Raw genomic sequence first — 573,038 nt, forward strand, 5'->3', positions numbered from 1 at the left:
CTACCCAGGGCTGGCCCAGTGGTTCAGCAGTTCAATTTGCATGTTCTGCTTTGGTGGCCCCGGGTTTGCAGGTTTGGATCCCAGGTGTGGACATGGCACTGCTCAGCAAGTCTTGCTGTGGCAGGCATCCCACATATAAGTTGAGGAAGATGGGCACGGATGTTAGCTCAGGGCCAGTCTTCCTCAGCAAAAAGACAAGGATTGGCAGTAGATATTACCTCAGGGCTAATCTTCCTCCAAAAAAAAAAAAAAGAAGCTACCCCTTCTTGAGTCCTCCCTTTTCCAACTACGCAAACTACTGTGAGATCAGTTTTCTTTGTATTAACATTTCACAACCAATTGAAAGCAAACCAGATATAGGAATCCAGCTGTTTTCTATAAAATCAGACATTAAAGAAATTTTCCAAAGTGTAAGAAAAAAAAAAAGCTACTTTTCTCACTACCATGTTGGTCTGTTTTAGAAAATGTAATTATTTTCATAATACATATTTATGTTATCATGTAGTGTGCACTTTATTATTTTTTAAATAAATTAAATATTTAAAAATTTTTCTGTTAATTTCTAATATAATAAAATGTAGCTAACAAAAATGTACGACTGAAATTTCACAAGGTTGTTAACTATCATAATCTTAATAAAAAAATATAGCTCATACAATCTATATAAACAAAAACTTTTGGAGGTCCTCGATAATTGTAAGGATGTAAAGAGATCCTGAGATGAAAATTTTGAGAACCACTATTCTAGATCATCTCTTTACAACTTTTTTCCTGTCAAACTTTAGGGGAAACATAATATAATTATCATTGGGGGGCTATTTGGGATTTGTTAATCCCTTTCTTTTTCTGGGAAAGATTCGCCCTGAGCTAACATCTGTTGCCAGTCTTCCTCTTTCCCCCCACTCCAAAGCCCCAGTGCATGGCTGTATATCCTAGTTGTGAGTCCTTCTAGTTCTTCTATGTGAGCCACCACCACAGCAGGGCAACTGACAGACAGGTGGTGTGGTTCTGTGACCAGGAAACAAACCTGGGCCACCAAAGGTAGGACAGCACCTGAACTTGAACCACTGGACCATCAGGGATGGCTGCAATCCCATTTTTTTTCTTAGTTGTAACAGTAACCAAGCTGGTGTTTGCCCACTTTGCTGGCAAAGAAACAAGGAGCAGGTCCCAATTCCCTCAGGAACTCTGCCTGGAGGCCTGCAACTGTGGGCTTGAACCAAACCCAATTTAGGAGGGGCCTCTGCACAGAGACCTAACATACTTGCATTTTCTGATGTAATTTTCATGGCACAACACTATAAATCTGCTTCATAAATATCTTCATTCAATACAAAGTTATTTAGCACCTACCAGGTGGAAATTACGGTGCTTTTGAGGATCCATGTCAAGGAAGATATGGCCCTAAAAGCACAGTCTATTCAGAGAAAAAAATAATCATTGCAGACTTGTATGTGGTGCCAGGCACTACTCTAAATGCTCTCCTCCTGATATTTTCTGATTTAATCCTCCCAACTACCCTGTTTTAGTATCATTCCCATCTATCAGAGGAGAAAATCGAGGTTTAGGGAGGGTTAGTAATATTTTGCTTAACATCAGAGTGAGCTGTGGAACTCGGAGAAGAATCAGATGTATGATATAAAAGTCTGAATTTGTAATTGTCCCGGGAAATGATGAGATTAGAAATGCTATAACAGAGTTCAGAGTGAGAGGAAGAGACTAGTTATAAGAGAGGGAAACCTGGCATTGAGCTGGACCTTGCAGGAAAAGTAGATTATCCACTGGAGATTTTCTGGGGGAGGGAAGTGCATTCCAGGCAGAGATCACTGCTTGAGCGAAGGCTCATGGTTATTAGAATGTCTGGCACATTTGGCATGCTCTGAGTCGAGACTGGAGAGTATGCAGAGCAAGATTAGGGAAAGCTTTAAAAGGGAGGTTGAAGATTTTAGACTTCATTCAAGGAGGGTGGCATCCTTAAAGGATTTTGCAGAGAGAAGTGGCATGCTCCAAGATGAGCCTTAGAGAGATAAGAACATGAACAATTAGACATCTGCATTTGCTTAGCAACGGAGAGCTCGAGGGCTATAACTCTTTCTCCAAAGGAATTCCTAATGATTTCATTTGCAACAGGCCAGAGCTCTGCCCATTTGGCACTAGGGTGTTGTGTGTGGCTTTATTTTGACGAACCTTGGACATGACTCCCTAACATGAAGCAGAGTCCGGGTCGTGACTTCCCCTGCAGCAGGAAGCCCCCTGCCAACTGCCAAACCACGTTCTCAAAGACGAGCCTTCTTTCTGCCCTGACCTTCTTGTCCCTTGCCTTCTCCCTTCAAGCGGCGGGTGTTAACCTATTGAAATCTCCTTTGAGTGCTTGCAGGAAGTTGGTTTTTAATCAGGGAGGTCTCAAGCAAGCCTTAGCAGGGCCAGAAACCAAGGAGCAGAAATCTTGTGGCATCCACCTGCAACCGCTCAGACTGTCACCTACACCTCCCCAGAGAGCCGAGAACTCCATTTAGAAATCTCCTAGGAAGTTGCTGGGTGAGACAATACTGTCTTTTAACATCTCAGCCTGTACATATGACTTACTGAGAATGTTGGGGTGGCTTACAATAATAAAAGTCATGTGAAGTTGTAACATTTAAAAATAAAAATGAAATGCAAATGAAATTCTTTGAAAATCAAAAAATAAATGTGCAGGCATGCCTGCTAATCGTTGTGGGGCTGGAGAAGAGTGAGTGTGAAGTACTGTGTAAATTGTGAGCTACTTAAAAAAACCACAATCTCGGGAAGTCCTTTCATGCAGGGTCCACACACACAACCCCAACTAGATTCAGTTGAACTACCCTTTATTTGGGGGAGAAGGGGGTGTGGGGAAGTCAGTAACTATGCAACTGTTAGATTAAATTTAAGCATTGTTTTTATTTTTTCTTAGATTATGTTTACCTAAGGAAACTAATAAAGAAGTAAAATAATTTCTTTTTCAGGTGAAAGAAACTGAAGCAAAGAGACAAGGAGAAATTTCTCAGCTCTTGTATAGAAGACAAGCCTCTTTCCCCTTATGACAGATAACTCTGACATGTGAAAAAAGACAAAGAAGAGCAATGGGAAATTCTGAAGTAATTACAAACCACATGGCATGAGCAAATATATCCATTTAGGATGAACTTATTTTTGGAAACATTTTCTTGAACTCTGAAACAATTTGGATCTCTTGAAAGCAGTTCTGTTAATTGAAAAGTCTATTTTTCTTTTACAAAGCAACAGATCTTTTTGCATCCATTTAAAACATGCGTGCCCACTTCATGTCCTTCTCATTAAATAGTTTTTGATTATGTTGTCAATTGGAAATCACTGGCTTCCATTTCTCATGGTGTAATGTCAATGATTGGAAGCACAAGTGATTTTCAAGCTGAAATTTTTCAAGCTTTATTTTTATCTTTTGACTCTCTTGGCATTTACAGAAACTCGAAGTAAAGATGACATAGACGAACTGGAAAGATCGCTTGATTTTTTAGACTCACTGTGGCATTGAGTAAACATGCCTTCGTTCTGATTTTCATTTTCAGCATGAAGCTGGTTTGCAGATAGCTAATTGGGAAATCTTGGCAGATGTCATGAATGTGGCAACCTGAGAAATCAAAGCTGACACAAGAAGGGCCTGATGATGTAAGGAACACTTCTATGGTCTAGATAGTGTATCCAATAGAAGTTTACAGTTGGCCAGCGGTGTGGGAGGCAGAAGACTATGTTAAGAGCAGTGAATATCGGTCAAGGAGGAAAGAATGGGCATATCTGGGATCTATCTCAAGGAAACTTGGAAGTGATGGTTTTTCCTTGTAATTGTACACTTCACGTATATCAACGTTTTCTGGTCCTTGGGACTGTTGGTTTGTTATAACTTGCTCACTAAACATAATTTTGTGTGTACTATCCATCTACTCAGAATCATCCAGTCTCATTGCTTTGGGTTAAACTTCAACTGCCTTGGTCTGATATTTAAAGCAACGGAGTCCGCATCAGCTCTTCCAGCATTACGGATGCTAGAATGCTAAGTATTGAAGGATGAGTAAAATTATATTAGGCAAAGATGGTTAAGAAAGAAGGGAATCCAGGTGCAGACAGAGATAGGCAAAAATAGGGAAGCTTGGAAAGGTAAGGTCTGTTTGGAGAATGTTAAGATATACCATGTGACAGGACTGTAAGATACATGGAGGGACATGGGAAAGATGAACTCTCAGGAGAGGTGGAATCAGGTTATATAGGGTCTCATGAGCCATGCTAATAAGGTTGAGTTTTATTTTTGTCATCATTGGAATAACCAGAAAAGGTTTTTGCAAGGAAAGCTATTATAATCAATGCTGGGCTTCAGAAAGGTGACTGGCAACAGGTGGATGTCCTTATTGAAATTGTCAGAAAGGGCCAGATAACTGCCAAAGTTCTTCGCAAATGCTGTAATTCCACAAAAACATCTTACATTTGTTAGAAATTACAGAGATCACCAACTGGCCCAAGACATCATGGTGGAAATATTTAGACAATTGGCAAACTCCTGTTTCTCTATATGTTATTTCCAAAGGAGATAATCTTCAGTCTTCTCTTTCATCCAAATTATTCCCTGTCTTGGAAAAAAAATGCTAAAAATGTTTGGGAAAATGTACTCCACCCATGTTTTTTTGGAAGAGATAGTTTCTTAGTTTCTACGTGAGCCAAATTTTAATCCACAAGAATTTTCTTAGAAAAGTGGTATTGCCAAAATGTTCTTCCAATATAATTCTGGTGGGAATCTATGGTAGGTGAATGTAAGTTATAGCTACAAAGTGTAAGAGAGGAAGGAGAACATTAACCACACTACATACTAAATACCCAAAATATATTATGAAGTATCTAAGACTTTGTTAGTCTATGCTGAAAATTCATAGCTAGTAAAAAAAAAAATGAGGACTTCAGAGCTCACATAAACTATACCATTAGGGGCTTATTTATTGATGAAGATTCTTTAAGAACATTCCATAAATATTTTTGAGTACTGTCTGGGGCACTGAGGATATCCTGGTGAACAACACAGACACAGTCCCTGCCCTCAGGGAGCTTACATCTAAAATAAAGATACAAAAAAATAAATAAGGAATTATAATGTAATATGACATAATAATAGTTATAGTGTGAAGATGCTTTGATGGAGGAAGTACAAAGTGGGTTGAGACCATACAGGGTAAATTTGGAGGACAGGGAACACATTCCTTGAAGAAATTACTACTCAGCTGACATCTAAAGCATAAGGATGACCTAGCCCAGCAAAACAAGTGGCCAGGGAGGAGGAGAGTGTAGGAGTATGAGCAGAATTTTAGGCAAAGACCTAGAGTCAAGAGACAGAGTGTGCATTTAGGAAACTAAGTAGTTCATTGCAGCTGGAATGTATATATATGGTGTGTGCAGACAGCAGGGCAAGTGGAGGGAGTAGGAGGCAGATGGAAAGGTAGAGTAGCTACAGATGAAGCTGGAGGTAGGTAGGTGGGATCCAAATCCTACCAAGTCTTGTAATACGCATAACAGTATCTGGGTTTTATCCTGAGGGCATTAGAGAACCATTGACTGCTTTTAAGCAGAGAAATGAGCATGATCATATTTGAATCTCAGAAAGGTTACTCTGACCATAGACCGGAGAATAGATTGGTGGATGTGGGTAAGTAGGAGGCAGGAAGCCCAGTGCAGGAGCGTGTGATAATCTTCAGGAGAGGTGGTGGAAGCCTAAACAAGGAGAGTGGAAATGGAGTCAGAAAGAAGGGAATGGATTTGAGAGGTATTTACAAGAGAGTGTAGACAAGACTTTGTTGCCCAGGGTAAGGGAGAAGGCGGAGGGAAGGATCATTCCAGATTTCTGGCTGGGCTGGTGGTTAATGGTTACTTACTGAGAGAGGGCACTGAGATGGAGAGGTGGAGCAAATGAAGGAGTGAAGACAAAGAGTTCAGTTTTGTTCCTGTTGTGTTTAGTGTGTCTGATGGACATTCTAACAGAAAATCTAATAGGTAGTTGGATGTATGGACCTGGAGCTCTGCTTGAGATTTGAGAATAATTAGCATATTGATGCTCATGGGAGACTATGTATGCTTAAGTATTCTTGGTAGCAGAACTCCTGAGCATCCATTAGTACTACTTAAAATAGGAAGAGCTGCCCAATTTCTCACTCCCTTTTACCACAGCCCAGTAATGCACAAAAGTCTGTTCCATCCCCGATCTAGGATCCTAAGAGCACTCACATCTTTCATCGTATATAGAATCCCCTGTCTCCTCTCAAAGAAATCACAGATTTTGAATCAAGCACTTTAATACCCTTCGAATTTACCTTGAGTCCATTATTCTTTCTCTTTAGTTCTGGTCTGAAGAAAGCTGTACAATTTTTGTGACATTATCAACCCACATAAAAGCATAAGAGGAGAATTTAAGAGTAAAATCAGGACATTTGGTTTCAGGCAAAATAACTGAGTTATGTTCTAAGGGGAATTATTTGGGTCATCTGATATTTAATTTAAACTGCATGCTCCCTACTCTCCTTTTAGTTAATTCATCTTTTAGCCTGCCCTGACACTGTCGGAACTTATTTAAGATGCCTTGTTCTCAAAGATCAAATTGCTTTTCTAGAGTACATTTGGTTTCTAAAACTTGGCATCTCTGAGCTTCTGGTGCCAATACAAAGAGCACACACATATTCCAACAATCCGTGGATTGTTGCTAGTGAGAGGCATCGGTTCCTGGCCTTTGAGAGGAAGGGCACAGCACATTTCTGCATGGAGGGAAGTGATGGAGCTATTATTACTTTCAAGACATCCCTGGTTTGTCCATTCAGAAAGGCACAAGTCAGGCTCTGTGGCCTATTCAAAGGAGGAGGCAGTGAAAATGGGTCCCCTGGTGACACTTTGACTGCCAGCCCTTCCCTTGCATCCACCCAGCAGCAGCCGGTTCCCAGCACCAGGATTTGTTAACCTTGACCTCTCCTATCACCATAGAAACGCAACACTGCCAAGGGAACTTCCTCTGTGATTATCATTCAGACTATAAAAGAATAGAGTAGAAAATAGAATAGGAAAAACACCCGGAAAATTTCATTGCCCATTTCATCTTGCCATTCAGTCTTTTTCTTTAGAACAAAGACACTCCCAGCAATTTCTTTGAAAGTTTGGGGGGTGAGTTGGGAGGGTTGGGATAGGAGGTGGGATGGGGAGGAGGAGTCAGGCCAAGAACTGCTGCAGCAGCTTAACACGCACGTTAGAAGACTTCTACTCTGTGGAGTGCTCATGTCCGAGGAGGTGAGGCGTACCTGTGGTATGTTAAAATACTTGGAATAATGATCATGTACTTAATACCGTTTGACATCATTTGGATTTTCACCTGTAGGTTGCTAAGCAAACAACTACCAATATTATTATTTCTCCACCACTCCCTTGAATTAGAACCAGAATTTGATGGCAATAAAAGAGGCTTGATTTCAGTTTATAATGGGATTGCTCCCACAGAGCTGGAAGGAACCATAGAGATCCAATCTGATCAACTCCTTGGACATACAGCTGTGTTTGCACATGCACCTTTAAAGGAGGGTCCAGAGCTTTCCTCACAAATTCTAACATCCGGAGAATGTTAAGGAGAATTTACTTAGTCCCATACTCTGATTTAACAGATCAGCAAAATGAAGCCCAGAGAGATTATGTTCTCCTTTCACTTCCTCTCTTCCTTTTACTCCTTTTTCTTATTCTCCTCTTCTTATTCCTTTCTCTCCCTTTTTCTCTTCCTAAAGTGACAAAATGGTATACTTTGAATTTTGCATTTGTTTGAGTTAATGTTAAACAAGAGTGAGAGTTCCACGTGAGCAGCACAATGAAGACAAAGAATGGGAAGGCAGATGAAAGTTGCCTGAACTCACCATGGAGATTATCAAGCAAGCAAATTATTTCAGAAACACCCTGGGGTTTTGGTCAACAATTGATATAGGGGCCCTGGAAACCCAGCAATCATGACCTGGCATGTTCTTAATATGAGTTTCCTTGTCCACCAGTTGCCTTGACCGTTGAGTCTTCCCTCCTCTCTGTAGGAGTGGAGAGATCAGCAGCTACTGAGGCCCAAGGTCCCAGATTTACTGGGAAAAGAATGAGACAAGAGACTTGTGAAAGTCCTAGAAGCTCCTGCCTGAGTTTGACGCTGTTCCTACAAGAGAAGAAAAGACGAACTTTACTTATCTTGATGAGGTGAACACAACATGCTTTTATTTGTGGTCTTATCATGTGCTGCTATTTGTTCTAGACCTAGAATTCCCCAGGCACAGTGTGTTTGGTATGGGGTCTGGCACACAGTAATGGCTTCCTCCTGCCTCACCCCGCTCCTGGCTCTGTACCAACAACACAAAGTGGCTCAGAATGTAGACAACGCTGGAGGAGATATTTGCGCTCTTTGCTCTGCACTGAAGAATAAAAAACAATATTTAAGCCTCATCTACTCTTTGCTTTTTGTTGAGCTTCTTAGATGATTATGAATGAGTGAATCTGGAAAGAAATTTGATGTTACTCCATCCACAGTTAAAAAACACTTTATGACTTCAGCGAATACTGCAAGGGAGCATTTTCCAACTTTTTCTGACTTGTCAACTCCTTTTATAGTAAACTCTTACAAACCTCCTTTGGAACTTTAATAATTATTTTACCTTTTTTTCAGTATATATATTTAAAAAGTTGTTTTAAATTAAAAATAGGCATATTTTAGATCTATGGTATACATTCATAAGCCAGCTACTGAGAATATGGGTATTCATTATATTATTATTATTTTTTTTGTTTTCCTGAAATATTATGCCAGTATTTCATTTTTAATAGTCTAGTAATTACTTAAATTAAGAGAAAATTTCAACAATATTTTCATTTATCAAGTGATAACACACTCTGATTTATTTTAACTTAATTCTATATGAAAAAGAATGATTTATGAACAAATAATTTGTGTGTGTGTATTTATATCCATGAGGGATATTGGTGCAGTTTTCTTTCCCTGTGACGCATTGTCTGACTTTGCAAATAAATTTTAACGTAACTTTATATCATATTTGGCTTTGGGACAAAAAATATATTAAAATGGATTGGAGACTAGCTATATGTTCTAAAATCAGCAATTGCTTCCATATCTTTCATAATCAACATTTGCTGTCATAACTTGATGTTTGAAACTTCTCTTTTGAATCTAAAAAAATCAACTGGTATCCTTTTTAGATATACATAATTTTCAGGTTTTGTTTCTAAATTATAAGATGAAGGAGAAGGTTTTGGGCTTTCATTTGCAAGCACTTCTCCACAAATAACACACTGCAGCTGCGGATGGGTTTTACTCAATAGGTTTTACTCATATAATCAAGGCTATATTTTACACTTTAAACAGTGTTAAACTACAGTGGATATCTGACATGCGATATGAGAACTCTGAATGCTATCTGTGGATCTAGTGGGGGTATCTTGGGAAAATTTGCAAAATTATTATCATCTTTATGTTTCCCTTCAACTTTCCATATTTCAACAGCAGAATTCCTTACAAATTAAACATGTATGAATAAAAATAAAAACACCATAAGATGGTACATGTGTCACAACATTGCAGCAGCTACAGGGAGTTGGGCGTGTAATAAATGTCTGAGTGATTGCATCATGAAGACTGTCATCTGATGTCCACCTAGTCCTGTGTGTTCAGAGACCTGGTCATAGGGACCAGCAACGACATGAGTACACTCCCTCCCTTGCAAGCACCGTCACCAACCCTTGATGTTATCAAGCCCCAACTGGGAATGTTGCTTTGTAATGATAAATAAAATGACCAATAAAACAATGAACTGATTAATTCCATTGCCTATCTCTATTAGATTGGAACACTTAGGGCCAATAGTATTCTTCCAGTAAAGGAAAAATAGAGTTCCACAGAACCCTGACCAGTATGGCTTGTAGATGGTTAAGTTGGTGAACAAATCAATGATTTTGGTCATAAAATCAGAGCATTTCAGGAGTTAAGAAAAGCTAGTAATGTATTCCATCACCAAGGCAGTTGTTATTGTAACAGGTTATTCACAGTAGTTGTTTCAAATCTCAGACCCCCCCAGCCTTACTCTCAGCAGATGCTTCACCTCCAACCTACAGAGAAGATCAAAGCCAGAAAACTCTAGCTCTCTCATCTCCAGTCCCTTGAATCTCTATCCCCTGACTCCACCTGCATTCCAGTCCTCCTCCCAGCCAGAGCTAACCCCTCAAACAATAGCCTTGATCTCCTCTCTTGTCCCACTCCTGATTCCCACTCTCTTCCTTCCTTGAGTCTCTCCATCTTTTCTGGCTTTTGCCATAAACTTATAACAAGCCAGTTCTCTTTTATTCCAAAATATTCCACTTTGTTTCATTCTCAAAGTATTAGCTTGTCTCTTTCTTTCCCCTCATTGTCAAACTTGTTGAATCACCATTTATGCATCTCCCACATCATCTCTGTCCATCCCTCCCTGACCATTGCAATTTAGTTTCTGCCTCCAGCACTAACCTGGAGTCACCAACAACTTCCTGAAGGTGTCACCCAATGGCTTCTTCCACATCAACACCATTTGACATCATTAACCCAGCCTCCCTTGCCATCCTCTCTTCCTTTGGCTTCCATGATGCTACTGAAAAGTCATTCCCTCTCCTTTTGCTCCTGCTTTTCCCCTCCTTCTTTCACTGGCTCCTTAGCTTCACACCCTCTTAATGTAGGACTTCAACTGCATTTTCTCATTGGCCCTCTTCTTTTTTCTCCTTCAATTCTCTCTCCCTCATTTCATGTACATCTCTACTATTGCCTAGTACAAGTTCTAGGCAGATAACTCCAAAATTGAGTTCTCCTCCTCATGACCCACCTTCATCACAGGCTCAGCAGATCCATGCCTGCCTCTTCTGCCTTTCTCTTCCTCCCGGGTCTGAAACCTCCGTGTCAGTTTTGACCTTTGGTTGATCACTTGCTACATCTCACTCCATCTCTAAAGCTTGCTGATTTAACCTTTGCAATATTCTTCCCATTTATCCCTCTGCTATTCAATCGCTCTGTTGCCCACCGCTGTCATGAGAGATCAAGACTCATCACCTCTTAACTGACTGAGAAATTCATTCCTCAACTTGTTCCTCCATAATCCTGCCCAACCTAACTTTCTGACGTTATCTACATATTAATCTCATAAAAATGTCTACTCTAAATCTTTTAAAAATCTGACTTTAATCTTGCTAAAACCCTCCCTTGCTTTTTATCTTTACTCTTTTGCCAATGCTGTGTCCTCTTCCTGAAGTCAGTCCCCTTTCCTCCTCCTTTAAGTCTTACTCATCCCATATTAAATGCTATTTCCTCCTTGAGGTTTTTCCTGGTTTCCTCCATTGAAACACCAGTGCTTCCTCCATTAAGTCTCCCCTTCCTTTGTTCTTAACTCACTCCTGGCACATGTACTCTGCCTCATAATGCAATCAAAGGGATCTCTTGCACAGACATTTCAGGATAATTCTGCTTTGAGGTGTTCTGTCTTTGGGACCCTGTGGTCTACGTATAATACGTCAGCATCCAGTGGACATCTTCCAGGCTACTTTTTTTTTGTAATTGACATCCGTTGAGGATACTCCACAGCTACTTCTTTCCTACTGGTAATAGCACCTCTCTCTTACTTTAGGAACCATCTCTGCCCTACTTCATGCATTTTTCTATGGGCTTGTCAAAGTGTCTCTCCTAGCCGAGAAGTAGGGATATTAGAATGTCCATCCAGGTGTAATTTGAATGTTACGCAAAGTAACATGAGGAAAGCAAAATGCTATATATTATTTAGCCCATTCGTGTCTCCTGAAGAGAGTGAACTTAGTTCCTGCTGCAAAGATCCCTTGGTGCTACATAAGTTCCTGTTCTTTTCAAAGTTCGTTCTTTGATTCTGAGCTGGCCAGCCTCTGCCAATAAATTCCTTTCTTTGCTTAAATTAGCCAGAGTTTTGTCTGTTGCTTGCGACCCAAGAAGTCTGACTAATAAACTATTGCACTTAGTGTCAAAAATTCTCATATTATAGCATGTGTCTAAATTTGGGGCCACTCTAAGTTCTTCTCTGTATACTAGACTTATGTCCCTCCTATTCTAGAGCCTTGGCATTGGAAGAGATTTTATTCATCTATTATCTCCAGTGGCATCTAGGTCAAGCTTGACGTGAGTACACATTCCATAAGTGTTAGGAATTTAATGGCAGTGAATGACTTTCCACTGAGCATTAGGTCAGACAATAGATGTGAGGGAGGCAAGAGATGCAACTCAGAGTCAGTAATAATCTGGAACTGGGAAAGAGGCCTAGTGCTTCAGCCATGAGGAATGGGAATTAGCAAGTACACTCAGGTACCTTTCAGGCATCTGACACTAGACTCATACCCACAGGAACAGGACAGAAGCCAGGGAATCTGACCAAGCTGCAATGCTGAAAGAGATAGCTCTGTCTGTGCAAAAAGTACTGTTCTTAAAGAACATGATTATAACTATTCATTGATCAGGCAGTAGTGAAGCTGAAGTAATAGTCGGCTGTCTCACCTGGCAGGTGGAGCACACCAACCAGAATTCAGGGTCCAGCTCAGAAGTCTAGCAGTTGAGTAGTAAAAGTGTGATTCAGGGACCAAGGCCTTGAGAAGGAGATTGGTATGAGCAAGTCAAGGGTTTAAATTAAACAGGAGTGGAAAAGCCAAATTTACTGGTAGCAAGAATAACAATGTTGAGCTAGCAGGTGCTGTTCAACCAGAGAGGTCCATCAATTTCTGCTGGAAGTCTGAATTGATGCTGGAAGTGTGGTTGGGGCTGGACCTGTGGGTAGCCTCGGCTGTTGGCAAAAGAAGAGGGAGAGAAAGATTGGGAACAAGTCTGAGTCAAATGAGAGCTTCTCTGTGCTAGTTCTTGTTTTGCTGCCTGAGACCAATTGTCTTAACTGACGTGTAGGTAACTTTTTGAAATTATTTCATATTTTAAGACCTGTTTGGTGAGGGCGTTATAGACTTAATACCACCTGCTATTTGCAGCAAAGGTTTCTGCTGAGAATAGAAGATCTCTAAGACCCGGGTAAATAGTACATGCACAGCAATTTATATTCTAAGCAATCAGGCTTTAAAAATTACTTTTTGTTTTATATATTTTAAGGCTACGCTGTTAGGTGCATGTAAGTTTATCATTACTATATCTTCCTGACAAGTTGTCCCGTTTATCACTAGGTCATGAACTTTCTTCATCCTCTATAGGTATTTTTGCCTTAGAATATATTTTTTCTGATGTTAATGTAGCTATGGCACTTCTTTTGATTCATAGCTTTTTGGTGTAACTTATTCTGTTGTACTTTAGCCTGCCTGTATCCTTATATTTTAAGCACATTTCTTATAAACATCATGTAGGGATTTTTAAAAATTCCAAACTGACCTTCTTTGTTTGTTCAAAATGGTTTGTTTTATTTGACTGTCATTACTCATACATATGAAGTCATCACTACCATCTTATTTTGTGTTTATATTTATCCTGCTTTGCATATTTTCCCCCTTCTAATTTCATTTGGATTGATGGACTTTTTTTTAAATTAAATTTTTCTTCTACTGATTTGGAAGTTACACATTTTATTTCCTTAAAAATTACCCTTAACTAGGGGCTGGCCCCGTGGCCCAGTGGTTAAGTTCATGTGCTCTGCTTTGGTGGCCCAGGGTTTCACAGGTTTAGATCCTGGGTGCGGACATGGCACTGCTCATCAGGCCACGCTGAGTACGCATCCCACATAGCATAACTAGAGGCACTCGCAGCTGGAATATACAACTATGTACTGGGGGGCTCCTGGGAGAAGAAGGAAAAAAAAGATTGGCAACAAATGTTAGCTGAGGTGCCAATCTTTAAAAAAGAAATTACCCTTGACTAACAGTGTTTACCCTCCTACCAGAAAAATACAAAGACTTCTGAAATTCTAATTCCAGTAACTTCCCTCTCTTACATTGTTGTCTAAAATTTTAATTACATCATTTTTATACCCTCAAATTAGCTACCGTCATTTTTATTGTTTTATACAGTCAATACTGTAGAGATTTTTTCACAGTTTTACTCGTTCCATTGCTTACTACTCTTCCTGGAATTTCACCTCTATCCTTCAGGTTGGGATTTCTTCCCAAGCTTCAGCCTTTAGAAATTTCTCTCAGTGATGAACTCTCTCTTTTTGTTTGCATGAAAATGTCTTGCTTTTATTTTTGAGTAATAGTTTAGCAAAGTGTGAGGTCAGAAGTGGAAAACTACTTGCTGTCAACACATTGAAGATATATCTCTTTACATCTCTTATAACTGGTTTACACGTATTGAATTTGATCCACATGTTCACTAATTGACTACAATTCAAAATAAGGATTTTTAAAAATCAATTTCCTACTGCCTCCATTGTGTTATAATTCAAATTTGTTTAATATAAAATTTCATTAAAAATTATAATTTATAACCCTCATGCTTCAAAAAAAGGCTTTGAATTGGCTATTCAAATTTGGGAGATTCTTCATGGACATGTTTCAATAGTTTAGTCATGAAGATACAGATTTATATGCCTTTATGTGGAATATAACTCTTTCTTTCTACATAAAATATAAGCTCTTCCTTGAAACTCCCAATCGGAGAACAAATATAATAAGGACAGTGGAAGAACACAGTTCTAGTATGTTGAATGTCAGCTCAAACTACTTAATATGAGGCAGCTGCCTTAATGTAAATTGCGCACTGATAAACGAGTAATATTTTGTGTAAATTTTCAACCAGTGCTTCGAACAAACAGAAAATTAATTATTTAAGAAAAGGCACATTTAAAACAAATAACAACTCTGTACATTCCTTTATGTACTTTCCATTTTTCATATATCGTTTTCTTTTTTCATTATGTCAGAGGGGAGGAATTTACTCTGACTTTTCCTCTTTGCAAATGTTCTTTTTGCTAGCTGACTGTAAGCACCAAGTGACAAATAAAACAGAGTCAAATATGTATTTGATTTATTAATCCAGGTGACTTCTTCTTAAAGGAAAATAGACATGTCGCCAGTGGCTTATGGAATGAAGCCCATTTTAGAGGGTACTTTAAGGTTCACTTTCTTCCTTTTGCTTTCCCTCCATTCATCCCGTCTTCCTTCCTCCCTCCCTCCCTTCCTTCTTCCCCTCCTTTCTTCCTTCTTCTTCTCCTTCCTTCCTTCTTGGTTGTTTTTGAGAGAGTAGATGTGATTCACCTTTTGTTTGAAAATAGAAAACAAAAAAGCTCTGTGCATGTTGGGCTGGTTGGTTTTCCATTCCACTCCGTTTAATTTAATAAAACCATTTCATACCTGCTGAAATACTAAGTATAATAGCTGATGAAAAGGAAGAACATGGTAATAGGAGGTTTAGGTAAAAGTTTGGGGAAATGGAAGAGCTATCACAAAGTATGTCGATTGTGTGGCAAGTGAGCTGTAGGGTAATTGGGAGGAGGCTCCCACTCCCTCATTCCCCATATTTACTCCAACATTGGGACTGCATCACGCAAACTCATAAGTCCGTCACACGCAAACTCATAAGTCCATTTTTGATCCATTTTTTCCTCTTTATGTTCATAGTCAGTATTTTGGTCAAGATCATCTTCGTTATTCACTTGAACCCACACTTGGCTTCTAACCTACTCTGCACATAGCCACCAGGGTGACCTAAAACACACCTGACCAAGTCACACTCCTGTTTAAAATCCATGATTTTCTTATTCATTTTTCTAACCCTCGAGTGTCTATGACATAATGGTTGTTAAATAAATGTTGTGTGTGTGTTGTTAATGAGACAGAAAAGAAAAAAGAAAATGAAAAATAAAGGAAAGATCACTATAATAATATTTGATAAATATTTGAACTCCCACTATGTGTTCAACTTGTGCTTGGTGTTCATAATGGTGAACAAAATATATAGAGTTCCTGTCTGCAGGGATCTTTCAGTCTCATTCATTCAATCTACACATTAAATAGCTAAAATAAGCCAGGCACCAACCATGTGTCAAGCACTGTACTAAGTGTTTTACTGAAATGATCTCATTTGGTCTTCACAACCACCCCAATGAGCTGGACACTCTTGTTGTGCCCGTTTTACTCAAGAGACGTGGGATATGGCAAGGTTAAGGAATAAGAGATGGAGTTAGGATTAGAACCTAGACAAACTGACTTCAGAGCTCTTTCCTAACTCAAATCTACAATGTACAGTCATTACCCAGTTAGTTAGGGGACCAGACCAACAATTCCTGAGGCAATTGGGGAACTATGTAAAGCAGAGGCACCACCAAGTTTCTAACTGCATAGAACTGACTTCCAGAGTCAGGCAGGCTACATCTGCACTGGATTTTTGGAAGCCTCCAGAATTCCAGGGACATAGTAAGACCAGATTCTTTCCTGTGACCCTCAACTCTTTGCCTAAAGCATGTCGGCCAAATTTGTTCTTATTTCAGGATGTTCAGCTCAGGAATTTATCCAACTACCTATTTTCCATATTTGTTTATTCCTTCAGTTTCTGATTTTAATAGCCTTACTGTATTTGTTCTCAGTTTGTACTCTTCAAAAAATAATTTTATATTCTTTAATATTTTTAGTAGTTTTTAGTGTTTTAATAGTCATTATCCTTAGTACTTTTTACTTATTTATTATTCCTTTAAATTTTTTACTACCTTTTAATTGAACATTTAAAGTTACTTTTACTTTCCACTTCTCTGTTTTTCTGAGTTTGCTTCATTTTTACTCTTTTCAATCATGTCCCCAACTTCATTTAATTTTATTCTTTTAACAAAGTCAGTTAATTGAATGTGGTTAAATTTTATGCCTTTGTAAGACTTTTAATATCAACTCTTACATAAACAAGGAAAAAGGGTCCTATGGAAACTGAATCCCAGAACATGATTTGGGAGATGGTTTACAGTGAGCCAGTTCAGAAGGCAGAGACCAGAGTGGGCTGAGCTGGGCATGGCTTTGTGGGTGAAGCAGGGCTGGGTTGAGTCCTGAGGGGGTGCATCTGGAAGCTGGGCTTTGCTCTCAGTTCTTTCACTAACTGACCTTGTGACCTTTGGCAGATCCCTTCCCTGCTCTTCTCAGCAGTAGCAGGAAGGGGCTAAAATAAATCATTTCCAAATGGCTTCTTCCAGAGCCAGTATTGTGCATGCCCTATGATTTGGATGATAGAGAATTATCAAGACAAAGCAGAACATTTTGCCAAAGCCCAGTTAAAATGGCATATCAAATTATCAAAACGCTGCTTTTTATTACTTCGTAATATTCTCAAAAGCAATCCCTGATGTATCGCCTACCCTATGCCTAAGTCTTGCCCTGTTCTTCAGCCTGTGAGCCCCACCAAAATGTTCCTGACATCAAACTGGCAATGTCAAAAGAGTATAAGTCCCTTGGAGAATGCCAAGGATTGTTAGTTCTATAAAACTAGGTTTGAATTCCAGTCTCAATTGCTTACTTATCGCTTAGCTGTGTGGCCTTGGGAATGAGACTTTTCAGCCTTAATTTACTTATTTGTAAAAATAAATTATAGCTCTGATGTTGGGTTTGGAAGATGTTAGGTTTAGAAGTGGAATGAACAGAGAGCCAATGCGTGCTTCATCACATGTAGAAAGGAAGTAAAGCTTAAGGTAGTCTAATGCTCCCAAAAGATCTTCCTAAAAGAATATCAATTGTGCTTCCCTAAAAACTTTCAAAATCCTGATTTGTAGGTTGGGAGAGTCTTGGGTTTCAGAAATGGTGATGGCCCCATGGACTGGGAAGAGTTCAAGTGCTCCAGTGGGAAAGAATAGCAGAGATCAGACATTCAGACAGTCTGAACGTGTACTGAACAACTTGTCGGATGTACAAAGAGTAGGAAATGTTTATGAGAAACAAGCCTCCATGTCTCACTCACTCCTATTCCCAGGTCAGAGCTTGTGTTTGTGAGTCAGAGCAGCATATCAGCATTGAGAATTGTTATTACTCATCAGGGGTAGGTACCGCTATGATGCAGCAACATTAATCTTGAGCTCTGTGGCATCTTGACCTTGTCTGGCTCATAGGAATCTCAGTAAGACTCATCTGTGGCTTTAAATAGTGACCAAATTGGCTAAAAGGCCTAAAGATGAATCGTATGTTGCTCCAGCAGGAAGTTTTCAAGCACTTGGTGAACTTCTTGAGAAATAAAATAATTTTGTAAAATTGAGATGTCTGGTTGCTGAATTCCTGAGGCAAAGCAAACAAAGAGAGTGCTGGGATATGTATGTGGGTTAAATCCAGCTGGATGATGATGATGATGATTTCTTGAGAATCTCAAAGAAAAAGAATGCATTCAAGTTCTAGAAAATTATATCCATATTCTTGCTCCCAATTTTGATATGGTTCTCTACTCCCAAGAAAAAGCTTTACCTGGACAGTTATCTCACTTTGAATTTTCATTCTTTTGAAAAAATAAGTGGGCACCCATAACAGAAGCAATTTTAAGAGTTCAAGATACCAAACCAAATAAGACAGTCATTGCTGGGTTGAGTCGACAATCTTACGGGAATAAAAAGCTGTAGGCAGACCATGGTACAATCCAACATCATGGGTGCCATTACAGGGTATTGGGCAAAGTGCTGTGGATCACAGAGGATGGATCAGCCAACTCTGCCTATAATGATTATGAAAAATCTTCATAGAAGAAGTAATATTTCAACTGGTTTCTTAAAATGAAGATAATTTAGGAAGCAAAGAGGGGAAAGGTTTAGTTATGTGCAAAGCTTGTGCAAAAAAGGCTTGGAGTCAGAAACTGAAACGACATAGTCATGGGCCTAAAATAGACTAGAGTCTGACAAGAAGGCCATGATGGCAGGAACTTAAGTTACAGGATAGAGTGATAGTAGGGAGTGAGTCTAGAAAGGCGCTTCGATGATAGCCCTGATGTCAAGCTATGGGGCTTGGATTTTATCTGTAAATTCCAGGAAGGCCAAGAAGAGGTTTTGTTATTTGTTTGTTTGTTTACTTTCTTTTATTAACCTGGGATGGGAACTAGTAGCTTTGTTTTTAGGAATATAAATTCGATGGAAGAAAAATGTTTAAGCAGTTGCACTAGGGAGACCCTGGTGGCAAGAAGAGCATCTCATAAGCTATTGCATCACTTAAAGGTAATGGTCTGGTCCTGGAAGAAGTGATAAACGATAGAGTTCGAGAGAAGAGGCTAGATTTGAGTTTTCTTGCTGAAGTGGAATAAGATACACTGAATGACAGATCAGATGTAAGGAGGTCAAGATAAGATAGAGGGAGGACTTGATGATGGCACCAAGCTTTTAGTTTCAAAGGCACAGTAAATGGCAGCACCATGAATTTATATGAAAAATAATCTTATTCCTTGTTATACAAGTGTTTTCTTTACATGTTTTTGCTTATACAAGCAGAAGAGAGAGTGTCTACCTAAGTTTTTTTTTTTTTTTTTTTTTATGTGGGCAAAGATATTTTGCTTCAAGAAGGTAAGATGGGGTCTGGTTCCAGCCTGCTCAAAGGTGTAGGACATCACACATGACAGAAACTGTTGCCAAAATTCATGATCACCTCTTCTTTCTGGGAAGATGGCTGGACTACATGTTCTAGCTTCCTTTACAGTAAGATGTGGCCCTGTGGTTGAGTTCTAGCCACTAGAACAGGAGCAGAAGTGATGTGCACTGATTTCAAGCTTGACCCATAAACTTCCTGAGGCATTCTTCCATGCTGTTTCCTCCCCTGGCTGGTTGGAATGGAGACAATTTCTGGGACGTTAATCAAAGCTACAAGGTGAAGGTGACAGAGCCTTCAGTAGACCGGATCCCTGAGGGACTATTCAGCGGAGGCTTTTTGCCTGCTTGATATTGCTACATTAGTGAAAAATAAACATCAGTTGGGGTCTATTTGTTACAGAGGTCACTCTACCCTAACTATCACATCAAGTTCTCCCATTGATTTGTTAATTTAGAGAATATTTATTAAATATTAATTATGCATCTGGCACTCCATTAGATGCTGGGGCTGTGGTACTGAGCAAAGTCTGTAACAGTCTTGCCCTCACAGAGCTTATAGCCTAAGGGATAAGCACCAATTTTATATATTTCTGCTCAATGTGCCTTGATGTACTATATCAAAGTACATTGTTTATATTTAAAAATCTCCCTTCAAACAATGTTGGTTTTTAAAAACATAATGAGTATTGCTACCAGTTTGAGATAATTTTCCTAATAACCAAGAACTAGCAAGGTGTAGAGAGCTGAGGTGCGAGCTCTTTCTGTTTCTAGCAGCTCAAAAATTTTATATTTTATTATTGTCATGACAGAGTGTTTAGTTGTCAACATAATACAATTTGTGTTTTAATATCGTCAGCTTAATGCTTGAGTTTACTTCTCCATTAATAAAAAAGTGTTATTTTGATGTTAATAATAGTGAGAATTAATAGACACATATATGAACCTTTGCTTATGAGAAAAGGTATTTAAGTTAAGTATGTTTATATATTTTCAGATGAGTATATAAAAGTAGAATAGGTTTGCAGAGGCAGCTGTGGGGTGGGGAAGTAGCATCTGAGGGTTCTATTTTGGATGAGTTACATGTAAGTTGCCCATTCAGGAGGATCTATGCCTAGTAGCCAGCTGAGTTCTTGAGTTTGGGGTCTATTTGTAGGTTGAGGAAAAATAACTAGTAGTGAGGAACAGATTAAAGACACAAAGCAAGGGGATTTCGGAACTTGAATGATGCTAGACGGGCTGGGAGAATTAAGCAACAGTCCATCAGGGGAGGAATTAACCAGGGGGAAAGAGAGGTGACCTTTTCTTTGAGACAGGAAGGGAGGGAGAAGAATTGCATTAACACTAGTAAGTCTGAAAATGGTGTCAGTAAAGCCAAGAGCTTTCCCAATGGGAGCAGAAAACTATAGTACCTCAGAGTTGGGACTCTGGAGTCAGACAGACCCAATCAATAGCTGTGTGATGTTTGGTAGGTCTCATTTTTGACACCTGCAAAATGGGACTAATAATAATATTTATCATATCCTGTTGTGAGTATTAAGTTACAGAATGCAAAGTTCTTGATAAGGTAAGTGTTCAGTATTAACTATTAATAGTACTATATGAGCAAATGGCCAGTAGAAGCTGGCAACCAGACCACTGGAATTCCACCAGTCCACGCTGTTTGAATTTCACCATAAACCCTAGCTGGCTTGTTGGGTGATAAGAAGATGAGAAGATGAGGGAAGTGCAGGTCCCAGTGAGAATGTGATTGAAGAAATCAATCACTCCGTGTCAAGTAAACCCATGAGGAGGCTGATGAATTGGGAGAATAGGGTGAGATCTCAATGAGGATAAAAACTTGGTTAAGTGGAGGGAGTAAGGGAGGGAAGTAGAAAGCTTAGAGGTTGTGAATAGAATGACTGCCAAATGTACCAAGACAGAGGCATGTCCAAGAAGCTTCAGAAAGCCTGATGTGACTACTCCCCAGAACCCAACGATCTGGAGATGGGGTGGGGCTTTCTGGGTCAGACTTAAAGGACTTCACCATACGTGGAGGGTTCCACCATGGGAGCATGGGATGTGGGGATGCAGCTGAGAGGGACGGGGAGGTCTGAAGGGAAAAGAAGTAAGGCTGAAGCTCATGAGTTGGTCAACAGCTACACAGTCCTCAATGTAATTCCTTCCTTGTGATCCCTGCAAACCTATAGTAAATCCGCCAAAATTATAGCATGCCTCGCAGGTTTGATTTTTTGTAAAGGCCAAAGTAGGGGAAAACTTAAATGTCCAAAGTCAGAGGTTCTCTATTTGGGTGCACTTTAGAACATCCCAGCAAGCTTTTAAGAATATGTCTATGCATGGACCCATCACAGACCAATGAATTCAGAATCTCTGGGGATAAAGCCTGTGCCTCAGCATTTCTGAAAAGTTCCTCAGGGATTCTATTTTGTAGCCACGGTTATGAACAATCATGGTAAGAACTACAGGCACAGAGACTGAGGGAACTATGAAGATATGTGGTGGAAACTCTCAGGGAAGGTGGGGAGGGAGGAAAACTCAGCCACAAAGCGATGTCGGAGCTCCCATCAAATTTACATACATTTCTGAAGGCAGGAAAACCCTTGACAGTCACCTGCTACGCAAATTTAAATTTTTAGAGTGGTAAATTTAAATTTTTAGAAGAGGACTATGCTGATGTCCAAGAGGGCAGCAGAGGTAGAGTGGAGGTAAAGGGCATTGTCACACAGGGCCCAGGAAATGTGATGTTATTAGAGGAGATATCAGAGGCCACCTGGAGCTTTCTTACCAGGGAGAAAAGCACCATGCGTTGCTTGGCTCCTCTCCACTCTCTCTTCAACATTAGGCGAGTTCAGAGCTATATGGGTGTTTTATTGCTGTATAACAAATTACCACAAATTTCACAGCTTAAAATGACATGCATTTATGATTTAACAGTTCCTGTGGGTCAGGGGTTCAGGTACAGCTTAAGTGGGTCCTCTGTTCAGTGTCTCACAAGGCTACAGTCAAAGTGTCAGCTGAGGCTGCAATCTGATCTGAGACTCAGCTTCTCTTCTGAGCTCACTGAGTGTTGGCAGAATTCAGTTCCTAATTAGGTCAGGCTCACCCAGGGTAATCTCTTTTGATTAATTTAGGGACTTTAACCACATTTCTAAAGTCCCTTCACCTTTACCAGATAGCATAACCTAACTGTGGGAGTAGGCAGTGATGTCCCATCATAGTCACAGGTCCTGCCCACACTCAGGTAGAGGTGCTTACAGAGTATGTATACCAGGAGGTGAGAACCTTAGCGATCATCTTACAATTCTGCCTACCACAATAGCTACAGATATATGCATTTACAGAACAAGTAATTTTTGAGCACCTTCTATCTGCCAAGCATTATTATGGTACATTTGAAAGCATTAAAGCTTTTTAAAAAACAGAGCAGAATAGCAGGACTTGGACTGCTAGGAATTGGCATGGAAAGTTGCTGTTTTAAGTGAGGTGGTAAGTATTGGTTTCCTGGAGAAGGTGACCTCTAAGCAAAGACTCCTCATAGTAACCACAGCTGTCCCTTTATCTTTGCCCGGAAGTCTTCAGACATTCCTCTTAATTTATTTTCCCTTAATCCTTAATCTTTATTTTTGTAAAAATAATGAAGTAAATAAAATTCTACATTGGATTTTGTTGCATGCAAATTAAGATTCTGCAAATCAAAATGAGCCAGAAGGCAAACTCTCTTCAGTGAAAGGAAACCAGGGAAACCTCTAATGTTTCAAAGGGGCTCAAAATGCAGAAATCTGTTGTTCAAAAAAGAATCCAACACTCTCACATCTAATGAATGAGCACGACGCTGAGCCTGTCCAAATCACACGGTTCATTGATACCCTGATTTATGTATCTATTCCGTATAACACACCGAGAACTTGGTATGTTTTAGGCTTTGCACTAAGCAGGGTGATTTCAAAGATAAATAAGGTATAGTCCTTGATTTCAAGGAATTTACAGGTGATTGGGACAGATAGATTCAAGTATAGATAATTTCAATTATGGCATCCTACCAGAAGTATCAATGGCCAGTTATTATGGAAAATGAAAACACCCTCCCTAGTGTATCTTAGCGGAGCCATTAAATCAAAACCTTTAACAATTTCTAGAAAAGCTTTCTGAAATGTGGCCTCAGATGATCTTGACAAATGCATTGTATTCTACAGACCCAGGGTGGAGGTGATGAAATAATCATTTGTTTGGCCACAAACAGCTCCCATGGGCTGAGCTGGGGGAAAGGCAATGGTAAGCCAATGTTGTGACTTGATCAGAGGATGCAGGAGGGAAGAGCAGCCAAAGCATTAAGTATTGATAGGGCAGGGTTTATCTAACTGTGCAAAACACAGCAGTACAACAAATCCCATTCTCAAAAAGCTAGGAAATCAGCAGCATCATAAACTGTCTTGAGTGCCATCTGTGGAGGGTATTACATGAGAACTGTACCATTGAAGCTCCTCTCTGCTCTGGATCTTAATGTACCAATCCCTGAAGATTGACATGGCTGATGATGCTGCTTCTATGCAGGGACTATGCTGCTCAAGTGCCCTCTGTATTGGTTAGCTATTGCTGGGGAACAAACCATCACAAAATTTAGTGGCTTGAAACAATAGCCATTTGTTTAGCTCACAGTTCTGCAGATTGGGCTCCCTTAGATAGTCTCCTTATCTGGGCCAGGCTTGGCTAGTCTCAATGGGTTTACTCATGGGCTAGTAATCAACTGGGTCAACTGGGGCTGGTTGGTTCATGAAAGCTTTGCCTAGGACAGCTAGGATGACAGGGGCCTCTCTCTACATGGCCTCCCATCCCAGGCTTACTTGAAGATGGTCAAAGGATTCCAAGAGCAACAAGCAAACAAGCCTCATTGCATGAGTGCATCTGTCACAATTATTAATGCCCTATTGGCCAAAAATAAGTCACATGTGAAGGGCAGGGAAGTAGATTCTATTTTTTTGTGGGATGAATGGAACTAAACAACCACATCCTGGTTATGATTTGTTGATTATACCTCCCTAGAGCTTATTTTTGGCTTCTTTTAATTTTTCTGCTTTGCATATTTGATAAATCTGTGATATATACCAACACGTAGAGAAGGCATTACAGCACAGATTTAGGATTTATGGAATCAGACACACAGAAGTTTGAATATCAGCTCTACCCTTTGCCACCTGTGTGACCCTGGGCAAGTTCCTCACCACTCTGAGTCTGTTTTCTCATCTGTAAAATGGAGATTAAAAAACTTGTAACTACTTCATAGGAATATTATGAGGATTAAATGATACTGCATATAAAGCTCTTAACATAGTGTCTGACATATAATAAGCATTCAATAATTGTTAGAAATAATCATCATCACCACCCCACAGCTATCCTCTATTCTTCCTCCTCCTCCTCCTCCTCCTCCTTCTTCCTCATCTTCCTTTCTTTCCTCTGCAGTCTTCCCCGGGCACTAAACTGAGGATAAGTAGCTCTTGGTTTGATTCCCACTATTAATCTATGTAGCTTTACAGAAATCAATCTCTTTAGAACTTAAATTTTATCATTTTACCTATCTACCTAACTTAATATTGCTATACACACATATACGTGAAAAAAACCAACTCACAGATTAAGTGAGAAAGGTGACTGGTGATTATAAATGAGCGCTCTTTCTATAAAACATTGAACCATATTAGTTGTCTCTTGCTATAATAATGGCTGTGTAACAACCAAACCACAAAACCTCAGCAGTATACACTAACAAAAGTGTTATTTCTCACACGTCTGTGCACCAGCAGGCCAATTCTGCATTTGTGTGCTGGTCTAGACCGATGTCAACTGGACTTTTATGAACCTGTGGTCAGCTGATGGATTAGCTGGAGGATGACTGGTCAAGACTGGCCTCATTTGGGACAACCGGCTTTACTCTTCATATGGTCCCTCATCCTCCAACAGCTTTACCCAGCTTGTTCTTATACCACAGCAGGAGACCAAGAGAGAGAGAAGTGTATAGGGTCACTTGAAACCTAAACTCAGAAATGGTACAATTTTACTTGTGCTGCATTGTATCGGCCAAAATGAGCCACTTGGCTGGACCATATTCAAAGAGTAGGAAAATAGACTCATGGAGCTATTCATGGGAGCTGCTGCAGAGTCGTTATCACGTGGGGTATGGATATGGGAAGTGGGTAGAGAATAGGGGCCATTTGGGTAGCCAATCTACCACAGCACTCAAAATACAGAAACCACCTCACTCATATTTCTTCTACACATAACCTTAGCTGAATGCTGAAAGCAAATAGGAACTTGTTCTTTTTGCTACATTAAACACATTGACGACTTTGGTGCCATTTGGTCAATTTCCCATATAATAGTTCATTGACCTGGATTAATGCACAAGTGACATTTCACCTCATTGCTTCTTAAAAGCTAAACTCAATCCAGTGACACATTTATTTTGTCTTTCCAAAGGTATGAGACATAGAAAGATTAAAAATCCTGGCCAAAGAGTGATTCATTTGGCATTCTTTTTGAGCAGCCTACTGGAAGAAAAACTTACAAAGATTACGCTGGACACAGGAATAAAGCTACCTAGTGCTAGCCCCACAAAGCTGCCAGTCTGAAGGTGGAAGGGGAACTGGAGTCTGTCCAGCTAAGAAATGGTTTTCCTCACAAGTTCATGTGTGACCTTTAACCTACCCAGGGAGCTTCAAAAGTCCCTCCTTTTAGCCTTTCCTTTGCCTGAATTTCCCCTACCCACTTCACCAGCCCTTGTGGGACTCAGTAACGTAGGTTAAATAATAATCTAACATAAAGGTAAACCTCCATAAAGGTCACAGGTCATTCTTAGACATCAGAACGACCAGTTTATCCTTATCTTATGTACAAGAAGGGAGAGTCTTATCTGTGTGAATTGATAGAAGCATAGAACTGGCTAAAACCAACATTGTGGATTAAGTGAATATAAAAGATTTCCTCCTATGCCTTAGAGTCTACTGTCCATGGAAGCTAGGGGAAAGAGGCATTTCCTTAAGAAAAACTGTGCATTTGCCAAAAGTATTTAGATTTGAGAGGAGAGAGTAAATATCTCTAGAAGAAAGGTTTCCTTGACTAGGCAACATACTCCATGTTTTACTAGGCAACATACTCCATGTAGTACTCACCTACTAATCCAGTCTGCTGAAAAAACATCCACCAAACAATGGATGCCATTGGGTATTACAAGGCCTGTAGGCATTTCCATTGGGAACGATATACTCCTACTAGACACCTCTCTGCCTCCATGGCCTGTTGGATCTCATTAGCAGAGTACTGAAGAGCTTTGAGCTGGATAAGGCATTCACTGTGGAGCTTCTGTGGGGACTTTTTCATTTTTCATTAATTTTTAAAAATTTCGAGAAAAACATAATCATGTTAATGATAGTTTAGAAAGTAGAGATTCACACACGAAAAATCCAATTTCCCCAAGACAATGATGATGAATTTATTTGCTTCCTGTATTTTTACATATACACACACCTTCAATTCTTCCATTCTCTAAGGCTGTGGACACTCCATCTTGGAAGGTGCCAACCTAGCTATGAGATTGCTGTCTGACCTGATGGACCTCAGGGGACACAATCGCCTGAGAGGCCTGAGTCAAAGCCTTTCCAAGCAGAGAGGCTCCAGAGTGAGAAGTCTCTTGCTTGGGACCAGGCTTAGAATGGGTTGAGTTTTGGGAAAAGCTTGGAGGACACAAAGCCTGCTGCTGTCCAAGTTCCCAGACTTTTAGTCAGTAAGTTGCCTATACATGTGACTGTTGCAGATTTCTCACTTCTTTAGTCTTTCTTGTGCCTTGAACTCTTCCATCATCATTTTTACCTAGGCTAGAGGTGACAAAGACAAACAGAGCACCCTCCACACCTCTCATGACAGATCAAGTGAATGACATATGAATCAATGCATAAACCAAGGGATCAATGAATGAATGAAGAGACGAAACAAAAAGAGTCAAATTAGCTGCTTTCTACCAGTTCATTAAAAATTTTGTATGAGGGGCCAACCCCGTGGCAGAGTGGTTAAGTTCACGTGATCTGCTGCGGCGGCCCAGGGTGTTGCTGGTTTGGATCCTGGGCGCCGAGATGGCACCGCTCGTCAGGCCACGTTGAGGTGGCATCCCACATGCCACAACTAGAAGGACCTGCAACTAAGATATACAACTATGTACCAGAGGGGATTTGGGGAGATAAAGCAGGAAAAAAAAAAAAAAGATTGGCAACAGTTGTTAGCTCAGGTGCCAATCTTTAAAAAAAAAAATTTTGTTTGATATGATTCTTCAGGGGGAAAAAAAGGGGAGCTATAATGATTATTATAAAATAAAAATAATTACATACAAAAAGTGTTATAATAATATTATCAGGAAACTTTAACTTCCAATGCTCTGGATTATCCTGAGACAAATGAGAATGTGATGCATGTAATTTCTGGTAATTTCAGGGCGCTACTAACTTATACCCCCTTTCCCTGTGAAGTGAACATATTTTATTCACCAGGAAGTATCATCCAGATGTTATTTTGTTTGACAGTAATTGGTTCAACAAGTGTTTACTGAACACCCTTGTGCCAGGCACTGTGCATGATCTGGGATTACAGACAGAGTCCTTGGCCTCATGGAATTGAGAATCTCATAGAAGATGCACTGAGCAAGCATTAAAATTACCATGATTGTTATAAAAAACTATAAGCTGCCATGGGAACATGAAACAGGGGGATCAATTCTTCTCAGGGAAGCAGAGAAAGTTTCCTGAGGAACACTTGTTTCACCTGAGACCTAAGGAGTAAGTATTTGTCGGGTGAAAGTGGAGGAGGAAATGGGGACCCATGTCCCTTGCAGAAGAAGGACCATGTGCAAACACCTAGCATCAGGGCATATTTAAACAACTACAAGAGACTTAACTGGAGCAAAGAGAAGGCTGGGAGAGCATGTAGAGATGGGTGGGCTCCCAAAAGCCATATTAAAGCTTCTATTTATAGTTACTATTGTTATTATTCTTATCATTAAATCCATCTTTCATCATTTACAAGTAAATTATTTTCCAAAGGAGATTTTTTTTTTATTTATGCTGTTTCTAACACCTTTAGGTATGTCTGTCTACCTTCAGATACACCTATTTCTCTGTCCCGGGGCCAGTCTGTGTCACCTCTCAGTGTGGTACCACGTATGTAGTTCTTGACAGCACTGCCTCCTCCCCCTTTGTGAGTATCTTGAGAACTGGATCCTGGGAAACCTCACCCTACACTCAATTTGTCATCTCTTTTGGCAGCTTTCAATCCACAGGACTACCCTTTTTCCCCAGGCTATTCGAATTCGCTGTGAAAGCAAAATTTCATGAGACACTATACGAATGTTTCACTCATATACACACACCGAGAATTTATAGCATTCTATTAAAAAGCAAAGAAAACCTGAACTCACCTAAACAGACCCCTCTGGTTGGCTTGCACTATTCATTCCCATTAAATGCAAAACGTGTGTTACTCCAGATGGCAGCCGCTCTCTCCTGCTTGGGCAAGGTAGCTGTGAAGGAAACAAATCAGATTACTGCCTTCCATGACAGTTTTCATTTTCCAAGGCATTTAGTTGGCTGCTTGTTATTATTTCTGATGTTGCTAGTTTCAAGCAATAGTCTCCAGTATTTACTAAAGAGCCTCACGTAGTAGAAACAACCTGGGTTTAGAAGCCTTGGCTTCAAGCTCTGAGGCCACTCTCTGGTTGATTGTTTGTGATCTTTCTGCATCACAGTGTCCGCATCTACTAGATGGTCATAATGGTTCCTTACAGCCTAAAATAACAGCTATACTGTAATCTATTGACTGGCTCATGGAGATTTATCACCTTCTGTCCTGAAGATTCTGTGCTGGGTGTTGAGTATTTTGATTTGCTTTGTTGACAAATAATGCTGACCAGTTTAACATCTGCTCTTTAAGTCACTTAACAATTGTTCATCTCTGTTAGGATTGGTTAAAAGTTCTATGTCTAAAGAATGTGCACTTCAGTGTTATGGAATAAAAGAGAATAGAAATTTTGCTTTTCTCTCTGACTTAAATCAAATTTGGTCTGTTTTTTATCAAGGTGTGAAAGATGGACGCCAGTCACTTCATTTACCTCAGACGGTGCAGTCCAGTTTGTACCAGCAGATCAAGTCCGCTTGGAAGACTCAGAATTTTTTAGAAAATAATATACCAACTGGAAGAAAGCAGAGAAGGAAGGGGAGAAATTTCTTTTTGTCTTTCTAGTATCCAAGTGAATATTCAACCAAACTAGAAATATTTTTACCACAGAACTCATGGGGTTTTTGCTCCAAAATGTTACTTTATTGTCATGACAATGCCACAATCCAAGGTCCCTCCTCCAGCCATTAACCAACTTTGCTTAAAGAAACATATTTGATCAGCCTCTTTTTAAAGCTGAATTTCCCGTAAAGCAGCTATTGAATTCTCTGAAACTGACATTTAACCATTGGCCGAATAATGCAGTAATGCACTAAAAAGTATTTACTGAAAATAAAAGGTTGCCATTGTTGGCTACATATTTGGACATTTTATGGATGGTAGAAACACGAATGCAGGTGTGCATTTTCTAATGTGTATAGGGTGGGTGGGATGAGAGGAGGGGTTAATTATTGAAATATTATCAATTGCTGTCAACTATTTTGAGTTTCTAGCAAAACAAATGAGATGCTTTCTGTGATCTTTGCGACGTCTTGTAAGTTGGCCCTAATCAACATGAGAAACCTGATGTAGTACAGGGTATTCCTTAATTCCTTCATTTATTCGGCAGACATTTCTGGGAACCCTCTAGTGTGTCAGGAACAAGGACTGTTGCTCAGTGCTGGGGAGGTACATACGACTAAGAGCTCAGTGAGCTCCACAGTGAGGCTGGAAGATAAAGAAGGTTCTTCTAACAGAATGTGATAAATGATATGATAATATGTTTATATGCACTCAGCCTGGGGGTCAGAGAGACATAAAAGTTTTTCTCTCAGAGTGCCCAGAAGTAGGGATAATAATAACTATCATAGCTAACTAGAAGCTTCTGTTTAAGGTCACAACCCAGAAATTGCAGGAATGTCTTTTTCTCATATCTAATTGGCCTGAACTTACTATGACACCACACATAACTGCAAAGGAGGCTGGGGAATGTAGTCTCTAGCTGAGTAGCCATTAGTCCCTAAAACATGGCATTTCTATTACTAAGAAGAACAAAGAGAGGACGACTATTGGAGAACAGTAAGCAGTTTCTGCACTTGTCATTTTTTCTCCCAGTTTGTCTTGAGATATAATTGACATAAAACGTTGTATTAGTTTAAAGTGTACAACACAAGGATTTGAGACATTCAAATATATTCCGTATATATTGCATATTCAGTGTACATTGCGAAATGATTACCACAATAAATTCAATTAACATCCATCACCTCATGTAGTTACAGTTTTTCTTCTTGTGATGAAAACTTTTAAGATCTACTCTGTTAGCAACTTTCAAATATACAATACAGTATTGTTAACTATAGTCACCGTGCTGTGCATTAATCCCCAGGACTTATTTATTGTATAATTGGACGTTTGTACTTTTTGACCACCTTCCTCCACTTTGCCCACCCTCCACCCCTGTCTCTGGCAGTCACCAATATGTTCTCTGTTTCTATTAGCTCTGTGTTTTTATATTACATATATAAGTAAGACCATACAGTATTTGTCTTTCTCTGTCTGATTTATTTCACTTAGCATAATGCCCTCAAGGTCCATCCATGTTGTCACAAATGGCAGAATGTCCTTCATTTTTATGGCTGAGTAATATTCCATTGTGTATATAAACCTCATCTTCTTTATCCATTCATCCATCAATGGACACTTAGGTTATTTCCATATCTTGACTATTGTAAATAATGCTGCCGTGAACATGGCAGTACAGATATCTCTTCAAGATAGTGATCTTGTTTCCTTTGGATGCCCAGAAGTGGAAGTGCTGATCATATAGTTCTATTTTTAATTTTTTGAGGAACCTCCATATTGTTTCCCATAATGGTTGCACCAATTTATCTTCCCACCAACAGTGCACAAAGGTTCCCTTTTCTCCACATCCTCACCAACTCTTGTTATTTCTTATCTTTTTGAGAATAACCATTCTAACAAGTATGAGGTGATATCTCATTGTGCTTTTGATCTGCATTTCCCTGATGATTAATGACGTTAGGCACCTTTTCATGTACCTGTTGGCCATTTGTATATTTTCGTTGGACAGATATCTATTCAGTTCTCTGCCCTCTTTAGTTGCATTATTTGCTTTTTGTTTTTTGCTATTGAGTTGTATGAGTTCTTTAAATATTTTGGATATTAACCCCTTATCAGATACATGATTTACAAATATTTTTTTCCATTTCCTTTGCTATGAAGAAGCTTTTTAGTTTAATGTAGTCCTATTTGCTTATTTTTACTTTTATTGCCTTTGCTTTGGGTGTCAAATCTAAAAAACCATTGCCAAGACAATGTCAAGGAGCCTACACTCTATGTTTTCTTCTAGGAGTTTTATGGTTTCAGGTCTTATGTTCAAGTCTTCAATCCATTTTGAGTTGATTTTTGCATATGTTGTAAGATAAGGGTACCACAGAATTGTTAAAAGCCTTTTGATTGTTTAGAAGCTGGCCTCTTTGAGATGGAAAGCTAGTCCTAAAGAAAAGTGAGGGCTATGTCATCATGACTGAAGCTGAAAAAAACCTCTTTTTGGTCTTGAAAAGGTGCTGCATGATTGTTCTTATTAAGAGTTTACTGTAGGATAAATTTTTTATTATTTCATTCTTTAACTATGAATAAATATAATTAATCTTACTATTAGAAAAAGGGGGAAAACAGAAAGAACCAAAAAAATCTTTTTATTTGAGACTGTCATTATTTTTAGGATAGAAGAGGTGAGATATCTTGATGTCTCCAACTTGCATTCAAATGGTTTGATCAAAAGATGTAAAAATATATCTGCGTGTGTGCACATATACATATACATATGTATGTGTATAAATATGTGTATATATAGAGAGCGAGAGGGGGGAGAGTGCAAATTGGCAAAATGTTAACTACTACTCATTGAATCTAGGTGGTGCTTATTGTACTCTTCTTTCAACTTTTCATATGTTTGAAAATTTCCGAGGTAAAATGTCCCAGAATAATTTCAAAGCAGTGTGCTAAATGTCTTGGAGGAGCTAAGCAGCAAGCAGGGCTTAGAGGAGGGGCAAACTCAATCTAGTCTGGTGGTTTAAGCTTCCCAGCAGAGGTAATGCTTGAGCAGAAACACTTTATATGTGTTAACTCATTTAATCCTCACAGAAACCTCTGCGAGGGAGTCACAAATACTACTCCATTTTATAGATGAGGAAACTGAGGCAGCCAGAATTTAAGCTGCTCAGGGTCACACAGGGGCAGCCATGTTGTGCATTTCCTGGGGAGGCCATTCACAAAGTTGGGCCATGCAGTAGTAGGGGCCACCCATCCAGGAAGAAGTGGGTCTGGGAGTCAAACTCAGAAGGTCTGGCTGCAGAACACATGTACTTAAGCTCTGCAGGGAGGTCCACGTGGCTAGGATGCAGGGAATGAAGCAGGAATGGAGAAGAAAGAAATGAGAAGTCACTAGTAGCTGATCACAAAGGACCTCTGTGCCAAGCTAAGTTGTTTGGCTTTATGCTGAAGACTATGGAAAATGATTGAAAGATTTTAAGCAGAGATGGGACAGATTTGAGTCTTAAAAAGATCACTCCTGCGCACAGGAAGGATTATAGGGAGAGAAAGAGTTGAAGCCAGTAGACCAATCGGGAGATTGCTGCAGAAATTCAGGCAGGAAATAATGAAGGCCTAAACCAAGGAAGTGGAAGTGAAGAAGAAAGAAGGAAGGATATTAATGATGAGGAATTCAAAGGACTTAGGGATCCATTGGCAAAGGAGGATGAAAAAACAGCATCACTGATGCTTTCCACATTTTTGTTGGGGTTAACTGAATGTGGTCACTGAGAAAGATGCTATGGAGGTAGAAAAATTTGGAGGGAGAGATGCTGAATTCATTTTTGAACATTATTATTGCACATACGATTCTTCCACTAGTCTAGAAGTAGGGAGGTTGTCTTACTCTACTCAACACGCACTGTGCCTAGCATCGTTCCTGGCATAGAGTAGATGCTCAACAAATGGCTGTTGGATGTGTTGAGTCTTTGAAAGAATGACTTAGAGACTCACTTAAAACCTCAGGATTAGAAGCTAATTCAGAGGTCATCTGATAACTTCTCTGGGGATGTTTGCTTTTCCTCTTCAACATTCTCTGTCACCCCTCTCCCCCAGCACTCTCAGGTGGTTACTGACTTTTTGGGGCATTTAACAGGGATGGGGCTTGTTTGCAATACTTCTGTCCTGGGCCTGCTAACTAAAAAGAGATAAGCCCTACAATTAGAAGCTATCGTCATCTTGTTTATATCGTCAATCCTCAAAATCTGGATCTTAAAAATGAGAAGTGACACAGTAATGGGATTAATGGATCCACTAATTTAATGGACTCCTTCAGTCACAGGCTTTGAACAGAACTAAATATATGTTAAAAACGATTCAGCAGAAGCCTGTGAAAGCTATCCATCTAGCAAGGAAAACATTTCCTCTGAATCCTCAGCTAAATCGGGATTAGAAGGAGAACACTGAGCTTTAGCATACACCCCTTAGAGGTTTCTTTCTAGACAAAAAACAAGTCAGACTCTGGAATGAGCTCTGTGATCGGCCAAACTTTGGGATAAGTACTACAGATAGAAAGAAGAATGATGGCTGAGGCTCCACCCCCTGACCTTGAATATCCTTAAAGGAGATAAATGGAGCAGAAGGTACCAGGTGGCTAAGTTCCTTACATCCTTTGGAGATCTTCCCTCTGCACAGAAACAAGGGCAAGAAGCTTAAAGGCAAGATATGTTCCTTTAAAAAAAAAATCTTTGCTATTTTGCATATACACTGATGTATCTATTGTTTAATTAAAGCAATTTGACATTCTAAGGTTTTTTCTTTATTGGCACACACACTTTGGTTTCTGATAGGCTGGAAAGTATGGTATTATCAGAAGATCTGGCACAACTCTGGGTGGGTTGTGTTCATACTTTTAATTGAATTCTCTTTTTATTTTTAACTTCTGGAACAGATGGAATCTGAGTACCAAAATAATCCTACTCTCCAATAAGTATTTGAAAATGAGTGGTTGTGATCCTATCAGTCATTTGATCAGCATTTACAGATCACCTACTCTATGCCACGTGTCCAGGCTGGGAATGAGAGCTATTTTTGTCCTAATATAACTGTTGTGGGATTAGCACTTTAAAGGTTTCAGTGGATATCAGTGATGGTCACTGCTAAATTATAAAGAGGAACATTAAAAATAGGTACAGGTATAGGACGTGATGATGAGGCGGAGAGGGAGGCAAAAGTACTTCAGAAGAAGTGTAGTAAGAGAACCTATTGGCTGTTGCTGAATAAGATTACTGAGGCTACTTAATGAGCTTAGTAAAGAAGAGCACCACCATCCATTAGTAATACTGTGGGGGAGGTGGCAGGAGGGAGCTGCTGAAACAATGCCTTGTGTTGGCCACTCTCGCTGCAAAGCAAAGGGAATAGAGACAGTGAGAGAAAGTTGCAGGCAGAAGACAGGGCTCTGTAGTATAGGTGGAAAGAGGAACTAAGATGGTGGACTCAAAATTATTTCATCTGAGCAACAGCTTCTATACCACAAAGATATAACAAAGAGATAGCAAGTAACCAGGATTTTTACAGCAGGAACCAGTTATTCAGCAAATATTTATTGGCACCTATCTGGTTGGCAAGGAAAGAAGCTGCAAAACCAGAGGAATCTTTATAGGGCTGAAACAGAATAGAACCTCCCTCCTCTGGAGGGAAAGATGGAGGCTTAAGCTTGCTATAGGAGTACCTCAGGGACCGGGAGATGCTCTAGGAACTGGAGGGCTGTATCAGCCTAGGGCTGTTTATGTCTTCAAAGCTCAGCCTTGCAAATGGAGTAACAAGTGGTGCAGCCCTCTAACTCCTACGTCATGCTCTGCAGTAGGAGCACACAAATCTTTTATTCTGACATTCACCATCCTCCTCCTCATCACACCTTGCCTGACGGCCCATGGCATCAGATAGTCCTGGCCACAGTCGGGTCTGGGAGTTCTGAACATCCAACTCAGCTGTCCTCCATGGGAGCGTGTGGCTGCTTGAGAGTGACTTAAGCCCATTTTCAAACAAACGTTCTTTCAGCACTTTCTGTGCCAGGCCCTGCTTGTTCTAAACACTTTACAACATTAACTCAGTTCAATGGTCTTCTTAAGAACTCTGAGGCAGGTAATTTTATTATCCCGATTTTGTAAATTGAGAAAACTGAGGCAGAGTGAGGCAAAATAGCTTGCCTAAGATCACACAGCTGGCCCACCAACTTCTACAGTGGGTGCTCTGTCTCAGAGACTCCAGCAGCCCCCTGAAGGCAGCACAGCCCCCTACTCCAGGCTTCCAGAGGAGGCAGCAGACTTCCCGGCAGGTGTTTCCCATCAGCAGTCTGTGCTGAGTTAGTACTGTCTCCAAAATCCACGTCCTCCTGCCGGAGAAGTCTCCTCCCATCTTTCTCTTTGATTATGACGAATTTTCCCTTTCCTTCCTCCTCGTTTACTTCCCCTTAGAATGAAATTTTTGTTGGTGGTTATCACGTGGGGTGGGGGATCCTTTGGAGCAGAAAATTGTGACAAAGGTGACTTCCCCAGGAATAGCAAGTGGTTTGCTCTGTATTTTGGGAGAGAAAAGAAGGGTGCTGATGTGTCTTAGATAACATTTTAGATCTGGCTCTCCAGGGATGCTGACAGATGAGCAAAAGAAGCTTGATGCGACACTGTTTCATATTCCCCTGAAAAAAATCAGTTAAGCTCACTTGGAAAGGAGAATCTGTCCCTTCCCTTACCCTGGGGCAATCCATAGGACAAATAGATGTCAACAATATATGTTTCATGGCCTGAGTTATCCATCTGGTATAGCCCATGGAAATTGGGGCTGGGGAGTGTGGAGTCGGGGAATGTGCGCTTCAACAGGACCTCTTTGAGGTCTCTCCACTACTTCAAAGGGAAGAGATACACTCTCATTCTACCTGCAATATTCTGGTCTTCTGTGGATATCTCCAGAGAGAAACGTACACAATGACACCAGCCACACACACTCACACACGCTGACATACTTGGTAATTTTGAGAGCATAGTCTAGGAAAGAGAAACACAACATTGCCTGGAACACACTCCTCCCCACTCCCAGCCCAACTTGGAGACAGCATTCTGAGGAGCAGTAACAGAGGTCCACTTCCTGTTGTAAACCATCCACTCCCCAAGAGCCTACTGGCTCATTACAAATTCCCACCTAACAATGGAAACCCCAACCCCAATCAACCACCTTTAGCTCCAGAAACCCCAAGAAGAAATAGAAATTTTTTAACTAAAGGGGTTTTTTTTTGTTTTTTATCCTGGGTTAGATCCGATTCTTAGGCACAGCACTCTTCTCATTGACTTTATATACAAGGCCGGTTTTTGGTATGAGATTTAACATACCTTATCCAAACAAAGCAAACCCTGAAAGGGCAGAGAAAGGGGAGAAGAATTTATTCTTCTAAACAAACTTGTTTGTCTCTTATTCTTACTAACCTGTGAGATTATGGAAGGCAGGGGCTAAGCTTGTCTCACCCACTGCTGAATTCTCAGTTCCTGTTGCATGGTAGGCGTTTGGTCAATGCCTCTTGAAGAGACATTGGCATGATTTTCATATGAATAACCAGGGGAGCCCACCAGGATCCCAGTACAACAGCTGGATACATTCTCTTCTTTTCCAAATTCCCTTTTAAAGAAGCAGCTCAGAACTACCTGGGCAACCACCTTGAGAGTGGGGCCTCCCAATCTGTGTAGGAGGGATTTCCACTGGGGCCTGAAGAGAACCACCGAGCAAGGAAGGCCTTGCTGCAACAAATCACCAATCCAGGGCCAAGACATACTCAGAGATTGCAACTGCCAAATTAATTCCCTATGACAAAATAATATCCATAGTTGAGAGGCCTGGCCCAAGCCACCAGCAGGAGACAGAGCAGTTCTTTGATTCAGGGAACAGAATTCAAAAGTGTGCTGTGGAGCCTGCGCTGAGTCCAAAGGTCTGCAAGGTAAACTGAAGGTGCTCCAAATTAATCTTATTTTGTCAAACATGTTTGAAACATATCTCATCCATCTTCCTCTTGAAACTTGCCCCTCGTCCTCAGGAACTCTCCATTTCTGTGAAACCTCATGCATTCAATTCCCTGCAAGGGAAGCCACGCAACATTCTCGACTCCTCACCAAGTTCCATTGATTTCGCCTATTAAATGTTTCTAGAATCTGCTCTTTCTTCTATACCTGCTAAATGTTTCTGGATTCCTTCCCCTACTCCGTACTTACTTCTTTATCTATGTCCCAGTTAAAGACGATTTTCTTGCATCCGGGTTACAGCGCCACCCTCCTAATAGGTCTTCCGTCCTGCAAGCCTGCCCCCTCCTAGTTAGCTTTCCTTCTCTAGACGGAATGATCTTTCTGAAACACACATCTTCTTCAGTCCCTTAAATAGCACCCCATCACACAGAGAATCAAATTCAATTAGCGTGACCTACCAGGACTGTGCAGCGTTAACCTCCCCAGCTCCCTCTCACATCCTCATGCTTTATGTCTGACAATGCTGAATGATTTGTAGTTACCACATGTTCTTGGCTGTTCATGCTCCCACGACTTTGCTCTTGCTCTCTCTCTGCCAACCTTCTCACCTCCTCCTTCTAAATGTTCTTGTAGATTTAAGTCTTTTTTAATTTACTGTAGTATTAAGTGGACAGAGTTTTAAAAAATCAAGTGACAAACTTCTATGTCTGGTAAAATGTTACACTTAGCAGCCCAAAACATCAGATGATGCAAAACAACTAGAAGCAATAAGTGGAAACTAATAATTATTTTGCCACAAAGGGAAAATTTTTTTTGACTGCATACAGTTTAGAAACATCTAAACAGCAAAGAATATCCTAAACAAAATAACAAAGGGTGAAAAAGAGATTACAAAACAAGAACCAAATGGTTGCAAAATGTCAGCTCCCTAAAGTGATCTATGAAGTTAGCGCTAATCGCATAAAACCTTACAAAATTCGGCTTGGGAGATTGTTATTGTTGTTTAGGGTTTTTTGTGTGTATATGTATTATTTTAAAAACCAATCAAAATTATTGAGGTAAATGCTCCATTACTTTGACAGATTTCTAATAACAGCTCCTAACATGTGGAAATGGTCTTTACTGTTTTAAAAGTCTCCATGAGGTCGTCAAACTTCAATGATGGGTTAAGTAATAGTAAGTTTAAGTAAAAATAAGCAATGTGTTTTTTCAATCAAAACACATTACTCTTACTATCTAATTCTTTAGAGTCCAATGAGATGGAAATAATATATTGATGAGAATTGTATCAACATTCTTATGCATGTATTCTGGATATATTCTATATTCTAAAACGCTATCTTAGGAATTAAAATTCTATCAAACTTCAATAAGAGCAAATGTAGTATCAAGTAAGTAATAGCAATCAAACTAAAAACAGATCAATCAAAGTCCCTTATAAAGAGCCTCTGCCCAGGGCTGCTTGTTGAACAGCAGGGCAAAAAGGCCACTTGGAAAAAACTGGCCTAGAGACAGCAGAGGTCCAGAGAGACAGGCCAGGAGGAAATGGCCGGCCATATGCTTCATCCCAATGACCACACAGGCCACTCCATTCTAATCAGACCCCCTACAAAGACAGTCTCTAGACATAGGGCTCCCCAGGAGCAGTGAAATGACCGGCAGTCTCAGAAACGTGCATGAGATGTAGGTGCTTATGCTTCCCCCCATCTGCTTCAGCTGTAAACTTTCACGGCGACCTTCCTGTCAGCACTCATATCTTTCCAACTGAAATGTTTTCCCGGCTCTACTTATGCCTCAGAGCCTGTTCTTACCCTCCCCTACCCCGCCCCACAAGGACAGCTGAGCTCCGGGCCCACGACCCAGAACCTTTTCAGCTGCAAGTTAAGCTCCCACTTTCCCAATAGGCTTGTGGTGAGAATTGTGCAAACTTGACAAGGTTGAACAGTTCAGTTTGTTGAATGGCCCTGGACCACAGAGTGTTCTTCAGACTTTTCCAAACCCCAGAGATTTATCTAAATTATCTAACTTGTGAGAACAAGATTGCACATGAGAGAAAAGTGCTTTCTCTTTTAGAATGAGCTTTAGAATCAAGGATTCTCTTTCTAAGGGCAAGTTTGTACTTTGACTTTTGGCTACAGACTCAACCAAAGAATGAAGAGAAATATAAAAATGTTGAAAGATCAGTAAACGTTTCCAGTTGGGCTTAATTCAATGGTTAGATGAGTCTGATAGAGATTACATATCTAGTAGATGTAGAAATGAGTTTCTTTTCTTAACGTGGGCAGGAACGTTCACTGAACTAGTACTGCTTTTTCAAGGCCTATTATACATTGTGGGCAGCTGGTTTGGAGTTTGGGGTCTGGCGTTTTGGGGGGGAGGGTGCTGTTTGGAACATCTGTGTGGGATCTTATGTTTGGAAACTGTCTCCCTCCCTGTCACCTCTTTCCTCTACCACAACACAGGAAACATGAGCTCCAAAGTTTAGACCAATGACAGGAACTCTCTATAGAAATCTGCCGTTGCTCAGCCCTCTCATGGTGCCACATGGGGTGCAAATTTGGCAGAAGTTCCCCAGCGTGTTGATCTCAGAATCTAATGGGGCCAATTATGATTTGTCAGCCTCTGTTCTTTCTCCTTCCCCAGGATCTTCAGGCATTTAAAATACCCGTGAGCCAAATAAAGAAGTGTGTAATTGAAACCATCTTATTGAAAAGCTAATGGGTGCTGCAGCCTCTCTCTACCCCAGAGCTTTCTAACAGCCTTCCTGTCATCCTCCTGCCATCGATTCATTCACTTTTTCATTCATTCTGTGAAGATTTATGGAGAACATATTAGGTACAAGGCTCAGCGGTAGGTTCCTTGGGGGACACCTCTCTCTGGGCCTTCGTATTACCCCTAGAATCTTCTTTACCTCTGCTTTTTTCCCTCTGGTTAATCTCAAAGCTTCTGCTGAGAGCTGTGCCTTTACACAAAGATTGAGCACCCCTGGAGGATGATAGAACTGTGTGAAATGTTCCAAGCTGTGCTCAGTAGAAATGTTCCATTAAATCTCTCAGTCTTTATCACAAGAACATTACAAGCTGTTCTCATCATATACAGTCCAGCCAGAGTGAATGGCGGCAGCAGAGTGGGGCCTGTCTGACACCCCTCACCTGTTTCCTCCATTTAGAGCTAGACGTTGGGGATAGAACGGTGTCACTCTGTCCTCACAGAGTCCTGTTCCTCTATTTGATCCCAGGGAGGACAACAGCTTTGACAAGTGCTACAGAATGCAAAAATGTGGAAGCTGGTTTTCTTAGTGTTATTTGGATTAAATCTTGTAATGTTGTCTCTGAAAACATCATTGAAATGCCCGTAGCCTCTGTTTTTCATTTAAACCAAAGTGAAAATATTAACTTGCCTTAGGAATTCTCTCAGCTTCATGCCTGATACAATATCTGGCACTTTGTGGGTACCCAAAAAATATACTTATTGACTGAAAAAGTTGATCAGGACGTGAAACATGGTACACAAGAAGAGGAACATATGTTGAAGGTGAGAGTAGGAGTTGATTTTAGTTTTGGACGTAGTGAGTTAGCAACGTGTGAGGGACAGCCAGCACAGGTGACCAGTTGATAGTTGGAGATGTGAATCCACAGGTCAAGAGAGAGATCAGGGCATCTCCTCTTCCAAGAAGGCCACGTATGATATGTTTGTGCATATCTCTCACAGTTATTACCTGTGGAGACTTTTGTTTATCTCCATCTTGAGAGTATGGACTCCTGGAGGTCGGGGGCTATACTTTGTGGATAAATTTTATCCCCAGGACCTAGAATGTCCATTCCATGGTACAAGGCAGATACTCAACAATATTTGTTGACAGAATTAACAAATGAATTATTTCTTTAGAAAAGTAAATTACTCTTCATATTCTGAGCACAGTTATTACCTCTCCCTCTGCCCCCACAGCCAAATTGTGACAAGCTCTGTCCATTGTGCTTTTTTCTCCAGGGCATCATGAAGCTCACCTGGGCCATGACAACAGTCCATGATGGATCCATCTGCTTCCAGTCTTGCCCCTGCCCCCAAATTCGTCCTTGACTCCTCTCCACAAGTGACCTTGCTACATGGCGATCTGCCTCAGGAAGATTTTCTGCTTGGAAGCTTGGAACAGCTTCTCATTTCTTTCAAGACAAAACTCAAACCCTTTCCTGAGGTGTGTAAGGCCCTTTAGAATCTTGCTTCTACTAACTGGCCCCCTGCTTCTCTCCATTTTCCAGACTCCAGAGTTAGAGAAGCTTAGGTTTCCAGCTCAACTACTTAGTCACAGAAGTTCAAGGTTAAGTTTGTTCATCTGGGCCTCAAATTTCATCAACCACAAAATGCGTAAGCCACTACCAGCTATTTCTGAGATTATGATGATGCTCAAATGAAAAAAAAAACATGTAAGGTGCTTAACAGGGTAACTGACCCATAGTGCAGGTTAAATAAATGTTAGCTGTTACTTTTATTATTATGGACACCCTTTTTCAAATATTTCTTTCTCACTCTCTCTCCTTTGTGTCATACCATATTCTGTCATATACTGTTTCTCCAGTTTTCTCTTCTTGGTCTAATTAATTTCTCAAGATCTGAGACTCAGCTAGGATTTCATCTAATCAAGGAGGCCTTTCTTGGGGCTACCATCCTGAGTAAAAGTTTTATGGGATCTCCAAGAACTGTTTGTCTACTCCACTTATCCCTGTGTTTTATAAATATTTTTAAATGAATAAAAATGAATTATTAGTCTCATCTACCTATTCCACTATACTATGAGCTCCTCAAAGATGAAAGGACATTTCACATGGTGTCTAGTGCATCACAAGTATTCAATTAATGCTTTATGTAGGATGGAAGCAGGGAAGAAAGGAAGAAAAGAAGGAAGGAAGGAAGGAAAGAAAGAAAAATGGAAAGAAAAAAGGAAGGGAAAGAGGAGCCTTTACGAAAGGAGACTTTAATGTAGGAGAAAAGGAGGTCGTGGCTGGATGACCCTCTTTTAACAAATTAAATAATGGTCAATTTAAGAGTTATTGAGGTAATTAGCAAACAGGTGAGTTTAGAGTCTGGCGCTCAAGAGAAAGACCAGGGACAAAGATAGAGACTTGGGAGATGTAGCATATGGGTGGTGATTGAAGGCATGGGAGTGGATGCAACTGCCTTGGGAGGATGTTCAGAAAGAGGAGAAGTCAAGGAAGGATTGATTCCTGGAAGACACCAGAATTTAAGGGGCTGGCAAATGAATGCCCGGCAAAGGAGAGTATGCTTCCTTCCTTGAATCCAAGTATGTGACATGAATAACTAAGATTTCAGGATGCAAAACATTCCCTCTCTCCTTCAAGGGGCAATCAACTAGGTTAAGTAAATGTTATTGAGTCATATGCGAAACAGCTGTGTCCTTCTCCAGCCCCGTTTCTCACCACTATTCCACAGGAAACTTTGGCTTTGGCCCAGTCTCCCCGCCCTCCTCAATTACATACTCTGTTTTCCACCTCCTCCTCCACCCCACCCTTCAATCTTGGAGCCTTTGCTTTCCCATCTGAACTGTTGTCACTCCTCTTTATTTATCCAAAGTTCATTCAACCTCCAATGCTTCTCCTAAGATCTACCCCTTCCATGAAGCCTTCCTCAGTCATTCCAATTCACAATGACATCCCTGTCCTCTTATGTCTATGGATTTGTGGTACCCACACTTTGTCTTGTCTGTTGCCTTGGTTGTTCTCAAACTGACCTGCCAGCTAGACTGGTGCTCCTCCAGAAAATAAGCTATGTCCTAAGACACAGTTTCATGTCTTAACTGCCCAAAGTCATAACCTAGATAGTGTGTGCACACTCTTGTCTCCCTTACCCTGAGAGCTTCTTTCCTACTCCCTTTCTAGAGACTTCTGAGCTGAGAGTAGAGCTCTGGCTTTGGCCTGGGTGGTCTTGCATCATCCGAATGAGCAGGATAGCTACTGAACCCTAAAAGGTCTCCTATGGCCTCAAAGAGTTAAAACACTTCCTGGAGGGTCCAATTTCCAGAGAGCTAGCTCTTCCAAAGCCAAAGTTAGCAAGCATAATTCACTCCTAAGTCAGAAAATTCAGTTAAAAGTCGGTCAAGTGCAGGACAAAGAAAAGATGCTGGCAAACAGAATACTTTTTCTTTTCATTGGGTTGAGTTTGTGACCTCAGGACACAAACAGGACTCTTAACCCTGACAGTTTTGGAATCTGGCGTACAGACTCTGGGTATTGGGGACCAATGTGCCCATGGGCTCAGGAAGAGCAGGCTCAGGGAGCTCCAAGTCGGGCCACCTGGAGAAGACAGGTGGATGGTAAGCGAGGCCTCTTGGCTGCAGCTGTCCCCTGGGCGCCATTCGTGCATTCACACTGTGTGCTGACTGAGAACAGGCAGGTCCCTAACATCAAGATCCAGACCCAGGCTCCACACTTGGCCTGAACTCTAATAAGTTTATAGAATTCTGGGTGTTCCTAGAGCTTGATAGAAACCCGATGTTTTCAATTCTTATGATAATTCCTTTCAGAATGACCTATTTAAGATAAAGTCAGTCAGTGCTGGTATTGCTTTGCATAGAGTCTGCATGGCCAAATAGAGCACGTGTCCAAAGAAGAAGGGACAATAACACTAGCCACCATTTAGTGGGTAACATCAATGTGCCTGGCACTTATGAACACCATCGTTACCAGGAAAGGTGGGTGTCATTATCTGCATTATGCAGAGCAGCGAACAGTAGTTACAGAACTTGGAGCAACCCAAATTTGTTTTCATATCCCAACTCCATCATTTCTTCTATTTAAATCTTTCCTGAGCCTACTGTGTACCTATCATTGCTCTAGGAATGCCATATCAGTGAACAAGACAGATAAGATGCCTGTCATCACCCAGTTTGCATTTTATAGTGGAGTGGGAAGATCAGAGAGGGCTCGATAAAGCAGATGATAAACAAGATTATTTTAAACGGAGCAATTATAAATAAAAACAAACCGATATGATTGGGAGAGTGGCCAGACACAACTTTAGATGATGTGCCCTAGGTCACAAATCACTTCTGTGCCAGAAAAAGCTACTTAACTTCTCTGGGCCTCAATGTTCTCATCCATATAGTGGGTATACTAATAGTGTTCACCTGATGGTCACTGTGAGGATTAAGTAAGCTGTGAAGTTTCTGGAACACAGTAGGTACTTGGTAAGTGCTAGCTCATTGGTATTATTAGATTAAGGACCTTACCCCAAATGATTCCCACTCACAGGTCATCTCCTCTCAAACACATTTATCCTTGGTTATGTATGATCTTGTTCATTTCCAAGTTACTATTGCAGAGATTTGGATGTTTGCAGAGCTTTCTCTTGTTTTTATAAACTCATCTTTATTCTCTCCCCTTCCACCTCCTGGGTCCCTGGGCTGGTAGTGACAGAGCAAAGACCCTGAAAAATGCTGCTGGCTCCAAGTAGAGTGAAAGGGAGAGAGAGAGAGAGAGAGAAAGGTGCGAGGAGTCACTAATGTGGTAAGTTACACGCGGTGAGTTTTTAAAGTCCCCTTGTCCTAGACTCTTTTCTTCGTCCACCCCAACCTACCACAAGGCCTGAAATTACCACCATTGTGTCTATTCTGTGTGAATTCTCAGGCTCCAGGGAAAAGAGGCTTATTAAATACAAGTATTTCACCTTGAGAAAAGTGAGGACATCTACTATTCAGTCAACAGAGAAGAATCTTTTGATTACTCTCAGAATGCAGAGTCTGAAGGACTAGGCCCAAGGCAGGGCAGCTTTGAGGAGTGCTTGGGAGAGCAGGCAAGGAGAAGCAAGTCAGCTTGGACCAGAGGGTACAGAAGAAGGAGTTCAGAGGTTCTACAGGGAAAATCTGCCTGTCCTCAGGAGTCCCCAGCGCCCACTGAGAGGCCCCTACAGGAAAAAGCCAAGGGATAGAGCGGAGGCTGCTGCTGCTGCTGGCCAGAGCCTCCCGCCCCAGCATCAAGGGCTGGAAGCAAAGGCTGCCATATTTTTCTCCAGGCTTGGCAAAAGCACACAGGCTTTGGGACCAGGCAGCTCTGAGTTCAAATCCAGCTCTATCGCTTACTACTATTTTGACCTTTGGAGGTTACTAAGCTTTTCTGAACCTCTGTTTGTCATCTGTAAGTGGTATTACCATTATCTACCTCCCAAAACTGGTGTATGGATTATTCATTCATGAAACGAACATTTCCTGAGTTCACCAGTACTGTGCACATTCAGTGCTCAATTAGTGTTTCCTCCTTCCTTTAGAGATGAAGGCCATAAGACTAGCATAGCCTAGGTTTAAATGACTTGATCTCCCATGAGTTCAGAATATGGTTACAGTATCTATTGCTCAGGAGGAATTTTAAGAGCATGAGAGCAAGTTGAGATAATGCCATTGGGCATGATATTCATTCATGCAACATACATGCTTCAACTATTCTTTGTGTGCTGTGCCTGGGGATGCCAAGATGACAAGAGCTCAGTCCCTGCCCTCCAAGTCTCTTGGGCTAATGAACAAAACAGACTTAAGAATGAATGATGACAACAATTTAACTAGGATTGTGTTAGAGGTATGAGATACTATGGATGCACAGAGGAAAGACATGAGTAATCCTGTCTGGAGAGGTCAGGGAAAGCTTTTTAGAGAAAGGAACATTTGAGCTGAAGAACAAATAGCTTTCCAGGCTAAGTTGAGTGCTGTAATAGAAGATGCTCTGGGCAGAAGTACCAGCCTATGCTACGACCAAGATGGGTGAAGAGCAAGAGTTCAGCACGGCTGGAGCCCAAGACAAGGTAGAAGAGTGATAATGAAAGGACACTGAACTGAAATGTAGGTGTTGTCCAAGGAACAGAGGCCTCAGAGAAGCCATGGCAAAGTTGCTGTATGACCTGGAGGACTCCCTACACTGTCAAGGGAACCAGTGGACTATGAAGGAGAAATGATGGATGATTTATAGGGCACTTGACAGTTTACAAAGTACTCTTGTATAGATCGTTTCACTTAAGAGATGGGGAAAATTATTGTGCTTCACATGGCATCATCCATGGAACCAGACATCATTCAATTAGGAACCACTTCATAAACTGTGATGCTGTAGAAAGGGAGGGTTGAGGAGAGTTATATGACCACTTTACGCATCTGTCCCCACCTCTCTCCTAAGGTTGTTATGTAGGTGAAATGCATTAATGTTGTTTTTAGCTAGGACAGTTTATATGGCAAGTATCAGAAAATGCAACTCACTAAGGTAAGCAGTATAGGGAATTTGTGGCTCACATAACTAAAAAGAACTATTTTCAGTTCAAGGCTGTGGAGTTTATATTTTGTAATGTATAGGAGTAGCAGCAGGCATAGCATTCTCAGTATTGTTATTGTTCTTCCTTCCCATCCTTTTTAAAGCTGACCAGAAAATTTGATTACTTGTGAGCATGATGGAGTAAAAAGAAATGAGATTTGGAGCCAGAAGCTTCCCGTTGACACTGAACTTCCTTGGATATGAGTCCTCTTGTCGCACATACATCGCTGGGCTTCTGTGAGGATCCAATGAGATCCTCTATGTGGAAATGCTCTGTAAACACAAGAAGGGTCTAAAGGACTGCACAGCAGCTCATAACAAAAGTGGCCTTGTTTCCAAACATACTCCAGACTGACCTCTGATCTTAACCTTCTATGGGGACCAAAAGAATAAATACAATTGGGATTCAGAAATGGTAAGAGTTGTGGAGCATGATAGGATGTGCCTGGAAGGTGAACTTGAAAGGGAAAGAGAGATCAAGATATGTTTTAGGATTGCTAATACAATATACTTGATAATTGTGAGGATAAAGAATTTCCAATTATTGGGTGACTGGAGTGGTAGTGGAGAAGGGGGTTAAGGAACACAGAGTCTAGATCGAGAAAGCTTGGATTTCCTCCTTAAATGGGATAATGAAATAAGATGCTTAGCACAATACTGAAAGTGATCAATTAACAGAAGCTATTACTGTGATTACTATTAGCTTCCCGTGTGCCGGGCACCCTGCTGGGTGATACCTCCCCCGCTTCTCAGCCCCCAGATGCTGAGCGCCTAGGGGACTGGCTCCTTTTCTTCTCCATCCTTCAGTTGCTGATCTCAACAAGTGAGGATGTCAATTACCTGAGCAACAATGAGTGGTCACAAGTGATTCAGTAGGATCCAGGGTGGGATTATTTCCTGGACACAGTGGATTCCCCTCACAAATTGCTCACAGAGGAAAATGTTTTCATGGAGATGGGACACTTTTCTTTGGAATCTGGGATGTTAGAGGCACGTGGGTCCCTAGATGAAAGAGTCTGAAGGAGGAAGTCTGGTTACCTCTTGCACTACCAGAGGTGCTACCCTGGGTTTTGACATTTGTCCCTTTTGTTCACCCGGTGATGTCAGGGAAGCTGTGGACGTGTTCAGTAGATGCACTTTGGAAGGCAGCGCTGACTCGGCGCTAACTATGTGCTGGAGCCCCACTGATGGCTGCGCGACACTACAGGTCACCTCGAGATGATACAGTGAGTGTTGATGGCTGACTTGACGATTTGCTGCAGCTGCCAAGTGCCCTTCCAAAAATGGGTCAATCTCATAAAGAGCAGCACAAGGGAGTTCCTTTGTGATGATGAACAGTTCTGTATGTGTGTGGTGGTGGTCACACGAATCTCTACGTGTGAAAAACTTGGATAGAGCTGGCATAAACACACACATACACACTCACACAAAAGCACACATGAAAACTAGTGAAATCTGAATAAGACACATAGATCGTACCCAAATTGCTGGTTTCGATTTTGTACTAAAGTTATATAAAATGGTGCCACTAGGGGATGTTGGGTGAGGGGTACATGGAACCTCTGTGTACTGTTTTGGCAACTCTCTGTGAGTCTATAATTATTTTAAAATTAAAAATTGCTTTTTAAAAATGGGTCAGGCTTATAATGAGGTAATTTCCCTATATGTTTCATTGTTTACATTTGGGTAGGTGATAGGAGAATTAAATTAGTTGATACATAGAGGATCATCCACAACAATGCCTGGCAGAATAAAAACAAGGCATGTTAACTATTTTTACTACTTTCAAATTCACTTCCCCATCTCTCTTAGGTGTTTCTTTTTAACAACCAGCACGGTCCTTCTATTGAAGTCTTTGGAGGCAGACCCGCTCTCATGACTTATCCAGCCTTGTGCCTGACAGCTGGGCTTCTCATCTTTAATTGCATGAAAATTACATAAGGATCTTATTTAAAAATGTAGATTCTGATGAATTGGTCAGTGAGTCAAAAGATAAGAGTTTCTGACCCCAGGAGCTTTAGTCGGCAAGAGATGACATGAGCCTTTGCCATAAATGCTTCCATCGCCCAGCTAGAAAGGAAGCATTTGGGGCTCCCCATGGAAAGATGGTGAATCCCCAGGTGGGTGGTGTAATCCCTGCCTTGCCAAGCAGAAAAGGCACTGGGAAGGTGGCCTCCAATGCTTCGCACATATTATTATCTTGTTAATTCTGATTTGTGCACTCCATTATTGTGTACTTTGACTCTGATGCTATGCTAGACTCAGAAAACAAAAAGGAATAAGATATGACTTGCTGTCAAGAGGCTTCAGTGGAAGGTATCTAATTACACTAGAGTGTTCTGTGTGCTAGGAGATGAATGTAGAGTGTGTTCTGAGATCCTAGAACAGAGAATTTCCATCACACTAGGGAGTAGGGAAGACTTCCCAGAGAGGGTGCCCCTCCTACTAAATCTTAAAGAACTAGTGGGAATTAGCAAGGCGGGTGAGAGCAGGGAGAGGGACGCATCTTGCCAAGCAAGGAAAGTGAGCAATGGCACAGAGCTTGAGAGATGAGGATTTCTTCTCAGAACTATTCCAAGTTTGGTGTGGCCAGAGGATGCCTGCTTGTTGCAGTGGCAGGAGATGGCTAATAAGAGTTAGTGGCCAAATTGGTTTGGGAAATTCTGGGTTAAATAAAACTGGACCAACTTTTTTCTTGCAGGCCATCTCAGAGTCTTTGGTATGTTCTCCCACATCAAAAGTCTCCCAGAAGGGTTATCATATCCAGCATTTCCCACCCTCATGGTACAGAAACCCTTTGTTTCAGGACATCTTGTGGGGCATGAATTCTCTTGAACATATTTGGGACACACTGGCTACTCAGAAAGTTTTGACTAAAGTTGGTGTTTACCAGACAACACAAAGATATTTTTCAGAGAATCCAGGCTGATGGGGAGCCCTTACGTCTTCCAGAGTTTCATGGCTAACTACTGAATCATGCCATGTTAGACTAAATTGTCCACCCCAAGTCACTGTCTGTAAGCAGGACTCCAGGAGCTCAGCAGTTTGGCACCATGTTAGCAAGAGAAAATCTGCCTGGTCCACTGGGTGGGGTTAGTGCTCAGTTTCTTCTTTGGCCACCAACTCACTTTCCCAGATTTTTGCAAAATTAGAGGCAGACCTGGTATCTTGCACTGTGAAGGAAAATATTGCAATGGATAATCTTTGCAGTGCTTACTCAAAAAGAGAACAATGAACAATAAAAAATTAATCAAGTCTTGAAATATAACCAGGGCTGGGGAATTTATGAAATTGTATTTTGTTTTCATAGGTTTCGAGCAGGACGGATGATTTTATTTTATATATATATATTTAACGCTAGAGTGGGCTGAAAACACTCTGGAGTCAATTTAAGTCCTGAAAATAAGTATCATAACAAATCATGAGCTCAATCCTTCACTCCTCATCCCCTCTACTCCCACACTGCCCACCCCTGCAGTACTCATAAATTCTCTCAACTAAGAAAAATCTTTCTCATATGCCTTAGAGAAGAATTTACTGCCCTGGTTCTCCACTATCCCTTCCTCAATTATCAGCTCACTAAATATTAATGGTCAGTTTTTTAAGGTACAAATGCTCTGAGTTCAGCCTCAGGGCCACTGTACCGATGAAATGTGTGACATTCAAGCCCCACCTCACTCTTGCTTCGCTGGGACTGTCTATGAGCCATCTTTGCCTATACAGGCTCCAGGCTTTATACTTCAGGGTTTTCACGCTTTCAAACAAATAATAAATACTGCTGGACTCTAGCTAAAGAGAAGATATTGTCTACCCAGAATACAGAAAAAGACTTGGAAGTCACCAAAGAAAATAGAGCGCCCCCTATATTTTGAGGAAATCTTAGGTGGTAAATTTAGAGGATTGGTAGGTTAGAATTACAAAAGCATGGAAACCAACAAGATGGGTGAAGTAAAGAAGAGCCGCCCTTATAATGGACCTGGCTGAGATTAGAGTGTACTGTTAGATTTCCTTAGCTTTACAACTAAAACAGTTTCTACTCTCTACTCATAAATTCAGCACCCAGTTGATATATTATGTACCTGACCATCTTTGAAGAAGTTAGAGTATGGGAAAGTAGTGAGGCACCAGGATGCAATCCTAAAGTTCAGATCTAAAAACATTTCCCATGATGGGGGCAGTAACAGTGACAAGAGGCTTAACACCATCATCCTCCCTTTGATGCCTTCTGGAGGTGTCTCCACAATTTGGTCCCACGCCCTTCATCCCCTTCACTGGGTACCACTAAATACACACAATCCAAATTATCTTCAGGGCTACTGGACAGAACCATGCAAGGTCGTCTTTTTGTGCTTTGAATGCCCAAGCCTTTCCTTCCAAGATTTCAGAATAAGTTTTACGGCTGTAGCAAGAGACTAAAGACACACATATATATACTGCCTCCAAGCCTGTTCTTTTTATAGGCTCATTGTAAGTCTGCAGAGACGTAAAACCTAAAATGTTGATGGAAACAGATATGTTTTATTCTATGTACTAAAAGGAAAATTAATGAGACAATTATTGTTTCTATAGCCAACTTGGGATGGAGAAAGTGACAACCTCCATCTATATCATTGCAACCATGAGGCAAGAAATGAGACTCGGGAACAAAGATGTTTAATTTTAAATTCCTTTGAGAGAAAAATTGCAGTTCTATTTATGAAGCAGCTCTCGTGAGGGCTGTGGAAAAGGATTCCAGAAATAAATACGATTGCTCCTTGAATGACTGTGAGTGTAGGTGCTCACCTGAGATCTAGCTCCTTCTCAGGGTCTGTCCCTAAGTCCTCGATCAGTCAGAGGTGGCACCACGGAAACGATTGGGCCAGGAGACCTGCAGCAAAGTTATCACGTTTGTTGGTTTCGAGCCAGGGTGGAAAGAAGTTGGGCAAACGTCCAGATGGGAGCTTTGTAGGATTAAAGTTCCTTTGGTTGCCTGGGATGGCAGTGAACCATAGCCTGGCAGTCACAAGGTTCTGCAGTAGTGTGAGGATGTGAAGTTTCCTCACACTATGGAAAATTAGCCTTTGACTTCCAACATTGGGACTGAGTGCATGGACTGGTGATAGGAGAGAAGAACAAACTGAAGGGTCTGCAAACCACAGCAGACTGAGCTTCCAGGATAGGGCTTGTGTTCCTACCTCTCTGAGCCCACTGTGGAGTTCAAGTGGCGCTACAAAGAATGACTGGAACTGGGAGGAAATGGGAGCAGGGGGGCAACAACGCTGTGGCGGCAGATGTGAAGAAGTGAGTGGGCAGGGGTGGGAGGCTGGGCTTGGGTGATCCCATAGTGGGAGTGGGCCACTGGGGGAATGCTGAGGAGGAGGATGGTGTGCCAGAGACAAATTTAACATGTTTAAACATTTTGCACGAGAACGTCATAGGGTAAGAAGGGGCATCGTTTAGGTGGAGTCATCCATTCATTTATTAACCATGCGCTGTGTCATGGACACTGCAGACACAGATCACAGACTCTCTGGAGTGTGCTTGCCTTCCTTCCCAGCAAGGACTGTCCCCAGAGACACCCCGGGTGTGGGAAACCCTCCCCTAACACTTTCAAACAACAGACGGGGCTGTGGGTCTTTGTCTGAGGGCTGGAATACGTCCCTTCCTGAGTCCCTCCCACCCACCAAGCCACAGGCTCTCCCCCTGCAGTGAGAGAACATCTGTGCCCTGTGACAAAGGCCAGAACTGAACTGATTAATTTACTAATCCTTTAAAATCAGCTCCAGCTCCCAGAGTGAGAAACCCCCCCCTCCCCCTTTTTCTTAATGGCAGCATAAAGAGAAGGAAAAAAATGCCCTGAGCACACTAAATTTGTCCTCATCTTCCTGGGGGCTCTTGTACCAAACTTCTCTAAATGCTTTGATGCCCTTTTGAATTCCACCTGCCATCAGCCTAGGGATCGCCAAACTGGCTTGTCCTTCCTCTGAACACCCGCTGGGACATGACGCAGGCAGTTTAAAAATCCTCCACGGGCCCAAGTCAAAGCCTGCATCTGGTTAGAGCGTTGATAATGACATTGTGAACCACAGTGACATTCACCATGCTAATGGCTGCGGTGTCAGGCTCTGCAGGATGTGCTGAGTTATTGGGGCATTTCCCCCAAGAATAGCCCAATTTAATAAAAATAAATAAATAAATCTATAAAATGCAAAATAATTCAATGCAAAATTGCTGCCACCACTGGGAACTGGAGAGAGTGCAGCTCCAGAGACAATTTTATAGAATCTCTTGGCATTGTGGAGCTTATTAAAGTCATAGATCATAGAGCTGGAAGCCTGGAGGGAATTTCAGCCATACTTCCTTTACTCTCCTTACCCCCTTAAGTAAGAGAGTCCCTTTAATCTCTGTGTAAAAGACTAGATGATAGGAGAGAAGATTGCACAGATGCCGTGACACTGAACTGACCCCCACCAGCCTTGGGCTCTTCCTCACCATCCCTCTGCGGATACCCCAAGCCTTCAGTGTGAGTTTATGTGTTGGTTTCTCTGTCCTCAGTGAGGGTTCCTGTGCTGTAGAAAAACCCTCAGGTAACAGAAAAGCTGCATTAAGTCTTACATCTCCTTCACTTTTCCATCATCTCTTTCCCCATCTAGAGTGAAAACAGTTCCATTCTTTAAACGGTTTTTCCACACCTCCCCTTCTGCTGGTATTCCATTACCTCTGTACTGGGCTTAGAATCAGACAAACGAGATTGAAAGCTAACTTAGCCTTTTGCTGGTTATTTCACCTTAAGCAAATTCCCACTGATCCCTTATCAATGTGCCCCAGAGTCTGGGAAAAACAGTCTCACTTTTTTAATGAAGAGAGAGCCATCCTGGGAATCATGAAGTTCTAGTCTCAAATCTAGATAAACAGGTTGTACAGGCTTCAGAAAATCCCTAAATTCCTCTGACCCTCACCTTCCTCCCTTTTAAGTGGAAATAAATAATACGCATTTCACAGGGTGCTAGGAAGGGTTATAACAGATGATGAAAATGCTTCGCTTCTGTAAAACACTAAAGCCATGCAAGGTATTAGCTTCATTATTATTCTTCCCCATGGTTGAGGTCCCTAATATGGATCCCCGGTAAATCGTCCTTGCACTAGGCAATGACCAGCATAGCACCTCCTTCTCTAAGGATTGCTCTCCTTCGCAGAGTGGGCCTGGAGAATGATATTTCTCTTGCATAATCCTTGCTTCCTAGTCAAAAGTTACTGCACAGGCATAGTCACCTGACCTAAACAAGTCGATCATGTTCTCTCTCCAGGGAGTTTAGAGTTAGGAATCAGAGACTCTTGCTAATTTCTGGTGCTCACTTGAACTTAGGACATATAAATTTGGGAGATGTAGAGTGGTTATATTTGGTTCATGCATAAAGAAGCAGAAAGAGAGAGAAGTGTGCAGCAGCCACGGGCATTCACCTCCTTTCCCATCCAAGATGCAAGCTGTAGAACTATGGATGCTGCAGCAGGAGATGAGCCAATGGGTCCTGCCTGTGCTACAATGGGTGAACGTGAGCCAGTGCTCCCAGATGAGAAAGAAGACTCAGCGCTGGCATCCAGACGAGCCTGAGTCTCCCAGCCGGGCCGTGGTGTTCTTCTGCTGAATATAAATAATCTCACAGAATGTCAACAGCATCCAAGGCCACTCTGTGGCTAGCATGGACCAAGACAAAAACAAGAACACTCCATAATCATGTCCGACACAGACAAAACGTGAACATTGTCCAGCTATAAAAATGGTCAAACATCCCCAGTCCTGGCTAGTATGAGTGACTGTGTGTCTTTACCAATCCCAGTCTTAGCCTCCGTCTAATCTTCTCCTCCTTCTAGATAAAATAAGCCAATGTATTTCAAGCAGCCTTTAAAATAGTGACAAGTTCTTCCCACAGATGACTCTGGGCACTTTCTAGAATGTCACTGAGAAATATTCAAAGGGTGCAAAGGGAGCCATTTCTGCACACTCTGTGCTCTCCTGCCTTTCTCTTTCTCCATAATAGCCTCACAGCTTAATTGTCTCTAATAAAAAGTCTATTCATATGCCTCAATGCTTCCAAGTAAAACAATAATGGGAGTACTCATGTCCTGCTCCTTGTCAGAAGAGAACAGAGTATAATTTCTCATATTTGAGGAGACCCAATTATCAGGAAAAAGAACAAGATTCTTCTCACTGTTACAATATATTCCCTTTTGTATCTTGAGGAGAAATATAATTCGTGGGTAAAAGTCAATATTGAGCTCTTTTTCTGCGTATCCAAACACCAATACCCCTGCCTTGGCCAAAGAAAGAAAAATCAACATTAAAACAAAGGAAAAACTCAACGGCTGATGTCTTTTACTTTTTCAAATTCAGAAGAATTTTCTAGATTCAGAAACCCTAATTGAAATCTCTTTCCTGTTCAAGTTGCCGTTCATCAATTTTGATGACAATAAACGCTTCCTATTTCAGAAGAAAGCAAACTTTCTCTGATCCCTGGAGCTCAGCAGTGGAATCCCCATTTTTAGCTTATGGGACATTGATACCTTTCCTGACAAAAGGGTTACAGTTTAAGAAGCAGAAGGTGTCCCTTGCTGGTCATCCCTTCTCACTGAGCTCCTAGGGGGGCAGCTGGGCTCTGAGCTCCCAAATCCAAATTAAAAGCTGCGCTTCTTTGTGCTTTGACTTTTGGGCTTCTGAATAAGTTTTCATTTTTTAAAAGTGCTTTCTTGTCAGAAGCAGTGAACATACCTAGTACCTGGATCTTGGATTCTAAATATCATTTCCTGCTATAAGGAATCAAAGCTCATTTTAAAAAAAGACTGATGCAAGGGCTAGAAGTGAAAGCACAAGGTGACGCATGAGCCTATGAAATCTTGTACCAGAAACAGGGAAGTGCTCCAAGACTAACGGGTTCACGCCAAAAAAGATGAAGAAACCAGCTTGAAGGGGCCCACGTTGGTCAAATCAAATTAAAAAAAACAAAATCCACGTGTCCATAGTGGTATTCGACACAAAGAAAAGGAGAGAAAGAGGGTTATAGGATGGGGCAGAAAGCCCTCCTTTACAGAAGGATGCTGGCTAATAGAAGTGGAATGAATGATAGAATTAGAAAATTGCTATTTTACAATTCTCAGCATGAGCATTGTTTCAGGCAAAGACCATTGACATTAAAATAGAAGATTGTTGGAGAGTGGAATATTTGGCCAGTTCCCAAGTATCAATCCACATTTTAATGACTAATTACAGAAAGGAAAATAGACATTTATGACAGAATGATGTGGTAACTACTACCTTAACTGAGGGATTGAGCGTGGCGTCATTTACAGGAGGGCAGCCTGAGAAGACGAGCCTACTGATGGATGCAACACGAAATATAAAGCGGCACCAGGAAGTGTGCTTGTCAAAAATGTTTGCTCCGAATTTAATCAAGCCTCCAGAAGGTGTTTGATTATAGGAAATACACGAGAAATAAGAAAAAGTTAAAGGACACATGGGGAGCAATCAGAAAAATCCAGAGTGTGGGACATTCTATAAGAAAACTGCCTGACTCTTCAAAAACTCAAGGTCATTAAAAAGAATTCTAGATTAAAATAGAGTAAAAACTCATAACAACCAAACATGGTTTATGAAATTTGATTGAATTCTGGTTCAAAAATAAAAAGCTAACAAACATTTTTTGGACAATTGGGAGAATATATATATATTCACATATGACTGAATATATGAGAATTATTGTTAGTTTCCTTAGGTATGATAACGGATGACATTGTGATTTTGAGGAAAATGTCCTTATTCTTGGGAAACACATGCCCAAGTTTTGAAGGGTTAAGCGTCACACTCTTTGCAACTTACTTGTAAAATGGTTCATTAAGAGAGAAGGAGGGGAAGGAGGGAGATTGCGAGAGAAGGAAGCAAGAGCTCTGGCAAAATGTTAAAAATTGTTAGTCTAAGGGGAGGGCCTATGTGGTTTTATCACTTTGTTCTTTCAACTCCTCTATTGCTGCCAGTAGAGTTCTCCAGGAAGCCGACTCTGAGATGGAGATTAGCGCTCAGGAGGTTGATTAGGGAATGTTCTCAGGATTCGTACTGTGAGGGGAAGGAGAGGACACAGGACTGGGCGGAGGAAGAAGTTGGACAGTGTTGCAAATGCAAGGACTCAGCCAGGCTGATCCTGTGGGAGGTTTGGAGCTGGGATGGCCCATCCCAGTTGGTCCCTGTTAGGGTGAGGGAGCAAGGTCGTTATTCCCTCTGCCCCTACTCTGGGTATCAAATACTCATTGAGTGTGGGCTGCCCTGGGAAGGGGGCATGACCTTGACCAAGGCAGTGGTGACGACACCCAGCAGCTTGGAGAATAAACCCTTCAGTTCTGACTGGGGGATCTGGGTAACACAGCACAACACTCAGAAATTTGAAAATTTGCATATTAAAAACTTGGGGGTAGAGATTTAAAAATGTGTTGCTTTGCCCTGAAAACATTTGATAACTGCTGGCCTATAGTCATTTTATACTTATAAAACACTTTAAGTACAACAATTGATATCCCCATTTTAGAGATGAGGCCTGGCTAAGTCAAATAACTAGCCCAAGGTAAGTGGTAAGGGCTGGAATTCAGACCCAAGCTGTCTGACATCAGAAGTGTTGCTTTAAACCACTGTCTTATACCAGCCCTATACACACCTTTCCTCAGAGTTCCTCCTATTCCTGCCTGGTCCAACTGTCTTATTGCCCCAGTTGCATGAGAAGGAGTGGTTCTCTTCCAGTGGCCAGCTCCACTTACAATAATTTCAACTTCCTCCACAGGAATCATTTTCTTCTGCATTCCAAGACTGCTCCCATCTCATTGAATGATGAAGGAACCCAACTGTGCTAGTGTAGCCTCCATGTGTCCCTCACTTCAGAAAGGCCCTTTGCTTAGACCAAGGAGGGAAAGAGTGAGTGGCCAACAGGTTTTAAACTCTGTGTGTCACTGGCACATAATAGGAACATGAGACCTGCTTATCAGATAGTTGAATAAATGAAGCTTTAGTTGGATGAAGTAGGGAACCTTGTATTTTAAAGGAGCCCCACAGTGAAACTTTCTGCTGATCTTTCCTGGACATTTCACAGTTCCATGACAGCTCACTCTTGTGTGTATGCACGTGCGTGTGTGTGTGGTGTGAAATGAGAAGTAGAAAGCTCTCTCCCTCTGTTACAAAAAATTAAGTGGGTCCAAAATCAAGGTCTCTTGAGCCTCAAAGTGTTAAGAATTCAGGAGGGTAGCTTGTTCTGTCCAAACACATGTCATTTTTTCTCCCCAGTGTGCCCACATGTCTCCAGAACAACCAGACTGGGACACATTTCCAGGCAGCCACATAGAACCACCACTCACTTCCCTCTGACCCTCGGGGTTATCACATAGTCTGGTTGGTCACTCCTGATTCCTTTCCTTCTGGTGACTCCTCTCTCCAGGATCCAATTATTACTTTTAAACTTAAGATCCAGGAGAATCCACCCACACATATGTGGTTTCCCAAACAATCTATGTCTGAACCCCAATTGTAGATATACTTGAGGTTCTTATTTTCATTTCTCCCCCAAAGGACTCTATTTCTCGTATGTATTAGTACATGCACTGGAGGCAGGGAAAAGGGCATCATGGTCACATATGTTGTGTGTGTGTGGATGTAAATGTATATATGCACACATATATATAAACATTTACACTGACATCTATGTGTATATGTAATTCCAGACATGTAGAAGGATATGGTTAGCTCTCATACCATCTTTATGAAGTCTTCCAATTCTCCTAAGCAGACTGAACAGCTCTGCCTCATAGACTCCCTCAGAGCCTAGTTATATTTCCATTATAACTCAAAATTTTAGTGAGATTTATCTGGCTATATGTTTGTCTTCCCCACTAGCCTGAGCACTTCTATGGGCAAGGTGCTTTATGGCTTCTTATTCTTGTATTCTCAGTGCCTGGTACATACTAGGTATACAAAACTGTTGTCTGCATTAATAAAAGAATCAACATCAGTCAATCAACTGTATTGTTAAGGGATGACTCATTCCAGCAGGACATGTGAGTGTGGTAGAGGGCTCCCGTCTATTTTTACCTCCTACCTACACAAACCCAGGCAGAATCAGTCCTTTCAAAGGCTTTTTGTTCTTTTTAGCATGGACATTCTTGAAATTAAAAGAAAAAGTCCTTCATCTGTTCTCCACAAAGAACAGTGGTCCTAAGAACGTTCTAATTGTTTAATGTTAATCAGTAATTTTACTCATGGCTTCATTTTTAAAAATTGCTTTCCTTTATTATCCCTCAAATATGTGTGTGTGTGTGTGTGTGTATCTTTTAATATACTCATTCTGGCTTGTAAGCTCTTCAGAGAGAGGAGTGATCAATGTTTATAATATATTTATATAATTTCAACATCGCTGTATTTAATCATCATTAAATTATAAGTAGCTATAGCTGTCAGCTTAGAAAACTGCTTAGGGAACAGCCATTAGCTAATGAACAAACAGCTTAGAGATCAACTATATGACATTATTTATGGCTGCGTCTCCAAACACCGGCATTGTAATTATTTGGTGGAGTTGGGCTTTGCAGTAATAACAGCTCAATGGTAAATTCTAAAATTGTTTTTTCTGATAGCTTTTAATGTCAGCAATATGTATAAAGATTTTTGCTGCGCTTGCAGCCCTTCCCCTCTCCTCTCACCCCTCCAGGACTCTGTCACTTTCCCCTAGTGTCTTACTCTGACTGGGGCGCCGTGTTCTCTTGTGGGCTTCTCTCTGTTCCTTGCTCCATGGCACCAGGAGGAGGTCAGAGCAGCTTCAACCTTAGAGAAGATGGGGATCAAAGGAAGTTGATTCCTTAATTGTGTTCGGAGTAAGAGTTATGGGCATAGGGAGGAGTGAGAGATGGATGGAATTAATACTGTTGAGTGCTTATCAAATGCCAGGTATGATGTCAGACATTACCTACGTCATTTCATTTAACCCCCCTAATAACCTTATACATTGTCTTCAGTTTACAGAAGAGAAAATGAGGTTCCAGTTTTCAGGGTCACATGATTAGGATGTGGCAGAACCCAAGCCAGCCATCTCTGATTCCTAAGTCCATATTTTTTCCCTGATGCCAGACTGGGAACCGGGATTCCACTGATGGCTCAATTCCCACCAGAGGTACAGCCTCAAATAAGGTCACTCAGTGGAACATTTTCAGGGGTTTTTTCCAAATACTTTATTTATTGAAAACAGATAATCACTAATATTTACATAACATCCTGTATTAATAAATCACACAATCTATCTCTCTCTTTTTTTCTTTAAATAGTTTTTTTTTCAGAGAAAGATTTGCCCTGGGCTAACATCTGTTTGCAATCTTCCCTTTTTTTCTTTTCCTCCTCCTCAAAGCCCCAGTGCATAGTTGTACATCCTAGTTGTAAGTCGTTCTAGTTCTTCTGTGTGGACTGCTGCCACAGCATGGCGACTGACAGATGGGTGGTGTGGTTCCATGACTGGGAAGCAAACCTGGGCCGACGAAGCAGGGAGAGCTGAACTTTAACCACTAGGCCATCAGGGCTGGCTCTATATCTCTTTCTACACTGGAAGAAAGTAGACTATCACATTCCCAGTAAGATAGCTCTGTTAGCTCTCCTTTAGCCTAAATTTGGTGGAGAATAATATCTTTCCTTAACCCCATCCCTAGCCAAAGTCTTAGCTGGGAATCACTTGGTTGCAAGTTAAAGAAAAAAAAATCACCTTCACTCAAACTTGTCCAGACAAAAAGAACTTATTAGAAGGAGACAGAGGTGTCTTGGAGAACCTAAGATAGGAAAGTACGGTCAGTCCTCATAAAGGACTGGTACCAGGAATTGAAGAGTCAATAGGAAGTAAAGAAAGACTCTCTCTTGTTCTCTCTTTCTTCCCTCACTCTCTCTACACATCTGCTTCATTCTTTGCCCTCTCCATACGTTTGACCTTCTCTGTTTGGGTAAGTACTTGGCTCATATAAGTGCCCCCATTTCATCTGTACATCACTTCTCAGTTCAAGCACCTCACAGAGTCCTCACCGTGTCTCTAGGTCCCTATTCTAAAATCTCAGAAGACAGAATTGGATTATCCCAGCTTGAATCACACCTTCATCACTATTCCATCAGTGGTGACCATAAAGACAGGTGACTTGCCTCATTGATCTCTGCTCTCTGAGAAAGCGTAACGGGCAGGTTCTGAACAGGGTGTGGGAACAGGGAAGGCATTATTAAACGAGGAAATAATTGGACGTCTGGTATAGCATGAAATATAGCACAGCCTATGAGTATCATCAGTGATAACTGAAGAGCCCAGACACCAGAGGGAACCAAGAAGAGGATCCCCTGCTAACAGCTGCTAACAATGAAATAACCGTGGAGAGAAATTATTGGGGCTATGGTGCTTTAATCCAAAGTTACATTTCTTGCCTCTTTGACTCTTTGATTTCCTCTCTTCCTCTCAAAATTTGACCTATTGTGTAATAAAAAAATCCTGGAAACAGCCTGAATGTCTATCATTATGGAAACAGTGGATCAAATTCTTGAGCAGTCATTCTATAAAACCCCGTGTTTCTATTAAAGGAATGAATTGTGTTAATATGCATTAAGCTGAGAAAATATTCAAGATTTTATTAAACTAAAAAACATTGCAGAATAATGCATATAATATCTTATTTTGTAAAAATATATATATACATGTAACAACAACAAAGCAAAGTTTTAGACAGCCATCTATGCGTACACATGTCTAGGTGAGTAAGGATGTACCACACTGTTAACAGTGATTACTTCAGGGTTGAGGGAAGTGGGATTAGGGAGTGGAAAGTGTGGACGATTAATGTCTTCTTTATATACCTCTGAATGACTTAACTAATCAGCAAACCCATATGTTATATTTGTAATTTGTTAAGTTTATAAATAAAATAAAGTAGAAAGGTTTTAAAAATTCTATATTTAAAAGCCCGTCTCAACTACCATTCTGGCCTTTTCTGATCCCCACACACACATGGTCTCTGTGTGAATTCCCATAGAATGTGAACTTCTCTTATGATTCTGATATTCTGCCTGGAAGGATACATGTTGACTTTCTTTTTCTTGTACTTACACTCTAACTCCATCAGGGAGTCATTTTTTGACTCCCCAACAACAACATCTAAAATGGTGTCTTACACAGAAGAGGTACCTCTTAAATCTTTACCAAATAGGAGTAACTCAATACTCAGCAATTCTTCCAACATGTCCTACATGTTGTCTTCAAAAAGATAGATTCTCTCTAAGAATTTGCCTTGGTCTGTAAATGCAGCAATCCCTAATTCTAATATAATGCCATGTTATTTTCTAGCCATTTCAAGGTAATTTATATCTTGGTTCATAATTTGAGGGGAAATCAAATGAGTAATTTTTTTTTTTAATATTGTGAGCTGACAACTCAGTGAACTCCAAGCCGTCATATGTTTTTAAAATTAATTTGGGGCACCCCAGCTGACCTTGGCAGGCACAGTCCAGCAAGTCCAGGGCTTGAAAAACAAGAGCAGTGATTAACCCTGTCAGAGATGCAATGGCTGATGTCAAGCTCTTCCAAATTACACCTGTGCTTGACCTGCTATTCTCCTTCTGAATGCACCTCATTACTGAGAAGCCATCATTCAAGGGACATATACTTAAAACATTTAATAAATCTGTGATCAAAATCCAGGACCATAATTAAAGCTTTGATGAAAGAAAGAGAGAATGGGAGCAGAACCAAGGTAGAACAGAGAACACAGAGAAGAGCAGTTGGGGAAGGTGTTTGTGTGGAGTCTGTGGTCATAAATTCTGAGGCTTTCAGTTTCCTTTGGACCGTGATTTCACTTGGATCTGACGACAGTAAATTTATAAGGAGCTAACGACCAATCTCAATGGACATTTAAGAAGTTTCCAGGAGTTGGAATTCAATTCCAATGCTGGCAATTGAAACTGACCTTGAATTTACCCACTGCCATACAGCGAGAATAATTTGTCTCAGCAATATAGACTTAATAAATAAAACATCATACCTCTAAAAATTACTAGAGTAGAAAACACTTGCGGGAGGGATGGGATAATGTATACCAAATGGGAGAATAGCTGGATCACATAGCAGGGGTGGCAAGATATGATGAGAAAACAATGGAACGAGGTCAAGAGAACTGTTTCTGTCTCTGCCACTAAAATCCCTGTGACCTTGAACATATCATTTCACCTCTTAAAAGTCTCAGATACCTCATTTAAAAAATCACAGGAATATAATTTGTTTCTGAAGCTACAATGTGCAAAAGAATCGCCTGGGAATCTTGTTAAGATACAGATTCCGATTTAGGAGGTCTGGGGTAAGACTGGAGATTTTGCATCTCACAAGCTCCTGAGTGACCCACAGACCACACCTTGAGGAGCAAGGAATTCGGCGATTTCCAGATTCCCTTCCAGCTCTAAAATTCTGATTCCTAAATCGGAATCTCTACCTTCTCATGTAAATCCCTCTGAGTCTCCCCTTCCCTGGCCCAGGCTGGCCTCTGTCTTCAGAGGTTCAGTCAGTCCTTCCCAATTTAATGTTGCCACAATTCACATGATTACTTGGGATTCTCCTGCCCAACCAAATGGAGGAGAATGGAAATTGAACAACCTGTTTTTTCCCATCTTCTAAGCTCAGAGGTAAGCACATAGCCCTTGGTTGCTTTGAAATTTCTTAAAATTTCAAAAAGAAATTTCACTGTTCATCACTTGGAAAACAAATAAGGAGAGGTTACAAAAGCTTCAGCAAACTTGTTAAGATTCTAGACATTTTCTTTCACGGCTTTTTCATATATGTACCTCTCTCTCTCTCTCTTTTTCTATATATATATAACACAGACACTGTTTTATCAAAATGGGAATTGCAGTGAATATATAGGTTTGTACTTACTACAAAATTATATTTTCTCAATTCATGACAAATTATCTGAAATGGTAATTTTAACTGCTTCATAATACTCCATCTTAAGATTGTTCATTATTTATTGAGCAATTGTTGGACATTTTTTGTTGCAATTTTAAACAATACTAGGATAAACATCCTTATTGCTTTTATAACTACCATTTGTTAAATACTTACTGTGCCAGACACCATGCTAAATGCTTTACATGCCTCATCTCGTTTAATCCTCACAACCATCTCTCAATAGGATTTCCATTCAATTGAGAAGGAAACTGAGACATGGGAAAGTCAGAGGACCTACTCAGAATCTCACAATTAGTCCACGGCAGAGGTGGAATCCCACTAAGGCCTATCCGACTCCAAAGCCAACCTCTCAACCGCTGTGTGACATTTCCTTGTACACAAATCCCCAGGTCCCTCTCTGATTATTTCATTAGGATAGCTTCTTTGTTTCTGTGAATTTTTTAAAATTTAATTATAAAAGTGATGCCAAGTTCATTGAAACAACTAAAGCAGTGCATGGATGTAAAAGAAAAATCTATATTCTCTTTTCTTTCCTGTCTATGATTTCTTGAGGTGTATTTTCTTTCTATGTGTTTTCTATGCTAAAATGGCACACAGAAAGGCGGGAATCATGTGTTTTTCACCGTTACGTCTCCAGTGCCTAGCGCAGAGCTAGCGAGGCCTTAAAAAATATTTGTTGAAAGAATAAATGAATAATTGAATAAGTTTATATTTTTAATAAAAATGGAGTCTTACCATATATGTTTCTCTGAAGTTATTTTCCCTTAATAAATCTCAAACAGCTTTCCAGGACAAAAATATAGATCTAATTCTTTTTAAAATAACTGTGTAAATTACATAATGTGGATACGTCATAATTTATTGAGTCATTTCACATAGATGAACATGTATGTTTGTAGATTTGAGGAGTTACTGTTGATGCTGTGGTAAATAAATATCCACATGAACATTTATATGCTGATGCTTTTATTTCTTTAGGGTAGTTTCTATGATTAAAGATTACTGGTTCAAAAGGGATATATATTTTAATATTTAATATCTAATTCCAGGGAATTTTACTAAAATTCCGGGCCAATTCACCTTCAGACAAGCAGTATATAAAAGTGCCCACATTCCCACACACTTACCACCTGATCAAACCTCTACATTTTTACCAGTCTGGTGGGTAAAAAAAATCTAGGCTTTTTGACGTGCGTTTTCTTCATTATTAGTGAGGTTGAACGCCTTTTTAAATTTCTTTCTTTTTTCTGAGAATTGTGGGAAACTCGCTCTAAGGAAAGTTGCTGGATTAAAGAATGTGAACATTTTAAAAGTGCTTGACACTCAGCCAAATCGTCTCCCAGAAGGGATGGAATGACTTACCCTCCCACAAGCAGAGCATGAAACCTTGTGTTTCACTAAACTAGGTATTGTAATTCTAGAAAGAAAGTAAAGGCATTTGCCAATTTGAGAGCCTCCATTGATTTACTGGGGCATTTCTCATCATTCTTTCAGAAAGCCAGGTGTCTTTTTTTTTGTCCTTCAGAAAGCTCCTGGTAAGAAGCTCCATCCCCGCAGAGAAAGTCAGGGTGGAGGGAAGGGGCTCCAGCACAGGGGACTTGGAAGGGCAGCCAGGAGCTGTAGTAGGAGGTTAAAGGCATTTCCAAGACCACGACAGAGCAGGAGAATGACCTCTACTCTGTGTCCAGAAGAACCGAGAAAGCCTGTCCAGTGGGTGAGGGCAAGTTTACACTGGGATTTGCTGTGGGGCATGGCCAGGGTGCCTTAGGGGTGTAGAGTGGGAGGGATGCACGTTGCTCTGTGGAATGAGCTCAATTTCTCCCCTCAAATTCTAGGAAGAGTTGGGCACAATCCAACTGAACAGAATTTAATTCAAATGAACAAATACTCTTCAACATTTGCTGTAAGCAAAGCCTTGACCTAGGAAACAGATTCCTGCTCTCTGAACCACATCATCAAGTGGAGTACGTATAGAGGCTGTTCATAAAAATCCTAAAACACAGTAAGATGTGAGCTGTTTGAGAGGCACGTGGAGCTCTGGTGAGTTGAAACAGAGAGAGATTACATCCAGACAGCAGGATCAGAGAAAGCTTTCTGGTCAGCGGTCAGGAGGCTAGAGGGGTGCCTCACTCCTAAAGAAGGTGTTATGTTTGCCCGCCCCCCTTTCAGGCAGCAATTTGGAAGCCCTCTCAATCCACATGTGGCCATCACAGATCCATGCATCCCTCACATTCACGGATCCATGCACCCCTCACATTCACGGATCCATGCACCCCTCACATTCACGGATCCATGCACCCCTCACATTCACGGATCCATGCACCCCTCACATTCACGGATCCATGCACCCCTCACATTCACGGATCCATGCACCCCTCACATTCACGGATCCATGCATCCCTCACCTGGGTCCTAGCTCTACAGGCTGATCAGAGTCAAGTAGGGATCTAGCCCATCCCTCTTCTCCATACTGAAGTTCAAATTAAGAGCACCTGGTGTCCCCAGCTAGGTCAAGCTGGGATTCAGTGTGGCGATTTAAGAAAAACAGCTGGTTGGTGACCTCTCTGGGTCTAGATAAGCCAAGCCTTTGTTTTTTTTGCTGAAGAAAGGGGAAAGGGATTTTATGCAGGAGAGGATAAGTGAAAGAGAAAAGGAGGAAGGAATGGGTGGTTTGGTTGTGACATGGTTCCTGTTCCCTATGGATCTCTGGGGTCCAGAGGGATTGATCTTGAGGCCCCCGGGAGTGAGGCATTCCAAACTGAAGCTGAAGGATCTGCTGTTCTGAGAGGCCATGGCTCTCTGGACTAAGGCAGGATGGTCTCAGATGAGATGAGTGCTTCAGGGCTGAGAAGTCCAGCTCTCCTCGCTGGCCCCTCTGCTGCTGAGTCCTTAACCTGAGGGCAGCTTTGCTGCTCTGACACCCCAGGGCAGTGAGTGCCAAAGGAGGCTATTTCTGAGAGAGTTGTCCTCATGAAAAGCATTAGTGACAGCAGTTGGACTATACCCCCACCCCCAAACCACAAGAACTGGGAATGCCAGGAAGACTGGAAGAGGGAGGGTGTGGAGGTCCCGCATGCTGCAGCCGGAGCTAAAACCCATCAGGATTTGGGCATTAGTGTCAGTGCAAACTCATTTGTACCTCTGCTTTCCTGAGGCCTGGAAACAACTGAGTTACACAAGGAATGGTATGTGAAACCCTCCCTAGAGTGGAATAAAGTCAACAAGTGCCATTGCCTTTGGAGAAAATAGACTCGAAACTTATTCCTGAATTAGGACACCCAGTCACTTCAGATGAAGCCTTTCAGCCCAAATCAAAGAGCATCTTGGAATCCCGCATCCTGTCTTGATGTGCTGCTCACCAGGTTCTGTGAAAATCCCAAAATTCGACTCTGGCTTCTTTGGTGAGAACTTCAAGGGAGGTCAGAGATGTTTTCCTTGAATTAAATTCCCAAACATAGTGTTTACTATCAGTTATATATTGGACTCTGAACACGGTAGATGTTTAATACTTATTAATTTGGTTTAATTTAATGTGTTAATCTAGTGCACATATTTTATTTTTTTAAATTGTATTAAGCCCTGAAGTTTGCATTCACTATACCCATGAGGACCAGTGACATCCTCTCTCCCTAAACACTTTTCTTTCTACCTCTCCAGCTATTGAACCATTAAGGGAACCTCTTGCCCGTTTACCTGCAGTGAGGCAGCACAACCCTCCCACAAAGGCTTATGGGAAATGCAGCAGGAAGGAGAGGTAAACGTAGGACACTTCCTTTGGGTGTCAGGCTTCATTTTCATAAGTGCCCCTCCTCCCTTCTTCCTTTCCCTCTTCCTCTACACTCCCTTCTAACTAGAAGAAATGGAAACCCTTTACTTTCCTAGGGTTTCTCCTCGTAATTTCTCATTTGGTAAACGCCATATTTTTACTTCGCGCCTGCAAAGACAAACTAAATCCAAGACAAAATTAACACAAGTTGTTTATTCATGAACTTGCAGCAAGGGAATCCATCTGCCATCACTTTCATTTCAGCAGGGGTTCAAAGGTGTTAGAAAAGAGATCAAGTTTTATAGAGCAAAAAGAAATACTGATGCAAGATTCTGATTGCCAGGCTTTCTGCTAAGGTGGGATGTGGAACTGGGGAAGATTTTCTTTTTTTTTTCTTTTATTTTTTGCTGAGGAAGTTTAGCCCCAAGATCTGCACCAGTCTTCCTCTATGATTTTGTACATGGGACACCTCCACAGCACGGTGGTAAGTGGAGTGGGTCCGTGCCCAGGATCCAAACCTGTGAACCCAGCTGCCACAGCCAAGTATAGAACTTTAACCACTTGGCCACAAGGCCGGGCCCTGGGAGAGATTTTCTAACTGGTCTTCCAAGTACATTCAGCAGACTTGGTCAGCTGCGAAGGGACAAGCAAGCAGTTTGGGGACATTTCAAAAGACGAAGCGTTGTTCAGTGTCATGGTGAAGGATTTTCTGTGGCCAGCCATTTCCTGGAACAAGTTGGGGCTAATGGGTGCTCTTTTATGGTCCTTATGAGAAGCTGACCACCATGGCAGGAGGTTTCTCACATGAAAAGCTAGTAACAGTAGAATAACTTTTTAAAAATGTTTTGCTGGAAGATAATTAACATCTCGATTATAAACTAGAGCTAGCAAAAATTGGAAAATGTATTCATTAAAAAGAGTTTATACTTCCTGTTAAATGTCCCACCCCACTTGGCTATGTAAAGTCTAGCCTTTATCAGAAAGTCCCTCCCACCTTTTGGGTGGCATGGAGAAGGCAAACACGGCCCCTCCAGTCCTCCCTGCTTGTCTAGTGCAGTTCAGGCTCTGGAATGCTGTGCCTCACTCCCTCTGGGCGTCTATCTGCTCTCCTCCTGCACCTGGAAATTCGCTTCTCTCTGGCCTCAGTTACTCTCACTTTTACCCCCTCATCCTTTGCTTAGGCTCGTTTCCTCACAGGGATAGTGCAGAATCAGCTGCAAGTCTTTGAAAAGCTTGACTAAAAGTCAGGGATGGCAGTAGGAAAAGATAAAACAGACTATTGTAGTGATGTTCAGAGCTGGTAGGCCTGGGAGACCCTATGGAGGCTCTTCCTTGATCCCAGGTGACCATGATCTGGAAGGATCATCTCCCTTCTCTCCAGGAGAAATCACCTCCTACAGCAAGCCTCTGAAGAAATGCCCAAGACCAACCATCATAAGCCTCCCCACCTCCTCAGAGGAAGAAGTGCCCCCTTGTAATCCCTGCCACCTCTACTGTCTTGATTTCCTGCCCAGGATTGACCTTGACCTTAACCAAAAAAAAGATGTGAGTTGTGATGCTCATTCCTCTCAGGGAAAACTCCACCTCTACTCTAAGGGGTATGGTCTTACCCTCTGGCTTCCATCCACACAATTAAATTATTTCAGAACCCAGCAGTTCAGCCTCAGTACATCCCAGGCTCATCAGTCTGAAGAAAGACCAAGGGTTTGTCCCCAGCCAGGGTACCACACTATAGGAGCTATAATGTGCAAGGTTCTCTGTACACATTATTTTGAATCCTGCTGGTAGCACTCCAAGGTAGGTGGTGTTAACCCCATTTTGCAGATGAGTAAACCGAGGCCCAAAGAGCTGAAGCAACAAGCCAAGCTCACTCTGTTGGAAAGCAGTGGAGCCAGAATTGAACCCAATTCTTTCTGTTTCTAAAGACTCTGTTCTTTTCACACAGCTAAGGGCAATGCCACAGGTGATTTAAAATAGCTGTTGTCTCTCCCCTCTGGTTATCTGCCAGATGCTTTGCTGTCTGAATCCTTTTGCAGTGGATTCTACAGTAACGCTTCTCCCCTTTTAGCAATATCTATCTGCTTCTCCCTGGTATGAATTTTCAGAGTCAGAAGCCTTCTTCTCTCCTCTCCCTCGTCCTCCCCCTTTAATCCTCTTTCCCTCTACTCTCCCTTGTTCTCCTTCATCTCCTAAATTTAGAACTATGGTTGTGTCTTCCAGTCCCTGTACAAACCTTACTTATGAGAAGTGACTGGCGATATGATTAAGGGGTGAGTCCCTTGTCTTTTACTGAGAGCACTTTCGCTTTCCAAAGAGACCATTGTGGCCGTCACGGATCCCAGATCTCTGGTACAGCTTCATTTCTTTTAAAAAGGTCAGAGTTCAAGGGCTGCATCCATATAAACACTGAAACTGTGAGCGCAAGTTACAGGTCCTTGGAGAAGAAAAGTTGCCTAATTGGGTGGCCGGCTTCCAAAATTCTCCTTGGTAATCCCTCTTCATGACTGTTTCTCTTTTACAAAATAGTTTCCAGAAGAGTTTGGAATTTGCCTTCCGAGGTGTCAGAGCACCTATCACAAAACACACTCCACCAGCAAAATTATCTGAAGCAAATTATTCCTGGAAGCAGCGAGAGCAGGGCTTTTATCCAAACGTGGGGAATGTGCTTACTAATGGTGGTCCTTTAAAGCACTGCAGGAGAATAATAGCTTTACACATGTAGCAGAGGTGTTTTTTTTTTCCTTTTTAAATCAACTCAAAGACTGCTTGTACAAGCAAAATAAAGCAAAGAACTGAAAAAGAAAATTGTCTGGGTAACTCAGGTTAAAAAACCTACTATAGAAACAGAAAAGGAGTGCCACAGACTCTGCTGGACTGGCTCTCAATACACATCACATTCTAGGATGAGAGCTCAGGTTTCCTCTATCCTATTAAATTGGGCAAATCACTTAACTCTTCAGTGTCCTGCATAACTCTTCCCTTCGCTCTGCCTATACAGACATCATTTATAACCGGGTGGTGCAAAGAAAGGCTGGTAAATTTCCTGAAAGGAAAGCCTGCTCCTCCTCCCAGGGTTTGCAAGCCCTGCTCCAGTGATTCTTCCTTTGACATCCTGGTTAGAGACGGAAGAGAGAGGGTTTCCATCTTGATTTCCAGAGTGTTTGTCACTGATTTGGACCCATTGTTGACCTGATTTCTTTTGCTTCAAGCTGTGGCCCTGAAAGCTTTAGAAATGAGGAAGCAAGGAAGGACATACTTGGAGAAAGGAAGGGAGTTAGGTGCTTTGTAGGGATTATTATCCTTGATTCTCTGCATATTAGCTCTAGCCCAATGGGTGACTTTTGGTTTTATACTAAAGTATTTGTATATTCCTTAGCGATAAAGAAACTTATCCATTTGCCCAGCTGCCCTCCAGTCTTCCTTCGAGATTTTTACATTTGCAGAAACAAGTCTTAGTTGCGACAATATATGCCTAGGAGGAAAAACAATGCCTGGATTGTAAGACATTCCCTCCATAAAGCCAAGTAGAACCAATTCTAATTGAAGTCAGTAGAAATGAAATTCCACCTCTAATAACTGATCCCTAACTAATTGGAGACATCAACAAAGTTGCCAGCTATAAGGTTAACTCACAAAAAATCAATAGCATTTTTCTAGAGCAGCAAAATTCAACTACAAAGTACAATCAGAAGTTAGATAGCATTCACTACAGTAACAAAAGTTATAAAATATATAGTACTTAACAAAGAATGTCTAAAACCTCTACATTCTGTTAAAGGATATAAAAAAATTCTGATTGAGAGATATTTCATCTCTTGGTTGAGACAACTTAATTTTATAAAAATGGTCAATTCTTGCCAAAGTTAATCTATAAATTTAATACAATACCAATCAAAATTCCAGCTAGATTTTTTTTTGAGGAATGTGATAAAGTTATTTTTAAATGCATATGGAATTATGTCAGAAAATGGTGGATTAGGAGGTCCCAGCCTTCATCCCCCCAACAAAAACAAGTTAACAACTACCTACCAATGAAAACTGCCCTGGGGGAGCTCTGGAGTACATTTAAGAAGCTAGAGCAACACCTGGCAGATTCTGCCATTAAGGACCTCTGTAGTGTTTTCTGATGCTGACTCCAGCTGATGGAGCTGCTCAGAGTCCAGGCCACTGCATCCTCTGGTGTAGGAGCATGCCACCCCCCTCCCACCACACTCACAAGGCAAGAATGCCCACTCTTACCACTTCTGTTCAAGCTTTAAAAACAAGGAGATCTTGCCATTTGTGACAGCACGTGTCAACCTGGAGGGCGTTATGCTAAGCGAAATAAGCCAGACAAAGAAAGACAAATACTGTGTGATCTCACTTATATGTGGAATCTAAAATAATCAAACTCATAGAAACAGAGTAGAATGGTGATTACCAGGGGCTGGATGAAAAGGGAGTGGGGAGATGTTGGTTAAGAGGTGCCAATTTTCAGTTATGCAAGATGAATAAGTTTTACTGTACAGCAATATGAATATAGTTAACCATACTGTACTGTGTACTTGAAATCTTCTAAGAGGCTAGATCTTGTGTTCTTATCACACACACGCACAAATGAAAATGGTAACATGTGAGGTGATGAATACGTTAATTAGCTTGATTGTGGCAATTATTTCACAATGTATATGTATATCAAAACATCAAGCTGTATACCTTAAATATATATAATTTTTATTTGTCAATTATACCTCAATAAAGATGGGTAAAAAAATGCATGTGGAAGAATATATTCTTCCATAAATAGCTAAGTCAACTTGGATAAAAAGGAGATCAAAGAGAAGAAAGAGAGCTTGTCCTGTTAGCTGTGATCATATTACAAGTCCTGGCAACAAAAATAGTATGATCCTGGTGCAAAAACAAATAGACTAATGAAATAAATTAAAGTGCTCAGAGGGGACTCATGTATTTATGGGAACCTAATAAAATGATAAAGGTGGTACCACAAAACAATGGAACTGACAAAAACCAATTAGTAGATGGCAATGGGAAAGAACTATTTAGGGGGCAGAGGTGAGGGGAGACGGTCCGCAGATAAAAAGCGAAGGGAAAAGGAAAAGCTATGAATGTTATCACATTTGTGGTTTTTGGGCCATCTACGTAAAATGATTTTTATTATTTTACATTTTTAAAATGTATTTTAAAATAATTACTTTATTTTTAAAAAGCATGTGTCGTTATTTTTAAGAAGTCATTATTTTTAAAAAGTATGTGAGAATTCTTTGAGGAGGATGAAATGTTGAGCCGTCCTTATGATGTCTGTGATGGGAAGGAACCACCGCGGTGGGACCGGCGGCTCTTAGGAGTGTGGATATAGGACAAAAGCACAAATATGACCAGCACACGCTGCTGTCCCGGGCTTCTGGCTAGGATACAAGTTAAAGAAGCCAGTGTGATGGTTCCACCTCCCAACTGGGGACTGCCCAGAACAGGAAGAGTGAATTCAAAGGGCAAGAGGAGGGCTGAAATGTGGGGAGAAACCAAGACCCCGGGTTTATTGGCATATGCTAATGGCATATGCGAGTGGGTGGAGCAGGACCAAAGGCACTGCGTCCCGTGGGTCCTCCCAGTTCCAATTTTGTCTTAGGCATTGTTTTTAAATAGGGCTTCTGGGATCAGCCATTTTAGCCAAATTGGTTGGTCAGTGTGTTCAAATAAATGAGAGTGAGTGATCTTTTGTCCTTGAGTTGACCAAACCCCCAGATGTTTGGGCCCAACCTCTGATGCCTTAAATTACATTGCACAGACCCAGTCCATTCTGGCAGAAAGAAAGGGCCAGTGTGCCAGCTGAAGGCCTTCTCCCTCGGCAGCCCCTGACGCTCCGTCCCCTCGGCAGGTGGAGGGTTCCGTCTCCTTCTTGCCACAGATACAGTACTACTGCTTCAAATTCCGAGCACTGCCGGCTTTGCTGCACTAAAGTGTTGTTAGATTAAAAATTCCTTGAAATAAGTTGGTCATCAGTTACAACTATTGCAACCATTTCCAGGATGAGATGCCTTTTTTTTTTTTTAAAGGAATGTGTTTTTGGAACAGGATTTTCACTCATTAGGAGGGTAGTTTTCTCCTTTTTTAAAAAAAAAACTTTGAATTGTCTAATTTCCTCCACTTTCTTTATCAGTTTGCCAACAGAGGCCAAGGCTAGGCCTTTCCAAAGTGACTGCTCGTAAAGTATGATGTTTCATGTGACCCCAAAAGTCTCCTTTGCCCCTTCTGGAGGCAGTGTGATGTAATAAAAAGCACATGGCCTTTGGAATCAGACAGGCTCTGGGTCCTGCCTGCCTCTGGCTCTCTCCAACTGATCTAGGGTAAACCATTTGACCTCTCGGTTCCTCAGCTTATTCTTCTAGAAAATGGGGACATAATGTCTACCCCATGGTGTTATTGCAAGGATTAAATGACATAATGAAGATGAAAGTGCTTGGTGCCTGGCAGATATTAAGTACTCAAAGATAACTCTTGGTTGGCTTGTTTGTTTGTACTGTACTAGGTGGCACTGGGTAAGATGTCAAAGTTAAATCAAGTTCCACTAAGAGCCTATAATTAGGGGAAATTGGGCCAACTGGCCAGTCTGGAAAATTCTCTTTTAGATAAAAGAGCAAATATTTGAAATACAAGCAGTTTTGTTCATTTGTTTGTTTGTTGTTGTAGGTTTGTTTGGTTGATTTCTGTTAAACTGAAGGTGGAACTTGAGTGAGCACATTGAGATACCGGGGCCATGCCTTGCCCCAAATTTATGTGCTGGGTGGCAAATGGTGGTACAGTTCTAATTCTGTGAGCCAGTCCATCAGACAGTGGCAGGAGAAGGCACAGGCTTCCCCCAATTAGTAGTTTCCACAAAGCTGCCATTGGAAGCACCCAGCACCTTCCTCCGCAGCCCACGTTTAGGAAGCAGTGATTTCACTGGCCAAAAGAAGGTGCCTAAAAATCATGTTTCCTCCCCTGAGCCCAAAATACATTCTTTCCAGAAAATCAAGAGAGCTAAACTGTTCCTCTTCTACTTTTTTAAATACAGAAGTTGCCGACTATCTCTGCTGGGTCTGCATATGCACTCGGAGATTATTTTGACCATCTAAAAGCACTTTCAAGTGCCTCTCTCTGCTGTGGGCTAGTCACATCGTCCATGGCCAATTAGCAAGCCTCAGAACAATCCTTCATTAGCTGTAGGAAAAACTGGCCAGGATTGCCATGGCTTCGTTGGGCGGCAGAGATCTGACATGTGCGGAGAGAGACTTTGGACCTTCTCACCAGTCTTCTGGTTGGTTCTCTCAGGCCCCTTGAGTGAATTTTGGCCAGCCAGACATAGCCCGTGCTGGGTGCTTTTATAAGCTGAGATCTTTCTTGATTCCATGCCCTAGATGGTAGGCCTCGCCCTCTACATTAAACATCTTTGCCTTGTTTCCAGAACTCATTTTGCTCTCTCTCATCTCTTGGATCTTTACACGTGTTCTACCCTCTTCCTGAAATACTTTTCCCAAAATCTTTCCTTCACTTCTCTTCTTCACCTAGGAAAATCCCATTTGTCCTTTAAGTCTTGGCTTGGACATCCCATCATCTAGGAAGAGTTTCCTCTCCACTCCCCACCAGCAGGGTTAGGCGATCTTCCTCTGGGTTCCAGAATACCCTGTACTTCCTCTGTCCGGGCACTCTGCAGCACACAGTAACTGCATGCTCAGGTGTCTATGTAGCCCACAAGCCCATGAGCCTGGGCAGTCAGGGCCATATCTTTGTTGCTCCCATGAAATTCTCAGCACTCACTCAGTGCTCAATTCATACAAGTGCTCACTGACATGGGCCAAGTTTTGTTCACTCTGAGAACAGATATTTCCAACTTATTTTGAGTCTCTTCCAACCCAAAAGCTTGGCCCTTGAAAATGGACTGACATCTTAAAATAAGGAAAAGACCAAAGAAAAAAGAAAACAAAAGATAACGCGGGAAGATTTCTAGTCTACTCCATTTCTTAGTAGCTTTAGGCATATAATTTCACATCCCCAAACCCCAGGGTCTTTGTTTGTTAAATGGGAATAATGATGCCTTACAATTTTGAAGATAATGAAGCTCTTGAGTTTCTTTAAGATAGAAGATTTGATTCCATAAACATGTCTTATTATCAGTAGGAAGGAGAAGGAATAGTTGGGGACAAGTCTGAGGAGGGGAAACAACCCCAACCTGGTTCTTTTATGTCGTAGTGTTTCTGATGCTTTGTAAACGTGTGAAGGATAACAATTAACTTACAAATTTTGCAATCTGTTTTTCTCTAAGCAGGTAACGGTCTGAAATTAAGTTCATATCTTTTGGACTGGGACATCACTCCTTATTGGCAAGGAGTTTGGGACAAGAGGAGAACTTTGGGCTGGGACTAAAAAGGCAAAAACTATCTCAGACCCAAAGCAGATTCTGACACGTGATATTTGGATGATTCTCAGGAAAACAGGTTAGAGATCCGTGGATTGCATTCCTGATGAATTATGTAGGTTTTGAAATTAAGGGGAAAAATTCTCTAGGCAAAATGTGTTTTGCATTTGGTTGAACTGAAACTATGTAAAGAGTCCTAAAAATTGGTTATTCTGAAAGCAGCTGCCTCTCCTCCTGTCCCTATTTAAACTTCTGGTTTTTCAAATTTTGTGAAAAAAGTATGAAGTTTTGAATGACAAAATCCTAGATTCAAATGATCTCCAAAAAATAAGCTATTGGTCAAGTTATTTAAGTATTGTAAACCTGAGTGAGCTCATTTGCAAAAAGACAATGATGGGCCAAAGACCTTAACAGGTAACTCACCAAAAAAGATACACAGATGGCAAATAAACATGAAAAGATGTTCAATATCATATGTCCTCAGGGAAATGCAATTTAAAACAAGAACGAAATATACCACACACCTATTAGAATGGCTAAAATCTAAAACACTGACAGCATCAAATGCTGACAAAGATATGGGACAACAAGAACTCTCATTTACCACACACGGGAATGCAAAATGGTAAAGCCATGTTGGAAGACAGTTTGGCAAATTCTTACAAAACTAAACACACTCTTACCATACGATCCAGCAATTCCTCGCCCTGATATTTACCCAAAGGATTTGAAAAAGTATGTCCACACAAAAACCTGCCCACTGATGTTTCTAGCATCTTTATTCAAAATTGCCAAAAGTTGGAAGCAACCAAGATGTTCTTCAGTAGGTGAATGTGTAAACTGTGGTATAGACAATGGAATATTGCTCAGAACTAAAAAGAAATGAGCTATTGAGCCGTGAAAAGACATGAAGGAAACTTAAGTAAATATTACTACTGAAATATATAGTCTGAAAAGACTACATGTTGTATAATTCCAACTATACAACATGTTGGAAAAGGTAAAACTAAAAGATCAGTGATTGCCAGGAGTTGTGGGGCAATGGAGGAAGGGGAGGAATGGATGGAGCACAAACGATTTTTAATACAGTGAAAATACTCTGTATGATACCATAATGATGATACATTTGTCTAAACCTATGGAATGTACACCACCAAGAGTGAACTGTAATGTAAACTAAGGACTTTTGGTGATTAAGATGTGTCAATGTTGATAAGTAAATGGCAAGCAATAGGATATATTGGAGTATATGAGGAAGCCATTTGGTATAAAACTAATTTGGCCTGACCCTGTTTTTCCAAAAGGGACAGATGTGGCCATTGAGCATGCATAGTATATCTGCTTTAAGCTAAGCTTTTACTATGTCTCAAAGACAAGAACAATGCACTTTAAGATAAAGATGTAACTTCCCCCACATCAGCATTTCCTTCCTTAAGGATAAGCATCTCTCCCTAGGCTATGAATTGATTGCTGGCCTGCTACATTCACCTTGTGACTGCCCAGCTCAAGATCACAGAACTACTGCCTGCTGTGTTCATCAATTGCTGTGTGAAATGCTGTGCCAGCAAAGCAATCTTACAACTATTGTAAAAGAGACATTCCAATCATATGTGATACATGATCTTTGATGGTATATAACCACTCTGTACCCACCCACTTCTTTGGAGTGTGCCATTCCTTTGTGAAAGGACTCTCCTGGGTTATATGGTCCCCAGATCTGGCTCATAATAAACTAACCCCAATTTTGATTTATAGATTGGTTATGGATTATTTGTGTTGACAATGTAGGTTCATCAATTGTTACAAATGTACCACTGTAATGGAAGATACTGATATTGGGGGAGGTTAAGTATGGGTGGGGGCAGGGAGTATATGGGAAATCTCTGTATTTTCCCCTCAATTTTGCTATGAACTTTAAATTGTGCTAAAAAAAATCATCTAAAAAAATGACAAGCTTGGGGCTGACTCAGTGGTGCAGCAGTTAAGTGTGCACGTTCCGCTTTGGCAGCCCGGGGTTCACCGGTTCCAATTCCGGGTGTGGACATGGCACTGCTTGACAAGCCATGCTGTGGTAGGCGTCCCACATGTAAAAAGTAGAGGAAGATGGGCACGGATGTTAGCTCAGGGCCAGTCTTCCTCAGCAAAAAAAAAAAAGAGGAGGATTGGCAGCAGATGTTAGCTCAGGGCTAATCTTTCTCAAAAAAAAAAAAAAAAATGACAAGCTCTACCTGTCAGAGTTATTATGAAAATTAAGTTAGTTTATATTAACACAGTACTTAGTCAGGGCCTGTAGTATATAGCAGCTGCTTGATGTTATAGCATTTTTGTTAAGAAGCATTTCTTTTGTAGCACAAAAAACAAACAACAATTGCTTGTTTCAAACGTGTACTAAATTTGAAATCAGACAATGTTCTAGAACCACAGGTGGCTTCTCAGTAAGCTTCTTATCTCTGCTTGCCTTCTACCACAAAATTCTCAATATTTTTATTGGAGTTTGCTTTGGGAAATATCAGTGACAAGTGAATAGGGACTTATTTGTTGATAAGAAAGCAAACAATAGAACCCAAATGGCTAAAAACAAAATGTCTTGGAAAAACACAGCGGTGGTGGTGGTGGCAAGAACAACTCACGAAATCAAAGGAAAAGCTGGAGAACCAGATCTCAAGGAAGACAAAAGGCAAGTCAGCTCTGACATTGTGGGGAGCAGGAACTACCTGCCATTGGGAATAAGTATGTGGCTTACAGTCCAATAAGCTTTAAAACACACTGCTGTAGATTAGTGTTTGCACATTTAGTATCACGTAGTAGTATTCTGGTTGACTCATTTCAAAGAAGTGATTATCCTCCCACTGGCTGGGAAGGGCTTTAAGTAATGGTCTTCACTTTTTGGCTTCAAAGTATGATTGTCCTAAAATTTGGGGTGGAAACTGATAGAAGAAATGCCTGTTGATAAAATTTTAATATTCTGCACTTGGGGCTCACTTGCCTACTCTTGAGTGATTAAGAATAATGAACTCTGCTGTTTGACAATGATCATTTTTTCTAGTTACTGGTCTGGAAGATGGATTTGTTTTATTTAAATGTTATTGGTTATAGATCTGTCATGGGATTTCCTACAGACAAAAGACTACATGAGACTGGATGAGTTTTTTAAAATTAATTTTGAGTAGGTGAAAGACATAATCAAATCAGCTCTTGGATGATGTTAGGAGGAAAATATCAATAAATACAAAAACTTTTAGTGGGTTGAGTATGTATAATGTCACTTGAAGGGCAGTCTTTGATTTCTGTCCAATATTATCCTTGTTAAACCTGTCTCTGAGACATGTGGGGTGCCTGAGTGTTCTGATGCTCAGATACTGGAATGGTTTCCAACGAGATGTGATAAATTCTGTCAAAGTCACATGGGCGTCAGACTTCTTAGTAAGCTATGCTGAATCACCTCCTCTGTAAACTGGGCTGATGCCTTAGTTTGGGGGGAAAAGCTTGTTATATCAAACTGAATTCATAAAAAATTGAAGAGGCTCTGTGTCTGGGCCATATCTGATTGAAGGCCTTTCATAATATAGGACAGTCAGCATATTGGAAGCCAGGTCCCTCTGTACCATCAGAGCCCTTCCCACCCACTGGGAGTGTTAGTACCAAAGGAAATATTCCCTGAGCAGAGCCATCTTTGTGCACAGCTTCAGATTTTCTCAACCTATCTTCTTCCTCTAGCTATGATGTGGCAACCACTTCTGTTCAGGCTTCAACCTGCTTTGTGCAGGCTCCAGCTGACAGCACCCTCCTTGAGCCCCCCATCCTTGCTACCTACCCCAGAGCTTCTCTAGAAGTGTGGAGACATGGGGGACAGGAGCTAATAGACAATTCCCACCCCCTTCCATTTCCTGGATGATTGTAGTTTCCTTGGAATGTCCCATGGGATTGAACATAATGTGGCCAATTCAATACCTGTCCTTCTATTGGCTTCCCTGTGTCCCTCTTTTACTTCCTTGTCCCTCTCTCGGGCTCCCTGGCATCACTTTCTAAGTCAACTACCTGCACACAAGCTTCTGTCATGCTCTGCTTTGGGGACAACCCAGGCTGAAACAATCGCCCAGAACTGTCATTTAAAATATGCCTCCCATCTTACTCAGGCCCCTAAGTAGGGTCAGATTTCCTCTCATAAGACTTAAAGTTCAGGGAAAGATTAGAATCATTCTATTTTCTTACAGATATTCATACATTTGCATTTACACACAGAATTAATATCACTTTTCTATAAAAGGCGCTTTATGTTTTCAGAGCTCGACACTTGAGGTTGAGTTCTTATGGTTTTGTAACCATCAGCACAACCTTCCACTAGAATCTATAGCCCACCTGGCACACATCCTGGACAGATGAGTTGGCTCATCAACCTTATGAATAAGTCGAAGAGCTGAGAGTAAGTCAACAATAACTAGATTCTTATTTCTAAAACAACAGGACCTCATGATTTAGAAGATTAAGCAAAGGGGAAGCAGTGGTTTGTGTGCTAGGATGAGGGAGAGGATCTCGTAAAAGAGATTATGGCCCCATTTATTACCAGATTTCACTGTGGGTGCGTTTTAGCTGAAGACTTGCTGTCCTTTACATTCCAAGCTACTAATTGTTTATGATTTACCTACCGTGTGGCACTATGCTAGGTCCTATAGGGGTAGGAAAATAATAAATGTTTTCAGTCTTCAGAGAATTTACAATTGAGTTGAGAAAAAGTAATTAGAAAATAAGTTTTGACAATAAACAGAATCAAGGCTTAAACTGCTTGGTAGAGAGAGTGAGTTCTCCCTGAATTAATGATAGAGAAAGGAGTGAGTACAGAATTTTGCCCAGAAGGAATTTGCAGGAAACAGACACATTAAGTTAGGAAATCGCCGATTAGGGCTGGTAGAAAGGTAAAGGAGGTTATTCCAGGCAGGAAGAAGAGCAGGAACAACGACAAGGAGAATCATTCATTCAGCCATTTGCGCTCATTTTGTGCTCAGCATCCTACCTGGTGCTGGGAATATAATGATGAATAAGACACACTCAGTCTCCACGCCCTGGAGCTGGAAGCCCTTGGGGATCCATGAATGAGCTTGGTCTTCATTGAGTCAAACTCCCTGGGGATTGTGTCACCCTTGAAAGACAAAATAAAAGAGATGTTGATAATTTTATGAGAAAAATTTTTTTATAGATTTTTACTTCTGAGGTATAAAATGTTTGTGTCAATTGAAGATAAAAGCCACCCTTTGTCATTATCTTACATTTCAAACTCTTTAACATATGTTCTTTTCTCTGGAGAACTAGGAAATTTAGTTAGCACACAGCTTTCTCTTGGATCAATAAATTCTTATATACATTTTTTCTTTCCAGAAAAATAAATCAGGGCAACATTATACACTGATAGTCAAGACTTCTCATTTATTACTTTCTTGCTCAAAGCCTCAACAGATGCACATTTCTAGCTACCAATAAAAGCCCTTTTCCATAAAAGCCAGGCTTTAGGCTCTAGATGAATAACAGTTTAGGAGATTCTCCAGCAAATTTATGCTCAAATTCTCTGACTACTACAATTTTTCAGCCTGTCCTTTCGAACTGGAGATAAAATGAAATAATTGTATATAAAATGATGAAGACCACTTAGAGATATCATAGGGCTTACGCCTTCTTCTTATCATACATTGAACCAGATTTTGAGCAAGTACCTGAGACACAATGATGTGTCATTGGAAGCGGCATCCAAAATGCTACCTCATCTCAGTTGAGAATTTAGTGGGAAATCCCCTCTGCCTGCACTACTATCGCTTTATATTTCAGACATAGGAGAGAAGCACAGAACTGACCTGGTATTAGTTGTTTTATTGTGATGAATATTTTTTCTTTTAGAAGAACAGAGAAAAGTAATTTGTGTGAATTGTGGCTTCCTGACTCTTGATTACATAACAGAGAGACGTCTGTGTGGAAAAGGAAATTGATTTAAAAGCAGTCAGTGGCCGCATCTAACACAAATTTGATGAGTAAAATGAAAAGAGGCTCTGATGATGACAAAGTAGATTTAAAAAAATTGACAGCGTGAAGGCCTCGAAGAAACCTCATTTTGATCTGCTCAGTACAGCGACTGGCACCTCAGCCACTGTCCTTTCATCAATTAGCCTCATTCCCAGGCTCGCAAGCTGGAGACAGGTCCTGCAAAGGAGTGAGAACGGTCTCCGAGTTCAGTTTAATCTTGACAGAGGGTCTACTATATAGCAGGCACTCTCCTATACCAGAAGACATAGATGCATCAATTTATTCATTTATAAATATTTATTGAGCATAGCTATGTGCCTGGCCCTGGGGATGCAGTCACGAATAAGACAAAGTCCCTTTGGAGCTGAGATTCTATTGAGCGAGCCCAACTAGCAAAGTTACAGACGTGTTCAGGATACAATTTCAGGCGTGGTCCTTACCCTCGAGAATACGATAAACTAATGTGGGAAGTCAATACATATGAGAAGGGGGAAAACCGGCTGGAAATAGAGGGAGCCAGATGGCTAGGAGTCTGTGGTCAGGTGCTGTTTCAAACTGACCTTGGCTTACAATTGTTTCTCCTTTGGTTTTTGGACAATCTACGTGCCTCCAGTGACATTCTATATATCCTCTCATTGTAGAGGTGTTTACAGTCTCCTTTTGTGATCTGAGTATAATTATACAGTCCAAGTTAAGATTCTTACAACTTCTCTACTTTGCTGGACCAGTCAGTAGAAATACAGAGAACCAAGCAAAGTCTTGGTATGAAGTCCAGGGAACCCTAATCCCTCTAGAGACTTTTCCAAGGCTAAAAGGTTGATGCTACTTATTCCAAGATGCCAGAAATCCATGGAGGCAAAGGTCAGATCACCTGATGAGACCTTTGAGCCCAAACATCTCAGGATGAGGCCACACTTGCAGACTTGCTCTTTCCACCTCTCCAGATAAAGCGATCCTTGCCCCTAGTCAATCAACTCTGCCTACACCCCCTCCTCTTCTTTTCTGGGAGGGAGTGGAGAAAGACACATTGTGAAACAGGCAAGAGAGTTAACTTTTTTAAGCTTTTGTCTAAGCTGAGCCCTTTGAGCTGAGCCCGAGACCTCCTATTGCCACTTCCTACAAGTCCATGTGCATCATGAGTTCCACGAGGCTTCCTGATGGTCTGAGGTCAGCTGGTCTCCATCCTCTCTGACTTCCCTGGTCGCTCAGTGGGGCAGGAGATCCTGGCACACCATTCCCCAACTCCACCCCTTACTGCACCTGAAAAAAAAATTGAGAGGGGAGAAGAAGATACATTTAAAAGAAATTCTGTAAAAAACATCTAACACAATCCTAAAAGCATCTTTTCTCAATAAGTCAGTAAGGTTTAGTTTCTATGCCTCTTATTCTTTCTCTTGTACTCCTTCCTTGTGATTTTCTGAATAAATAATTTACTAATTATGGCACCAGCCATGTTTTTATCATTTTTAAGCCAAATTTCCTGAGAGAATTGCACACTCGTTCTTCACTATGTGTCGCCTAATACAGGGACGACTGTAAGGATGGTAACTAAGGAGCTTAACCTCAGTGAGCAGACGGCTGGTGCCTCAGCGTTAGCACTCTCTCACAGCCTCCTCCCCACCAGGTGAGGCAGCCAGATGGAATGCGATGGCATGGATCCAGAGGTTTCTTCTTGTTATTGTGAAAATTATTCATTACGAGGAAAATAGTAAAATATTTTGCAAGGTGCTGTTCTGAAAAAGAAAGAAGATGTTTTTAAGTGAGCAATTATGGACTGGTAACAAAATTAAACAGAGTTTTAATCTAGATTACAAGGTGCTCTGACAGAGATGCACCTGGAGCAGGTCTTGTCTCCTCTGAGGGTGTGTGGACAAAGCCAAAGTTTGTCTGTAGGATACTGAGGGTGAGCATACAAGAAGAGATAAGGAGCCTATTTAAGGAAGGAAGTATGAAGCTGGTCTGGTGTAGTCATTAATAGCATTCTGATACACTGTAAACTTTTTATACTTCTTTTATTTATTCATTTAGACTTTATTTACTTATTTGGCCTATAATTTTTGACACCTAATCTGTGCTAGGGACTATATTGGCAAATAAAGTGATGGACGAAACACACTCTGTCCCCCTTAGCTTTCAACATACCAACTAAGTTGAATGAAGGTCTCTTCTGCCTAGTTGCATCACAAGAAAAGACGTGGCCAGGCCATTTGCTAAGAGCAGTGCTTAGGATGGCAGGCAATGCAGAGCCCTGTGTCCCTCCAAAGCTGCAACCCCCCGTGCCTTATGCGTTCTGCATTCTCCTCTGCTTGGACTCACCTTACGCTCGGCAGGTCCAGGCAGGGGCAGTATGGACAAGGAGACCACCAGGCTGCTGCTTTGGTCTCTGACTTAAGTAATCAATCCTGAACTGTAAAGGGTGGAAAAGTCCCTGGGATATACGAATTCACTGAGAAATTCATTACAGATACTAACTAGCAGTAATGCTGAGGAATCATGCACTGCTGATGACTATCATCGTGACCCATAAAATAAAAATTAACAAAGCTTTACGATTTATAACTTCCCTTCTTAAATGTTACCTGTGATACTAAAAACTCTCAAATGCCTGGGAAGTTGATGTTGCAATTCGTTTGATAAATGAGGAGAATGGAGCTTGTTCCAATTAGGCCCCTTGTTAATGGAAGAGCCAGGCCAAGATTTCTATCATACCCTTGGGTTCTGGCCACCGTAGCATGCTACCCTTTGAGCATAAGTAAATTACTTTGAAATGCAACTGTTTACCTTACCTATGTATCTCCATAGTGCCTGAACAGTGAGGACCTTTTACTGGTAGCCTGAGTATCTCTTGAGAATTTTGTGAATGTAGGCGTGAGAACAATTCTGCCAAGGTGGAAATTAGATTTCAACGATGGTGTTCAAGATTATCATTTCATTCACTACTGCAAAGCGAGAAGGCATAAAACGAAGTGATGGGGAAATTATTTTCAAACCTTGCCATTTGCTTAGGCTATAGGAATATTTGCCTATTGTAAATTTAACCTTTTATTTTTGAAGTGAAACTTCTTTTTGAAGACAAAACGCTGAGATTTTTGACTGAGAGTAAATTGATTTTCCCATAGTTTCAGCTATTTGGTTACATGAGTTAGGAGCCTGTGAGGTCCCAAGGTGAGCAAAATGCAATTTGCAGAAGCACCAACCAAGGCATTTCCCATAATTCGCAGAGTGATGCTGTCATCCCACCTTATTTATGTAGCACCCGTGTGTGTACAGCCCTCTGTGTGTCCTTTATAATACCTTCATTCTCTCATATAAGCCTTACAAAAATCCCATCAGAAAGTTTAGGTGACTTGACTGTAGCCATATAGCTAGTAAGTAGGAGAGCTAAGATTGACACCAGAGGCCGTGTGCCTACAAACTTTGTCCTTCAGAGGGGCCTTGGAACACTGCAATGTCTAAGAGGGACAGGGTCAAGGCTACTCATCTCTGCCTCTTGCAGAGCATCCCCTGTCTTGATCTCTTTTATATATGGTGGGGTTCCTCAAGTTTAGAGCTCACAAAATTTATAGCACAACTCAGATGCACAAGGAAAATGTAATTTCTTTGTCTGGTCTGCAGCTAATTGGGTTGCCCTTAACAGGCCTCATCTGATGGCAAACAGAGAAGAGAAAGTTAAATGAGTGTACAGAGGAGTTTAAGATTACTTCAGTCTAAGCACTTCAGAGTGCTTTTTAAGAAGGCGCAGTGTTTTAAAGAACTGCCTCAGTTCCTCTTTCCATCCTCGAAAGGTGTCTGGGTGTGTCAGGGGAAGGGTGTATGACTTTCCAGTCCATGTCTGCTGCCAGGCTCCTTGGTTGCCTGGGTACCAAGCACCCAGATGTTCTCCAACGCTGAAGCAACTTGAGGGCTAGTCATTTAGCTCCAGCAAACTCCTGGCAAAGCTACCCGGCTGAAATGGCCCCCTTCTCCTGTTACAGCTCTTCCGAGGTCTGGTTGTGATTCTCACTTGTTTCTCATCTGAGCAGCCAGCTCTGCAGTCTTTATTAACTAAGAGACACCTCCTCCCCAGAAAGAGGCTCCCTCTGGCTAAACTGGCTGCTTATACCGAGTTAGACAATGAGCATTTCCCTGCTGGTCTTAACAAATCTATTCTCAGCAAAGTTGTGAGCAGCAGATTTAGTTACACATAAAGTAGGAATGATTGCTTTTCCTCACGCAAGGGACTGGTGATGTGACGGTATCCATAATTGATGCGAATCAAAAATTGCAGAATGTCAGCACTGGGAAGCGTCTCAAAGGCCGTCCACACTCTTGCTCCCCATCTTACAGGATGAAGACCTGAGGCCCAGAGAGGAAGTGGTGGGCCATGATCACAGCCCATTTATGGTGTTTAAGTCCCCCAAACCACCCTGCCAATAAATTCTAAACCCACATCAGTCAGAATGGCTGAGTGCTGACCCCAACGCCTGGGCATGACAGTTACATGCACACTACACTTTTACAAAGTTAGCCTGTTGGAGAATGGCTGCAATTTTGGGGGCACATACCAGTGTTCTATGAACCCAAAGAGATCAACCACATTTCTTTTTAAGTGACTTGTCCTTAAGTTTTCTATGTTTTTGGAAGGCATCTGAGAGACCAAGATTGAGAAGGAAGTGGAGGTGCACAAACCAGCTTAGGAAGATTTTTTCAGTTCTTTGCTCGCTGTAGCTTCAAAATAATGTCACCTCTGGGAGCATGATAGAGGATTTCCAGCAGAAAATGTATTCAGTAATGAGGAGTATAAAAAAGCACTTCCATGAATACTAATGTGTTGTCTAAATGCTGTATCTTCGATTTTTCACCCAGTGAATTATCAAAAATAAATGTAAAAGTAACTCTTTTGGGAATGAGATACCAAGCCGAAGGGGAGTGGGGGAGGGCGGGGGTAAGGGAGACTTTTAAAAAGGCACAAAATGGCTACAAAAAATAGGAAAATGTTCCAGATTAGAAGTGCCTTTTCCAACGCAGAGCAGACCACTGATCCTGGGTCCCCATAGAAAACATCGCGAGACGAAAGTTTATGAGCTGTGGCAGGAAGGTCACCCTGGGGAGCAAAGGAGGGGAACAGGGAGAGAGGTAGAGCCAGGTGGGTAGGATGGGGGACTTCTGGGAAGCTTGTGTGATTCTGTTTTATTCTCCAGATGTACATACTTGCCTGGCTTTCAAAATCACATGATGATTCAATGACTTGTGTTGCCAAGCTCTCAGAGTCAGAGATCTCTAAGTCCATGCCTCTCACTGGTCAGAATCCACCCCACCAGGCATCAGCATACCTCATTTTCCTGGGTTGGGTCACCTGCCTTTCCAGGCAGCCCGTGGGGAAGCTCTAGCAGCAGCAACCTATTCCAGCGTTATAGAGGTGTGAGCGTCCCTCACTGGGGCCTGTTATGGGTTGAATTGTGTTCCCCTCAAATGTCGAAGTCCTAACCCTCAGTACCTCAGAACCCGACCTTATTTGGAAATAAGATTGTTGTGGATATAATTAGTTAAGGTGAGGCCATACTGGACTAGGGTAAGTTCTTAATCCGATATAACTGGTGTTGTTATAAAAAGGGGGAATTTGGACACAGACACACATAAAGAGAAGACACAGTGAGAACCTCCTCTACAAGCTGAGGAACAAACGCCTGAGGCTTCTGGAAGCTCGGGAAGAGGCATGGAACAGGTTCTTCCTCACAGCCCTCAGAAGGAACCAACCCTGCTGACACTGATCTCTGATTTCAAGCCTCCAGAATTGTGAGACAATAAATTTCTATTGTGTAAGCCACCCAGTTTGTGGTATTTTGTTACTTTGCTAGGAAATTAATACAGGGAAATTCTTTCCTACTCCCACCACGTAGCATCCCTCCCGTAGCCTGCCTCCAACTTTGCCTAAATCTTCTCCTTTTAAAACTAAACTATTCTCAAAGAAGCTTTATTTGTACTGTACCAAGTCTTGCCCCTCTCCCAGGGGGATCTGCACTGAAATTTTATATGCGATTGTGGAATGTAAAGTCTTGAGCCTGTTTTGGGAAGCAATAAAGCATGGAGGGCAAAAGCACAGATTTGGCAGTCAAGAAGAACTGTGTTTCATTCCTCACTCACTGCACAACTTTGAGAAAGTTAAAGAACCATGAACTTCTCATCTGTTAAGTGGGGCATTGATGTTCCTCACTTTGCAGGGTTAAGCGAGATTGCAAAAGTAAAGCACTGAGCACAATTCCTGACACAGAAGCACCTCAATTAATGAGAGCTATTAATAACCGTAGCTATTGGGGGAGCTTCAGGCATCGAGGAGCAGGGGTGGGGGAGTGTTCACACAGTCTTTTCAGCTCTCTGAAATCAGACTAGACAGTTGCCTACTCAGTTACATAACTCGAGTCACATGTATAGTCACCAGCAAGCCAAAAAAACACATGACTCCTATATGCTTTGGGGAGTGTAAGAAAACAGAAGATTTTAACATTGAAATGAAAGGATTTGATCAGCCACAGAATGTAAGTGAAATTCAAGAATCGGGTAATGTCCCCTGTATCTTCCAGAGGGAGGGAGAAGTCAGCAAATATAGGTACTTAGAGTTGGTAACATCCGACCCTTAGGTCAGAAGACACAGCCTCCCTCCTATATACCCCGTTGACCCTGTGCCATGTCTTAGTCTCTCTGAGCTTCAAGTTCCTTGCCTGTAAGGTGTCATGGAGAATGGTATGGTTACTCATAAATATTTTCTACTCCTCTCTGGGTGATGTATATAATTCCCCACCCCAATAACATCAAACTTATCCCTATGACTTGCTTTGACCAACAAAAGGTGAGTGGACATGACAGCTGTGCTTTCAAGCCTTTTCTCACCTCTCTTACCATGAAAGCTTGTGTTGCGATGGAGTCTCTGTTGGCCTGGCCCTGAGTGTCTAGGATAAGTAGTTGACCTTGGTGGTCTACAATGGGTATGGACCATAGCAATAAACTAACTTGGCTGCTTTAAGACATTGAGAAGTGGCGTTATTTGTTTCTACAGCACAACCCAGCTCATTGGGACTGATGCAGGTGGGAAGTCAGACACCTGCATCACAGGGCTTTGATGAAGAGCTTTGCAAGTACAAAGCGCCCTGCAATCATAGGACAATACTTGAGAAAAAAAGGAATTTTAATTTCCATGACTTATTCCCTACTCCCACCAAAAAATTAAATGTGATTAATAACGGAATGTTAGTGGAGGGGAAAAAATCTCACTAATCACCAAACTTCTTTCTCTCAAAGTAGACAGAGGAAAGAAGTAGATATGAAGTAGAATTATTCACAACTGATTTAAAAGGAAGCACCTCAGAAGCTTGCTCAGATCAGGCTGTCCTCCCACACGCTGTCTCAAGTCTCTACCTTTCGATTTTGTCTTTGCTGCATGTTTCAAATGTCTAAAAGGGACACTCGAAAATCATACTCTGAAACCTATCAAATACACACATGAAGTCATAATGTTCTACACAAAAAAAGAAAGGAAAAGAAAAGAAAAAATAAAAAAGATGGAAATCAGTTATTCAGAAAGTACTCATTTGTTCCCTGCAAAGCTCATAATATGCATTATTTATTGTATAAAGAGAACAACAGGGGCTTTTCGATCCGTGTCGTCAATTCACTAATGATACTAGAGTAAAGTTCCATTTTGTTGTCCTCAGTGTAGAAAGTGTTAGCATGGGCTTCATTAAAGGGGGAAAAAAGATAACCCCGAAACACAGGTGACCTTGTATTTCACTTTCATATTTATGTTTGAATAGGTAAATGCCCCAAATTCTGGTAATTCACTTCAACCAGACTAATGGAATCACACAGAAGACTTCACCCGGAAGTATCTAGTTTCCACATTCTGTACCCTGCTTAGTTCTAGCCTGCTCCACTCCAGAGGAATACTATTAACTCACAGACTTTTTTTCTGAAAGTCGCTGAGAGAACAGAATTGCCTTTTCTCTTTTGAAAAATGTCTTCCATTTGACTTGCACCTTGCTGAGAACAGGATATCATTTGTTTTAAAACAGAGGCAACCTCAAATGTCCTTTCCTCGCAATTCTTGCTAAGTTATAGATTGAAATGAAAAGGAAATAAAGGGTAATAATGCTAACCAAGAAGCCCACTGTTACAGGGACACTGAGCAGGAGACGCCTGGGGGGAAAAAGTGGAGGAATTAGAGCTCAGAGATGGTCTGTTTCGGGACATCAGTCAGTCCTGGCCAGAGCATTTGGAAAAGTGCTGCTCGCAGAGTGAAAAGGCAAGGACTTTCCAGGAGGTGTGGGACTTTATTGATTTGAGTTCCTGGGCGGCTGTCATTCGTCTTAAATTACCTTGTTTGAGGGGTGGACCTCTTGACCCAGACGTGAAAGATGTCTCCTTATTTAAGTCAGAAAGCAAAACGGAGAGTTGGCTACACCCTGAAAGTGAGAGAAGAACACTTGGACACAGGTAAACAACTCGCAGGGGGGCTCCTTTTCCTCTTGGAGGCCCTCAGTAAAAAGCAAGGGTGATGCTTCTCTCAAGCAGCCTTCAGAAAGTGCACCTGAAGAACTTGAACAAGAAGGTCAAAAAAAATATGCCATCTCAAGAGAATGAGAAGACAAGCCACAGACTGAGAGAAAATATTTGCAAAAGATATACCTGATAAAGGACTGTTATCCAAAATATACAAAGAAATCTTTAAAAAACAATAAAAGTAGGAACAACCCAATTAAAAAATGGGCAAAAGATCTGAGCAGACACCTCACCAAAGAAGGTATACAGATGGTAAATAAGCATATGAAAAGACACTCCACATCAAATGCTATTAGGGAATTATAAGTTAAAACAATGAGATACCACTACACACCTATTAGAATGGCCAAATCCAAAACACTGATAGTACCAAATGCTGGGGAGAACGTGGAACAACAGAACTCTAATTAATTGCTACTGGAAATGCAAAATGGTACAGCCACTTGGGAAGATAGTTTGATGGTTTCTTACAAAACTAAACATACTCTTACCATATGACCCAGCAATCATGCTGCGTAATACTTATTTACCCAAAGGAGTTGAAAACTTATGTCAACATGAAAACCTGTACACCAACGTTTACAGCAGCTTTACTCATAATTGCCCAAACTTGGAAGCAACCAACATGTCCTGCAGGAGGTGAATGGATAAACTGTGGTACCTCCGGACAATGGAATATAACTCAGGCCTAGAAAGAAATGAGCTATCAAGGCATGAAAAGATATGCAGGAACCTTAAAAGCGTATGACTAAGTGAAAGAAGCCAATCTGAAAAGGCTGCATACTTTATGATTCCAACTACATAAAATTCTGGAGCAGGCAAGACTATGGAGACCGTAAATAGCTTAGTGTTTGCCAGGGTTAGGAGAAGGAGAAATAAATAGGCAGAACACAGAGAATTTCTAGAGCAGTAAAACCATTCTATAGGATACTGTGATGATGGATACACGTCATTATACATTTGAAAACCTATAGAATATACAACATCAGGAGTGAACTGTATGTAAATTATGGACTGAGTGATTATGACCTGTCCATGTAGGTTCATCAATTGTAATAAATGTACCACTCTAGTGGGAAATGTTGACAATGGGGGAGTTCTATGCATGTGTGCAGGCAGGGGGCATACTGCGACTCTCTGTATTTTCTGCTCAGTTTTACTATGAATATAAAACCACTCTCAAAAATAAAGTCTATTAAAAAGAGTGCCATCATGGATTATGAGCTGCCTTAAGCAATCTTTTCATCCCAGGAATGGGTTCCCCAACTTTCAAATATTCTTTCCCATTATCTCCATAAACCTTTGAAACATACTAGAAGCTCCACTCCCAAGAATTCTTCTTTCACTTTTTAAAGAAATATTTAAGTGCTCATTATGGACTAATCATTGTGTAATGCTCCAATAATATAGTGTTTGATTGATATGGTTTTTTCACTACGTAAGATTTAAAATTCTCTTAAAATAGATGGCAATCTTGTCAGTGCTTTTCTTTTCTTAAGAATATATAAAATAATGATGCATTTTATAGTCAGTATCTTAGATTTCACAAAATACGGTAAAATAATAAACAACAAAAACATTTGCAGCTTCTGCCCAGTACGGAAGAAAGATTTAAATAAGTAGTCATGCGAGGCTGGCCCCGTGGCCGAGTGGTTAAGTTCATGCGCTCCGCTGCAGGCGGCCCAGTGTTTCGTTGGTTCCAATTCTGGGCGCGGACATGGCACTGCTCATCAAACCACGCTGAGGGAGTGTCCCACATGCCACAACTAGAAGGACCCACAATGAAGAATATACAACTATGTACCGGGGGGCTTTGGGGAGAAAAAGGAAAAAAATAAAATCTTTAAAAAAATAAGTAATCATGCAAATAAAGTTAAAATTATAACTGTAATTAGTGCTTTGAAAGGACGGTACATATTGCTGTGAGAGACGTCTGGGGATGTAGGAAAGCCTTCCCAGGGGAAGTGGCAATGGTCTGCAAACCAAGAACTGCAGGAAGAGGAAGAGTTAGCTAGCTAAAGGAGAAGAGGATGAGTAGTCCAGGCAGAGAGAACTACAGGTACAAAGGCCCTAGAGCTGAAGAGACTTGGGGGCTTGGGAAGATCAGTGTGGAAGGAGGACAAAGGGCAGGGAGAGGGTGATGTGAGGTGAGCTTGGGGAGGTACCAAGTGAGGCAGCCAAGTGAAAATGTCAAAAAAACAGTGGATTCTATGGGTCAAGAACTCAAAGAGGATCTCTGGGATGGAGATAAAAACTGTTGAGTCATCTGAATCAAGGTTGTCATTAAAGCCATGTGTGGGGAGAACATAACCAAAAGATGTGATTCTCAACTTGGGCTGCACTTTAGAATCCCCTGGAGGCTTTTAAAAATCCCAGCGCCCAGGCTGTTTATAAAACTAATTAAATAGAAATCTCTGGAGCTAGCCCTGATGGCCTAGTGATTAAAGCTCTGCGCTTTCAGCACTTTGGTGGCCTGGGTTCACTTCCTGGTTGCAGAACACCACCACCTGTCTGTCAGTTGCCATGCTGTGGCAGTAGCTCACATAGAAGAACTAGAAGGACTTAGAACTGGGATATACAACCATGCACTGGGACTTTGGGGAGAAAAAAAAAGATGAAGATTGGCAACAGATGTTAGCTCAGGGCAAATCTGCCCCTGCAAAAAAAAAAAAAAAGAAAAGAAAAGACCACTCTCGAGGGTACCTCTGAATCAATATTTTTTAAGGCTCCCCATGTGATTCTCCAGGTGCAGCCATGTTTGAGTACCACTGGCCTAGAAAGAAAACACAGAGCAGAAAATGAGGAGATGTTAGAATGAAGAGTAGAGAATTCTGATACTTAATGGCCTCGTGGAAGGGAGGAAGTTGCAGAGGAGACAAAGAAGAAATGGCCAGGAGATCCATGGAAAATCAGGAGAATGTTGAGTCACAAAAGTGAAGAGGAAAAGGAAGGAACTGTCAGCAGTGCCGACTGATTGCAAGAGTTAAATAGGCAAGGACTGAAAACATCCTTGGAGGATGATCACAGAGGGTCAATGGCGATCTTTACCAGAGCTGTTCATTGGTGTGATGGAGTCAGACGCCAGATTATGCTGAGGATGGAGATGGAAATGAAAATACCAAGTAGTGAGGATTCTTTGTTTTGGCTGCAAAGTGGAAGTAGATTGAGGAGATCATGGGGTGGAGAAAATTTTATTTTGCTTTTGTAAATGAGAACTATCTGAGCATGTTTGAAAATTAAAAGAGAATAACAGCCTTAATATGCAAGTTATAATAACATACAATTCCTCAGAAGCTGGGGGAATTGAAAACCCAAATGCAGATGAAGGGACTGGGTTTTAATAGGAAGAGAGGATGGCTCCTCTACTGTAGCAGGAGGACATGAAGGCGGTGTAGAATATTTTCATGTGCAGTTGTAGGAAGAGAAAGGAGTTTTTGTGCAAGTTTCATCTTGCATATGAAAGCAGCTCAAAATTCCTCATTAACCTATGGTCCTAGTTTGGCTTCAGAAGTTATGCTTCTCATAAGGGCAGTCTTATCCGTGGGCTGCTATCCATGTGTGCTAATTATGTTATAGGCTGGCATTTTCTATCAAACCTCCTATTCATATAACCACTATTAACTCATTAATTCACATAAGCAAGAGTTAGTTCTTAGGTGACTAGTTAGGGATTGTATCTCTGACATTGAAACACATACTTATCCAACAAAGGTTTGCCTGGTGCCCACCCTGTGCCAATCATTGCAATGGCTACTGAGAACAGAGAACAGAAAAGCGAACAAGATGGAGAATTTAAAATTCCCTCTAATCCTACCCTCATCCCAAGATAGTCGCCTAGATAGGAAACTAATGACTAGTAAGTAATTTACAATGATTAAGGAGTCAAATCACTGCATCCTTACTCTAAACACTTTTTTCCTTTGTTATCGTTCTTTCAAAGGCACTATTGCAGTACAAGCTTGGCTTTGTACATGTTAGTTCTTTAAGGTACAGCAGTTTTTGAGCACAAGATACTCCTAAGGGAAGTGTTACTCAAACACCTAAAGCCTTTGTCATCAATGCCTGTTGAATAGGAGGATAGTAATCTTTAAGCTCCTTTAAAAAGTTAGATAAAAATTACTTACTCATGGAATTAGAAAATCTCCTGGTTGGGACGATCCTTAAAGGCCATCTTTTCCAGTCTCCCATCTGAAGGTTGAGTCTCGTCTGGCCTGAAGAGAAGATGGGTGGAGGCTGATGGTAGGGGACTGGGGGTTAGGGACTGTGGGCGGGGGTACCGGGGCAGGGGAGGGACCTCAAGGAGGAAGCGTAGGCAGGGAGAGCCCACTCTTAGTGCACAAGCCCCCCACATACACACACGCACAGGGCTTTCTTCCATTCTTTATTCTCCTTCAGCCCAGTTGAGACTGGAATCAATAGCAAATAAGTAAAAAACAGAAAAATAAATGCATTTTCCTCTATTGTACTTACAGTGCTTTGCACATAATAAGCACTTAAGATTAATAAGTGAATGAAAGAGCAACCCGAATGACATTTCTCAGCCAACTGATGAGATCGGTGAACTACTAGAGTGTAAAGATAATATAAACGAATTTCTTCATGCCCTCTTCAAAAGTGACCAGTACTATTTATAAAATGAGGTTGATCCTCTGTGCCATGGATTGTGCTAGAAGAATCAAAGATGAATATGATAATGCCTGCCCTTGGAAGCTCATGGTCTACAAAAGTTGCAGACAGCAAATATTTACAACATGGTAATAAGAGCTACTCTAGATGTATGGTGTGATTATGCTCCCCTGATGAGTGGGCTGGGAGTGGCTGGCTGCTGTGGGTAACCACAGGCCAAGCTGGCCTCAGGAGCACAGATGAAGTGTTAAAACCAGGAGGAAGTGCAAAGATTAGTTGAGTGGAAGGCCCCAGGCTGGTAAGCCAGAGAAGTGAGTCTATACCAACAAGGATAAGAAGGAGGGTCTGGGGTAGCTGCCAGAAACTGGAGCATAGGCCAAAAACTCAAATGCGCAGGGAAATGGGACCTTAGAGCTACAGTCCAATAGGGAAGCAGGAAAATAGTCTGGGTGAACACTGGAACCAGGGGCTTTTGCCAGTCTTGGCTTCCTGACTCTTTCCAATATTTGGCACAGGCAGAATTGGCTTTGTTTAAAACAGTGGAGGAGACAGATGAGAAAAGAGAATTCAGAAGTAGAAGCAAGTAAGGGATTCAGAGAAAACTTCCTGGTGGTCTTAGATGAAGCAGATGTCTTAGAACTGTAGAAGCACTAGGGCTGTGCTCTTTAGGAAGATGACTTTAGTCACGGCTACCACTGCAAAATCCTGAGATACTGCAGAGTGAGTGCTCTGTGTGGAGAGATGTTTCAATGGCCTTTCACTATCTAGGATTCAGTTATGCACTAGGCTGCACGTATTCACCACACACTCACACACTATTGGCTATTAATTCTCCTGGTTGTTGATACACATAATGAAGTTACACTAATCCACAACCTTGAGACTGATGGAAGGAAAATCCATTTGACAGATCAGATAACTTTTAGTGGGATAAAAGAAAGATATGCTCTGGTTCCCCCTTCTTTTTAATTTGTCCATTAAGAACTTGATTTTTTCTTTTTTTTTTTTTTGGATGAGTTGGATGCATATATGACTGCAACAAGAAACAAAGTTAAGAAGAGTGGTTAAGTTTATGCACTCCGCTTCAGTGGCCCAGAGCTTCACTGGTTCAGATCCTGGGTGCAGACATGGCACCACTCATCAGACCATGCTGAGGTGGTGTCCCACATGCCCCAACTAGAAGGACCCACAACTAAAATATACAACTATGTACTGGGGGGCCTTGGGGAGAAAAAGCAGAAAAAAAAAAAAGAAGACGACTGGCAACAGTTGTTAGCTCAGGTGCCAATCTCTAAAGAAAAAAAAGAATCCTCTTAGATGGCAGTGACACGGCTTTACCATCATGAACTACCAGTGATTTTAATAGACATTTGACCCTAATCTTTAATTATCTCCATTAAGAGAGGATCAACCATGTTAAAACCAAAGTTATCATTTTAGGAAATGCCTAACAGAGCATATAACCCCAGAGCTAATGGCTGCATTGATGTATCTAGACAGAACATTTAACATCTACTTTGTCTTGAAGAGTATCCCAGGAAACTAAATTTACCAAATCTAGCCTTATGTGGGTGGCTTTGTCTAGGCTTAAATAATCGCAGCCAAGCTTTGGTTCAAGAGCTCTTCTTGAACTCACTGTCAAGAAACTTTTCAAAAGCTAAGGTAAGAAAGATAATTCCTATGGAGAATTAATTTTGTGACCCCCTTCCTCCAGGTTCTGTGAAATTTGATCTTAGCTTAAACCAAACTAGCCACTAGAGTATACTTTGGTGTGGTGTCAGCAGAACTAGTGTAAGAAGTAGCCCCGAGGAAGAACGTGCTATGTTTAATATCAAGGTGATATTTGTATTTGATACTCATTACAGTACACAGTGTCTTCTGTAGGGAAATCCACCAAAGATTTCTCTCCTTAGGAAGAGGGGTGTGTGTGTGTGTTTGTGTGTGCACGTGCCACTCAAAAATTTTTATTTGGGAAGTACAATTTGCTGAAAAGTGCATAAAATAATACAATTTGGCAAATGAACAGCCCTGTGAAGGTCAGTACCCCGCCTTCCTCTCTTCTCCATCCTCTCCCTGCGCCCTGGAAGGTAACTGTTATCTTAACTCTTATTGTAATCACTTTCTTGCTTTCCCCTATAGTTTTAAACCTATGTATTCATTTCTCAGCAATATAGTTTAAAAACTGTCTTTCTCTCTCTGTGTATATACATATATATATATGTGAAATCACAATACATATTATTCTGTTCAGTATTATGTAAGATTCATCATATTCCTGAATATAACTGTAGTTTATTCATTTTCGTTGCTGTATATTATTCCCATGTATCAAAGTACCACAATTTATTTATCCATTCCATATTTGGTAGATATGTGAGTAATTTTTTTAGGAGTTATTGAGAACAATGATGCTCTTGATATTCTTGAAATGCATATAAAACGGTTTCTCTGGAATATACACTTTAGAATATAATTTCTGGGTTAAAAATAAATATTTCTGTATATACATTATGTATGTATGCTTATATAAATTTTTCAGGATATAAATATACATATATATTTCTAAAGGACTAGTATTCAGAACAGCCTTCTACTGTGCTTCTCTTGGTTAATGAATTGGTTTTACCCCATTGGTGCTGTTACTCTTGGTGCCAATTTCTGTATAAGTCCAATTCCTTTGTCTGCAAATGAAGGAGAACTCTCACTTGCCCAGCTTTAAAAATCAAGAAATCTCGAGGTAGTATGGCTTCAAGTTTGGTTATTTCAAGAGTTTGATTATATCCCCAAGGACCTAAGTTCTTTTCAGCTTTTCACTCTGCCATCCTTAGCACATCAGCTTTGTCCTTGGGCCAGTTCTCTTGAGAGTCACAAGATGGCTGCTGCAGTTCCAGAGAGTACATGCAGACATTACAAAGTCCAACAGAGAACAAGGAAAACCTTTCCAAGGAGTACCTCCACCCATATTTTATTGGCTAGGACTGGGTTACATGCGGTACACAAACCAATTACTGACAGGAGGAATGGAACACCATGAACAGCTTTCACTACTCAGGAGTTATCCTTGAACTAGAGATAGGACCACCTTCCCTGAGCTATGGCTCTACAGAGGAAGGTAGACATCAGAGCAACATCAGGGCTCTGCCAGCAAAGAAGAAACAGGAAATGCAGACTGAGTAGGCAACCAATAATGATGATTATGAGAAAGGACAGAGAATGGTCAACACCTGATTTTTTATTCTTACCACTCAGTCTTCACCCTGATGACAGATGGGACTGTGATTCAGGAAAGTGATCAATAGCAAGGTAGAGAGATCAATCAGAGAGGGCAAGGGAGTCCTCACCTCCCACAATAAACAACACGCAAATCCCCAGAGTGAGCCGAGAAGGAGAATTTTCGCGTGAGGACGGACAGTTAGTCTTAAAGCTTCCCTGGGGAATGCTCTCAACCTAGCCTAGATCCTAGTGGTCCAGACCCAAGAGAATAAGGCTGACCACCCTTCAGGGGAGACCCCTACTCCCACTTACAAGAATACCTAATCTTATAGCTCATCCAAAGAAACACAGTAGCCCCATATTAAATCACAAAAGACTAGCATACATAGCAGAGAGCCCCTCCTAACTAGGAGAAGAAAGATGGGCAATGGCTGGAAGAAGTGAGAATCTATTTCTCTTTGCAAACATCCTTCACATATCTCCTTGATCTTTGGAGATTTTTTTACCCTCAGGGTGCCTTTGATGTTTATTAACTTGCTCTCACCTGGAGACAAAGAAGGTTTATGGGGTTTTTTGGTGAGGAAGATTGTCCCTGAGCTTACAGCTGTGCCAATCTTCCTCTATTTTGTATATGGGACACTGCCACAGCATGGCTTGATGAGTGGTGTGTAGGTCCCCACCCGGGATCTGAACCTGTGAACCCTGGGCCACCGAAGCAGAGCGTGTGAACTTAACCACTATGCCACTGGGCCAACCCTAACAAAGGAGAAGTTTTGAAGTGGAGGTAGAAGTGTAACAAATAATATGACTGGTCCCTGAGGACAGACTGCAGGGGTTCTCATGTATTCATAGGACATATGGACAGCTCACATCCTCATGTGGAAGCTATTTGAATCTCCTGTTCTATGTGGCTATCAGGGTGGCAAGGACGATTTGGCCATGCAGCCTGCCCTGGACCTACATGTCTGCCACCTTCACTGTGTATAGCAATGCAGGGCTGAGCCTGCTCTGTTCTGGGCCCAGCCCAGAGGCTCATACTGGACAATACTGGGAACAATGGGTCAGTCTCCGGAGTTCTCCACTGCTCCCACTGAGCCCTGGCAGTGTCCAGCAGAGGGAGCAGTGTTTGCCATTTTGCCTCACATCCTTGTGAACCCACCAGTTGCCCTCTGTACCTCCACTCCAGCCCCAACTTCGCAGCCTCACCCAGAGACTCTCAAAACCCTAACCTCTTTCGCATGCTCTCAGCTGAGCTGTTTTGCCTTCATTCCCTTATTTTGATCTTTGATCCTCACAACAGTTCTGAGAGGTGCCCGGGAGAGTGTACAATTATCCCTGTTATCCAGGTGGGAAGGCAAAGCTCGGGGAGGTTCATTTTGTTCCCCTAAGGTCACGGTCAATGAGTGGTGAACACACCAAATCACCTTCTCCTTCCCGGACTCCAGGACTCTATAAAATTGATGACACTGGGCCAGAGGGACGATCTCGAGAATTGTTGCCACAGTTATATAACATGAGCTTTTAGGACTAGAAAGGGTTTTAGAGCCTATCTGTCCTGTTTGTAATAATGAAGAGACAGAGGTAGGTATTGAGGAAAAGTTTAGCAGATTGGTATTCACAGGACCAGTCCTAGAACCCGGGGCTCCGGATGCCCAGGCCAGCACTGTTTGTTCTCTCTCCCCACGTTGCCTCCACATTAGGGCCCTTTCTTTCTGAACTCATTCTCTTTTACCAGGGACAGTAATTAAGTTTATGAGAAGCAACTCCTGATTTTGAAGCCTTTCAATTTAAAGGCATGAGAGGAAATAATTAAATTGAATTGAAGTCACAGCATCTAAAATGCTAATATACACCAGGGCTTTATTCCCCCTTTTATCTAGTGTGTTTATGAACAGAATTCATCATGCACACTTTCACCTTGGCAACCCACAGAGCTGGAGTTGGACTGAAACATGTTGTGCAGTGAGAATTCACCGAAATATTCGAACAGAGGCTAACGGACTAAAAATATGCCGTCTAAAGGCACAGCGTATTTGCTCCTTAAAGATCACAGATTCGATCGTTCTGTAAGTTCTTGGTGCACTCAGCCTGGCTACCCAGACAGGAGAAACTACATCTGAAGCAGAGTTTATGAAAATGAGCTCATCTTACACTTGGGGCTTTAAAAATGTTTGTGAGAGGTCGGTACTTACTGGCCAAATTGAGCTTTTTGACCTTGTTTGCTGTTTGAAAGTGTCTGACCCTCTCCCTTCTGTTGCTACAAGCATCTGCTGTTGCCTTGGAGACTGAGCACGTTGCTTTTGGATCTCTCACCAAGCAGGAAGGATATTGGACTGAGAAGCCTATTTTGCTGGCTAGTTTTAATCCGGAGGAAACCCGCTCTTCAGATGCCTTCTCTGGCATCGCTTCTTTGACTGACAATCACAGGATATCCAAAAAGCTTCACAATCTACTTACAGAGTGTAAATGTCCACAGAAGGGTGGAGGCAGAGGGGATGGAAATATAGCTTTTTCTACATTATGTCATTGAATTCTTCCAGCAGTCCTGGGGAGAATTTAATGTTGTCTCCATTTTACAAATGGGGAGACTATGACTTAGAGAAATTAAGTGGTTTGGGAAAGGTCAAAAAGCTAAATAAAGGGGGCAGAACTAGGTTCAAATTCCAAGGCTCTTTCCACCATGCGACATTAGTTAATATCCTCATTTACTGTTTGAAAGTATGATGGTTCGTCCTTTTCTAGATGGTGACTGGCACATTCTGGGAATCAACTGAGGGTGGGAGAGAAGTCAAGAGTCCCAGTGAGCACATGACTGGACTCTGTTCCAGAGCCTAAGACCTCAGCCAAACCTGGTGGCCACTGTGCCCATGGGCGGGTGCACTGGATGACTGAGCAAGGGCCTGGCTCTCATACTCAGCCCTGCAAATCTGCTCCCTGGATCGGAAAACCAATTCCAACCACTCACCTTCAGTGCTAATGACCAGATTATTTCTCTTGCTGCTCTGCAAAAACTTTCTGTGCATTTCCCTCTCTGTGTCCAATTGTTCCTCACCTCCTGCTGAGAATTCCCTGCCTCCAGCTTTCTGCATATGTCATTTTTCCCTTTTTCAAGGCTCAGCTCCAGTGGCCCCTTCCTGGGAAGAATTTCCTGTATAGTCTGAGCCCTCAGGGATGGCTCTCTTCTCAGAACAGTGCTAGATGCCTTCCTCGTACCACCTTAATCCTCACACCCTCTTGGACAGCATCTAAGCAAAATTGAGAAATAATTCAGATCATGACATGCCTTTACTGACCACCTGACAATTGTAACTCCTGGTCTCCTCTCCAACCCCATCCCCTACCCAGCTCCAAGCACACTGGCCTCTCCCAGTCCTTGAATACACCAAGCTCACTCCCGAGTTAGAGACTTTGTACTTCTGCTCCCTCAGCCCAGATCCTTCCACCACTCCCCCTCCACCCCCAACCCCCAAATCTTCCCATGCCAAAATCTTTCTTGTCATTCACATCTCAGCTCAGATCACTCTTACAGGCAGACCTTCCCTGACCACACTAAGCAGTTCCCTTACCCAGATGCCCACTGCCACTCCCTAAGTCAGTTGCCTGTGCTCCTTCATGGTACCACCACCACTTGATGTGACCTTGTCTACAGATCTGGTTGTTTGCTTATCACCTGCAGGCCCCCAGTGGATGTGACTTCTAGGATCACAAGGACCTTGTCTACTTGTTCCCCAGTGCCCAGAACAGTACATGGCTCCATGGTTATTTGCTCAATGGATGTGAAAGAGGGAAGGAGGAAGAGAGGGATAGAAGAAGGGGAAGTGGGAGCCTGTGGTAATGGTGTTGTTATATGGAGCTCTGTAATCTTTGAAGCCCTTTTATATGTTTTATCGTGTTTAATTCTCATAACAGCACTAAGAAATAGGTACAATAATCCCCATTCACAGACAGAAATTGCTAACACTTATTGAGTACTCTTCAAGCACTTTGTTCTTAAATAGAATTGCATGATAAGGGAAGAAAAAAAAGAGAGGTAGAGAATCACATAGTAAGTTGCAGAGGCAAGATTTGATTCAAATAGTCTGGCTCCAGAGCCCATGCTGTTAACTAGCTCGTAGAGGCCAGATTCAGAGATGAGTCCCTTACATCACAAGGGCCTCAGATTTTGAGTCTCTAAGTATTGGACTCCAGACCGGTCCTGCTTTTGTTTTTTTTCTACACCACACCAGGTACTTAGTAGGAGGAAGTGGGGATCAGAGGAGGGAAGGGAGTTTGTGAAGAAGGGAGGGGCCATGATGAAGCTTCCCCTACTTCCTCCTGCACTGGATGTCTTCCCTTTGTCCCTCCGAAGCCACTCTACAGCCTTCTCCACCCCGTTCTGTGCCCCGATTTCTGACCTGCAAGAATCACACCAAAGAGCACCTTTGTCCCCTTGCTACCTGCTGAGTTCAGCCATCAGAGAACTGGTAAGAGAGTGCAAACTGGCAGGGGATGTGAATGGGAAGTTATTTAATCCCCCAACTCTCTCCTGGGGAGGACAAAGGTCACATCTCCTGTAGGGCAGCCCTCTCCTCGAGGCTCCTGGCCCTTCAGCTCAGGGGTGGGGGTGGTAACAGCACCCCTCTGTGACTAGCCCCAGGCCACTGCACTACCCACTGTCTGAGGTGATTTCCCTATGCCCTGCTCCACCTTTGAAAATTGTCCCTGTATTCAAGGTTCCTCAAATGACCCCTATGTGTCTTATCTATTTGCATCCCATTAGAACTTTGACTTCACATTTCATTTACCATTTTCTCAGGTGAGGCCAGTAAGAGATTTAGCTGGCAAATCTTTTGTCCTTTGGGCCCAGAGTGATTAAATAGCCTCTACTTGCTCCTCAAGAGATAGGCATACTCCACACAGACAGACTTTCCTAGTATTTCTTTGTTTGCAAGAGGAAATATAGCCCTTGGTGTTTCCTTTCTGATCCGGGGGGTTTTGTCCATTAGGAGGCTGGCCTTCATAAACTCCCATTTTTGAGGATCAAGTAATTGGCCCTTTGCCTTCTATGAACTTCATTTTCAACAGATGTTTTTGTTACTCCTGCAACTGTTGTGGTGAATTTATATGTACATGCAAATATGTGTAGTAGATAGCTGATTTTTATAGAAACTACAATTTACTAGTATATGTTATAGTCAAGTTGTCAAAATAATTTTCATCTGGTGTCTTAGTTTTATTTTGGGCACAAACTATTATTTTAATTAAAATTTAGCAAACCAGAAAAAGAAACACCCCTAATGCGAACACTATGCCCACTTCTGTGTGTCACTCTCCAGTTCTCGTCCATGCAGGCAATCTTATTTTTACATGGTATATATGTAATTTTGTATTTTGTACTTTCCCTAATGTTATATCATACTCATCAGTCTCCATAATTATCCTTTGTAATGATGACATGATATTCCATGGGATAGACACACCATAATTTGCACAAGCATTTCTATTTCCTGTGTGACATGATAGACAGCATCTTTGTTTGGAGTCAGAAGATGAATCTCAAATCCCAGCTCTCTTAGTCACTAGCTGTAAGACTTCCCTGGAGTCACTCAACCTTTTTGCACCTCAGCTTCTCATCTACCAAATGGGAATTATAATAACAAATGCCCTTCCTATGTCACAGAGAGGTTGTGAAGACCGACTGAGGTAATAGAGATGAAAGTGTTTCTGAATTCTCTAATTGTATATCCCTTGGTCACTATATTACATCATGCTGTTTAACTTTCTTCATGGGGCTTGTCTCTGTCTGAAATTATATCATTTTAATCATTGTTTCCTGCTTGTCTCCCTCAACTAGACTGTAAGCGCAGCAACAGCTGAACTTGCCTGTCTTATTCATCCCTGAATCTCTATACCCTTGAATCTCCACAGCCTGGTACATAGTAGCTTCGAGAAATATTTGCCCATGAATTGAGAGATGTAAGTGTGTTTTGATTAGGAAATGAGAAAAGTGCCTGTGGTACCAAGAGTCCATTTCTTTAGGAGTCTGAAAATTAGTGATGTAATTTCTACCACTCTGGGAAAATACAGAGAATAAGCACTTAGCAGACCCATGAAAAGGTCTATGGGCATTTCCAAAAACTTTCATTCTTACTAAACAAACCAGTGCTGCTTTAAGTACTGGCTGTGCTTCTGAATGAGGCAACACAACCTAGGAATGGGAGAAACAGTTGAAAGAAGGTTTTGAGCCCTGGATCTTAGTCTGTCGCTCCAGGATGTAGAGACCTCTGGGTGAGCTGCTGCTCAAATCCATTTAAGAAAAGGGTTCAAAATGGTCTAAACTTAGATTGTGGTGATTGTTGCACAATTCTTTGACTATGCCAAAAACCATTGAACAGTACACTTTATGTGGGTGAATTTTATGGTATGTGAATTATATTTCAATAAAGATATTTAAAAAAACAAAGAACAAAGGAACCCAATCAACCTGGATATTGAACTGCCTTTCAGGGTGGCACATCTGTTATTAACAAGGGGAAGCAATTCACTCTAAAACTATACATTGAAATCAGAAGAATATAGCTAGTTTATTATCAAAGGGGTAAATATATTAAAGAAACTAAGCAGGAAGCACTCTTTGTGGTTATGGGCCAAACCCTTCATTTGTACAAATGAGTGAAGCAACTTGCTCAAGGCTACGAAGCAAATCTGGTCTAAAACCCTGGTCCCTTGGCTGCCAGTGTGTTGCCCTTCCTCTTATACCAGTGGTGACGGACAGTGGTGAAACTTGTAAAAATTTCATTTCTGAATTCAAAAAAAAGAGGATAAATAAATTCCAGGAGCTATAGATCATTAAATATAATATTAATTGCATCTTATTTTAGGATGGGTTTTAAAATATATGGTATGTGAGCATTTAGAAAAGATTGTTCCATGAAGTCAGCATGGATTATTGAGAATGAATCTCACAAAACTATCCCATTTGCTTCATGAAAAATAGATTGGGGGTGACATAAATGTAATGTTCCTTGATTTAACTGAGGCATTTGATAAATTCTTTCATATTTTTTTGCAAAGAAGATGGAGAAATGCAACCTGAATAATAGCGAAATTTGAAATATGCCTTGCTTATTGAACGACTAAATCTTTAGAATGTTTGGATGTGTCTAGTAGTGGGTGCAAGGGTTCTGTCTTTGGTTCTAACCTCTTCACTGTTAATAGGATGGCAGAAACAAGGCATGCTAGCTGTCCATCTGAAAATTATATGCTAATGTTAATTGAAATATTAATGTAATCTTAGGCTGCATTAATAGCAATAGGATCACTGTATTTTTTGCTTTCAGACCGTGTCTGGGTCTTTAAGACAGACATTGACACAAAGGAACATCTTTACAAGAAAGCGGCCAGTGTGGTGGGGCTGGGGGTGGCTCTGAAAAACCTACCATGGCTCATATGAAGAACAGTTGAAAGAATTAGTGCTGTTCACACAGCAGAAGAAGAGACTTGAGGGAATTAGGGCAACTGTCTTCACGTACTCAAAAGTTGCTATGTGAAGATGGACTATAGTCTATTCACGGGGCTCCAGAGAAAGAACTAGCTGGGGAGTGGAGTGACGGTGAAGGAGGACTGGGAGGAGTGGGAGGAATCAAAGCAACATTGTTTGGCATAACTGAAATCACTATACATCCTGGCCTAAAGCCTAAGGACTCTAGAATTTATCCCCAGATCAAGAGAGGCTAATTACTTGAATGACATGGTTTTGGACCCCTGCAGACTCACTTTCACAGATATTAATTTTTCTATTATATTCTCAGGTTATACAAGAGAATATCCATTAAAAAAAAAACCCTGCTATTCATTAATTGAAAAAGTATGATTGAGAATATGTCCCACACATAACTTCTTGTTCTGTACATGAAGAACACCTGGAAGAGTTTCCTTTTGACCTAAGTTCCAGGATAAACTTTGCTTCCCCTGAAGAACTTGTTATCTTTCCCTTTGAACCCAATCGTTTTCCCATATCTCCTATCTCACTGAAAGGTAGCTACATCCATCACTCACCTATCGTACACTCTAGACTGTCCCCAATTTTCCATCACAGAGTCCTGCCAATTCTACTGCTATAGCACACACAAATTCTCCAAAGGCTACCACCTTGGTTCCAGCAGAGTGAATGATATCTAAGATAGGCAGGAGGTCGTCTCCTTCAAGTCTTCACTGAAATATTCTCACAATTACCTCAAAAATCCCTCTCAATGGACACTCCACTGGCCACCCTACTTAATACTCACCCTGTCCTCCACCGCAACCCTCCTGATACACTTTAACCTGCTCTACTTTTTCTCTTCTTTTTTCCCATATAACTTACCATCTTCCAACACACTACATAATTCATTTATTATTTTTTTTTATTTACTTCTCTTTCCTCTTGTCTGAAGGTAAGTTTCACGAGCTAAGGAATCTTTTTCTAATTTTTTTCATTGCTGTATCCCAAGCACCTAGAACAGCACCTGACACAAAGTGTCACACTCAAAAACCATTTGTGGAATGAATTAAAGGACAGTGCAAATAGCACATTAGGAAAAATGATGAGCAATGTGACCTGGCTAAAGATGTGGAACATGGTAAAAAGTGTGTACATGAGAAAACTCTCCTCCAGAAACAAAAAAAATTGAAATATTATTTAAATATACAAACTCCAGAAAAAAAAATTACAAAGAATTAACCATGCTTTAAAAAAAAAGAAAGAAAGAAAGAAAAGAAAAGGAATTCCACATGCCAAAAATAAAGAAAGAGCTCAGAGCTGGAGAATTAAGAAGCTCTGACATTGCTATAGCCCTGGGGATATCAGACAAGAATATTGGCCCTAGACCTGAGGTCTAGGGCTTTAATGCCTGTGAAGAAACAGGAAACATGGTCTGGGTCCACCCAAGTTGGGAGGACACTTGAACAGAAGGCCATGCCTAAAACCACAGCTCCAAAGGGCTGCCCTGACTATGAAAAGGAAACTAATAAAACTCCATTTCTCAGCCTAGGGAAGCAAACAGGAAACCTTCCCATCTAAGACAGTCTACAGGCAGAAAAGAATCATCCTCAAGAATAGGAAACCCCAATCTGTGCTTCATGAATAGATGCAGTCCAAACTTATAATTATCCCCATTGTGCAAGAACCGGAAGCAAAGAGGTTAATGTAAAATCTAGTCCTAGGCTCATAGATCCCCCAAAACACTGGAAGAAGCTAACATACAACCATTCTGAGGGTAACATCTACAACCTAGAATATATGGGACTCTCATAGAGAAAGTCACTCCTGCTGAAGATGAACTCACAATACAAAATTACAAATTAGAGGCTAAAACAAACTATTAAAATGAAAGATCATAATAGCATGATGAAACAGATGAGTCTGGAAAAGATCCAAATAGAACTTTTCAACATGAAAGAGCACAGTCATTTAAATTAGAATTTAAGAGAGACAGAAGGAAGTGACAAGAGACGGGGAGTCTGAGACCAGGTAATAACAGAGTTTATACAACACCTAGGAAGGCTGGACTTTATTCAGTAGTTACCGAGAGGCCTGGAGAGGGATTTAAGCAAGGTAGTGATATTGCTACATCTGCTACATTTATGGTTTAGAAAGAGAACACTGGCAACCTTGTAGTAGAAGATGGGCTGGAAAATTAAAATCAGGAAGGCCAAGTAAAAACTCATATTGGTTATGTCTCATTCAGTTACAAAGAATCATGATTCAAACTGACCTTAGCAAACAAACAAACAAAAGATTCTTTATTGGCTCATTTAAATGAAAAATTGGGGGTACTTTATGCTTCATGAAGTGAAGCTTGATCAACATGTTCAGTGATGTGATCAGAGAGATGTCTCTACCTCTCGGCTCTGCTTTCTTCTTGAATTCATTCCCAGGCAGGTTCTCTCCAGGTGATGATCCATAGAGGCTTAAGTCTAGCAGAAAGCAAGTGCTCCTCGCAGATCACTCGAGCCAACATTGCAAGATCAGCTCTAGCTGGCCCAGCCCAGATCCACGAAGAGAGGCCAGGATGCTTAAACCGTAATTGCTGAAGGTAGCTTGGCCAGTCCAGGAGTGTGTTGTTGGTAGGAGTGAAGCTCAGACTAATAGTAGCCTCAATTTATTTCTCTATTTTATAAGAAGTGAAATTTTCAGGTCCTAATTTTCAGTAAACCACAACTAGGAGCAAAGGCCCACAGAATTGAAAGCTCCTCCCTTCCCCCCCCCCCCCAACAGTATCTTCCTGTATGCCAGATCTGTGATTGCCTTAGGACATCACTATCCCGTTGTTGCTTCTAACCAGGCCTTCTACAGAACACTCCCACAGTGGTGGTACCTCCGTGGTACGGCATGTTTTTATCCCTCTAAATATTCTCTATGAAACTTCTAGCTTGGGATCTGCATATATGTCAGGTAAATAATCTTGCTATGTGGTCATCTCCCTTGTCCTGTCTGTGAACAGTGGCTCTTTTGAACAAGGCATTCTTCACTCTTGTGTCCCAGGCATGTGGACCATCACATGCCTTGTTGACATGTCTATGACTTTGTATCACTCTTTGTTTTCTTCTTCGCAGTTACACTTCAGGTTCACATTGTTTGTGACCTATATTGGGTTTATGTAGAGACATCTAATGTCACAAGTATTGCTCCAGAACTTCTTTCTTGCTGTTGTTCTTCTGTGTGGATTTTTAAAATACTTTCTTTGTTCTTCTACTTAATTTGCAACACAATGTCCACTTTTACACTTGATCTGGACATTCTGAAATTCTTCTCTCCCTTGTCTTCAGTGATATCGTACAACCCTGGCTCATCCCCAGCCTCTCCAGTCTTTCCTACATTCCTCCATCGGGTGCTATTCCAAGCTTTACTTGACTCTCTTCTCTCAGAAATCTCCTCTCAAAAGATGCCCAAATCCAATAGCATCCACCATCACCTCTACGCAGATGAACCCCAAATCTGTATTTCTGTTCTTTTTCTAAACCTCAGACCTGCAGTCCTACCATAATGTCTGGTCCATACTTCAAACTCTGCATGTCCCAAACCTAAGGCATCATGGGTTTCCATTTCTTAAACCAGCTCTTCTCCTCCTTACATGTGTCTGCCATGTCTGCCTTTGTGTTTATTTATGGAAATATCATTCCCCAGGCCATCTGAGATCAAAATCTAGGTGTCACTTCTGACTCCTCCCCCATTTAGGTTCTACATTCACATTGTCACCAAGTCCTGACCAGCCCTAGGATGTGACCTGCCTTTGCTGCCCTTTACTGCAGCTGTAGACTGGCTTTTGCACAGCCCAGATGGGGAGAGGGAGAGACAGTTCAGACAGAGTGAGCTTTGACCTGAACAGTGACTGTGAAGGAAAGACCAAATGGTCTTTGTGAACCTAAGCAGAGACGGGGGTAACAATAACCTAACTAGACTGGATAAATGCCCTTGACTGGACTCAAGATACATAAATATCATAAAATAAATTCTTTGTTCTAGGCAGAACTGAGGGCTCAGAGTCAAGGAAAGTAATTGGAGTCATATAAGAAAACTCCATTTTTGCACATTCCTGGCTTGTGGCTGACGTGTATTCCGTTCATGATCTGTGGAATTTGCAAGCAGACCATGTAACCTGTAACAAGTGGCTAGGACAGACTGCCAACTCTGAGTGGCTTGAGGGTTTCCAGGGAAAGGGGTAAGTCATAACAAGGACCTCAGAAAAGTATGCCTCAGTGACAGATGTGAGAGGAGAAGGGCTCTCCACATCTGCCACCATCCTGAGCAAGGTGATAAATACTCACAGAGCTGGGAAGTCATATGTAACAGCTGTCAGATTGTTGTTGCTTTGTGTTTATTAAACTTGCTCATGCAAGTCTGTGATGTGAATTCCAATCCTATTCCAAATCTTCCCAGAAGTGCTAGGAGAGCGAGTGGGGGATATGCTAACCGAATCTTCCTAGTGTTCTTACATGATATGATGTATTCATGGCATTTTTCCTCTAAGGGATTGTTAGTTCCACAACAGTGCTGTTTCCTTGTCTATGAGGCCTTGGGTCTCAATAAATACAAGTTCACAGAGTAGAAGCAACTTACTTTGTTCACCTCACATGTCCTTGTTTTCCTGATTTGCCCACCAGGCTGCTTGAAAGACTCTCTCCATTTATTAGTCCACTTGAGCATGGGAAATATGATAAGAGCTAAAACATAGTTGACACTTTATTCAGGCCGGGCACTTTGTTGCTCTGTGCTCAGCAGTGACAGGACCAGCTGAAGAAACATATGCTAACTCAGAAATCCCGGCCTCGGAATGCCAGGCCCTGCCCTCTAGGATAAAACCTCTCTGAGAATAGAAAAGAAAAGCAACTCAAGTTTTGCTGACTTGTGCACGTTCTAAAACATCCAAGAGATGGAAGAAGAAGGATAGAAGTAACACTTGCCAATTTAAAAATAACCGCTACTGGAGAAAACAGATTCATCCTTTCTGAATGTCCTAGAAAATGTTTCAGACACTGAATACATATTGACCAAATCACTGAATTGTGAAAAACTTTTTATCTTCTGCTTACTCAACCCTTGATAACCAAAAACAAAGAATCTAAAGAAGCTTTTAATCTGCGTTATGAACGTAGCACCCAGTACCGTCTGTGATCATTGGAAGGCACTTATTACATATTTGTTGGAAGCAAGGAGGGAAGGAAGAAAGGGAGTGGGGGAGGGAGGGATAAAGAAGGAAGGGACAAAGGAAGGAAGGCAGGAAGGAAGGCAGGCAAAAGGAAGGACATACAATCATGTGCTGCATAACAACGTTTAGGTCAACAACAGACCACATATACGACGATGTTCCCATAAGTTTAGTACCACATAGCCTAGGTGTGTAGTAGGCTATACCCTCTAGGTTTGTGCAAGTGTACTCTTTGATGTTCACACAATGACAACATCACCTAACAACACATTTCTCAGAATGTTAAGTGATGCGTGACTCTGTTATAACAATGATATACAGGTTCAGAAGATTTTAGTATAGAATAGATCTTCCTTAAATTGTGTGTCATTCTTTGTTAACTGTACAGAAGAGCTCTATTAACATGGGTCGGAACTAATTCCAACCTAATCTGATGTGGCTTCAGTGACTCAATATTTCTACCACTATGAGTAGCCTGATGAAAAAGTACGGGCTTTAAAGTCAGACAGACCTGGGTTCAAATCCTGCTTTAGCCAACCACTGGCCATGTGAACTCCGTCCTCTTCATCTGGATCACAGAGGCAGAAAAGGATAAGGTGATGTGCGTGAGCTCTGATGCCAGACTCCTTGGGTTAGGTTGGAATACCAGCTCTGCCACTTGCTAGTTATGTGATTGGTACAGGTTAATTCTCCTGTCTGTGCCTTATTTCCTCAGATGTAAACTTGGGATGGATAATTCTCTCTCCTTCATGAGGTTTTGAAATAAATGAAATAATGCACGTAAAGCACATAAAATAGAACCTGACACTCAGTTATTCAATAAACATTAGTACTGTTATTATTTCCTCAAGAAGGTCAGCTTTCGGAGAGCAGGGATCTCTTGGGTTTTGTTCACAACTGTGTCCTCAGTAGAAGCCTGATACGTAATTGGTGCTCTTTAACCATTTGATGAGGAAACGAATAACACACCCTCACAGAGTTGTTGTGGGGGATTATCTTTTATAAACATGCAAAATGCCTAACACTGAATAGCCACTCAATAAATATTGGTTACATTCTCTTTCCCCTGCCCTCTTTCACAGAGCAATCCATGTGTCTCTTACTTTACAAATGTTCTCTTTTCTTTGGAGGAAAAATACACATTGCTCCTTAAGTACACAACGGAGTGGCATTTTTTTTAAAGATTGGCATCTGAGCTAACATCTGTTGCCAACCTTTTTTTTCCTCCTTCTTCTTCCCAAAACCCCCCAGTGCATAGTTGTATATTCTAGTTGTAGGTCCTTTTGCTTGTGCTATGTGGGACGACACCTCAGTGTGGTCTGATGAGCGGTGCCATGTCCACACCCAGGATCCAAAACAGTGAAACCCTGGGCCACCAAAGCAGAGGGTGCGAACTTAACCACTCGGCCACAGGGCCTGCCCCGCTGAGTGTCATTTTTAGTCTTATGCACTGGCCAGGGTTCTCTCTAGACTGAGGGAAACTCGTTCTTTGGTTTTTCGCTGGCTACAGGAATTATTGATTCCAGGACTGATGAGTGAAGCACTTCTCTGCTGGGTTTTCCACGAGAGCTGCCCTAGGAACAGCATTGCCCACACAGGGATCTGGACAGCACGGGGGGAGGGGGCACTCTGCTGATTTTGTCACCAAGTTGTCAGTCACACATGAATGTTAGACAGGCTTTTCAGGTTGCTGCTTCATCAGAAATCCAAATACAATGTTCTTTGGCTTTGTGGAGGTCATAAACATTACATTCTCCCCCATGAAGACCAATAAACAAAAAAAGTCCTCTCGTTCAGTAATTCTCTTCCATAAATTCAAATGAAACAAAACAAAAACTGCTTCTCGTCTGTCTTAGTTTGGGCTGCTACAACAAAATGTCATAGACTGGGTGGCATTTATTTCTCACAGTTCTGGAGACTAGGAAGTGCAAGATCAAGGTGTTGGCAGATTCAGTGTCTGGTGAGAGTCCACATCCTCGTTTGCAGACAGTTCCTTCTTTCTGTGTCCTCTCATGGTATAGAGAGAGAGAGACATAGTATAGAGAGAGACAGAGACCTCTAGTCTCTTCCTCTTCTTATAGGGGCACTAATCCCACAATGGGGACTCTACCCTCATGACTTCATCTAAACCTAATTACCTTGCAAAGGCCCCACCTCCAAATACTGTCACATTGGGAGTTAGGGTTTCAACTCATGAATTTGGGGAGGACACAAACATTCAGTTCACAACACTGTCACTTTCCCTTTCTGAATCCTTGTAGAAGTCATCTTACACCCCAGGAGTATTAGAATATCAAACTCTGAGAATAGGAACTGTCAGAGGATGCAGGATATGTGGAGGGTTTCAGAGTAAGATCAGGATGACTTTGGACTAGGGGCTCAGGAGTGTCTGAATCTTGTTGTTAGCCAGCTGTCTCTCCTGTGAGATTCCTAAAGAAATAGACCCAGCGCTAGCACCCTCATATAGGGCTGGTGGATGCCAACCTAGGGACCAACCTTGTAGAAGCAAGAATTAGAAAGGACTAGAAGAAGTCAAAGCAATAGAGAAATGACTGGAGCTCCTCTCAGGAGGAGCTGTCCCAGAACTCTCTCCATTCAGCTTCACAGAGCAAAGAAGCAGAAGGACTCTTCCCACTGCATCTAACCTTGAACACCCACCAACAATGGCCAGTAAGTGTTCCTGCCTTTGAGTGCCACTTCTTCTTGGTGATGGAGTAGAATGAACTGCCATGATCTAACCCTGAGAAAGACCAAGAAGAGGCCATGGTTTAGGAATCTCCTGGGCATGCCGGAGCTCAATATGTTGAAGGACAAAGGACTTGGAGTCAGAGAGACCTGGATCCACTCCTGGCTGCTCCGCTTACTGATTGTACGCCTCTATAAGAATCACTTAACTTCTCTAACCCTAGGTTCTTCATCTAATAATAGATAATTCCTACCACATAAAGTTGATAGGAAACTTAAGTAAAATACATTTGTAAAGCCTTTGGCAGAGTGTCTGGCACAGAATGCTAAATAAATGGCAGCTATTGTTATCATTATATAAAATCCAGGAGTCACTTCTGCAGTGTCTCAGACAAATTATTATCTAATTTCTGTTTGAATACCTCTGGGGACAATGTGCTCATTACCTCACAAGGGAACCTATTCTATTACTGGGTAGCTGTAGAAAATTGCTTTTCTTTATTTGAGATGGACACCTCAAGCTCCTGCCTCTTCCCCTGGAGCAACATAAAATAAGCACGCTGCCTCTTCCACCTGACAGTTCCTTACATGTTTAAAGGAAGCTGTCATGTTCCCCTCAGTCTTCTCTTCTCCAGCATCAACATCCCTAGTATTCTTAGTCATTTTATATGAATTAGTTTCTGGGCCCTTCACCATCCTGATTGCTGTCCACCATCCCAAAGAGATGGTTCAAAACTCTCTAATCATTAGCCTTCATTTCATTACCACATAAAAGTGTCTCTCTAAGAGATCTCACACTGGATATTTCATCACAAACACTGAATAATCCTGGGAAGAAAGTCATGTTATTCAGGGTAAGGTGATTTACTAATAAAACTGCCTACCCTTGTTAATTCATCCACCCAACAAACATTTATTGAGCACCTACTGTAGTGTCAGGAACCGTGTTGGATGTTTGAGACACAGAGATGAAGAAGACAGACACTGGCTTGGCTTCAGGGATCTCACAGTTCAGTGTGGGAGACCAATGACAAATACACAGACAGTTCCACCAAGAATGAACGTGCTGAGAAGAAGAGAAACACTGTGAGCTCCAGAGGCAGGATCCTTCCTCACTCATTCTCCATTCTCCACATTCTGTACTACCCTATCCTCATGCTGCAATGGACTGAATGGTTATAGCCCTAAAAATTCACACATTGAAACCTAATCCTCAACATGACGGTATTAGGAGGTGGGGCCTTTGGGAGGTGATTAGGTCATGAGAGTGGGGCACTCATGAGTGGGATTAGTGGCCTTATAAAGAAACCTCACAGAGCTCCCATGCCCTTCCCACCATTGAAGACATAGTGAGAAGATGGCCAGTCTCTGAACTACGAAGTGGGCCCTCACTAGACACTGAATCTGCCAGCACCTTGATCTCGGACTTCCCAGCATCCAGAACTGAGAAATAAATGTTGCTTAAGCCACCTAGTCTATGGTATTGTGTTGGAGAAGCACAAATGGACTAAGACACATATTATGCATTTCCCTCAGAGCTGCCAGAGTCTTTTTTTAGTAAATGTAAATCATATCATGTCATTTCCCTGCTTAAAAATCCCCAGCAGCTTAGATTTCCAAGGCATATTGTTAAGTGAAAAAAACAAGGTGCAGAATGATATGTACAGTAACACATCATGTATGTAATAGCAAACAAAGCAATACATTTCTTAAGGAAATGACAATAGATGGGAAGATAGATAGATGGATAGATAAAGATAGATAAGATAGATAATTTTTAGAAAAATCTGCAGTGACTTTCCAGTGCACTTAGAACAAACTAAAGCATCTTACCCTGGCTTATGAAGCCCCAAATGTCTCTCTCCACCTCTTCAATCTTTCTTGTACTGCTCTCTCCATCACTATACTCCAGCTACAGGGACTTGTGTTTTCCTCAAACACGCCAAAATCATTCCTGACATAGATACTTTATGCTAGCTGTTCTTCTGTGTGGAGTTCTCCTCTTGATCTGCATAATACTTACTCTTCTTGTCATTCAGGTCTCAGCACATGAGTCACCTCCTTCAGGAAGCCTTCCCTACCACTCAAACTAAAGTAGCCGCAGTGTTACTCTTCTGCAACCTGATTTTAAACTCTCTGTTTAGCACTTTTCTACATTACACCCAAATATCCATTGTGTATGTGCTTACTTTGTCTCCCCCATCAGAATGTAGACTCCGTGAATCAGAACCCTTGTCTGTCTTGTTTACCAGTGATCTGGACATTGCCTGGCACTTAACTGACATTCGATAAATAACCGTCAAATGATTTAATGAATTGTTGATTGTCCGATACCTAGCAGAGAACCTGGCACCTAATAGGAGTTCATTAGATCCTTGTTGAGAGAATGAGTGAAGTGGGACAGAAGAGAGAGCAGTAAAAGTTCACCGAGCCCATGGAAGGCAGAAACAGAGAAGAACAAACTTCCCACGTGACACAGTTTTTTTGTGAGTTGGCCCTGCCTGCCACTCAACTATCATTCATTTCATTCTCACACGTGTGGAAGTGAATTTATTATGGACCTTAAAGTCTGCTAACCTGCTCGAGTGTCATGTCCATACAGTTGGGAGCCTGACAATTAAAGAAATAATCTCAGAGCTTCATCAGTTGTAGATGAGGGCTCCCCCATGGCCTGGAGACACCACAGGGCTTTGCAGACATCTGGCAGCCTAGCTACTGTCTGGTGTGGGCTGCCACACTCTCTAAATACCTCATGCCACCTACCTACGGATTCTCCTTCCAGCTATCCCAGTGACCACCACTGGGACATCCGCCACCACATTCTTAGTCACTAGCACCTTCTCCACCCTGAGAATATCCTAAAGCTCAAAACGCTGGGGAAAGAGGAACATTGATTTTTTTTTTCTTTCTAAAAGTAATAGTTAAAAATTACTATTACAACATTCACCTTTGAATGATAAGTTGTTATGAAATTACCTTTTATGACTAATATAGGGAATCTTTGAACAAATATGAAAGACAAAAATTTAATTATTTAAAAATGGAAATTTCTATCCTCTATGATTTAACAATGGAGGTCTGATTTTTGGAATACTGAAAAATATGAGTGTGTTTTTAAAATAATTTTCTACGTCGTTGCTCTAAAAATTCATTGAACATTAGGAATACACACTTTTGCAAAGAGCACATCTTCCTAAAATCTTACCTCTATATTACAGAGGTACAGTACACATAATAAAAAAAGATCTTTAGATTGCACATATGTTTCAATAGCATCTACTTCTCTTTACTAATATGAACCTGTTAACCTACTGACCATTACTCACTATTTCAGGACATGTTTCCATCTGGCTTAGTCGGCAGCAACTTCAAATGACCATATTGAATGGAATGGAGAGCTCTCTTCTGTTACATCAACCTACAAATGTGCTTATGACCACCCCCCACCAATCTTTACAGCTCGTGTTGGTTCACTCTCCTCCCTGCCCCACACTCCAACCACTCCACTCCTCATTCACTATCTCAGATCCACCCTGCTCCCTCTCCTTTCCAAAACTTTGGCATTGAAGCCCCCTTCTGACCAGAACACTCGTCCCTTCCTTCTTTGCCATGCTAACCCCTATATGTCCTTTGGGTATCTGCTTAGATGAAACTCCTTCAGGAAGGCGTGTATTCACCCTTCTGCTGTCATCCCACAGCACTATTCTTCTGCTATGTTAACCATATTCACATAGTGATTTAAAGTTGGTCCTCATCTCTAGACTAGAAGCACCATGAGGGCAGGGACAGTGCATGTTTATACACCACTGTATTCCTGGCACATAGTAGACACTCCATAAATATTTGTCCAATGAATGAACAAGTGAATGAATGAATGAATGGCCTGGAGCATTTTGATATACATTAGAACTTCCTGAGGCCCATTTACAGAAGGAACCAGTACTTCCATTTTTTTTCCTGTCTTAGGTCAAACCTAACTTCTACTAATGGAAATAACTATTTCCTATGGCAAATTGAAGCAATATAATTTGCCACCTTTGGTAATAGCCCAGTATAATTCAAAGTCTGAACCTGTTGATGTAGAGCAGACTGAAAGCTGGGCCAGTAGTTTTCACAGGTTATGAGACCTATAAGATTGCTCCCACATTTGAGAAGTTTAATGGGAGAGGAAAAAATGGGGTAGAAACAATAATTGATGAGTAATCAGGTGGCAAAGTCAGGGAAAGATATTTGTTGACAAGGAAGTCCTGATCATGCTTATAAGCTCACCTTTCTCACACCTGTTTGACCACAAACCCCTTTATGGCGGTCAGAAGAGTAAGGTGGTTAAGGACATGAGTTCAGATCTGGATTAAACCCTGGCCCTTCCAGTTCTAGTCATATGACGAGTTCTTCCAGTCAAAGCTCAGCTCCATTTCTTCATCAGTGAAGGAGACTAATAGCCTTCCTGGTGCGCCTGTCAGGATAACTGGGGCTAGGAAGCCAAAAAGTGCATTTCCATGGCTCCCTTTTAGCAAGGGTGCCTGATGAGATTTAGTTTCTGCCAGTCAGAGGCACTCCCATAAGACTTGAATTCGGAAGTGAGTTTAGTGAGGACAGGCACAGGTAGTACGTAAGGCATCCATTTTGGTGGCATGGATTTGGCACCTGGCCCTGGTCCCTGGGTCACAGTTAAGGCAGTGTATTCCTGGATCCAACAGTTGCAGCAGCAGCTTCCTGATCCTAGGGCGACAGTTAAAGAGAAGGATCTGGAAGACAGCAATCTCAGAGCAACTTCCTACTTGTGGCGGAGTTAGCAGTTCCCATTTGATGGTTGGTTCCATGGTGTTTATCTGGAAGTCATTCCTGAAGGACTAGCTTAAAGCCTGCTTCTCTACCACTCCCAAAGATTTTGTAAGCATCTAATTCCTCTAATAAATCTCTTCTTACTTAAAATAGTGAAGGTGGTTTATGTTACCTACAACTAAACCTTAACTGATAACTCCACCGCACAGCTTTTTGTGAAAATCAAATTAGATGATGGGAATAAAGTTCATGGTATGCAGCCCAGCAAATAATAAGCATTTAGTAAATGGTGGAACTTTTGGTATTTTTCCTTTGAACATCTCTTGGATATTTTTTCTCCAGAACACTTGAGATTTTAGCCTGGGTGAGAAGCAGACCTGTCTTTTTCTCTGACCCACCATGGACGAAGAGGATTATGCAGAGATGGAACCCTTTTGAGGGAAGAGGAAGGTAGTTAAGATACTTGTTTTGAGTGGTTTGGGTCTGCCTTCAGATACTGAGCATGAGAATTTTCAGACCATCATAGTGCTACACGTGAGATAATTATTGCAATGAGAACAGCAGCGCCATCAACAGGGACAAAACTTATGACCAGTTTTTAAGGCTCCAGGTAGAGAAGACCTTCCATGATGTTTCCCAATGTCATCCAAGAACATAGCCCTGCTGAGCAACAGACGTTGAGTGAACATTTTAAGTGCAGCAGATCTGGCAGGCAAGGACAGGAGCAAATGGGAGCCTGAGTGGCCTCAGCCTGGATGGTTGTCTGTCAGGGCCCGCCCTGTTGCTCTGACTCTGGAAACCTGATTTCTCAACCCTTAAAAAGTCATTGCTGGCTCTGCCTGTGGACACTGGCCCATATCTTGGCTCACAGATGGTATCCCTCTGCCTTTGTCCAATTCTAACTTTTCTTGCTTAGCCTGACTTGGCCTGACTTTGAATGCATGGCCTATACCTCCTAGGCAGTGCCCAATGATAATCCATAACAGCAAGGCTCAGAAGACCCCAGGCCCTGTGCCCACTGGCCCAGACACAGTGGTGAGTGAGATAGGAGGAAGGCAGCCAGAGACAAACTGTGACCTCCTTGCTATTTTGCCTGAAGCATTGATGGCAGCTGCGTTCAATAGTGCCTGGTATGGGAAGTTAATTCCTGATTCAGGTTGAAGTTTTTCCCCATGTGGCACAGGGTTGAATTCTATGAGGTCCTGTCTTATTTTCTATGATTCCAAACTTAACTATGTCAGGTCAGTTTTTTTAAAATGACCTCAAATTTCCAGCTAGGACAAAAATCATTATGGCAACAAACTGTTTAAATATCCCTAAATCTTCTCATAAAAGAAAATAAAACAGAGAGATAAACTGGTACAGCAAGATTTAAAAATAAAAAGGACAGCATCTTCAACAAAATGAGATGACAAGGAGTTCCCCTGAACCCCAGAGTATAAAATAGTTACTGTCAAACTACCATCAACAGCAGTACTTATTCAGGACACGCGTGGGCTTACCACTTGTGGAGGATGTGGAAAGGACAGCAAGGAGAATTCCAATGGTCTTAAGAGACTTGAAACACAGAAATTGCATCAAATGCTCATTCCCAAAGAGAAAGGACCTCACTGAGTGGAATCGTCTGCAAGTGAACCTGGAAACAACCAGTTGGGAAAACTGGAGGAAAGCTTCACAGACTCTGGTGAGCAGATCAGTGCAAATAAGACATACTAAGTGCCCATGAGAAAATCCAAAGGTCCCAGGCAGCCTACTCTCTTAAGAGCCTCAGATTTATCCAATAAGATCTTCCCTCTGGAAAGATAGAGACTCATTCTAAGGAAAAAAAATTGCTATATGTACAGAAAAAAAATGAGCAGTGTAGACACAATGGTGAAAATGGAAAGAAGATTCAACTCCTGAAGGAGAAGAGAGTCCGGAGGAAGTAAGACTATTGACCTGATAGGCTGTACTTTTAATACTTTAAAGTAACAACAGAGGAGGGAGCCTTAGAACCATCTCTCCAGGAAAACTACCCTGACCTGTCTGCACAGGAATTTCCTTCTAAAAGAGTAGGAAAAAAAATGGCATCACAAATAAACAAGATAATGAAAATAATTGCAATCAAACCCCACATAAGGACACTGTATGAAGAAAAAAGGAGGAAAACTAACTGTTAATGAAGACATACCAGAAAGATATGACCACAAAGCTGATGAAAACTATAGCTTAGTATTACAAAAGAACTAAGATAAAAATAAGAATAGTATGGGAGCTATGAAAACTTAGCATAACTTGGAAGTACAAAATCTCAGAAATGAGATGGTTGAAAGCCAGCAGAATGTGTAAAACTTCTGTCAGCATTCAGGAAAAAATTGAGGGAAAAAAACACTTCAGAATGAAGACTAAACTAAAAGAAACATGAGACTAGACAATAGAGAGTGGACAATAGGAGAAATAGAGGACAGAAAGGAGAAAGGAAGAAATCAAACAAAGAAAAATAAGAATGTAAAAAAGAAAACAACTGATATAGAATATGGACAAAGAAAATTCAACATATGTATGAATAGAATCTCCGAAGAAAAAATCCAAAGCAACGGCACAAAACAATTCCTATAAACTACAAAACAAGATAGCTTTCCTGAAATGAAAGAAGACTTAAGCCTACACATCGAAAAAGTATACCATGTTTTTGAGAAAATTGACCCAGATGTCGACATCAAGACATATTCTAATGAAACTACAAGACTTTAAATATAAAGCAAACATTCTTTTGGAACCTAATAAAAACAGATTAAGTCACTTATAAGTAGGTTTGCCATATAATTTATCACTTAAACTGGGATACCATTAATAATTATGCTGGGTGAACAGACATAAACTCAGACTGTCTCTGGCTAACTGGGACGTAAGTTCACCCAAATTTATGGAAAATAAAAAATAGACACCTTACTTTTAAAGGAAATAAAGCCTAGGAAACAGTAACAATCCAGTAGAGAGAGCATCTCTGGGACCCATATTGTGGTCTCTAAATTTCATTTCCTACCAAAAGGAATGAGAGTTATCAGGAAAAATAGATGATTTCAGATGTAGGGCAGGAAATGCATTAAGATGAGTCTAAGATTTCTTGCTCTGCCAGGAGGGAAGAGAGCTATCAAAAGGACACAGAAGACCACACTGTAGTCACTATGATGATACTGATGGATGAAATGCAGCTTTTGACAATGCAAGGTGTCTCTGTGTGAATGCTTGTAGTGCAGTCCAGAGTTTTCTCTCCTAGAAATGGTGATTCTTTGAAACAGAGGCATATGGATTTCAAACAAAAAATTTTCTGTACTTCTCTTCCAAAAGATATAGAGAAATCTATATCTGGTGCCTCTGTATCTTTCAACTCTTTTGTGTTATTACAGGATGCATAAGTCATTCTGCTGTTATATAAAAGTGGTGGGACAGCATTGGAATAGGAAATTTACAACAGACAGTAAAAGTGAATCCTTGAAGATGTGACAAGCCAATCCAAGTTTCTGTTTTCAAATAGGAGTAAAATTCTTTGATGCATTTTTTTATTTTTTATTTTTTAACCTCTGATCTTACTTCTTCTATCCCCACACAGATACACATATAGAACCAATGGATGGTAGGAAACCAAATAACTGCAGTTGCAAAAGTCACACATTTTTTCTTAGTTTGTGGCTACTACCATTGATTTGATAATTGTATATTTCACAGGTCACTAGTAAACTTTTGCTATGTTGATATAAACCAAAATGTCAATCAATGTTTCTATATTTGCAATATTATAGTTTGTAATAAATTAATGGTCCTCAAAAACCTTGTGAATGTTTTGTTAATTGGTCAATCATTACAAAATAAATCACAAAAAGACATCTGTAGTGGGTTGAATGGTAGCCCCCAAAAACATATGTCTATATCCTAACCTCTGGAATTTGTGAATGTGATATTATTTGGAAAAAGGATCTTTGAAGATGTAATTAGATTAGGGATCACATCATGATCTGACTGGGCCCTAAATCCAATGACAAATTTTCATATGACAAAAAACAGACAGAAAAGAGACACGTGGAGAAGAGGAGAAGACTATGTAAAGACAGAGGCAGAGATTAGAGTGATACATCCACAAGCCCTAGGAATCCCAACAGCCACCAGAAACTGGAAAAGGCAAGAAATGGAATCTCCTCTAGAGCCTCTGGAGATAGTGCAGCAGTGTCCACAAGTTGGCTTCTGGCCCTAGATACTGTGAAAGAATACATTTCTGTTATTTGAAGCCATGAAAAAAAAAAGACACAGGAGCTAACATTAAAAATGCAAATTTGCCTAAAAAAGGAATAATGTAAGGAACACAAAGAATGATGTTTGCAATGGATTGATTGCACTATATGTGTGTATGTGTGATTTTTTAATTTTAAATTGATGCATTTGTCTGTATATTTTATATGCATATAAAATATGAATATTTATTTTAAAATTTCAGAATATCTTTTAAAAGATCATTGATCAGTACTGGAGATCTCTTAGGCACTAAGTAAAAATTGGTAAAGGAAAAGAACCAAATGTTTATCTTGCATTTCCAATGTGAACTATATTTCTGGGTAACCAAATAGCTAAAAAGGGAAAGAAAGTCTTTACAGAACAATTCAAACTAACACATACAGATGAAATTATGGAACTAAAATGTCACCATTTTACAAAACTTGTGAAATAATGGATATAGGAAACAACCATTAATAGATGTTGTAAAACAGCAGGTATATGATTAATGGGAAATTTAATAATAGAGACATTGGGCTGACAGCACCTGAACCCACTGATCATCATGGCATCACTGGAAGTAAGATGATCAGGAACATTATACTCTTCATGAGTGGCTATAACTGGAGGTATATAGTACACACTTTGAATTATTATTTCCTAGAAGTTTGAATCTGAACTTAATCAAAGTTCAAGATCTAACAGTTTACAGGAAATATAAGGGAAAGAGAAGCACATTAAAGGACACCACAAGAAAGCAATTAGGCAAATCTTTTGTTTACAGAAAAAAAGAACTTGTTTACCAAAAAGTCAGTAGCATTTATCAAAAAAGGAGAGGGGAGAGTTTATACAATGAAGAATCACAGCTACTCAATGTCACGTGTGGATCTTGTTAGGATCCTTATTTGAACAAGCCATCTTTGAACAGGACCGTTTCCAGATACTTTCCATTTGCTCTTCCAGAACCACTCTATACCCTACTTGACATGCTCTGTGTCCCCAGGAGCTGTTCTTTGTGAAGTATCGGCAAACTATGGCCTGTGGGCCAAATCTAGCCAGTGACCTGTTAATGTACAGACTGTCAGCTAAAAATTATGTTCACATTTTTAAAGGGTTATACATTTCACTTATTTCTTCTCTGTTCTTTGTTATTTACTTTCTTCTACTAACTTTGGGCTTAGTTTGTTCTTTTTCTAGTTCACTGAGATATAAAGAGAGGTTGTTTATTTGGGATCTTTCTTTTTTCTTGAAATAGGCATTCATCACCACAAACTTCCCTCTTAGGGATGCTTTTGCTGCATTCCATAAGTTTTGGCATGTTGTGTTCCATTTTCATTTGTCTCAAAAGATTTTTTTGATTTCAAAAGATCAATGGAACTAATAGCTGGTTTTTTGAAAAGATAAACAAAACAGACAATTCTTTAGCCAGATGTACCAAGAGATAAATCCAGCCCTGGTGGTCTAGAAGTTAACATTCAGTGCTCTCACTGCCATGGCCCAGGCCTGTTTCCCAGTTAGGAAACCACACCACCCATCTGTTGGTCATCATACTGTGGCAGCTGAACACTGCTATGATGCTGAAAGCTATGCCACTGGTATTTCAAATGCCAGCAGGGTCGCCCATGGTGGACAGGTTTCAGTGGAGCTCCCAGACTAAGACAGACTAAAAAGAACGACCTGACCACTCACTTCTGAAAAAATTTGCCACAAAAACTCTGAGAATAGCAGTGGAAAATTATCTGATATAGCACTGGAAGGTGAGAGGATGGCATAAAAAGACCAGGCAGGGTTCTGCTCTGCTGTACACAGGAATGCTAGAAGTCAGAAGTGACTTGACAGTACTAACAACAAACCAAGAAACAAAGAGAGAAGGCTCAAATAAATAAAATTATAAATGAAGGGGGAGTCATTACAGCTAGTACCACACAAATACGAAGGATCAAAATAAACTACTATGAACAATTTTACAACAACAAATTGGACAACCTAGAAGAAACAGATAAATCCCTAGAAACATACAACCTACTAAGACTGAATCATGAAGAAGAGGAAAATCCAAGCAGACCAAATACTACTAAGGAGATTGAATCAGGAATGAAAAAACTCCCAACAAAGAAAAGTCCAGGACCAGACATCTACACTGGTGAATTCTATCAAACACTTAAAGAAGAATTAGTACCAATCCTTCTCAAACTCTTCCAAGAAAGAGAAGAGAAGGACACACTTTTAAACTCATTTTACAAGGACAACACTACCTTGATATCAAAACCAGAACAAGGACATACAAGAAAAGAAAAGTACAGACCAATATTCCTGATGAACATAGATGCAAAAATCCTCCACAAAATATTAGCAAATTGAATTCAACAGTACATTAAAAGGATAAGACAGTAGAATCAATTGGGATTTATTCCAGAGATGCATGGATGGCTTAACATCTGTAAATCAATAAATGTGATATGCTGCAATAACAAAATGAAGTGTAAAAATCGTATCAATAGATGCAGACAAGGCATTTAACAAATACAACATCTTTCATGACAAAAACTCTCAACAAAATAAGGTATAGAGGAAACATACCTCAAGGTTCTGCACAGCAAACCATCAACAAAATGAAAAGGCAACCTATGGAATGGGAGAAAATATTTGCAAACCACATATCTGATAAAGGGTTAATATGCAAAATACTCAAGGAACTCCTACAAATCAATAGCAAAACATAAATAACCCAAGTAAAAAATAGACAAAGGGCCTGATTAGACATTTTTCCAAAGAAGATATACAAATGGCCAACAGGCACATGAAAAGATGCTCAACATCACTAATCATCAGGGAAATGCAAATCAAAACCATAATAAGATGTCACTTCTCACCTGTTAGGATGTTTATTATCAAAAGAAAAGAGATAACAAATGCTGGAGAAGATATGAAGAAAAGGTAACACTTACAGACTGTGTAAGAATGAAAATTAGTATAGTCACTATAGAAAACAGTAGGAAAGTTCCTCAAGAAGTTAAAAATAGAACTGTCATATGATCCAGGAATCCTACCTCTGGGTATATATGCACGGGAAATGAAACCATTGTCTCAAAGAGATATCTGTACTCCCATATTCACTGCAGCATTATTCACAATAGCCAATGTATGGAAACAACCTAGGTGTCCATTGACTGATGAATGGATAATGAAGATGTGGTATACATACATACAATGGAATATTATTCAGCCTTTAAAAAGAACAAAACCCTGTCCTTTGCAACAACGTAGATGAACCAGAAGGGCATTATGCTAAGTGAAATAAGCCAGACGGAGAAAGACAAATATTGCATGCTAACACTTAAATGTGGAATCTAAAAACCAAAAAGTTAAACATAGAAACAGTAGAAAAGTGGTTGCCAGGGGCTGGGAATTGGGGGAAACAAGGAGAGGTTGATAAAAGGGTGAATTTTTCAGTTATAAGATGAATAAGGTCTGAGGATCTAATGTATAACATGATGACTATAGTTGATAACACCATATTGTCTAATTGAAATTTGCTAAGAGAGTAGAACTTAAATTTTCTCACGAGAGAAAAAGTGAATATGTGAGGTGATAGAGGGTTAACTCAAGGAGGGAAATCCTTTCTCAATGCATATGGATATCAAATCATCACGTTGTACACTTTAAATATCTTACAATTTTATTTGTCAATTGTACCTTAATAAAGCTGGGGGGGGAGTGGTTATACAGAAAAAACAAAGAAGAATATGGGACAGAGACTGTATGTGGCCCACGTAGCCAAAATATTGACTGTCTGGCCCTTTACAGGAAAAACTTTGCCAACCCCTGTATTAATTACCTGGGATCCCTTGCCCCCTGACAAGGATTGGGTCTGCCAATGGGAGGCACCTAGAGGAGCTCTAAAGACGAAAGGAGAGCGATTAAAGTATTCTATCAGGATGTTCGCTCTGTGTTCTACAGTGCTGCTTCCTCTTGCTGCTTCAGGCCTCCAGGCATAACAGCTTTTCATTATTGCTAGCCTTCCCACACTGCACCATCCTTACATTTTCTTTAACTCTGGCCACACCTTTGTAAACGGCCCCTTTATTAAAATCTCTTCAATTACCTCTTTTGGATACACCATTTGTTTCCTACCAGGGCCCTGACTCATACAGACTATGTGTTAGGTAATAACATTGTTTGTTAAGATAATGGCATGGTGGCTAGGTTGGAAAATGTCTCCAGATAGAGAGCCACGCTAAAATATTTGTGGATGACATGACATGATGGCTGGAATCTGCCCTTAAATATCCCTGAAAAAGAAGTAAAGAGATAAATTAAACCAGAGGGATATCTATATAGTAGATCATATACCATGGGGGGTATATGGGGATCCATTATACTATTTTCTCTAGTTCTGTGTATATGTTTTAAAAACCATAACATAAAGAAAGAACAATTGTACTTTAACCCTACATTAGTTGTTTAGTTAACTAAAGAACAGGACAATCATATTGAATGAATTTTGTTTGAAGGGCCCACAAAGATTAGGATGGGCCCCGTGGTCAAAGAACATGGACTTTGGTGATGAAGACCTGGGTTCAAATCTCACTTCAGACACTGGTTAAGTAAATGGAAAAACTTTCTAATTACTTCTCAATCTCTGTTTCTCATCTGTAAAATGTGGATAATATCTACATCATTGGACTATTACTAAATAACTAAATAAAACAATGCATGTAATCTGGTACCTAGTAGATGCTTAATAAATTATAATTGATACTGCTATTAGTGTTGATTATAATAATTCGTATTCAGAGACTAGAATGGAATTGAGTTTGGGATCATAAGGAGACAAAAAGGGAAGGTGCTATCTACGAAGGCTATTTTAATACATAGCTGTGTCCTCTGATATAGATTGGCTTTATTGTGAGATTTCTTTGTCACTAGAGACCTAAAATTTTTTACAGGCTAATTGAACTGTATCATTTGAGATAAGAAGTGCAGTCAAAGCTATTTAAATAGCATGTAGTAATTAGGAAACTAGTTTAATGGAGAAAATCTCAAAGGGAGCCACTTTTTTTCCCTATTTGACAGAATAAATGTTTTAACACCTTAATAGGAGCATCACATTGGTTCATTTTAATTGGGATGATTTTCATTCTAATTGCTTGGGAAGTTAAAATCACATCATAATAAGACCATGAAGACGCGCAGATGTTTTGTAATTTGACTTTAGGCCTGTCCCTTTGAACGGTTCAAAAGGAAGATATAACGATGTGATGTGGTGCACGTTTGTTAATATTTGGCTTGAGGTTCTTGGTAAATTATTAACTGATCAACATGATGTCGTGTGAAAGGGCTATAAAACAAAATTATGTCTCCACTGAGATAAGTGAGTGGCAAAGATGTGCTCATTAGCAGCGTCTACACATGAACGAAAAATGACAAATTGAAACCATTCTGCTAGTAACTAACCTCCAGTCCAAAAATCGTTCTAACCTGATATATTCACTTGATTGAGGAATAATTGCTTGAGGCTTTAAAATTTCTAAGTAATTGCTCCTATTTTCTCCCTCACATTAGTTGAGCTGTGTCTGCAGGCACAGATGGTCTGCCCTTTGTTTTACCTCCAGAGATTTGGCTGTTTGAGCTTGCCGCGAAACTAGGGCAAAGTGAGCTTCCTCGGGGGCCCCTTGGGTCTGTGTCAAGAGAAACCCTCTTAGGTGGCTCCAGTGGGCCTGTCCCCAGTACCCTAATGCTCTTTGCCTTTCTACACACTTCTCCAATCTCATCAATCCTGTTTTCAGTGTCACACTAAGGTTGTTAAGGACTAATAAATGTAAATTTTTACCTTTTCCGGGGAGGTCAGAATTTCAGCAGGTATCCACATCCTGAGTACAGAGTGGGAAGCTCCACTAGGTATGTTTGGGGCTCAGCGCACGTCGGGGTGGTGAGAGAAGGTGCATAATCAGAGGGCAGTGCAGGCCTGGGACATAGGCAGTCCCCAGCCAGCCCACATCCACCCCACCATGCATGCCACAACGGAGGCAGGCCTCTCCACTCCATCACTGAAGTGTACCTTGAGGGCCACCCAAAACAAACAAGCAAAACCGGTATCCAGCCCAAAGACGGAAATTCTATGGACTATTTTCTTATAAAACATCTAGAGAACATTTATCCATATGGTACCAAAATGTTTCCATTCATCGTGCTACCTGATTTTCTGATGGACTCAGAGCCATTTCTCTCTTAGCCTCTGAGATTTTTATAAGAGAGGGGGGAAAATTAATGAGATAATAATTACAGCCGCAAATGTCACTTGAGACAAGAAGCCGTGCTGTTCACATGTTTTAGGCTCCTTAGAGCAGAGATGTCCGAGAAGCTGTTCCTTCAAGACCTTCCTCTTGGCAACTCGGCAGACTGTCTTGGGAACTAATCTTGTTAATAGCCTATTGGAGGCAAAAACGCTGTTTCCTTCTCTCAGCTTATATGCTCATATTCAGAGGAGATCTTCTGGAGACAATGTTTTAACCCAAAGTGGTGTTCTTCAGAACACTGTTCCCAGATATGTCAATAGGTATGCCTAGAAAAAGGATCCATAGTTCACGAAGTTTAGTGAATTCTTAAATCTGTAACTCCTTCTTAGTGATTCAAAATGCATATCAGCAGTTAAGGCTCTGAGAAGTCCTGCAGTCAAGAGAATTATATGACTTTATATAACCCAGCTTTTTCTAAATGTTGTTTTCTTTGCACACTTATTATGAACTCTATGAAACAGTGTTCAAGAGACCACAAGCTTATAAAATTCTGGTTAACTCAGTGGCCCCATTCAATGGACTGTAAATCTTGTTGATAAAGCATGGAGTTTGTGGGATGGGAGAATAGGGAGTAAGAAGGAAGACCCAGAGATCTATGTGTCCATATGTTTACAAAGTATTACCTCTTAACAAATAAGATAGCTCAAAGATATATGGGTGACTATTTTTCAAATATATTAAGATGTTATTGTAATTTTTTAATATGAATCCATGTAAAAGCACCACTGAGATTTTTGTCATTTCTTTGTTTTGCATCTTTTTTCAGTCATCAGAAACTAAAAATATAACTAATACATGGGAGATCTGTGAAATGTTTTGATGTTAAAAAGGGTTCTTTGTACTAAAGGGAAAAAAAGCTGGGGAACCATGGCCTTAACCCAAAGGAGTGACTCTACTGGTTGGAAATTCAGGCAAGGTGCCAGCAGATGGGGAGATTTTGAGGGCACGAGTGCTGCTTTCTCCCAAATCATAACACACGGTGTCACCTGGTCCACCCATGAGCAGCCTGGGTGTGGAGAATCCAGCGCTGTGGATGGAGCCCTTCACATCTCCTTGAGGCCAGGGCTCGGTGGGGTGCTTGGCACAGCACGCGCAGTGAAACCGATGTTTCTGGATCCCAGCTGTATAAATGAGCTGCAATGGCCAGATGTGACCATCTTGACCCTGTTTGTGTGCAGCATGTCCATGCAGTCTCAGTGACCTCCAGGGACGTTGCTGGCTCTGGGATTCTATGACAGCAGACTTCTGCAAGTTGCACATCAAAAAGTAAGACAAACCCCAAGTAAAAGAAAAATTGTATTCACCAATGCTGCTTTCCCCAAAGAGAGGGCAAATGCAGATCTATCCAATGAAAGCACCCTCAGCAATGCCCTTCATCACAAGGATGATCACTCGGACCAGCCCAAACAGTATGGCGAGCATGGTACAACCTCATCATTACCCTGGAATCATTACAGCCCTGATGATGAGACGATCATGGTGATTATCACAGCATGTAGTTTTGCTAATAGTATATTATGTGGTTTGGATCACTTTTTTTCCTAGTCCAGCTGATAGACAACATTTAATTTTGCTCTTGGTATACGAAAACCATCATTGCTCTGCAGCATTTGGCCTTTTACAAACACTCTAGATAAACTGAACTTTAAGAAATGTCCACGTTTAAGTCATATCCCCTTACCCTGAAGCTGAAAATGCAAGCTGACCAGGAACACAATCAGAGGCAGCCAGATTCTGCTTCTGCTCTTCAGAGCTGGTGTCCACACCCTGCGGAGGTGGCTGAGTCAGTGCTATTGGCAAGGGCAGAGCGCTAACACCATCTGGGGAATGGAGGCCTGTCACAGGCAATCAAGAACTCTTGGACTCTCGTTTTTCTTAATGACTCAGTAGTTGTTGACCTGGAAGAAATCCAGTCCAGAGGAAAAACTTATTTAGTTCCTTATTTTATCCTTTGTTGCAAGATTTTGACATTTTCATCTGCGACTCTGGATCTGAATTCTTTGATATCTTATTATGCCAGGTCATTTCTCCCCTGGATGTTTTTAAATTGCTTTTGTCAGGTGTGGTTTACAGTTTCCGTTGATTTTTCTATGCTGCATGCTCCAAACCATGGTTCTACAGTTCTCACTTTTGAATCTTGTTAAGGGGTCTCTTGAAAAAGAAACATGATAGCTTTAGATGGATAACAATGAAAAGACCAAGGAGACTAAAACAGAAATTTACACCCTTCAGTGAATTTTAGCTTCAAAATTCTTTGAAGAGGAACATGGATATTCTTTCTTAGTTTTGCCTAGTTTCCGTTTTACTCATTTGCCAATAATAAGATAACTAACATTTATAGCTAAAGGTCCCTGTCATGGAGCCAACTAACAATAATAGAATTGTCTATGTAATATAAAGCACCAGATTAGTACAATATGAACCAGAGGAGTCGCAGATCAAAAAGGAATAAATTAATCAATGATTCAAAATTCCTGGCTATATCTACATAATGCCAGGCATTTGGAAGAAAATGGAACATCCTAGTTAGAACTTAAGGAGTTTTCAAACGTTTAGTTGGTTGTAAGCAAGGTTTTTTCAGTTTTAAGTGCGGGGTATTTAGTGGACCATAGTATTCCATAAAGAAGTATTTTTTCACAATCTTGGGAATTACTCATGCTTTACTCATTGGGCCATTGACCCAGGGGTGACATCATTTAGATTTAGACCATGTGTCCATGACATCAAATGCTTCCTGAAGGAATTGACCAATTCATTTGGCTTTGTCACTATGTGGGGTCTCATGAAATTGCTCAAGCAGAGAGTTCTGTTGGACTGACTAGAGGTTTTCAGATGAAAAAAGGCTGTTTGACTCTCTGGGAATATGAATAAACCAGTTGAGCTTTGATTACTCCATACCCTATTTTGTTATTTGTTTCAAAATACAGAAAGGAATTACTCCTTTTAGGAAGTCAGATTAAAGTATTAAGAAGAGGGAGAAGCCCTGAGTGAATGAATAGGGAATGGCTGAGGGAAGTAGAATAGCTTTATGTATGTCCTCTCTAAAAGGCACCTCTAGAGGCACTTGGAAACCAAGTGAAGAGGAAAGGGAAGCTGGCTCTGGGGGTATTCAACACTGGCTGGGAAGCAGCCTAGCAGAGTGCAGTGTCTCCCACACTTGTGTTCCACAGACCCTGCTCTTCTGAGTGTTAATAGACGTGCTAGGAAAAAGTGCACTGTGTTCAAGTAAGCTTGGAAACTGCTGGGTTGCACAGAACTAAGCATGTTTCTTTACTGCAGGACTTCTCAGAGCCTTAAGTATCCTTGTGCCTTGTGAATTTCCAAGAGAAGAATATAGTATCAAGTTTCCAAAGATAACTTAACCACAGAACCGTCTTTTAGAGACATGCCTATTAATATTTTTTCATGAGATGATTTTAGAAAGTTTTGACGTAGCGAAGAGCCTTGGCTTTAGGGGCAAACACATCAGTGTGTAAATCCCGGCTCTGTCTCCTACTAGCTGTGTGACCTTAGGAAGACCACTTCCTAGTAGGAGGTTCAGGTGATAAATTATAAAAGTCACCTTCAGATATTTATATTAACAAATTTTTAGTTTAGAAGTTTTAGTTCTTGTTTTAAGGGCATTGCCAATAAAGCTGATATTTAGCTGAAAGGAGGTACTCTTATACTTAACAATGCTCTGCAAAACACTTCATATTTGAGGACCCCAAAACAGTTAGCAAAGTAGCCCCAAAGGAGTACCCTACTTTTTATTAAAAAATATTTGGGGAAAATCTGCCCGATTCTACCCACAAAAATGTTGCAATCAACTCCCTGAGTGTTTGGAAGGGACAAAGCTAGTTGAGGATTTATGTCTGGTCTTTAAAGTCTGAAATAAGCTGAATTGTGTAAACATTTTGGCACAGTATGCAGGGAGTTGAATACATGACTCTTGGCATTATTAACAGGTGGTGTGGGAATAAGTTGCCATGGAGAGTTCATGCTGCAGTGTCAGCAGAAGAGAATGTATTTTATAGGCTTATGGGGCGGGGAGGGGGTGGCAAAGGTTCCATAGGGTCTGATGCATGAAGATGACTGAAAAATACTTTCCAGCTGTCACAACTGTACACGGGGCAGGATGATTTCTAGTAGTGTTATGAATGTAAACGCTATTCAATTAACTGTTTCAAAAGCAAAGAGATTGTTTCTAAAAGAGTGCAATTTCTAGGCACCTGAAATGCTTGAAAGCCCCTATTATTTTCCAAGTTGCTCAGTCTCCTGAGAGAGATCACCTCCCTTCAAACGAAGGCTTCCTAGTGCTCTGAGGATATAAAAATAGACACGCAAGAAATATATTCTCTTTAATAAGCAGAGCAGATGTCAACTTCTACAAAGCTGAGCTCGAGTCAGGATTCAGTGTATCCACAAAGCACCTCCATCTCTTCCAGGCGCCCTTTCTGCCATATAGTCAGTTTCCGAATAATAATGCGAGAAGGACAAGAGAAAGAGCTTAAACCACAGGAGGACAAACTTAGGTTGCAATTCAGAAAGAACTTCTGTTGACCACAGCATGGAAGACAAAGAGAATGACAGAATCTCCTTTTCTGAAGAATAGAAGGCAAAAGGACCCAATCTAGGATGGTTAATGGGTCCCTGCAAGATCTCCTTTTATTTTTTGAGAATGAGCAAGAGGAAACTATTAGTTGCCAGAAAGGAAGAATCAAATATTCTCTCTTGTGGTCTAGGTAGGAATAGAATCCAGCACTGAGTCTGACAATAGGAAAGGCAAGTATTGGGAAGGAAAATACATTGGGTCCTCAGCATGAGTAGGGCTAGCCAGCACGGGATACAGGTCCCCAGTTGTTTTGTGAGGCTTCTTAAACTCCAAATCATCTAAGGTTTCCTCCAACTAACTCTGTAGGGATTTTTGCCAAGCAGGTGATGAGTTTTCATAGTCATATTATTTCATTATCTCTGCGTAAAGGATGAAAGGCAATCTTTTTATTAAGCTAACCCTGTGACTACAGCTCTCTCACTGAGGAAGCCACATGGCCCCATTCCAAATATCCGTCCACCAGCACTGGGAAATTCCCAAAGGCCCAGAGTTATTGGCCATCCTCAGTTTTATAACACTCCACACTCCCTGGGCAGTAGGCTTCGGATGATTTCATCTAGGATTAAGAATGTTGGCTTTGGAATCCAAGAAACCTGAGTTTAGGTTCTAGTCTCAATTCTGCCACTTAACTAGCCATGTCATGCTGGGCAAGGTACTTAACTTCTCTTCACCTTTGTTTCCTCTCATCTGTAGCATGGTGATAACCACAGGCTCTCCTTCCAGAGTCTATTTCAGGATTGGATGAGATAATCCCTTTAACCACTGTGACCGGCACTTAACAAGCACTTGATACACGGTAGCCACAGTTCATATTGGAAGTGGGAGGTTTCTCGCTCTCTGCAAAGAAAGCGTTGCTTTGCATACTTGCCATGGTTTTGTGAAGACATCCAGGCCCCATCCCAAGTTATCCAACATTTCCTTTCTTGTTACTACAGAAATTAGAAGGAGAGAGGAGATGTGAAGAAGTGACAACACTTCTGTCCCAGCTTCCCAGAACTTTACTCCTGTATGTCTCATCTCACCTACATCCAAATGAATGGTGATCCAAGGCATGGGACAAGCACTGCGATCTTGTGAGCATTTACAACAGCTGAGCTGGGTGAGGACTCACGCTTTCATCCGGTAATTTAAATAATTAGACTTGAGTTTCTAACAGTATGTTTGGGATAGCATGGGACCTGCCAACATGCATCTGTGTTTTTCAAACGAGAAATATTCAGTTGGCAGAAAAACCACCCGAGCCCTTGTACCCAGGAAATATGATTATAGCATTCAAAATTGTCATTTAATTTATTTTCATATTCAATCTGTCCTTCTACATCCAGAAATTCTACACCCAAGCAATGAGCAAATGAGGTCAATTTATATTTATTGCAGTTGCACTGGATGGATAATATATCTTCTGTGGCTCCTCTGGACATTGAGATGGCCCATGAAAAGCCTGAACACAGGGCTTTAACCACAAACACGATCGAGGCCTCCCACAGGTCCCCGCTTATTGCCACATGGTGAGCTCTCTTCTGGTACCCAGATCTCTGCCTGCCATGTGTTAGACAAATGCTGGTAACCGGGTTTCTGAAGTAACAAGGGTGACTAAAGTTGGTTCTGTGTGATGCCAAAGCCACCCGTCCAATTGAACAAGGAAGTTAAATTGCTTTTCTTACAAGATGTTAAGCAATTAAATGAGTTTGCTTCTCGTTTAGTTGACAGATTTAGAGGTTAGTAGACAGAACTCAAATTCCAAGTCTCTTAACCCTTATTGTACCAAGTGAAAAATGTGAGGTTTAGTACTCTTATGGTCCCTTCCTTCATGCTTCCCAATGCCACTTAAAATTAGAATTAATATGAAAACCACTCAATTATGGTGCTGTGGTAATATGGAAAAAATAGGTTGTTGACTCAATTTTTCCCTTTTAAAACTGCCTGCCAATTATCTCATCTGATATTCCACCAACCTGTTAAAGCATTTACAGAACTGTGCTCAGCTCTACTCCTAGCCTAGCCCACCAATCCCCTCCCCACATAAAACCATGACCTTCATCCTTCTGTGCGTCCTCCCTTTGCTTCATTTCAGTTCAATCTTAATTGATCACTTATTTTGTGTAGGTATTGTGCCAAGGACTGGGGTCCATGAGAACAGCCTAGCAGGTTAGGTTTAGGAAGAACTACTCTTCTGTAACCATGTGACTGATATGAAATTGAGGAAGTAGGAAACCAGAATGTACTGAGTGCCTCCTAATACAAGCACTTCATATGCATTACCTTACTAAGTCTTCACAATAACCCTATAAAGGATAAGCATAATTATTATACTTCTGGAAAAGAGAAAACATGCTAAGAGAAGTTAAATCGTGTCTCCAAAGTCACACATTATGTGGTAGAATTGGAATTTGAGCCCAGATCTCTCAGATTCTGAAGTCCAAGCATTTTCTACCACAAGATGAGAGAATCGCCATTCTCCTAGTCTCCCAGGCTGAAATCTTAGAGTCATCTTAAACTTCTCATCTCTCTTACTACATCAAGATGGTTTCAGCTACCAGCCACAGAAAATCCTGACTCTAATTAGCTTTAACAAGAAGGTAATGTCTCATCTCATATGACAAGAAGTTCAAAGATCAGGTGGCTCCATCTTCTCTTCTCTGAATTCCCTTCGCTTTGCCGTCTTCTATGCTTTGCCTGGTAACAAGACAGCTACTCAGAGATTCAGACACCACATCCAGACACAACAACATCCAGAGAAAGAAAGGGGCCATGTCTAACAGTGTTTTCTTCTTAAAAGTAAATGAAACATTTTCCAAATTCTCAGGACAGCTTACCCCACACCACTGGCAGCTCACCATGTGGCTACAAGTGGATACACGTCCACCTCTAAACCAATCCCTGGCAAAGGGAGTGAGATGAGTGTGATTAGATTATAGGCTAACAGGATTCACTCACTGGTGCTTGGGATGGAGTCAGCTTCCTTCCCCTCAAAGCCTAGGATTATGTGGAGGAGAGGAGAGGACATTTCTGAACGAAATTGGAAATTCATTGGTAAGAAATAAAGAGGCAAATAAATTCTGGGTCTGCTATGTTCATCCCACACTTCCAAGTTCTGTTTTGTTTCTTGACGTTTCCCATATTTATTCTCTTATCCACATTGCCCCAGTTTAAGCCCTTTGTATCTTTTTCCCAGGTTACTAAACTAGCATACTACCTGGGCTCTCCATCTCCAGTTTCCCCTTGGGTCTATGCCAAATTAAGCTTCCTAAGGTGCACTATGGTCAATTGTTCCTTTTCTTCAGAACCTGCAATGACCCTTAAGTAGGCATTGAAAGCCTTGTAAGATTCAGACTCAATTTAGCTCTCCAGCTTTAATTCATATGAATTCTCACTCACCAATCAAAAGGGACATTGAACAGATAAGAGGATAATTATTTCAAAAGGGTAAGCTGAGAGCCAAGGAAGCTTAGAGGACGGTTACCTCTAATGCTAATTATAAGCCATATGTTAAGACAGAGGCCTAGCATGGAGAGATGAGGATGATCCCCATGCTAGTATTGTTTTGTATAATGACCATGCCTATTTGATCTGCCTTTAAAGTGGACCATCTTTAGGGACAACTTTCACCCTGAAGTTACAACAAGATGACCCTGACATCCTTTCAAATGTCCATTAGCCCAGAGCTACCCAAATCCATGCTACCACCCATAGGGAACACCTATTCTTTTACCAATGCAAGTTCACCAAATAGCCAATGACTCTTCTGAGGAGTAGGATTTGAAGAGATACATTTAACTAAAAGAGTCACTAGTCTTGGCCTTTGTTCTTGGATTGTGCCAAAGAAGCATTGGTATAAAAACTATCTGCTACAAAGGTAAATCAGGATACCTTGATTAGTTGAAATTATCTTCGAATCCACTCATTTACTATCATAGGACCTGTGTTTTCCTTCTCTCCCTCTCCCTCTCTCTCTCTTTCTCTCTCTCTCTCTCCCTACACACACACACACACACACACACACACACAAACAAGCTGTGATGGCTGTGACTTGGAATTATGGAAGAATAAAGAGAATATAGACACCAATCTAGCAAAAAGAATCTTCAGGAATTTTACTGATCTCATGATTCTCACCAACTTGCAGAGAACACACAATACAATATCTGTAGCCCAGATATTTGAGAATTATGCTCTTAATTACCTTCCACAGCCCCTCCAGGTTTGGCCCCACCACTGCCCTATGTCACAATCTCTACAATAATCACTTCTCATGGAAAGCAGCTGAGGGATATCAGGGGAGATAAGACAACTGAGTCTCCATATGTGACCCTCACCACAGATTAGAAGAGTTCATCCTAGGGAGGTTCAGGGTTGTCTTCAGAGGTCTCTTTTAAGGGTGGAGCTAATAAATCATCTCCTACTAGGTCAGGACACTACAACTACTTGGAATGAGGGGACAACATTCAGAATCATTGGTTCCCTCCCTGATGTCCAGACTCAGTAGATAAAGCCTACATAGCAAATATGGGAGAGGTAGAGAACTCCAGTTCCACTCCTATAAATGTTCTAAGGAAAAAGGGCATACAGGTTGCACTGGAACCAACTATTTCTTTCTTTTCAAAAGAACTCCACATCTTCAAACAAAGTTGTCATTAATGACTGGACCAACCTTCAAACTGACTGAAACCTGGGACATCTACTATCCCCAATACTCTCCCCCACCCACACCCCCATCACACCCAAACATCTAGCGTAGAATGTCTATAAAGAGTAAGAGAAGAAAAACACATTGCGAGTAAAATTGGATGAAGAATGAAAAAACTGTCCCTCAGTAACAGGGATTTAATTTTAAACATAAACCTGAAAGGTTCAGACTGTTTGCTAACTGCTATATCTAATTTTTCAGAGTCTACCAGATAAAATGGTACTGCTCATGAGATGTCTGGCTCTTGAACTAACGAGTCCTGCCTGCTTCTAGCTGCTCCATTTTTAATTTCTGGTCCAAACTGAGTCCAAAGTTAAGGCTTAAAAGAATGACCAGCAATTACCTGTAAACTAGGAAATTCTGTCCAAATCTTCATGAGGTTTGGAGTCGGAATTGAGCCATCCATGGAATGGGACCCTCCATTGTTTGTCCTGTGTGGACTTATGTGTGACAGGAGCAGTATAATGCAGAGGTTAAGTCCAAGGTTTTGGGAGCCAAACAGTCCTGGGATTAAGCCCTGGCTTTGGCCAGAGCCTCATTCTTTCATGTTCTCCTTTGAACGAAATAGGTTTTCCATGTGCAGTTTCTCTTACACAGTATGTTGCTAAGTTTTAAAATATACTAACTATAACATTAAATAATACCAAAAGCAAGCCTAAGGAGAATGGAGAGGGTAAAGAAATAAGAGGAAGAATATCAAGAATTTTTTAAAATGCATCTGAAACGAGGATTTTTTAATGAGTTAACAAAACTCCCCCTCGAAAACACAAGCCCAGATGGTTTGACTAGTTAGTTATCCTGTAATGGTATGACCTCAATACCAAACATTGACAAAGATGTGTATAATAAAGGAAAATTACAGACCTGTCTGTCTCATGAATACAAGTAAAAAATATTAAACAAAATATTAACAAACAGAAAAACATATAAAAGACAACATATCAAGACTAAGGTAGGTTTCTCCCAGGAAAGCAAGGTTGACTTAACACTACAAAACGAGTTGATGTAACTTCACTGACAAATGAAAAAGAAGAACAATTGTAATCATCCCAACAGATGCAGAAAAACCATTTACTGAAACTAATACCCATTCAAGATTTTCTAACTCTTAAAAAAGTAAGCATAGGGGCCGGCCTGGTGGCACAGTGGTTAAGCTCACACGTTCCACTTTGGTGGCCTGGGGTTCATGGTTTCGGATCCCAGGTGTGGACAGGGCACCGCTTGGCACACCATGCTGTGGCAGGCGTCCCACATATAAAGTAGATGAAGATAGGCATGGATGTTAGCTCAGGGCCAGTCTTCCTCAGTAAAAAGAGGAGCATTGGTGCCAGATGTTAGCTCAGGGCAAGACTTCCTCAAAAAAAAAAAAACAACAACAAAAACAAAACTAAGCATCGAAGGAAATCTATTAAAGAAATTTCTACCAAAAACAAACAAAACTTCAAGAAGCATTTTACCTAATGATTGAAAGTTAAAAGCTTTGCCTTTGAGATTTGGAACAAGACGGATGCCTGCTACCATCACTTTTATTCAACATAGTATTAAAGATTCTAGCCAGAGCAGTTAGGCAAGAAAAGAAATAATAGGTATGGAAACAGAAAGAAAGAAACAAACGTGTTATTACTCACACAGATTATTTGCTCCAGTATGTGGAAAATTCACAATGAACTACACATAAGTTATTAGAATTAATAAGAGAGTTCAGCAAAATTGCTGAATAAAAATCAGCATACTAAAATTAATTGCATTTCTATATACCAGAAGCAAATAGAAAATTAAATTTTGTAGTCATTTACAATGTCATCAAACATATGAAGTACCTAGGAATAAATTTAATAAGATAGTTACAGAGAAAATTACAAAAATTGATTGAAAGATGCTCTGGTATTCACAATTATGTTTGGTTTTCCTCCATTCTGGATACATTCTTACTCCCAGTATGACTGATGTGACTTGCTTTGGGTGAAGAAAGGTAAGTGGAAGCTTTAAGAACCAGTGTGCCAATCAGCTATCTTTCTTTGCCACTGCCCCTGAAATCAGCAAGGGGGCAGATGATGATGCTCTATCATCCCAGGTTGCTGAGTGAGGATGACACAGAGTAGATCCCCAGCTGACCTACAATGGATATGTAGCATAGGCAAGAAATAAACCCTGTGTGGGGCCATTGAGCTTTTGAGGTTGTCAGTAACACAGCATAACCTGGCCGATCCTGTCCATTACAGACATCAAAGAATACTCAAATAAATTAAGAGATAGACCAAATTCAAGGCTTACAAATCTCAATCATCAAAACTCTCCTAAATTCTTTCACTTCAATTCTTCTAAAATAGTTTAAATAGAACTTGATGACATGGTTCTAATAATTCAAAAGGTCAAGAAAGTCAAGTCACTCAAAGATGAACGAAGGTGAGGAAATTGTCATTCTAGGTATCAAAATGCATTATAAAGTTATAATAAAGTAATTAAGATAGTGTTGAATTGGTGCAGGGATAGACAAAGATTGATGAAACACAATCAAGAGCCCAGAATCAGACCCACACATAAATGTATACTCAACCTATGACAGAGATCAAAGCAATGAGCACAGGATGGACTTTTCAACTTTTCCAAGAAAGGTACTGGGACAATTGGTTACCACAGGGGAAAAACGAAACTTGACTGTTACTTCCTGTCATCCACAAAAGTCAGTTTCAAGAGGATTAAAGATATACCCACAAGAAACAAAACTATAGAAACTTCATAAAATAAGGCAGGGAAATATTTTCATGACCTCAAGTTGGAAGGATTTCTTAAACAACATATAAAAGTACAAACAGGATAAGAATAGAAAATTTAACAACATTAAAACTAATAACATCTATCCTTGAAAAGACACTATAAAGAGAGTGAAAGGTAAGCCACAAAATGAGAGAAGATATTTGCAACACATAAAGCCAACAATGTACTAATATTCAAGATATACAAAAAGAAACCCTTCAAATCGATAAGAAAGAGGCAAAAACCCAGTACAAAAGTGGGCAAAAGACTTGAATGGGCAGTCAAAAGAAGAGAAACTCAGCCAATAAATTATTGAAAAGATGCTTACTTTTGTTAGTAACCAGGTGAGTGTACATTAGAACAGAAATAAGATATCATTACACTTGCATCGGATAGGGGAAAAAATAAGTCTGACAACATGAAGCGTGGGTAAGAGCAATGGGGACTCTCATACACTATTGGTAGGAGAGTAAATTGGTACAAACTCTTTGAATTTCTGTTTGGTATCACCTGGTAAAATCCAATATGTGCTTATGTTATGATCCACTGATTCTACTCCTAGTTATAAGGGAGGAACACTTGCCTATGCACATTCAAAAATATGTTCATGGCTATTTAAAGCACCATTGTTCACTGAACTGGGAACAACCCAAATTTTAATCATCCACAGATTGGATAAATAAACTGCGGTATAGTCATACATCTGAATACCATACAGCACTGAAAATAAATAAATTACTCAGGAATAAACTCAGGAATATAATGTTGAATAAAAACTCCTAGAGAAATTCACACAATGGAGAATAATTCCATTGCTATAAACTAATAAACAGGCAAAAGTGTTTAGAGATACAAATATTTGTGGTAAAGTCAATAAAGAAAAAAATAATAATATGGTAAACATAGAAGTCAGGAAGGTGGTACCTCTGGGGAAGAGACAAGGGGACGTAACTGAAAAGGGGCACGTGGCACGGTGAGAGGTGAGCTTCCAATGCACTGGGGATGTTATATTTTTTTAACCAGGGTTTAACCAGGGTGGCAGGCACTCGGATGTCCAGTTTAAACTATACCTATTCTTTTAATATACTCTTCTATATTTCTTAAATTTTTAAAAAATCATTTAAAAATGATTATAGATTCACAGGAAGTTGCAAAAATAATACAGATAGGTTCCCTGTATTTCACAATTTTGAAAAATGACCTCCTCCCTCCCCCCCAAAATAGAAACCCAACCTGAAAAAAAAAAAGGCTAGCAAGGAAATAAGATTTGTGGATGTGAATTTTGCTGAGCAAAAAGCTTCAGAACAAGCTGATAAACTACAGAGTGATTTTTACTTGTCTTTTTTTTTCTTCTTGGAAATGAAAGTGTCAGGGAGCTATGGCCAATATTATTTGGGTGAAAAGGAATGAAACAGGACCGAAGGGAGTATATTGGAGTGTCACGTTTAAGTAGTTGATAAGTGGTGTAGTTCCAAGGTGACCTAAGACCAAGTTAAGTGTTCATGCTAGAAAGGCAAGAGAACTCTCATTTTGAAGCTATTCAGGAATAACTTCTTTTGAAACCAGAAGATGATATTAAGTTAGACGGAAACACTCAGAATACATCCAAAATATCCTTGTACGGCCTTAGAAACATCAAGCATGTTTGCATTTTAGATGTGAAAGATTGGGTTGGCCTTGAGCTGAAGCCCCTGATTCCCTCTATCGGTTCTCCAGAATTTGAAGATGTTGCTAAAATTAGGCTGCTCTTAACCAGAAACGTTTACTTGCATCAAGAGCAGCAAGCACTTGAGCACTTATAGTCCAGCCTGGGAGGAAGCATCACTGGTGTCCTTTAACACAAGAGCCAGCCAAGTGACTCTAGAGACAAATGACCTGGAATGAAACCCTGGCTTGGCCACTTACTTTCTGCGCGAGTTTAGTTAATTTCTCTGAGTCTCTGTTTCGTCCTAGGTAAAATGCGAATAAGACCTACCTCAAAATTCACTGTGACTATTTGACTGTTAGAGTGCTTAGTACTTAGTGTTCAAAAAGTGTTAACTATCATTATAAGTCTTATTGAGAGCTTGCTTTTGTCAATAGAGAAACAAAAATAAGCCTACCTATTAAGAAATATTTTCTTACCAGCATGTCATGGTCAATGGAATCCCTGTCCTTACTGTCTCACCTTTGGGTCTTCCAAAGGCTTGAGCATTCTGTCTATGGGGGAGAGGAATGGTAACAGTCTAAATTATTCTATATTTGCTAGATATTTTGATAATCCATTAGCATATGTTGCCCTCTAGCAGCAACTAGGGCTCTGAGGGGATGAGACATTTCAATGGAGACAAGAGAGAGTCAAGAACAATTCAGAGCTCAGGACATTATAGTGAGAGGTTACTGATACATTGTCACAAACCATGGGGACCAAGACAAAAGGTGGCAGAGCTAGGGGTGGAGCAGAAGTCACCTGTCTGACAGTCCTCTCCCCTTCAGCCAGGCTGACATGTCGCCATGCCTCCTCTTCTCCACCTGGCCTATTCTCCTCTGGATTCCACTGAAAGAGGAGGCCATAGATGCATTCTTCCCTAAGCACCTTCCCTCTCTGGGCCCAGATACTACCAGGTGCCCCGTCCCCAGTGTTGCCATTGAATCCTCTGTGTGTGTGTCCATTTGCTTTTATTGTGTCCCATTATAATCACTATAGGTGACTGTACGTGTCTGCTTTGCTTCACCAACTTGCAAAGACTCTCAATAGGATGGGAACTAGTGCCCTGTCCTGCACAGGCCTGTCCTGCACGTCGGTCTCTCTGAAGATGAGGCTATTTCAAATACATGTGTCCCTCCCTTCTCAGGGCTGTTTACCCCCTTCCCAGGAATATCTCTGCCACAGTCAGCCTCTGTTCCTGATGGGAGGTGTCATGATCCTAGTGTGTTGGGGCAGAGAAAATATTGAAACCCATGGTTTAAACCAGTGTTCCACAAAGTGTGGTTCCCTCACTACCTAAATTTGAATCACCTGATTTCCTGCCTCCCCTTCCCCAACAAAATCATCTTATAACTTCTAGCATATAGTACCCAGCATAACGCCTGGAACACATATAAGGCATGTGATAAACGTTTGCTGAATAATCAAATACATTTATGTCTCTGCTTCTTAGTTCCCTAATCTGGAAAGTTATCTCTCAGGTCCTTTTCAACATTCTATGGTTGGAAGAGTTCAGTATTTAAGCAATTTCCATCCTCGTACCCTATGCCAATTTCTTACAGCCCTTGCTAAGTCCCTGAACCCAGATATCCCAACAATAATTAACATTTATTGACACTTACGACATGCCAGACTTTATGCTAAACATTTTTTGTATGATCACAAGAGTACTATGAGTTAAGTATCATTGTCCCCACAGTATAGATGGAAAAATTGAGGCACAAATTGGTTAATTAACTTGTCCTAGGTCACACCATGAATATAAAAGCAGGATTCCAACTCAAGGAATCTGATTCCAGAGTTCATATGTTTAACCATTCTGCTATGTTGCTTCCCAATATTTACTGAGTACCCAGCATGCTGTGGGGCTCTGTCCCAGGCACTCTGTAGACAGAGATGTGCAGACCATATGTGATTCTTGCCCTCTTGGAGCAGACAGTCTAAATGGGGAAACAGATGTTAAACAGGTAAACATACTGCATATTTAAAATTATCCAGTAAGAGAAGTACGGTGAAGAAAAGAGAGAGAGAACATAACAAAGGAGGCCATTTAAGGTTGACTGTCAGTGAAACCTAAATGAGAAGGTGACCTTTGAGGAGCCTCCCATGTGAAAAGTAGGAGCAAGAATCTTTCAGGCTGAGAAAACAGCATGTGCACATGTCCTGGGATATTCGAGGCTAGAGTTAGGAAGGGACTAAGGTGTAGTAGTCTGGGGTTTATTCTGCTTAATTTTATTTCAAATGAAGTCTTTTATGGTGTAGAGAAAGTCGAAGCAGGAACTGGGGATTCCAGTAAGCTTTTCCCAACAGGTGGAAGCAAAGCTGAAGATGGACTTGCTGACAGTTTGTCAGCAGGATGTGGGAGAGAAAGATCAAAGGGGATAACAGGGCCCAGTGTTAGGAGGGTTTTCTCTTGAGTGTTGGTGGTGGAAGCGCTCTGGCCAAACCTGACGGGGTCAGAGAAGAGCAGGCTTTGAAATGGCTTTCTGCATCTAATTGGAGAAGTACCACAGTCCTGACACAGGACTTTGCCCCCAAAAGGGTAGAGAGAAGGGAGCAGAGAGATAGCCCAAGGAATTCAAGGGGCTGCCCAGAGCCTTCTTTTATCCTCTTTTTACCAGAGGCTGATCTAGTCTCTACACCCCTATCTTCTACCTCCCCCCCATCGCCATCCCAGTCCTGAGAGTCTCAATTCCAAGTGCTCTGCTTAATCATGACCCTAATGGATTCAGGAAGGCCTAAGTCCAGGTCATGTACATGCAGGACCCTTGGAGGCTGCACTGTTGTAGTATCGACTTTGCTGTAATTGGAAGTAGAATATGGTAACTTGTGCTCCACAACCAATGTCCCTTCTCTCACTCTCTGCCCAAAATGCGCTTTATTAAATAAGATGGGGGTAATCAGGATAAAGCAAGCTGGGGTAGAAGGGAGGAGAGAAGTCTTTGCCCTCTGAGCTGCTGATCAGAAATAATAAATACAGGCCCCAGAATGAGCTCTGAGGTTAAGCCTGCATCCTCTTTACTGATAGTGATCAGAAAGAGCACAGGAAGCAGATTAAGCTATTAAGATTAGTGAGATGAATTTGTCATCAAAAAAGAGATGAGTGTTAGTGAGGATGTGGAGAAAAGGGAACCCTTGCACACTGCTGGTGGGAATATAATTAGTACAGCCACTATGGAAAACAGTATTGAAGCTCCTCAAAAATTTAAAAATCAGGGGCTGGCCTGGTGGCGCAGTGGTTAAGTTCGCATGTTCCACTTCTCAGTGGCCCGGGGTTTGCCAGTTCGGATCCCCAGTGCAGACATGGCACTGCTTGGCAAAAGCCATGCTGTGGTAGGCATCCCATGCATAAAGTAGAGGAAGATAGGCATGGATGTTAGCTCAGGGCCAGTCTTCCTCAGCAAAAAGAGGAGGATTGGAAGTAGTTAGCTAACGGCTAATCTTTCTCAAAAAAAACAATTTAAAAATCGGACTACCATATGATCCAGCAATCTCACTTCTGGTTATATATCTGAAGGAAACAAAATCACTATCCTAAAAAGATGCCTGCACTCCCACGTTCACTGCAGCAGTATTTACAATAACCAACACGAGGAAACAACCTATTGTCCATTGGTGGGTGAATGGATAAAGAAGATGAGGCATATAAACCCGAGGGAATTTTATTCAGCCATAAAAATGAAGGAAATCCTACCATTTGTGACAACATTGATGGACCTTGAAGGCATTATGCCAAGTGAAATAAGTCATACAGAGAAAGACAAATGCCATATGATCTCATTTATATGTGGAATCTGAAAAAAGCCAAACTCATAGAAACAGAGATTAGATTGTGGTTGCCAGAGGCGGGGGTGGGGGTATTGGGTGAAGGGGGCCAAAATGTCCAAACTTCCAGTTATCATAAGGTAGGTAAATTTTGGGATGTGATGTACAACATGGTTACATGCATAGTTAATACTGTACTGTATATTGGAAAGTTGCTGAGAGAGTAATCTTAAAAGTTCTCATCACAAGAAAAAAATTTGTAATTACGTGAGGTGATTAGACTTATTTCGGTAATCATTTCATGACATAGATGTACATTAAACCTTTATGTTGTACACCTTAAACTTATACAAGGCTATATGTCAATTATATCTCAATAAAACTGGGGAAAAAAGAGAAGCGCTCAACACTTGAGGGTCAGTGTAAAACTTGAAAGTGTAGTACAGGTTGTCCTCTTGCTAACTGAGCAACTTCCCGCTGCCTACCTCCTGACTCTGGCATCGCTGGCCTTTCCCCTGGGCTGAGTGGTCCTTCCTGCTTTTACCGATGACCTTGGCAGACCTGCTGTAAGCAGGAAGGGTTCAGGCTTGGGCAAGGACCTGAAACTGGGTCACTATAGTGCTAGAGGGTAGAGATTGCAGTGGGTGGATAAGAGTTCAAAAGCTCTTTTATTCTGTGAGCATGCTATTTGGGGATCTCTCCTTTGAATTCTTACTTTCTTGAAATGCCTCATGGTTGGTTTGGTGATGGATGATCTGGGTCTAAAGTAGCCTGAGGCAGATGCTTGGGCCCCCTTCTAGCCAAAGTCAAAAGTACCTGGTAACTGAGAGTCCCAGATAGTAATACCAAGAATTCCCTGTCCCAAGTGTTCTGTATATCTAACTCCCTGGGGTATAGTCGGGGGAGTGGGAGTAACCGGGAGGTGGGATTTGAGCAAAATTCAGACTGCAGACCCTGGCAGTACTCATCATTACTAATGTTGACCCCCTTGGCCCAGGCTCTGCCCACCAGACTTCTTCCAGTCCACTTTCTTCTTTTTTTTTTTTTGCTGAGAAGATTTGCTCTGACCTAAAATCTGTACCAATCTTCCTCTGTTTTGTTTGTGCGTTGCCGCCATAGCATGGCCACCAACAAGTGGTGTAGGTTGGTGCCTAGGAACTGAACCTGGGCTGCTGAAGTGGAGCACGCTGAACTTAACCACTAGGCCATGGCGCCAGCCCTGTTCTATTTTCTAATTCTGGTCCAGCATTTTCCCCTCTCCCCTCTGCTCTGGCCTGCCCAGTCCCAGGAAGACAGAAAAAGCCTACTATTTGACTCTGCTAGTCCGAAGGAAATCCTATGGGAACAAATAGCTACCTTCCATGATTTCACATCAAATGAGTAGGTGTCCTATTATTAACAAAAATATCTAGCATTTAAGAAGTGTTCCTGTGTGTCAAATGCTATTTTGGTAAAATAAGGGTCTTGTCCACAAGGATCTTGTATTTAGGAAAAGATACAGATAATTTAAATTAAACGCATTTTCTTTTAAAAGCAGGATAATTACAGATGATGATATGTGATGTGAAAGAAATTTTAAAAAATATATTATATGATACATAAAGGCCAATATATGGGTCTTTTCATATAGAGTGACCACAGATGGCGGGTTATTTGAGACCTGAAGAATGAGATGGAGCTATCAAGGGAAGAACCAGGCAGACGGCACCCCAGATGCAAAGCCCTCAAGCCAGAGCAAGCTTTGCATGTCCCAGGAGGAGAAAGGAAGCCTGTATGGCTGGAGGGGGGCCAAGAAGAGATGTGAAGCCAGGAAAGGCAGGGGTCAGTTCATGCGAGGCTTTGTAGAATTTTGTTCTGGAACCAATGAAAGTCTTTGAAGGACTTTAAGTGCGATGTGATCTGATTTACGTTTTATGAAAGTTCACTTTGGATGCTGAGTAGAGAACAAATTATAAGAAGTAAAATTTAGGGGACTACTCAGAAACCAGGCAAAGGAATATGGTGGTTTACAGTAGAAAGAGTGATAGCAGTGCCAGTGAAATAAAGTGTAATAATCTGTGCAGTTTTATAGAAAAGGAAACTGACGTTCAGAGAGGCTACGGAAATTGCCTAGATTGCACAGCCAGCTAGTTACATGCAGAGCCAGGATTCAAAATTTATCTGTCTGATGCCAAAGTATGTTTTCCTTCCTTTGCATTTCTTTGAGTCTGTTTTATCATCTGTAAAATAATGGTTTGGATTAGATTATCTATGAGATGTCTTCCAGTTCTAAAATATCAAAACTTTTCAGCTAATTCACCAAAACTTGAGCAAATTCCGTCCACTCAGATATGTTTGATGCTCCTTGGATGTAGTCTTATCATATGTGCCTCTCAGTTTGTCTTTTGTCTTACATAGTGAGGAAACGTCCACAAGTGTGCAGTAGGCCCATGTGGTCTTCAGTTTTCAGGAACTTTCAAGATAAAGATAAGAAAGAGATCATGGCCAGCCACAGCATCAGCTGTGGATCTTGAGTTGTCTGCAGAAAGTAGTCCAGTCAGTGAGAAATAGTGGTGGAAGGCAGAGAGGAAGGGGAATAAGGTTATCAGCTAATCATGGGGATAAATAACGCGACATAGATTATAAAAAATGATCAAAGCCATCACCTGTAACATGAGAGTCCTTTAAAAATCAGGTTGTGGCTTTTTGGTTTTTATTTTTAACATGCTTATTATTTAAATTTTTGTATAAAGTGTGTATTACTTTTGTGATACAAATTATATTTTTAAACAAAATAAAGAACAGCCAATTTATAGTAACAGCTATCTTAAAGTCAGTAAGTAGTGTAGCTATGTGCTCTCGATATTCTGATATTTCAAATAATTTGGTGGTAGAGCAGAGAGGGGAAGTAAGATGTTAAGAAGTCACTTAATGCAGTGGCTACAGCTCAGATTCTGGGAACAGACTGCCTTCCTTGGAATCCTGGCTCTACCACCTACTGGCTTTGAGACCTTGGGCAAATTACATAATCTTCTAGGGTCTCCGAATCTTTACCCATAAATTAGAGTTAATAATCATCCTATGCCACAGAGTAGCTACAAAAACCAAGTGACTTAATTTAAGCAGTTGTAAAGGTATCCTGTCTTCAGACCGTGTATTCAGGTTTGCAGTTTCAGAAAACATGTCAGTCTAGCACTGGGACTCGTTTTTAGTTTTTCTTTTGAGAATTTTGTTACATTTGAGTAATTCTGGGGGAAACGGGTAAAAAGTGCTGCACAAATAGGAAAAAAAATCATTTCAAATCAATCAATGTTTAAAGGCAGAAAATATTTTCTAAGTAAGCATTTAATCATGTAAGAAATATCTATCTTGAATTAAAATAGAATGTTTAACTATATCTGGTGACAGATGTTGACTAGACTTGTGGTGATCATTTTGCATTTTATGCAAATATCAAGTCATTGCTGTACAACTGAAACTAATATAATATTATATGTCAATTATACCTCAATTAAAAATAAATAAATAAAATTTTTAATTTGCTCTAGAATCAGACTATTGTTAAACTCAATCTTATATATGCCTTTCTTTTTTTTTAAAGATTGGCACCTAAGCTAACAACTGTTGCCTATCTTCTTCTTTTTTTTTTGTTTTTTCTCCCCAAATCCCCCCAGTACATAGTTGTATATTTTAGTTGTGGGTCCTTCTAGTTGTGGCATGTGGGATGCCACCTCAACATGGCCTGATGAGCGGCACCATGTCTGCTCCCGGGATCCGAACTAGTGAAACCCTGGGCCGCCGAAGCAGAGCGCGCGAGCTTAACCACTTGGCTGTAGGGCCAGCCCCCTTGTATATGCCTTTTAAAAGCGTTTAAGTCTTCGACTCTGTATTTAGCATTCTTCAGGTCTGGTATGTTATACAAGCAGGACCTCTAATTAAAACATGCATGATAAGTGATTATAACTGTAGGATAAGAAGCAGCACACCTTACGGCATTTTCTCCTGATGAAGTTCTTGCACACAGGCCCAAGCTCTCTGAAGTTCACTTTCCTCTGTGTGGTGGACAAAAGCACTACAGGAAAGGACCACCAGCAGAATGCCTTTATTCTCCTAAGTCAAGGGCAGAGTTTGGCCCGCCTTTTGGTTGCCTGAAATCCTTTCCTTTGATCAAAGGTTTAATATGGATGAGTAATTATCAAGCTTTATCAAGGCAGCTTCTTGGAGTGTTCTTGCTCTGACCCTTCCAGAGCCCTCTGGATCCCTCTGCTATGAGGTTAGGCCTTGGTATGTAGTTCACGTGTTCTAGGAGAAGGAGTGCAGTCTTCACTTCTAATCTAAGCTCTTTGTAAATAAAAAGAAAACTTGGGAGTTGAGGAGAACCATGGCTCTAGAGATAAGGTATTACATAATCTTTAGGAATGAATGACTAAATGAGACAGAGAATAATCAGCTCTTTCAATGATCAGATGGAGGTTCTTTCCAGTCAGCCCATGGCTTTTAGTTAAGTGACATTCCATGAATTTCACTATGCAAGATTATATATTCATCTAGAGAATTTCATATTCTTTCTGAGCCTAGTTTCCTAGTTGAATGAAGTATTCTCAGTTGACATCACTGCAGCTATCCCTAACAGAGTTCAGTGATGGTAAAAATGTTGTATATAGTATTACCAGTGCCACAAAGTCAAATGTCGGGTAGTATTATTCACCCTGACCCATTCTGATGTGCCAAGGCTAAAATGATTAGCCTAAGGGAGAGTCCTTCTAAGAGAAGAAAAGAATCTCCAGATACTCAGAATGAAAAGCGTAAGTCGGGACTCTCACTATCTGTTTCTATGACTCTTTCAGTAGCTTCCTCATGGTCTTACCACTTTTGCTCCCTAAGCTCTACTTCTTGTGTTTTTACTATAAGTCTTTGTAGACCCTTGCCAATGGAAGGAAGGCAAGGGAAAGACACTCGAGAAAAATCACAGCTTGCTCACTCTTCTTCCAGAAAGAGCCAGAGGGGAAACAAAAACAACCAGCTCTCTTAGGATTTTCACTTGTCCACCCAGGCTTCAGATCTTAAGGAATTGGAGCTTTGGCTCCCATGTTCGGTCAGTCTTGAAAGCAAAGTACAGCATAATGCTTAAGAGTGAGTTCTCGAGGTGACACATATGGATTTGACTCCACCGCTTGGTAGCTGTGTGACCTTGGGCCAATTACTTACCCTGTTCAGCTTCATTTCCCTCATCTACAAAAGGAGGACATAATAGCACTTACTTTATAGAGCTGTTGTGACAAATAAGATAATGCATTTAAATGAATCAGCCTTAGGAATGTTAGCTATGTTTATTATCCTATGCCCTAACAATACAACCAAACCACATCATTCTTCCTCTTGTTTGCTCCGCTCCAGCCATAACAGCCTTCTTTTCTGCCCCAACAAGGTGGCCATTCCTGTCTCAAATTGTTTGCTCTGATACCTCCATTGAAAGGAAAAGCATCAGAATGCAGTGTGCATGATGCCACCTGAGTTGTCACAGAGGCCCTAGGTAATCTGGAAATGGTCAAGTTGTGAATTTGTTTGGCGTGACTGGTAACTCTTTCAGGAATAGGAAAACTATAGAGCTGGTCCCTATTCTGTCACTAACTTCTGCCTGGAATGTTCCCTTCCCTACATGGGCTGGATCCTTTCAGCATTCCATCTCAACTGAAATGTCACCTCCACAGAGAAGCTTTCTCTGATCACCCAAGGTAAGGTGCTTCTCCAGCCTAATCACTCTCTATACTATTTCCCCACACTGTATGCCTCAGAGCGGTTGTCACTGTCTGGATTGTTTATCTACATATGTATTATTGTATGTCTCTCCCTATGATAACATAAACTCGTGAGGACAGAGCCCTTGTCTGTCTTGTACAAGCTATATCCTCAGTGCCTGGCACAGAGTTCACACTCAATAAATATTTGTTGAATAAATAAATGAATCAGTAATTCTTGTATATTCCATGGAATTCAAAGCATCCTTTGGGGCCACGGCCTTGGCAGGTTTGAGGTATCCTCTACATGTGCAATGACAGCCAAACTCCCCTGATTCCAACCCTCCCATTCAAAGATCTTAGAGGGCCATTTCTTGTCCTGGTTGCAGTGCGTGTGCAATAAGTCACCAAGCCAAATGTGCCCTGGTCCCATTTCAGAAGGTCTGGTATTTACGATGTGGAAATGGACTTTGCAATTATGCATTGGGGATGTCCTTGGACTCCAGATGGTCTCTCGGGGAACTGTGGAAAGGTGCTGAGTGGTTCTGAGTGAGGAGAAAAATGTCCCTTGGCTAGCAGTGCTATGCATTTGAAACTCCCAACCTTCAGCTTCAAGAAAGAGGAGGAAAGAGAAGGACCAAGAAGAATGTCCAAGAGTGAATTGTCCATGGGCTTCTTGAACAGGCCCTTGGAAAATGCATGAATGAGAATTAACTGAGACAACCTAAGAAAGGCTGAGGGAACGATCCCAAATCTGATGTCAAAGTTAGCAAGGGGCTTCAGTGTGAGGTTTCCTTTTGCATTGTTGCCATAGAGTGAGCAAGAGTTTCCTCATGAATGCTGAGCTTCCCAGCATTTTGAGGATTGTTGATATTAAATACATTTTGTTAACTGTTTTTCTTTCATAGTGCTTACCTCATTATAGAAAAATACTAGCTGCTTAATTTAGGAGGGAAAAATCATGCCTACTTTTTTGCACCTGGAATAATGCAGAGATTAAGTGTTCTGTCCAAAAAGAATAGAACATTTGGAAATGGATAAATTGAGATTAGGTTCTGGTGGAGGGTTACAAGATTAGAAAAAGTGGAACCTCGGGGTGAATCCCTGTTCTGTCACAAAGCTACATCATTTATCCAATACACTCTCCCTGAGCACCTATTAGAAACCAGATCTTGTTCTAGATGTTGAGAATACCAGGGTATATGTAAAAGAAACAATTCCAGCCATCCTGAAGCTACCAGCCTTGTTGGGGAGCTAGAGAAACAAATCACAGAGTCATGTGACTAGTGTCATTAAGGGGTATGGAAACACAGCAAGGAGAGCCGCTAACCAAACCTATCAGGGACGATTTCACAGAAGAGGTGTTGGAGAAACGATAATCTGTCATCTAGTGAAGGGAGCAAACTTGTGAACCTGTTTTTCTTGCCAAATGAATCAGGCAACCTGAGAACACTAAATTATTTGAGGGGATGTGTGCCAACATCACTCCTGCCTCAGTCTTTGCACATGTCCCCCTTTCCCCGAGGTTCTAAATGCCCCACCCACCCACTAATCTCTACTCCCTTTGGCTCTCAACTGAGATGTCACTTTCTGGGAGGAAGCCCTCTCTGACTCCAGCATGACAAAATGCTCTGCTCTCCCTATGTATTTCCATAACACTCATTTGTCTCCTTATCAGACTAACACTTACACGCTCACTATGTGCCAGCCTGTGTTCTGAATGCTTTACATTTATTAACTCATTCACCGTCTTCAACTTATGAGGTATTATTACTACACCCACTTCACAGATGGGGAAACTGAGATGCAAAGAAGTTAAGTAATTCACCTTGAGAAGTGACAGAACCAGGATGCAAACTCAGGAATGTAGCTATGGGATCTGCTTTTTTATTATCCACGCTATAACATCTTGTTCTGTCTGCTTCCTGCTCCAGACCACAAGCTCCTCAAAGGCAAAGACCATGTCTTACTCACAGTTACACCCCAATGCCTAGCGCAGGGCCTGGTGCCTAGTAGACATTCGATGATGCTTATTGACTATGTTTTAAAGAATTTGGGTCTACACTAGTCACAAAGGAGCCACTCCCTTTGCCAATATTTTAATGGATGCCAAGAGGGCTCTCCTTCCAAGTGGTGGATCCACCATTAAACAGATTTCTTGAGACTAAGGTCCTAACTCAAATAAAGGGCATTAGGACCCCTGGAATACAAAATCTGGAGAAACATCTGGGAGCTTTTTGCTGGAGAGAGCTCTTTGTGAATTGCTCCCAAGTATAACTAAACTCCAGAACTTTTTTTCATTAAATTTCTTTTGCTAAGGTAGTTCTGTAACTCAAAGTATTACCCACCCACCCACCCCGACCCTGGAATGGGGTTTTGTTTTTGCCTTTTGTTTGTGCTTGTGGTTCAATCAGGGTATAGAAGTAAATCTGATCCAACACCTGTTTGCGCTATTAGCTGTCGTCTGTGTAACAGCTTCCAACAGGAGCAGTACTGTGCGTCTTTGTGCTCCAGCTGCAGCCTTCTCTCTGCTATGGGTCCTGCATCGTTTTGCTTAGTGCCCTCTCTTTGCTGCTTGATCTTTAACTCCTAGCCTCACTGGCAGTTCAGATTATACACCTTCACCTGGATCTAGGCATGTTCAGTGTTTCCAGGGGAAGCTTGTGGGAATTAGGCTGGGTAGACAAGATGTCTCTTGATTTTTTATTTTTCTGATATGTCAGAGGTGATCACATTTCAAAGATACTCAGAAAATCATGATCAAAACTTATGGCAGGGGTCGGCCCTCTGGCCAAGCGGTTAAGTTCACTCTCTCCGCTTCGGCGGCCCAGGGTTTCACCAGTTTGGATCCTGGGCATGGACCTAGCACCAATCATCAGGCCGTGCTGAGATGGCATCCCACACAGCACAACCAAAAGGACCTACAACTAGAATATACAACTATGTACTAGGGGGTTTTGGGGAGAAGAAGAAAAAAAAGGAAGATTGGCAACAGTTGTTAGCTCAGGTGCCAATCTTTAAAAAAAAAAAAAGGTACTTACAGCAAAGGCAACAATAGCAGTAGTAAAGGAACGTTTTAGTGTTGACAAAGCATTTTTGCCAGGGGTTGAAGACAGATTTTGCTCTTTCTTTAAATCAGCTAAGACTCATTGACCATTACTTAGACATGTAAGAATTCAAAAGGCATCAATGTAAAAAGTGAAAGGAGAGGAACTTTTAAAAGGTACTGTTGAGACAATAACAATAGGCACCTACCATCTGGCATGGAAAGTAAATGGCGTGACTTAGGTACTTCTAATTAATTATATGTCCTTAACTGAATTTTAACATACAGATTGTTAATTCTCAAAGAATCGAAATGAATTCAATTATCTTAGTGCCCAAACCAGGCATCATTTATTATTTAATCTTTAAAAGTCAATCAATTAATGTTATCTAATCAACCTTTTTTTTGAAGAAGAAGAAGATTAGCCCTGAGCTAACTACTGCCAGTCCTTCTCTTTTTGCTGAGGAAGACTGGCCCTGAGCTAACATCCATGCCCACCTTCCTCTATTTTATACATGGGACGCCTACCACAGCATGGCTTTTGCCAAGCAGTGCCATGTCCGCACCTGGGATCCGAACCGGCAAACCCCCGGCTGCCAGGAAGCAGAACGTGCGAACTTAACCACTGCTCCACCGGGCCAGCCCCTAATCAATCTTTGATACAGTAGGTGCTTTAATGAGGAACATTATTTCTCACTGGGTGAGGCTCAGACAGACAAAATAGAACACTGCCTAAATCTATTTGCCCAGATTTTGCTCATTTAACTTGAACTGACTTACCAGTACTCCATGGCCAGCACCAAATAAAAATGAGTCCTGGATGCCCCATTCCCAACTTGCTTCAAGCTCCTGGCCTCCCCAGGCTCTCACTCGACCCCTGAACCCTTGCTCTGCTCTCAGCTTTCAGATCGGATGCCTGAACTGGCTGTTCTGGCTGTCAATCTTCCATTCTTCTCCTAGGCAGAGTTTCACATTAGGTTTCACTTGGATCCACGTCTGGGTGACCACTACACCTAAAACCAGTCTTGGTTTCTGGGATTTCATTTGGTCCAGTCCCCTACAAGAGGGAATCAGATTTACCGACCCCACTCTCAATACGCCTTAGAAGTTGTAATTTTTGTTCAGCGTGCTTAATAGAAGGAACAAGATAAAAATGATGTTGTGATTATGAATTCAGAAGACTAGGAATTTTGAAGAGAAGGAAAGGAGGAAATCGAGTAAAGCGTTCTCTTCATGCATCGGTCAACACCAAGAAGTCTTCATAGAAGAGGCTTGGATGGATGCAGAAGATTTGTTATAGAGCATTGCTATTCAATCAAAGGAGTATTTGAGGCTCTCTAAAGATAAATTATTGTAGGGGGAAATGGAATAAATTCGCTTAGGCATTATCCTTGGCTTGCGAGAGGGAGACTGAGGAGGTGTAAATGATGGACAGTTTCCTAGCTTTCCGTTGGAAGTAAGAAATAGTGCTCAGACACTGCAGTGATTCCAAACCGCAAAACACCTTCATAAAGACATTCACATGGAATGTGTTTGGGATTTTTTTTTCCACACTAATGATAAATTGCCAAGTCCACCTGGCTCCAACCCTTACTAGGCACTATTTTAACACTTCCTGTCTTTGAACAGAGCTTCCCTGAGTTTTCTGCAACATTCTCCTACAGATGCCTTAGGGCTGCTTCGTTTTGGCCCTTCACCTCAGGCCTTCCTCAGTGGTTTCAGCTCTTTTCAGTGAGCCATTGAGGTCCCAAGCCTATGTATTTTACAACTAAATATGTTCAAATAGGTGGCTTGTAAAGCCGCCTTTACCGAATGACAGGATTGTCGTTTTTCCAAACACCTCCGGCCATGGTGTTTGGTATATTCTCCATTCCCTATGTCCCTTGCACTACTATGATATTCTTCTGCTCTGAGGGAATTGGGTTGACTTCTCTTTCCTGTTTGCCCAAGGGATTGAGGGACGTAGTAACCCTCTTGAGGTTCTGGAGCCCTTGAGGAGGTCACACTGTCAGTTTTCGTGGTCTAAGTTGTTCCAATACGTCTAGCCTCATGGAGGACAATGACCTATAGTGAATTTTCCTCTGGAATTTTTGCAAACTTTGTTTACCCTGTGTATTAGTTTCCTACAGCTGCAAGCAAATACCATAACTTGGTGACTCAAAAAAACAGAAATTTATTGTCTCACATTTGTGGAGGCCAGAAGTCTAAAATCAATGGTCACCAAGGCCACACTCCCTCTGGCAGCTCTGGGGAAAAATCTTTGCTGCCTCTTCCTGCTTTTGGTGCTGTTAGCATTCTTTGGCTTCCAATCTTTGCCTACATTCCTCTTCTTCATGTATTTGTTCTTCTCTGCTGTCTCTTATAAGGAGTCTTGTCATTGGATTTAGGGCCCACCCAGGTAATCCAGGATGATCTCATCTCAAGATCCTTAATATAATTACATCTGCATATATCCTTTCTCCAAGTAAGGTAACATTCACAGTATCTGGGGATTAGGACATGGACTTACCTCTTTGGGGCCACCATTCAACCCAGTACACCCTTTATTCTGGTGAAAATTCACTGCAGACAACTGACACTCACCCTCACACGTTCACAGCAGTCCTCAAATGCCAATTTTAAACATAATGCATGTCTGGTACCAGCTTTCCAAAGTTTGCTCTGCACACTCACGGAGAAAGGTGCATGTGATCTCTTCAGATGAAAGCAGCTAGAGATGCTGGGGCCTCCAAAACTGGGACAGCTTGGCTGAGAAATGTCACAGGAAGCAACAGAGTTTCCCTGATGAATCCAGGTCTTTTCAAGGTTTGAGTGAAGGCTTATTCTTCTCCATAGCCATGTTAGCTTCACCCCAGGCCCTAAGTCAACATTCAGAAGACTTTTCCCTTCTATCACTTCCTCTACCACTTATTTTAAATTCAAAATGGATCTTCACGACATTTCTTTCTTGGTAATCATTAGAAAAAATAGATTAAAAATCAATGGCTGTAGAATATTTCAACAAAATACCTTTTGGCCAGAAACCCCCCTACTAGGGCCTCTGCTGACTGTGTGTGATACATATTGGTCTTCTGAATCCTTCATCAGTGGATCCTCTGCTTCCTATACTTCTGGATAACTGACTCTGAGAAATACGTGGAAGACAATCTTTTCAATCCATTCATCCAACAAATCTATATGAAACAGTTCATTTGTTAAGGACTTACTACATTGTGGAGGATTAAAAGATTAATCATAATAGCACTGAATCCTGTACAAAGACATACAAAGTGCTTTCCCACATATGATCTCATTTGATTCTCAAAATAAACTTGCAAGATTACTTGCACAGTTGCCATTTCACAAATTATGAAACTAGAGCAAAGATAGGGGAAGACAGTGTCCAATATTCCACAGATAGTAAGGGGCAGAGCTGGACCTCAACTCAAAAACACCTCACTGCCTAACCCTTCCTTATGCCATGCAAACAATGCCTTCAAGATTAATATCTGGTAAGGGAGTTTATCAGCTCAAGTCACTGTAGGAAACACAACTCACTCTAGATGGAGCATATGAAAAGGCTTTAATGAAAAGACTATTTGCAGAGGTGTGAGTATGTCACAAAAATAAACAAGGGCTGTTGAGGCATCCAGACACTAGCAACAATGGTAAGCCATTACTAATTCTACACTAAAGGAGCAATGGGAGGAAAGAATGTAGCTGGAGCCTGATGAGAGCTGAAGAGGGGAAGAAGGGCCACTTGGCAGCAGCTGTAATCTTGGAGGGAGGCAGCTACTGGCAGAGATGCAGGACTAACACAGGGAGGAAGAGAGAAGAGCTCTCCTCCTCAACCTTGATCTTCGTGCAGGTGCCTCCCATTGGCTGAAATCAAACGGAAGCTGGCAGACAAGGGAGCCAGCTGACAAGGTATTTAAGGATCAGCATCCCAGAGCATGGAACAAGACAGAGAAAGGTAGAGAATTCATCTGGGTGAAGGCTGAGGTGGTGCAAACAGAGAACCAGCCCAGAGAGACAAAATATGTACATAAATAACAGATTCCAGATGAGGAAGAGAACTTCCAGCTTGCAGATGGGTAGGTGGGTTAGCGTGGGCCTGGGAATCAGGGAAGGCTTCATTGAGAAATGCTCTAGCTGCATCTTGAAGAAAAGGTAGGATCTAGAAATACAGAGATAAGAAAGAGGGTGTTACCAGGCAGAATGAACAATACCATAAAGCCACACGGACACACAGTATTTGTGGAGTTGGGAGTGCATATGTGGGGAAAAGCTAATTGTTCTTTTGGAAATATGAAGGTAGGAAGGGGGAAATCAGGCTAGAAAGTAGATTGAGCCCTGGTAGTGAGGAGCCTGAAATATTCTGTGAAGCAATCTGACTTTTATTCTGGGGGCAGTGAAGAACCAGCAGCAGTTCCATCAGAGGGAGTCTTCAGAGGAGAGTCCTCTTCTAGAGCAGAGAGCAGAGAATGTAGACCATATAGGGGGAGGAGAGTGTTGTTTCACGGGAGAAGAGGCTGCTGAAAGATTTTCCTTTTGCTCGAACCTAAACAAGCCAGGTCACCCCAGGACGGCCTTCACTAGACCCATTCTCCCATCGGCTTTCTTCCCTAGATGTTAAAAACCAAGTTCAGGCTCAGTGAAAAATTCAGACAGCTGGCCAGTTAGTTTAGCTAGTCTACTGGTGCCAGAATTTAAGGGACGTCATTAAAAAAGCAGTAAATTCAATGAGAAATCTAGTCACGGGTAATAGATCTTTAATGGTAAATTTTGGTAGCCACTTAGCTCTCTTAGGTCAGAGTGAACCAGTCCTCTATTCAGAGATTGTTTATTTGTTTCTCTTGTTTTGTTTTGTCCTAATAGAAGTTTGGAACTTTTATACAGCTATGTGGTCCAGATTCCAGGAAGCTAGGCTCATCAGATAATTCTACTAAAGTCCAAATCTCCCTCAATCTGGTTCCAGTTGCTGTAACTCCTAGCAGAATTCCCAAAGGAGGGAAATTGGATAGAGGGTAGAGAGGCTGCAATGTGCCAAGTCCTAGGATGTTGTCAGAGATTCGTGAGTGAGGAATTATTGCAAAACCACAGATTCCATACAAATGTCTATGCTCACAGAGTAGTTTGCTGACTTTAGAAAACTGATTGGGCTTGAAATACAGGGTCACTTACCAACATGTTCCTTATAAAGATAATCACAGAGAATTCCTTGATGTACCCATTCATACAGATGAAGTGGAAAACAGAGAGAAATAGCTTATAGCCCATTTTTGTTTTAGTTATCTATTTTTGAGATAACCATGGCTTGGTGGAGATTATTTAGAAAACTCAGGTTTTTTGCCTCCCCTTAGCAGTAACTCCTGATACCTGGACTTTTAGAAGGAAGCATTACATCATATAGATATGATATTTATATAATGCCAACACATATCTGAGACCACACAGGAAATTGACTGATTTGTTTTTCCCTTGTCTCATTTAGGGCACCATGTTGACAAGAGGATTTGATCTGCAGTCGATCCTGACTTGAGCACTCACTAGCTGTGTATTCCAAGACCAGTCACTTAATCTTTCTGGGCCTCAGATTCCTCATGTGTAAGATGAGCGGGATGATGCTTACACCACATTAGGAAAATCAAGTGATAAAGTCTGTTGTTGTGCTTTTTTAAAAATTGTGGCATCTTGTATAAGTGGTAGTTTGTTGTTATTGCAATCATTTCTTAGGCATATGTCTCTTCTATCTGACCAGAAATGGTGATAATGGGGTTTAGAAGTCTACTATCTATCTTGTTGTGTCTTAGCTTTGGTCTTTAGACATGTTGAAAATGATGCTATGTAACTCAATTCTTCAAAAATTGTCTGATTTCCTGGTTAAGCGCTGTAGAATACACGGAGATGAATAAACACAGTCCCTGTACTCCTGGGGCTTACAGCAGAGTGAGGAGATGGATAGATGATAGATAGACGGTAGATAGATAGATAGATAGATAGACAGATAGACAGATAGATAGATAGATGTAGAATAGATATAGAGTGGGAATGCCTTCCCTTAGGTTGATTTTTCTGATGAGTAGCCTTTGCAAATAAAGCTTTGATTTCAATTGCTTCTGATAACAATGGACATGGCTGGGAGATTGGAAAGTGAGAAGTTCACCAAGACAAATGGGTTTATCAACAGCCATGCTTTTCTAAGTACTTGCTATGTGATTTTCCTCATTGAGATTTGGCATAAGAGTTCTTAAAACTTTCCTGAAAGCAGATGGAAGGTGACTGTCTAGCTATCGATACAGGGATCTTTCCCACTTCGTGTCCTGGTTAGTGAGGGCAGCATTATAGAATCTTGGATATAAAAACAAAAATCACTTAGAAGACAAGAAAACAGAGTTTAATGTTCTTCCTTTTAAGTTTCTTCTGGGATATTTTTAAAAAGTAACAACAACAATAATAAAAAGGCTAATTCTCACTTTTTAGGTAGTAGCATCATTTGGCAGCACATACCTGAAGCCCCCCTTGAAGACATAGACCTGGCTTATGCGCCCTGAAAAATGGCCCATTTCTTTAACAGACCGTATATACATTCAAAGAAACAAACTCCAATAGAATTAAGACTGGTTGAGACACCAAGGATAAAAGAATCTGCATTTGTTAAAGCATCATAAGGTATTTTACTGGCCAAAGAAAAAGTCAGACAAGATAAGATTTGGATTTCTGCCCTTCAGCAAGACCCAGTACTCTGATTAACTCCACCTGGAGAAGAGAAGGCTTATGAGGATGCTGAGTTATCCGCAGGGAGACATTGTGTACAAAACAGGGTTTTAGGCTCTGTAGATGAAGTTTCAGTGAACTGTCTCCCATTTGTGCTAACAAGCATGCCAAGGCGAGAAAAAAAAAATCAAACCATTTACCCTTGACTTGGGGATCTTTGGGATGTTTTCTCTGAATGGAATAACATCTACTCTGGGAAGTTGGGATACTCCAAAATAAAATCAAACATTTAAGGAAGTAAATGGGGGAAAAGACCATGAAGAAAACATTATGATAAATTTAACCATTTGTTTCTTACTTGAACTTTTAAAAATTGCAGTGGTGATTTCTAGAGAGGGAATAAACTTGGGAGTAGAGTGAGTAAGGAAACAAACAAAACATGGTGAATGAATGGACAAACAAAAACACAGCCACTTGTAAATACTTAGGTGTGTCCTCTCCCTTCCCCGCCCCAAGGACAAATCAGGATTACCCTCTTGGTAACGGGAATTGAAATACAGTGATGCGCTGCATGATGACATTTTGGTCAATGACAGACTGCATATATGACAGTGCTCCCATAAGATTAGAACCATAGAGCCTAGGTGTGTAGTAGGCTATACCACCTAGGTTTGTGTAAGTACACTACGATGTTCTCACAAGGACAAAATTGCCTAACGATGCATTTCTCAGAATGTACCCCCTTTGTTAAGCAATGCATGACTGTAATTACACAAAATGTTATCACTGAGAGGAAACTCAGAGATCACCTAGAAAAGGTTTGTACGTTTTTTTAGCTATGGAAACTTTTCTCCAAATGAAATATTGCATGGAAGCCCCACATGCATATGATATAGATCAAAATGGAGCTTCCCTAGCTGAAGCAGAGACCAGGAGCCCCAACTCAAACTATCCTCCTCTCTGCCGACAGCAGGACACTATCACATACAATTTGAAAACCACACATCTCCTCATTTTATTCACGTGACATCATGACAGTTGGAGACCAGAGAGGTGAAGTGATGCGCCTCAGATCACACAGTAAGCATGTAGCAAAATTAAGACTGCTGCCCAGTCCTCCTAATTCCTCATTTTGATTTCTTTCTACTGTATCATTCTATGTCAGCCTAATCATTATTATAAAGTTTATTTAAATTTTCTTGTGGAAATATTTCGTATGTCCCAAATACTTCTTTGTTTTTGGTGAGGAAGACTGGCCCTGAGCTAACATCCGTGCCCATCTTCCTCTACTTTATATGTGGGACACTTACCACAGCATGGCTTGCCAAGCGGTGCCATGTCCACACCCAGGATCCGAACCGGCGAACCCCGGGCCACCGAAGTGGAACGTAAGCACTTAACTGCTGCACCACAGGGCCATCCCCCCAAATAAATTTTTAGCAAGCATTTGAACATCTGAGTCATGATTTTTAAGTGTATCCTTCCTTTGAAGGCTCACTCAACCTCTCCCCGGCTCTTCTTCCTCAGTTGACATTTTAACAAACTTGCTGATGTCCATTGTGATAGCATAGGAATGGGAACTTATCTTTTGAGGTGGAGCCTATTTTATTCTTTTTCCCACAGTAGAAGGCACCAAAAAACCCAGTATAATCTCTAAACCTCAGTCTTACCCCCATCAAACCAGAAAGAATGAAAGCGGTAGCATCAACTGCTTCTACTTTCTTTCCTTTCCATGGTCCATGACCCTCTTCAAGTTGAGGTGCTAATTAGTACTAAAATAACCTGAAAACAGGTGGGAAGTTAGAGATGTTAGTATTAACGAGTCTAAATAATTGGCAAACTAGACCGTCAGACCCAGATGGCCAAGAATTTAAAATCCATTTGAAGAACACTTCATTGGTCATCTGCTCTATACTTTTATATTCTCCAAACAGATATAGGAAATTCCCAAAAATGAGCTTTCCCATCAAATAACCCAAGAAAGATTGGGGGCAGGGGAGATAATCATGTTACCATGTGATGGCCCCCACCATTTTAACCATCTGAGTGACAGGAGTGAAGCCCCCACCCAGTGCTATGAAAGAGGGCCCCACTGTGAGTGAAACCTTGGGGCACACGCACAGTTCCAGACACCACGGCTTTGCCAGGATTCCCATCTTTTGTTGCATCCTGAACATTGGGACTGGGAAAAGCATGACAAGAGGTCTATATCAGTCAGGGTTCTCCAGAGAAACAAAACCAATAGGAGATCTTTACCAATTTATTTATTTACTTAATTTTTTTAAGGAACTGGCTCCCATGATGTGGAGGCCAGAAGTCCCAAGATTTGCAGTCCAGAGGCCTGAGAACCGGGAAAGCTGATGGTCTAAGTTCCAGTTTGCATCGTTCAAGTTCAAAAGTAGGAGAAGACCAATGTCCCAGCTTGGAGACCATCAGGCAGGGAAGGTGAATTCTCTCTTGCTGGACCTTTGCTCTCTTTGGGCCTTTAATGGATTGGATGGGGCCCACCCACACTGCGGAGGGCCATCTGCTTTACTAAGGCTGTTGATCCAAATGTTAATCTCATCCAGAAACACTTTCACAGACATACCTCAGAATAACATTTAACCAAATATCTAGGCACCCTGGGGCCCCGTCCAGTTGACACATAAAATTAACCATCACAGGCCGGAGGAAGGAAAAGCTCCTCAGCAGGGCTGCCCCTGAAAGCTTTTCACTACAGACACAGACTGGGGTCTATCTCACCAGGTGTCCACCTTACACAGCCCATTCTGGAACCCTACATGTGTTCCAGGCCACTCTAATGACTTCTAGACTTGACTTGAACATTCCTCTTGACCGAAGCCATTGTCCATATGGGAAGAAATATGGTTTTTGAACACTAACACCTGTGAAAGATGAAAAAAGTGTTCTGGAGCATTTTTATGGTTTGTTTTTTTAGTTAGTAACAAATTCAAAGAGATGGAGATAGGCAAATTTGGAAACATTTGTGTTTCATGATGATTTGACAGGAGAAATGGCATGTTATTGACAGCTTCTTTACTTGGCTTCAATGGTATAATAAAAGGATACCAGTGTCAGGCATTCATTAGCAAATAAGGTCCCAGGACATGGAGAAGGCTTGACGGCTGACTTTTCTTTACAACAAGTTGATTATTTCATATTAATGGAGATTCTAATTCTCATAAGAAGCTGCTTCAGAATATGAGAGCTTGGAGAAGTCTGTCCTCCTGCAATATTTGACAAGCGAATAGAAGGCAGGAGTATTTAATGATCATTTTTTAAAGGGATTTTTGCTGTCCTGGTTAGTCTAAATTGGCCTCTTAGGCACATAATTAGGCAAAAATTCATAATTCACTCATTCTCCCAACTTGCTTCCAGCGATCATAATTTTCCTTCAACCTAGAATTTCTCCAGCCCAAAAGAAAATCAGTGACCCTGAACAGCAGCTGAATTAAAATACTATCCCTTTAATACTGTATTACAACGTATATTTAGACAAGGATTCTCTCTACTTAGTAAACATTAGGTTTTTGGCATAACTCCTCCCTAAGCCACTTCTCAAAAATCTGTGGCAGGCAAGTTTACCTCCAAAACAGCTTAAATTGACAATATAAAACAGAAACTGTAAAGTCAATAAAAACCCTTTCTAATGTGGAAAAACAGCTGGGTCTTTGGTTCTAAACCTGGTTGCAAGTGAAAAATCAGAATATTAAGTTGTCTGAAAGGATGACCCTGCCTCCCTTCTCCCTTTTCCTGACCCCTCCAGTATACTCACAAAGGAAGTGGCATGCTTGTGCTGGATTGGGTGATTGTGGGGACAAATCTGAGTTATAAAGTGTTATGGGTTTTTGGAAGAAGGAAGGTGCTGTCAGAATAGAAGATGTTGTTCTTAACTTTTTCCATGGCACTTGTATATTAGTTCACAGTTTGTGACCTGTTTTATAGTTGGCTGACTGTTCTCTCCTTCCCCCATCCCCGCCCTCTTATTAAACAAAAGACTTGCATGTTCTGGGAAGTGTTGGCAACTCACCCATGTCACTGTCATCCAGGCAGCGCTGTGATGTGAAAAGAGCCCAAGGCTGGAATTAAGAGAAGGGCTGGCCTCCATGGGATGTGTGCACTGGGCTCTCTACAAGTCCCAGCCAGCTGGTGGTGTGGGTCGAGGTCAGCAAAGGAAGCTGCTGGAAGAGAAGTATGCTGCAGCTTCATCCACGAATGTTAAAACCTCTTCTCTTCCCTTCTCCCTTGCCACGACTCCCTGGATCTTCACTTTCTGCCAGCTGTTTCTCTCTTCTTCCATCTGCAACTAACTTGTCTCTATTTCATCACCTCAGATTCATTCACTCAAGAAATATTTATGAAGCACCTACTATGCAAGGTGCCCACTCTTCACCACACCTCAGCCTGCTCTTCATCCTCACTTCTCCCTGAGACTGTTCTGGACAAGGGCACCTGTTGGTTGCTAAACCCATGGTAACATTTCTGATGCTCTCTCTGCAGCATCTCAGAGTGTTGACCTCTTTGTATTTCATAAAACTTTCTCCTCCTTTGCCTTCTTTAATAACCCTCTCTCCTGGTTGCTCTTTCCCCTGATGCCTCCTTCTTGGTCCCTTTCTTGTTCTTTGTCCTTTTCTGCCTCTTCAATGTTGATATGTCTCAGAGTTACATTCTTAACCCTCTTCTCTTTTACTTCTACACACTCTGGATTACTTCACGTCTTCTTAAGGCTTCAACTGTCATCTACAATGCAGAAAACTCCGAGTGCTAAACTTCCAGCCCAGATCTCTCTTCTGAACTTCAGACACGTTTAGTCAAGTGTGTGCACAATACAAGCACCTGTTCCAGCTAATATAGCTACATAACGAGTCAGCCCAAAACTCAGTGGCATAAAACAACCATTGGTTGGGTCAGGAACTCAGATAGGGCACAGCAAAGACAGTTGTTTCTGCTGCATGATGTATGGGGCCTCAGCTGGGAAGACTTAAAGGGTGGAGTGATTTGACAGCTGGAGATTGGAATCATCAAGAAGCATCTCCACTCACATGTCTAGCGGTAATAATGTCATGTGTCTGTTGGCTGGGACCTCATCTGGGACTGTCAGCCAGAATACCTACAAATGGCTTCTCCATGAGGCCCAGACTTCCACACAGCATGGCAACCTCAGGGTCATTGGACTTCTTACATGGCAGCTTAGGCCTCCAAAGGTGGATGTCCCAGCTAACAATGCAGAAGCCACATGGCCTTTTATGACCTAGCCACAGAAAGCCCTCAGTGTCACTTCCATCATTTTATATTGTCTATAAGTAAGTCACAAGCCCATCCGTATTCAAGCAGAGAGGATTAGACTCCATCTGGTAGGGGGTGAGTGACAAGGCTATAGAAGAGCATGTAGGACAGGAGATAATGTCACAGTCATCTTTGGAAAGTACAGTCTGTCACATCATTCATCTCTACCCCCATCCTCACATGGTGCTCCACTTATCCGGATGTATCATAGTGCCACATACATTCTCTTTCCTCCATGCTTTTGCACATACTATTGGCTCTGACTAGAGCACCTGTTCCTGCTTTCTGGCTCCCCTCCACCACCTGAATTTTTTATCTAACTTCTCTCTGTCCTTCAAGCCTCATCTCAAGACAGCAAACACTTCATTCGGATCCAAGTTTCCCTTAGAAGCAATACAGTGTTCAGCTTCTCATCTTGCTTTCCTCCCAGTTGGTCCCCTTCATTCACCCAACAACTGGATGTGGGGGAGGGACATCTCATGCCTGAACTTTGAGTCACTTAACCTGAGTTCAAAGTCTGGTCCTGCCACTTGCCGATTGTGTGAATCTGAGCAACTTGCTTAACCTCATAAAACTTTGGTTTCCACATCTATAAAATGAGGAAAGTATTATATTAATTTATAGGGCTGAAGATTAAATGGGATGGTACAAAGATATTGGCCAATAGGAACTTTAGTAAAAGCTAGCTATTAACATGATCCTGAGAACAACTGCATAGGTCAAAGGTTTATTTTAAGAACTGGTGCTATAATGCAAACATTTTCCCTGTAGTTCTAAGGAGCTAGATTGCTCAGAAAAAAAAGTGAATAAAAAATAACCTTCTTGAACTACATTTAATATACTGGCATCCATTGTCTATATTTCTATACTTTCTTGTTTTAAATGGTCATAATTAATGCACATTCAGTATTTAGACAGCACTTCTTAGTTCCAAGCATTTGCATAGGATGCTCTATATTTAGTATAGCTAATTATTTCTCACCAAACATATGTTTTTACTCCTACTGATGTGAGACAGAATCCTTCTGCTTTTAAAAAGACACTTGCCCCAGTTGTCTCTTCTACGAAAGGCTCCTATCTTTATGTTTTCACCGTTGATCCAAGGAGAGCAGCTAGTTCAGCATAACTACTACCAACATATGACTTTTCTTTCACTCCTTGGCTCCACGAACCACTGTGCTTGGCACTCACCATGCACGGTTTTGGTCTGCTCTGAGGATTGAATGTAGGTTTCCCCAACATTGCCCTTGGGTAAGAAACACGCTTAGTATTTGCAGTGAAAGAAGCACATTCTTGTGGTGATTTTGAGGTGGTATTTTTGGTTTTGTGGTGTTTTTTTGTTTGTTTCTGGTTTTGTTTTGCTTCTTTTCATTGAATTTTTCTAACTTGCCAGGCAGTTACTATAAGCACAATGTGTGTGGATGGGTTGTTTGTTTTATGTTGTTGTTTATGTTGTTTTGTGTTGTTTAAATGCCACATGTAAAATGTGCCAAAATTCCAGCTCCATGCCTGTTTGAGCAGAGTACAGAGAATAAATATGAGCAATTGAGAAGACATTATAGGGACACAGATATTGGCTAAGTACATGGTTGAGCCATTCAAAGAACAGAATGAGTCACTCGCCTTAGGAGGCATTGAACTCTCTATATGGGCTTATTCCATCACTAGATAATCAGTAAATTGTAAAGAAGATTCAAAAATCAGTGAATAGTTGGATCAAGATCCCTTATTCTTCCAAGGTTTCATAATAAAATGCCCAGGAAGAAATAGACCACCACAACTGGACAGCACTTCCAAGGTGCATTTGTCTGGCCTCTAGAGGAGAACAGACCCAGAAGAACCATCTTCAACTCTGTGGATGGAGAGTTTAGGGCCCTCCCTTCAGTGTGAAGGTGAGAAGTATAACTGTGATTAGGCCACAAAAAAAGAAGGCAACCCAGAAAAATGACATATTCTACAGCTGCTTGAATCTTCACCAATACATAGAGAGAGCCTGTACATTAGAATTCTCTGAATCTATTCTTTCCAATTCAGAATTATGTTTGTCTCCATCACCAAAAGTGTGCATTTGTCCTCAGTCACATCCTTTCAGTTTTCAGACTGGAGATGTCCTGTTAACGTGTTAACAAAGAAGGCAAAGCAGACCAACAAGGAGGAGTACACAGGAAGTTAGAAAAACTGGCAGAGAAAGTACAGAGACACCACAATCTCATGTCTCTAAAATCCTCATTCTTGCAGAGAACAGTGTTGGGTGATGAGACCCTGTGTGCCTCTCAGTGCAGAGTCCTATGTGGTAGGAGAAGTCATCTTCATAACTTAAAGTCACACCAATCTCTGTGCCTAGGTATTAGCATAAGAATTTAAACTGTGTTTAAAGTGGGAATGTGGTCACAGCATTTCAAAGCCAAAGAGGAGCTAGCAAAATATCTAGTTCAATCATTTTATTTTACAGGTTTCAGTTTAAATGTCACTTCTTCAAGTAAACCTTTTCTGGATTTCTGGACTAGAGTAGGTCTCTAGTTATAAGCTCCATGGCACGCTGTACTTTTACTTCATAGTACTTAATACAATTATAGTTAAACAGTGGGTTGTGTAATTATTTGTGCAATATCTCTATCCCCAATAATCTTTATGTTCTAAAAGGGAAGGGATTGTGTCCACGTATCCCCTTACCCTCAGCAGAATGCTTGACACTTACTAGGTGCTGAATAATATTTGTTTAATTAGTTGAATGAAAGCTAAGCTCAGACAAATTAAGAGAGAAAAATGACATGAATGTCACAGCCCCAACACACGCCTTATTCCCAGCTTCCAGCTCAGTGTTGTAGTTTGGGTGCAGAGAGATAAAATGAAGGAGAATTGAGGAAGGTTACCTGTTACCTCAGGGTTCCCAAGAGTCTAAGAAATAACAAAGTATGCACTTTCATCTCATCTCAGGATATTTACCATATTCCCTACCTCATTCATTCAGTACATATTTCTTGAGTGCCTTCTAGAGTTAGACACTGAGTTAAATGCTGGAGATACAAATAGTGAGAAAAATGTGGACAAAGATGGTTTGCTTCACTTTGCTTGCCTATGTCCAGCCTATAGTAGCAGTTTGCAATTTCCAAAATCTATCTACAAGCTAAAGGTAAGTTTTTGTGTTACATTCTATGTCTAGAAAGCTCATAGAAAAATGTTCAGGAAGCTTCCAAAAAATGGATCCTCTGACATGATCCCAATAGCCAGTGTAATCACCATTAGCAGGATTTAGGCTGAATACCCTCTGTTTGAGGTTGGGTTACTCGGGAAGCAGACTCTGAGACAAGAACATGTGGGCCAGTAGTTTGTTTGTGAGGTGAAGACAGGAAGAACTGGTAGGGGAGTAGGAAGTGGGACAGAGGGAAGAAGGCCAGTACATGGTGCATTATCTCATGGTGCATTCTCTTCTCTGTTCAGACTCCCTCCTCTGGCCATCCCTGCAATCCTAAAGATCTGGGATGGCACCGGGTATGAGAATAAAAGGTAAGCCTCTGTCTGGTTCAGAGACTTTCTGCAGTCAGTGGATGACAAAGATCGTGCAAGGGTAAGCTTGAGAATAAAATGGGTATCATACCCACTCTTTGTATAGCAGCACAAAGAGAAGAATGCTTTAAAATGTAGACCAAATCACATCACTCTAAGAATAAATCCTTACCTTGGGCCAGAAGGCCCTGTATGATTTGGCTCCAGCCAACCTCCTGACTTCACGTCCTGTGATTTGTCCTTGCTCACACTGCCCCAGCCTCACTGGCCTTCTTTCTCTTGCTTGAGCATGCTAAACTTGTTCCTGCAACAGACTCCTGCACTTGTGGTTCCTTTGTCTAGAACATGGTTCCAAGGTCTTTGCAGGGCTGGGTCCATCCCCTCATTTACATTATGGCTCAAGTGTCACCTTTTCAGATGAGATGTCCCTAACCTAGTCACTATCTATCCAAGAACCCTGTTGTATGTTCTCTCTAAGACTTTTCACTTTCAAAATTTTTCTTATTGTTTATTTGATTATAATTTATTCCTCACCTTTCCCCGTGACCCACACACATACACCCAAACTAGACTGTAACCTCCATGAAAGCAGAGACCTTGCCATCTTGTTCCATAAATCTTCAGTGCCTAGATTAGCATCTGTTCATCCATGAATATTTGTTGAACGTAATGGTGGCCTAAGTCACTCTCCCTGCTGGAGCACACAGGAGAGGGAAAAACAACCCAAGAGTCTATTAGTCCTACAGAAATTCCTCCATCTGATTTTTACCAGTTTCAATGTTTTCCTTTGAAATCAGTTTGCTATATGTACCTATTCCCTTTGACACAGGATAGATTTTTATTCAGTACCAAGGATGCTGGCTTTTACCACTTATATTCAACATAGTACTGGAAATTCTAGCCAGGGCAATTAGGCAAAAAAATAATAACAACAAAAGGCATGCAAATTGGAAAGGAAGAAATAAAATGATCTCTGTCTGCAGACAACAGGATCTTGTATGTAGAAAACCAAAAAGATTCCACAAAAAAATCTGTTATAACTAATAAATAAATGGAGCAAAGTAGCAGGACACAAAATCAACATACAAAAATTAGTTGTGTTTCTATACACTAATAATGAACAATCCAAAAAGAAAACAATTCCATTTATAATAGCAATGTCATATGGCTAAAAGAAGAATACCTAAGAATAAATGTAACCAAAAAGACAAAAGACTTACACACTGAAAACTATAAAACATTGCTAAAAGACATTAAAGAAGACACAAATACGTGGAGAGACATTCCATGTTCATGGATTGGAAGACTTAATATTGTTAAGATGTCAATACTACCCAAAGCAATCCGTAGGTTTAATGCAATCTCTATCTAAATCCCAACAAGCTTTTTTGCAAAAATTTAAAAATCCATCTCAAAATTGATGATGTATCTCAAGGGATTCTGAAGAACCAAAATCTTGAACAGAAGAACAAAGTCAGAGGTCCCACACTGTCTGATTTCAAAACTTATTACAAAGCTACCGTAATCAAAACGTTGTGGTACTGGCATGAGACAGACATGTAGACCAATGGAATACAATTGGAATACAAACCAATAGAATAGAGAGCCCAGAAAAAAACCCTCACCTATATGGTCAAATGATTTTCCACAAGGGTGCCAAGACCATTCAATGGAGAAAAGACAGTCTCCTCAACAAATGGTTTTGGGAAAACTGGATATCCAAATACAATAGAAGGAAGTTAGACCCTTACCTTACATCGTATACAAAAGTTAACTCAAAATTGGTCAAAGACCTAAACCTAAGAGCTAAAACTGTAAAACTCCTAGAAGAAAACAGAGGAGAAAGCTTCATGATATTATATTTGGCAATGATTTCTTGGATATGATGCCAAAAACATAGGTAACAAAAGGAAAAATAGATAAAGTGGATTACATCAAAATTCAAAACTTCTGTACATCAAAGGACATAATCAACAGAGTGAAAATACAACCTACAGAATGGGAGAAAATATTTGCAAATCATATATCTGATAAGAGGTTCATATTCAAAATATAAAAAGAACTCCTACAACTCGACATCAAAAAAATAAGTAACCAGATTTTAAAATGAGCACAGGATTTGAGTTGATGTTTCCCCAAATATGATATACAAATAGCCAATAAGCATGTGAAAAGATGATCAACATCACTAATCATTAGGGAAATGCAATGAAAACCACACTGAGATACCAGCTCATACTCATTAGGATAGGTATTTCCAAAAAAAAACAGAAAATAAGCATTGCTTAGGATGCAGAGAAATTGGAACCTTTGTGTGCTGTTGGTGAGAACATAAAATGGTGGAGCTACCATAGAAAACAGTATGGCAGTTCCTAAAAAAATTAAAAATAGAATTACTATGTGATCCAGCAATTCCGCTTCTAGGTATGTACCCAAAAGAACTGAGAGCAAGATCTTGAAGAGAGATTTGTACACCCACATTCATAGCAGCATTTTTCCCAGTAGCCAAGAGGTAGAAGCAACCTAAGTGTCCATCAACAGATAAACGGATAAACAAAATATGCCATAAAAATACAATGGAATATTATTCAGCCTTAAAAAGGAAGGAAATTCTGACACATGCTATAACATGGATGAAACTTGAGGACATTATGGTAAGCGAAATAATCCAGTCACAAAAAGACAAATACCATTTGATTCCATTTATACAAGGTACCTAAAGTAGTCAAATTCATGGACATGGAAAGTGGAATGGTGGCTGCCAGGGGCTGGGGCGAGGGGTAAATGAGGCATTGTTGATCAATGGATATAGAATTTCAGTTTTGCCAGGTGTAAAGTTCCGCAGATTGGAACAATGTGAATATGCTTAACACTATCAAACTCTACATTTAAAAATGATTAAGATAGTAAAGTTTATGTTATGTATATCTTACTACAATTAAAAATTTTTTCAATTAAATAAAATTTACTAGCCTCTTAATTCATGAGGGAGAAAAGAAAGAGTCTACATAGCAAACAATTTAGAAATTCTATTAGGTCAAGCTTATAAAAGATAGGAAGCCATTCTTTAAAATGTCATGGGAGAGACTTCGAATATTTTCCACTTACACTCCAAGCTCTCCAGCACTTCAGCACCTACAAAAGACTTCTGGACATTTCTGCAAGCAAACCTCTGCATTTGCAATGATTTTGGGAAAGAGGAATACACAAAGGCTTGTAAGACAGAGATCTATATGCTTTTCCATTGGAGTTCGTGTTAAACTGAAGAGTAGCATGTGACAAGTGAAAAAGCTGAAAAAAGCCGACTCATTTCCAACATATATTTAGTGGAATGTATGTTGGAGCCACAGCACTGCTCTGAGAGTCAGGGGACTTGAATTTTAGTCCTAACTCTGCCACAAAAGAGCTGCCTGAGCTTGGACAAGCACTTCATTGTGTCCTTTATAAAGTGAGCGCGTGGACGAAATCACTAAGGACCCTGCCATTCCTCCTGGATACACAGGAAAACAGCTGAAGCATCCATTTAAAGCAGAGATTAATCATTTTGCTTGTGTATTCCTGAACTTCTAACAGAGTAGCAAAGACAATTCAGTATACTGAAGTCCTCATGAGAGAAATCTGACAAAGTTCCACGCATCCTTGAACACCATTGCTGCTCTTACAAATTCATTTTCAGCTGTGTGGTGGTACAGTAGAATCTGGTGTCACAAAACCCAATTATCTACACACCCCACTGCATACGCCTACTGGAGGTAATAGTGTCTGCACTCTGGAACACAGAGGCTTCTTCCAACTACAGAGGGAATCACTAGTGGGGTCAAGTTCTTAGGGAAACTAATTTTCACTTGGGCAAGTTTATCCCGAGAAACTGAGAAAAATAAAATAAACTTGAACACATGTGGTATATTCTGCTCCCAATGTCTGCTCATGTGAATGCTGTGACAAGACTGTCTTCAGGCCCCACTCTCAGCACACAGGTGTGGCGTGGCATCCTCTAATACAGTCCAAACAGAGCTCAGCATCTTTCTTCCATCACTCCTCCACTCTTACCATCACATCTTCCCTACCACACACACACACACACACACACAAAACACGTCATGGAAAGGATGGAGGAAGAAAATGTGTAGTTTTCTTTCTATTTTTTACAAAAGTGAATGTTCATATTGTGTCTTAGAGTTTTAATGATGTTTTCACGTGCTTATCTCATTTAATACTCAGAAAAATGATAAGATGTAAGCAGTACTTTTACCCCTTTTTATAGACAGAGAAACTCACACTTGGAGGGTTGTGCAGCTTGTCACAGAAGACAGAGCCCACTGAGGCATCTCGGCCAGAGGTCACTAATGGGAGTTGAAATCTATCGAGTCCTTGTCTTCAGTCTCTGAGAACATTGCTGCTGGATCCAATCAGCAGTGTTTACTGAATGCTTATTAGACTTTAGAGTAAATGGTTACAACTTGGTTTTGCTATCAAAAAGAGCTGAGTCTGAACACCAGCTCCACCTCTTGCTAATCTTATAACTTGGGTCAAGTTACTCTTTTATTCATTCATTCAGCAATGTTTACAAAGTGCCCTCTGCACTAGATACTGTTCTAGGCTCTGGGAACACAGTAGCAAACAAAACAGGCACGCACATCATTCTTGTGACTTTTACAGCTTGGAGGGGGAGACAGCAAATAACATGTATTACCAAAATAATTCCAGATAGTGACAACTGCTGTGAAGAAAATGATACAGGGAAAAGTGACAGAGAATGATTCTGGGGTGGAAAACACTAACTTAAATAGGATGGTCAGGGAAGGCCTCTTTTAAGAAATGAGATTTGATCTGCAACCTAATTGACAAAAGTGATCTAGACATTTGAGGACCTGGGACAGAGAGAACACAAAGTCCAGAGGCCCTAAGGCAAGATTAATTTGGGGTCTGAAACAAAAAGAAGGCCCCTGAGATTGGAGCATAGTGAAGGAGGGAAAGAAATAAGAGAAATAAGCTGGGCCATATTATAGAGGACATGTAGGCCAAAGTAAGGAGGTTGAATTATTCTAATCACAATGGGAGGCCACTAAATATTTAAGCAGGAGAGTAACATTACCTGATTTATATTAACTGATCATAATCTAACCTCTCTAAGCCAATTTCCTCATCTGAAGAGTTCTTATAATAATAGTAGCTACTTGACAGTTTTCTTGAGAAGATTGAATTTGGCAGGCAACAACTCAATATATATTAGCTATTATTATTATTATTATTAAGAGATGGGTGACATTTGAATATGATGTCATAGTAAGAAGTATAATAATCATAATATATCATATAATAGTCACTGAAGTTGTAAATTGCATAAAGACACACAGATTTCCTGCAAACTTCAGTCTGCATAATCCACTTGCAAAACCTGGAGGTGTTTGTTGTTTTGTGACTCAGCCTTAGCCCCTGGAAGAGGTGGAAGAGAACTTAAAATGTTTCAGTAGAGGGTATTATCCTGTTCTCTTCCTTCCAACTTTTTCCTCTTTCCAACTGGGTCTCCCAAAGGCCTCTCTGACAGCCCTCCAATCCCCATCCATGGTTGTGGCAGAAACTGTCCTCTGTTCACCAAACCATTTCCTGGGCTCACAACTGGATTGCCTTTTCCAGCTGCCCTTGGCCACTTTGCAGTAGCCCAGAGATGAAATGTGACTAGAGGTGATTTGCACCACTTCTTGGCAAGCCTATCCCATAAAATCCTCGTATATAAGATCCTTCATGCTCTGTCCCCTTACCCTGGCCAATGTCCATGTCTAAGGCAATGTTGGAAACTACGTATTAAAGATAGTAGACCTTCCAGTAATCTGAGTCCCTAAATGATTTGCAGAGCAGAGTCCTCAGGCCGATCTGGAACTATCTCGGGCTTGCTACCTGTTACAGTAGATGAAATAACAAGTCCAAGGTAATGCAATGATGCATTCCATTTCTGCAATCCTGTTATATGTTAAAAATGTCCTCACAAATGTTCGTGACCTAATTTCTGAAAATACACTGTCCTTAATAGAAAGCCTTCAATAGATACTCGTAAGATCCTAAACGGTCTCCTCTGGTTTGATGGCATATTTTTTCAGTTTCCAGCTGCATCTGTCCATCAGTTTCTCTTCTAGATAGCAGCATACAAATTGTCGTGCTGGATTACTATCTAGTTCAGTGATGAGTATCTGGAAAACGAACACAAGCCCTCTATTTGGGGACCTTCATCCATAAACTTGACCCCTCCTTGAAATTATTTTTAGGTTCAGCCTATTCTGTGCTCTCAGAGCGCTCATCACGTTGTATTTTTGATGTCTCTGTCTCCTTCCCACAGCTCCTGAGGGCACACTTGATGTCTCGTTCAGCTTCCGTGTCCTCACTACCTAGCATCGTGACTGGCCCCTAGGAGATGCTAGGAGGGGAGGGGTGGTTTTCTAAACTTACTGCTTTAACACAGAGGATAGACTTCTGTAGCAGTAGTTGTAATTAACCAACATCCAACAATTACAAGCAATATCTTAAACTCACTTTAGGAGTGTTCCCAGGGCAGCAGCTCTCAGTCGCCAACACTCTCACCTAAGCCTCCGAACACCACTGTGATGTCTACATCCACAGCAGTTTCTGTGTATGAATTGTGAGCTCTAACTGGAGGCAGGGACAGTGGTGGCTGACCACCATACAGCACATATCAGAAGCCTGATAAACATCCTTGCAATTCTTGGCCTTCCCTCAGTGTTAACAGGAATGTGGGTAGTGACCATCATCCTGTGGTACAGGGCTAGGTTCTCAACATGTTGGAGGGTCAACTAAAAGCAAGAATTGGCCATGTTCATGTTTTTTTTAAGATCTTTTGGCTCTTCAGCAGTCTTCTTTGATTTTAGCAAGGAGGGAAGAGATTGCCGTGATTCTGTTTGCTATAATTTCTTCTTCTTATTACAAATACGAAAATTTCAGAGGAAAGTAGCAGGGACCTTGAGAAGCAGTGGTTTAGTGGAAAAAGGCAAAGGCTTGGGAGTTTGATAGACCCAGATCTGAATTCAGATGCAACACATACTAGCTTTTGAACCTGATCTTGCTTAAATTCTCTGGACCTCAGTTTTCTCATCTGTAAAGTGGGAGTGAAAACAGTACTCACCTCAAGGGATGGCTGATAAGAAAGTGAGATAATGTATATGATTAGTGCAGTGCCTGTCATGTTGTAAGTAATCAATACATAGTAATTATGATGAAGATTATTACCATCATCTTGCTTTATTTGATTATCTTTCCTCCAAATTTTTTTAATTAAGTGAACTGAGGCCCGAAGAGATAAGTGACTTATGCAGCTAATTAGTAGAGCAATTAGAGTAGAGCAATGGTAGCGAATCAGCCTGTTCTAAGCCACATTCTGGGGCTCTACCCATTACAACATAGAGTTTATTCCCACGCTCCAGGTTCTGAAGATCAATGCAGTGCTCCCCTGATTTGGAATATGGTTCCATTTGCCTTCAAGACTTTCCCACAAATCGTTAGGAGAGACAGTTTTCCTCCCTTCAAGATGCTCATAATCAAAGCACAATCTATAAAACCTTTGAATATAGATGGAAATAGAGGACACTCAGATCACATATTAAACTAGGCAAACAGATGTTTCTAAGAAAATGTCCATAGGAAGAAGCTGGAAGTAATTTGGAACCTTTCTACTAGGTCTTGGAAGATGGAGAAAGTAGACACTCAAGACATGCAAATAAAATTGAGGAAAGCTGGGAGCAGGGATGTCTTCCATCCTCAGGGAGGACGCTAATATCCATTAATGGTGAGAAAACTGCTAATGGTGAGAAAAGTAATAGACATCTAAATCTGACTGCAGAAGAGATGCTTATTTTTGTTTTTTGAACTACACGAATAACTAAACATTTTGATATTAATGATTGTCCAGCTCCTTCTCAACTTATCTCATGATACAATAATGAAGACATTTAGGGCTTTAACATGGAATGAGTTAGTGAGATAATACTTCTGAAAGAAAGATGCAACATTTAAATCTTTCAAGTGTTTATTTAGTGCCTGCTACACATTGAACTCTCTGTCAGGTACCATAATTGTTGTAAAAGAATTTTAAGACCTGGTCCTTGCTCTGAAGGCCCACATGGTCTTGTCCTGCTGATAAAACAAAGAAACATGATACCATTAGAGAATAATATATTACCATTTTGTAGTATTAAGCGCAAGATAAATAAATAAATAAATAAATCCCAGAATAGGACATGAGACTAATCCATGAACAACTTGTTCTAGCTTCACAACACTGTGTATTTCCAGAACATTAAAATTTGGTTCAGTCCATTTCTAAATGTTTTGTTAAGTTTCAAGGATGTTTCGGGTGAACACTATTGTCTGTTATTTCAAAATGTTGCAAATCCATCATCCCAAAAATATGTAGTAGAACTTACTAGAATTTAGCTTGTACTGTTTTCAAACCGTTTGTTCTATTAGAGTCAGATATAGGAATAAATATACATCTTCAGAGTCATGAGTTTGTTTGCTATAAGGCAACCATGAACACTTTAGTAAATTGAATTTTTTTCAAAATCATTTCTTTTCTTTTTCTGATTACTAAAACAATCCATGCTATGCAGAAAAGAGAGAAAATACAGATAAGCAAAAATAACATAAAATACTTAGCATTATCTTTTATTCACATGCATATACATTTTAAAACAGGAATAGGATAACAGAGCACACCGTTTTGTAACCTGCTATTGTCACTGAATATATCATGAATATTTTTCCTTATTGACAAATATATCTTTGTGACATTTTAAATGACTGCATAATATTCCATAGTGCATGGACCATAACGTATCAAATCCAGTGATTCTTCACACATTTTGGACTCAGGACCCTTTAGACTCTTAAAAATTACTGAGGACTCCAAAGATCTTTTGATTATGTGAGTCATATCTATCAATATTTACCATATCAGAAATTAAAACTGCCACTATGGAAAGCAGTATAGCGTATCCTCAGAAAATTAAGAATAGATCTACCATACGATCCAGATATTCCACTGCTGGGTATTTATCCAAAGAACTTGAAATCACAAATGCATAAAGATACATGCACCCCTACGTTTATTGCAGCATTATTCACAATAGCCAAGACTTGGAAGCAACCTAGGTAGCCATCAAGGGACGAATGGATAAAGAAGATGTGGTATATATACATAATGGGATACTACTCAGCCATAAGAAATGATGAAATCCGGCCATTTGTGATGCTGTGGATGGAGCTTGAGGGTATTATGCTAAGTGAAATAAGTCAGAGGGAGAAAGTCAAATACCATATGATCTCACTCATAAGTAGAAGATAAAAACAACGACAAACAAACACATAACAACAGAGATTGAATTGGTGGTTACCATAGGGGAAGGCGGGAGAGGGGAGAGCAAAAGGGGGGATTAGGCTCACATGTGTGGTGATGGACTATAATCAGTTTTTGGGTGGTGAACATGACACAATGTACACAGAATTAGAAATATATTACGATGTACATCTGAAAGCTATATAATGTTATAATCCAATGTTACTGCAATAAAATAAAAAGAAATTAAAACTGAGAAATTTTAAAATATTTTATTAATTCATAGAAGTGTCAATAATAAACTAATTACATGTTAACATAAATGACACTTTTTACGAAAAATAACTATTTCCAAAACAAAAAAAAAAATGTAGTGAGAAGAGTGACATTGTTTACATTTTTACAAATGTCTCTAAAGTCTGGCTTATAAGAAGACATCTGATTGCCCATATCTTCTTCTCCATTCGATCTCTTGTGCTATAACATGTCATGTAGCCTCTAGAAAACTCATGATAGAATGAGAGTAAAAGGGACAAATGATGTCATAGTATTATTAAGAAGAGAATTTAGTCTTTCAGATCCCAAGAGATTGTCTTTGGGATTCTCCTTAAAGAGTCTCTGGGACCCCCAGGAATCCCTGCATCTTGTTTTGAGAAATGCTAATCTAACAAATGCCCAACTTGTGAACATCTGCCCTGTTTGCATCTGTATTGTATCTTGATAATAGCAATACTTTCAAAATGTTTGAGTACATTATTTAATGAGCCAACTGAAAGGCTAATGTGGTGTCATTCATTAGCGTGCAGCAAAAATTTTCAATAATAGAAAAATAGCAACCATTCATTAACTACTTTGCATACAGTAAACCCTTTGCTAAGGACTCAAGGCATTTTCTTACTAAATTCCTACAACAATATGAGTCAAAGTACCCCATTTTTAACAGGAAAAAGATCCATAAAGTTTAACAATTGCCATAGGTCTTCCTAACAGGAAAGCCGATTCTATCAGTCAACATTATATACTGCCTCCCATGAGGCGCAGAGAATAGGATGGGGGAGAGTGCAGGTGAGAAGGGGACAGTGGTAGCCTATAAAATCATGATGTGTTATTATATTAATGTATCAGTATCATGATGCTTTCTTAGAGCTTAACTAAGTAATTGTGATAATTTGATTTTTCAAATAATTTTCATTTTACCTACTAGAAAGTTGAATCACTATCAATGTAGCAATGAGATAAAAATCAAAACATTTACATAGAATCATCTATAGCACGCAAACAGTTTTTGTGGCAATGTTTCTGCTACATCTTGTTTGTTTTCACTGTAACCTCTCATTATTTCCATATATTTGCCTTTTCACACCAATGAATAATTTCACTGATGCACTGGTGATCATAGTAATAACATGCAATAATAATAATAATAATAATAATAATGTAATAAGCTTCCCTTATTCAGAGGCTCCTAAACACCAACCCTGTGCTGAATGCTTTGTATATATTATCTGTACACTTAATCCTTACAACAACTCAACAGGGTAGGTATTAATTACCACCATTTTACAGATGAAGAAACTGAGGCTTAAAGAGGAAAGAGGCTTAAAGTGGAGGAAACTAGGACTGAACCAAAGCCTGTGCCTTTAACTGCTTTCTACCACCTCTGCGGAGACCATATTTTTCCATCTTTTTATGTTCTATAGCACAAAGTAAATGCCAAAGGACGGAATAATAAGGATGTGAGACTGCTACAACCAGCATCCCGAGGTACTGTTGTCCTCCAGGCCGAGGTCTGTGGGCCACTCCACATGGAGGACAGCAACTCTGTATGCAGGTCCTGTTTGACTCAGTCCTGTGTCCAAGATCTGGCCAGTGTCTGTCTTCTGATCCACAGTGGTGACAAGCCACGGAGCGCAGCATGCACTGTGATTACTTCTTGCTTTTAAAACAGCATCAGTCATCTCAGAAAGGTTGGATTATACAATATGTTGGAAATTCATAACATTTATTTCTGCAGTTGACATTGACCATTGGCTCAGATATCTATATCAGGTTCTGGCATTGTGCCATGTTTTTAGAAGGAAAACAATTTCCTGTGAAAGCATTCGAAGTGGGTATGATCATAACAACCTCATGATAATTATAGAACATAAGGATGGAGCTTCTAAAATAGGTTGAAATGTATAAAATACGCGGAAACTTCTAAAATAGCCTGAAAGGGGGTGAGCCCGGTGGTGTAGTGGTTAAGTTCGGGCACTCTGCTTTGGTGGCCTGGGGTTCTCAGGTTCAGATTCCAGGCACGGACATGCACACAGCTCATCAAGCCATCCTGTGGTGACATCCCACATACAAAATAGAGGAAGACTGGCACAGACGTTAGCTCAGTGACAATCTTCCTCACACACAAACACGCAAAATACACAAAATAAGATAAAATAGCCTGAAAGGCTTTGGAAGAAAAGTTCTGTCTAAATTTTTAAAAATTATATATAAAGCCAAGAGGCTATAATATGTATATACATAACTATTTATTCATATTGACACATGTAGTGTGTAGAGAATATATTTATTATAATAGGATAAAATATATGTGTTTGGACTATATATCACCTTGGGTCCCTTGCTCTTGGGAGATCTGGATCAACATGACCTGAGCCCAAATCCACAGTCTGGGGGGAGTCTAGTGCCTCCCTGACATTTTCTATGATTTCTGGGACATTGATCATCAGGCCTTTCTCTGCCTCTCCATTCGTATCACTTCAATTGCATATCACGTGCATCCAGGCACAAAGCCCAGCCCCTGCACTAGATATCCCACCCCCGCCCCTGCCTCCACACACACAAATCCACCTGCACCCAAGCATTTTGTAAGTTTAATAACTTTACTAATGATTTGGGGATTATGAGGTTGAGTCAATTTTGGCATCTTATGCCTCCAAGATCACCTCTTCCCTCCCTTCTTCTTCCTTCTTCTTCTCCGCTGGATTAATAAGGAGATTCTTCCCTTTCACGTGTAGAGAAGTTCCACTTATACCCAGCTGTTTCAGTTCTCTCTCTCAAATAAATCCTATGTCCTTCCTGAGAAGAACTGGAAAATAAAATTGTCTCCATCTTCTTACGTATGTATGTGTGATCCATCCACAATGCATGAAGAATCTGTGGTTCTTTGCAGCTCTGTTGCATATTCATTGGTTAGGTCTCTAGTTTCCAAGGGGCAGAAACCCAGCTCAAACTGGCTTAAGCACACAAGGGAATCTATGGGCTCATGAAATTAAAAAGTCTAAGAGTATGCTAACCTCAGGCAAAGCTGGATACTGGGGTTCAACTAGTCATCAGGGCCTCCTTACATCAGTCAGCTCTGCTCTCCTTCTAAGGTAGGCCCTCAATAGGTGGTGGCCCTTAAGACTCCAGTCTTGGGGAAGACTATAGCTTACTGCTACGTCATTATAAGGTTGATCACAAAATGTTTGTGTATGCTTGGTGCCTAGTACATCGCCTGGAACAGAATGAAGACCCAACAAATATTTGCTAAATTAAATTATTTGTTTAACTGATATTTATTAAGTGCCTATGTGTGTCAGCCCTGAGCATACAGGAGCAAACCAAAGTCTCTATTCTTATCTGGCTTAGACTCTGCTGAAGGACATAGGTAAACAAATTAGGCAATTTCACAGAGTGAAAAAGGCTGTGAATCAATTAAACAAGGCAATATGAGAGACGGTGACTAAGGTGTGGCAGAGCGTTAGAGAAGGATCTCTTTGAAGAGGAAATTTTTGAGCTTAGATCTTGATGATAAGAAGGAGCCGTTGTGTGAAAATAGAGAAGAATGTTTCAAGCAAAGGGAAAAGCAGAGCAAAAGCCTTATGGCAGGAATGAGTTTAGCAGGTTTAACAAATGAGAATATCAGTGACATTGGAACATAGGGAGCAAGGTGAGTGCTATCACATGAGGTCAGGGACATTGGAACATAGGGAGCAAGGTGAGTGCTATCACATGAGGTCAGGGAGGTAGGTGGTTGGCAAAGTAGTGGGGCTTATAGGCCATAAGAGGTTATTTGGATTTTATTCTGGTGCAATGAGAAGCTACCAGAAGATTCTAAGTGAGAATGATGTGATCTGACTTACTTTTTTTAATTATGGTAAAATAGACATAACGTAAAATTTGCCATCTGAACAATTTTTAAGTCTACAATTCAATAGTGTTAAGTATGTTCACATTGTTGTGCAACCAATCTTCAGAACTTTTTCATCTTGCAAAATCGAAACTCTATACCCATTAAACAATAACTCTTCATTTTCGCCTCCCCCAGTCCCTGCTAACCACCGTTCTAGTTTCTGTCTCTATGAATTTGGCTGCTCTATATAGGAATCACATAGCATTTGTCTTTTTGTGACTGACTCATTTCACTTATAATGTCAAGTTTCATCTATGTTGTAGCATGTGTCAGAACTTCTTTTTAAGGCTGAATAATATCCCTCCTTTTTGAGGCTGAATAAGGAATGAAGGGATAAACATTTCCATGCATGTGTTGATGAACACTTGAGTTGCTTCCACCTTTTAGCTATGGTGAATAATGCTGCTATCAACATGGGGGCACAAATACCTCTTCAAGACCCTGCTTTCAATTCTTTGGGGTTTATACTCAGAAGGGGAATCGCTGGATCATAGGTAATTCTATTTTTAATTTTTTGAAGCCTCTCATACTGTTTTCCACAGTGACTGCACCATTTTACATTCTCACCAACAGTTCACAAGGCTTCCAATTTCTCAACATTCTCACCAACACTTCTTATTTTCTGTTTTTTCACACCCATCTTAATGGATGTAAGGTGGCATCTAATTGTGGTTTTCATTTGCATTTTCCTAATGATTAGCGATATTGAGCATCTTTTTATGTGCTTGTTGGCCATTTGTATATCATCTTTGGAGAAATGTCTATTCAAATCCTTTGCTGTTTTTAATCGGGTTGCTTGTTTTTTTGTGGTTGAGTTGCAGAAGTTCTTCATATATTCTGGATATGAACCCCTTATCAGACATGTAATTTACAAATATTTTTCTCCCATTCTATATAATTGCCTTTTCACTCTGTCGATTATGTCCTTTGATGCATAGAAGTTTTTCATTTCAATGTAGTCCAATTATCTGTTTCTTTTGTTACTTATGCTTTTGGTGTCATATGCAAGAAATTATTGCCAAATCCAATGTCATGAGGATTTTATCCTATATTTTCTTCTAGAAGTTTTATAGTTTTAGCTCTTACATTTAGGTCAACTTATCATTTTAAAAGTAAACTTTTAAAAGCACACTTTTAAAAGATTCCTGGAGGGAGATGGATTGAGGAGAGGTAAGAATGGAGGAGGGGATCAGTTAGGAGGCTCTTACTGCAGCAAGAGACAATAGTGACTTGGGCCAGGACGGCAGTGTGGAGACGGCTCAGTCCAACTGAACAAGCATTTATTGAGCATCCTCTCCACGCTAATACCAATTATTGAGTGTTTATTGTGTGCTGGCTGTAGCGGAGGCTGCTGGTTGCTTACACAACATCTGTACTCCTCCTCTTTACAGTGAAAACTCCAACTTGCTTATCATGCCAAAATGCCCAGCTGAAGTATCTGCCCTCTCAGCTTCCCTTACAGTCAGGAGAGGCCATGAGAAAAGTTCTGACCTGTGACACATAAACAGAAATCTGATAGAGTTTTCTGGGCGACTTTTTGCTTTCCTGATAAAGGCATTACCCTTTCGGTCTTCCTTCCTTCTTTCTTCTTCCTGAACTGGACATGTGGCTGGAGGTAGAGTGGCCATCTTGTGATCATGACTCAACAGGCATGAAAAAGAAAACCATATGCTAAGAAAGGCAGAACAGAAAGTTCGCAGGAGCCCTGGATACTGGCACCATCCTAGAGCCTCTGCACCAGCCCTGCGCTGCTTCCCTCAGGACTTCCTGATCCCCCAGGAAAACAAAGCTCGGCTTGGTTAAACCCTGAGAGTTGGAGTTCTGTGATGTGCAGCCAAACACAATTCTAACTCATACTCAGGCAGAGTGCTAAGCATTTGGACACATTATTTCTTTGAATCCTCAAATCAACTCTATTAAGTAGGTAGCATTAGTTCCCATTTTATAGATGATAACACTGAGACTTTTACAGAAAACTGTGTCCCATATATGAGACACTGGGCTGAACAATAAGAAAACATAGAAAAATCTAAATTCTGTGAGCAATGGCATAGAAAATCCAGACATCTCATGAATTGTATATAAGAAGAAAAAATAAATAATTCAAAAGGATAATAGACAATATGGATCACCTCATTTGTCTGGCAAACACTTTAAGGCCCAGCTGAAATGCCAGCTCCTCAGTGAAATCTGACACCCCCAGGTCTGAGGGTCAACTTTGCAGTCCTGGTTCTTCCAATGGCCCCCTGTAGTAACATCGATTGCGTTTTATTATGATTGATATGCTTATGTATCTCTCTCAACCACCAAGGAGTCTGCGAGCTCCTTAAAGGTAGTAACCAGGTCCTTTTCATTTGGATCTTTCTAGAGGAAACACAATGCTTGGCGTAATGGGTGCAGCTCATGGTTTTGAATTGAATTGAATTAGCAAAATCTCCATTAGTAACATTAAAAAAAAAACCCTGATATTTTCTGGTTTTCAGACTGAGATTCACAGCAAATGGTGGGGTGCTGTTAAGCAGCTCTAAGAACTGAAAACAAATTACAAATACAGGAAATTAATTATTAGGAGGAATCATGAGAGAAATAAATTTCAGTAAACTAGAAATTGCAATAATGCAAATTAGGGCTTTCCTGGATTTACATGGAAAGACAATGTTTGCAGAATTTACAGCAGAGTGAGCAACCTCTGCCTTGCTTTGGTTTGATTGTTAAATACCTGAGAACTTTTTTCAGCAGCTCCCCTATAAGATGAGAGTCATGCATGCTTTTTTGCCTTTTGCGGGGCAAGGTCTACAAAAATAAATATTTGCAAACTTCAACTTATGACTGGTCTCAAAAGGTAGAAGGTAGATCAGAGATCACGTTCATCTTGTAGGAACATATATATGTGCTGTTCACTGGAGAGATAAAAAGGCACAAATAACAACATTCCAATTGGTCAGTCGTACTCCTGGACACAGGCAAGTAGGGTCCTGTCCTCGGGGCCACACATTAGAGGCTGCATTCTGGCCTCCTCCATCCGCTCCTCCCCACTGGGCAAAAAGTCCACAGAGCAAGAGGACATGTCCACCCAGAGCCTGTGTCTCCACTTCTAGGCCACACCTCAGCTTCCTGGAACTCTATAATTCCCTACACAAATGGCCTCAATCTTACTTCTGGGACCAATTGTAGCCACTTTCTTGGGTCATTCCTCCTGAGAGTTGACTGAGCTAGGCCCAAAGGACAGCCAAGAAGTGGCTACTAGTGGGGTGTGAGAGGTGAACATAGATTAAACTCTCAGGCAGGATGTCCCCACATATGCTCCCAAGGTCCCTTACTGAGCAGCCTGAGACAGAGAGGAGGATGGGCCTCAGACCGCTGCTCTCTCTCCAAACTGCCATATTCCAGTGTGGAACTCTGGGCCGGCCAGCAATTGTAAACTCAAACCTGGCTTCACAGTGCTTATGGGATTTTTCTTTTCTTTTTTTTTTTTTTTTTTGCACAGTAGGAAGACAGAACACCTTTTATTTAATAGTTTGTTATCCTGATTTATAACCTGAACATTAAGACGTGTAGTAGCTAGACCCCCATTCACACTCTTGCCTCAGGTACAACTCATGTTAGGAGTCAGTAAAGATGGAAGTCAGTAAACAAGACTGAAAGACAAGAAGATAATACCTAAGAGACTAACAGATTTAAAGCTTTTCCCCTCCAAATTCACAACAAATGTGACCTCAGAGCCTGCCTAAGAGCTCATAACACAAAATAGATGCTCATTAAACATTGGTAGAATGAATAAATGAGGAACAAACATGTTCATTGCATGTTCAGTTTGACAACTAACACTGCCTATATGATGAAATTTGTCTACACAGCAACTCACTGGGACCAGCATGACCTCCCACCCCACACCAGCCCCTCTGCATCCCAGCCATGCTGTTATTGGAATCACCATTCGCCTGATCTCCCCAGCTTGACACTTCAGTAGGATCTTTGACCTCTCCCCCCTTCTACCTCACCTTCAGCCAATCAGCAGCCTACACTACAAACTCCCCCTCCCTGCCCATCCCCCAAATTCCTGTTGCAATCTCCACATACTTCTCTCCATTATAAGGAAGCCAGTGAATTTTTATTCCCTATTATATGTAACAACAATGCCTGATTTTCACTTTCCCATAGCACCTAGCACAAGGCTTCACACTCACGTGGCATTGAGGAAAGCTTGTTGACTATGCACTGAATGAATTTTGGGTGCAGCAGAACAATTTTTAAGCAGTTTTATGTTTCTCAATTCCTACATGAATACTTTGCGTTAAGAGTGCAGCTTCCAGAGTCAGGCTGTCTTGGTTCGAACCCCTGCTCTGCCACTTCCTGCTTGTGTTGTCTTGTACAAATCAATCTGTCTTCTCTGGAAAATGGAAATCATGATAACACCTACCCCAGAGAGTTTTCGTGAGAATTGAGTTCACATGTGTTATGTAAAATAATGAATTGAGTTCATATGTGTAACATAAAAAGTGCTCAGAAGAGCTCCTGGCACATAATAATTATTTGATAGCTGTTAGCTCATATTTTTATTTACAACAACCTTACTTGATAAGTACTATTGTTCGCATTTTACAGATAAGACAACTAGTACTTGGAGGACTCGAGCAGTGTGTCTGGTGTCGCAGAGCTAATGTGGCACAACTGAAATCTGACCCAGGATCACCCCACTCCAGCCCTAGGGCTACTGACCCTCCCTACACTGTTGTGGCCCACAAGCCAGTCTCTGATGTCCTGTGACTCAGCATGACAGTAACAATGGTGCAGACACCAGACAGGTGCAAGCGCATCGGCCCAAACTGCCCCATAGCTTTACTCTCTGGGAATAGGGAAGTATGGCTGGGGTAATTCCTCAAATCACACAGCCCTTTTGAGTCAGGCCTGGGAATCAATGTGGACTGAATATTTGCTTCCCACGAGCCTTCAGATCTGCCCCATGACTTCCTCTTGCACCAGGAACACACTGTGCCTGGCATGTCTGGATTTGGTTGCACAACAGCACTGCTCAGGCTATATAAAGAGCCACATGGCAGCCACAGGAAAAGAAATTTGAGGTTTTGCAACGCATACCAAGACAGCTTAATATTTAATACTTTTAGAAGCATAAGGCTGGCTAAAACTCTAATAAGCACTAATAGCCGGGAGCTTGCCTACTTGGTAGAATACTACTGAACTTGACAACTGGCCACATCATTGCTTTTAAAAACCACCCCTGTTCTCCCATACCATTCTCATGCCCACCCACGACAAATTAGGCCGTTAGTCAAAGGCCTAACAAAGTAGAAGAAACAATTTTTATCCTAATATGAGGTTTTAAGTTCTAATCTTAAGGATCTCATATACTAAGTTTCTTTGTGTTAAGATATTGTTTTAAAGAACATGTACACTGCATACCCCATACCAGGGACACACACTAGGATGCAAGAGGAATAATTCCTAGTGTCAGTAAAAAGCAAAAATGAGTAAGCCAGAGAAGAAAGGACTCTAGAATGCCTTTGAGTAATTCATTGCCTTGATTAGGTGTTCTTTCTTAGATTATTTTTAAACCTTAATTTCATCAAGCACTTTAAGGTTATAATTTTACTGTAACCTTTGACTGAGAATTTATTTTTCAAAGTTTTTCATTAATCATTTAATTCTCTCATGTTTAGAGACTTTGGTAAATCAAATTTAGCAATTTCTTTTGGGTCAGATCTTTAGGAATAGGCTGTCGTTTAAGTAACAGTAACCAACAGCTAATTTAAGTTAATTCAAATTTAAAAGGTAGTGCTAACCAAGAAATTCGCTTCCATTTTTCTAAAGTTAAAGTAAATAACTAGAAAAACTTTTTTTCCCTTGAGTTCTATACTCAGGTGAATTATGCAAAGGACAACAAAACGCTGATATGAGAGATTTGTTTTGCAAACAGGATCTTTCAAACTCTACGTCATAGTCCATTCATAAATCTCGAAATCAACTTAGTGGGTCACAAATAGCATTCTTTTTAAAAAAGGAAATAGAATAGAATAGCGTAAAAACAATCAGAACGCATTGCAGTTGGTAAGTTTGGCGAAACTTTTCTTTCAACTATTTATATGGATATGTGTGTGTGTGTACGTGTGTGTGTGTTTATTGGTAATGACTTGCAATATAAAATGTATTCTTTTACTGTGAGTTGCTGTAAAAGTGTTTGCAAGCCCCTAGAGCATGTCCTGGAGTTAACATGTCTTTTGCCTGTTCCTCTACACCATGGATATCTATAATTTGGTACAGTCAACAAATGTTTCTCAAATGCCTATAGGAGAATTGACATTCTTGCTCATGACCCAGCACTCCAAATCGTCTAAGAAAGATCCATTTACGTTCACTGTTCTATAGTTCATTTTAACATGGATTAAAATGAAAAGTGTATTTGAGTTAATTTCCAGGTAAGCAAAAATTTTAACTAAAAAACACCATTGTTTGAACATACTGGTTGTTATTTATAATAACTCCTTGGAAACTTGAAACTGAAAACTACTTCCTTAGTTTTTTTTTTTTTTTTTTCCCATCCTGTGCACACACTGATAAGTTACTGCAGGGCAAGGACTGTTTGGGGAGGATATGAGTTAGTACAGAATTTTTCACTCAAGGAAAAAATAATGTTTGTTTTGAGAAGAAATGTCACAAAAATTATACAGATTCAGAACTTTTAAGCGATCTATGCTTTCTGAAGCTTGACAATGTCTCTTTTGAAATAATTTCCCAGTCTATTTAGATACCATGAACTTTTATAATTATTTAGAAATTTATTTTTAAGTAAAATTCCATCTCAGTTACATATATTCACGATCAGGAGCTTTAAAAAAATTTCTTTAGTCTATAGCTTAGAGCAATACCAAAACTCACTGATATTACAAGATTCTGTCTTTGTGGGGCAAGACTTTGCTAAAAGAATTAGCAGTGTAAGTTAGACAGTTGTTAAAACTTTTAAATCATTTTAATTTTGAAAATTATACATACTTTTGGGATGGCTTACGTACTTTAGTGGAGTATCTCACACACAGTAAGCTCTCAATAAATGTTGATTCAATGGCGTGTTTGGAGAGTTAGTAAATGAAGTAATCTAGTGGTAGCAATAAAAAAGAGCTAAAACAGGGGCCGGCCCAGTGGCACAGCAGTTAAGTGTGCACGTTCCGCTTCGGCGGCCTGGGGTTCACCTGTTTGGATCCTGGGTGCAGACATGGCACCACTTGGCAAGCCATGCTGTGGTAGCCATCCCACACATAAAGTGGAGGAAGATGGGCATGGATGTTAGCTCAGGGCCAGTCTTCCTCAGCAAAAAGAGGAAGATCGGCAGCAGATGTTAGCTCAGGGCTAATCTTCCTCAAAAAAAAAAAAAAATAGCTAAGACATATTGAACACTTGCTATGTGCCAGGAACTGAGTTAAGCACTTTACATATGTTATTTCATTTAATCTTCACAAAAGCGTGGAAGCAGATACTAGCATTATACCCGTTATATAGATGAAAACTTTCTCAAGGTCTCATAGCTGTTAAGTGGCAGAACGTGATCTGGAATTTGAGATGGGAAATGAAATTCAATCCTGGCCTCAAATTCTAACAATCTTAAGTGAGATCCTTTGAGATGCTTTGCTCTTTTGAAGGAGTCACCCCCAAGACCAAACTCCTTGCCTACCCCTTTATGGAGTCTTTGAGCAATGAAAATGTATTTAAGAGAGGGAGAGAGACATTTGTGTCTTATCTACAGAAACAATCTTGTTCATAGCAGAAGTGAGAGGATGAGCAGGTGTGTAACTGTCAGGGGGGCCTCTCAAGCTAAGACACTGATCCACTCAAAGTAATTTCCCTCTTTCTCGCTCCCATGGCCATGACACTTAAGTGTCTTGGATCTGTAAGTCATGTTTCTCTTCAATTGGAAACCTGCAGACTCTCATCCCTGCCCAAGGAGGAAGAGCCAGCCTGTACTCTGCTAAGCAATGGCTGCCAGTTGAATCAAGCGTGGGTGTGGCGGACCAGAAACTCACTAGGTGGATTAATTCAAACAGCCGCATCCAACGAAGGTAGTAATGGTGACCTAAGCCAGCCAAGCTAAATTCCAGATTTGACCTGGAAACAATGGAGAAGGGAATGGAGAAGAATGTGGAGAGAAGCTGAGACAATCAGAGAGAAGGCCACAAGAGAGAGACAAGGAGGGAAAAAGGACTCTAGAGCTGGATTTTTGTTCCAGCTCCAATCCATGCATGGTTATCCATATTTAATTTAAAAATAATTATAAAAGAAAAAAACAATTTCCTTAAGGAACTCACTAAGTTTCTTCTCCTAACCAATCCATTTAAATTTTCACAGTGGATATGAAACATGGAATTAAAATCATAGACACTACTTCATGAGCATCTATTAACAATGATCTCATATTAACTGTGTCCCCCAGATCTTGTCAAAGGTTGAGAGAAGCCTGTGCTTTTTCCAGAGGGTTCCTGGTATATGTAAAAATGTCAAAACACCTTTGGGCAAGTTGTAGAAATGTTAAAGCTTTCCAAGTGGAACTTTTCTTCCTCAGTCTTGTCAGTGGATCTCTGTGACCATATCAAATTATCATATTCAGAGACCATATCAAAACTCAAGACTTGAGGCTCTGAGTGAACATGAAACCAAATAATCCTTTTGTCTCCCACTCTGCTCGACCTTGGTATTGTTTTAGGAAGGAGAGGACAGTGCCAAAACTAAAGGGAAAGGGACACAGGATGGATGTGCAGGGCAGAGGGACACACTGCTCCAGGTCTGGGTGCAGGAGTGGCTGAGCATGAGTTCTGGGAACCCGTGAGAAAGACGACGTTAGGAAGGAAGAAGGAATGCCTAAAAAAGCTGAGGGCGACAGGAAGAGGGCAAAATTAAACTTCTCGCTTCACATTTTTGCCTAGGGTCTAGTTCTCATAACACAAATACACATTTTTGCTTTGGGTTGCAGTCTCATGATGGGAAACCTCCTAACTCAGATCTCATAACATCAACATCATTCTTTACAGTTCGCAAAGGGCTTTCACTCACATTATTATACTTAATTCTTACAACCATCAGAGGGGGATAATATGATTAACTCCATTTTACAGATGAGGAAAGAGAGGCCAACACTATCGACTTTGGACAACATAGGGACAAGCCAACTCCAAATCCAGGAGTCTTTTCCATTCTGCTGCTCTGGACACAGGTGAATGAGAAGCTTCCCCCAGATGTCATCATCTCTGCCTTTGCCTGTCCATGTGAGACCAAGATAGGAGAAAGAAAGGAAACCTCACTTCTCTAGAATATTGAACCTTAATTCAATATAAATGAATATTTCAGCTGCAGTTATTTTATATCCAGGATTTACCCTCAGAGGACTCCATCCCTTCTGAGTGCTCAACTATATATATATATTGGTTCTTATTTTGACACAAAAGATGAATATTTCATTTAGGCAGGCTAATTGAAAAGGGTAACACACTATCTTGGTTGCCCTACTTAAAAAGAGATTCTTTATGCTTTCTTGCGGTTAAAAATAGCTTGATTTTGCAGCAAAAGCTTGATACGCACATTTAATACGTGAAGCGTATCACATTAGGCCCCCAGAACTGGGCTCTCTCACTCTCTCCAGTCTGCTATTTTCCTTCAGCCTCCCAACCTAACCTCAGAAATTCTTGACACAAAGCAAATAATTTTATCTTGCGCTCATTTTTTTTGGAATCTCCATAAAAGTATGTGGAATTTTTACCATAAGGAATGATAACTAGTATATATTTATAAATTCACAGTTTATAAAACATTTGTATAAACATAACTTGCTAATCTCCATGACACCTAGAAACTGTTATTATTGCCCTTGTGGAAATGCTAATACTCAGAATCAAAAAGGTTGAGTAACTTGCCCAAAGTTTCACCAATACTTACTGGCAGATCTGGGATCAGAACCCAGAATAGTGCACTCAGTGTCTTTCCAAAATTTCATGCTGATTACTGCATCAGCAGGAAATCCAAACAGGATAATTTACTTAACAAACAAGCAAGCAACTAAACCCTACTCATTCATTCACTCAACATATATTTTCTGAGTCTTTACTATATGATCTTTTCTATGTACTGGGACTGTGGCATTGAAAAACTAGAATCTTATATTCCAGTTGGAGATCCAGGTAATTATCAGTATATATATATATATATATACACACGCATGTGTGTGTGTGTGTATGTGTTTGTGTGCATAATGCTAGATACTAATAAAATATTAAGGAGAAAGATTAAGCATGGATGAAAGGGAGACAAATTCTTATTCCTGTCCACCAGGAGAATATAAGACTGCTCGTGGTTCCTTCAATTTTATAGTTTTAATAGTAAAACCACTGCAAACAACCTAAACGTTCATTTTCATGAAAACAGATAAATAACGTGTGGCATATTTACAGAATGGAATGTTATGCAATAGCAAAAATGAGTGATCTGTAAGTTATAATATTAATGTTATAATACTATATAATAGTAGTATTATAATATTGTAATTTATGTAGTAATATAATTATATGTAAATAGAACACAAATTATATAAATCTGTAAATTACATACTATTACATAAATTATGGTTTATATATTAATATGTAAATTATGTGTAATTAATATATAATATTGTGATTCATATTGTAAGCTAATAATATTAGTATTAATACATTAAGATTATAATTTTAATAATAAAATATAATATTAAGTGGGGAAATACAGGAAGTCTCAAAAGACAACCTATAGTATGAAGTCATTTTTATAAAGTCAAAAAACAAGCAAAAACTAAACAATATACTGTTCAGGGATACATACTTATGTAGTGAAAATATTTTTGAAAGTTAAGAATACAAACTCTAATGAGAAAACAGAGGATTGAATCAGAGAAAACATACAGGGCTATTTCAATGATGTTGAGAATGTTCTAGGAGCTAGGATGGGTCGTGGGTTTGTAGACATTCATTTAATTATCATCCTTCAAAATTTATATATTTGTTACATATATATTATTGTGCATTCATCAAAATTTATGTAATAATGAAAACTGGTACAGGAAGAACAATGAGAATTATGTCATCCTTGATAGTTTTAGGTTATTTATATCACAAAGTAGCATTTTATGATCGGGTAGTAGAGGTCCAAAGATATTTGTACAGTATATTGAAGTTTGCAATAAATTGTCTTTTTTTAATCTTGTATGGTAGCTATACATGTGAGTAAACCAAGGGGGAGCTTAAGTGACTTGTTTAATTTCACATAACTAGTCAATGGCAAAGATGTCTTAATTGTATAAAATTAATCCTCCTATAAACCACTAGAAAGCATAAGCCTTTCTTGTTGGACAAAAGACCAAATGAACCCTAGAATGTTAAAGCTGGAAGCAACTTAGACATCAGACTTTTTAATCTCTTCATTTCACAGATGGAGATCTAAGACCCACAAACATCAGGGATTTGCCCAGCATCACACAGCTAGTTTAAATGGCAGAAAGGAGAGTTGACTTGCACCTTCTGATTCCAAGTTAAGCTCCTTTTCACTCTGCCAGATCACCTTTTAAGTAGATCAATGTTATTGCTGTGTAGACAGTTGGTTATAAGAGAACTCAAAACTTAAACTGTGAGGCATGTACAAGTATCCAGTGTTCTGACAAATGTTAGACAACTGTGACATACAATAGAAAAGATGTAATAGGGAGCCTTATTTATAACAAAATTAACTGATGTACTAAATATGGGAGGATTTTAATTTATGGATATCAGTTTGATATTTGAAAGAGATACCTACAATTTAAGATAAAGAAGGACCAAACAACTACTTTCTGGAAAGAGAAAGGGGGCCTTATTATCCGAAGAGGCGCCAACCTTAAATATGTATCATCTGAAGAAACATTTGTAGCACTAGTTCTTCAACTGGCATAGGATTCATTAAGATGTCTAAAAATTAGGTGTTGTGTTAGTCCTTTAAGAATACTAAGAACCTTGATAGTTTCTCCTCAAACTGCTTACGATCCATAGTTATTAAAGATTTCAAATGCACTTAAATAAACCCTGCAGTGAATAAAGAATGAATTACTATAGGAAATAGAGTAAAGAAATGGAAAGAGTACTGGACTTGGAGCCAAAAGACCTGGGTTTGAATGCCAGCCAGCTCTGCCATTTACCTGCTGTATGTAGCTAAATAAGTTACTTGACCACTCTGATCCCTGGTTTACTAATTTGTAGGGTGATGATGAGAATAACTACCTTAGAGAATTAAGAAAGACAGTGTATGGGAAAGGTCTTGGTAAACTGTAATATACAACACAAATATTCTTGGAGCTTTTGTACAAAATCTTGTGATTCAATCATTTGATCATTCAGTCAACTATTCAATAAAAGTATATTGAGCACCTATTCAATGAACGGATCAAACTTCTCCATGCTGTGGACCATCCAAAGATACACAAGCCTAGTATGGGCCCTTCAGGAACTGAAGAGGATATTTTTTTGTTAATGTACATAAATAACTACGATACGAATCTGCAGGTCATAACTCTCGTAAGATTAATACTGGAAAAAAATGATACAGAACTACAGGGCTGAGAGAGACCAGTTTTGACTAGAGGATAAGGAAAGCCTCCCTAAAGAAGATTGGCACTGGGCCAGTTTTTAAAGAGTGGTTAGAATTTCTAAAGGAAGAAGGTGGCCTTCCAGGTGGAAGGAAAAGCATGAGTGAAGGAAGTAGGCATAGAAACAGGAGAGCATACCTTCCAACATCATCTGGGTCTTTAACAATTGCCTGCTATGTAGGCACCTGGTTTTGCACAACGTCACTTCGTTCACCAGTGTTTTTCCTTGTAAGTCCACTAACCCCAAACAGACCATGAGTTCTTTGAGTGCCAGGATCACGTCTCACAGAGCCCAAGACAGTGCTGGGTCCACAATGTGGGTTCAGTAAATGAGTTGCTGTCATATTTTTAAGGAAGGTTCGTGTATGCTTTCCAGATGAAGTGGGGGATGGGGAAGAGAAAAATATTTGCACAGAAACTTGCTTTAAATTAACAAGACTATTGGTATTGTATGTTTTCCCAGAAATGTTGCCATTTTACCATAAACCCTATGTTTTGTGTTTTGCAGTGGAGTTATTAGTTAATTTGGAAAGAACACACACACACACCCACCCCAGGAAGGGGAGAGCAAGACTTGATCTCAAAAGCTGATGTGTGACTTGTGTTCTGGATGCCCGTAATGAAAAAACAAAAAGAGCTGAGAAAGTTTTGCTCAGGATTTTAAAGATTCTTTCTTTCTCATAAGGAACATTTTAACCTGAATTAATAGATACTCAGAGTAACAAGCCCAATGCAAATTTCATAGATGTTGAAGCCTATGACAACATCTTTCTCTTGGTTTTTGTTCTTCTTTTCATAATTACACTCCATTATTATTAGAGAGATCTTTGATCTGTTCCCTGTCCTTCAAGCAAGCTAGTTGAGAGTGAATCCTAATGTTAAATTCAGAACACATGGCTTGAATTAGAAACTGTAGGAAGATTCATCCCCAATATAAAGTCATTTGTAGGAAAAATATTCCAAGATACTGCATGTGTAAATTACTAACAAATGCATTCCCAGTGAATTTTTTTCTCACTCTTTGGTTCTGTGAAACAGCAGGAAAAAATTTATTGCCAATAGAAATATTTTTATAACTTTATTTTTATTCACTTTGAGACATCTTAAAGTAAAAGTTTCTGAGAAGACATCCAGCAAAAAAGAGCCCTGGATATTATATATGCTAGCAATTATTTTATGGTCTGATTTTGCACAAAAGAAGATTAAACCTATATAGTAGAGAGTTGGTATTGATATTTTTGCAAATAAAGAAATGCCAAGCAATCATCCAGTATTACTCTAGGGAGATTTGCTGGCCAGAGGGTTTAAAAAACATTTTTATTTGTATAAAAGTACAAAGTAAGATCAATTTTGTTTCCTTTTCATTAAATAACAGTAGGCAATTTGTCTGCATTGCATTTGAGAAATACTTGTCTTCTTGCTTTTGGCAACATATGAAATTGTCTTGAAGAAAATAGCAACAGATAGGAAAGAAGGCATCTTTTCATATTTGCATCATATTTTAGATTCTAGAAGTAAATGCTCTTGAAAAGGCCTCCAAATTGATCTTTGAGTTTTTAAAAAGCATCTTCAGTGCCAGAGGAGAGTGAAGGACTGAAAAAGCATCCAGTAATTTGAACTGTAAATAGTTTATTTGGCTAACTCAGGAGAAAACACTTCATTTCCTCACTCCTCCATCCATTTATCCAACAAATGTTCCCTGAGTCTCTCCAGTGCCAGGCATGTGTTCAGCCCTGGAGATACAGTGGGGAACACGACAGGCACAGCCCTGCCCTCTGGATGTTAAACAATCCTCTTAGGACTCCTGCTCTTCCCAATGATAAGAAAATCATGTTCTATTCAAGGATGGAGAGGATGCAAGCAAGAAAGTTAGCTAAAAATAATGGTAATAATACATAATAGCAATAACAATTCTGTAAGGAGTGCTTGTGCTTTTCATTATAAAACTACTTCCATCATTACTAGTCAAAAGATGTGCCTGAAAACTTATTGCTTCTAAGTCAGAGAAGCAATAAGGCCAGGAGGCTTCAAGGTCAAAAAGCTGATTATTAAATGATGGTACTATGTACATTTGCCATTAGTATGAGTTCAAGTATTCAAGGATAGCCTTATAGAATATTTTCTCATATACAGAATCCTTCATATTGGAGCAGCTACCCGCAGGGCAAGGCATGAGAAACTGAACAAAGCATCTAACCTGCTTTTCCCCATTGGTCATATACATGCAATTTACGGAAGACTGTCGCATAGAGCCAGGTCGAGGGAATCTACGGAACATGTGTTTCTTTTATCACTAAACTTTATTTTATGATAAACTAGTTTATCTCTACCCAGTTCAACCTTGATCTTCCCTGCTTCGCTTTGAAGAGAAAATGCTGGCCTTAACTTTCCCTTATGAAGTCAAAAGATCCCAGTTTGTACCTACTCCCTGGAGACTGGAATCAAAGAGATGCTGCTCCCATTCTGCGAGGCTGGCTCTGACTGCACGAACAAATAAACTTAATAGTGACCACTGACCCTGGAAAGGTCCTCATCTTGTGTTCCTCCACCCTGGTAACTAGCCTGTGTCTTTTGGCTTCCGCTGGCAAAAATATAAAAATAAAATTTCCATATGCCTTGAAGACCTTATTTAGAAAATGGGATTAATGCTGATTCCTACCGCACCATGCACGGCTCTCCCAAACATAATGAGAACTGATGAACTAGAGAACTCTTAAGTGCTTAGAATAAATGATTGGCTAACATGAGGTTTATACCTCTCTAATAACTTTTCTTTCAGGGGTATTTGATGGATAATGGCTGAAATATATTAAACATATATGACTATATTTTAAATGGTACTATCAACATTGAGTTTTCCTATTATGGCATTAGCACTAATAAGGTTGCGAAAGGAATTGGCATAAAATGTTACACAGATTTAGAAGCGAGAGATAAAAACATTTGGTCAACACATTTCTCGTATTGATATAGGCAGTGTATTACCTGTGTACATCTGTCCTAAAGTCTGATGTTGTTGTACAGCGGTCTGATTCAAAAAAGAACACGATGACTTATTTCAGCTGAAGCTGGACAAATCTTTACATAAAAGAAAGATTTAAATGCCTCCAGCTGTTGACTCCTTTGTTTTAAATGATAATAGTAGTAGTAATAATTAAGTAGTAGTAAGTTGTAGTAATTAGTAAGTAACTAAGTAAGTAGTAGCAATTAATGTAGTATAATATAAAATAATTATAGCAATAGCAGCTAACATTTGGGAACAGAAAATGTGGAACTCACTTTTTATGCATGAGATCCTCAAATTATCACAGCAGCCCTATTGAGGAAAGTACTATTATTATCTTCATTTTACATCTATGGAAACTGAGGCACAGATAAGTTAATTTGCCCAAAGTTATGTGGCTAGTAAGTACAGTAATGGATTCAGGACCCAATCCCAGGCAGTCTACTTTTACTATGCAATAGAACTAACACCCAGAAGAACAAAAACTCTGGTACTACTTTGGCATTTGTTATAATTGAAAAAGGCAGGGTAAAAGCTAAATAAAAGAAAGCTTACAGTCCCTGGAAGTGGGGAGGGAACTAAATGCAGCATCTCTCAAACATTTCTTCATAGGAGATTCTTTGTAGGAGAGACTCAAAACAGTTCCATGATTAAATAGGCTTATGAAATACTGGATTAAGCCAAATGAAACAGTGTTTCTTGCTGGAGTGTGTCCCAGGGTCTGAATTTGCAGATATGTACCACGAGTCTCTGAAATGGAGAGAGGGAAAGGAGCAGTTATTTAACCAAGAACACTTTTCTTTTCATGGGGCCTGTCTGAAGAGATGAACTGAAGTTTTCCAACACAGGTTTGAGAAAAACTGATAGAATGAACAAACTAGGGAAGCAGAGGCTGAGTGAGAGGGAGGGCAGTAGATGCCAAGTAGAGAGCTTATCTGGAGGGTCAGTGAGCAGTTCGCTCACAGTCAGTTTGTGCATGGACTAAGTCACCTCATAATAGGTATTACTAAAATAGATAATATAGAATAACATAACATAATATAATATAATATACTTTCATCACTGAAAGTTCTGCAGGAATCTAGGAGGTCAGGGAATCACTATTGGGCAGTTTCTAGTCTAAGGGGGAGGGAGTGAGGCTGTTTGTCCAACTTGTGCATAATGATGGCTAGAGTCCACTGACGAACAGCCTGAGAAGCAGCAGCCAGGCACATCCCATGCTGGAGAGGACAAAGCAAACACAGCAGAGGACTGCAGAGGTCTGGGCCACTATCCAGTCAGGAGGATCCATGAGACCAACATCACAGCAGGAGGCGACCACGGGGGATACAAAATGGCAGCTTTTCTGGCCAGTTCTTATGAATATGAGCGGTATCAACTGGAATGGCAAAGGGCTTTACATGTGAATACATACACAATTGTCCTAAGGGCTTTCTGAACTAGTTGAGAGGAATTTGAATGTAGCTGGAGTCATCTAAATTCTTCAGGTGGAAGGTCAGCCAGAAAAATAGTAACAATTGCAGCTACCATTCACTGAGCCCTTAGCCAGGTGCTAGGTACTATGTTAATGATTTTATGTTATTTAATCCTCCAACAAACCTATGATGTAGATACTATTATTATTCTAATTTTATAGTTAAAGAAACCAAGGCACAGTTCAGTTAACTTGTACAAGGCAAAGAACTAGGCAACCAGAAACAAATAGCCGTCAAAGTAAGTTTTAAAATGTAGGTCCTGTAAGCCCTGCACCTCTTGCTTAAGCCCTCCATGGTACTTCAACCCTCTCAAGCCAAACTCTGTATCCTGGCTCAGGGTCAAATAGTCTGGCTCCAGCCTATCTCTTTGTTCTGGATATCATTTGCTGAGACACAAACTACCCCAAAATTTAGTGGCTTAAAACAACCACCACTGAATTATATTTCATGATTTTGTACGTCAGGACTTTGGGCAAGGCTCAGCTAGATGGTTCTTCTGTTTCATGAGGCATTTACTGGAGTCATTCAACAGTATTCAGCTGGCAGCTAAGTTGATCCAAGATGGTTTCATTCACTTGTTTGGCATCTTGGCAGAGATAACCAAATCTCTGGTTGGGCTAAATCTGGAGGGTTGGGCTCAGCTGGGCCCCGTTCTCTTCAAGTATTCTCAGGGCCTCTCCGTGTGGTCTCTCCAACAAGTGGTCAGCCTTCTGACTTGTCAGTTTAGGGCCACAGGGGACCAAAATAGAAGTGCCAATCATCTTAAAGTCTAGACTTAGAACTTGTACAGCATCACTCCTGCCACACTCTGGGGGTCAAAATACTCACAGACCAGCACAGATTTAAGGGGAGGGGAAATAGACCTACTTCTCTCTATGGGAAGTATCTCAAAGAATAGGTAGCCATCTTTGATCTGCCACATTCTCCCACTTCATCCTGTCCTACTCTTCTCTCACTCATGGTGCTCCAGCCACACGGGCTTTCTTTCTGTAAGGCATTCGTCTTTCAGGACTTTGTGCATGCCTATGCCAGGGGTCCTCTATCCTTTTGGCTCTTCCTTGTCATTCAGGTCTCAGCTTAAACGTCACTTCTTCATAGAAGCTTCCTTGTCACCATCTTGCAGAGGCCTTTCCTCATCACCCAATCTAGCTCACTAATTTATTTTCATGACATTATTGCCATCATTGTAAGATAAACTCTCTGTTTTTTTTTTTTTCCTATTTCCTCCAATTAGAATGGAAGGCCAGGGGAACAGGGCCTTTGTCTATCTTGCTGGCTCCCTCATTCTTAGCATTTAGAACCATGCATGGCAAAAAATAAATCCTTAGTACACATTTGTCAAGTGAAAGTACAAAGTAGTGAAGGATTCAAAACTAGATCTGACTGACTTCAGAGCTAAAACCAAGCTGTCCTTGCAATCCTTTGTATTCCAGGCAGATATGGGCAGCCTAGGCCCTAGGGAGAAGATGCTACATAAAGAAGACAGCCTGTGGACACAATTAAGAAGAGATTCACCAGCAAGGAAGCTGCTGCCAGGCCAAACTACACTAAAAATTCAAAGAGAATATTCCATTCCCAAACAGCAAAGCTTAAACATTTCTTTGACTTCATTTCAACCATTTTTGTTTTGACTCTTGGAGATGAAAGATCTCCAAGGTGTGGTGTTGCCTCAAGGCCATTTGCAGCCCAGGTCTCGTTTCTGTCTAGACTCCTCCAACACTCAACTTCTCCGGGGCCACGCTATTGAGTTCTGCCCTGTCCAATCTGGAATGGGGCCAGAGCCATGTTTGTGCTGAGGTTTAGGAAAACATGGTTTATAAACACATGTTTCCTCTGAGTCACAGCACAGACTTGTCCCTTTAGTACAAACATGCCGTTTGGTTTTATAACTGGGGAAGAAGGGGGTAGGAGCCAAGGCTAACCGGATTAGGAAAGGGAAAATGAGAAAATTTAAATAGATTTTTCTATGTTAGTGAGAGTCACAAAGGAACCCCTAACTGGGTTTCAGAGGCATGCACAAAGTTTCATCTGTATTTATCTATTTGCCTTAGCAAGAAAAAAAGCTCACAGAGTAATTTTTTCCCCTCAAGCTTCCATAAAAATGCTGGAAGGTGGCAAAAGTTTTTACGAAAACAGTTTAAGAACAATTAATGCACATATAACCATCTTTTAAAGTTTATATTAATTATCCATTACTAAATAAAAAGGAATTTTGCTTCCAACTTCCAGGTATTGTTGACTGTATTACCCTTTAAATAACCACCTATTAGCTTTTATCATTACTGTACATTTTCTGTGAATTATGCATTCCAGATCAAGAGAATTAATTATTTTCTGTCTTTTAAATAAATCATTCTATCTCATAACTTAGCGCCCAGCTTCTCATCTGTAGAATTTGGCTTATAATAACAATACTTGCCCATAAATAACTCATAAAATTATTATGAAACAGGTATAATTAAATAATGGATATAAAAATATGATTCCTAATTCATTCATTAACCACTTGACTTTGTGTAAACTATCATCATGATCGTCAAGCTCAGACATTTAAGGAGCATCAGTTAGGTGTGGAGTCCAATACCTGGCACGGGGAATATAAGAGGGACCAGTCACAATCCCTGACCTCAAGGGGATTACAACTCAGTACACAACTAGATATGACCCCTCTGAGCCATGAGTTATTCATCAGCATTTTAGAGTGCTGTATGTGAAAATGCTGAATTCTGTTTCTGGCATAGAGTCCAAGTACCACAAATATATTTTATAGCAGATTCTTTCAGTTTCCTGCTTGATGTACTCCCTGCAACCTCCAATTGACAATACGAATCCTGTTCCCAACGCAACATGTGTGTTTGGAGCAGGGGGGTGTTTCCCGCACTACCAAGTAATCCTTAGACATCACCTCGGTGTCCTACAAGTCAACTCAATTCTGACACTATCTACCTGGAGATAGCATCAGTCCCACAGGCTAAGGGCTCAGTCCTACTAAACTGCCTTCCCCTACCCCCACACTTCAGATGCAAGTCCAGGTTGTCACCTATGATTCTGACTGACTGCTATAGAGCAGATGTTTCAACAATCCTCTTCTTGGGTTTGATTAATTTGATAGAGCCTCTCACAGAACTCAGAGAAGTATTTTACTGACTAGATCACCAGTTTATTATAAAAGGGTATATAACTCAAGAACAGCCAGATGGAAGAGATGAGTAGGGCAAGGTATGTGGAAAGGGGTGCACCACTCTCTCCAAATCTCCATGTGTTCACCAACCCAGAAGCACTCTGAACCCAATCCTTTTTGGGGTTTTATGGAGGCTTCATCACACAATTATGATTGATTAAATCATTGGCCATTGGATATTGATTCAACCTCCAGCCCCTCCCCCTCTCCAGATATGGGGAGGTGGGACTGAAAGTTCCAACCATCCAATCACATGGTTGGTTGGCTCCTCTAGTGACCCATCTCATCCTTAGGTTACCTAGATGCTTTCCAAAAGTCACCTTATTAACATAATAAAAGACACCTTTATCACTCTCATCACTTGGGAAAGTCCAATGGTTTTAGGAGCTCTGTACCAGGAATGAGGACAAAGACCAAATAGATATTTCTTGTTATAAATCACAATATCACAGCCAATTACATGCCTGTGGGTTTTTCCAGAAGGCTGCACTATAACACACACATACACACACACACACACAACACGGCAGCCTGGAAGTACCAAGAATTAACACCCCCACCCCCAGCAATGAGCAGTGGGAATCAGTGCACAAATACCCCCAGCTCCTTCAATTCTCAAGTGGGATAATTCCAAGGCCTGTGTTTTATACTTTTTCTAGAGGTTTCCCATGGGAATAAGCTTCAATCACCTACTGTGGTAGCTGGCTTAATAACACATCCCTTCTTGACTGCCTTCCCTTTCCTGTATCACTTCCTCTTTCCCCTGCTGGTATTTCACGTTATCACCACCCAAATATAGCATTTGCAATTGAATCCCTGTCTTAGGAATAGTATACTCCCAGAGAACTCACAATGAGATAGTTTTCCTTCTTAGAAAGTTATGGTTATAATGCCCAGATGAGCCAGCTATTTTTGCACAAAATAGAAACTCCATTTCATTACCACATCTAACTATCTTATTAATCTTGGTTATTATTAGTACTTTATAAATATCTAAAAATATAGTAAGCAAATTTATATATTTTTAAAGTTCTTTAATATGTACCACATCATTTAATCTTCACAAACAGCCCTAAGAGATAGGCAGAGAAAACTGAGACTGGAAGAGGTTAAATAACTTGCCAAAGTTATAGGGTCAGTAAGTAAGAGAACTGGACCTCAAACCAAAGTCTTTTAACAACAGATCTTGTGCTTTTCCCACTACTCCCAGACAGCTGGGTGAGACAATATATGTAGATTACAGCAGACTTCTCTCCATTCCTGGAAAAGCATGTTCTTCTTTTAGGATCAGGAGTACCACCTTTGTAGACAAATGTGAACGTTTCAAGCTGTCCTTTTTATATGAGAGAATGGTCATCACTTAACACCTCTGGATAGGGCTTGGATGGCATAGTGTTCTGAGGAAAGACACCAAGTGAACACAGAGTACAGTAGTTTGATTTTTATTGTTCCATAACGCTCAAGAAGCCTATGGAGATCTAAAGCATCTTGATAGGTCAACTCTAAGGGCTTTAAGTTAGAGGCATTGAAGGGTTTGAAAATGTGGATGAGCTTGGCAGCAGTAGGATACCAGGAATCACAGTACAGTTCCTGACTCCTCTAGCATTCTCCTTTCCCTTCTAAGGGAAGTCTTAGTTTCTCTTGCATGAAGTGAAGCTGGTAATATCAACCTCTGTTATCAATATTTCTTATTATATAAAAAGTTTGAGAGGGAAATGCTTGTGCTTTATTCTTAGTACTATTGAGTACCTACTCTGCTGCTGTCATAATTCTGGTGAGCTCAGCTGTAAGGCATGCAAGGAACTCAGTCACACAAGTCAGCGAGAAAAGTGGGAAACTGAAATCAGAACTGAGGCAACAGATCCCTAAGCCCAAGAGTTTGCCATCTAAATGCCAGTGTCCAAAACTACGGGATATTCTATAATCAAACCAGTGGATGGACCCAGAGGCAGGGGAGTCCAGGTGGAGGTAATATTACACTCAAAGATTACCCCAAAGATATTCATGTGCTAATCCCCAGAACCTATGAATATGTTATCTTACATGGCAAAAGAGACTTTACAGATGTGATGTCAAGGATCTTGAGATGGGGAGATTATCCTGGATTATCAGAGTGTGTCCAGTGTAATCATAAGCGTCCTTGTAAGAATGGGGCAGAAAGGTCCAAGTCTGAGAAAGAAATATGATGACAGAAGCAGAAGTTGGAGTAATGTGGAGCCAGGAGCCAAGGAATGCAGGAGTCTTCCAGAAGCTGCGAAAGAAAAGTAAGATTTAAGAGGACCAAAGAAAGACTTTCTAAAAGCCAGGAAGACAGAGAGGAGCAAGTGTAGGAAAAAGGAATCATCAGAGAAACAGGGAAATCAGCGCAATAAATATCACAAAAGCTAAGGAGGAGTTTCAAAAGAGAAGAGGAGGTCGGCACTATAGATGATTTTAAGTTAACAACGTGAATGCAGAGTTGGAAGAGAAGCTCACCATTACAGAATATTTCCACTATTCAGGGGCAATAGTCAAAATAACCTCAAGAGCACAGATAATAGTAAAATAACTAGAAGTTATGAGTTTTGACAATTTATTACCTTCGCATTTAATATAATGCATTTAACTGTAAGTTTATATAATTTAATTTTTAATAATGGTTGCGTTTAACAGCAAGCTCAGATAATTCCTGAAAATATAGTGATGGGCAATTTCAAGCCAGAAAGAGCCTGCTGCAGCACATCAATGATCCAGCTTAAAAACTCACGAATTCATTCAATAATTCATCCATTCATTCATTCACATTGATTTCATCTCTGCACTTTGCTAGGCCCTGAGCTAGTTATTGAGAAGACAAATACAAACAAGAGATAGTCTTTACACTTGAGAATCTCAGGTTAATGGGGGAGACGGACTTGCAAACAGACACTATTAATAAGTATAATGAGTGCTGTAACAGAAATATGTTCAGGTCTGACAAGAGCAATGAAGAGAGAATAATCAGCCCTGTTGCATTTTTAAAAACCCATACTCTTTAGCATGAATTATAAAGACCTCTATGAGCTGGTCCCTCCTCACCTCAGCTCCCGTAATGCTCTCCTTTGCATCCAGTAGTAAAACATGATGATTAGGGGCACCAGCTATGCAGCCAGGTGGACCTGGGTTCAAATACACGTTCTGCCGCTTATCACTATTCAGCGACTAAGTCATCTCCATCTGTAAAATGGGGCTAATAATACCTACCTCACAGGTTGTTGTAAAGACTGATGGAGACGATGTCTATAAAACATTTAGAAATTACTTAATACTTTGCTTGCAATAAATTGTAGCAGGTGTTCTTATTTTATTGGTCCCCCACTATGTTCCGGTGATAATGAAGTGTTTGCAGCTTTCTGAGTACAACATGCTTCTCCAGGATCTGTGCCTTCGGCTGGTGAATTCCTGCTCATTCTTCAAAATTTAATGCAAACATCTGGTCTCCTCTGTCAAGACTTAGTCATTCTCTCCTGTGTCGCCAATATATTGCGTAAATACCTCACTGTGGCACCAATCACAAGATAACTTTGGACTGAGGATCCCTTGAGGGTGGGGACCATGTTATTCCTCTTGGTCTCGCCAGTGCCTGACACAAAGTTGACATGAGATAAATGTTCAATTAGTGAGCACATTTAATAGGAAAAGATAAAAATGTAAATGAAGAAGGAAAGATTTAAGATTCTAGAGACTTCAAGTTTTTTACATGTTCTTGCCATTTGATTGACAATTCTAACTATAAGAGTTAATTAGGAAATATCCAAATTAGAGAAAATGTGTAAATATAAAAGGTTTGTTTTTGCAGTGTTATTTACAATATCACAAACCATAATACAGAAAAGAGGTTAAGTATCTAATAACAGACACATGATTAACATTGAAAATATTTGTGATAAAACTGCTGAATGAAATATTATACAATCATTAAACATGATGGGTATAAAGACTATACAATGATAAGGGAACATGCCAATGACGTAAACATAAGTGAAAAAAAGAAGACAAAATTAAGAGTATTACCTAAATACACACAAACACACACACACATGAAGAACATAGATAAAGGACTGAAGGAAAACATGTCAAACTATCAAATAGAGCTTGGGTGAGAGTACAGGGATTGTGCTAGTGATTTATTTCCTTGATTGGGGAAGGGACCATTTCAAAATTCATCTACATTTCTATAAATAATATATTACTTTTACAAAGTTTTAAAATTATAGTGTACTTCTTGACATGTTTTCCTGAATTCTCTAGGAAAGTTCAGCAGAGCGTGAGGGCAAGACCAGAGGAGCCTGATAGCTGGGCTTCCTCAGAAGTGAAGAGATTCGGGGATCCTAGTTAAAGCATCATAGGCTTGGCCCACAATGAGGTCTAGTCCGGGTAGGGAAGGACATGAAAACCAGAATAGGGTCGTAGTTTCAGAAAATGTAGTCACAGAGGACAATTTCAAAGCTTTATATCTTGCAAATAAAGTCATTCTGAAAGCGAAACTGAAATAAATGGATAGCTTGTTACGTCTAATTTTTAGACATTATTGTAATAAGCTAATTAATCTGGTTTCCTAGCCCACAGGAGGTTAGAGGCACTTAGTTGAAGGAAGAATAATAAACCAGGTTTTACTATTATTAAGCTAAGACCAATCATGTATTTGGGAATCCCCTACTATGCAGCGATGCAAGAAAGAAATTCTGTTGAATTCTGACTACTTGGGGGAGAAATACAATAATAGTAAGCCAGGATGGTCCAAACTGCTGGATATAGGTTCTCCAGCAATGAGAAGCAGGAGCTGACTCTACAGAGGTGGCAGGCACAAAGACCCAGAAACCACTGCGAACAACGGGGACCTTAGGAAGGGGCAAATGTTGTACATCCATGAATGGACATGAAAGACATCATTGTATTACAGACGATATGAATGATAGTATAGCAACTCGTATTTGAAATAATGATTCCCATACTACAAACATGGACCCAATACCTTCTTTTAAAAATTGTCAAAATCAATGAGAAAATGTATGTGAAAGGACTTTGTAATATGTAAAATGCTACATGACTGGTTAATTATTTTTAATACCCTCAGCGTATGAAGATAGTCATACATATAATGCATTTTTAAATGCTTCTATCCAAGTCAATTAATTTTTTAAATTGGCACTTAAAAGTATAATTTTCATTTGTCTGGAAATTTTATTTATGTAGAATGCCTCATTTTCTAATACTGCTGAATAAAAAAGACATTATTGTCCCACTGGGATGATGTCTCATAACTTAGAACAAATGAGTTATTCAGATTCTTTCCAGAGCAAATTTTGAGATAGAGAAAGACAGAGAGAGAGAACATAATAGCTCGGGGCATCTGGGGGAGGGGATGCCACAGACGTGGAAAGAAAGAGCAGAAAGAGGCAGTAGGGTTGTCTAAAATAAACTTTCCTTATTTCCCACTTCTGCTAAGTGTTGGCCAGTGACTGGCTGCCAGGCTGCATGCCAAATTCCAAAAGAACAAGTAAATAAACAGTTAATGCGAGTTATTCTGCAAATTTGCACATGCCCACCCACACAAGCACTAAATTAAACTTTCCCCAACTGAAATCAGGCTGCAGGCAAATAAAAACTGTTACCTATTCTTTCCTCATTGGGTATCTTTACTGTGACTCTGGCTCTGGGGAACATTTTGGGTGTCAAGCAAGCAAATAGGTCGTTTGAGCCCTTCTTCTTAAGTCAGATCCTTTTCTGAATATGGCAACTTGACTTGCTGTCCTTGAGGAGAAGCTACAGACAGTGGTATGGTCAGATTTATGCTTGCAGAAAAACAAGCCCACATTCGCTGAAATGTCTTAACTTCGACCAGCTCAAACTGGATTTTACTGCTATTTGATTTCCAGAGGGCCATGTGCCTGGCTGCCCAGGGGAATAGACAGTGCTCAGAATGAATATTGAAATACCAAGTCATTATTTGCTCTGGGGGAGTGCCAGAGCTGCCTGCTGCCTGGTTTTAGGGGAGCAGAATAAAGGGTTCCTATTTTAAAGACCCAGAGTAAAAGAATTCTCTGTAATCCTTTCCAGAAAGAACAAAATGAAGCCACGGCAAACAGTGATGAATCAAAATAATACATATGATGAGAAAGAGCATTTCTTTTATTGTCATCAAAAAGTTAGTGATGGAGCCTAGGACCAATCATTCTAAGTGGATCCCTCACCTGCCCTGCCCAACACTTGTCTGCAGATGAAATTAGTGAGAAATGAATGTCAAGGGCAGTTTTGAAAGGGGACAGTGAGTACATTAGAGGCCCTACCAACAACCTCCATGCTCTCGTCCGGGTGGCTTGAGGAGAAGGGAAGAAGGGGCTAGCTGATTGTAGATGTGCAAATCTCATGCCTGCTTTAAAGCTCACAGCATCTGAGCTGGTGCCCTGTGAATGCCTAATTTATCACAGGCAGTGGCAGCTGGGCATACAATCGGGAGAATGGGCTAAGGCTTCCCCAGGCACTTTTTTGAGGGCTGGCAGTTCTAAAGGTCATCCTGCTAACATGGGAAGTAATTTCACGGGCTGGTGGTGATTCTGCCTTAGGTAACGATAGACAAAGCTGAGACCAATCATGTATTTGGGAATCCCCTACTATGCAGCGATGAAAGAGAGAAATTCTGTTGAATTCTGATTACTTGGGGGAGAAATACAAAAACAAATTTTCCTCTTGGAGGTAATGTGCTCACCCTTCAAGGTAAACGGCCCTTACCTGAAGTGGGTTTCAAGCTCCTATTAGGAATAAATATCCTGTTTTCCTTTCAAGAGGTAGCATTTCACTTAATTATAAAAGTACACCATAAAACATTTCTCAAAAATAAGGGATCTCTTACCCAACCCCCTGCCCTTGAAGACTACAATGAATGGGGATGTGAGCTCTTGTTTGGATGGACCAGATTGGAATGCTGGGTCAGGGTACAGTATTCACCATGGATAAAAGAGGGACCCCTGATTTGAGTGAAAGCCAACTCTGGAGTTTCCTGTAACCATGGTAACCAAATCAGAACCACATATTAATGATAAGCAAAAACAACTGGCAATTTGCCTAGGCATCACTTAGAAGCATTAGCTTCTTAAGGTGAGTGCTGTAAATAGAGAGCCTACAGAATGATGGTTTTGGAAGAGGCACACAGTTAAGCAGCACTCATTTGTTCTGCCTGAGAAAACCACTTCACGGAGCTGCTGTAGTGCTGGGGGTTTCACCAGGGGCTGCACATATGTGAGAGCAGGGAGAGCAGCCCATTCCTGGATTAATTTCTGGGATTCTGTGCCTCTTTCTCATTGAGTGTCTTCTAATTATTGATTTATATTTCCCTACTATGGCTTTTATTATAACGCAGTTGCATAAGTCCACTGAGATGTTGCAATTCCCACTATAAGTAACATCAGGGTAGGCCTAGACCCATCTAGGCACAAGGCATTGTTTTCCCATGGAATATATGGGGTTTCAGCAGCCCTACAATGGGAGTTTACAGATCCCCCAAAGATTAGGATCATCGGCAAGACATGTTGAACAGAAGACAAGCTTTAGCTACAGAAGCCCTGAGTTCAAGTCTAAGTTCACTCACTTACTTCCTGCATAGATTTGGGCAACCTGTCTCAGGCTCACCTTCTCCATCTCTCAAATAGGGATAATCAGTTTCCACCTTGATGACTTCACAGGATTAAATGAGGTTTTGTATGTCAGGGCACTTGTCTTGGTCCATTAGAAATAATCACTTTCTTCTGTGTCCTCATAGCCCATTTTGATTATGTCTCTTAGAAGACATCCTACAATCCAGCTCATATTAATAGTTTTATGTAAGTCTGTTTCATTAAATTGTGAGCTCTTTGAAGACAGGAATAATACCTTATATTAATTTCTTTGTATCCCAAATCTTGAACCTAGTTCATTTGTATGGATTAGCACATTTATGTAATTTATATTATAAGGAGCTCAATAAATATATGTTTAACTGAATTTAATTCAGTTAAGTTAAATTGAATTGAATTTGCTGCCCTATTTGCCCCTCAATGACCACTTTCTACTGGGAGTATCTGGATTGGGCAGTAGGCAGTGCTGGGCAGCTTGGGCAAGGGTTGAGTTTGGGGTGGGGTAGAAGCAGCAAAGCATAGGATTGGAGGAGCTGTGTCTGCCATGACTTTCTGTACAGGCCGAGGGTGTATAGTCAAACCCAAACATTTGAGGCATACTTCTGGTGCCACTACTGTTCTTATCCAGCTGAGACGGCCCTTTCAATAGTTCCATTTTACCTAATTTTTTTCTCTACTTATAGACCCAGGAGGTTGTCTCTAAGAAACACCATACTCCATTGGATAAGAGGAGAAAGATCGAAAATGACTTTGGGGACGATAAGTGAATTTGTATCTTCCTCTTAACACTTATTTTCATATTATGAATTTTTAATGAAGATATCTGCCCTTTATCTTTCACAGGTGAATTAATGAGATAATATATCAGAAAGAGTATTTGTAAACTTCAAAAGACTATACCAAGTTAAGTTGTTTTTTTAAGAATAAAAATGTAGCATGGCTTCAGTTGCCTCTGTTCCATCACTTTTAACTTAAGGAATTTGTAAACTTGGATTCAGGTCCTGGAGCCAGCTCCTGTGTCCAGCTGTCAGGAATTTCATAGCTGAGTCAGGGCGTTCTGTGGGGCCATCCTCCCATTCCCAGGATCTCCTCTTCATCGCCTGGGCCACCCATTAGTTGGACCTTTGCCTGTCTCATACCAATTATGCTCTCAAGCATAGGACAAATCTAAACCAAGTTCCTTCAGATGTTTCTGGGGGTTAGATATTCTTGACTTTGCAATCATGTGGTACTTCATTATCTTCTAGGAGCATTGCTTTTGTGGCCAGCATTGCTTCAGGAAGTGCAGGGCGCCCTGGCTAAAAGTGAGTCCTGGAGTGTTTCCAGTTCTTCTAAAAGGGCAGTTGATGCTTTAGTAGTAGCTGGCATCCCAAACTTTGCAATATAAGACAAGAAATTCAATCTTTCAGAAACAGGGATCACAATACTAGCAAACATTTCCATAGTTTTCTATGTGCCAGGCACCATTCTAAATAATTTCTAAGTCATACATATTTAGTTAATTCATACCACAACCCTACAAGGTAAGTATTTTTATTAACCCCATTTTATGGAGGATGAGTTTGGGGCACAGAGAAATAAATGCCTTGCCTAGGGTCATATAGCTATGAAGCAGTAGCGTCAGCATCTGAACCCAAACAGTTGAGTTCCAGACACTCAATTACTAGGCTATTCATAGAAGGGAGGCAGAGAAAAGCAAAAGACCTAAATTTCAAAATCTCATTATAGCAAGTAATTTTAACCATTTTCTCCTCATTAAGACTTTTTAAGGTTTTGTCACCTAAATTTTTTCTCCTACCGTCTTCTTGGTGACGATCAGTAATCAAATAGCCAAAAGGGAAAAAAATCTTTCCTCTCTCCCTTTCTTCCTTCCTTCCTTCTCAAATTTATTTACTGAATACTCATATTTACTAGAAAGTGACCTCAGAGTGGAAAATGAGCATAAATAAATAATGTCCACAAATAGTCCACAATCTATAGGGAGCAACAGACATATAAGTAGTAGTCAAAGTAGTAGAGTAGAAATATAAAGAAAATTTTTCTTTGCAGGAGCACTGAGGAAAAATGGTTAATTCTGCCTAGAGTTCCAGGAAGACAGAAAGAGAAAGAGAAGAAACAAGGATTTGGGAAAAGTCCAGAAGCAGATATTGATTAACTCCCAATAATTGAAAGTCCTTTCAACTCAATAGGTGTTTGTACAGAGCCTACTATGAATCTAGCATGATATTAGGGGCCAAAAGAATGTGAAAGATAACATGACAAGGTCCCTATCTCAAGAACTATACAATCTTATTGAGGGGATAAAAATTATACCCATAAAATTATTAGAAGTCTATGATGAAGTACCAAATGCATTGTGTAGGCAAGAAATGCAATCGAAGATGAAAGAAGGGAGCCATAAATATGGAGTTAGGCAGTCACGAAGAATTTCACGGAGATAAGATCTCCCTATATATGTTTTGGGTATGAACTTTACTGTGGTTCCATCTTATTTACCTAACCTTATTTTCCCTTAGCTAGAAATTTCTCCTTTTTTTCTTTTTCATTTTGTTGCACTTATTTTTACAAGCCAATTTAACTCCTTTTTTTGATAAAAGCATAGGAGAGGAAGAAAGGGAGAGAGGGAAAGAAGGAAGAGAATGGAAGAAAAGCTATCTCCATTAACCCTTGAACCTTATTTTGCTCTGAGTCATGAGGTCCAATAGCATATTATTATGTAAACACTACAGTAAAGCAAAGTGGGTAAGAACCTAAGCTTACAAGCTAGACTTCAAGAGTTCAACTTTCAGCTCTGCCACTTACAGGTGTGTGATCTTGGGAGTGTTCGTGTCTTGAAAAAGCCTTGAAGGGAGAAGTTTGAAACTATTTTCTACATCGACATTTTGAAAGTTTTTGCGTATTCTGCTTTTCTATGCCCCCTACTTCATAAATCACATATTGAGGGCTCAGTTTCTTCATCTATAAAGTAGAAATAAGTATAGTGCTTTCCTCTAGGTGTGTCAAGAGGTTTGAATGAGTTAATTACATTTAAAACGCTTGGAGCAGCCTCTACACTTAATTATTATTCATTAGTCATTCGACAATTATTTCCTGAACATTCACTATGTTCCAAGAACTGAGCTAAATCCTGGGAATATGTAAATAAACAATTTAAAACCCCTACATTCAAGGATTTCATAATCAATGGGAGAAACTAAACAAATAATTTTAATATAGCTTGGTATTTACTAAGTTAGCAGTATGCACAAGCATATCTTCTCATTACACCTTTACTTGTGCAGCATAAGAATGCATTAAGTTTTTACTAGTTCTATCAAACTATTGGCTAAAATTGAGCTGGTGGTCAACTAAAGTTTCCATATTTTGTCATATGTCATATGTGTCATATGTCATATGTCAAGTCTTCTTCCCGTACTATGTGATCAAATTTTTTTATGTTTTTTTCTGTATTACTTTCCATCTGCTTTAAGCCTTTCATTCCAACTTGTTAGGATTGCTTTAAATCTAGGTGTCATCCCTCGCCCTAGCTCTCCCTCCCGGGCTCATGTCATCTGTAGATTTGATGAGAGTACCTTCCACATCTTCACTAGGTTTGTTGAAGAGGACAGAGTCATGGACAGAGCCCCATGGCACCATGAAATACATCCCTTCATGTTAGTACCTAGTTATTAATCACCTTTTGATATGCAACCAGCTATAAATTTTACCTCATGGTGCTGTCATTCATTGAGTCCACATTTCTCAGTTTTGCTTGCCAGAATATTTTACTGAGGTGCCATGTTAGGTAATAAGAAACTATAGTGTTCTACTAAAATCAAGATATAGTCCCTGTATAAGACCCCCTGGCCCCTAGTCCAATAACCCTATCAAAGAAGGAAAATAAATCCTGTTTTATGGTTCATCCTGACTTGACAATCACCACCTTCTTTTCTAGTACTGAACTGCCTAATGATCACCTCACCTCTTCAGTTCCCCATCCCACCTCCTCCTCACCTCCTAAATTGTGAGCAGCTCCAGGTCAGGAACATATAATTCTTTCTCCCTAGTGCCTAGCATAATTCCTGACATATAACAGATGATCAATAAACAGTTGTTGAATAAATGAATGAAACCATCTGTCCTATTTGGTTTTGGTTCAAGTTTTATCCAGGATATTCCTTTGCTAAATTGCAATAAGTATTCCAGGCCAAGTATGTGATCACTCTTTGGAATTTATTAAGTTATGGATTATTAATAATAATAATTTTAGGCATTAACTTAAGGATGATGGTGTAATGTTAATGGATAACCAAGAGAAAATAGAGCTCAATTTCTGCTTTACTTCTGCCTTTTCAAGGAAAATTATCTCCATGTTGAAAAAGATAGAATAAAATGGGTGAAGTAGATACAGAGATTGTAAGAAATCACCAGCCTGCTCCAGCGAGTTCAAGTTCCTCCATGGAATTAAACCTGGAGAACTCAGAAATCTTGCAAGTAAAATCATTGTATCCATACCAGTGAGCTCTAAAGAGAAGTAGAGATCTTAGAAGACATAATAGGTAAAGGTAAGTAACATTCTAGTTTTTTAAAGAGTAAAGAAAGTGGATTGGCATTTTATTTACTTTTAATTTACTCTTTGTCCAAATTTCATATCAAGGTTATTTAATATTATAAAACGAGTTGGGAAATTTTCTTTTTTTTTTCTATTGACTTGAAGCCTTTGTAATAATAAGTCTTCAGATGAAATGATCTGTTCATTAGAGTTTTGCAGAACTCACTTATAAACTCATCTGGTAAGATGTTTTCATTTGAGGAAGGTCATTGATTACTCATGGATTTTTTAAATTACAGAACTATTTAGGTTTTCTATTACTTGTTAAGAAATATGTTTATTTTATATATATTTAAATTTTATGGGCAAAATGTAAACATATTATTCTCTAACTAACTCTGCTATATTGTATTATCACTGCTTTTCATTCTTAAGATTTTGTTTTACTTTTTTTCAAGATCAGTTTCACCAGAGGTGTGTCTATTAATTTTTGGCTATATTGATTTAATTTATTGTATATTTATTGCCTGTGTTTCTGGTATCTGCTTTTATCTCATTACTTCTACTTTCTTTAGATTAATTTTCTTGTTCCTTTTCTAACAAGTTTTACCCTTAGCTCATTAAATTTCACTCTTTGTTCTTTTTTAATGAAAGCATTTAAAGCTACAAAATTCTCTATACACACTGTTTTAGCTATATTGCACACATTTTGAATTCTATTATTTTCATTATTATTTAGTTCAAAGTATTGTCTAAGTCTTTTGTCGGGGGGATTAGTTTGTACTTTAATTATGCTGTAGACACATGATACAATCTATATGATACTTTGATAGTTGAGTGTTTTTTTGCCCAGAATTTGGTCAATATTTATAAATGCTCCATGTGCGCTTGAGAAAAATATGGTTGATCCACATTATTTGTGGATTCCGTATTTGTGAATTCACCTCCTTGCTAACATTTATTTGTAACACCAAAAGCAATACTGGCAGTGCTTTCGCAGTCTCTTGTGGACATGCACAGAGCAGTGAAAGCTTTGAACTGCCCCATGTGCATGTTCCCAGTTGAGGTCCAACAAGGTGACACCCTGTCTTCTTGTTTCAGCTCTCATACTCTAAACAAGTGTCCTTTTCACAGTCTATTTAGTGTCATTTTTTTTTTTTTTGCATTTTTGTACTTTTTGGTGGTGATTTTTCTGTCTAAAATGGCCTCCAAGCATAGTGCTAAGTGCTGTCTGGTGTCCCTAAGCACAAGAAGGCTGTGATGTGCCTTGTGGAGAAAATACGTGTGTTAGATAAGCTTCGTTAAGGTCTGAGTTATAGTGCTGTTGGTATTGAGCTCAATGTTCATGAATCAACAATTTATATTAAACAAGGTGTCTTTAAACAGAAATACACATAATACAAGCTTATGTGTTATTGATCAGTAGATGAAAATGTCATGATCAGAAGCTCACAGGAACTTAACCTTGTATTTCTCCTAGGACCAACGATTCAGCCTTAAGTGTTGTTGGGACTTTATAGAATATAATTACCACAAATAACAAGAATTGACCATATATACTCTCTGATTTTTGGGAAAAGATTTCTAAATATGCCTGTTACATTTTTTAAAAAGGAAGGTGTGGTCACAGTGTCAAAACCATGGTGAATCTGGACAAAAGCAGGTTATTTTACAAGGTCTCTTGTAGCTTTAGGGATAAGATTAAGGAATCCCACAAGTAACCAGTTGAATAATCATATCCAAAGGAGATTGATTAATGGACCAGCATCTTACTTAGAGGGGGATTTCTAGTGGCTGGCTCTAGAGCTCAGCCCTTAACCCTGCCCCTTCAACATATTTAGCATGATGTGAGTAAGAATAGCTAGAGGATAAGCTCTCAAAGCAACTTCTCTAGTCCTACTGGTTTCCTATATTTTTCATCTTCTTGGGCTATCTAATTAAACTCTTCCACCATTCACTTTCTCCTTGATAGCCTTCTCCATTAAGACTGGCTACAGAGTGAAATACAGTTTCACTTGTTCTTTTTCTCTTTCTAAGAATCAGCATATAAATCCTCTTGTTTTAAGAGCTTTGGGTATTATTTAATACTCAAATGTCATAATACTTTGGGTATTATTTAATACTCAAATGTCATAATACTTTGAGTATTACAAGGAAATATTCACAAGAGAAATCTGAGAAAGTTACCTGCTTTTACAAAGAGCTAATAGTTATGGACCCTAGTCTGTGTTTAATTTATTTTGACTTAATAAGCATGCTTCTGAACATCTAGTATAGGCCAGACACCATGCAAAGTGCCTCCTGGGAGAAGATGGTCACCCTGCCTTCAAGCAAGCTGATGCTTCTCCCTTCATTAGGGCTTGTGATGCCTGCAGGAGGCCAGAAATCCTTGTGACTTTCCGCTGAAAGCCAGCTTATGAGTGTTGGCTTTTCTGAGGACCTCATGCTTATGTGATTCTCATTGCAAAGGACCTCAGCACAGTGAAGGTGCAGTCCCTGGGGCACTTCTTCAGCCCTATTTACCAATGTATAGATGCCCAAAATACACACACACCACCACCACCACTAGCAGCAACAACAAAAATTTGCAGGTGACTTGAATCTGCAAGAGAAGTTAAATATATAAAAATATTGTGTCCAGTGTCCAAATCCAAATATAACAAAGTAATGTAGCCAGATGTCCACAGGGCAAGGGTGAAAATGAACATTGTATTTGGTTATTATTTGATTATGTCACTTTTATACTAGTTGTTGTTTGTTTGCTTATTTTGAGGACTAATTCATTACTTGAAAACTATACCAGGGACTAGGGGAAGAAGGAATGGGGAGCTATTGTTAAGAAGGTATAGAGTCTCAGGTTTGCACGTCGAAACGAGTTCTGGAGATGGATAGTGGAGATGGTTGCACAATGATATGAATGCACTTAATGCCACTGAACTATACACTTAAAAATGGATTAGATGGCAAGTTTTATATTTTGTGTATTTTACTGCAATAAAAAAAATTGGAAGGGAAGAAAACTATATCAAATGTTGAAGACAAGGCAAATATGTAATATTGAAATTTTATTTCTACTGTATAGGATGCTAAAATATTGGACCATCTACTTCAATACTGTTTACCTAGAACTCTACTAACAAAACGCATTTGACAGTGATTAATGCAGAATCCTACTTTTCAGACTGAGGACCAACTACCCATACAAGAAGGGGAAATTAAGCTTAGCAGCCTTAGCGGTTTCATAAACTTCATAAGACCTTAACACACTATGCCTAAACCATATAGTGCAGCCACTAAAAGTATGAGCTTTGGACAAGTCAAACTGGCTTGCTTTCCTCTCCAGACTCTTACCCTTTCCTAGCTGAGTGGCTTTGGGGGCAGTTGCTTAAGCTTTCTGAGCTTTGGTAAATTACAGGCATTAACATCTACTTCTTGGGATCATTATAAGGATCAGTTGAGATAATATATTTGAAGTGCCTGGCCCTTAGTAAGCTCCACAAACAGTGTTGATTATTATTTGCACGTGCTGTTCTTTATGTCTAGAAAGTTTCTGTGCTCCTGCCCACACTCACCCTGGCTTAAGAGCTACATCCGGAAAGCTATACTGAGCCAGACACCCCCTACCCCAATCCCCAGTGAACAGTGAACATATTGAATTCTATCATTGCTCTTACCACATGCATTTTAATTACCTATATATGTATCTCTCACAGTAGACCATGAACTCTGAAGGCAGAAACTGTCTTGTATCTTTATATTCCAAGCATTTAGTAGTGCTTGTCAGGTAATCATAAAGAACAATGTGATATGGCCACTAAAAGACCTAATATAGTCTTCAAGAGTGTTTCTAAAAATAGTGTGTTCTCCGTCTTTAAAAGCTTTTACACGTAACCTCTTTGACCACTGGGATGGGGTCTTGCTGCATGTTGGATTAGATCCACGGCTGCCAAGTGTGTGAGGGTGTGGAAGGCAAGTTAAGGGATAAGTTTTCTAAGCATTCTTTCCTGGGAAACTATTCTGAGACTATATTATTATGTCTTTTTGTGTTAAATTGTCATCTTTTAAGAAGTGAAAAGAGGATGATAGTAGATGAATATTTAGGGGTGGGCATTGCTTGTTTAGTTTGGTTTACTATTCCTAATTGGCAAAATTTAAACAGTGGCAACTTTTTCTGTTCCCCACCTTCCAGCATTCCAACATTTAAAAAAACTTACTGATCAGTGAAACCAAAACCCAGAAAATGATGAAAGTCAAGGATATTTCAACCCTAGTATTCTGATTGTGTGATACAGAAATCATGTCCCCTAGACATAGGCCATTTTAGAAAACTGATAAATGATTCCCTAAACTCATACCACCAACCTCCAGTAAGTTTAGGTTAGGCCTTAGATATGCTGAGATTTCTGGCTAGTGATAGATTTTTGGAAACTTACTCATGACATTAAATCCAAGCCCCCTTGTCACCAAGAGATTGCATTTCAGAAGGATGAACTAGGGATGGAAGCATGTGGGGTCCTGAGATAAGAGGGCACATTGGTAAAGTAGATGTCCCAGCTGACTACAATCAGCCACAGCTGTTAGGTTAATTTTGTTTTCCAAAAATAAAACCTAGGTAGGAACAACCAAAGTCTAATCAGCCATTCCCTGGAAGAACTGCTGCTGCAAACAGATTGAATTCTTTTTCCAAAACATCACTAAGTCGTCATGTGCTTTTCCAGTATTTCCTTTCCCATTGCTCCTAACAAGCAAGATGCATTATATAAAAAAAAAAAAAAAAAAAAAAAAAAATTGGCTCAATAATCAGATGTTCCTCTTATCTTCTTGTTAACTTAGAAATGCCAAAAACCAGTGTTCATGACATTTCAGCTCATTACAAGGCAAGTGATGGTCCACACATTGAAATTGGCTGGTGTTAAATAGCCAGATATGAAATGGAAACTTATGCCAAAGGTTAAGTAATCAATATGTGGGTAGGCTGTACAAAAGGGGGGTGATGGAATGTGGTTTAGAGAAAACTTGTGAAACTAGAGGAGTGTTAAGCATTTGAACATTTCTAGTATTTTTAAATAATCTGCATGAGAAAGCTCTTGCCTACGGAATCTGACTTTGTGGGATTAGAAGAGGGCTATTTACTATCAGTTGTGGTGCAGGCCTGCCCCCTGTGCTTTCCCTGAAACAGTCAAACAATTCTTAACATGCGGAAGACTAGAAAAGATTCCAGGATGGCGTTTTGCCTATAAAACCTATTTACATTTATCTTGACAAGAGCTAATAAGAGTTATTTAGCAAGTGTCAGAAGACCTGACAGTTAAATAGACTGCTTATCCTGAAAACTATTCTACTATCTTTCCCTAGAAAATACGACTTTCTACTCCTCCAGGCATCTATTTCAAACCTTCTGCTCTCTTCTCAAATCTCTAATTCCTCCTCCTCCTCCTTCTCTTTCCTACAGCTAAAGATGGCACCTCATACTTCCTAGAAAAATATAAATCCATTAGAAAAAGAACCACCTCGTTGCCATGATAATGATCCTTCTGCCAACTTCTTTAACCTCCACCCTTTTCACTTCTACACAAATTTCTCCCTCTCTAATGGATCATTCTCACTGACATACAAGCATTCCTTAATTAACATCTCCTATCTTAAAAAAAAACTGGACTCCCTTGACTCCACATTTCTCTAGCTACCACGGTTTCTCAGCTCCCATTCTCAGCAAAACTCCTTGAAAGAGTTATCTATGCTCCTACCTCTACTTAGCTGCCTCTCATTCACTTCACAACCTCCTCGAATTGCGCTTTGGTTCCCACTACTCATCAATGACCTAACCTTGCCCATGCCCCAATTCTCCGTCTTCATCTTTTGTGACCTCTCAGAGGCACTTGATATGGTTACTGAATCTCTTTTTCTGAGCTTTCATACCACAACCACTTGATTTTTCTCCTATCCCACTTCTCATTCTATTTGGTAGGATCCTCTTCCTCTACCAAGTTTTAAATGTTGGAGATATATGGGGCTCTGCCCTCCACTCTCGAATCTTCTCTATCAATGCTCTCAAGGTGATCCCATCCAGTCCCATACGTTTTAAGATAAAGACTCTGAAATTTTAGCTCTAGTCCAGGGATTCACAAACTTTGGTGCCATGAACCCCTTTGGCAGTCTAATAAAGCCTGAGGATCCCTTCACAGGATAACATTTTTAAATATATAAAATAAAATACACAGTATTACAAAGGAAATAAATACATTTGATAACTGTGTATTCAAACACGGTTATCAAATACAAGAAAAAAGACCTATGATATTATAATAAAAGATACTTCTTTTTTAACTCATTGAGTAATATGAGTAATAACAGAGGGTCTAATAACCACCATCAATATCAATGCAGTAGTGAGTGTAAAAAATATTCAAGATATCTGCATTAACTGTAATGAGATATGAAAACATCTTATTTTTACTGGTGAACATACCACAAGTATGGCTAGTATTACTGTGGTTTGTTGCCTATAGTCTCAATTAAGGAAAATACTAAATATCAATAAAAATCAAATCCAGTAATGCATAAGATAATAAATCATAATAAAGTGGGATTTACCCCAGGAAAACAAGACTAGTTCACTATTGGTAGAACCAGTAAGTGTAATTCACCACATTAAAAATAAAGGAGGAAATTATGTAATCATCTCAAAAGATGAAAAAAAAAGCATTTGACAAAATTCAATATCCATTCATGATTTAAAAATAAAACTCTCACTTAACTAGGAATAGGAAGAAATTTTCTCAATCTAGTAAGGGTCCTCTATCAAACAACCTACAGATAACATCATACTAGATGATGAAATATCAAACCCTTTCCTCCTAAGACCAGGGTGGGACAAAGGATGTTTGCTCTCACCACTTTTATTCAACATTATTTAGAAGATTCTAGCCAGTGAAATAGACAAGACAATAAAATAAATAAGAGGCATGAATGTAGTAAATATTGCATGAACGAAGGAATATATTATAGCTGTCTAAATTCGCAGATGATTGAGTATATAGACAATCCAAAGAAATCTACAAAATATCTACCAGAACTGATAGGTAAGTTTGGGAAAGTCACAGTATATAAGGTCGAAACATAAAAATCAATTGCAATTCTATATATTAGCAACAATCAATTTAAAAGAAATTAAAAATTATACCATTTAAAATAGCACAAAAAAATGAAATGCTTAGAGATAAATTTAACAAAATATGTACAAGACCCGTAGAATAAAAACTATAAAAATGTTCTGAGAAAAATTAAATAGTACCTAAATAAAGGTAAAGATACACCATGTTCATGGATTGAAAGACTTGAGATTATTAAAAGATCAACTATAGCCTCTTTAATTGATCTATAGGTTCAATGCCATCTGAATTAAAATCCAAGCAGGCTTTTCTTTTTTAAGAAAATAAGAAGCTAATTCTAAAATTTCATTAAAATACAAAGGACTTAGAACAGCCAAAACAATCTTGAAAATGAACAAAATTGGAAGGACTTCAAAACTTACTATAAAGACATAGTAATCAAGATAGTGTCCTATTGACATAAAGACAGACAAATAGATCAATGTAGCAAATTAAAGAATCCATAAATAGGCCCACATAGGTATATAAAATCAATTGATTTTTAACAAATACATCAACGTAATTTAAATGGGAATGACACAATTGGATAAATATATATTTTTAAAAGATCAGAACCTCAACTCCTCTACCTACACTATACCCAAAACTAACTTGAGATAGATCATACACCTAAACCTAAAAGCTAAAACTACAAAGCTTCTAGAAGAAAACAAAGGAGATTATTTTTACAACTTTGATGTTGACAGAGTTCTCAGAATACAAAAGCACTATGACATAACAGTTTTTTAAAATGACTTCATGAAAATTTAAAAATTTGCTGTGAAAACATCGTTAGATAATTTGAAAATAAGCCATAGACTTCACTTGAAATATGTATATAAAGAACTTATATCCAGAATATGTAAAAAAAAAAAAGTGGTACAAATCAATAATAAAAAGAGAAACAACCCAACTCTAAAATATACAAAAAATTTGAATAGATGCCACTTCACAAAAGAAGATATATAAATGGTGTGATGGTTAATTTTCTGTGTCAACTTGACTGGGCCTCAGGGTGCCCCAATATTTGGTCAAACTTTATTCTGGATATTTCTGCAAAAGTGTTTTTGCATGAGATTAACATTTAAATTTGCAGACTGAGTAGAGCAGATTGCCCTTCCCTAATGTGGGTGGACCTAATTCAATCAGTTGAAGGTCTGACCTTCCTTTCAGTAAATGATAATTCCTCTTATCCAATTCCTTCAAACTGGGACATCAGCTATTTCCTGCTTTTGGACTCAAACTAAAACATTGGCTCTTCCTGGGTCTTGAGCCTGCTGACCTTTGAACTGGAACTACATCAATAGCTCTCCTGGGTCCCCAGCCAGCTCAATTTACCCCACAGATCTTGAGACTTGTCAGTCTCCATAACCACATGAGCCAATTCTTTATAATAAATCTCTTTGTATATATACAAAGATTCTGTATGTGTATATATATATGTACATGTATATATAATATATACAAATAGCTATATTTAGATATATAGAGATATATCTCCTATTTGTTCTTTCTCTAGAGAACCCTAATACAAATGGCCAATAAGCATATGAGAAGATATTCAAGATCAATAATCATCAGGAAAATTCAAATTAAACCCAATATGATACCATTACACATCCTCTAGAATAACTAATTTTTTTTAATTGACAATAACAAATGTTGGTGAGAATGTAGAATAATGAGAATCTTCATACATTTGTTGGTAGGAACGTAAAATGGTACAACTAATTTGGATAATAGTTTGGCAGTTTCTTGTGAAGTTAGACAAACACTTAGCACACAACCCAGCAGTTCCATTCCTTTGTATTTAACCAAAGAAGTGAAAGCCTATGTCCACGAGTGGTAGGTGGGGTTACGGATACCCCAATCATGCAGCAGGGGTACAATTATTAAAACTTTCACCAATAGTGAATTGGGATGGAAAACTAATGGAAGGGACTATACCTGTGGGTGCAAATTCAGATATTTGAAAGTGCCAGAGAAGTAGTAATTATAAGGACAATATGGAATTGGGTGGTTGAAGCCTGGGGTGACTAATCACCAATTAAAAGCTACTTGTGAAAGCCAGAAGGTCTCATGTAGTATTATAAACAGTCTCCCCTCCTGCAGCTTCCCAGGAATAAAGCTTCCAGGAGGGAAGAAACAAACCAGAGCAGCAGAGCTTCAGAGGAAGTTGAATATTCAACCTTAAACTTTAGCAAGTCTGATACACCAAGGTCAGAGCTATGATTGGGAAAGATTGAGAGATAGTGCCAACATACACTGACCTGGAAGCTCAGAGGAAGCAATGACCCACAATAAGTGGAGTAATGCCAGAACTGTTATGGAAGACGAAAGAAGTGGGGATCAAAAGGCTCAGAGAAATAGGCAGACTTGAGTAGATATACTCATAAGGCCAGAAAACCTACCAAACGGCTATGTTCCATAGGAAGATCTGAAGGATACTCATTTGCCAAAGCAATAACAAATAAGCATGAGATGAGCAGCAGCATCACTGCAGAACTTATTGGTGGCAGCCCTCTGTAGGCCTGACCTGACTATAGAAGATGCTATTGCAGAACAAAGCTCCCTGATAACAATAGTGATCCTGAAATAGTAGAGCCAGGTGGTTGAACTTAACTATTGCAAGCAAAGTGGATGCAATTATGATAATAAGCAGCAAGGTGAGGGGAGCTGCCAGGGAAGCCTAACCAAAAGACAGCTAAGGCAATGGTTAACACAATTATTCTCAAACTCGAGCCTGTAGCAGAATCACCTAGAGGGTTTTTAAATTACAACTTGCTGGACCTCACCCTCCAAATTTCTGATTCAGTAGGTCTGAGTTGGGACCTGATAAAATGCATTACAAATAAGTTCTCTGGTGATACTGATGCTGCTGGTCTGAAATCACAAGTTGAAATCTGTAGGTTAATAGAACATGTCACGCCTAGGGGCAAGATAGACGGACAGCCAACAAGGGTGTTGTTAAATTTTTTAAATCAAAAGAAATCATGAATGGATAATCAGGAGGCTAAAAGCCTGATTATCTATCCTTCATTTCTTTTTTAGAATGAAGCTTATGGGACCAGATAATAAACAGAATCCTGCCCAGGTGTGACTCAGAGTGCATCCATTCCATCCATGGACCCATCTGGTCATTTTCTCCACATTGGTTCCCTGGCCTATGAAGCAAGAACTATCAAACTGGGGAAGGCCAAATGGAAACTTCTGAAATTTCCCCGGGGAAGAAAATAAAATTGCTTCCCAGGAATGGAAGAGAATACTGACAACCCAGAAGACCTAAAAGATATAGAAATGGTGGTCCACATGTATCCCCATTCAATTCACTAGTCTGGGTACTACAAAAACTAGACAGATCCTGCAGAATGAAAATGGGCTAGTGCAAAATTAACAAAGTAGTAGACACAATTGCAGGTGCTGTGCCAGATGTGGCTAAAATTGAATAACATGTGGTCTTAGGTATTAGGTATAAGGCCACTAATCCGAGGTATACATTTTTTTAACCCTATCTCAAAAGAGGGCTAGAAGCAATTCACATTCATGTGAGACAAATATCAGTATAAAGTTACAGTCTTGCCCCCAGGCATGTTAACCATCCTGCTCTCTCTGTCTTAATATAATCCAAAGGGACGTAGACCGTCTTGACATTCTGCAGAATATCACAGTGGTCAGATGATTGATGAAATCATGTTAATTGGACAGGACAAGCAAGAACACTGGCAAGTACATTGGAGGCCTTGGTAAGGTGCATGCACTCTAAAGGTGGAAGACAAATCTTATAAAGATTCAAAGACCTGACAGATCAGTGAAATGTTTAGAGGACTAATGCTAGGAGCTTAAGATATCCTGTCAAAGTAAAGGACAAATTATTGCATCTTGTCACTCCAACTGTGAAAAAAGAAACACAAAACTTCTTTCTTTGAATTCTGGAGGCAGCATATTCCCCACGTGGCAATACTACTCTGGCCATTTACTGAGTGACCCATAAGGCTGCCAGCTTTAGTGGAGCCCAGACCAATGACATGCTCTGCAGCAGGTCCAGGCTGTGGTGTAAACAGCCTTACCACTTGGGCCTTATGACTCATATAACCCAGCAGACCCTATGGTACTCTGGTGGAAGAGGACACTGTGTAGAGTTTATGGAAAGCACCAATAGGAGAATCACAAGTAGATCCTAGGGTTCTGGAGCAAAGCCATGCCATCCATAACACAAAAGTATACACCATTCGACAAACAGCTCCCAATATGCTATAGGGCCCTAGTAGGGTTGGAGAATTTGACTATGAAATATCAAGTGACAATGAGGCCAGAAAAGTCCATCATTCTGTCAGATGGACAGAGCCCACCTACTGGGAGAGCCCAACTCATAAGATTGAGCATCAATCCATCTTAAGGCGGAAGTGGTACATATGGAATTGAGTACAAGCAGGACCAGAGAACATAAACAAGCTGGGGAAGGACAATCTTTGGGCAGTGTACTGGTCATCCACTTTGTAGGGAAAGAGAAGTTGGCCAAAGAAAGAACATAAACTCACAGGCACTGACAATTGACTGATTGATCAATTGACTGATTGATCATGGCCCTGGAGAAGAAAAATTAGGAGATTATGTACACGTCTGGGGAAGAGGCATGTGGACAGATATATGAGAGAGAGCACAAAGTGTGAAGATCTTTGTGTCACGTGTTAACGCCCACCAGAGAGGATCCACCTACATAAGAGGCACTGAACACCCAAGTAGATAGAATGACCTGGCCGTTTGATGTCAGCCTACCTTTGCCACTGAACAAGCAAGTGCTGGCACAATTGGTTTATATAAAGAAAGACCATAGAGGTCACTCATGGGCTCAGTTGCATGGGCTCGCAATCACCAATGTTGATTCAATTACTGCTGCTGCCAAATGTCCCACCTGCCAGCAATAGAAACCAATGCTGAGTCCCTGATACAGCACTATCTCTTGAAGAGATCAACTTGCTACTTAGCAGGTTTATTACAGTGGATTCCCTCAACAATGGAAGGTGCAGCAATTCATCTCGACTGGAATTGCCACATATTCTATGTAGGGTTTACCTTTCCTGCCCATAAGGCCTTAGCCAGTACTACTATCTGAGAGCTTACAGAGATGACACCCTGATAGGATGAAGTGCCATTCTCCAGGCCAGCAAACACTCTATTTAGGGCCCAAGATGACCAACTGGAGCTTTTCTTGGTACTCTTCTGCCCAATTTTGATGGGAAATGGACAAGTGCTGCAGTCATACCCTGAGGAGAGCATGGCAGCCAGGGGCATAGACCTCTTAGGTATTAGGGACTGATTCAGCCCACCAGTAAGTCAGTTAGACCTACAGAAGGGCTAGGGGTGAGAGTAAAGGGAATCTAGAATGAGTAATAGAGCGATTCAAGGTGTGACTTTCATATCTGCTCTAGTAGTAAGGGCTGTATTATATCCTACTAAACTTCCTCTTGCAAGTTTCCAGGAAAAGAGACCAACCAGAATCATAGAGATTTTTCCAGAACTTCCTACATGAATCAAGAGGATTTGAGCATTCCAAGAGGTGAATTCTAGTGGATTCTGTGGTGGACTGCTCAGAGTCCTCTTCAGGACCAAGTCACACATGCTCCCAATAGCCTAGAATATTTGCTACTGACAGCTCACAGCATGTCTCTCTCCAGGCCTTGCCCTCTGCTGAGAAGAGTTACCTGGCTCAAAGTCATGCCTGCTTCCCTCAGGGGCAGCTCACATCTAAGGACCGGTCTATGTGGGATTACAAAGGCCTAGACCGCTTGCCTCAATTGTGGGTATCTCTAAAGGCCCAGCACTTCAGCGCTCCTAGTGGAATTGGTTGAGGCCTCTGTTACAACTATATTGCAATTTTACACTCCATCTGACCAAACCTACTTCCTTTACTCCCTCACAGATGTTACTATGCACTTTCCAACAAACTTCCTGCTCACAAATCTCAGCATCTCAGAGTCTGTTTCCTTGGGATGGGAATGTGCAACAGTGATGCTATTTTTTTTTTTTTTTTGAGGAAGATTAGCCCTGAGCTAACATCTGCCACCAATCATCCTCTTTTTTGCTGAGGAAGAGCGGCCCTGAGCTAACATCCATGCCCATCTTCCTCTACTTTATATGTGGGATGTCTGCCACAGCATGACTTGACAAGTGCTGCGTATGTCCACACCTGGGATCGGGGCCTGCCAACCCCAGGCCACCAAAGCAGAAGGTGCGAACTTAACCGCTGTGCCACCAGACCGGCACCAACCATTATGCTATTTTAAGTTGTTTGTAGGATGGCTGGAACATGAAGAGAAGGGAGGTATGAAGACCAGCTAGAAATTGTAAGAATCCATGCAACAGATGTTAAAGGCCTGAACTAGAAAGAGGTGTGTGTGTTGAGAGTGAAAGAAGACACATATTTGAGAGGCATTTCAAAAGGGGAAGAAGCAATATTCCATGATGATTCAATATGACGATGGAGGGAGAGATAGGAGTCAAGTTTTGACCTTTGGTGATTGACAGAAAGGTAGCACTACTGAGAGAAAAGAAGAGGAACCAGTGCAATGAGGAGAGGAAGAGTTCCACTCAGCCTGTTGTTGCATTGAGTGTACACTCGAAGGAAATGTAATTACTTTAATATATTTAATAGAAAACATTTAAATTTCGTGAGTAGAGTCAGTTCCTCAGTAATCCTTGTGAATAGATTTTTCTTACACAAGGTCTGTAAGTCATTAAGGGTGAGCTTCATTAGACTACAATTGGAAAGATAATATAATGTTAAAAGTTTTTCTTCTCTTCCTTGCTCCCACCTCCAGATTTCAGGTCTATTAGCAAGAATGTTCTGAGAGATGATCAATCCTTATAATACGTTTTTTTCTTTCAAAAAGTAAAATGGACTGAAACATACGTGCACAATCTACCAGGCAGAGAGACTTATAAAACAAATAAGAAAACCTTTAACACACCAGACCATAGCTTTAATGTAGAGATACATTAAAAATATTTCTCTGAAGTCAAAGTAGAATGATTTTATTTTGCAGAATAGGGAATAGACTTTTCAATAGTATAGAGCTGTCAGAGGCATACAAACCATATCAGTCTATAGGAAAAAGACTCTATAAGACAGGCTATCCTGTTATGAATTACTATCCACAACCATCCATCCATTGCAGTTTGGGGAAACACTGTTTTTGAAATTTAATTATGCTGAAAACCTTCTCTCATATGCTTTTTTACGTCATTAAGCTATTCATCTGCAATAGATTTCCCTCCTCAGGAAATGCAGTCACGGTAGCTACAAAAGTTATTTCAATCAATTTGCACAATGTGCTGCAGAGGAGGATATAAAGTGCATGGGTGTGTTTCTTCTCCGCCATAAGCTATTTCTAACCAATGCAGTTAAAGACCTTCTCTTTGACTGCCTCTCAATCATAGGTCAGTCCTTCACATACTTCTCAGAGGTTTGGTAAACCAATGCTTGTTTGCACACGGTTTTTCTTTTTCCTTTCTTTCTTTCTTTCTTTCCTCCTTCCTTCCTTCTCTACTTTCTCTCTATTTCTCTCTCTCTCTCTCTCCCTCTCTCTCTCTCTCCCCCAACCCCCGTTTCTCTCCTTTCCTAAACATAGATCTGGATGCTTGAAGGTCAGCAAATTGACTATGACAGTTCATGGAATGTGACTGTATTGGGGTGGGGGGGGGCACTTGTTTCCAATTCTGTGTCTGTGTAAACAAGACACAAGATAAACGTGTAAAGCATCAGCCAATAAAATACTCAATTCAGAATCCCCCCAATTTCTCTCCTTGTATTTCCTAGTATTTGGGAAAAGAGTTGATATTTCGTGAAGCTAGGTCCTGCTGCTGCTCTTGTCAAGATAACCTAAAAATGCAGTATCAGCTGTAATTTTATCCTGTCCCCTCTTGATATGCCCCTACAGAGCACCAGTGTTCCTATAGCAACACTGTCTGTGAGACACTGGAGCTGTCTATACTTGGTGTTTTCTTTCTAGAAAGCATTATTTTCTCACCTTGTCATTGGATTCATTGTAGATGGTGCCTAATGCTTCTTCCTAACCAAAAGACTTAAAAGAAGATGTATCACTCCTCGTTAATGCAGCCATCATATGTTCCTCAGAAAACGACTGTGTATTTCTCTCCCTTTCCTGCCACACACAGTATGCAAACAAAAGACTCTCTGATCGCCTGACCTGATGGGGAGCCCTTAAGCAATGCCACATGCTTTAGCACATTTCTGCAAAATTTAATTTGCTAAAATCCCCATTAAACATTCATGTATATTTTATTTCCTTTCATTCCTTGTTGATTACCAAAGCATTTCTGTGTGTCAACATAAGCATTTTCTTTTCTCATCACCTTCCTCTTCCTGCTCCGTTCCTTGAGTTATGGTGTCATTCAGTAATTTCACATCGAAGTATTTTATCACTGGAACTATGCAGACAGCTGTCAGTGCCTTAATGACTGGCTCACGTAGGAAAGAAAAGTCTTCTCAAGTTTAATTTACAGGGCAGTGGATTCCTATTGTTTCACTGTTATTTGCATACTCCCTGGTTTTGTAAGGTCTTTTAGTGTGTTTCGGGAAAGAGGAATAGAAAGATAATTTCTACCTCACCCCCAACCCCTCTTCTAAGGAATATAACCAGGCCTATCACAAGGCTGAGAGTCAAGAAACTTCAGAATCAACTTGAAGCTTCTACCCTACAGCTAAGGTTCAGGGAAATTCATGTCTAGCTTAAACTGAAGATAACAATAAATACCACTTGTGTAGGGCTTTACATTATTCAACATGCTTTTACCTACATTTCATATATGCCAAGCCAACAAACCCTTGAGGTAGGTATTAACCATACCTGAATTGAAGTTCAGAGCTGTTAAGTAATTTACCTGTGTTTACACATCTGGGAAGTGGAGCTAGGAAGCAAACATAGATCTCTGACTCCAAATAGGGTTTCTCTACTTAATTCCACGCTTTGTGCTAATGGTTCTTAAAGGAAAGTACCAGCAGCAAATTCATACATTTAGGTGAGTTTTCTTGTTTTTTTTTTTTTCCAATGGAGATGTAATTGACATATGGCATTACATTCGTTTCAGGTGTACATCATAATTATTCGACATATGTATATATTGCAAAATGATCACCACAATAAGTCAAGTTAACATGCAGCACCACATATAGTTACAATTTTTTTCTTATGATGAGAACTTTCAAGATCTACTCTCTTAGCAACTTTCAAATATACAATACAGTATTGTTAACTATAGTGACCATGCTGTACGTTACATTCCCATGACTTATTTATTTTATAACTGGAAGTTGGTACCTTTTGACCACCTTCACATATCTTATATGTTTTTTTAATTTCTATTTTTAAGGATAAATAAGTTTCCAGTTTAAATAAAATACTAGGTAGTCAAGCTCTTGGATATCAGTATTGTACATGAAAATGCCAGGAATGTACAGTGACTGCACAAGTAATGTAAATATGCTTGTGGAAATTAAAAAACACTTTAAAGCCTAGCCACTGTTCTTCCCTAGAATAAACACTGCAGGTCTTCTTGGTTGTTATAGAATAAAACAATTTTTAGGATTCATACCTTAAATAAACTATAAAATCTCCCTCCAAATGGCCATTTCATAAAATAGTTTTGTTAGCCCAACCTAGGTATGAAAGGAATGAAGGGAACAGATTCAAGGTTAATTGCTATTTAGTGTTCCTTACCCAGAGACACATCCATCTGCAAAGCTATATCCTAGACCAGCTGCCTCCCTGAATCAACCAGTCAGCATTTACTATTCTGGGAAATCAGATCAATTTTAACATTAACCTAAATATGGTATGATTAGCAAGAAAAAAAACTCTGCTAGTATTATCAAACAAAATTAACACATTCTTAAACCAATTATAAATTACTATTTGGCTCATTTGTGTTTTAGGATTACCTACAATTTGGATCCATTACTGGATAATCTAAAATTTACTATTTTGCTTGAATAATTTTTTTTTAAATTTTAAAATTTCAGAGAAGCATCTATGATTTTGTTTTTAAATCTATGACTCTATGATTCTTACAGGGCATATCATTCCCTCCAAGAAACTAAAGGCTCAGTTCGAAGCATGATGGGAGTTTCTTTCCATGGCCCATTACCTCAGAATGTGAGTTCATAACACAATAGGATAAAATCAGAGCATACATTACTAACTGATTCGTTGGTCTCTTACACAAAAATAAAATGTATATTCGTTGATTTACTCATCCCTGAAGCAATTTGACTGTCTATTTGAGTTATATACTTCTGTATACATATCAAACACTCTTATTTTTACATAACCCATCCCAAAGCAATTGCTCCTCCAAGGTTTTCTATTTGCTAATTCACAAAAACAAGCCCCTGGCTATTGCTCTATAGAATCATGTTGTAAAACATCTCCAAATCTTCTAGCCATCTTACAGTAACCGGAAACCTTTCATTCTAAAGCTACGTATATATGTATATATATGAGGAGATATATATATCCTCAAAACAAAACAAAAAAAAAAACACACAAAGGACAAGTAAAAAAGTATCTGAAGTATCTGAGGGGCCGGCCTGGTGGCATTGTGGTTAAGTTCAAGCTTTCCACTTAATCAGCCCAGGGTTCGTGGGTTTGGATCCCAGGCGCTGACCTATACACCACTTGTCAAACCATGCTGTGGCGGCGTCCCACACACAAATAGAGGAAGATTGGCACAGATGTTAGCTCAGGGACAGTTTTTCTCAGCAAAAATAAATAAGTAAATAAGTATCTGAACAGGAAGAGAAACCAGAGCTTATTAGGTTTGCTTTGTTTCATTTTGTTTTCTTCAGGAAAAATTGTTTCTAGGCTAAGGAACTAAGTAGAACAATAGTGTTTAGTTACTCTGGGAATCTCACTGCTCTCTGCCCTTCTCTAATTTCTTTGGTTTTTGAAGTACATCTAGATCCTAAGCCCTGTAACCACAAAAGTCAGTTCTGGTCTTGAACGCAAATTGCCTAGGGCATGTTTGCTAGATCATGAAATTGGGTTGTTAAGTGAAAGTCTTAGGAATCAAGATTTCTCTGTATAGCATGTCTTCCAAGAAAAGGTGAAGAGGGGCAGAGAATGGATAGAAATCAAATCAAGTTAATTATTGGACCTACACACACATGTACGGCATTAAAAGTTAGTATACTGGAAAGCCCATGATTGGTGGAATCATATAAGCCTGAATTGAATCTCAGCCTTGTCATGTGTTTGGAGAAATTATTTCACCTTTTAATACTTTAGTTTTCTTATGTGAGGGGAAAAAAATCATCCATAAAATTATTATGAGGATCAAATGAGAGAATGAATAGAAAGGGCTTTGAAGTCCTACTATCTGGGTTAGATTACTGGCTCACACAATCCTGGCAAGTGATTTAACATTGCAGGACCTCAGAGTCTTCATTTTTAAAAACAGGAATAACAATAGGGCCTCTCGCCTAGATTTACTGTAGAGACTAAATGAGATAATGTATAAAGGACTTAGTCCAGGATCGAGCACATAGTAGGCATTCATGAAATGGTCACTCTCTTTTTCCCTTCCCTTTAGTTCCCAAATGTGATTTTCTTTCTTGCAATTATTCTTATTAAACATTCTAAAAACTTAACTTCTACCAAACTCTCCACTTTTAAAATTTAGGAATCTAAGACAAAATTCATCTTAAATTTCATTCTGAAAAGTAGAACTTAGTAATGAGCCTATTTGCAAATGCTTCTGTCTATTAAACATAAACATTTAAAAAAAAAATCTTTTGCTAATGCTTTTTAGAAACAAAAAAGATATTAATTACAAGAACAAAATGAAAACAAAATATTCCTGTACCCAGAATTATTTACTGTTAACTTCTTGGCAAATTAGCTTCTAATTTTTCTTTCTTCATTTTAAAGGAAAATTTGCTCTATTGTTTTTCTAAAGCTAATCCATGCTATATATATATTTTATATAATATTATAATATATATAATATATATATTATAAAGGATCGAGCAATCCATAAAAGTGAAAGTGTTAAAATCACTTTAAGCTCCACTACCCATAAATTACTATTGTTAATATTAGAGGAAGCTAATTCAAGATATTTCCTATACAACCATAGATAGATGGATGAATGCATGTGTGTGTTTATGGACGGAGAGAAAAATAATTAAATTTTATTTCCCTTGAATTTTATAAAAGAAAATAAATAAATAAATTGAAGAAATTCTTGTATTCAAATAAAATATTTCTTCACAGGAGATATTATTTCCTAAAAGAGCCCTTTAAGGTTTTATGTAGGGAGTGAGAGACACAAAAAGAGACTATAAAATATTAATAAGATAGGTCATTTTAAAAAACCCTACAATTATCAATTTTAATAAATACTTATTGATGCCATTCTTTAGAAGATAAGAATAGTCTTCTTACCTATTCTCTCCCTCTGATCTCTCAAAAAATTTTTAGTTACTTTTTATCTTTACATTGACAATATTTAAGCACATTCATATCTTGTCCAGTTACCATATCTCATAATTAATTCATATGGGTTTTATACTTAAACTGATCCAATGCTTACCCACAAGTCTTTTACTATTATTTCTATATTCCTGAATACCTTATTTTGAATCATTTCTTAAAAGGGTAGATTTATTTGTCAAAATATTCTTTCAATAATGCAATATTCCCCAAATTGTATTGTGTTTGAGAATGTCTGTTTGCTGCCTTTATAGCAGAATGACATTTTGGCCGGATATAATTCTTGAGTCACTTTTCCTCTCAGAACTTTGCAGACCTTAGTCTGTTTTCTTCTGGCTGTGGAGAATTCTGAAGCCAGCTTCAACCCGTTCCACCTTGTAGGCAATTTGCTTTTTGTTTTCAAGACTTCATCTTTTTAGAGCAGTTTTAGGTTTACAATAAAAATGAGAGGAAAGGATAGGGATTTTCCATACACCCTCTGCCCCACAGATGCACAGCTTCCCCCATTAGCCACATCACTCACCAGAATGGTACATTTTTTACCAAGGATGATCCTATGTTGACACTTTATAATAATGCAAAGTCCACAGTTTACCTAACGGTTCACTCTTGGTGTTATACATTTAATGGGTTTGAACAAATGTGTAATGACATGTATCCATTATTATGGTATCATACAGAGTATTTTCACTGCTTTAAAAATCCTCTGTGCTCTGCCTATTCATCTCCTCTCCCCCTCACCACTGGCAACTACCGATCTTTTTATGGTCTCCACAGTTTTCTTTTCCAGAATGTTATATAGTTGGAATCATACAGTATGATGATTTCTCAAATTGATTTCTTTCACTTAGTAATATGCATTTAAGTTCCTCCATGTCTTTTATGGTTTGATAGCTCGTTCATTTTTAGCGCTGAATAATATTCCATTGTCTGGATATACCACAGTTTATTTGTCCATTCACCTACTGAAGTACATCTTGGTTGCTTCCAAATTTTGGCAAATATGAATAAAGCTGTAAACAACAGTCTGCTGGCTTTTGTGTGTTTGTAAGTTTTCAACTCCTCTGGGTAAATAGCAAGGAGCACAATTACTGATTCATATGGTAAGAGTAGGTCTAGTTTTGTAAGAAAATGCCAAACTGTCTTCCAAAGTAGCTGTACTATTTTGCATTCCCACCAGCAATGAATGAGAGTTCTTATTGTTCCACATCCTCACCAGCATTTGGTGTTGTCACTGTTCTGGACTTTGGCCATTCTAAGGGGTGTGTAGTGGTATTTCATCATTGTTGTTTTAATTTGCATTTCCCTGATGACATATGATGTGGAGCATCTTTTCTTATGTTTTAATTGCCATCTGTGTATCTTCTTTGGTGAGGCGTCTGTTACTGTCTTTGGACCATTTTTTAATCAAGTTGTTTGTTTTCTTATTGTTGAGTTTTAAGAGTTCTTTATATATTTTGGATAACAGTCCTTTTTCAGATGTGTTTTTTGCAAATATTTTCTCCCAATCTGTGGCTTGTCTTCTAATTCTCTTGATTTTATCTTTTGAAGAGCAGGTGTTTTGAATTTATCAATTATTTCCTTTACAGATCATGTCTTTGGTGTTGTATCTAAAAAGGCACATCACCATAACCAAGGTCATCTAGGTTTTCTCCTGTGTTATCTTCTAGGACTTTTATAGTTCTGCATTTTACATTTTGGTCTATGATCCATTTTGAGTTAATTTTTGTGAGGGGTGTAAGATCTATGTCTAGATTAATGTTTTTGCACATGGATGTTCAGTTGGTCCAGCACCATTTGTTGAAGAGGCTATTTTTGCTCTATTGTATTGCCTTTGCCCCCTTGTCAGAGACCAGTTGACTATCCTTTGGGAGTGTATTTCTGAGCTCTCTATTCTGTTTCATTTATCTATTTGTCTACTCTTTCACCAATAAGAAACTGTCTTGATTACTGTATCTTTATGGTGAGCCTTGAAGTTGGGTAGCATCAGTCCTCCAACTTTATTCTTCTCCTTCAATATTTTGTTGGCTGTTATGGGTCTTTTACCTCTCCATATAAAGTTTAGAATCAGTTTATCAATATCCATGAAATAACTTGCTGCAATCTTGATTGGTATTGCATTGAATCCATAGATCAAGTTGGAGACAACTGACAATATTGTCTTCCTATCCATGAACATGGAATATCCCTCCATTTATTTAATTCTTCTTTAATATCATTCATCAAAGTTTTACAGTTTTACTCATATGGATCCTGAATATATTTTTTTAGGTTTATACCTAAGTATGTTTTTTTGGGGAATGCTAATGTAAATGTTACTATGTTTTTAATTTCAAATTCCACTTGATCATAGTTGGTATAAAGGAAAGTAATTGACATTTCTATATAAACCTTGTATCCTGCAACCTTGCCATAATTGCTTATTAGGTCCAGGAGTTATTTTATTGATTCTTTTGATGTTCTACTTAGATGATCATGTTATCTGCAAAAAAGGACAGTTTTGTGTCTTCCTTCCCAATCTATATACCTTTTATTTCCTTTTCTTGCCTTGTTGCATTAGCAAGAACTTCCAGTATGATGTTGAAAAGGAGTGATAAGAGGGGACATCCTTCCCTTGTACCTGATCTTAGTCAAAAAGCTTTGAGTTTCTCACCATTAAGTAGGCCTTTAGCTGTAGATTTTTTATAGATAGTCTTTTTCAAGTCAAGAAAGTTCCCTTCTATTCCTAGTTTGCTAGGATGTGTCTTATGGTCCATAATGTGGTCTATCTTGGTGAATGTTCCATGTGAGCTTAAGAAAAATGTGTCTTCTGCTGTTGTTGGATGAAGCAGTCCATAGATGTCAGTTATATCAAGTTGATTGATGGTGTTGGTGAAGTCAACTATGTCCTTACGATTTTTCTGCCTGCTGGATCTGTCCTTTTCTGAAAGAGGAGTTTTGAAGTCTCTAACTACAATAGTGGATCCAACTATTTCTCCTTGCCTTTCAGTTTTTGCCACATTTAGTTTGACACTGTTGTTAGACACATGCACCTTAAGAATTGTTATGTCTTCTTGGAGAAATGACTCTTTTATCATTATGTAATGCCCTTCTTTATGTCTGACGACTTTCCTTACTTTGAAGTCTCCTCTGTCTGAAATTAATATAGATACTCACTTATTTTGATTAGTGTTAACATGATATATTTTTCTCCATCCCTTTCCTTTTAATCTATATGTATCTTCATATTTAAAGTGGGTTGCTTGCAAACAGCATATAGCTAGGTTGTGTTTTGTAAGGCACTCTGACAATCTCTGTTTTTCAATTGGTGCATTTAGACCACTGACAGTCAAAGTGATTATTGATATAATTGGATTAGTATCTACTATAATCATTACTGTTTTCTGTTTGTTGCCTTTGTTCTTAGTTCCTATTTTTGTCCTCCACTCCTTTTTTGCCTTTTGTAGTTTTAATTAAGCATTTTTTTATCATTGCTTTTTCTCTCATTTCTTAACGTATCAGTTATACTTTTTCTTTAAACTGTTTTTAGTGGTTGCCTAGAATTTGAAATATACATTTACAACTAACCCAAATCCACATTCAAATAACACTATACCACTTCACAGGTGAATAGCTTATAATAACAAAATAATCCTAATTCCTTTCTCCTGTCCCTCGTATCACTTCTATCATTCATTTCACTTATGTAGAAGCATATACAAGCATATATAAATATATATGTCATATACATAAGCATACATAACCAAATAAATTATTGCTATTATCACCTTTCACAAAGTGTTATTGCTTAGATTATTTAAGAATAGAAAAAACAGCTTTTATTTTATCTTCACTTATTTCTTCTTTGATGCTTTTCCTTTTTTTATATAGATCTGAGCTTCTGATCTACATTATTTTCCTTCTCTCTAAAGATCTTTTGTTTCTTGCAAGGCATGTCTACTGGCAACAAATTCCTTCAACTTTTGTTTGTCTAATAAAGTTTTTATTTCTCTTTCACTTTTGAATGATAATTTTGCAGGGTAAAGAATTCTAGTTTGGTGGGTTTTTTTCTCTTTGCTTTTCAGTTTTCAAGGATTCTATTGATATATCCTTTAGCTCAGAGATTCATTCCTCAGCCATGTCCAATTTACTAATGAGCCCATCAAAGACGTTCTTCATTTCTGTTACAGTGTTTTTTATCTCTAGCATTTCTTTTTGATTCTCTCTTAGGATTTCCATCTCTCCGCTTACACTGCCTATTTGTTCTTGCATGCTGTCTACTTCACCCATTAGAGTAGAGCCCTTAGTATTTTCATCATAGCTGTTTTAAATTCCCAGTCTGGCAATTTCAACATCCTTGACATATCTGGATCTGATGCTTGCTCTGTCTCTTCAAATTGTGTTTTATGCCTTATAACTTTATCTTGACAGCTGGGCATGGTGTACTGGGTAAAAGGAACTGCTGTAAATAGGCCTTTAGTAATGTGATGGGGGTTTGGGGGAAGCATTCTATAGTCCTATGATTAGGTCTCAGTGTTTTAGTGAGCCTATGGTTCCAAACTATGAACTTCACGAGTGTTTCTTGGTTTTTTTCTTACCCACTAGGTGGGACAGGATGGCTAGAGTGGGCTAGAATTGGGTATTTCCTTTCCCGGGGTCAGTTAGGCTCTGATAATATCCGGGCAAGTTAGACTCTGGTTAACTAGTTTCCCCTGACAGCAAGCCTTCTTAAGACAAACAGAATGCTCCAGTATATTTCAAAATGTTTCCTTTTCCCCTCTCAATGCTGTAGGCCCTCAGGGATTTCTCCCCGATATTTAGTATGGGAACCTGGCTGAGCTCCTAGAAGTAAATCTCACAATATGGGATTCCCCTATGTCTAGGGCCCCTTGGAGTTTTTAACTTTCAGAGTTGTCTGCACTGAGCATCCAGCAATTCATCAATTACAGTTCAGATTTTCCTACTCTGGCGCTAGTTCCTGGCTAGTTGCTGATCTTGAGTCTCTACTCCGGTAAACTGTGGCTCCTTGTATTTGCTTGTCTGTCTCTCCAATCTTGGGGGCAGCAGTTTGCCCTGTATCCTCCCCTCTTATGGATCCATGAAGAGTGATTGATTTTCAGTCTGTTCAGCTTTTTACTTGTTGTTAAGACCTAGTGGTGACTTCTAAGCTCTTTACAAGTGGAAGAAGAAATTCGATAATTTGCTATATATGCCTGAATAAGTGAAGAAATCTTTCTTCAACCTTTCTTTCATTCAGTAAATATTTACTGGGCACCTACAACTTGCCAGACAGGGTTCTAGGCACTGGCAATATAGCTGTGAACAAAACAAACTCCTGCCTTCATGGAACTTGCATTATAGTGGAATCAAAGTTTAACAGTTTAATAAGACTATATTTTGGTATTAAGTATTTGGTTTTAAATTTACAAGAACACAGGATGCTCTTTTGATCTTAAAATTAAGTTGTGTCTAATTTATTTATTTGTTCTATTATGACTTTGGTTTGGGTCCTCATTTTATTTTCTCAAGCATGCAACTTCTTGTTTCGTTTCGTCTATCATTTCACCTTTGAGCTCTTGTTCATTGACTACTGATTCTTATTAAGTTGTTCTATAGAATGCAGCATTTATGAATTATTTTCTGTTCCCTCAGTTTATATTTTCATTTAGGTTGGACTCTATCCTTTTCATGGAATACATGATTTCCTGTTGTGCTATAGTATTTTTGCATTGTTGCCATGTCATTTTGTTTCACCTTGCTCATCCTCTGCTATCTCTTCTGAGATTTTATTGTATATTCTATACTAGGATTTTCTGCTTCCGGTTGTGGTGGACAGTGGTACACCATTCCAGTGGGGGAAGCCCTTCAAGCTTTTAGATCATTTCTTGAATTGTAGCTCTGGAATCCTCCTTTCCATGAGAGAAGCAGTTTCATTGTTCATGTTCATTATCTCCTCTCTCTCCAGCAGTAGTTCCTGCTAATCATTGATCATAAGAAAAGTAGAAAAAATAAGGATACTTACTTATTTTGTTTCTAGATTTAGCAATATTGTGGAGAATTATATTTGGCCAATTCAGAAGTTTGCCCTCCAGGATTTGGAGTGAGGTAAGGAAAATAGCCCTACTACTCTTCTTTGCTACTCTCCATAATCTTTTTCACTCCTCAATAACCAGGTTTTGAAGTGTTTTACTTAGCTCAATGTTTTTTAAACTTGGATACAGCTATGGAGCTTTAAAAAATCCTGACATACAGTCTACACTCCAGACCAGTGAAATTAGAATCTCTGCAGAAGAAACCCAAATATTACTTTAAAAAGCTCCCAAGATGGTTTCAATGCTTGAGACCCAAGCTTGAGAACCACAGGCTTAAGTTATGCTCCTTTCCTTCTTTGGTGGCAGTAGGTGATTTTTTAAAAACTCCTTTGGCTCATTTTGTGATATGCTTCAGGAGAGAAATTCTATGGTAAAATTTTAATCTGCCATCTTCCTAATCACTTCTTAACAGGAAATTGAAAAGTTCTCAATAACTATGTGCTAACTGCTTATGTGTCTTTTTCACATATATGACATAGTCCTCTGAAATCCACTTCTGCCTTTCCCTCACACAATACTTAACTATTTATCATGGGGTAAAAAACACTTCCCATTTCATTCGTGCGTCACAGAACAATCTTCATTTTGAATAAAAATAATAGTACAAATGCTACAGTTATATCCAATATTAGGGAAATCACAAATTCACTTATTCAACAGACATTTGTGGGATCAGAAGTTATGATTCTTCTCTTCAACACCTCAAGTGTGTGTGTGTGTGTGTGTTTGTGTGTCTGCACACAAAAGTGTATGTTGGGAAAAAGAGAAATGACAGGACCTTGGGAGATGCATATATTAAACATGTGGTTAGGAAAAGAGGATCCAGTGAAGGTGACTCAGAGAATTCAGAGAAATAAGAGAGCAACTGGAATGTAAGCTTCAGGAAAGTAGAAAACATGTCTAAATTGTTCATTTTGTACCTCCACTGCCTAAAATGGCACTAGCACAACTGGGTAACTGATATATATTTGTGAAATGGATGAACGAAAAAAGTACAGTGTCATGGCTGCCAAGAGAAGAGTGGCAGGTCATATGCTACAGAGTCATCCCTGAATTGTTTATAGAAGCTTTGCATTTGATCATTGGGAAATCATGGAAGGGATGTCATATTTGCTAGAAAGGGAGGCAATGATAAAGGGGAGGCGGTTTCTATGGATTCCTTTCTCTAAAAGTTAGCAATGAAGAAAAAAAAAGTAACAGGGACAGCAGTAAGTAATAACTCAAGAAGGAAGCATGATGAAAGAAAGTTTTTAAAAAAAATTGAAAAGACTTGAGTGTCAAGAGAAAGAAACCAATGGAGAGAAAGTGATTAAAGGGGCGTGTGCCCCATTCTCCCATCACCACTCCATTAAAATTCATTGCATACTCAGCAATGTTCTTATAGAATTGTATTAACATGTTAATAATATAGAGGCAGAAAAAGATTAAGCAGAGAGTAAGCTAGGCTTGTTTTTTCAAAAAAAAAAAAACTGCAGAATTTATCAAAGATTTAATATACACATTTTATAACGTACAGTATCACATCAGCAGTATTTCCCATGAAACCCTTGAGTATGGAACCCATTTTTTTCAAGAACATCTTAAGGGACTAGTGTTGCATATAACATGCTTTGAAAATATGCTTTAAAGTAAAAATTTTTTCAGAATGTCTATATCTAACTTCTTTTTATTTGACATAAACAGTAGTAAAAAAAAAAGCCTTTTTTGTTGTTTAATTATCAGTACCATTTTCTGTTATTTTCTATTGTAAATATGCAACATTTGATTTTCATTTATAATTTAAACAGCATTTAAGGGAAAGGATTTAAGTCTCATACTTTTGAGAGTTAGAACTGGACTGGAATACTGTTCTACCACTAATTAGCCGAGAAATCTGAGTCTTACACAAGTTGCTGAACCTACTCATGGACTGAGCTCCCTGACTCTGCTGTATCAAGACAGACAATAATCGACTGTGCAGCAGAGAGAGCAGTGAAATAGGAGTATAGTTAAAAGGGCTAATTTCCACAAATCTTTGGACAAGATTATAACATAAACACGTAGACAGAGCTAGAAAACACGCAGTCAATTGAAATGCATAGGAAAACAAAGAGAAAAAAGAAAAGTAGAGAAGTGATTTGTGGGGGTGGAAGTGTCACAGATTGTGCTAACCCTTGAAGAACAGGCAAGAGCATGAGGCATGGAGTAGACAAGAAATGATGATTAGTTAATTAATTTGGTCTGGCTCACAGAGCAACCTAAACTTTGATGGAAAACAGACATTTCTCCTCCTTTTTGCTGTTTCCTATTAAAATATCAAGTGGCTTTGTAAAATACATTTTAAAAATGATTAAGCTAAGCCTCTGACCAGCAAGCAAGTTTACCATGGACTAAGAGGAAGAATTTAGGGTCCTACCTAGTTTTACCTCACATGAAATGGATGCAACACAATTTCTGATGCTCCTCAGTCATAAGGAAGAAAAATAAGACAATATTATCAAATGTAGTGGTTAAGAGCACAGGTTTTGGTGTTCTAGGTTTGGACTAGTAGCCATATGATCTTTGAGAAGTAGCTTAATATCTCTGAGCACCAGGCTCTTCATTTGTATAGTGGACATAAAAGCACACACCATGAAGGTTGTTCTGGAGATTATGATAGTGTGTAAAGCACTTAGCACAGTGTTTGATGACCAAATCCATATCTCCACATCTCTCAAAGTTAACTCTCAATGAATGGTAGCTATTATTAATAATATTATAATACTGTTGACGTCATAAGCGTATGGCCTTTGGACTCAATCAGATCTGGGTTCAAACCCTAACCCTCCCATCTTTTGGTTGTGTGACCATAGAAAGTTGCATAACTTTGATGAACTTCATCTTCATAGTTAAAATGAGTATAACACCTACATCTTTGGTGATGGTGAAGGTTAAATGAGATAATGTAAGGTATAGCTAACATACGGCAGGCACTCAACAGATGCCACTTCCCTTTTTACCACTTCCCTAGAGAATAATGTCCAAATTTTTACCATAGAATCCAAGGTCCTTCATAGTCTAAGCCCTAGCTCTTTTTCCAGCCTGAGCTCCTAACATCATCCCTCTACACTCCCCTTCCTCCTTTCTTCCTCCTCTCCTCTCCCTAACTCCTCTGTCTCTCTCCTCATAAACTTTCACTCTTAGAACTGCGATTATGTTCTTTAAGGAAACAGTCCATTTTGAGATTCTAACCAAAGGATGAGAAAGAAAGCCCCACATCTGACCCTCATAATTAAGTAAAGCCAAAAGCTCTCATATCATGGCTTATAGCCACCTCAGAGAAGGCTTGATCTCTTGCAACGTAAGACACTGTCAACCTTTGCTCTTCTTGAAAAACTACATTACTTTGGCTTTAAAAACACACGCACGCACACAAGGCGTTTCTCATTCTTCTCTGGCCTCTTCCCTATCTCTCTTGCCAGCTTTTCATCTTCCATTACCTTACCTGTTAGTAGTTCCTCTGCACTAAGGACAGTGGTGACTATGACGACCATAGGGTTGTCTTAAGCATTAAATGTAATAACACAATTACAACTCAATTTTAGCTGATTGTTGCCTTGAAGAAATTGAGCCCAGGGTGGCCAATATTTTCTGATTTTCTTCAAGAGGACCTAGGTTTCTATGTGAAATATCCTGATTTTTAAAGTTGCCAACAAGTCTTAAAAAAAGGTGTGTCTGTTGAAAAGTGTGTATGCCTGAATTCACTCTGTGGGCCATTAGTTTGCATCCTCTGTGCTAGGTTATTTGGATAGCTCTGCTAATGATTCTTGTGTGCCTCTTGGGGCTTACAAGGACCATACCTGTGGACTTACCTTGACTGTATGCCAAGTGCTTGGCACAGCGTCCAGCACATATCAGGCCCACAATAAATACACATTGAATGAATGAGTTGTACAGACATCTCCTTTTATACTTAAATTTATTCATTGTTATTCAGTCTAATGGTTGGCAAAACATTTTGGTTTCATTCTTAGATTAGTTCCCATTAAAAGTCTGCTATTAGTGTTTCCCAGCTGTAAAACATCACTATTCTTAGTACTTTGCTTTACAGTTTGTTTCAAAATATTCTGGATGCATCCTGCTCATGTCAGACATGGTCACCACATTCCTTCAACTGTCTTGTCATCACTTTAGTTTTCTGGCATCACCCTTTCTACAACATAACATTCCCAGTACAGGAAAAATGGTTTCAGTGTCTGAAGAATGATACGACTAGTCCAGGATTGTGTCTTTCCCATCAGAGCATCTTCCTTAAACTGTATAGCATAATAAAGATGGTTGTTCCTAATACTACATTCATTCAACAGTAAGTCACTGGAAAAAAATCAGTGCGAGTATACTTGTGTGCCTGGCACAAAGCAGAAAAGACAAATAAAATACAACCTTTAATTTCAAGTAGCTTACAGGCAAGTAAAACAGATGATAATAGTGTAATATGTGCTATACAGAAAAGGAAACATACAGGAGAGGCCATATAACAAGTGGTTAAGAACCACTGGTTCTGGAGCAGACTTCCCAGGTTCCAAGCTTGGCTTGACTACTTACCAGTTGTTTGAGCAAGTTATTTAACATCTTTGTGGCTTGGTTTTCCCATTTGTAAAAGGAGGTATAAAGGAATCTACCTCATAGGATTATAAAGATTTAAGTGAATTAATATATGTAAAATGCTTAGGATAGTGTCTTGTATAAAGTCACCACGCAGTAAATGTTATCTGTTACCACTACAGAAGGTGCAGTTAATCCTATATGTGTGGTTAGTGTGTGAAGGTAGCTAGGGAAGGAGAAATAAAGTCAGGAAGATTTTCCTGAGATAATTAGTGATGGAAGTCCTGAAGATTTATTTCCTCAACAAATACTTATTGGGTATTTATTATGCACCGTGCACTAGATAATAAGTGTAAAGCAATAGGAGTTGGAAAATATAGAAGGAAAACTTCCTAGGCAGTGGGGGCAGCAGGTTCAAAGCCATGAAGATGTGAGAGGTCAAGGCGAGTTCTTAGAAGTGCAAATAGTTCAATGTGACAGAGAACAGGGTGTGAGTTGAAGATGGGCAGGAGATGAGAAGAGAAAGAAGTGGGGGCGAGGGTGTCAGATCGTAGGCAACCCTGTATATCATACTATGGCATTTGAAATTTATTCCACAGACACAAGGAACCAAAGAAGGTCCTAAGCAGGAGAGTGATATGATCAGACTTGTCTTCTTCAACCATTACTCTGTGATAATATTAATGTGAGCACACTCAATTTCCTTTAAGAAGTGCGACTTCCCTCAAAATTCCTTAAAGGAGAGGGGTAGGATGTTTTTCTAGGCAAATCGAAACTAATGGATCTTGAAATAAAAGCACTTACAAATTAAGAAGTGAAAATGAGTTTTCCATATGTGCAGTATAAATAATACCTTGATTTGGAGCATGAAGTATTCATCTCAAAAAGAAACACCGGATAATACATGGGGTTCTCTAAGTGAAATAACCAACTCTACCTGGGCCCTTCTGGATCTATCTCACATCCTTTTTGTGTCTCATTCATTCATTTAACCAACAAACATTTACGGTACCAGACTCTGCTCTAGGCACTTCGGATACAACAGTGAACAACAAACAACAAAAGAAAGATTCCTGCCCTCTGGAAGACAGAGTGATAGATAATAAACGTTAAACATGATAAGCAAATTACAGGAAATACTAAAAGGAGCTAAGTATTATTGAACTTTTAAAAAATGAAGCAGAGTAAGGAAAATTGGGATCATCCATTCATGATAGGAATCATAATGGCGTAATTTCAACATGAAAGGAACTGCAAAGCCCTCTGCAGTGTAAAATTCACAATAAACTCTATAGTGGGTGCAGAGTCTTGTTACCGCACACAGGTCCAAGCAGCAGAAAGCACCCTAAAAAACTGTGCACATATATACATATATATGTATGTATACTATATGTAATATATGAATATATATTAGCATGATTTATACAATAGTAATAATATACATATTAGCATAATTTAAAAGCCTTTGTAAGCCTACTTTAAACAAAGTGATGTGGACATAAAGTGAGCTGGAACATTCTCTCCCTATTACTTCTACAATAAACAATTCGGGGTTTGGTGGTGGCGGTAGTGTGTGGGTGTGAGGGTGTGTGTATGTGTGTGTGTGTGTGTTTTGGACACCATCTCCTGCTTGGAACAGAGCTGGCCAGAGCCCTATTCTTCTACAACCTGTCCTGATAACAGCCCAACCCGGCAGGAACCTGGATCTTTTTTTTCTTACCACAAAAACAAACAAACCCCCTTCAACAATCTAGTATCATACAGTGGCGTCCTTCATCACTAATCCGCCCTTTATGTAGTTCGGACTCCAAGGGAAGAATGCCACCTACCGAATCATCTGCACCAGTCAGCCAGTCCTGCAAAGTGCAGCAACACTCAACTCAACCCGGGTCGGCTCCAAATCCCCTCCCTCTGATTATTCTCTGGCCTTAGAAAAATTTGCCACTATTTGGGCTGACAGGAAGTTATGCTCTCAGCGCAGATATCTGATAAACACTTCCACATATTGTGCCTTCTCAATAGCTAAGCCAAAATTCAGAGTCCTCTCTCCGCCTGCATTTTCCTTAACTGCGCTTTCACGTTTGGAATGCCCCTGTGTTTGCAGCTCGCAGACAGCGGAAACCGCTCGTGCAAATGGTGCAGGGGCCACTGCCCCGCGGCTGCAGAAGCCACTCCGGGTAACGTTCAGGATTGCACAAGAGGTCTGGCAATGCCAGAGTCTTCCAAACGTGTACGGCCGCGGCACTCCGCGACACTCAACTCCATCCCGAGGCGTCTTGGGTGGGGGTGGCGCTGGAGTGGGGGGACCCCTCTGCAGTCCACTGAAAGCGAGGCAGGAATCCCTGCAACTCATCTGTGCAGGCGGAGGTGGCCACAGCTGCGCCGATGCCCGCGCTGCAGCGGCGCCTTCACCCGCCGGCGCAGCGCGGGCAGGGGTGGGCTGGGGACGGTGGGCTGGGCGGCGGGAAAGCGCGTGGCCGTGCATTAGAGGCCCCCGTTCGTGACACAGACCGGTGAGCTCTTTCGGGCTGGACCCACTCGGCGCGGCGGACTGACAAGGTCAGTCGATCGCCTGTGCCCTAATATATATATGGACAGACGCCGGGCCGCGGGCCGGGGCCGGGGCCGCCGCCGGGAGGGCCGCGGCCCAGGGAGGACGCCGGGGGCGGGCCGGCGCGGAGGGGGCGGGCCCGGGGCGGAGCGGGCCGCGGCGCGGACGGGCGGCCGCTTTGCACTCGCCTCCAGCCCTCGGTGCCGCGCGCGGCGGCGGTCCATGGCCCCGACGGGAGGCGCGCCGCCCGCCCCCGGAGCCCCGCTCCCTGCCTGAGCGCGGCGGCCGCCTCGGCCCCGCGCGTCCTCGCCCCTCCGGCCGCCGTCCCGCGGACATGACCGCGTAGCCTCCTCCTGGGCTGGGATTTGCTCGCAAGTCTTCTTCATGGAAGCGATGTCCCCCCAGCAGGAGACTCTAGGGGGGCAGCCGGGGCGCTCCTCTTCCCTGACAGGAGTGTCTCGACTCGCGGGAGGCCCCGGCACCAAGAAGGTGAGGACGCTGAGCGGGGCCCCGCCGCCGCCGCCCCCTGCCAGTGCGTGCCCTCCGCGGCCGCCACCGCGGCGCGCGAGCCGGTCGCCTCGGGCATTTAACGCTCCAGCCTCCCGGCCCGCGGCGTGCGTCCCGGGACAATCCCGCCTTCCCCGCCCTCCCGCTCGGCGACGCCGCGGTCTTCCCAGTCACCCAGCACCCCCGGGCTCTTCGCCTCCCTAGTCTTAATCGCTCTTGGAGCGGACCCCACAGCCTCCCCCGTAGTCGCCATCGGCAGCCGGCTCCTCCCTCAGTCGGGGCGCGCGGGCCCGGATTGGGGCATCGCCTTCCCCGGCCCCTCCGGGGGCTCGGCCCCTCGGTCCTCCCGAGGGCTCCCGGGTGCTCACCGCTCCTTGACGGGGTCAGCTCCGAGGTCGTCAGGGCCGGCGGCGTCCCCTCGGGCGCGGCACCCGCGCGGAGGAAGGTAGGCGGCCGGCTGCGGGGCTCGGCCCCCTCACCTGGACGCGGCGGCGCGGCCGCTCCGTGGTATGGGGTGGGGGGTCGGGGGGTTCCTGCGCCCCGCGCGGCGCTCCCGGAACGGCTCCGGGTCTCCGAGCTGGTGATGAGGCTTGTAGGTGTGCTTGGGATGCTAACGGTCGACACTACGGGCACGTATGGAGGTTTGGTTCGGCCTAGAACCGGGCTGGGTGGGGCCGGTGGGCTGCAGTGGAGGGTCGCGAGGGCGAGGGGCCTTCGCCCTGAGCTGGTCCCCCGGCCCTCGGCGTTGCTGGAGAGGGGTTGGGGGGTCGGGGTGGGCGTGGGAGCGGCGGGTGTGTTGCCTGTCAAAGCCTGGAGGAGGGATGCGGGCACCAACTTGTAGCGCTCCGTTCCGATAAACACAGCCGGCGAGCGGCGTCCTGATTCCAATCGGTTCGGGTTTCTTCGGTCCCTTAGCAAGTGCACGTGGCCGCGAGCTGCCGGCCTCTGCTGTTCGGCTCTCTGAGGAATTGATTTGGGTGTTTCCAGCCATGTCTGCTCTCGCTCTTTCCCTGCTCCCGAGACCTTCTGCTATTTGGCCATTCTTGCTCTGTGTCCTGGTGGTGCCCTTCCAGCTTCTCTGGAGACAAATTGGGATTAGAGGGATCGCCTAACTCTTCTGTAAGGAATATTTTGAGGCGTTGCGTTTGTATCATTAGAGCCTGAAGAGGTTACGCAGGCTCCCCGTGGTCCCGATCTTACTGCCTTTCATGACACTTCCCACATGGGTTGGCTACAGGTCAGTTGAAGAGAGGTGAGATCGGTGCGCCGAGTATAGAAGTGTATGTGAGCTCCCAAGGACCTTGACCGACCATGCCACGGAGCCATTTAGGAGCGTCCGTGAACTTGATGATGTAGTAGTACCAGTCAGCCTTTGATGTATTGAGGCTGCGGTTTGTCCTTGTCGCTTTTGCCCTTCAGAGATGTAGGGATTGTATGTGGGGGCGTGTGTGTGGCGGTGAATTTACCAGGTTAGCGCTACGTTTGGAAAGCTAAATGAATGTTCAGTAATTGACATAGATGTTAAAGCATTTTTTGTTCTTGTAAACGTAGGGAATTGGGAATAATCAAAGATTTATATTCCTGAACAGTTCTCTTCCTTTTTTACTAAGGATAATTAAGCATACTGGCAAAGGGAGAAAGCATTAGAGTAGCTTGGTCATTTATCAAGTAGTACTTGTCCAATAAATGGAAGGTTGCTTTGCATCTTAAGCCATTGTCCTGAAGATGATGTCCTTCATTATAAACCATAATGAGTTGTCACCTTACCACCAGTCTTTTCCTTTTCCTTTTCTTAAAGGAAATAAATTTTGTCAATCTGATATTTCTACAGCTTTTTACTCCCTTTGGGGCTGGAGTGAGGTTGAAAGCTATTTTATTTTGCTTTTAATGTTTTTTTCCCAGCAAAGTGCATCTCTTCTTATTTTAAATATTGGTAGGCATGTCTGTTTGATTTCAGACCTCCATGTTAGCAATAGAAAGTAATAATAATTTTTTAAAATTTCCAAAGTTTGGCTCATAGAATTATTGCCATTTATACTCTTATGGACCACAGTCTTCATGTATCCCAAATACTCAGATTGATCTTTTTAATGTTTCATCTTGCCTTTTTGGTGCTTGGTAGTCTTAGTGAGTCATGAGACTTATTTCTTAAAAAAGTCTACTATGTGGTTGTAATGTTAATTACTAAGGCTTGGATCAATTTGTTTAAATTGCCAGTTACAATCAACATTTAAAAAAATGAAATAGAAAATATCAGCACATTAGTAAGGGTAAGGACTGTTTTGTATGACTTCTTTTTCCCTGTTTCATCTATGTATGCATGTTTTGGGTGGTGATATAAAATGTGTTTCTTACTGAATGGTCAGAATTTTTAAAGACAAGTTTATTGGCCAGATCACTGTTAGGAATCAGTTCACTAGGCTTTTACTTCTAGTTCTCTTACTGTCTCAATGATACTGAGAAAATCACTTGCTTCAGTTTCCTCATCTGTAAAATGGAAATCAGAGATAATGCTGGAGAAGGTGCTTTGAAAACCCTGTGGATGACAAGGTCCTCTTTTACTCTATGAAAATAAGGTGATCTTAAAGAATGGGACTTAAAGAACAAGCAAAACAATAGCATCTTTGAAGCTAGTCATCCTGAGAGCCTGTTAATCCAATGGTACTGCCATTGCCTAGAATATAGTTCATATTCCTAGAAACTACTCTCAAGGAGGCAGTTTTTACAGTGGGGTGAAATTTGGAGTGTGATGACCTGGGTTCAAGTCTCCATTGTGTTGGTACTAGCTTTCTGACCTAGGTAAATTACTTAATCTCTTCACTTTCCTATTTGTAAAATGAAAATACCAATAGTACCTACCTCCTCAAGATTGTTGGGAAAATTAAATGTGAAATTGAGTGAATATTGACATATAATAAGCACTCGATAAATGTTAGCTCTTATTGTTTGTAATTTCCCCCATATCTGTAATTCATGCTACTATATCTAAGTTGTTCCACCGAAAAATCTAGGACTCATTTTCAGCTCCTCTCATTTCTTCACTCTACAACAACCATCAGGAAGGCCAGTCGACTATCACCTCAAAACATATCTTGAATTTCTCCACTTCATCTGCACTGCGACCACTGTGGTCCAAGCCAAAGCACAACCATCTCTCACTTGTACCTTTGCAGAAACTCCCTAACTTGTCTGATACCTTTCTTGCTCTTCCCTGACCCAGTCACCATTTAGCAGCACCAGAGTGATCTTTAAAAATGTAAATTGATCGTGTTGTGCACCTGCTTAAAATCCTGTCGTGGCTTTCCATCATACTTAGAAAAAAATCTAGACTCCTTTTCTTAACCCTCTCTGCTTCTCCCACCTCATCTACCTTTTCCAGCTTGTGTATTCTCCAGCCACATGGGCCTTCTTTTTCATATGTCAAGTCATCAAATTTAATCCTATTCTGAGGCCTTGGTGTTGCTATTCCCTCTGCTTCTGCCAAAGGTCTTTGCAGTGTTGACTCTTTCATATTGTTCAAATCTTGGGTCCTCCCAGAGGCCTGTCCCAACTACCTAAGTGTAAGTTGCACTTCAATCACGCTCCTGTACCTAGTTTTATTTCCATCTTGGCATTCATGCTTGCCTGATATTTTCTTATTTCCTTCCTTGTTATGTTACCTGAATCCCTCACCAGATTTTGAAACCCATGAGAATAGGGACCTTATCTGTATTGCTCAAGGTTGCCTCCCCAGTGCCTAGGACAGTGCTGTACTCAGTAAATATTAATTGCATTATGGACAGCAGCGAACAGGACAGATGTGGCCCCTGTGTTCAAAGTTGACGATTTAGGGCAGGGTCAGCAAACCTTTTCTGAAAGGGCCAGATAGTAAATCATTTAGGTTTGTAGACCATAAGGTCTCTGTTGCAGCTACCCGCTCTGCCACTGTAGCACTAAAGCAGCCATAGACGGTATGTAAATTAACGGGCATAGCTGTGTTCCCGTAAAGCCTTATTTAGGTGGGTCCTTGGTGTATAGTTTGCTGACCCCTGGTCTAGAGCATCACTGTTGACTAGAACTTTCTGCTCTTGATCTACAATGTCTAATTCAATAGCCACTAGGAATGTGTGGCTATTGAGCACTTGAAATGTGGCTGGTACAACTCAGGAACTAAAAATTTTTAACAGCTGCATTGAGGTATAATTGACATACAATAAACTGTACATATTTAAAGTATATAAATTGATGTTTTGACGTTTGTATACACCTCTGAAACCATCACCACAATCAAGACAATGACCATATTTATAATCCTCCAAAATGTCCTCATGTCCCTTTCTAGTCCCTTTGTTCCCTCACTATTCCTAGGCAGCCACTGGTCTGCTTTCTATCACTATAGATTAATTTACATTTTCAAGAATTTTATATAAATGGACTCATACTATTATTCTTTTTTGTCCAGCTTCTTTAATTCAATATAATTATTTTGAGATTTATCCATGTTTTTGCACGTATCAGTAGTTAATTTCATTGCTGAGTAGTATTCCCGCTTGTGGGTAAACCACAGTTTGTTTATCCGTTCACCTATTAATGGGTATTTGGGTTGTTTCCTGGTTTTGGCAATTACAAATAAAGCTGCTGTGAACATTCGTGTACAAGTCTTTGCATGGACTTATGCTTTCACTTCTTTTGGGTAAATACTTAGGTGTTGAATGGCTGGGTCATATTTTAGGTGTATATTTAACTTTTTAAAAAACTGTCAAATTGTTTTTTCAAAGTGGTTTTACATTCCCACCAGTAGCGTATAAGAGTCCAGTTTCCCCACACCGTCACCAACACTATCTGTTTTTTTGATTATAGCCATCCTAGAGGGTATAAAGTGGTATCTCGTTGTAGTTTTGATTTGCATTTCCCTAATGACTAATGATGTTGAGCACCTTTTCATGTGCTTGCTTGTCATCCATATGTTATCTTTAGTGATGTGCCTATTCAAATATTTTGCCCAGTTTTAGTTGGGTTGTTAGTTTTCTTATTACTGAGTTTTTATATATTCTGGTTTCAAGTCCTTTATCACATATGTGATTTAGAAATGTTTTCTCCCATTCTGTGGCTTTACATTTTATTTTTTTAAGAGTGTCTTTCAAAGAACAGTGTTCTTAATTTTGATGAAATCTGATTTGTCATTTTTTTCTTTAATTTTACTTAATTATAATTTATTTAAATTTAAATTGCCACATGTGTCTAATGGGTACTGTATGGGCCAGCACAGGCTGAGAGGAAGAGACAAAAACAATAATCATAACCAAAAAATGGTGATTACTGTTATGGAAAAAACAAACATGACACTGATTTAGACAAACATAGATGTGGAGCTAGACCACTCTGGTGTTAGGGTGTCACGAAGGGCCTCTTTTAAGTGATGCTTATTTCTTTTATGGGTGAAAAAGAAGATTCTATAAAAATATTCCAACAAGTGGGAGCAATTATTAAAGGTCCTGAGGTAGGAGAGAGCATGATGTGTTTGAGGAGCTAGTTTGTAGATGCTGTATAAGAAGCCAGTCTCTTTGTTTTGTAGCCACGTTTATTATTTTAACCTCGAGCAGAATTACCTAGCTGGTTCATTCACGTTTATTTGCTAATCAGATGATTTAAGTATTTCCAAAAATCAAAAATTTTCCATCACTGAGGCTCTTTGGAAGAATAGACAATAGATTTGTACAGTAATTTCTAAAATTGTGGTTCTAAAGTATAATAGCAGCATATAGATAATGTTTCTGGATAATGCACTCTGAACAGAATTCTGGATAATTCATCCTTGAGGATATACATGCTTGGACAGAAATGAAATGAAATGGAAGCACATGTGAGAATAATTTCAGTAAGGGATGATTTGTGTCATACTCAAGCACCTTGACCCTTTGGTGTCACGTACTAATTGAAAACTCTTTAAATAAGATGAGTATTGGGATAGGGAAGAGAGACCTACAGGCACAGAAAGTCAGTCAAAGCAAAAGAATTTTAAAATAGCTCCAACATGTTAAAATGTGGCAGCTGCTGTTGTACACTTCATTCTATCTTTTCTTTCTGCTTCTCTGGGTCCAAATCTGTTTAGAGCAGCTCATGGTAAAACACCCCCGAGAGCTGATTTTGGCCATGTGTGTGTCTTTTTCTGGGGTTTGAATGAAACATCTTGGTGAGTAAGCTTTCTTTGTACTCTTGAATACTGAGAAAAATATTATGTCCATGGTTAAACCAGTATCCTCCTGAGTCCTCTTCTGGTGTTATTCACAAAGTGAATTGCATAAAATCAGGTACGTGAGATTGTTTTGGCTGAGAGGAGTCTGGAATGATCAAAAACTGAATTAGATTGATCAGAGGTGGCCTCTGTTTATGACTGGTGTGACCTCTGAACTTCTGACTGTACTTTGTTTCTTTGACTGTGAAATGGGGTAATAATCCATATCCTGTATCTCTCACAAGGTTATTTTTTATGGATGAAAAGAAGAAAATATAGGAAACACTTTTGAAAAAAGTGCAGAAGCCATTAGTATCTTTTACCAGGTTAAAGTCAGTATAAAGCAATAAAGAGAGCTTTATTTCTTTGAATTTAATACAAGAACATTTACATGGAGATGAGTGAATGCTATCTGTCTTATCTAGCTCGGGCTGCCATAACAAAATACCATAAACTGGGTGGCTTAAACAGCAGACATTTATTTCTTAGAGTTCTGGAGGCTGTGACTTCCCATAATCTGGGTGCTAGCCAATTTAGTTCCTAGTGAGAACCGTCTTCTTGGCTTGTGGTTGGCCATCTTCTTGCTGTGTCCTCACATGGGACAGAGAGAATGAGAGCAGAAGGGAGAGAGGGAGAGAGAAAGAGGGAGAGGGGGAGGAGCGGGGGAGAGGAAGGAAGATGGAACTAGATATCTCTGGTCTCCTTTCTTTTGGAAAATTTTAAACAGCTTTATTGAGATATAGTTCACATATCATATAATTCACCTATTTTAAGTTGGCAAGTCAATGGTTTTTAGTATGTTCATAAACATATGTAATCATCACCACAGTCAATTTTAGAACATTTTCATCACCCCCTAAAAAAATCCTGTAGCCTTTAGTTATCCCCCATCCCTCATTTCCTTTTCCCTAGCCCTAGGCAGTTGTTAATCTCCCTTCTGTCTCTGTAGATTTCTGTGTTCTGGATATTTCATATCAATGAAATAATACAATATGTGGGTTTTTTTCACAGCCTCCTTTCATTTATCATAATGTTTTCAAGGCTCATCAATGTTATAACATGGATCAGCATTTCATTCCTTTTTATAACCAAATAATATTCCATTGTATGGATATATCACATTTTGTTTATCCATTTATCAGTTGATGGACATTTGTGTTGTTTCTACCTTGCAGGGGTTTTTTAAAGTGTTATTGAGATATAACATTATGTTAGTTTTAGGTGTACAACATAGGTATTCAATATTTATAAACATTATCAAATGATCATCACAATAAGCTTAATTACCATCTGCTCTGATATCAAGTTGTTACAATATTATTGACTATATTTCCTATGCTGTATATTATATCCCCATGACTTATTTATTTTATAACTGGAAGTTTGTATCTCTTCCTCCCCTTCACCTATTTCACCCAACCCCTACCCACTCCCCTTGGACAGCCACCAGTTTGTTCTCTGTATCTACGAGTTTGGTCTCTTCTTACAAGGTACTAATCTCATCATAGTGGCTCCACTCTCATGACTTCATCTAAACCTAATCATCTCCCAAAGACCCCACCTCCTAATACCATCACACTGGGGGTTATGGGCTTCAACATATGAATCTAGGGGGGACACAGACATTCAGTCCATAACACTGTCCTTCAAAAGAGTCACCCTTGAAGGTCATAAATATCAAATATTGTAAAGTAGAAACTTGAGCAAAAATATAAGAGTTTACTATTTGTGATGAATGACATAATAAAGGAAATTTTAGAAACCTCTTTAAGTGAATGCCTGACTCTGTGTAGTATGCATCAGTTGTATGAGGTGGGCATTGTTAACTTGCTCTTACAGAAGAACAAACTGAGCCTGCCAAGGCAGCATGGAGTGAGAGCTGGAGTTTGAACCCAGATTTTCCACCTGTTTCTCTTTCCAACTAGACAATAGATGCATTTGTTATTATTTCTGACATAAGATGTAGGAAAGAGTAGATTTGAATTATGTATTATCTGCTGAGAAAAGCACATTTGAGATGTTTTTCTCCTGAGAGAGAATTTCATTGCTTGGGGAGCAGAGTCTGTACCTTCTCCGTCTACCATTGAATGTTATGTTCACTGCTGCCATTAGGTAAAAGTGAGGTAAATGTGTTAGTCAGGGTTCTCCAGAGAAGCAGACCAATAGAAGTCTCATAGTGTGCCATCTGCAAGCTAGAGATCCAGGAAAGCCAGTGCTGTCATTCACCACTATCTTTTGCTGAGGACAGGAGAAGATGAGATGAGACGTCCCGGCTCAACAGTGAGACAGAAAGGGGCAAATTACTCCTTCCTCCACTTTTTGTTTGCTAAAGGCCCTCAAGAGATTGAGCGATGCCCACTCACTTTTGGGAGGGCGTCTGCTTTACTGAGTCCAACATTCAAATGCTAATCTCCTCCTGAAATACCCTCACAGACACACCTAGAAATAATGTTTAGTCTGGGCACCCTGTGGCCAGTCAGGTTGACCCATAAAATTAACCATCACAGTAAATATTGACTAATAGCGACAATCAATGACACAATCATTGGTCTAATTACTTTGGAAATTTGTGATTTTTGTGCCTTGGTGTCTGTCATTTTCAGATGTTTTATATAAAGTACTTGTATTTCAGGAGCTCTTCAGCCAGGCCTGCTTTCCATGCTGCTTTGCTTGCTGTTGGAAAGCCTGGCATATCCTCCAAACTCATAGACTATATTTCAGTCATGTGTGGGTGCACTGAATCCTATGCCTCAAATGATCCCACTGTAGAAAATCATGTGTGTGGGAACCCCAGTTGAAACTCTCTCAATTCAATAAACATTTTATATCATGAATCTTGAGTGTAGGAAAAAACTGTTGCTTCCATAGTTATTTTTACTTAAAATGTGAACACAATAGTGCATTTTAACATAGTAAAGAAAAATTACTTTTCTGTGACTCTAACATTGATATGTTAGAACATAATAAATTATGTTTTTTATAAAATGAAAGGACAGTCTTTCATTTTTACACATTTGTGTCAAATGTAATTATTGATTTTGAAGATTGAGTCCTCCAAGTTAAAATACAGAGTTGTAACTTACAGACTGAAAATTCACAAGTCACAGACACCTGAATAGTGCAGTTGTTGCTTTTGGTTATGAAGTGAAGATTTCGTGAAGAATTTATTACTCTCTGTGATTTTTAACATTCTCCCCAGTCACGATTTGGTGAAAGATCTGCAGGACGAAAAGTGGAATGTGTTCAATAGACTGGGAGAAGTAACTGATGGTACCCAGCAGAAAGTGACACCTTCAACTTCAATAATTCGGGTGTCTGAATACTTTCACAGTTTTTATCCTGCCATCCAGGACTTGGTAGCTGTTCTTTTCAAAGTAAAGATATCTTGTGCCTTATAGGACCACGTACAACTTAAAATATGTGATTATAAAGCTTGCCTTCTTAGAAGGTATCAGTCGCTGAAAATATACTAGATTTCGATTTAAAGTGCCACTAAAACATAATATAAACTATAAAATGTCACAAAAATAAATAGGTATATATTATCAAGATTATATGTGTGTGTGTATACACACCTTTATGTACATACACTCGTATACACAGTCCTTTGAGGAGATATATGTGCATTTTATTATTGTGATTTGACAGAGTTTTGTGACTCATTCCCTTCATGTCTCCAGAGCACTTGGCGAAAACCTCAGTTATGGACTGAATGTTTGTGTCCCCCTCAAGCTCATATGTTGGAGCCCTAACCCTCAGTATGATAGTATTTGGAGGTGGGGGCCTTTTCGAGATAACTAGGTTAGGTGAAGTTGTGAGAGCTCTGAATGCCCGTGGTGGGATAATGCCCTAGTAAAGGACCAGAGAGCTTGCACTCTCTCTCTGTCCTCTGTATGAGAATATAGCAAGAAGGCAGCCATCTACAAACCAGGAAGAGGGCCCTCACCAGGAACCCAGTGCTGGCACCCTGACCTTGCACTTTGCAGCCTCCAGAACTGTGAGAAATAAATGCCTGTAGTTTAAGCCCCTAGTCTGTGTTATTTTGTCACCGCAGCCTGAGCTGACTGACTGCATCTGAAATAAACTTTGATTGAGGGGAACGTCCGCTCTCCTGTTCTTTCTGTTGGGATCTCAGGTGTTTTGGATCGCAGGGCCTCTGCAGGTCCTTTGTGTGCAGAGAGCCTGCAGGGGGAATGCTCAGTTTGGTATTGGCAACTGCAGCAGTTTTCTGAAGCAACCTTGGATGGGAGTGATGTTTAGCTTTTGTTTACTTGCGGAAGACTCAGGCACGATGTGGGAGGCTGGAAAGGGAGCAAAGGAAACTGCCTTCTGTCAGCCACCAATAACGGGGCTTGTAGGCAACACAGCCCAGTTTATTTTATAATTTTGTTTCAGTCTGATTTTCTTTATCTAGGACACATTTAGATTAGAAACATCCAACCACCAGCAGAAATAGTCCTAGCTGAGCAGCCTTGACCTAATTTTGACAGACAGCTGTCACATGGCACAACTGAAAGGTTAAACCTATTTCTGGATGTCTGGTCACTTACACGTGGACTCTGAAAATGGAATGTATGTGTGCCCGCATCAGCTCATATTTCAAAGATCTGGAAAACCCAGCTGCTCTGTGGCCTTTTGCTTTCCCCATTTACCTGGCTCCTAATGTACGCTTAGGAGAGTGTCGCTATTTCCTCTTCTACCCCTGCATTCACCCTCTTGAACCTCAGCTTCTATAGTAGCCAGTACTGGGTTACACCACATGTGAATCTGGATAGACCTGGGCCTGTTTTTTGTTCTCATTTGATACACTCTGTTTTACCATTATAGCTTTTGGACTTGATCACCATACTCCTCCTCTCTGCAGGAGGAAAGTGAGAGGTTGCTGTAAGGCAGAGCTTCCCAACCCTTACAGATATGTCTGATACAGTCAGCCCCTTAGCCTTCAGGCAGGGGGATGGGTACTGGGGGTCAGAGAGCCCCTTTATGTGTCATAGTGTGCCACGGATGTACAAATAATATCACTTTGTCTGGGCCGTGATGTGAAAAGCATGGTGAAGCCCAGCCCTGTAAGGGATTATTAGGGAGGGAGCATTGCTGATTGACCATGCTTACTCCAGAGTGCTGCTGAAAGGGAATCCTGACCGGAGGTGGATACTGGTGGCTTTGCCAAAGAAGAGAGTCCAGCCAACTTGAAGGCCCATAGTGATAATCCAGAAGCCTGCATGGGTGGGGTGAAGGCAGAGGAACAAAGAGTAATGTACAAGGGGAATCCTGTTTTCATGTTTATTTATGTATGGTACTTACACACTCTAAAGCCTTACTCTATATGTCACACTGTCATGGTGCTTTCCATGTCAGAGGACTTTCACATAGATAATCTTATTCGATTCTTTGTGGTAGGTTGGACAGTTATATCATTTTACGGAGAGGGCTCTGAGAAGTTAAATGGAAGAACCAGGGTCCAAAATTTAGGTCCAGTGTCTCCCAGCCTAGTGCCCATTCTTCTACATTACACAGATTGTCATGTTTATTGTTTTATGTCAAAGTGATTGTCTCACAGAAAGAGGAAAGATAGCCAGAAGTAAAAATATTTCTTTCTTAACCTCAGAAAAGAACGTATACCCCTTTACAGTGGTTTGTGCTGTGATGACATTTGTTTTATTAAATGCTCAGACTGATTCTGGAAGGGATGATTATGAGTAAACAGAAGATCATACTCATCGTAGGCCAAACTGACAGTAGCGGGAAGCTTTAGCTCACCCAGTGGTCAAACCTGTTGAGATAATAGGGCCTACAAGCAAGGTACAAGGTTAAAAATAATTTCCCTGCAGAGCCAGAGTCTTTGAGGTATGTCTCCACAAACAAATGCTGCAGGCGTTTAGGGAAGGCAAGAAGGAAATCATTGATTGTTCACTAAATTGTGCAGACTAACCACAGAAGGATTAATAGTCAAATTTGAATAAGCTGATTTGTAAATCTGATTTTTTTTTTGTAGCCCTGAAACTTTAGAGTTCTTTAAAAGCTTTCCTCAAAGCCCTTATTTTAGTCCTATGCTGATTTTAAATGTTTGAAAGTAACTTTAGCACATTTGACTTAAATTCAACTGAAATACTTGAATTTTTTTTCTTCATAAAGTAGCTGGAACAAAACAAAGTATGAAAAATTGCAGTTCTCCTGACGTAAATCTTTCATCCTGTTCCTTTCTGTTGATAGGCTTTCTTTTCCTTTAATCTCTGTGAGAACTAAGAATGACCAGATTGAGTGATTTAGAGGTTCCAAAAATAGTACTGTATCTCTTGGTTGACGTGAAGTTAAAGTTACAGTGAGAGACCTCAGATAGGTTTTTGTGTAAACAGTGTTTTCTGACTTGTTGAAAATAAAAGAACAAACCTTTTTTTCTTCAGTTACCTGTTTACAACTTCATTTTCCATCATAGGCACACTTGTCTTACCACCTTAAACTCTCAGATATGGGCAGTGTTAGTGCATTGACTTAACACACAGCTATTGAGAATTTACTGTGTGAAAACACTGAGCAAGGCACTGCAGGGGTCGGAGAGGAGTGGTCGGCAGCCACAATAGGAATTCAGCTCGCTGAGGAATGGAGAGCCACTCAAACATTTCGGCAAAGACGTGGTGGACACAAAGCAAATAAATAATTTCCACTTTCATGTATCACACTTCAGATGATTGCTATATGAAGAAAATTATAGTTTCTGCCTGTGAACCAGTTTTCTGGGAGGAGCTCAGTGGTTTAGTAGTTTGGTGGTTAACTTTTCTTTTTCTTTTTAACAGCTTTATTGAGGTATAATTCACATGTCATACAATTCATCCACTTAAAGTGTACAATTTCAGTGGTTTTTAGTATATTTACAGAATTGTACATCCATCACCACAGTCAATTTTAGAACATTTTCATTATCCCAAAAAGAAACACTGCACCCCTTAGCTATCACATCCCAATTCCCTTATCGCCTCAAATGCCAGGAAAACGCTAACGTACTTTAAGTTTCTATAGATTTGTTTATTCTGGATATTTCATATAAATGGAATCATATAGTATGTGGTCGTTTGGGACCGACTTCTTTTGATTAGTATTATGTTTTGAAGATTCATCCATGTTGTTGCACGTATCAGTACTTCTTTTATTGCCAAGTAATATTCCATTTTAGGCATATACCACATTGTGTTTATTCATTCGTCAGTTGATGGACATTGGGATTGTTTCCACTTTAACTATTATGAATAATGCTGCTGTGAGCATTCATGTACATGTTTTTATGTGGACATATGTCTTCATTTCTCTTGTGTATGTACCTAAAAGGAATTGCAGGATCATATGGTAACTATGTTTAGCCGTTTGCAGAACTTCCAAACTGTTCTCCAAAGTGACAGCACCATTTTACATTCCCACCAGCGGTGTATAAGAGTCCAATTTATCCACATCCTCACCAACACTTATTACCTGTCTTTTTTATTATGGCCATCCTGATGAGTATAAAGTGGGATTTCGTGGTTTTGATTTGCATTTCACTGGTGGCTATTGATGTTGAGCATCTTTTCATCAGCTTATCAGCCGTTTGTATATCTTCTTTGGAGAATTGTCTATTCAGATCCTTTGCCCATTTTTAAATAGGCTTGTTTGTCTTTATTGAATTGTAATAATTCTTCATATGGTCTAGATGCAAATCCCTTATCAAATATGTGATTTGCAAAAATTTTCTCCCATTCTGTGGATTTTCTTTTCACTTTCTTAATAGTGTCTTTGGAAGCACAGAAATTTTTGATCTTGACACTGTCCAATTTATGTTTTTTTCTTATGTTGCATATACTTTGGTATCATATATAAGAAACCATTGCCTAATCCAAAGTCATAAATATTTCTGCCTTTGTTTTTTCCTAAAGTTTTTAAAGTTTCAGCTCTTAGTTTTAGATCTTTGATCCATTTTTGACTTAATTTTTGTATATGGTGTGAGATAGGAGTCCAAATTCATTCTTTTGCCTGTGGATGTTCAGTTGTCTCAGCACCATTTGTTGGCAAGTAATTAACTTTTATCGCAGACAGATGTTTACCATGTAGCTCAAAGTGGTAAATGTCAACACTACGTCAAAAGACGCAGTTTGCAGTGTACGAGGATGACTCTTACCTTCCAGGTCCATAGCAAATGCTTACATTGCCTTAATGACAGCGTTCCAGCAGAGCCCCTTTAAGGTTTGTTTGTTTTTCTGTATGTGTGTTTTATTCACATAGAAGCTTCATTTGTTGAGTATGTAGTTTGTGCCAGGCATTGTCCCAGGCTTTGGGAAGGCAGAGATAGGCCTGCTACAGAGTAGAATTTCAGTAAATAATTGTTGGGGGGTGGGAGAAAGTTTGGAAAGAAGACAAGGTCCCTCCTCTCTAGAAAAGGGGCAGAAAGATAAATAATATTATATGAAATGCTGTAACAGAGGCATAATATGTGAAGCAAGCTAGGAACAGAGAATTGAATATAGAGTTAATCCAACTGATTAAAAAAGGGTTGAAGTGGAAAGCACCTTGCAGATTAGCTGGCAGTGTTGCTACCGTTTTGTGTTATTATTGAAATATAAAAGGAAAATGAATTATAGGCATTTGGTTCTCATCTTCAATTATGACTTCTGTTCATTTACTCTTTGGCAGAATAGGTTTTTTGCCTCTAATACTGAATATAGCTGCAGAGGAGACAGCTTAGAAAATCAAAGATCTAATTTCTGTCTAGTGTTGGTATTATACTTCACTAATAAATGGTTGTTAGTAAAAAGACAGTAGTTTTTAAAATTTAATCACTGTTTATTCCCTTTTACAGCTTCATCCAAGCTCCACCTCTTCTTTCCCATTTGGGGGTGGAGGAGTAAATAAATGCCACTTCATGTTCGGTTTTTAGCTCATATAAAATTCTGGTTTAGTTTTCCGGCCTGCTTAAGACTAGGTAAATGGTACAATTTCAAGAAAATCATTCCTGAAAGATTAATGGAACTGATTTTTTGGCCTAATATGTACCTTATCAATTTAGAAAAAAGATTACCTTTTTAAAAATATTCAGTTTCAGAATGGCATCCAATATTTATGAGGTCATCTAGATATTAAGCACTTGCATATTCTGAAAAATCACACTATGGATTGTGATTTTTTTAAACCTACCTTCTGTTTCCTGTGAGGCACAGAATCGTAGTTTTCCCTGTCACTGAACAACTGTGAAATTTGTTGGTGCTGGTATAAACATCGCCTCAACCTGTCATGACAAGTCTGTGCTGTTATACATTTGTAAAGGCGCAATACTCTCATTCTGTTTCCGTGTGTTGTATTTCACACAGTTGTTATAAACAAAAGCAAAAACCAAGTCTTTATTGCCCGAGAAAAAGACTATTTGGTAATAACTGTAATAAGTGAATTTGTTTTGAAGTCGCCATTGGCCCTTTGTTTTGCTACGCTTTTGAGCTAAAGAAAGAGATCTGTGTATTTTGAATGAATTAATACCTAAATCTATTTATTAAGCCCCGTTATATTGGCTACTTTAATACTTTTTATTACCTAGAAGAGAAATGAGTCCTGTGAATCCTAAATGCATGGTGTCTTTAATGTTTATTTTCTTGCATATCCAGGGTGAATCTTTGGTGGACACTTAACATGAGAATATCAGAAAGAGAAAGGACCTAAGAAACTATGTAGTCCACATTTCCTCATTTTGTAGATAAGGAAATGGAGGCCCAAAGCAGTGACTGAATTGCCTTGGGTTGCACATCTTATTGGTGGTAGAGTCTCAGTACAAACAATGGGACCTCGAATGAAAATACTGTTCTGCCTGTACTTTGATTGCGTTCTCTTGAATATGAGTCCACTAGATGAGGTGGATACACTCTGCATTTAACTCACCATACATCTGGCAATTTTATAACTAAGAAAACAGTCTAATTACTATTTATACAAATGGTCCTCTACATTAGGTCCCCATGAAGAACTCCTACTTTAAAAGTACCTTTACGGAAAAAGTTTGTCACCCTTCTTTGATTATCTATTCTGATGTTCAAAACCATCACTCTCAGAAAGATTTCCTTATATCAGAAAGTTTCAAATTTGGGGTCCATATTTCCCTAAGGAATCCATGTTATGCGGGTTTCTGATGTCCACAACCTGAGATCGACCTGAATTCTCAGTCTCCAGTTTAGCTGCATTTCTTTTTGCCTTATCTTGCTTGGAAGACATTTGCTGTCCTCTGTATTATAACTCTGCATTAACTTGGGATTATTACTGTTTCCAAATGAAGAATTTCCAATCATTTTAGCTTTTATCATAGGCCCTTTCCTCTCTCCATATTTTAAATCATTTTCATGACTGTGTTTTGAACCCTTTCCAAATTCTTTTTAAACCTGAAAGCCAAGGAGCTCAGAATTAGAAATCATATATTAATGAAGATCTAGTTTAGGAGCTTGGATCTGCTGACGATAAAGTGGGTTATCAGAATCACTGGGGTTGGGAGGGATTACAGACTCTTCTGCGAATCTGAAGAAAACTGTGGGCTTTCTCCGGAAGGAAGGCACCAAATACATATCATGTAAAAAACTTTTAGACAATTTAACCTGCTCTGAAACTGATTCATGGTAGATGATTCTTGATTGAGAAGTGTGACATTCTGTATTTCTTACCCATTTGTTTCCTGTCCTGTATTACTGTTTTGTATAATTGTTTCAGTTGCTGTTGGAGCTATGCTAAGGAGATTTGGGCGTGTAGTTTCTACATGTGAGCCAAAAGATTAATAGGGGGAGCAGCAACACTGAGGTCATGGCACTGGTGACAACAATAATTTGGGAGAGATCCCTGGGGGCACAGTGAAGTTGGGGAATGAGAATTATGCCAAAGAAGTCCACGATCCCCTTCTCACTGGATGATTCTTCTCTGTTCCTGTGCTAGGATCCAAGTTTGATTTTACTAGCTAAGAAGCAGTTCCTTTATGAATCATGTAATGAGCTACTGACACTGAGCCAGATAGTTTTATGTGGTTCCTATTAGAGCAGCATCCAGTTCCCAAGCACGGCTGGCCTAGGCCCGCAGGCAGTGGGTGAGAACTATGGCCAGGATAGGGTGAGAGGGTAGATGGGGAAGAATGGCTCTGGTCATACAGCCGGAACTTGACTCAAGGCTGTTTGTGACTATATTGCCAATTTTACTCATCGGTAGCCAGTGGCAGGCCCTCTGACTCTGTCTACAGGTGTTAAATATATAAGATTGAATTTAGAGAGTAATCATCTGGATAATTCAAATTGAATAAAATCTCATTTACCACAAATTTTAAGTCCTCTGAAGCAGAGTACCTGAATTATCCAGTTAATCCTATATTTATATAACACTTAAAAAAGAAAAAAGTTCTCTTTTGTTTTTTTTTAAGTTACAGCAAAAAAATCTATTTGGAAGAAGGCATTCTGAAATGTGTAAATATTTAAATTTAAAGGTCTCTTAAATGTGTAAGAGGGGCCGCCTCATGGCCAAGTGATTAAGTTCATGTGCTCCACTTCAGCGGCCCAGGATTTCACCAGTTCGGATGCTGGGTGCAGACATGGCACCGCTCATCGGGCCATGCTGAGGCGGCATCCCACATGCCACAACTAGAAGGACCCACAACTAGAATATGCAACTATATATGAGGGGATTTGGGGAGAAAAAGCAGGAAAAAAAAAAAAAAGACTGGCAACAGTTGTTAGCTCAGGTACCAATCTTAAAAAAAAAAAGTGTAAGAATTTAGTTTCCATCTTTTGCCTTAATTGTTTTTTCCTCCCTTTACTAGATCTCTTCAAATTCTGTCTTTCCGTAAAGCCCAGTTTGGGGCCTACCCTGCCTATGAAGTAGAGATAGTAGCACCTACTCTGATGACATTTTGGAGTATAAATGAGATAATCCAGTCCTGCTGTTAGCATAGGGCCTGGCACATAATATGCAATACATCTGTCCACTACAATTGATGCTAATGGTTATGATGATGCTTTTCCCGATACTTTGGTCAATGGTTAACCTCCTTCTTCTCTGACCGTAAAAAATACTTACTGCCTATACCCCTTTTTGACAGTTTCTCTCCTAGTTTAGATGTTATTATTTTATCTCCGTAACAAGATTGCAAACTCCTTGATAGGCAGGGATGAGCAATGCAAAACTTGCTGAATTGAATCGAAAATTAGCATTTACTTGCTTTACAAGCCACGTGGTCTTCATTTTGATGTTTTTTCTCAACAGAAGATGAAAACACTAGCAGAAAGGAGGAGGAGTGCTCCGTCTCTTATCCTGGATAAAGCCCTGCAAAAACGGCCTAGTACCAAGTAAGTGAAAAGCTTTGTATTACGCATTTGGTGTGTGCTACGTTTTTTTAATGTGTGGGGTGGTTTGTTTTTTTTATCAGCACCCGAATTCTCTGTTTAGTAATAGAAAATAGGACTTCTGTTCTGAGGTTGTTGAGTAAGGCCTGTTCTTCTTATGTGAATCATAAAGCCGTTGAGAGCTGGTACCTGTAATCAGTTGCTTTAAAACTGATTCAAAACTGAATCGCACACCACATAGTACACACACGTGCAGATTCCACATATCATTAAAGCTTATTTATAATAATTAGAAGTCAGAATACTAAAAGATGAGCTATTTTAAGCACCATGCATGTTTGGGTATGCACAAACCTCTGCTTATTTTTTTTCATAAGGTGATGCCTGTGCAAGAGTATAAGGCAAGTTTTTACCAATTTTAGATATGAAGAAAGACAGTCAGATTAGGATTATTAAAAAATGGAATGTTGATTTCCTTTAGGCATTATTGGTCAAATTAATTAGTGAATTAATTAGTGAAATCTGAAGTGGAAAGACAAGCTAAATATCTATTGAAATGACCATTTCACCTATTAAGGCTAAATACTATTTCAATGAACATTTTAAGAAAGTCTTTCAAAATGTGTAGAAATTGAATGGATATTCATCATTAATTTATTCACTAATTTTTAAATGGCATTTTAACTCAGAGGAGCTTTTATGGTCAAAGGAATCCTGTGATGATTTTCCTCTATCTGTGAATCCTTTTTTGTAAAGTGAAGTCCTGATCACTTTTACTTAAAGTGCGTGTATATCTGATATTTCTATGAATCACATGCTCATTTAACATAAAATCTCTATGAAGGCAAGACATTTTTTTCAGTGCCAAAAAGAAATTATATAGCCAAATCCCAATTAGTGAAACTTTCAGAATACTTAGGTCACTCACTCTCTTCTTAGGACTTAACAAGTTCTCAGATTCAGGCGGCTCCCCCAACAGCCCCCGAAAAGACACATGCTTTAGTCATTGAGTTGATCAGGAAATGTAAATTACTTTTAATAGATGCCTAATCAAAATTTAATTAGAAAGATATTCTTCTGCCAAATAAATAATATCGTAATACATTTCAGTGCCATATGTAAATGACTTTGGGGTTTTTTTTTTATTATTACTTTTTTGGTGAGGAAGATTGACCCTGAGCTAACATCTATTGCCAATCTTCCTCTTTTTGCTTGAGGAAGATTGTTGCTGGGCTAAAATCTGTGCCATCTTCCCCTATTTTGTATGTGGGATGCTGCCACAGCATGGCTTGATAAGTGGTGTGTAGGTCTGTGCTGGGGATCCAAATCTGCAAACCCTGGGCCACTAAAAGGGAGTGCACGAACTTAACCACTATGCTACCAGGCCAACCCAACTTTTGGATTTTTTGTTTGGATAAAAGAGAATAGTTATATCTTCACGATTTGACCTTTATTACCTAGAAACTCAGGAGAAAGTATTTTTAGGTGAGGAGATAGAAAGAGGAGGCCAAATTATCAGTACAACTGTCTTTAATTCTAATATATATGTAAAAATAGCTTTATTCCTACTTTTTTAAAAAGAGATAAACAGTGTTAGGTAAAATGTCTTATTGGAAGCTTCTGGGATGGATGTGTACTAGGCTTTTCAATTAAAAGTAGCCCTTATATCAGAGAAACTTTAACCTGAGATCAGGGGTCAGTAGTGTCCCCCCTACCCCCTAATCCAGGATGAGAATCTATAACAGTATACATGTAGCTACTGAAAGTTTGTACGGGCAAGTGGTTCTCAGCAGGGTGGTACTAATCTCTAGGGGGCATTTTAGAATTTTGTGGAGAATTTGAGTTTGTCTCAGTGATTTGGTGGTCAGTGGCTAGAGATGCTAGACATCAAGTAATGCACATGACATCCTATGTAACAAAGAATTGTGTGGTTCCTGCATGGCTTTTGAATGTTCAGTGTATGGCATTATTTGTGAAAGGAAAAAAAAACCCACTTTATATAACTATCTATGCCTGTAACTTAACTCTATTTTATATATAAATATGAAGTATTTTTATCTAGTTTTAATAAACACTAAATTTTCAAGCAATGTAGCTACCTTCCATATCAAGAGATAATTGTACTTTGTATTGTTTGGAACCATTTCACAAAATAGTTTGGCTTTACTTCATTTTCCTGTCCTTGTTGCATGGAATGGTTTCTTACCATCCTACTTCTCTTAAATTTAAATATATTAATTGTAAGTAGGTGTAGGCATCTGACTACTTCATTTCCTTTTAGTATAGTTGTGCCTGAGCATATACCTATTGAAATATATAATTTATTATTAATTACTTTCATTTCATGTTCCTTTATATTTCTGTTAGGATATTTTATTGATAGTTTTGAAAATCTGTTAAATATCTGAATTTTATTTCAGGATAGAAAAGGAGGAATTGAGGTAAATATATATGCATAGACTTTTTTTTTTTTTGCTGAGGAAGATTACCCCTGAGATAACATCTGTCATCAGTCTTCCTGTTCTTTTTGCTTGAGGAAGATTACCCCTGAGCTAACATCTGTGCCAGTCTTCCTCCACTTTATATGTGGGTCACTGCCACAGCATGGCTGGCAAGTGATGTAGGTTCATGCCTGGGATCCAAACCCACTAACCTGGACTGCCAAAGTGGAGCACGATGAAGTTAACCACCATGCCACAGGGCTGGCCCCTGCATACACTTTTATATAACAAACGGGCATGGGGTCTGATAGGACTGAGAACGACTGATACAGATGAAGCATCAGGTTAGAGAAAATGCTCACACTTAACCTGACTTACTGGGATTGTTTTGAGTTAGAGAACTAATATGATAATGTACAACCATGTCCCTCTCCATTTCTGCCTCCCCATCACCTCTGCAATAATTGGTGCCTACGTTAGAGCCAGTTCCCCAAATTTCTCCCTCAGAAATAGTGAAATATGATAGGTTTTCTGTCAAAATAACCACAGGATAAACAAGTTTATTTAAGTTGTATATGTTTCAAAGTTCAGTTTATTTCCTATGAGTTTCTCTAGGTCAGTAATCTGAGTGTATATTGCTGAGGAACAGGACCTTCATCTTAGTTATGGAAATAATGCTTTGACTCTGTAGTGTTGGCTGGTTAATGTGTACAAAAACAAAAGCTGTTGGGTGTTGAATGTGTACAGAATATTTGTAAGTAATGTCATCTCAGGATTGGAAAGAACCTAAAGGTCATCTAGTCTGGTGGTTTCCAAACCTTTCGAAGTCACTATCCTCCGGTGGGACCCAGGCATCTGCATATTTTTGAAAAACGCTTCATTGTTGATTCTGATAGGCTCTTGGTGGAGAACCACTATGGCAACAAAAGATTTCTTTTTTAAAATAACACTTTTGAAAAATGAATACCGAATTTTAAGAAAGTACAGAATTATAATATGTATTTCTTATAAAACAAATAATGTGGATGTTATAAAACAAAAAGCAAAGTCCCCATTTCATCCCCAGGGGTAACCACTATTAATCATTTGTATGCCCTTCTAAACCCTTGTCTATGCAAATGTGATTACAATTATTTGCTTTCCCTAATGTTTAAATTCTTACTTTAACATAGATAGATTAGTTCTTTCCATTTTGAAGTCTTGCAGGTTCTTTTTGAAATTAGAGATCAAATCCTCTTGTAACAACCATTCAAGAGAGTCTTAGAATTTTGTCCATCTTTATATATTGTATGTTCCTGAAAAGTTATATAAATCAGATTTTTATTAATTATTTATGAACTTGGTATTTAAAGAAATCCTGTAGTGAATTGTTTTATAAAGTGAATCACTTCTTTTTCCAAAGTTGTTAAAAATAACTCAAATTTTCATAATTAGAATTTTGCTTTTCTATCACTCATACCCAGGAAGCATGAAAAATTTAGAAAGTTCAAGCTGATTGCACACCTATTTCACGTCGAACTTTATACGACAAAATTCTGGTACCTGAAAAGAATCTTTACTATCTCTTTATGTGTAATGTGAGAACTAACCTGTAAAAGATTCTTGTACACTGTGGGTGCAGACAGCAAAGAAATAGTGTGTTTTATTTACTAGCATTTCATATTTCTTGAATTACAGCAATATTTGATTTTAGATTTGCAGTAGAACCTTACTATTTCTACTGTTGTCCCCTAGATAAGATGTTACTTCGTAATTACTGACTTTCAGATGATAAAGCTTTTGTTCAAAGTTTAGCAGACATCCATAGGGGATTTCAAAGAATCCTTTCATTAACAGCTGTTGCTGAATTTTCACTGAATTTAATGAGCAAGAGCTAAGTTTAAAAGAGGAGGGAAGAGTGAACTGGGTTTGTGTGTTGTCAAACATAGTTTTATCTCCAGTCTTCTTGTGTCAATCCATACATACATAAGTACATAAGTAGAGGCAGTTTAGAGAGTGAAACATTTTTTTGCGTGTGTAGACACCATTCAGATCAGCTGGAGGTGATTTCTCTAAGTAATTATTATATTACGGCTGCACTCCACTGTTCTTACTCTCATACACAATAGTGTTCAGTTCTGTGTTTAAGGACGACTTCACCTCATGTAATTGTCATCCTCCTGGTAAGCCTCCGGGCACCTATTTTAGAGGGCTTAGTTTCCTTAAAAGTAAAATGAGAGTGTTGAACTTATTATCTATTAAAACCCTTCTACCAGTTCTCTGGCTATATAGTTATGATTTGTTGAAATTCAACAAATCAAAAGACTTCCCTACTCATATTCTGAATTCTAATCATTCTTAATTACTTGCAGTTTCCTAAACACACTATGCTCTCTAGCACTGGCTCAATTGTCACTTCCTTCAGGAACTTCTCCAACCTTTCATAGATGACATTCATGTTCCTATAGCACCTTGTGTATCTTTCAACCAAACACCCAGCCCACGGCATTGGCATCACCATTTATGTCAAACATGACACTGTTTAATGTCTCTGCCATTTATTAATAAAATAATGCCTTGTACATACCTGGTATTCAATTATTACTTGTTGGATGACTTAGTGAATGAGCAAGTTACTCCATTTCCAAACCAAAATAGGAATTTAATAAGTTGGCACGGTAAGTTTCTGACTTTCCTGTCCTCCTGTTAGTTGCCAGTAAATAAGAGACTTTCCTTGTTCATTAGTACCATTTGTGAAATTCTGGCCAGGGAAAAAGGGAGATTCCTTTTAAAAAATGATTCTGAGTTATTGTTAGGAAGTTATTTCATGCAGCAAAATACCACAGGAACTCATGTATGTTGTCTGGAAATACCACATATATTGGCATTCTTGTGGTATTTCTTTGTTGTTTACTGAGGGATAAATTCAAGTCATGCAAACTTTCTCTCCTTCTGGGAATTTCTGTTCGTTTGTTTTGATATGGTATTCAGCCCACCTTGTAGAACTTACACAAAAATATACACAGATTGTTTTAAGTTACAATCTGTTAGCATTTTTAAGTTGGCATTCACCTGTCTATCTCCATCCTCCCCTCCAAATTAATGTATTGTGTGTATGCTGTTTGCAGGACTTTGTGCTAGATACTTTACATATATTACCTTTTACATCTCTGCTTACTGCTTTTGGGAGGAGAAAAAGATGATGCTAGGGAAGCATTGTGGTATGGCAGAAAGTGCTTGGGCTGTGGCCGCATTCAAATGCTGGCTCTCCATCCTGATTTCCTGTTTGACTGTGGATAACTTACCTAATCTCCGAGTCTCAGTTTTTTCCTCTGTAAAATATGAATCTAATGCTTGCGTCATAGAATATAAAACGTGAAAATGCTTAGAAGATTGACTTAGTTATTATTGATCGCCTCTTTCTTTCCCTTAGATATATTTCATTTTCAAGCTTTAAACTTCCTGACTCATCCAGCAGAGTCAACTTTGTTAATGAAAAGCACCTACTTTGTCATTACAGCATAGTAGCAAATCATTGAGCTTGGCTCATTATATAGTGGAATTGAGTCAAAGGTTTGCCCTGGGTCACACAGTTGACTATAGCATCAGAGACAGGACTGGAAACCCAGGTCTCTGGTCTTGATGGAATATTGTTTGCATTATACAAACAAAAGGAGTATGATATAGTGCCTAAGAGCATGGATTCTGGAGCCAAATTACTAGGTTTAAATCCTGATACTGCCCCTTACTAGCTGTGTGATCTTGGGTCACACAGACCCAGGAATAATAACAAAACCTACCTCATAAGGTTGTAAGGAAAACTAAATGGGTCTTATACATATAAAGTTCTTAATGAAGTCTCTAGCATGTAATCAGTGCTATATGTATGAAGGCTATTTATTATTATTACTAGTAGTAGTAGCAGTAGTAATAACAGAAGTAGAAGTACACGTTATCCTGCTGGAGAGACTCTTTGAGGAAATAGGAAATAAAAAAGATGAAAGATACAGTCTGGAATCCAGCTAAACTCTAATATTAAATTCATTTTAGAGAAGCAGTTATATTTCTAGATCTGGCCTGAAGCAAGATTAGCTCAGAACATTGTGAATTTATTCTTGGTAGACCGTGACAACTCTTGCAGTCCCCCTAGACAGAAGTTCCAAGTATTCCTAGAACCATTCTGCAAAATAAAGGCTTGAGACACGGAGGATTGACCTGGTTTTTTCAGCCGCTTGAGATGAAGAGGCTCTAGGAGATTCATGTGTGCCAAATCTATGAATCAAGGTTAGGCACATAGAGATTTGGCTGGTTTGGGGTAAGGATGTGAGGGGGAGAGAGCCAAATCAGAAGACTTTGGAGAAGCAGGAAAGCAGCTGTTTGCTAATTGGCTTCTGCTTCCTTTTGGTCAGTTCACTCCTGTTGTGCATGAGCACACGCACACACACACACACATATATACATATACGCAGTCACTCATGCTAACATTGTCCTACTCAGACTGCCTCCCATTGTGTTCTACAAATTCCTCATCATTCCATTTCCTTTTTTCTGTATGTTAGCATCACAATTTTAATATTAGTCTAAAATGGATGGTAATTTACAGTATTTTCAAATGCAAGGAGTACATTTATATTCTAGAGTAGTTTGCTGAGGGTTGTGGTCAAATGTGCTTTCATTACAGAATGAAAAACCACCTCTACCTATGATAGTTTGGTGTGGACTTTCTAGATATGGTCATTGGAATGAACTGAATGACCTCATAAAGGCCACTCTCATGGTGTGACTCTAAGATAGTTGTGGTAACAGTTTGATATAATTTAAAGGAAAAGTCCATTTGAAAGAGAAGTTACTAGACTTTCATTTGGAATTCTATAAACCTTCTGTACTTAGATACATACAGTTTCTTGGTACAAGACTTTTAAATAAAATTTTGAATTTTAGAAAATCTTTTTAAGACCTTTTCAAAATCACAATAAACTATACTGACATCTTATCTTAGAAAAAAAATCTGTGCCAAACACTCTTCATTGTGCCACCTTGCATTACCTGCCAGTTGGTTCTCCATAAGGCCTATTCCTACAGTTTTAGACAATGTGTTCTGAGGTTTTAATTGAGAGGCCCATGGATGATTCAAGGTACGTGATGAGAAAAACACAATGTAATACATGAAGATTGCCAGCAGTCTGCAAGATCCCTTCTTTTCTTGCGAGGAACATTTTCCAAAGTTGTAAAATTCAGATGTAAAGGAAAGAGACAGCAATTGCTTTATAAGGTGGCAGAGTTGGCAAATTTTTACCAAAATGGAATTCATTGCTTTGTCAAGCAAAAGGCTTCCCAGGCCCACATACCACTTTATTCTTTTCAAGCTAGTTTTCATAATCTCTAAAAATGATCAAATACATCTGTTCCTGGTGTAGTATGCTGTTTTCCCTTGTGAGATTCTGGGAGGAAATCTTTAAAGGATTATATTAAGGCTCTCCACATTCTAGTGAGCTTTGACAGGGTCAAATTAATTTATTTTTGCACTTGCAGAACAGTACATCCGTTTAATTTCTTCATTCCAACCATAGCTTAATTTGCTAATTGATAATTGATTCAATTTTATCTTTCATTTTGGCACCAGGAAAGCACTACCTCGCTAGCAAATGTGTGTTCCCTCTTCCTCACCCGCCTCCTCTGGGTTAGCAGGCTATCCTAAGACATCTTTACTATCTTGGGTTAGATACTCCCTTCTCCTGTACAGCTGGAAAGCTGGGATTTCTCAAAGGAGCTTTGGAATTTCAAGATAACTTTCCTTCAGGACCCTGAGAAAAGGACATATGAAGGAAGAAGGATCGCTACTGTTACTGAGAAGCTTCACACTATTGTGTTAAGAAAGTGCAGACTCTGGAGCCATTCTTCCTGGGTTTGAATCTGGCCCTTCTTCTTACCAGGTGTGAGAACTTTGGCAAGTCCCTTAAGCTCTTCAGGCCTCGCTTTCCCCATCTGTAAAATGGGGATAACTTGACAGGAGATTAAAAGAGTTAGTATTATAATGTATCTGGCACATTGTATTATATAAGTTTTCATTAAAATTATTAAAGATAATTCTCGTACTGCCCTGTCACATGATGTCTAATTTTCTTAGTGTTCCAAGTTTAGGTCTTGTTTTCTCACCTTAACTATCTGCTTTTTGAGTGAAGGGACCGTGTTTTCTACTTTTCAAATCTGCACGTTCAGTGTTGCATATAGAACAGATACTCTGTAATATTAGCTGAGCTGAATGAGTGATTCCTGTCTTGCCCTGGCTAAGTAGGTCACCTCTCAGTTGGAGTAGAAAGAAGGGGAAGAGTCCACTGCTGCCTGAGAAAGTAAGACAGCCAGTGTTGAAAAACCACTCAAAGAAATGTCAGTTCTGGAGTGACCGGCTGTTTAATGTATGTTGATTTAATGCTTACGTGTTTAACATGTCATCTGTATTGTGAGTCACTGCCATTGATTCTCTGATGCTTAGTTCCTGGTATAATGAGAAGACACAGAAAGTGGATTCTCGTCCCTGCTCTATCTCTGTATGATTCTGATAAAGTAACTAACCTTTCTGCAACTAGGACTCGTTCCCCAAGTGTCAATGCTAGGGAGGAGGTGGAGGGTGAAGGTCACTAAGTCCTTTACTTCCTCCGCCAGCCCCAACTGTTACAATTTTGTGTTTCTTTCTGCTAACTGTAACTCAGTCACAAGGAGAATGGAAAATGGTTTGAAGAGACCTTGCAAACCCTTTTATCACAACTCTTAAAATGTCTCCGAGAGTGTGTCTGTCACGCTACTGAGGAATAAGTACCTCCTTTATCCCCTTGCAGTGCAAAGGTCAAGCGTGTGGCATCTTTGGTCTGTTTATTGTCATAATGTCACTTTGGTAGGCAGCCTCAGAAATGGCCCCAGTGGTTCCTGCCTCCTTCTATTCACGCCTTTGTCTAATCCTGTCCCACATTGTATCAGAATTTATCTGTGTAATCAATAGGATATGGCAAAAATATGGTGTGTCACTTCCAAGATTAGGTTATAAAAGACCAAGCTTCTGTCTCAGTTGCTCTCACACTCTCTTTGTCTCTCTGATCACCTGCTCTGGAGGAAGCCATGTCCTGAGCAGCTCCATGGAGAGGCCTATAAGGGGAAGAATGAAGCCTTCAGCCAGAAGCCACATGAGTGAGCTTGGACCTGGATCTTCCAACCCTAGTCAAGTCTTCAGAGATTGTAGTCTCAGCTTGACTACAACCTCCTAAGAGACCTAAGTCAGACCCACCCAGCTAAGCCACTCCCTGGTTCCTGACCCTTAGAAACTGGGTGAGGTAATAAATGTTTATTGTTTTAAGCTGCTGTGTTTTGGGGTAATTAGTTACGCAGCAGTAGATAACCAATACAGCCATCTTTAAGTTATGAAACTAGCTTTCTAGAATGTTTCTCCTATGCACCTTTTATGTGTTATTGTAGCTAGAAGTGAAAAGACGGAAATAGATGCTGTTCCCATTTATAAATGAAAATGCTCATTCCTCAGATCATGTAATTTGTTGGAAAATGGGCCAGGTGACATTCATTCGTTCTTTCTTTAATCTTTATTGAGTTACAGTTCATACCATTAAATTTACTTGTTTAGTGTACAATTCAGTAGTTTTTAGTATATTCACAGAGTTGTGCAGCCATCACCACAATCTTAAAACATTTTCATCCCTCCATAGCCATTAGCTGTCATTCCTCATTGTCTCCCATGTCCTTTCTTGCCCTATCTCCAGCTCAGGCAACTACTGATCTCTTTTCTGTCTCTATAGCTTTTCCTCTTCTGGACGTTTCATATAAATGCAGTCATGCACTATGTGGTCTTTGATGACTGGCTTGTTTCAGTTAGCACGTTTTCAAGATTCATCAATGTTGTGGCTTGTATCAGTACTTCATTACTCTAATTGTCAAATAATATTTCATCATATGGATAAATATACCACATTTTGTTTATTTGCTCATCAGTTGATGGTCATTTGGGTTATTTCCACCTTTTAGCTATAATGAGGAATGTTGCTGTGAACAGTCATGTACAAGTTTTTGGGTGGATGTATGTTTCATTTCTGTAGAATACATACTTAGGAGTGGAATTGTTGGGTCATATGGGAACCATGTTTAGCTTTTTGAGGAACTGCCAAACTGTTTTCCAAGATATCTGCACCATACTGCGTTCCCACCAGCAGTATCTGAACATTCTCATTTCTTGACATCCTTACCAACCCTTGTTACTTTCCATCTTTTTTACTATAGCCATATTAGTGAGTGTGAAGAGATGTCTTCTCATGGTTTTCATTTTCATTTCCCTTATAATGTTGAGCATCTTTTCATATGTTTGTTTGCCATTTGTGTATCTTTCTTGGGAATTTTCTATTTAAAACTTAGAGCATTTTTATTTGGATTATTTGTCTTTCTATTTGGGTATTCTATTCCTTCTTGAGTCAATCTGGTAATTTGTTTCTTTTAAGGAATATGTCCATTTTATCCCAAGTCCATTAAGTTGGTGGTCGATTTAATCACCACAAAGTTATGCATAATATTCTTTTATATTTTAATCTCTGTAAGAACTGTAATGATATTCCTTTTTTCATTCTTGATATTAGTAATTTGCAAATTCTTTTTTGTCAAGGTCAGTCTAGCTAGAGGTGCATCAATTTTTTTTATCTTTTCAAAGGACTAGCTTTTGATTTTGTTGCTTTTCTTTGTTGTTTGTTCACTTCCTATTTCATTGATTTTTTTTTTCTTCTTTTTTTTCTTTGCTGAGGAAGATTTCACCCTAAGCTAACATCTAAGGCAAATCTTCTTGGTTTTTTTTGTTTTTTTGTTTTTTTGTTTTTTTGCTGAGGAAGATTTGTCCTGAGCTAACATCTGTTGCCAATCTCTCTCTTTCTGTATGTGAGCCACCATCACAGTTTGGCCACTGACAAGTAGTATAGGTGGCCAGGAACCAAACCCAGGCCACCAAAGCAGAGCATGCTAAACCCAACCACTAGGCAACTGGGGCTGGCCCTGATTGTTTTTAGAAGATTTATTGGAGTACAATTATGTGCAATAAAGTACCCATAGTCGAAGTGTGCAGTTTAAGTTTTATACATTATGCACCCATGAAACTATCACTACAATCAAGATAATGAACATTTCCATGACCTCCAAAAGTTCCTTCATGTGCCTTTGTAATCTATTTTTTCTTGCTCCCCTAACAGCCTTTCCTCAGGCAATCAGTGATCTACCTGATGTCACTATAGGTTAGTTTGCATTTCTGAGAAGTTTATATAAATACCATGTTACTTTTTATTGCTGAGTAGTATTGCACTGTGTGAGTATACCACAATTTGTTTATCCTTTTTACCTGCTGATAGGAATTTTTCCAGTTTTGTGATTAAAAGTAAAGCTGCTTTGTACATTTATGTACAAGTATTTGTGTGTACTTTTATTTCCTTTATATTTCTCTGTAATTACCAAGAAGTAGATTGGCTGGGTTGTATGGTAGATGTATTAAGAAACTGCCAAATTGTTTTCCAAAGTGGTTGTACCGTTTTATATTCCCACTAGCAGTGTATGAAAGTTCCAGTTGTTCCATATCTTCACCAACATTTAGTATGGTCAGTGTTTTTAATTTTAGTCATTCCTGTATTTGTCATATCTTTTTGTGGGTTTAATTTCTATTTCTCTCATTGCTGATGAAGTTGCACATCTTTTCATGGGCTTATTTGGCATCCATATATCATCTTTGGTAAAGTGTCAGTTCAGATCAAGAGATCTGAATTCATTTTTTATTTGGTTGTTTGTCTCATTGTTGAGTTTTAACTATTCTTTATAAATTCCAGATTGTGCCGCCCAGTATGGCAGCCGCTAACCACTGGCAATTTAAATTTAAATTAATTAAAATTAAATGCTATAAATTCAGCTCTCTAGTCACACTAGCTGCATTTCCAGTGCTCACTTAGTCATATATGAATAGTGAATATCTATTGGACAGTGCAGATATAAAATATTTCCATAATCAGAGAATTCTGTTTGCAGTGCAGTTCCAGATATAAGTCCTTTGTTGAGCATATGTTTTGTGAATATTTTCTCCTAATAGATAGCTTCCCTTTTCATTCTAATAACAGTTGTTTCAGAGAGCCAAGTTTTAAATTTTGATGAAATCTATCATTTTTTTCTTTTACATTTTTGTGCATTCTGTGTTCTGTTAAAAGATTTGTTTTCTAGACCCAAGGTTGAAATTTCCTTCTAGGTATTATTTTAAAATTTTTATAGTTTCAGATTTTACATTTAGGACTAAGATTCATTTTGAATTAATTTTTGTATATCATATGAGATCAGGTTGATGTTCATTTTTATTGAATATAGCCATCCAGTTGTTCCAGCACAGTTTTTGAAAAGATTATCCTTTCCCCATTTGTCTTTGCACCTTTATCAAAATGATCATTTGGCTTGTAAATGTGTGTCTATTTCTGGACTCTCTTTTGTTCTTCATGCTAGTATCAACACTGTCTGGATAACTGTGGCTTTAAAATATGTTTTTAAATCAGGTTGTGTGAATCCTTCAACTTTGTTCTTATTTCTCAAAATTGTTTTGATATTAGGTCCTATAAGTTTCCATATAAATTTTTTAATCAACTTAACAGTTTCTATAAGAATGCTGCTGGGATTTTATTGATGGTTGAATTTCGTTGATAGCAATGTGGGTAAAATCAACATTTTAGCAATATTGAGTCTTCCCATCCATGGACACGGTATCTCTTAACATTTATTTCAGTCTGCTTTTATTTCTATCAGAAATACTTTATAGTTTTCAGTGTCTTGCACATATTTTGTCAAATTTATCCCTAGGTATTTTATATTGTTTGATGCTATCATGATTGGTACAGTTTTTAAATTTCAACTTCTAGTAGTTCATTTCTAGTATATAGAAAAAATATATGTTTATTTATATGATTGTAACCAGCAACTTTATTAACTTCACTACTTCTACTTCTAGTAGCATTTTTTGGTAGATTCATTAGGATTTTCTACATAAACCATCATATCCTCTCACTCAGTGCCCCTTATATTAATGAGGTTTCTCCACTTTGGCTATTGGGAACTTGAACGATTTCCACCCCATGAGTTCAGGATATTGTCCTACCTGCTTTTTTCTGGTGGTTATTTCGCCAACCTCGAAATGTGTGTTTCGAAATGTGTGTCATTTCCTGACACACACACGTTGACCAGTTCTCAGATGAAAGCTTGGGTGGAACCCTTTGCGCATCTCTGAGCTCTGTCTCTGGACAGCTCTTTCCCCATTGGTACTCTGCTTGTGAATTCTCCCCGCTCTGGCCTCCTCGAATTCTCTCACCTCTCTCTCTTCAATCTGAGCCCTGTTTGGCTCCCTCTTCCCTGCACTGTGGAGTGGAATTTCTCTCTAGGCATCAATTTGAGACACTCTTAGGGCTTACCTCATGTTTCCCTTCTCTTAGGGATCACTGTTCTGTGCTCCTGTTGTCCAGTGTCTGAAATGGTTGTTTCATATTTTTTTTCTTTTTCTTGTTTTCTTTTAGTAGTTTAAGTTATTTGAGCATGGTTGGGATTAGAAATCTGTATTTTAATGACTTTTGCTCTTATCTTTATTTCTTCCTCCCTTTCACTTATTTTGGATCTTATTTGTTCTTTTCCTAACTTCTTAAAATGGAACTTGGATTACTGATTTTAAACCATTCTTCATTTATAAAATGAGATATTTTTTCTATGCTTTAGTTGCATACTACAAATTTGGATATGTTGTGTTTTCATTCTCAATTCAAAATGTTTTCTAATTGCCATGTGATTTCTTCTTATATACGTGGTTATTGTTTTGTGTTGTTTAATTTCCAAGTATTTCAGGACTTTCCTGATGTCTTTCTGTTGTTGATTCCTCATTTAGTTCTGTTGTAATTGGAAAACATCCTCTGTATGATTTCTGCAAATTACCTACTAGGATTTTGATTGGTATTGCACTGAATCTGTTGATCAGTTAGAGTAGAATTGATATCTTAACAATAGTGAGTCTTCCAACACATGAACAAGATATATTTCTCCGTTTATTTAGATCTTCTTTAATATCTATCACCAGTGTTTTATAGTTTTCAGTGTACCGATATTTTACTTATTTTGTCAATTTACCCCTAAGTATTTCATATTTTAATGCTATTTGTAAACTACTATATTTTTTATTTCTTTTTTCAAGTGTTTGTTGCCTGTGTGTAGAAATACAATTGATTTTTGTACATTGTACTTTATCTATCCTGCAACCTTGCCAAATTCACTTAGTAGTTTTAGTAGTTTTTTTGTTGGTTCTGTTGAATTTTGTACATGGCCTATCATGTTGTCTGTGAGCAAGGATAGTTTTACTTCTTCCTTCCAATCTGGATGCCGTTTATTTCCTTTTCTTGCCTGTTTTCTCTGGCCGAAACCTGCAGTGCAGTGTTGAAGAGAACTGGTGATGGTGGACATCTTTGTCTTATTCCTGATATTAGGAGGAAAGAGGGAGTGACTTCTATTCCAAGATTGCTGACTTTTCATCATGAATGAGTGTTGAATTTTGTCAAATGCTTTTTTGCCATCTATTGATACGATCATATGATTTTTTTTGTTTTTAATTTGTTAATATGTGAATTATATTGATTGATTTTAGAATGTTGAAGCAACTCTGCATTCTTAGGATAAACCCCACTTGGTCATGATATATTATGCTTTTCATATGTTGTTGAATTCAAGTTGCTGAAGAGTATTTTATTTATTTTATTTTATTTGAGTATTTTATTTATTATTAGAATTTTTGCATCTGTGTTCCTGAGGGATACTGGTCTGTAGTTTTCTTTTCTTGTGATGTCTTTGTCTTGCTCTGGTATCAGGGTAATGCTAGCCTCTATGAATGAGTTTGGGAATTTCTCCCCTTTAGTTTTCTGGAAAAGTTTGTGTAAGATTAGTTTTATTTCTTTCTTAAGTGTGTGGTAGCTGTCTGAGCTTGGAGTTTTGTTTTGTTTGTTTGTTTGCTTACTTTGTGGGAAGGCTTTAACTACATGTTCAATTTCTTTAATAGGACTGTTCAGGTTATTTATTTCTTTTTGAGTAAACTGTGGTAGATTATGTAGTTCAAGGATGTTTTCCATTTCATCTACTTTGTCAAATTTATATCCCTATAATTCTTCGTAATATTCCTTTATTACCCTGTTAACATCTGTAGAATCTGTAGTGATATTTCCTCTCGAATTTCTCATATTAGTAATTCTAGTATTAGTGTATTATATAATAGTAATACTAGTGACTTTTCTCTTTTATTCTTGATCAATCTAGCAAAAGCTTAACAACTTTTATCAATATTCTCAAAGAACCATCTTTGGTTTCATTAGTTTTCCCTGTTGCTTTTCTGTTTTCTATTTCAGTGATTTCCACTTTGATCTTGATTATTACTTTTCTTTTACTTGGCTGGGTTTAATTTACTATTGTTTTTCTTAAGTTTCTTAAGGTGGAAATTGAGGTACTTGTTTTAAGATCTTTCTTCTTTCCTAATACAGGAATTGAATAGCATAAATTTCTCCCGAAGTGCCACTTCAGTGGCGTCCGTGAATTCTGATATGTTGTGTTTTCCTTTTCAGTTAAAAACACTTTCAATTTTTCTTTCAATTTCTTCTTTGATATATGCGTTGTTTAAAAGTGTGATTTTTAGGGGCCAGCCCAGTGGCACAGCGGTTAAAGGCACATATTCCACTTCCCTGACTCTGGGTTCACTGGTTCGGATCCTGGGTACGGACATGGCACCATTTGGCAAGCCATGCTGTGGTAGGCGTCCCATGTATAAAATAGTGGGAGATGGACACAGATGTGAGCTCAGGGCCAGTCTTCCTCAGCAAAAAGAGCAGGATTGGCAGCAGATGGTTAGCTCAGGGCTAATCTTCCTCAAAAAAAAAAAAAAGTGTGATTTTTAGTATGATGAGATGTTCTTGGTTCATCTTGTATATTTCTTGCCCTCAGACTTGGAATCAAGTCTTTCTCCAAGAGTATAATCTGGGCTCTAGGGTCATTTGTTGCTACTAGGTTGGTCATCACTTCTAGGTCTTTTCAGTGGATAAAATAAGAAGAATATATCTTCTTTCAAGACAAAATGTCGTAAGTGAATATAAATTGATTTCTAACTCAGATTCAGGACTACAGGTGTTTTACTTAACCTAGTCTATGTTAGTATTCGTGTTTCCTTTTTTTCATGCTGAGAATACCACTCCCAATAAGTCTGGGAATGTAGGAATTAGAATATTCTATAATTATTCGCATTATCTTACAGTATATCCACAACAGTTTCAGAATAACATTATCAACATTACCACCACCAATATGATACTGAAAATAGTTTTATTTTTTTAAGCAATGATCTTTAACATTCTGATATATCCCAGTAGTGATGTGCAGTCATATTAGTTTTTTAAAGTCACTTGGAATAGTTTTTATTTATGTGACTCCTTTGACTAATTTGTTTTAATTTTATTTTTCTAGTTTTATACAATTTTATTGTATAAATAAAAATAAATTTTTATGTAATTTTTATAGTTTATAAATTTATAGCTTTATACACAAACTATAAAATTTTATAATTATATTTCTGTCTCCTTAACTTTGTTTTTTTCCCCTTTGCTATTGGTAACTTTAAAAATCAACTTTTTATATAAGCAAATACGAATATATATATTTATCCTCTTTCTTTTTTATCATTTTCAGTGATTTTTATTTATTTTTTATGCTTTTCTGCATTTTCCAAATTTTCTACAAATAAACCTATTTTGTAGACATGTACAAAACATTGTACTTTTGTAATTAAAAATTTCCTTCCTTTTAAACAATAACTTACTATCTACTTTTCACCCCACTTTTTTTATGTCATAATATACCTGTATGATTACTTCATACTAGTGTATAGAGACTTTTCATCCCTTTCTATAGCTTCCTAATAACCCATTGTTTATATATCCCATGGTTTATGCAACCACTCCGTTACTGGTGAATGATTGATTACTGTTTTCACTCTTTTGCCATAAATGATCCTGCAGTGAAAAACTGGAACTTATCAGAATTGGGATTGCTATATATAATTTTGCTCGATATTGCCACATTTTCCCTTTGTAAAGATTGTACCATTTCCATCCTCACCACTGCTGTAGAAGAGTTCTGTCTCCGCCACAGCCTCACTAGCAGAGTATGTTCACATGATGTATCAGGGCAGTTTTGATTTAAATTTCTGTTGGTGTGAAGTCAAACATACTTTAAATTATATGTTATACTAAACAAATGTAAACTAAATAAAAAGTATTTACTCTTCTTTGAAAACATAATCAGAAATGCATGACATAAAAACAAAAACTCATCAGTGCAGTGTAGAAATATATGCAATGTTCTTTACACAAAAATAAATGCTAAATTATTGTTTCAACTATGTCAGTTTTTTTGTAAGTATAATTTGGATGCTAGTGATGAGAGTGTCACCGAATTTTTCTTAAACTGAGAACTTAACACCCAGACAATATTTTCATATCACTATTACAGTAAGAAGTAAAATTTTACTAAACTTGCAAATGAGCTCCTTGGTTTTAAAGGACATTTTTCAGTTGACTCCTGGATGTGAGTTCCTTGTTCTTCTGCTATTTTTTTCCCCACTGTGTTTTTTTTCCCCCCGTTTTCTGGATAAACACTTAAGTTCTTCATTTATTATATAAAAATGAGCTTATGGTTATGTTTGTGCACCTGGATACTGAAATGGACTAATTCCTCTTGGATTTAGTAATTGTCTGCTTTTTATGAAAAATAAAATAAGATGAAAACAGGAAAGAAGATGAAGGAATCAGTACCAACTTTTTATTTTTTTAACCTCCAGCAAACATTAGACAGATGGGTAACTTTTAAGTGGAAGTACTGGTTCAAGAGTGGTTTTCTGATATATTTGTTTTGGAATTGTGCAAACTTCTGAACTGAATATCAACAATCTGTAGTATAGAAATCTGGACTTAGTTCTCACTGGGCCTGGAATTTTTTTTTATCTAGTGACAACCAGAAAGAACTCCTATTTGGGGAGGGGACATTCAATTGTTTTCTAACATTTTAGTTAGGCAAAATTTTAAATATAAAAGTTTATAGAATAGTACAAAGAACAGTCATATATCTAATACCTCTATTTTATCTGTAATTATCAACATTTGCCCTATTTGTTTCATCTGTATTCATCTAGGTACCGTTATAGCTATATTTTTTTCTGAACCATATGAAATTAAATTGCAGACATAGTGCTTTCACCAAAATGCTTCAGCATAGAACTTCTAAAAATAAAGCATTCTTCTATACAACAAAACCATTATCACACTTAAGAAAATTAAAATTTCCTTAATGTCATCTAATACATATTTATATTCAAATTGTCCTACATTTTTTTAATAGCTATCATTTTCTAAACCAGGACTTAAATCAAGGCTCACAATTGCGTTTGATTTTTATGTCTCTTTAATCTCCTGTCATATAGAACAGTCCCTGGAACTTCTTTTTTAAATCCTTATTCATTAACTTTTAAAGAGACTAGTCCTCAATTCTGGATTTGTCTACACAAGAGCTGACATATTAGTTGTGTATTTCTGTGTAACAAATTATCCCAAACTGAGAAGCTTACAACAGCAGACGTTTATTATTTCACACACTTTCTGAGAATGAGAAATATAGAGCAATTTACTTGGGTGGATCTGGCTCAGAATTTCTCATGAGCTTGCAGTCGAGATGTCAACTGGCAATGCAGTCATCTGATGGCTTGACTGATGCTGAAGGATCCACTACCAGTAATACTCACTCTCATGGCTGTTGGCTGGAGGCCTCAATTTTGTAGCAAGTGTGTCTCTCCATAGGGTCGCTAACAACATGGCAGTCAACTTTCCCCACAGTAAGCAATCCAAGAGAAAGACACACATACACACACAGACTGACCAAGATGAAAGTATTTTTTATGACCTAATCTTGGAAGTGACATAGTGTCAGTTCTGCCATATTCTCTTGGTCCTAAGGACCAACACTAATATAGTGTGGAAGGAAATATAAGAGTATGAATACCAATAAGCATATATCATGGCACACCAACTTAGAGGCTGGCCACTACAGCCCACATTTTGGATTTGTCTAGTTTCTTTGTGTTGTCATTTAATTTGTTCCTTTATTTCTCCCATATTTCCTATAAACTGGAAGTTCTGTCTAACTGCTTGATTATATTCAAGTAATCATTATGTGCAAGAATGTTTCATAGATGATACACTGTAGTTCATATTACATGACTTCAGGAGGGACATAATGTCAAGTGTCATGCTTGGCTAGGGTGATCTGATATCCTTTGTAAAGGTGTTTTTTCCCTTTCACATAAGAAGTAATCTGTTAGTTGATCCTTTGACACTTACCAGATATCTTGTTTGTTGGGCAAGAATTTGAATTTCATGTGATCTTTAATATCAGTAGCTAACTTTTTTGTGCATTTGTAATTGCTAAGTGCTTTTAAATACCTTTCTTCTTTAACTTCCACAGTGCTGTGAGATAGGTACTGTTAATTATCCCCATTTATAGATAAGAACATTTTAGACTCCTAGAGTTTAAATGTTAAAGTACACAACTAGTAAATGACAGCCAGTATTTAAATTCAGGTATGTCTGACTTCAGAACCCATGTTATTGACAGTACTGCTTATGGAAAGAATGAGAGAACTTATACACATAGAACTTTACGAATAGTATGAAAAGGAGGTCTCTTGAGAACACAGGTAGGAACCCAGTATACAAGGGATGAGCTAGTGAGGCTGATCTCTGTGCTTCAACTAGGGGTCATTATAGGCAGAATTCCCTAGCTTAAAAGCAGAATCACAGCTCCACTATTCTAGGCAGATGAGAAGTGGTGCTATTTTAAAGATTTCTGGAGGCAATTGTACTACTCAAGAACTCATTCTTTTGGCAAAAACCATTTTCTATTCTAGAAATAGAATTTTGTTGTAAAGTTACATATATCTGATGCATAGTTGTGGTTACAACTATAACAAAGTTAAGATTAAGACACATGTTTAAATGATTCCAGATAGAGTTTTTGTTGATAGAGGTGAGGGAGTGGAGGGAAGAGGAGAGAAATATGCCGCAGTGGAAAAGGAAAGAGAATCATTTACTCTTTATGGTTAGACCTCTAACCATAAAATGTGGTCTATGGTTATACCTGTAACCAAAAAATACTATCTTATATTTTTTGTGTTAATAGTATTTTTTGCAATAATTGAAATTGTTCTATCTGTGGCTAGAAGCTACTGTATTGAATTATGTAACTTTAAAGGGTAATTACAAATTAAAGTAGAATTTAAAGTTCCTTTATCGTGTCTCTTCATTTCAGATACAGATATTCCTCTTTGAATATTGGTAGGGAAATGTGGAATCTTAGAAATCATGGAGTTTTAGAATTGCAAGGACTTTTCTAAAATAATTGTATAGGTCTTTCCCCAAGTCTCTTTATTTTATAAATAAGGAGCCTGAGAGTGAGAGAGATTGAATGCCTAAGGCTATAAATATAGCATGGGAGTGTTAGAACCCAGGCCAGGGCTAGGACCCAAGTTTTCACTGTCCCCACTCTAGCCTCAATTTTTCTCTCATATCTGGCCTTAAAAATAAGAGAGTGGATGAAAAAGAGGCCAGCATAATCAAGCACAGGACATTCATAAAGAGAATAGCAAAAATGCTTGCTTGTTTTCTAAGACATTGAAAATAGTCATCTAGAAATCTGGGTAACCTCTTTCAGTTCTGACTGGAAGGACCTTTGGGGAAAGATCAGGAAAATTGTCCTTATAGATTGTGTTCCTGAGACTCTCTCCTCCACCTTGGTGTAGGAAGGAGGATAGAGCTACTGTTGATGGGCTTGAATAAATTGGCTCTGTGCTCCCGGGATCTAATGAACATAATATGAGAAAAAGCTGATCTGCCAGCACTCTCCACCTACTGCCAAGTTAAACCTCAGGGTTCAACCCTTTCAAAGACTGATGGAAGAACAATGCATCCCTCTTTCCTTTCAGCCCTTGCCTTACCCTGTTATTTTCTACTCACTCGTCTCTCGTTCTGACAGTTCTCTCTATAAGCCAGTGACAGTGGTCTCTTCTCACACACAGCTCAAGTAACTAGAGAGTACACCACTCTTTTGTACCTCAGAGATACAAAAACCTTTGAGGGTAGTGGTCCTCAGAGTGTGGTCCTGAGACCAGGAGCATCAGCATCACCTGGGAATATGTTAGAAATAGCGATTATACAGCCCTACCCCATATTGAATCAAAAATTCCAGGACTAGAGCCCAGCATCCTGTGTTTTAACAAGTCCTACATGTGATTCAGATATAAGCTAAAATTTGAGAACCACTGTCCTAGAGCATTCTCTAGGTGAAGTCTTATTCTCAGAAGTGCTTAAGCCATAGCCAGGTAGCATAACCCAGGGAATAAGATTCAGGTAATGGAGTTAATCCTTAGCAACACTAGGAGGGCAGTCTCCAGGCCTCTTCAGGATTACTAACTGTCTGGGGAGAGCAACTGTAGGCTCTGGTGGCCCAAGATGAAAACAAACAATAAACAACCACCACCACCTGAGTCTTGGATGTTGTCGACATGGGCCAAACCTTAGTCCTCAATACAGAAGTAGAGTCATTGCTGAACAATATATGCATGTTTCACTATGTTTACATTATGTGAACCTGGGTTTCACTCTGCCCCGTGAATAAGAATGGTTTTTCAGCACATGCTTTTTTTTATCTGCTTTCTCTGCTTTCCCTCCCACATAGGCACAGTGAAACAGATGGAATTAGTAGTTCTTCCTACTTGCGGGCATAAATTGTTACTTGCTGTTTCCAGTAGGAGGGACTCTCTCCTGAGCTCCTTTTAAATATGTATTCTAGTTTTTGTGCCAAGGAGGAGATAGGAACTGTAATATCTTAAGAAAGAAGAGGATTATACTCAGACCACAGGGAGGCAATTGTTTTCCTAAAGCAAGTGACTCTCTAGGCTTCTTAAGGTTTCTAGAAAAGTCCCAAATGACTGCTGCTGCAGAGGATGTGTGGTGCCTCTGCTCTGTGGTGGAGAACCACTGCTACCATCGTAACAGTCATTATATGTTGAACACAGATGTGTTCCAGATGTGCTTAGGTGAATTATCTCATTTAGTCCTCACAACAACCCTGAGAGGTCAGCATTAATACTTGCATTTGACAGACTGGTAAAATGCAGTTTAAAGGGCTCAACCAACTGTCTAAAGTCAGTCTTGAAACAGCAGACTAGGTTTCAAACTCAGATGTGCCTGACTCCAAAATTTATGCTTTTAATCCTCATTTCCTGGCACTCCCTCCCCACACCTTTAGCCCTAAACACTTCTATGGTTTATTTACTTCTCTTAGCCTTGAATACACTCCCCTTCTGCTTCTCCACTTAGAGAACTACTTCAGGGCTCAGTTCAGTTTATGCCATGTGATGCCTTTCCTGGCCGGATTTTCCTGTCTTTGCTCTTTCAAGCTCCCCTGATTCCTCACGCTAAATTCCTGTCATGACTTTTCATTTAAGCTATGTTATATCTCTCTCACCACACACTGTAACATAATCATTTCTTTAGGTGTCTGTCTCTTTCAATGGGCAGTGCTGCCTCATAGCCAAATTTAGTTTATTATTCTCTTTCCCCATAGCTCCAGCCTATATTTATATTTCCCTTCTGTGATATTCTCAGAATCTTAGATATTTAGAACTGGAATGGACTTAACAAAAAAAAATAAAAAGAAGAAGATTTAACTCACATCTTCAAGGACCAAGGGTTGAAAAAATATTAAATGGCTGAATAACTGCTGCTTTCCTTAATGAAATAAATCCTCAAGAGACCATCATTCCCATCATAACAATGACAAAAGGCCACATAATCTTCAAAATTATAATTTTTCTTGAACTCATTAGTGAACTGAGTTTGTAAGACAACCAAGTGAACTAAATTCCAAAGAATGGCAGGCCCCTCTCAAAAGAGATAGGACACACAAATTGTTTCACCTTTGGAAGAGCATAGGATGAAGATGTGACCATCATCAAAGTGGGTAAGAAGAAATCTACCAAAAGTGTAATGCATTTCTTAAAGGCCACATGTGAGCTAAAGTATTAGTTTAAAGTAACTGGGAGCCCCAGAACACAAAGGGAGTTTACATTCACTTGCAGGCGTTTTTCCATGGGCCTCCACTAGTTTTCTCACAGAAAAGATTGGAATTAGGTCAGGAGATGGAAAAGAGCCCACATTAGTGGTACAGGTATACAAAAATTGATTGATTGTGGGGCCAGCCTGGTATGTAGCAGTTGGGTTCGTGTGCTCCACTTTGGTGGCCCGGGTTCACTGGTGTGGATCCTGGGCATGGACCTACGCACTGCTTATCAAGCCATGCTCATGTGACAGGTGTCCCACATATAAAATGCAGGAAGGCGGGCACGGATGTTTTAGCTCGGGACCAATCTTCTTCAACAAAGAGAGGAAGATTGGTGATGGATGTTGGCTCAGGGCTAATCTTCTTCGGGGGGGAGAAAGTTGATTGCCTCTGGGAGACAGCCATGAAACACTGCCTTCTTCCTCAGAACCTTCTTTCATATTAAGCAAAAGCCTTAAGCCACCAAGGGAGAGACAGCAAACCTTCTCACCCTCAAGGCCCAGGTGACATTCCCTTGCCTCCTGGGGAGAAGTAGAAGCAAAACCCATCTGCCTCTTAAAAGAACATAGGTAGTATGGGGCTGGCCCCGTGGCCGAGTGGTTAAGTTCGTACGCTCCGCTGCAGGCGGCCCAGTTTTTCATCGGTTCGAATCCTGGGCGCGGACATGGCACTGCTCATCAAACCACGCTGAGGCAGCGTCCCACATGCCACAAGTAGAAGGACCCACAACTAAGAATATACAACTATGTACTCAGGGGCTTTGGGGAGAAAAAGGAAAAAATTAAAATCTTAAAAAAAAAAAAACGTAGGTAGTACACTCTTTGACATCGATCTGAAAAGGATCTTCTTGAATACCATGTCTTCTCGGACAAGGGAAATAAAAGAAAAAATAAACAAGTGGGACTTCGTCAGACTAAAGAACTTCTGCAAGGCAGAGGAAACCAGGATCAAAACAAAAAACCCACCAACTGGGAGAAAATACTTGCAAATCATATATCTGACCAGAGCTTAATCTCCATATAATATATAAAGAACTCACACAACTGAACAACAGAAAAACAAACCACCCAATCAAAAACTGGGCAGAGGATATGAATGGACATTTCTCCAAAGAGATATACAGACGGTCAATAGGCTCATGAAAAGATGATCAACATCACTAACCATCAGGGAAATGCAAATCAAAACTACACTAAGATATCATCTTACACCCATTAAAATGGCTATAATCACTAAGACAAAAAATAATAAATGCTGAAGAGGTTGTGAAGAAAAGAAAACCCTCATCCACTGCTGGTGGGAATGCAAACAGGTGCAGCTACTATGGAAAACAGTATGAATAGTTCTCAAAAAACTAAAAACAGGAATACCGCATGACCCAGCTATCCCACTACTGGATATCTATCCAAAGAACTTGAAATCAACAATTCAAAGTGACTTATGCACCCCTGTGTTCATTGCAGCATTATTCACAATGGCCAAGACATGGAAGCAACCCAAGTGCCCATTGACTGAGGAATGGATAAAGAACATGTGGTGTTTATATATATATATATATATATATATATATATATATATGTATATGTATATGTATATATACAATAGAATACTACTTAGCCATAAAAAAAGACAAAATCATCCCATTCACAACAACATGGATGAACCTGGAGGTTATTATGTTAAGCGGAATAAGCCAGATGGGAGAAAGACAAACACCAGATGATTTCACTCATATGTGGAAGATAAACATACAAAAAGAAGAGTTATGTAGTAACCTGGGGGAAGGGCAGTGGGGGGTGGGCACAAGGGGTGAAGGGGAGCACTTATGTGGTGACAGACAAGTAATAATGTATAACTGAAATCTCACAATGTTGTAAACTATTACGAACTCAATTAAAAAAAACCCATCTGCATCTTGAAGAACTTCTCCCTCACCTGCAGGACTCAAGCAAATATCCACTGCCTCTGGGTCATCTACCCATATGGAAAGGACAAAAAAACCTCTTGGTCCCAGGATTCTGCAACAGTACAAACCAGAAGTCCACTACTATTGAGGGAGAAGCCAGAAATTCTCTTCTGCCCAAGAGCTGTCACAGATTCAAGGCAGAATTTGGCTGCCATTGGTATTGAGGAGGGGCAAGAATATGAGAAGACCCTTCCTCAGAAGCCCAAGTGCACAGACTCTGCCTAAAATTGAGATAGACCAGGAGGACTAAGAATTCCACATGCCTCCACCAAGAGGCTGATGCTGAGTGACAAGCAATAGGAGTCTACTGGTAGGACAAGAGCAAGAGCTGGCGAGAGACCCCACCCCCTCATGAAGTGCAGGCATTCAGGGGCCGCTAAAAACTGGAAGTGGAGCAGGAACAGTAGAAAAACTCTCCAGTATTCCAGGCCTCACACTAAACACTAGGCAGCAATAGTCCATCACTGGAAGAATCTAAAGACTGTCGTACACTGAAGTTAAAGATAGCAACAACAAACCCAAACCCAGCTCAACGACTGACTAAATTGATTCAGCCTCTCATGCTAATGGCCTAACATAAGAAGAAGCGTGCCCACTTCCATGATTAAATACTATTTATCTCAGTCTCTGTTCTTTTTCTATCACAATGTCCAGTATTCAATCAAAAATTTCACAACACATTAAATAGAAAGTAAAAAACCCACTGTGAAAGATAAAGTAGTCCGCCAGACTGAGAGATGAACCAGATCTTGGAACTATCAGACAGAGACGTTAACTAGGATTAATATGTAAAGGATCTAGTGGAAAAGGTGGATGGTATTCATGAACAGATGGGAAATTTTAGCAGAGGGATGGAAACGAAAAAAGAGTCAAATGGAATCTCAGACATAAACGATGATGTGATATCAAAGATGAAGAATTCTTTCAACGGGTTTATCCACAGACTTGACACCACTAAAGAAAGAATCAGTAAACCTGAAGATGGATTCATAGAAATTTTCCAAAGTGAAACACAAAGAAAAAAAAGGTGAAGCATCCAGGAGCTGTGGAACAATATCAAATGGTCTAACATACATGTAATTATGTCCCAGAGAAGAGAGAGAGAAACAGGGCAGAGAAAATATTTGGAGATGTAGTGGCCAAGAATTTTACAAAATTAATGAAAAAGCTCAGAAACTCTCAAGATGAATAAAGAAAACCCAGATCCTCCTACACTGGTAGTAGAAGGAGACTATCCAGGCAGGGAGGGATGGCTGAAACTCTCAGTTCAGTGTCTTTCCCTTGACTTCCATACACTGTTGAAAATCTCTCCCTAGTTATCACTGCTGTCCCACACTGACAATTTAAGACTCTGTCCCAAGCGTAAATGGGAATCTTCCCTTCATGCCAACATCAAGCCAGGGCAGACTAAATGGGATTACCTAAGCAAGGCAGAGGACTGCACTTCCCAATGTGTGTTCAATGTAAATGGGAAACATTGCTTCTGTCAGATGTTCAGTTAGGGGGAAGAAAGGTACTTCATCAATTTTCACTGTGCATATAGCGTAGTAAAAGCTCTGGAAAATAGGGAAATAAAGAAACCTCTTCAGTCTCGTGTTTGCTACAGTCTCCTCTTTCCTGATATTATATATTATGTCTTCATAGAATGTAAACTCTACAAGGGATAAGTATTTTGTTTGTCTCATTCATCTCTTAGAGTGGTGCCTGGCAATTTGTAATTTATTCAACAGATATTTAAGTGACAGCTGTGTATCAGGCACTTGGTTAGGCATCTGGGTATATAGTTGTAAGGTCCCTGCTTTCAAGGAGTTTACATTCTAGTCGGGAGGTATAGATAGGAAAACACACAAACAAATGAAAGTGTTATAAAGCAGGACCTAGTATGAGAAAATAAAACATGGCAGTTAGAGAGAGAGTGACTAGGTAGCATAGTCAGGGCAGGCCTCCCTGAGCTGGACACGTATTAACATTCCATGGAAGATACTCAGAAAAATGCTGGGCCCTAAGGGAAATAAAGACAATAACATACCATTTAAAAATATCATTTATAAATTAGGACTTTTTCTTTCCTTCCTTTCTCCTGGTCATCTCTGTGCCAACCCCAAGGAGCTCTACTCTTTTCTAAGGCACCAGATCAAAGAGTGGGAAGTGAAAGCTGGGCATTGTCACTCACCTCAGAGACCTGCCTCTTCCCATGTCACCAACTCACACAATATCTGCCACCTTCAGAGAAGACCCATAACTGTCTATCTGGGCTTTCCAAGACCATAGCAAGATAGACATTCATCATTATAATTCATTCAGCAAGTATTTGTTGGGTATTTCCTGTGGCTAGGCCCTGCTGGGAACACAGCAGTGAACCAGACAGACAGACACCCTTCCCCTCGTGGAGGGCAGGCACTTTGATTTTGTTCTGCTAATATTTGGAGCACATTAAGTTCTGGTTCTAGAAGAGAAGAAGGCTTGCTCCTCACCACCACCACCCTTTTGTTTTCTTCTGTTTCCAAAGGCTATGTACTCAGCTTCCTGGTTATAAAAAGAATAGAGTCTAGGAAGCTCAAATGTAGTTAATTAGACTCTGTTTTTGTGGAATACTAACAGTCTCTATAGATATCCAGAGTTGAGGTCAGTGGAGAATCTTTTTCTGAAGAATGAGAAGAATGAAACTTCCATGGGAATTTAATTGTGTTCTGTGTAAAGATTTATTCCCAAATCTTCTCCAAACCCCTAGATTCAGAAACCTCTGGAATTTATTTCCAATGTAATTTTATTGGGAATGATAGAAACGGTAGAGCACTTTGCCACTAACCCCTCTTTCCAGCGAGGCCCCTATGACAGGGAATATCGCTTTAGCACTTGTGCTTAATGGTCAGAGAAAGCACCTTATAGCGGGGCACTAAAATGTTCACAGTCAGGAAATAAATCAGGCCACATGTGTTTGCTCAGCTCCACCAACACAGATGCAGTGTGTGCTCTCTGCTTTGTTAAGGCAATGATGTCATTTTAGCTATGTGAAAAATGACTTAAAATGTGGTTTCATTTTAGTTGAGCTGTCAATTTTTATTTTGTCTGGCTTTTAATATGTGGGTTTCACACTTTAACGTGTACCAGCAGTTATTTATAAGTATTCCATTTATTACTAACATTTTTAAAATATTTTGAGTAAAATAGAATTTAAGACGTTTGTTATTTACCATTAGTTTATGATATTGTGATTAATCTCCTGATAATTTGAATTTGAGAATGATGGAAGGATTTTTAATATGATGCTTCCCCACAACTGGTGTCCAGTTGGTGAGTTCTTTAATGTTTCTCATTTTTCTTTAGTTTACTTTGGATTTCAGTTCAGCAAACATTTGTTGAGTATATGCCAGACTTTGTGTTTTGTGAGGAGCAAAACTGAAAGATTTGCCCTTGCGTCAGGAGTTAGAATTCCAAAACCACACTGGACATCTTAGTGCATGCCTTTGTACATATGCACACAGCCCAGGTCTTTGAGAGGGGTGAGTCTGAGTTAGAGTCTGCAAACTTGGGCAAGAAAGACAGTGAGCTTAGGTTATTTCTAACAGCTTTTAGCTTTTTCTCACTTTTTGGAATGCTTTGATCACATGCCCCACCACTATGAACTAAATTGCGTGAAGTCAAATATTCATCTTTCTGGAATTCTCCTACCCTCCTCTCTTATTTTTATTTCGGAGCACTCATGAAAAAGCATTCCAGAAATGGAGTGCTGTGGATGTAAAGGTGCAACTACAATCGTAAAGTAAACTAACACTAACTAACAGAAGGAGAATAAGAGCCAGTCATCAGATGGTCTGCCTCCCCTCAAGAGGGTTAGCAACTTTCTTTACCCTCGCTCCAGTGGGTTACTGGGACTGTGATAATAATCAGCCAAAAGAGAAAAGAACTTCTCTTTCCCACCTCTACCCTACTCTAGCTGGAAAAGATTAGTTTTTTAAGTAACTTTTACCCTGTACAACTTTAACATCTGTCACCAAAGCAAGAAACAAAACAAAAACACAAAAAAATCCTCTTAAATTGACCAGGTACATGTTGACTGGCACCCAGATGTATTGGAAATAGTGTAATTAGATGTAAAAATGATGCAGTATAAAGTCAAAAGTGGTAAGTATCATAGAAAAGAGGTATAACTCAAATATTAAGGGAGACTCAGAGCAGAGTGGCTTTGGGGTTTGGTTTTGGTTTCTGACTGATCCAGATAAACTGAGTAATTTCTCCGCTTTACTTTTGTAAGTGAGGAAGAAACTAAGGACACTGTTTTGTTTGTTTAGCTATTCATTATGCAAACATTTGAGTCCTCTATACCACCCACAGTTCTAGAAACAGGGGATCAGAAGTAAGACAGGGATCCAACCTTGCTACAAAGTGTAGGTAAAGTGCTCACTAGGAGCTTGCCATCCAGTTGGGCAAACGTGGCATACAGATTCAAAATAAGAAGGGAACATAAAAGGTAATATATGAGTGCTGAGTAGCACATTTGTAGCACATTCAGTCAACAAATAATCATAACACCTATTATGAGTCAGATGTTGCTAATATACCAGGATACAGACTTTCTTTTAAAGGTTTCATATAGTTTCTGTGTTTAGAGAGGAGAAATATCAAGTAATATAGGTAATTTAAACATCAACTGTGAAATCTTTCCTGTTCTCAGTGTCCTTTTAGCAAATTTTTTGTTCTTTGTGACCTATTTCAACCAGAATAATGGAAAAATAGACAAAGGTCATTTACTATGAGAAAAGTTAGATGAAAAGTACGGCCAAAACTGCTACTTCTGTCCCACATTTAATGCCTAATCCAAAGCCTGCTTGCTTTGGGCATCAGGAAACCACCGTTCCTGGCCTGACTGCAATACGTAGTTTTGTGACCTTTAGCAAATCCCCTGATCTTTTGATGCTCAAGTTTTTCTCTTTTGTCCAGAACATAACTCTGCAAAGATGCAGGTCAAATGCTGATTCCTCTGTGAAGCTTTGTCTGATCTCTTGTCTTCCTCCTGGCCCACCCCTCTCCCACTTCACCACCTAGTTGTCTCGAAGGACACTTTCTGACTTCAAAACTCCCTTAATATTTGTTATACCTCTTTTCTATGATACTTACCACTTTTGACTTTATACTGCATCATTTTTACATGTAATTACACTATTTTCAATACATCTGGGTGCCAGTCAACATTACCTGGTCAATTTAGAGGATTGTTTTGTGTTTTTGTTTTGTTTCTTGCTTTGGTGACAGATGTTAAAGTTGTACAGGGTAAAAGTTATTTAAAATGCCAGGCCTTTTAAGTGCTATGTTAAGTGCTATATTTCATTCAGATATTTGCAGCAATGGTGACAGCCCCAGATGAAAAGGACTAATAATTGGAAAATAGACAATTTCTTATGCAGTAGTAAATATAGAAGTTGTTTCTCTTTACTATTTAAAAATCTTTTAGCACAACGTTTGTTGACAGTTGCATGTGTTGTATATGTTCCATATAAAGGTTTATTTGAAGACTTGGGTTTATTTTTGTTTGAAATTGCAAAGTGTGTTAGATTTTAATGCTTTAAAGGATTAATGTCAAGATTAGGTTTCCCAGCATAGGCTCGTATGAAACACTTGAGACATATTGGCAGCGCTCTCTGAGACAAACTGCATGCTTTTTTAGTGTGTTATTGTTTTTATTCTACCTACAATAAGGGAGTTTTAGTACAGTAAAAATAACCAGTTTATCTGGAAAGCTCAGTTACCTGAATTCTGGGGTACTTTTATCAAAAAGAGACAAATGAGGATCTTTTATTGCAAGCTATCAGCAGAGGTTTACTCACTTAAAAAGCATTTCATGTCATGATGTGGGACTTACGAGCCTGTTCCTTGTGTGGAATCATAATTACTTGTGTCCTTAACAACTGCTAAATCCTATTATAAGGGATTCAGTCGTGTATATGTGTATATATGTATATGACTGAATTTGGTAGGCAGGAAGGTTGTTCAGTCCTAAAAGTTGAAACAAAAAGCATCCCAGGTTTTTTGGTAGTTACTCAGGCTTTCATCTATAAGGTAGTTTTAAACATACTCTTTTTGAAAACTGAAATAGACTGACTGTCAATGAAAGTGTTCTGACATCTTTTCTCTATAACATATAAACTGATTTTGGACTTTAACACTAATTTTATGAAAAGCTGCTAGTGTGTGGTAAAAGTTACTGCTGCTGAGCACAAGAAAGCATGCTTTGCATTCTCAGAGAGAAGGTACTTTCTTAGCACTGTGGGGGAGAATTTTCTGGAATATATGAAAATGTCTGCTCTAATTATGAGAGAGCTTTTGTATTCTGTTCCGTTTAGTTGTTTTATCTGTCATAGTAAGAGAATACTGTTAGAGCTTTGTAAAATAGCTTTACCAAATAATGGCCAAGACCATTTCATTAGCACTTCCTTGGATTTGGCTACTTCTTTTGTATGTTTCCAGTTTCATTTGATATCTTTTTAAAAAATTTTTTTTCCAAAAATTGAATATGTTTTTAGTCAAGTTACATGGTGACTCTGCAGAATCACCAATTATCTAAAATTTGATGTTAACCAAATTGGAATCATTTCTTCATGCATGCCTACAAGAATTTTTCTTGACAGGGTCAATGTTGACCACCATAACCTAGGTACAATGGTCAAATCATCTTCCTCGACCTTTCTGCAGCATTGGACACCCTAATCTCTCCCTTCTTCCCTGGGCTTCTTGGTTCTCTTTACTGACAGCCAGCTCATTCTAGTTTGCTACTTTCTCCTTTCCCACCTTCTAAATGTGGTGTGGCCCAGGGCTCAGTGCTTGAACCTGTTCTCCATCTATGCTAACTCCCTAGATGACCTGATCTCTTTTGTAGCTTTAAAATCTTCATTTTGATGTCTAATAGGCATTTCAAACTTGTCCAAAACCAAATTCCTTATCCCCACCCCTACTCCATTTGCCCATGCCAAAAATCAGTCTATTATCAGATCCTATTAAGTTCTACCTTTGAAATATTTCCAGAATATAACTATTTCTTACCACCTCCGCAGCTACCAAACCACCATTATTTCTTTCCCAAGTTACTAGATTTCAAAAAGCCTCTAATGAGTTTTCACCTAAGGAATTTTAGCCAATTCGTTACTGTGATTTTCTTTAAGCAAGTGTTTACTACATGCTTCCACTTTTGCCTCCCTTCATTCTATTCATCATATAGGTGCTGTTGCTTCTCTGTCCAAACCATCCCCTCTTCCTATCTCACTCAGATTAAAAGGTGAAATTCTTTGCATCACCCCTGGCTAGTTCATTGGTTGCTATATCCCCAGTGCTTTGAATATTACATAATGCACTGTAGGCAATCATTAATATGTAAGTGACTGAGAAAATTATTTGTAAATATGGAATTTAAAAAATAAAAGTTAAACTTCATCAAATAGTTTAGCCATCCCAATATAGAAAACAGAACATTTGATTAAAATATTCCTTTAATATTCACCTATTTAGCATCTACTAAAAAACTTATTTTTTCTTTTATTTCCCAAATGATTTAATTTGAAATAAATTTGTCAAAACCAAGAATGTGCTCAAAAATTTATTTCAAACCCTCTAATGAGTTTTTGCTTCAGGAGACTTCAACCAACTCATTGCTGTGAATTTCTTTAAAAAAATGTCTTAAAGCAAGTATTTATTATGTGGTTCTTCACTACTCTGAAATGTAGTATGTAGGTATTTTTGGTCAAATAGTAGTTAAAGTTTCCTGTCAAAGCTAGGTCTCCATTAGTTATGAATCAATGTCATAAATAAATGAATCTGCCTTGAGTCTACTGCCTTGAGGACTTTCTAATTCATAGGTATAATAGGATATTTCTTAATTTTCTAATTAGAAGTTATCAGGAGATATTTTTAGCTTTAGCAGATTCAGAAATTATATATAGAACTACTTTTAATTGTGTATGATTCTTTCGTTCCTTTCAATGTACCACTATGTAATTATTACCTTAACCAAAATACTCAAACTACTGGAGTGTCCAGTCAGCATATTGGTGACTTGGTTCATTGTTGAATCAGTAAACTAACATATAACCATATCACACTGTAATCACTACACATATAAATTTCCTTGAGTAGCTTAAATATGTTTGGCATTCTTATCTGATTCAAGAAGATGACCCAAAACAATTTTTACTTAGTTGATAATTAAGATGTACAGTATTTTTAAGTCAACAGACCAGAGGTTTCTCCAATCCTTAGTTGGAATCTATCTGTTCCTACTCATGCTTTCATAATGAAATAGAGCTCTCCTTAAACAGTTGCCATTTTCATTTTCACTGGAGTATTTGAAATTCTAAAACTCAAGTTTTTCTCTAAGTGGGCTTACATCGTTGTAAATAATTTGTATGTAAATTTTGGGGTTCTTTTTAAGTTCTCAGAGGCAATGCCCAGAAGATATTATTCTCTCCATTCTTCTTGTAATGTCCTATCAAGTGTTTTGTTCTAAGTGAATTCCTAATGGATGTTGTTGAGTAACTTCTGCGTCGAGGCTATGAAGAAGTTATGTAGTTTACTCCCTTCTTTGGAAATAATATCTCTTTGTATATGGATCTCACTCAGTGTTACTGTTTATCAGTTTCCTTCTCCGTCCTTCCATTTTGTTATTCTGTCTTTGCTTATTTAATGCTTGTGTTTTCCTTGCTCTTTAAACTTAGCATTATTGTTCTCATTGTATCACTTATGCTGCCTCTTCCAATCAGCATTTTGATGATAATTTGAAAGTTCTCCTTCGCATATTTCTTGCTTTTAAGGCCTTGCTCACTGTATTTATCCAACCATTCATCTGTGTATCCTACAAGCCCTATCCTAGCTTAGTTCGTTATGATCCTGGTATTAACGTTATCACTAGGCTTTGTACTACAGTACCAGGTCAGAATTCAGACTGTATAATATGAGCTATATGCTGCATCATTTAATCATGGGTGTCAATTTAGAGGTAGAAATAATAGTACCTATTGCAAACAACCATATCATGTTGTAATCTGTATATACAGTTTTATTTAGAAATTTGGATGTGACTTTGTGTGTGTGTGTGAGGAAGATGGGCCCTGAGCTAACATCTGTTGCCGATCTTCTTCTATTTGCTTGAAGAAGACTGTCACTGAGCTAACACCCGTGGCAATATTCCTCTATTTTTTATGTGGGATGCTGCCACAGCATGGCTTAACCAGCAGTTCTAGGTCTGCACCTGGGATCTGTACCTGTGAACCCCAAGGCTGCTGAAACGGAGTGCACAAACTTAACCACTATCCCACTGGTCCAGTCCCTGGATGTGATTTTATCTAGATGATGATTAATGAAATAGAACAGCACTTTCCCATGTTTTATAGGAACAATAAGACAGATGATTGCTTTAGACTAGATTTCCTGAAAATGGTTTTAATCTTGAGATGTTTGAGAGAGTCATGAATATTGAACGGGCAGATTTTTATTGCTAAATAAGGTAGAATTCTGATGTTGATAGTAGTTTTTGTAGCTTCATTTCATTGGTCATCTCTTTTTGTTCTAAATTACCTCTGGACTAATTTATTCTCTAAGACTCACCAGGGTTACCTTTACACAGGCAATATAGAGAGTTCTAACTCAACACATCATCATAACCAGGTAGGGTAAAACAGATGCTAGAACTTGAATGCTAGTTCTGTTAGTGAGTTGGGCTTAGTGTTTAGACAGTGTACATGCCATGATCATGGATAATTTACATCAAGAGGATTAATTTGATAGAAGTGAGTAGTATAGATTGAAGAAGAGAGAGCAAGGAAGTAAAGAGTCTAGTTAGGAGTTCATTGCAAACTATAGGAGAGGTATGAGGATCTAGACTCAGGAGATTTTGTGTTTTAGTTAGAATATCCTTAAAACATAAGATGTGATTATATTTGGGAAATGAAAGAAGAATTAAAAGTAACACTAGGGCCCTCATACATTGCTGGTGGGAGTAGGAAATGGTACGACCACCTTGGAAAGCAGTTTGACAGTTCCTCAATAACTTAAACATAGAATTACCATGTGATCCAGTAATTTCCACTGCTGGGTATATAGTCAAAAAAAAATAGGCATTCAAACAAAAAGTGGAAACCACCCAAATGTCCATCAACTAATGAATGGATAAACAGATGTGGTATATCCCTACAATGGAATATTATTCATCAATAAAAAGGAATGAAGTGCTAATACATGCTACAACATGGATGAACCTTGAAAACATTATGCTAAGTGAAAGAAACCAGACACAAAAGGCCATGTATTATATGATATGAAACATCCAGGATAGCAAATCCATAGAGACAGAAAGAGGTTGCTAGTTGCCAGGTACTGGGCAGAGTAGGGAATGGGAAGTGACCGCTTAATGGTACAGGTTTTTCTTCGGGGATGATGAAAATATTCAGGAACTAGATAGTGGTGATGGTTGTACAACATTGTGAATATACTAAATGCCATGAATTATACATTTTAAAATGGTTAAAATGGCAAATTTTGTTTTATGTGTATTTTACCATAACCTTAAAAACTCAAAATTAAGGTGGTTTAAAAAAAAAGTAACACTAGGGCAAGACTCACAGACTTAAATACTTTAAGGTCCCTGGGAGATGTAATAAACAGAGAAAAGAAATGGCAAGAGAGGGTATGTGGTGAACTGGACATTCAAAATCAAATGTTTTTGAAACCTCTGTGTGGGCCAAATAAAGTAAGACTGTGGGCTGTGGTTTTCAACCTCTGCCACAAATTGAACTGAGCAACAGTGACGGGTAATGTCAAGCAGATAGCTGCCTGTATAACTAGACTCAAAGTTCCACAAGAGTAGAAGATAAATCTCAGGTGTTTACCCCATACCTTCACCATTTAGCATGATGCCTAGCCAACACATGTAGATGCTCAGCAGGCATTTCTTGGATGAAAAATAGATAAAAAACGAGTAAAGAAATAAAGCCTGGGCAGTAAGTCTATATTCCTTTTCTTAGTCACTTCTGTCTCCATCTTACCCCCCACAACTAATCATTCTGCAAATTTTGACAATCTGTATTTTTAATATCTGTTAATTTTTTTTCTCTATATCTTCTATTCTTTTCTTACTGCCAACTTAGGTCTATGACATTTCTTGCCTAATATTACTGCAATAAATTCCTAAAGGTCTGCCTTCCTCTAAGCTTGCCCTCCTCTCTTTTCTTCAACATATTACAAAGCACAGTGTCCTGCTTAAAACCTTTTAGTGCTTTCAGATAAAGTCTACATGTAGCAGGAAAAACATCCGTAATAGGGCCCCTTGTTCGTCTGTGGCTACTCTTCTTCAGGCCCTTGTCACTCCAGCCTTTCTGAACTTCCCAAAGTCACTGCAGCACGCAATGCATGTTTGGCAGCCTCTCCTTTCTTAGACTGCCCTTCAGCCTTCGTTGGTCTGTCCATCCTTTAAGACTTTGGTTCCTCCAAGAAACTTTCCTAACCAATCCAGTGTCAAAGAGGGGCTCCAATTTTTGCTCTTCTCTGTGGCCCCAGTACTCTGCATTTCTTTTATTGCACTCAGCTCACTGGTTTATCATTGTGTTTACTTGTCTGATTCACCTATCACATTGCTAACTCCTTGAGGCTAGGGACCACATCTGTCTCCAGTGCCTGGCACATGGCAGGCCCCCAGCACAGGAACCCTTATCACTATTACAAATAATTAACTTATTATATGGTGCTCATATACTCAGTATCTGTTGAATGAGAATATTTAAGAGGTACAAAGCAGGATTTAAATGTTGATATCATATGAGAGATGCCAATCAAGGATTCAACTGAGAGAAAATTTTCATGGAAGAGATGGCATTTGGAATGAAGAGTGACCGTGTGCTAGGCTTTGAGGTTATCAAGATCCCATCTGGTACTTGTCATCATTATCACTAACTGATTACTGCTTATAAACGTAGACATGTCCAAGAAGTATTCTGAATTGAATTGATTTTCTTTTGTGATTTAAGATGAAGCAACACCACCTCTAAAATTGCACCTAAAAGTGGACTCACTTTTAGAATGAGCCTTAGTAATAATTATGAAGAGGCCACGTTTCATGAAAGCTATCGTCTAGTTTTAGTGAAAAAATGATTAAGGTCCTAAAACTCCTTTTTGCCTTTCAGAAATGGCTTTACAAATCTATTTGAAAATGGAATGTTAATACCTAAGAAGCAAGCAGCAGGTTAATTCTTAGACTCTGCTTGTATTCGTTAGATCATTTTAGAGCTCTGTTAATTATAACTTGTAAATCCTAATCAGGCTATATTAAGAGGCTAAATAGAAGGTTATAATCTTACCCTCCTCCCCATTTCCATACTCTAAGGGACTAAAATAAACACAGCTACACTGCACTCAGAATAAAAATAAACACTTCAGAGTCACATAATTGAGAAATACATTTTTAAGTAAGAAACACTGATTAAGATTGTAGTTTTAAAAAACACAAGGTTATTTGTGTTTTTGTTTCCTTCTACAAAAGATTTTTTTCTTTTTAAATTATGTGAGTGCTGAGATGTTTATTTTTACTCTAGAGTACTGCATGAATGTTGTTGTTTTTTTTAACCGATTCTTAGCTTGCTAAAGTCGCGAGGCATCTCTTGCCATACTTCTACGTAGATCTTTAAAATGGCAGACTGCAGATAAATCCACACTGAAAAAGAAAAATATTTTAACTTCATTGTGGATTGTCCCCCACACCACCATCAAATTTACTTATCTGAAAGTATTATTGTGAGGTGGAAAATTAGTTATTATTCATGAAAGTCCTTTGGAATTACTTTAAAATGCAAACCATTTTTTAAAATAACCTAATTAATCTTTGGCCTATGCTAACCCCAAGCAAAAAAATAATTTTTAGTTCCCTAACTGCTTCAGATTAGCTTTTATTTATAAGCTCTTAATTGTTTTAGAAGTACTGTTTAACCAGAGGTCAGCAAACCACGGCCCAGACGGGCTGCCTGTTTTTGTAAATAAGGTTGTATCGGATCAAGCCACACCCATTCATTTAGGTGTTGTATATGGCTGATTTTGCCATTCAGCAGCAGAGTAGTTGACAAGAGAGACCATATGGCCCACAAAGCCTAAACTATTTCCTACTAGATCCTTTGAGTAATAGTTTGAAGATCCCTAGTTTAAACCATATTGCTATCTTATGGTTTATCAATATAATAAAAAAGCAGTTATTTATGGATACCTAAAACCAAAATGCAAATGGTGATTATTTTCCCCTTGCAAAATTTTCCTTTCAGGCAACTAAGAGCCTAAAGCAATGTAAAACACTAAGTTTGCCTTTCCTTTGTCCATCCATTGCTTGCTAGCCTTGTCCTGGCTCAGTTTTCACAAGAGCAAGTGAAATTTCATTCTTGTTTTCTATAAATTTGAAAATCACTGCATGATAAAAGATGCCATTGTGCCTCCTCCTGCTCCCCTACCCCGAAAGAGTTTGAAATAGAAAGGATTTTTCTCTATGATGGTGAATATGGACCTTTTCTCTCTGCTTAATTTCAGTCTATAATGTCAAACATAAAAACTCCCTTTCCCGTTTCTTTCAAAGGACTCTCAATGATTTACTTGCTTTGTTATGCACTTACACATCTCTTTAAATTATACATAGTTATGTGCTTAATTAGTAATTAGAGAGCATAATTAGTGAGAATAATAGACTTATTAGGAGAAGTAAGTGTACCTCAAAAACCACAGGAAATGATGGAACAACTCTCAGAAGTTCACCTTACCTGAAGTAGAATTACACGCTACTTAGACTTACTTTGAATACATAATTGTAGAATTTTGGAGTGTTAGAGCCAGAATGTGTTATAGAGTCATAAGAAAGCAGTGATTCTTAAACTTCAGCATGCAGTAGAAAGAATCATCTGAATGGCTTGTTAAAATACAGTATGCTGAGCCAACCTCCAGAGTTTCTGATTCAGTAAGTTTGAGGTAGGCCTGAGAATTTGTGTTTTTAAGCCGTTCTTGGGGCCAGCCCTGTGGCCTAGTGGTTAAGTTCAGGGTGCTCCATTTCGGTGGTCCAGGTTCAGTTCCTGGACATGGACCTACATCACTCCTTGGCAGCCATGCTATGGTAGTGACCCACATACAAAATAAAGGAAGATTGGCACAGATATTAGCTCAGGGCAGATCTTCCTCAGCAAAAAGAAAAATGAAGTTCCTAGTTGATGATGGTGCTGCTTGCAGGGGACCACAATTTGAGAACAACTATAAAGGAAGAAGGGATGGCTGACCACTCAGGCATTACCTTGCAGAGTTATCAGGATAGTGTATGGTCCTCAACCTTTTGGTATTCCTAGGAGAGATCAGACACTGTGACCCATACTATTCAGACCCAAGGAACATAGATAAGCCAGAATCTCTATTTATTGTGGCCGCCATGGGAACCAGATACTTAGGATGACGAGGCATGCTCTCTTATACTCTATACTTTGATGGAGACCCTAATGAATTCTTGTTCTTTGAGCTCCTTTTAAAAACTAGACTAATAAAGAGATGTCTCTTAGTTCTTGTTATCATTGTTATTACTATTGCTTATTTTATTTTATTTCAACTCTAGCTTATTTCCCTGAGGTGACTCTCAAGTATGCTTAGCCCTGCATTTATAAAACGTACTCTAGGATAGGGTTGCTTAACAGAGGTAGCTAACCCTATCTATTATCTGTTTCCCTCTCATCAGTGATCTTATTCCACCATTTGAGTACATGTTATTATAGTTAGTTCCATATACAAATTATAAAAGGAATTTGAAGATCTTCTATTCCAACTGCCTTAACTTACAGATGAGGTACGCACCATGTCACAGTACTCAGCAAAAAGGCTTAGATTAGCCCACTTCTCGCCTCAGCCCTCATTAAGTTCTAAACTACTGAGCTCAGTTACCATGGGTGGAGGAGGGATCTGAGTCAATGTAAATGAAGTGCTTGTCCTTTAGAAAGGCTACATAGAATTTTTAAAAATACATGTTTTGAAACCTTACTTACTTGTAAATCCCAGGACTTCACTTAATAGCAGTATATTTTAACTGCTCTGAACATCAGCTTCCAAATCTGTAAAATGAGAGTTAATAATACCTGCCTTCAAGGCTGATTGTTTCTCTCCTCTTCCTACCTTTCCTCTTAAAGTCACCTTCTAATGTTAAGTTGCTAAAAAATGACCAGAGTTCCTGCCTTTAATTCTTCACTTCTCATTCTTTCACTCAAGCCCCAGGCCATTTGAGTTCTGCCCTCACCACTCTCCTGGAACTGTTTTCTTGAAGATCTTTATGCTGATAATTCTTTCCCAGACATCCTCTCAGTCTTCAGCTTGTTATCCCCTCTACCTGTTTCAGCACTCCAGACCATCACTGCTTGTTATTCTTCTTTTCCTGCTACTTTATTCATCAGTCTCCACTTTGTTCACAGATTCTCCTTTCTTCACCTCTTCAAATTACATATTTTATCAGGGATGTATTTTTTACCTTCTTTCTTATTCTCTGCTCCTTCCCCCGGCAGTTCTAGCCATTCCCATAGTATTACTTATGCGCTTGTCTTTGTATGATTACTAAATCTACATCTCTACTTCTGACTTCTCTTCTAAGTGCTAGCTGCCTGCCTAATTTCCCCATGCCACCTAGTCCACTGATAATTTCAAACTCAGTGTATTTGAAACTGAGCTCATCTCTTCTTGCCCAGCCACAATAGGCTTTCCCTCCTGTGTTCTTCATCTTTATTAATCTCTAAAATGTATATGGAAATATAAAGGATATAGATTATTCAAAACAGTCTCAAAAAAGAAAAGTAAAGTTGGTGGATTTACACTAGCTAATTTCATGATTTACTGTAAAGACAGAATAATATGACAATGTGGTTCTGGCATAAGAATTAACAAATAGATCAGTGGAACAGAAGAGAGAGCCCGGTAACAGACCCATGCTTTATAGCCACGTGATTTTCAACAAAGGTGCCAAAGTAATCCACTGAGGAAGGGAAAGTCTTTTGTGCACATGTTGCTGGAATAAGGTGTCCATATAAAAAAACAAAGTGAACCTTAGCCTGTAGTTATACTGTAAACCAAAATTAATTTGAGATGAGTCATAGACTTAGATGTAAAAACTAAAATCATACAGATTTTAGTGGAAAACATAGGAGAATATCTTCATGGCTTGAGGATGAGCAAAGATTTCTTAGAAAGGTCACAGAAAACAAATGCAATTTCCAAAAAAATGATAAATTACACTTCACCAAAATTAAAAACTTTTCATCAAAAAAACAAGAAAGTGTACAAGCAAGCAACAGACTTGGAGAAGATATTTGCAAAACATATACCTGATGAAGGATGAGCATCCAGGATGTATAAAATATCCCTACAATGCAATAATAAAAGATACATAACCCAATTTTTTAAAAACAGGCAAAAGATTTGAAGACAGTTCACAAATAAAGATATGTAAATGACCAATAAGAACATGTATGTTCAACATCAACAGTTATCAAAGAAATGTAAATTAAAGATTTAATGAGATGCTACTATATACATCCACTAGAATGGCCAAAATTTAAAAGACTGACAATATCAAATGTTGGCAAGGTTATGGAGCAACTGGAACTCTCCTACAACATTGTTAGCAATATAAATTGGTACAGCGACTTTGGAAAACTAACCAGCAGTTTCTTCTAAAATTAAACATACACCTACTCTGTGACCCAACAATTCCACTCTGAGGTATTTGTCTAAGAGAAATGAAAACATAGGTCACAAGAAGACCAATACAACATTTAATAGTGGTTTTACTCATAATAGCTAAAAACTGGAAAGAGCCTAGGTGTTCATCAGTAGGAGAATGGATACACGAACTTTGATGTGTTTATATAGTGGAATACTATTCAGCAAAATAAAGGAATAGATTACTAATAAACGTAACAGAAAGATGCTGAGTAAATGTTACCTAAAAGAATACATACTATGGTTCCATTTATATGAAACCCTAGAACAGGCAAAATTAATCTTCAGTGGAGAAAAAAAATCAGAATAGTGGTTGCCTTGGTCGGTAATGGGGTGAGGATTCACTGTTGTAAGGAATTTGAGGGATCTGGGGGCTGATAAGGAGAAAGAGACGACCATTGGCAGGGTTGCGTGAGAAAGGAGGTTCCTCACGAGTGTCTAGAGACTTGTGGTCAAAGGACCACCAGCAGAAGGGGAGGAGGGCAAGGGAACTCCTGAGGTGAGGGAGATTGGAGAGGGTGTCTCTGTCATTCAGTAGCACAGCAGAGAGTCTCTAGGTCAGAGAGCTCTGAAGGGTGGTGGTGACTTCGGGTCTTATAACCACAAGGCTCTGTCTTATCAATGGCTAGCAAATGTTGAGTGTAGTTTTGTGAAGTATGCAAAGCAAGCAAGCTATAAATGAGTAAAAATCTGCTTGTTTGAGCTATTTTTTAAATAATTGGTGTGTAAAAATTTGAGTTTGGTGCCTTCAGAATTTTAAGCTAGTGGGCCTCAGCCTGCAGTGAAGAAATAAGCAACCCAGGGGCCAATACATAGAGGCCATCTTCAGCTAATTCAGGTAATAATTGAAAGGAACGAGAGGAAATTTTTTTGGAGTGATGATAATGTTCTATATCCTGATAAAGGTTTAGATTACACAGGTGAAAACATTTGTCAAAACTCATTGAATATATACCTAAAATTTATGCATTTCATTGAGTATACGTTTTTAAAAATTATAAATATTGAACTCTAGTTAATGCTATTCATGCTGACATCTTTCAGGGGAAATGTACTGTTGTATGCAGTTTACACTGAAATGCCAAAAATAAAATGGATTAATGAGAAGATAGAAGGATAGATAGTTGGATAGGTATATGATAAAGCAAGTATAATAAAATTCTAATGGAAGAATCCATGTTGGGGTATACATGTGTTTATTATAAAACTTTCAACTTTGCTTTATGTTTGAAAATTTTCATAATGAAATGTTAAAAGACTACTGTGTGGAGATAGACTGGGGACCAGTTAGGAAACTATGCCATTGCATTAAAAAAATTATAAAGTTTTATATTTCTTGACCAACTATAAGCTATAATTTTATAGAAATTGATCCTCTCTATTTGATCATTTGACTAAAGATCTGTGGTGTTTGATCTGTTACAGGGAAAGTCCTTCTGCTAGCATGGACACATGTGCATTTCTGTCATCATTTGTGTGCTCCAGTAGGACCCTGCTAATTGATGGCCGGGTAGAACTCAAAAGAGGCCTGCAGAGGCAGGAGCGGCATCTTTTCCTGTTCAATGATCTGTTTGTTGTGGCCAAAATCAAGTAAGTATACCGTATGTTCTGTCCCGGTTATCATTATAAAATGGCATTTCCACTAACAAAGATAACCTTTCTATTCAATGCTTACTGTAAGAATGTCTGGCCTCTATTACCATAGCTAACATCTGAAGTGAGTTTTATGTTTGTTTTGTTTTTGCAAAAAAAAATTTCAATTGTTTAATCACTCAACAAGTATTCATTTAGGTCCCACTGTGTGCCATGCTCTGAATAAATATAGAGGATACAATGAAAAATGTGATCGATGTGGTCCCTGCATTCTTGGCACTTTCATTCTAATATGTGTGGGGAAAATTATGGCTTGTGATTAGTGCTATGAAGAAAATACAGTGCTGAGTGAAGTAAAATATGGGATATATATTAATTAGGGGGAAAGTCAGGGGAAGAATCATGGAAGGAGGAAAAGCAACCAGCCATTCAAATATCAAGAGAATGAGCATTCTAGGCAGAGGGCACAGCAGGTCCAAAGATGGCAGGGAAAGCTTGGCCCTTTGGAGGAGTTAGAAGAAGCCCTATGTAACTGGAGCATAATGAGCAGGAGGAGAGTAATATGTGAATTGAGATCGAAGAAACAGACAAGGATCAGGTTATCAGGACCTTTGTAGGCTGTATTAATTATTGCTGTATAACAAATTACCAAAAAACGTAACAGTTTGTAACTATAAACATCTTATACAGTTTCTCTGACTCAGGAATCTGGGAGTGGCTTAGCTGGTGGCTCTGGCTCAAGGACCTTCAGGAGGTTGCAGTCAAGCAACCACCAGGGTTATAGTTATCTCAAAGCTCAGCTGGAGCTAGAGGATGAATCCGCTTCCCAGCTCACTCACGTGGATGCTGGAAGGCCTTCGTTCCTCACTGGCTATTATCCAGAAGCTGAAGTTCCTCTCCACATGGAACTCTCCACAGGGCTGCTCATATCATGGTATTGCTTCCTTCAGAGTGAAAGATCGAAGAGAGTGAAGAAGAGAGTAGGCAAGCAAGAGAACACCCAAAATAGAAACCACAGTCTTTTATAACCTTTTTGCAAGTGGCATACCATCATTTCTGATGTATCCTATTGGCCACACAGACCAACGTTGGTACAGTGTGGAAGGGAACTACACAGGGTGTGAATTTCAGGAAGCAGGAAACATTGGGAGCTGTCTTAGAGGCTAGGTATCACAAAGGTATGATAAGAAGTTTGGATTTTATTCCAAAGGGTTTCAGTTAGGGGAGTAGCATAATGTAGGTCATATTTTTATAATATTGTTCTAGCTATGATAAATAATGGATTAGAGGGTAGGCAAGAGTAGAAACAAGGAGACTGAACAGGTTATTGTAGTAGTCCTGATGTGAGATAATGAGGACTTTATCTGGGAAATGGCAGTTTAATGGAGGATACAGACATGCTGGGAATATACTTTAGGTATAACCAAAAGAGTTTGCTTTCCGCTCAACACTAAATGCCAGTGCACTTAACACCCAGCCTAGAACATGGTGCTTGCTACTTGCTCTATGCTCCATTCTCCTTGTTTATGAAATGTAAAAGAGTATTTTAACAAATCCAATCTCATCAAAGAGATTTTTAGTCACTAGAGAATAGTAAACACTTTTTTCTGCTATCCGTACTTTCACAGCTAAGTTATGCCGTGTCATGAATAAGACATGAGCTTTGCTAAGTAGTAATTTTGCAAACACTATATTTAATCTGAGTGGTATTAATAGCAATAGAGACCTCACACTTATGGGGATCTTATTGTATGTTAGGTATCTAAAGACTTTAACCCTTATGACTGTTCTATCAAGTTGATGTTACTTTTCTCATTTTACAGAAGAATTTGATACTCGGGTAAGTGACTTCCCCAAGATCACAAAGTAATTAGTTAAGCCCACATTTGAATGTAGGTCTATCTTATTTCAGAGTCCATGCTTTTAACCAATATGTGGTGTGCTGTCTCTATTACTTACCCACTCCTTTTCTTATAGATTTCGTAGAAGATTTGCTCAACCATTTAGTTTTTTGTTTTTGAGAGTTTTTTAACCATTAAATGAGCCTGTCTTTTGTGGCAAGTGCAAGGATCTAACTAAATACTCACCTAGTAAGAAATGATATAGAATGCTCAATGAACTGTCAATATATTTTTTTAAAAATTAGAGGCAAAGACAAAGCTAAGAAAACTATTTAAGAGTGTATTAAGTTTTTTCCTTAGGAAAAATGTCTTTTTTTATTGTGGTAAGAACACTTAACATGAGATCTACCCTCTTAAATTTTTAAGTATGCAATAGAGTATTGTCAACTAATAGGCACAATGTTGTACAGCAGATCTCTAGAATTTATTCTTGTACAACTGAAACTTTATGCTCATTAATTAGCAGCTCCTCATTTTCCTCCTCCCCTCAGCCCTTGGCAACCAACATTCCACTCTGATTCTACGATTTTGACTATTTTAGATACTTCCTATAAGTGAAATTGTGCAGTATTTATTCTTCTGTGACTTGCTTATTTCACTTAGCATAATGTCTTCCAGGTTCATCCATACTGTTGCATATTGAAGGATTTCCTTCTTTTTTAAGGCTAAATAATGTTCGATTATATGTATGTACCACATTTTCTTTATCCATTCATCTGTCACTGGACATTTAGTTTGTTTCCACATCTTGGCTATCGTAAATAGTACTTCCTTGAACTTGGGAGTGCTAATATCTCTTCAAGATCTTGATTTCAATCCTTTGATAAATACTCAGTAGCTGGGTTGCTGGATCATATGATTGGTTCTAATTTTTCAAGGAACTTCCATATAGTTTTCCACAGTGACTGCACCAATTTGCATTCCTACCAACAGTGTGCAAGGGTTCCAGTTTCTCCACATCCTCACCAACGCTCGTTGTCTTTTGGCTTTTTTGTTTATTTGTTTTGTTTGGGGGATGCTTTTTTTATAATAGCCATTGTAGCAGGTGTGAGGTGATATCTCAAGTCTTAAGAAAATTATTAACATTGAAATCTTAACCAAGTATCTTTTCCAACCACAATGGAATAAAACTAGAAATCAGTAACAGAGCCCAGAATATGTTTTGAATAAAAGTAATGCCTACAAATATTGTTTTGGAAGTGGATATGATGTTATGAGGAATATAGAGGAAAAAATGTCTCTCCATCCAAGACTTTGTACCAGGTCCTTTTGAAGCTTTATGCTGCTGACAGAGGCCTATTGATAGAGGCACATGTTATTTTTTTAAATGTAGATTAGTTACTGTTCCTTTATTTAAAATGTATTGGATAGGTTCTGTATGCTAGGTGTTAATAAGAGAATCACGAAGACCTCATTTAATTTTCCTAACAATCCCCCAAGACAAGAATTGTTTTAGATATTGGACACTGAGACTCAGAGAGGGTTGTCCAAGGTCAAATACTAGGAAGTGACTGAGCTGGGGTTTTAATGTAGGCCTAACTTCCAATGGCTGGCCCTTTCTGCTGTTTCACAGTGTGCTCATTATGTGCATAGCTTTGTGCTCAGCCTAGAGGTAGATAAGCAAACAACAGAAACATATTATAGTACAGTCCTGTGCCACATAACAACATTTCAGTCAGTGAAGGACCACTCTACGATGGTGGTCCCATAAGATTAGTACCATATAGCCTAGGTGAGTAGTAGGCTATACCATCTAGGTTTGTGTAAGTACGTACGATGTTTGCACAACGATGAAATTGTCTAATGACAAATTTCCCAGACTGCATCCCCATTGTTAAGCCACACATGACTGTGTAATTTATTTCCTGCACTTTAGAACATTAAAGAATATTTACTTGTAACATGTATTCAGTTCTTACAGAGGAAAGTATTTTCCTTCACCTTTTTTGGATTTTTTTTCCTTAGCAATTATGATAATCTTTAAAGTAGAAGACTTGTTTTCTTACTTGAAGTAGTTTACTGTTTTGAATATTACTAGCATCTACATAGTTTTATGTAACCTACATAATGTTTTGCTAAAAAGCTTTTATATAATTACAGTTTCTTTCCCACTAGAAAATTGCTATTTTAAATGTACAGTAGTTCCCCCTTATCTGTGGGGGATACATTCCAAAACCCCCAGAGGATGCCTGAAACCGTGGATAGTACCAAACTCTATATATACTATGTTTTTTCCTACATATACATACTTATGATAAAGTTTAATTTATAAATTAGGCACAGTAGGATATTAAAAATAACTAATAGTAAAACAGAACAATTATAACAATATATTGTAATAAAAGTTATGTGAATGTCATCTCTCTCTCAAAATACCTTATTGTTCTGTACTCATCCTTCATCATCTTGTGATGATGAGATGATACAGTGCCTACACGATGAGATGAAGTGAGACGGATCACATTAATGTTGTAGTGTAGTGTTATTTTCAGACCACAGTTGACCCCGGGTAACTGAAACTGCAGAGAGCAAAATCAAGGATAAGGGGGGCCTGTTGGCAAAGTCTGTGCCTATCATCTACTTCTGTAGCTGACATTTTGTTTTGATTGTCCCTTTCTCACATAAAGTGTACACCATTATTTTCCACATTCTGCTTTTGAGGTAACTTTGTGGGTCCACGTAAGTGTTTTTATGAAGCAACAAAATCTATATCAATTAATTTAATGCTATTTTTATTTAAGAAATTCAATTCATGCAAGATTATTTTAAGTACTTTCTATGCTTATTGGGGATATTAAAAAGTGCAAGTGATCTAAGTGGATTTGAAAGGGGCATGAACCCAAGACCCTTGAGATAGAGAAAACACATAGATTTGAGGAGATAATCATTATTATTGAATACTGCCACTTTGCAAAGAAAATTTTTTTTTTTTTGAGGAAGATTAGCCCTGAGCTAACTACTGCCAGTCCTCCTCTTTTTGCTGAGGAAGCCTGGCTCTGAGATAACATCCGTGTCCATCTTCCTCTAGTTTATACGTGGGACGCCTACCACAGCATGGCTGCCAAGCAGTGCCATGTCCGCACCCGGGATCCGAACCAGCGAACCCCGGGCCGCCGAGAAGCAGAACGTGCGAACTTAACCGCTGCGCCACCGGGCCAGCCCCCCACTTTGCAAAAATTTTGACCACAGTTTTTCAGGAAATTGCTTATATGATCATTCTGAAAGCAAACATTTGGATATATTCACAGATCCTTCTTAATATGAAAGAACTTAATTTTTTTTCTGAAATAAATAGGAACCAAGAAGAAATAGCCCCCTGTAATAGCAAACCTCTGTCTTCCCTATCACTTCTCACCCTTGGATGGAGGATTGGGTCGTACCTTGGATCTATTAATTTGTTGAAATAATCTGAGTTATTTAGTCTTTAATCATGTACTTAGTGAACAAATTCACTGCCTTAGTTCGATGTTACTTCAGCTCATCTTTAGGCTCCGTTTAGAAACTGCTTTCAGTCCTTAGGTTGATGCTATAGAAATAAACTCAAGTGGGATAAGTAATTGACCAGCTGTCACATATTTATTTAGTCAAACTAAGTGGATTTTAGTGAGTATAATAATACAGAGGGTTTTAAAACTCTTCCTTTTATTGGCTAAAGTATTTTATTCACTCCATTTTTTGCTGAATGTTGACAATGTTTGCCTAAAATTGTTTTGAGTTTATTGTCATTCTTTTCCATACTGAATTAGAACAAGCATTAAAGCTGGAAGGGACATTAGGGACCACTTTTTATATTTATTATAAAGTTAAATAAAATTCTATTTTCCAGTAGAATTATGGCTTTTCACTTTCTAAAGTAAGGTTTTACAAACATTGAAGTGTTTAGAAAAAAGTTAATATTCTCTCTATTAATAGCTATAGAGCATTCATTTGGAATTTACTAAAAGGAAGTAACTCTACTTCTTCATACCTCTTAAGCATTGCTATTCTCATATTTTATAATCAAATAGAGAAATATTAATGAGTTCTGTTTTGGTCAAAAAGACCAAGAGAAAAAAGTTCTGATTATTAATTCATTATCAGTAGAATTACCGTCATCATGATCTCTACCCAAAAACATATTTAATAAAACATCTCCATCTTAGAATGGAGGGAAATCTCCCTAGAATCCTGTATATTTCAACAGTTCACTGGGATTCCTTCCAGTATAAAGATTGGAGCATAGGAAAGTTAAGAAATATATCTCTCATTTTAATAATTTTGTAGTAAGAAGCTACATTGTAGAAATAAAGAATTGATTTGAGGGGTTATTGTTTTCTCCTTTCAGCCAGTTCACATTAGATTCATACTTTTTAATTTCTATTGGAATAATCTAATACTATGGGAAATTGAGAGTGAAAAATCTAAAGAAACACACTAGGACCTCAGGACTATCCATCTTAATATAAAGCTTTATTGGAATATTTGTTTCAAATATTTTCAAGCTAGTCCATCTAGCTTTATGGACATAAATGTCCATGAGCTTTCTCCCCCCACCTCTATAATAAATAATCCCAACAGAAAGCCTTGTAGCTATGGAGAGATGAAAAAGTGAGGCTGAAGATAGAAAAGCTGAAGGAAACTTCATGGAAAGATGCTCCCATCCAGGTGCATTATAAGAATGGCGATATCCAGGGCTTGTTATGGATGCATAGTGGTTAAGAGCTTAACTAAACTCTGGAGTCAACACTGCTCAAGTTCAGATTCTAGCCCTGCTACTTAAGCTGTTTGACTTTTGGCAAGTTACTTAATCTCCCTATGATTCCGTTTTCTTCTCTGTAAAATGTTTGAGGATTAAACTTAATAATATATGCAAATTGTTTACAACAATGACTGGAACATGGTGAGTTCTCAATAAATATTAGCCATTAGAATGTAAGTCATTGTTTACATTTCTAGAGAGCTCTGTTTTTTGTATTGGGGGTAGATAATCTTGGCACTTTATTGATCTAGGGAAAGAATCGTTGGAATGACTTATTTCCAGGTGCGCAGATATAGAAGTTCCCACATAGTATCTGACGTGTCTAACATAGAGGAAGACTTGTATTAGGAAGCACAAAGTATGTGAAAAAGGGTATGGAAACATACCTTTCCTTCCAAAAGATTTGTAGTTTTGGTTTTATATTACCTAAACAGTTGCCATGAAGAGACAAGAGTTTAAAAAGAAAATCAAATTAGATTTTCAGGTGAGTCTTTTTCATTAAAAAGTCTAAAGATTTATAGTAATAGGATGAAAAATATTGAAATGAAATCTAGAAAGAAGCCATTGTGTCACAAGGCACTTTCCTATCACACTTATATTCAGTGTCCCCTATGGGAAGCATAAATGAGGCTTTGAATCTAGACTATCCTTCATGTATAGTTCCTTGAAAATCTTTTTTGATTTTATAAATCCTACTGAGGAGTTTTAGCTTTAAATATTTCATGGGAGTCTTAGGGAGACTTCCATATGAAGTACTTTGGTTTCATTTTAGATTTCAGTGTTTCCACAAATAGTTCTGAATGATAGCAAGTGCCCAAGTTTCCCTGGGCATTCTCTTTATCCTTCCCAGTGCTTTCTACCTATTTAAGTCTCAGGTCCATTATGAGCATTAAATCAGTGAATTAGGTCAAAAGATATAGTGGTTTCAATATCAGGGTTCTGAGGGGGATTAGACATAAATTGTCAAAAAGCAATTTCATTGTCGACTTAAAGTAGATCACCTCCTGGCTCCCCAGAGATGAATATTAATTGCATCAACTCTACTTAAATATAATACTTCCTGGCCTCTTTTTTTTTTCCCCCAGTTTAGTTTAGGTCTGTTTTTCGGCTACAGTTTTTTAATTTTAACCAGAATATAAGGGAAAATTCTATGAAAAAAATCTTAAGAAAGGAAATTTAAAATAACATTTGCTTCTAAAGACTAGAAAATCTTGTAACCACTCAGTTGGAAATGCATTGTAAACTTCTCTAATTAATTCTAGGTCATGTTTTTTAGTGCATCTCTCTCTCTCTTAAGGTGAAAATTTCATAAATATTTTAATAAATAATGTGTATTTTTCATCTTTTATTCAGCCACTCAAATCTTTTTGGAAGTTAGCAAGTTATAAATAGTAAATGAATTAATTTTTTATGATGGCAGTAAATTTAAAATTAAGTTTTTGATCCAAATGCAATGCTCAACATATGGAAAAATAAAGTAGTCAATTTATGGCTATTTGCTGCAGTAATTGCAGGCATGAGGACTGATACACCAAATGTTACGATGGCCTTTTTGAGCCAAGGTAGCCAACTATGTTACAATTTACTGTGGTAAACACTGAAGACAAAAACAATGAATAAAACGTTCTTTTCCTATGATTAATGAAAACTGTCCTCTTATCACAAGTACAGAAGTTCTCATAAAACTTAAGAAACAAAATGACAAGAAGTCCTGTCTGGTTTTTATCTTTCTAGGTATAACAACAACTTTAAGATAAAAAATAAAATAAAATTAAGTGACATGTGGACAGCAAGCTGTGTGGATGAAGTGGGAGAAGGCAACACCAATGCTATGAAATCCTTTGTCTTGGGCTGGCCCACAGTGAACTTTGTGGCCACTTTCAGGTAAGAACCGTAGCTTGTCCTGTGTTTACATGGGTTAGCTACTGTGAAATATAGTCAGCTATGTAATTTCTAGGATGGAGAGGGAGGTTAATCAAATTTTGTTCCCCTAGTTTTTTAAAGGAAAATATTTTATTCTGATTGTGCATTGTCAATAACTCATCTTATGATCACCTCCAATAAAGACACTTGTATGCCTTATGTTTCTCCTGGAGAGCTTTTTATTAAAATATGTGAAAAGTAATGGTAAATATTGAGAACTCTTGGAGTCGTGTATCTTGGTTTGACCAGTGGTTTTCAAAGGGGCTCTACTGAAACACCTCAAGGACTGTGGAAGTGGAATAGAGTGGTCAGAGCTCTAGGATCCCCTGTCCAACATCCACTTCCCTAATGATTGGGTATTGTTTCGCATATTGAGCTTTCAGGTTCTTCTTATCAAACCAATGAAACAGGCTTTCACTGAAAGAAATTTTATAAAATAGTCCAATTAAGTTTGAACTTTCTAAAGAAATAGTTTTTAATCGTAGAATAAAATTATTGTCATGAAATAATGAAGTGCCTGAGTTGTACATCAGGTTCTTATTTGACAATCTGTAGAGATGTGACAATCAAAAGCGAATTTATGATTCAAGGAGTGAAAGTTAGTTTTCTAAGACTCCCTCCTTGGCTGAGATGGGGTTAGAGAATGTACGAATAGAGAATCTTTGTGCTCTTATCCTGATCATGCTCAATTGGCACTTTTCAGTTCAAGATGAGCATACGAAAACTCACACCTCTGATTTGAACAACTGCATCCTCAAGTCCAGTATTTGTTTTATACTTAAAGAGTTGGTGTTCATCACATGCACACGTTTTTCTTTCTGCTTCTTCTCTCCCCACTACCACCAAACTCCTCAGGCATTATCCTAAAACCAGATAACTAAAATTTTCCAAGCTGTTAATCTTCTAATAAAGGAAGGACATGTCATTAAATTCTGTTATGCACTATTGACCTACCACAAGATTTTAAGAGCTTATTTGGAAGAAACATGTGTTTGTATCATTCTCTGCATATCTTCTTTTCCATGAGCGATATCTCTAGATATTATCATTTCCTATTGCTTAATCTCCTTGGAGTTACAGGTGAAAGGAAGCAGTTTCAAGTGAGTGGGACTACATGACGTCTTTAATCAGGGGTTTCCATGAAACTTTTTTTAAGAAGAAAGAAAAATGTGGAAACAAGTTTTATATGTAGTGTATTCCTCAAAAAGTACAGTACTTTAGCCAAATGATTAAGGTTAATATCACTAGTGATGGCATGTGAATATCATGTACCCCTTAATAGAATGTGGTGAGAGAAGCAATTCACCTCTGTGGTATTCCTCCCCCAAAACCATAACTATAATCATGAGAAAAATACCAGACAAGCTCAAATTGAGGGGTGTTCTATAGGTTACCTGACCAGGTACTCCTCAAAACTGTCAAGGTAAAAAAGAAACAAAGACAGAGGGACTGGCCCTGTGGCATAGTGGTTAAGTCTGGTGCACTCAGCTGCAACCCATATACAAAATAGAGGTAGATTGGCACAGATGTTAGCTCAGGGCTAATCTTCTTCAGGCAAAAAAAGAGAGGTTGGCAATAGATGTTAGCTCAGAGCAAATCTTCCTCACAAAATGAAACAGGAAGTTACATAGAAGCTGTCATAGACGAGCCACTAAGGAGACATGATAACTAGATGCAGTGTGGTACCTGGATTAGATCCTAGAACAAAAAAGCACATTACTGGAAAAACCCATGAAATCTGAATAAAGTCAAGAGTTTAGTTAATAGTGATGTACCAATATTGGTTTCTTAGTTTGGTAAATGTGCCATGATAATGTAAGTGGATAACATTAGAGGAAACTGAAATTTGGTGAGATGTGTACAGGGCCTCTCTGTACAATCTTTGCAACTTTTGTGAAAATCCAAAATTATTTCAAAATTAAAAGATTACTTCTTTAAAAAAAGTAGTGTTGAAGATTTCTGCCTCTGGTATGGCAGAGTGAGGTCTTAACAGACTGACCACTCTACCAATAACAACTGTAAACTCTGAACAAAATACAAACAACAACTACCTAAAGGTTCTGAAAAGTTGGCAGATTTTGAAGTGGAATTGAAGCTTAGCAGAAAGCACCAGCAGTGATTAAGTTTCCTGTTTTTAAGGCATTAGCCTGAGGGCAGGCTGCAGTCACATCATGGTGCAGGGCAAGTAAACTAACAAAAACACATGATTCTTCTGGGTTGAAGAACCAGGGTACCTAGTCTGGGTTAGCCACAGGCACAAGAAAGTGAGGGAGAAAATCTCAAAAAGAATATCAAAGAAGGAAAGTTCCAAATTTTGTGTATAGACTCTGCCCCAAGTCTCTAGCTGATTGCTGAACCCCACATGCATGAAACAGACCCAAAGCAGCTTAAAGCTAAGGTGAAAGCAAATGAATTGAGTTGCTGCCCACCACAGTTGCAGCTTGAGTCTAATCAAGTTAGCTGTCTGTTCAAACGGAAACATCAACATTGTTTTGCAAATATGAAAGAACTCAGAGTCTCCAAAACAAAACATTCATAGTGTCCAGAATACAATCTAAAATTTCTTGATATACAAAGAACCAGGAAGTGGAAAAGATAATCAATAGAGGCCAATCCTGAGATGATCCATATGTTGGAATTACCAGAAAAGAACATTAAAGCACCTCTTATAACTATGCTCAGTAGGTAAAAGTAAAAGGCAATTGAAATTATGAAAAGATAGGAAATCTCAGCAGAGAAATAGAAAATGTAAAAAAGAGCCAAATGACAATTCTGGAGCTGAAAACTACAATATCTTAAATTTAAAAAAAACTCTTTCTGGCCTTAGTTGCAAAATAGAAACGAAAGATGAAAGAATCAGTGAATTTTAAGGTACAGAATACAAATTGTCCAATCTGAAGAATAGATATAACAAAGTTTTTTAAATGAAAAATGCATCAGAGACTTGTTGGAAAATGCCAAAAGGTTTAATATGCATGTAAATGGAATTTCAGAAAGAGAAGAGAGACAGAATGGGACAGAATAAATATTTGAAGAAATAATGGTTTGAAAACCTCCCAGTTTGGTGAAACACATAGATGTACAGATTCGGTAAACTCAGTGAACCCCAAACAGGAGCAATATGCAGAAAATTTTACCTAGTCATGTTATAAACAGACTGCTGTAAGTCAAAGATAAGAGAATATCTTGAAAGGAGCTGGAGAAAAACAACGCATTACATGTAGAGGAACAACAATTTGCATCATTGTGGACTTTTCATCCGAAACTATGCCAGGTTTGGAAGACAGTGAAATGGGATCTTTAAAGTGCTGAAAGAAAATACTTCAAACCCAGAATACTATATCCAGCAAATATATCCTTCAAAAATGAAAGTGAAATAGGGGCTGGCCCGGTGGTTTAGTGGTTAAGCTCAGCGCACTCCACTTCAGGGCCTGCTTTCATGGCCAAGATCCTGTGTGCAAACCTACACCACTCATCAAGCCATGCTGTGAAGGGGTCCCACATACAAAATGCAGGAATATTGGCACAGATGTTAGCTCAGGGCCAGTCTTTGTCAAGCAAAAAGAGGAAGATTGGCAACAGGTGTTAGCTCAGGGTCAGTCTTCCTCACACACACAAAAAGAGAAAGTGAAATAAAGATTTTCCTTAAACTCCTAAGAATTTATTGTCAGCAGAACTGTACTACAAAAAAATGCTGATGTAAGTTTTTCAACCTAAAGTGAAAAGATATCAGAGGGAAGCTCAAATCTTTAGGAAGAAATGAGAACATTCTGAAATGTTATGTATATATACATATCAATTGGATCAAGATGGTGGAGGAGGAAGATCCTTAGCTCACCTCCTCCCGTGGACACACCAAAACTGTAACTACCTATAGAACAACTATCTCTGAGAATGACCTGAAGACTAGCAGAACAGATTTTCTACAACTAAGGATATACAGAAAAAACCACATGGAGATGGGTAGGAGGGGCGGAGACATGGTCTAGTAAGGACCCATATCCTGGCCAGCAACCCACAAGCAGGAGGGATATCACAGCCATAGTCGCCCTCCTGGATGAACGACAGGCCCAAATGCCACATTGGGCCCCCCAACTCAGGGAACCTGGATTGGGAAGATGAGCCCTCATAATGTCTGGCTTTGAAAACCAGTGAGGCTTATGTCTGGGAGATCTGGAGGGCTGTAGGAAACTGAAACTCTGCTCTTAAAGGGTGCATGCACAAACTCCCTCCAAGTCCCGTCACAGAGGCAGCAGTTTAAAAAGTACCTGGGTTGTATGTGAAGGAGATTTATTGACTAATTTTAGAGCATGTGCCAGAGGGACAGGGATCTGTTGGGACTTTCTCAGGGGATGGAAGCATTGGCAGGTTCCTTGTGTTTTTTGGGTTTTTTCACTCTTCTACTGGCTGGCCCTGGCAGGCACCATTTCTAACACTCTCCATCCGCCTTGCTAGCACCACTGGCCCTGCCCTCGCATTCTCCTGCAGACCCACCCCAGCTAACGCCCTTCCAAAGAGGCTTCTGCCCCCCACCCCCACCCCGCCATGCCATTGGCCCCAACCAGCACTGGAGCCCCTCCAAAGTGGCTCCCACCCTGTGGTGCTAGCTCTGCACATTCACAGCAATCACATCCCGGGCACAACAGGAGGGCTCATGCAGCCTACAGAAGGGACGTACCTGGAACACCAGGGAGGTGCTCTGGTGACCGGGGAGGATTGTACTATGATGCCCCACAAGACACCTTCTACATAAGGCCACCCCTTCAAGACCAGGAGATGTAGCTGATCTACCTAATACATAGAAACAAACAGAGAGTTAGGCAAATTGAGGAGACAAAGAAATAAGTTCCAAATGATAACAAGACAAAACCTCAGAAAAATAAACAAAACAGAGATAAGCAATCTACTAGATAAAGAGTTCAAAGTTACAGTCATAGAGATGCTCATAGAACTCCAGAAAGTAATGGATGAACATCAAGGGAGAAGTTGACAGTAATACAAGAGTAGTAGAGGATTTTAGCACTCCACTTACATCAATGGATAAATCATCCAGACAGAAAATCTGTATATATATATAAATACACACACATACACACACATGGGATAATAGGGCACATGTGTACAGTGCAGATGGTAATTAGTCTTTGGTGTTGAACATAATGTAGTCTACACAGAAATCAAAATATAATGAAGTATACCTGAAATTTATATAATGTTATAAGCCAATGTTACCTCAATTAAAAAATACATAAAATGTGGGGGAAGGAGTAAAAATATAGTGCTTTTTAGAATTCATTTGAATTTAAGTGACCATCAACTTAAAATAGACTACTATATACATAGGTTGTTATATATGAACCTCATGGTATCCACAAACCAAAAACCTCTAATAGATACATAAAAAATAAAGAGAAAGGAATATAAACATAACACTAAAGAAAGTCACCAAGTCACAAGAAAAGAAGAAAGGAACAGAGGAGAATTACAAAAACAAACAGGAAACAGTTTAAAAAATTGTAATAAGTACATACCTATCAATAATTACTTTAAATGTAAATGGACTAAATGCTCCAACCAAAAACATAGGGTGGCTGAATGGATTGATTAAAAAAACAAGACCCATATATATGCTGCCTACAAGAGACTGACTTTGGATCTAAAGATACACACAGACTAAAAGTGAAGAGATAGAAAAAGATATTCTTTACAAATGGAAATGAAAAGAAAGCTGGGGTAGCAGTACTTATGTCAGGCAAAAATAGACTTTAAAAGAAAGACTGTAACAAGAGACAAAGAATGGCGTTACATAATGATAAAGGGAAAAATACAGCAAGAGGAGGTAACACTTGTGAATATCTATGCACTGAACATAGGAGCACCCAAATACATAAAGCAGATATTAACAGACAAGAAAGGAGAAGCTGACAATAATACAATAATAGTAGGAGACTTTAACGCTCCACTTACATCAACGGATAAATCTTCCAGAGAATCAACAAGGCAACATTGGCCTTAAATGACACACTAGACCAGATGGACTTAATAGATGTATATAGAACATTCCTTACAAAAACAGCAGAAGACACATTTTTTTCAAGTACACATGGAACATTCTCCAGGATAGAACGTATGTTAGGCTACAAAACAAGTCTCAATACATTTAAGAAGATTGAAATCATATCAAGCATCTTTTTTGACCACAACAGTATGAAACTAGAAATCAATTACAAGGAGAAAACTGGAAAAAATACAAATTACCTGGAGGCTAAACAATATGCTGCTAAGCAACCAGTAGGTCAATGAAGAAATCAAAGAGGAAATCAAAAAAATACCTTGAAACAAATGAAAATGGAAACACAATGTTCCAAAATCTGTGGGGTGCAGCAAAAGCAGTTCTAAGAGGGAGATTTCTAGCAATATAGGCCTACCTCAGGAAATAAGAAAAATTTCAAATAAGCAATGTGAACTTACACCTAAAGGAACTAGAAAAAGAACAACAAACAAAACCCAAAATTAGTACAAGGAAGGAAATAATAAAGATTAGAATGGATATAAATGGAATAGAGACTAAAAACAATAGAAAAGATCAATGAAACTAAGAGCTGGATCTTTGAAAAGATAAGCAAAATTGATAAATCTTTAGCCAATCTGATCAAGAAAAAAAGAGAGAGGGCCCAAATAAATAAAATCAGAAATGAAAGGGGAGATGTTACAACCAACACCTCAGAAATACAAAGGCTCATAAGAGGTTAATACTAACAATTATGCTTCAACAGATTGGACAGCCTAGAAGAAGTGGATAAATTCCTGGAAATATAGTCTTCTAAGACTGAATCAGAGAGAAATAGATAATCTGAACATACCAATGACTAGTAATGAAGTTGAATTAGTAATCAAAAAACTCCCAACAAAAACAGTCCAGAACTAGACAGCTTCACAGGTGAATTCTGCCAAACATTTAAAGAAGAGTTAATATCTATCCTCAAACTGTTTCAAAAAATTGAAAAGGAAGGAACACTTCCAAACTCATTTTACAAGGCCAGCATTACCCTGATACCAAAACCAAATACACTACAAAAAAAGAAAATTACAGGGCAATACCCCTGATGAACATAGATGCAAAAATCCTCAACAAAATATTAGCAAACCAAATTCAGCAATACATTAAAAGGATCATCCATCATGATCAAGTGGGATTTAATAACTGAGGGATGCAAGAATGGTTCAGTATCCACAAATCAGTCAACTTGATACACTACATTAACAAAATGAAGGATAAAAATCATATGATCATCTCAGTAGATGCAGAAAAAGCATTTGACAAAAGTCAACATCCATTTATGATAAAAACTCTCAACAAAGTGAGTATAGAGGGAACATACTTCAACATTATAAAAGTTATATATGACAAACCCACGGCTAACATAATGCTCAATAGTGAATAGCTGAAAGCATTTCCTCTAAGATCAGGAAGAAGACAAGGGTGCACATTCTTATTCAACATAGTATTGGAGGTCCTGGCCGTGGCAGTCAGACAAGAAAAAGGAATAAAAACCATCTAAATTGGAAAGGAAGAAGCAAAACTGTCACTATTTGCAGATGACATTATATATAGAAAACTCTAAAGAATCCACCAGAAAAATATTAGGACTAATAAATGAATTCAGTAAAATTGAAGGATACAGAATCAATATATAGAAATCTGTGTTTCTGTAATGACCATAATGAATAATGAATGACCAGAAAGAGAAATTAAGAAAAAATCCCATTTGCAATTTGCATCAAAAAGAGTAAAACACCTATGAATAAATTTAACCAAGAAGGTGAAAGACCTATTCTCTGAAAACTGTAAGACATTGATGAAAGAAATTGAAGATGACACAAATAAATGGAAAGCTATATCATGCACATGGATTCGAAGAATTAATATTGTTAAAATGTCCATACTACTCAAAGCAATCTATAGATTCAATGCAATCCCTTTCAAAACACCAGTGGCATTTTTCACAGAACTAGAACAAGTAATCCTAAAATGTGTATGGAACCACAAAAAACATCAGATAGACAAAGCAATCTTGAGAAAGAACAAAGCTGGAGGTATCAGGCTCCCTGATTTCAAACTTTACTACAAAGAAATAGTAATCAAAACTGTATGGTACTGGCAGAAAAATAGACACATAGAGCAATGGAACAAAATAGAGAGCCCAGAAATAAACCCACAAATATGTGGTTAGTTAATCTATGCCAAAGGAGGCAAGAATATACAATGGGGAAAAGACAGTTCCTTCGATAAATAGTGTTGGGAAGACTGGACGTCTACATGCGAAAAAATGAAACTAGACCACTTTCTTAAACACCATATACAAAAATAAACTCAAAATGGATTAAAGACTTAAATTTAAAACCTGAAACTGTAAAACTCCTAGAAGAAAACACAGGCAGTCAGCTCTTTCACGTCGGTCTTAGCAATATTTTTGTGCATCTGTCTCCTCAGGCAAAGCAACAAAAGCAAATGTAAACAAATGAGGCTACGTCAAAGTAAAAAGCTTTTGCACAACGAAGGAAACCATCAACAAAACAAAAAGGCAACTTAACTGAATGGGAGAAGATATTTGCCAATGATATATCCAGTAAGGAGTTAATATCCAAAATATATAAAGAACTCATAGAACTCAATATCAAAAAAACAAACAATCCAATTAAAAAATAGGCAAAGGACCTGAGTAGACGTTTTTCCAAAGAACACATACAGATAGCCGACAGACACATGAAAAGGTGCTCAACATCACTGATCATCAGGGAAATGTAAATCAAAACCACATTATCACCTCACACCTGTCAGATGGATATTATCAAAAAAACAACTAATAAGTATTGGGGAGAATGTGGAGAAAAGGGAACCCTGGTACACTGTAGGTGGGACTGTAAATTGGTGCAGCCACTATGGAAAACAGCATGGAAGCTCCTCAAAAAATTAAAAATAGAATTATCATATGATCCAGCAATTCCACTTGAGATGTTTAGCCAAAGAAAATGAAAACACTAATTCAAAAAGATATACACACCTCTGTGTTCATTGCAGCATTATTTACAAGAGCCAAGACATGAAGGCAACCTAACTGTCTATCAATAGTTGAATGGAGAAAGAATATTTGGTATTTATATACAATGGAATATTACTCAGCCATATAAAAGAATGAAATTCTGTCATTTGTGACAGCATAGCTTGACCTAGAGGGTATTATGCTAAGTGAAGTAAGTCAGGCAGAGAAAGATACTCTATGATTTCACTTTTATGTGTATCTAAAAAATGAAACAGATAAAACAAAACAGAAAGAAACTCATAGACACAAAGAACAAACTGGTGGCCACCAGAGGGGAGAGTTTGGGGGGCTGGGCAAAATAAGTGAAGGGGATTAAGAGGTATAAACTTCCAGTTATAAAATAAATAAGTCACAGGTATGTAATATACCGCATAGGAAATATAGTCAATAATATTGTAATAACTTTGTATGGTAACAGACAGTAACTAGACTTGCTGTGGTGATCATTTCATAATATTTATAAATGTCAAATCACTATGTTGTACACTGAAACTAATGTAGTATTGTATGTCAATTATACTTCAATTTAAAAAAAATTGTATAAGTATCTCAGTGAATATTAAGGAAAATCTAGGTCATGATCAGTTTAAAATGCCATGAGGCTAGCAGCTCAAGAAGCAATCTCTCCTAGCCGGTCACTATAATGTCTATAAAGAAACAAAAAGTAAAGACTAATAGCTTTGAATTCTAAGACTGACAAACAGCTGCCAGAATCTGTGAGGAATTTCTAGTTGCGTCAAGTTGGAGGACGAGCAAACAATAAATGTGAACTTTCCATGCTTTGCCTTGGGAAACAGAGTAGATCTTCACATCCCAAAAAGGCCAAAAGGAATTTCATGTCTCTATCACTACTTGTACCCTGATTCACAAACCTAGGACCTACATCTACCAGAAAAACTGGCACTGCACCTTGATTTTATAGATAACGGTACAGTAAAATGGGAAGATTGTTCAAAATACACAGGAAGTGTTTAAATCTGACAACGATCTAACTACAAGAGAAATCAGAATTATTACATTTTAACTTAAATACCTAGTATGAATCTTAGTCTACAAACTCAGGTATGTAAGAAAAGCCTTTTTATTTATAGATCAAATTAAAACTCACCTTGAGCCCCCATTTTGCCAGGCTGTTAGGAAATCAAATTTTCTTCTTTACTGGAACCCGTGTATTCTTAGGGTAGAACCAGAATATGGGGAGACTTCTGTGATGTCGACAAAACAATTGAAAAGCTTCTGACCTTCCGTCTGCTGTGGTTACTGCTGAGGTTGTCTGTTTTATGCCTAGAGTTGTCCTTCCATTCTCAGAGATGCTCTGACTCTTTGCCGCATGTGAGATGCAGGTATCTTTGCTGATATAAAAGCCTGGGAGCCTAGGAACAAGCCTCCCTAGTTGCTCCTGATAACCATTTCCTCTGGGGTCTTTCTGTTTCCTTAGGCACCTCAACTGAGTGACGTATGGTTCCCAGCTCCCTCTCAAGGCTGACAGACTATCCCCTCCCAAATGTGAGAGAATCTTTCCAATCTGCCCTGCCCTTTCTCTTTCTCTGAGGTATACTGCTTTCTCCTCTCCTGGCTCTTACCAAATGAACTTAAGTATTTATGAACCTCTGAGATAACCTTGATTTTGGAGTACTTCTGTTTTAGTTCTGTAAAAATGACTGCGATTAAGAATTACTAAGGAAAGAGAAGTCCTGGATACTTGCATAAAGCAGAAGAAAGGGGAAAATACAGGAAGATTACATAAATCAATTTCAATGAATTAACCTGACACACTTCATAATTTGTTTATTTTAAAGTAATCTGTATATTCAAACAATGGAACACCATATAGAAATGAGTGTGAACAATCTAAAACCACATGCAGTAATATGGATAAGTCTCACAAACATAGTGTTGAATGAAAGAAACCAGACATGATATAGTACTACTATATGGTTACATTTATGTGTAGTACCCAAACAAGCACAATTATTCTGTTCTGCTACAAGTCAAGATAGTGGGAACTAGTGCCTGAAAAGGAGCACAAAGAGATCTTCCAAGGTGGTTTTCTGTTTCATAATCTGGGTGCTAGTCACATGGGTGTGTTCAAGTTGTGAGAATTCTTCAAGCCGTACACTTAAGCATTGTACAGTTTTCTCTATATATCCCTTATATGTGAATACAAAGTTAAAAAAATACTAAGTGCTTTAAAGGGGAATTTTCTTTAACTGTTTTGAAAAAAGTTAACAGATCTAAAGAAAACTTACATATTTTTCACCATAGATTTTTGCTGAATAAATCTGAGATTTGACATAAATTAACCTAGAAAATCTTCTATTTAGGAAAGGAGAATACATCAAAAGATTGTAAGAAATTGTGAATTGTGAAAGATGCAAATTGGTCAGTGGTAAAAGAGATGTAATGCACTTTCTCATGACCAATCCTTGGAGATTGCTCATGGAGAAAATTGCTAAGCAATAAAGTTAGAAACGATTACAATATTTGTTAAGTGTATTTTTCTGGAACAAGAAAATAACTAGGGTTTCCAACTTCTTTAAGAAGATTAGAGATATGATTTTAAAGCTAGTGAGTAACAAGACCAAATAGAAATACACTTTAAATTATTTTTAACTTTAAGAATTAAACGCAGCAGTGACTTCATTAGAAAAGATCATTAATTAATAGTAATTTCAGTTGTAAATGAAATGATCTTAGTCAGAAGATTATAATAATTATGAATAAGTTTTCTATGCGCTAATTTACCAAATTACAATTCTGCTGTACATATACATATGCTATACATATAAAAAAATAAACTTTTTTTTCCTGACAACAAACTGGTTTCTGGGCCAAGACATTTCCATCAGTATGCCAGCTTTCTCTTTAATTTCAAGTTAAGCGTACTTTCTATTTATATGGCACTGAAAGCTACAAAAAAACTCTGAGATAATTAGACCAGTTTTACAGATGTGGAAACTGAGGCTTAGAGATGTTAAGTGATTTGCCCATGATCATATAGCTTGCATATATTTTTGAAACCAGATGTTTGGACTTCAAGTACTCTTCACTATAAGAGTACCACTTGTAAAAGAGCTATAAAGTGAGAAAGTGGGTCTGTCTTGGATCCATCCAAGAAGGTTTTTTGGTATTGGGGGGGGTTTTTGGTGAGGAAGATTGGCCCTGAGCTAACATCTGTTGCAAATCTTCCTCTTTTTTGCTTGAGGAAGATTGTCACTGAGCTAATAAATGTGCCAGCCTTCCTCTGTTTTATATGTGGAACACCACCACAGCATGGCTTGATAAGTGGTGCGTAGGTCTGCATCCAGGATCTGAACCCGCAAACCCCAGGCCACCGAAGCAGAGCACACAGACTTAACCACTACGCCACGATGCCAGCCCCCATCCAAGAAGTTTTAACAAAACTATACTTGACTGTATTGTTTTTCCTTAACGGGGATTTTCACTGGAGCATCCACTGCAGAACACAATTATGCCAAGATTGCAGTCATGTGCAGCTACATCAGTAACAACAGGCTATTGATATTTCACCTGGGTTAATAGTCTTAAATATGGTAGCATAAGTATTTTATGTGGTTTAATTTTTCTCTCCCGTTTTCTTTGATTGCAGTTCTCCAGAACAAAAGGACAAATGGCTCTCTCTCCTTCAGAGGTATTTTTTCAGTATACATATTTTTAATCTTTAACTTGTAGTTAAATGAATTAAGTTGTTCTCTGTGGAGATGTGCCCCAAACTATTCCCCTTCTCTTTAGTAGAAATTGTTCATTTGTCCTCAAAATAAGCTGTTGTTTAGACTGTACACTAGCCACTACTTACTGTAAACAATGTTCTCTCATTACACGTATTTCTTACTTTCTAGGACGGAGAACATTAAGGCCTGGTTAGATCAGTTTAGACAGAAATTAGTCAATAATCTCTCTCATCTCTTTGCATGTCTCCAACCTGTATTTGGAGCTAATAGTTTCCTCAAAGCATGTATTAGGTTTCCATATATGGAGGATTTTCTGCTGAGCACCTCAAAAATCAGTTGTTATCCCTACCTTTGAGCATACAGACCAAAATCGTCAATTTAGATTCGTCTTTTATTCCCATAATCCTTCCCTCCTTCCTCCCCTCTCTCCCTTCCCAAGCAATGGGATAATCAAGATTTACACTCCACTGGAGAGCTCAATGAGAAGTCAGAGGGCCTTGTTTTGGTTTGGTCTAGTAGAGTGTTATATATGCTCCTGTAGTTATCAGTAAGGTTCTGGGCCTGTCCAGAAAAGACAGGGACGCTTTGAGGATAAAACATCACCCAGAGGTACCTTAACCCGACTGTGCTTCTCAAACCTCCTTTCAAATAGACCTACCATTCTTTTTTGTGCCCATGCCTAATGTCCTGAGAATTTTTTTTTCTCTTCCAACCCATGATGTAATCTGACTTTGCTGAGTCTTTCCATCTGTCTTTTGAAAAGTAGCATATAAGTATATTGAAAATATTAGCAAAATAGATTGATTTAAAAATAAGCCATGAGCGAAATCCATCTGACTCAGTGTTGTTTTGGGTTGTCGTTGCATTTGATTAGATACATCAATCTAGAGAAAGAGAAGGACTACCCGAAGAGCATTCCCCTCAAAATCTTCGCCAAGGACATTGGGAATTGTGCCTATGTAAGTGTTTCTAAGCTAGAAAATTAAATTCCAAGTCCCTGCATAAGTCAGAACACCGTGGATAAAAAGAGAGACAGGCAGGCAGACAGTGTATGTGCTACAGAAGGTGGGCATTTAGAAATACCATTGTGGGAAAATGCATTTTCCTGTATGTATGTCTTTGTGTATAAGAAAAGTAAACCTTAGAGGAAACGATGCAAGATAAATACATACTAACTACAGTATTTAACATTTACACTTGGAAAGAAAATTACTTGTCAGATGTCTCTTTCCTCCCTCTGGCATTAATGTTCCTCTGGATCCTTTCAATAGCAGCTGCAGAGGCTTGTAGTAAAGCCATTTCCACAAGGAGGTATTTCCTATTAGTATTAAGCAATTTTTTCCAACTTGTCACTTCTTAAGTAGGGAGTGGTTTTGGAAAGTTCTTCATTCTTTGAGTTTTTAGAGATTGAATCTGTCAGGCTAATAAATGGATGAGCTGGGAGAGATGGCATTTTTAAGGGATCAGCATGCTTCTTCCTCACAGTTTTTATCATATTGGTCAAATAAAAATTGTCTATTCAGCCCTAGTTACTATGTGTAATTTGATGACAAATATAGTACAAGTGCCAAGATGTTATCCATGATGAACAAAATGGAAATTTAAGAATATTTTTATGATACTGTGGACTGTCATACTTCACAGCAGCTCTAGATCACACAGAATAGTTTTGTGTGCGGAAAAAATATTGTAATACAAACAGTTGTGTTTGGGCCAAAAGCAGAAGTTATGCAAATGTTCTGACATGAGTACCAGATGTCACTGTTTGAGAAAAATATTCAAATTTTTATGGTTTGAGACTACAGAGATCTCCTGTAGCAAAGTAGCAAAAAACCAAAGAACTACCACTATTTTTCAGCCAGCTCTGATTCAGTTGTGGTAGCAGTTGGTTGCATTCAGGATTTTCATGGAAAACCCCTTGAATTTTTTTAACACTCCTTTTCAGTGCGTGAAAAGTGTGTGCTTGAGAAAAGACTGATGTCCCACTCTCATTTTGAAGAAAAAACAACAGATGTGGTCAGGTCAGGTGCTCTGTTTTTATCACCAGGACTCTGGTTAAGTCAACGATGATGTGGCACACTTTCGCTCTCTGAAGTTGCTTCATGGCCAGACTCTCTTTTCAGGGAGCCCTGCTTTAAGAAAGAGTGATTCCCCCCAAATAGGAGTGCACATATGGCAAGCATTGTTTATCCTTGGCCTTTAGTTATGCACAATTTTTCAGTGAATTCTGCTTATATGGAAAAAAATAGCTACATTTTCAGTTTTGTCTGTTTGTTTTATTCATTTACTAGCCAAAGAGCACTGTTTGGTGAAATTCACTTGTTTTGTCTACCAGAGAGGCATACAGGGAAAAATACGCATCCTATAATTACTGTTTTGAACATATGTGCCTAATATTAAGAAAAATCTTTCTCTTAGAAACCAGGTACATTGGGAGTGATTATTAGTAATACAGGATAGATTCTTCACTTTACAAAAGACTTCATGATAGAGTTTCTTTAAATTAAATGAAGGGGTTTTCAGACTTAAAAAAAAAAAAAAAGCAGAACCCTTTCATGAAATTATATCTCAAGTTAAAGCCCAGTGTGTAAAACATCTATGCCACCCTAGTAGAAGACAGACACTGGGTTGGGTGCTCTAAGCCCTCCCTGTTGGAGTTGTTGGAGCTATAAGAAGTACAATTTGAAATTAGTTAACAAGCAACCTTAAGAGGCAATTTGTCTTGTCAAGTAATTGGCTCATAGAGAAAAAATACTATGATGGAAGGATAACTAATGAATTATCTGTGGATTTCACTTAGCTTTATTTTTACATCATATTTGTTTTTATATCATTTTGTTTTCATTTATGCTACATATATGTGCCATTTAAGTCCTATCAGAGACACAGCACTAATTGCTGATTTATCTGATAATGATAACATGCAAAACCTATATACATAGTAAATATTTCTTTTTTGCTAGCATGGCATTGTCTTATATTTAAATAATGTCTTGGAATTCAGTGAACTCTCTAGATATCTCAGAATCTTGTTAATCCCTTTTCTATTTGTTACAAACTCTTTCTATTTGTAAGTAATAATTTCTCAATATAGTTTAGCACAGAGCCATATAGATACCCTGTTCAGTGACAGAGTTGGTAAAAGAACTGAGCTTTCTAAAACTTTCAGTCCTGTTTGCTAGACTCATTGGTTTTAAGGCCTGTACAGATTTCAGCAATGAAAATCTCAGTAGCCACAGTGCCTGACATATAGAAAATGCGTAATAAATAGTGGTTTTTAAAAATTCTAAACTTTAAATGTCTTTTGTAACCAGTTTGTGTTCTGATTTTACCTAAACTGACTTTTTACCATGCAGATAAATAAAAACCCACACTGTGAAAACAGTATTCAGGAAGAAATAGAAAGTGATCCAACTCTCTCCCTTTTTTATTACATGTTGCCTTATGGAAATGATGCAGAGGGCCAACCTCACTGATTTCTTTTGGTTTGGAGAGTAGTCCGTGTATTCTTTCTGAATATAATTTATTCTTTGTCTTTCTTGCTTAAGGGGTTATATTTTGTGAGCCACATATTCTTTATTTTAAAAGAAATAGATGTTTTATTAAAAGGCATAATATATAATGGAATGAAAGTAAGTTATAATCAAGGTTTTCTGTTCTGCTTAAGTCATATGCATTACTCTGTCAACACTTGAAATCAAGATTTTCCTTTGAATAATCATTTGACAATAATTATTTGTTCACTTGTTTTAAAATTCTTTATTTATAGCTGTATTTCTTATTTCTTTTTCTCTACAGTCTAAGACTATAACAGTAACGAATTCAGATACAGTGAACGAAGTCATCAACATGTCTCTACCAATGCTAGGGATAAGTGTAAGTGACTCTGCTAGATATTCTTAATTAAAAACACACTTTGATACTTTAGGCTTACGTAAATATTCTTCCTTCCATCGTAAGACAGCTGATTACTAGAGACACCAAAGTCATATTTTGTCCCTTCAAAAATGTAGAAAGTAAGGACCGTAAAGCCTTAATATTAGCTTAATATTGGGTGCTATTCTTCTCTTCCCATTTTAAAGCCTGTGTAAACTGAAGTATAATAAGATTAGACTATAATTTTAGAATGATAATATGTATTTTTATTGTATATGCTATATATATAGGGGCTTTTTGGGTATGAGATTCTTAATATGAAAGTTTCGACCTCCTTCCCCACTTCCCGCTTGTCACTATATGACTGTTCTTTCCCTATCTCCTTTCCTGGTTTTTCTCCCTTACTTGATTATTCTATTATCCCACGATTCAGTCAGTCTTAGGGTGATGAATTCTGAAGGATTTGCTCCATAGTAGAATATTTACACAAAGAACACATAGCTAGAAACCATATTCACTGGCTGTAGGTCCAGAGGATGAGATGGCTGGTACCTCTGATCAACTGGTGAATTAGAAAACAAGCATTGAATTAGATCATGAATTCAAAGCTCTTGAGTGTCCACACCACATTTTCCCCTGTTTTTCTTTTAGCGTCTGCTTTTTTCTGTTTTATGAGGCAAACGTGAGTTTTTGAAATTTTATTAATGGAGAATATCGGAATGTTTGAGGATGAGGTAAGGGAAAGAGAATTGGAAAGTTCTCCTCATCTCCTCCCTACCAGTCTATGAACACCACACAGTGGGTACTTGTGCTAAAGGGAGTGACTTTCAGAAGCATGGAAACTAATGGAAGCACTTGAACAACACCATTTCTTGAGTGGGATTCTCTATAAGTATGAAAACACAGTGTTACTCTGATGTGACGTGACATATGTTTAAGATATGCCAGTCTTTAGATTTGCTTGTACACAGTGCATAGGCCCTATGCCCTATGAGGGCAACCAAAATTTAAGATAAAAAATCTGATTTCTTTTAATTAAATTTAATAATATATTTAATATGTAATTAAATTTATATGCGCTGGGTGAAGCAGGCACCTCTGCATTGATTTCTAAGCTTATATAATTATATCTTGGAAGAGAGTGAATAGTTTAAGGGGAAGGAAGGGAGATTGATCAATGACATTACTTATTTTCTTCTTTATGCTTTTCTTTTGGATAAAGTGATTAATCTCCTCAGCCCCAAAATATTTCCATTTGATGTAATTAGGAATTGAGGCTATTTGATTATACAGTTCTAAGCGATTATTACAGTATTTTCAGACACTATGAAAAAAGAAAGGATTTTTATTAGATTTCTCTTCCTATTTGCAGTCTAATTTTTTGACTCAGGTATGAGGAAGGAAATGACAAATAGAGTAGAGGAGGGGGCAAAGACGGGTATTCTCCATAGCCAGGACCCTCCGTTATAAGGTCAGGGCCGTGATTTTTAATCAGAAGATAAAGGCAGGAATATTAAATATTACCAATGTGTTCTAGCTTAATTTAAAACATTTTTGCTTTCTCCTCTCCTAGAGGATACAGTAAAGTCTGTATAATTTAGTAGTATTTCTTTCAAGTGGGATTTTTAGTATTGCTGGGTTACAATTCTTCTAGTGAACAGTTTCATTGTTTTACATGACAGGGCATATTCTCTAGATAGAATTCTTGTCCTTTCTATGCCCAGGACTGGACTTGCCCAAAATAAAGTCACTGTAGACTGTGCCAGCTACCTAGCTCCTCAAAGCCTCTTGGTCATTCTTCTCTTTCCACTGAGCTAATAGTCAGCCTTTGAGATTTTATTTTTTCATCACAAACACAGTAGTGTTGTGGCTTTCTGGATAACAAGGTTGTCTTTGCAGAGGCATGTTGGAGATTAAGTCCAGTATTCTCTGAGAAGTCTGGAGACATAGCAGAAGGCAGGACTCTAAAGAGATTGGGGGGACAGCCCTGTGGCCAAGTGGTTAAGTTCATGTACCCTGCTTCGGCGGCCCAGGGTTTCGCCAGTTCGGATCTTGGGCACGGACTTAGCACAGCTCATCAGGCCATGCTGAGGCAGCATCCCACATAGCAGAGCCAGAAGGACCTACAACTAGAATATACACCTGTGTACTGGGGGGCTTGGGGAAAAGAAGAAAAAAAAAAAGATTGGCAACAGATGTTAGTTCAGGTGCCAATCTTTAAAAAAAGAAGAGATTTGCCTTTTAGAAAACCAGGAAGTCTCTTTTCCCTTTGTAAAGGCCATGTATATGATTTCACATTCTGTGGGCTACCCATATAGTGAGGGCCTGATTCCATTGCAGTTCATAGATCCCTAGTCATCACGAGGAAAGAAGGGCAGGATTCCTGAGTCCTCTGTGGGGGTTAGAGAGGGGGAGATGGGTTGTAGGAATCAGCTCTGCCATCTTCAGGAACCATATCCACCCCCATGAACCTGAATAGCATTTATATGTCCCTTTTTTTACTTTCTGCAAAACATAATAAGGCCCAAAAATGTGTCCTCATTCAGTTAACAAACATGAAAGACTTATTGTTAATTCTTTTATCTCCAAGGGCTCTGAGAGAGATTACCAATTGTGGGTCAATTCTGGCAAAGAAGAGGCACCATACCCACTTATTGGTAAGTTTCTGCAAAAATCTAAGATAGGGTTGATTGTGTTTGAATTATAATTCTAAATGTCTCAGAGAATTGGTCATATGGTCCTAGATGTAAATACTGTTAAATATTAAATCTCATATAATGTTCATTTATTTCTTTAGTAAATGTCTATCAAGCATTTCTTTGTGCTAGACAAATAATATCTCTTCACTCAAGCAGCTAATCATATAGTTGGGAAGAGAAATGTAAATTTTCCTCTGTTTTTTCAATTTACAAACATAGCTATCTTGCTAAACCTTTTTTAAATTTTTTTCTGAAAGAAAGCAATATATATTGGTATTCCTTTTCTCCTGTGTATTTATTTTTCATATTCAGTTCTTGAATTTTCTGTTCCCTTTCCTGCCTACTACATTGCCTCTATGGAAGACCCTCTCTAATCCAATCATGCCCCTTAATCTCTCAGCAAGAACTTAACACCTGCCCTGCACCCAGAACTTCCGCAGGCATCAGAAAGAACATGAGATTAACCCATTTAGATGCCTAAAAATTTTCATTGACTTACCAACTAGCTGCTGCTTCACTAACTACTTTGCTATTTCTGTAGCCGAATTTTTCAGCATTTGTTTCAAGGAGTTATTGGTAAATAGGTTACATCTCACCTTACTTAAATCATTTAGCTAAAAAATATTTCTTGATCAGTAAGGTCATTCACTGTGGTAAACAGAACTAGAGCAGTTAAAATAAGGGGCAGTATCTGTAGCAGACCTTGAGATGATGACAGTAATGAGGGTGATGACGATGATGATTTCTGCTAATAATTTTTAAATGCTTGCTGTCTGCCAGATGTTGTGCAAAGCATACCATATATGCTTTGTCTTATGTAATCCTTTCATTACACAGTGGATCACTACTGTGTAATTCAGGATATTTCAATTGATTGGAATAATCTAAAACCAAACTTTTCTATGAAATGTATGTTCTCAGACTTAAAATAAAGCAAGCCATCATGCAAATAGCTGAGGACAAAATTCACTGCATTTCCAGTTTCTTTTTTAATATTGTCATTTTTGTAAAAGTCAGTGAGCAACAATTAAGGTTGTGATTAAAAATCAAATAAATAATTAAAAATTATTTGAACAAAATGTATTAATTTAATTAAAACTATATAGATGGTAGCTTTCAGGCTTAGAACAGCTTCGAGCTTCATTGCTAACTCTCACTAAAAAACCACGAGACATGGGACATGATTGCTATTTAGCAGCAATTCTCCATTGCATATTTTAATTTGCCTTGCAAACTTCAGTTATAGATTAGCTGCTGTCTATTTTGATAAACTGACTTTGTTTTATTGCTGTCATAGGAGTCTTTTTTTTTTTTTTCGCTTTAGTCCCTGGAAGCGGCTATAGTACTTGATATTAATGAAACATTGACATTGTACACCTATGCCAGTTGGAAAGGAAAAGGAAGAATTCACTGAGTTACGTTCAGTGATAAATCAGGAATAGAAGAGAACTTACTCTGTACTTAAAAAACAGATAAACCTACAACACAATGGGACTTGAGGATTGAATTAAGAAAATGTAATTACTTAGAGTACTAAAGAGCAAAACACTGTATTGCAGTCAGATATCCAGGGTTTAGTTTTCCTAGTTTGCAAGTTCCTTTTTTAATCTTGTTTCTGATTATTACCTAAAGACACCAACCTCAGAGAGCGGCAGTGGAAGGGAAGCATAAGTCAAACAAACCAGTCCTGATGCTCTTGAGTAACTCTAAGCATATAACTAACAAAAAGTAATGATGGGCCAGCCCTGGTGGTGTAGTGGTTAAGTTCAGTGCACTCCACTTATGCAGTCCTGGTTTGGTTCCCGGTGTGGACCTATGCCACTTGTCTGTCAGTGGCCCTGCTGTGGTGGTGGCCCACGTACAAAAAAAAGGAGAGAAAGATTGGCAATAGATGTTAGCTCAGGGTGAATCTTCCCCAGAAAAAAACAAAAACAAAAGAAGTAATGAAATGTCTTTTCCAAACAGACATCTTATGTTAAATAATAATAATAGTGATGCTTGAAACATATGCTTCTTTGCCCTTATTACTTAAATAACAAATAATATTAACTACTAAGGTTTACTTATTTGATCCTTATAATATTGTGTGATATGTAGGATAAATATTTTAAATCATGGATTTAAGGCTGAGCGCACTCAAGGATTTGCTGAAGATTTACAGATACAGTGTCAAAGGAGGAACTAGAATACCTTTAAATATTCTTAGATGTGAACATAAGAAGAGTCAACATTATGCAACTCACAAACTAATCTGTGCGTTCCAAAAGAGATTCTTTAAAGATTTTTTTTTCTCTTTGCTTCCCCGCCCCCCTCCACTTAAAACTACTTTCGTAGGACCACCTGCATTATGCAGTAGTTTTCAACTGTGAGAGGGTGTGTGGTGATCATTCAGTCAGCAAAAGGATTCTTTATACCAAAACTCCCAGGAGCACATTGCAGTACATTCCAGCATGTAGCACACATACTCAGAGGACCAGTCAGCCTAAAGTCTACATTTGGATTCTTCTCTGTGTAGGGCATGAATATCCCTATGGAATTAAAATGAGCCATCTTCGAGACACTGCGCTCCTGACACAGGGATCAAAGGACTCCACCGCCCCTTCCAACTTCCAAGAGCCCTTCCTCATGGAACAGCTGCCCCGAGCAATGCAGTGCCAGTTCATCCTGAAGCCCAGCCGCCTGGCTGCGGCCCAGCAACTGAGTGGTGAGTTGCTTCTCCTTCACAGAGCCTCTTTTTAGCAAAAGTTTTCATTCCTGAAAACAAAGTTAGTACAGAAGCAAAGATTCAACCTTCCAAGCAGATGAGGTATTTTTTTTTCTTTCGAATTTGCTAAGTGTTTTGAGAGGAAAGATGGAGTTTTAGAAGATGGTTTTATGAATCAGCAATGGGCATGCCTGACTATAATCAGCAGCTGGTAGGAGTAGTCTGTGCCTTCTTTCTTCACTATTCTTTCCCCTTTAACCTTATGCCCAGAGCAGAGTCAAAGGCATCAAGCAATGCTGCAGGTGCTTCAATGCCTTCTTTGTACAGTAATACATTGCACTGTGTGTTCCCCCTAAATGGTCACATTATAAAAAGGAGGTTGTCAGTGATGGGTGTCAGGAGACTGTGATGTCCTACCTGGATTCTGGTACTGATAAGTACGTGAAGGCTAAGATGATTTCTATACAAATCTCTCCTTAGTCCGTTAATCTGTCTGAATTCCCTCTGCACGTAGCCATCTCTTACTCATCCCATAATAAAAGCTCTAAAATGATAAAAGTGATATTTAACATAGGATGACCACAATTTACCCTAACCCAAGTTTGAGCTATAAGCCATCAGTCTGAAAGTAAGATTGTATAAGAAATAGAAGAAAATGGATACCAAAAGTGTGAATGGGATAGTAAAAAATTGATGCTGAATGTCTGTAGCTGCCTTTGTCAATTTGAACCAACCAGGGAACCCAGTGAACCCAGTGAACAGTTTTTATGCATCCCACACCCATGCACATCCAACTCTGTCGCTTTCTGTTGATGACCTAGCCCAAACTTTATACTTTATTGAAGTCATCAGCCAGGGACTCCCTCACCTTGCCAACACCCGCTGTGAAAACCTACCTTACATTTGTACCGGTCTTCTTCTCGCCTATAATGGTCAATTGAGTTTCGAGACTCTAAGGCTATTCACTCACATCTTTGGGCCATTTTAAGCGGTGTTATAGAGATGTCATGGTTTTCCATCCATGAAATGCAAGCTCCATGAAGGCAGAGATTTTGGTCTGTTTTGTTCACTGCTATATTCCAGCACCTGGAACAGTGCCAGACATATATAAATAAGTACTCAATAAATATTTTTGAATGAATGAATTTATTAATAGGTCCGTTGTTACTTCTCATTAAAGATACAAAGGGAATGTTGCCTTTATAAAGCTGAGGAGAATAATACTTTACTTTTTTACCTTCATACCCATGTTACTCAAAACTATTTCTCTGGGTCCCTTGTCAGTTTTATTTTAATTAATTTGACCAATTATCAGGCTCAAGAATCCTGAAGATTTTATTCAATTTTGCCAGTGACTTGGTTAATTAAATTGTAGGCATCTCTGCTTATTAATCCTCTGTTTCTCCCTATTGGAAGATAGGATAATAGTGGTTGCAGCTGCAGATGGTTCACGGTAAATGGGATCAGGGGTGGAGTAACTATAGACCGACGGTGCTACCCTGGCTGGGCATCAGAATCAGCTGTGCAACTAAAAAGATTACAAGTGCACCAGTTCTGTGTTTTTTTTAATACAAAAGATTTTGATGAACAGGTGCTTTGGAAACCACTGATTTACATCAAGGATCAGCAAACTTTTTCCATAAAGAGTCAGATAGTAAAATTTGCAGGCTAAGAGACAAAATCAAGGCTATTCTGTAGGTACTTATATAAAAAAAAGAGAAAAATTTCCGTGAATTTTTTTATTGATGACTTTCAATATATTATAATAATTGACTGCAATTTTATCTAATGCAGATCTACTAGTTGAAAGAATTGAGTTCTTTCGCGGGGATAACATTTCACTTAATTGGGATTCAAAGTTAGTGTTCCAATCATCAAAACTGATTGCAAAATCTTCTGATCTATAGTGAGATTTTATATACTTTATATATTTATTTACTTTATATACTTTACGTTTGAAAATATGTTTTCACACAGATAGATACTGCCAAATACTATCATTCTATAAGCATATAATTTTAATTGCATATATCCCTCTCTGAAAGCATTTGTGGAATATTATTAGATTCTTCTCTTGATATTTTCCTTTTAGCATGTCATTTTATTGCAGATTAATCGTTTCCAATTGAAGGTTAGCTGGAAGCTCCTCAATTGCACAGTTAAATGGACTTTGAGATGTGGAAACTTCCTTCACCACTTGCGTTGTGGTCGGTAAAATACTGCTGGAACTGTAGTTTGAACTCGGAAAATATATCTGCTATCAAGTTGTATAGGGATGGAAATCTTACTTCTTGTAGCTTTTGACAGCACGAGAAGTGCATAAAGCAGCTTGACATTACTAGTGATTAAATGTCTGTTGTTTTCAAAATGAAACTTTCAAAAGTTTTGTATATAAGCAGTGTTATTCCTTGTCATTTAAGTTAAATTCGTTAAGAAACATCATCAAATCTGCAGCCATCCCTAATATCCAAAGTCATTCAGTATTCAGTAATAGCGGTTGAGGGCAATTCTTCCCATTCATAAAAATTTCAGTCTCAGTCCTAAGTTCAGATATCACTGTAAACTTAACCATTGCGGAGCCTTTGAACTGCTGTGTGGTAACACAGGTCAGGCTATTTGGCTTCTGTTTCTGACAAAAAATCATAGAACTGACAGTGCTTAAGTCCACGAGGCTGAATGAAGTTCACTGTTGACACTGCTGATCCAGTAACACCTGATAGATTCAAAGATTCTCCACACAGCACCGCTGATGAATGATGCCATAGGCATTGAACACTTTACATTTTCACAAAGTTTATAAACTCATCAGATTGTACCTTTCTCTGCTCCACACGTTTTTACCACCATCAGATACATTTTTAGCAGATTCCACTTCAGGTTGTACAAAATTACTGCTTTCTCAACTTCTTTGAAAACATTCTCACCTGTAGTTGTTCCACGTAGACTATTCAAGGCTAATTCTTCAGTCATTTCAAACAAATCATTGACTTCCCAAATAAACAGCTGAGCAGTCTTGGTAACTTCTGTTGACTATAATAGAGAACCAAGGAAAGTCATTCAAAATCATTTGTCCTGTTTTTTAGTTCACAATTCATACTATTTCTAATGTCCTCAACTATTGAAGCAGCTATGCTCACCAAAAGGCTAATCATCTTAAATCTAGTTTCTCTGTACACATTTCTTTGTCTACTGCAAGCACACAAGATCTAATCCACTTGTCCTTGGTAAATGGCTTTCCTTCTGTGGCCAACAAATGAGCCACTCAGAAACTTATTTTGGTGCAACCTCACTTTCATTTTTTATTTTTGTGAAGAAATTCTGCAGTGCTGAAATATTTCATTCTAAATATTCTGAAACTTTCTAATCATTGCTTTCCTGTGGGTTGGGAATATTGTGATGAGTCCTCATTCTGGTAATGTCGACATATATTGTATTCTTTTACCACAGCTGTTATGTCATTGCACAGTTAGCACAATACTTTGCCATTTAATTCAATAATAAAGTCATCCATATTTCACTGTGTTGAAAGCCCAACATTAGGGGCTGACCCAGTGGCATAGTGGTTAAGTTCACACGCTCTGCTTCAGCAGCCCAGGATTTGCTGTTTTGGATCCTGGGCACCGACCTACACACCACTTATCAAGTCATGCTGTGGTGGCATCCCATATACAAAATAGAGGAAGATTGGCACAGATGTTAGCTCAGCATCAATCTTCCTCAAAAAAATCCACAGAACTCATAAATACTTAAATTGCTTAGTCCTAAGAAGTAGATATTTTGTACGGTCTCTTATGTGGAAAATCATATCTTGTTTCTGAGGCTAACAAGAGGATAAAAGAGGAAGATAACTTCTGATAGAGTATTGGCTGAGAACAATTAATATTATATGTTTAAACCATCTGAATAAAATAAGCCACAACTAGAATAAAGATAAATCTCACCTCTTCTTTTCTAAGGGAGCTTTCTCTAGTTAGCTTAAGGAAAATATCTCAGTTAACTGAAATAACCTTAGGTGAACATAGTCATCCTCGATCTGTTTTTCAAATTCCTGCCTTAGTGTGGGGAAGATCTAGTAAATAGTCTTCCACTGAAAACAGAGTAGCAAGACATCTCTCAAAGGCCATCCCTGAGACAGGTCACTGACTCAGCCTTGCGATGACTGGTATCCATTGAGACAGTTCTGGTGTTAATTGGGGGCTCAGGATATAGACATTGAAGATCTGACCTCAAGAGCCAACTCAGATGTCACTTCTAGGAAATCTTTATTCCCTCAGGTGGGTAGTCGACCCCTTCTCTGTATCTCCAGAGCACTTTATGAATATCTCTAGTGTAACACGTAAGGATTACATTATAATGATTTGTTACATGTCTCTCTAGACTATGAGCTGCTTAAGGCCTGGGAATTCATAGCAGGGCTTGGTCCAGTGTTCAGAACAGAGCAGAAGTTAAATGAAAGACTGAATGGCTTAGTCACACCTAGGAAGTATGGAAAACTTGAGTGGAGCACAAGAGTTCTGGAGCTGAAGTGGGATCTTTCTGGGAATACTCTGAAGTGGCTCTTGGGATTCTAGCCTGAACCAAATTCCCAGTTCTACAACCATAGCAGGCTCACTTTCCACATCTGCTTCAGACCCAGGGCTAACTGGAACTGGACTGAACATTTTAGGGTAGATGGTAAAATATGGGACACAACTTTTTCTTCTACCTGTTTGCCCTATCGTTCCAGTATTCTCCCAGGTGTATTTTCTACACTGGGGGAAAAAAACGGTATTCTTAATCTGGGGAGTTATATGGCCAGAATAGAATTTCTAATCAAGGTTTTTGTTGTTGTTGTGATTATCACTCTATAAACACAAACTTTTAAGAATTGTAATTTTTCATATGCAGTTCCCTAATTTAACCATGAAGAAACACTAGCTTGAATCTTGCCAGGATTGTTTAGGAGAGCTAGATTTACATGAATTTAGTTTGCTCTACATTTACATGACCCTTATATTTTTTATTCCAATAGCATGCTTTTTCATCAGCCTTTGACATTTAGAAAGAAAGAGCTATGCATTAAAAGCTCTGCAAGAAAATAAACTTTAATGAAATTTTTTTTCTCAGTCCCAGAAGGAACATGAACTCTAAACTTGAACGTTGTACATGACAAAAGGCATGGCTGCAGCTGAAAGCATTTATGATAAAGTACAGGACTCAAGTTCTACTTTATCCTCTGTCTACACTCAGAGGATAGCTGCGTATATAACTTTATGATAGAGCATTCTTCCTAAGAAGTGTGAGAAAGCTAAAACATCAAATAAATCTGATAATTTTAGAAATAATGAAACCAGGTTAAATGTGAGGAAACTAGACTGAATACAGCTACTCAACTTATATACAGCCACACATATTAAACAGACTTTTGCACGGATTGACATTGCTAGGTGTACAGGAACCCCCTCCTGGATATAAGAATGGGTTTAGTTTCCTTTGCTGTTTTTTAAAATGGCGGAGGTTGGAAATGTCAGGGTGGGAAGAAGTTGCTTTGATTAAACAGAATCTGGTATTCCTTTCTGTCTGCATACTTCCCGAAGGCTGTTCCACCACATGGAGAGTGGGTGTGGGGAGGAGGTCCTCTTTGTGGGGAGGAGATTGGTGTCTTGGCAGTTTCAGTCAAGATCCAAGATCACTGTGACCCATGCCCTGGGCAAAGTAGTACTTCTCACACATTATCCTGCTTAATCCTCCCACTGCCTGTGAGGAGTAGGTAACATCATTCTCATGTTAAAGTTGGGGCAAGAGATTAAGTAATTTGCCAAGTAAGTGTCTAGACCAGGAGTCTGACTGGGCTCCTGACTCCAGAGGCAAAGACCTTTACACCTGTGTATGAATATGGATGCTGCCCTTACTGTATCGTAAGGAAGCCAAGGGTAGATGACAGTCTGAAGGCCATTTGTTAAAATGTTACTTATTTGTTTATCCTCCCACAATGTGGCTCTTTTAGTATTTGGTTTCACTTGGTTATTCTGAGGAAATAAAAAGCTAAGGTACATTACAGCCAAACAATATAAAATACTTCTTTGAAATTAACCTTTGACACTGCTGACTATATCGGCCCTGAAAAGACCATCTCCGTCAGCATTCCATCATCAGGGGATGTTGGATAGCTAAACATCATCTCTGGTAGATTGATTGGGTGTCAAAAGAAGCAGTGCCACACAGCCAGAGTTTAATGACTTGTTCTCAAGCGCTCTCGCTGGAGGAATAGAGTCAAACCCTGTGTGGGCGCCACCTGAGGGTTATGGCTCCTCCATCTTGGTGCTGTCAGCCTTGTCTGCAAGCTGTTTTGAACCTGCATGCTTCAGGGATAAACCAGAGATGTGGGCAGAATTTATGCACAATATTTGGGCCTCCCCCTGTTTGGTTTTCTTCTTTCTGGAATTGCCCCCGACTCACTTTCTAGCTACTGTGGATATCTCCATCTCTATTCTCTCCTTCTTTAAGCCAGTAAGAGTGAAGTTTTCTCTCCAAATTTTAGTGACTCTACCACCCTGGGCCTGTCCTTAGGCTAAAAGCTGCAAGAATGGGAAATTTACCCAGTGCCATGCTATTCCTTTCGTGCAAGTGTCAAACTTTACCTCCAGTATTTACTTTCTTTTGGTCACTCTTTAGTGCCTTCAGATAGGCTTTTTTTGCTTTTTTGTCCAGATTTTGTAGTTGTTATTTGTGTGTGTGTCGGGAGTGTGGGCGGAGAGGTTCAAAAGGAGCTACTCAGCCACTTTTAAAAGTAAAACCCTAAAGAGCTGTCTTTTTAATTAGCAAATCCATCATGTTAAAAGGAGACACAGATCACAAATTACATCAAAAATGTTTTAGCACTATGAGATCATAAAATCATGAGCCATTGTTAACCTTTCTTACTTCTTCCTATTTTGTTCATGCTCTTTTCCTACCTAAGTCTCTCCTCAGTTCAATTCTTGTTCAAGAATGATTTGTTGAGTACTTACTAGGTGCGAGGCACGATGCTAGATGCTCTTCCTGTTGAAATCTTGTTCATTCAAAATCCAAATCCAATGCAGGCACCTCCAGAATCACTCCTTCCCTCCGTCTGGGTGGATGTGCTTTCTTTCTTCTCAAGGCCTTTGGCACTTTGTTCCTCCCTTATGACGTGTTATTTATTAACATACTTGCTTTTTTCCCCATCGCCACTGGTCTCGTTCCCCATTAGATTTATAAACTTCACCATGGCAGGGGCAGGTCTCACTCGTGTTTGCATCCATCCATGCTGCCTTAAACGTGCTTTTTAAAATCAGGAACTAAAAAGATACATAAAAATCTTTGCAGTTGGAAAGAAAGGAGAAAATGTACAATATTAGCTTCCTGTCTCTGTTCTCAGGAGTAGAACGGGACAGCAGGTGATAAAGCATTCTTCCATTCTAGAGAACATCTTAATAAAGACAACTCCTCCGCCTCCTCCTCCTCTTCCTCCTCCTCCCCTTCTTTTTCTTCTTCCTCTTCTTCCTTCTCTCTTTCCCTTCTCCCTCTCCTTCCCTCTTCTCCTTCTTCTTCCTTTCTTTTTCTCACTATGTAATTGTGCTCTGACTTAATCGTCAGCTGTTTTGTACGCCTAGTCTCATCTTTAAATTGGGACAATACATGTGTTGGTATGAAACACTTTTTGCTTTAAGTTGTTGCAGTCCAGGAAGGGAGGCTTTCCTCACCTTTGAAAATTCAATGCCAAACTCAAGTAAACAGACAAGTGATGTCCCTGAAATACATGGACAATGACCTTATCAGTAACAAGGGCATCTGTGAGCATTTTTCTCTTTAAGCCATAGTAATGGACATACGACAAAATGGAAACTGTAGAAATAAGGTTAAGTGAATTAAACTAGTTTTTCTAATAATCTCCCTCTTTCCTTAGATTCAGGTCAGAAGACATTTAAAAGGAGAAGATCTATCATAAACTGGGCCTTTTGGCGGGGTTCTAGCATTCACCTGGATAACTTGCCCGTGTCGCCAACATCTCCTATGTCAGGACAGCTCTTTGGGGTTTCTCTGCCACATATTTGTGAGAACGACAACCTGCCCAAACCTGTCTTGGTAAGTCTCTTTTTGGCCTATAATACTAACAGGAAAAGAGCACTCTAGGAGGTAAATGTATCCCAAAATGGAAAAATTACAGACACCCATGGCTTTGGCTGAGAATCTTTATTGTTTTTTTTTTCTTGTGAGGAAGATTGGCCCTGAGCTAACATCCATTGCCAATCTTCATCTTTTTGTTTGAGGAAGACTTTCCCTGAGCTATCGTCTGTGCCAGTCTTCCTCTATTTTGTATATGGGACACCACCACAGCATGGCTTGATGAGTGGTGTGTAGGTCTGCACCTGGGATCTGAACCCAGGAACCCTGGACCACCAAAGCAGAGTGAGCAAACTTAACCACTGTGCCACCGGGTCAGCACCGAATCTTTATTATTTCTGCTTCAAAGAATAAATCTGATTAAGCTATTGCAGAATCACATGGAAGATGAATAGAAAGAAATCATCTAGTCTACTGGTTTTAAGACAGAGCTACAGAAGCTTGCTCAATAGAGAATGCACATTAGAATCCACACTGTCCCCCACATTTTTCTCGCACTCTTTCTTGAACTCTGCATTGTCTGAAAGTGTCCTTTAGTCACTTTAACAGCAGAGACTCCTCAATCTTATGCTTTTTAAAGATCTTACGTGTGTTTTATTTGTATTTCAAGTGTTTAAGCATAAATATACATCCTCTGGCATTTAGTTATCTTTCGTATTATAAAATGGGTCAGATGAAAGCCATTGAGTTTGTATTGTCTCCAATTGATATATTAAATGATCACTGTTAAGCAACATTTATTGAGTATTCAATATCCTTTAATTCCTATATTAGACGTATGGCATTTTATGCTGTGTTGTGCATCTGTAAGTGCCAGACACTAGTCTAGCCACTTTATTGCTTATCTTCACAACAGATTTAGGGGGTGGTTACTGTCATCATCATCATCATCATCATCCCTACTTTCCAAATTAAAAAAAAGCCTCGCGTTTACCAAAGGTCACACAGTAAGTATGTGCCATAACTAGGTTTCAAACCCTTGGGTTGCTTGTCTCCAATGCCCATTTTCTTCCTGCACTGCAAGCAGAGGACATACAGCTAGAAAGAAAGCAAAAAGAGATTGCTCAGAATGGAATGGAATGGAGAAAGCTTCCTGGAGGAGATGATTTTTGAGCCTAATTTTAAAAGAAGGACGTAAATACAGGAAGTAGAATGAAGTATGAAGGCGCATAAAAAGAAAGACAAGCAAGTAGAGAATGAGCTTGGCAAGAATATTTCCATATTTGGGGAAAAGAGTCCATATTAGAGAAGATGGGAAAAGCGTAGTGAAGCAGGAGAGAGACAAATTCACAGAGACCTTGAAGCAGTCAGAGAAATTTGATTTTAAAGTGGCTGTTGGTTCCTTGAACAAAAGACAATCTCATTAAAAAAGTGTTCAAAGCAAAATGTTTTAAATGTTGACTATAACAAGAATAAATGGGAGAAAAGAGATTTAGAGATACAAAAATATGAACTGACCTCAGTCCTTCTGGCAGTCCATCCAGCCCCAGCCCCTCAGTGCTTTTCCCCAGGACACCCCAGCCTCTGGCAGCCCGGGAGGGCAAGTATGTATCTCCTTGCTTCTGTGTGTGAAGTGCCATTTTGGTCTTTTTCTTTGCTTCCCCATAGGATATGCTTTGCTTTCTCAATCAGAAAGGACCCCTCACAAAAGGCATCTTCAGACAATCAGCCAATGTGAAATCCTGCAGAGAGCTGAAAGAGAAACTGAATTCTGGAGTTGAAGTACACCTAGACTGTGAATCTATTTTTGTGATAGCGTCTGTCTTAAAGGTATGGAAAGTTCTCCCTTCGTCCACCTATGGTTGTAGCTCTGGAGAAAGACAACTGGTTTCTTTCATTACAATATTATTCTCATCTGCAAAGAATCATAATAGATTTAGAATTTAAAAAGTGCTAAAAAAAAAGTCAACATTGACCTTTAAAAGCCACTGCCAATGATATGGCATGTCAGATATGCTTCTTTAAATTTTTCATCCCATACCACTCTGCTCATCTTCACTTGTGCCACCCCATGCAAATAAATAAAAATTAAAAATAATCAAAACACACGGCATGTTTGCCAAACCAAGCATCCTGATTATGATGACTTCCTCACAGTCTCACTGCCTTCCTAATAAAGACAGAATTTTCAAAAATGAACTTTTATAAAAGATAAAATCGTCCCATTCACAACAACATGGATGAACCTTGAAGGTATTATGTTAAGTGAAATAAGCCAGATAGAGAAAAACAATCTCTGTATGACTCCACTCATATGTGGAAGTTAAACGTGTAGACAAAGAGAACAGATTAGTGGCTACCAGGGGAAAGAGGAGGTGGAGGGTGGGCACATAGGGTGAAGTGGTGCACCTACAACACGACTGCCAGACAATAATGTACAACTGAAGTTGCACAAGGTTGTAAGCTATCTAATCTCAATTAAAAGTTTAAAAAATGAACTTTTATTAAACTTTGAAATAGAAATTTACCATAATAAACAAACATTAGCCTAACAACTGAAATAAGAAATTGCTCACTGAGACCACTGAACATTCCATTCATTTCTACAATCAACATGCCTTCCCCTGCCCCCTAATGCCTTCTTAAAGTAAAAATGAAGTAGGACTGTCTCCAGCATCTGGGCCTTCTCTTGTGAAACCCTTACCACATTTGGCCTCCTTTATGGTTCTTACCCTCCACCTCATGGTTACTTAAGTCACATCCATAGTTGAGTTAGAACTCTTCTAAAATGTTTTCCCCTCCACATTCTTGAAAATGCCTCACATTTTTCAGAGACCAAGAGTCAAAACCAGCTTTTAGCATAGCTTTTGACCCCAGCAGTAGCTTCTGCAGACCAGCCTCAGGCTCCCATCTCCCAGCAGGGTTGGAATGCGCCAGAGCCAGGGGTAGAGACAAGGCCCCAGCCTGCTTCCCACGGCCTGGAGCATAAAAACCAAATTAAGGAAAACATGGTGAAGAAGAGTCTTGCATACCCCTGCTCCTGCGGGATGGTCGACTGCTTACAGAATCTTACTGCATGACTTTGTGTACAGTCAGAGGTTTCTTGGTAAATGGGCCATGTCTGTTCTACCCCTCCTGTAGACTTTTGCAATAAAGTTCCACTCAAAAGCACTAGAGAGCTGAAGGTAAGGTCATCTAATCTATTTTGCACAGGGTTTGTAATAACTCTGCAATCCTGGAATACAATAAAGACATGTATGGTGTGCTTAGCCAGTTGTATATGCCAGGGATATATATGCACAATGAATTTTTCTTTTTTTTTATAGGTTTTTTTTTTAAAGATTGGCACCTGAGCTAACATCTGTTGCCAATCTTCTTCTCTTTTTTTTTATTCTTCTCCCCAAAGCTCCCCGGTACATAGTTGTACGTTTTAGTTGTATGCCCTTCTGGTTGTGCTATGTGGGATGCTACCTCAGCATGGCCTGATGAGGGGTGCCTTGTCCGCACCCAGGATCCGAACTGGTGAAACCCTGGGCTGCCGAAGCAGAGTGCATGAACTTAACCACTTGGCCATGGTGCTAGCCCCTGAATTTTTCTTTTTTTTTAATCATATAATTAGACTTTCTCGCATCTCTTTTAAGACGTTAAAGCCTGTGTTTTAGACAATTTTCCTTACTATCCTATTCTTCACAGCACCACACTTAAAATTTTGTGCTAAATTATTGAGGCTATTACAAATAAGTTTGGTTCTAGAAGAGTTAAATTGTATTTCAGATTACAGAAGTAGCACTTGTACAAAAATAAGCAAAAGACAAAAAATGATTCAAATGATTGAAAAGTCTGGTTAAATGGGTTCCAAGCGATTGAAGTTTTAGAATCATAGAACTGTTTTTCTCTCATTTCTTCCAAGTGGTTGCATGAAAGGAGATACTTCATGCCAAAAGTTTTTGAGCTTTTGTTCTGTTTTGTTTCTTGTTTTGAAGACTGTTTGGAAGTAGTGCTTAAGTTTTCCTTTAACTTTTTACTTAAGCTGGTGTTGCTTAAATATAAGCTTAACTCTTCAAATTATAATTGAAAGAAAATTGCTCGAGACACTATCACTTTGATCCATCAGACCTTTGCGGAAAAGTTCCTTTTTAATCCTGCAGGAATCTCATCTCAGATTAGTTTGGGAGTTCTGCTGATGACCTGGGCTCTGGCTTTGGAGGGGAGGAGACTCCATTGAGTTCTGTGAGTTGGTGATTGTAATTCAGAACCAGCTCTCACATCCTTTCTCAGCCATGATGGTGGTTGTATTTCGTAACTTGTTATTCCAGCTGTGGAGGGTTCATTGAGATGTTACGAGTTATTATCTTTCAAGTGTAGGTTTAAGATTTAATGATGTTTTTCTTCAAGACAGATCCTAAGTATGTTTTCCACTGAGATTTGAAAAGAGAGCTATTGTCACTGCTCCACTTTGAAATAACAAATTTTTCCTCTTCTAAATCTGACTTTTAAAGTAGGTGCTGCACCTAAAATTAGTTTGAAATTATGAAAATTCAATAGCTTTACCCAAAAAGAGGTAACTTTTGTGATGACACATCTGAATCACAAGTATCCAGGTACATTTCTACTGGAAGATATAATAGGACAGAGGAAGACTTTGAATCAATCATCTTCCTACTTGTTAATCACTCTAAAAAAAACTTGTATAATAACAGGTGACATGACTCCCGAAAGGTTTTGAAAATTATCTTAGAATCTCTATTATAGTTAGTTGGCCTTCCCTTGTCCCTCATTAATATTTGGCCATATGACAAATAGCAACAATTCAGTAATGACCTCTACTGTGTCTGGGCCTGTGCTTAGCACTGAGGTGTACAGAGAAGGAGATGAGGGACTATGCCTGCGCTGGAGGACCTCATAAGCTGGTAGGGGAGATACACACCTGATCAGCTGAGAGTTAGGTACCATAGCTTTCATATTAGTAATATAAAATGACATAAAGTAACAAGTTGTGTTTTGCCTTTTGTAAGACACATGATTTTTGCTGATTTGGTTTTCCAGCAAGAGTTAAAATTGCTCAGGTGCAGACTTTTACCTATCTCCATGTTGTAAGCAAGAACTTGCAAGAGGATAGCCAACCAAGGATAGAGTGCTTAGACCTGAAATTGAGTTCTCTCTGCTTGAAGTTTACTGAGGTGGAGATCAGACTTTGCATCCTTGGCCTTCTTAATTAATAGCATGCCAAAAGTGACAGAGAGAGTAGGCCTGGAACAGAAATGAACTTTGGACCATGACTACATGTGGTTTATTTTTAAGCTTTTTGTAAACAAAAGTTAAACAACAAACGCCATTGGTCATATCCTACTTGTGTCATAGTCTGGTTTCACCACACCCTGCCCCACCACTGGTCTCAGCAGAATAGGGTCTCAAAGGCCAGAAAGGATAATGTACTGGAGACACGTTATTTAGTGTACTGCAGGCATGGGAGGGAGTGTGGCCCTAATCTCCCGTAGCCCAGCCATTGCCTGGAATGCTTCCCCCCGACACATATATGTGAACCCTTATGTGGGGAACACAGAGAGAAACTCTTAGTACTTCTGGATGGAACTGTGAACCAGTGCTCCTGGAATATAAAATTCTAAAATACAGGGATTTTGTTTTATTCACTGCTCTATCCCTAGCACCTCAAACTGTGCCTGGCAGAGATACGTGAATATGTATAGAATGACTGAATGACTGATTACCACATCATGAACCTCACAGATATCTTTGTGCATTTCTTTGAGCAATGATTTGAGAGGGAGAAAAGAAAGGATTTAGGATGGTTTACTGCCAAATTCTGTCATGTTGTACTAATTTGCTGAAATGGACACAAACAGGAGGTTTCAGTCCAAATAAGTTGTCCTTTATCTTTACCACTATAGTCTAAACTCCAGTTATCCCTCTGGTTTTTGTTCGAAAAAAGTCAAAGCATGTGTTTCTATGTGTGCACATCAATGGAGAGTTGGCACAGAGTTCCGTGTATTCCACAGAAGACAGCACTTAACTGAACTTTTCAACAAAGTGTTTTCTTTCTAATTTCTCCAATACATATTTAGCATGAGAATAATAATTTAAAATATTTATTTTTCCCTCTATATAAGGATTTTCTACGAAATATTCCAGGAAGTATTTTTTCATCAGATCTCTATGATCATTGGGTCTGTGTCATGGATCAAGGAAATGATGAAGAGAAAATAAATACAATTCAAAGGTAATTATTCTAATTTGATCATGTCTCAAAAATACTTTTAAAAAACACATTTTATAAACTTATCTATTAAAGTAATGATGACTGTCAAAGTCATATCCATGGGGACGAGTTTAAAAATAGATTTTTGCTAGCTGCTATCATTGTTATTATTGTTTTCTCCCTAATATTATTAACATGGAATACTTGACCATTGTATACCTTCTGTATATCTGAATCTGATAGGAGCCAAAACCCACTAGACAAGTAATACTAATTGGGGCTAATACTGTAGACCCAAACTACAATTTATGATCTTAATTTTGGTAAATATTTAACTAACCAGACAAGTCCTTATATATTTCATTCAGCAACTAAATTCATACAGAGAAAATTTCCTCCCCTCAAGGAGCTCACAGTCTGGTAAAGCAGATAGAGAAATCAAGAATACAATTACAATGCAGTATGGTCAGTGCTATGAAAGAGATGTATGGAGGAGGATATTGTGGGAGCACTGCAGAGAGGCACTTGCCTCCTTGAGAAGTGTCAAGGAAAGAGGGAGTTGCAAAGTCTCAGTCGGATCACAAAGAAGGCATTGTCTGTACTCATGCGTAGGAATGTTGCTGGCAGAACTCACCACCCCCATTCTCAGTATGCCTTGCATTACAAGAGAATAGGAAAGAAGTGTCCATTAACAAAAAGCAATACTTCCAGTTCTGTGAAAACCCAAGAATCCCAGTATCATTTATTTTGCATGTGCTTGTTTAGTACAGTTTTTTCTTGAACAACTTTCAAATATGAAGTATTGTCTACACGCTGCTATTGATACACATCTTTAGCAGTAGAAGAACATGGTACAACTGTTAAAGACACCCAAAGTCAAAGCCACGTAACAAAATACTATCTCTGCTTTCATTATGGTTTGGTGGAAACCATTGAGACATAGTGAACATCAGATTCTATACTTTGTTGCTCATTGTCTAAAACTTTATATCCTACAAACTGTTGAACGATGATTTAAAAACAAGATAAAATTATGACTCTCGTACAAATATAAAATGAACACTTGTGAAAGATTTTATTTAATTCATTAATCAGTGAGAGAACTAATAAGCTGTTACAACCAGTTCAAAGGGGATTTCAAAGTACCACGACTTAGCCAGCTGAACCAGAAATACTGAAATGATGCAAATAGATGCAAAATAGCTTTTTCTACTTGGGTGAGGTGGGGCAGATAAATCACTGGTCTCTCCACCAGACGGAATTTTCAAGTCGATAGACAAGTGTTAGGTGCACTGCTATTAGTTCTGTACTACTTACAGAGTTGTGAAATAGCTCAAAGGCTTAGAGTCCCCAAAGAATCAATCACTCTAAAGAGTATCCTAGACAACGCCTTGCTTTCCATTGAATATCTCAATAATCTTTTGGTCCACTTCAATATCTTTCACAATTTGTCCCTAGAAACTACACTCATTGTCAGCCCATTGTACTGAAGAAATGCCTCTGCTATTTGTGCAACAGGCATCAGACTCGCTTATTTTCTACCCCAGGTTGCAGATTCTTGTTGAAAAAAGTGACAACCATGAATATCGACATAGTTCTGTTGTTGGTGTGGTAGTAAAAATCTGGATGGTAGTAAAAATCGTTTTCAGGGAATGGGAATTTAAAACTCCCTTATCAATGAAAAAATAGGAACAGGAGGAAATATACTGTTATAAGCTTGACTTATATGTGAAAGTGATGCCAGTGAGATAGAGATTTGGGACAAAATTGACCTTGGAAGCTGGTGGAGCAGAGCATGAGCTCTCGGAATGGACCTGAAAGTCTTAATAGCTAAGGTGTAGGTTCTCACCAAGACGCAGAATTCCTGTGTTGCTCCCTGGAAACAAAGGAGCACTTTAAATGTAATTGTTTAATTTCATGAGAAAGCTTTTTGGAGGTTTTGGTTGAGAATATTCTGAAATGTTATAGGATTTGCCTAAGTTAAAACACACTATACTAGTTTCAGGGAAATATTTCAGGCAGCTTTTTTTTAAGAACCATTTTTCTGCATCTTTCCCATTTTCACGGGGTTGTGGAGACAGTGTACAAATAAATACATAACTAAATCCCCAGTGCTCGTTTACTCTCTTTCTGTACAGGCAGGCCTCACTTTGCCACATTAACTGAAACTTGCCTATCTGAACTTTCTTACTTTGCATGGGAAACCCCATGCAAAGCGAGGGTTGCCTATCTATACAAGTTTTTTATGAAATGTCTTGCTTAAAGAGTGCGTTTTTCTGTCTTTAGGCTATTAGACCAGCTTCCGAGAGCCAATGTTGTTCTCCTAAGGTATCTTTTTGGGGTATTACACAACATTGAGCAACAGTCCTCATCCAATCAGATGACTGCCTTTAATTTAGCCGTGTGTATCGCTCCAAGCATTCTTTGGCCTCCTACTTCCTCCAGCCCAGAACTAGAAAATGAATTTACAAAAAAGGTAATGAAGTTTTTAATTTTTATACCCTGGGGGACTGAGTCCCCATTTTGAACGTAAAATTTGGGATATTAATTCTGAAAGACGTTTTCTTAAATACTTAAAAATTACCCTAATTTTAAAGACAGAGCCATTGGTATAAAAATGTTAGCATTTAAGCTAAGGCCACAAATAATAACTTGATTCCACCAATTATAACTAATTCCTATACCAAAGCTACTCTTGAAAGCATCATAGCTTTTTAGGGGAAACTGTTTTATATACTTTTAAAGCAGACATGAATTTTTCTCAGGATTCTTTTGTATTTTTTGGTTAAAATCAGGACTCATATATGAAATTTGATTTATAGGCATGCTATATGAAAAGTAGCACTTCATTTTTCTCCTTTTTTGTACAGGTTTCTCTGCTTATACAATTTCTGATTGAAAATTGCTGTAGAATATTTGGAGAAGAAATCACTTCCCTCTTGGGAGAGGTTTCAGTAAGATGTGATACTAGAGAGAATGCCTCAGGTATTGTGACTAATTGGATTGGTTTTTGTGAGAAATAGACACATGTCTGAAGATGCTGGGACAGTGGTTGTCCTGGAGCCTCCAGCAGCTCAGATGGAGGGAGCTTCTGACCTGAGTCAGTTGGCCTAGGGCTTCTGCTCCTTCCTTAGAAGGCCTGTTAATAGGTGAGGGTATGTTAACACTGTGGGGATTATGAAAGGGATAAGATGAGATCTCAGACTTCAAGAAGTTGTTAGTGGCAATATAATACAGATGGTGGCTTTAACTTTTTTTTAAATAAAACTTTACAAGAAACCCAAATAGATATAATAGAACTGCTGTGGTTGAAACTAGAATAGAAGACCCAGAGAGGCAGTAGAGGCAGGCCTGGTCTTTCTCTTCCTTTCCTTCCTCTTAGTGGTCCCTGAGACACCTAATTCTAGTGCACTACAAAATAGTTTACAAACAACTAGCATCATTGGAGAGATTTGAAGACATTCAACCTTCCAGAATACGTAATTCCTGTACCACCAATTACTAGTTATGTTATCGTTGGCCAGTTATTCTATGCCACTGAACATCAGTATCTTCGTCTATAAGTATGGATAGCCATAATGTCTAACCTATATGATTGTCATAAAGATTAAATAAAGTAATGAGTATTAAAGAATTTTGTCAAAGAAAAATTGATAGGGTTAGAAAATGGTTTCCCTGAGACTAGAGTTAATTATGTGTACCTGCCTGCGATCCATGTTAAAGGTAGAGTCTTATTCAGAACCTTGGTACACCTGGCAATAATTCCTTTATACTTTTTGCCATTTCTTGGTATTATGACATGTCCTCATAACTTTGAGGAAATCTTCCTTAAGGAAAGCCCATTTCTTCAGGAACTGAGATAAATCTACTATACGCCAACAATTTTTTTTTATTCTGCACTAATTGGGAAGATTGTGAAAGATCCTTTCTTTCGTGAAAGTAGGAATTTGAGCAATCTACATGAAAAGAGGATTAAACTAAGCACCATAGTTGTTGTCTTCAAGGCAACGTGTATTTGTAGCAGGTAGAAATGTTAACCATGGTTTGATTTTTTTGACAGATATCTCTTGCTTCCAACTGAATGACTCTTCCTATGACAGCTTGGAAAATGAGCTAAATGAGGATGTTGATGCTCCTTGTAGTGACTTGGTAAAGAAACTTGGTCAAGGTAGCAGAAGCATGGACTCTGTGTTAACCCTCAGTGATTATGATCTCGACCAGCCTGAGGTAGAAGGCCTTTTAACCCTCAGTGACTTTGATTTAGACCATTCTAAAGATGAAGATGTTCAAATGGAACGGCCTCTTGAATCCAAGCCAGTGAACATTACAGTAATGTACACAAAGGGCCGACTGCAGGATCATGCCAGGGCCCCATCTGCCATGAGCACACCCAGCTACCTGTCCACAGCTGCAGCAGATGCTCCGAAAAGCCTGAGGCGACACCGGCGCTGCTCGGAGCCCAGCATTGACTATCTAGATTCAAAGCTTTCCTATCTCAGGGAGTTTTATCAGAAGAAGCTGCGCAAGTCCAGCTGTGATGCAATTCTCTCGCAAAAGGACGAGGACTATCTGAAGCAGAATCAACCCCTCCAGGAAGAGGGTAAGACATGTTTTAAAAAGAGTTTAGTCACAGGCACTGATATCAAGAAAAATGCCACTAATAAAAATGTTAAGAAGAAAGGCATATCTGGTAATGAAGGAAATCATGTGAAACTTTTCCCTAAATCCAAGCCAGTGGCCATTTCTGTGGCATCCTGTAGTCACATGTCCTCACATGATCATCCCAGGAGCCAGCCCTTTGAAGCAGATGCATCTGGCTACTCCCCGCCACACACAGCAGATGCTCTCAAGAGTTCAAGGAGGCACCGGCGCTGCTCAGAGCCCAGCATTGATGACCAGCACTGCAAACTGACGTATCTCAGGGGGTTTTATTCAAAGAAACAACATAAAACCAGCTATGAATCCAGTCTCTTGCATGGAGAGGAAGATTATCTTAAGCGGCACAAGTCTTTGCAAATGGAGGGGCAAAAGCTTATTAATCAGAGTTTGGTCATGGGGATTGAGGTGGGCAAAAGTAGTGCCACAAACCAAAACACTGAGAAGATTTTACCCCCGAGATTAAACATCTGCCCGAGGACTAGCTATTCCAGCTTGTCCTCCCCAGGCACTTCCCCATCTGGCTCATCAGTGAGCTCCCAGGACAGTGCTTTTTCTCAGATTTCAGAACACTCTGTGTTTACACCTACTGAAACTTCCTCTCCCATAGATTGCACTTTTCAAGCTCAAAGAAAACAGGAAGAGCTTTCTTCTGACTTTAGCAGTTCCAGCCTCATTTCTGGAATGCCTGGTCCTTCATCAGGGCAGGCCAGCAGCCACCTGGCTTATACAAAAAAGGACACTGTAGAGTGGCATTCACAAATGCATTCTGTAACTCTTCACCCCAGCACATGGTTGAGAAATGGTGTGGCCAGTTTGAAAAATTGGTCCCTGAAAAAGAAGGCAAAGGCATACAGACCAGAGGAAAAGAAAACAGGATCTCTACAAGGACCCATGGAGGTACCTCCACATGCTTCTGGTGTTCCAGAAGCCAACTCACTGCAAGAGAGACAGAAAGACGTGCCCCTAAGGGCAGCTAAAGGACTTGGAGCTGTGCAAACAGCCCAGCGGTATAATTCTCAACCCAGCCAGGACTCAGAGAAACACTGTTGCTCTCCATTCATCCTAGTGGAAGACAGACTCAAGCTTTGTACACAGTCACACGAGGAAGGAGAGATAAGTGGGCAGTGCTCTCCTGGTGCTCGGCCTTGTGAACAATCCTCACCCAGCTCTTTGACTGTGGATGATGTGACCAGCCCAGATTCAGGGCCTACAGTGGTTTGCGATGTTGGGGACAGACATTTAACCAAAGACATTTAATCACAATAAGAATCTGATGTCTACAAGAACAGAAACTGGGCTAATAATGACATAAAGACAATAATTATTATGACCCCTTTGTATAAAATACTTGGGATGGGTAGCATAAGGGTAATCATCGCTAATACTTAGGACAACAAAAGAATTCTCTTTATTGAGACTATTTGGCAAAAAGGTTAGACTACAAACTTTCGTCACCTAAGGAGGCTTTTCCCTATTTTTTCCTTATTAGAGCGTGAGACTGGTCCTGTCATGTGTTTTTAGAGATACTAGCACAGGGCTAGAGGAAACATCTTCCATAGAGGAATCAAGCCTTATGTGAGATTAGTATCCTGAGAAGGCCAGGATGTCATAAGTGAGGAACAAGGACTGGAGAGAGAGGAAAGGTGCAGAGAAACCATCCACATTCCGTGGAATGTTTTTAATAAGTAGACAAGAAAAATTCCCCTAAGCAAAGCATCAAGAAGAAAAGCAGGTCCAGGAATGAAGGAAATCATGTGAAACGTTTCCCTGAATCCCAGCCAGTGGCCATTTCTGTGATGTCTTGCAGTCACATGCCCTCACAGGATCCTTCCAGGAACCAACCCATTGATGCTGCTAGACTGGAGAAAACTAGGATGATTCAAGAGCCGTGGGTACCATGATGTCATAGTTTCTTTGTTGGTTACGTTCGTTTATTTGTTCTCCTTTAGTGTTGCATTGTTCTGCAAAGCCTCCAGGAAACAGAGCTGTGAGGAGAAAGAAGGAAATGGTTGCTCATTTCAGTGTCCTTTCCAAAGGTGCCTGTGCTAGGAACATTCTTCAGAAACACAACCTTTCCTATTAGAAGGTGAGCTTCTGACAGCATTCCCTGTGTTGGTGTAGAGGGAAAGGCTGCAGCAATAGTCCTTTCTCTATGACACAAATGCTCTTGCCAACACGTGATCAAGCATGGCTCCTCTTTGCTGAAATGTTTTTCTGCAGCCCTGCCCTTAGATCAGTCAGCCAGAAAAAATTCCTGGTAAGTCATCCCTTTTTTGATTTTCTTTTGGCAGTTGAGAGAGCAATTTAGAGGTTGGCAGGTTATAAAGAGTCACAGAATAGAACACCTGCCAAAGTGGCTGTCAGGCCTTCTTTTCAGTCATTGGCTTTGGATTGTCTTACCTCCGGGAATTTTTACATACGTTTGTCCCAAGTGATTCATGGTTTACAGATGGTTAATACCCCATTGGTTTATTTCATATCCGTGGACATTTCTCTTCTCTCTTGCCTTAAAGTTACACTAGTACGTCTCTTGATTATCTCCTTGGATTATTAGGGCTTGCCAGCTAGTCTGAAGGGATAACATCAGGAATGGATGTGCATCTTCCCTCATTTTAACTACTTGCTTATGAGAAATTGCCTAGAACCCATTTGGTCTCTTTAGTCCACCATCAAAAGGACCTTTCTCCCACAAACTAGCTTATTCCTAATTTGTTTTTTTTTAAACACCAGGAAACTTTCACATCAAATGTTCTTTCCCTGTTGTCCTAAAGGTTGCATTTTTAAGTTATAGAAAAAATAATAATGTTTTCTGTAGGATAGAAGAAGTCCTTTCAGTATTAGCTATAGGTGCTACCTACCTCTAGGGGACATGACCCTGTTTGCCCTAAGCATTATAATTAACCTTTAGAACTCTGTGTCCAAAGAGCTCCTTCATGACACTGGCCATCTCAGTCACAGATGTGAAGTAGATTGCACCTCATAACCAACCACTCCTGTATTTAGACTCCTAAGTATCCATATGCATCTTTTGTGGTATAATATATAAAGGCAACAGGGATTCCCCCTACCCTTAGGGCATACTACTGTCAGAACTGTAAGATGTGAATGAAGCTCTTAGGCTTGGAGTGTCTTTCTGAAAGAAGTTGCTTTTCTACTTAACAAAATAATAGTTCTAGCCTTTTTTCTTTAATATTGGTGGGTGGAAAATCATCCACCCAGTTTGAAGCATAGAAGGAAATAGATACTGAGGTTCTTCAATAACCATTCCTACTCTCTGTATTCCCTTAGATACTCCTGTAATACTTAATGTGAATAGTTTGTTAATATTGCTGTAAAGTATTATATTGTATGATTTGAAGATAGACTACATGTCATTTTATCATACTCGGTCAATCTATAATATATTAGACTGATGCTTTATCTAAAATGCTTTGAGTTTGTATAATATATCTTGACAAATTTTACTACCATATGTTATGTAATAAATGTGTATTTTTGTACTTGCAGAAACTGCTGCTAACTTTTAAAGTTGTTTGGTTTTCAAGGCACTGATAGTGGATATGTATGAAGTCCATGCTGTCTATTAAATAAAATACCATTCTGCAGAGTTAATCCTCCCACCAGAGCAATATTGCCCTTTGTAGAATTGTTTTAGTTAAGGAGCCCAATTTCTGCTTCACATTGGAAATTTCATAAAAGGTAATTAATGTTGAATTGAAACTTTGAGCTTTTAGTCATAGACCACAGTCAGTCTTTCTAGAAAAAGAGGGTTTTTTTCTTTTATATTTTTCTCATCATTTCCCAAACAAGTCATGCTATAGACACAAGTCTTCATTTTCATAGGCATTATGTTTTCATTGTGCTCCTAGAATCAGATATAGTCTATATTCTCATATCAAAAGAACCATAAACTCAATTTAATTGATTGTATAAGATTTTCTTATTTAAATTTGAACCATTCTGACCAGAGTATCCAGTTGACCCCAGACATACAGCAAGACATCAGTACTTCTCAGGTCATATAAACTTATTAAATATTACTGCTTTCTCATGATTGCTGCCTCTTTGCCTTCTCAGAGTTCATTGAGGTTTAACCACCACTGCAAAGAGATTAAAAAATATATACTTAGTCCAGAAAAAATGCTTTTCTCTGACTTAGCAGAGAAGACCGCAAGACCCCCGTGAGAAATGTCACTTATTAGATTTGGACAATGCACACTTGCACTGATGTTAATTTCTCCCTAAATCTTACAGAAATACAAAGATAATTTTGCTTTTAAAAACAAGAGTCTTAATCTACCAAAAACATTGGATTCAATAAATTATCTCACTTTGTGTTTTTCTACTTTTCATGGCATGACGTTGAATTGAAAGGATCTAATGTATCCTTGAACCAATGGTATATTTTGTCTGCTGAAAAGAAACCCTAAGAATATTATGTATCTTCATCCAAATTATGGTAATAAGTGTTTAACTGATCTTTTCCTACCTAGTCATGTTTTAATGACTTGAGAGGAAGTCTTTGTAAACTTATTTCAATACAAAGAAAAAAGTGAATAATAAAATTGAGTAAAATGTTAACTTTCTTCAATATCTATTCTGGTTATGAGTATATCTCATAAGCTAAATTCCCTGCTGAAAGGAAGAGGACTCTTGAGTTCTGTGCTGTCTACCCCAAGTGTGAGTCCCACTCTGTTTCTGAGTCGCCTGTGAGTATAAATCCTTCATTTATATTGGTTTTTGGTTTTTGGGTTTCTTTAAAATACAGTTAACTCCTTGAGCTTCAGTTCTGCATAATGTCAGACGTGTGGTAGAATTGGCAGAAGGCTCTGGAGTGTAATTTGGAAAATTTTGTTTTGAAGTCTCAAAGAAATATACACAGAGGATGGTATTAGATGTATATTGTTCCTTAATTTGTACAGTGTGTGTTCTCATCATGCAGGGCCAAAGTGCAGATACTTTTTTCAGTAGTTCAAACTGTTTTTCTAACCTATTTAATTTGTTAAGGCAAAGTAAAGGTGTTTTCTGGAGTGTGATATTACATGGCAATATAAGATGCAGGCTTGGGAGACATTAAGATTTAAATGCTAATTGTTTTCATCTAGGTTTGATTTTAGATTATAGTGTGGAATCTAAATTAGATTTAATTACAGAATTAAATTTAGAACTCCTCCTTGCAGCTTCTTTATCAGCTATGAGGAGTGAATAAATTGCCTAAAAGCTTGTATTTGTGAGGTCGGCCCATTACTCTGAGCAATTAAAATGGATGCTATAAAGAAATACTCCTTCTTTGACAGGTCACAGGGGCTCTGATTGTTACTGCCTTAAATGTTCAGGAGAAAAATAAACACTTTATATCTTTACCCAAGAATGGGATGACTGAGAAGCAGAGAGTCATCAAAATACATAAACACAGAGAAGCTACTGCATGAAGGCACAGCAAATGAATAGAGAGGGAGGAAAGCCATGGATGAGCTAATTCAAGCAAGAAACTGAATCACAAGGAGGTCAAAGAAAATTGAAGAGGGAAAGCACAAGGCTAGCGGAGATTGGAGGTATTACAAATGATATAAATGCTATTCAGGCAGTTTTACCTTTCTTACCAGGTACTGTTCTAAACCCTAGGAATACAAGGTGAAAAAAAGACAGATTGTTTTGTCCACAAAGACTTTAAACAACTAAGGGAAAAATTGGGCTGTGTAGAAGAAAGGGAACAGTAACATTTATTGGTCACTTGTTGACTGCATGCACTGGTGATCAAAGCATTATCTGTATTTATTTAATGCTCACAGTATCCCTGTGTGGTGGGTGCATTCAGCTATAACCTCATTCTGACATCAGGCCCTTTTTCTTACCCTTTCACCTTAAAACAGGGATGATAGTAATACTTTCATAATAAAGCAGACACAAGTTATATATGTGAGGACCAATCCAAATTTTACTAAGTTATTATGTCTCAGCTAGATATCTCCAACTTAAGAAAATCATTCAGTATCAGAAATAATTCAGAAAACTATGATAAGTGTAAAAATAATGGGGCTGAAAATTCGGTCCAGACAAAATGGCATAGACTTGTGTTCTCCCTGCTTCTCCCCACTAAGTATCACTATAAATCCTCAAAATAATGCATAAGACAACCAAAGGAGAACTCTAAAAAGTAAGGAGAACTGATTCAGAGGTCTGGAGAAACAACACAGTAACAGAGCATCTTACATCCCATAACCAATAGAAGAAGGTGACCCAGGCCTGTCCTTTCCCAGCCTAGCAACAGAAGGCAGCTCCGGTATGCTCATTCCTTGTGATCAAGTGGGGTCCATCTGACACTGTTGGGTAAGCCAGGCACCACCAGCAAGAGGGATAGATGAGTGCCCCACTAGCAAGTGGCCGGGGGAAAGTTCTTTCCTGCTAGGTCTGAGACTCCCCTCCCCCACTGGGGGATATCAGAGTGATCAGGCAGCAACAGAAAGAGGGACCCAGCCACAGCAAGCAGCTCAGCCTGGGAATCATGGTTGCCCCAACAAGCCTAAGACTTCCCTCCCCCACCCAAGACCCTGGGGTGGCCAGATGGCATGGACAAGAGGGGTTTCACCACAAAAGGCACCCAGCCAAGGGAGTCTCAGGCCTGTGGGTCAAAGAGGCTTCTCTGGCCAAGAAAAGATCAAAATTGCAAAGCCTCTGAAAACTAAACTGTCATTGGCCCCACAATTCCCAAAGAGAGGCCAGGACCTGTGTGCTAAAGCTAAACAAGGTGACTGCCTACTAAAATATTTAAATAGGATGCAGGGTCTCCTGACATAATAGACAATGTCCAGGATACAAGTGAAAATCACCTGTCACACTAAGAACCAGGAAAATTACAACTTAAGCTAAAAAAGACAACTGACATTAAAATTGAGATGATTTTAAAACAGGCGTCTTAAAATGTGTCAGCAATCATTGTCTTGAAACAAATAAAAAAATGGAAAATTTCAGCAAAGAAATAGAAGTTATAGAAAAGAGCCTAATGAAAATTGTAGAACTGAAAAATACAATAACAGAGATTTTTTAAATGGTGTTGTGTGAACTCAGTAGCAGAATGGAGATGACAGAGGATAGCATCAGTGAACTTGAGGGCAGATAGAATTTACACAGTCTGAACAGAGAAAATAGATTGAAAAAAAGAATGAAGAGAGCCTCAGAGACCTGTGGAACAATGCCAAAAGATTCAACTTTGTATCATTGGAGTTCCAGAAGAAGAGAGGGGAAGGCTGGAACAGTATTCAAAGAAACAAAGGCTGAAAACATCCCAAATTTGAGGAAAGACACAAACCTACACATTCAAGAAGTTGAGTGAAACCCAAACTGGATAAATGCAAAGAAAGACACGTCATAATTAAATGTTTGGACATTAAAGACAAAAGAAATCTTGAAAGCAGCTAGAAATGACACCTTATCTATAGGAGAACACCACTTTAAATAACAGGCTTTATCATTTGAAACCATGGAAGCCAGAATAAAGTGGCACATTTTTCAAGTGCTGAAAGAACTGTCAGCGCAGAATCCATGTCAAGTGGAACTATCCTTCATGAATGGGGGAGAAATAAGGACATTCTCAGATGAAGGAAAACTTTTAAGAATTTGTCACTAGCAGCCATACTCTTAAAGACTGGCCAAAGGGAGGAAGGGGCGGAGCAAAATGGCGGGGTGAGCTGACCCGGGATTCTCTCCCCTCCAAAATACAACGAAAGATTGGAAGAACTGAATTTCAGAAAATAAACATAATGCCAGCTCGTTAGAGACCCACAATACCAAGAAGGCGGAGATCATAAACCCTACTTACAGCCTCAGAGGTGCTGAAACGGTAGGAGAGAACATCCTCCCTACCCTAGAGTCTGGGATCGCTGCTGTGTGGGTCGGGAAGGAGCGGGGGAGGGGCTGCGCCACCAGGGGATCATCCAGGACTCCTGCCCTGGTTCAGTGGAAACCCACTGATGGGGGGAAAGCTTCCGTCCGCGGGGACCCCATAAACCAAGGGCCTTGGGAGACCAGAGAACAGAACTGATCTGAACCCAGACCGGCGCATGTGAGTAACAGCCCCTCCCCCCCAGCATAGCCAGTGGGCGCAGCCATCTTGCCCCAAGGCAGAGAGCTCATAACATGCGGCTCTCGACCCCCATCTAGTGGCGACAGGCTGCAACTGCAACTGAATTCTACCACCATGGGAAAAAACCGCTCCTCTACCATCCAACAATTTATAAAAGCCCCAGACCAGAAGGAAAACAATAAAAACATAGAATTAAGTCCTGAGGACTTGGAATTAGGTAAGCTAACTGATAATGAGTTCAGAGCAGCTATAATAAAAAAAACTCAATGAGGTAGAGAGAAAGATAGAGAAACAAGCCGAGTTCTGGAGTTACTTCACAAAAGAGTTTGAAATCATAAAGAAGAATCAAACAGAATTACTTGAGATGAAAAACAGTGGACCAGATAAAACAGAATATGGATTCCCTGAATGCCCGTGTGGACACCACAGAAGAGCAAATTAACATAATTGAAGATAGACAGGCTGGGGGCTGGCCCCGTGGCCGAGTGGTTAAGTTCACGCGCTCTGCTGCAGGCAGCCCAGTGTTTCGTTGGTTCGAATCCTGGGCGCGGACATGGCACCGCTCATTGAGCCACGCTGAGGCAGCATCCCACATGCCACAACCAGAAGGACCCACAACGAAGAATATACAACTATGTACACGGGGGGCTTTGGGGAGAAAAAGGAATAAAATAAATAATCTTTAAAAAAAAAAAAAGATAGACAGGCTGAATGGCTCCAGACAGAGGAAGAAAGAGAACTAAGAATTTAAAAAAATGAGGAAAATCTCTGAGAGATAATGGATTCAATGAGGAGTAAGAACATAAGGATCATAGGAATTCCCGAGAATATGGAAAAGGAAAATGGAGCAGAAAGTGTGCTTAACGAAATTATTGAAGAGAACTTCCCAAATCTAGGGATCGATGGAGAAATGTGTGTAGAGGAGGGTTTTAGATCTCCTAGATTTGTCAATGTAAAAAGAGCTACCCCACGGCACATAGTAGTAAAATTGGCAAAAAGGAAAGATAAGGAAAAAATACTCAGGGAAGTAAGAAAATAAAAGAGAATAACCTATAAAGGAGTCCCTATCAGACTGTCAGTGGATTTCTCTACAGAAACCCTACAAGCTAGGAGAGAATGGAGTGACATATTCAAAGCTTTAAAGGATAAAAATCTTCAGCCAGGAATACTCTATTCAGCAAGAATTTCCTTCAGATATGAGGGAGAAATTAAATCTTTTCCAGACAAACAAAAGTTAAGGGAATTTGTAACCAAAAGCCCTCCATTACAAGAAATCCTCAAGAAGGCTGTCATACCTGAAAAAAGAAAAAAGGGAGACCGATGGATAGAACCAGAACAGGATAGCAATTATTCAGTTATAGCATTAGGGTAAAGGTAAGGAAACTACCAAAGCAAGGACAATCTTAGCACTCTAACTACAAATTAATAAGACGAGTTGGAATAAAAAATGAAAATAACTATTTAGGAGGGGAAGAGCAAAGGGTCTAAATCAGTATTGGTCAAGTAAGTAAGAGACCACCAGAGAATAGACTATATTATACACGAGATTCTAAATACAAACTTCAAGGTAGACACTAAAATAAAGTACAGAACAGAGTCACAAATCATAAATAAGGAAAAATCTAAGAAACCCAGCATAATAAATTGCAGTATTAAATGGGTAGTTTAAAGCAAACAGGAAAAGAAACACAGGAAAACAAGATAATGAGCGACAGATTGACAGCATTAAGTCCACATGCATCAATAATCACTCTCAATGTGAACGGATTGAACTCTCCAATAAAAAGACACAGAGTGGCAAAATGGATTAAAGAACACAATCCAACAATTTGTTGCCTCCAGGAAACACACCTCAGCCCCAAGGACAAACACAGACTCAGGGTGAAGGGGTGGAGGACAATACTTCAAGCAAATAGCAAGGAAAAAAAGGCAGGTGTTGCAATTCTCATATCAGACCAAGTGGATTTCAAAATAAGACAGGTAAAGAGAGACACAGAGGGACAATATATAATGATCAAAGGGACACTTCATCAAGAAGAAATAACACTTATAAATATGTATGCACCCAACACAGGAGCACCAAGATTCATAAAGCAACTATTAACAGACCTAAAGGAAGATGTTAACAACAACACAATAATAGTAGGGGACCTCAACACCCCACTCACATCAATTGACAGATCATCCAGACAGAAAATCAACAAGGAAATAGTGGAGCTAAATGAAAAACTAAAACAATTGGACTTAATAGACATATATAGATCACTTCACCCTGGAAGAGCTGAATACACATTCTTCTCAAGTGCACATGGAACATTCTCAAGGATAGACCATATGTTGGGAAACAAGGCAAGCCTCTACAAATTTAAAAAAATTGAAATAATAACAAGCATCTTCTCTGATCATAGTGCTATAAGGCTAGAAATTAATTACAAGAAAAAAGCTGAGAAGGCACAAAGATGTGGAGACTAAACAACACACTACTGAACAAGCAATGGATCATTGAAGAAATTAAAGAAGAAATAAAAAAATACCTGGAAACAAATGAAAATGATAGCATGCCATACCAACTCATATGGGATACAGCAAAAGCTGTATTGAGAGGAAAATTCATCGCAATACAGGCACATCTTAACAAACAAGAAAAATCCCAAATAAGCAACCTTAAAGCACACCTAACTGAACTAGAGAAAAAAGAACAAATGAAGCCCAAAGTCAGCAGAAGGAGAGAAATAATAAAAATCAGAGCAGAAATAAATACTATTGAAACGAAAAAGGCAGTAGAAAGGATCAATGAGACAAAGAGCTGGTTTTTTGAGACGATAAATAAAATTGACAAACCGCTAGCCAGACTTACAAAGAAAAAAAGGGAGAAAGCTCAAATAAACAAAATCAGAAATGAGCAAGGAGAAATAACAACAGACTCTGCAGAAATACAACAGATTATAAGAGAATACTACAAAAAACTATATGCCGACAGAATGGATAACCTAGAGGAAATAGATAAATTCTTGGACTCCTACAATCTCCCAAAGCTCACTCAAGAAGAGGCAGACAATTTGAACAGACCAATCACAAGGAAAGAGATTGAAACAGCAATCAAAAACATCACAAAGAATAAAACACCACGACCAGATGGCTTTCCTGGGGAATTCTACCAAACTTTCAGAGAGGATTTAATACCTATCCTTTTCAAGCTATTCTAAAAAATTAGGGAAGATGGAACACTTCCTAACACATTCTATGAGGCCAACATCACACTGATACCAAAACCTGACAAGGACACCATGAAAAAAGAGTACTACAGGCCAAAATCACTGGTGAACATAGATGCAAAAATTCTAAACAAAATTTTGGCAACCAGAATTCAGCAATTCATCAAAAGGATCATACATCATGATCAGGTGGGATTCATACCAGGGACACAGGGATGGTTCAACATCCGCAAATCAATCAACGTGATACACCACATCAACAAACTGAGGAATAGAAACGACATGATCATCTCAATAGATGCAGAGAAGGCATTTGACAAGATCCAATAGCCATTTATGATAAAAACTCTGAACAAAATGGGCATAGAAGGAAACTACCTCAACATAATAAAGGCAATATATGACAAACCCATAGCCAACATCATACTCAATGAGCAAAAGCTGAACTCCATCCCCCTAAAAACAGGAATGAGACAAGGATGCCCTCTATCACCACTCTTATTTAACATAGTACTGGAGGTCCTGGCCAGAGCAATCAGGCAAGAAAAAGGAATCCAGATAAGGAGGGAAGAAGTGAAACTCTTGCTGTTTGCAGATGACATGATCTTATATATAGAAAACCCCAAAGAATCCATTGGAAAACTGTTAGAAGTGATCAACAACTACAGCAAAGTTGCAGGATATAAAATCAATTTTCATAAATCAGCATTTCTATACTCCAGTAATGAACCAACAGAAAAAGAACTCAAGAACACAATACCATTCACAATCGCAACAAGAAGAATAAAATACCTTGGGGTAAATTTAAGGAAGTGAAGGACCTATATAATGAAAATTACAAGGCCTTTCTGAGAGAATTGGATGACGACATAAGGAGATGGAAAGACATTCCATGTACATGGATTGGAAGAATAAACATAGTTAAAATGTCCGTTCTACCTAAAGCAATCTACAGATTCAACACCATCCCAATCAGAATCCCAATGACATTCTTTACAGAATTAGAACAAAGAATCCTAAAATTCATATGGGGCAACAAAAGACCCCGAATTTCTAAAGCAATCCTGAGAAAAAAGAACAAAACGGGAGGCATCACAATCCCTGACTTCAAAACATACTACAAAGCTACAGTAATCAAAACAGCATGGTACTGGTACAAAAACAGGTGCACAGATCAATGGAACAGAATTGAAAGCCCAGAAATAAAACCACACATCTCTGGACAGCTTATCTTTGACAAAGGAGCTGAGGGCATACAATGGAGAAAAGAAAGTCTGTTCAACAAATGGTGCTGGGAAAACTGGAAAGCCACATGTAAAAGAATGAAAATTGACCATTCTTTTTCACCATTCACCAAAATAAACTCAAAATGGATCAAAGACCTAAAGGTGAGACCTGAAACCATAAGGCTTCTGGAAGAAAACATAGGCAGTACACTCTTTGACATCAGTATTAAAAGGATCTTTTCGGACACCATGCCTTCTCAGAGAAGGGAAATAATAGAAAGAATAAACAAATGGGACTTCATCAGACTAAAGAGCTTCTTCAAGGCAAATGAAAACAGGATTGAAACAAAAAAACAACCCACTAACTGGGAAAAAATATTTGCAAGTCATACATCCGACAAAGGCTCAGTATCCATAATATATGAAGAACTCACACAACTCAACAACAAAAAATCAAACAACCCGATCAGAAAATGGGCAGGAGACATGAACAGACATTTCTCCAAAGAAGATATACTGATGGCCAATAGGCACATGAAAAGATGCTCATCTTCGCTGATCATTAGGGAAATGCAAATCAAAACTACACTAAGATATCACCTTACACCCATTAGAATGACAAAAATATCTAAAACTAATAGTAACAAATGTTGGAGAGGTTGCAGAGAGAAAAAGGAACCCTCATACACTGCTGGTGGGAATGCAAACTGGTGCAGCCACTATGGAAAACAGTACGGAGATTCCTCAAAAAATTAAAAATAGAACTACCATACGATCCAGCTATCCTACTACTTGGTATTTATTCAAAGAGCTTGAAGTCAGCAATCCCAAAAGTCCTATGCACCCCAATGTTCATTGCAGCATTATTTACAATAGCCAAGACATGGAAGCAACCTAAGTGCCCAGCAACAGATGAATGGATAAAGAAGTTGTGGTACATATATACAATGGAATACTATTCAGCTGTAAAACAGAACAAAATCATTCCATTTGCAATAACATGGATGGACCTTGAGGGAATTATGTTAAGTGAAATAAGCCAGTGAGAGAAGGATAATCTGTGTATGACTCCACTCATATGAGGAATTTAAAATTATGGATTAAGAACGGTTTAGTGGATACCAGGGGAAAGGTGGAGTGGGGGGTGGGCACAAAGGGTGAAGTCGTGCACCTACAACATGACTGACAAACATTAATGTACTACTGAAATTTCACAAGATTGTAACCTATCATTAACTCAATTAAAAAAAAAGTTGCTCTTTAAACAGAAATTAAATGCTAAAAGAAAGAAATTTGGAACATTAGGAAGGATGAAATGACAACAGGAAGCATAAATAAGAGTAAGAAATGATAGACCATCTTTCTCATGAGTTTTATAAGTCATATTTGATGCTTGAAACAAAAATTATAACACCATTTGATACTAAAGACAATATTTAAAAGTGGGAAAAATAAAGAGACCTAAATGGAAATGAGATTTTCATATTTCTCTTCAAGAGGTAAAATGTTGATACCGGTAGAATGTGATATGCTGTGTATATATATTATAATACTCAGAGAAACTACAGATATTATATATTTGGAGAGTATATCTCTCCAAAACACCATAAGTAAATCAAGATGGAATCCTAAAAAATGTTTAACCCACAGAAAGGCAAAACAAGACAGACAGATGAACAAAAACAAGAGGAATCAAACAGAAAACAAATGATAAAATGGCATACCTAAGCTCCAACATATCAAGAATTACCTTAAATATAAATGATCTACATAAAATAATCAAAAAACAAAGATGGAGTGGATTTTTAAAAAACAAAAAATGAAACTACCTAACTATATCCTGTCTACAAGAAACTCACTTCAAATTCAATGACATAGGTAAGTTGAAAGTAAAAGGGTGAAAAAGATATACCATGCAAACAATAATCAAAAGGAAGCAGGAGTAGCTAAAATAAAATTGGATAAGGTAAATTTCAGAGCAAAAAATTACTAAAAACAAAAAGGGACAATATATAATGATAAAAAGCTCAAACCACCAGAGGATAATAACTGCAAATGTGTATGCACAAACAACCAAGCTTCAAAATATGTAAAGTGAAAAATGGCATAACTGAAAGGAGAAATAAACAAAACCACAATTATAGTGGAAGACTTTGACACTCCTCTCTCAACCATTCATAGAACAACTTGACAGAAAACCAGCAACGATATGGAACTCATCAACACCATGAATCAAAAGGATATAATTAGCATTTATAGAAAACTCCATCCAACAGTAGTGAAATACGTAGTCTCTTCAATTGCCCATGGAACATAAACCAAGATAGACAATATCCTGGGCTGTAAAACAAACATCAACATTTTAGAAGGATTTAAATCGTACAGAATATGTTTCCTGTTCACAATGCCATCAAACTAAAAATCAGTAACAGAAAGATAACAGGAAAATCTTTAAACACTTGAAAACAAAACAACATACTTCTAAAGAATCCATTGATCACAGAGGAAGTTTCAAAGGAAATTTTTTTTAAATGATAGAACTAAATGAAAATACAGCATATCAAATTATGTGGTATACTGCTAAAGCAGTATTGAGAAGAAAATTTATAACACTAAATGCTTATATTAAAAAAGAGGAAAGAGAGATCCCGTCAAGATGGCAGTGTAAGCTGACTCTGAACTCATCTCCTCCCACGAACACAACCAGGTTACAACAATTTTTGGAAAAATTACCTGGATAGAAAACCGAAAACTGGATAAAAAGAACCCCCACAACAAGGGACAGTCCTAAGGCAGAAAGGGCAGAAATTCCTGCTGGAGAGAAAAAAGTGACATTTGGGAGCAGCAGAGTTTCTCAGCTGGCCAGGCAGGAGCCACCCTAAGATATGCAGCCCTCCCTGGAGGAGTGAGGTCTGGAGCTGGGGTGATACTGCTATAAGAATTCTTCAGACTCAGCACAACCGAGATGAGGGTCTTACTATCTGGCTTCACTGGCTATTAACTGTAGCAGGGAATACCCCCAGGAAAGCTATCAGACAAAAGCTGAAAAGACTCAGGTATTAAAGGGCCCACACACAAACTCACCTGTCTCAGCAACCTAAAATCACCAGAGAGAAGGCTGACAGTCCTTTGGTGAAAAGAGACTCACCTGGTGGGCTCTGGGGGCATCTTGGTGAGAGGAGGGACCTCTCTGGAGACTGAGACATTGGTAGGGGCCATTGTTCTGACCTGGTCCAGGTGTGCTGATGCAGACACCATTGAGGTTCTTCTTCTGGCCTGTTAGCCCAGGGGGCTGCCAGACCCACTAGGGTGCAGATTTAATCCAGTTCAGTCAGGGCAAGCAGCCCGCCCTAGGGACCTGCCCTGCCCAACAGCAAGCCCTCAGACTACTTGTCGGCCTGCATTGACTGGGTGCCTTGATCCTCTACAGGCAGGCAAATGTGTCCACCTCTATGGGGCAGGGCCTATGTGAGGACCAGGTGAACTGTTGGGGGCATTGGTGGAGAGGTGGGGTCCTCTGCAGTGGGGCATCGGGGTACGCTCCAGGGGGTTGGGAAGTGTGCATGGACCAGGACTGTGTTGATGGTGTGTGTGGTCCTGTGAGGGGTGAGGCTTATAAGCAGCAGAAGACCTATGCTTCACAAATAGCCATAAAAAGGATCAGCCCCACCTTCCAAAGCCTGAAACAATTAAGTGCTCCCATACCTAGGGCCAGGCCCACTCAGCTGCACTCCTCAGAGAACTGACAACAGGCTTGTAGGCCTGGGGCCTATAGCAACTGTAAGCCCCTGAGCCTAGCAACCAGCTACACCGGGTACCTACCCAGTTAACAAGAAAACTGCAACAGGAGTGTGCTGTTAGACCTTGTAGCCACTGGTGGTGAGGCTCCCCCAAACCAGATTTATGAACAGCTGGCCAGGGAAGGAAAGACTAGATTCCCTGGGTACCTGCATTAAGAGCAACCCTGCCATAGCAGAAGGACACAAGTCACCCACAAAGGTGTCACTCCTGTATCTTTTGGACTGGTGACAAGAGGGAAGCACACTACTAGGCCTCAAAAGGCATCTCTTACATAAGGCCGCTTCTCCAAGATCAGGAGGCATAGCCAACTCGCCTAATACATAGAAATAAGCACAGAGAAAGAGGCATAATGAGGAGACAAAGGAATACTTTCCAAGCAAGGGAACAGGACAAAACCCCAGAAAAAGGACTAAGTGAAACAGAAGTAAGCAACCTACCCAACAAAGAGTTCAAACAAAATCTCATAAGGATGCTCACAGATATTTGGAGAAGACTGGATGAACACAGTGAGCTCATCAACAAAGAACTGGAAAATATGAAGAAGAACCAATCACAAATGAATAATACAATACTGGAAATGAAAAACTCACTAGAGGGTCTCAATAGTAGAGTAGAGGATAAAGAAGACTGGATCAGTGAGCTAGACGAAAGACTAGAGGAAATCACCCAAGGAGAACAGAAAAAAGAAATCGACAGAATGAGAACAGTCTAAGGGGACTCTGGGACAATATCAAGCACACTAACGTTCATATTATAGGTGTCCCAGAAGAAGAAGAGAGACAAAGGGGCAGAAATTTATTGGAAGAAATAATAGATGAAAATTTTCCTAATCTAAGGAAGGAAACAGACATTCAAGTACAGGAAGCTCAGAGAGCTTCAAACAAGATAAGCACAAAGAGGCCCTCACCAAGACATGTTATAATTAAAATGTCCAAAATTAAAGAGAGAATCCTGAAAGTGACAAGAGAAAGGCAACAAGTGACATACAAAGGAAAGCCCATGAGGCTATCAGCAGACTTCTCAGCCTAAACCCTACAGGTGAAAAGAGAATGGCATGATGTATTTAAAGTGCTAAAAGGAAAAAGCCTACAGCCCAGAAGACTCTGTCCCTGAAGGTTGTCATTCAGAATGAAAGGAGAGAGAAAGAGCTCCCCTGACAAGCAAAAATGAAAGGAGTTTATCACCAAGAAACCAGTTCTACAAGAAATGCTGAAGGGACTTATTTAAGTGGAAAAGCGATGACCAGAAATAGGGATAAAAAAATTATCAAAAAAAAATACCCCCCCCAAAGAAAAACCGCACAGTAAAATCACTGGTAAAGGTAAAAATATAGTAAAGGTAGCAGATCAACCACCTGTGAAGATAAGATGAAGGTTGAAGGACAAAAGTACTAAAATTACCTATTTCAATGACAAGAGGGTAATGGATAGACACACATAAAACAAGAGATTATATATGATTTCAAAAACATAAAATGTGGGAGGAGGGGAGTGAAAAAGTAGAGCTTTTAGAAAGAGGTTAAGCTAAAGAGTCTATAACTCAATATAGACTGTTATGTACATAGAATATTATATAGGTTCCTCATCATAATCACAAATCAGAAACCTATAATAAGTAAGCAAATAAGTAAGACAAAAGAAATCAAACATATTACTAAAGGAAGCCATCAAACCACAAGGGAAGAGAGCAGGAGAAAAAGGAACAGAGAAGAACTACTAAAACTCCCAGGAAAAAAGTAACAAAATGGCAATAAATACGTATTTATCAATAGCTACTTTAAATGTCAATGGACTAAATGCTCCAATCAAAAGGCATAGAGTACCAATTGGATTAAAAAAAACAAGACCCATATATATGCTGCACACAAGAGACACGCTTCAGACCTAAGACACTCACAAACTGAAAGTAAAAGGATGGAAAAAGATATTCCATGCAAATGGCAAAGAAAGGAAAACAGGGGTAGCAATACTTATATCAGACAAAATAGACTGAAAAACTGTAACAAGAGACAAAGAAGGGCACTACATAGTGATAAAGGGAACAATCCAACAAGAAGATATAACACTTGTAAATATCTATGCACCCAACATAGGATCACCTAAATATATAAAGCAATTATTAACAGACATAAAAGGAGAAGTAGACAGTAACACAATAATAGTAGGGGACTTTAACACTCCAATTACACCACTGGATAGATCATCCAAACAGAAGATCAATAAGGAAACACTGGACTTAAACAACACATTTGACCAGATGGACTTAGTGGATATATACAGAACATTCCATCCAAAAATCACAGAATATACATTCCTTTCAAATGCACATGGAACATTCTCCAGGATTGATCACATTTTAGGCCACAAAACAAGTCTCAATAAATTTAAGAAGATCGAAATATTACCATGCATCTTTTCTGACCACAAAGGTATGAAACTAGAAATCAACTACAGGAAGAAAACCAGAAAATCCACAAAAATGTGGAGATTAAGCATAATGCTACTGAACAATGATTGGGTCAATGAAGAAATCAAAGGAGAAATCAAAAAATTCCTGGAGACAAATGAAAATGAAAATATGACATGCCAAAATCTATAGGATACAGCAAAAGTGGTTCTAAGAGGGAAGTGTTTAGCAATTCAGGCCTACCTCAACAAAAAAGAAAAATCCCAAATAAACAATCTAACAGTGCATCTAAGGGTACTGGAAAAAGAAAAACAAACGAATCCAAAAATCAGCAGAAGGAGGGAAATAATAAAAATCAGAGCAGAAATAAACAAAATAGAGATTTAAAAAACAATAGAAAAAATTAATGAAACCAAGAGCTGGTTCTTTGAAAAGATAAAGAAAATTGACAAACACTTAGCTAGACTCACCAAGAAAAAAAGAGAGAAAGCTCAAATAAATAAAATCAGAAATGAAAGAGGAGAAATTACAACACACACCTCAGAAACACAAAAGATAGGAGAATACTATGAAAAGCTATATGTCAACAAATTGTATAATCTAGAAGAAATGGATAAATTCTTAGAAACATACAACCTTCCAAAACTGGACCAAGAAGAAGTAGAGAATTTGAATAGACCAATCACCAGTAATGAGATTGAAACATCAATCAAAAACCTCCCAAAAAATAAAAGTCCGGGACCAGATGGCTTCCCTGGTGAATTCTACCAAACATTCAAAGAAGACTTGATACCTATCCTTCTCAAACTCTTCCAGAAAATTGAAGAGGAGGGGAGGCTTCCTAACTCATTCTATGAAGCCAACATTATCCTATACCAAAACCAGACAAGGACAAGACAGAAAAAGAAAATTACAGGCCAATATCACTGATGAACATTGATGCAAAAATCCTCAACAAAATACTAGCAAATCGAATATAATAATACTTTAAAAAGATCATACATCATGATCAAGTGGGTTTCATTCCAGGGATGCAGGGATGGTTCAACATCTGCAACTCTGTCAACATGCTACACCACATTAACAAAATGAAGAATAAAAATCACATGATCGTCTGACTAGATGCAGAGAAAGCATTTGACAAGATACACCATCCATTTATGAGAAAGACTCTAAATAAAAAGGGTATAGAAGGAATCGCAACGAAAAGAATAAAATACCCTGGGATAAATTTAACCAAGGAAGTGAAAGATTTATACCATGAAAACTACAAGACTTTCTTGAAAGAAATTGATGACGACATAAAGAGATGGAAAGACATTCCATGCACGTGGATTGGAAGAATAAACATAGTTAAAATGTCCATACTACCTAAAGCAATCTACAGATTCAACGCTATCCCAATCAGAATCCCAATGACATTCTTTACAGAAATTGAACAAAGAATCCTAAAATTCATATGGGGCAACAAAAGACCCCGAATTGCTAAAGCAATCCTGAGTAAAAAGAACAAAGCCGGAGGCATCACAATCGCTGATTTCAAAACATACTACAAAGCTACAGTAATCAAAACAGCATGGTACTGGTACAAAAACAGGTGCACAGATCAATGGAACAGAATTGAAAGCCGACAAATAAAACCACACATCTATGGACAGCTAATCTTCGACAAAGGAGCTGAGGGCCTACAATGGAGAAAAGAAAATCTCTTTAACAAATGGTGCTGGAAAAACTGGACAGCCACATGTAAAAGAATGAAAATTGACCATTCTTTTTCACCATTCACAAAAATAAACTCAAAAGGGATAAAAGACCTAAAGATTAGGCCTGAAACAATAAGTCTTCTAGAAGAGAATATAGACAGTACACTCTTTGACATCAGTTTCAAAAGAATCTTTTCGGACACCATACCTCCTCAGATGAGGGAAACAATAGAAAGAATAAACAAATGGGACTTCATCAGACTAAAGAGCTTCTTCAAGGCAAGGGAAAACAGGATTTAAACAAAAAACAGCCCACTAATTGGGAAAAAATATTTACAAGCTACTTATCTGACAAAGGGTTAATCTCCATAATATATAAAGAACTCACACAGCTCAACAACAAAAAATCAAACAACCTGATCAAAAAAATGGGCAGAGGACATGAACAGACATTTCTCCAAACAAGATATAAGGATGGCCAATAGACACATGAAAAGATGCTCATCATCACTAATCATCAGGGAAATGCAAATCAAAACTACACTAAGATATCACCTTACAACCGTTAGATTGGCAAAAACATCCAAAACCAAGAGTGACAAATGTTGGAGAGGTTGTGGAGAAAAAGGAACCCTCATACACTGCTGGTGGGAATGCACACTGGTGCAGCCACTATGGAAAACAGTATGGAGACTCAAAAAGTTAAAAATAGAAATACCTTGGGGCTGGCCCCGTGGCCAAGTGGTTAAGTTCGTGCGCTCCGCTGCAGGCGGCCCAGTGTTTCGTTGGTTCGAATCCTGGGCGCGGACATGGCACTGCTCATCAGACCACGCTGAGGCAGCGTCCCACATGCCACAACTAGAAGGATCCACAACGAAGAATATACAACTATGTACTGGGGGGCTTTGGGGAGAAAGAGGAAAAAATAAAATCTTTAAAAAAAAAAATAGAAATACCTTATGACCCAGCCATCCCACTACTGGGTATCTATCCTAAGAATCTGAAATCAGCAATTCCAAGAGTCCCATGCACCCCTATGTTCATTGCAGCATTATTTACAATAGCCAAGACGTGCAACCTAAGTGCCCAGCAACTGATGATTGGATAAAGAAGATATGGTATAGATACACAATGGAATACTACTCAGCCATAAAAAAGGACAAAATCGTCCCATTCGCAACAACATGGATGGACCTTGAGGGTATTATGTTAAGCGAAATAAGCCAGGCAGAGAAAGATGAACTCTATATGACTCCACTCATAGGTGGAAGTTAACATATAGACAAGGAGAACTGATCGGTGGTTACCAGGGGAAGGGGGGGGGGGACATGGGGGGAGGACACAAAGGGTGAAGTGGTGTACCCACAACATGACTAACAATAATGTACAACTGAAATTTCACAAGGTTGTAAACTATCATAATCTTAATTTTAAAAAAAAGGCAAAAGCAAAAATGAAAAAAAAAAGGGTATAGAAGGAAATCACCTCAACATAATAAAGGCCATATATGACAAACCCACAGCAAACATCATTCTCAATGGAGAAAAACTGAAAGCTATCCTTCTAAGAACAGGAACCAGACAAGGATGCCCACTGTCACCACTCTTATTTAACATAGTATTGGAAGTCCTAGCCAGAGCAATCAGGCAATAAAAAGAAATAAAAGGGATCCATATTGGAAAAGAAGAAGTGAAACTGTCACTTTTTGCAGATGACATGATTTTATATATAGAAAACCCTAAAGAATCCACTAAAAAACTTTTAGAAATAAATGAATACAGTCAAGTCGCAGGATGCAAAATCAACATACAAAAATTGGTTGCATTTCTATACATTAACAACGAAGTAGCAGAAAGAGAAATTAAGAATACAATCCCATTTACAATCGCAACCAAAAGAATAAAATACCTAGGAATAAACTTAACCAAAGAGATGAAATATCTGTACACTGAAAACTGTAAAACCTTGTTGAAAGAAATCGAAGAAGACACAAAGAAATGGAAAGATATTCCGTGCTCTTGGATTGGAAGAATTAACATCGTTAAAATGTCCATACTTCCTAAAGCAATCTATAGATTCAATGCAATCCCTCTCACGGTTCCAACAACATTTTTCACAGAAAGAGAACAAAGAATCCTAAAATTTATATGGAACAACAAAAGACCCTGAATAGCCAAAGGATTCCTGAGAAAAAACAACAAAGCTGGAGGTATCATACTCCCTGATTTCAAAATATACTACAAAGCCATAGTAACCAAAACAGCATGGTACTGGTGCAAAAAGAGGCTCACAGATGAATGGAACAGAATGGAGAGCCCTGAAATAAAACCACACATTTATGGACAGCTAATGTTTGACAAGGGAGCCAACAGCATACAATGGAGAAAGGAGAGTCTCTTCAATAAATGGTGTTAGGAAAACTGGACAGCCACATGCAAAAGAATGAAAGAAGACCATTACCTTACTCCATGCACAAAAATCAACTCAAAATGGATTAAAGACTTGAATGTAAGACCTGAAACCATGAAGCTTCTAGAAGAAAACATAGGCAGTACGTTCTTTGACATCGGTCTGAGCAGCATATTTTCACGTACCATGACTGACCGGGCAAGGAAAACAAAAGAAAAAGTGAACAAATGGGACTACATCAAACTAAAAATCCTCTGCATGGCAAAGGAAACCATCGACAAAACAAAAAGACAACCTAACAATTGGGAGAAGATATTTTCAAACCATATATCAGATAAGGGGTTACTATCCAAAATATACAAAGAACTCATACATCTCAACAATAAAATACCAACAACCCAATTAAAAAATGGGCAAAAGATCTGAACAGAGATTTCTCCAAAGAAAATATACGGATGGCCAACAGGCTTATGAAAAGATGCTCAACGTCATTAGCTATCACAGAAATGCCAATTAAAACTACAATGAGGTATCACCTCACTCCGGTCAGAATGGCTATAATTAGCAAGACAGGAAACAAGTGTTGGAGAGGATGTGGAGAGAAGGGAACCCTCTTACACTGCTGGTGGGAGTGCAAACTGGTGCAGCCACTATGGAAAGCAGTATGGAGTACCCTCAGAAAATTAAGGATAGATCTACCATATGGTCCAGCTATCCCACTGCTGGGTATTCATCCAAAGAACTTGAAAACACAAATGCATAAAGATACATGCACCCCTATGTTCATTGCAACATAATTCACAATAGCCAAGACTTGGAAGCAACCTAGATGCCCATCAAAGGACCTGTGATATCAAGAAGATGTGGTATTTATACACAATGGAATACTACTCAGCCATAAGAAATGCTGAAATCCGGCCATTTGTGACAACATGGATGGACCTTGAGGGTATTATGCGAAGTGAAATTAGTCAGAGGGAGAAAGTCAAATACCATATGATCTCGCTAATAAGTAGAAGATCAAAACAGCAAACAAACTCATAGCAATGGAGAATAGATTGGTGGTTACCACAGGGGAAAGGGGGAGGGGAGGAGGGAAAAGGGGTGATTATGCCCACATGTGAGGTGATGGACTATAATTAGTGTTTGGGTAGTGAACATGATGTAATCTACACAGAATTTGAAATATATTACTATGTACATCTGAAAGCAATATAATGTTATAATCCAGTGTTACTGCAATAAAAGAAAAAAGAGGAAAGATCTCAAATCAATAAGCTAACTTCTTACCTCAAGAGACTAGAAAAAGAAGAGCAAAAGAAACCCAAAATAGGCAGAAGGAGGGAAGTAATAAAGATTCGAGCAGAAATCTATGAAGTTGAATAGAGGAAAATATAGAGAAAATCAATAAAACAGGAGTTCCTGCTCGTTGCAGTCAATGTCTTTGATAAAAGCTACGAGGAGGGCAACTTTTTTTCTTGCTTCAAAGCTCCTGATCCCCAACATATTGAAAAAATTCATTTCCAATGACTAAGTTTCTCACTTCTGTTTTGTTTTTTCTTTCCCTCAAGTGCGACAGAAAGGCCAGAGGGGGCTAGAGTTGGGTATTTCCCCTCCCCCAGGTTGGTTAGGCTCTGGTAAAACCCTAGTAAGTTAGGCTCTGATAAAATAGTTTTCCTTGAGGGCAGGCCTTGTTAAAAAGAACAGAACGCTCAGAGCATATTTTGAAATGACTGCTTTTCTCCTCTCCCTGCTGGAAGCATGAGGAGATCTTTTTCTGGTCTTCACTGAGAGGACCTGGTAGGGCTTCTGCAGGTAAAACTCACAAAAGTGTGGTGACTCCCTAAGACTGGTCACCCTGGAGCTTTTAATTCTCAAACTTGTCTACACTGAGCCTCCAGCAATCCATCAATTACAGTTTGTTTTCCTACCCAGGGCTGGTTCCAGCAGAGGTTTCTGCTTCTGGGCTTCTGCCCTGGTAAACTGTGATTCTCTGTATCCGCTGGTCTCTCTTTAATTTTTTTTTTATATAAAGATTGGCACCTGAGCTAACATCTGTTGCCAATCTTCTTTTTTTTTCTTCTTCTTCTTCTTCTTCTCCCCAAAGCTCCCCAGTACATAGTTGTATATTCTAGTTGTGAGTGCCTCTGGTTGTGCTGTGTGGGACACCACCTCAGCGTGCCATGTCCACGCCCAGGATCCAAACGAGCAAAACCCCCGACCGGGGAAGTGGAGCACACAAACTTAACCACTCGGCCACCGTCCTGTCTCTTTAATTTTGAGGGGGAGCAGTTCTCCCTGCAACTTTCAGTCTTTGATGGATTGAGAAGAGCTGTTGATTTTGTTTGTTCAGTTTTTTCTTGTTGTGAGGATGGGAGTGGGGATTTTCAAGCTCCTTACATGCCAGACCAGACTTTTTTATTTTAATGTTGAGTTTTGAGAGGTTTTTTTAATATTTAATCTAGATACTAGTCCGTTGTCAAATATGAGGCTTACAAATATTTTCTCCCAGTCTGTGGCTTCACATCCTCCTCATATATTCTTTCACAGAGCAAAAGTTTTTAATTCTGATGAGGTCCAATTTCTTGTTTTTTCCTTTTATGGATGGTGCTTTTAGTGTCAAATCTGAGAACGTTAGGCCTACCCCTAGATCCTGAAGATCTCCACCTATTTTTTTCCTAAAGATTTTATAGTTTAAAATTTACATTTAAGTCTATGATCCATTTTGAATTAATTTTTCTATAAGCTGTGAGGCTTAGGTTGAGATTCTATTTTTGCCTTTGGACGTCCAAACACTCCAGCACTATTTGTAGAAAAGGCTACCTTACTTTGATTGAATTCCTTTTGCACCTTTGTCAAAAATCAGTTGATCATAATTCTGCGGGTTTACTTCTGGGTTCTCTATTCTGTTCCGTTGATCTATTGGTCTATTTCCCCACCGATACCACACTGTCTTGACTGCTATAGTTATATAGTAAGTCTTAATATTGGATACAGTGATTCCTCCCACTTTATTCTTCTTTGTCAGGATTGGTTCAGCTATTCTATGGCCTAAGCCTTTCCATATACTTTTATGAGAAGCTTATCTATATCTACAAAAATTCTTTCTGGGATTTTGATTAGAATTGCGTTAAACCTATATATCAATTTGGGAAGAGTTCATGTCTTTACCTTGCTGAGCCTTCCAATTCATGAACACTGTATATCTCTACATTTATTTAGGGTTTTTTTATTTTTTATCAGAGTTTTATCAACCTTGTAATTTTCAGAATACATATCCTATACATATTTTGTTAGATTTATGTCTAGGCATTTCATTTTCTTTGGAGTGATTATAAATGGTATTATGGGTTTTTTTGAATTTTTTTCTGCTGAGGAAGATTTGCCCTGAGCTAACACCTGTTGCCGATCTTCCTCTTTTTTGTTTTGCTTGAGGAAGATTAGCTCTGAGCTAACATCTGTACCAATCTTCCTCTACCTTGCATATGGGTTGCTGCCACAGCAGTGTAGGTCCACGCCCGGGATCTGAACCTACAAACCCAGGCTGCCAAATCCGAGTGTGCCAAACCCAACCACTATGCCACGGGGCCAGCCCCAATGGTATTATGTTTTTAATTTTATTTTCTGCATATTTATAGCATATACAAGTACAAATGATTTTTCTGTATTGATCTTGCATCCTGTGACCCTACTAAATTCAGTTATTCTGGGAAGGTTGGGGGTTTTTTTGGTAGATTCCTTGGGATTTTCTATATAAACAATCATATCAATCATCTCATCCTTAAATAGTTTTTCTTGTTTTCCAATTTGGATGCCTTTTGTTTTTTCTTGCCTTATTCTAGTGTAGAATATACTATATTCTTCCATTAGTTTGTTGAATAAGAATAGTGAGAGTAGACATCCTTGCTTTCTTCCCCACCTTAGGAAGAAGCATGCAGTCTTTCACCATTAAGTATGATGTTAGCTGTAGGCTTTTTGTAGATGTTGAATTAATTTCCTTCTAATTTGCTGAGAGGTGTTTTTTTTTTTTTATCATGAATGGGTGTTGGGTTTTGTCAAATGTTTTTCTGTGTCAATTTATAAGATATTATGATTTTCCATCTTTAGCCTGTTGATATAGTAGATTACATTGATTGATTTTCAAATATTGAACCACCCTGAATGCCTGGAAAATAATCCCTTTTGGTCATGTTGTCTAATTCTTTTTATACATTGTTGAGTTTCATTTGCTGATTTTTTTCTTTTGAGGAGTTTGGCATCTAAGTTTGTGAGACACATTGGTCTATAACTTTCTGTTTTGTAATCTTTGTTTGCTTTTCTTATGAGGGTAATATTGGCCTCATAAAATGAGTTGGAAGTGTTTCCCTCTTTTCTATTATCCGGAAGACATTGTATAAAATTGGTGTTAATATTTTTTTAAATGTCTATTAGAATTCTCCAGTGAAATCATTTAGGCCTAGAGAATTTTCTTCAGCTGCTCTTGAATTGTGGATTCAGTTTATTTAATGATTATAAGACTATTTGGATTATCTATTTTATCTAGCTTTGGTAATTTGTAGTTTTTGAGGAACTGTGCTCTCTCTTTTAAGTTGTCAGATTTATGAGTGTAAAAATCATTTGTAGTATTCTTTTATTATCCTCTTAATGGCTGCAGGATCTATAATGATATCTTGTTTTATTCCTGATATTGGTGATTTGGGTTCCTTTTGTTTCATCAGTCTTGATAGAGGTTTATCAATTTTATTAATTTTTTCAATGAACCTTCTGTTTGATTGATAGTCTCTTTTGTTTTCCTATATTTAAAAATACATTTCTGCTCGAATCTTTATTAATTCCCTCCTTCTGCCTACTTTGGGTTTCTTTTGCTCTTCTTTTTCTAGTTTCTTGAGGTAGGAAGTTAGCTTATTGATTTGAGATCTTTTCTCTTTTTTAATGTAAGCATTTGGTGTTATAAATTTTCTTCTCAATACTGCTTTAGCAGTATCCCACATATTTTGATATGTTGTATTTTCATTTAGTTTTATGATTTTAAAAAAAATTTCCTTTGAAACTTCCTCTGCCTCAATATCCTCATTTGTAAAATGGAGCTATCTGCTCTACTTAAAAGACAGAAAACAATTACTAACTCATTCGACAGATACGTATTGATCACTCACTATGCACCAGGTGCCATCCCTGCTGGTACAACAGTGAACAAGCAGTGCACAAGGAAAATCTCCCTGACCTCATGGAGTTTGCTTTCTGGTGGGGAAGGCAGGCAATAGATAAGACAAATTGGGGAATATTTAGTGTGTTAGATGGTGATAAGTGCTAAGGAGAAAAATACAGCCAGGAAGGCAGATGGAGTGGCAGGAGCAGAGGGTGGATAAAATTTTAGATCAGGTGTCCAGGGAAGGCTCTCTGAGAAGGCCATTTGGGTAAAGGGTGAAGGAAGTCAGGAGAGGCAGGCTGTTGGCTTTGTGGATATCTAGGGCAAGAGCATTCCTGACAATGTGATGATGGGAAAACTGCTGAAAAATTTGAAGCACTGTATGAGTGTGCAGGTGAGGGAGAATTAATCTAAAGTCTTAGGTATTTTGTGGTCTTTCTTTTCTCTTCTGTTGTCTCTAGGTTTGTCAAAAGATTAAGAATATTATCTAGGGGCTGGCCCTGTGGCATAATGGTTAAGTTTGCATGCTCCAGTTTGGTGGCCCGGGGTTCACTGGTTCGGATCCTGGGCATGGATCTACATGAGGCTCATCAAGCCATGCTGTGGTGGTGTCCCACACAGAAGAACTAGAAGGACTTGCAACTAGGATATACAACTATGTACTGGGGCTTTGGGGAGGAAAAAAAAAGAAGAGAGAAGATTGGCAACAGATGTTAGCTCAGGGCCAATCCTCCTCACCAAAAAAAAGAAGATTATTATCTAGAATCAGAGCTTTTGATGTGACCTAAGAAATCAAAAGGCCAACCTCAAATGATGCCCAGAAGGACCACATCTGGCAGAGGCTCCACAGGAAATGGCAGGACATTTCTCAGCACTCTATCCATGGGCCACATTCATCCCCAGCATTTGCCTACCTGAGAAGCTGGTCATTTGAGGCTCACATAGAACCCACAACTGGGTTAAACCAAGTTCAGGCCGTGATCCTAAGACTAGCTTCCCTAAGACATTTCTCAAACGCCAAATACTCTCTTAGCTGAGGATCTGGCTCTGTTCAACTCTGATTTCTGCTCTACTTAGTTGTAAGTACAGCTTTCTGCCCTCTGCAACATTTTCCATTCACGGTCTCCCACTGAAGCCATACATATTCTCAGAGTTGTGGCAGGGGACAAAAACAACATTGGTCCTTTAAGTGTGAAGTACACGAAAACAGTTCCCGGTCTCAGTATGGTCAGTTAAGTTTGACTCAATCTGGGTCTGAGGAATTCTCTTGCACATGGCGCTACCTTCCCTCCACGTGGTGTCAACTGCGGGCTGTGGCTACGCACAATGTCAGAGTAGCTGGTTTCAGTCAAAACAGCTCTCGGTGCCATATGGCACCAATGTACACAACTGGTTGGTTTGGTGTCATGTAGACAAAACAACGATTTGATGGAATGGGTTTTCACTGTTCACCCAGCTCCAGTTGGCATGAGTCTAGGGTGTGCCTGCCAAGTATGTGGGCAGGTTGGGGCCCTGCACTCGTTGCTGTTTGCAGTGCTGGCAGCAGCCCCATTTTCCCGCTGCCTTCAGCAGTCTGAGGTACTTGATTTGAAGGGTGGGGGCAACAGAAGGGGGCTGAGTTTGGGAAGCTGATAACTAGAATGGGGACTGAATGTGTTAGTCCCCAAACCTGAAAAAGTCTCAGATGTTTCCCAGCTTTACCCACCTGTCCAGAGTGGGATTTGCCGGAACATTGACGTTAACCCCAGCCTGTGCCTTTGCGGGACTGACCAGGCTACAACAAAGGCTTTCTTGGAATCTGAAGTTAAGAAAGATGAAGAGCCAGTGCCGCCTGTCTGTCTGCAGTGGGCATATTGTATAATAATAGCTCTCTCTGATCTTTCTTTTACATGTTCTTGGTTTCTCCACGTCTTCCTTTCAGCTTTGTAATGTGACACCTAGCCGCTGGCTTCTTATCTGTGCTGCCTACCCCCTTCCCAGCTCTCCTTTCTCAGTTCCACACAGAGAGCGGAGACCACTCCTGCTTTGAAGCCTTCAGGATCATGTCGTTTCCCTTAACACCCCGTTTGTGCTGGACTCATTGTCTAGTGATGTCGTAGCTAGGCGAGGACCATAAACTGCACCCCCCAACCCCTGCCTTAATCCTGCCTTCATTTCCCCATCTCCTATAATTCTTCCCAATTATAAGGTGTCTCACTCAGGCAGGCCCTCATAGACCCAAGAGGCCCCTTCTTGGGGTGGGGACAGGGCTTAGATTTGAATATTTGGTCTGGGGTTTTTCAGCTCCTCCATAAACTCAGGAGGTATGAAAAACAAGACAGTTGGCTTGTCTTGGACAGCGTTTATACCTTGTGAGCTTCTTCTGGAGGGGGAGAGCAAATGGCCCTGTGCTATCAGGCTAAGCCCAGAAGAGATGGCATTTTCCACCTGTGGGGAAGCTTCTGGGGTTACCACCGTCTGGTGGGCCCACAGCTTTGGCCGGTGGGTGGTTGCATGATGAGCTGCGGCATGTGTGGCCCAGCTTGACCCCTCTGTGTCTAAAGAGCCCTGAGCCATCAGCTCAGCAGGGGCATAAAGAGAATAGGTGTTTTCCAAGTACCCCAAATTTGGAAAACAGATCATTCCCATCACAAATTGACAATTTCCTTCATAAAGAGATTTCCTTCCTGCTTCCTTTGCTCTTTCCAAGAAGGAGGACTGTGCTTTGAAGCAAGAAAAAAATTGCCTTCCACATAGCTTTTCTCAAAGATAGTGACTGCAATGAGCAGGAAATCCTCATCAGGGGTCCCCAGCTGCTCGGGCCTCTCAGAGGTAGGAATGGAGATACCCACATAATCTTAAACATTAAAAAAAAAAAGCTGGTTATAACACTGCACAAGCTAAGGGCAATAGCAGCATCCTTTACTTCTGGTTGTAATTCATGAACTTAGTATGTTAACTTGTGGGAAAATAAGTCTGTCTCCTGACAAAATAAACTACAGTTACGTAAGTGGGGTTTCTTTCTGGTGAAAAGTATGTTAAAAATTGGGATGTGCACGGGGAAGGTAAGGAAAGGAGACATTAGAGGTGAAAAGGCAAGCCCCCTTGGCGGCTTGCTCAGGGATTTGTCCTGTGGGAATCCCCATCAGCTGTCAACCGCTCAGGCTCTCCCATGGCCCTCCCACTACGCGGAGCTCAGTACCCGACGCACCAGTCCCATGGGAGTCCACTACAAGGACTTTTCTCTGGAAACACAAGTTTAATAAGAGCTCGATTTAAGTTTTGCAATCTTTCCTTTCTGCCTGTACCGCAAGTAAGATGCAAAGATGCTCAGGAGTGAGGGCTGAGGGGGAGGAGGAGGGATAAGATAACACAAGCAGAATAATGGACTACTATATGGCTGATGATAATAACAGTGGTCATGATTGGTATTATAATACTCATGATCAGTCCTTGAGTACCTTTTGGCGTTCAGAGTTTATTCAAATCCCATTATTCAAAGCCCATGATGATGTGGGCTGAGCAAGCATAATTATCCTCACTTTACAGATGAATAAATTGGTTACTTAATTAGCGTATGGCCAGGGCTTGAATCTAGATCTCCTGACTACTCACTAACGCTGTGTCTTCTCAAAGCACCAAGCGACGAGGCTGCTGGGGAAAGTCTGACCACTCCCACCCCTTCCCAACTGTCCCAGATTCTTTTGGGTTCCTAGACCTGCTGCATCTAACAGCTGAAAACAACCCTCACATGAAAATTAGACCATGCAGCACTAAGGATAAAGGAAAAAAGTTCATATCATCAAAATTTAACATTTCTCCTGATCAAAAGAGAACACTAGGAAAGTGAACAGACAGTCCACTGGGAAAGAAACTAGGAAAAAAACATACGCAGCACATATCTGACAAATCCAGAATATAGAAAGAAATCCTACAAATCAAGAATAAAACAAACAATCCAATTTATAAAATAGGCAAAAGAACTGAAAATATCCTTCGCCAAAGGAGATATACAAATGGCCAATAAGCATGTGAGAAAGTGCTCAACATCATTAGTCATAAATGGAAATGAAAACCACAATGAGATAGCATTACCTACCCACTAGAATAGCTAAAAATTAAAATTCTGACATCACTGAAGAATGTGGAGCACCTGTCAGGGGAGGTGGGGGTCAGGGATAAAGTGGTACAACCTCTTTGGAAAACTGTTGGCCAATTTTATAATGCTAAACATACATTCACTCAAGATACTTATCTAATAGAGTAAAAAACATATGTCCATACAAAGACTTGTACACAAATATTCATTGCAGCTTTTATTCATAATAGCCAAAACCTTTAAACAACCTAAGTGTTCATTGGTAGAATGGATAAGTAAATTATGGCATATTCATGAAATGGAATACTATTCAGTACTAAAAAGGTATAAACTACTGACTCATACAACAACATAGTAGAATTTCAAGCACATTATGTTGGGCAAAAGAAGACTGACATGGGGCCAGCCTTGTGGCCAAGTGGTTAAGTTCGTGCACTCCATTTCAGTGGCCCAGGGTTTTGCCCGTTCGGATCCTGGGCACGGACTTGGCACTGCTCGTCAGGCCATGCTGAGGTGGTGTCCCACATAGCAGAACTAGAAGGAACTACAACTAAAATATACAACTATGTACTGGGGGGGCTTTGGGGAGAAGAAGAAAAAAAAGAAGATTGACAACAGATGTTAGCTCAGGTGCCAATCTTTAAAAAAAAAAAGATAGACACTAAAGAGTGCATACTGTATGAGTCCATTCCTATGGAGTCCAAGAACAGAAAATAAAAATTTATATTGATGGAAGTCAGAAAGTGGTTCAGAAGGTGGTAGAATTGGCTGGAAGGGGGCACAAGGGAAATTTCAGGGGTGATGGAAATGTTCTCTCATTTTGAGTAGTGGTTACATAGGTGTCTAAAACTGTCAGAACTCTTCCAACTAAACTCTTAAGATCTATGTATTTTACTATATGTTAATTATATCTCAGTAAATTTTTTTAAATGGACTGTGCTTGGTTAGCTACAAGGGTTATGCCTTGCTCCTTGGAGGCCAGTTTCTTCCCCTCTGGCTGAAAGCTGAGATGTGAGCTAATGAACTCCCCAAATAGCCTGGGCCTAAGGGGTGAAGGCAATGAAGAGTTTCAGCAAAACAGCTTCAACCAAAAGGCCTTTCTGCAGAGTGGTGCTGGAAAGGCTCTTCTCTCTGCTCCCACCCCGGGGGGATACTGACCTGTTATTTATTATCTTCATCTGTGAAAACTCAGAGGGCGAATACCAGAGGCTTTTGCCAGTCATCTCCCACTGTTGTCCAAAAAGGAATAAAGCACAACTCTCTGCAGAGTGCAGCTGGTCTAACTGGCCCAGGGTCACCCCTCATGCTGGGCAGGGAGGTACCTCATTGTTGGCGTAGAAGTCAGCTCCAATGACAGACTTGCTCCTAATTTTAGGATTCACTGGACCTCACACAGAGATTGACTTTAAAACTTTAGGAAAGGATGATAAAAACAAGGCATCAAGCCATACCTGTATGTTTCTAGACCAAGGATGCCTTAGTTCTCCTCAGAGGCACAGTCTGATGGTATCTGAACAACCCCTTGGGGCCAGGGAGTTCCCATCCCAGGGAGACTAGGATGTCAGGGGGCTTGGAAACTAGTCATATGAGGGACAGTCACAAGAATCATGTGCTTTTCCCCAGGAGAGAGTGTGGGGAAACACCACACCCATTCAAATAATTGAAGGGTTGTCTAAAGGAAGAAGAAACAGCCTTTTTTATGCCAAACTACAAAACTTCAACCAACGTATAGCAGTCACAAGAAGCTGGACTTTAATGCAACATAAAAAGGACCTTTGTACCAACCAAAGCTACTTGGCATTCCATTCACATATCCATTCATTCAGCCAATAATTTTTTAATATCTACCGTGTTGTACACACACACAAGGATGGATCAGTTGCAGACTTGGCTCTGAATGATGCTCACTGCAGAATGGGAGAGAGATGTGACTATAAATAATTCAGATACAAGACAGCAAGAGAGAGCACAGGTGAGAGGCCATGTCAGTAGAGGGAGTGATGACTTCCAACCTCAGCTAGACATTCCACAATGCTCACCAGTCATTTTGCTCCTTCTGGTTTATTCTTTCATGTATTCAATAAATATTCTGTGGGCTTTAACATGTACCAGGCACTGTTCTAAATGCTGGGGATATAGAGTGAATAAGAGAAAACCCCTCATCTGCGTGGAGTTTATATACTACCAAGGAAAGACAGCCGAAAGGCAAAGGGATACTATATTCTGTCAGTTGGTGACTGGTACTAGAGAGAAATAGGGTTGCTCTGAATATTTCTCTTCAAGTAATCAAACAGTCCCTTTTCTCTTGCTTTTGACTATAATGACCTCCCACCTCACTGAGAAAATTACGGCCTCAGCCCCCTCCCTTGCACATCGCAACTACTGTCATTTCTCCCTGTCCTTACCCAATTACTTTCTGATTCAGAAGAAAGAAAGATTCTTCCTCCAAGACTGACCTCTTCACTCATGCTCTTCCCCTGCCTCAAGGGCCTTGCTCCATCAGCTCTGCCAGCTGCCACCCACCCCCCCATGCTCCCCACCCTTGCTCTCCTCATTCATTAGCTTGTCCAAAACTCACAGACTTGTTCATTTCTCATAGTCTTAAAGCAACATTCCTTGCCTACCCCCAAGACGGCAAGCAGGGGTTAGTCAAGAGCTAATTTGGATCAATTGGTAGCAGCTTCCTGAGCAGAGTGGCAAGGGGGAGTTCCCAGGATCCTGCGTGAACCCATAGAAAAGATAGACCTGATGGTTTATTATGTGTACCCATGGTCACAGAGAGCACCAGGTGTCATGGTGCTCTTGATGAGTACCCACAGATCCTGTCCCACGCTGACTCTCTCTCAAACTTTGTTGCCAAACTTCTTAAAAGCACATGCTATACTTCTCGCCTCCACTGCTTCACCTCTCCTTCATTACCTCACCTGCCTCACCATGCTTCTGTCTACTGACCTGCTCCTGTAAAGATTAACAATGATCGCCTAATTGCCAGTACACTGGCTTTCCCCCTCATTGTGTTTGATGTCTTGGTAGCCTTAACTGTTGGTGTTCCCTAAGATTATGTCCTCAGCCCCCTGCTCAACTTTCTCACACTCCTTGGACAATTTCATCCATCCCATAGATGCAAATATAACAGTGTGCTCTGGTAGCTTCTCATTCGGTCTCCTGCCCAGAATGCTCTCCTGAGCCACTGGACACTTCCACTTGGATCTATCACTGAACATTTCAAACTCCTGGTGTCCAAAATAGGACACATTATCCTCTCTCCAAATGCCTCTTCCTCCTGAATACCATTTCATAGTTTATAGTATTGCTGATCTGGCAAGCACCCAAGCCAGAATAGTTGAAGTGATTCTTGACTTCTTCCTCTCCCTTACCTTCTTCATCAAATCCATCACAAACTCCTTTCTGTCAATTCTACCTCAGAAACATCTCTTGAAACCACTACCTCCTTTCCATCCTCACTTCCACTTCTTTAATTCCAGCCCTCATCTCTTTCCTACTGTTGAAAAGACCTCCTATCTGTCTCCGTTTCTTTATGCTAACTCCCATTTCTGTCCAATTCCTCCTCCCCAGAACTAGAATTCTTTTCTTAGAAAAGTAACCTTAGCATGCTATTCCCTTAGTTAAAAACCTTCTAGAAATCATCCAGACATCATTTAAATGGTGAATGGTTAAACAAACATACCATGAAATACTACTCAGCAATGAAAAGAAACAGACTCTTGATAAACACCACGACTTGGATGAACCTTAAGAAAATTATGCTGACTGAAACAAAGCCAATCTCAAAAGGTTACATACTGCATGATTTCATTTATGTAACAGTCACGAAATAACGTAATTAAAGGGGTGAAGAACAGGTTGATGGTTGCCAGGTATTAGGGATAGGGGATGGGTGTGGCTATAAAGGGGTGACACAAGGGAGTCTTGTGGTGATGGCAGTTGAGTATCTTGATTGTGACGGTGGTTACTCAAGGCCACAGATGTGATAAAATTGCGTAGAGCTACACACACACAAGCACACACACACATTAGTTCATATAAACTGGTGAAAACTGAATAAGATCTATGGTTTGTACCAAGGCCAATTTCTTCGTTTTGATATTGTGCTATGATCAGATAAGATATTAACATTAAGGGAGGCCTGGAGAAGGGTGAATGAGACTTCCCTGTACCTTTCTTTACAATCTTCTGGGAATCTATAATTATTTTAAAAGTTAAAACCTAAATAAATATTTTAAAAATAAAGCGAAAAACACAAGAAGAAAAACCATCAATGGCTCCCCATTTTTTACAGGACAAAATACAAACTCCTTTGCTCAACATTTGAGGCCCTTAACAACGAGCCTCATATCCCATTGCTCTTCCTGTTACACCCTTCATTCATTCATTCAATAATCTTTGGGAACCCACGGTGGGCTGGGACACCAAAAATACAGTAGTGAGCAAGACAGATAAGGCCCAAGCCCTCAGAAACTTACAGTCTTTGGGGAACACAGTCAACTGCTCAAGCAATTCCAGTGAAGCGGGCCAAGTGTCACAACTGGGAAGTACAGAGGCTGTCTTAATCACCCTCCTCATCATCCGTTTTCACTGTGCTCTTCCCTTTGCCCAAAATGCCCTTTCCTGCACTGGTGAACTTCCACTGTCAGCTCTTCTATGAAATCTTCCAATTCATTCATTCAGCCAGTCAGTGAACAAACACTTACTGAGCACCCACTCCATGCCAGGCCTTGTTGCAGGCATTGGGGCTGCCCTTGGACAATAGCACAGCCTCTGTCCTCTTGCAGCTGATACTATTTGAAGAGACAGATGATAAACAGCCAAACAGGAAAAATGGCAGTGACAAGCTGTAGGAGAGTGGTTGGAGAGCAATTAGGCTGGGTGAGTCAGGGGAAGTTCTCTCCAACCAGGTGATGTTTAAACTGGTACCTAAATGAGAGGAAAGAGCAGGGGGGAGTATTGTAGATAAAGGAAGGCAGGAAACTGGTGTAAAGTCTTAAGAAGGAAACATGTGGCCTGTTGAAGGAACAGAAGGTTAGTGTGATGGAGCAAAGTGGGAGAGGCAGCTAACGGAGCAGAAGGTCAGAAAGGTGGGTAGGGTGCCGTTTTGAAGGGCTTTATAAGTCAGGGTGATGAGTTGGAAGGTCTTTCCTAGTACAACAGTAAGACTCTGGAGGGTTTTAAGCAGGGGAGAAACATATCTGAAGGACTTTTTAAATCATCATTCTGACTGTTGTGTGGAGAAGGAATTGTAAGGTAAGGAGGGTGGGTGAGAGAAGAATCAAAGAGACAAGTTAGGAGGCAAGAGACAATAGGGCTCCCTGCTGGCCTGCAGGTCCTTGATCACTTTGCTGATGCTCATTTGTCCCTTGATTTAGGGTCTGTGGTTTATGTACCTGCCTTCCTGACAAGACTATTGCTAATGGAGGAGACTGACCATGTGTGATTCTTTTTTGTCCCCCTCATGACTACCTGGTTCAGTAGTTTTTCAAATAAAATTCAATTACTATAAATAGTTATTATCCAGCTATAGAAGGAAGGACAGTGGATCCCGGGAAGACTCTAGAAAACAAATGACATTAAGTAGACCATGAAAAATGGGTAAAATTTGGACATGTAGGAATGGGAGGAAATAGCCCTCTGGATGGAGGGAACAGTGTGATGAAGAAACAAAGATGGGAAAACAATCAATGCATATGGAGAAAGGGCAAGATATGATGGTGTAGCCATCTGCCTGGGGGAAGGACTGTGAATGGATGCAGGAGAAAATAAGTTGGAAAGATTAGAAAGTTGGGTTGAGGTAAAATTATGGTGGTTCTTGAAGATTGGACAAGAGCATAGCCTTGCTGTGCTTCCATCTGAACCAAGGAACTAGTCTTAAATTTTGAGGACAAAGGGGGAGCTATTTAATGTTATTGAGCAGAGGAATGATAAAATTTGAACTCTACCTCTGAAAAATAGAACTGAAAGCCACTGGAGTGGGAAGGATAGGAGATGGGAAAAGTGTTTTGGAGAATGGAGAGCAGTGTTCAAGGTAAAAAGTAATGGGAGTTACCTGGGCCAGCCTTTGTTCTTCTCCCCCTGAAGCAGTAAGTTATGTCTCTGTAAGCCCTCCCACCATCATTTCAGGGTTTTTATCAGTGTAAGACTTTATAAGGTCATCACAGTTTCTGCATTCCCTCAAAGCACAGGTAGGGTGGGTGAAGATTGTTTCTAGAGAAGCATGGACCATTCTATTCCATCAGTTTCCAGACAGAAACCCCAGGTAAAGTTGAAGAGGGTTAAGAAAGATGTCACCTACAAAAGGTGGACCCAGGAGCTGGGAAGCCCTCGGGGCGAGGCAGGGATGCAGGGCAAGCCTGCTCACTCCGAGTCTGGGGATTTGTTTTTCCATGTGGATTTCCTTCCAAGAGTGCAAATGTGTTTTCTTCTCTTGGTCTCCAGTTTGCCACGCTTCCCAGCTCATTCCACTGGATTGTGTTACCCGCCGCATTGGGTTGTTTTCCCCTGAATGCTTCCAGCTGTTTCACTCCCTGCCTTCTGCTTATGTGCACTTCTCAGTCGTGGCGTTCTTCCCTCCCGGGATGCTATTCCCAACACCGGTTATGAATACAACTCTGATTTACCATCCTCCCTGCCCTCCTCCACCTACTATTTTCTAGTCCTACCCAATCCTGTGTATGTTTCACTAGCCTCAGCAAGAAGAAAGGAACTAAAATTTACTATTTATTCACTTATTACAGACCGGGCACTGTGCTAAAACGTTTACATACATAATATAATTGGATCCTCACAGCTAGTCTGTAAAATAGGTATTATTATTGTTCCCATTGACTAGATGAGGAAACTGATGTTTAGGGAGTTTATGCAACTCACCTGTGGTTGTAGAGTTCAAAGCCAGGATTTGACCCAGCTCAGTGCGCCCGCAAAGGTCATCTGTAGCACCAAGTACATTCAGAACTGTATTTTTTTGAACTCACATGTATGGTTTCATATCGGGCATATCCTTTTACAACTTGCTTTTTTTCATTCAACATTACATATCTGAGATTTATCCATGTTGATAAATTTTATCTACCTCATCCTAATAACTTTATTTTATTTTATGAGTGTACTACATTGATGGATGTTTAAGTCAGATCCAATGTTTTGTGGTTACAATATGTATTCTAGCACTTAGTTCTATGTGCCATGTGAGGAACTTTATTTAGGGCATGTACCTAGAAAGGAGATTTCTCAGTTGTAGGATATGGGCATCTCCACCTAAGTCCATTTGAATTGCCTACAATCTCTTTGCAAAGTGGTGGTATCAGTTTATACTCCCACCAGCATCCCACATTCTCACCATCACTTGCATTATCAAATTCAGAAGCAAATTTGGCAAAATCTGCGTGGTAGGTATGTGGATGTGTGGTGTTATTTTATTTACTGTGCTCCTCCATACATTTGAAATATTCCATAATTTAGATTAAATTATTATGATTGACAACTTTTATCAGTGGCTTGGATGAAGAGTTAGAATTCTTACTATAGCATCTGCAAATAACACAAACTTAGAGGAGCGAGATATGTGAATGCCAATATGATCTTGTGATTCATAATCAGAAATATGTATTTGGTCTTGTACCCCATTCCTGGCACAGATCTCCTAAAACCCTTGGAGTTTCCTAAGTGAGGAGAGCAATAAAGGCGTCTTTTGTTATGTTAAGGAGGTGACTTTGGAATTGCACCTTAAGATGAGGACTGGTTGCCAGGAGAACCAACCATGTAATTAGAGGTTGGAACTTTCAGACCCATCTCCAGACCTCCAGGGAGGGGAGAGGGGCCAGAGATTGAATCAATGGCCAATGGCCAATAATTTAATCAATCATGCCTGTGTAATGACGCCTCCATAAAACCCCAAAAGTACTGGGTTCAGAGAGCTCCCGGGTTGGTGAACACATGGAGGTGCTGAGAGAGTGGCACAGAGAGGGCATGGGAGCTCCATGTCCTTTCCCCATGTCTTGCCCGATGCATCTCTTCCATCTGGCTGTTCCTGAGTTACATCCTCTTATAATAAACTGATAATCTAGGAAGTAGAATGTTTCTCAGAGTCCTCTGAGCTGCTCTAGCAAATTAATCGAACCTGGGAAGGGGATTATGGGAGTCTCTGGCTTATAGTCAGTCGGTCAGAAGCAGAAGTTACCTGAGCTTTTGACTGGCGTCTCAAGTGTGTGTATGTTTGGGACCAGGGGGGTAGTCTTGTAGGACTGAGCCCTTAACCTGTGGAATCTGATGCTGTCTCCAGGTAGATAGTGTCAGAGTTGAGTTGAATTCTCAAACACCAGCAGGGTATCCGAGAATTGCTTTTTGAGGTGGGGAAACTCACCACACACAGACGTTGGAAATTTGGGTCCCATAAGACCCCAAGTGAGCCAGGCAAGCATATTAAAAATAAAAAATGGGATCCTACTATAAATGGGGGGCTTGTGACCCTTTTATCACTCTAAAAGATGAATATGCCCACAGCACGAAAGAGCACCATGGAAAACAATTCCCAGCATCAGATCTAAGGGGTGCATTTAGAGCCTTGCTCAGGACATGAAGAAAAGGGAGATAGGGACCTGAGAACCCCAAGAACAGACCAGGAAAGGGCTTCATAATAGGAAGAGGCAACAGGCGGGCCATGGACCACACAGGTCCTGCAGCTGGATATTCCCAAGGGCTGCTAGCAAAGGTTTTGAGGCAAAAGCCATGCCAAACACTGCTCTCTGAACTAACCTAGGCCTCCAATAACAAAAATAATGATGATAAAAACTGCATTTTCCTAAGAGTCCATTTTGTGGCAGGCAGCACTGTGTTCGGTGCTTTATAAACATCATCTTTATTCCTCAGGACAGAACTGGAACCTAATTTTCAGGTAAGGAAACCAGGCCGAGCCAAAGGACACAAGCGTTTTTCAAGTCTTTACTGTGTCCTGTCGCACAGCCAAGGTCAACATCAGTGGGGAGGGACACAAACTCTGCTCTCAGCCAGAGGCACTGAGTTTACAGGACCACGGGGTGGATGTATAATCCTATCACAGGGGAATAAAGACCTGGAACCTGGAACCATTACTCCAATCTACCGCATTTCTCATCAAAAATAAAACCAGTATTATAGCCAACTCGGAGCCTGCATTTAAGAAACACTGTTCTAACACGAGGTGCTAAAAGGTGATATAAAAGTAATAAGCATAGCCAAAAACAAAAATGACCAGTCTTCACTCTGTTCCCTGAGAGGGCAGAATGCTAGTTTATACATAACTGGCATCTTTTTTAAAAAAATGTGACTTTTTAGTAAAAGTCAGCTTCCTTCTCCACAGAGAGGAGACTATTGAGACACGTAAGCCCTGTGGCAGTTCCTTTGGTTGCCTTCCTCAACCGAACATCTTGCCTCAACGCCCTTTCCCAGTTTGCTCAATGGAACCAAGACGGTGCGATCTTTTTGGAAAATACTCATTGAAGATACTTCAAAACACTGCTGTGAGGATCAGTCAAGGCGATATATGTAAAGCGCTTATCAGGATGCCAGGCCCAGCTGAGGAGCTCAGAACATGAGAACGGAGAGCTACTGTTCCAATAAGCCCCTCCTCTCGCATCCTAACAGCACCAGCGCAGTGCTGGGCCCGGGTGTCATTCAATAAACGCTTGCTGAATTGATCTTAGCATCAACTGCATGGTCATGACCTCTTCTCTCTGCCCAAAAGGGTGCTAAGAGGCCAGTGGTAGAGCCCAGCTGGGTGGGGGTCAGAGCAGGTGCAGGAAGGCGATGTAACCCATGAAATATCTGGGTAACAAAGTCAGTCATGAATACCTGGGGAATTACTCACTTTCGCTTTCTCTTTGCCTCTGCTTGACCCCATCAACAGAGACAAGGAAAAGTTAACTTCATCTCACTCATTTGGCAAACTTTACTAAATGCTGCTAAATGCTTCAACTGGCTACTAAGTCAATTGAAGAGAGGAGAGGCCATTGTGATGCCAGATGAACAACATCCAATCTTTGCCCTTGTGTTGTACACAGGCTAGTAGGGGAGACCAACCCTCAACAGTCAGACCATAGAAGCGTCAGAATATCACGGTGGGTGCTCAACAGAGGTACGAAGAGGTGTTCTGGGGACCCAGGTGACATATGCCTTGACTGTGTTCGTTTTTCAAATAAGAGAAATTGAAAGCATTGTTCAGTATTAGCATATCATTAAGTATCTTTTTAAAGCAAATCTTTGTTAAATAAATAATTGATCTTTTGGGAGACTCTATATGTTTTGGTTTTGCCCTGGTGACTACAAAATCTAGGCTATCTATTCCCCATGGGAACACTTGGTAAATATTTGCTGCTGAGATGAAGGATGCTTCGTCAAGTAGCATCCATTCTACCATGTGCTGGTACCACACAGCTGCTCCCCAGACACTAATCTGAATGGCTATCACCTGCAGAGCCTGAAAGGGGCCCACGGGGCTTCACTCTACCTTCCCCTCCCTGCCTCCACCACATTTGGCCCGGGCTGTCTCTAAATCATGCTCCTCTCTGGTCTCTCTTCTGTGGGTGCCTGCTCCCCCAATCTTCTTCCCACTTTCCCATTTCCCTCTTCAGAGAGAGAGGTGCTGTGTTCTGCTCCAGACAGGAGGAAGCCCACAGAGCCAGCTTGAGTTGGCTGCCCTTTCCCAGAGCACTGAACATCTTGAAGATATTTGTAATTTTACTCACAACCAGAGGATATAATTCATCGCTTGCTGAATCAAAGTCCACCAGCTGCCAGAGGATTCCAGAGACCATTTGTACATTGCTTAAAAGTGAAAACAAAATGAAATGGTTCTAATCTCCCCCTACGCCCCCCCCCCCTTACACACAAATATACACACATACAACCAAGACTTAGGCTCTTGCTCCCAGACAGAAGGAGCCACACCACCTCCTGCTTGCCCCCGCCTCCCACCCCTTGATCTCTAAGGAGAGATGGTTCAACTCATATTTGGGATATACAGACTTTGTGGATGCAAATAAGGCCCAGGCAGCCTACAAGGTTAGGAGTGAATTACTGTCAGCAATGAGGGGCTTGAGGGATACAGGGAATCCTAGCCAAGGAGAGGGATGCAGACTTGCTCTCCTATGCAATTAATCATCTGTAAGTGCAAAGGGATGGCCACTGCGAAGATTAGGTGAGTCTCAACAGCTTGCTACATCTCTGCTTTCCAGCTGGGGCCGTGGGTTGGAGAAGTTTGATCAACCCCTCCCCATTGCCTGGACTTTGGAGGACAGAGAAAAAGCAGATTGATAACTGACAAGACAGACTGTGGGGCATGAGAATGTCTTCCCTGACCTTCCAGGGTCAGCAGGCACTGTCCTAAGCACAGGGACTCTGGCCTTGACTTTCCCCATGGTTTCTACTTGCAGAAGCTGAGTGGATTCAGATACCCAACCACATGCAACAGACTGTTCAATAGTAACAATTGCTGCCACATATTGAAGATTAACTGTGTGTCCTGTGCCTCGTTAACCCTATATATACATGATCTTATTTAATCCTGACTGCAGCCCTTTGAGGCCGGGCACCACACTTATCCCATTTTCGCAGATGAGGAAAGTAAGGCTCAGAGAGACTCAGTGACTTGCCCAAGATCACGCAGTTGTTGAGTGATGGACGCAGGATTTGAACTCAGGCCTGTCTGATTTAGAGGCTGCTGTTTGGAACCACCAGACTTCTGCCTCTCCCTAGACACTGAAGGAAGCCTCACAAGACAACGTCGTCTTTGAACTGAGAACAAGAAAAGGGTTTATTCCCCTGAACACATGATAGATTGTTTCTACTTTACTGAAGATAACTATAAAAATGACTAGGAGACAAATTTGTGACTCAACTATAGCAGGAATCAGTTATGTCCTTCCAACATGTTCTGAGTTTTACTTCCCTATTCTCATTCTCAACTTCTTGGCTTCCTACACCTTCCTAATCCTCTGTGGGTATCTTTGCTTGTTTTTATTATGATATGTGTTTTCTGTGATCCATTGGATATCTTTTGTAGAATGAGCTGGGAAATAGAAATATGGAAATAGATAGATGGCAGATAGAGGGATGATTGGACTGATAGATGGGTGGATGGATGGACATACACAGACAGATGGATAAAGAGATGGAGAGACGAATGAACAAACAAAGAAACAGACAAATGGACAAGTAGATGGGTAATTGGGTGAACAGACAAACAAATAGACAGAAGACAGACAAATAGATGGACAAAGCTGTCCTAACCTGTGTGTAGCCTGACTCTAACTGACAACCATGCCAGCTGCCTGGACCCTCCGAGAACAACAGCTGACCACAAGGTAAAACCACCCTGATGGTAGAGAGGCCTAGGAGGTCCTCTCTCGTCACCAAGAGTTGGCTCTCTCATACCTGGTCAGTAAAAGGGTGTAGGATTGGCTTAATACAAACCCTGGACCACTGCTCCAGTCCACCTCCTCGGCCAGCCGTGCTCTGCTGCCCTGGTTCTTGCCTGCCCCATTCTCCAGACCACAAGGGGACCCAAACCTCTCCACGTGGCCAACATTACCTTACTTGGTTTTTATCTTTTACACATGGATTTTTACATGCCACCCCTAGCCAGATTGTAAGTACCCTAAGGGCAAGAAACATATCTCTTACCTCTCTTTGTCCGGCATTTACTTCCGTACACACTGATGGCAAGGTGAAAAATGATCTCATGGAGCGCATCCTCAGTAAGTGCAAATCACAGGCTTCTATCTTTGAGGAAGTTTCTTTAGCCTCTTGGAACTGTCAGAAAATATGTGCAGTGCTCAATGATACCATCCATAAATAGCAACCACTGTTTATGAAAATGTCCCAGCAGCACCACAATGGCAACTTATTGAGGTTTTACTAAACACATTATATAATAAAAGTTAATGACTATAGAGTGCTCACTACTAATCAAAATACTTTACATTTAATACTCAAACTTCATCAATATTAGGACCTAAAGGGAAGTCCTATTATTATCCACATATTACAGATGAGAAGACTTACCCTGAGTGAGGTTAAATAACCTGCTTAAGGTCACACATTAGTAAGAGGCAGGGCTGGGGTTCCAATCTCAGTCCAACTCTAAGCCTGTGAGCTTAACCCCCAAGCTATGGGACCATTTTAGGTGGGACAAGTAGAGTGAGCGCTCCTGACCTTGTGGAAAGTCATTAGAGAGTTTTAGTGGATGCCTTCTGACCAGCTCTGACCATACAACCCCTCTCTCTGATCAGACAAGGACTGCTAGAGTCCAACACAGAGACGTGAGCTGGCAGTGGCTCATGGGGGCATTTCCCAACCAATTCATGACCAGTCACTCCTGCTCAACTCTCAAAGCTACAGTAGGAAGGGCACCTGACTGGAATGTCAAGGTCTGGGTTCATGGCAGCCATTCAGTTCCTTTTGTGACTTTGCCTGAGTCACTTGACTTCTGTGACCTTCAGTTTCCTCATCCGCAAATGGGAATAGTAACATCAGCCCGGGATACTGCACAGGGCTATTGTCAGGATCAAATGAGCAGCCGAGACTGGAAGCTGCCTTGTAAAGGGAAGGGGGCTCTGCTCAATTCTGCCAAAGCCATTGGCAGCATTTCTGCTTCAAGGCCCCTCAAAAACATGATCTAACTGGATGATTCAAATGGGCTTCCCAAATGCATCGCAGATCATCGTTAGGAAATACCAAGTGCTGTTTGAGAGTTCAACCAGCCCCAAAGGTTACTCTCAAGTCTAGTGAGTGAACCACAGGATATCACTTTGGGCTCCTGGCCACTTGGCTGCAGTGTGAGAAATGCTTCAGGCTTGCTCCGTTCAGACTTGGTTTGACCACAATCATATTAAATATTAAATCATCTAGTGGCACTGGCAGAGAAAAATACTATGTCAGGCATTAGCTATTCTGCCTTTTGTTACTATCCATAACAATTTCCTAAGCATTTAGAATACTTCAACTTTGAGCCCAACGCTTAGAAAGAAATTATATCTAGCCTAAAGGAACTTTGTCCCAATTTCACTGGAAATTAAAACCCGGCCCCCAGGCACGGACACTGTGTTTCTTCATGCTGTTGGCAAGCAGATGGCTCCATGACAAATGCAAGCCCGCTGGCTCAAAGGGAGACTGTGGCTCTTTAGTGTTGGGGCCTTGGCGCCCCAGCCTCCCTTGTCCCATTCATCACAACATTAATTTCCAGCCCTGTCTCCTTCTCCAGTCTCTCAAGTTCCCCCTCTCTTCCAGCTGACAGCACCGCCTCTACGCCACCTAGAGCTGTGCTTTTCAAACCATGGGTCATCTCCTTAACCAAGGGATCCAACTTAGTCTCACTAGTGGAGGGACAAACTGACATCGCGAGCCCTCTCCTATGATGCAGAAAGAAGTACGCAAAGTCGCTTCTGCAGGGATCCTGCCCAAAAGGTTTCACCAGGATCGAATCACAACAAAGCAATCAGACACATCTAGGCTGTGGGACGTTCTAAGAGACCATTGGCTTGGACTCTGCAGAAGTGTTAATGTCATTAAAAAAAAAAAAGTGGGAGACTGTTTTAGATTAAAGGGGACTAAAGAGACATAACTAAATGCAATATATGGATAAACCTTGATTGGAGTCTGGTCCCCGAAAAATTGCTTTTAAAATTCTTGAGGAGGTGGCCAGCACCATTAAGTGGTTAAGTTCGGCACGTTCCACTTCACTGGCCCAGCTTTATGGGTTTGGATCCCAGGCTTGTACCTACACCACTCGACCCACAGATAAGTAGAGGAAGATTGGCACAGATGTTAGCTCAGGGCTAATCTTCCTCAGGAAAAAAAAAAAAACAATTCTCAAGAAAAAATGGAGAAGTTTGAATATCAGATGATCGTATTGGATGAAAGTTAGTTTCCTGGGTGGCCTAATAGTAACACAGTCATCTTGGAGAACGTCCTTACTCTAAAGAGAGGCATTCAGGGGTGAAAAGATATGAGGTCTGCAGCTTTCAAATACATTTACAGTGAATCCTCATTATTTGCAGATTCTGTATTGCAAATTTGCCTGCTTGCTAAAATTTATTTGTAACCCCAAAATCAATATTTATGGTACTTTCACGGCCTCTTATAGACGTGCACAGAGTGGTGAAAAATTTGAGTCACCCAGCGTGCACATTCCCAGCTGAGGTTGAACAAGGCAACACTCTGCCTTCTTGCCATACTTATTTCATACCATAAACAAGTGTCTGTTTAGTGCCACGTTTTTCATGTTTCAGGGGCTTTTTGGAGCTCTTGTTTTTTGAGAGGGCCCCAAGGGTAGTCTAGGGTTCCTGAGTGCATGAAGGCTGTGATGTGCCTTTTGGAGAAAATACATATGTTAGATAAGCTTTGTTCAGACAAAGTTATAGTGCTGTTGGCTGTGAGTTCAAGGTTAACGAATCAACAACATATATTAAATAATATCTTTAAAACAGAAAACAAGGTTAACGAAACGTGCTCAGAGGCTCACAGGAACCCAGTCCTCTGTTTTCCCTAGGAGCGATGGTTCAGTATTTGCCAACTCATTGTTTGCTGCAACTTTATAGAATAAAACTACTGTGAATGATGGGACTCACTTCTGCATATGCGTGTGTGTACACATACACACGTGTACATATGCATATCTATGCATGCGTTATGTTCACACACAGAGTGTGTACAAATGTTGCGAAATGTTAATAGTTGGTGAATCTATATGACAAGTATATGGCTGTTCATTGTTCTTTTATTTTTTTGTGGATTTAACTTTTTCAAAATAAAATGTTGGAAAAGAACAAACACACACAAACTGTGGCTTGTGACTTGTTAGTAGATTGTAAGATCAGTTTAGAGAGTCCAGTTAGCATTTTTGTAATGAAAGAGAATAGAATGGAATGGAGTAGACAGAGTGGAACAGAAAAGAAACTATCAGTGCCTCACACGCATGTTTTGTGGAACTTGTTTTCAGATAGGGTGTGATGTGTGTTTGCTGGGTTGTAAAATAAAGTGATTTTCCTATTACAAGTTACAGTTCAAAAAAATTTGCAAGTCACAGACCTGTAGAACCAAAGACATCCATGTGGCACCCCTCCTTCAGCCTCTTTCTCTGCGAAGTGTTTCTGTGCCAGGGTCCAACTCTGTCTCTAGAGGGAGTCCTTCTCCTTCCCAGGCTGGCCCACGGCAGGCTGTGCCTCCTCCCACTCTCCTCTCCTCCATCCATATCCTCTGCTTCTCCACGCTTCACCCCTCCCATGTGCTCATCGAGAGTCATGCTGTAGTCTCTTCAGCGTCATTCCTTGGCCCTGATACTTTTCGCCGTAGGCCTCTGCTGAGACACAACTCCTCCTTCATCAAGTCCTTGAACTTGCCCCTGACTGGTGCACCACGAGGTGGTCGGGGGTCCATGAGAGCAGAGGAGAAATGCTTGGAGGGAGGAGGATGGCAGGGAATGCTTCCAGGGGAAGGTGCTACCTCAGACGTTAGAATTTCCTTTTACTGACTGACGAGCAGAGTTTTGTGTGGGAAATATAATGTTTAGTCATGTTGGGGAAAATAGACCAGAGTCAGCATAGTAAGGAGTTACAAGGACAAGAGCATTCAGGGGGGCAGGAACAGGTGGAATAAAGGCAAGATGGAGGGAAGCAGGGGCAAGAAGCAAGTTTGGAAAAGTGGGATAATCCAAGAATCAGAAACGTGAATGGGACCCCACCCTGACATCACAGAGAGCAACCCAAAAGGATTCTGTAGCTTCTTCACTGTTACAGAAGCCCCCAGTGGGTAAGACGGCAGTCAGATGCTGAGTGGTTTCCGTACCCTAACACCGAACAGGAGCTCAAGGCTCTGGGGAAATAGAAGGTGTCTTGCTAATTAAGGAAATATTTTCTGTCTCATTTTGGCTCAAGATGGTACTAGCCAGCTTCCCTGAAAAGCATCCATTCTTGAGATAGGGGTTTTCATTAACTATCTGACTCAAAAGAAATAAGTGGTCCTGCAGCTACAAAGAAAATTGAACATGGAGGACACATCCAGGAGCAGCAGTCTCACCTCTCCACTGGCAGTGCCGTGCTCTCAACAGAATCTTCCATCCTTCAGCAGAGGCCCAGGATGCTCGTCTAGCCTAAACCACGACTAGGAGAGACACGTGGAGAGGAGGGCAACAGTGCTGAGTGGGGGTAGCAGGAGGGGAGGGGACACATGCAGCTGTGTGATTGAGTGTCCCTCTGAGGATGCCCCTGGGGGACACCATCCTGTTTTTTCCTGTATTTTCGAGAAAGTTCCTCTCTGAAAGTTGGACAGCACTATCCGGGTTTCAAGAGCATAAGTTCTGAGCAGGACTCGGGTAAAGAGGTGGGAGGGGCCGAGGCCTGGAAGGTCCCATGGACCTGCAAGGGGCTTGGACTCCATTCTTCAGGGCAACGTTCTTGATCTTGGCTGGTCCTCAGAATTGTGAAGGGGGGTCTTCTGAAATACACCATCCACTTCCTTTCCACACTTGCCAAATTAGAATCTACAGGTTTTCACTCACCTGTTTTATTTCCACTGTTAGCTTGTGAGCCTATTCAGGGAGGTGCTACGTGAGATGTGTCAGCTGGTGATGACGAACAGCTGGTTCAAGTGGCGAGGCAACAGCCAGGCCCCACGGGCACAGAATTGGCCTCGGGGAACCCCAAGGCCCCAGACAACTGTGCTGCCCATCACCTACTCTGGGCCACAAGATCTCAGCCTCTGCTTCTTTCTACATGTTTGCCCACCACCGCCCCTACTGCCACTTTTCAGTGTAGACTTCCCTAGATCTTACTGCTTACCCTGCAGCTTGCACATGGCAAAAAACGTGGTAACTACTCTGTATAACCTTTAATTCAAGTGCTCATTACCATCTACTCATGGTTTCTGAGTCACTTGGTAACAAGTTTTGGTTGCTGTCCAGCTGATGGACTAGCTCTCCTGGGTCAAATAAGTTATGAATTGGAAGGGAGCAGGAAACAGATCTTGTGGACCAAACATGGCCACATCAGCCCGCCCCCTCGGCCGTGGCCATCAGAGCTGGAAAGGCAACATAAAATATTTCCACGGCAGTCCTACACAGACAGCGTAACACGAAAGTGACCAGAAAGTTGTGGTTTAGAAAAACTCAAGCTTTTTAGAAAACTGTGTTGTCTTCACATATTATTGAAATCATGAAGAAGGATACAAACTATACCCTGACAACCTTTAGATGAAGTTGAGCAGAAAGCTGGTGAAAGCATAGAAAAATGAGGTGGTTGCACAATGGAAATCAGGCGAGCTGAATTCAAGTTCCAATTTTTCACTAACTTGCTGTGTGAACTTGGGCAGGTTCTTCTCCCTCTCTGGGCCTTGATTTCCTAAACAAAATAAGGAAGCTGGATGATAAGCTCTCTCTTTGCTCTGAGACTTAACCTGCTTATGAATGGCCCTCACTCTGCCAACTATAACTGGCGAGCCATCTCATATAATTGGAGTTCACAATCCTAGAGGTGACTGGGAATAAGCTACTCATGAGATGAACTGGGCTTGCAGAAAGGAGTTAGCAACATAGCTCCTGAGTCTACACAGCCTTATTTACATGGATTCTATTTGCGATGGCACAGTATCCTTATGATGTTGGCCTGTATCTTATCCAACTCAGCATTTTCGCACAACTAAATTTGGGCAAACTCAGCTCTCAGCTGCTCCCAGGCAAGGGAAAAACAAATGAGGCCCTCCAAGCAGAGGTTCCCTGCAGGGAGCAAATATCTGGTATTTGTAGATTAAAAATAGCCATTAGTGGTTTGCTTGAGTGGATTCCAAAAGGCCTAAGCATATGGTGCACGAGAAGCCAACATATTCCAGATTGGTTGAGGTTCACTGGCCTCTTGGTGAGAGCGCTCATTTACTAAATGTCCACTTTTTGAAAACCCTGCTGTAATTCTGGGTACCCCACCGGGCACTGTGCCTGCCACCTCTCTGTGAACCAATCTCTGCCTCCCTGCTGGTTCTCTTTCAGTCCCATTTGTCATCAACCACCTACCATTTATAATTCCTCTAAGTTGAAGTCTCAAACTGCATCCTATGAGGTGGATTGAGCAACTGCATCTGGCCTGCACAGTATTGGCCAGCACGATTGTATTGTTGTTGTTGTTTTTAAATCTTGAATTAGCTGTTGCATTTAAAATTTAGGAGGAGCCTCCCTTTTCTGGTCATCTGTTGCTTCATGAGAAACCACACAGACTTAGTGGTATCAAACATGAGCATGCCACACTCACGCAGGTCAGGAATTTGGACGGGGCACAGCTCAGGGGCCGGTCTCCGTTACCTGAAGTCTGCAGCCTCAGCAGGGAAGACTCAAACAGCTAGGGCAACTTAAAGAGCTGGCGACACTGCATAGAGTAATCCTAGCACCAGGATTTGCCCAGGTGAGCCCAGTTTATTTAAAATGCACATATTAAAAGATAATGTTCATTTAAGAAAAGATCCAAAATTGTATGTCTTAAATGGTGAGGGGGTACAATGATGGTAACCAGACAAGCTTGTAAATGATTCCATTCACCAACCCTGTCAAAAGGGGGCCTTGGTGAAAACTCACCTTTTCAGGCCTTCACAGAGGAAGACTGTGAGGTCGGCCTGAGGAAGAGCCCTGACTGACTCTAAGTTCCCGGCCCACACATATGAAAAGGAGGATTTCCTGACAGTCTGAAGCTATTTCACACCTCTCCTGGGCCAGTCCCCTGCCCACCTCCCCCTGGTTTAATTACATTTTCATGCAAATTTTCTGGGTCCCTTGACCTTTTGAGACAGAAGTTAATGAATATTGCAAAAGAGCAGAAAGTAATGCTGGTGTTTGCTCAGAAGTTTTATTCTCATCCTCAAGTATTAAGCGCCAAGCTGTTTATTCATCAATGCCTGTTGCTTTAGTAAATATTTCACATTCCTCTTTTAATATGTCATAATCTAACAAGTTTGTTGTTCTACTTCACATTTTATCCAATGAGACCTAGAAACCATAAATTTGGGCTTGCATAATTATCAGTGGACTCATAAGACTTTTATTTGCTTAAATGCAAAATGCTTTTCATACTTTCAGTGAGTTGAAATGGCTCTCGTAATACGGTACCAGATTAGACAAATCCCTCATAAATTTTATGCTTCCTCTTGATGTTAAATGTCTTTTACTAAGTGGACAGAAGTGGTCAGTGTTATTGAAAATGATTCAAAGTCTTCAGCAATGCAGGGACCACAAAATTCCACCTGTGCGTGCCCTGTCCTGAGCAAAGCCAAGCCAGTTCTCCCTGGTTGGATGCAAAGGAAGTCTCACACAGACTTTGGTGTGACATGGACCTGGGTTCAAATCCCTGCTGGGCATCTTTGGGAAAGTCTGGCTTTTAGTTCTCACAAGAGTAAAATGAAAATAATGATGCCTACACCTCATAAGGCTGTTGAGAGCATTGAATATCTCTTGGGCGTCTCATATGGCTTAGTGGTTTAGTACTTAAGCTGTAAAGTCAAAAAGACCTAGATTCAGGGGCCGGCCCTGTGGCCGAGCAGTTGAGTTCGTGCACTCCGCTTCAGCGGCCAAGGGTTTCGCAAGTTTGAATCCTGGGTGTGGACGTGGTACCGCTCATCAGGCCATGCTGAGGCATTGTCCCACATGCCACAACCAGAAGGACCTACAACTTGAATATACAACTATATACTCGGGGGCTTTGGGGAGAAGAAGAGGAAAAAAAGAAGAAGATTGGCAACAGATAGCTCAGGTGCCAATCTTAAAGAAAAAAAAGAGAGACCTAGATTCAAATCCTGACACTAGGACTTATGAGTTAGGTGACCTTGGGCAAGTCACATAAGCGCTCAGCCTTAACTTCTTCATCTCAAAAATGGGACTGGTAATAGTGCTTACTTCATAGGGTTGTTGTAGAAATAAAAATGCGATGTGAATACGTGTAAAATGCTAAGGCAGCGCTAGGCATGTGGGGGGCCTTGTCTATAGGAGCTCCTTTCCTTTTCTCTTAGTTCATGTTCTTCTCAACCCCACTCCCTCCCTGCATTGAGATAAAATCTCAATTTTATCTAATTCCTGGTTTTCCAGGGCCTGGATTTTCAAACATTGTGTCCAAACTAGAGTCCCAATATCCAACTTAGACACGAGGATTCCTACAGCCCCAGGGGCCTGAACCAGGTGGTAAAAGCCCCCTCACAGCACCCGGTGGGCTGCTGGGGTCACAGGCGACCCTGCCATTACTTGGGAGGTCGATGCTGCATGGGCAGGAGCTCAGGGGCTCTGAGGAGACAACCAGCCTCAGTGTGGCAACAGCCTCAGGCTCAGAGAGGAAAGGCTGTGGCAGGCTGGTGATGTCCCTTTCCAGTGGTCCACATGGTTGCTGTGGCCAAAGCAAGTTCTGGGGAGGAAGCTGGAGGGGAAACAGGGTCTGATCACAGTGGCCCCTCCCCGTTCTTTCCCACAGCTTGACAGGTGTGAAAGCCCATGAGGACCCTGGCTTCTCAGCCCCTGCGTCCCACAGCACAGCGCTGTCTTTGTCTCTCAGTTTGTGGTGAGTGCCTGCTTTACAACCAGACCTCATGGAAGATCCCAGAGAGCCCACTACGTGACAGGGCTTCTCCAGGGGCACACAGCTAGTTAGAAGCAGTGCCAGAATTAGAAGTCAGAGCCCACCGAGGAACCTGGCTCTAGAGTATGTGCCTCTCTGACCCAGGGATAAAGATGGGCGTTGGAGGCGGAGCAGAGGTTGTATACAGGTGTATACATACGTGTACATACACATAGGTGTGTATACACCTATAGGCATATTGGTTTTTCATAGCTACTATTTACTGAACATTTCTCAAGTGCTAGATCCTAATTAAATCTTCATAATATCACCATGAGGTTGTTGTTATTATTCTTACTGTACAGTTGAAGAAACCAAAGTTCAGAGACATGATTTGCCCAAAGCCACACAGCTGGTAAGTAACTGAGGCAGACTTAGAATTCAGGCCTGGGTGTCCCAAAGATTGGCTCTTCACCACCAAGAAACCCTTCCCCCCAATCCAGGAGTGAAGTCGTGCTGGAAAACACAGGCTGCCACTGGAGAACTTTCTATTTCAATAGAAATGTGGTCACTGTAGTAATTCCTGGAAGCTTCTTGCAAATTGAAGGAAGGGAGCAGCCAGAGAAGGAGGTGAATAAAGACACCCACGTCTGTGGGAGATGAGAGCCGTCTGGTCAGGGTCAGGCGAGGAGCACAGGGAGCGGGATCTGGGGAGGCAGAGCTCTGAGAATGAGGTCAGGAGCAGCGAAGAGCAAAGCCAAGCAGAGGCATCTCGAGGGGGAGGAGGGCGGGATGGGGGGCTCACAGGAGGGATCCCAGAGGCCCAGGAGAGGATCTGCCCAGCAGAGTGCCACACAGGCACCAAAACGGCCCAGGGGCCTTCAATGCTTGGTCTGATGGCATCTCCTCTCCCTTCGTTGGCTGGCTGACATGACCTTGTAACTAGTGGGAGGAGGTCAAGTCACCAAGTCACTTACAAGGTTATCATTATAGAGAGTGCCAGGAAATCTATATAAACATATTTTATGACTAATTTTTTTGAAACCCAGTGACAGCTCTATGGGTAGGCACCAGTGTCCCCAGTTTATCTCTGAGGAAACAGGGTTAGAGAAGGTGGGAAACTTGTTAATAAGTAGCAGGGGCAACCTACCTTCTTTCCCCTATGCCTGAGTTATATTCCTCATTGGAAAAATTTTGCTATTGCTTTAGGGAAAACGATTCCCTACCTTTAGTGCCTCATTCTTTTCTTTATGAAGCTCTCTCCTCCGCCTCTCTGTGCAGATCCACCACGCTACTCACACAGCTACCTGCCGGCGCGGGCCCTGTGCTGTGTTTTCTCCCCCATCCAAAGGCACCGGCTCCAGTGGGCCAGCCTCTGTCAGGCCCAGTGGTTGATAGATTGGCCTTTTCGCTGGAGTTGTACCAAGAATTTCTCCATCCCTCTTTGCCAGAATGCGTGTTTCCAATTATGTGAAACTCTTCAGGAGAAGTTCACTTCTTTTTGAATTGGTTAAATAAAAACTCGCTGTTTGGGAAAACACCACCTTCGCTGTGTGAGCGAGCCCCAGCGGAATGAAGCGAGGGCAGCCTGGCCAGGGGCCCACGCTGGATCCCCTCCAAGCCAGCAGCCGGATCGCACACTGCAGGTTTCACTTTTTATGCTCAATTTTCTCCTGGTTGCAAGATAGGGGTGCTTGTTGTGGAGAAATGGGTCTCTGTGGTCAGAGGGTCTTGAGTAAGTGGCTGGAGGCAGGAGGGTGGATGTGCTCCCCCTAAACACACATACCTTTGCTTTCCTAAGGCAGCCTGGAAGTAGGATTCTGGATTGAAGGTTCAAGGAGGTGCAACCTTAATGTGAAGTAGCTCGGTAAAGAGTTTTTAAATGGGATGACACTCTTCCTCCCCCTTACCCACCCAGAGTCCCAGCCCTCTGTTCCCCATCTGAGGGCCTCCTCTGAGCCTTTGGTTGCATATGCTCAAGCATATTCTCCCTTTCTCTTTGTGGCCTCCTCTCTCGCCCCCTTCTCCCACATGCACACACATTCTCATCGAGATTTTCGCAAACACCAAAACCAGAAGCATGGCCGGTTTGAGGGGCCAGAGAGGATATCTGCCATCCTTTGCTGTCCCACAGACTGATTTCTTCCAGCCAGCAGCCTCATCTCCTGCAGGCCCACTCTAATTTCATGTAGGCCAACAGCCAAAGTGCTGGTGCCAAATCCAAAATAGACTAATCCTGGATCACCCTCCCTCCCACTGATGGCTTCCACTGAGCAAATTTTTCATACCATTGCCTAGTAAACTCAAACTCCATCGCCCCCACACACATCCCAGTCAGCCAGTTGCTGCTGCAATGGGGAACACTCACCCTGTAAACACGCATCCAAGGGGGAGAGGACATGGGTGATGGTCAGGAAGGGCTTGCATTGCGTCTTATAAGATCTTTTAAGACTTTCTTTAATACTTTAAGGTGCCTTTGATGGGGTGTTTGTTGGGTGGGTGGAAGACTGAGGAAGAATGGACATTTCAGGCAGAGAGGATGAGAAAAGCACTGGATGAGGATGAAACCTCATAGCCTGATCCAGAAACAATAGAATAGCATGGAGCTCACTATGGCCTGCTTGTAGGAAATGTGTGGGGTGCAGGTCAAAGGTGAGGCTGCAAAGGAAGGCAGGGGCCCATCATCAAGGTCCCTGGGTACAAGGGTAAGGATCATTGAGGAATTTTAATCAGGAGAGATTTGCATTTTCCAAATATCATTATGGGAGTCTATGGAGGAAGACACAATTGGAAGCAGACAAACTCTTGGAACTCTTGTAGTGATAGTCCAGGAAGAGATGAGGATCATCAGAACTAAGGCAGGAGCAGTGTGGATGGAAAATGGAAGGCCAACCAAGAAGAGAGATTGACAATACAGAATGTACAGGACATCGTGAGGGACTATCTGAGGTTTAGAAGCAGGCACAGGTTTCTGGCTCAGAGACTGGGTGGTTAATGGCTCCGTTAATTCACAGAGATAGAAAATGCCAGAGGAGGAGAGGTTTGGGGGAGCCCATGATGAGTTCAATTATGGACATGTGGAGTTTGAGGTACCTGTAGGACATGCAAGTGGAGATATCCACGGCAACTGACTTTCTCTGTCTGGAGTTCAAAAGAAGAGACCCAGCTGGGTGGAGGCCCATGTGTTGGCCCATGGATCCCAGAATTCTAACCTGGTCTTCCTTCCACCCACTTCTAACTGCTCTCACCCACCAACCCCAATCTTGCCTCATTCCCAGTCAATTGGAATTGGTTTTGGAAATCATGTGGACAATATGGTATTTAATGCCTAGAAACCAAACTTGTGCATAACCCTCCAACCCCCACCCACTTGCTCCATGCCAGGTATCTGCCATCTAACAGGAGAAAATACCTATTAAACTCTTGAGTGTCTCCACCAGTGAAGGGTGGGATTTTATGCAGCCACAGCAAATCTGGAATAAGAGAGCTGGGGGTTTTTGATGGTGGTAGTGTTTTGGGGGGAACTTCTGGAACTTTGTATGTTAACACGACCTGAAGCAGAGAGAAAATTATGTGCAAATCTCAGGAGATTAGAAAGAAATTAGCACATCCGGGAACTGCAAATAGATATGTTTGGGGAGGTGGAAGGTGGAGGATAGACAGGAACCAAACCTTTCGAGGTCTCATAGAACATGTTAAAGAGATTGGAGCAGGGAAGTGACATAATCAAATTTAGACTTTAACGAGATTATTCTACCTGCAAGATTGAGACATGATTGCAGGAGAGGGGGCAATCCTGGAAGCTAGGAGACCAGCTAGGAAGAAGCCATTGTGTAGTTCAGGCAAGAGATGATGATGGCCTGACCTAGGGTGGTAGCTGTGAGGACGGACACATGTGGAGAGATTTGAGAGCTTTTTAGGAAGTGGAAACAAGAGTGAGTAGTAAGGCTCCTAAAGCTCTAGGACATCACTGTCACCTGTGATCTCCTCCTACCCTCACCTGACAACATGGGAATCCCCAAGGATAAGAACCACGTTGTTCTGTAGCTCTGAACCATGGTCGTATATTGGTGACCAGTCCCTCTCTCACAGCTTTTGTGAATCAGGAATTTGAGTGCAGCTTAGCTGGCACTTCTGGCTCTGAGACTCTCATGAGCTTGCAGTCAAGATGTCAGTCAGGGCTACCATCTGCTGGAGGCTTGACAGGGACTGGAGAATCCACTTCCAACGTGGCTCACCCACCAGTTGATGCCAGTTTTTGATGGGAGGCCTCAGTTCCCTCCCCTGTGGATCTCTTCACACAGCTGCTTGAGTGTTCTCGCAGCATGGCAACTGGCTTCCCCCAGAGTGAGCTACCCAAGAAAATAAGGCAGAAGCCACATGCCCCTTTATTAGCTACCTCGGAAGTCACACACCATCACTCACACAGTGTTACCTTGGTCAGCCCTGGTTCAGCATAGGAGAGGACTACACACGGGCATAAATACCACAGTGGGAAGCCTTGAGGGCCATCTTAGAGACTGGCTAGCATACCAGTAAGCGCTTCATTCCAGACACAATCTTGGGTCTGTGGAACTTCTCACTTCACTCCTTTGAATACAAAAGGTGTTCTGTCATCAAATAAGCTTGAGGAATGCTGTGTTAAACAAAGTGACACACTTTTTATCTCCTCAGAACCATGCATGGTGATTTTCCAAGAGCAGAGTAATGTGATTTTGGGGCCAATTGGGAGGTAGTGTCCTCCTTGTGCTCCTGGGAGCTCTGAACAGAAGATTTGTCTTCAAGTGGAAGGAGAAGAAGGTAATGATCATTTTACAGAGAAGAGCAAGGAGGGAAATCCAGAAAAGAATGGCAAGACATCAAGTCCTGAAGGTAGGGACTGTCCACAGTAAGCCGGCCATGAGGGGCTGGGTTCTGCACTGCTTGCTTTAGTTTGAACTGTGGCTCCAGGGTATGTAGTCAAATTCAAATAGATAGTGGATGGCTTTATCCAGATACATCAGGGGAAAACCATTTTTATTGTCCACTTTACTCTCTGATAGCAAAGCAAATTGATGTCTGTAATATGAAACCCGCACTATACAAGTGTAATCACATACTTTTGTATCTCGATGTGGTTCAACGTAAATATTTTGGACTCTTATGATCTTGGAGTAGTGGTTCGTCAGCTAGCTACACAGTAGAATCACCTAGAGAAGCTTTAAAAACATAGTCATACCTGGGCTCCACTCCAAATCAACTAAATCAGAAATCTAGGATGTGAAGTTTGGGGACCAACAGTTTTTAAAAGCTCCCCTGGGTGATTCTAATGTGTGGCCAGAGTGGAACACTGTTCTTTCTATTGCTCTTGTTCTAGTATTCAGTGTCTCTCTCTCTCTCTCTCTCCCTGCTCCTTTTCTCTTTCTCCCTCCCTCTTTCTCTCTCTCTCTTTCACCCTCTCTCTCCCTCTCTCTCCCCTCCAAACCTCTAAACTCCTCTCTCTCTCTCTCTCTTTCTCCTCACACCCACTCCCAGCCAAAACATCCAACCTTAGAACTACCTTAAAACCATTGTTTTCCCCCATAGGACCTAGCACAGTGCCTGGTATGTGGTGGTGCTCAGGGCATACTTGTCGACCTGATTTGAAGGCATTTCTCGAGGAGACCAGTCCCCCTGACATCTCTCTGGTTTGGTCTCACAAAACACACTCCTACTGACAGTTTGAGACCCTGAATGGACAAAGGGCACAACTGGCCAGAGATTCTTTTTCTCACAGCTTTCGACATTTGAGCGCCGCCGTGGCTACGTTTTGCCATGGTATCGATCATTGACTGCGTCTACTTTAAAATTCAAGTTGACACTCAACAAATATTTCTGGGGTTTTGAGACACAAAACCTCTCATCAGGTCATCTGAAGTCACTGGACTCTGGCTCATAAAAACATCAGAAACGAGAATTTCAAAGATGGCAACATAGTCTCAGTTATGTAACATGCACTTTTTATTATTTTTAAAGGAAGGATTGTCTCAAAAGATAAGAAAATAGTTTCTTTTTTTTTAATCTGTAGGATAAAATTAAGTTAAAGCTAAGCCTAGGGGAGGACAAATATTGGTTCGAAAGATAGACTTTCGTCATTTAAAAACATTCAAATTGGGGCCAGCCTGGCAGTACAGCAGTTAAGTTCGCACATTCCACTTTGGCGGCCCAGGGTTTATGGGTTCGGATCCCGGCGGCGGACATACGCACCGCTTGTCAAGCCATGCTGTGACAGGCGTCCCACATATAACGTAGAGGAAGAGGGGCACGGATGTTAGCTCAGGGCTAGTCTTCCTCAGCAAAAAGGGGACTGGTGACAGATGTTAACTCAGGGCTAATCTTCCCCTAAAAAAAATTTAAAAAATAAAAACATTCAAATTAGTGATGATTTATGGGGTAGGGCAGATGAGGAACAAGACTGGGAGAGAAACTTATCTCCGCATAAGTTTTTATACTTATTGGTTTATGAACCATGTGTGTTTATCACCTATTCAAAAATGAAATAAATATAAGTAGAATGTAATCAATTATTTTGTGTATCAGATGAAAAAAACAGCATCATAAGATTAATGAATTGATTGCTTCAGTCTATTAGCGTTTATTTTGCTTTTGAAGTTTAAAGTAATTGAAAAATAATCTCTTCCACCTTGCTGAATGGATTCACTGAGTCAAAAATTCAATGCCTTTTTTCTCTTGAAGTAAGTGGGTTTTTTTAAAAGCCCAATTTTCTACCCTGGGCCTCTTTGCTGGCTCCCCAGGACGCTGAAAGCAGGACTCCAGGAGGCCTGATGCCCAAGAGATGGACCAGAGAGCCATGTAACAAGCCAGGAAAAATAGGAAAAAATTCGGAGTCAGATGGAAGAAACTCAGGTCGGGCAAGGAAACACACCAGACTGGAAAATGGTCAGGCTGGCATTTTCCTGACCAAATTGGCATGCCTGTACGGCAGATCTGGCCAACTGGGCAGAACAATCTTTAAGAGAATCAGAGAAGCCAACACAAGTGGATAACAATTGCTTGGAGGCAGCTATCATGAGCTGAGTGCCTACCAGCCTCTGACAGACAAGGGAAATTGCAGCCTCCAACCACAGCCATCTCTCTCACCTGCTTCCTGAAACTTCATGTTCCTTTCTTTACCTGGGAACTAAGCCTTTCCTCCAGGACGAATGGCAAAGAGGAAGCTGCTGTGGACAGCACCACATCACAGCTTGTGTGGCTCATATCAGGCCCCTCAAGGAGCCAGGAGGGAGGAAGCAAAGAAGGTGAAGGAGCTTGTGGGGAAGGCAAGTCCCAGTTGACACCTGGAGCGGAACTCTTGGCCTGAGCAGGCCCATGGCTATCAGGAGATGGGACCAAGTTTACACCTCTGTGCTTCTCTCCAAAGATGTAGGCACAACCAGAATGATGAGCACATAACTTGGAAATGTGGAATCTTAGCTCTTGATGCACGCTGATGGGCAGAGGAGCAGTGGCTCTCAGTCAACCCTCAGTGGGCCTCCTTGGCTCTTCCAGAGTCCTTCTTTGGACGCTGAGGGCTCCATAGAGGCAGCTCTGGGGCTGCCGCTGCCCATGGGCATAGTCTGAAGAGATTCAGAGGCCAAGCTCCAGAGCCAGGCTAGCTGCATCCAAATCCCGGTGCTTCTGCTTGGCAACCTGTGATTATGTCAGGCAGCGCTCAACAGTCACGAGTGACAGAACCAATTCTGGCTAACTTCAGCCCAAAGGAAATTAATGAGATGGGTGTTAGGTAGTAGCTAGGGAACCAGGAGAGGAGCTAGAATGGCCCCTGACATTTCTGCTGTCTTGTCCCAGAGGTACTGCTGGAGAGAATCCAGCCCCATCATCCCCCATCAATGCGTTTCTCTATGTGCCATGAGGAAGAGGAGATTGAGGCCGAGGGCTCCAAAATCCCAAAATGTATTTACTTTAGTGACATCGAACAGCTACTGACCTTATTTCAGCCTCAGTTTGCTCATGTGTAGAATGGGGATATCATGGTATTCACCACAAGAGGTGGTTCTGAGAAATCAATAAAATCAGGTAGAGCAGATGCTTAGGCCAGTGCTTGGCCCATAGTTGGTGCTCAGTACATCTCAGCTCTGGTTGTTAGTTTCTCCCATTCTTGGTTGGCCCAAACTATTGTTCAGAGATGTCCTGCCCCCTTTGCCTGGCTGGGTCTGCTCTTTCCCCGCAGGCTCTGGCGGGACCACAGTGTTGCAGGGCTCACTGGACCACTCTGACCGCTCCCAGCACACAAACAGCATCTGGGGCCACTACTCCTCCTGGTTCCTTCCCAGCAGGACCAGGGACTCCTGCTGTCAGGAAGCCACTCCCACTACCCCTGCCCTTTCCCTCCAGATACTCCAAAGGAGACCTCATGAATTCCTAAGAAAACTTTCTGTTTGGGCAAAAACATTTCATCCCAACAATTGTATTTTAAGTGTATTGATCCCCTGTTGTCAGCAGGAATAGAAAACATGATTTACATCTGTCACCCACAATCTGTCTCTTCACAAGTGAGACTGTAAATATCCCCCAGCCTCACCTCTGCCCCACCACCTGTGACTTCTGCTGACTCTACGCAAAGTGAGCAAATCTCCTTGGCTGTTTCTCAGAGGTGTTATTTCTTAACTTCATAATTCAGAGAGCAGCTTGAAAATCATTCATCCAAGAGGACACACTGACTTGTGCTCTGCCCCCGACACACACACGCATGCGCACTCACACACATGCACAATGTGTGACGCCCACGATCCCCCTTCACTCAGCACCTCGTGAAATACGCAGTGCCATATTGCTTGTCTTTGGAGTATTGACATACGTAATTTATTTAAGCAGTTTGTGGACTGGATCAGGGTTTGTGCAGCTGTTTGTTCAGTAGAAAGACCCTGTTAGAATTCTGGCCACGGCAACAAAGAGGGTGCTGGATTTTGGGACTTTTCACATAAGCAAACCCAGTCTACCAAAATCTGACCTCACAACACCTGTCTCTGTCCGCCAGGCTGTCTCCCTTCCAGTCAACTCTCCCATTTTGTAGTAAAAGTGAGCTGTCTACACTGTAAATTCAATAGTGCCAAGCTTCTTCCCACATATCTGTTACCAACACCCCACCTTCTCCTCCACCCAGCTTTCCACATTGTCCCAGAATAAAGTTGAACTCCCCTGTCACGACTTACAAAGGCCCTTGTTATGTGGCCCCTGCTCACCTCCCCAGCCCTTCTCTCACCTCCTCCAATTCACCCAGCCGCGCTCAGCCGAGCCATCCTCTGCTCGGGATCCCTTCAAGCCCAGGTTCGGGTCCCTCCTATGTGCTCACTCCAATCAAATCACAACTTGAAAGCAGGACTGTGTCCTTCTTAGCTGTCCCTCCAGCTGTTAATTCAGTGCCTGGGCCAAACTGGCTCTCAGTAAGTATGGGTTGAATTAATGTGTGAGAATGAGTTAAAGGATAGGGAGGGGTGTCACTGAACTGAAAGATGTCTTGCTTAACAAAAGGACTAGAGGCCGGGTTCCCAGGAGCAGTGGGGAAGCCCATCTGGGAATCAATTAGTTATTTACAGGATATGGATATTATGGGGGGGGGAGGGAAGGAAGCCAGTAACAAGTGAAATGAATTAGTTATAAGAAGGACATAACACAAATTGGAGCCAATCAACTGATTTATTCATTCAATAAGCATTTACAGAGCATCCATGGTGTACCCAGCACCACGCTAGGTCCCAAGGATGAAAGAAAATAAGAAACAGTCCTTGCCCTCAAGGAACTCAGAGTTTAGTAGGAGACAGATGTTTACAAAAATTAATAACAATAAAAATAAATAACACTACTACTAATACCAACAATATAACTACCTTTGTTGAACATCCCCTACATTCACATCCTGCCCTAGGCACTTTACAGACACTGTCTCATTTTCATCTTCCCAGCACATGGTTGAGCTGGGTAGGTAGGGAAAGAGAGGAAAGGCCTTCAAGTGGAGGCTGCAGGGAGAGCCACGATTGGGCACTGAACAGGGCCAGCTTCCTCCCAGCTTCAGTTGCACCCCCTCGGGCAGCCTTGTACAGGCCAGTATGGCCTTCCTGCAGCTGGACCTGGGGCCTGAGCCAATCAATCTTGCAGCCCAGGCAGTCGCACTGGGGCCTCGGCCGAGACTGTAATTAATCTGGCTGGAAACAGAACTTATTTTTACACCTCTTCACATCAGTCCCCAGAGACCAGGCTTGAGCACAATGTGAGAAAACGTGAATTGATCACAGCTGTGAAACCATGGTAATTAGTGCAAAGTGCTGAAGCCCTCATTTCTGTGGCTGGAACCCCTGGCTTCCTGGCCACAAGTGATTAATAACACAAATACCCATGCCCCAGCCTTCCACCTTAGTGGCCAGGCCCGACTGGCAGCCCCCTGCTTACCTGTTGCCCAGTGATAGGCCAGTTCAAGTTCTATAATAGGATTTGGAGTCATTAAATGGGAGGGCTCAGCTAAAAGCTGCTGCAGCCACAACCAGAGGCCAAATGCTTGTGGATGGGGTGAAGGGCAGCATCTTAGGGCTCACAGCATGGTCTCCGAGACCATAGACTTGAAGTCAGGTCAAGTGGGTTCAAATCCCGGGAACTACTTTCTAACCATGTAAACTGGAGCAAGTAATTCATCTCTCTGAGCCTCTGTTTCCTCATCTATGAAATGGAAATAATAATACTATAGAACAGTGTTTCTGAAACAATCTGAAGTAAAGGACCGGTTTTTGGGTTTTTCAAACTGAGACTGATACTCTTGTAAAATATAATAAAATTTTCAAACAATGATCACACACTTGGAAGTTACATCAATGTCAAATTGCTGTAAAAATGTTTAAATACTTATTGTCATGGACCATTAACAAATCATGGATCAGCACCTATCCACAGACCACTCTCTGAGGAGCACAGCGTCTGGCACAGAGTGAGGATGAGCACGTGTTAGCTGCTGTGATCACGAGGCTCCTTGGATGCATCCAAGGCTCAGGTCCACCATCACACAGACACGGTGTTGGTCAACTCCAGGGTGCCTCTGGGACTTTGTAAAGCCTCAGCAAGCAAACACACTGGGACAGAGAAAAATAGTCTTCCAAGTAATATGGCTATTTGTTTACTTATTTACTCTCCACTGGCAGGGTTCTGACTAAAATTAATTGTTTAAATTGATTGGCATTTCTGTTTAGAATTGTTTATTTAAGTTCTACATTGCTAGTGGTCACCTTGAGAGACTCATATTCTTTCCTGAGGCCCCTTGCGTAACAAGGCTGATTCAGCTATGGGTGCTTCTATGGGCCTATTATGTTGACCTGATTCTCTCCTAAGGATTAAAAACATTACAGGAATGAGCCGAAGATGGCCTCTGTATATTGGCCCCCAGGTTGTTTATGCCTTCACAGCAGGCTGAGATCTGTTAGCTCAAAACCCTGATGACACCACACTCAAATTTTTACATATCCAGTTGCCTTAGACATGGCCCAAATAAACAGATTTTAAGCCATTTAGAGTTTGCCAGGTTTGCATACCCTATGAAACTTCACCCAACATCTTCCAGCCACAGATCTTGTGACTATGAAGACTCCAAGCTGTTGTTGTCCTTCCAAGTTCTCTGACCCAAGACTTCTTGCCATACCACTGAGCAACATTGCCTGGACACGTAGGTCCCTCTCTAACACCCTCTCCCTGGGAGTCCCCTTGCCCTCCTTGCCTTCTGAGTGACGGCTCCCACATGGTAGCCCCTGAACAGTCTCATGTTGTGGAGGGACTTCCCTCACTTGCACATCTGTTAAAGCAGCACCAAAATAAAGCTTGTGTGTGCTACTGCCACCTCATGGTCATATCTTTTTTTTTTTGATCAGCCCCCAAACTCCTTGAATCCCCCTCACTGAGAGGACCACCAGGTTTTCTCGCTTTGAACTTCTGCACGTAGTGTCTAAGGAAGTGATATGTAAGGCTGGCCCTGAGCACAGCTGTGACAGAAGGAAAAGTCTGTTGGCTGTACCTTCCTACTGCAAGAGGTTAGAATTTGAAGTCAGAAAATTTGCCTTCAACTCCTTGCTCTATGACTTACTGGCTGTGTAACCATGGGCAAGCTACGTGGCCTTTCTGAGTTTTGGTTTCCTCAGTAGGGAGATGAGGGATATAACATCCACCTCACAGGTTGTCAAGAGGATTAAATGAATTAATGCATGTGATGTGTATAACACAGTGTCAGATAAATAGCAAAGACTCAATAAATGGTCACATCATCATTATTATAATTGTAATTTCCCCTTCTGTAGGCAAGCCTTCAACCTCCAGACCTAGCCATTTAGCCTGCCTCCATCACTGACACACTTCTTCATTTATTCCTTTACTCTTTCAACAAACAGCTAAGCACACACATGTACCTGGCTATGTACTCTGCTAGGGACATGAAGATAAATCTGGCTTGGCCCATGCCCAAGCCAATGAGAAGCTCACAGTCTGGTAAAGGAGACAGAGGCTAGTAAACCATGGCAATTAGGTCTAATTAGCACAGCAAGGGAGGCAAGCATAGAAGAGGTCACACGGGAGAAGAGTGAGAGCCACTCTGTCAGGAGGAGAGGAATAAGAAGTGGGGAGGAGTGGAGTTGGACCAATCCTGGCCCAACAACCATCTCAGGCAAACCACAGAGGTAAGAGCAGATAGTAATTTGATCACCGGGACCACGACCTATCAGTTGGGGAGAAGTTAAAACCAGTTCAGTTGAGGGGGTCAGGGCATGACAAGTATTGTATATCTTTTCCAGAAGGTTCCACTTTATCCTGCAGGTGGCCGAGAGCCACTGATAGATTTTAGGCAGGGAAGAACTTGGCAGGCCTTGTGTTGTGTTATGCTGCCAATGTTCCTGATGTGTGCCACATAGCTGCTCTTTGTTTGATTGACTCCTATGGCTGTCCTACTAAACAGAAAATGAGTTTTGGTCAGCTTTGAGAACTCCTTTGCCAATCACTTCTTTGGGCTTTAATAAAGCAGAGAAGCAGGGTGATGGGAGGGGCTGTACAGAGTAGGGTTTAAAAGCTTGTGCTTTAGCGTCAGACATCTTACCCAGCTAAATGTCCTTGTCAACTTGAACTCATTAAATGCTAGATTTTTTTCTTGTAAATATATTACTACGTTGGGTTTATAAATTGAGACAGTCCCTTATTTTTCAAATTAAGATTATAATATATAATATCATAAAATGTTTAGATACACATCAAACAAAGTAATTTGTGGAGTGCCTGCCACATAGTAAGTGCTCATTCAATGTTTAGTACATCTCTTTTTAATATATTTGTACATTGAGTCTATAGTTAATTTTTTAATTTGTAGAGTATACATTTCATGGATCTAATGTCCATGGAATGAACATATTTTTGATCCTCAATTATCTATTACTCTGCTCAGCATATACTAAGTTCTCAATATTTCTGTAACTGAAATGTGCTGCATGACTAATTTATGATTTAAAAGAAAGCCATATATCTTAATATTTAAATTCACATAAATTTTAATCCTCATCTGACATCTCTCAGTGACTGTCTTTCTCCTCTCCCAGAGTCTCTTCTAGGAAATAATTGAGTCCAAGAGATCAGTCCCAGTCCCAGCATTGGGTGCTCCAGAACAGACCTCCATACCACAGTCAACGCTGCTAGAGTTGGGGGCTTGTCATCTCCACCAAAAGCCCAACAGTCTCAAGACACATTTCTGTCCTCTATCATTACTGCTACTAATGCTGGGCACATTGTCATCCCCCATTATATCTAGGGGCTGGTCCCGGATACTTTCATTTCATTGTTGGAACTGTACTTGGATTCACCTCCATGAGCACTAACAGATATTATTTACTCTTTGTTAAAGTTGGCTGGGAATCCCACAGTCATGTTCTTTAGTGACCCAGGCCTTGCACTTTATGGCTCCACATGTGCTCCTACACACAGTGCCCAAACAACTGAGCCAAAAGGAATGCCAGCATCAATGGCACCTTGGGGTTGAGTCTTGATCACTGGTTCAAACTTTTCCCTTCTCCTTGAAGCATCCTGGAGTTGTTTCATATGGTTTTCCTCACTCAGGGTTGCATCAAAGCTCAAAAATAAAGGGGTTGAAGCACTCCCAGAAAGGCAGAGTAAGGGCCTCTGAAAATCTACTCCTCCATTAAAAGCAAGACAACCCTGGAAAAAATTGTCAAAACCAACCTTTTCAGGACTCTAGAAATAAACTGAGGCTTTGCAACAATCTGAGGAGCATTTATTCAAGAAAGAAGGCTGGGTTGTGGTAAGAACAGTGAGCTTTGTGGCATTCTAACTTGCCCTATTCCCATCCGCTGTCCCCAGCTACTCAGCCTTGAAAACCAATGCCCTTGCAACTGCCAGAGTTGTAAAAAGCAACAGCCTTGTGGTCACTTGAGAGGAAAGAGAGAGTTTGGGACTCCCCAAAATCTCCATCCCCAGAGAATTGTCACTACTTGATTTGTCCAGCAACTAGCTAAAATTCTTCATTCTCAGAAATTCTCTTTATTTGACATGCCTCGGAATTTTCTTTCTGTAAACAGCCCTATCCCTTTGCATTTTTCAAAAAAACCAACAGCAATTATTCAATATTGCAGTTACTGGGGAGATGATACCAGTTGGGACTAACCAGAGGCTGAGCAAAAATCTTAGAAGGAAAAACTGGGAAATAATATGTCCACAGGGGCCTCTGAAAAGCTCCAACATATTCCTGGGAATTTAGAAGGTCAGAAATATGTTCAGAGCTATGAGCATACCAAGGAAAGAGACCCTAATGAGACCCTAAACACACCCCATGAGAAGACCCTAATCTCTCACGTTTAGCTGACCTTGAGGCTTTGTAAAGCAGGAAGTGAGAGTTAAGGCAAAGTTGTAAATATTCTAACTAATCATTGAAGTTATGCCCCGACACACACACAGTGCCACTCAATGACGGATAGTACTTAAGGAAATCTTTGCCCAGCTGTTAGCTGACCACTAAGCTAAATGAGCAGAGTATTCACTGGCTGCATGTGACAAAGAACACAGACTTTACAAAATTAGTTCAGGAAAGTCACTAAACAAAGAAAACAGGGAGCATAGTCATTGGACTTACAAGACAAATACTTCAAATTAGCTATTATAAATAAGTTTTTTAAAAACTAAGAGAAACCATGTCTTAATAATGAAAGGAAAGTGTAAGAATGATATGTTTCACCAAACAAAGAATATCAATAAAGAGACAAATTATTAAAAAGAACCAAAAAGAAATACTGATGTTCAATAGTACAATAATCAAAATAGAGAGACTCAAGAGCAGATTGGAACTGGCAAAAGAGAGAATAAGTAAAAGTGAGGATGGGTCAATTGAGATTACTCAGTCTGAGGAACATAAAGTAAAAAGAATGAAACAAAAATGAACAGAGCTTCAGAGACCTATGGTATACCAACAAGAATATCAATATATGTATAATGAGAATGCCAGAAGGAGAGGTGAGAGAAAAGAACAGAAAGAATATTGGGAGAAATAATGGCTAAAAAGTTCTCAAATTTGATGGAATACATTAATCTTCACATGCAAGAATTTCAATAAACTCCAAGTAGGTAAGCTCAAAGAGTTCCAAACCTAGACACATCACAGTTAAACTGTTGAAAAACAAAGACAGAAAGAATTTTGAAAGCAGCAAGAGAAAAGCAACTCATCACATACAAACACTCTTCAATCAGATTAACAGCTAACTTCTCATCAGAAGCCATGAATCCCAGAAGGCAATAGGATGACATATTTAAAGTGCTGAAAGTAAAAGACTATCAAATAAGAATTCTATATCCAGTAAAACTATCCTTCAAAGAGAAGGGAAAACTAAGATGTCCTCAAATAAACAAAAAGTGAGAGAATTTGTAGCCAGCAGATGTGCTCTACAAGAAATGCTAAAGGGAGTCCTGCAGGCTGAGCCAAAAAGACACAAAACAATAACTCAAATCCACAGGAAGAAATAAAGAACACTGGTAAATGTGCTATACCTTTAGGTAAATTAAAAAGATGGTTTAAATGTATTTTTGTTTGTAATATTTCCTTCTCCTGTTTTAAAAGATAACTACAATAATTATAAAATTATTGTGACATATTATGTATACAAATGGAATAACTCAAAGGAGAGAGAAGGGAATAAAGCTGATATAGAGCAAAGTTTTGTTAACTATTGAAATCAAGTTGGTATTAGTCCAAACTAGATTTTTGTAAGTGAAGATATTAATTGGAACCCCCAGGGCAACTACTAAGAAAATAACTAAAAATATATAGTAAAAAAATTAAAATAGTGTACTAGAAAATGACTATTTAATGCAAACAAAACCAGTAACGGAGGAATAGAGGAACAAAAGACAGGAAACAAATAAGATGATGCTGTAAACTACCTTATCAGTAATTTCATTAAGTGCAAATGCACTAAACACTCCAATCACAAGGCAAAGATTGGCAAAATAGATTTCTGAAAAATGATTCAATGATATACTGTCTAAAAGTGACGTATTTTCAATTCAAAGACACAAATCACATGAAAGTAAAATAATCAAAAAAGATACATCATGCAAACAGTAACCAAAAGAGAGTTGGAATAGTTAGACGAATGTCAAACTCACTTTAAGACAAAAAATTGTTACTAGAGACAAAGGAGTTTTTATAATGGCAAAGGGTCAATTCATCAAGAAGAGATAACAATTATAAACATATATGCACCTAATAACAGAGCCCCAAATACATGAAGCAGAAACTGATGGAATTAAAGAAAGAGAGAAACATTTTAGCATGATAGTTGGAGACTTCAACACCCCACTTTCAATCACATATTGAACAACTAAGCAGAAATTCAACAAGGAAATAGAAGACTTGAACAACATCATAAAACAACTTGACCCAGCAGATGGATCTCTCTACTCAACAATAGCAGAATATACATTCTTCTCAGATGCACAGAGAACATTCTTCAGAATAGACCATATGTTAGGCCATAAAACAAACCACAATAAATTGAAAAGTATTGAAATCATACAAAGTTTGTTCTTTGACCACAAGATAATGAAATTGGAAATCAATAATAGAAAAGAATGAAAATGCACAAATATGTGAAAATTGAAAAATATATTCCTAAATAATGAATGAGTCAAAGAAGAAATCACAAGTATAATTATAAAATACTTTGAGATAAATGAAGACAAAATACATACCCAAAATTATTAGATATAGCTTTAAAAAGTGCTGAGAGGGATACTTATAGCAGTAAAAGACTATATTAGAAAAGAAAAAAATCTCAAGGAAATAACCTAAATTTCCACCTTAAGAAATTAAAAAAAGAAGAGCAGACTGAGCCCAAAACAAGCAGAAGGAAGAAAATAAAGATGAGAGCAGAAATTAATGGAAATGGAGAATTAGAAAAATAGAGAACATCAGTATAATCAAAAGTTGATTCTTTGAAAAGATCAACAAAATTGATAAACCTGTAGCTAGATTGACCAAGAAAAAAAGAGAAGATTCAAATTACTAAAATCAGAAAGTGGAGACATTACTACCAATTTTACAGAAATAAAAAAGATTATAAGAGAGTACTGTGGAAAATTTCACAGCAAAAAATTGGATAACCTAAATAAAATGGACAAATTCCTAGAAACACAAAACCTACCTAGACTGAATCATGAAGAAATAGAAAAATCTACTAGAACTGTAGCTAGTAAGAAGATTTAACTAGTATCAAAAATATCTCAACACAGAAAAGCCCTGGACCAGATGGCTTCATTGGTGAACCTGACCAAAGATTTGAAGAAGTAACACCAATCCTTTTCAAACTTTTACCAAAAATTGAAGAGAACACCTCCTAACTCATTCTGAGGCCAGCATTGCCCTGATACCAAAGCCAGAAAAGATGTTACAATAAATGAAAACTACAAAAAAATATCCCTAATGAACATAGATGCAAAAATCCTCAAAAAAAAAACTAACAAACTGAATTCAGCAGCATATTAAAAGGATTATGCACCATGAATAAATGGGATTTATTCCTGGAATACAAGAAAAGTTATAACATACAAAAATCAATCAGTGTAATACACCACATCAACAGAATTAAGTGGGAAATCACATGATCATCTCATTAAGCAACAAAAGGATTTGATAAAATTCAACACCTTTTCATCATAAAGCACTCAACAGGGGCTAGCCCTGTGGTGTAGTGGTTAAGTTTGGTGCATTGTGCTTCAGCAGCCTGGGTTCACGGGTTCGGATCCTGGGCATGGACGTACACCATGTCAGACATGCTGTAGTGGTGACCCACATATAAACTGGAGGAAGATTGGCATAGATGTTAGCTCAGGGCTAATCTTAAAGCAAAAAAAGAGGAAGAGTGGCAACAAATGTTAGCTCAGGGCTAATCTTCCTCCGCAAAAAAAAACACCAAAAACCACTCAACAAATTAGGGCTAGAAGGAAACTTCCCCAACATAATAAAAGCCATATATGAACAGCCCACAGCTAACATAATACTCAGTGGCAAAAGACTAAAAGTTTTTCCTTGAAGAGTAGGAGTGAGACAAGGATGTGTGTTTTCACTGAGTTTATTCAACACTGCATTGTAAGTTCTAGGTAGAGCAATTATGGAAGAAATAGAAATAAAAGATACCCAAATTGAAAAGGAAGAATAAAATTCTCTGTCCACACATGACATGATCTTTTTTCTTTTTAAAGTCTGGCACTTGAGCTAACATCTGTTGCCAATCTTTTCCTTTTTTTTTCCTCCTTCTTCTCCCCAAAGATCCTCAGGTCATAGCTATATATTCTAGTTGTAGGTCCTTTTGGTTGTGCTATGTGGGATGCCGCCTCAGCATGGCTTGATGAGCAGTGCCATGTCCGCACCCAGGGACAGAACCGGTGAAACCCTGAGCTGCCAAAGTGGAGTGCGTGAACTTAACCACTCGGCCACAGGGCTGGCCCCGATGACATAATCTTATACGTAGAAAACCCTAAAGATTTCACCAAAAAACATTCATTACAAAACCAAATTCAGCAAAGTTACAGAATAAAAAATCAACATACAAAAGTCAGTTTCATTTCTATACAACAATAATGAACCACATGAAAAGGAAGTTAAGCAAACAATTCCATTTTTAATAGCATTACAAAGAAGAAAATACTTAAGAATTCACTTAACCAAAGAGGTGAAAAACTTGAACACTGAAAACTACAAAACATTGCTGAAAGAAATTAAAGAAGACACAAATAAAGGAAGAGACATCCCATGTTTATGGATTGGAAGACTTAACATTGTTGAGTCAACACCCTCCAAAGTGACTTACAATTCAATGCAATCCCTATCAAAATTACAATAACTTTTTTTGCAGAAATGTACAACTGCATCCTAAAACTCATTTGGAATCTCAAGGGACCCCAAAGAGTCAAAACAATCTTGGAAAAGGAGAACAAAGTTGAAAGACTCACACTTCCTGATTTCAAATTTTACTACAAAGCTACAGTAATCAAAACAGTATGGCACTGGCACAAAGAGCAACATATAGACCAATGGAATAGACTTGAGAACCCAGAAATAAACTCTTGCCTATATGGTCAAATGGTTTTTGACAGGAGTGCCAAGATCATTAAATGAAGAAAGAACAGTCTTTTAAACAAATGGCACTGGAAAAATTAGATATTTACAGGCAAAAGAATAAAGTTGGACCCTTACCTAATAACGTATACAAAATTAATTCAAAATGAATCAAAAACCTAAAAGTAAGAGCTAAAATTATAAAACTCCTAGAAGAAAATGTAGAGGAAAAGCTTTATGACATTGGATTTGGCAATGTTTTCTTGGATATAACATCAAAGGCACAGGGAACAAAAGAAAAAATAGAGAAATTAGACTTCCTCAAAACTAAAAATTTTTGTGTGTCAAATGACACTATCAACAGAGTAAAAAGGTCACTCACAGAATGTAAGAAAATATTTGCAAATCATATATCTGATAAGGGATTAACATCTAGAATATATTAAAAACTCCTACAACTCAACAACAACAACAAAAGAACACTGTTCAAAAATAGGCAAAGGACTCAAAAAGACATTTCTTCAAAGAAGATATACAAATGGTGAAGCACATGAAAATATGCTCAACATCAATAATCCTTAGGAGAATGCAAATCAAAACCACAATGAGATAGTACGTCAAGCCCATTAGGATAGCAATTACCAAAAAGTCAGAAAATAACAAGCGTTGGTGAGGATGTGGAGAAATTGGAACCCTGGTATATTGATGCTGACAACATAAAATGGTACAGCAGCTGTGGAAAACAGTAGGATGGCTTCTCAAAAAATTAAGCATAGAATTGTCATATTATCCAGCAATTTCACTCCTAGATTTATAGCCCAAAAAATTGAAAGCAGGGACTCAAACACATGCCTGTACACCAATGTTCACAGCAGCATTATTCATAATAGCCAAAAGGTGGAAGGAATCCAAATGTCCATCAACATTTGATGAATGGATAAACAAAATGTGTTATATTCATATAATGAGATATTATTTAGCCTTAAAAAGGAAGGACATCTGATACATGCTACAGCATGGATGAGCCTAGAAAACATACTAAGTGAAAAGCTAGAAAACAAAAGACCAAATATTTTCTTTGAAAATATTCTAAAATTAGATAGTGGTGATAGTTACACAACGCAGTGAATATACAAAAGACCACTGAATTTTATACTTTAAAAGCATGAATGTTATATGTGAAACATATCTCAACAAAGCTGTCATAAAAAAGGGAGGGGACAGTGAAGTTTTCTAATCATTTCCTCCCAGAGGGCCCCTTGGCCCCTATGCAAATTTGCCCACTGGCTCCCTAAGGTCCTTCAGGAACACCCTATGTCAACTTAACAAGAAAGTTTGCACGTTACCCATTATAATTTATATCGGAATAAATTAAAAGGAGTGTTCATGTGACTCTTCCCAAAGTGACTTATCTCTACTAACATGGAGAAGCAGCTGGCACCTTTTGAATAGCAACTTTTCTCACCAAAATAAGAACAATAAAAGTTTGAGTTCTCTTGCTGAGTGCTCCTGATGCATGTGTTTATAATGATGAATGGAACCTAACTGAATTAAACCCCAAAAAAACTTAATTCTCTGACATCCTTTCTTACACTCAATTCCTGGGTCCTGAGGACCTCCTTAGTTCTCTCTCTGATGTGTCTGGGCCTCTGGGAATTTACTTCCTCTTCAAGTGCTTGATCCTAAAAAGGAACAGCCTTTTAAAGATAGTTTGTAGGTTCTGTAATTTTAAGGTAATTGTTAGGTTCTGTAATTTTCCAGAAAGACTGATTATCTGGTTTAGATGTGTAGTTTTCTTCAGTCTGACAAAAAAATCCTATCTGATCTCCCCTCATAAACACCCCATGGGGATTTCTGCTAAATCTGGGCTATAATACCGGGAGTGGAGGCTTCTAAATCATGCCTCAAATATTGTTGAGTGACTGCTCTCTGCAGGCACTGTGGCTGGTGCTGGGACTATAGTGGCACACCCAGTTCTACCTTGTTCCCCACCTTCATCGAGCTTGCAGTCTAATTAGAGATTCCAGTGGAGGTTTTTGGTTTTTGAGAATAAAGACTCGTCTTCCTTTCTGCTCTCCCATCAGTTCTCAGCCCAGGAGGTTGGTATTGCCTTAATTCTCAGCCTGGTCCTCACTGGCAATTCCCCATGTTTTTGCCTTTTTTAACCCTTCTGATAATGTAAAAATTAAACTTGACCAATAGCTTGTACCTTCAAGGCCCTGTTAGGTGACTAGTTCATTTGATAAACTGAGGATTTTAATAAACTGTGTTTGTCAACTTTCTTAGATAAAATGATTCAGCACAAAGAAATCAGTATTATGAAGTCCAAGGCAGGAAAATGGGGATTGCTACTTAGAGACACAGAGGCTATTTTAGTGTCCTCCTAACCACACCATTGTTGAAAAGGGAAAATAGCAGTCATAACCACTCGTGGCTTTGCTCTACAGTGTAAAAGTGCCTTCACATCTATATCATCACCTTGGGAGACAGGCTTTATTCTTCCCATCGGAAAGTCAGCTCCATGAGAAAAAAGATTCTTATGTTTTGCTCACTGTTGTATTTCCAGTATCTAGAACAGTAGCACATACTGATGCTCAATGAATATTTGCCAGATGCAGGAATGAATGAATGAATGAGCATACATTTCATAGGAAGAAGAATTGAGATTCAGACAGACAAAGTGACAAGCTCAAAGTCAAATGGCTAAGGCAGTTTGAACACAATAAAAACCTGGAAAAAGAACACAAAAATACAGTTTTTCAGAGAATATATTCAAAGGTCTATGAAAAACTATTAAATTTTATTAACCATCAGAGAATTCATATTAAAAACAAAGAGACTAGTTTTATGGCCTGGGTCTACTTTGCTAAATGACCCATGTACAATTGGAAAGAATTTGAATTTTTCAGTTGTTGAATATAATGTTCTGTAAATAACAATTAGGACAAGTTGATTGATACTATTGTTCAAATCTTCCATATCATTACTAATTTTTTTGTCTATTTCTTCCATGATTTGCTAAGAGAGGAATATTGAAATCTCCACCTATAATTATGAATTTGTTTTCTCTAGTTCCATCCACTTTTATTTTACCTTTTTGAAGCTTTGTTACTAGGTACACACACTTTGAGTATCTTTATGTCTTTTTGATGAATTGACCTTTTTATTACTATGGAATGTCCCTTTTTATTTCTAGTCATATTCTTTACCTTGAAGCCTACTTTTTTTTTTTTTTTTGGTGGGGAAGATTGTCCCTGAGCTAACATCTGTGGCGACCTTTCCTCTATTTGTATGTGGGACATTGCCACAGCATGGCTTGATAAGCAGTGTGTGGGTCCACTCTCAGGATCCAAACCAGTGAACCCCAGGCTGCCAAAACAGAGCACATGAACTTTACCATTACACCACCGGACCGGCCCCTTGAAGTTTACTTTTTTGATATTATTATTGTCACACCAATTTTCATGGTAGACCTTCTTTTCCATTCTTTACTTTTAATCTATCTGTGTTCTTATGTTAAAGTATATCTCTTACAAACTATATAGTAGAGTCTTGCTCTTTTTGATAAATCCTGATAATCTCTGCCTTTTAATCAGAGCATTTAACCCATTAATTTTATTTATTTATTTATTTTGGTGAGGAAGATTGGCCCTGAGCTAACATCCATTGCCAATCTTCCTGTTTTTGCTTAAGGAAGATTCTCCCTGAGATAACATCTGTGCCAATCCTCCTCTATTTCATATGTGGAACACCGCCACAGCATGGCTTGATGAGTGGTATATAGGTCCATGCACAGGATCCAAACCTGCAAACCCCAGGCTGCCAAAGCAGAGTGCATGAACCTAACCACTACACCACCAGGCCTGCCCCTCCATTAATATTTTTAGTGAGTTGAATAACATCCCTGCAGAATTCACATGCACCCAGAACCTCAGAACATGACCTTATTTGGAAATTAGGTCCTTACAGGTGATAATTAGTTAAGATGAGGTAACTCTGAATTAGAACAGATCCTAAATCCAATGACTGGTGCCCTTATAAGAAAAGGAGAGGACACACACAGAGACACAGTGAGAAGAGGACCATGTAAAGAGATTGGAGTAATGCAGCAACGAGCCAAGGAACATTAAGACTTGCCAGCAATCGCCAGAAGCTAGGAGAAGGCATGGAACAGAGTCTCCCTTACAGTCCCCAGGAGGAACCAATGCTCCCCAGTACCTTGATTTTGCACTTCTGGCCACCGAAAGTGTAAGACAATAAGTTTCTGTTGTTTTAAGCCACCTAATTTGTGGTAATTTGCTGTGGTAGTACTAGGAAACTAACACAACATTTATTGTAATTATCAATATAGTTGAGTTTGTGTCTACCATCTTGCTCTTTGTTTCTGTATTTTCCATCTGTTCTTTATCTCTTTGTCCTCCTTTCTGGTCTTTTTTATTTTAAACTACTATAGTCTTTTTGTACTATTCTATTCCATTTCCCCTGTTGGCTCTTTATCTACATTTCTTTGTTGTATATATTCATGTGGTTGCTCTAGGGATTACAATATGGCTTCTTCACTTATCACAGTCCACCCAGAATTAATGTCATATCATTTCACATAAACGACTAAATCTTATAACAATGTGTTTTCAGTAACTCCTTTCTTATCTTTTGTGTGACCAGTTCTTGCAGTTTTCTCTCCCCCAAGCCTCCCATTTTCCCTCGCCATCTTTCCCAGTGCCACATGATCCAATGGTGAGACTGGGCATAGTCCCATCTTACAGACTTGACCATGTCTGTTAATGTTGGACTTTTTCCATGACATAACTGAGAATTTACTTAAGAGTTAATCCGTTCAGAGAAAAGTATGAACTTGTGGCAGCATCACCAGAATTCAGATCAATGGAGCTGAAAAGAACTGGATGAAACAGTCAAACCAGGAGCACAAGGAGCAGAAAAAGAGTATGAGTTAGTAAGTGCAGGGTGAGCACTTAGGCTGGTGGTGAGCTAGGCCTGAGGTCACAGGGCCTCACCGGCCTCCCTCATAAGGAACTTGGATTTTAATCTGATCGAGACTGTTAAACCCACTAATGGAAGCTAAGCAGGGGAGTGACAAGATTATTGTCTTAAAGATCATTCTGGTGGAACTGTGAAGAGCCTGGTTGGTAGGAGAGTGAAAATGGAAGCAGAAAGCCAGTTAAGAGGCTATTGTCATTAACCAGGAAGAGCTGATGGGAAAGATTCATTTCTCTGAACTTCCCTGAAAGCCTGTTTCCAACCTCCATTTCTCTGAATGGGTGTGTGTATTTAATAAGGGAGCAGTCTCAGACCACAGGATGAAAGAAGAAGTGGCCTGTTCGTACCACAGCTGCAGAGCCAGCTGTCAGATGTAATAAACTGCATTTACCTGAAGAGCAGAAGGGAAGTGGCTGGATGGAAGCAGAGATTAGCTGCTTAGAAGGGCTTGTTCCCTTCTCCCTGTGACCCCTCCAACTGATTTGGGCATGGTTAAAGGGGATGAGGCCAAATATTATGGGTTCCATTGGTTGCCTTGGCAATAGCTCATTCCAGCTTTTCTAAAATTGAGGAAATCCTCTTCCAAGTTGGAAAAGCAGTCCTTGAGGTGTTTGGCTAAGATGCAAACTGTTACCAAGGCACTGGGAAAGCGTTGAATGTGTGTTTGAAGGAAAAACCTGACCCTTTGAAGATCTGCTGACTTTTTTTTTCCAATGTCAAAACAGATAGCCCCAGGCATTTCCTTTTCAGGAACTGTTTTCAGGGGCCTCTCTCACAGGATGAAGCTGAGGGGCTGAGGGGAGTGAGGAGTGAATGAGGCAGTCTGCCCACCCCAAGGATCAGGGAAGGAGTAATCTGGCAGGAATCGGCCTACCATTTCCCACTTCCAGACCCTGTTCCCACAGTATATGGATCAACAGACCCGATCTGTCACCCTTGACCTACCCCCTGTCTGTATTCCAGAGTGGAGAGGCATCGAGAGGATGCCTGTACCAACAGGAGGGACAGAGCCCATGCCTTGCTGCCAGTAGATTTAGGATGTGCTAAAACAGACCAGCACCGAGTATGGAAATTTGAGAACCTACTGTTATGCAACAGTTATTGTGGCCTGTGCTGAGATAAGAATGGTTAACAAAATTGTGTGTGTCTGCTCTCATGGACTTTGCATTCCAGTGGAGGAACCATGAAGAAAAAGTTCCTCAGAAGTGAATTATCTTGCACTGGCTCCTGTTCTCAATGCCACTCCTCTCTGCAAATGGAACCACCACATCATGCTCTTCTCCCGCTCAGTTTGTGGGGTTGTAACTGGATCCTCAAGTCCCCAAACAATGACCGGGCCATTACCTTGAGCTGACTATTTGCCCAGAACCGGAAAGCCACTGCCCACCTGACCTTCCCCCTCTCGCTCCACTGGGCCTCCCTGCTAGATTTAATCTCCAGAGTGCCAATATTAGGCCAGCCTCCCTCCCAGTTTTGCAAGCCCTTTGACCCACCTGGATGCCATGGGAACTAGTCCAGCATCTCCCATCTCCATCCCATCATTACAGTTTCTTCCAGGCTGTGATGAAGTTCAGGCCCCAGTAGGCTTCCTGGTTGAGCCTATATTAAAATAGTTCTGGCCCTCGAATATGGTTTGTCCACACTAGCCATCTACCTCTTTTCCTTTTCTCCTTGGTTGTCAGAAAAAAAATTTAATATAACTAGGATTTTCTTTCTCAACAATATTTCTCTCTCTAAATGTGACTTGAATCCAACCACCATCTCCCAGGCAGTGGATCTCAAATCTGACTACACATTAGAATCATTTGAGAAATATTATTAAAATACTCATGCTTTTACCCCACCCCAAACCAGTCAATTCAGAATCGCTGAGGGTAGGGCCCAGGCATCAGCATTTTTAGAACTCCCCAGGGGATCTAATGTGCAGCCAGGCTTAAGAACTACTTCAGCAGGAGACCGTGTCACAGTTGAGATGAGTGAGGGCGAGGGTTGGCAGAAGGCTAGGCCAGGGACGATCCCCGATTAAGAAGGTGGATAGGGACAGGCAACAGGCCAAAAATCAGCAGCAAATTCCCCAGAGCCTGGTTTTCCCAACAGAAGACATCCACAACTCTGCTCTGCTATTGATTTCTTTTTGGTGAAGTTTTTGTAGAAATCCAAGTCTGAGGAATAACTGAGTTCTATACTCAGAAGTCCTCTCAGGGAGCAGAGTTGGGCCAGTGTTCTCATGGACCAGGAAGCTCTGGAGGGTGCACACAAGCAGCAGGGAAGAAGGAAAAGAAATCCCCCTGTCCCCACCCCACTAAGCTCCCCAAAGTCTACCAGCCTGGAGAGTAAGGGGCTCCCAGAGGTCACGGCGGTTTCACCTCAAATCTGAATTTTAGAGGTGGAATGACCTCACCGGTCATGTGGCTCAGTCATTCTCAAACCTGGCTGCACATTAAATAACTTAAAAGACTAGAAAAGAGAAAAAAAATAATCTTCAATTCCCACCCCAGACCAAATGAAGAAAAACTCCAGGGTGAAGGCCGGGCAACCACGCTTTTTCACAACTATGCCCCAGGTGATGCTAATGTGCAGCAAGAGCTGAGAACCACTTCTCGTCCAGCTCTCTCCTGCAGATGAGAAAGACCACAGCCCGCTGGATTAGACAGTAAAAGACATTAGGCCGTAAGAAAGCAGATCAGATCCTCACCATGCACTGGACACCAGAAGAAATTTCAGAAACTTAAGAGTGCAAAACTCAAACCTTAAAAGGTAGAAAAAAAATATGTGAGTATTTAGCTGTTAAAAAATTATAAAGAAAAACTCAAATACTTCAGTTAGAAAAAGAAATGTGAATTCAAGCAACAGCGAAATGTCCTTTTCCATAGAGCATATAAATAGGATTTTTAAAAGGTGAACGCTGACTGGTGTGGGTGAGACAGGTGTTCGCACACTGTATTTCTCGTCTCTTGTGAATTGTCAGTTCATGTCCTCTCATATATTGTTCAGGAAAATATTCACTGTTGAGTCTCTTGAGAAGCTATTTGAAAACAGCTATTAAAAACTTTGAAAATATTCTAACTAGAGAATGTTCTATTAGTCAGGATTCTCCAGAGAAACACAATTGATAGAATGTGCATTCATATATAGAGATGTATTTTAAGGAACTGGCTCACGCAATTATGGGGACTGGCAAATCCAAAATGTACAGGGTGGGCCTGCAGGCTGGAGCAGCTTTTTAATGATTTAATCATGATCTCTGCAATTATCATCATGAATGAGGAATACCCTTTCCCACAGGCACAGGTAGGCCCTGAGCTAAAGAAAAATGTGTGCATGGACATCATGGCATAACTGGACATCCACCTAGGGTCTCCATATAAGATGGCACCAGAGTAATTTTCAGCAATAGGCCGGTTGGACATGCCCGCATGGAGATGGGGCATGGCAATGAATACTTCTGGCTCCAGGTGCGATGGGAAAGCAAACACTTTCCTGGCATTTCCCATCTTCCCTACAGTGTCCTCTTCCTCCTTCATACATCTCTTCTTTTATCCTCTCCTCTCCCTTTCTAACATATCTTCCACCCTGGGCTGCACGGTGCTGTTTCCTGCTAAGGGATTGGCTAGATAAGAGGTTAACTAATAAAAGTATAGAGTGTGCACCACCCCCCTTCAGAGGTATTCACTAGTAACTAGAGGATTCTTAAAACTAAAAAAAAAACAAAAAACATTTTTTCCATTATGAAAGATAAAACTAACATTTCAGCATAATTCCTTTCATTCTTTACTCTGTGCCTAATTTTCATTTCATTTGAGTATAGTTGAGATAACACTGTATGAATGATTATGAAGCCTACTTTACTTTCATTTAAGAAGCATTTTCCCCAAATTATTATAGACTCATAGGACGGATTATTTTTTAAGATACATACAATATTCCACTGAGTGGATGGACCATAATTTACTTAATGTCTTCTCTATTGTCATAATTCCTCTTAAGGAAGGACTTGTCTGAACTTAAAAAAATGCTTTTAGGTCCTAGAGGTAATAATAACAGCTAACATATATTGAATACTGACCACATGCCAAGTATTATTCTAAGTGTTCTGTATTTATTAACTTTTTTTTTTTCCTCACAGTAAATCTTATAAGAAGAGTACTATGACCTCACTGCCATTTTGTAAGTAAGCAAACTTGGGTACAGAGATGGTGAGTAAGTTGCTGAAGCTCCTGGCTAGGAAGTGGGAGGCAGAGCTTGTGGGTCCATGCACTTTGGCTCCAGAATTTGGGGTTTGAACCACCACGAGATGGATGGTAAGGCCAGGGGCCCAGGTCTGAGCTGGAGTCACGAGTCCAGGGTTCAGGGACAAGGGCAGAACTGTTCAGCATGAGACAAGGAAAGAAATTTATTATTGAAGCAAGAGAAGGTGGGTAGGGAGAAAGAATGGAGGGGAGGAGAGGAGTCAAAGGATGCCATGAGAAAGGCCAAGAGAAGAGTGCCTCATGATGGGGAAGCCTAAAATGCCACTTTGGAGAACAGGAATGTCTGCAGTGGACTTATGACAACTGCTTAACTGACGTGCAGTTGACATAAACTGTACATATTTAAAGTACACAATTTGATGAGTTGAAATCATCACCGCAATCAAGAGAGGGAACACATCCATCACCCCCAAAGTTTCTTCATGCCACTTTGTAGTCCTCCAAACCCCCACCCACCAAGGCAACCACTGATCTTCCTTCTGGCACTATAGATTAGCTTGCATTTTCTAGAATTTCTTATAGTGAACTCATACTGTATATACTCTTTTTGTGTCTGGTGTCTTTCGCTCAGTGTAATTGTTTTGAGATTCATTCATGTTTCAGTGTGTATGAATAGTTTATTCCTTTTTATTTCTGAGAAGTATTTCATGGTACTGATATATCAAAGTTTGTTTATCCAATCACCTGTTGAGGGACATTTGGGTTGTTTCTTGTTTGGGGTTATGACAAACAAAGCTGCTCTGAACACTCCTGTTCAAGTCTTTGTGTGGAAATAGGCTTTCCTTCCACTAGGACTGGACCAGCTAGTCGTATTTTAGGTTTATGTTTAACTTTTTAAGAAATTGTTTTCCAAAGTGGTTGTATCAGAAATGTATGAGAATTCCAATTCCTCCACATCTTTGCCAATACTTGTATCATCAGTTTTTTAAATTTTTCACATTCTAAAGAGGTGTAGTGGTATTTCACTGTAATTTTAATTAGTATTTCTCTAATAACAAATTACGTTGAGCATCTTTTCATGCACTTATTTACCATCCATGTATCTTCCTTGATGAAGTGTCTGTTAAAATATTTCCCTATTTTTCTTAATGAGTGGTTTTATTGAGTTTTGAGAGTTATTTATGAATTTGATACAAGTCCTTTATCAGATACATGATTTGCAAATATTTTCTTGCAGTCTGTAGCTTGACTTTTCATTCTACTAACAGTATCTTTCAAAGCAGAAGTTCTGAATTTTAGTGACATCCAATTTACCCACTTTCTTCTTTCGTGCTTTTGGTGTCATAGCTAAAAAATCTTTGCCTAACTCAAGGTCAGAAACATATTGTCCTATCTTTTCTCTAGAAATTTTATACTTCTAGGTTTTACATTTAGATGTATGATCCATTTTGAGTTCATTTTTGTACATGGAGCAAGTACGGATCGCAGATCATATTTTTGCATATGGATACCAATTGTTCCAGGACCATTTGTTGAAAAACCATCCTTCCACTGAATTCCTTTGTACTTTTGTCAAAATCAGTTGACTGTGTATGTGTGTCTACCTCTGAGCTCTATTCTGTTTCGTTGATCCATATAGCTATCTTTACACCAATATCACAACATCTTGATTACCATAGATTTATAATACATCTTGAACTAAGCTACTGTGAGTCCTCAAACTTTGTTGTTCTTCTTCAGATTGTCTTGACTAGTCTAGGTCCTTTGCATTTCCATATGCCTGTCAGAATCAGCTTGCCAATTTCTACAAAAAAAAGCCTCCTGGAATTTTGATTGGCAGTGTGTTGAATCCATAGATCAATTTAGGGACAATGGGCATTTTAACAATATTGAGCCTTCCAATCCACAAAATTGGTGTATAACTCTCCACAAAATGAATTTTTTAAATGTTATTTGCTGTGTGCTGATTTAAGTACCCAGTTCTTCAGTAAAGTCATAAAGTTATAAATATATGCTCATAAATGTTTTGCAGGGTGTGTGTGTTTGGAAACTGTTGAAAGGGCTAAGTTTCATGTTTCGATCAATATCGTGAGGGCCAAAGCAACCTGTGTGGAGCCAAGAGCACAGGGCTAGGGGGGGTGAGTCCCCGAGAAATGGGAGAAATTTGGCGGTGGATCTCCACAGGCAGGAAAACTGGTGTTATTATGTTATGTTATGTTAATATGTTATGAAAAAATGTTACCTAGATCTCAGGGGCCAGAAGTGTTCCTGGTGACATCTGGGTCATAGACTGAAAACCCCTTCTAAGGGGAAAGAAACCCCCCTCACCACATCATCTCGGATCTGGCCCCCCCTTTCACAGTGATAAAAGAAAAAGTCCAGCCATCGCACTTTAGGAAATCTGTTCATCTCTACTCCATATGATACGAGGCTGTGTAACACTGGATCGCGACTCAGTTTCCCAGCAACTGACGATCCACGTGTGCTCAGCCACCTTATAATCACACTGAGGTTTGGAAGGTCACTAACTCTGGGTAAGGGAAGTCTTTCTCTGTCTTCCTCCCCCCATTTTTCTTTCCTTCTTTTTAAATTTAAGTCCCCTTTTGATAAATTGATAAGTATAAAAATCTTACATCTCCCTAACCATCCTCCCCCCAAGATTCGAGTACACCACCCTCTGGTATGCGCTCCTCTCACTTAACCAAGTTGAAAGTTCACCTATCTCTACTTGCTTCCCAAGCTGCAGAAAAGACTGGTGACTTCTGGCAGGTGCTAATTTTTCCCTGTGTGTACTTTTCATGTGGCCAGTCTCAATCTCACGATCTCTGGATCAGCTGGGATAAAAGTTAGAATTGTCCACAGGATGAGGATTCTATTTTATTTTTCAGTAGTTCTTGGTACCTGAAGAACTTTCTGTATCTACTACCTTCCTTGTCTCCAGTAGGAATTAAGCAACAGGCTGACAAAATGCATCCTCCAGCTGGGACTTGGAACCCTTCCTCAACAGAGGAGTAAAGTGAGCATATAAACTACATCCACCAAAAAGAGAACTATCTCACCTTATTTTCCTAGTCCCTTCCTTCTAGGAACGATTTTGGTTACTTGCAGAGGAAAAGCATTCTGCTTGCCCTGAGCTTTGTGCAGAATAACATTCCTTTAGGACAAGGCACTGGCATCCCCTCAAAGTCCTCCTGCCAGGATCCAGAGCCTGACCTGAACCCCACAGAGGAGCCAGATGTTGGAGTGTGAATAGTGGCGCTCTCTGAACCAAAAAACCTGAAGGAAGGTACTCCATGCTGTCCTGACTTTACGGCTCTTGTCCTGACTTTAACTTATTCAACATTTTTGTCAGTGACTTGCTGGAAAACACAGAAAATCATGGAATTAGGATAGCCAATGTGGCAGGGAAAATCAGTGCTCACCAAATATTTCGTGTTTCCCAGCCTTCGTTTCCCAGCCTCCCTTGAAGTTAGATTGGGGTCATGTGAGTATTTCTGGCCAAAGGACTATGAGCCAGGTGCCTCCTCCATCTTTTTCTTCTGTTTCCTTGGGAGCCCTGTGTTCCAGATGGCACTGCTACGGGATAGAGCCGGACAGCCAGATCCACGTTGGACTTCACATAAATGAAAAAGAAACCTTTTCGTGTTAAGTCTTTGAGATTTAGAGTTTCATCTGTTAGGGCAGCTACTGTTAGTCATGTCAACGCATATAGCCAAACTTCTTAACGCAGTTGAGAAAGAGTCTCAGCCTAGTGCTGAATCGGGATGAGAAGAGCTTTCAGTCATCAGGTGCTGTTAGCTGACACGGAGGGAACCTCTTAGGGCCACCCTCTTGCCTTAGATTTTTCTCAACTAGCAGTGAAACTGAGCTCACAGACACCACTCAGAGAACTAGGACCAAAGGGAGTGGGAGCAGCCTTCGACTGAATACATGAGTGATGTCGTGAAACAGGAATTTCAGTAACCCCTCAGTGAGAACTTCATCACCTACTTGTTTACTGTGCTTTGAACTGCAGACGTGGAGGTGGAGAAACCTGTGCTAACTCTAAGGCAGAGCCCAGGGAAGCCGGCTCTCATTCCAGAGGGATCCCAGTTTCCTATTCATGCCAAAGGCTGATATCAAAACTTTCCTGCAACAAAGAGAAAGCCGTGTGGTGCCTGTATGCTCACTACTGACAATCTCCAGCTCATTATGGAGCAGGAAAGAGAAGCCCCTTCTCAGCAGAAAGACTGGAGGTGGTTTTTATCTGATGCAGTGGTTACATAATCCTGTCTCCCAATTATATTGTAATAGGATCTGGGCAGCACTACCAAAAATAAGTAAATAAATAAAGCTGTCTCTCTGGCTCCAAGCTTACGCTACGTATGCCTTCTAGGGACCACAAAAAATACATTAGGGTATTCCATCTGGGTTGGAGTCTCATTCAAGAGGAACTGATGATAATCCACAGAGAGAATTAGGAAGTTACAGCTTGACCGTCTTCCCTTTTATACGAGAATTGCTCTTTTTGGGGGGTGGTGGTGACCCAATCTACTTAGAGCTAACTGCTTCAGTAGCAAAGTGAGTTCTAGAAGAAAAGAAGAAAAGGAACTCTTAAGCGGGACCTTAGTCTCAGAATGGCAAGAACATCCATGTCTAAAAGAAGCGAACCACTCAGGACAGCTGTCCACTCAGCACAGAGCTCAGGTATTTTAGGATTCTCTCAGCTTCGGGATGCGAAGAACTTTTGACAAGTTAGCCAAAATGATGGCCTGATGGGACAGGACCAAGTAATAATTTAGTCAAGATGGGCTTTTCTTTTCATTGCTCTGTGTGCGCAGCTGCTAAAGCTCATGTTGTTACTTAAAGGAGACCAGTTCTAAAGGTCTCAGCGGCCTTGGAACAGTCCCCAGAAGTGCATCCTGGTTCCTTCTAAGCAATTGTGTGGTGTTCCATGTGCACACAGCTTTAGGTCTGGAGGCAGGTTTAGACAGGGAGAGCCAGGCATGGCCGTGGCCAGAACAGTCATCCCAGGCATCCTTATCCAGTCAGTCTGCGTGAGGCCAGGGCAAAAGAGAAAATTTCCTGTACACTCTCCGTCTGGACTTCTCGCTTGGTGAGCAGAACACTCAGCCTCATTCTTTCTCTAACTCCAGGGCCACCAGCAGCCTGACGGTATCAGCTCACCAGGGGCTGTGAAGGGTCACTCGGAAGTTGGAAGACAAGGACGCAACAAGTTGGCAGGGTGTTCAACTGTGTGCCTTGTCCACAACCAAGTCTGTTTACTTACTAGAATAAGTTCAGATGTGGCAAAGCTACCAAAAAGCTCTAAAATATATTGAGAGATAAAGTGCTAGTCTATCTGGGGTTTGCTTACAATTAACCAGGGTTCAGGGGAGGGGGTTGGGAGGGTTGGGATTATAGAGGAAACAGTGATCACTAGCAGTTGATACTTGTTAAAATGGCGTGATGGGTATACAGGGCTATATATTCTTCTTATAGGAAGGTTGTGTGGATCATACAAGCTAATGGATGCAAAGTGCTCAGCAGAAGTCAGCGCTCCATAAATAGTAGCTATTATCACCACTTTACACTGGAGGAGGTGAGGCCCAGAGAAATTAAGTAACATGCCTGAGGCCACAATTCTAGGAAGCTGTCGAGCTTGGTCTCTAAACCACAGCTATCTGTTCCAGAGCCTGTGCTCATAGCCTCTCTCCTACCTAGTGCCTAGCACAGTGCTGGCTTGGCACAGACCACAGCTAGTAACTCACTAGATGCCTCCCACTGTATTAAGCACTCTGTATGAATTACTGTATATAATTATTACAACAGCCTACAATGGAGGTACTATTAGTATAGCCATTTTACAGACGAGGAGGCTGAAGGCACAGGGCATTTGAACATTCTGTCCAAGAAAAGCTCAGTCGGGGTGGGGCCACAACTGGGGCCCTGACACCCTGACTCTCAAAGCCACCCTCCTGACCACATGCATGTGGCAAGGCTCGCTCTGGGCTCAGCTGTGTGCAGGGCCCTTCGGGGAGGGTAGATTGCGGAGATGGCCCTGGATGACCCCAGCTGTCTTTGGAAACTACCAACAAAAACTGAGTTGTTCAGAAACAATCAGCACTATTCCCTTTTCAGTCTTTTCTTCCCCTCGTCACTAAGGCAACTTCCCCCCGCCGCCACATTCTCCTCCCCGTCTGTCTCTCTTTCCTCTACCCTTTTTCAGGTTTCCATGGTTTCCCCCCATTTGGCTCCATTTTTCTTTCAAAGTTCCATTTGCCTAATCCCCCTCCACTAAGAGCCCTGAGTGGACCCAAGCCTGGTTATAACGTCAAATTTCTCATTGGTTCATTCAGTGAACATTCAAGGACTGGCACTGGGCAAGGCGCTGGGTTTGCAGAGATGTAGGACCTAGGAGCCCACTGTCTGCTGTTGTAGACAGAGGTTCATCGACAGACTTACAGAGCACCTACCATGTGCCAGGTCCTCTTGCGGGAGTTGGGGATGGAGCATACATGAACCAAAAACATGCAAGGTCCCTCCTTCCCTGGAGCTTGCATTCAAACTGAGGAATATGTGTAGGAGAGAAGTAAACCAAGCAGGACATGAGATACTGGCAGGTAAACCGATCATTGTAATAAATTTTGGTAGGTGCTGTTCCTGTGCTAGAAGCAAGAGCAGTGTCCTCCAGAAACACAGGAAAGAGAAACCTGAACTGAGTCTGAATGCACGGGAAGGCTGGTGAGGAGAGCGTGGCCCGCTGCATCGAAGGCGGAGCCATGAGCAAAGGCCTGGAGTTGTGCAACAGGGTGGTACACATGGGTGTTATGTCTGGAGCCAAAAGCGTGAGTAAGAACTGGTGGGATTTGAAGTAAGGGCACTGAAAGCCTTGTCTGCAGTTCTAGGCGCCTGGCTACTACCCTGTTGGCCTGTGTGTTTCCTAAACTTGCCTGAGAAGAATCACCCAGGGCGCTTGTTAAAAGCTGCTTTCCAGTTCTCCGCCCGCCTACTGAATCAGTCTTCTGAGGGGAAGCTTTGGATGAATGGTTTTAACAAGCCCCCAGGTGGTTCTTATGATCAGGCAAGTTTGGAAACAGCCTGGAGGGGACGTGGGGCAATGGGAAATAATTCCAGCCCAGCTGTTAACTAAACGTGCGTATTTTCATGTTTCCTCCTCGCAGAGTTCCTCATCCTTGAACCTCCATGACATGTTTGCACGATAAGTAGGGATTGGTACGCTGACCTTTGGGCTCCAGATCTCACAACCTAATAAGGCTGTGTGTGACCTTTGCCACCAGAGACATCACTGCAAATCAGTTTATTTCCACAGACAGAAATCCAACAACAGACATAGAAGAAATGGGATATATTCTGTTTCTCCTTTTCACTGTTTTTTCTTTTCTTTTTATGAGGTTGAGCGCTGGTGCTTGCAACGTGCACCAGGTATAGATTAATTGAACACTGCAACAGAAGAGGAAGAAGGAAGAGAGGATGGATCCTGGTAAGAGGAATTGGAGTGGTGAAGAGAAATTTTTATGGGTCAGAAAATTGTATCTGTAGCCATTTGGCAAACTGTACTAAAACATGCCTTGATGAAGACAAATAATATCTCTTCCTTCCAGCATTCTCAGGAGTGCTGGCAAAGCTTCCTCAGAGAGCAAGTGGTGAGTGATTTGACAACGCAGATTCTATACATGCTGTGCGTAAGTGGGCTAGGGATTAGGTTTCATAATACCAAGCTAGTGTTGCTAAAGCTTCCCGGGACGGAAAAATGCTCTCTGTGTTGAATATCTTGGCTTCAGACAGTTCAGAAAGGATTAGTGAGCAATTCTATTGCAAATCATGGTTGATACCAAAAAAAAAAGGGTTGGGGGAGGAGAGAGGAGAGAAAGGAGAGAGACAATGCCAAAAAATGAAAACTCATTTTAGCTCTTCTATTAAACCCAGATGTATTTTAGGCCCTGTTTCTAGGCAACTGCATAATGGTAATATTCTTGAATCCTTTTTTTTAAAGACTCACAACTGTCAGAGTCAGTAAAGGTCAGAAGGTAATTATAAAGTAATAAGGATGACATATGAGAGGCAAGATCATTCCAGCATCGCTTGGGAAGCAGTGACATTTTATATTTTGTATTCATTTTCAGAAACTCTAAGCTTTTCCTAGGGGCACTTAGCCATGCCCCTTTGGCAAGACCACTGACTCAATCAAAGTTGAACATGACACTGGGTTCTGAACTGAACATTCTACCATCACACCTCTCCAATCCTCCACCAGGGATCGATGGAGCTCGCACAGCGTGCATAACCCTCCACTGGTTGTTAAGGGGGTATAACGAACCTCTAAGACAATGTAGACCAACGAAGAGCCCTACATCTGGAAACTGCCTTAGAGAGCAGTCCAACAGGCTCAGTACACAGACAAGGAAACTGAACCCAGAGATAGGAGGGGAAAAGGAGACAGAGGGACACTGAGATCTATGAAGGGCACGGATGTGCCCACTTTAGGCTCTCTGAAGGTGGAGGTCTTCTGTCTAGTGTGGACTTTGTTGTTCCTTGTGCATGACCTTGGGACAGAGAAAGAAATTAACATCAACTGAGTTCCTCCAGCACTTTGCTGGGCGCTTTATATAATTAGCACTTGATTTTCACAATAACTGTATAGGGTTTAAAGGAATCATTTCTAATTTACAGGGGACAAAACCAGGGCTTAGAGAGGTTAAGAAGCTTCCTGGCTCCTCCACTTGATGCATAGCTGACCTTGGAGGAGGTCATATAAGTTCTCACCTACAAAATGATGATAACACACCCCTTGCAGGGTATTTTACAAGATTAAATGACGTGGTTTATGTGAACACCTAGCACAGAAAGCTGGGCATATGATAAGTCAGAGCACCGCACTGCTTTCTCAAAACCCTCCAGTGGCTTCCACTGCACGAAGTCCTTGCTGTGGCCAGGGCCTGCGCCATCTGGAAACTTCCCTGCCCTCAGTGACCTGGCTAACCACCTTCCCAGTCGTCCCCGGCCCCTGCCAGCCCCACAGGCCTTGCCTATCCTGGCACACTTCCACCTGAGACCCTCCTATTTAAAACTGCATCTCCTTGCTCTGCCCCGCTCAACACCTTTATCCCTCCTCTCTGCATTATTGTTCTCCAAAGCACTTATCACCACCTAAAAATATCCTGTATTTTCACTTATATTCTATTTCCCCCCACTGGACAGTAAGCTGTGAGGGCACGGGATTATTTGTTTTGCTTTGTCCTTGCTGAATCCCTAGTACATAGAAGATGCTCAATAAATATTTGTTAAATGAATAAACGCATATTACCCTCCTCCCTCCTCTCCTTCCTCTTCCAAGGACACACGCCTTATTAGATCAGAAGTCTCTGCCCTTCCAAAATAAGAAAAAGACAAGAAAAAAACTTAACTCTAAGTAACTATGAAACATTTAAAGGGCTCCAAGACAAAGAACATATCCAAACCAGGGACAAGCAATTTTATTGGGCCTCTTTATCCACATTATAACTCCTTCCTGAGCGTGGGATATTTAGACTTTAGATATTTACTTTTTTTTTAGTGTTCACATGGCCTGTCCCTCTAGCATGAAGGCACCCACTCCCTGCTTTCTAACATTTTAGCAGAAGCATCTGTTGACCGACTTGTGTATCAGGCACCATGCTCTGGGCAGTACGAGACACAGGACGTGCTTGCGGCTTAGTGGCACCAACAGCCAATCTCAACAGTCTAATACGGTAAATGCCAAGATGAAAGTATATCCTAGGAAACCCAGAGAGGGGCCGTTTAACCCCAGCTGGGAGTTCAGAGAAGACTTCCCCGAGACGGCTAAAGAGGATCAGCAGTTAGCAAGGCCGAGAAGGGGCAGGAGGGTGCTCCAGGGATCACTCAAGCAAACCCAGAGTGATGAAACTGCACGATGTTTTCAGGAAACTACAAGGGGTTTAGTGTTCCCAGAGCACAGACACAGGGCTCGGGGGCTCTTACATGCTACACAGAAGGGGCTTGCACTTCACTGGTGGAGTGGGACAGGACCCAGTGTCAGACTGAGCATCTTCACGGAGGATGGTTTTAATCCAGGCTTGTTTAAAGGTTTCTTAGCTCTGTTAAAGCAAGACTTGGTGAGACATACCTGGCCCTTTCCCCATGGCGACAGGAGAGGATACAGACCCTTCAGAAACCCCTGTAGCCTAGAGGCCATCTCAGAACCAGGCTGGTAGCCAGGAGAGGCTAGGTGGGCTGCTCCACTCCACCGTCAACCTGAAGGTTCACCCCAGGGCTGGCCAGCCTCCTAAGACCAGAGAATACTTTAGCAGGTGAATCAATTTTGGGGTTCCTTGAAAATCCAATTCACTGAAAGAGACCCATGTGGATATTTCAGAGCCTTCTGAATGTAATGAAAGTCCTAGTAATTAGGACTCAACTGGGCTTCTCTAGACCAGAGGTTGCAAGGTGGTAGCCTGCTCTATCTGCTCATGGCTGTTTGATTTATCCCATATACTAAAAAATCACAAACTAAAAAAATCCTTGCAAACATAAACAATCAGATTTCACATAAAAATGTGGGTCCCAGCTTCTCCTGAAAAGAATTCTGAACATACTGGCCTATTTGGTAACAACAGGCTGGCGTGAGAGCAGCTGCTGCCACCCTGCCGTCCTCCTGCTCCCCCTTGACCTGCCCTCATTCACCATTTCCCACATGGGACTTTGCAGCTGACCCCTCAATCTTCAGAAACTAACCAAGTTAACCCTAAACATTCTTGGATATCTCCTCCTTATTCAAAATCACAGCCCCTCCTCGCCAGTCTGGGTTCATTGGGTGACCAAATTGAAAAGTTCTTTCAAGACTAATGAGTCCTCCCAATCAGCTCTTTCCTGGTCCTCACTCGGTGCTGGTATTTGGGTAGACATGGAAGATCCCTTGGAACAGGAGGACATAACAGGCACAAAGGGAAGGACAGAGACAAGGGTGGGTTCAGGTGAGGAGTGGGGGTAGGCTGAACGCCCTGAAGAATCAGATCATAAGGTTGAAAGAGCCGGGAAAATAGAAAAAGGGGAAAGACGTGAAAAGGGGAGGGGCGGGACAGAGGGGAGGAGGTAGAACAGAATTAATATCTTGGCAGGAAGTGTGAGTGGAATGGGGAGAGGATGTCTCTCCTCTTCAAGCCTCATGGACAAATCTTTAAAAGAAAAACATTAATAGCCACACACTTCTAAGTTTTATTACTAATTAGAACTTAACATGCTTGAGAGTTTTGAAAGAGGTGTTAGGTGCAAAGTATGTTAACTTGGGCAGTGGAGAGCTTTTTCCAGTTCAAAACTCATGTCCCTGTAAAAAAAAATAAGAGTAATGGAATGTTTCACCCAGATGGTCTGGCTCTTTGATATCTACAAACATTTTGAAAACACTTAAAATATTTTTCTGTGCAGTTCCATTAGGTGATGACTGTTGGCTTACGTATTTCCTGTTTAGTTTTCCCTTTGCTCTCTCTTCAAACAACTTTTGGTTTGGAAGGCTGTAGTCAGTCCACAAAATTGGACTTGTGGCATAAAAAAGTCACATAATAATGGAGACACATGAGTGCCAACAGGTGGTTTCATAAGCTAATGCCTTGTGATAAGTTCTGTTATCTTGCCGCTCAGCAGGAATTCTGAGCTTGATGATGGAGATGTTGAGGTGTACACATGAACCATTTCAAGGTGAGGCTCTGACCCCCACAGGATGGGGTCTCACTGGGGCCATGGAAGAGCTCCAAGACTGTGTACGATTACTGCACAAATGTAGCCAGCCAGTTGGCCGAGACCTGGTGCAATGATTGGACAAAGGTTTTAGTCCCTGATGGAGGAAGAAAAAGCCAGGGAAATCAACTTTCTGGGCCCCCCTCTTTGTCCTCCACAATGAAGGAAGCCTCTATACCCTAAAGGTGCGATCACTCAGCAGCACACCCAGGACACCTAAGTAGAAGCTGGTAGAAGTGGGTGCCTGGTCAAGTATGTCCATTCCACTGCTCCTACATGCACACTTTATTTTCAATTTTGTAAATTCTGGCAGTGTTCTTAGAAGAAAAAATCATTTTGTCCTCCTGAGGAGTTCAACTGTCTGGCAAAAGTAATAAAGATTAAAAAACACTGCTAAGTTTGTCTCATCATCTTGATAAGAGCTATAACCCAAGACTTCACCTCGGAAGCTGCCAGGGGTCTGTCACCTTTTTGCTCTTCCTTGTTTGGTTCAGCAGACTCATTTAACATAATTACACTTATTAATCCAAAGCCCTAACCCGAGATTTTCTCCTCCTCTCAAACTCCTCCTATTTTTACCCCAGAAACCTTTGGGGCATAGTAGTGGGCAAAGGCCTTTTCATAGGAGATTAATTCAACCAATATTGCTTGAGCACCTGCTATGTGCCAGATACTCCTCAAGGCACTTAGAATTAACAATGAATAGAGACTGGACTTTAAAAAGACCACAGGAGCTGTCACTTTTGATTTTGTAATTCAAATCTGATCTTAGACCACATCACTTGAAATTACTGAATACACAAGAATCTTTTTGGCAATTTCACTTGGTTGTAAAGGACACAGCTCAAAACTCAGCAGCTAGAGTGTGCTACCTGCCTGTAAAAGAATACATGTTGAGTGGAACTCTTCTAGGATTATTAGAACTTTCCCCAAACTTTTTAGCTTGTGCTCAAAGAATGGTTTACCTATCATGCAAGATCTATCCAATGATCATACTTCAAAAAATGAGATTGAGGGTGCCAGCCCCGTGGCCTAGTGGTTAAGTTCAGTGTGCTCCACTGTGGCAGCCTGAGTTCACAGGTTCGGATCCTAGGCACAGACCTACCTCATTCATCAGCCATGCTGTGGCAGTGACATACATATAAGGTCGAGGAGGAGTGGCACGGATATTAGTGCAGGGCTAATCTCCCTCAGCAAAAAAAAAAAAAAAAAAAATCAGATTGGGCTGTCAAGAAATGTGTAAAAAAGTTTTTCTAAGCTTAACAAAATGTATTTTAATTCCTATAAAGATCTCACTTTAGTAGATGGGGAATAAGCTGATCTTGGTAGAGTGCTGTTACCCCTTTCAAAACAGGTTTCCATACAGCAATTTGTTTTGGAATACTACAAGGAACTGTGTGGTTTGAAAGAACTAATGTTGTTCTAAAAAGTAAACAATTTATATTTCCATTTTCAGCAACAGGTACTTCCCTTCTTTTACTTTTATTGGAAGTATCCCTCTTTACTTTTTCTTTGAATAAAAAGGCAATGAGTTCTTTCCAGCCCACATTCACAGCTGTATTTTCTTATTTGCTTCCTTTTGTAGTTATTATAGCCTAGAAATTTTCAACTCATAACTACTTCTTGAGGATTTAATATACATGGTTATCGATGGAATATTTCCCTAACATAAATAATAAAGTACTTCCAATTTTGGTGCTTTCATCAGGTGGGTAGTTAGGCCTAAAATCAACCTCTTTATACATTTGCTTTTTAAAAATAACTATTCTGAATGTAAACATCAAATAATCAAGTCTCATTTTGCAATTCATACATAATGGAAATTCGACCTATGCGTTAATACCTAAGGTCTAGATCTTGTCAAAAGCAATAGCCAACATCACCTAGTGCTTTACAGTTAAAAGTGTTTATACACATCTTTTAAATAATTACAAAACTTCATCCAGTGGATCTTACGATATGGATGAGAAAGTAGTTTAGCTGAGGTATTGAGGATAATTATCTCTGTTTAACAGATATGTGTCCAGAGGTTCAACAGGGTTACATGACTACCTCAAGACGAAACATTCATGAGGAGGTATAGCCAGACTGAAGTGGTCGTTGTATAATTTTCTATAAATTATAAAGAAAGGACTCTTGGGGCTGGCCTGGTTGCATAGTGGTTAAGTTCAGCATGCTCCACTTTGGCGGCTCAGGTTCAGACCTACACCACTCGTTGGCAGCCATGTTGTGGCAGCAACCCACATACAAAATAGAGGAAGACTGGCACAGATGTTAGGACTCTCATACAAATATATAGTGAGTAAAGATTTATTTACTCATTAATGAGGGGACCAGTAGAATGACAAAGTTGGTTCAAAGAACATGAGAAATACATAAACAAACACATGCACACACAGTGGGAAAAAAGAATGCTGTAGTAAGACTGCCAAGATAGATACAAAACTGGATAATGTCCTACAAGGCACAAAAACCATAACTCCTGGAGTTACCTTTTCCACCAAACAGAAATCCTTTGCAACCTATCAATCTTCTCTCAGTTATTTCACATCTAAGTTTAGAGGGATTGGGTCCTAATCAATAGTAAGTACTAAGGCAAAGGTACCTCCCCTGGAGCAGGGGTCAGCAAACTTTTTCTGTACAGGGCCAGAGAGCAAATATTTAGGTGTTATAGGCCCTTTGGTCTCTGTCACGACTACTCAACTCTGCTGCTGTCATATGAAAGCCATAGGCAACAAGTAATGAATGAGCATGGCTGTGTTCCCATAAAACCTTCTGTACATAAAACAGGTGGTAGACTTGATCTGACCCACAGGACATGGTTTGCCAACCCCTCTGCCCTAGAACATCAGATGATCCTTGGGTGGCCCAGTCAGACAATCCTCTAAGCACAACTTTGAAAAGACCTGCAGTAATCTTTTTGCTTTATCTCCAAGTTTTAGCTAACTTTTAAAACAGTACCCAGGTCTTCAAGTGATAAATCCCATGGTTTTCCCCTACTACATAAGAGAGCTTACTTTGCTGTCTCTCTGAGGCTCACTCAGTTTTTGGACTTCAGTTAAGAAACAAAATAAGACTCTATTAAAGAAAGAGCATTAAAACAAAACTGCTAAGAAGAATGTTTCTCAATACTTCTCAGTCTTTGGCTTGCTTGGTTTGGGAAAATACTCTGTGAACTACTTATGCCTCTGCCTTGTGGAATCCTCATCAGGACTAATGAGAAGCCTAATGCTGATGAAAAATTGCTGAGGGCCACCAGAAGAACATGACGCCAGACACTTCCAACGTGGAAGAGCAACCACTTGGAGGCATGGTCATGATGACGTCACATGATTCAAGGAGATGGAGTCCACGTACCACCAATAGGAGCTCAGCACTCATACTTCAAGAACCAATGACCTACAAGCTGTAAGACCAGCAGAGTGACCTGCATTCAGCTCACGCAAAAGCTGTTTCATCCAAGATATGTTAAAAAAAGGTGACTAGTTGAACACAATCCTTTTCAATAGAGTAGGAAACACCTGATCCCTCAAAAGAAAAAAAAAAAACCACACCATTCCTAGGTATCCTGACTCCTGTTAAGTTAAAATGCAGGCTCTGGGTACAAGCCTAGATTGAGTTCTTGTCATCTCATCCATAACAGGTGACTGCCACAGAGCAAAATCCTAGAAGCATATTCCTTATAAGACCAGGTTTTAATTGAGGTATTTACTGTGTACCTACTGTGGGCTAAATACCATAATAGACACTGCAGTCACAAAGGTGAACACAAACCAGTCATTCTCAAAAGCTCAGTCAATGAGAGGAAATATGCAGTTAAGTGCTAACTGTGCTATCCATGTAATAAGTGCTGTATAATGCCATTCGGAGTAAATGCTCCAAAGGGCAGTCTGGGGCAGTGTACTGGGACAGATGAGGGAGCAACAGACTACTGGGGTAAATCAAGCTGAGGGTTGATGGTTTCAGAAATGGCTAGGAGACAAGGGGAGCCAGAAAGGCACAATGGCTCTGCATAATTCTATGATATTACCTCCAAATCAAGTCTAAAAATTAAATGACAAATAACACATCCTGATAAAATAAGCAAATGGGAGTCAAAAGGCAAGAGGACTAAGATGCTGATTAGATGATTTCTTGCTAACAGTCGTTGCAGAAGTGATGCCTCCTCACTCTAAAGCTCTTTCTCGTCACCTTCTCTCCTAAGTTGCTTCTGGTAGATTTGAATTATCTTTTAACTCTCCATTTCTGTTCTATTATAGCTGCATTTATTGGCATCTGCAAGTGATCTTGCCTTCCTCCTGACAGCTGGTTTTCTAACTTTTCAGTTTCTAGAAACTTATAAACAGAAGAAAATCTGATAAAATAACTTGATATTGTGTGATGTGTTGACACATTACAGGAATCCTGTTGTTGCTTAACCAAGATCATATTTCTATTCTTAAATACTCCTCTAATAGGAACCAAAGTTTATACGTAATATTTGAATGTCTTTGAATGGTTTACTCTTAGGATAAAGTTTCATATACCATTTTCACAAATGTCCATATAACACATTATTTATATTTTTTAATTAATAGAGTGATAAGTTATCCTATAAGAAAGCAAGCCATCTAACAAATTCTGATCCAAAATGTGATTTAACACAAAATTTCAGGTAGTTTAAGGGAAGGAAAAGCAATGAAAAGAGTTATAAAAAGGAAAAAAAAAGGGGCCGGCCCCGTGGCCGAGTGGTTAAGTTCATGCTCCGCTTCAGCAGCCCAGAGTTTCACGGGTTCGGATCCTGGGTGTGGACATGGCACTGCTCATCAGGCCATGCTGAGGTGCATCCCACACAGTGCAGCCAGAGGACCTACAACTAGCATATACAACTATGTACTGGGGGGCTTTGGGGAGAAAAAGAAAAAAAAGATTGACAACAGATGTTAGCTCAGGTGCCAATCTTAAAAAAAAAAAAAAAGGAGAAAGAGATGGGAAAACATATAATCTAAGTTTCCCTTAGAAAACAATTTTTCAAGTGAAATGTAATTGTTCTAATAAATGCTTAATGATCATTATAGAAACCACATAGATCACCATGTGGTACTTAATTAGTTATAAAGAAAATAGGAACAGTGTCTGTTGAAACAAAAATTAGACACTATTTTCACAGTGAAAGTTAGGCAAAAGGTCTTGGAAATTCTTAGAACGGTTCACTTAAAAAACTAACTCAGTAGTTCTGAATTACATATGTAATTACAGGCTGGTTTTATCCGTGAAAATCAAATACAGTATTAAGTACTAGTACGTAACCAACAATTATATAGAGTACTATACTAAAGGAAGATGCCTTTCTTGAAGACAAAATGACAGCGAAATACAAACTAAAACTACACAGCATTGAAAGGGAACCCACCATTATTCCCTTTGATTTAAATCAACTGTAAGAAAACTCTTGGGAGTTATAAAACAAACGAACCTTTATAATAGAAAATACACAAGAATTTTTCAAAATTCAATACAAGAGTAAAATCTAGCCCCTCTTAAAAAGTTTAGAACACTGTTAGTTAAAAGGCCAATTTTCACAGGCAATAAAGGGCCAGTAAATTAACCTGAAAATAATGGTTACTGTGGTGGCTTTGCAAAACATGTCTGCAAACTCCTCGACACCCCTCCGGTTCAAATGATGGGCCACACTTAGTGAGTCACTTCTAATGAAAAGAACAGGCAGAAGTGATACTGTGTGACTTCCATGATTAGGTCATAAAAAGGGTCCTGGCGTGCAAGCTCTCAGAGTGCTGGCTCTTAGAACCCAGTACCATGTTGTAAGGAAGCCCAGGCTACAAGGAAAGGCCACATGTGGGTGTTCCAGTCAATAGCCTCTAAGAGACCCCAGCTGACACCAGTATCAACTGGGGAGTCACCTGAGGGAATCACCAGCCTTCAGATGATTCCAACACCTGGCCTTTAAGTCTTCTAGCTTAGGCCCCAGACACTGTGGAACAGGGACGAGCCATCTCTGCTCTGCACTCTGAATTTCTGACCCAGAGAAACTGTCTGAGATAATGAGAGAGGACTGTTGTTTCCAGCCACTAAGCCTTGGAGTAATCTGTTTTGCAGCACGAGATAACTAATGCAATTACTTAGAATGCATTGCATCAAACATGGAAGGTTTTCAAACTGAAAAAATAACCTTTATACAAACCAATTACAGAATATATCCTCCATTTAACACATTCAGTAGGTTTTATTTAAGTAATACAATGAAACTTCATTAATCTAAACTTTTCTAATTTGAAATCTGAGACAACTGACTCTAAGTTTTAGTGTTTAGAGGCTGAGTGTCATCACTGAAGTGGCTCTGGAAGGGGAGTTTAGGGAATGCATGCAAAACACAAGAAGGATGCTGAAGCTAAGAGAACAAACTGTTTGAAGTACTTTCAAAGTACAGCGCTCTCCACACAAAAGGCACTCGACAGTCATTAAATGTCCAACGATCATTAGAAGCCTCGAGTTCCTCCTAATCACTTCTTACATATTCATAAGCTTTATTCTATTTGGCAAATGGGTCAGTTTGGTTCAAGCATATTATTTGTGCATACATATATTTTATCTTTTCCTAATAAAAGGTGAGCTCCTAGGACATTCCTTATCTTGTTCATCTCCGAATTTCTCACTGGACATAAAACAGTGTTGTAGCTCAGACATTTGTACAAATGATCAGACTGCATAGATGTACCTGAAGCTAACTCAAGTGTCTTATAATTCACTTTTCTTCTTTCTACTAATTTGTTCCGCCCTTCTTGATCATTAGTCCAAGTTGGTTGATGTTTTATTGTATTTCCAAGAGCATACTACGTACCCCTTTGTTATCTTTTACCAGTTTACTCATAGTAGAGATACAAATGCAAATATCTGCCATGCATAATTGGTAGTCTGTGTTCCCCAGCCAGGAACATGTCTAAGCAGCAGCCGGGCGGCCACACATGTAAAACGGCTTCCCGTCCTCTGTCACGACACTCCTGCTGCCCTTGTCCGGGCTGGGGGCAGTGTTACTCCATCCAGGTCAAGGCCCTTCCTCTTACTGTGGCGGGGGGCTGGTGGCAAAGATTTGGGACTTTTTTTTTTAAGAAAAACTACATGTAGGGGCTGGCCCTGTGGCCGAGTGGTTAAGTTCGCGCGCTGCGCTACAGGCGGCCCAGTGTTTCATTGGTTCGAATCCTGGGCGCGGACATGGCACTGCTCATCAAACCACGCTGAGGCAGCATCCCACATGCCACAACTAGAAGGACCCACAACAAAGAATATACAACTATGTACTGGGGGGCTTTGGGGAGAAAAAAGGAAAAAATAAAATCTGTAAAAAAAAAAATTGTCACTATAAAAAAAAAAAAAGAAAAACTACATGTACACAGAAGAGTTTGATTACCATTAGACTTATATATAGAACTTTTTTTAGAAAGGCCTTAATAAAACTACCAGTGACCAAAAAAAAAAAACCCCATTTCCTCATCTCGGGGCCTGTGCACACTGCTGTGCTCACTGCTCACTGTGTGGCTCCGTCCTTGTGGTGGGGACGGCGCCCCCTGCCTGGGCTGTGCAGGGCAGCAGCCCGTTCATATCCTTCTGTGGCTCAGGACAGAGAAAACCTAACCGGTAAGATTTCCATTCCTTTACAGGCAGAGATTTATAAATCAGCATTATTTTTAAAAGATTACAAAGACAGATCATTCTGCTTAGGAAAGAAAAGAATAACAACACCTAATTTTTACTTTATTCCTACAGTTTAGTCAGAACCAAGACAAACTTCTTTGACAATGTTACATTGCCTATGCTGAGATTTACACTTTTCACTGAATCAAAATTGTGAAATATTTATTCATAAGGCAGTAATTGAAATTAAGCAGTTTACTGAGCAATTAGTTTTGTAAATACACATTTAATTACTGCTATAAATAAGATATTCATAATTTCCCCAGTTTCAATCTGCACATAACTTGCAGTAACCAGATGCAGTTTTAGGACAGATCTAATTTGTTGTACGGCCCAAGACAAGCCACTGGAGATCTCTGCCTGCACCCACATCTAATAGGGACAATAATATCTTTTTTTAACCTACATTATGGGTAAGTGGGCGCAAGATTTATGTGAAAAAAATTTTGCCAAGGTTGCTAAACAAACATAAGGTAAAATATTAAGGTTTTATCATATTAACTATTTTCTAATATCGATTTTTGTAATTTAATCAAATTAAGACTGCATACTTTCAGAACTATAAAATTCTGTAGTTATACAAGGTAAATTAAAGTAGTAAAGCTAGTCATAACACTAAACCCATTCATCCATGTTCTCATTTAATTACATTAGGAAGTAATAATTATAAAAATAGGTAAAATTTCGTGAAAATATTCCTATTTATTCTAGCTTAGGAGTTCTTGCCCATATCAACGGATTGTCTGGCATCGGCCACAGCTTCAGGTACTCGAACAGTCATATTGTCCATAGACTTTGTCAAACAGACTTGGCAGCCCAAGCGAGATCTGCATAAAAAAGGGGGAGGTATGGTTTAGTATTAAGTATGTGTTACCCACAAGGCAATGCAGCTGTTTAGGACAGTTCCTTACCCAAAGCAGTTAGGGATTCACTTACCTTTTAAATTTCCATTAAGTAGAAAAAGACACATCCACCTCTCAACTAGAGGGACAGAACGTAAACATGAAAAAACAAGAAGGCTGGGATGCCAGAGCTTCATTTAGCCTTTGGTTTCTATTGTCTACTAATTGTTTCAGCAGAACTACTGCCTTCTGGCCAAAGGGATGACAAGCCTTCATCAGAAGGCACAGAGTGGAGAAGAGAACTGAGGTTTTAGCAACGCCAAGAGAATGATTAATCAATTCCCAGATCATTAAAACCATACAGACTATAAAAGAAAGCTACACTTTTTAAAGCCTTTAAAGTAAGAAATTTTGGAATAAACACATAGACATAAGTCAGCAATTATCAGAGGCATTTTTTCCCCATATTTTTAACATCTCTGAAATCAAGATGCATCTGAAAATCGACGGCATCTTACAATCACTGCTACACTGTGAGGTGTCAGTCACGTCAGAGCTGCGAACTTGGTTACAATATTCACTTGTGTGTCTTTTCAACTGAGTCAAGGGAAGTATGTTAATATTACATGTGTTGAATTTAATTATCATTCAAAACATGTCCAAAAAGATTACAAAACAAAAATTAAGAATACAGAATCACAGCAGTGTGTAAATTTGATATTCGTAAAGCAAATATTTGTCTTTGGAAGAATAACTCTAATTCCATTTTCTTTTCTCAGAATTCCTACCAATTTTATTTTATTTATATTTTCCTTTTTTAACAGTGATGTACAAATCTATGTCTAGATTAGTCTAAATAGCTCTTTCAATATGCACAAAATATGTTGTGATAAGACAACTTTGCACCATATTTTAATCAGCAGTGCTTTTTTCTTTCTTAGTAGCATGTAAAAATAAATGTTAGTCCTACAATCAAATTATCTTTGATTTGATAGAATGTGATATGCAGGTCTTGGTTTCATTAACATATTCATCAAGCATGTACTGAGCATCTTGAGGCACAGTACTCAATGTCAGCAGGTGTACAAAGAGAAACTCACTTCAATCCTTACTGAATACCTCTTACATGCTGGGCACCAGGGATGCAATGAGGCAGCAGGGGGTTAGAGCCAAACAGACCAGTGGTCCAGAACCCAGGACAAACATGTCGTGTTCACAGGCAACATTCTTAACCCCACCAAACACTAGTTTCCTAAATTGATCCTAAAGATAGACAATAAGCAGCTTTCTCACAGGACTGCTGTGAGGATTAGTTGCTAATATCACTATTAAGGAGTGAACTTTCAATCAATTAGAAGAGATGAGACATATTTGCAGATAATTAACGTGAGACTATGACAAAGGCCACAGAGAGAGAAAGCCAAGAGGCCTGAGAAGAAAGCACTTATTCCAACCAAGGGAGATGGTATTTACAATGGCCTTTGAAGGATGGGTAGGATCTAATATTTAATAAACAATAAAGGAGAATAGCATTTGAGGCAAAGGTAACAGGGATTCAAGGCATGTTGGTGGCAATATGGGTTTTTAGCTTGGCTGCTGCACAGGGCAGACAGGGACAGGAGAGTGATGGGCTAGGAAGATGGCCAGGCCACAGATGGCTTTGAACACCAACTAAGGAGTTTGGGCTTTAATTGGCAAGCAATGTGGGACCACTGGGAAGTTTCTGAGTAAGAGAATAAGTACAACTATAGGAAATACTGATTGCAGATACAAAAAAATCCCCTTCTATATATAATTCCTATTTGTTGAATTAGAAACAGCCATAAGACTTCATTATGCATTAAGCTCTGTCTGCAAGACAGAAAATGTGGCAAGCCAATTTAGACAAATTCATTGGACCATGGTGAGCCCTAGAGATACTGTTTGTTACTCTTGGTGTTCATATAAAAAATAAGTAAGATCATGCTAGTCTTCAAGGAACCTCTAATTTAGTACGAGAAACAGAGATAGAAAGAACTACCAGTGAAACAGGGCAGAATACATAAGCGTAGTAACAGAACAAGAAGTGTGTTTTGGGAACATGGGTGGGGTGGCACTGAGAGCCCTTGCTGGCTCTGTGACCCTAGAAGGTAAGGCAGGGTACCCTGTGGCTGTTTTCTCATTCTCCTACTTCCTCGACCTCCTTCAAGGTCTCTGCCTCTAAGGTCTGCTCAGTGTAGAAAGTGTCTTAAACCTCTAGAGAAGGAGACAGACAGCAAGTCTTCCTTGATTTCACTATTAGTCCCACAAAATTCTCACACTTGTACAAACCTTGAAGCTATTTTTTCCAGTCACCCTTGCCATACACACCAGAAATATACTGGGTGTTGTGTTTACTTCTGAGGTTTGGTTTTCAATTCAGAGAAGCAGCTTGAAAAAGCAAAAAATCAAGAGCCTTGGGCCCAACAGAACTGATTCAAATCAGGGCTCTGTTATTCTCTTAGCAGTACAGCTTTGAGCAAACCTCTAGTAACTAAACCTTGTTTTCCCACTTACAAAATGGTGATAAAACTGCCTAACCCTGAGGGTTAGAAATGACCTTTGTTAAGTGCCTGGGCATTATAGTAAGAATCCGGCATATAAATTGATATTATTATAGTTATAATGCTAACAACACCATTTAATGAATGCTTTCTCCACCAGACTCTGTTCTAAGAGATTCCCATATCTTGATTCATTGACTCCATACAACAACTCTATGGCATAGGTACTATTATTACCCTTATCTTACAAACACAGAAAATGAGGCCTCTGTAAATTATCCATGGGAACTGGGGTCAGGGAGCAATAAGAACATCAAATTTAGATTCACAGGTAATTCCTAAATCTCTTTATGAACCGTCAACTCCATAAATAGCTGGTGATGCCCTAGTGTGAATCAGACACTGAAGGGACAATGATGAAGTTAAGACATGGTCCCTGGTCCAATGGGAAAACGAAGACAAGCAACCAGTACAAGTGCCATAGGAGCCCAGGTACCATCAGTTCATCAATATCAAGGTTAAGCACCTCTTCAAATAAACATTAAAATGATGGTGTTTTATCTTAAAAATTAAAGATATTTACATAGCATTTAACTTAAAATAAATATAGGAACTAAAAGACTGAATTTCCTTGTCTCTTTGTTTTGGAACTATACGGTACCCTAGAAACAGTTTACATGCAGTTATTAGCTTTAAACAAAATTATTTTTATTCCAAATATGTCAAAGTGTTTTATAAATGCTACCTGTGAAAAGCATTATACTTTTTCCCCACAAAGCATTTCTACTAAAATTCTGTGTACTTAAGAATATTAGCTATAAAATTGCTAGAGAAGCTATTCCTTGCTCTCCATTATCTAGTTCTAAAACTTCTGAATTTTACTATCAAAGTTCTTGGCTAGTTCATATTTACAATAGGTCTTTTGTATCTTTTTACATTTGTGTAGCTCTCTTTTTTTGCTAAGGAAGATCAGCCCTGAGCCAACATCTGTGCCCATCTTCCTCCACTTTATATGTGGGTCACTGCATCAGGTCTGCACCTAGGATCCAAACCCACGACCTGGGCTGCCACAGCAGAGTGCCCTGAACTTAACCACTATGCCATAGGGCCAGCCCGCTCTCTCTTTCCTCTTACTTTTTCTTTTCACTTAGAATATTATCTGTTACACACACCTAGAAATTTTACCTGCATAAAAGGGTAAGGAGTTAGCTCTGATTCCCCCCCTCCCCGTTAAGAGAAACAATTCTCAGAATCAAATTAATAGAATCACTAAGTATATTCTTTGTGTTCTCCTTTAGAAAAAAAGGAGATGTTGATAGAGAATGTGGGACCTGAAGATGTGAGGAGGGACAGGTAGATGGCAGCCATAATCTGCTTTACTTTGGAGTCTAAAGACATACTATTTTCCCAGTTTCTCTTTCCAGAGTATCAGTCTCACCTCCACCAAGAAGGAAATTTTCAAACTACAAAAGGAACAAAATGATTTTTCACCTCTACATGAATACTAATGACCTAAAAATCTTTGTGAGGATTAGATGAGACAGTTTATGTTAAGGGTCTAAAAAAAACATGGTTACACAAAACACATGAAATAAAGCTATTATTATTATTACTATTACTTTTAGTTTTCTAAAAACTATTTTTCATTAGGGTTACCAAATTACAGCTATACACCAAAGCCAATCTTAACTAAGTCCTCATTATCTTGCCCTTTGAAACAGTAAATCAACTAGCTACCTTCCCTAACTCCAACCAAAAGACTAGATGATTTTTTTTTTTTTTTTTTTTTTTTTAAAGATTTTATTTTTTCCTTTTTCTCCCCAAAGCCCCCCGGTACATAGTTGTGTATTCTTCGTTGTGGATTCTTCTAGTTGTGGCATGTGGGACGCTGCCTCAGCGTGGTCTGATGAGCAGTGCCATGTCCGCGCCCAGGATTCGAACCAACGAAACACTGGGCCGCCTGCTGCAGAGCGCGCGAACTTAACCACTCGGCCACGGGGCCAGCCCCAAGACTAGATGATTTTAAAAAATAAGGTATCACTTGATATCATTTGCTACTATGAATCTTACCACTTTTTTTTTTTTTTTTTTTTTTAAAGATTTTATTTTTTCCTTTTTCTCCCCAAAGCCCTCCGGTACATAGTTGTGTATTCTTCGTTGTGGGTTCCTCTAGTTGTGGCATGTGGGACGCTGCCTCAGCGTGGTCTGACGAGCAGTGCCATGTCCGCGCCCAGGATTCGAACCGACGAAACACTGGGCCGCCTGCAGCGGAGCACGCGAACTTAACCACTCGGCCACGGGGCCAGCCCCTGAATCTTACCACTTTTAAGAGTAATTTTACCTATTAATTAATAACAAGAATAAATCTGATTCATTTACTTTAATGTACACTTAGAAACAGAACTATTCATTTTAACATAATTACTATTACATATTACGTTTCTTTAAAAATTCTGTTCTCTTAAGTAGGTGAAACTTTCCATTATAATTTCATTCAATTATCAGATCTTCCCTTCAGGAATACCATAAAAAGCATTAAATTTAATTGCAACTCATTAAACTGTGATAAATATTAATCCCCAAAATAAAAATAGACTAAGAAAATTTATTAGGATCTAGAACTTACACTTCCAATATTTCCAAATAATTTTTTTTTACTTTTGTAAAAAGGCAAGTTTCATAAGAGCTAGACTTTATAATAGTGGAATATTAGAATAGTGGAAACAAAGAGAACTATCACATATTTGCGACTCAAACCTCGTGACTATTACCTATCTACACTGGGAGAACACTGTTACACACATGGGTCTGGTCTTGTGTAGAGATGAACTAATAAAACCTTTATCTTCCCAGATTAGTACAACTGAAGTGGTCCTAAAATCTTACCTGTCTGTCAGTCCAAATGCCAGATCAAGCATGTCATTCTCCTCATCAGTGATTGCTTCTAACTTCTCAAATACGTGGTCTTCAAAGATGAGGTGACAGGTAGAGCAAGCCAAGGTTCCCTCACACGCACCTACAAAAGCAGCAAACGCTGAACATACCCCCTCCACATGAAGCACAACTCCAACCTGGTCTGAATTAAAGTCAATTATTTCTAAATTTGAGAGTCAGCATTAGCATACACAAATGGTAAGACTTGATTTCTGAATAACAATAAGAATTAGGAACAACTAATTCTAGTTGTTCAACTAGACAACTAGGACTCCCCTCTGAAGCACAATTTGAAATCACTTTCATATATTACTTCAAAAGGTTCTGGGCTAGGTGCTAATAAAGGGAAACCCCAAAATACACACTCCTAATATCAAAGAGTTTAAAGTTAATAAACTGACACACACATACATATAAAAATGTATATATTTTTAAATTTATATAAAATAATTTATATAATTGCTATGCAAGTTATTTACCTTTTCCTGGAGAGCTCAACACAATTTATGAAGCCTTGTGGCATACAAGAGGAATTAGAGAGCAACCAAACCTACGTGTAAATTGTTAAATATTCTTCCCTCTCAATCTTTCTTTGTACTCAGGACAGAATCAAATAAGTCACTTTAACAGTCACGTGGGTCTTAAATAATGAGCAAAGAATACTTCTATCCCACTTTTCTTGAAGCCACTAATTTAACAGCTATTTATTGAGTGTCTGTTATATGCCAGAGACTGCAACCAGGGAACTGGAAAGCCACCTAGTCCAACCAAACCATGACTCAAACTGCTCTACAGCATCCTTTTCCCAGGAGTTAGCCAGTCTTTGCTTGAAAACCTCCTGGGACATCCATTCCACATAAGCCAGCCAATTCTGCATTTGGCTTCTATTGAGCTAAAGTCTGTCATTCTGTAACTTCCACCTACTGGTCCAATTCTATCCCGTAGACTTGAATCCTCCTTCTTTCCCCCCTCCCAGCTTTACTGAAGTATAACTGACCAACAAAACTGTAAAATATTTAAAGTGTTCATCACGATGATTTGATATACATATGTATTGTGAAAGGATTCCTTTCATGTAGTTAATTAACACATCCATATCCATCACCTCACATATTTGTCTTTTTTTTTTTTTAGAGTCTCTTAGAAAATGTCAATTACACAACACAGTGTTATCAATTATAGTCACCATGTGACACATTAGATCTTCAGTTCTTATTCATCTTACAGCTCAAAGTTTGCATCTTTTTACCAGTCTCTAGTTCTCTCATTCCCCAGCCCCTGTCAACCACTTTTCTCCTCTCTGTTTCTATGAGTTTGACTGCTTATTTAGTAAATCTTTCTGAACAACAGGTTCTCATATACTTAAGGTGATTATTCCTTCTCCAGGCTGAGTATACCCAGGTCCGACAAATTTTTCTTACATAATAACACAGTTCTAAATCCTTTCCCTCATTCTGGTTGGGTTTTTCCTAAAGTACACATCCAGAGGAGGATCTGACAAATCAGAATTGTGCAGAATTAGGTTCTGGTTAGATTCTACCTTAAAAACAGTTACACTCATTTGTTTTTTAATAATAATTTTTAAGGCCATTACCCAAGTTTCAAAGATTATAGAGTCCTAGCAGTAACTTCAGTTTGATTTCAATTTTCTTTTGGTCAATAAACACCACATAAAATATATAACAGAACTACTAGCAATAACTAGCAACCGTCTCAATTTTCCTCTGAATAAATGAATCATTTTAACAAGAGTTGTTCCCTCATAATTTAAACATTTGTTATTTGTATTTTACTGTCTAAAAATATCAAAAGAAAAGAGAGCCTTCCTTAAATGTTCATTTTTATTAAATCCAATTCAAAGCGGTAACAAGATTAAGGAGAGCGAGACCAGACAGTGAAACAGACAGTGAAACAGAGGAGTTACGAGCAGGGGCTACGGAGCTCAACTCCCTGGTTCAACCCCAGCTCCGCTTTGTCCCGACAGCATCACCCTGGGCTACTGCACCCTCCACGCTTCAGGGCCTCGAAAGTCAGCGCACCAACCTCGCCCGGCAGTGTAAGAATTACATACCAGTGTGTACTCAACATATGTACTTGCAACCATGGCTGGCAGATAGTAAGTACTACATAAGTGTTGGTAATTATTATTATGATTTGGAAGTTATAAGAAATCTTAAAGTCAGTCAACTTTCTTTTTATAAACATAAGAATTAAACCCAAGAAGTTAAATTAATAGACTAAGGTCATATTACTAGTTAGAAATAAGTTATACCTTCAGCTAAGTTTCTCACTGTTGAAGAGACAACCAGTTCCTGCTCGAAAATCTAAGTCACTTTACTTAAATATTAAATATATATATAAACATATATACACACATGCCAATTGGTTATTTGAACAAGTAGCTTACTTTTATATTTTGTGTAAATTTGAAACATTTCACACAAAAAGGTAAATGGATATATTTTCTGAAAAAGAAGGCGCTTCCTCTGCTAAAAAAATATATATATATGAAGTTTGAAAACTCCTATAGTAAAAGAATTGGTGTAGCATGACCGTGAGGTCAGGACTCCAGGCTCTGGATGGACCTACCACAGGCTCTGCTGTGTCCTGGACAAGGCCCTCAGGGCCCTCAGTTTTCTCTCATCTGAATAATGAGAGAATGAGGTAATCTCTAAGGGCCTGCTGGCTCGAGTGACTCCACAAAGAAGCATTACTGTTCTTACCGGATCTGTTCACTAGTATTCAACACATACATACTTATCTTGCTTTCTATTTTGATCTCATCAACACCCCTCCTCTCCCAGATCCAGCCCCTGGAGAGACAGTGGTTGTGAACCTCCGCTACAGGTGATGGGAAGCTGCTGAAGGCTTTTGAGCATGTTTTATTCCGGATAGATCTCTCTGGTGGCTGTGTGTAAAAGATGGACTTGAGATGAACAAGACAGAAGCAAAAGCCATGAGATTTCCCCAAGGGGGAGGGGAAAAAGAGGGAAGGAAGGATGAGAAGCCAAGAGAGCCAGGGAGAGACCTCACCGAGAAAAGGAGTCAAAATAAGAATGTCCCAGATGGTAGACAGAGAACCAGGAAAGTGCAATGTCAGAAAAGCCCAGGGAAGAAGAGTGCATGTACAATATGGTCTCAATCCCCTGGGAATGGAGAGAAAAGTTCATATGCCAATAAATCCCTCTGGAAAAATTTAGGACATTCCTTCTTCTACGACCTGGTCAGTCGAAACAAAGAGTTACCAGTGACGTTCCAGCTCTTCAAATGGCTTAAACTCTCTCTTCCCTAGGAAACTTCAACTCTTCTAACTTTCTCTTAAAGGCTTTATTTTCATTCTCTAATCATTTTCATGGTTCTTCTCAGGAAGCTTGCCAACTGTTTGCCAACATCTTGCTTAAGTTGCCAAGCTCAGAGCTGAAGAGAGTATTCTAATAAAATTTGACAAATTTTGAGTATATACAGAAGATTAACTTTTGGTTCCTACATGCTAAGTTCCTATTATACATTTTAGTCCTACATTTATTCTTTAGATAAATGCACCACATTCATGATTCTTCCTTACTTTATGGTCCCCTTCAAACTTTTTCTGCCACAAGCTGTCAACAGCTATGCTCTTCTTATTCTTTCCACTAGGAAGAAACTCAATATAAGAGAAACTTTAAGACTCAGAATGAAATGAAAGCCTAAGATGGCTAACATTGAATTAGAGAAACATAATGATCACACTGTGGTACAAGAATGACTATAGAAAAAATCTGCAGTAGAGATTCACAAAACCCCAAGGACAGCACTTATTAGAAGAAATAGTCAATCTTGCAAAATTCCAAAACAAGAAAACAATCTGATCAGTTTTTTGGAGTTTTTTTTTTTTAGATTTAACCTATCTGTTCTATACAAATAGGAAGAATTTTAGCCAATAGTCAAGACATGTCTCTGAAAGAGGTATTTAGGAGGAAAAAAGATTTTCTAAAAAGAGCCTAAAACTGTAAGAAGAAAAAGAGGCTATTTCAGAAAAAAGTTGTTCCTTTTTTGTTCTTTTTTCATCTCATAAAAAATTATTGATTTCATGATGGCTATTTCCTCTAATTTATTAGTTTCCTGGTCTTACAGTTAAAGGCAGTCCCCTATCAATAAGCACCTGACTTTCGTCTTTTTGGAATACAGTTCTATGAATTTTAACACATGTATAAGCCTGTAACCACTACCACAACCAGGATACAGAAGTTTCATCACCCCAAAAATCCCCTTGTGGAGTCACATTCTCCCCAATCCCCAACCCCTGGCAACCACTGATGTGTTCGCCATCCCATAGTTTAGTCGTTTCCAGAATGTCATATAATTACAATCATAAAACATTTTGGGATTGGCTTCTTTTACTCAGCACAATGCCTCCGAGATTCATCCACTTTGTTGTTTATACACAATTCCTTCCTTTTTACTGCTGAGTATTCCATTTTATGGATGTACCACAGTTTGTTTCTAGTAGATATGTAGCAATATCACATTGTGATTTGCATTTCTCCAAAAATTAAAGATGTTGGATATCTTTCCTCCTTTCTCTTTTGGATTTCCATCATTTTTTTTCCAAAGCCACTTGGGAGAATGGCATCATCATTCATCTCTTGCATCACTAGGAGAAAGCTCTAAATGGCACAGAATTGTGCATACGTATAAATTCAGATCCTGCTGCCCTTGAATATCTTTTTATGTGCTTATTTACCATCTCTATATTCTCTTGGGTGAAGTGGCTTTCGTCCATTTTTTAATTGAGTTCTTTGTTTTCTTATTGAGTTTTAAGAGGTCCTTACATATTAAGGACAAAAGTCCTTTTTTGGATATGTGATTTTCAAGTATTTTCTCCCAATCTGTAGCTTGTCTTTCTATTCTCTTAGCAGTGTCATTGGCAGAGCAAAAGTTTTAAATTTTGATTAAGTACAGTTTCTAATTTTTTTTCTTTTATAGATCGTGTTTTTAGCATTCTGTCTAAGAACTCTTTGTCCCAGGTCCCAAAGATTTTCTCCTATGCTTTCTTTTAGAAGTTGAATGGTTTTAAGTTTTACATTTAGCACTAAATCAATTTTTAGTTAATTTTTATATACAGTGTGAAGTTTAGGTTGAGATTACTTTTTTTTTCCATATGGATGTCCAATTGTTTCACCATTATACCCTTTGTTGAAAAGGTTATCCTTTCTTTATTAATTGCCTTTGTACCTTGGAAATAGCCAAGAGATGGAAACAATTCAAATATCCATCAAATGATGAATGAGTACACAAAATGTGGTATATCCATAAAATGGAAGATTAATATTATTTGGCCATAAAAAGAAATGAAGTACTGAGACATGCTATAACATGCATGAACCTTGAAAATATTATACTAAATGGAAAACGCCAGTCACAAAAGACCACATATTATACGATTCTATTTATATGTAGTATCCACAATAGGCAAATCTATAGATATAAAAAGCAGGTAAGTGGTTGCTTATGGGTAGAGAAATGGGGAGTTGAGGAGTAATAGCTGACAGGTACTGAATTTCTTTTTGGAGTGACAAAAATGTCTCAAAACTAATGTGGTGATCACAGCAGCAAGATGGCCAAATAAGACATCCCTTAATCATATCTCCCCCTCAACAACAATTTGGCATCCATCCACAGACAAAAGTGCCTTTGTGGGAGCTGTGGGACCCAGGCAGCAGACTGAAACTCCAGTGCAGTCCAAGGGTGAGGAGAGCCATTTTGAGAAGATTCTGCCCAAAGAGGCCCATTCCTCTCTCGCCTCATCCAGAGTACTGAGTTTTCAGCTCAAGGACAGAAGAGCAGTGAGTGGCTGGGAGATCAGCAGCCAGGATTCAAAATATATCAAAAGGATGTGGATCCTACTAACCGTCTCATGAACTCCAGTGGGAGACCCACCAACAAGCCACTGGGAATGCCTCAGCCACAGATTCACCCAGCTGGCCCGAAGGCACCCCTAGCATTCTACGCGTCCCGCCCATACATCCCCCTGACCCTGTGGTCAACTCCCTGTGCACGCTCCCAACAGTGACAAGAGAGAGTTTACGCAGACAGCTAATGAGCATGTGGTGAAAGCCAGCCCAAATCTGCAGGCCTGGGAGAGACTGCCCTTGGAAAAGTAAAAGGGAGCTTGTCAGTACACAAGCTGGTTCTGTAGAATCAGAAGTGAACAAGGTTAAGAATTAATTAGTCATGCGCCGCACAACAATGTTTCAGTCAACAATGGGCCACATATACAATGGTGGTCCCATAAGATTAGTACCATACAGTCTAGGTGTGTAGTAGGCTGTACCATCTAGCTTTGTGTAAGTACACTCTATGATGTTCACACAACAGTAAAATCACCTAACAATGCATTTCTTAGAACATATCCCCATCGTTGAGTGACACATGACTGTACATAAAGACAAAGCAGTCAACTCATCAAGAAGATATAACTATCATAAATATATATGCACCCAACATGAGAGCACCCAAATATATTAAGCAAACACTAACATCTAAAGGGAAAAATAGAAAACAATACAGTAATAATAGTAAGGGACTTTAATACCTCAATTTCAACAATGGATATCGATCATCCAAGCAGAAAATCAACAGGGAAACACTGGACTTTAACTATGCTTTAGATCAAATGGACCTAAGAGACATGTACAGAAATTCCACCCAACAGCAGCAGAATACACATTCCTCTCAAGTACATACTGAACATTCTCCAGAACAGATCATACGTTAGGTTACAAAACAAGTCCTAAAAATTTAAGACTGAAATTACACCAAGTATCTTTTCCAACCACAATGGTATGAAACCAGAAATCAAAACAGGAAGAAAATGGGAAAATTCACAAATATGTGGAAATTAAATAATACATTCAATCAAAAGGAAAATCAAAAAAATGGATCCTGGGAGCGGACCTACATACCACTTATCAGGCCACACTGTGGTAGTGTCCCATATACAAAATAGAGGAAGACTGGCACAGATGTTAGCTCAGGGACAATCTTCCTCAAGCAAAAAGAGGGAGTTTGGCAACAGATGTTAGCTCAGGGCCAATCTTCCTCACCTAAAAAAAAACAGACCTAGCATATGATCCAGCAATCCCATTTCTAGGTATGTATACAAAGGAAACGAAATCATTATCTCAGAGATATCTGTACCCCCATGTTCATTGCAGCATTATTCACAACAGCCATGACATTGATGTATTGAACAGCCATGACATTGTAGACAGTGTGTGTCTACAAAAGAATGAGTAAGATGTGGTATTCATCTACAATGGAATACTATTCAGCATTACAAAAGAAGGAAATCCTGGCACTTGTGAAATATGGATTGGCCTTGAAGGGATTATGCTAAATGAAACAAGTAAGGCAGAAAAAGATAAATACAGCATAATCTCACTTTTATGTAGAATCCAAAAAAGTCAAACTCATAGACACAGAGAGTAGAATGGGGGGGCAGGGCTGGGAGCTGGGGGCAATGGGGAGAACTTGGTCAAAGGGTACAAACTTTCAGCTGCAAGATGAAAAAGTCTGATGATCTAACATAAAACACGGTGACTGTAGTTAGCAATACTGTACTATACACTTGAAATTTGCTAAGAGTGTAGATCTTAAATGTTCTTGCCACACACAAAAAAAGACAATTATGTGACGTGATGGAGGTGTTAACTAACCCTATTGTGGTAATCATTTCACAATAGATATGTATAGCAAATCATCATGCTGTACACCTTAAACTTACACAATACTACTTGTCAATTATAGCTCAATAAAGCTAGAAACAAAATAGAATAAAACTGATTATGGTGATGGTTGCACAACTCTGAATATACTAAAAAAAACCCATATTTTAAATGGGTAAATTGTATGGTATGTGAATTATATCTCAATAAAGCTATATGCAAAAAAAAACCAACTGGACATGTTTTTATGAATCTATTGCTGAACTTGTTATTCGGTTTCATTGATCTATATGTCTATCCCTTTGCCAATATTACACTGTCTTAATTACTTTGGATCACAGTAAGTTTTATGATCTGTACTGTACTTCTTTCAACTTTATTCTTCTCTTCTAAAACTGTTTGGCCATTCTAGTTTCTTTACTTTTCCATAAAAAGTTTAGAATCAGCTTGTCTATATCTACAAAAAATCTTGGCTGAGATTTTAATGAGAATTGTACTAAATCCATATATCAATGAGGAGAACTGACATCTTTACTATGTTAAGTCCTCCAATTCATATGAACACAGCATGTCTCTCCATTACTTAGGTCTTTACTTCCTTTCATCACTTTTATAATTTTCAGGATATAGATCCTTACGTATTCTGTTAGATTTAAACCGAAAAATTTCATTTTGGGGAGCTAATATAAATGTTCTTTTAAAAAATTTTTTGGTTCCCAATTGTTCATTGCTAGCATATGGAAATATAATTGATTTTTGTGTGTTGACTTTGTACCCCAGGGTCTTGCTAAACTCAGTAGTTCTAAGATTTTTTGTAGATTCCTTGTGATTTTCTATGTAAACGCTCATTGTCTAAAAATAGACAGTTTTATTTCTTCCTTTTCAATCTGTACACCTTTTAATTTCTTTCTTTTTCTTTTTTCTTTTTGTGTCTTCATACATAGGCTAAGACTCTCAGTATGATGTTAAACTGGAGTGGTGAGAGTAGACATCCTTGCCTTGTCCCTGTCTTACGGGAAAGGCATTCCATCTTTCACTACTAAGCATGATATTAGCTGTAGGTTTTCTGTAGATGCCTTTTATCAGGATCTGATTTTTCACAACCAGAGCTGATTGGGCACTGCCTACCTATTTTCAGTTAAAACATGGGAGCTGCCACAATTCTATACCCGCTCTGACACAGAGATCACATCTTTAATGACCATCCCTGTAGCGCCCAACTCCACTGGAGCCACAACCCAAACTGCCATCAGCTATGGGCAGGTACAGTAGACGACATTCCTATTGTGGCTCATCATCTAACTCTTTAGCATCACAGAATTCCCAGGCTCCTATCCACCATGAAATTGTCGGCCTTGAAAATAAGCAGTACATGCATTCCCTCTACCGGAACGGGGTACAAAGTGTACAAAGGAGTCCCGACAGTGTGTTTGGGGCGGGGGGGCGGTGCATAGCAACAGTAGTAGGTAGGTCCAGGGAGTTAAGGTGTTCTTGATCCGGCATTAGAAGTTATAAGCTGAAATGCATCTTCCTGCTGGTGTGTGTGTATTGAAAGTGCAAAAGTTATGTGACTTATGCTTATATACAGCCCCAGAGCAATATTGGTGGCTGTCAGCTTGTAGAGTCTTTATCAGTGATTGGTTACATAAAAGTAAATTAATGGGAAAAATGTGTATATGTGTGTGTGTGTATACATATGTATGGATAGATGTGTATCTGTATATATTTATTTATATATATAGATACACATATATATGTAAGCATAAAGTGATCACATTTTATGAGGGATGTATTCTCAAGGATTTTGAAAACTGTTGCAGTCTCACAATTCAAGAGTTATTTTCTCAATGAAATAAAATGTAAAGTAGGGAGATGGTTCTTATAGTTCATCAATGTATAATTCTCATATTATATTTGTTTTAAAATATACTTAGGTACACAAACATTTGAAACAAAACTTTTTACATTACTATGTGCCCCTTTCAAATAATCAAAATTACTCCATGCTTTAGCACAGATGACAATGGAACTTAGGGACACATTCCAGTAAAGCTGATATTAGCTCCTGGTGCCAGCATTTTATCCATTATACAACAATTTTCATCAACTTAAAGGTATGTACACTTTAGTGCTGCTTTAATTTTGGCAGCATTCTAGCTAAGGATTCAGAGTTTTCTCCTAAATTAACAGTAACACGTACTATGACAGGTTTTTGGCTTTCTTCATAGCATTTTATCACATCTAACTTCTGTTCCAAAATAACTCATTTTCAGACGTATTTTTCAGCATTAGCACTTAATGAATGTTTGGATAAAACTGTTACGGGCTTTAAAAATGATATTAGATTACAACCACAGTTTAAAACAGCATTACAGTCAACAAAAATCACACATTCAGATGTCTGTAACCAGCACAGTTCACATGACACTGACAAAGGATGGCAGGTATTTGTTTATCAGCTAAAGTGGCACCATGATAGCGGCTGTAACAAATGCAAAATTTACAATTCACACAGCCTGCCAGCTTGAAATTACGGGATTCCTGACAAAAGTTTTGGTTTCCACAGTATTTCTGATTTGCTAGAGTAAGAGCCTTAATATTGTTAACCTGCACAATTTCAAATTTGCATAATTTAAAAATTACATTAAGAATAAGTAAGCCATAGTTATTGGCTAATTTCAAGGTTGGTGATGAATAAAACTTCTCTGGACTGAGGGTTTTTTAAAAACAAAACTAATGATATTAAGCTTTTGCACAAATGCTCAGAAATTCTGCCATAAAATTAATTCCCAGAGAAAGCTGGATATCGGCAGATTATTGCTCCTTTCCTTTCACGTAACTTGAGAGTTTGCCAACAGGAAAAGATCGTTTCGTGTGTGTGTGTGTGGGTTTATTTTATATTAAGATCGTTTTGTAGATCTATGATGACGCGACAAGACATACTGCCCGCCCCTTACCTCACCCCTTTCCCAAACAAAAATCCAGACAACAGCCGTGTGGGAATATTATATATAAAGAATGTGAACTATATAAAAATATAAAATCTAATTTTCTATGATCTAGCATAGCCAGAAACACATTATATCAATAAGGAGTCAATAAACATGAGGAATAAATATAGATTTATATGAACATTATCAGAATCTCCCAATTTGAATAATTTCCCTCAAAACATACATAAGGAAACAGGTAATACAAAAGAAAAAATAGTCTGAGATAATAAACTAAGTAAATTTGATCAGAGAGGTGTAACTGCCCCCTAGTGACAGAATATTACGATACACTCTGAAAACAAAGATCATCCAAAATCTCTATATATTAATATAAGTTGAAAATAAGAATGCTTATAAATTTGTGTTGCTTCCAAAATTTACAATTGTCCCTTTTTACTCATTTATTCATTCATTACTTCACTTCATACACAATGAGGACTAAAACAGGAATGATTTTATCCTTCATCTCAGTCTCTTGGAAGAAAGATGCACAAGTAAACAAAGAAATACATACTTAACAGATTGTGACAAATGCTACGAAAGAAATGAACAGGATGCTGTGATGGAGAATAATGGGTTCAGGGTAATGAGAGAAACCCTTTTCTGGATTGGGTGGTTGGGCAAAGCCTCACTAAGGAAGTAACATACAAACTGAGACCAGACAGATGAAAATCCTGTATACTGGAGAGGGAGAGAGCGAAGGGTTCCAGGCAGAAAAAAATGTAAAGTGCATACAAAGTCTCAAAGGTAAAAATTCTGGGTGAGTTCAGCTCTTGAGAAAAGGCCACTATGGCCAAAGTGAGAGAAAGAACGATGAGAAATGGGGCAGGGGAAGAAAGGCAGATGGGGCCAGATAACGCAGAGCCTTCTAGACTACGGTAAAGAATGTGGATTTTATCCTAAGGAAATGGGAAGTGATTCATGGTTTTTAATCAGGGGACATGCTGATGTGCCTTATGACAAATCACCCCAAGTGCAGCGCTCAAGAAAAGCAGCAGATTGGCACAGTGACTGGCCAGCCCTGGATACTGACTGCAGGGATGGAGAGAACAGGATGCACTGGACACATTTTAAATGGAGGCACAACTGACGGGAGCTGCTGCTGGACTAGAGTTGGGGGGCGAAGTCAGCCTCGTTTGAATATGGGATTCATCTGTGAGTATGACTTACGACAACAGCAACATTTAGGAATTAATGAAATAGCTACCCTATAATGTCATTATAATAACCTCTTCTTTATAAAGACAACATTTCAGACTTCTTGATAGCATTTCTTTCAACTTTCTTCTAGAAAGTGCCTTAGGCTTAACTCTATCTTTTGTGAACCTAGTTTATCTTATCTCAAGTTTATATTTACATGCCAAAATTTCTGGACATGTTAAGATCCTTGATCTTCAAAGGTTCTCTTTTAAGTCTGCATAAATGAACGAAGAATTCTTATCAAACTACTAAAGATTGCGTTGGCGTTAAATTTTCTATATGTCTGGGGTATCAGGGAAAAAAGATTATTTTAGTGGTTATCTCTGTGTGATGAGATCATGGAGGTCTTTTTTAATGAATTTTTATTTTGCTATAACAAACAGTGAACTTGTATTAATAACTATATTAATGATAGCTAATGTTCATTTTAAGCACTTGCCTGGGTTAACTCATTTGATCTTTACAGCAGCCTTGCAAGGTAGGTACTAACATTATTCCCATTTTACCCTTGAAAAGATAAGGTATGCAGAGGTTAGTACCCAACTCAAGGTCACAGAGCGGGTAACGTGGTAGAGCTGGGAAACAAACTTGGGTAGGAAGACTCCATTCTTAACCATTCCAGCCCATGGCTTCAAAACCCATGGCTTAAGAACAAAGTGTTTTTAATTGTGACTGGAAATATGAATTCCATTTCACATCATGACCCAGGACACATATACTTTGTAAAATAGCTAAACAAATATTTCATGAAATCATACCCTTACAAAAGACTGTGTGTTTTTATATATTCTGTTCCTTTTGATTTCTTTAAAATCCTAGCTAGGAGCTACTAACCGATTTCAGACCCACTAATGGTTGAAACTTGCAGTTTGAAAAAACAATGCACTACAATAGACAGCCACAAACAATGAGGGAAAAGATATTCTTAAATTTTTAAAAAGTTACTTTCAAGTATTAAGATCACATACTTATTATGCTTTAATTTAAACAAAATTAATGGAAAGCAACTCATGAAAATTACTGCAAATAAAGTTTTTTTGAGAAAAAATGTAGCTTCACATAAAATAGAGGTTGAAAGTTATTTAAATAATGTTTAAAATTAATTTCCATTTTTCTGTCAAATAGCACATTTAAAGAGCTTTTGCTAACCAATAAAAGCAAACAATATCTCATCAGAAAAATAGACAAATAGTGTGAGCAAACAATTTATAAAACAAACTTTACTAGGTAATTCTATCCCTAAGAATTTATTGTAAGAAAATTATAAAATATATACATAGAAAAGTATTGCTGAGGATGTTAACCTTAAGGTTATTTATAATAGCTGAAAATCGGAAGCCACCTAAATGTCCATAGAAGGAGATGGGTTAAATAAATCATGGTATATCCACATACCAGCAAAACGTGCAGCTGTTTAAAATGCTATTTACAAAAGAATATTTAATGTCAGATATTCTCCCATGGTACAGTCAACAGGAAAAAACAATGTGTTTAAAACAGTAATCTTTTTTTATGCCAAAGACGTTGGTCCTGAAATTCTCAAATAACTCAAAACTCAAGTCAAGACTAATTTTCTCACAGAAATAAACACAAAGAGGGGCAGGGCTGGCGTGCGGATCATTGCAGCATTTCCAGCACTTTCAGCTGCACAAACATCAGCCGGTGGAGACCGAGGCACACGACCAACAGAGCTGCACCTGCAACCCTGTCACCAGTCTTGGTTTCCAACACCCTTGCCCAAGAGATTGTTGCGAACTTCAAAATATTTCTGCTTTTTACAATCACATTTTCTAGGCACCTTCGTCTATACAGTATCTACCCCTGAATTAACAACACGGAAGGTCAGGGTGACTGTTTAGCCTTCTTCACAGTATTGTCAGATTTCACTTTCATTCCAAAGGTACTGGTTTGGGGGTGCATCTCAGCACTACACCATGACTTCATGAAAGTATTTAACACTGTTATGGGATATTAAGATTTAAATTTTTTCAGTAGCATAACAGTCACAAGTTCCAATGCACACAAACAGCAGGCCAGTCCACTTGCTCCTGTCAAAGATCAGGAAATATTTCGCTTTATCAGCTCAAGTGGCTCCACTATGTGGCATTAGCACAAACATAGTTTACAAGTCACCATGAGGGTCAGCTTTAAAATTAAGCAAATCTCTTCACATTTTAAAAATGTGGATTCACGAAATTTCAAAAGTTATATAATATGGAACTTTAATATTTCTATATAACCCTTATTTTATGTAATTCATGTTTACATAAAATGTAACCACAATACATATGTTTTAAAAGGCAAAGAAATGTTATTAGTGGTGATGGAGAGTAGAATGGACGATTTTTACTTTACATGCTTTTTAAATTTTCCAATATTATCTACAATGACTATGTAGTGATTTTTCAATCACATAAAGCCTTGTTATTTTCTGGCTTTTTAACAAAAGCCATCCTAATAAGTGTGAAATGGTACCTTATTGTGTATACAGATCATTTTTATATAATAAAATAGACTAATGCAAATACTTACAACACTTTCTAGTGTGAGATACTGTTTTGAAGACATATATTAATTCATTTAATCCTTATAAAAGCCCTATGAGGTGAGTACTATTATTATCCTCATTTAATAGATAACCAAAATGAGGCACAGGGAAGGTCAGTAACTTACTCAAGTCACAGGGTATTAAAGTAGCAAGTCACTAGAGAAAAAGTCAAAATACAGAGAAAAGTGGAATGAAGATGAAAACCTCACAATCAGATCAAGAGACAACCAACATCAAACATCTCCTTCTAGTATTTTTTTAGTGCACTCTGAAAAATCAAAAGCAACTAAATACACTGTGAGTTCACTTATAAGCATCTACCTATACTATTACAAAGTCATTGTGAACATTATTTGTAATGGATGCATACTATAATTTAGAAATGCCATCACGGACTTAATTCCTACTGTGAGACCTTTAGTTGTCTCCTCTAATTCTTTTTTAAACATATTTTTAAAATAGATAACCCATTCACACTGTTCAAAATTCAAAAAGTATAAACAGTTTTCTAATGAAAGTCTTCCTCCTGCCTCCCCCCACAAACAGGTAACCACTAATATTAGTTTTTAAGACTCCTTTCAAGAGATTTTTTTTTTCCTTTTTAACACAGCCATATAATATCCCATTGGATGACTACGTATGAGTCCTCTAACGATGGGCATTTGATGGTTTCAAATCTTCTGCTGCTACAAATATCTCTGCAGTAAACAGCATAGTATTTACATCTTTTCCTAAAAATGAGATGGAATTTGTGGAGAAATTTATAAAAACAGATTTACTGGATCACAGCCTCCACATCAGCCTTCTCAGAACATAAAAGATCAGCTTTCTCAAGGGCAGGAAAAACATTTGCTTTTTACCTACCCTCACACAGAGTAGCAACAACCTCCACACATTTAGATGTAAACATGCCACAGAACACCGGCACAGTTTCCTTCAGTTCTCTGAACTTTTATAATAGCTGACTTAACGTCTTTGTCTAGTAAGTTCAACACCTGGGCCTCCTCAGGGACAGTTTCTATTGACTGCTTTTGTTTTCCTAAGTATAGGCCACACTTTCCTGTTTCTTTGAATGTCTTTAATTTTTTATTGCAAAGTGGACATTTTAAATAATATAATGTAGCAACTGTGCAAATCAGGATCACCACCATCTCCTTTGGGTGGTGGTGGTTGTTGGCATTTGTTTCTCTAGTGACTTTCCCGGACTAATTCTCTAAAGTCTATATTCCCTGTAGCTTGTTGCCACTGAAGTCTCTACTTGGTTAGCTTAGTGGTCAGCCAGATGACTGGCAGAGGTTTCTCTCATTGCCTTGAACCAACAAGTCTTCCACCGTTTGCTGAGGAGCTCAGGCTGTGATTAGGCACATCTTCAACATTCACGCAGTCTACACATCTGTCTTGGCCTTCACTTGCATGGGACCTCAGCATCAGGCAGAGAGACTGGGGCCTTCCTGGGTCTTTCCTGGGCATGAGCACAGTCCTGCACAAGTGCACAGGCTTCTAGATCCCCAGAACTTTTCAAAGCCCACTATGGGGATCTCATTCTTCAAATCTTCCTTTTACATTTTTGGCCAGGCTCTTGTTTGCCCCCCGTGGCATCCCAGCCTCTGGCAGCTACAATGTTAAACAACTGCAGGTAATTACTTTAGACCAAAGTCCCAGGAATAGAGCTTTCCCAACAGAGCAATCTCTGAGGCAGGTCAAATACCAATTCCCTGGGATGGAGCTTTTCTGGGAAGCTGTGAGACAGGTGACAGCGTTGTGAAGATGGGACTGAGGAACTCAAACCCAGCCTGCCCCTCCAAGTGGCAGCATGTCTGCTCATTTTCACAGCTACTGTCAATCTGAAGCTGCTAGTTTTTAAGGCTACTGCAGAATTGGGGGAGAATACGAGAGGAGGCCAAGTTAAAATGCCACAAATCCTTTTGTTCTTACCAAGGTAGGCGCAGTGCCAGGCACTTCATTTCCAACATCCCATTTAATCTTTAACAAGCCTATGAGGTTAGAACTAATATAATCCTATTTTACAGAGGGGGAAACTGAGGCATACAGATGTTAAAGTAGCTTGCTCCAGGTCTCATGGCTAGTAAGTGACAATGTTGGTTTATGAACCATAATCTGTGATTCCAGTCTATGCTCAATTACTGTGCGAGGTACTACGTTTCATTTGTGAGAGAATAATTCAGAGAAAGTATGTTTAGTTAAAAGTATAGCTGAATATGAACTCATGAGGGAGATCAATTACACATAAATTTTATAGAATATGTTATATATAAATTATCAATGAGTTTTTTCCCTAAATTAGTCGTTCTCAACCATGGTATGGATCTGAATCATGTGGAGCTTTTACAAAACATACCTGCACAAATACCATCTCCCTGTTCTATCTAAGATGCACACAGGTGTCTGTAAAAGTTCTACACAGATTCTCAAACTCAATCCCAGCCAAGAATCACTGCACTAGACTAAAAAGCTCCTGAAAATTAGAACTACATCAACTATTTCATCACCTAATTTATATAACAGGTGTTCACGCAGGAAAGATGCTTCTTGGAGAAAATAACATAGAGAAAAAACTAGAGACATAGGAGGTAGAGAGACTAAGTGCAAATATTAGCCCTCTTACTTGCTACATTTATGACCCAGGGAAAATTAGCTTCTCTGGTTTCTTCATCTATAAAATGGAGGTTAAAAAATATCTCTCTCTCTTAGGGTTGTTACAATAATAGATAACATATGCTGGAATGCAGTATGCACTCAAATGGTAGTTAATATTAACCCTCAAACTGAACTCGGATTTAGAAATTCAGCAAATACTATTAGTGTCAACTCTGGACAAAGTCTACTCTGTGAAGTTATCTGAGTGATTACAGTCTTCTAAGAGCTCACAAAGGAGAGAGGCATTCTCCCTAAGAAGGAAAACTGTGAGGAGCATTAACAGAGAGAAGTATATTTAATATATCCTGGGAAAATGGAGGAAGAGAAATAATTCTGATCTGGAAAGCGTTCTTAAAAGTGCAATGTGAACTGTGCCCTGAAAGAACCATAGTCAGAAATGCTGCCTGGACTTTACTGCCGACCACTGGTTCTCAAACTTTAACATGCATCAAAATCACACGGAGGGCTTGTTAACACACACATTGCTGAGCCCCATCCCAGACCTTCTGACTCAGTAGATCTGGAGTAGGGCCTGAGAACCTGCATTTTGCACCTGACACTGACGCTAACAGTTAAAGGAACCCTCTTTGAGAACCACCATTCCAGACAGAGAAGGTGCTTGGGCAAAACTGACAACTGACATATAGGGTGTCCCTGAACTGTAAGATGACAGTTTCTGGGACATGGGCTTTGTATAAGTGGTTAAGGAAAATAGTCAGAAGTCTAGAAATGAAAATAAAACACTTAATTCTCTAATAAAACGTTGATAAATTACCCTTCCTAGGAAGGTGAGCTGACCTTCAAAACTATGTATAGTGATGGATGTTAACTAGACTTACTGTGGTGACCATTTCACAATATACACAAATAACAAATCATTACGTTGTATACCCTGAAACTAATATAATGTTATATCAATTATATCTCAATAAAATAAAATAGCAAGTAAAATAAAACTCACTTAAAACAAAAAAAAAACACTGCATAAGCTCAATCTAATCAAGAAGACACCAGTCAAACCCAAAGTGAGGGACAGTTACAAAATAACTTACCAGTACTTTTCCAAAGTATCAGAGTCATGAAAAACAAGAAAAGACTGAGGAAATGTCACAGATTGAAGGAGACTAAGGAGATACGGTAACTAAACACAACGCAAAGTGGGATCCTGGACTGAATCCCAAAACAGACAGACATGAGTGGGAAAACCAGTAAAATTCTATAAGTCTGTAGTTTTTTAGTTATTGAACCAATGTTAATTTCTGGGTTTTGATTATTGTACTAAAGTTATATAAATTGTTAACAGTGGGGGAAGCTGAGTGAATACTCTCTGTACTGTATTTGTAAATTTTCTGTAGTCTATATGGAAATAAAAAGTTAAAAAGACTAGGGTAAAACTATTTAACTACCCCTCTGTGATAATGACATTTATTATCTCTAACCTGGTATCTTTCACCCCTACTCACTACTCCAAGCTTTGTATCACACAGGTAATCAGCAAGGTGATGAGGCAACAGACTTTTGGGCACATAACTAATTAAATGTACAAAGAATAGAAACACAGTGTCATTCTTATTCTTTATAAATGTGAATCTAATACTAATACTTCCTGAATTGTAATATTTTACTTAGCATGCTATAGGTTAAAATTCTTCGAAAAAACAAAAAGTTGAAATCTACCCAAGAGTTTCACTTATAATTTTTTTTTTGAGGACAATTAGTGAATACTGAGCTAACATCTGCTGCCAATCCTCTTCTTTTTGCTGAGGAAGACCGGCCCTGAGCTAGCATCCTTGCCCATCTTCCTCTACTTTATATGTGGGACACCTACCACAGCATGGCTTGCCAAGCGGTGCCATGTCCACCCGGGATGTGAACCGGCGAACCCTGGGCCGCCAAAGCAGAACATGCACACTTAACCGCTGGGCCACTGGGCCAGCCCCTCACTTATAAAATTTAAGAAATGTTCCATACTCACCAAAACCATCAATATCTAGATTATTTTCAATCACAACATCTAGTAGAGAGTCGCCGACTTTTCCTTTGGCTGTTAATGTTTTACCATCGCGGTTGATGAAGTGGACTGTTACTTTATCTTCTGAGCTGGAAAACGAAGCAGCCCTTTGTTATTTTTAGTAATTGCATAAGATACTTTAAAATAAAATAAGTTTTAAGACACTAAGGTCGAATAAATAGGGTTTTGTGTGTGTATTTGTGTGTGTGTGCACAAATATGCTCTTTTGTAGTATTTTCTTTTCTTTCCAAAGTTTATTTGGGAAGACACCAAAAATCAGAAGCATGTCTATCTACCCACCTACTAGGAGGGAAGCTCTACCACTGTAAAGAAAAGAGCAACTAGAGTCACGATCAAGGCCACCTTCAGTGTGCATCTCCCCAGTGGTCATCGTCACGGTCACGTGAAAACATTGAGCAATCATTATCACTCATCAAGTCTACTTTGCTCTCACATAGCTCTCTGAAAAACAACGTCCCTATGACTGTGCCCCTAGAAGATTAGACCACAGCTGTGGAGAGCTTTAAAAAAGCAAATCGTTCTGCTATCAATAAGGCAAGTGCTGTCCAAGTGGCTGATAGTACCTATCTACCCTGAAGCTTTCTGAGTATCTGATAGTTTTCTGAGTATATGAACATTTCATTTTGGTCCACATTGTGTGCTCAAAAATCAAAGGGACTAGAAAAGGTTTTTATTTGTTTGAGTCTGTGGGAAGATAAATATAATACCTCCTTACATGTTTTACTATAGGATATTATATCATCTATCAGTTAGCTGACTTAAATTTCTTCCCCTTCTCACAAACATCACTAAAAAATTTGGGAAAAGAAATTATAGGAGCAACTAGATCTTTAGCCTCCGCCACTGGTCATCTCAATTTTTACCCCTCAATTGAAAAGACATACTTCAGGTTAAAACAGTCAGTTGTAATTTTCACTACTGCCAATAGATGGTAATAGTCTATCAAAGAAAACTTTGTTTAATGTAGGTAAAACCTAGAATTACATAATTTCAGAGCTAGAAATATCTTGCAAATTATCAAGTCCAATTATCTCATTTCACAAACGAGGCAACTGAAGCCCCTACTGGATAATGACCTCCCTGATACTTCAATGCTGACTGAAGAGCAAATATTACTTAAACATTATCAAAAGTGTGTGTAAGAGAGAGAGAGGGAGAGAGATTATCCCTCCAAAGGGCCTGTGGTCTCCAACTTCTTCTCATAGCAAAAAATACTTTTAAAACAAATATTCCCAAACATTATTCATGATTCTCAACTAGATGCCATTTTTTCAAGGTAAATACAGCTGAGAATGAAGATATTCTGGGGGCAGGGACACCACTGTGGAGGTTGCTGAAAGAGCATAAACTAAGCAAGGATGTGGGAGACACTGGCCTAAGAGATATTCAGGAGTAGAATGAAAAGGTTTTGGTGACCACCTATATAAGGCAGACTGAGAGAGAGGGAAGAAATAATGTTAAAATTTCCAGCTCGGACAATTAGCAGGTACAGTTTAACCTGGGGTTAACAGAGAAGAAGGAGCTTTGGGGAAGATGGAAGTGAGTTCAAGTTTAGACCTGTTTAATTTAATAATAGCAAAAAACAGATGAGACTGTCTAGAAGCTAGATGGAAATAGGGGTCTGAGCCCAGCACAGCAGTCTAGAAATTTGGCATCAACAAAAGCTTGGTGGCTTGAGCTACAAGAAACACAACAGCAAGAAGTGCATCATTTATACACACTACTGAAAGCAGAGGTTTGGGGATTGCTGTTCTGGAGCACTCCAGAGCTAAGCTTACAGCAGGAATTTTAACTCTTTGACATCAGACTCTTCTGTAAAAATAGGGTCACAATCAACGGATGCAAAAAACGAACCTATCACAGAGTAGAGCTCAACAAACACCAATGAATACCTTTTATTTAAAGCCCCAGTCCTTTCGCTGCTAAGAAGCCTAAATGGCTGCGACATATTAAAGCTATACAGCCCCAGAAAAAACTCAGAGTAAAAGCCATAATAGGTTTACCAAAGGACAGGAGAGGAAGTGGAAATGAGAGAGGAAAGGGAATTGTGCAGTTGAAAACATATGGAATGTAAGAATCAAAAGACGTAGATTCTAGCCTTGGTTCTGACATATACTCATTAGATGACCATGAAAGCCACTTACTTCCTTATGGGCAAGATAAGGACAACAATGACTTCACCAAGCTGCTGAGAGTATTAAAGCATTATACACGTGCTTTATCCAAGTAACTTTATCCATTCACCGTTAACAATTGGTCTTGGTGGGTTTTGTAGAATTTCTTCCCCAAATTCTAAGAACTAGCAAAACGCTTTCAGCTGTTCCAGAGAAGGATAAGATTTTACACACTAGGAAATAAATATGATCCTTCTAAATCCTATATCACCATCAATTAATCAGCCAGCACCACAAACAACTATTTTCTTCACTTGTTACCCTTTACTCACTGCCATTTATTCTGCTCAACCACAGCACACATTTTAATAAAGCTGTCAGGTGGTGCTGCAGTGAAGTTCTTAACAGACGTCTAATGCAGCAGGAATTACGGCTGCTGATGGCCACTCTTTCACTAGATAGGGTAGCCTGGGGCAGTTGGTCCAAGAAAACACCCCGTCTAGGGCTCCCTATTTCCATAGCCAGCCTCACTCTTCCAAATGACCCTACAGGCTAAAGAATTATCAGCTATCACGGTGCTCAAAAAACAAAACAAAATAAAAAACTACTTGAGTTCTAGTCCTAGTTTCGCCAGCTACTCAACAGGAAATTTTATTTCCATTTATCTACCCCACCTACCTCACAGATTTTCTTAAGAGTCAAGTGAAACAATATATGCAAAGACCCTTTGCAAATTAAATCACTACAAAATACAAAGTATTGTGTCAGGGCATTTTGGAGTAAAAAGAGTTTTTCGACTCTCAATTACTTATAGCTTATCTAAATGTTAAACTTTAAAGACAGAACTACAGCTTCTAGACTGCTCTGTCTAATCGAACTGTGTGCACTGACAGAGAGGTTCTATACCTGTGATGCCCAATACAGTATCTACTAGCCACGTGTGGCTATTGAGTACTTGAAATGTGGCCAGTGCACCTGGGAAAATAAATCTTTAATTTTATTTAACTTTATCTTAAACAGCCACATGTGGTTACTGGTAAATGTGCTGGACAGCACAAGTCTCAGATAATAAGAGTCAGAAAATCTAATCGTAGCTTCAAAGTCTGTGATAAGAAGCACATGGCCATCAACTGAAACTGTGCCAATGAGGGGGAAAGCAGGATTAGGCAGGAACAGAACAGATGTGCTTCCCTTTAAGACAACTTGATACATCCAAATTCAAACAATAAATTTGGGGGAGATAATTCCCATTTACAAAAGCATTCAAGTCCTCTTAAATACTAGTTACACAAATATGTTCAACATATGTTCTACTTTATACACAATTTTTCAAGAACACATCCATGCTAAAAAGCAGGGCATCCACACAGAGGGAGGTCCAAAGCAGGGAAGTGCAGGGGAAACAGGGACAAATAAATCCGGCCTGCCTTCTCCATGATCTCCCTCACAGTTCATGCAACAAAAATTTATTGAGCAACCACTACATAACAGGATTAAGGGGGAAAATATGAATAAGTCCTAGACCCTATTCGCAGGGACTTGATCAAGAAGAAACTAGAAAAAGCACATACAAATCGAACACTCTTTCCCTCCAGTTCTTGCTTCCTGCTACATGACAGCAGGGGGTCAGAGAGCTGTTCTTAGATTGGCATTTTATAAGGCTCCACTATGTTGCTAAAACTCCGAAATTACGAGTAAGCTTTATGACTATTATATTAAACAAATATGCCCAAAAACATAAAACTTCAACATATTTGGGGGGAAATTTTTTCACATCTCTTTCAACATTTAATACAAAACACTCAACACTGTGGGCCTAAGAAAAAGCTGGTGCTGCTACCGGCTGACATCTCCTGAGCCCTCACCATTCGCGAGGCACAAGATTACCTGCATTATCTGTATTATCTCATTTATTCTTCAAATAACCCTAGGAGGCCTATACTATTGTTCTCCTCCATTTACAGATGCAGGAACTGAGGTTTACAGAGATTGAGGAAGTCAGACCAGTTAGTAAGCGCCAAAGCCCAGTTTAAAGCCTGCCGTGCCACTCCAACCAGAAGACAGCATATAAGGAAGCACAGGAGACAGAGGGGGTGTACTCTACATGGACATTCCCCTGATAGTGACTGGAAATAGAAAGGCCTAACAGAGCAGGAGAAAGGCCCAGAAAGAAATGGCTGGCTGGGATGTCCATGGGGAGCATCTAACGAAGGTCACTGCGAGTCCCAAGCAGAGAGCAAAGGTTGGATCCGAGCAAAACGCACGGGCAACCAGCGGCAGCAATGGGCCCGGCTTTCCTGAAGGCACAGGCGGCGCCGGGAGAGGGAGATCGGGGTTCCCACGGTCCCCTTTCCCGCCAGGCGTCAGTGGTTTGCAAAGGAAACTTCGCAGCGCGACAACGGAGACAGTGACGGCACCGAGAGACCAGACAGGGCCGCCAGGAGCACCCCGGAGCACGGAGCGAGAGGCTGGCCATCCGCAGCGGGCGCCTGGCACGCAGGAGCCAGCGAAGAGCCGGGGGAACGAGCCGTCGGGCCGAGGGAGCGCTGCCGCCCCGAGCGAGAGCCCCCCCAGGCGCACGCGCGCGCAGCCCCACGCTCACCCGCTCCGCGCCGACGTGCTCAGCGCCCGCAGCGCCGCCGCGCCAGCGCCGCCCAGGCCCAGTTCGGCGCGCCCGCCAGACCCCGGGCTCCCGGGGAGGCCGCCAGCGCCCGCGCGGGGTCCGGCGAGGAGCAGCCACCGACGGGCCGCGCCGCCGAGGGTCGCGGAGGCGGCGCACAGGAGCCGGGCGCTCCTGGGGGCGGCCATAGCCGGCGTTCGAGTACAACCGGATGCGACGCAGGCCGCGCGGCAGCGGCCGCGAGAGGCTCCGCGAGTACGACCGGACAGCCGCGCAGGCGCCTGACGCCTGGGGGGCTGCGGCGAGGGGCGCGGCGGCTGGGGTCCCGGCGAGTGCCTGCTCGGTGCCGAGGGTTCCGCGCGCCGGCCGGGTGACCTATAAATCCATTAGCGCCCGGCGTGCGGCCCCTCCCCCGGCCGTTCCCACGCCTACGGGACGGCTTTTCCTTAGGGGCGGGGCCAAGCGCTTTGCTGTTTTACCTGCTGATCGGGTTTTTGTCTGAACCCTGCTTTGTTAGCGTCTGGAGTTGCCACGCAGGATCAATAAATTTTAAAACCTGAACGTCTGACGGAAAGATACAGTAAAACAACCCCCAGTTTACTAAACCACTTCTTTCTGTTGTGCACTTCCCCTCCGTCGCCGTAAAAAAAAACCAATGTTATGTCATCTTGGAGTTGAAATTAGAGTAAAGGGGAATTTTGGGCGTTGTCAAACAAAGGGCAGGAGGAAATTTGAGAGTGCCAATAGGCGTGATACAGGAATAATGAGGACTATAAAGTTATACATGATCAAAATGATGAATAAAGTTGGGGAAACTGGAGAAGACAGGTAATAGTCCTAGGCCTTGAATGGCGGATAAATGCTCGTTGAGCAGGTGAAATCCGTAAGCCTTAACAGGAAACTTTTTGATGAACTGACGTTTTTAAAAGGCTTTTACAAAAGCCAGAAAGATGAATTTAAAAATACCCTTTATCCTGGTTAACATTGTTGTGGTGAAAGAGACTGGGCTTTGAGATCAGAAATAGCAATGTTCAAGTCCAAGGTCCACCACTTTTGAGCTCTGAGACCTTGGATAAATTATTTTCTCAGAGAATCAGAGTTTCCATAACACTTTAACGTGGATAAGATGTTCCATCCTTCAGGGCCATCCTGAGGATTAGGCAAACGAACACGCACCACCGCGTCGTGCGTCACAAACATCCACCCATAACTCTTCCTGGGCCTTCCTCCCTAAGGCTGCACTTAAAGCGGCTAAAGGCCAAAGTGCAGTGGATGTTGCAAATATGCTAAACACAATAAAAGATACTTTAAATAACGTTCAGAACAGGAAACTATAGACCTGAGTAAAGTCCCTTGAGATTATGTCTATTGGGTATTGAACCTGATGGCAGAGAGATGAGTCTTCAGCTCCTAAATTGCCTCAATTTTCTTTTAAAGACAAAGACTTTCAAGTTGGAAAGGGCACACAACGCTGGCAAGTAATCCGGAAGAGGAGGTTGCAAAAGAACAGTTAATTTTTCTTTATAAGATCAAGTCTCCAAAGTCAGATGAATTAATTGTAGAAAGAGAACTGGGAAAAAATCGCAGATGTTACTTCTCAGCCTTCCTGCAGCAAATCCAGCTTCAACTAGGTTACCGCACTTAAGAGTTTTCCGCTTTGTAGGGTAGTTGTTTACATAGTTGATCTTAGTAGCCTCCACACTACCAGGTCCAGGGCCTTGAGTATATCAAGGGTTCAATAAGTATTTGTGAATAAATTAATGTTGTCATGTAACTTTGGTTAGTAATTATCAGAATTCATGAATCATGCGCATGAAGATTAAAAATGAAAGAAATGTTCTCCAGATTTTCAAAGGCGGGTAAGGATTGATTCTAAAGGATTGCAGATACCAATATTCAGCAGAATTCCAGAGGGGATTTATAAACATATGTCTCATGAACACAGATAAAAAAGCAATGTGGGATTTCTGAGGATAAAATTTTCCTGATGTAGTTCTCTGTCTTATAACACTTCCACCCCTGCACATTCCTGTCCAAATCCATCCACAGTTTGAAGCTCATCGCAAATTCTCTTTCCCATGAAGTGGTGCCTATTCGTCCCAACAGATCATCCTTCCTTCCACTGAATGCTTAAGACCTTTGTTTATTCTTTTAAAACTTATAGAATCTGTCGTTTCAAATACGATAATGTTCATAAAAATGCTTTTAAACTGTCAAGTGTCATAAAAATTCTGATTCAATGTTGATTGAGCACCTACTCTGAGCTTCCCGGTCCTGGGCGCTCCATCACACATACTTTGTGTAGCTCCTCTAGACTCAAACTGTCAAGAGTAGGGCTGCTGTCTTATTTATCGTCATATCCCCAGGACGTGGCATCACGCCTGGTACAAAGCAGTCATTTAATAATATCTTGGTCAGAAACTGTGTTAGGAACTTTTCATAATTTTTATCTCATTTCATTATCACAGCAACTCTACAGAGTAGATATGCTGCCTTTCATCAACAAGGGTCTGTTGACATGAGCAGTGTGTAAATCACTCTGATAATGCTGGAGACCCAGCCATGAACAAAACAGTCCCTGTGCTTTTACTGTACGGATGAAGGAAACTGAGGAGCACAGGTTGTGACTTTCTTAAAATCATACTGCTAGTAAGTTGTAGATCCAAAATTCAAATCTAGGTCTTCCTGGTCCCAAGTTCAGGGCATAAGCACAAGAAATGATCATTTTATTACTTTGATTGTATATTTACATATATTATTATGTACTATAATATATATTATTAATGTATATTTATATATTATTTTCTCAACTCTATATTCAATAGTAGATGCTTAAGATTCTACACAATCCATATAATTTAGAGATAAGGTCAGAAAGTGTCATCATCTAAATTTAAAAAAAGAAGTACAGGGGCCAGCCTTGTGGCATAGCAGTTAGGTTAGCACCCTTAGCCTTGGCGGCCCAGGGTCACCACCCGGATCCCAGGCACAGACCTACGCACCATTTATCAAGCCATGCTGTGGCAGGTGTCCCAAATATAAAGTAGAGGGAGATGGGCACAGATGTTAGCTCAGGGCCAATCTTCCTCAGCAAAAAGAGGAGGGTTGACGGTGGATATTAGCTCAGGGCTAATCTTCCTCAAAAAAAAAAAAAGAAGTATAAAATTAGACCTTAGTATATTTTGCCCCAAGAAATTACTCACTCCACTCCTTGGTGATTTATTAGTATGGTTGATGATGTTGGCAAGTTTCCTAAATCTAAATTAAAAATGTAACTAATATTTAAACAAATTGCCAACTTTATTTTGATTGATTTTCCTGCCTGCAGTTTTATCTCACTCTAAAGCATCTTCCATATTGCAGTAGGGTGATCCTTTTAAAATATTGATAGGATCATGTTGCTTTCTTTTTTTTTTTTTTTTGTATATCAATAGTTCCTTGTTTTTTACTCTGAGTAGCATGCCATTGTATGGCTATATTACAATTTCTTTATCTATTCACTCCTTAGTAGACATTTGGGTTGCTTCTAGTTTTCGGCTAAATAAATTACTATGAACACACATGTACAAGTATTTGTATAAACATGTATTTACTTTCCTTTGGGGTAAATACCTAGGAATTGGCTGGATCATATGATAGGTGTATATTTGACTTTTTAAAAGACTTCCAAACTGGTTGGTATCATTTTACATTCCCAGTGGCAGTAATGAAGCTCCAGTTTCTCCACATCCTTGCCAACATTTCACATTGTCTGTCTTTTTTTTTTATTATAGTGGCTGCATTGTGGTATTTCATTGTGGTTTTAATTTACATTTTCCTAATGACTAATAATGTTGAGCATCTTTCCATGTGCTTATTTGCCATCCATATATCTTCTTTGGTGAAGATACTCAAATCTTTTGCTCATTTTTTTATTAGATTGTTTGTCTTCTCATTGAGTTGTAAAAGTTCTTTATATATTCTGAATATAAGCCATTTATAAGATCTATGCTTTGAAAATATTTTCTCCTGGTCAATGTTATCATGTTAACTTGATCATGTTACTTTCTTGATGAAAATCCTTGAATGACATTCCATCACCCATGGAGTAAAACAAACTGCTCAGCTGGACACACAACACCCCTCAAACTTTTTCTCCTGCCCGTCCATCCTGCTCATGCCTTTCCCTTCGACAGGTTATGTACTCTGCCTGCATCTGGCTATGCATAGCCAGCTTCCAGGACTCAGTCCTTACAGGAACCATAGTCTGACGTGCAACTTTTGTGAATCTTACACACTATAAATCCCTCTGTCATGGTTTACAATGAAATCATTATATGCAAATGAGAAGTTGAATCAAATGGCTTGCTTGGTTTCAGGTCCCATTTCTTTGTTAAGATTACTTTTGAGGTGATGTCATATCCTTCGAATATTAACTACTGGTTATCTCTTTTTGTGATATTAGCCACTCCTGATGATCAATTCACTTGGGGTTGCAAAATGCTGGTGTTCTAACTCTATCATTCCTTCTTCATTGATTACCTAGACTGCTTCTCTAAAGACAGTCTTGCCCACCTCTTCTATGCAGATATCCTGAAGTGGAGCTTGCATAGGAAAGGCAGGATAAATGCCTGATTGTTTCCCCTTATGGGTCTGTCATACTTACAGGTTTATGCATGTTTTCTACTTATTCAAAAGCTGGTTTAGAAAGTTATAATCTTCTACAAAATGGTGTATTTCACCTAAATTTTCAAAATCTATTGGCATAAAATTTTTCCTAGTATTTACTTATCTTTTTAAAACATCTCTGATATATCTATACTGATATTGCTTTTTGTATCACTTGTATTATTTTCTGGGTTACTTTTTTCTTTGAATAATCTCCCCAAAAGTTTATTTCATTAGTCTTTTCAAATAACAACTTTGGACATTGATCTTCTGTGCCCAATCTTTGTTTTCTAATTTTATTTATTCATTTATCTTTATAATTTCCTTCATTTTAAGTTCTTTGAATTTACTTGTTTGTTCTTCTCCTAATTTCTTGATCTAGATATTTAGCTCATTAATTTTAAATTTTGTTTCTTAAAAGAAGTATTTATATTTCTCTAAGTATTTAAATTTCTCTAAGTAGTATATTTGGCTGTGTCCAGAGTTTGAAAAGGAATATTTTCTTTATTGTTCAGTCTAAATATTTTCAAACTTTTCCACTCCATTTATGCTTTGACAATGAGCCATTTGGAAGTGTGTTTCAAATGTCTAAATGTACAAAGGTTAGGAACCAATAGCACTGCAGAAGCAAAGGTCAGTGAACTGGAAAAAACAGCAATAGAAAGGTTCCAAAATGACATCTGAAGATAAAAGAGACTGGAATAAAAAAAAAAAGAACACAGCATTATTGCCTGTGTGACAGTATCAAATGATCTAACAGTACTTCTATTTGGAGTCTTAGAAGGAAAGAGAAGGAGGCTGAAAAAATGATATTTTTAAACCAACAAAACTTGATGGAGCTGTTGCCCCCAGACTCTCACTGAAGGACCTTATAAAGAGGATGTTTGTGGTAGGCGGCTTCTGACGTGGCTCCCAATGATCCCTACTTGCTGTGATTGACACCTAGGTGTAATCCCCACCTCTTGAGTATGGGCTGGACCTAATGATTTACTTCTAACAAGTAAAAAACAGAAAAAGTGATGGGACGTCACTCTGTGATTAGGTTACAAAAGCCTGTGAGTTCTGTCTTGTTGGCTTACTGGCTTACTTGCTTTGTTGAAGAAGCTGCCATGTTGGAGAGGCTCACAGGGCAAAGAACTAAACATGGCTTCTGGCATACAGCCAGCAAGAAACTGAGAACTCAGTCCAGTTGTTCACTTATGAAGAACTGAATCCTGTCAACAACCGTATGTGTGAGCTGGGAAGCAGATACTTCCTCAGTCGAGCCTTGAAATCACCATGTCCTCAGCTGACACCTTGATTGCTTCCTGTGAGACATCCTAAAGCAGAAAGCTCACCGAAGCCATGCCAGATTCTGATCTCCAGAAACTGTGAGATGATAAATGTTGTTTCAATTCATTACATGTTGGAGCAATTTGTTATGCAGCAGTAGATAACTAACACAGTGTTCTTCAAGAAGAGTGAAATTGAATCCAAGAGGAAGAACTAAGAGGCAAGAAGAAATGATAAGCAAAAAATTAGCAACCATATGGGTAAATCTAAATAACAATTGATTGTAAGATAATAGTAACAACTATGATCTCATTAGAGGATAAAAATAAAAACAAGATAGAACTATATCATTCAACCAATGTATCATGTAAAACAGGAAAGGAGTAATAAGAGCCACAGTGCTATTGGCAGTATCCTTTCTCCCTTTCTTCCTTTTAGTAACAGAATACCCTGAATTTTACCTGAGCACGTGGCTTACCAGCTAGAAACCACATTTCCCAGCTTCTTTTGCAGCTACGTGTATCCCTGTAACAAATTTTGCTAATGACATGCAAATGAAAGTGATATGTACAACCAGATAACCTTTTTATAAGGAAGCTATTTGCTTCTGCTCCTCATTATTTTCCTTTCCCACTGGCTGGAAAATGGCAACAACCAGAGTGATCACACAAGATGCAAAAATGAAGGCTAACATTAAAGATGGGAGAATGGGAGAACCAGTCTGCCAGCCTGGGTATGACCTCAGGTAGCACAGTTGCCTACAATGCTGATGCTGCAGTGCCCCTACCTGAGCCCCCACCCTGGCCCACCTCTGAAATGTTCCATGGGAGGGAAGTTAACATTGATGCAATTTAAGGTACTTATTATAAAGTCTCTTTGTTACCGTAGCTTAGCCTTTATCCTGACAAATACATCATTAAGCTCCAAAAGAAAGAATAAAAGGAGGGGGGGAAATCATGTAAAAAATATGTATTTTAAAAGGATCAAATGAAATTTTGAAGCTAAGTCCCAATGTTTCAAAAGTAAATGGACTAAATACACCAAGGAAAAGGCAGACTTTTATTTAGAATGCAAAAATTCTGACTCTACCACATTTAGAAGATAGACATCAAAATTATAAAGACAAAAAAGTTGAAGATAAAAGGATAGAAAAAGAAATACTAGGTAAGTACAATAGAAAGAAAGTTAATTTGCTGTATTGCTGTCCTATTAAATGGACTTCCAGGGAAAAAATGCATTATAAAGGATAAATGGGTTCAGTATATAATGCTGAACATTTACATTAATCTGGACTATCTAGAGACTTCAAATTTGCAAATATCTAAAAACACATCGTATATGTTATATATTATATATGAAAGAATTTTATGAAAATGGGCAAATATGTAATCATATTGGGAGGTTTTTTAACATACCTTTTTCAGTAATTAATAGATCATTCAGTGAGAATATAGTAAATTCAGCACATGTAGTAACCTGTATTTAGTTAAATAATCCAATTTTCCAATAAGTACAGAAGGGACACTTACAGAAATTGCCAATGTACTGGATAATAAAGAAAGTACCTTTAATTCTCAAAAAATTGATATCATAGAGACCACAATGTAGACAAAATAAGTTAGAATAAGGGTTATTTACTTATCTTTGTTCTACAAAGTAAATGCTTCAGAAGGTGGATAGAAACTTTCCAAATGGAGTTATGTGCAGGCTAACTACCCCTGAGATATTTACAGAATTCTGATATTTCAGTGTCGGCATATTTTCTTTTCAGGACCACATTGCACTGCAACTCAGTAACATACGTTAGTAACTCTTTATTCACACTCTCACAATTGAAAAAGTTAATGTTAATGCACAATGTTAATTCATTTTCATTAAGTTTTAAGTCAGAGAAAATGGTCTGAAATTCCTTCAACTCTACAATTTTAGAAACGTGGTGTAAGCTGTATTTTTAATTTCTGAAATTTAGGTCAAACTATTTCTTGCCAAAACAGTTTCCAAAAGATTCAGTTTCATCAGGCATGAGAATATCATCCAGTGCATTTGTACACCCTATGTATGAATGTCCCGGTAGAGACAGAGTCAGCATTGCCCTTGATGATACCAGTGATTTGAATTTTTTGCCAATAGCTCAAAAGTCTTCTTCAGCCTCAGGCCTGGACTAAGCCATCTCGCATGTTTGTAGAACGGCAAACTGGCATATTGTGCACCTAATTCATCTATGGTTCAAGCCAGTGGAATATATAGTTTTGGCGCTGTTTATTCATTCATGACATGTTTCATTTTAATTTTTTTAGTACAAAATATGTAATAAATGGACTTCAGTGCTATGGCCTTGCAAAAAAATGCTACCTTGGCTTATTAGTCCTCTTTTGCTGCCGTAACAAAGTATTATCTTGCAGTTCTATAGGTCAGATCTGAAATCAGACTTACTGAGCTAAAACAAGGTGTCAGCTGGCCTGCATTCCTTTCTGGAGGCCCTAGGACAGAATCTATTTCCTTGCCTTTTCTGGCTTCTTGGGGCCACCTGCATTCCTTGGCTCACTTCTGTCTTCAAAGCCGAGAACACCTGGTCTCTCTGACGCTTCTTCCATCATCTTATCTGTCTCTGACGACAGCAGAAAAGATTCTCCCTTTTAAGGACTCATGTGATTAGTTTGGGGCCATCTGGGTAATCCAGGATAATCTCCTTCTCAAGGTCCCTGCCCCTAATAACAACTACACGACCCCTCTCACCATGTAAATTAACTTATTCACATGTTTTGAGAATTAGGACGTGAACATCTATATGGGCCATTATTTTGCCTCCCACTCTTGGGTTTAAATGTCAAATAAATTCAGTGTTAACACTAACCAGTAGAGGATCCTTTCCATTATCGCTCTTACTTTCTGTGCTGATTTTGACCACTGTGTATTACTTAAGGTTTCAAGACCTTCCTCAGCATACAGAAGTAATATGTATTGTGCCTATCATTGGTACCATGTCCAAATATTCTACAGTCACATGAAATTTCTTACTAAGAGAAAAATAAATATGATCATAGCTAAGTTTATTGAGTGCTTACTCTGTGCCAAGCACTCTTCTAGGTTCTTTACATGTTTTGACTTATCTAATCTTCATAAAGAACCTTATGAGGTGGGAATCAGCATCATTACCATTTTATTGATGAATAAACTGAGGCACAGTTTATATTTAAGTTAAATGAGATTTGGGGTGTTACCAAAAGAAATGATACTAGATGGCCTTTGATATAGTAGTTTTTATAACATACAAACTCAGTGTATATGCTGTATATTTTATATTACATTCAACAACAACAACAAAAATGGATTTATTCACCTGTGGAGTTCAGAGGAAAAATAGAATGGAACCTACACATTTCCATTTCTTTGAATCTGAAAGAAACACCTCTGCTGGGTGAGTGTGCGTATGTGTGTGTGTGTGTGTGTGTGTGTGTGAGAAAGAGTTTAATTGACTCAGTATCAAAAGAGATTTCCTCCAGTTCTGTTTTTCATCTCGTTTCTGCCATTTTTGCTCTATGAAATCTGTTCAAGACATTAAATGTGTATTATTTTGTGCCGGGAGCCGTGGCTACATCATTTGATTGGCTGTTTGACAGGGTCCAGCCGATTAATGCCAAGGGGTGCAGGGTCGCCCCTTGGTGAAGAATAACCGGCCGGCCCCTCACACAGTTCTGAAACCTGTGCTGCTTCTAATTGCCCTTCATTCCTTTTCCTTTCTTAACCTCTAGTTTTCACTCCTTTGGGTGGCTGCTTGGGAGGCACTACCTCCCGGGAAAATTAGATATAATAAGAGAATGTGACCACCTGTAGGTAACTTTCAAGATATTTTTCAGTTAATTTATGGAGGAGCACACAGTCCCTTTTGAGACAAGCAGAAAGGAATCCTGCCCAGATAAGATGTCGAATTAGGTTTATGGCCTCCATCTGGTTAATGTTTCCTTCTCCCTCCAGTTCTTTATCTAAATATATATATGCATCGTCCTTCTAAGTTTGCTGGTTAATTGGATGATCAAGAAGTATCTATATATTATTCTTGACCTGCTTTCTGTTAAAATGTTATAGAGGTTTTCTCCTAAAAGCAATAAATAATAAATAATTGATGAGTAGAAGGGCCGAGGGGTGCAGGGATGCCCCTCTGTAAAGAATGGCCGGCCGACACCCCTGATATTTTCTGAATTATACGCATGCTTTCTATCAAGGTTATGTCTATACTTATTTCTGTTTTTTATTCTTGAAGATATATAGTTTAGCTTAGCTTTTCAGCCCTTTACTTTACTAACAAAATGATATTTTCTCCGGCAGTGTGCTTAAGGGACTGTTAGCTCTACAATCTAAAAGGCAAAGGAATGCTTTCACCCCATAAAGGGCGTGAAAATGTAAAGATGTTTAACTGCCCGCTGAGAATGCAGATAGCCCTGGGGATAAGATACCCTGGAGTCGCCTTTTGTTCCCATTAACCATCTACACTAATGGCGTAAATGATTGAGGGAGGCAGAGATGGCTCCACCAGGATGTAACCAGACGGACTGCTGTCCTGTCCGGAGGCCTGGACCTTCTCTCTTTGATTTAACTTTACCATGAATTACAACAGATGCCTAGGTACCTATCTCTTTTAGCTTAGAGACAACAAACACTAGTTAATGGCGGAGAAGATGACCATTAACCTTATGCGCTATAGAATAGAATGCTAATAAATATTCGCGTGCTCGTTTTTTACTTCCTTATCTCTCTGAGAATATTTGTAGAGCTATTTCTGTACTAATCCTGAAAAATATAAAAACGACACTTGTGCACAGTAAGTTGGACTTGCTAACAACAACCCAGGTCTCACGTCCCCTTTATTTTCCCCTCATTGCGCCGACGCCGTCCGTCCCTCAGGAACCTGGACTCAGCCGGGGCGGGACTGGGGCAATTTTGCCTTTGCCTTTAATATGCAGATATTAATTTGGAGTTAGTAACATGCAGGCCAGACTAAAGCCCAGCAATAAAAGACATTCTGTTAACAGAGCTGTGGGACAGCTCAAGGCCAGTCTAGAAATTCAGTATTTGATCTCTCTCCAGTAAGACTGAGTAAATAGAGAGCAATTGCCGAATTTCCTTGAACTCGGTTGACATAAAAATTTGGGTTGCAGAAAAATATTTTTGTTCCATTCCAATGTCAATTGTTATTCACAGGAGTCTCTGAATATTAGTCTACTGCATAGCTTCAGATTTGGGCTCTGCTTTGAAGAATCCATTTCTATCAAACTTTACCTTAAATTTTGACCAGCATATCAACTTCCCAACTTTTTTTCAAAGCTTCGTTTTCATGCAAATTAAAATCACTCTGTGTACCATTTTTCCTTTCAGATTATTTAAAAATCCAGTATTTGACAACACGATGTTGGTGAACCTGTGGGGAAGCAGACACTCTAATATACTTCTAGTTGGTGTGTAAAACGGTCCAACTTCTATGGAAGGAAATATGTAATATTTATAAAAATTACAAATTCATTTACCCTTTAACCCAGGAATCCCACTTGTGAGAATTCGTCTTAAGATACAGTTATTTATCATATGAAATGATGTATGTACAGTATTATTTACTGGAAGCCTTGTCTATAACAGCAAAATATTAGAAATGTCCTTCAATAGGAGATTAGTTAAATGAACTATGATGCTATCTCACAATTGAATAATATACAGCTGGAAAAAATAATAAAGTAGAAGAAGATCTTTGTGTACCAATGTACAGTAATTTCCAAGATACATTGTTAAGTGAAAAAAGCAAAGTATATAACAGTGAATTTGATGTATGATCTTTTGTGTAAGAAAGGGGATAAAATAAGAATATTTATATTCCTATTGCTTGAACTTGCATAGATAAACACTGGAAGGATAAATAAGAAAGAAAGGAATGGGAGCAGGGGAAACAAGATAGACACGGGCAGGGCGGGGAGCCAGACTCCTCGGTGTAGGGTTTGGGATAGTGTTTTAACTTTTGGGCAATGTAAATGCGTTACCTACTCAGAACAAAACAAAATAAGCAAAGTTTCAAAACAAAATGACTCCTCTTTCTATTGTTTACAGATTTTTCTAAGCATGTTATACTTTTTGGTAATCTTGTATATGAACTCAAGGCATTCAGAGAGCGGGGAGCAAGGAAGGAAAATGCAGCAAAGTCTCCTATAAGAGAAAACATGGAGCTGGCTTATGAGAGAAGGCTACATCCAGAAGATCAGAAAATGACAAAATGACGTAATTTTCTAGCTAGAAGGATCTAAATTAATCATTTTTATAGATTTAGAAAACTAAGGCCCAAAATGTTGAGAGACTTGCGACAGTCACTCAGCTAATTTGTGGAGAAATTAGGACTAGAATCCCAGGACCCCTGATTTGCAACCTCAATGTTTTTTTCTTTATATCTTGATACCCTCTATTGATTAATGATACCTGCTCTAATGAGGTAAAACAACATGTGTAAAGTGCTTTAAGCGTTTTAACATACACGAACTACTTTGATTATCACATTACATATATTATTGTGATAAGGTAGTGTTCCGCCACTGGCCCAGCAGGGCTAGGGCGGTGGGGTTTTGTGTGAGAGACCAAAGTAATGACCCAGAGAGTGCGAACTAGACATATAGGTTTACTGGGTCCTACTTACGGGAGTGTCCAGCAGCGGCCAGCTGAACGGAAGTGTGTACCCGCAACCGCCCCCCAAGAGAAGCTTGCTTAAGTAGGCAGAGGAACAAAGCCTACATGCTTGCCAAAGGGCTGTCCTTGGTACGGCCAGCGTTCCCAGGAACAGTAGCTCACGTGGAGGGGCTCTAAGTCCCCGTAAGACGCGCCGTTCTTCTCGTGAGAAAAGAGAGGATCCAGGCTGGCCAGGCCCAGATCATTACAAATCCCAGTAGCTGGGCTGCCTGCCAAGAAGGGAGCCAGAAGGACACATGGTTGCAATGGGCCTGGGGGCTTTTGCTGAGCAAGCAAGGCCCGGGCCCTATACTCCACCCGCCATGTGTCCTAATGGCCCTCACAATCTTATCGCGTCAGTCTTCCGCGGAGTCCCTTGAGCCAGACACATGGAGGAAAATTGTAACCAGGTACCACAACAGCAACAGAGAGCACAACATGAGAATAAAATTAATAATAGAAAGGCAATGACACCAAAGAAAACATGTCTCCAGGTGGAGCGGAAGGATTGTATCCAAGCGGATACCGGATCGGTGGACAGGTTGTCAATGGCCCGTATGTGAGCACGTAAGGAGGCCGTTGCAGAGGAAACAGTGTGAGCACAATCAGGGATATATACACAACATTCTACTTTGATTAGGGCACAGGTCCCCACTTGGGCTGCAGTAAGGCTGTCCAAGGCCATTCTATTTTGTAACACTACTTGTCTCATCTGGGAGGTTTCTTCATTTAACAGAGTTATTGCATGTCCGATATCACTGAGGGCTGTTGGCATATGTTGGGCTAAGGCAGACACTTGCCATTCTACATCCACGACTGCGGCCTGTGGAGGAAAGATGGTGAGGGGGTAAAACCATCCAGCAATACGTCGCACACGATGGCGTGCACGGACTGCCTCCCAATTAGAAGGCAGCTGTTGAAGGGAAGACAGGATGCTGCAGGGATGTAGGGGCGCCCCCATGTGCATCTGCCAGTCCAATTATAGGGCAGGTAGAGCCAGCCATGGGCTCCACAAGCCCACAGCCGCCCCCAAGGAGAGGCATAGGCCCCTTTCATGGTGTTGTTTTGTTTGCCCAGCCTCATATCAGCAGTAATGATAATTGTTTGGTTACACATTGCTTTAGGTATCCACCCCATATTTTTTGCAATACTTTCATTTGATGGTGCAGAGTTATGACATTCAATGCACCAGGGAAGGAAACCCTTCAATTCTATTTGTACAGCAGTCAACCATCCTACGCCATCAAAAACAGAGTACCCCACCCTCGGAGTTACATTAGCCTGCTCACACACAAGCTGAAAGATATACTTTCGCGTGGCAGCATAAGAGGGTGAGGACAGGCTCCTTGACGGGAGGGGGCTAGGAATGGGAAAGTGGGAGGCACTCTTCTGCTCTGGCAGGGCTCTCTAGTCAGAGGCGCTGGCAGCTTGGAGACACCATGGTAACACTGTGGTTGAAGAGAGAGGCCACTGGCTGCACACCCAGCAGTTCGAGCAATTTTGTATGTCAGCAATGGTGTGTGTCCAGGCAGCGAAAAGGTTGACAGACGTTGTCCTAAGGACGAAAAGTAAGATGTTTAGAGGGGACCAGAAAAGGGAGGTCATGACCGTCCAGCAAGAGGCATGCAGTTGCAGTGCCTTCAGTCAGTATGGTACCAGCTTGTGGTTTCAATCCAGGCTGGCAATACCATACTGCTTGTCCAGTTGGTGTGGGCACCCAAAGGGCAGTGGTGTAGGATAAGGGAGGAACAGCAACACACCAGAGGGAAAGGATAAATGTACCTTGAGGAATTAGAGTCCCTGGATTAGCAAGTTTGGAGGTTTGGGGTGGCTTCCCGACTATAAAAGGCATCACTGTGACAGCCTACTCCAAGCCTGTTCCCCAAGGAGCTAAGAGACCACACCAGTGGGGCCCTACCTACCAATCCCAGGGCCAAGTGACCAGGTGGGTTCCTGTAGGGAGTGCTTGTTGCAGAGGCAAAAGCAAATTGTTCTGAGTGCCCAGCTGTGGTTGCAATTTCTCTCCTTGATTAGCTCTTGCCTGTAGACATACTGTCATATCAGCTCCTTGTATCAACCTCCGATATGCACTGAGTCAAGTGCGTCTCTCATGTTCATTTAGTTGGCATATTGCTGTTGTCAGGCATCTCGTCCAGTGGGCCGGAATCCTGTCGTCTGTCCTTAGTTGTTGTTTCAGCAGGCTGTTCATTCATTCCACCAGTCCTGCAGCCGTGGGGTTGTATGGCAGGTGAAAATGCCAATATATGTCCATTTGATCATCCCATGTCTGTACCTAGTGGCCAGTAAAATGTGTACCTTCATCACTGTCAATGTCTGTGGGAACACAGGATGCAGCACAGAGGTGTTCCAGGCCTCTTATGGTGGTCCTCTTGCTGGGGTACACCTGCAGCAGTCCTGTATATGTGTCCACATAAGTAAGAGCATATTGACAGCCACCAGAGAGAGGCAAGGGGCCGATGTAGTCCACTTGCCAGAGTTGAGCAGGCTGGTTGCCTCTGGCTATTTGGCCTGTGTCCCAGGAAATGGCCCAGATGTTTCTTTGTCCTTTGTTTCCAGTCTTCTTGTGTAGCCATTCCGCCACTCTCTCAGCTGGTGCTTCTTCCAGGAGGCAAATTTGAGCTAACTCTTCTTCCTGTTGGTTTCTTGTTGGCATTATTGCCTGATGTGTAGATACATGGTACACTGTTATCGTTATTCCTAGACCTGTTGCCAGATATCATCCCAGAGCTCTGCCCCCCACAACGGGTGACCATTAATTGTCCGCTTTTGTCGTGCCCATTGGGCCATCCACAGGGTGAACCCTTTATAGACTGCCCAACTGTCCATACATAGGCATATTGGATCGGGCTCACGAGTCAACACCATCCAGGCAGCCTGCAATTTGGCCAATTGACTACTGTACCCAGAGCCAGAGTCAAACCACATGCTATTGGTTGAAGGCTGGATGACCACTCCTGTCCACTGGGGGTGGGGGGGGCATTCCCCTTGCAGAGCCATCCATATACCAGGCCTCCAGTGGGATTGGTCCTTCTCCTTCCCGTACATTTGGCAGCATTTCAGGCATGGGCACCTCATCTAACAGGGTTGGTTCCTCTGTGGTGTATGTTACTGGTCCTAGTATGGCATGCAATTCTGCACTTAGGGGCCTACTGGTGAAGGTCCCTCGTTGTTGTAAATCTATATGCCATTTGGCTAGTGTCTGTGTTTGGGTTGTTCCAGTGGGGCTTTTGGAAAGCATCCCGCAGGAACCCTGCAATGGGCAAATAAATGTGGACCATGACTGGCAGGGAGCGGGTTATGGGCTCCACCTGCTGAAGGGCCAGGTAAGCAGCACAAAATTACTGTTCCAGGGCACTGTACTGGTTTTTAGCTCCTTTCCACAATTGGGACCAGAAGCCAAGGGGCACTTGTTTATTGTCTTGCATCTGCCAGAGACCCCATCCGAACCTCTCTGGGTAACTGGAAACATCCAATTCACATGGTTGTCCTTGTGTTAAAACACCCAAGGACTGGATTTGTTTCACTGTTATTCTGGCTTGGGTGAAGGCCTCCTGCTTGGTGGTCCCCCAGTCCCAGATAATACTCCTTGGCACCAACTTTTAAGGAGGTCAGGCAGCCTGTATCTTGTTTGTAACAGTAGCAGGAACCACTTTTGTCTTCCCCAACCAGATAATACCCAAATATTTGACAGACAACCCAGACCCTTACACTTTGTCGTCGTTTACCACCCACCATCTTTGGCATAGGTGGGCGATGAGGAAGCGGGAGGCTTCTTGAAGGTCTGGAAAAGACTCAGAAGTTAACATGACATCATCAATATAATGAAACAAAGTAACTTCAGGGGGTTTTGTCCATCGATGGTGTGTTATAGCAACATTGCCATAGGGTGGTGTGGGAAGTGATGGAAGTAATTTTGCTCATTTCCACCCCGGACAGCAAAATGCTTTCTGCTCCTGTAGACCAATACATTATTTCCATGTGTGGTTTTTAGTCCCCCAATACTGGAGTCACCCGCACGACACTGCAGGGATGGGTCAAGGTCCTTTGGCCCTCCCCCTAGCTGAGGGGGCTAGGGTGTTCCCTGGCTGTCACGGGGGGTGCTGTTAAAGCCACCAGAACAGTGTTTGGTTGTTTATCACTTTTTTTTCCCCCAAAGGGGTGCTTGTTGCTTAGCCGGGCTACGGCGGTCAGTCGCTGCACCGACTACTCTCTCTGCGCCTTGCTTGGCCTCAGTCCTGCTGCGCTGGAGAGAAGGGAGGGGTGGGGAGTCGCTGCTGCCTGCCATTTGTGCTGGTGCAGGGTAGCTGGGCCAGGCATTCGCCGCGTTCTCCCTGCCCCGCAGGCACTTTCTGCCCTGGCTGGACGCACTCCTGGCCTGCCCTTGCTCCTGAGCAGGCACAGCAGCCAGCAGCTGTTTCTGTGACTGCCTTACTTTTGATATTGAAACATTTCTTTTAATCTCAGCCAACTCGACCATACACAAAACTTCAGATTTTACTTTCACAAGCCTTCTGTCACTTACTTTTTACATTTAGAATTTGTCCCATGTCTTCTTTCTTTTTTTTTTTCTTAGTACTTTAGGACAAATTTATCATTTTTAACAAAACAAAGAAAAACATCTCTATTGAAAACATACATTTTACTTTCCTTGTATGGAGACTATCTAGAAATAGGTGTTTTCTCAGAAAATTCCTCAGCATGTACAAAACATGTTTATCACAAAACCCAAGTATCGTTTAGTTTCTTTGAGATAAGTAACCAAAGGCAGACAAATCTGGGCTTAGTAATCAATTTCTAATATTTTATCTTGTTTGGAAAATGTCCTGGATATTCAATGAATTTTTATCATTTAACTTAACATAGCAAAACTCTAAAGTTTCAAGTTACCAAAAAGATTTGGAAGCTGTTTTTCAAGCGTTTATGCCATAAAACATAACTATTGTTAAAAATTCCTCCCCCCCAAGTTTTTATCCTTTTCACATATATTTCATATATTTAGTTTACTTGTTCCCCAGTTCCACCAGCTCTGCGGCAGGACCACCCCTCCTGGTGGAATGCACATGCGGAACAGGCGGCGGGAGGCAGTGGGATCTGCCCCTGCCAGTTGGGCTGCTCAGACCTCCGTCCTCTCCTCAGACTCCAGAGGGCCTGTGGACAGAGCCCTGGTAGTGCTCACTCGAACCAGCGTGCTTCCCTTTCTAACACTGCTTTCTCTTGTAGCTGCCTCACCTTCGCTCTAGCTTCCACTTCAGCTTCCGTTGCTAAGCGAACAGCAGCAAGGAGGGGACATCCTACCGCAGCAGCCACCGCCTGGGCTTCTACTTTTTGTTTTCCCACATCAACCGTGCCCAGGACTTCCCCTAGGCCCTTTGGCGTTTTCGGGGCGTCCCCGTACTCATGCAGTGGGCCCCATCCATAAAGGATGGTAGTGACTGGCCCCGACAAGGAGGACACCAGCTAACCCGGGATTACCCCCGCGGAGCTCCCTTTCCCATCTCCCATAGTCTAGGGAAGCTCACGGGGTCGGGGGGGGGGGGGGGGGGGGGGGGGGGGGGGGGTGGGACGCGGTTTCTCGGCTGGCTCACCAGGTGTTCCACCACAGACCCAGCTGGACTAGGGCGGCTGGGGATCATGCAGCCAGACAGAAGAAACGACTCAGAGACTGAGAAGGAGACATATAGGTTTATTGGGCCCTGCTTGCAGGAGCGTGGCCAGTGGCAGCCGGCTGGACTGAAGTGTGCATCCACAACAGCCCCCCAAGAGAAGCTTGCTTAAGTAGGCAGAGGAACAAAGGCTGCATGATTGCCAAAGGGCTGTCCTTGATACAACCAGCGTTCCCAGGAACAGTAGCTCACATGGAGGGGCTGTGTCCCTGTAAGACGGGATGTTCTCCTGGTGGAATAAGAGAGGATCCGGGTTGGCCAGGCCCAGAGCATTGCAAATCCCAGCAGCTGGGCTGCCTGCCCAGAAGGGAACCAGGAGGGCGCATGGTTGTAATTAGGATGGGGGCTTTTGCTGAGCAAGCAGGCCCAGGCCCTGCAGGTAGCATAGTGTAATAGTTAAGATCAAGGGCTCTGGAGTCAGACTTTGAATCCCTGCCCTGTCACTTATTTGTATGATCTTGGACAAGTTACTTACCTTTTCTAGCCTCAGTTTCCTCATCTGTACATTGGGAATATAACAGTACCCAGCTCAAAGTGTTGATGTGAAGAGTAAAGGAGGTAGGGCACATAAAGGACTTAGCCTGGCAGCTAATATGTGCTCCCTGAATGTTGCTATTATGACTGCTTTTATTTTACAGATGAAGAACTGCGGTTCAAGGGAATGCTTGAGTGTCTTGCCTGAGGACACACAGTTTACCAGCGGCAGGTCAAGCGCTCAGTCTAGGTTTGCTCTCTTTAAAGTCTCATACTCATTCCCTCCCTGTAGAATCCATAGATTCAATGCACATGGTTTTCCTCTAACTCATTATGGTAGTTTTTCCGCTTTGGCTTGCAACTCAGTCAATATGAGCCTTTTTACAGAAAGGCAAAGATAATAGCCGGATGTGTTTGGATAGAAGGAAGGAAAAGAATCTCTTGTATGCAATCAGATTTTACTTTGCTGTCATCACAGGATCTAACAGATTATAAATAAATATTAATTATTTTATGTATACTAACATTATATTCCTTGACATCTAGTTGGTGGTTAGAAAAGGATTTCTTGACATAAAGAAACCAACTTCATCCAGATAAAGTTAAATATATATAATATATGTAAATATAATTACATATAAATTATTAATATGTAAACGATACAATTTTATATTATATAACTACTATATATAATATATAATTTTTATATTATGTATAATTATATAACATACATATATAAATGGTATATAATATATTATTTATCTATAATTATATAATATATATTATATATAAATGTTTCATGTTTACAAATCATCTTAAAATGCTTGTGTAGCAATTCAATAAAATATCTTTGTATTATAAAAATGTGAACTGAGGTAAAGGAGGTACTGTCATTTTGATTAACCCGGGTTTAATAGCTTTTCCTTCTGGGCTTTGCAAACCCTTCTCAGTAAACACATTGCAAAGTGTTCATTGAGAAGCCTGGCCTCCATGTGTTTATTGTGTTGTGCAAACATGAAAAATCAACCTGCTTACTGTGCATGTGTAAATAACCTGGTCATCAAGCCATCTTCAGCCAATAGTTACATTCAACGCAACTTTGCACAGTAGACTTAGGGTGTGGCTTGTAAGTATGATCTGTAAAATAACTGGGATGAACTCCCACGTGTACCTGTGCAAATAGATTTGTTAACTGAAACGAACTTTACAAAAAGATGATATCTGTAAATAAATTGATTTATAAGCTAAATTTTTTTTCATCGAGATATAATTGATATACGTTATATCAGTTTCAGGCGTACAACATAATGATTCTATATTTGTCTATATTGTGAGATGATCATCACAATAGGTCTAGTTAACATCCATCACCACACAGTTACAAATCTTTCATATGCCTGTGTATGTACTTGACTCATACGCACATACACAAATATATATTTTTATATAATTTATAAAAAACTCTAATATCCCATCAACAGGTAAATAATAACCAAATTATGTATGTCTTTACGATAGGATACAAGTCAGCGATAAAAAAAGGAAAGATCTTCTAATAAACACAATAACAGGGGTGAATCTCAAGAGAAAGAAGCCAGACACAAAAGACAGCATATTATATGATTTCATGATATAAAGTCTAGAACTGGCAAAATCACTAATAATAGAGATCTCATCATTGGTTGCCTGGGGTTGGGGATAGGGGAGCACTGACAGCAAGAAGTGTGAAGGAACATTCTGGGGATGGAAATGTTCTCTGTATTGATTATAGTGGTGGTTACTAGAGTGGGCACATTTGTCAAAACTCATAGAAGAGTACATTTACAATGTGAGTATTTAATTGTATGTAAATTGCGCCTCCATGAAAACACATCCCCTCCAGCAACTGTTCTACTTTTCCGTTCCCCTTTACAGAAAAACTCCTCAAAATGTCTTCCATTTCTTTCCTCCCATTCTCTCTGTAAACCATGAAGGTTGGAATTCCACTTCATCACTTCACAGAAATTGCCAGGATTGAGGTCATCAATGCCTTCCACATCTCTAAATGCCATGGTCAATTTTCCGCCCTCCTCTTTGTTGATCCATTGGCAGCATTTGTCCTATGGGTTAACTCTTTCCTTCTACCAATGCTTCCTTCCCTTGTCTTCAAGGACACATTTCTTGGTTCTGCTCCTTCTCAGTCTCCTTTGCTGGTTGCTCCTCGCATCCCCAACCCTAAATGTTAGAGTGCCTCAGGGATCATCAGTCCTCAAACCTTCTGTTTTCCCTCTTTCTGCTGGGGGATCTCATCCAGACTCCAGGCTTTAAAATATCTATACATCCAAATGCTGTGGAAACATACATTTATGTATCCACCTCAGGCCTCTAGCCTGAATTCCAAGTCTGATTTTCCAGCTACCTACTCAACATCTCTACTTGCATGTCTAAGGGGCCCTTTGAATGAACCGATGCTAAGGGGAATTACTGTTTCTGAATCATCCCTCATGAAAAAACTTCCTCTTCCCACAGTCATCTCTGTGTCAACTAATGACAACGCCATCTTCTGGTTTTCTCAGGCTAAAAACCTTGCAGTTATCCTTGAGGCCTTGCTTTATCGCACATCCCACATCCAATCAACTCATCAGCAATTCCTGTCTGTTCTATCCTTAGGCTATATTAAAATTAGACCACTTCTTACCCTCCACCTGCTGCCAGTCTGGTAATAAACCACGATCGTTTCTTGCCTGGATTATTGCAATAGATCCCTATTGTATCCCTCTGCTTCTGCATTTGCTCCCTCTATAGTTTCCTCTCAATGCAAATTTTATAAAAAATTTAAGTCAGAGTGTGTCATTCCGCTGCCTAAAACACTTGACTGGCTTCCCATCTCACTCAGGGCAGAAGTAAACTCCTTACAATGGCTTACAAGACCCTACGTGATGCGCTCCCTTCTACCTCTTTCATCTTATTTCCTACCTCTCATCTGTTCCTTTCCAGCCACACAGGCCTTCTGCCTCAGGGCTTTTGCACTTGCTGTTCCTTCTTCCTGAAATGCTTTCCCCCCAGATAGCTACATGTCTCACTCCCTCACTTTCTTTAGGTTTCTTTTCAAATGTCACTTTTTTAGTGAGGCCTCTACAAATCATAAAACAGCAGTTGACCACCCACCCCCATCTCCTTTTCCTTGCTTTACTGTTCTCTACAGCACTTATCCACCATCTCCCCTACTTTATATTTACTTATTTATTTGTTGTCTGTCTCTATATAAACCCTTCCCCCATCTTCTAGAATATACTCTTCAGGAGAGTAGCAACTTTAATATACTCCCAACAAGAGTATATTAAATGCTCTTATTTAAATAAATCTATCTTTTGCTATAGTAGGCATTCAATAAATATTAGTTGAAAGAATTAATAAACTGAAGATTCTCATCCCTGGACTTGAGAGTAGAAGTAAAGTGAAATAATCAGAAATGCAATTCCAAGTGTTAGAAATATGTAGATAATCTGGTGGGCCAGATTTCCCTGAGGTAAGTAGGGTGAAAGGACCGGAAAGCCACATAAGTGATGTGTTCACTTAGAGCCCAAGACCCAGATCAGCCCCTGTGATTCTAATAGATGTAACAATTATCAGTGGAAGGTCTTCCAGAAAGGCAGCTTTTGCATATTGAAAGCAATAGTTAAAGATCAGTGAAAATGAATGGAAGGTTCCAGCTTCCATAAGCCCCTACTAACCAAAGTAATTAATTACTATTAAGGGACACTGGAACTTTCCTCCAAGAAAGATCATACCACGAGGCACGATCAAAAACCATTTAAACTCCTTCTGTCCAGGAATAAAGCTGACAGAGTCAAAATTAAATATAATGTCAAGGAGGATGTATCCGATTTTCAGCTAATTCGAAGATTGCAAACAAAGCCATAATGGAGAAATTTAGGCAGCACTGGCCATTTTTGTCCAACAGATGGAGCCAGAGTAGAGAGTAAACAGTCTGGCAGATTGTGAAATCACACAAAGAGGGACTCAAACTGGCAATCCACTGTGGATTCCAGCCCCTAAGAGACCGTTAGGCAGCCAGCCAGGGCGCTCTCCAGAAGGTTAAGGTCGGGGAGGAGAAGGAGAATGAAATGAATTCATAAACTGCATAGCAGGGCAAAGCAATGTGAAAGGGAAAGAAAATAAATCTGATTATAATCTGGATGCCAGGGGTTTGTTTTTGCAAATGTGCAAAATTTAGAACTTTAGGAACTAAGGTGAGATGGAGGTGGCTTTATGACACTCTTTGGATTAGAAGTAAAAGATTAATAATTACATTAAAATTATAAAGTTAGTCATTGATTAAAATTAAAGCCATAAGGCTGTGGTTTTATGGTGAACACATGTATATACGAGAGAGAGAAAGAAAAAACAGGATAAAAAAAGAAGACTTGCAATTCCCCAAGTTACTGTGACTGATTAATAATCAGAGATATACATACATAAAGTTTCTGCAAAATTTGATCACTGCGCTGGTAATAACATTTATTGAATTATATACATTGGATTATAGTTCTTGGATGTGTTTCGTGCTCTACCACTTTTAAAATGCTGTCCATACATCATCATCAGAGCAGACCTCAGAGACAGAAATTGACAATTAGCGCAAGATTAATGGGGCAACTAGTAACAAATGACCCTGTCTTATGTACCTCCGCCCTTTCATCGTAAGCTCCTGTTGGCTACCAAGAGTGACCTGCCTCCTTGACTCTTTGAACAGGTTTTGTGTGTTTAACTGAATAAGGACACACTTCTGGAGAGAAAACAGCTATGGAAAGTCACAGGCACAGTCCGAGCCTATTCTCAGCAGCCAGGGCTATAGAAGGACACATGCCATAAGAAGACAAGGAGGAACCTTAGCCTGCTGGCCTCTGACAGCAGATAGAGCCCAAATTCTTTCTAAGCCAGTGATCCAGTTTCCTCTGCCTTAAACTGCTCTTGGCCCCACTGGCTCCTCACCCTTCAGCCTGTGGTGAAGCCTTCCATGACCTCCCAGCTAACACAGGTCCTCCCTGCTGTTCTCAGTCACACATCCGGTTTATTTCACTCGTGGGCTAATCAGCATCTGTAACTATTGTACTGATTGTTTCCATACTTATTATCTGCTTTTTCCAATAAAACATGAGCTTCATAAGGACAGGGGCTTATCTGTCCCGTTCCCCACAGCATCCTCACACCCAACAGACAGTCCAGCACACAGTAAACACTCAATAAATAGTTGTTGAATGAATTAATTGATATTCTGGGTTGTTTGAAGTACCAGGCACTATACTAAGGTTTTATATATTTTCTCCTTTATCTCTCATAAGATCAACATTTACTATGGAAAAGCCAAAGCTTAAGGAGGTTACATAATTTGTCCAAAGTCACATAGCAAAACTGAGAATTAAAATCAGGTCTTTCTGATTCTAAAATCTTTGCTCTCACCTTAGCAACATTGATAAACTAATAAACATTTTGTAAACCAAGCAATAGTGCACTATGCTAAGGTTTTCACAAGAAAGTCAAGGAAAAAAGTAGGAGATGCAGGAAAACTAGCTATGGCCTTCACTTTGTGACTGCTCTGATGTTTGCTCATGTGCCAGCATTCCATATGGTTCGAAATTAAATGTGCTTTCAAACACTGGGTTCAAATTTCAGAGGAGAAGAGGCCTGACCTTTCCTTAAGAGCCACTACCTCTTCTCTTCACACCTCCCTCTTCTTTTCTTCTTTCTTTGTTCACAGCTTGTGCTTCCTTTCAACGCGCTATCTCCTTTCCTTGCTCTTTGGGCACACGTGACACAAAGATAAAAAATTAGACCAAGTTATGGTACTATTACAAGAGGAAAGAGCTGGTGTGGGACAAGTATAAGATAGTCAAACTTAGACAAGGAGGGATACTTAGGAGGTAGGAGACGTAGCAAAATAAAATACACAAAAACCTAGATCACCCATAAAGAGAGATCTGCCATCCCAGAGGTATATGTGTCTGTGAGAGTGGGAAATAGGGCGTTCAGGAGAGGAGGAGAATAAAACCAAACGAGAAAGACCTGGATATAAAAGAGAGAGTGTTGTGAAACTGCGAGTAGCTTGTTATATTAGTACTTGGACAAAAATGTGATTTGAATTCTGTCATTCTTTTAATAATGTGAATGTCACAATTAAGACCAAAACTAACAAGCAAATAAAAATAAAAGACCCAGCTTGAAATCTCAAGTCTTCAGAAATACTATTCTTGTATTTTCATCTCCCAGCGCTGTTGCAAAAAGTGACTCATACATACAAAGACCAGAAAGGAACTAAATTACAGTGCTTTAAAATGAAACAATTACTGCAATATACTCTCAGTTTTCCTTAAATAAGTGAAAAGAAGGCTGAGAGAAAAATCCTTACTGGTAGCCTGCACAGAAACCCCCATGCAGTCAATTGGCTATTTGCCTCAGGGTGTGCCAGGAACAGGGGGAAGACTTGAACATTTTGCACTTGTTCAGGTTCAAGTTGAGAAGCAGCCAAGCCTGTGGTCCCTGGGAGGTCTGACTGGGGACCCAGCATGCTTTGTCTTCTTACCACCCAGTACATGCATTGCACTGACAGCCTCCTGGCCTCAAAGTGTGTTGCTCCTTGCAGGGCTGGGAGGCCAGAAGGAATGTAAGGGTATCATTCGCTACCCCATACAGTTCTCCCACTGTTGTTTGTATGGAAGAGTAATGCTAATGCTTATAATATTCCATCCTGCTGCCTGGGCCTGGGGTGTTCTCATGAGATGAGGAGTGATACTGGAGAAGGAGCTTTCTGTTCTCCATGCACAGGTGAGCATGTCCCCTTACTCTCCAGAATCCAAAGTGAGCAAAGGCAATTCTCTAAAATCGTATCTATTTATTTTTTTTCTTTTTCTTTTCTTTTTTTTTTTTTGAGGAAGATTAGCCCTGAGCTAACTACTGCCAATCCTCCTCTTTTTGCTGAGGAAGACTGGCCCTGAGCTAACATCCGTGCCCATCTTCCTCTATTTCATACATGGGACGCCTACCACAGCATGGCTTTTGCCAAGTGGTGCCATGTCCACACCTAGGATAACATGTGAACTTAACCGCTGTGCCACTGGGCTGGTCCCCTATTTATTTTTTTACTTTCTTTTTTCATATTTTTGTACCTCTTACAGGAAAATAAGTGTGTTTTATTTTTTTTCTTTTAAGAGCTAGTCATCTTTATTTCCTCTCAATGGGGAAAGGTAAGTATTTAATGACTGGTGTTTGAGATAATAGGGAAACTCCATTCTGAAAAAAATTCTAACTGGATCAAAGATTTAAATATATAAAAGGAAGTCTAAAGGCACTAGAAATAGACATGGAAAGGACCACCATTAAATATGGTGAATTGACCATACGTTTTATCTTCTCTGTTATCTTAAATAATGGCTCCCAAAGATACGTCCACATCTGAATCTCCAGAACCTATGAATGTTACCTTATGTAACAAAGACTTTGTAGATGTGATTAAGTCAAGGTTTTTTAAGTAGGGAGATTATCCTGGATTACATGAGTGGCCCCTAAATGCAACAACAAGTATCTTTATGGGGGAGAGAGATAAGGGAGATGTGACACAGACAGAAGAGAAGGCAATGTGATCACAGAGGCAGAGATTGGAGTGATGTGACCACAAGCCAAGGAATGCTGGCAGCTTCAGAAGCTGGAAGAGGCAAAAAACAGATTCTCCCTTAGAGCTTACAGAAAGAATGTGGCCCTGACAACACCTCAATTTCAACCCAGTGAAACTGATTTCAGACTTCTGGCCTCCAGAAATGTGAGAGAATATACTTCTGTAGTTTTGAGCTGCTAATTTTGTGGTAATTTGTCATAGCAGCCAGAGGAAACTAACACTCTCAAACTTCACTAGATCCACCCAAACTTCACTAAAATAACAGTTAAGGGCGAGAAAATGATATAATTCATAAAGATAAAGAGAACAGCAGAAAAGGATTTCTGTAAATTTTTGGAAATGACAGAAAATGAATGAACTAGAGGTGACTTACTTATCAGAGTAGAGAAAATTGCAACCTGACAGCAGGGAGAAAGGGATGGGAACAAGACATGAGTTACTTCTCCCAGAAAGGTCACGCTCAGGGTCACCAAGCACCAAGCAGAGGCAGGAGTGAGGAGTGGGGCTGAAACTGGAGATAGAGTGGAAGCAGAACATGGACCTTGGGTCCCTCACCCCACCCCTTTTGCTGATGCTGGTCAGCCAAGAGCTGGATGCATCCCTATTTCTCACCCTGCCCACTCAGTCCATTCCCCCGATCCCACTACCACATGAGTGACACATCAGTTCTACACACATTCCTTCCATTGAAGGGAACTACTCACAAGGTTCTCCCTAGATGCAAGGGGACTGGGAGATGCCATGCAGGGCTGGGTACTGGCTTGGCTTCCCCACAACCACTCTGCACCACGGAAGGGAGACATGCTCTTTGATGGCCCAAAAGCAGTGTCTGACACACTCTGTAAGTCACACCACCCTAAAATTTCAGAATACTGAGAATAAAGAGAAGATTCTAAAAACTTCCAGAATGAAAAACCAGGCCACATAATGTGCTAAGGATCAGCATTTTGACAGTCATCAGACTCTTCAACAGCAATACAGGATTCTAGAAAACAGTAAAGAAATGCCCTCAAAATTCTGAGATAAGATATCTTGTAACTGAAAATTTTATATCCAGCCAAACTCCCAACAGGTATAGGGAAAAAATAAAAGATAGTTTCAGATATGCAAAGTCTCAAATAATTTGCCTACCACACATCATTTAGGAGGAAGCTACCAAAAGGTGCAATTCAGCACAACATGGGTAAACAAGAAAGGGATCCAGAAAAAAACAGAAGATGCACCCAGGAAAGTAGCCAAGAGGAAGTCCTAGGATGCCAGACGTCTATCACACCTGGCAAACAGTCATCCCCAAAACAGAGGCCTGTGCAGGTGTGAAAGGGAGACATCTAAAGAGAACAATGGAGCTGAGAGATTATTCAATGTATCTGAAAATTTGGGGGGAAATTATTATTAAAAGTTTTCCAGGGGGCCGGCCATATGGTGTAGCAGTTAATTTCACAGGCTCTGGTTCAGTGACCCAGGTTTACTGGTTCGCATCCCGGGCATGGACCCAGCATTGCTTATCAAGCCATGCTGTGGTGGGGTCCCACATACGAAAAATAGAGGAAGATTGGCACAGATGTTACCTCTGCAACAATCTTCCTCAAGCAAAATGAGAAAGATTGGTAACAGATGTTAGCTCAGGATCAATCTCCCTCACATACACACAGAAAAATTTGCCAAATCTGTTGGATCGTTTGGAAAAAAAAAAATAGTGATGGTATGTAGAAAACTAAGCCATTTGGCCAGGGGTGAGGAGAATTAGCAATTATTAATGCCAGGAAAAACAGCGTATACAAGAATAAAATATGATTATACTATTTGGTTCAGTGGTGAATAATATTTGATAGTCCTAATTATCTAAATACTGACTTTTGACTTAACTAGACATTTTGGTATAACTATGTTGGGAAAGCAGGAGAGGGAAGTGGGGAGGGTTAGAGCTGGGTAAGAAAGCAAAAGCCTCAAAACTTTCTTTTCTAGGATTGTAGTCTCTATATATTTTTGAGATGTGTACAAGATATGTACAAAGAAGGTCACCACATCATTGAACAAGAAAGAGCAAAAACAGAGACAACTAAAATATCTGTCCTTTCAGGCTGATTAAACAGACCACGGTTAAATGGAGTATAGTGCGAGCATTTAAAAAAGCCAGTATATGCTGAGATGAACTGTCTCCAGACAGTGAAAACAAAACAAAGCGTACAAACAAAGTGGAGAATAGTGGGTCCAATATACTACTACTTTGGGGGAAAAATAAATATACATATCAATATATGCACATGTGAAAACACTGACTCTTGTGCACATATAGACAATCTCTGGAAAGACATTGATTAAAATATTGATTATCAATCAATAGTGATTGATTCTATGGAAGGGAACTGTGATCAGGTAGGCAAGGAGAGGTAAGAGACTTATTTTTACTATATGCCATTTTGTTATTTAAAATGTGATGCTAGTAAGTGTATTATCTATTCAAATGAATAATTTTTTAAAGCGAGGAAAAAACCCAGCCTGGCAAAAGGAAGAAAAATTTTAAAAACAAAACAAAACAGAATCAGTTGCCTTAATGTCTCAGCTGAACGCATCAAATATCATCTTAAAATGTCATTTCAGTTGTTTTTAGCATTTTTCCTTTAGGTGGCAGCACCTGCATTTTTCTTTTGTACCATTCATCTGCCTAGTCTTGAGGATCAGTTCAACAACAGTGTTTGTATGTCTTATTTTTCCTTTCCATGGGAAAAAATTTCTTAAAATGTATATAATTATAAAACGCGTGGCCTGAAAATGTTCCTGCGTGTTGTTACGCAAAAAAAAAAAAAAAAAAGCAGGTTATAAACTTGAGTATAAACTTGAGAGTATGTAAGAGAACATAAAACACACTAGGAAGATAGTCACCAAAATGTTAACAATGATTATCTCTAGTAGTAGGACAATTAACAGGTTAGTTTGTTTTTTCTCTTTGTGCCTTTCCAAATGTTTTACAACAGATATGGTATTTTTAAAAACCTAGTTTATCCTCCAAGTCTGGTCCTTGCCATCAGAGCCTTCTCAAGCCCTGGATAACTGAAGATGGTAGAGGTTTAGGTATTATCTGGCACCCAAACATTTCCAATATCACCAAGCCTTTTAATTTGTTAACTGTGGAATGAAAACAATGACAGAAACTCTAGGCACATAATAGGACTACTGAAGGAGACATCGAGGGGTAAAGGACCTTTTTAATATTCCTCAAATCCCTAAGCAGATTTACTGTGAGGTTAATGAAGCTTATGCTTCAGGGCCCTGCCTCATTTGTACCAATCCCTTTCATTGTATCTCACTTTTTTTTTTTGAGGAAGATTAGCCTTGAGCTAGCATCTGCCGCCAATCCTCCTCTTTTTGCCGAGGAAGACTGACCATGAGCTAACATCCATGCCCATCTTCCTCCACTTTATATGTGGGACACCTACCACAGCATGGCTTGTCAAGTAGTGCCATGTCTGCACCCGGGATCCAAACTGACAAACCCCGGGCCACCCAAGCAGAACACGTTCACTTAACCACTGTGCCACTGGGCCGGCCCCTGTATCTCACTTTGAATTCATAACTTTGTATTCTTTTCCCTACAGTGCCCGTAAATTGTCCACTTACAGAACCTACCAAACCGAGATCCACCATTGCCAAGCACACCACAATACTCTTTGACAACTTCTGTCATATCCTTGTGTGAGACAGTCTAGTTCTAATCTCGGATTGAGGGGGCGTAGAGGGGGATGCCCATAGGCTCCCCTCTAAACTGGGAGGCCAAGCCTCACACACACTTGCACCCCTGTTGCCTAGCACATCTGGCACATTTTAGATGTTCAGAAACCATCCGTAGCACTGTTGAATGGAAGTGAATTTTCATGGAGAGTAAAAGCCTTCCTAACCAATTCCTCATTCTTGGGGTAGTTGAGGGGCTGTCGTTGTAGAGCTATTTCTGGCGGATAGCAGAAAGGGGGTTCCTATATGAAATAATAAACAGGGCCACAGGAATGACTCCTCAGCCCCAGAGGAGCCCTTGGGACTGGTGAGTGGATCCCACCAGTTGAGTCATGATGGTGGAGCAGCACAGGGTGGCCCCCTGCCAGGCAGAGGAAAAGGACTCCATCTCCTCCCTTTGAAAAGATGCGTCAGCATATTTATCTGTGAAACACAGAAGAAAACAAATCTGGTATGTGACTTATAAATCCCTCAAACACAGGAATGCAACTGGGACACCAAATGAGAAGACTGAGAACAAAAAAATCAGGTGCCGCATGATCCAGCACTTCCACTTCTGGGTATATTCCTGAAAGAAGTGAAAGCAAGGACTTGAACAGATATTTGTACACCCATGCTCATAGCAGCATTATTCACAATAGCCAAAGTGAAAGCAACCTCAGTCCACCAACAGATGATCAGATAAACAAAATGTGGTGTATACATACAATGGAATAGTATTCAGTCTTAAAAAGGAGTGAAATTCTGACACATACTACGCTGAACCTTGAAACTAAGTGAAATAAGCCTGTCACAAAAGGAAAAATATTGTCTGATTTCACTTATATGAGGTATCTACAGTAGTCAAATTCATGGAGACAGAAAGTAGAATGGTGGTTGCCGGGGCTGGAGGGAGGGGGAAATAGGGAGTTATTGTTTAACGGGGACAGAGTTTCAGTTTTGTAAGATGAAAAGAGCTCTGGAGATGGATGGTAGTGATGGTTACATCACAATGTGAATGTACTTAATGCCACTGAACTGCACACCTAAAAATGCTTAAAACTGCAAATTTTATGTTATATATATATTATTACAATTTTTAAAAATGTGCCAAAAAACTAGCCAGATGGAAGGAGGAAGTAAGAAATATTTTACAATATCTTAACGAGAAGGAATTGGATGTTTATTCCAGAACTGTTCTGTAATATCGATGTGAATTATTTGTGGATGTTATTAAAATAATAATAGCTAATATCTAATAAGGCCCTTACTATGTGTCAGGGACTGTTCTAAGGGATTTGTGTACACTATCTTATTTCTCCAAACCAGCCTATGAGGTAGGTACTGTTATGACGGTAATTTTTACATTCATAAAAGTGAAGCTTAGAAAGTTTAAGTCATTGGCCCAGGCTGCCCTGTCGTGCACGGTAGAGCCCAGCTCTGACCTTAGATTTACTACTGTTTAGCATATTGCTCATTTCAGAGTTTAGCTTCTGTTTTTTATAATAAAAAATGTTTGATTGTCTTCATCTTAAGTTAAACATTTATTTGAGGAATTTCTAAGAAAAGGAATTGGAATCAGGAGAATGCAAATGACGTTGATATGCCCAGAGGATATAAGAGTTGAACAGCGCTTCTTACACAATTGTGCCTAAAACAATGCCTTAGCAAGAGCTCCATCATATCCACTCTGGAGTCGGGGTACTCAGGTCTAAATTCAGAGGTAAAGACACCAGAAAAGCCACAAAGACCAAATCTTCCTTTTCAGGTGCAAATAATTCTGTAAAATAATTCTAAAATCTCACTTTGAAACTTTTTTATTTTCATACTTTATAACTGCAATTCCTGACACGTTGTTCAGCATTAATTTTTTTAATAAGCATAAACTGGGCAAAACACTGGAACCAACTAAGAAATTCAGAGACTATATTCTGTTAAATTATAGGACTCCATCTTCCCCCAAAGGATTAAATAGATGTGTTGTTATATTTGCTTTTCAAATGTGTGTGTGTGTGTGTGTGTGTACACACACACACACACTCAATGGTGGATTAAGCTCATGCATGTATCTCTACTACCTTCCATATTCCCATCAAAGTGACAGAAAAGATTCTTTAAAGAGAATGAGATAATGACAGCAATAGGAAACAAGAAAAAGTGTCATCAGCAGACTACAAGTTTTGAGAAATTTCTGAGAGACAGAAAGCAGATGGATGAACTGATGAGAAAGTGTAGCAAGCTGCAGGCCAGGGCACAAGAAATGAGCATGTGTTTTCCCAAGCGGGGCCCCAGAAGGGAGCTCACACTCAGTCAACAATACAATGATGGGCTGTGGGGCAATCATCAGTGGCCTCATTAAAGAACTGGATTCAGTGCCTAGGGACAGCTGGGCCCCTTCCTTCTGACCTGTGTAAACAGAACTTGGCAGCTGAGACTTCTGCCCTCAGGCTAAAAGCCAGCAGCACCGCCCTCTAGAAAGGAAGTAGAGGGTTCCTGGTGAAGAGTTTGTTGCCTGAGAGGAGATACTGCAAAAGTTCTGAATTGCTTGGTAAACTCAGAGGGGAAATAGACTCAAAAGCACCTCCACCCCCTCCACCTGGAAACCTCTGGGTTCCGAGGCTGCTTGCGTGCTCTTTGCCCACAGGAAAACCTACAGGGGAGCTTCCTGTCCACAAACCCCACCTACTCACACAAAAACTACTGTCAATCATTCTGTTCAAGGGGGAAAGCTTTTTGGGGAAACAAACCTAAACAATTGAAGAGGAAACGCATACAACTACCTATACTGAATTAAGATGTTTGTTTACTTCTTAATTCATTCATATAAATGGGCAACAGGGAATATCAAACTTGTGAGAAAAAACAGCTCAAAAGGGAAAGGCTTAGAAAAATAAATTAGATAACTGAGGCTGAAGGAGAAAGGTAATCCAAGCAGTTAAAGAGAACTTTTTTTAAAAACCTGGGGCTGGCCCAGTGGCATAGCAGTTAAGTTCTCACATTCTGCTTCGGTGGCCCAGGCTTCTCTGGTTGGGATCCTGGGAGTGGACCTACACACTGCTTGTCAAGCCATGCTGTGGCAGGCGTCCCACATATAAAGTAGAGGAAGATGGGCACAGATATTAGCTCAGGGCCAGTCTTCCTCAGCAAAAAGGAAAGGATTGGCAACAGATGTGTGCTCTGGGCTAATCTTCATCAAAAAAAACAAAAAATTTAAAAATTAAAAACCTAATCAACACACACACAAATCAATCACATTCCTAAAACCTGTATGAGCCAATTAAGAAAATTCATATTTAAAACAATTCCAGTAAGAATAATAAAAACAATAGTCAGTATCATCAGAGGAAGTTCTAACCTACTGCATTCTTAAAAAAATTACAGTTTGTGATGAAAAGTAACAATCAGAGAAGGTGAAAGAGTTCTTGGAAACTAAAACAAAAATTTCAATAGAATTGTTAAATAATAATATAGATGCAATAGAAGATCAAGTTGGTTACCTGGAAGATAAAGTAAAGGAAGTAAAATGACAGAAAAATGAGAAAAAGTTAAGACTCATAGAAGTCAGCACTAGAAAATCTAACAATTATATAAACATGAGTCTAGAAGGGATAGGGACTATGGAGAAAAAATAGTGAAGGAAATAATGAGATAAATTTTCTTATATTAAAGAGTTTTCAGATTGACGAAGGCTATCAATTATGGAACAGGAAAAACAAAGAAAAACACATCTAGACACCTTGGTGAAATTTTAGAACTCTAGAAACAAAAAAAATGTTAAAATCTTCCCAAAAGGCGGGAAGTAAAAGAGAATAATCAGACTGTCATCCAATTCCTCTTCAGCAATACTAGTCACTAGAAGATAACTCATTAACAAAACTGGCATGTATTGAATATACACTGTGTGCTGGACATTGTTCCGGATCCTTGGGATGTATCTGTGAACCAAACAGACCAATACCCTGCCCTGGTGGGTCTCACATTCTATTGGCAGAATGTCTTCAAAATTCTGAGAAGAAAAATGGATCCCAGAATTCTAAACCTAGCCAAACTATCCATCAAATGTGAGGGCTAAAAAAGATCATTTTTAGGTGTTTAAGAATTCAAAGAGCTTGGGGCCGGCCCTGTGGCATAGTGGTTAAGTCTGGTGTGCTCTGCTTCAGCTGCCTGGGTTTGTGGGTTCAGATCCCACATGCAGACCTACACCCTTCGTCAGCCATGCTGTGGCAGCAACCCACATATAAAGTGGAGAAAGATTGGCATAGATGTTAGCTTGGGGCTAATCTTCCTCAGGGGAAAAAAGAAAAAGAAAGAATTCAGAGAGCTTACTTCCTATGCAAAACAAAAACTCAGAGAAGTAATCCAATGAATTGTAATTCAAGAAAGAAAACAAGAGGCAATGCCATCTGAGTATGACCCCGAGGAAGTGAAGAAGGCAAGAAAAGGAGGAAAGGGAGGGGGAGGGAGGATATATTAGTTCTTCAAGCTTAAAAGAATATCATTTAAGCTGCAACATTTCAATTAAATAAGATGACATTTCCTTCTCAATGGGGGTTCATTCACACCACTCAGTTGATAATAACAGCTGGCAGTTACGGAGCAGTTATGTGCCTGGCAGTGTGCTGAGTATTTATATGGATTAACTTTTAATCTTCAGAAGAATTAATTATAGTTACAGAGCAGAATGTAAATATAGTCAACCATGACCATGTATTTATAGAGAGAGATGACTAGATAGATACACATATATACTTAACAAAAATTGAGATCTGGACCCTCTTACATAACTGGGAATCAAAAGAATCTATCTAAATAACTAAATCCAGAAGTAGAAGTTTGGGTACATTATTTAAAGTTTTATAAGAAATAATTTTAAATAGAATTTTTAGAAAAAAATTGGAAATATAAATAATATAATGTGACTAACAAAAATTAGCAGATAGAAGGGAAGAGAGAAGTTGGGAGGAAGTATAAACACCAGAAATTCCTTATCTTTTATAGGTGGAAGTCGGTAGATTCTTTGTTTGTTTTAAAGATTGGCACCTGAACTAATGTCTATTGCCAATCTTTTTTTTCCTTTCCTTTCTCCCCGAAGCACCCCCAGTACACAGTTGTATATTCTAGTTACAGGTCTCTCTGGTTGTGCTATGTGGGATGCCGCCTCAGCATGGCCTGATGAGCAGTGCCACATCCATGCCCAGGACCCAAACCAGCGAAACCCCAGGCCGCCGAAGCAGAGCGTGTGAACTCAACCACTTGGCCACGGGCTGGCCCCAGTAGACCCTTTCCAAAGCTGATAAACTGAGAAATAGAGCTATAAGCATATTGTTTTAAATTATAATGGTGACTGCTGCACGATCTAACCACAGGAGCTGTTAACAGTGCTTGTTTCTGAAGAGGAGGCCTCGGCTGGAATGGTATGGAGATCATATTCATTTTACACTGTTCTGTACTAATAAAATTTTTTTTATCATGTGCATGATAAAACACAACAATATATACATTAATATTTTTAAAGAGTGAAAACATGCTAAATTAATCTCTTCCACAAACATAACAATAATATTTAACATAGGTAAATGCAATTGAAATGTGCGTTGCTTAGTCACAGTTGCTAAATGTCCTCAAAATCTCATAGTTTTCAGGAAATGTATTTAAGATCAAGGAGAGTTTAGTGTATTATTTACTTGACTTTTTTAAGTTGAAAAGAAAAAAATAAAACCCATTCTCCAGCTTTTCTGATTTCGAATTTGGGGAAAATTGCCGATATTGTGTGTTCCAACCTTGTTGACCCTACAAATGACTCAAAAACTGATGAACTAAAGACTTTGTCCTTTCAAAGAAGGAATTCATTGCTGAGGATTACTCCTCTGTCAAACCAGAATAAAATGCAGTTTGCATTAAGCAACCGTCTGTAACGATTAATATTTATTGAGCGGGGAAATGCCATGGGAGAGCAGACAGACCAGGAACCAGAAAGTCTTTCTGTCCCTGCTCCGGCCGCCGCTTCCTCTTTATTTCCTTCTTTTGTAGCGTGTGGACGAAACCACCCTCCTCACTACTTCACACTGTCCCCGTGAGGATCAGGAAGGATAAATCAAACAAAGTCTTTTGAAATATCACACAGTGCTCTGAGATTACAATATAGGATTATTTGGATGATAGAATTTCAATGTTGGAAAGAACTTCGAAATTATCTAGTCAAATTTCTTTAATTCGCAGTTTCTTTTTCTCATCCATTACTTGCTTAGTGCCACTCCATATATTAATAGTCTTAACAATAGAAATTGATTTAAAATTATATACCTCTGAACGAAGTCCACTTCTAAAGTTACAAAGAATCGTAGGCTATTAATGTTGCGAGGGACGTTGCCAGTCATTTCATCTAATCCGCTTGTTTTAAATATGAAGCGACAGCAGCCCAAGCAGGGTAGCGGGCCTAAGATAAACACAGGACGATGAACTCAGACCTTGGATTAGAAGCTTGGTCCCTAGACTCGCACTCATACAATCCTTTCCCACATCATTGCTACAGCAAGAGAAGAACGGCCATTTATGGATAACCACAGTTAATAAAGTATACAATGTCCTCACAAGGGTACGCTAATTATTTCTAACCAGTTTTGTAATGTTCAAGAGATTTTTCTTTCCTCAAAAAGCTAATTATGTGACAAAATAAACTGAACAAAAACAGAAAAAGGAAGAAAAAAGTAATTATGTTTGAAAAATAATATAAATGCACAGGCTCAAATCTATTCTCTAAAGAAAATTAAAATTGTAAGTATCAGAACAATCAGGGCTTGAATCGTCAAATTAATTATCAACATTTCAGTAAAACTTGATCGCGTTTAGTTCCTCATACAAACCCTTGGGCGAGAGGCAGAAGAGTATAAATAGGTAAGAACACAGAGTTTTAAGTCAAGATATGAGTTCAAAATCCAGCTCTGCCCTTAACTAGATACGTAAATTTTGAAAATGTATTCAACCGCCTTAAGCCTCAATTTCCTCATCTGTATTATGGGGATAGTAATAATCATTACTTCTTAGGGTTGTTGTGAGGATTAAAAAATAATTCACATAATTTGATAAATGGGACCACTCATTTTTATGACCTGGGGTTTTTACGGAAGGAGAAACAAGAGCTCATAGCTATTATTGGCTCAAGATTGCTCAGCTAATAAGTGGTAGAGACAACACTGAAATCTCAGTCTTCTAACCCTCTTCTTTCTACCTCACTGCACGACCTCCCTACCCAGCATCAACTCATCTTCACATGAAAAGTTCTCCCCCAACCCCTCACCCCACTCCCCAGCTTTGCTAAAAGCTCCAGCTCTTTCCATGACCCAAAGGGAGATTTCTTTTCTCCTTGTTAGGACAGCTCTTTCAGCCAATTTCAGATGATATGGCCTCTAAAGAGTTGTATCTCTTGCCTGCCAAAGGGAGGTGGCTATCTGTGTCACAAAACCCTCTACGGGTTTTGTACTTATATCCTCCTTACTGACCCTGACCTTGTGTCCCTGAGAAGGCTTCACTCCCTTCCCCCACCTCAGGCTTCTCCTGCCAGGACTGGGAAGACTTTTATCCTTTTTCATCTTGGTATCTGAGCGCTGGCTCTTCAGAACCCAAATGCCCCTCAGGCACCCTTGATCTTTCTCTGAGGGGCTTCATACAAATTTGACTCCCCCATCCTAGAAGTTAGGGCACCTGGTTTTCTTAGTTTTGTATCTCTTAGAGCCCAGCATGAGCTGACACATCATTAGCATTCCATAAATATTTGCTGGAAAAAATTTGGAAGGAAGAAACAAGTGAAAGGAGGGAGGAAGGCAAGGGAGGGCAGAACCAATGGTCTTACTTGTCACTCTACAGTTCCTGAAAAAAGTGTAGCAATGAGGTCACCTCCCTTGTTCCGAAAGCATTTAGCAACATCTATACATTTATTTATCTATTTACTTATCTATATCTGGAAGTATTGATAATAGAGAAATCATTTTCATTTTAGTCTCAGATGTCACATTTAAAATTTAGGAGATTGTGTGTGTGACTCCGAGTTGCAGTGGGACTGCGAGAGTTGAATTCAAACATGAGTGGAATCCAATAACAGGACATGGAGATTAAAAGCCCTAAGTTTTTACGGATTTGCCTCCAAGCTGCTATGTAAATCTGAGTAAGTCACACTCTCAGAACTATTAAAATGGAAGTAATTCTAAAGGATGTCACTCTTACGGAATTGTCATGGACAATAACGATAATGCATTTTAAATAGGCAATTTTAAAAGGATCCATGAAAATGATTATTGCACTATCCAAATTTTCACAGTGCCTATTGATCTTTATGGATCATATTCTATCATTTGAGTTTTTCTATTTATACTTTCTCCCTGCTTCAACTAATACCTCTAGAATTCATGACTTTTGGTTATACAACCATTTGTTCCCACTATTCTATTTCTGAAATTACTTTTGAATTGGTTCCTGGCCTCTCTGTTCCCACTGTGACTCTCCTAGTCTTTTAATGATTCTCACTTAGATGCGATAGCCTCCTAACATTTACGCCACCTCTTTAACAGTTATTCTCTGTTACATCTGCTTCATGCTAGGACATTTAAATAAATTCAGATTGCCCATGCCATGAATCTCTGAAAGTATGTAAAAGCTCAACTTTTGGCTGCAGCTATCTTGGATACATCCTTCAATATTCTCTGGTCTCCAACCCCTTGGCATTCTATTCCAGCTCCTAATATCAGTTGCAGACTCTCCTGCCTTTGATTATGTAGGTGGATATGTTCCTCTTTCATTCTGCATTCTCTTTGACCTAACATTCTTATTCATAAACTCATATTTGCAACTGTGGGTAAAACGTATTTTCATTGCAGCCTTCTGGCTATGATTGACTCACTCTAGCCCACCAGCCTACTCTTCATGAAAAGGAGACCAGGCAAAGTCTGTCATTCAAGTGTTGTTCCAACACTCAACTTGTAACATGGTATACTCTCTGATTCCGGTGCCAACAACGAAATGTCACTGTGTTTGTTCAAGGTTTTGTGACTTGGCTGGGTATGAGGCACAAGGGATCTTTGGCAACAGAAGGCTGGTGGGAAGGAAAATGGAAGCCAGCTCTTCAGGAACACCCACCAGTGGAATGGAAGGTAAACTGGGAGGAACTGACCAAGCTTCCAGGGCAGGTCTTGGAGAAGGTTATTAGGTGAGGGAAAGGCAGAAGTCTCAGCAGTCTCAGCTACCAAACCAGAAGCTGTTAATTCGGCCATGGAAGCAGAGATGGGTGCTGGTCAGCCAGGCTGGCAGCAAATTACATTCTCCAAGTTTTTACCTTAAAAAGTATACTTGTAAATCCTTGCTGAAGACTGCGTTCATTCCTTTAATAAATAGTTAGGCACCAGCTATGTAACAGGCATTGTATTAGGCATTGAGTACACAATGGAAAAGGAAAGCAGGCACGGTGGCTTCCTTGGCAAGCTTTGTTAAATAACTTGGCATGTACCATTCTTCTTTATTGTCTTGTCAATATTAGAATAGGTTTTGGATCAGTAGCTGTGGCTTCTAGCCAGTACATTTTATGCAAACAATTCTCAGATGTGCCACAAATACGTGGCTAAGATAACATTATAGTCGCCATTCCTGCTCTGGAATAATGACACCATTTTTCAGTAAAAGAAATCTTTTGCAGGCAAATGGCAAAAATACAAATTGGTGATTTCTGGATGTTTTGAATTTTCCAAGCAGTTTTTTCAATTGGCCATCCCTCTATATTCAGTTTTAAAAATCCCAACCTGAAATCTTGGATAATTAATCATCACAACACAGTTTTCAAGAATACACCCAAGTGTCTATGCTAACTGTCAAGAGTACTCAGTGACCCAGCATGAAATGATTACATTGACCTTGCTGCTTAAAGCAGGATTGGTAACAACAACAAAAAATTGGTCTCTTCAGAAGAAACTAGCTCATATCACTAAGAATCAGTGTCCAGTGAGAAAGAACACTTACATAAATAAAGAGGGATGTCATATTCTTGACTTGGAAGACACACATTGTAAAGGTGTCAGTTTTTCCTAAAACCAACCTATAAATTTATTACAGCCCAATATAATTCTAATGGAATTCTTTTGGAACTTGGCAAAACAATTTTAAAATTTGGAAGAATAAAAATATGCAAGAATAGCCAGGAAGATGCTAATACAGAAGAATACATTAGGGCGGACTTTGCCAGTTACTTAAACTGCGGTATTTACCGCTGATACAGTGCGGCAGGAATAGACAGATGACGAATAAAACAACATATTGAGTACAGAGGTAGATCCTAATATAAATTAGATTTGATTGTATAATAAAGTGGTGAAAATAAATGTATTATTCAGAGAACTGAGTAGTCATTTGGAAAAGAATAAAGTTGGATCCCAACCTTAAGCTTCCAGATGGAATAAAGATATAAATTTTTAAAAAATCATAAATACTAAAAACTTATAGATGAATATTTTTGTAACTTTTGAAAGAAGGAGGGCTTGAAGCCCGGCACTTGGCTGTCCCGGCATCTGATCCACGCCCTCTAAGGGAGGAGTGCCCACTGTGAGTGGTCTTGGTGGGACGGAGCGCAATGCCTCCTGCTTTAGGAGCTGGAGGGATCAACCCTCCTCCAGCCCACACATACGGCCTTGTGAGGAACACCCTGTGACCTGCTGACTAAAGACGCAAGGATTCAAGACTGGTTTTCAGATGGCTCTTCCCTGATATACAGACACTAGCACAATGACTGTTGCAAGTTGCAGCCACTTAGAAGTGACCTTGAAGGATAATTGGGAAGGAAGCTCTTCCTAGGGTTAGAACTCTAAATAGTACATCTCATTGCCCACCTTCCTGGAAGGAGCAATGACCGTGGGTTTAGAATCCAAGGAAAAAAGGCTCCAGTCATGGGACACATTCAAGATTCCGCTGAATTGGGAAATGAAACTCTTACCTTGCTGTTTCTCGGTACACAGACAGAAAAGAAAGTTCAAGTGTAGGCTAGGTGATTAATTCTGACTATCAAGGGAAAGAGAGTTATTGTGGCATAATGAGGGCAGAGAGGTCCTCCCCAGATACTCCTCCTCATCACCCCATGGCCAGTGTTAAGAGTGAGTAGGAGACACCACAAAGGCAGGTCCACTAAGGCTCAGATCCCTGGGAAATGAAAGTTTGGGTTGCCTCAACAAGTAGAGAACCTCAAGGAGTTGAAGATCTAGTGGAGGGCAAAGAATCAGTTCTGTTGTTTCAAGATAGTATAAATGTCTTTTGGCTCATGCATCCCAAAAGCAGACTGACTCATCATGATGTGTCAATATATCCCCATTTTAATCACAAAGTCTGTTCAAGGTTCAGAGAGGAAGATACATCTTCTTGCTTACCAATAGTTCTGCAGAGGAAGTTTATACAATCTGCCATTTTTTACCTTCCTCTCCTCAGCCTCCCTCACCCCCTGCCTCTTGGCCCTTGGAAATCTCTCTCTTCCTGCTCTATGATACTGACACATCACTATTTATAGTCCCTCAATCCACCAGGTATGTCCACCTCCATACGCTCGTACCTTGTCCTCTTCCTCACCCTCCTTTCATGGCTGCTCACCTGCTACCATTTGAGATTCAGCCTAGCGGTCTTCTCTGAAGCCTCACGAGTATATGACCAACAGAACTGATGACCTCCTCCTTACTTCTGTCCCAGTAGCTGTAATAATTTATTGGCATTATAGGTTTACACATTTGTCTCTGCTTACTGGACTAACTTTAAAACCCCGTGGCTTGGCAGCAAGAATAGCACATAATAGATGCTCAATAATGCTTGTGGACTAACTGATGAACCACCAGTGTTAGAGGCAGGTTGAGAATGAGCAGACTTTCAGCCATAGACTTTAAGTGGAACAAATCCTCCTCCAGGTTTGCTTTACCTTGAATAACTAAAGCTCACATCCACAAGCACTTAGAAAGAGCCAGAAGTAATTCTGTCCTCTACAACATGTAAAATATCACTACTTTTCAGATCCAATATTTAAGGGGGAAAGGTCAGGTCAGCTTCGAGGCCTGTGGGTCCAAAAAGATCAGAGTAACAACCAACCAATCAGCCCTTTTCTACCTTTGGCCCTGACCACGTGACTCTCCTCTCTCTTTTCTGTTCAAAGGGCAAGAGGACATTGTAGAAGCACACAGCAGTAGTCTTAGTGCATTGTTCCGGATGGGCAGCTTCGGTGATAACTAAAGCTCAGAGGAGTTCAGTGCTATTGCTGTATGTCACACTTTGCATTGTTGTTACAAAGTTCAGTTCTTCCTTTCCCTAACATTTTCCCTCGGTATGATAATTTGCTTGGTAAACACACTGTATATTAATAGCATGGGAAATTTCCATTTCCCTTATTTTTTCTCAAAGACATTTTTTTCCAACAGGCCCATTTTATTCCATCATCATTTTCAGAAGCATTTTAACATGACAGGAGTCTTGTGACCTCTCCAAATGGTCCCTATTTCCTCTTGAGTATATTTCAGTCATCTTTGTAACTGGTTGGCCTGTCTAATTTTAATTATGGTTCCACTGGGCATGGGCCTCCTCACAGCAGCTTTCTGCTCTGTGTAGTTACTCACTGAGCCAGATTTTCAATCCACAAGCTCAGAGCAAATTAGGATCATTGGGAGGTGACATCAAAGCTTTGGGGATAGTAGAGACTATTTTATGCACTAAAGCCATAATTTACCAAATGTTCCCCAGTGATCTGAGGAAAAAATTGCTACGTTTTTCACGGTATTTAATTTGCTTCCAGGAAGTTAAGCAAAGGGAAGATTTGAGCTAATGTGAACAAATGGGTAATCTTAGATCTTCCCTGTCCTCAGAGCAATAATGTTGCCTAATTGAGTGAGCACGTACAGGATATGTGCTCAAAGATACAAGCCTGCCCCTCTGAACATGGAAATGCTTTATTTTCCTCTCTCAGGAAAATAACCTAAGGAAAAATACTGCTTCCCTTTCATCACTTCTCTCAAAGTTAATTTTTTACTTTATACACCAAGTAATAGTTAAAACATGCATGTATTTTTAAATCTCAGGTCACCAAATATCAGGCATTTCTTGTTTACAGTGTAGTGTGGAAACACATTCGTGATTTTAAACTCAGAAAGTCAACATTTATCAAGATAAAAGAGTGGTCCTTTAATGACTTTGCAAATTATCCTTTTCCATTACATTAATATTACCACTAAATCCTCAAATATTCAAGGGAATTCCTGACAACAAATTCCTTTGAAATAATCTGAACAGAATGGAATAGTCCACAAATATTTGTAGAGTGTTTACTAGATGCCAGGCACTGGGCCAAACAATGGAGATAATATGGTGACTAAAGGAGACATCATCCTTACTTTCACAAAACTTACAATCCAGCTGGGGATGTTGATATAACAGGTCTACATATAATAAATGTCTAATCAAAACTCTGAGGATTTTGATCCCAATAATATACTGAATTCATTTTGGTCAAGATCGCTACTGACCTTCATATGGCTAAATCCAATGGTCAATTTTCAGTCAATCTAAGCCTCTCAGAAGAATTTGATACAGTTGATCACAACCTCCTTTTCTAAACATTTCTTCAGCTGATTTCCAATTTCATGGTATGACTCCTAAATTTATTTATGACTCCTCAATTCATATTTTCAGCCCCAGCCAGTTTTCTAAATTTGACGCTTCAACATCTAACTGCCTTTTCAATGTCCCCTCTCAGATATCTAATGGCATCTCAAACTAAATATATTCTGAACTAAACTCTGAATTCCCTTATCTACTCTGCACATATCTACTTTTCCCCTAGTGTTCATTATTTTATTAAATGGAACCCACATCCATCCAGCTGATCGGGCCAAAAGTCTTGGAATTGTTCATAACTTTTCTTTCTTTCATACTCCTCATTCAACTTACCAGAAAATCCTGTTGGATTTATAGTCATGTGCCACATAATGATATTTCAGTCAACAATGGACTGCATGCACGACAGAGGTCCCATAAGAATAGTACTATATAGCTTACGTGTATAGTAGGCTACACCATCTAGATTTGCGTAAGTACACCTCATGATGTTCGCACAAGGATGAAATCACCTAATGACACATTTCTCAGAATGTATCCCTTTCATTAATGACACATCACTGTGCTTTCAACCTATATCACAATTTTACCATCTCCCATCAATTTCATCACTGTGATCTTAGTTGAAGACACCAATTTCTATCATCTGGATCATGCTAGTAGATTCCCGATGGATTTCTTTGATTCTACGCTTTTGTTCTATTCTCTACACAGCAGTCAGAGAGAGTCTTTTAAAACATAAGTCTGATCATGTCATTTCCTTGAGCATGTCCTTTCCTTGGCTCCCCATCACACTTAGAGTAAACTCCTTACCGTGGCACATAAGGCTCTACATGATCTGGCCTTTGCCTGCCTCTCTGCTCACCTTCCCTCCTACTCCTTTTGCTATTTCTTGAGTTTGCTCTGTACGTTCTTGCTTTGGGGCCTTGGCTTTCATGTCCCTCTGTCTTCAATGTTGTTCACCTAGATATTACGATGGCTCTCTTCTTCAGTTTCTACATGTCTCTGTTCAAACGTCAACTGTTAAGTAGGATTTCCCTTACTACTAAACTACTGAAACCACACTCCCTCCCCATCTCTTTCTCTCTGTCCTCTTGACCTGCTTTATTTTCTTTCTAGTTCTTATCACCCCCTGACATTGCATTTGTGTGTTTATTTGTTTTTATATGTCTCTCCTATTAGAATGTGGTTCAAGAGCACAGGAAATTTTGTCTCGTTCACTCTTGTATCTTCAGTGCTTAGAACAATGAGTGCCTGGCACATTGTAAGTACTTTTCATATATAGGTTAGAAAAAAGAATGTGAAGATAGTAAAAAGGAAAATTACAGGGGACGATAAGATATATACGGACATAACTTAGATTGGGGTATCAGTGAAGACAGTGAAGGAAGTAAATACGCATTCTGGTTGATATCTCTCTACAGAGAAGGCAGCTGCCCAAATGTGGATACCAGAGTTCTCTAATACTCTCAAGCAAGCTGCACACTCCTCCTTCCGAGCTGCCCTTTGATGGTATAAAAGTTTGAAGGCATAAAAGTTCTATTGAAGAAAAGTGTTGTTCACGTATAGCTTGGTTTTGTTTTTTCCCAGAGAAATATGACTAGCAATATCTCATGCATCTGTGTAACAGATCTGTTAGGTAGTTGAAGAAGAGAGATGAAAGGAAGAATACTAGTTTTGTCTTAGTAAAAAGGTGGTGAAACAGAGAGAAGTCTTGTGACATGCCCAGCATGACAGTGGTAGAGCTAGACGTGTAATTGATCCTCCTAACTTATTACTGATCTCTGCTTCCAGGACCTGAGGTGGAGGGAGAAAAGAGAAGTTTCTGCATATCTACACAGAGTGGATGTCTTTTCTCTTATATCTTCTCAACTCAAACCACCACCTATAAATCTCATCATGACTCCCTTACAGTGTGCAGTGTAGGAGGTAGGAACGGTGTAGGAGGAAATAGTAGATGCTCTATAAATACTCGTTGAATTGATAAATCAGTTGGTAAAACAAATAGGGACAAGAAAGAAGGTTTTGTTGTATATATTCAGATGTACACGCACAGAGGTACAATTCCTAATGATCTGGGCTTATGTGAAGAAAAAGAATCTAATTAATAGCATAAAAAGAATTGGAATTTATGGAATCGCAGTGTGGAATTGAATGGAGAGTTTATCTCCATTTCTTTGGGTTCTGTGTTTTTACTCCCAGTGACCTCTCAACTACTGGATAGTTCTTATTTACATCAAAGTATTTTTTCTTCAAAATTATAAAGAAACTATATCTGCCAAGTGCAATCTTATTGATATATCAGATTTAATTGTGTAACTTATGTTTTCCCACTCCAGTGCAGGCATACGGTAAGATCAAAATGACAGTAACAAACAGCATCAATTTGACTTGGCCCTTAGAATTCCTTAATCTCGTCCAACTAGGTGCGAGCAGTCCATAGAAGATGTTCTTTGATGTGTTCACAAATGTGGTGCTCCTGGCTACAGCACAGCATCTGACAGTGCTTCCCTTTCTGCTCCTGATATGGGTCTTCAGGGTACTGGGCTCTCAGGCTGTTGCTTTCTGAGCTTCTCTGTGGCAATGTCCCTGTGATTCTTCCCTATTTTACTCCCAGCTCTTCCAATACATGTTGTCCTCTGGCTCTTTTCCCCATTTCGGACACACTATATGCTCCACTCTTTCTTTTCTGACCTACGTGGGTACAGTGGTTCTTATGTGCAGTGTCCGGACGTCATATTTACGTGATAACCTGCTACAACACAAGTGCCAGGATACTGTGTTTGAGAAATTAACTCTGCCTTGTTTCCCACTTATCAGGAAAGAATGAGGGGTTATGGAAGAAAATGTTAAATGGCTGCTAAAAAGCCATTCCCAAACCTCTTGTCTATTTATGCCTGTACAGCCTGAATATCAGGCTGCTTGCTTTTCCATCTTTCCTTGCATCTAGAGATGGCCCTGGGACCCAATTCTGGGTCATGGGACACAACCGGGGCCTTATAGTCAAGGGAGAGGGTGTTCTGAGAAAGATTCTGCTTTCCTGAACAAAGAAAACAGGGGATGGGGCCGGTCCTGTGGCCGAGTGGTTAAGTTCACGTGCTCTGCTTCAGCTCAGGGTTCACCAGTTCAGATCCTGGGCGCAGACCTACACATCACTCGACATAGACATCCCACGTAGAAGAACTAGAGCGACTTAAAACTAAGATATACAACTATGTACTGGGGCTTTGGGGAGGGAAAAAAAAAAAGGAGCATACCTTTAAAGAACCCTAAGAGGTAGCAACCTTTCCTTTAAAATAAAAGAAAGAAAGAAAACAGGGGGCCAGCCCAGTGGCATAGTGGTTAGGTTTGTGTGCTCCACTGCAGTGCCCTGGGGTTCACAGGTTTGGATCCTGGGCACAGATGTACACACCACTCATCAAGCCATGCTGTGGCGCCATCCCACATACAAAACAGAGGAAGATTGGCACAGATATTAGTTTAGGGACAATCTTCCTCAAGCAAAAAGAGGAAGATTTGCAACAGATACTAACTCTGGGCCAATCTTCCTCACCAAAAAAAAAAAAGAGAGAGAGAAAAAAGAAAGAAAACAGATCAGACCAGTGTTGCCTCTTCCCCTCTACCTGCTTCTTCCTGTCTTGAATGCAGAATTGATGGCTGGATCTGCTGTACCATTTTGTAACCAGGAGAGAAAGGTCAGGAGAATCACAGATGCATTGACCATAACATCACTGACTTGGAGAACAAAGGCCAGCAGTTAACTTCTTGTTAAGTGAGAAAAATAATCCTCTGTCTTTGGAATGACTGTGGGTGGTTTTCCTATTATTTGTGGGTGAATGCAAGTCTAACCAATACACAAGTACTTCCTCATCACCACACCATATCCTCCTTTAAAGACAGAAGCCAGAGCTTTATAAATTGAAGACTAGGGCTTCTTGGTCACCATGGAAGGCTAAGATGTTTTTATTTTTTAATGTAGGCTAATTGGAGGATAGAGCTGAATTATTCAAGAGAAGGAAGGAATCTAATCTGGGGGAAGAAAGAGAGTCCCAAGACTGGGAAGGTTGGGAAATATTAGATTCTATAAATAGAATCAAGCAGGGCCTTGAGTGGCTCCTATACAGTGTGTCAGAGGGGTAGGACCTAAGGTGGCTGTTACCTGTATCACCAAGTGCTACATTCCTGAGAGCCATCGTTGGGTTTGTGGCCAGTAGAGAAGGTCTTTGTAAAGGGTATCTCTCTACCTGCCCAAAGGAGCAATGCTTGGAGACAGCATTGAAATGCCAGGGAAAATGGCATCACATGGTAGTGGAAGGAACAAGTGTAGCTCTGGGAACCATGTAGACCAAGGACCAGGCCTCCTGCTTTCCTACAGGCTCTGATATTTTTGTGCAGTCTAATTGTGGACAGAGAAGAGATGACAACAATGCCTGATATTGGACTTTTTGTCTATTCTAATAAATAGAGGATTAAGATAGATTTGACTTTTTAACCTTTCTATGTCTTTATATTTAAAGTGAGTTTCTTGGGGCCGAACCCATGGCCAAGTGGTTAAGTTCGCGTGCTCTGCTTTGGCAGCCCAGGGTTTCGCTGCTTCAGATCCTGGGCGTGAACATGGCACCACCCATCAGGCCATGCTGAGGCGGGGTCCAACATGCCACAACTAGAAGGACCCACAACTAAAATATACAGCTATGCACTGGGGGGATTTGGGGAGAAAAAGCAGGAAAAAAAAAAAGATTGGCAACAGTTGTTAGCTCAGGTGCTAATCCTAAATAAAAACACAGATAAAATAGGTAAAGTGAGTTTCTGGAAGACAGTACATTCTTGGGTAATTTTTATTCCAATCTTTTCATTTTATTCAAATGCCAATTTTTGTCATTTAATTGGTGTGTTTAGACCATTTGGCTTACCATTTATATCTCATTTTCAAAAAATGTTAGTACTTAGCCTACAGTTTAAAATATACATCCTTAATTCATCCCAGTCCACCCTCAAATAATATTCTAATACTTCATATATTGTGCAAGGACCTTACAGCAGTATATTTCCAATTCTATCCTTCCATCCTTTGTTCTATGGTTATCATACGTTATACTTTTACAGACGCTATAAAAACAAAATACATTGATACAACTGATTTTTGTTTTACATAATCAATTATCTTTTAGAGCATTCAAAAATAAAGAAAAGAAATAATTTTATATTTACTTTCATTTATGCCAGAATCCTTTATTTCTTTGTGCAGCTCTAGATACAGAACAGTATATTTCTTTCTAAAGCTGAAGAAAACATTTTCTTAAAAATGTATAAGGAAAATCATTTACACTATATAAGAGACTGTCCCCCAAGGTCCATAGAAGACAAGATATCAAAGTTTCTGCTTTTCAATAAATATGTATATTTAATGGTTTAATGCACAGTTGACCATTTTTCTTCTTTGGGAGAACTCTTTCTTATTTTTGCACTTGTCGTGACATTTATATTGAAGTATTTATGTAAAGTTCAAACTTGAAGACTCTTTTGGATTGTATGTCATCATTACTGCCACTAGCTGAATGTAAAAATGATTTGAAACGTGTGTTTTGACTGTATTGATTAGATCTTCATTTGTGGCCTAGTTACATGTTGGTACCAAATTCCATAAAAATAGCCTATGTATTTAAAAGTCAGTTAAACAGGGCAGAAACATTTTAAGAGTCCTGAAATCTACTGTTGGACATTTAACAGCTGAGATATTTCAACAATATTTCCAAGTTTATGACACTTATTTTTTGAACAGCTACCAAAAAGTACATGAGAAAAATGCAATGGTACTTCTAAAGGAGACCCAAAAGTATACTATAAGCGGCCTCTGTGTTCCTCAGTTCTCTGGCAGATTGCAGATTCATTTTTTGGGAATATATTTGAGATAGAAAGTAAATAGCTCCTTACAGACCTTACTTGTAGTGGAACAGTCTTTGCAAATATATAATTCACATTCTTTTACATTTTATGTTACATCCATGTCCTGAGCTAACGGCTCTATAGCTGCCCAGATTTAAGTGAATTTTTGTTTGTTTCTCCTTTGGGGCATATGACTCAATGAGGCCAAAGTCATGCATACAATTCTCAGAGGGTCCATGTTCCAAGTTTTACTGCCTGAGCCCGGTCACCAGTCTTATCTAGTCGCTACTTCTAAAAATGTCTTAGTAAGTTTAGGCTGCCATAACAGACTACCATAGACTGGGTGCCTTACAAATAATAGAAGTTTATTTCCCGCAGTTCTAGAGGTGGGAAGTGTAAGATCAGGGTGCCAGCATTGTGGGGTTCTGGTGAGAGAGAGCCCTCTCTGGGATGCAGACGGCGGCCTTCTCACTGTGTCCTCACACAGCAGAGAGCAGAGAGATGAGGCAAGCTCTCTTGTGAGTCGTATGAGGGCACTGATCCCAGTCATGAGAGTTCTACCCTCATGACTTCATCTCATTCTAATTACCTTCCAAAGGCCCCACCTCCCATTACTATCACATCAGGGGGCAGGGTTTCAAAATATGAATTTGGTGGGACATGAACATTCAGTCCATAACGAAAGAAAAACAACAGACTGAAAGCCTACAGATAGGAGCTCAGGAGGCAAGTCACTTGTTCCTGTGGATAAAGATCAGCAATGCCATAACGCTGCAACAAAAACAGCTATGACCTACATAAACAACTGGGCTCCCTGCTCACTCTGGCCCAGTGTATAGGGAAATTTCCAGTTGGTTTTTTCCATCCCACCTTGGGAGGGGGATACAGCACTTCTACCACGAGGCGTCCAAAAGTGAAGGCTTGCTCGTGTTCGAAGCTGCTGCATGGTAGGTAAGGAGCGGGCAGAGGAGAGTACCCAGCAGGATGTTGGGGCACTGGAAGTTAGTGGCAAGCAACTCTGTGTTTGATCTTTCACAGGCTGAAAGTGCCCTTCTTTCCTCATCTTTCCAAACCTAGCTTCTAGACTCTTTCCCCTGCCTTCCCCAGCCAGAGTCATATGTGGCTTCTGGGAGATAAAGCTTCCGCAGCTTCCTTCTTTGAGCTTTCTTTCTGCTCACAAAGTGGGTAACTCATGGCTATCATAGTGCTCTGAGGAAGAGAAATATTGTCCTCCCAGTACCAGTGAGAAGATGGAAGGGAAAGGGGGAAAAACAGAAAGCATCAGATTAATTCCTGGAGGTATAAGCCTGCTATGTTCATATGTGATACTCAGGATCATATTCTTAGACATGCACTATCTTATATATAGAACCTCATGCTTGGATTTTCATTTTCCCTCCTTGTGGCTTCCTCTACCTGTCTCTTTAACATACTTAAGTCTGTTGGTTCAAAAAAAAAAATCTTGACTTTGCATCCGTCTCAAGTTACTATTTTACCTTATTTCTTCCTTTTAGAGCCAAGTCTCTACATGAGTGGCCTTCAATCTGGGGTACAGGTACCCCTGGAAGTGTGCCAAGACTTAAAAGGGACTGTAGTTGAAGGGTAGATGTGTAGGTCACACATAATAAATCCACTCCAACTTTCCTATCTTCCTAAACCTTTGGCTTCCCTCCTTTACATCATGCCAGGAAAGCTCTGGCATCTCAAACTCATTGTCACAGGCCGCCCATCAGTACAACTTTCGGTAAATCCATCAAGTAAGCTATTAGAGGCACCTACGGCTGCGTGAGCTAGCACATGAAATCTGGAATCTTTAGTAATTACTCCAGTATCAATTCATTTGGCCCATTTCTATATTCTTCCCTCTTTAGTCTAACATCTTTACAATCCATTTCCATACATATTCCCCAGTTTCTGCTGATACATATTCACAAAATCTTGCAATTCTTTTCGTGTGTAATCTGTTACCTCCCGTAGTCGTTTTGATCCTCTGATTCATGATGAGATTTGACCATAGTTATGGGTCTAGTGAAAATGGAGGGTGATTGCGGTGGGTCTTGAGAAGAAAGAACATCCACTTGCAAGGCTCATGCCTGAAGGAAGATTATCACAGGAAGGCTGGTAATCTCAGACATAAGAGGGAAAGTGACTTCCCCTGGTGAGGAAGGCTCAGAGTAAAGTGTCTCTCAGGGGTCTGAGATTCTCAGTTTCATCTGAGCTCAACTAGGTGTTTTCATCTCAAGTTTCAGGATGCCATCATGTCCCAGTCAATGCCTTGACTTTCACATGAGATTCTTAGTGAGGCTGTGAATTCTACTGATATTATGATTCTACAACCTATACAATTAAGTTTTGTGTTTGATTTTCAACAACATCAGCCCTGTAGCTACAAGAAATGAGATTCTTTTAAGGATGTCATAGTTCTGTGATTTTAAGACCATAATTTTAACTAAGAGTTATAGGACCTGAGATTGTCATTTTCTTTCTGTAAGCACTCCAGTACCCTCAGAAGAGTTTGTAATGGTCAAGTACAGAAACTGCATGGGCTCCCACAACACTTATTTAATTGACATTTAATTAACCATTGATGATAACCTAATTGCAATGTTGCTGCATTCCGTGGGTTACTAGCATCTTATTTCCCATTGACAAGAAGCTCAACACGTCACCCAATTCCCAAAATCCATCTTTGCAGGTCTGTCTCCTGGGACCGCTCCAGATATGAATTCTATAGCAGTCAAAGTCCAGTCAGGAGACAGAAATCACATCAGTAATTAGAACAGGAGAGATTTAAAACAAAGAATAGTTAATTTATAAAAGGAAGTTACCTACTAAAAAAGATAAAAGAGAACTCTAAAATATCCGTAAGTAGCAAGTGCAAAAAAGAAGATGCTTCTTGTAGACTAAGGAAGAGTGAACAATGCAGGAACAAGGGACTTAGCAAAGCAGATCAGACCTCTTCAGAGAGGGCATGGCTGCCACAGAAATACACAGCCTGCCCATGTGAATGAGCTTGCCAAGGGTCTGGGCTAGAGCTGGTCTGTAGTAGTGGCTCACCATTGCCAGAATGGATGGGTAGAGAAGAGCTGGTCAATAGAAACAGGACACAGACGGGTAGATTTGGAGCTTAAAGACAATAAATTGATAACTGGCACTTTTAAAGATAAACATATTCATATATTTATTCCACTTTCACGGTTTGCTACAAAATAAGCTATAAAAATTACCTTTTGATATCACATTGTCTTAACATTCAAAATTTCAGACTGACCAGCACAAATGAGAAAACAATCCCATATTACGGTTCTATGCAAGAGTGATCATCCACCAGCATCTGGTAATTAATATATTTCCTTGTTATTCTTTTTCTTTAAAAAACCGAGGGTTAGATCATGAAAACTGGGACCTAGACAGAAGATGAGTCTATCTTAAAGGGAAAGAAGATTTTATATCCAAAATAAACATGGGGAAATAGTGTTTAATAATCAGTATTGTAGCGGTTTAAAAATATGCCCTCCAATTATTTGACACTCCTCCCTTCAAAAGATGGAGCCTAATTCCCCTTTCCTCCAGTGCAGGCTGGACTTGATCTTTTGTGCATGTGTGTGAGGAAGATTGCCCCTGAGCTAACATTTGTTGCCCATCTTCCTCTTTTTGCTTGAGGAAGAGTGTCCCTGAGCTAACATCTGTGCCAGTCTTCCTCTACTTTGTATGTGGGTCACCACCATAGCATGGCTTGATGAGTGGTGTAGGTCAACGGGGAGGATCAGAACCTGCAAACCCCAGGCTGCCAAAGTGGAGTGTGCCAAACTTAACCAGCACCCCACTGAGCTGGCTCTTGGCCTCAATCTTTTTTAAAACTAGAATATGACAGAAGTGATAGTGTAGGACTTCCCACACAAAGTTACAGAAGGCATTGTCACTTCCATCTTGCTCTTTGGCTCATTTGCTCTGAGGGAGTGACTGTCAGGAGGACATTCACCTGTGGAAAGTTCTCCATGGGAAGAACGGAAGCTCCCAGCCAACAAGCAGCACCTGCTTGCCAACCATGAGGGTGGATCACCTTGGCAGCAGATTCTCCAGCCCCCAAGAAGCCTTCAGATGGCTGCAGCCCCTGATATAATCTTCACTGCAACCTCATGAGAGACCCTGAGCTAGAACCATTCTGAGTTCCTGACCCACAGAAACTGTGATGATAATAAATATTTATTGTTATTTTAAGCCACTAAATTTTGGCATAATTTGTTATACCGCAATCGATAACTAATAGAAGTAAATACTGTGGAACCATGAGGACATCTTACTCTGTGAGAGTCAGCTTACTGTGCAGGTGTGAGAATCGATCCCATAATCAACATGTTACCCAAAGTATGAAACATAAATGTGACTGAAACACACTCATAGACACAGTCTTCCTCCTGTTTGAAATTATTCATGGTATTATTTTATTGTGCTTTGTTATGTGTAGTTTAAACATTTATTTACATAGTAAGAGGAGAAGTCATTCCATTCTAAATTGAACTATGTTACACTTCATGAACATTCAGGCAAACTGCTTTTCTGGTGATTGAAAAGACACTTTTCTTTCATATCAGTTTTCATTTCCTATTTGGAGATGTTCTCAAGTGTGGGATAAGGTAAAAACTGCAGGAGTGAGGATGTGAGGTAAACGCTCAGTTCTTTCTATTCCCTCCCCCTCTCCAAGTTGGCATTCTGCATTTAAGGAGCCTTATTACTTCTCAGTCTTAAGCCTTGAGTGTCAATCTGGGACTGAGTTTGTTGATGTGCAGTGGAAGAGGAGTGGCCGTCTCTGGAGGAGAGAAGGAAAGAAGGGAAGAAGGTGGTACTTGTTCCTTTGGAGGAAGGAGGATCAGAGTTTGCCTACAGGGCTGTCTGGAGATGGGGTGGCTCTAACCTAATGGCCCAGGGTCATCAGCTGCCTGGACACTGACTCTTTTCTTTTCCAAAGGTCCTGAATGTCACCAGCCCAGGGGTCCCCATCTGGCTCACTGTGGCTCCACTATTTTTTGATAGGTTTTTCTTCCTCTCCTGATTTTATCCGAGGTCAAAAATACGTGGCACAGACCCTATTGACCCTTAGCTACTTGGATGCAAGTCTCTATACTATCTCCTGCCTCCACTGGTCATTGTAAATAAATATGTACATACACTCTTTTAATATATAAACTTGATCTGTATTCCCAAATTTTAAAAATTCATTTTTAAGAGCAGAACTAGGTAAGCTTGTGCTGAAAGTCCCAGCTGAGACTGACATATATGTAGGAAGGATTAGGACTGGAGTTAACCAGTTATTCTGAACCCAGAATATGGTGCTTGCACGCGAGTGTGTGAGTGATGGGCATGGTGGATGGGATGAGCCAGAGAAGATGTTCTGAAGAGTTCGAGCCCAGGGTGATGAGCAATGAGAAAGTGTCTGGCTAGACCTGATTCACTTCTATTCACTGAAAAATTGGTAAACAACAGAGAAAAGAGTGTCAGTGTGTTAGAGAACATGGAAGAAGCCAGCCTCTTCTGAGTCTGTAGCCACTGCTCCCAGAGTCTTCACCCCCATCAACAATCTCTCTGGTTCTCTTTATGCCTAGCCTCAAGTGGACAGCAATTTCAATTACACCCAGAAGAGTTCAGAATGGGGAACTGCCCTTCAGAATAGCCAAGAAAGGGAATCCAAAGGCTGGAGCTCTGATGCTGAGGTGGTATATAGATCTGTGGTTCTTGTTTCCAGCAACCAGTTACCAGTTGCTACGCATTTTCTAGCTTCTCTGGGCCACAGAAGGGGTTGTTTGCCTATAAACACCTTAGAGATGACCAGACTGCCTTCAAATTTGTGAAGAGCTCAGTCTACATCTCGCAACCATAAGAAACAGCTATGCCTGCACATTGCCAGTGGTCTTTCTTTCTACTCTTAGCTATGTTCTCCTTGGGAAACAACAGAAAAGATCTCATTGCTTATTGGGAAAAATTTATCTCCTATCTCCAGTTCCTGTGGTCATAGCAACTTTGTCATCTCCTCCTTACCAACAGCTGCTTCATTTCCCATCACCAAGAAGGCCTGTTATCTTTGGGCTGCAGCTCTTTGGCTGCTGTCACCATTGGATTCACCATGAGAAGAAGCCATGTCACCACCCATCACCTGGGCCACCACTGTCTGTGCCACTGGGTCTACTGTGATTACATCTACCACCATCTCCTCAGTCGCCATTGCTTCAGCTGCCATCTTCTCTGCCACCATCCCCTTAGCAGCAGTCACAGCTCCACCATAGTTTGGCCCGTCATCTGCCTGCACTGTCACCTCCACAGTCTTTGCTGTCTGTTGCCTGTTTTTTTCCTCAATAATAGAAAAGTAGAATGACCTCTATGTCCCTTTTCCAAGATAAAGATGAGGCTATTCAAGTTTGAGGATTTTTCTTGCACTAGTTGATTACATCTCTGCATAGGGAATGGATTATTTATTAAAAGTAAAGTGCATACTGAAAACCCTTAGATCACAAACAAGGAAGCTTGGAATAATAATAATTTTGATGAAATTGATCTATACTACCAAGTCACATTATCTATTAGATTCTTCTGGAGCATTGGCTCTTTTCAGCTGACAAAATCTAAAGCAGCCTGTGCAAAGGGCGGGGGGGTGGATCTGCCAACACTGGGACTGCCATAGACTCAGTCTCAGTAAATGCTGTTTCTTTACTAATCCCCTTCAAAGGGTGAGAGAGGCTGAGCAATGCCCCTGGACCCAGGCTTCGGTCATAGCTAAAATGAAAAATATTTTGATTTAAATTTTAAATACTTAATCAATGAAGAATAATTTCTAAAGCTCTGCTGGAAAAAAAAAAAGAGAGAGAGAGAGAGAAATAGCTGATTGGAAGCTCTTCACGCAAGGGAAGGACTTGTCAATGGATGGGTCTCAAAACAAATTACTCTAGTAGGGGTGCCACTGTTTCATTGGGCATCCTCCTCCATATGTCAGCATATAAAAGTTCTTGTTTTGGGCTGGTCAGTTTCACAAGGAAAAAACTCCTCCAATCTCTGGTCTAAAAGGTATAATATAAGCCTGCCTCTCAGAACTCTGGGAGATCTCACTAATTATTAATAAGGTTTTAACACTCCCCCAAACCTGCCCTTTTTGGTGTGGTGGTGGCTCACCCTCGCTTTCAGCTAAGCCTACTGTTCCAGAGTTCAAAGTCTCTCTAGATCAGTTTCTCCAGAGGGTGAACTTTGCTCCAGTTTTCTACAGAGGTGAGAAAGGGGCCATAGAGCAGGGGAGGAGATCCGGGTGTACTAACTGCTCCTTTCAATCAACCTTCTTGTTTTCAGCTCATCCCTATACCCCTGCCTTCAAAGGTTGCTGAAGACTACATATCTGAATCTTTCTAGAACTCAAGGGCAGAAACTATTTTGCTTCTTATTACCTTCTTCCTGTAGGCACTTAGGTGATTTTAGTGAGTTTTGAGGAGGAAAGAGAGAAGTCTTTTCTTTTGTTCCATCACATCTAGCCAAAATCCCTCTTATCTTTTTCTATACTTCACTTTTTAAAATTTCATCTCTAGTCTATCAAATATTTATTTTGATGTGTGGAGGGAGATGAGGATGTAAGTTGAATTTCGCTCTGTACCAGAGCTAGCCAAAGATCCATCATTTATTGAACATCTTTTCCTTCCCTCCTGTTTGTAACACACAAGGGAGTAGAGTATATTTTGCCTTCAGAAATCATAAATGGTATCACAGAATTTATATTATTTTCTTTGGGTCTTAAATGATCAGGTAAGTAGAGATGTGTGGAAGAAAGTTATTGAGGCATAGGAAATGACGTGTGGGACTGCGTGGAGATATGAAAATAGATGGGAAGTGAAAAATGAGGCTGATAAAAATTGGGCTAAATATTAAAGGGAATTTTATGCCAAATAAAAAAATTGAACTATGTGCATAGGACCACCACATCATACTATGACAAGCTAAGCCTAACATTTTAAGAGATACACACAAACCATCTCATTACCAACTGATTAAGTGGACTCATGGTGGTCCCCTTTTCATATACTTGCCAGGTAATTTCCTCGGCTTTTACTCTCCCAAGCACATTTTTTTAATAATCTCATCAATACCTTTTGCCCCTGTGGTTTTTACTTCTTTTTGAATCTGAATAATTCACCACTGAAGAGTTATTCATCTCACACATGCTAAATAAGCTCTTCATACATCCGTGGGTAACTGGGCAACCACAAGGTGCACAAAGGAGACTGAAGAGAGCTTGGTAGAAACATAAGCCAAGGGACACTTGACAGCTGGCTAAGCTTCAAATGTCATACTCAAGCAGCACGCAAATGGATCAGAAGGGTGTGGAGGCCGTATAGGCTTGGGGAGTTTGAAAACAACCTCTGCCCAAATCACTGGTTGACTGTTAGGCTATGCAGACACAAAGGTAAACCTTAGGAATTTACACTGAAAGAAATAAAAATTACAACTAAAATCTCAGCAGACATATCAGCAGCCATGTACTGTGGGGAAGACAAATTGTGCAGTTCAAGAACGGGAAAGCTACTTTAAAAAGAACCCTCAAAATTCATAGTTGCGAGGCCAGCCCCATGTCCAAGTGGTTAAGTTTGCATGCTCGCTTCAGCGGCCCAGGGTTTTGCCATTTGGGATCCTGGGCGTGGACATGGCAGTACTCAGGCCACGCTGAGACAGGGTCCCACATGCCACAACTAGAAGGACCCACAACTAAAATATACAACTATGTACTGGGGGGATTTGGGGAGAAAAAGCAGGAAAAAAAAAAAGAAGATTGGCAACAGTTGTTAGTTCAGGTGCCAATCTTTAAAAAGAAAAAAATTCATAGTTGCTACAACATGTTAGCTAAAATGTCCGGTTTTCTACAAAAAAATTATGAGATATTAGAAAAATAGGAAAGTATGACTCACAATTGGGGAAAAAATGTAATCAGTAGAAACTGACTTTTAGTGAGCCTAGATGTTTGATTTATCAGAAAAAGACTTCAAAGCAGTCGTTTTAAGTAAGTTGAAATAAGTAAAGGAAAATATTATAACAATGACTCAATAAATTGAGGGTGTCAATGGAGAAACAGAAACTACAAAAAAAGGAGATTTTAGAGTTGAAATATATCACACTGAAATTTTTAGAAAATCGCTAGACACACTCAATGGCAGATTTCAGGTGTCAGAAGGAGGCATCAGTGAACCTGAAATAGAGCAGTAAAAATGGTCCAATCTGAATAACAGAGTGAAAAAAAGACTGAGGGAAAATGAACAGAATCTCAAAGACCTCTGAGACAGCAAACATACAGTAGGAATCCCAGAAAGAGAGAGGAGATAGAAAGTGGCAGAAAAACATATTCAAAGAAATAACAGACAAAAACTTCTCAAAATGATGAAAAACATAAATCTACAGAACCAAGAAATTTAAATAATCCTAAGTGAGATAAACACAAAGATATACACACCTAGACAAAGAAAAAATCTTGAAAGAAGGAAGAATAAACACATAAGATTTTCTCTTTGTCTTTGTCTAGGTGTGAATACCTTTGTGATACACTTTAGATTCAAAGATTCAAATAGGTTGAAAGTAAAAGGATGGAAAAAGATACATAATGCAAACAGAAACTATTTGGTAACTGGACTGGATATAACAGTCTAAACAGACTTTCAGAAAAACATCTTTCAAGACCAAGAGAGACATTTCATAATGATAAAAAGGGTCAACACACCAGGAAGATTTAACAACTGTAAATGGATAACACCTAAAAACAGCCCAAAAATACACAAAGCAAAAACTGATGGAATTGAAAGGAGAAAGTGACAATTCAACAGTCACACTTGGAGATTTCAGTACTCCTCTCATACTAATTGATAGAACAACTAGACAGAAAATCAGTAAATATATAGAAGACATGAACAGAACCACCAGCCAACTTGGTCTTATTGACATATGTTAATACTCTACCCTCGAAATGCAGAATACATGTTTTCAAACACACGTGGAACATTCTCTAGGAGAGACCATATGCTAGGATATAAGACAAATCTCAATAAATTGAAAATGATTGAAATCACACAAACTATGTTCTCTGACCTCAGTGGAATCAAATTATAAATTAGCAAGACAAACATATTTGGAGAATCTCTAATACTTGGAAATTAAGCAATGTACTTTAAAATAATCGAGTCAAAGAAGAAATCATGAATAAAATTAGATTATATATCGAATCAAATAAATATGAAAATACAGTATGTCAAAATTCATGGGATACAGCTAGGCAGAGCTTAGAGGGAGATTTATAGCTTTACATGCTTCTATTAAAAAGATCTAAAATCTATAATGTAAGTTTTCACATTGAGAAGCTAGAAAAAGAAAAGCAAATCAAACCTATAGTAAACAGAAGGTAGGAAATAAATAATAAAGATCAGAGCATAAATAAATAAAATAAAATAAACAATAGAAAAAAATCAATAAAACCAAAACTAGGTTATTTGATGAGATCAATAAAATTCATAAACTTTCAGTTAGACTGACCACAAAAAAAAAAAGGGAAGGCACAAATTACCTAAATCAGGAATGAGAAAGGCCTGACAGAAATTAAAAGGAATATTATAAACAACTTCATGCCTAGAAAAGTATCTCAAGAAGAAATAGAAAATTTAAAGAGATCTATATCAAGCAAAGAAATGGAATTTTAGTTAAGAACTTTCCCACAAAGAAAATCCCAGACCCAGAAATCTCCACTGTTCAATTCTATCAAACGTTACAGCAGAAATATTATCAGTCCTCCAGGAACTCCTTCAGAAAGTACAGGAGGAGGGAACATTTCCTCAAATCATTTTATGAAGCCAGCATTATCCTGATTCTAAAGCTACATCATAAGAAAACTACAGACAAATATCCCTCATAAACATAGACGCAAAAATCCATAATAGAATATTAGCAAACAGAATCCAGCGACATCTAGAAAAGATTATGCATCACAACCAAGTAGAGTTTATCCCAGGAAAGGAAAATTGCTTTAAAATTTGAAAATCAATCAATGAAACACATTATGTTAGCAGAACAAAGGACAAAATCCATGTAACCATTTCAATAGACACAGAAAAAGCAATTGACAATATCCAACACCCTTTCACAATAAAAACTACAACAAATTAGGACTAGAAGAGAACCTCCTTAATTTGATGAATGGCATTTATAAAATACCTACAGCTGACATGATACTTATTAGCGAAACACTGAATGCTTTCCCCCTAAAATCCATATGTTTATTAAAATGGAGGAGAAAGAAAAGCTAGAAATAAAAAGAAGTATTTTTAAATGAATTTAATATAATTCCTTGAAATAGTGGTGGATAAGGTCACTTGAGAGAGAGAAACAGCTATAACCTTTGTAACCCAAAGTTCTTTGTTGACACTGGGAAAGAGAGCATGGTAGACATGGAGGGTGGAGTGGAGAGGGGAGTGATGGGTAAAAGACTCAAAGAAATCTTCATATGCACATATGTCCTTTTCCACGTGGAAGCCGGACTCTGTGTATGTTTGCATGTTTACAGTGGCTGTTATAATGAGAAATTATACCAATTCTGTGCTGATACGTGTCTATCTTCCCCTACATTTTGGTTGATGTATTTGTACTGGAACATACTCAGCACCGTTATTGACACTACTGCATCAGAACCTAATCATTCTAAGCAAGTGAAACTTCTCATCTGAGTTTTGGCTTAGTTCTTCTTTGGATGAAGGATGTTTTTGGGTTTGCTTTGGAAGAGAGTAAGACCACCTGGTATATCCCATGAGAGGGTTAGTGGATCCTGCATAACAGGTATTTTTGGAATCTCTTACATCATTTTAATTAGGGTCCTGCAGGATTAAATAGCCCAGCGATTTACATGCCTAGACTAACCAGCAGACCAGCCCAACGCCATCTTAGATCGAATCTGAGTTCATAGTGAGCTTGGAGAATGGGAGAATTAGTCATAAACAGAAATAATGTGGTGAGTACTTTCCTAGAGAGGTGAATACTAGTGCAAATACAAAATGCGGCGGAAGTGTTGAGGGGTTCCTGTACCCCAGAACAGAAACACAGTTGTTCAACACATCAAGTAAGTATCCTCTCTCACAGTCCATCCTGTTCATCTGTCTAACTCAACTATCACTGCAGGGAGCGTTGGAATTACCCTTAACTAGTCTCTAAATTTTAGATCCAGTACCACTGTTAAAACCACTACACCAATCATTGCTTTCTAAAATAGTGTCTATTCAAGAGACCTGGACAGTGGTAATAATGGTGGCCAGTATTTACTGAGTACTTAAAATGTACTAGGCCTTGTTCTATGTGCTGTACAGGTATAACTTTCACAATAGCCATACAGGTAGTTACTATTATTTCTCCCCATATTCCAGATGAGGAAACTAAGTCACGATGTGGATAACTAATTTGTCAATAGTTAACCAGCTAGTAAGCAGCACAGCTAGCATTCCAATCCCACCGCCCACCTCTAGACCCTATGTACTTGACTTCCATGCAATCCAGCCTCTAGAAGCTCAGTAGTTTGGTGTAAAAACTATAGCCAGGGCTTCAGAACTCCTTGTGCAGGGGTTTTAATGCTTTGTAGGAAAGAAGGCTGGAGTTGGGAAACCTAGAAACTGTGGTATAACATCTCTCCTCTTTCCTTGACGGTGAGCAGAACCGTGTATATGGGTGTTTGTTTTTAATGGTGCAGCTAAAGCAGTCAGATCTAGTAAGCAGGCTCCAATGAAGTGGGGAGGTCCCTGGGTGATGAGTTATCTCAGAGAATCTGGTGAAAATCGGTGGAAATGGCAACTGAATTGTAAAGTGTTTGGGTTCAAAATATGTTGTTGTTCTCTCTCTGCTCGGCTGCTGAGCTGAGAACAGGAGGCCATCCTCAAATAGGAAATTGGATTGTCCAAAGAGGATGCATGTTTTCAGACAGAAATAGAGAAGGTGTCTGCTCCTCATCATTTGAGGGAAACAGGCTCTAGGGGATAGTGACCACCCAAGATACATGAGACAAGCCCACATGTTGGCTTAGAGTAAAATGAAGAAACTGTGTTATGTTACACCCAAAGGGTAAACCCAGCCCTAACAACCCACTTGACACAAACCAACCAAGCAGAAAGGAAGAGCAAAAGTAGGATTTGCAAGGGCTGGAGGCATGAAGACGAACTGGAGCGCCTGTGCTGAATACAGATGCCTGAAGATCAGGGGCAGGATCCTTGCAGATCAGAGAGGGAAATGCTTTTTCTACTTAGAAAGACAGAGAAACAAAGCTGGGCCAAAAGAGTCAGGGAGCTGTGTGAAGGAAAATCAGTTGAGCCCAACCTGGAACTGACTATCAGAGAGCTGATCTCAGAGAACAGACATGGGAGCAAGTTCCAGAAGGAACCAAAAAATCCTTCCTGAGATTCCATCTGAGATCATTTGTCCAAAGTGACATTGTGCCAGAAATCCGAGGAGCTTAGTCTGGTTTCCGCCTTATCGGGCCAGACAGCGTGGAAGCCAGGAAAAAGAACTGGAGCTGCTGTAGCTGGACCTTGGTGAGATTAGGATAAAAAAATCTGAGTTTTATAAACCTATCCATTTCTCAGCTCTCATATTTGCTTTCCTTTCCGTTGGTTTAGTTTTGTTTTGTTTTAAGTTCCAACCAAGTCCCAGCTGAACCAAGAGGAAAACTGATTTCCCACACCTAAATCAGGATAAATAATGGAAATCTTCCAGAGGCAGATACGGTGGTGGTGGAGCCAGGGGATCCGAGGCAGAGAGAAAAGCAAGGACGGAGGATGGGGAAAAGTTCTGAACAGTAGGGCAAACTAATGCTTTCCTTCCTAGGGGTCCTTACCTTTTGTTTGTGCTTTTCCTCAAAGTTTGTGCTTGCACAGTGGCCTTGGGCGTGAGGTGAAAGAGACTTTGTGACTTCCCGTTGTCAGAGCAGGAGGAACAAATAAACGATCATCTCCAGGGAATTGTGGAATGTTTATTATCCTAAAGAAAAGCATTTGTGGGGCCAGCCCGCTGGCGTAGTGCTTGAGTTCATTCTCTCTGCTTTAGCAGCCCGGGGCTTGCATGTTCAGATCCCAGGTGCAGACCTATACACTGCTCATCAAGCCATGCTATGGCAGCATCCCACATACAAAATAGAGGAAGATTAGTACAGATGTGAGCCCAGGGAGAATCATCCTCAAGCAAAAAAAGAGGAAGATGGTAACAGATATTTGCTCAGGGCTGATCTTCCCCACCAAAAAAGGGAAGAAAAGCATTTGTCTTCTCTCACAGGGAAATCCCATCATCTTATCTTAGAATTGCCCTGAAATAAGCAGTCTTCAATGCCTTTATTTATTGTTTTCCAGCTTTATGGAGATATAACTGACATGACATTGGGTAAGTTTAAGGTATACGATGTGATAATTTGATATGCATACATATTGAAAAATGATTACCACAATAAGATTAGTGCCTTTAATTTAAGGGAAAACCAGAGCACAGGAAGGTTTGGTGACCTGTCTGTGGGCAACCATCCAGGGGCAGTGGCTAAGTTCAAAAGCAACCCCTACAGCTGCTCAGGCCCTTAAATGACCATGAAACCAAACCCTCTTCTTACCTTATCTCAACCCTGGTTCCTCCCTGTCTTTTCCTCCTTTTCCTTTTCCAGAGGGCAGGATCCTGGAGGCTAGAGCCCTGAGTAGAGCATCTAGGCTCAACTCCAGAGATGATAAATGGAACTCATTGACAAATATTGCTGTGAACTCCTAGCTCAGTCCTTTGGTATCTGAGGGGAATTCTTTCCAGGACCCTAGTGGACATCAAGATCCGAGGTTGGTCAAGTCCCTTATATAAAATGGGGTAGTATTTGCATGTAACCTACACATCCTTCCATGTACTTTAAATCATCTCTAGATTACTTATAATACCTGATACAATAAAAATGCTATGTAAATAGTTGTTATACTGTATTATTTAGGGAATAATGGCAAGAAAAATAAAGTCTGTACATGTCAGTACAGATGCAACCATCACAGGCCTTTCCATCCACAGCTGGTTGAATCCAAGGATGTGGAACCTGTGGATACCAAGGGTGGATGGTATGTTTAAGAGCTTGGAAAAAGCTAGAAAAGGTCAATGTGACCAAGCTTAACTTCCAGGTCGCTGTGTCTTGCTGACAGAGTACCTAGATATCCTTTTGGGGCACACAGCTGCTTTCACAACTCTGAAACTGCCCAGACATTAAGGGACTTTTCAAAAGTCATTCCCTAGTTTTTAAAGAAATACATTTTCCTCCTTTGTGTTAAGATTTTATACATTGTCTTTCCTTAATCTCTTCTGGAGAATCTAAGCAAATAAAGTATGATTTTTAGTTTTTGTGACTAATATGTGAATAATTTACAATCCTACTTCTTGTCTTTCTCGTTTTTACTTTCTTTTTCTTTTCTTTTATCTTTTTGAGGAAGATTAGTCCTGAGCTAACATCCAGAGTCAATCCTCCTCTTTTTGCCGAGGAAGATTGGCCCTGAACTACCATCTGTGCCCATGTTCCTCTACTTTATATGTGGGACACCTGCCACAGCATGGCTTGATAAGCAGGGCATAGGTCCGCACCCAGGATCCAAACTGGTAAACCCTGGGCCACCAAAGCATGAGTGCACAAACTTAACTGCTGTGCCAGGGGGCCAGCCCCTTTACTTTCTATTTTTGATGCTCACTTTTCTTTTTTTTTTTTTTAAAGTTTGGTACCTGAGCTAACAACTGCTGTCAATCTTCTTTTTTTCCCCCTGCTTTTTCTCCCCCAACCCCCCAGTATGTAGTTGTATATTTTTAGTTGTGGGTCCTCCTAGTTGTGGCATGTGGGACAGCGCCTCAAAGTGGCCTGATGAGCGGTGCCATGCCTGCGCCCAGGATGCGAACCGGTGAAACCCTAGGCCACCTAAGCGGAGCGCGTGAACTTAACCGCTCGGCCACGGGGCCGGCCCCCTGATGCTCACTTTTCAAAATAGCTTTCCAAAGTGAATTTAGAAACTGAATGTCTTTGTCTTCCTATTTTCATTGTTCTCCTTTGTAGTCTAGTCTATAATATACTCACACACCAAACCAAAAGAAAACACACTTATAAGTTTATACAAGATACATTGTGAGCTGATGTTATCATTGCTTTATAAACCTACACTTACAGATTTGACATAATGTAATTGAACAGGTTTAGAGTCTAATTGACAAAATAATTCCTATCGCTAATCACAGAACCGGAGGATTTTGTGATTAAAATGCAAAAAGAAATTTCAGCAAAAGAACTTTATGACCATGGTCGTATAGAAGTTAAACAGTAGAGAGAAGACCAAAGGACACGGTGAAAACTTCATCTCTGGAAGAGCAAAGCTGGCATAGGAATTCTAGGAGAATTTATTCTGGAGGAAATCAGGTTCCTTTTTGCTTTAAGGTTATATAATTTTATAACACTATCACTAACTCTGTGTGCTGGAGTTTATGTTTTACTAAATATGACTTCCTTTAAAAAATAGAAAACTCTTATTTTAGTGAAATCTAAAATGATTCATTGTCAAATCAAAGAACGAAAAAGATGTCTCTCCCAAAGAAATGTGTAGCTGATTTTACAATTTTTCCTAAGGCAATATGGTTTTACACATTTCCTCTATGTACAAGTAACAGAAACTTACCAATTACATGTGAACCTTGAAAATTTTATCAAATATATGTTTGTTAAAGGAATTGTTGTTTTAGACAAGTAGAAAGAGATTTTTAAGACACGGACTTGATAAATGGCAGAAGCCCACGTAACTACTGAGGACCAGTCTGACAGGAATTGGCAATGATAACAAACAGAACAATGAAAGTCCATTATCTTAGAGTTCACAGAAGAATGGCTTGGCACTTAGCCAGATGTATAATCAGTCTATTTTAGTGTTTATCACACAAACCAATGGATTTTTCCAAATAATAGTAAATTAGGTGTGGCTCTTTTCTTTCTTTTTTTAAAAGAGGATTTCCTGACAATCTGTCTAGAAGTTATGATAATATCTTTGTATGTTTTCATAAAATGGTACGTTATGCACCTATGATAAGAAACAATGAGTCTTTGATATCAGCTTTTTGATTCTGGGTGTTTGGGGAATTTTATTTTCAATGGTTCTCTTTTGACTTTGTTAGTCTGCATCAAGGCTGACTTCGCCTTAGTCCAAATCCCTTAAAATATGTACTCAGTGGTGCCCCATTATATAAATAAGAAGAGCCATGTCGCCCATTCAGCAACCTGGCCTCCACTCATTCAAAGAAGAGTAAAGAGCAGAGAAAACTGCTTCTCAAACATCACCTACAACGTATGTATGACTCGAGGGTCACACATCTGAAACCACATATCTGTATTTTTTAGCACATTGCAGTAATTGCTGCTATCTTCCCTCATTGTCACAATATATCGAAATTAAAATTTTTAATTGTTGGTTGTGAAAATTTGAGGTTGGTCTTCAACTTCGAATCACTTAAGGTTCTGTTTATTATTGAAGTTGCCATAAAGAAGTCAAAAATTTTGTTTTTATGCCACAACTAGAAGGACCCACAACTAAAAATACACAGCTATGAACCGGGGGGCTTTGGGAGAAAAGGGGAAAATAAAATCTTTAAAAAAAAATTTTGTTTTTAATATTAATGAGAAAATTCTTCATTTTTATTAACTGGAGGCACTATAAATCTCTTGACAAATTTACAAAGGAAATTAAAACATGAGTTACTCTTGTAAGTATTTGGTGCAAATTTTAAAATTATATTACAGGAATTGGCTCAAACTTCAAGTAATGCTCAAAATGTTTAAAAATCCGATATCTCTTAACAAAATACTCAGCAAAATATGAAGAGGAAGGAACCTCCTCAATCTCATAAAGGGCAACTGTGAAAAACCTACAGCTTCCATCATACTTAATGGTAAAGACTGACTGGTTTTCCCCTAACATTTAGAATGAGGCAAGGATGTCTATTCTTACTACTTCTATTCAAGATTGTACTAGAGGTCTTAGGCTGTGCAATAAAACAAGAAAAAGAAATAAAAGCCACACAGATTGGAAAGGAAGAGGCAGAGCTGTCTTTATTTGCAGGCAACATGATGACCTATAGAAAGCCCTATGGAATTACAAAAAAGCTACTAGAACTAATAATTGAGGGTAGTAATGTTTCAGGATACCAGTTTAATACATAAAAGTCAATTATTTTTCTACATACTAGTGAACAACAATCTCAATTTGAAATTTTAAAAAGCACTGTCATTTATAATAGCATCAAAAATATATAACATTTAAAGACAAATTTGACCAAACATGTTAAGACCTACATGTTGAAAACTATAAAATATTGTTGAAAGACATTAGAGCAGTTTTAAATAAATGGAGACACGCAGGGCATTAATACATTAGAAGTCTCAGTATTGCAAAAATATCAATTCTCAAATTGATCTGTAGATTCAGTGAAATCCCAAACAAAATTTTAGCATTCTTTTTTTAATAATTCATACACTGATTCTAAAATTCATATGCAAATATAAAGTATCTGGAGTAGTCAAAAAATTTTGAAAACAAGAAATAAAGTTGATAGACATAGATTACATGGTTTCAAAATTACTACAAATCTACAGTAATCAAAGTTACGTGGTATTGGCATAAAATAGCCAACGGGAGACTCCAGAAATAGATTCAATTCATTTCTGCAAAGCTATCAAGACAATTCAATGAGGAACAGAAAATCTTTTCAATGAATAGTACTGGAAAAACACTCCCCAAAAATGAACTTCAAAACTTACTTCACGTAGTATGCAAAAATTAGCTTGAAATGTATTATAGACCTAAACGTAAAAATTAAAACTATGATAGTTATAGAAGAAAACATAGGTAGAAAATCCTTATGGTCTTTGGTGTGTTAAAGAGTTCTTAAATGTGACATAAAAAGCATGAAGTGAAAAAGAAAAAATGTAGTAAACTGGACTTCAGCAAAATAAAACTTTTCCTCTTTAGAAGATGCTGCTATGAAAACGAAACAGCAAGTCACAAACTGGGAGAAAATCTTTGCAAAATTTTCATCACACAAAGGAGTTTATTTAGAACATAAAAATATCTGTCATAAACCAATCAGAAGACAACTCACTAAAAATTGGCAAAATAATTGAACAAACACTTTAGCAAAGAAGATATATGGATGACGAGCACTTGAAAAGCTCATCATGAGTCATTAGAGAAATGCAAATTAAAATCACAATGAGATATCACTACATACCCACTAGAATGGCTAAATGTAAAAAGACTGACAATATCAAGTGTTAGTGAGAATACAAAGCAACTGGAATTCTCATACACAGCTGTTGGAAATGGTACAATCATCGTAGGATGGTTGCGGTACAACCACTTTGAAAACCAGTTTGACAGTTTCTTTAAAAAGTTGTAGATATACCTACAATTTTACCCAACCGTTCCACTCCTGGGTATTTACGTAAGAGAAATGAAAATATATTCCATACAAAGATTTATACATGAATATTCATGGCAGCTTTATCTGTAATGGCCAAAAACTGGAAACAACTAAATTGTCCGTCAACAATTGAGTGGATAAACAAATGATAATACATCCAGACAACAAAATACTATTCAATAATGAAAAGGAACAAACTATTGATACATGCAATGGCATAAATGAATCTCATAATTATTATCATAAGGTGAAAGGAGCATGACCAAAAACGCACATGCTGAATGATTCCATTTATATAAAACTTTAGGAAATGCAAACTCATCTATAGCATCAAAAATCAGATTCAGTGGTTGCCTGGGTTGGGAGAAGGGAGAAATGGATTATGAAAGGGCACAAAGAAACTTTTGGCAATGGTATATGTATTCATTATCTGGATTGTGGTGATGCTAATGGATTTTGAGCATAAATATGTCAAAACATCAAATTTTATGCTTTAAATATGTGCAATTTATTGGATGGAAAGTATAGCTCAGTAAAGCTGGAAAAAAAATAGTGCTCTGTCAAACATTGCTATTTGTATTCTTCCCTCTTTGTTCATGAATTATATAATGTGAGCAATCCAAGTTTGCATGTGCTTGACCCAACATTTCAAAATTTTATACTTAAAAGTGTTTGATATAGTTATACAGTTAAGTTAGAGTTTAAGTGTCTAAATGTGGTTTAATAATATTTTATCATTAAAGGTTACTTTAGAAAATGTGAAAAATATTAAAAAATAATAAATATATTTCTGACCACTCAGGAATAACAGCTGCTATTTTCATTTTCACTCTTTTTCATGAATATATAAAACCAAAATTTTTAAACATTGGAATTATATTATGTGTGTTTTGTATCTTGATTTTTTTTTTAAGATTGGCACCTGAGCTAACATCTGTTGCTTATCTTCCTTTCTTTTTCTTCCTTCTTCTTCTCCCCAAAGCCCTCCAGTAGATAGTTGTATATTCTAGTGGTAGTTCCTTCTGGTTGTGCTATGTGGGACACTGCCTCAGTGTGGCCTGATAAGTGGTGCCAGATCCATGCTCACGATCTGAACCAGAGAAACCCTGGACCACCAAAGTGGAGTGCAGGAATTTAACCACTTGGTCATAGGGCCAGCCCGTGTATCTTGATTTTAATTTAACATTACATTACAAGCATTTTTATACATAATTACATAATTTTCAAAAATGCAATTTTTCTTTTGTAGAATAAATATTACACGGTATGGAGTAATTTATTTAACTTGTTTGGGAACATTGAGGTTGTTCTCAACTTTGTACTAATATATATAATGCTGAATCAAGTATTTTTGCATGGATGTGTGTTAAACCATGTCCTTATTTTTTAGTATAGATTCTTAAAGATGGATTAATGATTAGAGAGTATGCATATATTTAGGATTCCTGACACATGGTGCCAAACTTTTTTTCAGCAACAGTGTATTAACTTACATCCCATTGGAAATATATAAAAGTATATGAGAGAACCTATCTTACTATATTCTCCAAAGTATTGAATCTTATAGAGCTTTTAAATTTTAACACCATTTTTCCCCCTTACTATTTAAGAAAACAAGGAAATTCCATGAAGGAAATTATTATTTTGATATGACATCCTCCTTAAAAGGTATGAGTCAGCTTTGCAGAAAAGTAAAAACTGAAGTATCACTTTTATGAGACGAGTAGTGTCACATTCATTAACTTTGCATTACACTGTAACTCACCTATTTCTTTGTTAATCCCACAATTTTCCTTTTGCTAATATACAAATTATCTGCCAAAAATAGTCTGTGATTCCGATACTCAAACAAGTAAAATTTTTGTGTTTTTTAAATTTTTTTTGAGGACGATCAGCCCTGAGCTAACTGCTGCCAATCCTCCTCTTTTTGTTGAGGAAGACTGGCCCTGAGCTAACATCCGTGCCCATCTTCCTCTACTTTATATGTGGGATGCCTACCACAGCATGGCTTTTGCCAAGCGGTGCCATGTTGGCACCTGGGATCTGAACCGGCAAACCCTGGGCTGCCAAAGTGGAACTGCGCACTTAACCACTGAGCCACCAGGTCGGCCCCTTGTAAGATTTTTAAGGCATAGCTTGTGAAATGATAAATTCATTTTTCTTTTTTGCTTAATGTTTTATTATAGGTTTCCAGCAGAAATTGTCACCTGGTGAGAAGCAACAATTACTTAACTACGAATATCAGGTATACTTTTATAGACTATGGATAGTTAAAACTGTGAAGAGTCATTCTAGGATCCACAGTCCAGACTGATTTCCTGTTTCTTAACTGTGTTACATCAGGGACAAAACTAAGACACAGGTCAAGCGGTAGAGCCTTTTCATTTTTGTGCATTCTACAGAATGTTGAGTCTTCTGGGTCTTTATTTGACTATTCATACCTTTACCCAAGTGTTTACTGATGCGTCCCTGCTAGTCTAGCACCAATGAATGGTCTAGCTTCAGACGGTTGTGATGCTGCTGGAGCCAGGCCCTCAAGAGAATTCAGGCAGGGCTAAGGTCTGTAGGTCCACTGTTAGATCAGCTTTCAGTGGGGTATTTGGAAAGAAAAGTGGTAAAGAAGCAGACAAAGTTATACTATTCGAGGCCAAAGAGTAAATAAATATATTATGAATGAAGTCTACAGGAATCTGCTCAGAGAAATGATCTAAAATGTGATTTTAAAGTAAATAATGTACACATTCACTAGATATTGTAGTATGTTATAAAAATATGTTGAAACAATGAAGAGTAGTGTTGAAGGGACAGGTGCAAATATCTTACCCCTGTGACTTTCACGGTACTTGATGCTTTGCAGGTGCTTAATACATGTTTGCTGACTGAACAAATGGTTGTTATCTTGGAGTCCGGAAAAAAGATGGAAAATAAAACAACAAAGGAGAGACCCCTTGGATTTGCGTGTTACTCCCAGAACAACCTTAGATGATTTCCTGTGTGAAGAATAAAGAGATGAGCAGTGAAGATGAGCAGTTTGAGTTTTCCTTAAAATTTTAATAAATCATATTTGAGCCTTCATCAACCCTCTTCCACTCCTCAGTATTTCTGTCCTTTCTCATATAGACTTATACGGGAGATTTGATAGAGGGAGAAGAAGGATGCCTTCCTTATCAAAGGAAGGAGGTCTCAGAGGCTCCAGCCCTGAGAGTAAATAAGAGATCAAGAAATTGGATTGTCTGGATCCAATTTTTACCAAAAGGATGGGCCAGAGAAAAAAAGGAACCTTAGAAAGTCTGACCTAGGTAGGTTTACATTCCAAGGAAAAATGAGTGAGTAGTGTAACTGCCAAGCTTTTAAAGCTGCTTGTAAGTTTGAAATTTCTCTATGATGTTATTTTAAACCCTCATATGCCTTTCTTCTTTTGAGAGCTGTAAAATTCTCAGAAGCACTCAGAATCATTTTCCGGCATAGAGACAAGGAAGGGAGAGAGAAAACAATGACATTGTTTTCAGGATCAAAGAGGGAAGAAAACTCGGGCTGGCAAATGAGGGGTGATGCCAGCAGAAAGCTGGGATGAGACTGGGATCCTCTGGGAGAAAAGGATGAATAAAGGAGCAAGCCTGGCTGGGAGACATGTCCTCAGGAGTTTACCTTAGCAGGAGAACCTTGCCTCCAAAGGCACTGCTAGTCTCTGGGTAGGCATAGATGAGTGTACACTACAGTGGAAAAGAAAAGATCACTAGTTTTTTCCATCAGATACTGACATGTTCTTTAAGATCACGAAGTTTTCTTTCCCAAAAATATCTTCTTATAATCTCACACTGATTTCACCACTTTCTCATTGTTAATGCCCTGCAGCAGAGCGGCATAAAAGCTCTGGGTGATTTCCTGAGCGCAAATCCTGGCCCCACCTATTACCAGATGTGTTAACATGTCCATTTGTTACCTCATATATAACATTAAGAGCAAAAAAAAAAAAAAAAAAGAAAAGAATAGCACCTTCTATCTGGGTTTGTTGTGAGGATTCAGTGAAACAGCACCTGTAAAGCTCTTAGCAGACTACCTGGTCTTGCTCAATGCTCTTGTTGTTACTGATTCAGATGTACGAGCATCTCAGTATTGGGCATGGAGTCCCCAGGGGTTCACTGGCTTTGTCAGTAAGAAGTCAACTCAAATTAGAGCAGTGTGGCAGAGACTGCTGGATGGTCATTGCATCAGCCATCTCTTAGGTACCACTTGAGAGCTTTCAGCCTCACCTATCTCCAAGGCTTCAGCCTCTTGTTTGGGTCCAGCTGCTGCTGCTGTACCACCTGTGCCTGTGCTCGGACTTCATGCAGATGCCATGGTATGGCAACTCCCCTCACACCCACATCACATGCAAACTGACCCCCTTACTGAGGCTTTGCTATAGATGCTAAGGCATGAGATGTGATAGGACCTGTTCCGTGCCCATGTAAACAGCTGGAACTGCAAGAAAGTTGATGCCTGATGGGGTGAATCTCAAAATCTCAACTGATAGGAGATAGGAACCAGCGGTCAAATTTCTCCTCCTTTCTCACCTGGAAAGACTGTTCTGAGATATCGTCATTCACACTCCTCTCTGAGGACTGTCTTATAAAATCTAGCAGTCAGTTGTGCTCGATACCAAGTGACGGGCAGCTCAGTCAAGACCCTCATATTGGCTCTCCCTCCTTCCCCACCTCACTTCTGCTCTTCTCACTTCTTCTTCCCTGGCTCTGTCCTCCCTGGTAAAGAGAAGTACACAAACTTTTGCCTCAGGCTCTGATTTCTGGGGAACCCAGGTTAAGACATTTCTTATATTCATCACTACTTCCTCTATACAAGATAGTACTTTTAATTTTTAGCTAAGCACATGGCTACCCAGAGTAAACACTATAGTTCCCAACCTTTCTTGAAGCCACATTTGGTCATATGACTAAGTCTTGACCAATGAATAATATGATTTATATATAATGTTTATAATAATAATAATGTATATTACATTAAATAATTATAATACAAAATATATAATATAATTATATATAATGTATAATATATGCAATATATATAATGTATGTGTATATATATATATATATATATGCAATCTAGGAAATGTCCTTAAAAGAATGGGAGTGCCCTTGTCCTTTTCTTTACTCCTTCCTCCTGGCTTTAATACGAACATGATGGCTGGAGCTGGGGCAGCCATCTTTGGTCACGAGGTGGAAGTTACATGTTGAAAATGGCAAAGCATGAAGATAACAGGAGCTGGGGCTCCTGATGATTGGGCAGGCACCACACCAGTTCTAGACTGCCTACCCGGATATCATTTTGACAGAAAAATAAATTTCTATCTTGTTAAAGTCACCGTAATTTTGGGCTCTCTGTCACTTTCTGCTGAACTTATTTCTAACTAGTCAAGTGGAAAATTGACTTTCTATATGAATAAAATTAAGAGAAAGGAAGAAAAAATAGCATAGTGTCATTTTACATGCATTACATGGCAGCACTGGATCCAAAGGCCAATGTTTTGACCATTACATTATACTGTCTCTTGTAAATTTAGACTATATAAGCCAGATTGCCAGTGACCCTGATCACCTGTGAGTTAACAGAATATTGACATTCCAGACTAGCACAAAACAAGCAAATGCTCCCCATTCAGAAACCTGGCCTGTCAGTGCTTCTCATCTGCATTAATACATGGTGTTAATTACAATCGTGGTATTTACTGTGGGTCAGGCCCTGTGCTAAGCTCTCTAGCTAGAAAACCTAAGAAATAGCACTCTGTGAAGGATATGTTTGAGAAAGACAGAGCACTGGTCTGGGATTCCAGTTAGGAGTCTTATCAGCATCTTGGATTAAGACAGTGGTAGGTAGCAGAGTTAGAGAGGAGGGGTGGGCTAGAAGACTCCTCAAGAGATAATATTAGTAGGACTTGGTGACTGATGGAATGTGGGGGTTGAAGGAGCTCAGGATCATTCTCAGGTTTCTATGATGGATGTCTGGTTACAAGATGGTTCCACAAATTAAGATGAACATATATAGAAGGAGGAAGATGAGGAGGGGGCAGAGGACGGGTGGAGGCGGCTTAGCAGAGATGATGGATGCAGTCCTGGGCATGTTGAGTTTGAGATATTCCTGGGCCTCAAGTAGAGATGCCAAGAAGGAATTAATATATGGGCCTGGAGCTCAGGGAAGAGCGCTTAGCTAGAGCACTTCACAAATTATTTTGTAGTTTTCTGCTTGTGACATTGCTCCTCCCAGTAGACTGAGTTTCCTGGGGGAGAAGTAGTCTTGCTAATCTTATTGTCCCAGCATCTAGACCAGAACCTACAACATAGCCAATGCTCAATAAATGTTTGCTCAGTGACTGAGTGACAGATTAAATAAATGAATTTCAATCAGTCAAAAAAGGGACACAGTTTTGTCATCTCAAGTTGAAACCCCAATATATATTCCAATGGAAACATGTGTACAAACCTCAGTTGGTTGCACAGTACCATTGATCCAGCTACATTATGTTTTAATAAGCTTCTGTGGGCTAGCCTCAGAACTGAACCATCCTTCAAAATCATTTCCACAGGAGAAAGAGAAACACCTTTCCACAAGAAAAACAGTGTTCAAATCCCAAAGTAGTTCACTCCATGCCTTTGAACAAAAAGGTCCTTCACTAGTTGGGAATGTCATTCTTTTATGCTTCTCCTGAAGAACTTACTGTAATGGCCTACACGTGCATCCTGGAAGCCATCAGGTCTAGCACACATCTCAGAGTGACCACCACACTACCTCAAAGCTTATGTGCCACGCTAGTCACTCTCCTTTGGAATCAGGTCGCTCCTCAAGGAAGAAGTTTTGAGGAAGGGAACAGAGGCACAGCTAGTGCCTTGAAAAGGACTCCACAAACTAATAATTGGACTAGATCGAGGACCCAAATGGATGTGAAGAAGGCCTAGAGTTTGCCCCTTTCTTCACACACTGTTATCAGCAATAGCTAGATATTTATCAGTAGCAGTCAACTCTGATTCAGACAGTCCCTCCAACTTCTCTGTAATCATTACACTTATATATTAATTTCTTGAGTAAAAAAGCATGCATACATTCATTTACTAACTTATTAAATTTCATATTACGTAAAGCAATCTATAGTGCAGGTTGCTTTTGAATTATTTTAAGTAATGGTTGTTATATCAGTGTTCTCCAGAGAAACAGAACCAATAGGATATATAGAGACATACATTAGACATTTATTATAGGAATTGGCTCACATGGTTATGGAGGCCAAGAAGTCCCACAATCTACCTTCTGCAAGCTGGAGACCCCGGAAAGCCAGTGGTGTAATTCAGGCTGAATCCCAAGGCCTGAGAACCAGGGGAGCTGATACTTTACGTCCCGGAGTCTGAAGGCCCAAGAACCAGAGGCTTCAATGTTCTGGTACAGGACAAAATGGACCCTTCTTCTCACCTTCAGTTCCATTTGGGCCACCAACAGACTGGATGATTCACCCACATTGGTGAAGGCAGATCTCTCCCCTCACTCAGTCTACTAAATCAAACGCTCACCTCTTCCAGAAACATCCTCACTGACATATCCAGAAACAATTTTTTAGCAGCTATCTGGGCATCCCACAAACCAATCAAGCTGACACATAAAAACCACCACAGTTGTATTTCAGGAAATAAGTGGCAAAGTCACAAAGCAAACAAGCCCACATGACAACTTTGTCTTTTTAATATGGAACCATGCCTAGATATTATATACCACTAGTGTTGCCAAAAACAACATTTAAGGAATATCAATGATTTTCCTTGCACTTAATAAATGCATTGTGTTGATACTCAGAGTTGAGGACACCAAAGTGAGAGCAGCAGGTGGGTTATAAATAACATTAAATTTGGAATCGGGAAACCTAGATTTTAGTCCCACACTAACTTCTTTGGGTGATTTCATTCATTCATTCATTCAACAAATACTTATTAAACACCTTATGATGTTCTGGACACTGTGCTAAATGCTAGGGCACAAGAGTAAAAGGAAATTGACATTGTCTCTACATTTATAGACTTGCAGTCTAACAGGACAGACATCAATTTTTTAAAAAAATCTATGCATTAACTACACAATTTCTATTAAGTACTACAAAAAAAAGTTACACAGAAATTGTACCAGGGTGGCTGGGTGGTCAGTACAGGCTTGATTATGATTGAGATACAAAGGATGATTCTGTGTCAACTAGGTAAATGAGGCAGAGGGAACTGCATATACAAAATCTCAGTGGCCTGGATGGGATAGCAGGCATATATTCCAGGAATTGCAGAAGGCCACAATGGCTTGAGCTTAGAGAATAAGTGTAAACCAATGACCAGCAATGGGAAGTCAACAAATGGGTCTAGGGGTGGGGTGAGGGGGAGAAGACGAAAATGAGATGTATTTGTATTTGAAGAATTAACCCTGGGTTCAGTATTGAGAACTAATTGTAGGGGGCACAAGTTGACATGAGAAGACTAGGTTGCAGGCTATTGCTGAAGCCCAGAAAAGATAACTGTTGTCTGACTTAGCTGGGAGTGGTATAGATATGAAAAAGCGAACAGAGACAAGAGGAGGTAAAAGCGATAGGATTAAGGAATAGGTTGGGTACAACGGAGGTGAAGGAGAGGCACCTGCTAAGGATAGCTCTACACTCCTGGCTGAGATAGGGAACAATGGAAGTATACCTGATTTGAACAAGACAAACTCTGCATATCTTAATTTCTGTTTCTGCAAAATAAGAGGCAAACTTTTCTTTAAAGTCCTGTCCAGTTCTAAAATTGTATGATGGTATTATATAACTAAATAATTTTTTTGAAAATAAGCAGCATCCTAATTAGAGTAAAACATTCTCTGTAGGTAAATAAATTAGTTATCTATTGTTACATAAAAAGTTACCCTGAACCTTAGTGACTTAAAACAACAAATTATTATCTCACAGTTTCTGTGGGTCAGGGATTCAGGAGCAGCTTAGCTGGGTGGTTCTGGCTCAGGGTCTCTCAGGTGGTAGCATTCAGGATGTAGGCAGGGGCTGCAGTCATCCAAGGGCTTGACCGGGGTTGGAAGATGCACTGCTTTCGTAGAGGCTCACTCATATGGCTGTTAGCAGAAGGTCTCAGGGCCTCACTGGCTCTTGGCCAGAGGCCTCCATCTCTTACCACATGAGCATCTCCACAGACTGCTTGAGCATCCTCAGAAGATGGCATCTGGCTTACCCCAAAGCAAGTGATCTGAGAGACAGCCAATGAGGAGGAAGCTGCAGTGCCTTTTGTGATCTAGTCTCAGAAGTCACATACTATCAACTCCACTTTATTCTATTTGTTAGAAACAAATCACTAAGTCCAGCCCACATTCTTGGGGAGGGAAATTAGGCTCCATCTCGTGCAGGGAGGAGTACCAAATAATTTCTGGATATA

General features: G+C 39.8%; 2 protein-coding genes and 4 long non-coding RNA genes across 16 annotated transcripts; 2 read left to right on the top strand and 4 right to left on the bottom strand.

The window, feature by feature from the left end:
- Positions 1-67,707: 67,707 nt before the first annotated feature.
- LOC123278857 (uncharacterized) lies at positions 67,708-251,178 on the bottom strand. 2 transcript variants are annotated; one of them, XR_011495700.1, is made up of 6 exons: positions 250,744-251,178; positions 130,981-131,197; positions 130,286-130,544; positions 83,806-83,976; positions 82,804-83,503; positions 78,435-81,371 (listed from the first exon to the last, which is right to left on the bottom strand). It is a non-coding gene; the product is annotated as an uncharacterized lncRNA (long non-coding RNA). The 2 variants fall into 2 exon arrangements; XR_006516542.2 differs by lacking the exons at positions 130,286-130,544; positions 130,981-131,197; positions 250,744-251,178 and adding exons at positions 67,708-71,314; positions 94,900-94,987 and having other exon boundaries at positions 81,246-81,371.
- Positions 249,742-363,784, top strand: ARHGAP20 (Rho GTPase activating protein 20). 6 transcript variants are annotated; one of them, XM_044752376.2, is made up of 15 exons: positions 249,742-249,876; positions 268,830-268,912; positions 312,710-312,874; positions 321,251-321,400; positions 334,154-334,195; positions 335,110-335,194; positions 338,034-338,111; positions 340,702-340,768; positions 343,326-343,514; positions 351,421-351,599; positions 353,247-353,408; positions 357,707-357,816; positions 360,082-360,271; positions 360,666-360,780; positions 361,856-363,784. In XM_044752376.2, exons 2-15 carry the CDS (start codon positions 268,833-268,835, stop codon positions 363,709-363,711), a joined length of 3,468 nt encoding a protein of 1,155 aa, XP_044608311.2. In that variant the 5' UTR covers positions 249,742-249,876; positions 268,830-268,832; the 3' UTR covers positions 363,712-363,784. The 6 variants fall into 6 exon arrangements, with proteins under 6 accessions (XP_044608311.2, XP_014699875.3, XP_070346423.1 ...); XM_014844389.3 differs by lacking the exon at positions 249,742-249,876 and adding an exon at positions 250,011-250,820; XM_014844388.3 differs by lacking the exon at positions 249,742-249,876 and adding an exon at positions 250,012-250,357.
- On the bottom strand, positions 343,433-353,228 carry LOC139041098 (uncharacterized). Its single transcript, XR_011495701.1, has 5 exons — positions 353,097-353,228; positions 350,504-350,812; positions 346,439-346,544; positions 344,411-344,600; positions 343,433-343,564 (listed from the first exon to the last, which is right to left on the bottom strand). It is a non-coding gene; the product is annotated as an uncharacterized lncRNA (long non-coding RNA).
- Positions 363,785-364,304: 520 nt separating the features above from the next.
- Positions 364,305-417,710, bottom strand: LOC139041097 (uncharacterized). Its single transcript, XR_011495699.1, has 3 exons — positions 417,311-417,710; positions 407,194-407,322; positions 364,305-364,439 (listed from the first exon to the last, which is right to left on the bottom strand). It is a non-coding gene; the product is annotated as an uncharacterized lncRNA (long non-coding RNA).
- Positions 417,711-456,074: 38,364 nt separating this feature from the next.
- FDX1 (ferredoxin 1) lies at positions 456,075-494,907 on the bottom strand. Of its 4 annotated transcripts, none has more exons than XM_070490326.1 (4): positions 494,455-494,867; positions 489,682-489,806; positions 470,554-470,683; positions 456,075-456,204 (listed from the first exon to the last, which is right to left on the bottom strand). In XM_070490326.1, the coding sequence occupies exons 1-4, from the start codon at positions 494,658-494,660 to the stop codon at positions 456,159-456,161; spliced, it is 507 nt and encodes a 168-aa protein (XP_070346427.1). In that variant the 5' UTR covers positions 494,661-494,867; the 3' UTR covers positions 456,075-456,158. The 4 variants fall into 4 exon arrangements, with proteins under 4 accessions (XP_070346427.1, XP_044608405.2, XP_070346425.1 ...); XM_044752470.2 differs by lacking the exon at positions 456,075-456,204 and adding an exon at positions 464,321-465,130 and having other exon boundaries at positions 494,455-494,907; XM_070490324.1 differs by lacking the exons at positions 456,075-456,204; positions 494,455-494,867 and adding exons at positions 464,321-465,130; positions 494,117-494,439.
- Positions 494,908-544,990: 50,083 nt separating this feature from the next.
- On the top strand, positions 544,991-566,622 carry LOC106833254 (uncharacterized). 2 transcript variants are annotated; one of them, XR_011495600.1, is made up of 3 exons: positions 544,991-545,054; positions 565,788-565,846; positions 566,459-566,622. It is a non-coding gene; the product is annotated as an uncharacterized lncRNA (long non-coding RNA). The 2 variants fall into 2 exon arrangements; XR_011495601.1 differs by lacking the exon at positions 544,991-545,054 and adding an exon at positions 557,475-557,681.
- The last annotated feature ends 6,416 nt before the right edge of the window (positions 566,623-573,038 follow it).

The sequence above is a fragment of the Equus asinus genome, chromosome 20 (genome assembly GCF_041296235.1).
Source record: "Equus asinus isolate D_3611 breed Donkey chromosome 20, EquAss-T2T_v2, whole genome shotgun sequence".
NCBI lineage: Eukaryota > Metazoa > Chordata > Mammalia > Perissodactyla > Equidae > Equus > Equus asinus.

Bases quoted from the DNA above. Each gene is read 5' to 3' on its own strand.
- ARHGAP20 (XM_014844388.3), top strand. From the start codon at position 250,253: ATGGAAGCGATGTCCCCCCAGCAGGAGACTCTAGGGGGGCAGCCGGGG. The intron at 335,195-338,033 runs GTAAGTGTTTCT...TTTTCTCTACAG, and splicing joins ACATTGGGAATTGTGCCTAT to TCTAAGACTATAACAGTAAC. The intron at 360,781-361,855 runs GTATTGTGACTA...TTTTTTTGACAG, and splicing joins TACTAGAGAGAATGCCTCAG to ATATCTCTTGCTTCCAACTG.
- FDX1 (XM_070490324.1), bottom strand. From the start codon at position 494,328: ATGGCCAGCCTCTCGCTCCGTGCTCCGGGGTGCTCCTGGCGGCCCTGT. The intron at 470,684-489,681 runs GTGAGTATGGAA...CTGCTTTTGTAG, and splicing joins TCTAGATATTGATGGTTTTG to GTGCGTGTGAGGGAACCTTG. The intron at 465,131-470,553 runs GTAAGATTTTAG...TTTTTTATGCAG, and splicing joins GCATTTGGACTGACAGACAG to ATCTCGCTTGGGCTGCCAAG.